The sequence below is a fragment of the Corvus hawaiiensis genome, chromosome 8, assembly GCF_020740725.1.
Source record: "Corvus hawaiiensis isolate bCorHaw1 chromosome 8, bCorHaw1.pri.cur, whole genome shotgun sequence".
NCBI lineage: Eukaryota > Metazoa > Chordata > Aves > Passeriformes > Corvidae > Corvus > Corvus hawaiiensis.
The window spans coordinates 20323693-20783761 of NC_063220.1; the positions used below are offsets into that span (position 1 = coordinate 20323693).

General features: G+C 43.1%; 7 protein-coding genes and 2 long non-coding RNA genes across 65 annotated transcripts; 5 read left to right on the forward strand and 4 right to left on the reverse strand.

Annotated features, from left to right (window-relative positions):
- Positions 1-2043: 2043 nt before the first annotated feature.
- TLL2 (tolloid like 2) lies at positions 2044-90081 on the forward strand. Its single transcript, XM_048311737.1, has 21 exons — positions 2044-2194; positions 33745-33855; positions 51842-51913; positions 54363-54533; positions 55310-55427; positions 55830-56008; positions 56325-56430; positions 61370-61494; positions 65430-65545; positions 67385-67487; positions 70285-70401; positions 73781-73926; positions 74852-75047; positions 78311-78436; positions 80164-80324; positions 81693-81873; positions 83171-83296; positions 84118-84245; positions 85038-85251; positions 86276-86526; positions 87397-90081. Exons 1-21 carry the CDS (start codon positions 2044-2046, stop codon positions 87529-87531), a joined length of 3033 nt encoding a protein of 1010 aa, XP_048167694.1. The 3' UTR covers positions 87532-90081.
- A 3083-nt stretch (positions 90082-93164) lies between these two features.
- On the reverse strand, positions 93165-99196 carry LOC125329578 (cytochrome P450 2C9-like). The gene is made up of 9 exons (XM_048311738.1): positions 98983-99196; positions 98485-98647; positions 97871-98020; positions 97406-97566; positions 96830-97006; positions 96159-96300; positions 95641-95828; positions 94380-94521; positions 93165-93712 (listed from the first exon to the last, which is right to left on the reverse strand). Exons 1-9 carry the CDS (start codon positions 99160-99162, stop codon positions 93531-93533), a joined length of 1485 nt encoding a protein of 494 aa, XP_048167695.1. The 5' UTR covers positions 99163-99196; the 3' UTR covers positions 93165-93530.
- Positions 99197-103766: 4570 nt separating this feature from the next.
- Positions 103767-109499, forward strand: ZP4 (zona pellucida glycoprotein 4). Its single transcript, XM_048311367.1, has 12 exons — positions 103767-104166; positions 104508-104629; positions 104708-104810; positions 105370-105525; positions 105898-106085; positions 106252-106349; positions 106685-106815; positions 107011-107200; positions 107275-107422; positions 108727-108805; positions 109119-109235; positions 109357-109499. Exons 1-12 carry the CDS (start codon positions 103968-103970, stop codon positions 109497-109499), a joined length of 1674 nt encoding a protein of 557 aa, XP_048167324.1. The 5' UTR covers positions 103767-103967.
- A 3280-nt stretch (positions 109500-112779) lies between these two features.
- On the reverse strand, positions 112780-144013 carry LOC125329445. Of its 6 annotated transcripts, none has more exons than XM_048311414.1 (9): positions 143825-144005; positions 133105-133958; positions 125992-126153; positions 123267-123453; positions 122297-122451; positions 120984-121010; positions 119412-119530; positions 115482-115606; positions 112780-114972 (listed from the first exon to the last, which is right to left on the reverse strand). In XM_048311414.1, exons 1-8 carry the CDS (start codon positions 143871-143873, stop codon positions 115510-115512), a joined length of 1650 nt encoding a protein of 549 aa, XP_048167371.1. In that variant the 5' UTR covers positions 143874-144005; the 3' UTR covers positions 112780-114972; positions 115482-115509. The 6 variants fall into 6 exon arrangements, with proteins under 6 accessions (XP_048167371.1, XP_048167372.1, XP_048167373.1 ...); XM_048311415.1 differs by having other exon boundaries at positions 133105-133955; positions 143825-144004; XM_048311416.1 differs by lacking the exon at positions 143825-144005 and adding an exon at positions 143600-143700.
- Positions 125107-127184, forward strand: LOC125329446. The gene is made up of 3 exons (XR_007205148.1): positions 125107-125191; positions 125643-125866; positions 126881-127184. It is a non-coding gene; the product is annotated as an uncharacterized LOC125329446 (long non-coding RNA).
- A 21051-nt stretch (positions 144014-165064) lies between the features above and the next one.
- Positions 165065-187788, forward strand: HELLS (helicase, lymphoid specific). 3 transcript variants are annotated; one of them, XM_048311669.1, is made up of 22 exons: positions 165065-165118; positions 165183-165304; positions 168835-168957; positions 170269-170328; positions 170817-170853; positions 170967-171031; positions 171514-171555; positions 172327-172551; positions 174010-174192; positions 174448-174591; positions 175162-175358; positions 176046-176142; positions 177078-177239; positions 177752-177894; positions 179041-179179; positions 180631-180714; positions 180801-180920; positions 181262-181378; positions 182305-182464; positions 185207-185303; positions 185515-185591; positions 187248-187788. In XM_048311669.1, the coding sequence occupies exons 2-22, from the start codon at positions 165200-165202 to the stop codon at positions 187343-187345; spliced, it is 2475 nt and encodes an 824-aa protein (XP_048167626.1). In that variant the 5' UTR covers positions 165065-165118; positions 165183-165199; the 3' UTR covers positions 187346-187788. The 3 variants fall into 3 exon arrangements, with proteins under 3 accessions (XP_048167626.1, XP_048167625.1, XP_048167627.1); XM_048311668.1 differs by lacking the exon at positions 165065-165118 and having other exon boundaries at positions 165134-165304; XM_048311670.1 differs by lacking the exons at positions 165065-165118; positions 185515-185591; positions 187248-187788 and adding an exon at positions 184869-184932 and having other exon boundaries at positions 185207-185242.
- Positions 187789-189594: 1806 nt separating this feature from the next.
- On the forward strand, positions 189595-194560 carry LOC125329367. The gene is made up of 2 exons (XR_007205138.1): positions 189595-190300; positions 194295-194560. It is a non-coding gene; the product is annotated as an uncharacterized LOC125329367 (long non-coding RNA).
- PDLIM1 (PDZ and LIM domain 1) lies at positions 194389-238738 on the reverse strand. Of its 5 annotated transcripts, none has more exons than XM_048311242.1 (8): positions 238574-238735; positions 226541-226692; positions 216692-216776; positions 205798-205856; positions 203411-203707; positions 199577-199731; positions 196579-196696; positions 194389-194931 (listed from the first exon to the last, which is right to left on the reverse strand). In XM_048311242.1, exons 1-8 carry the CDS (start codon positions 238667-238669, stop codon positions 194745-194747), a joined length of 1149 nt encoding a protein of 382 aa, XP_048167199.1. In that variant the 5' UTR covers positions 238670-238735; the 3' UTR covers positions 194389-194744. The 5 variants fall into 5 exon arrangements, with proteins under 5 accessions (XP_048167199.1, XP_048167197.1, XP_048167201.1 ...); XM_048311240.1 differs by having other exon boundaries at positions 205798-205859; XM_048311244.1 differs by lacking the exon at positions 238574-238735 and adding an exon at positions 237467-237612 and having other exon boundaries at positions 205798-205859.
- A 2341-nt stretch (positions 238739-241079) lies between these two features.
- On the reverse strand, positions 241080-408081 carry SORBS1 (sorbin and SH3 domain containing 1). 46 transcript variants are annotated; one of them, XM_048311184.1, is made up of 39 exons: positions 407974-408081; positions 367610-367668; positions 324694-324801; positions 307366-307421; positions 306451-306516; positions 304367-304462; positions 301294-301413; positions 299773-299799; positions 299494-299609; positions 296476-297276; positions 295523-295894; positions 292430-292571; positions 287397-287426; positions 286041-286216; positions 285215-285278; positions 284009-284083; positions 283623-283685; positions 279871-279918; positions 279627-279756; positions 277424-277538; positions 274139-274222; positions 271906-271920; positions 271326-271391; positions 270654-270755; positions 269260-269309; positions 266201-266376; positions 263072-264592; positions 262261-262346; positions 260548-260715; positions 259057-259103; positions 257438-257552; positions 257205-257330; positions 255968-256162; positions 253333-254061; positions 251924-252040; positions 246251-246310; positions 245432-245622; positions 244056-244168; positions 241080-243249 (listed from the first exon to the last, which is right to left on the reverse strand). In XM_048311184.1, exons 4-39 carry the CDS (start codon positions 307373-307375, stop codon positions 243182-243184), a joined length of 6480 nt encoding a protein of 2159 aa, XP_048167141.1. In that variant the 5' UTR covers positions 307376-307421; positions 324694-324801; positions 367610-367668; positions 407974-408081; the 3' UTR covers positions 241080-243181. The 46 variants fall into 46 exon arrangements, with proteins under 46 accessions (XP_048167141.1, XP_048167142.1, XP_048167143.1 ...); XM_048311185.1 differs by lacking the exon at positions 407974-408081 and adding an exon at positions 373132-373338; XM_048311186.1 differs by lacking the exons at positions 367610-367668; positions 407974-408081 and adding an exon at positions 351288-351417.
- Between the last annotated feature and the right edge of the window lie 51988 nt (positions 408082-460069).

Sequence of the window (460069 nt, forward strand, 5' to 3'; positions counted from 1 at the left end):
AGAGGGTGACAGCCCATATTTCCACAGGGATGACAAGGATTCATGATGCTGGTCAAGGAAGCTGTTGACCACCTGTACAAAGGTTCAAGCTTTTATTTTCCAGCTTCTCATACCCTCAGAAAATAATATTTTCTCTCTTTGCAGAGAGAAAAGAGCAGCTAATGCTCATCCCATAAAAGCTGGGAGCTCTAAAACACAGAGGGGATCAGCTTTTCATTTTAAAATAACCATTAGACCGCTCTTATTTGACAAAGTCAAAGAAAGTAGCAACCGAATACAGAGAAAGTAAAAGTAGTTAGTGTGTAAATGAGCAGTATAAAACTCAGGAGATGGATATTGTTACCTTACTAAGTTTAGTCTGATGGCTGTTTGTCTACACTCCTCTTCAAAAATCTACAGTGATGGAAACTCCCTGGTTCTTCATGGCAATCTGCTCTAGGACTTCCCTGTTCTACTGCTAGAAAGCTTGCCTGAAAGCTAAATCTACCTTGGTTCATTGAACAGCAGCTGTAAGAAACTCCAGTGTGTTTGATTAGCAGAGCTTTTCACCATCGTCTTCATGTCAGAGTTTGATGCAGCCTTTTTGGCTTCTGCGAAGGTTTGAAGAGGATTTTAAATACTAAATGAGAGGCAGGGGCAACAGTCAGAAACAGTTTGCAGTAGACTGCTTTGATGCTGAAGAGATGCCTGAATCCTGTTGTGCCCTTTTATGCTGAGTTACCATTCATTGCTGTAGGCTGGAAGAGAAGGGACAAATTTATGGATGGCAAATGATTATCTGTCTGAGTGAAGGGAGGGCTTGGAGCCCATGCTGTATTGGGAAATGCTGCTTGAAGATCCTGCTGTGGGAGCTTGGAAGCACACAGTTGAAGGAGCAGTTTTGCACAGGGAGATCGTGGTATGCACGTCCACCCCAAGAACCGCCCACTGAGCTTGTACCCTTGTCAGCTCTCCTCTGCTCACCAGGACGGTATCTGTACCCTCTCTGCCTGATGCTACATCTGCTGAGCAGCATGAGCACAGGTGATCAACCCATAAATATTGCTCCAGCCTCAGACTAACATCTTGTCAGACAAGAGGCTGTGCTAGGCAGTGTTGAATTCATACGGAAGCACCTGACTGGCCTTTGTGAGATTCATCTTAGGACAATTCAGCACCCGGCGAGGTGGCTGGGCTTTGGCCATCTGCCCTTACCCTGTCACTATGCAAACAGCAGAGTCATTGTGCCTGTGTGAACTAGCTCCATCACAAGCCAGCAGCCCTAAAAGTATGATGCTTTACAGTGTGTTACCCCATGCTCTGCTGTTAGAGATGTCCAAGATATTGTACAGGTTCAGACAGCCACGATCCGCTAGATCAGATATCAAGGTGTAGATTTTGATGCAACTGAGTATCTTGCATGTGATCCATATACCTGATTTCCCAGGCCTTGCTGTATATGGATCATCCCAAAGCCCAAATTTCCAGTAAAACAGCCCAGTTGCCCCTGAAAACTACTGTGAAAAGCAGGTGAGAGGGATAAATGCACAACTCGATATTCAGTCCCAGCTTTCTTAATTTCTCCCATTCTTTAGTTTGGAGTGATTTCTTTCGCATCGCTGTCCATCCGTGGTCTAACAACTCCACTTACGCACGGGTTTTAAGGCTGCGATGTGAAACGTCGTTTCTCCCAGCGGCGGATCAGGTAATTCTCTTTGGCTGCCCCTGAAGTACGGACTGAGGGAAAATAACACCAATAACATTAGTAGTAACTAATCGTAATATTAATAATTTCTGCCTTTTTTATGTACTTTATTATTGCGGCTGGGGCTCTCGCTCCCAAGTGCGGCGGGAGGGAGCGGCTGCGCCCCGGCTCCCCCGCGGGCCGGGCGGGGCGGGGCGGGGCGCGGGGCGGGGCCGAGGCGCGGGCGCGGCCGTGATTGGCTGGCGGCGCCGTGAGTGGCAGCGGCGGCGCCCCCCGCGGCCCCGGCGCCGCCGCCGCCGCCGCCGCGCAGTGCCCGCACCCCGGGCAGCCGCGCCGCCCGCTCCGCCCGCGCCGCCGCCATGGGCCGCGGGGCCGCCCCGCTCCGCCGCCTGCTGCTCTCCCTGCTCCTGCTGCCGGCCGCGGGGACGGGCGCGCCCGGAGCCTCCTTAACGCTGGGGGAACCGGAGACGGCGGAGGAGCTGATGGAGTACCGCGACCCTTGCAAAGCCGGTAGGGAAGCGGGCTGGCTGCAAAACTCTGGGAGAAGTTTGGAAGCACGGCGGCTGTGGACAGGTGTCCCTGCGAAGCGCTCTTCGGTAGCCCAGGTCCGCCCGGTCGAACCGTGCCCGGGCTCACCTGGCGGCGGCGGCGGCGGGAGCCCCCCGGCCCGGCCGGGAGCCGTCTCGGCATCCCGCTGCCTTCCCAGACGCAGCGGGCACCCGGCGAGCTCCCGCGCTGCCCCCGGCCCGCCGCTGCGGGAGGCTTCTGGTTGTCTCCAGCCTGCGCCCCGCTGCCCGCGTTGCCGGGGGGCTGCAGTCCCGGGTGGGAGGCTGTGCCTGGCGCTTCTTTTGTAAATCGCCCCACACTCCCACACCGCTCCCCCACCTGTCCCGCTCCCTCTCACGCGAGCTTTCCCTCTGCAAAGCCAGGGCAATGCCCGGCCGTGCTTTGCCTTTTGGGGTTGGGGGTTCTCCCCCTCGCCCTCGACCATTTTGGCTTTTTCTGTGCATTTTCACAGCTTTTTGGCAGCTTGTCCCAAGCTCTGTCCGGCCCGAAGTTGCGGTGCGTGCCCCAGAGCGGCGGGAGCACGGCGGCGCTTGGCGGGGCTCCCCGGGGCGCCCCGCGGTAGGGAGCCGGCGCGACCCGCCTCGCACACAGCCCGCACTCCCGGGCCAGCCAGGTATTCCACTGCTGCCTGTGCGCAAATTACCGCATCCTCTCCAGGAAGCCTCCAGCTGCTCCCTCCATCCTTTTCTTGGAGTTTTTTGTTCCCTTGTCAGACTGCACTCTGCTGGTTCTGAGCTCGTTGCTTTTTATCTGTTTGAGTTCTGAAAGAGCTGCTGTCATCACTAATGTTGAATTCCCGTAAATTAAAGACAATATGGACCCGGATTTTCTCTTTGGAAAACTAGGAGGTACTCTTGATGTGAGTGTAACTCGTTTTGGTTCCAGCTATTGGAGAATGTTGTAGTCTTGTGAATTGCTTCTCTGCTGGGAAGTTGGCAACTGATGCCTTGTTAATCGTGTTGTATTTACAGATAACTTTGTGTGAAGTCCTGTTTTCTGAATACTGTAAGAGTCGAAAAAAGAAAGGAGTTTCTTTGTGTGTGGTGTTCTTGGTCTCTTAAGTTGAGGCTTTGCCCCCTGAATATGCTCCTAGCTGTTCCTCAGTGTTCCTTGGTGATAGCTTCTCTTGTTATCAGCTCTCTCCTGCCTGCTTTTGTGGTACTTGCAGCCGTATCTGCTCACATAGATGAGCTCTGTCAATGTAATGTCTTTCAGAGCTTCTCTGCCTGGTACAGCAAGTTTAGCTGGCCCGATATGTAGGCTGAGTGTGGTGGGTTTCCTTCCAAAATTCAGCTCAGTCCTCTCCAGAGAGTGCTTTTTGCACAAAACATTCCCTTGATCAGCAAGCTGTCTGTCATTTATATATGGTTTGGTGTGTGGGGAGGTTAATTCTTTTTAATGAATATGGGATCCAGCCCAAACATGCTTTACTGTATTTGTGTCTACTTCTAAATGGTAATGAATTGATCTCTCTTTCCAGTGAAACTAATTGTTAGTGACACAGCTATGGTTTAGACTTGGAGAGCTTGAGGTACAGTGCTTTGGCCTTCCCATCTGAAAATGTTTTATCCTTGTTTTCTCCTCAAAATTATGCCATCATCTCTGCTGCCTCACTTGCCCTTGTGACTGCTGGGTGCTGCTGTTAGAGCAAGTACATGGAGGATGAGGAATGCTCCTTTAAAGACCACACAGAGAACATTTATTTAATTTGACTTCTCTACATCTAACATGGAATCTGTGGCAGAAAAGGGGAAAAAAATTATTTTCCCAGCCTTCCATTTGCCTGCCTTCACTGCAGAACCTTTTAGTTTTTTCTCCTGCAGTCCCCTCATTTCCCAAGTTCTCTCCCTTTCACTTCTGTACGCACACAGAAAAGACCCTGGACTGCCAAGGACAGCCTCCGTTCATTTACATCAGCACCTCCTCTTGTGGTGGGCAGAAAAACTTTGTGTGCATTATTCCTGTTAATTCAATTCAGGCAGGATCAATCACAGAAATTATTTTCTGACTTCTCAGTGTTTGCCTTTTATGCTTTTCCAGTGTCTTCTTTCCAATAGAAAGGGAGGAGTGAACAAGACCTGTAGGTCACACAGGAAAAGGATTCCTTTTCCTCCCAGGAGCAGGCTGGTGTTTTTGGCAGTGGTGGCACACAGCTGTCTGTGGTGGGAGCTGCCAGGCACCCTAGCCCAGCACTGCTCTGGCTTTCTGAGGCTCCAGTACTGCAGTTTAAGTTTGCCTTTCTCACCCAGTCTGTGCATGTGTGGAGGACAGTACAGTGCCTTCTGCTTTGCTGCAGCCTCCTGCACTGGTGAGCAGGGGTGAGCACCATTACCAGCTTTCTCAAGTTTCAGTCTTGTTTTCTGTAGAAGAAAGAGACTCTGGTTCTTTCAGTGTGTCCTGACTGGCTGTATTTCCAGGCTCTCTGATCCAGTTTCTCTTTGTGTGGCTGTGTCCACCTAAAGTGCAGGGCACTTAGGGAGCAGGACACTCCTTACATGCTATGTACCTCTCTCAGTGCACTGAATAGTTCCAATTTTTAAAGTTAGCCCAAGACAAACCAAACAAGGCTTGTACCCCATGTTAGACCCTGTTAGACTGTGCCTTGCATTTGCAGCCTTCTTCCTATCCTAGACCATCAGCTCCTAGTGGAGCTAGGCAGGTGTTCTCTGCTGCAAACACCATTTCAAAGGGTTAGTTGAGCTAAGATTAATAAGTGATCTATTTCTATTAGTAAAACAAGGTGAAGACACCATTAATAGGGCTGTCTCTTGAAGAGGGCCTATCTGGGCTGTTGTCTAATGCCTGTATGGGAAGTCTGTCGCACTCTGTTCCTGATGAACTATAGCAGTGACAAGTCTTCTTAACTTCCTTAGGCCTGAGTTCCTCCACTCGTGGGACAGTATCGCGATCTGTCAAGAAGCATGACTGGCGAGGGCAGTGGCTGCAGACCTGCTGTGAAATGCTCAGGTGTCTGGTATGTTTTGCAAGGGGAAACAGGTGGTCTGTGGAAACAGAGCTGGCACTGTGAGACTTGTGGTGATGCTTCCATTGCCACTGTAGGCACAAGCTCCTGTGCATGGTCCTGTGGCTGCAGAATGTGTGCAGGCTCTTAGCCCATTGTGAAGACAAGCTGCTGCTCCTCTTACATGATTTCCAAAGCTGTTCAAACTATAGTGCTTTACTTATTTCCTTTTATTATCTTTTTTTATTTTTTCTAATTTCCTGTGGCTGTTGCCCAGGGGCTGTGATGGATTTAAATCTGGCAGGTTATGACATGAAAGCTTGGCAGTTCTGCACCCCTGCAGCTCATGCCCTGAGGTTGAGTGCAGACTGTTGATGGTTGTTCTGCTAGACTGGGAGTGGAAAGCCTGGCACATGCTCCTCTCTGTTGCATTAGTGGAGGATGTAATAACTTCCTGCAGCAAGGCAGGAGGGACAGTAACCTCCTAAAGCAGTGCAACCACTGAGCTACTGGTATCAACACATGCCCAGTTACCAGGGCTCAGCTGATGGGCCATAACTCCACTGCTGCTCAAGCTCTTAATTCCACTCATCTGGGATTTTCTTTTCCTAATGTGGCTGCTTTCCTGCCTTTTTGTAAGGCAGAAAGAAACAAGGAGATTCCTGAATGGCTGATCAAGGGGCAGTTGAGGCAGGGCAGCACTGTCAGGTTGAGTTGCCAGGGAAGGTAGCAGTGCTGGCTCTGTGGAGTGGATTTTGCTGAATGTTGTAGCAGGTCACTGGAGCTTTTCAAAGGGAACAGTACAAAGGTTCCTGCCCAGATTTGCTCTGTAGTAGATGGAAAACTTTCATAAACCTGACATGTGCTTTGGATGAATCTGCTCAGAGGATCCAGCTAAGGACACCCAGGCCAGTGTGCAGGTCTGAGAGAAGCTGTGTAACAGGCAGGCAGCAGGAGGAACTATGGATGCCTTCAAAACAAAACAAGCGTGTCCTTCTGAGACTCCTCAGACAAACTGGAACCAAAGGAATTAAATAGACTGTAGTTTGTTCTGGTAGTTATTTAGATGCAAGTTTGTACAAACTTTAATTTGAGATGAAGAGCAGAACCTCTGAGGTTCAAAGTGACCTCTGGGGATAGTATCATCCAACTTATGTCAGCAAGGGGAGCAGGGTGTAAATAAGAGGGGGAGAGCTGGGCACTGAATAACCTCTGGATGTGTTGATAATCCCTTCCTTCCAGCCCAAATGTGCCATGAGGCTCTTTTCCAGGTGGGGAGAAAGAGGTGCAGTTTGTTCTCACCATCTTGATTTCTTGGTACTTTGGCTCCTAGCATGGTGCTTCCTGCCTGTTGTGAGCTGGAGGTGCAGTGCAATAGCTCGTCTTCCAGGGAAGGGTCTGTTGAGGGTGTTCTGTGTTGGAGTCCTGTTTCTCTCTGCTTTAGGCAGTTCATCCTGGTGTGACATGTTCTGACTGCAGGCTGACCAAGTCTGCAGGACACAGGCCAACCTTCATGTCTTGACTCCCAGGTCAAATGCAGTGTTTCTCTGTGCAGGTGTTTGCATTAGGAGGTTGGCAGAGCTGCCTGCCCAGCCATGTGCTCCTGAGGCAGAGGGCAAAGGGGACTTGGGCTCCTGCTGCCTCCATGTGTCTCAAGAGTCCTTCAGGAGGGTTGGTGTTGCTGAGGAGAGCTGGACCAAGGAGGAGTTGCCTATAGGTACAAATGAGCCTGGCAATCAAGCTCAGCTTCTTTCCGTGGGACTTTGATCTTGCCGTGGCTTTTGCTCTGGGCCGTTGCTTGCAGTGCTCTGAGCGGGGAGGCTGCAAAACAGAGCAGGGCTCTGGCAGAGAGATAGCCCCTAGAAGGTGATTAGTCCCCATGGATTTTGTGGAGTTCTCAGGAAATGAGCTCGAAAGGGGAAGAACTGAGGCAAGAGGTGTGAAGGGGCATCAACTGAGCAGCAATCCCATATCTCCTGTTTCTTTATCACTAGAAAAGTTATTAGAGAAGCAGTTTGGCAATGATAGCTCATCTTTTCCTGCAAGCCACTGCTCCTTCAAGTGTGGATGCTGCTTGTCCATCACAGGATATTGTTGTGCATCGTTGCTCCTCCTCCACCTGCTGATTTGATCGACCAACTTCTAAATGCCCCATGCATTTAGAATTCTCACACTGAGTGCTGTCCTGAGAGCTGTAAATTGTGCTTCATTGTCGTTCTGTTCCTCACAGCTCTTCCTCTGTATAGGCACAGTGGCTTTTGTTCTAGAGACTACACATTGCATTCGGGCTGTGGCTGTGGCACAAACATCTGAAGTCAGGTGCAGACATTTCTGTGGGCTACTGAGGGATTTGCTATTAGGAACTGAAAGCCTCGAGGGGGTAATCAAATGAGAAAGGGGAGAGAGCATCTGTAAAGTCTGGGTCATTTGAATGTTGCTTGTGGTTTGAGTGGGAGGCAGATGCTGTTTCCCCTGTTGGAAGCATGGATCCATCATGTTAGCAGGGCAACTAGAAAGCTCTTTGCAGGCCATGCTATGGATCCAGCCCACTCACTTCTTGACAAGGGCTTTCCTGCAATCTTGCAAGTGGTCCTGTTTAGTTTGGCAGTGGTGAGAGCACTGGCAGAGTGTGTGCCAACCTGCCCTTTGCTTGGGAATCACAGCATCCTGCAAAGAAATCTCATCTGCATCTTACAGATTTTCTCTACAGCTTTGAAGCTTCTGGGCTTGTATAGAAAGTGGCAGTGCAGCTGTGGTGAAGGTACCAGTCCTCTGGTGTGGGGTCTGAGTTGTAGAAGAGCATGGGAGCTATAGGTTTACCCAAGGGCAGTCCCTGTGATGGTGGCAGTGCTGGGAGCTGAGTCCTGGTCTCCTGATGTTAGAAGGTATATGGCCTTCCAGAAAGGAAAGCTTCCTTTCTTTGCCACCAATGCTTATAGGAATGCTCTGGGAGAAGAGTCTGGGACATGACTCAATCTGTGGATTCCTCAATGCTGTGTTGATGGAAACTTTTATCGAGGAAGGAGAGAGCTTTCACTGGCAATCATTCTCCTTGCGTTTTTTCCCTGGTAAATTGCAGGAAGGGTTAAATACTCAAGGAAGAAACTGACTCTTTTTGGGTGGTCTGGGAAAGAATGAGAGACTAGGCTGTTCAGTCTTTAATTTACCTGCTTTGGGGAGGTGACAGCAGTGACAGAACGGAAAACAGGGGGGTGAACACTGCTGGAGTCACTCTTCAGTGATGCAGCTGTTTGCTACTGGGAAGGTGTTTTGCAGTGGGGTGGAGCTGCAGCAGGAGCTTCCTTCTGAAAGGGAAGGTTTAAGGTGACTTTTATTATAATCCTAGCTGAGCACAAGCTAATAGCTCTGGCTTAAAGAAATAATAACCACCAACCCTTTTATTGCACCCAAGACTCCTGAGTAGGGAAGTCAAGGGCCTGGGGAATTGGAGAGCAAAACCTTGTGATCATTGTGACTTGAGATTTGGGTCTGAAGTCCTTCCAGTGTTTACCTGTCTTCTTGGGATCTGACTAAATCCTGCTTGATCTTTGACACTTCTTGGGGTGTGTTGGATCTGCTTGGCCTGTAGGAGTCGTAACTCTCTGTGCTATACCTACACCTTGGGATTTAGCGATGAACAGGACAGAAGATGGGCAAATTTAGGACAGAGGACTTTTTCTTTTTTCCCCCTGCTTAAAAAAGCCTGGTAGGGTGGGGAAGAGGTGCTTGCAGTTGTCATGGATACTTCTCCAGAGCTTTTATTGAACTTTGTAGTCTGGGTACAGTTCACAGGTGTCTGCCCTTGACCACATCCTGCACAGGTGGAATCAAGGAATGCTGCTTGTTCTTCAGCTGTTCTGTAGCATAAGATTAGTAAGTCACAGAGTCCCAGACAAAGGCATTTAGAATCTGTGCTGTAATTCTTCCAGGATTTAAAAGTCCACAAAGCTGAGGATTTTGGTCAGAGGCACTTTCCATTTGGGTAATTACATTATACCTTTGCAGTTGTGCTTGGAGATTTTACTCTCTTCCTGCTCCAACCTGTGTAGTGTGCCTGCTCTGGCTGATGGTTAACACAAGAAGTTGCTGCATTTACTGGTAACCCACCTCTTTCTTGCTGCTAAAACTGTGCCTGTGGGTGTCTCCCAGGTGAGCAGCCTCTGGCCCGGTCTGGGAAGAGCTGTGTGGCTGTAGATACCCACTGCAATGTGCTTAGGCTCACGCAGTAGTCCTTGGGAAATTGACAGTGCCATGTGCTGATACATTCTAACCTGCTTCCCCTGATACTTTAATTTCCTTCTTTTTTCCCATGGCCTTTGCTGCAGAAACTTTTGTGCTCTCTGCCTGCTTCCCTCTGTGTTTTCTACAGATTCATTTCAGGTGTTCCCCCATCTCCCTTTTGCTGAAGCCCTCTCCAAACCCTGCCTGGAGAATTGCTCAGATCCTTCTCTGCTTCCTGCCTCAGGTGTCCTGCAATGCCTTCTCCCCAAGGCTGTGGGGTAACCACATCTCCTCTCCCATCCTGTCTGTAACTCCCTGTCTGTAACTAAGAGGTCAGTAGGTTCTTCTATCCTTGCTCACCCAAGAGCAGCCCTGTTGTGAATCCACCTGCTGTGCTGCACTTGACCAGCCAGTTGTGTGCCACAGGCTGTTTGCTGTGATAATTGTGCTGCTCTGCCCTGCTCCCCTTCCCTTCGAGAAATAGGAGGGGACTGTAGGGCTGGCTTCTGTGACTCCGAGTGCAGAGCTGTCTGTGCTGAGGAGGTGATGATGGGACTGGGGGGACACTGACCTGACAGGGTAGTCTGTATGCTGGTTTGGAGATGGGCAGGCTTGGCTGAAAGGAGGCACCTCTGACACTGAATGACTCTGTTGTCCTGGATCACAAGTATTGCAGGTATTAAGCTGCAACAAAACCACTTTCAACTAGTGCTGAAATGTGATTTCAGTACTCAGAGGAGATAGATGACTAAGCAGAAACTGGCTGTTGTTTTGATTCAGCTGCTAGGTCTTCTGGGTTTGTTTGGTTTTTGGGTTTTTTTAATCCTTTGTTGCAGCTGAGCTTCCAGAAATGCTGATCTCCAAGCATACTTTGATGTTCAGACCCATTCTAGTGCTTCCTGAACAGGAAGACTCCCTGTCAATAGAAACTTCTTAAATTTGCAAGGAAGCCCTTGATTAAAGAACTCTCAATGACTGATTGCTCCTTCTTGGCCAGTTTGTGTCAGCCCAGCCTGCAATGGAGGGAAATCTCTAACTGCGTGTTGAGAAGGAAGCCCACAGGAAATACCAGCAACTGGTAAATCCTGGTTTCTCAAGCCTCTGGTTTGAGTGGTACAAATTGTTGGAGACCCACAGCTGCTGCTGGTCCATGAATCAGCTCAACTTTAGATGTGAATGGAAATTCACATCCTCTCAAGTCATTTTGTGTTCATGTAAATGTATGTCAGCACTCAAGGAAAAAGCATCTGTTTAATTTCTCCACCCACAAACCCCAATGGTGTTCACAGAGCAAACCATACTACAGTATTCTGAGACAGAAGTTTAAGCCTGCTGAGTGCTTTATCTCTTCCTGTTGAGAGTTGCTGCTGGAGTACAGTTGGCTCCCTCTGCCTCCTTATTAGAAGAGGCTGACTGATGCTGTACTGGGTGCTGAGAATTATCTTTCTCCACTTTTCATGTCATAGTGGGTGTTGCCAGTCTCACGCTCCTCATCAGTGTGACTCTGAACTTAGCGTTGTCTGCAAGCAGCATTGCCTAATTAGAAGCACTTTCATTTGCTCAGAACTGTGGCAAAATTGGCTGGTTTGTTTGGCATTTTGCATGCTGAGTTTCAGGTGGGACCTGCTGGAGGTTGTTCATTTCAAAGAGCAGACTTTGAAAGAGACGGATGCAATTACAAACTGTGCCCTTCTTCCCACTAACAGTGGCTTTACCTGACAGAAGGGCTTGTCCCAGCTCCAGGAACAGACATCTGCTGTGGAGGACTGTCCACACTGCTGTGCGTGTTGGCAGGATGTGTGTGATGAAGGTATTGCTTCAGTAAGGCATTGGTTTTGCTTTGAAATTCCTCAGATATAAAAATCTTTAAACTCACTAGACTTGCAAAGTCAAAACTCACAGAAATGCCAGAGTCAGGTCTGCTTTGAAGCTTATGGTGTAGTTTCTTGGGCATGAAGGCAGATGATGTGACATGGAACTCTGACTTGAACAGCTATCCTCTGCAATGAATCTAACCTGAGACTCCATCAAATACGAGTAACAAAGGGCATTTCTGGCTGAATTATCTATATCTCTGTTGCAGAAATTGGGTAGTGGGTAGTATACAGGGCAGCTGCCACAGGAGAAGCTTGTACAGCTGCATGGCAGAGGTGTTTGAGCTGTACTGGATTCAAGAGGGCCCAGACTGAGAAACGTCCATTGGTAAATGATTCTTGCAGGCAGTGGGGGAACCCAGTGTAGTGACCTACAAGTTCAGTGGCCTTAGGAAAAGGATGGAACTCTTGCACCTTCATCTCCCTCATGCAGTACCTTGGACCTAAGTAGATCTATTCCTTGGGTCACTTATTGTTAGTAGCTCAAACTACATGTGGGCAGGGGAGTGATAAAGCAGCAAGGGTCGGTGCCTCATTTGTGGGGCCTGCCAGTAGGGCTCCCAAATGCATCTGTCTTTGGATGTGTTTGATACTCCAGAGGTCTAGTTCAGCCTTCTGTGATCACCAGGTCTTGTACCCTGCCATTGCCCACATGCTTCTTTGTTGTTTTGTTTGCCTGTGCATTTCCAACAAAGGTAAGGAACAGAACTTTATATAAAAGTGAGTTTTGAGAAGACAGCCAAGAGCTGTCTATGTTATTTGTACGGTCTGATTTCTGGTGCAGTCTGTTTTCCATGGTTCTGTTGCAGTTACATCAGAGGTTCATAGACCATTATTTTTTTGACCATGCTGGTACAGCTGACCCAAGCAGGCAGAGATGCTCTGGCTCTTGGGGCTGACCCTTTGAGGGGGCAGGGTGGCCTGTCAGGCTGGTTTTGCCCTGGAAGAGGAGCCTGCTTTTTGCTGTGCTGTTGATGTTGGAAGAGTGTTTTTCTCAGTGAGGCTCTGAGCTGCAGCTGTACCAAGCTGCTGATGTGTTGTGCAGTTGACCGCTGCCTGGATTTAATCTCTAACCTTTGATTGTTCTTGAAAGCATGTTCTAGGGATTTCATTCCCACCCACACTGCTCCTGTGACCCCTTCCATTTCCTGGGTGTCTAAGTACAGAACAGAAAAGATTCATTAACCTGGTAAATAACCTCTTTTTATGAGGGAAGTGATTTTCCGTCACGCTCTGTTAGATCCTATTGATTTCTGGTTTTCCCCTCATTGGCCTCTTTTGCCATATATTCTCCTCTTTGTCATGCTTCAGTAGGAAGGTGATACATGATATGCTGGTTTGGTTTTTTTTTTGCTGTTTCCTGGACAAAGAGCTGGGATCTCCTAAGGCCATCGCTCAAGTGCCCACGTCTCTGCCTTTTCTTGGAAAGCTTTGTTGTCAAGGCAAACTGCTGGTTGGTAATAGGATGTTGACATGAGGAGTAAAACCTCCTGGCTGCCCTCTTTTGTTTTGATGTTGAAAAGAGCATCTTTTGCTCTCTCTGCCCATTGTACAATCCCTCATCTCCTGGCAGAGGTGTGACACATTTGCCATGGGGTTTGCAAGCATGCGTGAAATGGGGAGACCCTCAAGCCATCACGTGTGCCTGCTCTTTCTGTCCTCCTGGGCTATGGCAGTGGCTGGATCCCCGTGCTTTTGTGGTGAAATGGAAGGACCTGCCAGGTTTCAGCTTGTCCCAGAGGCTTGTTGTTAAGGTAGATTGTGGCAAGTGTGGGGGGAAGAGGCATCGCCTTGGATCTGAGTGGGAGGCATGGGGGTGTCCCCTGTTTCAGAAGGAATAGGACATTCAGTGCAAAATTCCACATGGGGAATGGGGAAAGTGTTTGCTTCCCAGCCAGTTCCCCTCCTACTGTGCACATTTGTGTGTTTCTCCCTCTGGACAGCCATCTCTGTGCTATTGCAAAGATAAAATATTACAAATATTACAATGCTAAATACATGCACTCTCAGCAAGATACCTCGGTTTTGAGCAGGCTGTTGTTGTTTTCTGATGTACTTAATTTTTAGACAGAGCCTTTCTGTGATTCAAGGCAGATATTTCAGTAGTTGGAGAAATGGTTTTCTTTCCGAAAGTACACTTCCATCTTTTGTGTTAATTTCTCAGCTTCCATAGTTTTTGCTAAATTCCTCTTCTTTATGTATAAATATTCTGTGCTAGTCCTTTGTTGAATTATTGCAATTGTGAAGCATCAAAGGCTTAAAATCTAAGGGAGCATTATTGTTTTTATTAGAGTTTTGTGTTGCTACAGGAAGGTGTATTCTTAAGCTGTGGTTGGTCTTTACACTGCCTGTCCTAGTGCAGATCACAATGATCAGCTTTGCCCAAACAGAGAAACAGAGCTCTCTGTGGCAAGGGTTGTCATCTAGATTGTCCTAAAGAAAGGTGTGTGAAGAATAGATCCGATTTATTTACGAATCTTAGGCTGTGCTTTCCCTAAAACAGGCAATTAAACCCTGAGGGGTCAGTGAGGGGATATGAGTTCTGTTTGCAGACCAAGCAGACTGATCCATAGTGGTGCAGAGTGGAGAGCTGTGCTCTCAGCTCTCAACAAAACAGGGCCTGGCTCTTGGTGCCAGGCTGTTGGAAGCCTTGCTTTCATGGTTCACTACGGTATGTGGGGAAAGACGAAGAAGGTAATTGGAAGTTTTTGTAGGGAAAGGGGGTGGATACTTGGTGAGTTGAATACACCAGAAATCTGCTGAAGACCTTACTGGATCACAGTCTTTGTTTTTGGTTGTAAGCAGTCGTGAGGAAAAAAACACAACAAACTAAAATGTCTAAAATGCCTTCGATCAAGCGTTTAAAGTTGTTTTCCTCTTATTGCTTTCAAGGCTTTGAACTTTGAGTCTGTGGTAGGGTTTTTTTGTTTTTTTTAAAGTTTCTACATGTCCTTCATTAACCCCAAAGGCTCCTAACATACCTTGAAAGGGGCATTGTAATCTGTACATGTTAATGCAGGTTGGAGTAGAGAGATTGGAAGGTCTCATAGCAAAGGGAAGGCTGGTAATGTTGCTGTCAGCAGAGGGTGGCACCATCAAAGGAACAACTGGATGTGGGCCTGGCTAGGGAGGCTTGGGACTCCTTAAAACCCACTTTGGGATGGCATTTTCTATCTGGTGAGTGCAGGACTGGAGCTTGGTGACCTCTTCCTGCAGGACTGTTTTCAGAATGCAAAAGTGTCCTTTCAGTTGATGTGAAAGCTCAAAGGATTGTGTTTAGGGGCATGCAGGTCTTCCTTCCTGTGTGAGGAGTGGACCTCTCCTCTGTGGTGCTGCCATGTGATGCCAGCAGCTTCCTCAAGGGCTGGTCTGAGGATGCCATTGTCTTCTGAGGAGGGAAACTCTGGAATGAGCCGTGTCCTGAATGGACTGGAAGTGAGGAATGGGGTTGTGCCTCTTCTCTCCTCCTTTTGCTGGTGTGGAGGCAGAGAGGGTGACGGATACACCAGAAGTTCTGTGCATCCTGGGGCTCTTGTTACTCATTGTCAAAAACTGCAGCAAACTCTGTTACGTTGTCACAAGCCAAGGTCCTGGCCTTGTCTCCATCCCCCTGCCTTGCCCTGAATTTTGCTAACATGCATGAATACAGAGTCCTGAAATTCAGGTTCATGGTTCCAAAGTTCATGGTCTTGAGAATAAACAAAAAACTATTGTGGTGGCTGAGAGCTGTATACCCCATTAACCCAGAATCATAAATATTTATTGTGCTGGATTACAAAAGAACATAGAGACTATATTGTATTTCCTATAACTTTATTTCCATGGCATCTTTTCTTGGTGGGTCACTTTAATGTAAGCTTTGCTTATTTAGTTGCACACTTTAAGCCGATTAACTTTTTACTAATAAAATGTGCGTTGCCTCCCTTTGTCCCAGCTACCGTTTGTTAGTACCTACACTCCTGTGACAAAGAGTCCCAGAGAACTGCTTTAAGCTCTGGATAAATTCCACTGCTGGAGGATTTGGCCCAGCTGAATTGTGTCTGAGCTGATTTCAGCCTTGCATTTTCCCTTTTCCTCTCTTGCTGCCTGAAAGTTGGACCCTCAAAGCAAAGGTCCTTGAACACCTTTCCACTCTTGAAACCATTTGTGTGCTCTGGGGCTAGCAGAAATTATTCAGCCTGTTACTGCTCTATGAGCTGGGCTAGAATAAAACTGTAAGTGGTGGGAGTTGGGGTTTTCCAACCATGTAGACTGGTCTGTGGCTCTGCATCTTCAGTAGTTTCCCAGCTGGTAACCACATTATTCTTTCCTGCTTACAGAATTTGCCCTGTCATTCAATGTCCAACATACTGCATGTTTTACTGTGACTTGTCTCTACTAGAAGTATCATCCCAGAGAGATGATAACATCCTGCCATTTTGTTAAAGACCCTCTATAAAACTGTGTTTTTTCACCAAAGGCAATTCAGGCCAGAATTTTAAAGTTAGTTGGGAGCCAAAAGGCATGGATAAGCACTCGGAAAATACTTTCTAAAGGACTTTTATAAATCTGTTCTTTTATATTTGGAGCTTTGCTAAAGCTAAAAAGATCCCTTAGAAATGTACTGTAAATACTTAAGAATGACTGATCTGCCCCAAAACCAACTCAGTAACCTGTTTTCATTGGGGCAGCAGTAAATGCCAAAGGAGGTGTGGAAAAGCAGGGTAAAACAGAGTGGTACATCCAGAAAGTCTCCCTGACTGCGGTAAACTCCACAACCCCTGTCCAGAGATGCCTCATTGTCTCTAATGCTATTGGATAGCTTTGTCTTCCATCTGCTTTCTTTTTGAACCTGTGTAAGTTTTTAGCATCCATAGCCTGCTGGAACAAGAAGTGCCAGACCTTAACTGCAGCACCCCTGTGCTCTTCTCTTACTCACCTGTGAGTCAGAGCATCTGGTGTCTCAGAGGTTTAGTTAGTGTTGCCTACCTGTTTCCATTCTTGTTCCCTTTTACACCAAGGCTTCCCACATGTTGGCTCTTGTCTCGGGGAGATTCAGAGGAATTCAGCTATTTTTAATAGCAGGAAATGCTCATCCTTTGCTATTGAAGGAAAATCCTTTCTTTAAGAACTCTGAGATCACACTGGCTGTGGAAAAGGAGGGGAAACATTGAGGGCAGTAGCAGGCAGCCATGCTCCACACCCTGTGGAAACTGCTTAGTGCTTCTCTGCAGCAGATCATATGAACTTATAGCTGGCTTTCAGCTGGTTTGGAATTCTGCTTAGGAGCTAGGGGTGAGTCAGGAAGAGCAGTTTCAAAGAGCAGTGGATGGGGCACTTGTTAGCTTGTGAAAGTTCTCGCCCTGCCCTCATTCTGCTGGCACCTGGAAAGCATGAAGTGGCAGTGCAAGTCCTTTGGGTAGCTTGTACTCAGTATTCCCTGCTGATGGCAGAACCAGGTATATTTAGTGTAGTACATTGGTTTCCCTCTTCAGGGGAGTAGTTTGGGGTTTATATATTGTTTCAGATTTGTGAAGTTCCTTGGGTTTTCTTCCCCAAACTTTCCCAGTGACTGCTTGTCCTCTATATAGGACTAGCGGAGTAGATGAGGTTTCACATGAGTCATGATAGATTTTCAGCCTCAGGTGTGTGGGTGTAAAAGCGTGTATTAGCAACAAGCCCAGAGAAGTACACTGATGTGTTCCTCCACTCCCTTGCTCTCTGACCCGTGGTGAGGAAACAAAGCCAGGCTTAGCATGTGAAGCCATCACCGGCCATGGAAATAATGGTTCCCTATCCAATGGCACCCAGTTCCTGCGTGACAGTTATGCCATGTCCTGCAGTAGGGACAGCTTTGATGCTAAAGAACACTGTGAACTGTATTTATGCTGCCTAACCAACATGTTAGTTGCTTTGTTTGAGGAATACGGTATGTTGGAAACCGAATTATGTTTTCAGAGCTACCTTAAATATTATTTTTCTCAACATCCTCAGATTGCTAGACCATGTAATGCCCCTTTTTACCAGTGGATTTGCCTGCTTTCAGCTCTTCAGTGTCTGATGGTGAGGGAGCTCCGTCCTCTCTTGCACCTATGTACGTGAAGAGTGGATAATGGTTTGCTCCCCACTGTACTGCAGGTCTGTGCAAAATCTGGAGGGGAATCAGAAGAGCACAGCTTGAAATCCTCCATGTTAGGCCATAGTGCTTTATGGTGGTTTTTAATCTTGTGCGAGGTGTGTACCATGCAGAGGAACACTGGCATTTGATGGGTGTTGATGTGGCTGCCGAAGGATGACTGACAGGAGGGGGAGCAGATCTGCTGCTGCTGGGTTGTTACAATAGCTGGGAATGTTTTTTGATGGGGGCAGCCATTCTGGAAAGTGCCTGCATTTTGCTTTCTGCTGATCCAGAGCTGGCTCTGAGAGGGTGAGCCAGAGACAAATCTCCCTCCTCATCCTTTGTGCTAATGGTGGGAGGGAAAGGGGTTTGCTACTGCTCCCTCAGGCTCTCCTGCTGAGCTAATCCCCTGTCCATGGCACCTTCTGGAGGAGCAGGAGGGATTGAAAACCAGCAGCCACTGGAGCAAACACCTGAGCACCACCTCTTTCTAATCCAGGACAAGTGTCGTGCAGTAAACAAGCCACTTTCTATTTTGGTGCCTTCCTTTTTTTTCCAGCAGAGCTGGTGACCCTGCCTGCTGCTGATGCTCAGGGTTGCTGATGATAAGGCCTGACTTAAAGCTGTGGGAAAGGAACTAGATTCTATTTTTGCAGTTCTTTGGGTTGGAGTTTTCCCTGACTAGTCTGCCTGTGGCTGGAAAGTGTTTTTAGAGCCTGAGCCAATAAAGGGCTTCGTTGTCTCAGAGCAAGCATAACACGGAGACCGTACTGGCACCGCTAAACCCTGGCAACAGCCTCAGAGCAGCTCTGGTCCCTCTCACCTTTGCTCCCTGCTTTTGTCAAACTGCAGTGTCCCACTTCAAAGACAGGCACACTCCTGACACAAGACTGTTTGCTCTCCAGAGGGCACAAACAGCTTGTCAGGGGAAGAACTTGTCTGTGTAGTGATATTTTATTAAAGCTGAGAAATGTCAAAATTGAAGTTTACTTTTTTACCTTCAACCCTACCCTGCTTACGTGTTGTGGTAATCACTAACTATGTGATTGCATGACGCTGCTTCAGGAATGGTTCCAGCGGTGGGGCAGAGGGGCTGATTTGGACACGGATCCTTTCTCTTCTCTTGCAGAGCCAGGGAGGTACACGCAGAGCAAGGATGGAAAAAGATCCTTGCTAGCTTTGTGCTTTACTGGGTGTTTGGCATAGGAGCATATGGATCACTTGCAGAAGTGCTAAGTACTTGCTGTCACAAAGTGGGGAGCAGAGCTCTGACACAGACTAGGCTAATGCACAGGGTGCAGCTGAGGTGTTTCAGAGGGAGATGGCCAGCAGAAATGCTTATGATTTATATTTATATAGTTGAATATTTATAATGTAATCTTACAAATGTTTGTGAAGGCCTGGGATGAGTATCTCTGACTGATCCTTTGTATTCAGGACAAAGCTGGAAAGGGAGGGATGAGCCTACTGAGGTAGAAGTCCACCCACTGCCTAAGGGTCCAACAACTGCTCTCTGACCCAGCCATGTCCACTGATGCTGCAGTCATGGCTACTTTATTCTGATTTAAAGCTGGGCTGCTGCTGAGGAAGACGGTCTTTCCTCTCATCCTCCTTCTCCCAGTATCAGTGAACTGTGGGAACTGAGCACAAAGGGGGACTGATCTGGTTTTTACTCAGGACCAAGTGGATTTTTACTTTCCAGTCCTCTGAATGCTTGTGGTAGCACAGGAAAGGCCACAGGAACAAGTGATTGGAAAGGAAGAAGGGAAGTAAAGAGATAAACCCAGCTGCCTTTAGGAGTGTGAATGAGCAATTCTGCAAGCTGCATAGCATGTACAGTTGATGGTATTTTCTGTTGTGCATGTGCTTGTCTCATCCTGCTCGCTTGTCTGGACAGTCATGGCTCTAGTTAACCTTCCCTGAGAGACCCTCCAGTTTCCGTGAAGTTGTAGGAGATTTCCTGTATTGGCAATCAAGTGTGACTGGAGAGCACTAAGGATGAGTTAGCAGTTAATGGAGGTGTGGAAGGTAGACAATATTTGCATATGCATGAAGCATAAGCCTTGTTGAATGTCATCTTCTGCTGGATGCCTGAGGGAGCAGAGCTCAGACTGGTGTCTCCGGCCTTCCCTGGGAGGTGAAGGATTAATGATGCCTCCTTCAAATTGCTGAATACTCTATTTTTATGCTGGCTCTTCACACCTGCTGTGGTGTGATACAGTGCTAAATGCCGTGAAGGGCCTTTAAATGGCAAACAGCTTCCACCCAAGATCCTCCTGATTCCAGAGCCTTTGATTCTGGTCTGGACCTGCAGTCTACTAGCAATTATATTTGGTATGAATTCCACCATCTTGCCTTTGGAGATGGCAGTGTGTTGATTTTAATTCTATTCCCAATCTCCAGTATACTGATTTCTGTTCATGAGAAGAATTAAGTGTTCTGCAATGATATCCCCAAAAGCAAAGACGACTGTGATGGAGAGCCTGGATATGTTCCTAGCACTTTCTGATGCTGGTCTTCCATTACTGTAGCCTCACATGTGCTCCAGGCTTCCTGCAGAGTTTAGGGCATGAAATAACTCCTGTAATTTGGACCCATGGGAAGAGGCTGAACTGGAGAGGACCCTGCACTAACAGTGGAGGAAGCAGAGGTGGCTGATGTTAGTATGCTGAATTGCACAGCATTTTCATTCATTCCAGCTGTTTAATGGGATTACACGAGGAGTGGCTTCTGCCTGCAGACATTTAGTGCCTATGGAAATCTGCAGCTGTCTAAGTCGGTTATGTGCAAATCCCATGTCTCCCCTTTATGCATAAGAATTTCTGAATGATGGAAACCATGTGAATCAATTGTATGAGTAATTTTTCATGTGCTTCACCCAATATCAGATTTGAGGGATATTTTCTGTTAACTGTGCCTGTGGTCCCCAACAACTTCCCCAAAGAGGGAGGAGATACTGCAAGGTGGCCACTAGATGTAGGAGTAGGATAGCTTTGGTGAGAATGGATCCCCTTACCTTGGGCAATGGGAGACAGCCCCCCGTGCAAGGCAGTGTGGAGCTGGATGCTCTCATATCCCACTTGGTCCAACTGCCCTTTCTGCCTGGTGAAGTGGCAAGGAGTAGACACCCTCCATCCTCAAGAAAGGGAGGGGAACTCCAGCATCTTGGAGCTGGCCAGCAGTGGATGGTCTGTCTGATAGTGGACCATTGAGGTGGAGATCTGGGACATCCAGCTCTATCCTGGATTCTGTGACCATAAAATAATCACTTCTTCACGACAGGCTGAGAAACATATCTTTGAATGGTTCTTGGAGGCACCTGTTTGGTGCCTCCTCCAGCAAGCTCTGTCTGAAGAGACAATGTGGGTTTTACTCTGCAAGGCCAGTTCCAGTAGGCACAGGCTCTGCACTGCACTTCCCTGGGGTGCAAGTGCAACCTGCCGTTGTTGACAAGGAAAATAGTGGCATCTGTGTACTTTCCCCTTCAAATTTTTTAATCCTTCTAATAGCCTCCCCTCCATTTCCAAATCAAGATGTTGATTGTATACTTCTCTGACTGGATATACCTCTTGGAGAGCAGTAACCCTGAGTGAAGGCCTTACTGACAGTCCTCCCATCTACACATCTAGAGACCATTAGTTTGGATGTAGTCTAGCTATAATATGACAAGTGACCTCTTGGCAGGCTGGAATAGAGAAGAAAGCCACTGTGAATACATTAGAAGTGAAATGTTAGCTTCTGGTGTCACAGCAAAATGTGAAAACGTGAAATTATAGCTTATATGGAGCCACAGAGCTTCATTTATGCTTTGAGCAATTCCAGCAGTTACAGCCTGGTGCCCAATGGAAATGTCTGGATAAGGACTGAGCAAAAAGCATGACTGTCCTATGAGTAAGTAACTTCTTCTGGATCAAGGAGAAAAGGAGGTGGTTACACTGATAGAGGGTAACAAAGCACTGGAACAGGTTGCCCAGAGAGGTGGCAGATGCCCCATCCCTGAAAGCACTCAAGGTCAGGTTGGATGGGGCTCTGAGCAACCAGATCTAGCTGAAAGTGTCCCTGTTCATTGCAGGTGGTTAGAACTAGACCTTTAAAGGTTCTTTCCAACCCAAACCCTTCTATGAGTCTATGATTTCCACGTGTTGAGGTGTTCATCACAGGTCTTTTCCAAAGTCTGCCCACTGTGATCTGTAAAGTGTGTTGCTGCAGCATCATGATCCCAGGAAGAAGCAGTGTTTGGACCAGTCAGCAACATCTGACTGCAGAAGGGGCTGGGGAAGCCCAGGGAGACCTGGGAACAAAGGAGCTGTTGCTCCAAGATGAAACTTTTTTCTGTGGAAGCCAGACAATCTTCCCATTTATTTGCAAGTGGCATTTGGTCACAGCTCTTTGGCAACATATGGAAACTGTTTAAATTAGCTGCATGAGCCATGCGTGAAACAGATGCATGCTCTTGAGCAGGCTTTTATCGTTGATGTTTGAGCGAGTGAGGGGTGCAGCTGGCTTGCTTGGGAAGTGAGAACATGTCCTCACCCAGATGTAGTTAAGTGCTTGAAGTGAAACAGAACTAGCATGTTAAAGAATGTATCAATAAAGACCAACTTCTCATGGGCACCTACTGCATAAATAACATGAATGGAGGTAATGACACTTAACCTTTCACTGCTTTCTTGCCTGCTCACTGCTGGTGCAGGATCTATTGTGTCAAAAGATGATGAGGTGCATGATGCCTTGCTAGTGTCTTTCACTTGTATGCTGGTCTATCAACAACCTAGTTTAAAACTCCGAGGTCTGATCAGTGCACAATTCTACACCTTTCTGAGCAATCTTAGTGAGCAGAGAGTAATGAGATCTCGTTGAAGAAAACAGAAAACTATGGCCTCTGTGACTTTTGGGTGTGAATCTTGAGAGCAATTTTGTATGGTGAGAAGTTGCACTCAAAACTGATGTTTCTGTAACTGGAGCTATGACAGCCCCTGAAGTCTGAAGCCTTGTGGAGCTCTGTACACTGGGAGGACTCGGCTGCCGCACAGTCCTAGATGCTCAATGTGGTGTGCATGGCTGCAACAATAAAAATGCCCTTGAATATTGAGAGCTTTGACTTTATGCATGCCAACTGTGATGGGATAGACCAAACTGGGAGTCACTGAGAAATCAGTGATTGTTGCTGTAGATGTTTGGGTGACTGAATTTAGCTGATGTGGAACAGTAACACCGAAATTCAAGAACAGAACATTTATGGCAGTGGTACTCAGAAAAGGGTGAGGAAGCAATGAACATTTTGGGACATCAGAAAGAATCATTTGAAGGAAAGCCATGGCAGGATGCAGACTTCTCCTGTGAGGGCAGCACTGTGATTTTGTGTGCTGCACAGGGTTGTCTGCACAGTGCAGTATTTATAGAGGGGCATGCTGCTACCAGATTTGTAGCACTTACCATTGCAAAGCAGACTGGAAGAGTGCCTGCTGGAGCAGGCTGGCTCTGTCCTCTGCTGTGTGTCTACAGGTGCAAATCCAGAGAGGTATTTGAACAGGCTGCTGGTGAGCCTTGTGAGCCACAGAAGGGGACACGAGATCCTGTTTACTCTGTATATATGATGAGGCAATCACCAGGTTTTTTCAGGTTTCTTGTAGGAGTTTAAATAGACAGGGAATGGCCAGAGCGACATGTGGTATTTTAGGGGTTCTAGAAACAAGTTATGTCTCTGAACCAAGAATCCTTTCAGCAGTCTGTGCTGTGGGCTGTGTTGTGCTGAGCTACCAGCACAGTACCCATCTGGGGTGCCACTGTATCCTGCAAGATTGTCCTCTTCTAGGGAAGCCACCTCTTTGAATTACATGGCGCTAGAGGGCTGGTTTCAGTGACCAAGGTGAATTACTTGGTAAATGCCTGTTTCTGGGCAAGTTGGTGGTACAAGGAGTTTCCCCGAGGTGCATAGTGTGGTGTGAGTGCCCTTTCTCAGACACTGGTGGGCTGAGCCCTTCCCCAGGCTTGTGCACACCAGCAGCCACCTGATGGGCACAAACAGCCCTTGTGTGGAGGGGATTCCCCTGGCTGTAGCACCAAAGGCCTCAAATATAAAACCAATGCATTTTCAAAAGGAACAGGTAAACCAAACAGCTGTTTGTGATGACAGATACTGATACTTTGACTGGTGGATGAACCTGGGTGGAACAGCTCTTGTGATGTGTTTTGACCTCTCATTTGTTTTTATTCATATGCTTCTTTGGACTGTTTTTGCTGGTGGTGAGACTCACCCGGAAGCATCCTTGTCCCAGGTGTTACTCTAGCAATGTTTTGTGTATTACAGGGGGTGGAGAACTTCGTTTTGCAACTTTTAACCCCTAAATATTTGTGGTGAGGCCAGTCCAGGATGGTGACTGGACAGCAAGGAAGGGCTGTGTTCCCTGCCAGGGAGAGTGATTTCCGTTCCTCCTGCTCAGGGTGCCACTGTAATTTTTCATGTGTAGTATCTCCCTCCAGGGAGATTGTAAAGTTTGATTTTTATAGAGAAGAATGAAGAAAGGAGATCAAGTCTGCTGGCCTCTTTTTGTTTTGTGTTTGGTTGTTGGTTTGAGGGGTTTTTTTATTTGTTTGTTTCTTCAGAGGGGAAATAAACTTTTTATTTTGCCCCTTATTAACACAACATAAATGCTGTGTTTGAGAATTCACCACAGCTCAGCATGTGCCTGGGACAGCGCTGACACCAACTTGGGACAGTTCTCTCCAAAACTGGAATTACCTAGTGCTTTGCTGTGTTATGCTCACCTGTTTCCTCTTATCACCTCTTGCTTTTCATTGATGCTGTGTCTTTGCAGCTTGTGAGGGCCCCAGTCCTGTGGGTTGCTGAGCCCTTCATTCCCTGGAGTGAGCTGTGGTCCTTGCTGGTTTGCAGAGCAGGAATGTGGCATTTGCCTGGTTCCTGAGATCTCATGCAAGGAAGAGTTTTTTTGTCTTTCCTGCTGGGACACCTGTGCCTGGCTTAAGGCATGAAGTCTGCTGTAATCTGGGGTGCCTTTGGTTACATCTCATGCCCCCCACCATGCCGTCAGTGCCACAGCCACTCTGGCTTCTAATCTCATTCTGATCTCTTCATTGTGGTGTTTTTGGCAACCCAAATTCCCCACCCAGGCCTGAGAATTTAACATCAGCACATTTGCATGACTGATCGGATTTGTCTCGCTTCTGTGACGACATTGTTTCTATGGAAAATTAATGGATTCTCACGTTGTATTTTTAATGGCTGAAACCACCTCCCTGCCCACCCTCCCATCCCTGAGCTTTCAGAGGGAAAGTCTGTAAACAGCTCAAGTTAGCTATCCTCCATAAATAGCTCCTGTTTCTTTCCTGCCTGCTGTCCATTTCTTTTTTCTCTTCCAACAGTGCTGCAGCACTCCTCTCCTGGTGCTGGTGGATAAAGAACAATGAGTAAAATGAGCCTATGTTTGCTTTCCTTGTCTGGCCCTTGAATAGATGTGATCTATCATGAACTGCCTCCTTTCATCCAGGACCATGTGGTTTTAAATTGTCAGCCTGCCTTAAAGTTTGCTCCAAGCAGGCCTGCTTTCTACCTTCCTTTTTTGAGGATGCAGTTCAGTTCATGGCTCCACTTCTGGTCATTTTTGCCTTGAGCCAATTTCTTCTGTGGGTGGGCAGGTGGCAGTGAATTTTCTGCCTGTTTGGGGTCACCCATTCCCCTGTTGCAGTGCTTGGGGTGAGAACAGTGAGATTTTGACACCTCTGTGTGTCTGGCCACCTGAAGGAAAATCATCCCTCCCCAAATGATGCAATTTGAAATGAAATGTCCTCAGTGGGGGGACAGTGCTTAGCCACTGAGCCATTCCAAATGAAATTAGAAGAGTTTTAGTCTTAAATTTTCTTCTGTCATCTCTAAGGTTATGTTTCTCATCTTAATTTTGAGGAATAAATCCAGGGCAAGTCCCATGGTATGGGAATTATCTGAGGAAAAGGTCTGACCTGGATGTCTCCTCCCAGAAGACTGGAACTGGTGCCCATAAGGCTCAGGAAGTGTTGTGGGACAGCCACTGAGGAACATGCAATATTTTAGGTCAGGGTCTCCTAGCTCATGGTACCAAAACCAGTAGTGATGAACAGGAACCTTAATTCCTGAGACAGAACTGCTGGCAGCCACTCTCCATGCCTGTCCTTGAGGTGGTGCTGGGGTAAGAAGGTGACCCCTAACCACTCTCAGCCTTAAATGGTTGACTGGTGATAGTCAAGGCCTGGGGTCCCTACAAGGCAAAGGAGAAGGTCCTGTGAAAAGAGCTTGTTCCATTGCTGCACAGCTGGGCTGCACTTGGTTTACTGCACTGGGGTGTGCTTGCTGCTAAAGACACTGCTCTCAGCCCCACAAGCCCACGGTGGGGTCCTGTCTCTTGCTGAGAGTAGGGCAAGTTATTAGGGACCTCAGCTGAGCTTTTGTTCCTGCTGTCAGCAAGAGACAGCCTGGTACCTCAGCTAGGAGGTCGTGTTTTCCAGCGGAATAGGCTTTCCTTTAGTGCTTTGGTAGTTGAGATGCACTGCTACAATGGCAGGCAGGAAACTACAGGGACTTGATCTCTTAGTTACTTAGGACAATAACATTGTCAGGTTTTAGGCAAAAATGATGAAGGTATGCTTTGGATTTTTGTGGTGGGGGGAGAAAAGGACGCAAGAGAGAATCTTCTCTGTGCTAGCAGAGGCTGGGCTGAATCAATGGACTGTGCAAAGTGTTACTTTTCAGGATGCAATTGTTGCTTGGGGCTTTGGATTATATTAGCATGGAAAAAAATGCCTCCAAGGGAAGAGGCACAAATCACAGCTTGACCAATAGGGAGGGAAAGAGGACTATAAAACAGAAAATCAATTTAATACTCAGTGGGTGTTTGCAGCGTGCTCACCCTTCCTTCAAATTGCCAAAGGAAAGATTAATTAAAGTTATATTGAGCAGCAAAAATGATGAAGGGGGTGAGATGGGGCTTGTGTAGTTCAGCTATCTCCATAATTAATTGACAAAAGCGTCCTTGGATTTCATTACCCAGAACTTTGTCATCTCCTGCTCTTAAAGGGCAGCTGAAGCAATGCTGGATTTCCAAGACAGCATTGCTGCCTTGCAGGTTGAGCTAACAAGGGTCACTTCATAGGCACTTGGGGAAAGAGCTTCCTCTGTCAAATAATGCCACTGTGCTCTTTATAGGTCTTATCACTTAGGATCAGGCCACAAAATCCTTTTCTCTGGTTATGGCTTTGTTTCCTGGTTCCCACTTCTAGTAGGGTTGAGAGATGTATGTGCACTGTGGGGTTCAGGCATTGGCAGGGAATGGAGATAGCTGGTTCTTAGGTCTCTTGTCTCTGTCTGCTGCCTTCATTTAACCAGAATAACTTTAGAGCAGGGTGTGACAAAAGCTGTTGGAGCATCATGGCTCCGTGGAATGGACAGAATCCAGGAAGGATACCTGTGTCCCTCAGGCAGCAGAAGGGGGCCAGAGTTGCCTGGTCAGGACAGCCAAATGAGTTGCTGAGGTCGGTTTCACTTGCAAGGGAAAGAGGTCTCCAAGTGAGTTTACCTGCTTTTGGGGTGGCTTTGAGGATGTTTGCCTGTCTGTATTGAGGGGTAGAGATCAAACTACATGTGTTTGTGAGTCCATGATAGCTTCTCCCTAAAGTCTGTTTCCTGCCTACACAAAAAATGTGGCCAAGAGGCACTCTACAGACTGTCTACAGCTTTCAGGGAGACAAATTCAGAGATGCACAGCCAGATCCCTTTCTCATGTCAGCATTGCCATGGAACTTGCATTGTCACCTAGAGCAGTAAACAGAGTGTTATGAAGCTCGCACAGTTTAATTTACTTCCTATGGAAACAGGAGGGGTTAAGCCAGTTGCTTGGGTTTTGCACCCCACATTACAGGGAGCAGCTTCTTAAAGCTCTGAGGTGCTCTGAGGTACTGGGCAGCAGACATCCATCCCCGGCAGCGCTCTCTATGAAGGTGCAGCTGTTTAACCATTTCAGGGCCCATAGAGGGAGCTGCTTTGCTGCTTGTGGCATGGATTTCCAGCTGCTTGTGGCATGGATTTCCAGCTGCCTGGCATGACTTTCCAGCTCTGTGTGTTCACATGTGCCCTCCTGCACTGCTCATTTTACCGGGAATGGGTTCACAGATTATTGGATTGGCGTGACTACTGTGTTGAAGTGGAAAAGACAAAGACCTTGAGTGAGGAAGTAACCAGCAGCAGGAGAGTTGTAAATTTTAAAATGAAAATACCTTTCTCCTAACCTGATTCTGGCAAGCTCTATTGCTCGGTTCCTGGTTAAAATAACAGTATTCAGTCCAGGGACAGCAAAGCTGGGCATTGTGTAGGCTCACATGCATGTTTGCAGTTTTGACCAAACTCAAGCCCAAAGTATTTCTTTGTTCCTGCATTGTCACCTTCCGGGATAGGAAATCTACTGAATATGAATCAGGACTTCTGGCCTAATTATGTCTCCTGCAGATCAGTTCCCAAGAGACAGTGCTTTGGGAGCACTACACGTGATAATTTAGGCAGTTTAGGTTTCTGCAGAAGTCTGAACAGGGATTTGGACTCTGATTTCCAGGAGATTTTGATGTTTTTGAACTATTTGTTGCCGTTTAGAAGCAGACCATGTTCGTAGACATTCCTACACAAACTGAGAGGAATTTCTGAAACAAAATTTGCTCCCTGGACTGGGGAACTTCCCACTGAAGCTAGAATCCCCAAGTCCCTATTGCCAGGAAACCCCACTGATGCCAGACCCCAGCTCTGACTCCAAACACCCTTGCTGAGTGGAGCCGGTTACCACCAGAGCCTCCACAGCAGCTTATTCCCAAAGCTGGCCAGTGGGAAACTTCTGATCATTCCTACTGATCTGGATGAAAACATAATGGATGAATGTGGCAGTTTTGATGCTTTTTGTTTACTTGTTGCTTGTTTCCCATCTTCCTTTGTCTTGAGTGTTCAATGCTCACAATCTGGCCCTATTTCCAAGTTGTTGGTCTGAAATTTTTTTCTCTCTCTTCTTTCAGTGGTTTCTGTCTTACTTTGAGGCTTTGCTCTCCCTCTGACACAGTTGTTACTTTGCCCTGAGGAATGTATTGAGTTTTTTCTCTAAGGTATAAATCTTAGCATACTTCAGAATATTGTTCTGCTGGTTCCTGTGCCAGCAGGAGGTTCAGCAACAGGCCTACCTTCCTGCGAGGAAAGAAATATGGAGGTGCCGGGAACACTCTTTGATCTGTTGATTTATTTTCTTATTGTGAGACTGCAAAGTGTTAGCCCTAATGAGAGCATGGCCAGCCCTGAAAATTAAATCTCCCAGCACTCAGACCTGTCAGCTTGGGAAGCATTCAGCACAGGCTCAAAAATAACTTGGTGTGTTTTTGCTAGTGCATGAGGAGTTGTACTGCTGTTTGCCAGGAGGTGGGATGTGTTTCTGTGTCCACATATGCCCAGCACCCCTTGCCAGGTGCTCCTGTTGCTCAGGTGGGAGGGACATGGTTTTTCTCTTGTACTATTTGGGTGTGGTACACTCAACTCCAGAACAAAAGGAACTAATTGGTGCCCTAGGACTTTTCCATAATGTAGGTGATGGAGAGCAGAGATGTGGGTGGGGGTAGAGACTGTGTCTTAGAAATGCACCGTGATTGATCTCGTGGGTGGGTTCAGAGCATCCTACGTTTGCACTGTGAGGCACAAACAGAGGGTGTGGCTCACCACTTGGGTGACACAGCTGAGTTAGTGTCTGGCAGGCTGTATCAGTTGCCTGCCCATGATGCTCATGGAATTGGAGATGTCAAGGTTAATTGTGCAAGCACTTCTTCCTCGTGTGTTTTGTACTGGCATGAGTCATGAGGCACCTCTGCTTGGGAAGCCGGCTCTTATCTACACACAGGGGTTGTGAACACTAGTGATAACTGAGTTGTGAGTATTGATGAAACAAATCTGAAGCACCTACTTGGGTTCGCATTGCTCTTTGTTTAACCTGCCCATTGCTATATTGCCCTGTGGGACACCTGCTCAAAAAGAGCAGCAAAACTGTGTTAAAGCTCTGCTAGAAGGACTGAAATGAAATCTGTCAGTGTGAGCTGTGCCAGCTAGCTGTGAATTCAGACAAGACCCTGGAGCTGGTGACATACACAGGTTAGTGTGACTCCATAGAAAAATTGGCCCCTTTGACTCAAATTGGAAGACACAGTCCTCAATCTAGGTTCAGATCCTGTTCAGCACTTAAAACCTGCCATTTCTTAATAAAAGCTTCAGATGATGAGTCTATATTTGAGGTGGAGTGGGATGGAGGGAGCTTTGCCTTGGAGGCAGGCAAGGTATACATGTTTCCAAAGTCTCTCAGTCAGTCTCTGTCACAGCTGGTTCTGATCAGTGCTAGAGGGAGAATTTTAGTGGTCTTCCATAGCGTGCAGAGGGTGACTGCTTTGCTGATCCCTGTTCATCAGGATAAACCTATGGCCTATACTGATGCTGGAATAGGGGCTTCCTGGCAGGAGTTTGTGGCAGGCAAATGAATGAAAGGTTTGCTCCAGCATGGGGGCTGAAGATCAGTTCAAATACCGACACTTGATGTTTCTCAAGTATGGAGTTATATTCTTCTTCTGCCAGCTCAAGTGGCTCATGTTCTTGTAGAAGCTTGGAGCTGACTGTGGTGAGGGTGAAGGATACCCATCCCCAGGAATTTGTCTTGAAGTGTTAGAGATCAGCCTGGTTTTAACGAGTTGCAACAGTACATTTTGGTTTGAGATGTATATTTAGGAACAGTGTTATTTAGTTTTCTTTCTGAATACCATAAGCTTCTTTTGGTGATCTATTCTTTTCCTTAGTTGTCTTTGAGGGAGAGAAAAAAACCCAGAAAGTATAAGATTTTTCTTAAAAAGCCTGGATGACACACGCTTTTCATGGAAAATGAAAGTTTTAAACAGTTGTGAACACTTCTGAATTGAGTTTTCATGAGAGATAGCAAAATTATTTTTCTCCCCTGAAATAAGACTGTGCTGCTCAGAACCAGGAAAAGGAGAAAATGCAAGTGGGGAATAGGAGAAGGACAGCCTTAGGGGGAAAAAGCAGGTTGGAGGTGATTCTCAGGGAAGAGTGGTGAAGTTTTTAGAAAGAAGACACTTTGTGCTGTCACATTGCTGGCGACTCCCCAGAATGTTACTGTGGAAAATGAGAACTGTGAGGACATTGATGGGTTTAGGCCCTGGTTGTGGGGGAAGCACCTGGGAAAACTGTTGAGCTTGTCCTCTGCCCAGAAGGAGGTGTTTTCCTTCCCTGTGCCACCTGCCACACTTTCCTGGTGTCGTGGCACCTCTGTGCTCAGAGCACAATTCGGACGTCAGCATGTAGACTGTTTTCCTGTGGGAGAAATGTGCTGAAAACGCAGACAGCTTGCCAGGCTGCTTTTTTCTTTTTGGTGCTGAATTTGTTTGTTTAACACAGTCATCCTTCCCCTTTGCCCAGCAGACAAATGCTGTCTGGTTGCATATGCTGGGGGGTGGTGAGGTTCAGCATTCAGGTGGTTGGTGCAGGCTACCAGTCCAGCAGAGAAGCAAAGTCTCTCATGTTGGCTCCATCAAGCTCAATAAGAGCTGCTCTATTCTTACTATCCAGAGCGATTAATGCATTTTCTCAAAGAAAAGCTGGCATGCTGTTGCACTGTGTGTTAAGAGTTTGCACCTGGGTGTACGCTACAGAGCTCTGCCAAGAGAAACTCTGGATTCCGAGCTTGTTAGCCTGCTGTTTGGAGATTTAAATTATTTGTTTGTTTCTTTATTTTTCTTTTTCTTTGGAAATCTTCCCACATTAAATTAAAAAGGAGAACTTAGTAAAAGAAATCAGAAGGGATGATTTGAGATGCTTCATTTGCCAGCAGTCTCTGAACTTGTGACCCTTTAAAATAAAGTACTTGGGCTTTCCTGTGGGACGGCTCCCTCTGGGTGAAGGCAGGCTTTCAGGCTTGCATGTCTTTAGGAAGGAGCCTTTGACAGCACAGGAGAAGTTGCAGTGTAGCATTCTCCGCCGGGACTTCCAGCAACGAAAATTGTTCAGCTGGTTGGGGACTGTGATAAATCACAGTTCCCCTGGAGCATGCTGGGACTGCAGAGAGCTGGAAATAAATGCTAGGAAAATTCTGCTTTTGTAGTGGGCTATCTTTCAGGATGATGTATGGCTTTGTAACAGAAAGAGATCCCTTTGCTAGAGCTGGGAGAAAACTGCTGCCTTCCATTGGGAAGGAAAATATAACAATTCTGTTGGTGTAAATTCATGCTGCAGGCTTGCCCTGAAATCTGGGTTTTTGCATGGGCTACCTTAGCCTGAGAAACAGACTGTGTGGTACTAATGGAGAGCAGCCACTGAGAGCCCACAGTGGTGGCAATTAGTTGGGACAGTAGGTTTGACAAGAGGGTAGGGAATAGTGGTGGTAGATGGCCAGTATAGTAATGACTTACCAAGCTTGCATCTCTGCCTCTTGACTGCCACATTGTTCTGGGCAAGTAATTTCTGTGGATGGGTAAAATGTCATCTCCTCAAACTGCAGCCACAGAAACCTATGTCACTGCTTTCTTCCACTTTCATCCCAATCAGCTTGGGATGTTTGGCTGTAGTGGTAGACTTGTTACCTGGTGGGGATCTGCCAGTGTTTTGGGTTCTTCTCTATTCTGAGTGACAGCTTAGATTGCCCAGAAGTTGGGGAGAGCCTGAGTTCTCTGTTTGTATAGCAAATGGAGGTTCTGCCCTAGTTATAACTGATATCAGTCTGTGTATAGGTTTGTCTGCACTAACTATGTTCTCTTCTGGAACTGGGTTTTGGCAGCACTTTTAAGAAGACCCAGCCAAAAAGCTTGAGCCAGCCTCTCTTGAGGCTGCCATGGCCAGGCAAACAGGGGGGACAGCTTTGTCCCAGGGAAAGGGAGGAGCAGTAGAGTCACCCTCTGCTCATGCCAGGGCTCTGCTGCTTGTAGCAGGCAGTAGCAAGCAAAGATTTCTTGCCATGCCCACATCCCAGAACAGTGACATTGGCAAATTCTATGGTACTGACTGAGCTGCTGAGATGCAGAATAGTCAGAGAAAACTCTGAGTTAACCTTTCTTAATTCAATTGCCACAGATCTGATTGCAGGTTTCTGATATTCAGGCAAAGGTCCATATTTCATTTGGTCTTGGTAGTAAAAGTGAGACGATTGGTAAAGCACGTTGGTTTCTCAGGCCTAATGTGTTTTGATCAGTGATGTTCCCAGTATAGCAGCAGGATGTTTTTTCCCCTCAAGTAATGTAAATGTTGACTTAACAAGAGAAGTAAAAAGCAATTTCATCCAATCTGGCCACTGTTGCAGACAGTGCCTTAGCATTGTTCCTTGTCTGTCTGACCGATTTCTCTTCAGCTGTATCATTAATTAATTTGCTCTATTTTTTCTTATTTTTTATCAGCCTATACAGGCTTCTTGTATGAGTTTTAAGAACTCTGTTTGTAATCTGTTTATCTCTGAAAGATCTGCTAGGCTTGGTCAACTGCCTCACTGCCTGTGTTTATTTTGTTCAAAAGTGGTAACTATACACTGTGCAGCATCAACTCAGCCAGGATACTCCAGGGGTATAATTTTTTCCACTCAGATGATTTCTAGTCTGTTTCTCTGAGCTGTGAATATCAAGTGGTCAGTTTGTTTACCTTATTTTGGTGACGTCTGACTGAAATTCAAAGATTTCTACAAAATTTAAAACTCTGCAAACGTAAATCTAGGGAACTGATCCACAAGGGGACACATAACTGGTGTTTCTCTAGCAAAGTGGAAATGGTAGGCTGGCTCTCAGGCTGGATTGAGACCAATGCAGTGTGTCTGGATGAGTGAGGTCCTGAAGCCTGCAGCCTTTAGCTATACACTCCTGAGCCTGAGTGTTTCACTGCTGTGCTCCAGTCTTACACACATTGTTAGGCTGGGGGTGGTGCAGGTGCAACATCTCAGTAAGGACCTGAGCTGTGACTTATCTAGTTCCTTCACAGGAAATAGGACAATGCTGGTGGTTGCCTCGTGTAGGCTTTAACGTTCACCTGGTTGAGTCACACCTATATGAATGAGTGGCACAAGGAATCCCAGCTAATCATCTCATTTTGGTGGATCTATGCTGTGACTTAATGTAAGTGCTGTCACTTGACCTCCACTGATGTTCACTGTTTGTACTTTCAGAACTGCAGCAGCCTTTGACCTTTTTCTGGTCCATTAAGTCATTGCCTTTTAGATGTGATGCAAGCCAGATGGGAACTGTACTTTTCTTCCAAAATAAAAAACTAAACTAATTGCACTTTGTTTCTCTCCAGCTGCCTTTTGGGGAGATATCGCTTTAGATGAAGATGATCTGAAGTTGTTTCAAATAGACAGAGCTGTTGACTTAACAAAGCACTCAGATGGCAACGCAAGACACACTTCAGGTAAGGGCAGCCCTGGGGTGGTGGTGCCTTCTTTCACCTGGTTTTGTCCTTAGGGAAGGAGCACTTCCATTTCACTCGTGATGCTGTTCCCACAGCCAGGGCAGCGCATGCAGGGCTTAGTTATGGCACTGAGGGTGGGATCCAATTCTGAACTTTGTTAAATAAAAAACAAGTCGCAATTTGATGTAGCCAAATCCTATCTTGTCTGAGGGAGATTTTCAGATTTACGTCACTGGTCTCTTTCTATGAGGAAATACCTTTTTGCCAAGTTGGAAGGAAATGTGTTTGAGTTTGGGCCACTCAGTTTGGCAGGAGTTCTGGCTCTTACTGTGCTCCTTTTTCTTTCACTGTATGATCTTAATGGAATAACACATTTTTTCGGCTGTCTACCGAGTAAAACCTACTGCAGTCTTGCATATAGTCTGCCCTAGAGGTGATATTATAATCGAAATAGGTTAACAATTGTGTTGATTTTCTGTAAAGTGTGTGCTCATTTTCTCCCCCTATGCAACTCTAATGTATGCTCAGTCTCATGCCAAAGCAAAGGTGTTTCTTAACTCAGGAGCTCTGACTGCACTCCAGCTCTAACAGTCTCTGAAACACTCTGCAGCTGGTTCAGAGGGCTCCCCGCAGTATTTTTCCCTCTACTTCACTGTATGCTGCAAGAGAGAAATTGCTGGAAGTCTGAGCTCTGAGACATACCAGAGGGACTGGAGACAGAGCAGGTCAGAACAAACTTCTTCTGTTTTTCTTTGCTGCTCTGCTTCTAGTTTAGCAAGTAGGGTGAGAGGTTGGGTAGAGGCAAAAATCACTGAAATTGTATATTCACCTGACCCCTGTGCAATTCAGCTCATATATCATTTGAAAGCATGGGTGGCTGGATCTCTTTCCTTGTAACTGTCTAACTTTGGCTTCAGAGCATCTAAGCGCCATGTAGGTCTGGTTCTGGGGAATGAGTGGTCCAGTTTCCTATTGGGATGAGTGTGAAAGGTGACGCATCCAACATTTTTGTTGGCATATTTAATTGTCACTCTAACTGAAATTCTGGATAGAGAAGGGCTGTCCAGTTCTTCAGATTGTGGGTAGCTCCCTGGAAAGGCCATTGTCCTGCATTGCCATGTCACTTAGCCCTTTCATATCGTGTTTTTGGCTGTCGCACATTCTTATGGGATAGGTTATTAGGAGCAGAAGATATATCAGAAAATGAAGACTAAGTGGGACAGGCAGCATTCTCTTTCACATCCCTTTGTCAGTTCCTGAAGTTAGATGAGGAGACTACTGGGAAAGCAAAGTCATATGATGTTTGAATGTATCAGTTTTTCTTCTGGTAACTTTTTTAGTTGTCATGTCTAGCACATTTCTTTCACTTGGCACTGGTGCCAGACCCGTGCCATCTGGAAAATGAACTGGATTTTATAACTCACATCTGTATCAGGTAATGCAGGCACTGATCTCTTACAGCCATGGCTCATGTGGTGTGGTTGGACCAGTCTCTTCTTTGCACTTTTTACTGGTGCATCATACAACGCTTTGCCTTAGGTGGAGACGTCTGTTGCAGTGGGGATCCTGCAACACGCATATATCAAACCAGGAGTCCCGTGGAAAGGAAATATATATGGACAGACAGATTCTTGATAGCTGTTTCAGAGATGTTTATTTCTCCAGCCGCATGGCCGGGGCTCTGCCGAGGAACTGTTCCAGTCACGGGACCAAGGGTCCTTCTGCCCGCGCAGGGAACACAAACCAACCAATGGGAACGAGGCTGAGCAGGGGCAGGGTAGCCCCGTGTCTGTGCCCTCAGGGCCCCTCTCCCAGGGCTACACGGCAGGGGAGGGACCCCAACACCTCACCCGTTTTATTTTAATAAAAGGAGAATGAAAACAACTGGATAAACATAACAAGAACAGTTTCAAAACAAAACAAGCCACCCTCCTGAGTCTTTAAATGTCCAAACAGATTCTCTGGAACATCTTAGGGCTGACAGAAGGGAGACAGAATTCTCTGAGCATGCTTTGTGGGGAAACTGAGGCAGGAGAGGGTTTAACTTCTTCCCTCCCCCTTTTCATCCCCCACTCGGCATTGGAAAGGGATTTTTGGGGAAACAATTGGCAAAAGCATGGTTTTGTGAGGGAAACCATGGGTGAAAAAACGGATTGGGAATACACTGGGGGTAATAGGACATAGGGTAAAAGGGAAAGGTGGGATTAGGAAAGGGAAACTGTAGGGGGGGCTTACAATGGAGATATTGTCTAACATGACTATGATTTTTTGCATATATACTGCCTTTTACAGAAACACCATCAGGCCCAGTGACCTGCGATGCTTGTAACCCTTTTCTCCCTAGTACAATATTAAATTCCACCACCTCTCCATCTCCCAAGCTTGGGATCCATTTTTCAGGGTTATTCTTTTTAATAGCAGTTCTATGCACGAATATGTCTTGCTGGTTGTCACACCTTGTTATAAAACCATAATTTTGCTTAACATTATACCATTTTACTATCCCTAAGGTCTTAGTTGCTATGATCTTTTCCTTTTTCCGAGTGGCTGCTGTTTTCTGTCTCGCTGCGTCTTTGCTCTCTCCTTCGGTCGCTCCCGTGTTGGAATTGTCGGAGCTGCTCGTGCCTGCGCGCTCTTCCCGGGGTCGCGTTCGGGGCTGCGCGGGCCGGGCCGGGCCGTGCCGCTCAGTTCTCCGTGCGTCGCCTCCTCTGGTCGCAGCTTCGCTGCCGCTGCCGGACGCTGCACCCACGTCTCGGCCGGGCCCCCGAGCGACGACCCCCCGCGCTCCGCTCCAGCGCGCGTCTCGGCTGGGCGCGGCTCCGTTCCACCGCCATCGCCGCCAGCCGCCGCCCGCGCACCGCCCCTCTCGGCCGGGCGTTCCCGGGGCTCGCTCCACCACGCGCTGCGCAGGACCGGGCGGGCACCGCCGGGTCCCGCTGCTCCCGCCGCGCCTCGCTCCGCCACCGACACTGCGGCTCGCGTGGCTCCGTCCGCGCGCGGGAACTGCCTCGCTGCTGCTCTCAGAGCGCTCGGTGCACGTGGCCTGGGCCGCACGGTCCCTGCACCAGGCTTCCCTTCGCCAGGACACAGCTGACATTGCTCAACCGTCTCGGTAACTAAATAATATTCACAAAAATATTCTTCCATCGGCATATATTTTGACTCCAGTATTTACTGTGTCCAAACGGTTTTCCAAAAGCCCTTGGTAAGAATTAAATCCCAAGAAACATAGAAAAAGTTCTTAAACAACCATGCCAGGAAGTGTTTCAGTTCTTTTTGAGCTTGAATCAAGCTAAAATTTACAAATCGTTGTTCAAGAATCATTTTAAGTTTAAGATAAATGTCCATATGCGGCTCTGAGAGCCAAGAGTCTTCCCACGGTTCCTCCATAGTTTAGATATGGAATAGCAAAGCAAAACCAAGAAGAGGAATCCAAAGTTTCCAGGGTTTACTCACACAAATCAGTCGCTTAGGGATCAGGGATCGTTCTGCTCTCAAATCTCCACCATTTGTTGCAGTGGGGATCCTGCAACACGCATATATCAAACCAGGAGTCCCGTGGAAAGGAAATATATATGGACAGACAGATTCTTGATAGCTGTTTCAGAGATGTTTATTTCTCCAGCCGCATGGCCGGGGCTCTGCCGAGGAACTGTTCCAGTCACGGGACCAAGGGTCCTTCTGCCCGCGCAGGGAACACAAACCAACCAATGGGAACGAGGCTGAGCAGGGACAGGGAAACCCCGTGTCTGTGCCCTCAGGGCCCCTCTGCCAGGGCTACACGGCAGGGGAGGGACCCCAACAGACGTCACCTCACTTACCCTTGTCCTCATCTCTGGCAGGTTTCATTTGTACCCCTGGGAGTGCAGCTGACAAATGGGCAGCCCCCATGACTGTGATGCTTTCTGCAGAGTACACACTGAGGGATCTCTATGGTCACCTGCCCTGGGAGGGGCTCTCTGCAGGGGCAGGAAGGGTTGATTCTTCTCTTGTGGGGCTTGCTTGACACTCATGTGAATTGTAGGAGAGTGGTCTACTTCAGCATGGTGGAGACTGGGCTCCTTTCTTCCGTGGGAGAAAATCCTACTCCCTGCTTTATTTCCAGTGGGAAGAATGCAACCTCTGTACAGAAACAGCCTAAGACCTTTTTTGAATGGAACGCCTTGAATTATAACATTTCAGAGTTTCCTAAAGCTGTTAATCGGATTAGTTGTATAGTGGAGGAAGTACTTAATATGTATATACAGACACACAGGCTCTTCGTATCTGGGAGCTGCAGTTCTGAACATGTTACTAGGCCAGGCATTCTTCTTGCCTGGTGTTGTTCCCTTATTCCCAGAAAATGCTGTTCAACTGGGAGGAGAAGTGAAAATTGTGCCATTTGACACTGCTGGGCTGTTTTTAGGTGTACACCCTAATAGCTCGTGTGGAGCATCTGCAGCTGTCAGGCTCTGAAGGAAGAATGAGGTTCCCATGTACTTAGGAGCGATGGGACATGTCCTCTGGATCCAACGACATTGTACTGCTTTAGGGAAAGCTTTGCCTTGGCTGGCAAGCACAGAGACTGTCAGATGTTTCAAGTTTTCCCCTTCTTCACCCTCTTCCAGTCATTGTCTAGAAAATAGCTAGGTACTTCTCTAGGTCCTTGAGAGAGAGGGGCAGGGAATCTGAGAACTGTTTGGATTCTGCCACAGATCTCTGTCCTGAGCTTAATTTCACAGCATGAGTGTGCTCCAGCTGTGTTTTCTCCATTAATTTCCTGCTTGCAGAAATGCCACGGTCATTTTTCAGAATCGGAAAATTTGTGATCCTGCTTGAGTGCATGCCTTGAAGTTCAGTGTTTCAAAGCACTTTCTCAACAAATACTGGAGTTAGTGTTTTATTCCTAGTATCTGAAAGCAATGGACCAAGTAGCATTGTCTCCTTGGTGAAGTCACAGAGCAGGGTCATGGTTCCTTCCCTCTGAGAAATGCTGGCTCAGAGCTCTCTGGCAATCCCCTCAAAACCTGCTCATGTGGATTTTAGGGGTGGCTGTCTCCTTGGTACCTTACTTCAGTGCTCCAGCAATGATGCTCCTCTTTGGCTTTGTCTGGATGTCTCTGTCCAGTATACCCAGATTTTTTTGTGTGAGTGGTCACATTGGGATTTGACATTACACAGGGAATTCCATCACTTGTGTTAAGTACTTAAAGGCTTCTGGAGTGCAGCATAGACCTGATAGTCCTTATTCATGAGAGCAGCCTCATCTGCTCCAAAGGAGCTTCCTTCCTAAAAATTTATCAGGAAGAGTACAGGTCAAGCATCTGAATACTGCAGTAGGTTTTGCAATAGCATCTTGTGTGCAAATGTCCTTCTCTGGTGCAATTATACAAGTGGGGTTTTCTTCAGGCGCTGTTGAGGGAAAGGCAGGCATGCTGGTGGTCTACGACTAAGTGAAGCCCATTTAATGCAAGCAGTTGTTAGATGTCTGCATGTTGATCTCTGTTGACTTGGTTAAAGCTCTGAGCTGTGTGAGTTAGTAGAGGGGATTTGCATGCAGTGCAGACTAACTGTGAGTGAATGCCAGGAGGTGTGCTCTTCTAAGAGGGCTCAGAGCTACCAACTAGTTAATTTCTTGTCAAGACTCTTTCATGATTTCCCTGAAGGTTTTTTCCAAAGTGCTGTCCTCCAACCCAGTTTTAGATTGTGATCATTACATGACTTCTGGGCTCCTTTCCACAGGTCTCTCAACCTCAGCTCTGTTTTACCTGAAATGTAGTTTTACTCTCATCAGATCTGGGAAAAGAGCTGTTTAAAGTGGAACATTTGACCTTTCTTTGAGTTGAGATAAGATTTTCGTAATTTTCTAAACCAGGAATTTTTTTTCCCCTGATGGGCTGTTCTCCTTTGAACCTAAGTCCTAAACCAGAGACTTGCTTGTGATCTTTTTGTTTGTTGCTTTGCAGACCAAACTGTCCTCCACATCACCTGCTCATCGTGCTATCACCATCTGTAATACCATATAAAATCTGCCAAACAAGGAATTTCTCCTCTTCCTTAAAAATATTTTGCAGCTAGAAGAAGGGACAAACAATGAGGCATATTGTTAAAATGAAGGTTTTAGCTGCCTCTCTGCTTCTGTGGGATCAAGTTTAGATGTTACGTTTACTATGAAAATCAGGTGTTCTCATGCAGTGGTGTTGAAATGGATTCCCTTAGGATTTGGACCTGTAGAGAGACAATAATGGTTCAAAACATAATGAAATGAAGCCGGTACCTGGAGATCTGCCAGTGAGTGCTGTCTCAGCAAGCCCGTGCATCGCCAACTCCTAATCACTTTGATGAAAGATTTTTCAAAAAGCTTGCAGTTTTGAAAAGTTTCTCATAGATTTTTTTTTTTAAAAGCCTAGTGAAAATACTTGCTTTTACAGTGTAATTTTAGTTTAGTAGAAATTTGAAAGATTTGAGGATTCATCTGCTGCAATGGGAAAAAAAGAGATCCACAGGTGGGCTGGGAAATTGTACAGTGTTACCTGTCTTTTGGACACAAATGAGTCCGCTGGTGCAAGGTGATTATCTGATGAAGCACTAGCCACAGAGGAAGAAGACCTTATTTCTTGCCATGCCTCTGAGAGGTTTGTGCCTGTTTAATACTATCTGGCTTAATTTTTTATGGGCATTTTTGGGATTATGAGGACTTTTCTGATACATTATCCCTCTTCCTGATTTTTCTATCATCGCGCGAGTTTCTGGTTCAGAAAGGCACCTCTGTGAGTAAGAAGGGCAAGTTTGTCTCTTCAGAGTTTGGCAGCAGCAGATTAGAAGCCAAGGGAGTCTGGCTGCCCTCACTGATGCCTTGCTGTGCTGGGCTTGCTGCTAAGAAGCCGACTCCATATCCCACTGTCGCCAAGAATGCTTTTCAAGAACAGTCAAAACAAGTTTTCTTTACCTCTCATCCTGAGAGATTTTTGGGGTCATGGCTTGAAAGCCTTGATGAGCCTTTCACACTGCCACAAATGACTGGCACCTTTTCTAGCTAGAGTATGCTTCAGATAACAGTGCAGCTGGGAGAGGGATATATTTGAACCCAGGCTTTCTACTGAATCAGGGGAGACAGAGGCTGCTGTGAGTGACTGGAGTCCCTGACAGCAAATCCATGCAAGTAATTCTCTGACAAATGAGGCAGACAGGAGTTCTGCATTAAACCTTGTCTTAATAAGAGCAGGGAGCTGGTTCGTTGGCAGCAGCTCTGCTGTTCTTGAGTGTGCTGTGAAAAACACAGGCAGCTACTCTGCTGCTTCACCACATCTGCACAAGGGTCCATCTGCAACAGGATGCTTTGCTTTTTCTTGTTTTAAGATGCTCATGGTCGCTGTCTCTGGTTGCATTCTTGAGCAAAGACATTGATTCGCATGTGAGCTGGGTTTACTTGCCGGACAGGTCGGTGAAGTGCAGCTCTCCTGCTAGGAGTTATGCTGCTTAGCTTCAGGCTAGAGAGCAAGACTTCTCTGGTGGAATACTTAAGGTACTAGTGGCAGCCACGAGCACGGTTTCTGCTGTTTCACTTTGTGAGAGGTTCCTCAGTGTAGGGGCTGTGGCCAGTAGTAGTGCTGCACATTACATCTGAGTCCTCTTGGATGCTACTCATGTGTTTCCAGTGCAATTTAACTTAGTGCAAAATATACTTTTAGAAGACTACAAAATCTAGGGATTTAAGCCGTGACTAACTGAGATTCCAGGGAAGATCTGATTTATGGATTTGAAAGCAAGGCTGTTAAATACAGCTGACATTGACACATGCTTGCCAAACTCAGCTTCTTTTCCCCTTGTAACTCATATTTGGTGCTCTACTGTACTGTCACTTGGTTCAGGGTAGAAGGAGTGGACTTCAGCATTGCTGGACTTCACAGAACCATAGAGTCATGGAATTTAGGGCTGCTTGGAGGCCAACCTTTAACTCATTTAGACTTAGAGCAAATCTACAGGTTGTGCTAACTTAACGTGAGCTGTATTGGCCAGGAGCAATGCAAGTAAGTATGTGCATGCTGTAACATAACCCACGTCTGTGAACTCTCTGCAGGGGTCTGCTCTTTGCTTGGGAAATCTTTAGTGAAGGTTGCTTCCTCCTGTGTGAGTAGAGGAGCATCTTGGTTCCAACAGACCTGTCTGAGGGCTCTGTCCAGCTGTCTGCATACCTCCTTTCAGTTTTCCACAACATGTGACATGCACTCTGGGGATGTCTCTTTGCAATCCAGGCACATTCTTAACAGGAAGAGGAGTCTCAAGAGTGGAAAGGTAGGTGCCTAGAGCCTGGCCTGATGCTGAGGTTTGGTTAGCTGTGCCAAATGATTTTCCTATGACTAGCCCAGATGTTTACCTATGTGAGTCGATTCAGTCAGGGGTTTTACCAGGGCAGACAACCATGAAATTAATTTCCCACAGTTCTGTAGTTTGCTAAGGCAAGGCAGGAGCTCCCCTTTGGAAGAACTGAGTAAGTCCTCTAGGGCTGAGAGTGCTCTGTTCACACTGCTCTTCTGAGTTACCCCATGTCCCAAATCTACATTTCTGTGCAATAAGCCAGTGATCTTCTCTTTGCAGAAAAGCAGATACTGTGCTTTTCTCTTCCACCCAGAGTCTTACCATCCTATTGCAACTTTCTCAGACTTGCCTTTCTCCAGCATAAAGATAACTATCTAGAAATCCCATGCCTTTAGCTGATGAGCCTTCTAATTCCATTGTAGTTAAGACTCTTCCACTAGAAAATGCTAATCTTTAGGTTTGATATTTTCACACCAAATACTTTTCTTTATGGATTTCTGAGTGCCAGCTTGAAGTTTTTTCTGTAAATTATTGAAAAGGATTTTTCTCATCTTAGGGATGCACTTTTTCTAGTCACAGGACTAGAATCTGCCAATCTGGTGCTTGATGGTAGGAGAGGAGAGAAGGTGATCAAGTCAAGATACCAAAGCATGGAACGTGTATGTGTGTAAAGAGGACAGATCTCCCTTGTCAGGTTGGAGAAGAAACCCTGTGTAAGGGCAGCACAGCTGTCAGGAGGAGGGAAGTCAGATTGTTGGCCACATCTGCCTTTTCTCAGGGGCTGTCCAGTGCCTTCCTGTGCAGTCAGTTGCTGCTTGTGATCTGCCTGAGTATCAACAAGAGGTGCTAGAGTCTTTATTCCACCTGTCTCACCAACAGATATGCAAGCTCTAGTTTTCTTTCAGTTAGGGTCTTTCCAGTATGGCACATTGCTTTGAAACTAGTTGGGACTAGTGGGCTTGCAGTATTCCTTTACACACTTGGCTGTGGTGTTCCAGACTTGTGACAAGCAGAGAAATGAAATCTATCTCCTTTTTTTCCCTTTGCTTGTGATAAAGGCCCTGCAGGGCAGGGTAAAGAGAGTCCCAAGCAATAGATGCTGAGTACTCCTGAATGGGCAGAGCACAACCTGAATGACACAGCCCTGTTACTTGCTCCACATTACCTGTGGATTAAGATGTTCATTTTCTTCTTGTCTCCGTTCCCAGTGGCAGCTGGTCACATGCACCACAAAGTTTGTTTTGTAAATGCACTGTTCCCTGAAATCAAGTTTTCTGGATGGTGGCCTTCCACCTGTCAAAATAAGTGGTTTGATTTCTGCTGTGCTGTCAATGTTCAGCCTTACACAGGTTTTTTTTTAGGGTTTTTATGAGCTCTGCAATATTGCTTAAATTAATCCATCCAAGCAATAAAGCTTTCTCCATTGTAACAAAAATCCCCAGCTATTTCAAACTCTGCCACTTACTCATTCTTAGTGGAAACTTCAGTTGTGCTTATCTTGTGAGTCACAATTCATATGCTTCTTTCAGAAATCATCCAGGAAGGCAAGTAACTCTTGTCAAATGCTGCACTTCAGAAATTAAGAAGTATGGATTTTGTTAGTGACCAATTAACATTATTTAAGCACCCAAAAACATCTGCAGAAACTATCTGTTGATGCCATGGTTGAAGCTGCTTCCAAACAGCCTGTTTCTATAGTTTCTTCCTATTCAGCTTGGTGCCACCATCAGCTTCAAGCATAGCTGCAGCTTTGGGCACAGTTGCTGTGGTGCTCCTGCACAGATGATGCCGAATCCCTGCTGCTCCCTGCTTAACTTTACCAGGTTTTGGCTCCCAGCCCCCCTACTTTCCCCATATTCAAAGGTCTCTTGGACACATCTCAAGCACCTGGAAGTTGGTGCTGGATGGTACTATTAACCCTTTCGGGAGCTGGAGTAATCACCATGTAGGAGCATTTATAACATCTGATTTCTGTTTGCAACTGTCGTGCTCTTGATCGCTCTTAATTAAATTTTCTTTTGCTCTCGTCTACAGCTGGTGTATCACACTTGGAGGCTGTTCCTTTTACTGATGCCAGAAGAGTCTGAATGGTCTTTTGTGTTTAAGTGGAGGTTGTTAAATAGCTTTATATTAATTAACTGGGATGGAGGGAACACATGGGCAAATGTACTTGAGGAGATCAGTTTAATCGTATGGAAATTACATTGAAAGTTAAATCCATTACCCTTATTGCAAAATTCGACAGTGCTTAGCCAATAACTGTGGAATTGGCTAAATCATGCATTTGTGCTTCAGAGCTGGGCAAATGCCTTATTTCCTTGAATATTTGCTCAAATGAAGAATTGTATTTGCCTCAACTTCATAAGCTGCCTCGTCATTTCTGAGAGTGTTTTAGGCAAGTGAGTTTGGAGGCAGAAATGATCAGTGAAAGAGTAGGGTCTAGTAAGCTCTGAGAGCAGTCATTGCAGGATGGTCACTCTGAAAAACTGGCTGGGATACCTTGACCCTCAGGCTCTCTGCTTTCGAGCAGGAATGTTTCTGTGCCCACAAAATAAAAGTAGCTTACACTGGTCAGAAAAATGTCTGGAAGGTCCAAGGAACAAAATAGCCTGATGGACAATAACAAACAACAACTAAATTAGAAGTTGTAAACTGCTCGTGATTGATTCTGAACAGAAAGGGTTTGTATTTGTGGAATAAATGTGTTCACTTTGAGCTGCTTGTTCAGGCCTAATTTGGAGACAAGGCTGATGCTTGTAGCTGCACTGGACAAAACGCCTTTGCTGTGGCTCCCATTTTCAAATGGTGAGGACAAAGTATTTATTCAGCTGTCAAGTGGGGAAAGAAAGCAAATTAGTTTTAGGCTGGAACACTGGATTGTGTTTGCTGTTGTAGTTCTGAGGCCAGATGGTGACTTGGACAGCCCTGGGGAACTGGTAACAAGTTTCTCCAGGGCAAAGATCAGAAGCAAAAGGAAATATTCAGATTATCTTGCAGTTCCATTTCCTAGAGAGGAAAAGGGAGCGTGAGATGCATCAGACTGTCTTAGGGAGGGGACTAGCCACCCCTTTTCTTCTGTTGTTGCTGTTGCTGAATCCTGGAGTCAGATGGTGGCAGAGTGGGTTTGAGACCTGACCCCCCTGCGAACTGCAGCTGTCCCTGGGAAGGACAGGGCAGCTCTGCCAGCACCTACTGGGTGACGAAAGTGCCTCTGCCCTTACTCCTCAGCTCCCCCACAGCGCTTTTAATGACAGCAAAATGATTCGGGCATCTGTTTCACCAAAGGGTCAGGGAAGACATTGGGGAAGGAGATGGTCTAAGGTTACCTAACAATGGCTATATTTGGCTTGTGCTCCCGAAGCATTTTAAGTCCCACTTGCCCTGCCTCAGTGCTGGTTCCTGCCTCAGTTTCCCTGGTTTGGCAGTTTGTTTCAGGTACTCTTTAAATGAGCTGTGGTGGAGCTGGTAGGTAACCAGGCAGATGAGGTGTCTCAGCTGTACCTACTTAGGCTGCTCAACTGCCTGTTAAGCATGGTTCAGGCTCCGAGGGGGTAAGAAGGCACCAAAAACTCTCCAAGAAGCTCCACAGCTGTGAGTGTCTGAATATCTAGGCAGAAAATGAAGTAGAAGAAAGGTCTCTCTACTGGCACAAAACACTCTCCATGGAAGGAGTTTTAATTGCATTCAAACACAACTTAGCTTCCAGTGTGTTTTCATTTTGAGTTATCTTTTATGCAGTATCAACAAGGTAGGGGGAAAACAAGAGGACTGGGAAGGCTAAATGGAAGGAGCAGCCTGGCCGGGCTGCTGAGAGCCCCGGGCTCTGCCTGGGAGCCACAGCTGGAGCAGGGCAGGGAGCTGCTGCAGGGAATAGTGCATGGCTCTGTCTGGAGTGGCCCGGGGTGCACTGAGGCTGAAGAAATTAGACTCTGCAGGTTAGAAGGAAAAGGATGTCAGCCAAGGGGGCCATGAGGTTGGTACTGCCTACTAGGGCAGCAGTGGGTGAACCCAAACCAGCTCTTACAGTTTCCTTATTGCCTGCAAGTTCACTTGTTTCTCTTTCCTTCCAAAAGAGACAGGGAGGGAAGGTGATTATTGTGAATGGAGAGGAATGTAGCAGTGAGGCAGACACCTGTTAGGAAGAGATCTCAATCCATCAGATTGACAAGAAATCAAGTGCAAGGGGATGGGGATAGTTGGTACTATGATTACTCAGTTGATACGCTGGGAGGGTAGAAGTCTTACACCATGTGTAGGGATGTGGCTAAACAACAGAGACATGCACATGTACTCACTTTAGCTTTTCATTTTCGCTTGCCTCAGTAAAAGCACTGTACTTGCAGAGCTGTTTCTCACTGCAAGAAATCAGTGAGATGGCACAGGTTGTAGATAAGATTTTTCTTTTATCTCTCATTTATCTGTCTTTTTACCCTAGAGAACAGAAGTGATTGTTACAGCCCACAGGAGAAGACCCCTTTTAGTCTTCTCAGTCCTTCCTTGTATCCAGAGAATGTTGCTCCCCTTAAGCATTGACTCTCAGTTGAAAGGTTGGTGGAGAGGTTGGGTCAGATTGTCCCCTTTCTTGCAATGCATTATTTAAAAACAAGATGCATCACAGTATAAAAGTGATGCTGCCACTTCCAGAAGAGCGGGGAGTATCCAGGGGAAATACAGGGTGTTTGGGAATGGTGCTGCCTGCGCTTCTACTCTGCCTGCTGTACCACTCCAAATACAGCTGCCCAGCAGAAGATCTTGGTCCATTAAGTGCTTTGCAGCTCATGTCTGTGGCAGCCCTGGGTTTGCTTAGCTGTATTCACCTTCCTCCTCTCATGAACTTCCCTGTGAGGCCAGTGTCCTCCTTGCCTGCACAAGCATTCACAGCTGATGTGGAGATGACACATCTGCCTGTCAAGCCTCTGGACCTTGGGACTCTCCTGAGTTATTGCAGCTAGTCAGCTTACTCTGAATATGAAAAACAGATTCCTGCAGGGAATTTGGGGTTCAGAATTCTTCCTTTCTTTAATTTATTTTTCTTTAAGTAAATTGAGGGAACTTCAGCTATTCCACTGACAGGAAATACTGAAGGATATATCTCAAATCATTTGCTCAGATCTCCAGGGTATGGGGGTTTAGGAAAGGTTTTTGCTATAGACTCTCCACCAGCTCTGGGAAACATCTGTTCTGCATTCTGAATGTGTTTTCCCAGCAGAAATTGTTTTAATAAAATCATCACTTTTTCTGTGCTTAGAAAACCCAGTGCAGTAAAGCTTTTCCTGTGCTAAACAGTTCTTGACCATTGGTTAATGAAGTTAAAAACCTGCATGTAACACTGTTTGCCTTATCCTGTTTTTCCAGGAGCTTCTCTGATGGTTGTAATACGACAGAACTCACCAGAACTGAAACTCTCACCAGTGACTAGTGTTTAATATTAACTGCACTACTTGGTGCTTCATTGCAATCTCCATTTGAAATCCAGTCTCTAAGCCATGGCATGTGACTAGCCAATATATTGAGTGAGACTATGAAAGCAGGGTGTTCTAAGGCATGGGTAGGGGAGGTGAAATTGTTAGTAATTTTTAAAAAGTATTTTTTTTATCACTGTGTTGTGACCCAGCTCTGAAATGGCCTTTTCTCCACAGTAAGTAAGATATATCAGAAAAAGTCTTGCTGTGGTTTGATTCACCTGAGAGCAAATAATTATGTGCACAGCCAAGTTATTCTCGGCTAAACCAGAAAAACTGGAAAATCTGCCAAAGTCCTCAGTGGTCACTGTGGACTCCTTTGTCCTCAGCAGAGGTGATGAGCATATGGGTGGTAGCTACCTTCAAAGTTCAGCTGTGGAACCCTTTCCCTGGGTGGACAGCAGCCAGAAAAGGGAAAGGAAAACTCCATGAACATGAAGAGATTCTTCATTGGTCCGGAGAGGAAAAATTATCCCGGCTTGGACCTGTTCTGAAAGTGGTTTTGATTTTAATGGGATCTTTTACAGTTTGGGAAAAAGGGAGGTGTTGCAAGCTTCATCCCATCCAATTTCCCATGTAAGAATATTCTGTGTTCACAGACTGCAGTTTTTCAGACAACTACAATTCCTATTGTCACTAGTTGGGTTTTAGACTAGCATTATAGATAGGTATCATTTGAAAATGAAGCTTGACTCAGGATAGGCTGATGTTTCTCCTTTGCTTTCAGTTGGGTAACTCATCTTGCCTCAGAGTAATGTTTTCAGATGAAAGCTCGAAGATGGATGGTGCTAAAATGTTTTCGAAATCAGCTGCCTCTCAAGCAGCTTTGAGGTCTTAAACAGACCCAGTAGGAGGGTGGTAGGTATTTCTGGGCCGACTACATGCATTCTGATTCACCAGCAGACTGCTTCACTGCTTTGCCTGGCTTTCCTCTTCATTTTTCAGACAAGAACCCCTTCATGGTCCATAGACAAGTGAAAGAAGCACAGAAGCTTTAATTAGCAAGAGATCTGGTTGTCCCCTCTTTGGTGATTCAGACTACCTGGGCTTAAACAAAAAACCCAAACCAGAACATGTACAGCAATAAATACCTTCAATCCTAAATTGCAGCTTGTAGAAGACACATTTTCAGGTCTGATATATTGCTACTTCTGCAAGTCCCACCCTCTCTTACTGGAAGTAAGGGTACTGAGTGGAGTCTGATTCCTGCTCTTCCTTCAGGTTGCAGATCTTTTGCCTGTGCTAGTGGTGTAAGGGAACTGCAAGCAGTATGGTTTTGATGGCATGTTTCATGCACGCTCTCTCTCTTAGCATCTTGTCCTTTTTTTGGTTTCAGCTGAACGACTTGGACTTCATTTAACAAAATTGGATTTTCAGTTTCCTCTCCTGGGAGAGTGAGAGGAACTACTTTCTTCCCAACAGTGCCCTAGCCTGCTGCTTCTGCTTTGCTGGACCCTTACTTACCACCTCAGGCTGCTTGTAGTTCCTTAAAACAATTTAGATACCTGTTCTTCAGCCATGATTGCAGACATGGTGGATTTATCTCAGATTTGTGGTGCTTTCAAACTACTGGACATTTCCTTCAGTCAGCCAAGATCCCTTGGCAGTGCTGGTCTGTGAGAAACAGAAAAAACAAGTTGTTGTACAAATGCACTGTAGGTAGAAGATGAAATATTCCCCAGCCCGGGTAGAGAATCTCTTTTGTGTCTCTGCCAGGTCATGCACAGAAAATAAGTTGCCTAGTTAGGGTGTCCAGCAGTGTTCTGCTGGGGTTGCAGCTGTTAAGTAGGACAAATTATTAGGAAGAATTGAATTACAAAAATGTGGTGTTTAAGAGGGTTTAGGAAACCTAGTACAGCTCTCTGTATGGAGACATGACCTAACTAATTCCGTATCATCAACTGGTTGTGGGAGAAACAGACAAAACTCAAACAGCCAGGCTGAAGAAAGGTGAGTGCTGGTCTAGCACAGCAGCAGGTGGGAAATACTGAGGATGAAAGTGATTTTGGGGGGCTTGTTAACTGCTGGATATCCATTAAAGTCAGTGTCATGCCTTTGTGGGGTACCAAGCCTGCTTTTATTGGCTTTCCACAGAGCACAATGTCAAACTGAAATTCTCCCTTCTCCAGTGTTTCCAATGATAATGGGCTTCAGTATATACATGGGCATTTCGTGCTCTGGAGCAGTAACACTGGAATATGTTCTGCTTTTGGATGTGACAGAGTAGTCCAACAGAGAGGTACAACTTCAGGAGTGTTGAGGGGACAACAGGACCTACACATTGCCTGCAACCTATGTGCAGCTGCTTCCAGACACAAGGTGCATTTCTTGGCTTCCTTATTTATTGGTAGTGGCATATCAGTTCTTCTGGGATCCTACATTAGCCCTCTCTTGAAAAGAATCAGAAGAGGGCTAAATGTCTGTCAAGTCACTTCAATTTTTGTGTTATCTTTAGGCATCGTGACGATAGGAAATGTCTAAAACAAGGTGAATCAGAACAGAATCTTCTAAAGTTCTCATGTTTGATTCCAAAGCACCCTTGTGGGACACAAGGCTGTGGGTGCTCCCTGTCTGTATGAGTGAGATTAGAGTTTGAAATATCCGGTGTATCTGCACCCCCATATCTGGCCTTTGTGTAGTGCTCTCCCTTTTCATCGGTTACAATAAGACAAAATATGCAAAGATGTTGTAGATTTCATTAGTCACACTAGTTTATTCAAACCTCTTCTTTGCATAAGAAACCAAGGCCTGCACTGATCTCTGGGAAAGAATGTGCTCACAGCTTGGAAAAGCCGTGCGCTCGAATGGCACCACGGCACAGCAGAGGTCAGCAGCTCGGGCACAGGAGAGGGGCCCGGCTCTAGGGTTTGGTGCCATCATTTGCAATTCAATCTCATGCAGCTCCCTCTTAGGAGAACAATTCACTAAATACAGAGTTGTGCTTTTTCCCTAATTCACCATATAATTCACCTCCCAAGTTCAATTAAGAAGCAATCTGTTTGTGACTGGAAGCAAGCTGCATTTATTTAGAAACACAAAATTATCCTTTGCCTCAGCAAAGACCGCATGCCTTAATAATTCTGGTGATGAAAGGCTAGTTGGGGTTTCCTTTAAATGGAATGAGATATTGTGTGAAGAATAGCATACTTTGCAGGGGTGGGGGTGTGAGAAGTCCTGGGGATGTAAAACTGAGAAGAGGAACTTTTGTTGAGCTTGAGCTTAAGGAAGTGAAGAGGACTGGGCATGAAAGAAAACAAAGGGAAATCTTAAGGATGGGACACTGAAGCTGGAAAAGAGTGATAGAGTTCAGAGCAATCCATCTTGTTGAATCAGGCTTGTTCCTGTTCACACATCTAGTGGCTTTTGTCCAGCCAAGCTCTGTTAAACTATGGCACTTCCTTTGGGAGACAAACCCCTGATTTACTGTGTCTCTTGGACCAGGAAGCTCTAACCTATAGCCAGCTGAGAGTCTGAGTATTTTATTTTCTTCTGAATTGTTTTGTAACTATCTTTCATCATAATTTTTCTGATATTCTTATCAGTTGTAGTAGTATAATGTTGGAGATTTGTTACCATCCTCTCAGTCCTTCTCCAGTGTGTCAGGGATATACCTTTTCCCCTGTCCTTGCCGCATTGGACGGGCTGGAGAAGGATTTGATAGTAGCCAGCTTCAGAGCAAAGGAGAGCTTTCCAGCTGGCGAAGCAAGACTGCTTCAGTGACTGGAAGATGTCCAGCTGTCTTGAAAGTGAGACATCCCTCTTGGAAGTGTCCACACTGCATCCAGCAGTGCCGAATGACTAACAGTGTATTCTTTTCTGCGTGTGGTGGTTTACCGTGCTCTTCATTCTTTACCTTGCCACCAAGACTGCAGAAACTTGCTCTTGCAATACCTCTACAGAGATCAGCTCATTCAGCTCCTGCTCTCAGTAAATCTCCATGAAATTAGCCTTCCCTAGAAGAGACTTTCTGCCTATTCAGCAAATGGAGAAACTAAGGCATGGTATGGTAATGAGTTGCAGGGTGTCATTGTAGGCTAGGAACAAATCCAGGAAAAGTGCCTAGCTTTATCAGGCATTTAGTCCCTGTTCCCTGCACAGGGAAAGCAGACAGTTTCTGTGGCCAGCGGACCCCCAGCTGACATTACTAGTAGCTGCTGTCCTTTCCACATCAGAGCTCTGCCAACCAGCTCACCAGAGATGAGTCTCTGCTCTTTTTTCCTTTGCAGGAGGCCTGGGAGAAGAGGTGTCAAGTGAGAATGCCACTTCAACTGACCACAGTGACAAAGCAGTTAAAAAGGGTAATGTTGTACCCCACCCAGACCTTTGGGTATTTTTTATTTATTTTTTTTACACTCTGTAAAAACATATTTTTGTTGTGTACATGTGTGTACCTCTCTGCCTGGGACATCAGCCCTGCCCAGGCATTTTTTGCTGTTGGTGAACTCTCTGAAAGGGTGGGTTTGCTGTGTATAATGTGGCGGGTTGACCCCAGCTGGAAGCCAAGCACCCAGTCACCAGTCCCCTCCTCCAGCAGGAGAGGTGAGAAAGCAGGAAAAGCAAGAGTGAGAAAACCCATTGATTGAGATAAAGACAGTTTAATAAGTGAATGAAAGAGGGAAAAATATCCAAAGTGATATAAAGGCAACTGCTCACCCCCACCCACAAGCAGGCCCTGACAGAAGGATGTGTCAGGCCTCTCCAGGGAGGAGAATTTAACAAATTTCAGTTGTTAAAGGCAGAAAACTATAGCAGGAGTTAGGAGCAGTCAAGAGCTGTTGCAAGACTGGTGAGGAGAATTTGCCCAAGAGGGTGTGTTGCTGGCAAGGAATGGAAGCCTTGGTGGCACAGAAGTGTGGACCCAGAGTCCCCTGTGCAGAGCTGCTGCTGCACCAGGCACAGGAGAGCACAGGGCAGACAACTCCTCACTTGGGTTTGCTGTCAGCAGCTGTCCATGTGCAAATCCACAGAGCTATTGGGCAGCCCCAGGAGCAATTTGTGAATAGAAGACAAGACTACTTCTGTCTTGAGACCCTCTCTCTTCTTCTAGCTGTGGACCTCATAATGCCATTGCCTGTGCTAGTACCTGGTACCAGCAGTACCAGGTGTATGCAAAGAGCAGGAGAGTGGTTCCTCCTCTGTTGAGAGAACACTCAACCTCAGAGCATCAGCCTTCCAGGATCCAGCAGCTGGCTTGGGGATGGGGCAGCTTCTGAAATGCCAGGAGGTGCTCAGGAGTAAGAGGAACAAAAGGCAAATTCCCGTCTTTGTCTTGCAGCTCAGAGCAAGGTATTCAGCAGGAAGGGCTTGACCTGGTGAAGCAGGAGGGAGGGTTTAAAGTTCATTCTTTTCATTCCCCTATACTGCCTGAATTTCCTTCCCATTGTATTGATCCCCTCAGCCTTGACAGTAGTGGTTTGTTCACTGGTGCTTCAGCTGGAGGGATGAATAGGAGAAGAGGCTCTCAGCAGCCCCCCTGGTCACTCGAGGAAGGTCTTAGCAGGACCTGTGCTTTTTAATAACCTGGCAGCCCATGTCCCTGACTTGGAAAGCAAAGCTGTGGCTGGTCTTGCTGATTTACATACAAATTGCTGTATTCTTGGGCTTCACAGTGGTCCCCTGGGGAGCCACCATCAGCAGTGCTGCTCTTCAAGGTGACAAGGATGTTCACCTTGGTGTGACCCTTTAGGCCAGCAATCCCTGAAGTTACTCCTTTGCCCTAGTCCAGCTGATGCGTTGGCTGTGCAATACAGGGAGCTTATGTAGCAAGTGGTGTGTCTACACAGTCCTTACACAGGCTTGTAAAGCCCAGCTGGACTGTGGCTGCTTTGAGGTTTGAGCTGCCCATGGCACATCAGTCAGGGGGTGAACAACTCGGAAGCTTTGAGTAAAGGATATTTTCTCTGGGTCAGACTAACACCACGTTAAAAGTGCAACTCGTGTATGTATAACCAGTATCTGAGCAGAGCAGCAGCAGCCCAGATGTAGGGCATGGTACAGGGTCTGCCTAGAAGCCTGTATGAATCCTCTGGCAGATTTTAAGGCCAGCACCGAACACCACACGACCAGGCCTCCTCTACCCTTTGCAACAAGAAATGAGATGTGTTCTGCTTTCCCTTTTGTATTTTTGCTCCTTTTCATTAAAATAAGAGATTCAGCATGGATGGAGATTTGCACTTCTGTTTTTCCATCCTGAGCATCCCTCCTCCAGCAGAGACTGTCTGATCTATAGCTTTCCAAACCACCCAAGACCTGGTATGTGAAACCAAATACTTTTCAGCCTTGAGTACAGATTTCAGTTAGGAGTCTGTCACCTTTTTCCAAGGCCAACTCGAATGAGTGAAGCTATTCCTGATAGAACAAACCATTCTCTGCAGATGAGTGGATGGGTCTAGGCTTGTTTGAGTCCCACCTCCTGTTCCCTTTGTTTAAGTACTATGTCCCCATTTGTGAAGTTGCTGTTGCAGAGAGTGAGTGGCTAGAGACAGGGAGGGATGTGCTTTTATATCCTAATGGGAGAGCAGGTTTGGCACAGTTCATATGGAGGTTCCAAAATAAGAAGGGTCAGTTTTCTGTAGATGAGCAGTCTCAAAGTCCCAAAAAAATCACTGGCACGTCTGGCTATGACTTGTGGTTTGGTTTAACACCTTGCTTTTTCTTTTTATCTTTTTCTGAAGCTCCAGGGTATTACCTGAGGGCTGCACGTGGAACTAAAGAGGATTTAAACAGTGTTGCCACTCTGTCTTGCAGACGGCAGGCAGAACACAACGCTTGCAAGGAGCCCGAAGAGGAAGGAATATAAAGATGAGTCTGGGATGGATACACACTCCTCTCCCAGAGTGCGCAGGGCAACCACATCCAGGGCTGAGAGGATCTGGCCAGGGGGGGTCATTCCCTATGTGATCGGAGGAAATTTCACTGGTCAGTAGTGAAAACACTGTCTTCTGTTAGTTACGGGGTTTGTGTCTCAAATTGTGTGGGAAATCTCTGGAACAGAGTTCTCCCACAAATGACTCAGGCCCTTGGAAATCTGTCTCCTGAGATAGGGTGGGCATGTCGTTGCACAAGGAATTGTGCACTGTGGAAGCCTGAAGCTGAGGTGCGCAGCGAGATGGTTCTTCTCTTGGAGTCCAAGAAATAATCAAGTGACTGAGTCACTTTCCTTTAGGGGCCAGCACCTGTGGGCTGTGCTCACCCCCTGTGTTTCCAGAAAAGAATCCTCTCTGCTATTGGAAGAGCAGGAACAGAACTACTCTAGGTTTCTGACAATAGCTTTGCATTAGTTTTGAGGAGCATCTGTAGCACTCATGAAATTCCTGGGTGTCTTGGGGTGACAGAGCAAATTTGTCACATCACTTAGTAGCTGGTGTTCAGATCAGAACACCTGGCAGCTCTGCCAGAATGGCCTGTGCCTAGAGAGCTGACATGTTTTATGTGCACAAATATTGACGTACTTAATCTGTAAAGTTTGCTACCTTTTTATTAGAGCAGTTAATTCATCAAGCACAAGGAGAGAAAAGATTATACAGGAAATTAATGCTATAGTTGGAAGTGGGCCCCAGAGTCCTAGAGGTGTCTACAGGCATAAGATTGGCTGTTTGAAAGGTTGACTGTTCCCATATATCCAGATGAAGTCCCTTAGAGATTTTCCTGAAAGCCAAGCCTTCACTGTTTGCTCATCTTGATTTCTTTTCCAGGAACCCAAAGAGCTATCTTTAAGCAAGCAATGAGGCACTGGGAGAAGCACACTTGTGTGACCTTTGTGGAGAGAACTGATGAAGAGAGCTTCATTGTGTTCACATACAGAACATGTGGGTAAGTGATGCACACACTCCCTGCAGCTCCGTATTGCAAACAGCCCTTTCAGTGACACATGGCTCTGTAAGCCTAGCCCAGAATCGACCAGTGGCTACATTGGAGAATCTGCCACAGAGATGCAGCTGGTCTCTTTCAGTGAGGGTTGCTAGGACAGTTTAGTATTTGCTCAGAAGGTGCTAAGCCTTTCTGGATTCTTTTTTCCTGGGATAACACTTAAGTGTGCACATGCATGTTTATAGATACGCACTTTTTTCTTTATGTTTTCTGTATACATACATATATAGTGTATGCAACTGCTGGCCTGTCCTGAACCCTGCCAGATGCCATCCTCTGTTCCTATGTTTCAGAGTTTCTCAAGTCATTGAAGTGCTGCATGGGTTTGTGGGTTTTCTTTTCCAGGTGCTGCTCCTATGTGGGTCGCCGAGGAGGAGGCCCTCAGGCTATATCCATTGGAAAGAACTGTGACAAGTTTGGTATTGTGGCTCATGAGCTGGGTCATGTGGTGGGTTTCTGGCATGAGCACACACGGCCTGACAGGGACCAGCATGTCACTATCATCAGAGAGAACATACAGCAAGGTAAAATCACACTTCAGGTTATTCCTGGGTTTTGGCTGGGTAGAAACCTTTCTTGCTTCACTTGTGGAAGATGCTGGTGCTCTGTGAGTTGAGATGGAGAAGAAGAAATATTGCTACTTCTTGTCTAGAATAAGGGTCAAAATAGCTATATGAATAGACATTTTGGATGTCCAGTTGGAATTGTTGGAACACAGGAGCATATCCATTTCATTCTAGGCTCCCAGAGGTAGAGGGCATCTTCTTTTCTTTTTTTCTTTTTTTTTTTTTTTTCCTCTTACAGTGATTTTTTTCTTTTCCGTTTTGTTTGTCATCACAGGTCAGGAGTACAACTTTTTAAAGATGGAAGCTGGGGAAGTGAATTCACTTGGAGAGACCTATGACTTCGACAGCATCATGCACTATGCTAGGAACACATTCTCCAGGTGATAATTCCAGATTACACATCCTTAGGACTATTTTTGGTAATTGTGGTTGACTCTGTGGGATATATAGAGCCTAAAAAGGGATCTCTGATCTATTGCTGCATTGCAAGGCTTGAAAAATATTTGAAAAAGCACAGTGGGCGTAGTATGGTGGGCTCCTGTTTTCCCCTTTCCACTGTATTTACTCAGTAATAATCCTGATAATCTTAGAGAGTTTCCAAAGCCTTGTTAACATTCTTTGCAGCCTTTTCCAGGCAGCACATGTGTATCTGTGTGCATATGTGCCCACGTGCAAGTTGGGTAACACTAAATCAAGCTTTGAATCCCTTGGTTGTCCAGCTTATGCTTTGGAGCCACAATACTACTACCTTCAGAGTCTATAGTGGCTGTGCCAAGGAAGAGTTTAACTCTAGATCATGATCTTTAATTACTTGGGTTTTTTTTTAATCATTTACGCATGAGCTTTCGATCATGGCCTCTGCAGCTATGTGGTTCTGTGTGACTGGGTTTTGTCATGGAGGAGTTATCAGTGCTGCTGCAACTAACTGCCAGTTTCTGCATAGGCTGTTTGTCCTTGACTCCCATCTCATCCTTCCAGATGGAGCCCACTTTCTGACCAGGCTGCTCTACTGGATAGAGAGGTGTTATAAACATAGTTACGTCCTGGATTTGGAATGAGAGTAACTGGATGACCAGCTTCATTTTGCTGCATTATTAGAAGTTTTCTTCCGTAAACCCTACTATTGCTCTTTCCCAAGAGCTTTCTGTCACTACATATTATGAGTAAAGGGGTTGGAAGGTACAGTGGAAGTATTTACACTCTTGGCAAATTTTTGTTGCAAAAATTAAAGGTGTCTTTGGGACTTTGTTAATCTTCTTACTCCTTGTATTGAAGGGCCAAGCCTGTTGTTTTGTGCTTTTGTTTTGATGACTTCACATCAACCAGTGGAAAATTACCAAACATGCTGAAATGCTGCTTGTTGTGGCAGGAGGAGATGGTGTCTGGGCAAGGGTGTTTTGCAGCCTTCGGAGATTTCTTTGCATCAGATACCCAAAGCAAACAATTTTTCTTCCCTTGAGGCATCTGCTGGACCCTTCCAGCATTTGCTAAACTCTAAATGGTTAGAATTGTCTTGCACAAAAGCAGGATTAAGTTATTACAGCCATTTATATTGTGGATGCCTTTGAGTCTGTGTCTCTTGAAAACCAGGGTCCTTCAGAGCACTGCTGGGCCAAAATGGGATAAAAATGGCAAGAGTCCTTCTAAATTTAAATTGGTGCTCGATAGGATTTTAAAGTCTGTTTTCTTTAAGCCCTTTGTCTCTGTGACCCACCCTTACCCCAGTTGCAATCTTTGTGCAGTAATTGAACTGAGCACTAAGTGCCTCTGTGGGCTGATTGTGCTCTCACCACACATAAGCAGTGCTGGGAATAGGCTTTTACTTTGCCAAGACCTGTCTTGACATCTGCTCCCTGAGGAAGCAGTGTATTGACCAGCCACAAAGACTGGTGGGTGTATGCATGTATCCTTCCCACCTCACTGAGGTTGGCGAGTGCTGCCCAACTGCAACCCAAAGTGACAAAAGCACAGAGTCCATGAAGATATTAAGTTCCAGCAAGTTTCATTAAGATCAGTGGCTAGGAAAGGGAGAGAGTCCCTGCGTGGCCCTGCAAGGGAAGGGCTGCACTGGGTGTGTTAATACATTAGCAGACACCAGAAAGCCAACATAAGATGGTGTGAGCCCCTGACCAGTGGAGATGGGATGTGTGAGTGAGCAGGGGAAGGACACAGAGTCACATCTGTGACTTACTCTCTTGTAGCAATTCTTACCTGGCACTTAGCACAACCTTGTTTTTAACTTCTGACAATATTGACAATAGTAAATCATATGGTGCTTGCCATGGTCTAATGCTGCTATAAATCCTGGGCTCTTTTTATTCAAAACTTTTACCTAAGACAGAAAGGTACAGCTTTTCTGAGACTTGATGAGTCTTGCTAGTGTGCTAGTCATACTTTTGAGAATTGGTGTAGAGTCACTCCTTCTTTCCATTTCATAGCAAAATATGTCTCTCATTTGTGTCTGTGGCTAATAGAAATAGGAGTATGGCACAAGAGACTGTAATGACAGCAGGAACAAGATTTTACCATTGGAATTTCTGTTCTCATCTGTGTCAGAAATTTGCCTGTTTTGCAGAGTGTGGCTGCAGGCTTTTATTTCCTGATGGGTTCCTTACAGACATGGCAGCAATCTAACCTGGATGTTGCTGTATCATGAAACGATTTCTTTTACAGTGGTCAAGACCATAAATGGCAACTTAGCAAGAAGAAAGTTTAAACCTCCACAAAGTCCTAAGCAAGTAGCTGTTACCTTAATTCACTAGGTAGCTTGCTAGTAGACATGGCAGCACAGTCTGGAGTTACCAAACATGACCTCTACAAAGCTTGTGTTCAAATCAGAATGTAGGTAGCACTGCCTCCATGTCCAGGGACATCTTGTATTTGCAATGCACTGTCCTAATCCTGCACAAGACATACAGATATCCTCCACAGGTTTTACTGCGTGAAGAAGAGTCATGTAATCTCTCTTCTGCACATGGAGATAAAAATACAGAACTGGGACAAACGGTAGCTGCCTGCAGCTCAGTTCTTAAACTGCCTTGAATATCTGCTTCCTTGAGTGTTGTTTAAGCACCTGTATTTTTTACCCTATCTATTGGGACATGAATATTTAGCATTTGCTAAATCAGTTGATAATTTCATAGCATTGGCATGGCACTTTGCACACTCAGGGTACTGTGTGGATGCTAAGGACTCTTGTGAATCTCTTCTCAAACTCTGTTGTTCTTCGCTGGTAGGAATGGTGGGGTGTTGTGCTTGACTTACCACTGCATTGGGCAGCTAATGCATGTTCTGCTCATGCCTGGACAGCAAGAGAATGGGGCATCCAGGATCCATGGGTCTTTTCCTACCTCTGGGAGGAGAGTTTAGATATGCTGCTCAAGAATGGTTCCGGTGTTAGATTTCCTGAGCTGCTTTGTTTAATGATGTCTGTTTGGTGTTTATTAAAATATTTGCACTTTTAGAGACACTCACCAAAAATGTGCAACTTTACACTCGAAGTGTTTTTAAGCAGATGGTGTTTAGGTGGACAGCATGGGACTTCTGGAACTTGTGTGGTTTGGGCCAAGCAGACTCCTGTTCTTGGTTCCTTTGATGGCAAAATGAGAGAAACTACTTACTGCTTTGTAGCTGGGAGTCATGTTCAGCAATGCATGTGAAAGGCGAACAAAATTCAGTTGGAGGAAAAAGCAAAACCAAAAATCTGCCTAGAGTACAGCCTTCTGGAAGAAAATATGTTTGGCAGATAACAAGGCTAGTTTGAAGTTATGGGTTGTTTGTGTTGTGTGAGCAGTGCCTGAGGTATACACTATGTGCAGAAAGCTGAGGGCTGTGAGTGTGCATTTGTGAGGGCTGGAATGGGAAAAAGAATCAAAAGTTTGCATGTGCAAATGGTGGTTTTTCTGTTAAATTCTGTAATTCTTCCCTGGTTGAGCCTGGAGATCTGCAGAAAGCATTTCAGAGGCCACAGAAGTATGTCCCTGCCAAATGCTGAGTTCTTCTATGAACTCCTGAGGAGGCTTGAAAATTTACTTTGAGCAAACTGACCTGTTTCTATGTTTGTGGTGTTTCTGGAATTGGAGGATTTGTTTTCAATACATAAATAAATCCAGTCCAAGGCATGCAGCTGGCATGTAGAATGCCAAACTGAATTTATAAATCAATATTTGATGGACTCACCTCAGATCTTGTAAGTACTGATTTTGGTGCTGATCAGGAATTTTTCTACTGCTGAAAAAACCCCAACATCTCCCATGCAACAGCTGATTCCAGTTTTCAAAACAGATTAAATTCCTTTCCTTCTATTTCTTTCTTCAGTTTGAATATTTACAAAACAATTTCCCCCTTTCCCTTACCACCTCTGGACTAGGCAGCACTAAAGTTACTGCTTCTGCCCTGATTTCCCATTGGACTCTCTGGACAGTTATATCCTGTCCTTCATGAAGAGCAGTCTGCTTCACTAAGCTGATGCTGAAGGTTAAGCTCGGTGTTAGCCTTGGCATCCCCAAGCCTGTTTGGCATTCAGGGGTGCAGTGAAAGGTTCCTGTGGACTGGACAGCCTGGCTGCAAGAGCTTGGATTTTGCCAACCTGGAGTTCAGGTTTCTGATTCCCTCCCTCCCTCCCTGCAGTCCTAATGCTCCCTTGGGGTCTCTCTTGCGTGCAAGCTCTTGCTTGGCTGCATGGACTGCATTTTGATAGAAGTGAGGCCTGAGCTTAAATCCCTCACTGGACTGAGATCAGAAGTGCAGTAAAGAGCTCCTGAATGTGAAGCACATGGAAGAAATAGTAGCAAGTAAAAAGAGGCAGAGACAAGTAGAGTTATTAGCTTGGAGACTCATACAGAACAAAGGTAGAGCACATGATCTTTTCCTCTTGTCTGTGGCAGCCCCAGTCACTGCCAGCCCAACCCCATCTGCTACTGAGAAAATTCCCCTTCCCTCTGCTCCTTTGACTTAAATGCCAGATCTGTGCTCCTGCTGAGCCAGATGTGCCATGAACCTTCTGCAAGAATATTTCATTGCTTTTTCTGATTTATGGCAAGGAATGTGCTACCTCAAACAGAGGCAGCAGCAGTTTCGAGCTATCCAAGAGGAATTTTCTGGCTTGGCAGACTTGCCTGTACATTTGGAAGCTGTCTGCTGTAGTGAGAAGGCTGTCCTGAGATAGTTAGCAGTTACTAGAAGCTGCCCCACTCTTGCTTGTTAGCATGGGATATATGGCCAGGGGGATGGGTGTGGGAGGCCTGCCAGCACTACTTTCTGTTCATTGCATCACTTTCCCTGCTTCACTGCTCTGTGTCTCTCTGCTCTTCCCTTTAGAGGAGTTTTCCTTGACACCATCCTTCCCCGTCGAGATGATAATGGGGTCCGGCCAACTATTGGTCAGCGCATTCGCCTGAGCCAGGGAGACATCGCTCAGGCAAGGAAGTTGTACAAATGCCCAGGTAAATATGGCCTGGGGAGATGGATCCTGCTTTATCATAGACACATGGTTTATGTGGTAGGCATGGGAGTTCAAGAGCACCTTAACAATGCCTTTGAGGAGAGAGACTTGGGAAACACAGACTATCAAGTGCTTTAGGCTGGAGCTGTGGGGGAGAAGTGAATTTGCCTAAAAATGTGTCTACTGTTAGTATTTTGCCAACATTCTTGTTGGGTTTAGGGCTTCAGATTGGTCCAGTGTAGGCTGTATTTGTAGAAAATTAAACCAATGTACAAGACCACAGACAGAGTGGGGACTAGGAGTTAGCACAATGCTGGAAAGATTTCTGGTCGTCTGAGGCCCTGGAAAGTGGTGGATAGCTGCTGTGCAAATCCACTGTTTTTCTGCATCCAGCAGAAGAGGTCAGAAAGTATGAATTCATAAGGGTCCATAATTAATTCTGAGGGCTTCAGGGTCTGTATGTTCAAGGATTATTGCTTTTAGCTTATAATGGGTGGTATAACTTTTGGGTCTATTAGTTCTAATAAACCTTTTTTCTTTTTTTGCTTTTTACCTCATCATTACATTTTTCTTTTTACACTCATCATTATCTTCAAATTGATTTTGGTTGAACAAAATGTTGTTCTTGCAAAATTATGTCACGGATTAGTTTAGGGGTTAATTTATTTTGCACTATGTTTTTTGACTGAGTCAGACTTAATCCAACCAGGCTTTTCATTCCCATAGCTGGAAGAATCAATTACAGAGTTAGATTTCTCAAGGCAAGCTGAAAAGCCACTTTGGCCTGAGGTACTAACTAAAAGCTACAAAGCAACTTTCTTTAAAATGAGGACTCTTCTGTGAGTCTCAAGTTTTCCATTTGCAAAGTAGAACTTTTCCTACTTTTTTTTCCCACAAAGCTTTAGCAGAGGTTATTGCAGTTCAGAACATATTTGGCAGCAAAATAATTAGAGATTTAGGCCTACTAAACATTTTTTTCAAATACCTGTTGTTCTGCTTTGGTTTTCTTTTTTTCTTTGCATCAAAATATATACACAGGTTGCATCTGAGGAGAAGAAGTGCAGTATATTTAATGACATTAACATCTTCATCTGCCATTTGAATCTGTGGCTTTAAAAGTTTTCTTCCTCTGCAAAATACAAAGCAAAGGAGTTCAAAACCAAAGGACTTCAACTGTGTGTTCAAGCAGGGTCTGAACGAGACTTTAGGATGAAGACGCTTATGCTTATGTTCAGTAGTCAAGCTAAGGATTTTAGGGTAAAGTGCAGCAACATAATTCAGAAGTTGAATGGCAGATGGCTTCCCTGTTAGAAAGAGAGTCTCCATCTGAGAATACCTAATAATATATCCCAAAAAAAAAGAGCTAGTATGGTGGAAGATGAGTTACAAGTATGCACTGGAATCAGCCAGAACAACTGCTGTGTCTGTTTTAAGAAACAGGACTCTCCAGCTCATTAGACTGGCGTTCATGTGGCTGCTACAGTTAGGGCTTGCTTAGCTTGTCCATTCTAAAACCCTGCTGTTTCAAATTCCTCTTAATTCCCCAAAGCTTATACCTGCTGGGTTAAAGTTAGTGCCAGGCCAGGTGGAACCAAATGAAATTTGCTGAAGGAATTTCTGGAAGGCAAGATGCAGTCTGCTACATAGTAGTTAATGCTAAATTTGCTATGGCTGCACAGTTGAGGATTTGATGACTGCAGTCACTACAAAAGCTTTAAAACAGCTTATCCTGCTGTCTTGTGCTGTGCTAAAGGAAAAAGGCTTGTGTAGCTGTGCTAATTGTGCAGGAATGGTTAAACTGTAAATTGAGAATGGTCCTGCATTATATCACCTCCTCCAGTTCTCTGGGCATTTTCAAAAAGATGCAGTGTACCAGTAACCAGCTGATGAGCTGCAAGTGCCCATCACTCAACTGCTTCATTTACAAACGAGTTCTGAAGCATTCACCTTTCTACTTTGCTTTTCACCTCTGTTCCTTTCTACCTGCTCAGTTTCTTGGATCCTAGAAGTACCAAACCATTGCCTTATTGGACCTGTTGGCTTCTTTGCTACTAAGTGGAGTACAGTCATATTGCTTTTTAGAGTGCTCTGCAAGAGGTTGTGCTCTACCCACAAAGATGCATTGCTCACTGTTGTGCTTCCCCCTGCACTGCAAGCAGTCGCTTTCCTCCATGCTGTAAGGCCAGCCTGTCACAGGGTCTGGGGATTTCCTCTGCAAGGGTCGGAGAGTTAGATAGGTCTCCTTGCATATTTCAGCAACGTAGTCTTTGCAAGTAGATACAGTAGTGATGCCTTGAAGTGGTGGCTACCTGAAAACAGAGGCTAGACAAGATTAAGGGAATAAAAGTAGGTATTTATTTGAAGGCATCATTCTTACCTGTTCCATAATTACAGAGTCTTGCCAGTAGCTGTGTAATTGCACTCTGGGAGAATTAAGTCTGGGCTGTTGGAAACCTTCACTGTGGTTCAGCTGAGGACAATAATCTCGTGTCACTATGGTCATGTTGTGCGTGTTTCGCATGATTTGGAGCTCCCTTTATCATTTCATGTTTGTTTAAATAGATTTTTGAGCTGAGAAAAAGAACATTTATTTATCCTGGTGAGTTATGGATTGGAATTCCCTCTTTATTAAAAAGAAAATATTTAAAAACCCCTTTCTGTGTCCCCACATTTGTTCATCTAGTCTGATCTGTCAAGCTGTGGATCAGACTTCCTTAGGGAAATTAAGAAATTCTGGGCTAGGTGACTCCTTCTCCCCTGCTTGAACATATTAAACTTTTTCAATGGAATCAGTCTCTCTTAATCTCCAACTGCCAACCCGCCCATCTAAATGTAATCATGGCTGCAAAATTAGCTTGTGATAGCATCAAGCAGAGGAACAACCCCTGGTATTTCCATGAGAAAGGGAAGGCCTTGTCAGATCTTTCAAAGCACTGCTGCTTCATCGGGGATTTTTGGGGGCTGCCTTACTGTGTCTGATGAAACAGAGTTGCAGATCCAGGGCAGCTTTATAATATCAGTTGGTTATGAAATGGGAGAAACAACTGGGAAGCAGGCAAGTCAAGGTCCCTGCTCCTTGCAATTGGCATTTGGATGCGTCTAGTGGGCAGTCTCAAGGAAATGGGAGCTTTGATATTTGTGGTCCTCCCACCCAGCCAGCCAGCTGCTCTGCAGATGGTCACTCCTTGTTCCAGCTCAGTCATCCTGGCTCAGAGAGCAGAATTACAGTAGTCACAGCTTTTCCAGATGTTGGAAGTTGCAGTTCCCTGAAGGAGCATATGCATGGGCATATTCCTTGCTTCCCAAAAGTCGCTCTGGGGTCTACATTTCATCAACTGCAGCAGGCTGCAAAACAGGAAGTTGGAGACCAATGGGCTGCTGTGCTCATATGTAGTCCTGTGCAGCACAGTGGCCAGGAAGGTGCTGGGCAGCCACAGCATGAGGGCGGTGGGGCTTGCCCTGCTTTTGTTAGGGTGTTTTAAGCCAAAAAAAGACAACTTAAAGTGGTAACTAAGGAGAACCTCATTGAGCAGCTTGTAATGAAGGGAAAACAGTTTTGCTGGTAGCAGTGTGGGGTTGTGAGGTGGGGTGGGGTTAATACTTTGCATTTGATTAGTGAATGAGATATTCCTCAGCTGAAACTTGAAAGTGCTGGCATGTGGAAAGAAGATGAAGGAAGAAGGGTTCTTCTTTGGAAGCTGTTTCCTCTGTGTCCTTGCACTGATCATCTTCTATCCCAGAAATTCTGACAAATTTCACGTCACCCCTTTGGCAAGGTCTCAGCTGGTCAATGACCTTTGGCCACTACCATGAATGAGCACTGTTGGAGTACCAGCCACCGACCTGCACGCAGCAGCCATGAGCAGACAGTTTGGTAGACCCTGATGTGTTTCAGAGTCACTCCTTTTTGACAGGTTTTTTTCCCCTCTCCTGCAGCTTGTGGAGAGACCTTGCAAGACTCATCAGGTAATTTCTCAGCCCCTGGCTTTCCAAATGGCTACCCCTCCTATTCCCACTGTGTCTGGAGGATCTCAGTGACCCCAGGGGAGAAGGTAGGTGCCACAGCAGCACAAGGTGTACTCTGCACTTCCTTCATGTGAGGTTTTGCCTGTGATGACAGTGTTACTACCTGCCAGAAGATCTCTGTATGCCTGGCGTGTGGAGCCAGGAAATGCTCCTGAGCACCACTCAGGAGAGAGATGGAGTCAAGAACACACATTCTTGAGGAGAGAAGTGGTGATGCTGGAGCAGAGCCCCTCACATATCTGGGCCATGTGTTGACTTCTGATCCTCCTCTCAGTTTGAGACTAACCCCTGCCTGGACATTTCCTGCCACCTGTTAGCTTTGGCAAGCACACACTCCAAAGCCAGTCAGATGAGTTAGATAAAATGTGCTGCAGACTGGGGTCCTGAGGTGAGGTGAGGAGCCATGAGTGACATCCGTGGCCTGCCCCTGTCATAGAGGCATAATGTCCCTGTCAGGGAACTTCCACTTCCCGCCCTGAAACACCAAGCCCCGCTGCGCATCAATCACCCACCCTGTCCACTTTCCTCCCAGCTCCTTTTGTTTTATTGATCTTCCTGTAGAAATGCAAAATTTCCTTAATCCAGTAACACCAGCCCCTCAGGCCTTTCACACCATACCAGGCTGCAAGAATGAGCAGCCCAGCTTGGGAGCTCCTTGGCAGAGTGACTTTGCTGAGGATCACCCTCAAGACATGCTTAAGACTCAGACTCGGACAAAGAAGCGCAGAGCTCGTTCGTTTTGCAGCAGCTGCCTGGCTCCAGGACCTGGTTGTGTCACCTGCAAGCCCAGTCCCATGCCATGCTGAGCTGCTGCCATCAGCTGCAGGGAGAGCATCGCTGGGGCAAGAGGGCCAAGAGCTGTCCAGGTTTGAAAACAGTGGCACTGAGAGTTTCGTGGTGTCCATCGTACTATAAACTCTCCCTTTGCTTCTCTGCCTCCTCAGAGTTGTGTCGGGAAGGACCCAGCATCTAAATGCTGAACCACTAATGTTAAAAAAGGAAATAAAGAATTGATTTCAGATTAAATGCTTCAATTTACCTGTTTAATCCAATGCAGTGATTGATGCAAATTGTTGCACTGAGGTGTTAGCTGAGAACAGATATTGGGCTTATAGAATTCATCTGTATAGAAACAGATGAATCTCCTTTTGCTCTCCAAAGTCAGAATACTGCAAAAATGTGAAAAAAGTAAAGACATTTCTGTGACTATGTGCAGATTATGGGTGTAAATGAATATATGGGTCAAATCTTGCAAGGAAAAAATACAAGTACACTTCAACAGTGACCTCCATAGGTGACCTCCCAGACCAAGGCCCATGATCCATCTCACAGAGGAAGGAGACCAAAATAATAGCATTTTTATGCCAAGCTCTGTTTGGTAAAGCCACTGAGTGCACTTGCATCACGATGATGGTGAGTCTGATGGTCAGAATGTGGAACCTAATTAGCAAAATCAGATATTTCTTGCAAGTATCATTTTTATGCAGGTATAGACCCTGAGCATGTGTGGTTTGTGACAATGTCTTTCTCTGTGATGTTCACATTACTCAAAACCAAAGATTTGGGTTTTAATTTTAAAAATCCAAACTGGGCTTTTGTTTAAGTAACTGAGGGGTATTGACTTTGAATTACAGAGTTGATAGTAAAGGGCTGTCTGCTGTCATGTACTGTCATGGTTTCATTAAAATACTTTGAGAAGCCTTTCTTTTTTGACAAAAGGTGGTGTACAAATCCCACACACATCCCTACTGTCCTTGCCTGCATTTTCACTTATGCAGCACTATAGCAAAAATGAAACAATCTGTAGGGTCTTCTCTTTACAGTAACTCCCTCCCCAAAGAGAAATGTGCAATCTCTCCTTTCAGATTATGTTAAATTTCACATCGATGGACCTATTTAAAAGTCGCCTTTGCTGGTATGATTATGTGGAGGTGCGTGATGGCTACTGGAGGAAGGCTCCATTATTGGGTGAGTAGCTATTTCATTTTAATTGCATTTAGTGTGTTCTTCTTGATGCTTTGGAGAGTGGCTGGGGAAAACAAACAGAAACAAACTTTCCTTTACTTGGAAGGAGCCTAGGTCCAGCCAGTGCACTGACCATCCCTTAGTGTCTCCATCCAGAGATGTCAGTGTGCTGTACTCACTCCAAATGATCCATGCTCCAAGCCTTTTGGTTGCAAAGGCTTTATTCCTTCCTTTTCCAGCTTGAGAAATGAGGCAGGGAGGGAAGTGAGCCAGGGCCCTGGCTGGGACTAAAAATATCGTCTCTGGAGTTTTATTATTGCTTTTTCCTAAGTCCAGGGAAGAACTGTCAGGCAGTCAGAATGAAGCAGCTGCACAACTCCTGACCCAAGCTCCAGCCATTATTTCTCATGTATTTGTGTTTACAAGTACACAGTACTCTGTACTTTGAGCCTCTGTACTCCTAGCGGGGAACTTGCTAGACCATGCCTATAGTGTCAAATTGTGCAAGGACTCCAGTCTGCTCCTGCTTCCAGAGATCTCTAGGAAGTGCAGCTCCTCTGTATCCTCCTTGTTTCTCTGCCTCCTGCTATCATACCTGCAGGCCTTCTGTCAACCTGAGTGGTTCAGGAGTCCCACCTACTTTGCCATTGCCTCTGATCCTGACCTCATCCCCTAAGCTCAGTGTCCCAAACATGTAAAATGTGGCACTGTAAACAGCCCCTTCTGCCTAAAAGGAAAGAAGCAATCGGGTTGAGCAGCATCCCCAGCTGTGTTAGAGGGGCTGCATCCCATGCTGCAGAACAGAACTGGGCTAGTCAGCGTTGGGTCAGAGGGTTTAGAGAGGTTTGGGTGCTCTCCTTGGCCCCACTGGACATCCTAGCCCTGGTACCAGGTGAGGTGCTGAGGCTGAAGCCATGCTGCTTCCCAGGTTTCATTGGGCCTACCTTTCAGTGTAGTTGGCAGCTGGTTTTACTGTTTACTCCTTATTTTGGAGCTGGCAGCATTTATTGCTGTTCTCTGCTGCATATGCATCAGGTAACATTGCTCCAGCAACTGCAACTTAGCTCCTCGTTTGTTTTTTTTCTGCTGAGTAATTTAAAGGTACTTCAGAAGCCAAGCACCTCCCTGTCCCCCTAGTGCAGGTGGACTTGGGAGTGTTTCCATCTGGAAGGAGACGCTGCATGAGTGGCCATGGCTCCCGCATGGGGCTGAGCCCATGAAATTAGGTCGGAAGAGGCAGGCAGACGGCAATTCAGCAGGGGGTGGGGAGGGGGATTACTGTGAGTTGTGAAAGCATGGGCTTCTTGTGGAGAGAAAAAATACATGTGTGCTGCATATTTTCCCAGGGAAGTGTGTGAAAACCCAGCCTTTAAATGGTGTATAACTTTTTATGAATGGGCCCTTTATCACACTCTGAGGAGCTTGCTCATTCTTGTTCCTCATCTGCGTTTCCTCTTCTTGACACCCTTGTTAAACTCCAAGTCTAAATCCAAGAGGAAGTTGCTCAGTGACCCTAGAGGAAGGAGCTTTGCAGTGCTGATGCTGTTTTTAGCATCCCCTTTGGGAGTGGAGGTGGGAGATGCTATTGATATGCTGCAGGGCTGTCACACTGCCTCAACAGCACTGGGCAGGTTGGGGGCACAATAGTAGCTGAGTAAAGCTGGGTCCAAGATAATATTTGGATGGGTGATTCTGCAAAAAACAAAAAGCTGTCAGTGAAACTGCCATTCCCAGCCAATTACTGGGAAATAAGATCCTGTCTTGAACGTAAGGCATTAACCAGGTTTTTACCCAGTGGAAATTGTTCAAAGGTGCCTTTGCCTGGTGTTGGAAGGCCAGGATCCCTATCACCACTGTTCTGACTGAATTCAACCTGAAGAGCTACTCTCTGCCTCTGTCAAATTCTGACTGGGATTCAGTTGGGCAGGGTGCCAAGACCATGTTGAATTCAGTGTATAGTCCTGCTGGTGTCAGCTGAAGTGAAAAACCGTGTTTGCTCTGTGCAAGCTCAAGCACAGGTCCGACTATCAGTGTGTACTTGGTGCTCGCTCTGTTTCTGTGAGGAGCTTCTGGCTTTAATAGATAGAGGAGAACCAAATAGGGGTTGCTGAGGTTGTCTGGGCTGCAAATGCTATCTGCAGTTGTTCTGTTTCAGGATTCATTCTTACTAGCAAAATTTGAGAGTTTACCAGTGCTGGTACATGCCAAAGAGCTCAAAGCTGGGGGAATCATGGAGAAAGATGGCTCCTGGTCTCTTTCTCTTGAAAGAAGTTAAATGACTGCAGAAGCTTAACTGGGATTTGTTGAGCAGAAAATGAGATAAGGGGTTTTTTCTCATCAGCATGGCCACGTCCTGCCCTTGGTTTGACTTGGACTATTTGCTCCTGTATGCAAAGTGCTGAAGGCTTAGCAGGTGGAAAGGACATTCTCTAATGCCACATCTCTAGAAGGACAGGGTGATGCTTCCCCACCACGACAGCTCAATTGCTGAATTATGTGACCAAGACAAGAGCCCTTTTGAATTTACCAGGGCAGTAGAGGCTTCATCCGTAACTACTGGCTTCTACTCCTAGCTGAAGAGAACTTTAATTCACTTAATAATTGAAAAGAATATGAATTAATGGAGGGGGGACAGAGAAACTTATTCAAAAGCACAAGTTATGGGAGTGAAAGGGTGTTTTACAGAAGCACACTCCTTTAAGCCAAGACTCTTTGCTTCCCAGAGTCACAGGTGCCTGTTATGCTGTGCTGTCCCTCAGGAGTTCGTAGACATCTTCATTGTCTCTTTCCTGCCTTCTAGGTAGATTTTGCGGTGACAAGATTCCTGAACCAGTAATCTCCACGGACAGCAGGCTGTGGATTGAGTTCCGGAGCAGCAGTAACATCCTGGGCAAAGGCTTCTTTGTGGTCTATGAAGGTACAGCCCTTAGCTGGAAGTCTGTCACATTGTACAGAGCAGACAGAACAGGATGCAGGGGTTTTATGGGATCAGCAGGAGTTCTGCTGCACTGTGTAGTTAGATACAGCCACGCTCTTGTTTTTATGGGAATTGGCAGATTTTGTGGCTTGTTTCAGTAGACAAGACATGGATTTTCCAATTAGATCATCACATTTTGGGGGGCACAATAAGATGGCAACACAAAGCAATAGCTTCCATACTTAGGCCAGGTTCTGTTTGCTCTAACCTGCCCCTGTAAGCAGCATTGTGTGGAGCAAGAGTTTCTTTCAGTATTTTAACAGGCAAAGTTCTGTTTGGGATCATACATTTTATATCACTTAATACAGATTGTCTTTTGTTTGATTGATTGATTGTTTTCTCAGATGCAAAGATTGTTCTTTTGTTTCTCCCTTGTATGTTTTACTCACAGAAGGTTGGAAATCAGTATGTCAGATCTTCTATAGGTCAGGTATTTTAGAAATTTGCATAGCACTGAGATGATGAAACCACTTTGAAGGGGAAGCAATAGTACCACAGTCATTACAAATCAGTAACTTCTGTTTTCCATATATGCTTATTTTTTTGCAACAATGATTCTAAAATATATTCAAAGCCTTCATTGTTTTCTGTGCAGCAGGCATTTTTCTTAGAAATACCAGTGTTGTCAACAGTATTGAGGTTGACTGTATTGGTACCAGCATTGCATCATCTTCTTTCTTCAGCCACAGGAACAAGCATAATGCTGGAAGCCCAGTGCCCAAGTGTGCCATAAACTCATGAATAATGATACTAACAGAGGGAAGCAAAGCAAACATGGGACTGTTGGGGAAGTGCAAATAAAGCATATGAGGATTTCACAGCAGTTTGGGGCTAACAAATCTGTTTCACAGGAGAAATATCTGGTTTCTGTAGGAATTGTTGCCCCAGAGACAGAGGTATCTTGCCTGATGTTGGTTTTTTTTTTTTTTTTTAACATCCCTCCTGAAAAGCAGCTGTTGCCTGGACCATGTGGTTTGTAACACCCCCTTTATGGTAGTTTGTTGGAATTAGAAGTGATCAAATTAGTGTGGATGGCATCATCCTTCATATTGCTAAGTGGTATTGGAAGAAAAAAATTTTACACTGGCTGCATTCCAAAGTCACTTTGCAAAGTGATTTTGTTTTCCTTTGACAATTTCCCATATTTCCTGTTGATTAATAAATGATCCCTAAAGATTTAGTAAATACAAGCTTGCTTCACTTGACTTTTGAATAGAGCAACTGAAGGCAGAATGTACATCTACTGGTTGAACAAACTCCAAGTTCATATTTTCCTGCCTCTTCAGGAGTGGCTTTTTATATAACCATTTCCTGCAAGAAATTTCCCATTGGAAGGCTATGAAATCTATGGCTATGCCTGACAGCAAGCACAGAGTATGACTGGTATAAACCAGCTTGTGCTACAGACACAGTAATGGCCCATTGCACAGTTCCTTTCTTATCTCAGCCTCCTCTTGTCAGAATAGCAGGTAGTGAGATTATCTACATCTCTCTCCATAATTTATTTACTGAAATAGGAGATTTTCCAAAAATCTTCTTTAATCCCTTTTTCCCTCTTAAGCAAGCTCTGACAATGGCTTGTTTCTTTTGCCCTTTGCAAAGTCCTGCTCAGCTGTTTTGTGACTTCTGTGCTTAGGCAATAAAGGTAGTTTTTGTTTCCAGGAGGGATTGCCTATAAGTCTTTAATTTTCTATTAATTTTTGTCCAAAATCTTTCTCTGTTGCTGTTAGTTCCTCTTTTGCTTTTGAACTCCTCTCTCACATTTAGCACTGCTTCTCTGTCTTTTGCTTTAGTGACAGTGCATCTGAACTTTTCTGGAAACTGTGGGTGAGGACTGATTTTTGGATTTGGATTCCTCCAAGTCTTGGCTCTAAAGTTTTCAGAAGTTGGGAGTAAAGAGGAGGAAGCATGTAACCACGTGATGGTAGAATTACTTGATACTAAATGACAGTTTATTTAGTAAAAGTGTCCTCTTAATTCAGTCACTCTGTTCCCTTTCATTCATAAGATTGAAGAAGGGAAGATGTTGGTGGTTTTGCCCTACAGCACTGCTGACAGCCCCGAGTTTGCCATCACTATTGTCTTCTCAGGCTCCACCAGCAGATGTTCTTTCCATTTTGCAGCAAGGCTCTTCCAAGTATAGTTGACGCCCAGCTGTATGTTAGTGTGAACTTCTGCAGTGGATAGAGAAGGTATTATTTGTTGGCTGTCAGTTTCATGGCTCTTAGAAAAAAGTCCTCTGCTCTTGTAGCCCTCTTTCTGTTAGGGGAGGGAGACAGTTCTTAAAGGGTCCTTCAGAGGTTTTCTCAAGCACCACTTGTAGCTCTGAATATACGAACTCAAATTGCAACCTAAATTGTGCTCTGCAGCTGAATTTTTGGGGGCAACTCTTTGCTGGTGCTTTAGCACTGATTCTGTAAGAAAGAGGTTACCTCTGGGCTAATGAAGCAGTGCTTTTAACTCGGTTACATTAATAGCTTACAATGCAAAACCAAGAGAGTGTTAACCAATGCAAGCAATTTGCAGGATGCTACAGGGAGCCCATATCTGAATTGCTAATGCAGTGCCTTGTGGGGAGAAGCCAAGGGTGAGGATGGTTGATATCTGGCAGGTGTCATTGCAGGACCATCTCTCGTGTACTTTTTGCTGGTGCTTTTTGTTTCCTTGGCTTTAGGCACAGCCAAAACATTCATGTATTTTGTAGATGTGCGTTGTGCATCATGGGGTAACACAGCTTTTAGCCTGTGATCTTACTTTCATTGCCTACATAGTCTTGCAGACAATTTTGCTGAACTGCTGTTGTCTTCAAGGTCTTTACTAGCTTTGTATTAAACTAGATTTTCATTAAATTTTCTATTTTAGTATTTAAACTTATTCTTACATTTGGCGCTAAAACTGAATTTTTCATGCACAGCAGTCAGCCTGATGGTCTGGTGGTGAACAGCTCAAGTTGTGCTTGTTAATATTGCCATCGTGTGGCTGGATTTGATTTGCAACTCCCCCTCCCCCCAGCCCCCCCCTTTTCTTGGTTCTTACTGCTGGTAGCAGGTTTCAAGCAGATATGAAGGTGAGCAGGAGTATGAATAACAGAAATTTATAAAAATTATCTGGCCCACTGAGCTCACCTTCTGAGGACATGAGCACAGCAAGATAGGAGACACTGTCATTAAAACAAAGTGTTAGATTTGTAAAAACTTCCATGACTTGTGTGTTGCTTTTGTATAGCAAGCGATACTGATACAGATTTGATGAGAAAGGTACGTATGGAGCAGGCTTTACCTATAGAGAAACTTGCAATCTCTGTTTCTTTTTTATGAAGCTATTTGCGGTGGAGAAATACACAAAGATGCTGGTCAGATCCAATCTCCCAATTACCCAGACGACTACAGACCTTCCAAAGAGTGTATCTGGAAGATCACAGTTTCTGAGGGTTTTCACATAGGAATCACATTCCAAGCCTTTGAGGTGAGAAATGTCATTGTATATTATATTACAGATATTATTTTGCCTCTATAGATCCTTCAAAATGAATAAGAAAGTCATAGTAATAATAATAAAAAAATCTTTTGGCTGTTTCAGAGTATCATTTACCTTACCAAACGTTTGCTCAGAGATTTTGAAGCCAAGTTTAAAATATGCTGAGTTTTCAAAAACTGTTGCTCTAGACAGAAAGAATTAGAAGGGACTCAAAAGTGTTGATGATGTTAAATAGAGACTCATGAGTCCTTAAATTTTCACTCTGATCAAATGGAAGTAAATGGTCACAATCCAGGCAAAAAACACTTGTTGATGTCACTGGGTCTTGTTAGATTGCAGGGTGTGACTCCCCAAAGAAACATTGTGTTCCCAGATGGCAGACAGGCTTTGAAGAGCTCACAAGAAGTTTTCCTCTACTGGTTATAGGATGTCTTACGCTCTTAGCTACATGCCAGTGATCAGCCTCTGTTAAGATGCTAAGTCACAGACAGGAGTGGACAGGACCTTGATTGGTGCATAAATCCCATCTATTCCACAGGCTCCTGTGGCTTGTGTACACTCACCATGCTTGTCTTGTGAAGGGCTGACACTGCTACCTCCCCACAGCTATTCCTTGAACCTTTTTGTTTGTAGTTCTGCTCTGTTTCTTACAGCTTCTCACGCAAAAGCAGTTTGTAGATAATCAGGGGCTGGGTTTCACCGCAGGATAGCCATGAAGTAGCAGCAGAACTGAGATGTGCCTAGGCTTGAATGCAGTTTGAACTGCAGAAGAGCTCAGTGGCAGCCACGGCAAGTACTTAGTTGTAGCCAGTTGTTTGGGGAACTGATCTGTGGCCAAAGTCTAACTGTGTCACTAGCCTGGCTGGAAGAACTCTTCCTAGTGAGGTAGAGGCACACACTTTTCCTGTTGCAGATTGAATGGCATGATGCGTGCTCCTACGACTACCTGGAGATCCGAGATGGCCTCACTGAACAGAGCCCACTGATCGGCCACTTCTGTGGCTACGAGAAGCCAGAAGACATCAAATCCAGTTCAAACAAAGTATGGATGAAGTTTGCATCTGACGCAACCATCAATAAAGCAGGCTTTGCAGCAAATTTCTTTAGAGGTATGTGATCTAGTCCCTCTCACAGTCAAAGCTGGGGACTATTTATCCCTTAAGCCATCCACAAATGACCAATTATCATTCTATCTGCTTGTACTTAAGATTTGTTTGTATGACTGTCATCGATGCTGAGACAGGAACACCTCCTCCTTCATTAGGACAGAAAGCAACTCTGGGCTGGTGTCAGCATAGATATTGCACAGCTGGACAGAATGTTACCTCCCTTTAGCCATGCTAGAGGACACTGACATTCCCAAAGAAGTAGTAATACTGCACAAGGAGTGTTAAAGACAGCTCTCTGCTTAAGTTCTATTCCAAAACAAATGTCTGGAGTGAGGGTAAATCTGAATGCAAGTAGAGTCCCAGAAAAAGATTACTGAGACCTTTAGGACACAAATGTGTTCCTAAACTGAGATTCTCTTCAGGAAGATGTGAGTAAGACTAAGATTTTAAAATTTTTTCTCTTTTTAAGAGCTGGACCTTAGACATGGTCCTTTACCAGGATCCTGGTGACTTGATAGAGGCAAGAACCAAATATCTAACTGCTTGGGAAAATACCTGTGGAGCTGCTGGGGGGAAGACAGTCATGTTTGTCTTAAGTTCAGTGACAGTTGTACAGAAATAATAGTTACAATGCCAATATTTGGATTGCATAAGTCCTTTATTTATTTATACCTTAACTTTTGTCTCGTGTTAAGGGTGTCATGGTCCATTTAGGTTTCACAAATTTTCAGGAGAATGTACTCTGTGAATTAAACTTTATTTCATGAACTTAAGACTTAAACAAATGTGTCAGGGCTCAATCCCCTTTGCTCAGACTAGTCTATCCCATGAATTCACTTATTCACCATTCAAGCCATAAAATGTCATAATTTATAACCTGTAGTTCTTAAACCATGCACTTATGTGCAAAAAAAGAAAAAGTTAAATTAAGCTGAATTCACAGATTATATTGGCCTGTAAATTTGAGAGGTCTTAATGGACTGTGACAAAGGGTGATTGCAAGATCACTGGCAAATACTTACTGTGACATTTAATCTCAGTCCCTGGACAACTCTCGCAGTACCTAGACTTCCTTGTTTAAATTTCTAAGGTTCCATAAAGGCACAGAGAATACTTCTTCCTAAAGACATTTTGGCTCCTTTCAGGAGTGAACAGTGCAGGCTGACTGTGGCAGAGATGTCTTTCAGAGATTAGCGCTACATGGAGACACAGCAAATCATTCTCTAAAATCTGAGGTTCATCTACAAGTTTGTAGGGGAAGAAACTTATAAACCGGAACCTGAGGTGCTTTTTTTGTAATACAGATAGTCAGAAATAAATTTGTTTGGTTTTTTTTTTTTAATGTAAAAATGTGTTAACTTGTACACTAGTTCAATTGGAGACACAAGTATTTTCTGTGGAGTTTTTGCTGGCAGACTACATCTTCCAGTGTCTGCTCAGATTTCTCATGTTTGAACCAGAAACCACGTAGCTTGTGGATGGTTAGGATGTTTTTAAGTCCATGCTAGTAAATTCAGCTGAGGAGTAAAGTGTTTTTGCTTGGACCAAGCATCACAGTAGTCATAGCTGCACAATTTCTAGCCAGCTGGCATTGTGGGCAGAGCTGATGTCTGTGTGCAAAAGCTGGGTAGACACACCTGCAGGCTACATGTGGAGTTTCAAGCTGGAATCTGAAGTCTGCAGTCCCTACCTCCATATCCAGCAGGCTTGTGACTACCAGACACTCCATGAGCAAAGGGATCAAAGTAGATGGCTCTGCAGGCACTCTTCAGACTGCTTCTCATAGCTGATTGAGCAATGGGTAAGCTTTGCCTTAATTAATTATGAAAGGAATAGGGCTTCAATTAAATGTCTTACAACATTGAAAGAAAATAACTTAGCCTAAAAAAAATCAGAGTTAAGGATGGAATTGAATGCTATGCTTTGTGAGAACATGCAGTGGTAATGTCTAACTTTTCAGAGAAAATAAACTTGCAATCAGCTTAGAGAGGGTAAGCCATTGGTCACCCCCAAGGCGCAGTGCCAGGAAGATATGGAGAGCAATTACCTCATCTCCAGCCAGTCAGGTATATCTCATGCGATATCTCCAGGATTATTCTTGTTAGTTATCTTCATTTTGGCAACAAGTTGTTTGTGTCACTGAAGCCTATTTTGTGTATGGTTAAAATGTTAGTTCATCTACCTGGAGCAGGGGAGAAGAATGAGAAGTAGCAGCAGGGTCATGTACTGCCTGTGGCTCCTCATCCCCTCCTGCCTTTGCACAACCCTGGTTTTGCTGCAGGGGCTGAGTGTAACTTGTAGGGGTACAAGGCAGGGGGAGAGGAGCCTGGAATGAAGCTGAGCCAGGAAAGGCAAGCAAAAAGGTGTTTTCTTTAAGTGTTTTAACATATTTGTTTTCAGTTTTTGTTTCCCAATACCTAAACTAGCACTCAAATATTTATATTAATTGGCAGTAAATTAAGTTAAATTCCCCAAAATTGAGTCTGTTTGAACAGAACAGTAATTGGTGGATAATTTGTCCGTCTCGACTCAGAACTTTCTTGCTCTTATTCTTCCTGTTTTCTTCCTTATTCCATGGGATTGGTGGGCCAGGGAGTGGACCAACAACTAGGTGGGAGTTTGGCTGCTAGCTGAGGCCAACCCACCACAGCCATGTTAATAAAACCATCTATTAAGGGATGCATGTGGAATCAGGGGTCAGGGTGAGAAGCCAGTGGCTATCTTTATATTAAAATGTTAGTTCAGGTTGTTGAGATGTGATTGAAGAACGTTACTTCAAAGTGTAAGGTAGCAAGACTTCATGTGCCTGTGAAAAGGCAGAACTACGTGCGTGTCCTGCCAGCTCCTTTGCTGCCCCCTTTCCATGGGGTATGACCTCCCTCAGCTCCATTACTGTGTGTGCCATAATGGGTTGGTTCCTGGTAGCTCAAGTTACTCAAGACCGTGAGGATTTTTAAAACAAATGAAACAAAGCAGAAAAAAATGGCATATGAGAACAAAAGGCAGTGAAGTCTTTACAGGAGACTGTGTTCTCCTGCTCGTGTCTAGAAAAAGCACTGGTGGCTAGTAGCAGTAATGGTAGTCCTTTATGGTTCTGGTGCTAGAAGTGTTTCAGCACTTGTGAGCTTTGCTGCAGTGCCTGCTCCACAGTCTTGGCTTGGCAGTCAGTGCTCTGTTCCTTCTGTCCAGAAGGGTTGCATGAGGAATATCAGGGTGTTTGGGTGGTCAGGAAAGTGTGACTTGCTCTGGCTTTCTCCTGACAGAGATGGATGAATGTTCTCTGCCGGACAATGGTGGGTGTGAGCAGCACTGTGAGAACACATTGGGCAGTTACAAATGCACCTGTGAGCCTGGCTATGAGTTGACAGCTGATAAAAAGAGCTGTGAAGGTAAGTAATCCACAGATTGAGTCATCTGACTATAGGATAGGTACTACAGCTAATAACGGAATTGATTAGTCTTGGAAATTATTTTCCTTGCCCCTCCATCCTCTTTATTTTGCTTTATTTTTCCCCAGCTTCTTTTTTTTTTTTTTTTGTTAATGCCTTCCATTGAAAAACAAGTTTTGGTTAAAAACCTCGAAAAATCCTGATTCTGTACTGATAAACATCCCTAAAACCAGTTGTCCTTCATGGCCAGAGATTGCTGTTCAGACCAGATCTCCCACAGTGCAGCATAAAGGAAGTAGGCATAACAACCTAACCATTGAGTGGCACAAAAGTTTTTAAATCTAAAACTGAATTTATTTGTTTTTCAAAAAGGAATTATACTTCATATAATAAAATATCAATGTTTTGTCTGCATGCAAAACAGACTTTCTCAATACTGAAGAAAATTTTACTCCCTCTGTTATGGAGGAAAAAAACACGTGTCTATAATAGAAGCTGTTTGTGTCAGCTTTCTAGAGAGTTAATCTCATGCAACAAGTGTTGCTTCTGCCAACAATACAGCTGTTGGTGTGCTGAGAATCCATCCATTGTTCTTGTCTCAAAACTCTGTCTGTAGGGACATGTAGGGAGCTCCACATGCTGCCAGTGGTGCTCTCAACATCACCTGGTTTGCCCTGATTTCTGCTTTTGTCAAACTGTTTGGGTAAGAGTGCTATCGACTTGGTGAGAGCAAGTTAGGTGTGTGCAAAAGGGTTTTGAAAGCTGCTTTTTGGGGTTTTTTTTAAGTAATTTCTTGCATTTTTGAGCAAGCCAGTTGCTATAACTTGGGAGGGGTTTTTTTGAACTTCACTTTTAACCTCCTATTTTAGACTTCATTTGTGGGCAAAGCAGAAAGTCTTTGAAAGTGTAGCAATATACATCAGAGTAAATTGCTTTTTTTCCTCCAAAACCACTTGCTTGGTACTCTATTTATATCGAAGCTGCTCCCTTGGGATAGTCCTATTAATGCAAAATTATGCTGGGAACAAGACACAGAAAGAATTTATCCCTGTGGGTTTTGAAAGTGTGACCATATCTCTTTACTCTCAAGAAACAGCAAGAAAAAAATTGCTTCGTTGCAAATAGAATTTTGCAGCAAATTGAGGTTTACTCCTTTGAGGTAACAGTCCTGCCTTCCCACAAGAGGATGAAGCTGAGATATCCTAAATTTTTAAAGGAAATGGGATAGTGGAGCTAAGTCTTGACTTTGTCTTCAACTTTCCCTAGAGAAGATGCAGTCCATATATAATAAACCACTGAAGAGTTGACAGCAGTGTCTTCCCTAGGATTCCATTATCTTATAATTATTCCATTTCTGATAAACTTGCATTAGTAAGGTTTGTAGCACTTAGTGTAGGTGAATTTACCAAGCTGGCCTTTACAACTGTGTTGTGCATGTCAAGCCAACTCATGCACAGTAAGCCCAAGGATAGAGATTAAAAAGGAAATTAATCTTATATGGTGGCTCTCAGGGCCATAGCCTCACTGGGTGCATTTGACTGGTGATTTACAGCAGATGAAGTTTCTGTCTTCCTCACACTTCCCAGCATTTTAAGCCTGTTCTGGAGGCTGGGATTTGAAATTTGCCATCAACCAGGATCTGGTTCATTTGCTAGTTAACACTGTGGCCCAATCTGTGTGTCTGAACAGAACCAAGTAAAACTTGTGTTCATTTATTGCCTCTCCAGCTGCCTGTGGGGGCTTCATCACCAAGCTCAATGGGACCATTACTAGCCCTGGATGGCCCAAGGAATATCCTACTAACAAAAACTGCGTCTGGCAGGTGGTAGCTCCAGCCCAGTACCGGATCTCTCTGCAGTTCGAAGTGTTTGAGCTGGAAGGCAATGATGTACGTAACCAGTCCCTGCATCTCGGAGGTGGGACTATTGGCTAAAGCAGAACTGGATAAATCCTTGGGGTACAAGGAAGAGGAGGGTCTGTCTTACTGGTGGAGCTTTTGGTTGTTTTCCCACCCTCGTTATGGTTATGCCAGTAACAGTGACTGTTCCCCTTGAAGTCTGGATTTGCTTTCTCTCTAGAGTGGAAGGATTAAAGCTGTTCTATTATAAGTGGGTGCAACGGTTTAACCCAATCTGGCAACCAAGCACCAGACAACTGCTCACTCACTTTCCCCCAGTGAGGGATTCCCCCAGGGAGAGAATCGGAAAGGTAAAAGTGAGAGAAACTCATGGGTTGAGATAAAGACAGTTTAATAGATAAAGCAAAAGCCATGCATACAAGCAAAGAAAAATGAGGAATTAGTTCACTACTTCCCATGGGTAGGCAGGTGTTCAGCCATCCCCAGGAGAGCAGGGCTCCATCACATGTAATAGTTTATAGGGGAGACAAACAGTGTGACTCTGAATGTCTACCCTTCCTCCTTCTTCCCTCTACTTGCCCCCACTTTATATACTGAATATAATGTCCTGTGGTATGGAATTTGGTCAGTGAGGATCAGCTGTCCTGGCCGTGTCCCCTCCCAGAGCTCCCTGAGGACCCCCAGCCTCCTCGCTGGTGGAGCAGTACACAAAGCAAAAGAAGTCTTGACTCTGTGCAACCCCTGCTCAGCAGTAACAAAACATCTTGATATTATCAACCCTTTTTTCAGCACAAATCCAAAACACAGCCCAGTACCAGTCACTGTGAAGAAAATTAAATCTACCCCAGCCAAAACCAGCACAATGGGCTTCTTTTCTCTACTAGTTTTGCATAATAGTAGGTATTTTCCATCCCTAATAGGTGTCCCGTCTCCCACCTCCCCATGCTGTCTTTGCAGGGAAATAGTTGGAAATGAACAATGAAGTAGAGTTCTTCAAGGATAAATGAAATAACAGTAAAAGAGTCTGTTCTCTGCCATTCAGGGTGGAGTTTGAACAAAGCACTCAGGTCTGAGTTCCCCTACTGTAAATGGGAGCAGTGGCACTTCCTTACTTCAGGAGGCTGCTAAAGTTCATTCAACACTGTCAGGTTCTTGGATAAGATGGAAATAATTGCTTTTGGTAAATTCAGTGGAACCTTTGCTATTCTGAAAAACACACCCATGCTTTAAGATCAGGGCAGCAAGCGAAGGGGTAAGAAAACTGACAGAGGGCAAGTTAGGGAGTGTATTTGAGTACAAGGCTGTTTCTGTTCCTTCTCAGTGAAGTCTTTATCCCTTTCCTCTGAAATGCTCTGTTCCAAGGCCACAGAGCTGAGAAATCTCTTCCTCTCTTTGCAGGTCTGTAAATATGACTATGTTGAGGTTCGCAGTGAGCTGGCTTCTGATTCCAAGCTACACGGCAAATTCTGCGGCTCAGAGAAGCCCGAAGTAATCACATCACATGGCAACAACATGAGACTGGAGTTCAAATCAGACAACACGGTCTCCAAGAAAGGCTTTAAAGTTCACTACTTCTCTGGTATGTGACTGTATTCTTTTACTTGCATAGCTGTCTCCTCTGACTGAACCTCTTGGTTTTGGTGAACTTTCTTTAACACCATGTCAGAACCTGGCATGGTTCATTAAACATAAAAGTATGGTTGCTCTGTGCTGTGTCACCTTCATCTTGGGTTCTCAGTGCAGTGTATGGTCCAGTTTCATAGTGTGGTGTCAGTAAGATGCATGGGTTGCATCAATGCCTCCAGTCCTTCCACAGCAGGAAGCAGTGTGGAACCTAATCCTAGAAGTTATTTCTGCTCCTAGAGTATTAAAGGAAAGCTTTTTCCTCTGAAACTAGAAGATTTAGAAAATTTCCAGTAGTGTTCTGTATAGCAATCATTCCCATCAAAGCAGTGTGTACTAGTGGAAGCTCCTCATCCTCTGTTCTCAATCCTTTGTGTCGGTGATGTACCTTGTTGGCAGGCTGTTCTGGAGGTTAACTGTATGTCATTTGGAAGTAGAAATTCAATTTCATTCTGTATTTTCAGCAGAGTCCTAGGAGTATTAATGCTTTTGAGGAGAATGATCAGGCAAAATGGCTTTGAATTAGGACAGGTGCAGAGTAGAATCAGGGCTAAGGGTTTGACTTATTAAATCTAACAGGAGGAAGGATGAGGTGGGTATGATTCATCTAGAAATACATTTGGGAATGAGGAGACAGATGAAGTTAATGAGATCTAGGGAGGACGTTGTCCCAAGAAAAATTGGAGATAAACGTCTCAGAAATTAAATTGGTCTGGAAACCATGAGCAGATCCTATGCTCAGAAAGTGAGATTGAGGAATGCATAGTCCTAAACACACAGGAGTGAAGATCCACTGGGGCATATTTCAGCTTCAGGGAGCCGCTCATACCTTAGATCTTCTTCACCACCTGGCTATTTGTGCTCAGACAGAGCTATTTAGAAATGGAGGCTCATCAGAGCACATAAGAACTTGAGAAAATAAAGTAGATTTTTACTTAGGAGAGTGAATTTGTGTGATGCTTTTCCTAGACTCTATTTTTAAAGAATGAGACACTGCTCTAGGTTTCTTTTAGACAGGAGTCTTTAACCAATAAACTTACATTATAAAATAGAACACATTTGTGATACATTTTATGGAATGTAAGGCAGTTGAAGAGGATAGTATCTGGGCTAAAAAGCTGACTGGACTAATCCAGCAGTAGAGTTGGAGATTTGCACTGCTATGTGCCAGCCTGTGTATGGGGCTCTCAGCTAGTGACTGTGGTAACCTGTGTCTCTGTCAACTCAGTGTTTGTTGGTTTGATCCTGCCCAGACAAGGACGAATGCTCCAAAGACAATGGTGGTTGCCAGCACGAATGTATCAACACCTTTGGGAGCTATATGTGCCAGTGCAAAAATGGCTTCATGCTGCATGAAAACGGCCATGACTGTAAAGAAGGTAAAGTCCCCACTCCTGCCCTCAGGAAAGCCAAGGTTCTTCAAACATGGTTTGGTTCAGGGTGCTTCCTGCCCTGTGCTGGAAGGAAGTTTGTGCAGCATACCAGGCAAGGGCACTGAAAAAGCCCCAGCTAGCTGAAAAACTGCCTAGAAACAGGACCATTCCCATTCCCCAGTCTTGCTCTCTATATGCCCATAGGGGATGGACAGGGTGGGGATGAGAAGTTGGACTTGCAAAAGGAGCAGTTGTGGGGCATCATCATTAGACTGGTCACTGCTGCTTCATTCAATTATTGTGTTTGAGTCAGAAGAGAAAGGATGGGCTGATCTGACCACTTGCTGGTGCCAAAACTACCTTTCTTCCTGCACCCATATCCCTGTTGTGTGCTCCCATGGCCTTCCTGGGTATGGTCTCTGGTCCTTGTCTGACCTCTCCATGAGCTGATTCAGCTTTCCATATTGGCAAGACAATGCAAGGCTGAGATAGCACCAAAGTCAACACTTGGAGGGGTTGACATCATGGCCCTAGGAACAGGGCAGATGAAGTGAAGCAGCAGAGAATAGGTTAGGGTGTGAGGACATAGATTAGGTTAATGAGGCCCAGGGGAGTGAGATGGTCCATTTCACCATTTGCCAGGTTAGCTCAAAAAAAGCATAGACAAACCCACCAGAATTATGGAGTAATACTGAAAGGCCTCGTTTGGTGACTGAAGCCTTCCCTGTCTCTACCCTCTAGAGGGTCTCAGTGGGTAGAGAGGACCATGTAGGACACTACAGGGTTGCCATGTGAGACTTTCCCCAATGCAATTTCTCTCTCCCAAGCTGGTTGCGAGCACAAGCTGAGTGGTGCAGAGGGAATGATGAGCAGTCCCAACTGGCCTGACAAGTATCCCAGCCGGAAAGAGTGCACCTGGGACATCTCTGCAACACCTGGCCACCGAGTGAAAGTAGTGAGTAACCAGAGAGCGGGAGTGTGAGGCAAGAAGCAGGCCGGGTTGTGAGGAGCTGAAGTGACTTCCCACCACCGTGTGAGTGGGAGGCTGATCCCCTCAGGTCCTGTTTGGGGCTCTTGGAGGAAAGTTTCCTGGGAGGCTGCTCTGGCTTGCAAAAGGGCAGAAGGTCTCAGAGGGACACAAGGCAGAGGAGAGGCAGCTTGGAGGAGACTCCAGCAGATGACAACTGTGGAGTATTGCCCTCCATAAACAAATGGCATAAATGCCCTCCCACCCCTACCCTTCCTTGTGAGCCACTCTGTTGGGGCCATATCCACATAAGGTGGTGGCTGAGCCAGCCCCCGGCCCCTCTGAGGGAGAGGTGTCAGGCCCATTTTACAACATGGCCTGATGCAAATGGCAGGACATGCCCAAAGCTGTGCAGATGGTCCATGTACTGGGGGAAATAATCCCTGTGCTCAGTGGAAGTAATATTGCAGAACAGCCCATCTGGTGTGCTGGGCAGAATTTCCAGCCAGAAAAATAAGTGTTGTAAGGCTTGCAGTTGATAACTGTTTTCATGCACCCATGTGAGGCAGAAAGGCTGAGGCAACACAGCACATTGATAACAGAATTCTGCTCGTTGCCACCCTGAGATCACTATGTCTGAAAGCACACTATGCTGTTTTAGTTTGTGGGGAGAGCGGGACAGATGTACCATTTGATCTGTTTCTCACTTGGCATTTCACCTTATGCTAAATTGCATGCTCAGATTTACAGCTGTCTTAATTCTCCATATTCTTGCTCTAGACCTTCAATGAGTTTGAGATTGAGCAGCACCAAGAATGTGCCTATGACCACTTAGAAATGTATGATGGGCCCAACAGCAAGTCACCTGTCCTTGGCCGCTTCTGTGGCAGCAAGAAACCTGACCCTGTAGTGGCTTCTACCAACAAGATGTTCCTCAGGTTTTACTCTGATGCTTCTGTGCAAAGGAGAGGTTTCCAGGCAAAGCACAGCACAGGTAAGCTGGTTGCCACCAATACCGTAGTGCCAAAGGATGTCATCAAGTCTCACTACATTTTTTACTAGGTAAAAACAGACACACCTTTTTCCCAGATCAACTTGACCTAAATTTTAAGCGGTGTACGTTCAGTTTCCAGACCATTGCCAGCAGCATACCATAAATACCAGCTTCCATAACAGCTCAGAAGTCTCTTGGTATTGGGCATTCTTGCTCAGGCTCTTTTGTTTAAATTGGAGGTGTTTGGTTGAGCAAGAATCCCTTCTGTTCCGTATCAACTGTTGGAAAAGGATGTTATGCAATTTAGCCTGTGTATTGGCCCACCCTCAGAACAGGCCCAGGTTAGATTGATTATGGTAGAAGCAGAGCTGTGCTGTGGACAGACACAGCTTGATCCTCCTATGTGTGGCAGCACAGGGGTGGGCGTGTTGTGCCAACATTCATTTCTTTTGAATCCCTGCCACTGTAAACACTGTAAAGAGATGAAACATCCCTGGAGTGGCTGTGCACGTCACCCTGGTGAAGAGGCGTCTTCCTCATTGGCTGTGGGACAATGTGTGCTAAAGCACACATGTTCTGCACAAACACAGGGCTACTTTTGTGCATTGTGTGGGCAGAAAAGGATTGCTTTGGTCCCCAGTTTTTTGATGTGTTTCCGCTTCTTGCTGACAAAATACTTGGGGTTAGAATTTCATCTACAGGACAAAGCAATTGCTTTCTAAAACAACACATTTTCCGAGAGTATGTGTCAGGAACCCTATCCTGCCAGTTTAAACTGGTCACCTCTTTCCATGTGTGTTCTGTACCAAAAGAACCAAGCTCCTCAAAGCTACGTGGGTCTTTGGATTCATGGGTGACTGTAGAATTCACTGGTTTATTGTAGTTTGGTGCAGTGTTTAATTACCTTCCCTATTGCACTTCAAGCCAGAGGTCTTCTCTGCTCATGACTGACCCAAAAGTGGGATGAGTCTTTGTTGTGAGTACGGACTTTGAGAGACTGTTTTGTGTCCTTTTCTCCCTTCAGAGTGCGGTGGGCTCTTAAAGGCTGAAGTACAAGCTAAGGACCTATACTCCCATGCTCAGTTTGGGGACAATAACTACCCAGGTCAAGCCAACTGTGAATGGGTGATTGCAGCTGAAGATGGTTATGGGGTGGAGCTAATATTCCAGATATTTGAGATAGAGGAGGAGGCTGACTGTGGGTACGACTACATGGAGATTTACGATGGTTATGACAGCACTGCACCCCGTCTGGGACGCTTCTGTGGCTCAGGGGTAAGCCATGATGGTGGTGATTTCAGAGGGATCACTGAGGGTGGCAAGGAAGTATCCTCATACCATTTTTGGAGAGGGGCAGCTGTCACAAACTGATACTGAGAATGCTTTGTGGCTAGGTTTTGCTTCTTCCCCTTCCGCAGGATATCACAGCCATTTTATCTGATGCAGAGTTGGCTGGAAAATTCTTGCTTACTGACTGTCCATTTTTAGCCCAGGGCCATGTATTTCAGCAATTGAATGGAGAAATTTCCTATTGAATTTAAAGAGAGACAATCAGGGAGTAGGTGTGTGGAAGTTCTCACAAACTGGGGAAATGGTCTGGAAAATAAACAAAAGCATAGCAGCTTGGTGTGAAGAAGTTCAGGGCAGCTGGGTAGTAATCTACCTACCTGCACACTGACAAATGAAGAATGGCTGGGAAAGGGAAGCACAAGGAGATTGTAGCAGGTCACAACAGTGTGGGACATAACCAGAACTGTCATGTAAGATAAGTACCTGAGTTATTTGAACACTGGGAGAGCCTCAGCTGCCAAACAGGTTCCAGTTTGAATTGTATCATTTCCTGAAAAGACAATGACAAATTAGAGTAAACCTGAAGACTGGGAAAAGAACATCCAGGGAGTCCTGTGAAAAAAGTAACTGGAAGAACTGGGATTGTAGAGTGGACTGGCATCAATCTTCAAACATAAAGAGCAAAGGAATATGCTTAGGAAGGCACATCAGGGCAGGAGGTACTGAGCATTCAAGTCTTTATGTTTACTGGCCAATCTGTCTTCACTGTGGGCTTAAACTCTAGTATCATAGTGCAGACAGTTATTTAGTCTGCATACTTGACCACTGTGTAGTGTCTTCTTTCCTTTTCTGCAGCCTCTGGAAGAAATCTACTCTGCAGGGGATTCCATCATGATTCGATTCCATACAGACGACACCATCAACAAGAAAGGATTTCATGCCCGATACATAAGTACCAAATTTCAGGATGCATTGCACATGAGAAAATAGTTTGACTGTTCCTCACAGACATTCCCCATCTGAAGAGCAAGACATTTAACTGTGATCTTTGTCTTTTTTTTTTTTTTCAAGCTTCTGTGCACTTGGCCAAAAGCAGTGTACAGTATTTTCTGTAACTAAAACTAAATTCAGTCTCAAAGGTTTGCCTCTGCAATTATTAGCATGACCCTTTCTTTTTAACATACCCAGGACCAAAAAATTCTCTTTTAATCATACCTGCCAGGACATAAACATTGTATTTTGCACAACTTGCCATGGGGCTGAATGAAGACTGAACTTGAATTGAGAATAGCCTTCGTCTCTTGCATATCTTGTTTCTAGGTGACATTTCCCAAGCACCCACATGAGCTGTCTGAACATATTTTCTGGAGCAGGTGATTTGGACAGACAACCAGTATGATTTTTTCAAAGGACTTTGTGTGAGCCACCTGCTCTCCCCTACCTGCCCCAAATACTCTGTGCAATAAGAGAACAACCAGATGGCTGTGCCTGCATCACTCTGTCCTGTCTATTTATTGTCTTGCTTATTGTTGAGTGGAGAGCAAGGCCAGGGACAGGAACAGTCTCTTTAGGGCTGCTAGCTACTTGGATTCCAGGGAATGAGAAGGACCCAGTGTTTGGTTTGCAGTAATTGTCATGGTATATGTTGAATGGAAGTACTTCAATGCAGTGCCCAAGGGAACGGTGGTGGCTGACATAGAAATGCTGTGGTGGGATGCAAGGCATGACTGTGTGATGGTGGCAAAGCTTCATAATAGGAGTGCTGACAGCATGCTCCAGTTACACCACCACACATGGCATCTCTGAGGGCTGTGGCAGCAGCCCAGGCCTTATCTTAAATAAGGAATCTCTCCTCCTCACTCCACCCTTTCCTGCTTTCTCAGCCTTCTTCATGCTGCTTCCTTTCCCTACTACCACTTCCCTATGAGCCCTTCCTTTTCACAGCTGAGCTGCTCTCCCCAGGGCTCCCCACCACAACCTAGGAGTGCTCTGCGACTTCAGCTGGCCAGAACATCTCACTGAAGGACACACCGGGGCAGGGAGAGTCAGGGTGTCCCTGAGGCAGAGGGGGACAGGCCATGCTACAGGTCAGCTTTGGTGATCTCTGGGAACCTGTCAAACATGTGCAAGCTACAGGCATGGGACTAGGAATGGAAGAGCTCTTCTGGTTTCTGCTTCCTCCCTGTTTGTCACTGGTGCATGGCCCAGTCTCTTAACTTCATGGCAAGGCTGCAAGTGAGATGGTGACTTCGACTTAGAGCACTTAGAGCTATAAAGCTCAGACACGTTCTCGTTTGCTCATGAAAGCTACCCAGCCACATGCTCAAAGAATTTACAGGTAGCTTGGTGCTTCTTTCAGAAAAAAATAAGGAAAAATGTGTTTTTGGGAGAACCACTGTAATTGAGCAGTTGATATAAGAGGAAAAACAATACTTTATTCTGAATGTTTCATTAAGGCACTCATGGGCAATTATGAGCTAAAAGCTGAGGTGTGTTAGCTTTAATAAAGTATTTATAATCCAAGGATTACTATGTTTACATAACCATTGTGCTGTCAGGCTTTGGGGTGGCACCTCCTCTCTGGTGTATGACTGTGGAGAAGTGTGGGGCCAGTGCCACTGTCAGGCACAAATGACATTCCTGGAGGTAAGGGCATTTTCAGATGGATAATAAATAGACCCAGCCCTCTCCAGAAATCCTTGAATAGAATATGGTCCAAGTATTGTGAATACTAGGAGAAGCAAATGCATGAAGATATTTTCTTGCTTAGAACAAGAAAAGTAAAGTAATTTATGTACACACACAGAGGATTATATGTATATAAAATGTGCATGTAGAAGACCAGTAGTCAAAGCCTTAATAAGTGTAATGTGAACAATACTGTACCATTGACTGTAGCTTTATTGCAGGCTGTATAAAATCATGTTATCTCTGTTTTGGTTTTGGTTTATTGGTTTATTTCAGGTCTGCTTTGTTTCTTTTTTAAAATTTTGTGGCCTTTTTACAGGCAAGACCTCTGACCTCAAGCTGTTTGACCATGCAGTCTGGAGAAGTAAGCTCTGCTAGATGGGGTGTGTGTTTGTCCTTCTCTTCCTTGCTCCAGTTCAAACAAAATTACAGTGAACTGGGTCCGGAAATAAAACTGTGGCATCAATCCCTGTGAAACAGAAGCAAAGTTTCAGGTGACAAGTTCAAATTTCCTGACCTTTTAGTGGCAGCAATGGCTCTAGGGAAAAGTGACTGTAGCAGGTTCCCATGTACTTTAACATCTTTGTTCCACGTTCTGGTAATTTCCCATCTACCCCAGACTGGTTTGTTGCAGATGCTTGCAATGTGGTTTGACAGATCCACTACACTTGTTAGTGTTCATCCAGGTGTCTTTTGTGACAGAGTGTTCACAAATGTTGTACTGTGCATTCCAACCAATGATCTATGTAGAATATTTCTGCTGTACTGACTGGACTTAACAGTCAATAATTCTAAATGTGTGAAATTTTCTTAAGGAAAAAAATGTCAAACCCTCTGATGTGTGAATATGTATTCTGGTCTTTGTGTGGTTTTACATTTCACTAACTAAAATAATTTTTAGAGGGGGAAAAGAAGAGGGTGTGGGGACAATCACAAATGTACCTGTGCCCAGAATGAATCTCTGCATTCTTTAAGACTGTGGATTCAGTTGCACATTCTGTTGTATGCATGCATTTTCCACTTCTGCAAGGGGAGGAAATTTCTTATTACATTCCTTGTTCTGCCAACTGTTGTTTGTCTCTACTGCTAATACCAGGAAGGAACTTTCCTGTGGGTGTTTAGGTTTGTCTTGGCTTTTGCAATCAAGGGAGCATTAGAAAGTGGGGCAGAGAAAGAATTTGGCCAGCCAGAGGGCTGCATTGTTCCATGTGTTGCTCACACAGGGGGGCTGAGATGCAGGTCTGCAGTGATAAGTGTCAGGGATCTGGGAATTAGTCCATAAATATTTTTCAAAGGACTAGCTCATTTGCTTTGACACATTGCATATTACATATTGCTATGACATTTGCATATTACACTGCAGGCTATGGCCTTCAGCAGCAGGTCCCAAGACCCAGAGACATGAAACTCCTGTGCAAAGGACAGCAGGATGAGGCAGATGTTCCTTACTGCAAAGTTGTGATCCACATTCCATGGCAGCAAAATGCTGCTAGGGCAGCACCTAAAATGCTTTTCTTCCTCTTTCTGTCCACTGCTTGATGTCTACCCTGCTTGCTAAGGACCATGTTTTTGTTCTTTCCCCAGCACACACCTAGTTCGTTTATGTCCCACCACCCAGAACATTTCCTGTGGTGTGTGTCACAGCTATACAAACCTTCATGGTGTCTGAATTTCCTCTCAGCTGCTCCCAAAGGCAAAGCAGCAATGGAGATGACCTAAGGAATAAGCATCCCCCTGTAGCCTCCTGCACCAGAGTACCATGGCACAATATGACCCAGTGGTACAACTTACTTCAGACAAAGAATGGTGCCGCAGACCAGACAGGCTCATTGGTCTCAGCATCAAGCCAGCAGAAATCTTCCACTTTGCCCTGGCATTTCTAGCAAATGCTCTGGCAGATGAGGTGCCAGCCTTGGAAAGCAAAAGCAGGATTCCCCTCTGTGCCTCACGTTAAGTGCACTCTTAGAGCCAGAAGCTGCCTTATTTGCCATGCAGCTGGTAGAGAGGAGATGGAGGCTCCAGTGCCCTAAAGCCCAGCTTCCCAGGTGTGTACCAGAGCTTGGGTGTGCTGGGACCTGGTCAGTTTGTGAGTTAGCCCGAGAAATGCCATCATCTCTTCCTCTCTACAGGTTCTGCATGTATTAGCAGGAAGAGAAGCTTATCCTAAAAGGAGCACTAACCCTAACATTGGGCAGTCTGCTGTTACTGCATGCAGGGAATTTTCATGGAGAAGCGTGAAATGGTGAGTGGGAGTTGGTTGGGTCTTTGGATGGGAGTAGTGGGGGGAGGTCAGAAAGCAGGAGAGGTGGGGCCACTGGACCACCTGTCTAAAAGCCCCCTGGGAGTGTTTAACCCTCCTGTTCTCTGCCCCAACCAAATCAATCAAACTCACTGCTTCATTAGCTCTGCCTTTCCTTATGGTGCAAGAGACAGTTTCAGACACCTGCTTGAATTTTAGCATCTGGCCCCAGCCTTTCTGTCCTGGAGGTATTGCCTGGTCTTAGGGCACTTGGAGCAGAGGAGGCTGGTGCCCTGGATTATGAAGCAGACCTCTGCAAGATTGTTCTCATGGGCGGGTGTCAAGTGACCCTCTTGTTGTTCCGAAAGAAAGAGCATTTTTGCATCCACCTTAGGATATGTTGGATATTATCCTAACTATTATCCCCCATGTTGTTATTTATCTCCTGAGCATGTCCTGCATTCTGGAGCTGTTTAGTAACAACATTTTCTCGCTGCCCTGTGCTTCTCATGCAGTTGTTTGTGAATTGTTGATAGATGTTGTTTGTCACTGTTTTGTTCATTGCCTCAGATGAATCAGCATCCCAGTGGGCAGGCATATGAATCATCCCCTCCAAGACCTCCAGATGTAAGCCATTTTTAACTCTCAACAAAGCATATAGGCTGCTGAGTTCCTGATTGCAGGACTGGCTTTTAGGGCAGCCTTAGACTAATGGAAAGCTCAAGGTAATCTCCTCCCCATTGTTCCTGGGTCTCATACATGACTGCTATTTCTGCTTGCACGTCTATGCATTTATTGCAATCCCAGATCAGCAGTCAGTGATGGTTTGCTATTGTTTTAGAGTACACAAGCATTAGAGCTGCAGCCTTCATGGGAAAAAATGGAGGGACAAGGAGGCATGGACCTGAGATGTGGGCAAATATATTTCCTTCAAAATAATGCTAAACATTTCCAAAGGGAGGTGGGAATTCTTGCACACTGTTTTCTCTGCAGTACTCACATGGTCTCTGAGTGCCTTGTGACAATCAATCACAGGAATTATATTTTGCCACTAGGACTTTTATATGACCATGATGCAAGGGACAACAAGTATCTATGTAAATGAAGATCAAGACAAACACAACAAACTGAACATCCAAACACAACCACAGCCCACAGGAACAAAGAAGCCCAGAAGAAAGTCATCTGTGGTGGAATATTTTTATGAAAACCATCCAGCCTCTTACTGAAAGAAGAACACCAAATTGTAGCTGGGGCCAGAAAAGAGAGACACTACCCTTTTCCTAAATTAATTCATTTTAATAAAGAACCTCTAAATCCCTGCAGTGATACTGATGGTAGCAAAAGAGCAGCCAGAGAGTTGGTTGCAATCTTCAATGCTCAGGTAAAAGTGATCTCCTTGCAACATCCTGCAAAAAGCATGAATGCATTCTTTTCATTTGGCAGAAAGCCCCTAGGCTGTAGGACACCCTTCTTCTCCAGAACTGTGAGCCTTCCTGGCTGGAGGTGTGCTGCGACTTCTCTGGAGCTCCTTGCAGGCAGCAGCAGTGATCACAGTGAATGACAAAGACAGGATCCTTGCCCAGGAGGGAAAGCCCTTCCCACAGGGTGCTGGCCACAGGCTCTGCAGACCTACTCTGCAGTGCAGCAGCAAATGTGGGCACTGCCCCAACCCAAATTAAATAAAGCTCAAATCTTCATAAATAGATTTTTATTTATTGGATCATTAAGGTACACACATGCAGCACTATCCATCTGCAAAGCATGGTCTTGGTGGGATGTGCTGCAGGAGCTATGTTGGCGCTGTTTGATGCAGCCACTGCACTCAGTGATCCTGTGACAGAGCACCAGTGCAAGAGGCTGCAATGTCACCCAGGGCCTCCTGGGGTGTGGTGAAGTTCCGTGAGCCTTCAGTGGTCTCTGCTTTGTGTGTGTACCTGTGTTTGGACTCCTTCCTGAAGGCCTGGGAAAGGTGGGCCAATATTCCTGCTGTTGATTTTAGTAAAGGAGATGTAAAGGAACAGCCAGTTTCAGGACACTGGGGAGAGTGGTTCAGTGCTTTTCAGCGGGGGACAGCACAGAGCTGATAGGCAGGAGGTACGTTGCCTGTCCCACTCAGAGTCGGGGTTATGTTGAGCTCCTGGGGGTTGACAACAGACTTCAAGGTAAAGTTCTGCAAGATGGTGGCTATGAGTAAAAATATCTCCATTCGTGCCAGGCCCTCTCCAGGGCATATTCGTTTTCCTGAAAGTGAAAGCAGCAAATAGTACTCAACAGGTGTTTCTGAGTTGACCAGAGTTTGTACTAAGCGGCTGGGTTGCACAGCTTTGTTTACTACACACAACCATAGCAGTGAGATGACTGTCAGGGTTACTGAGGATATTTTCAAGAGAAGAATTTGTTGGCAAAAGACCCTTGACAGTTTGGATGGGTGTGTGAAGGAAGAACAGGAGAAGACTTAACCATGGAGGAAACACCACAAGAGTTAAGATGAGAGAGAGCAGGGTGACATAAAGCACAGGTGAGGAAGTGGAAGATTGGGCCTATCAGTAGGTGAATGGTTGCACATAGCCTAAGAGGTACTTCAAATTTACTGGGGAAAAGTAGAGTTACCACAAAAAGATTCATTCAGGACAACTTGGGTATTTTAGACAGTGTCAGTGGATCCCATTCATGTCATTACGCTGACAACTCCTAGTAGGAGATTTGAGAAGCCATGAGGCCTGAAGAAGATGGGACATGCCATTGGAGATGCGAGCAGCAGGGAGGAGTTATCCAGAGAGCAGTGAGCCCCAAGGAAGCACCAGTGGGATTGTGTTGAGAAGAGGCAGTGTGTGTTGCAGGGAAAGGCAGGGTGGTCTCCAGAGGAGGAGGCTGACAGAGAGAGGAAAAAAGCAAAACTGTGCTTTACCTGCTGAGAAGGGCATGAAGAAGTCGCTCTTCCTAAACGTGCCGTTCTTGTTCAAGAAATGTTCAGGGTTGAACTCATGTGGGTTTGGAAACTCTTTACTGTCATGGAGGACAGAACTGAGGATGGGGAAAATCGTGGTGCCCTGAAGCAACACAAGAAGAGCAGAACATGAAAGGCAGGCAAATTAAATCACTCAACCTGACTGCCTGCCAAGTTGAGATTGTGCTTCCGTGTATAACCCTACCACTGCCTTTGGTTTCCCTTTGGGGACCCTTTAGAGGAGGCAGCTTTAGGGAGACCCTACTGAATGTCACAGCAGTTGTTGGCTGCTCTTCCTGAATGCTCCCTCTCGCCTCCAGAACATTTGTCCTCACTTTGCTCTGGTCATCAGGGGACACCCCACCTAATTCTTCTCTTTCTTGGTATTTCATAATAATGACCTTGTAGATGCACCATGTCCCTTCTTTTCTGTGAGCCCAAAAAGTCAAAAGCACACAAGGTTGTGGAAAAGAAGCTCAATTCCTTTCTCCTGACAAATTTCTCCTGCAACAATCCTCTACCTTCCCACTTCCCGACCAGCCATTAACAGGGGCTGGACTAATCAGCAGCGATGTCACAAGAGTTCTCTGCTGGAATTTGAGCAGTTCTCTGGGTCTTGCCATATGATTTTACACAGACAGCTGGAAATCACACCACCAACCGCCCATGTACTGCTGTTTCCCAGCTGCCCACAGTCACCCAGAAGAGCAACGCGCAGTGCTGCAGTGGGCCAGGCCAAGCCATGGGCTGCTCTAGCCCACCAGCCTGCCTCTGGCAGTGGCCAGCAGAGACTGCCTCAGGAGGTGTGCTAGAACAGAGTAAACAGGTTGGTTTGTTCCACTGAATGCAGACATACGCTACAGCATTTTGTGGCTCAAGGTCTTTCTTTGCTCAATAACCAGCAACTGGCTTTGCTCGCAAGCATGTGCACAGGCTGTCCTGGATGGTGGTAAGCAGCTCCTCAACTTTGCTGCCATTTTTGTGAACCTACTGTGCTTCTGCAGATAGGTAAAGATGCAGAGCAAGGGAACAAAGGTGTTGGTCCGAGCTCCTGTTCTAGTCTTGGCCCATGGAGCATCAACAAGGGAGTGCAAGTGAGCTACAGCTGCCTGAGAATAAAACCCTCACAAAGGGCTGGGTGAAAACAAGGTCAGGCCACAACAGTTCTAACTCGTGGCTTGTAACTGACAGCCTAAGAACTGCTGAACTTGAGGGAGCTAACCTTAGGAATAACATAGTCTCTGAAGCTGGTGTCTTTGGTCACAGTGTGAGGGAGAGCCAGGGGGATAAGAGAGATGAAGCGCTGGATTTCATGGACCACCGCATCTGTGTAGGGCATCCGGGTCCGGTCAGCCACACAAGGTTTTCTTGATCGTCCTACTACCTGGTCAATCTCTTCTTGAATTTTTTCTGTCATGAGAAGCACAAACCATCAAATGGGTAAATAAAACCAAACCTATCTCAATAGGTTGCCCTAAGCTGTTTACAAATCATAGATGGCAGGAGCATTATGTTGGTTTTGGTGCTGACTAGAACACAGCTCCACTGCTGCCCATGCAAGGAAAGTTCTCCTATTGATTTGGCTAAATAAAGACATGGACACAGGTTCCATAGAGAGAGAGGGAGAGAGAGGGAAGGATAGAGAGAGATATGAGGGGGATATTTGGGAGAATGATGTGGCATTAGACATGTGCCCAGCCCAGGGGAATAGCTAGAGAGGAAGAGCTTGCAAACTGATACCTTGTATCTTTGGGTATTTGAGAAGAAGCAGAAGCCCATATCGTACAGTGGTGCTCGTTGTCTCAGTTCCAGCAATGAACAAGTCGAAGGCGCTTGTTATCAGGTTCTTCATGTGGAAACTGGAATTGGGATGATCTTTCTCCTAAGAAAAAGGCTTTGTTGTTTCTCTGGCTGAGCTGAGAGAAGTGGCCCTTTCTCATGTCATCCCAGGCCTCCCTTTTCTCCTAGAGCTGTTGCATTTCTCTGCTAAGGTGCAGCAGCCATCTGGGGCATTGCAATGCTACCTTGAGCAGTAAACTCAATCCCAGAGCAACCTTCTTTTGAGCTGTGCACTTAATGGTACTCCACTGCTTGTTTGCTGTGCCAACTGCTTTCCAGTGAAAGAACAAGGATGTTGTTCCAAGAACTGCAAGACCAGACTTAAAAAGTCCCTGTGTTTTGGTGAGAGCAGAGCAAGCTCTCCCTCTCCAAGCAGCTGCAGGTAGTGGTGGCTGCTGAGCACTCAGACCCAGAGCTATAACCTCTAATACAGGCAATAGCTGGGGTATTTGCTGTTTTCCCATTGCAAAGCTGACTGGGAAGGGGTTGTCCCAATGTCTGTGTTACTTATGAGAGGGAAGGACTCAGCATAGGTGTGTTTGGGGATGAGCTGGGGCCATCTGTCTCCTTACCTCCTGCATTTTGCTGAGGAAACAGTCAATGAAATCCTGAGGGGAGTTGGGATCTAGGGAGGCTTGGTGCGACTTCACCTCCTCTGCTACAAAGGCTTTTAGAGCATCAAATTCTGCAAATATATTGTTGTGTGGGCCAGGCAAGTAATCCAGGATATTTGAGAACATCTGGTACAGCTGGAAGGAAAGAAACATGAAGGTGCCTCGTATGATTTTTATATGTATAAATTTGCCCCATCCTTTTGATGTTAGCAAAAAGCCAAGAAAAGCCTCAACTCTGTGAAATGAGGCAAGCAGAAGGACTATGAGGCTGGGCAGTCTGACAGGGCTTGCTTAGTAGTAGTGGGAACCTTGTAAGTGGAAAAGAAGGGTATCCAGGACTATTGGGAAGCTGCACTTAGCTGGCAAAGCCAATTCCATTGGTGAGGGAGTGTCTCACTCTTGAATGAAATCCCTTCTGTGCAGCAGAGCATTGATGGGGTCCTAAATAGAAGACTGAAATGGAACTTCATTGGGAGGGAGGCCTCCTGCTCTCCTGGGAGGATGTTGCCACTGTGAAATGCCTACTGAATGTACCTGTCCCCAGTGGGAGTTCATCATCTCGAAGATGTTGTTCATGTTGTTCATCAGGGCCAGGAACTTCTTGTCTTTATAATCATATCGTTTCCCAAAGACAATGGAGCATATAACATTGGACACAGAACAGCTCAGCATGAAGGTTGGGTCAAAGGGTGTTCCTGTGATTTCAGAAAAGTTACAGACTATAAAAAAAGCCACAAAATGTTCTATGTCTACTGATTTCTACTGTGGGTAATCTGAACTCTGGTTGTTATTGGAAATATCAGATCACAGACTCTGAGTGACACAGAAGGGTCCTCCAAACAGAACAGAACATGATCACAAAATTATTACAGCTTTGTAATAAGAGGTAGCTGGTGCATGGACCAAATCCATAGGAACTTCATTCCTTGCTGAAGATGTGAGCTCCCTTTAATACAGCCTATTTTTTCAAACATAAAATGTATTAAACATGGACTGTACCCTTTGTTTTGTTGATCTCTTCCAGCAAGTAGTCAGATTCCTCTTGTATCCTCTCTTCAATGCTCCTCTTCCCCATTCCAAAGTTCCGCAGAGTGGTGAGAGAAAACCGCCGGACTTGCAACCATGGCTCATTGTTGCTAAAAATAATCCCTGCAGAGGAAGAAGGAGAGGGAAGACCTGGCTTGGGCATGCTGGGTGCGAGATGAACAGTGGCTCATGGTGACAGTGAGCCCTGTCCCTGGAGAGCACTGACATGGTAGTGTCATAGCATACTGTGGTTTGGAGGTTCTGTAGACCAACTGCCTGCTTTTGGCCTTCTCCGCTACTGACCCAACTTCCTTGTGAATAATTCATCACTCATCCACACACAATTTCCCTTGCTGCAGCTGGTGGCTGCTGCCCCTTGCCATTTCCCTGCCCATCTTTGAGAACAATCTGGCTCCCCTTCTCTGCTACCTCACCCCTTTGAGTGGTGGAAGTCAGCAATTACAGCCCTCTCTGGCCACCCACCCCTTGCAGTTTTCCCTCATGCAAGGTACACTCCAGCTCTAATCTGCTGAACGCATCTTCAGCCCTTCCCTTCTCCTCAGAAGGAGCTCAGTCAGCCAACATACCTAATCCATTGTTAGTCCTATCTCCTGTTGGCATGTGTCCTCTGGCAGCAAACTCGTCTGCGCGATCAACCAAGGCTTCTTTCACCACATCATGTCCATGCAGCACCACCACTGGGTTCAAGCCCAGGTGCACTGTGAACACTGGTCCATACTCTTCACTGAGCTGTAAAAATGCAAGAGAGAACATGGCCATGGAGCAAATAGTGAGGAAGAGTGGGAAAGTCTCCTTGCTGCTGCCTCCCACTGCAGACAATTAGCCTCACACACTGGTAACATCAAGATTTGGTTCTCTCATGGTAAATGTAGGTGTGGAGATGGGTCCCAGTTATCAGGCCCTGAACAACCTGGCAACAGCAATGAGAGAGGACAGCTGCAATCCCCATGACTTTTCTGCTCCCCTGGAATTGCAAGTCATCAAGCTATAGCCACAGGTTGACCCCATGCACAGGTCCCACACATTTCTCACCCACAGAAGAAAGAGAGAAGAAGTGGCCTTACCTTCTCAAGGGTTTTGGCCAAGTTATTTGGTTTCACCTGCAGCAGGTTACCTAGAATGGGAAGGGGAGCTGGTCCTGGAGGCATCTTCCCTTTTCCAGACCTTCCTTTCCATGCTGCAAAGGAGAGCAGGCAAGCAATACAAACCAGGAGGACAACAGTGGCTCCTCCCAGGAGCTCCATTTGCTTCTGTGGCTCAGGAGGGAGTGACTCTGGCTGCCAGAATCTGAGTTTATATACCAAAGGTCTGTGTTAGCTCAAGAGCAGATTTTGGGTTATTTGGCTGAGTCAACGTTACTAGTCAATCATTTGTTAGGTTGCCCTGTGTTATGAAACTAAGTCTTTTATTGGTATTCATTATTCACTGAAGACACACCTTATCTCAAACAACTGCAGACACCACAGAGATTAAGAAATCTGTAATGTGCCCATAAAACTTGGTTTGTTTCACCTAGAGTTGTTAGAGGTCATGCTAGGGGCACACTCTCCTACTGAGGCACTCACAGAAATTCACTGTCACAAGAGCAACTTAAAAGTACTTCAGTGCCATTTGGGTTTTCTGTTCATCAGTACTGATTGTGGAAGCCCTCAGTGGTGTGAGCCATCCTTCATTGTTCCTAAAATCTTCCTGACATTATTAGTAGAGTTTGAACTGCATGTGATTTGCCAAAGGACATGCAACTGTATTTTCCTCAGTGCACAGCAATAGCCTCGGTCTCTCTCCCTAGGGGTATCTGGCCTCACGAGAGAGGAAAGTAAAAAATATCCATCTGGCAAGGGCAGAAAGGTCTCCAGACATGACAATAGACAAGAAAGGACTTGCTGGGTGAGATTAAACAAAGATGTAAGAAAAGGTGATAAGACCTTGAGACTCTGACCTCTTCAAGGTCTCATAGAGGAGAAAAAGAGGCAGAGAGGAGAGAAATCCAGAACTTGTGAGAGTCTCTGAGGAATGGCTTCCCAAGCTGGGACAGAGATGCACTTGTCCAAGGCTAGGTATAGGTTATTGCAACCTGGCAACTAGTCCTTGCACTTGCAATTACCAAAGAAGCTCATCCTACCTACTGCTGGAAGCTGGCATGCACAGGTTCTTGTTTTGTTGATGTCTGACTCCACTATGAAGAACTAGTGCCCTGGAAGTTCCCTGGGTGCTCTGGGAGAGAGCAGAGCATGTCTGGTGTGTTGCAAGGGCTTAAAAAAGAGCTGGAGGCTTCCTGCCCAAGACTACTCCAGAGCCTGCATACCTGCGGGGTCCCAGCAGTGGTGTGGCTGTTAGAAACAACCCTCAGGGCTATGCTCAGCTTGTTCGGTCTGGCCTTATCCCTCTGTCTCTCCTGAACTGTGACACATTTGCAGGCAAAACTGATCTGTTTTGCAACAGAAGGTGTTGCAAGGATAGGGGATGTGGGACGCTGTCTCCCACAGTAAACTCCTGGAAAAGCTGGCAGCCCACGGCTTGGACAGGAGCACTCTTTGCTGGGTCAGGAACTGGCTGGATGGTCGGGCCCAGAGAGTGATAGTGAATGGTGCTGCATCCAGCTGGCGGCCAGTCACCAGCGGTGTCCCTCAGGGGTCTGTACTGGCACCAGTTTTGGTCAATATTTTTATTGATGACATGGATGAGGGTATTGAGTCCTTCATTAGTAAATTTGCAGATGACACTAAGCTGGGAGCCTGTGTCGATCTATTGGAAGAAAGGAGGGCTCTGCAGAGAGACCTAGATCTGTTGGATGGATGGGCAGAGTCCTACAGGATGAAGTTTAATAAGTCTAAGTGCCGAGTTCTGCATTTTGGCCACAAAAATCCCCTACAACGTTACAAACCAGGGACAGTGTGGCTGGACAGTGTCCAGGTGGAAAGGGACCTGGGGGTGCTGGTCGACAGCCAACTGAGCATGAGCCAGCAGTGTGCCTGGATGGCCAAGAAGGCCAACGGTATCCTGGCCTGCATTAGGAGCTGTGTGGCCAGCAGGAACAGGGAGGTCATTCTTCCCCTGTACTCGGCACTGGTGAGGCCACATCTTGAATACTGTGTCCAGTTCTGGGCCCCTCAGTTTAGGAAGGACGTTGAGATGCTTGAGTGTGTCCAGAGGAGGGCAACAAGGTTGGTGAGGGGCTTGGAACACAAGCCCTATGAGGAACGACTGAGGGAACTGGGGTTGTTTAGCCTGGAGAAAAGGAGACTTAGAGGTGACCTTATCACTCTCTACAACTTCCTGAAAGGAGGTTGTAGACAGGTGGGGGTTGGTCTCTTCCACCAGGCAGCAACTGACAGAACAAGAGGACACTGTCTCAAGCTGCATCAAGGAAGGTACATGTTGGATATTAGGAAAAAGTTTTTCACAGAAAGAATAATAAAGTACTGGAATGGTCTACCCAGGGAGGTGGTAGAATCACCACCTCTGGATGTGTTTCAAAAAAGACTGGACATGGCACTCGGTGCCATAGTCTAGTTGAGGTGTTATGGTATGGGTTGGACTTGATGATCTTGGAGGTTTCGTCCAACCTCGTTATTCTGTGATTCTGTGATTCTGTGACTTGGTGGGAATTAGCAAGAGGCCTGGGTGAACTGAGTGCTTGGTGGGGGTGTGCTGTTTGCTGTACAACAGTGTGTTAACGTGAGTTTCCCTTTCCCGCAGGGGAGCTAGTGAAGGTCTCCATCCCTTGCAAAAGTTTTTGTACCTTCCCTACAGAAGGGAGTTCTAAGTCATCCTTGTTCTCTTGCATAGGTGCAATAATTTGCTAGTTGTTCTTTTCAAATCTCCTTTTACTTCTTAGAGCCATACTCAATACTTTGGTGGAAAAACTGAATTGTCAACAACTTTTGGCTAGTTGCTGATCTGCTGGCCAAATTCCTGCGTCAGCTCATATGCTGTCAGGCCAGTTCATGGAAGTTCAGGTAGGTTTATGGACTTTTACCTGATGAAAGTAAAGTTCATGAGAGTTTGCATTGCCACATAAGGTGGCTGCCAGCTGCCGATGTTCATGACCTTGCCACCTTGACTACAAAGTTCCCTTGTTCCCATGGCACTCATTGATCAGACTAGTGGCCCACAGAGATGTTTCATTCACCTACCTTCATCCTCTGCATGTCCTTCCTGTCTGTGGTGGCCTTGGGTGCTATCTAAACTGGTGCTTACAGCTGGGTCACTGTAATGCTGAGAACTATCAAATGGGCAATGAAAAGATTTCTGAGGAAGAGACACCTGCCTGTTTCATCTCAGCTAGGCTGCTTTCCACTTTCCATAACAACTTCTTTCAAACAAAGTGTTTCGTTTCCATGGATTTCAGGCTCATTTGAAGTGCCTCCCATCCCTACATGATCAAACACAGCTGTTTAGTGTCTGTGCAGGAATTAGGAAAGGGCAGTTCATAACTCCTCATTGGATCTACAGCACTTCCGGGGTTGTTTCATGTAGAATCATCCTTTAAGTCCATGTAGACATGTTTGCTGTCAGCATAAATAAAATATTGATGGGTTAAAGTGTAATAAAAGTACTTCCTTATAGCTCCAAAGTACTTCACTGATTTTTACCCAATTATCAGCATGTAATGCAATCAAAGGAAGCATTCAGCAGTCATGCAGTGATGATATGATTTGGGCATGCACAATGCTCAACTTCTAAAGAGATAAAGCCTCCCTCCCTGCCAAAGTCCAAATGTTTTCCCTGAGTGCCTCTCCACTGTTGCTGCCCAGTGCCCAGGCAGGCACTGTGGGGAGCACAGCTGGCTCATGAGGGCTGCTCAAGCCTCAGCCACACAGGCAGCCTGTCAAGATCCATTGCCTTCATCTCCTGTTGTGCAGAGCTGCTGACAAGGTCTTACACTTTTTGGAACAGCCATTCTGGTTGGTGCATGAAATTAGCAGAGGCAGGCACCATGACGTTCTTCACCAGCTCACCAGCTGGGATCCTGGCATTCTGCACAGCTGTGCAGCAAAGATGGGCTGTGGGCTGAGGTGAAAGAGCAAAGGAAATGCCTTGCTCAGACTCAGATGCTGCCCACCATGACTGTGGTGAGGGCTGTTTTGGGCCAGTGTACTGATGGCTGCACAGTGGTGTGCAGACATCCAGGAGCTGGAGGGTCTGCTGAGGGCAGAAGTGTAAAGACATTCACAGTTCCATTGCATGAATGCAGAAACATGCATGGAAAGATGGACAATGAGGCATTCACTTAGTGTGGCTGCCTGATGTGTGGCTGGGGAAAAGGCTTTCCATGAGACCTTGCAGTTTCAGGCAGGCAATGGTTGCTGGCAGGCAGAGTTTTCTCTGGGATCACAGAGGCTCCATTTCTCTGTGTTTCAAGCCCATCTTAGGGGCCCACCTGCCAGTTTTTGGGATAGGGGTCCCAGAGAGCACACCATCCTGCCACTTAGCAGCCAGGCCTGAACCAGTCCTGCAACTATCTCCACACAACCACACTGCAAACAGGGCTGTAAGTCTGCAGCCAAGAGTGTTTACAGGGAATTACCACTGTTTAGGTGTGCAAAGCCTTCTGAGCTCCATGATTTCCCACAGACTTTATGTGGAGGACTATTTCTGTGCTTTTGTGGCGGCATCCTGTGTCTGGCATTTGAACCAATATAATCTTTAAAAGAGTAAAAGAGCATTGTCACTAAGTTTCTTGCACTCATGCCATGTAATGAGCAATTAGAGCAGCAATAGGGTGCATGGGAAGAAGCAGACAGATCTCCTGCATGTTCCAGCTGTGGGAAGAGCTCAGGGTAAGAGACAAGGTTTGAAGACCCTCCTGGGGCTCCACAGTATGAATAGAGACCCATCTCTTGACATAAGCTCAACTCTTGCCCTTTGGTTTTCTTCAAAGAGTGCAAGCAGACTCTGCTGAGTTCAGGTGAAAGCAATGGAAGGTGTTAAACTGCTGGGCTGGGTCCACCTGGACACTTCAGGGATTCCTGGTCCCAGCTGGCTCCACAATTTAAAAGGGATAGGCTAAGGACAGCTACTTTATGAGCCTTAGCAAGAGAGCAGGATGGGTGTTGTAGGGCAGTCTAGGGCTGCAGCAGGAGCTATGCTCTTCTGGGTGCTTCTTGGTCACCTGGTTTTGGTTATGGGGGCTCATGTCAGTGTTTTTTCTGATCCTACCCTGCTGATCTGTGGCCAAGAAAGCTTACAGCTCACCTTGCCTCCAGGCTGGGAAGGGAATGCGTCATTTGTACTGACTACCTGGGGTAAGTGAGACAATGTCAAGTAGCATTTTTTAGCCATATCTTTGCCCAAATGCAGAGGTGAAGGGAATGAGAAGAAAGAAACAGGTTCTGATGTGAAGTGTTGCTGAACAGCTTCAGTGCATCCTGTGTAATCAGGGGGCTGTTTATGTGACACAGCAGTCAAGGATTTGGCAAAGGGCTATGCCTGGATCTAGATGGTCTTGGCTGCTGGATCCTCTCACTGCTGTTCCAGACCCTAATGCTGGCTTGGTCCCTGTTTCCCACAGAAAGGTAGGGTTGTAGTGGATCCCATCTGCAATGTGGGATGCTGAAGCCCCTGCTGCTGTGTCTTCTTCCCCTAGATACTGAAGGGAAGGCACATACTCTCCAGAATGACTCTGACTGTGGGCTCTTGGTATCTGGGACTCCAGATGGCTCCAGGAAAGTATTGGTCTCTTATGCTGGCTGTTATGTCTTTGAGTGGGTGAGTGACCTTAGGGATTCTGCTGGGACTATAACCACTGCTGCTCTGGCTGTCCTGACTGGTGTGGTTTTCCCCTAGGATGGCAATTACCTTATACTGGTTGGGCTTGAAGGAACAGATGCTGATGGGCAAAAGGTTCTTCATGAAGAGACACTACTCAGGTGCCCTGTGGACCTTCCTGGTAAGATACAAGCAGCTGTCAGAATCTTGTGGTGATGAGTGCCATTCCTTTCAGATGGCTGTTCCTAGTCAGTTTTGGGGCTAGGAGAGGGGACTTATTGCTGTTCAGAAAACTCCATGGAAGAGGGTTTGGACATGGGAGCCACCAACTTCCTGGGGACTTGTGCCTCTCTGCAGGGTCAGCAGGTGAACATGTTCATTGTGTCTCCCAGCCATATTCTGGCTACATGAGTGCCTGCAAGTTCAAGGATTGAACTGGAGACTAGGTACAATGATTTTCTTAACTGCCAAGAGTTGATCTAGAACACTTTATCTTGACAGATCCAATTTAAGTCCAGTTTCCTGTACGTGGCTTTGGGGGGAGTCTCTGTTCCATGGAAAGGCAGCTCCCTCCTGAGCAGGCTTCTACGACAGATCCAGGCCATGTGTTTGACCCTCACCTGACTCTAACTTCCCTTGATTCATATGCAGAGTCACCAGGATACCTTCCACCAGTGTCCTTCATGTCTTTGTCCCCCTGCTCTTGTGCTTTAGCTGCAAAGTCCTGCTGTTTTTTCCAGCCCTGGATGCTCCAAGCAGTACTGTCTGTTCAGCTGTTCCTAGCCAGGATCGGCTGCTGTGTGCCTCCCTGCCCTTCAGCCAAGGAGACTGTGAAGCACAAGGCTGTTGCTATGACCCCAGAGACAGGGTGAAGCCTTGCTACTTTGGTAATACAGGTAAGCCTGAGCAGCTGTCCTCCCTTCCTCCTGAGCTGCTGCAAAACAGGATTCCTCCCTTTGCTGGCAGGGCAGGGTTGGTGTGTACCACTCCTGCAGGTGGCTCAGGGCTATGTTTTTGTCTGTCGAGAATATCATGTCCCAGTGATGTGTCCAGCATTTTCCAGTGTATTGCCACAGACCTGGTTTTATGGCCAGAATCCCTGTTGTTGGAGCTGGTTGTGCTTGTCTTGCCATGCTTAGCACTTGTTTTGTGGGTTAAAGGCAGGACAGCTTGCAGGACTTGCTGGCCTTGTCTTGGTTGTGATGTTAGGGCCTCCTTTCCATCCCTCTTCTGTCCAAGCTCAAGACTGATTATAACTCTTCCTCCAGTGACAGCTCATTGCACACCAGATGGCCAGTTTTCCATTGCTGTTTCTCGGGATGTGACCCTGCCACCTGTTGCCCTGGACTCAGTGCAATTGGCCAGTGGACAGGGTACTGGCTGTGTCCCTGTCCTGAAAAACAATGCCTTTGTTGTGTACCAGTTTCCACTCTCTGCTTGTGGCACTACTTTTCAGGTAAGAGCTGCAGCTGTCACTAGGCTGGAAGAGCTGGAACAGCCTGACATGTCTTTGGCTGCTTAATGGACATCCTACAGACTGCCAGAGGCCAAATGCTGTTCTCCAGCCTCATATTGATCCAGCCTGAGTTTACCACAGTGATGATGCCTATCTGTCATTCCAGGTGACTGGAGACCAGGCCATATATGAGAATGAGTTGGTGGCAAGCAGGGATGTGAAGACTGGGAGCTTTGGCTCTGTCACTAGGGATAGCATTTTCAGGTATTACCCTGGGGCTGATGTTGCTGGGTGCCACTGTGTTCAATGTCACTGGAGAAATTCCTGCTTGTCACAAGCTCTGAATTCACATGAGGGCACTGGAGTAGGTTAAAGACTGGTATGTCTCTAATTAGTAGGAATAAAGCTGGTGTTGACCAGTGACACTCTGCAGATTCTCAAATTGAAACACTAAAGAGAATTTCAAGTATTTGTTAAAAGGAAGTGTTGGAAGAAAGGGGATATAACTAATTAAAGCAGATGGTATGTTGCCATATTGGAGAAAGGAGGTATCTGAGTGACTTTTCTTTTCCTGATTTGGAGCTTTCCTTTCCCACCAGGCTACATGTCCGATGTAGTTATTCCATCAGTGGGAGCTCCATTCCCTTGAGTGCTCAGGTCTTCACATTGCCACCACTCCCTGCTGTGTCCCAGCCAGGTCCTCTGTCTTTGGAGCTGCGTGTTGCCTCAGGTGGGAGAGCTTTGCAGGACCTACTCAAGCCTCTCAGTGCAGGGCTCTGGTCTCTGATGAGTAACAGTGGAGTATTGATGGGTTAACCCAGCACTGCTTCCCTGCCATGGTGCGAACTTACTGATATGGCTATAAAGGATGCCTGTACCTGTTTCTTCCTGCTCTTAAATGGCTCTTGGGTTTCTTCTGTCCCAGATGGAAGCTATACTTCCTACTATACTGACAATGACTATCCTGTTGTGAAGACTCTGAGAGACCCTGTTTATGCAGAAGTCAAGCTCCTTCAGAGAACAGACCCAGACCTGATTTTAGTTCTGCACCACTGCTGGGCCACACCAAGCACCAACCCCCAGCAACAGCTGCAGTGGCCAATTTTGGTGAATGGGTAAGTGACTTGTAAACAACTTTGGGTCAGGGGAATAACTTGCTCTTTTTTCACTGCTTACTCTTTCTCCTCAGGTGCCCTTATGCAGGGGACAACTATCAGACTCAGCTGATGCCTCAGAGTTTCACCTCAGGACTACTGTTCCCCTCTCATTATCAGCGTTTCACTGTCTACACATTCACCTTTGTGGACTCCACTTCCCAAGAGAAACTCTCTGGGCTGGTAAGATCCTGTTCTGACTGCCTAGCTTCATATTTAAGACAAGTAAAATGTGTGAGCAGTAAGAACCACTTCATAACTATGAGACTCTTGGGGGAGTGAGGCAAAGACTAGAAAAATCACCTCCTGAAACAGAAGGGGAGAGGTTGATGCCAGAAATCTTATTCCCTGAGGTGAATGTGGTAGAGAGAAGATACATCACTATATGTGTGACAGAAAACGTGACTACTAGAAGGGTAGTAGTTTACTTAAGCAAATCCTATCTTGTCTCGTGAATTAGCTTAGGGTGTGTGCTCTAGTTATGCTGATTAATATTCTCTAAACTACGTTTCTTGGCCAAAATTACTTGGAAATAACTTTGAGTACCTTTTTGAAGCATCTTGGGCTCTGAATCTCATTGAGCTTCTCCAGTTAAGTCACATGAAATTCACCCTGCTTTGTACTGTTTGCTCAGCCCTCCTAGGATCAATTAATACTTAAAATTGGTCTCAGCTGTACCTAACAAGGTTTACAGTGCAGTGGTGCTCGGGCAGCCGTATTCCAGGTGTCAGGGAGAAGTGCTGTAATGCCGGATTTGACCGAATTTGAAAGCGTATGGTGTAAAGGTTTTGAAGCTGCCTTGCAGCGGACAGCAGAGGGCTCCAAGGTTACAGCCTGGATGTGAAACAAGCCGAACAGACTTTCCTGCCTTTCCCCATCTGTGACCGGGTGCTCTGGTATGGAGTTAACTCTCCTCATAGCAGCCCATATGGTGCTGTGGCTTTGGATTTGTCGCTAAAACTGTGTTGAAAACAGATGTTCTTGCTGCTTCCTGAATAGCACTTGCAGAACACAAAGACTTTCTCCTCATTCTGCTGTCTCTCAACCCCACGTGAGTCAGCATGGAGTAGGCTAGAAGCTACGAGGCAGCAGAGCTGACTCAAATTGGCTAAAGGAATATTCCATGGTGCACGATTTTATGCTCAGCAGTAAACACTGGGGGATTTAATCTTCCAGTGTAGCTGGGCACTTCTGTGTCTGTAGGAGCCAGGTAGGTGACTTGCCTTTACATCGCTTGTGCTTTAGGTTTTATCTTCCATCTTCTCCTCTACTTCTCTTGTTTAACTGTCTTTATCTCTCCAGCTACAGGCTTTCTTGCTTTTGCTCTTCCTATTCTTTCTCTGCCCTGCTGGGGCAGAATAGGGGAAGTGAGGAAGCAACTGTGTGGGTGCTTTAGCTGTTGGCTGGGGTCAATGCACCACACCAGGATATCACCAGTCTCCAGACACTGCCTGAGGGATTTCAGGCTGTGTTCCATTTTTCTCTAGGTGTACCTGCACTGCAGCGCTTCAGTGTGCCACCAGTCTGTACAAGAGTCCTGCACCACCACTTGTCCTGCCAGAGCCAGTAAGTGTCCTGGCCTTCTGCTTCCCTATCCAAAGAGGGAGCAAGGGCCTAGTCTCCAGGCTGGGGGACTAGGAGATATGTAGCCTATGCACTAATTCCCTTGAGCCATGGATAGCTTAACAAGGCATTTCCTGCTCCTTTCCACTGACTAAGGGCTCTTCTTGTGCCAAAAAGGAAGAGGTCTTCATAGGCTCTTAGCTCTGTGTGGACTGACATGGAAACTTTGGTCTTCAGAGCTTCTTGTGTGTTGACAAAGTTTACTACCTTCAGGGCTATAGGTCTTCTTACCTACAACCTTCATATTGCTCTGTAGGGGGTAAAAGGAGTGCTGAGCATCCTTTTCAGGAAGGTACTTCCCATGTGTCCAGCAAAGGCCCTGTGATTTTCCTCCAGGATGAGCTAAGACAGGATACAGCCAAGGATGACCTTGGTAAGTGTTGCAGCCGAGCAGGAGAAGGGGGCCAGTCTAAGGCTTTTCTACAGAAAGGCTGAGCCCCTAGCTCATCCCTGTGCCACACTGGGAGCATTAATTGGGGTGTCTCTCCCCACAGGAGTAGCTGTGCATGCTCCAGCCCCCTGGGCTCTGGGATTTGCTGCTGTGGCAACTGGGGCAACTCTGTGTGTGGTGCTTGTGATGTCTGTGCTGTGGCAAAGGAAGGTGTCAGCAACACATGAACTCAATGGATTGCAATAAAGTGGCTGTCACACCCATTTGGCTGGTGGTATCCCTTCCCCTGGCAACCCTAGATATAAACTTTTCCCTTGCAAATAAAATCTATCCCAACAGCCGTGAAAGCAAAGCTTTCCAAATGCTCCAAACTCCTCTCACTCTGGAATTCTTCTGCTCTAGGCTTGGTGTTAACTGCCTGCCTTGGACAAACTGGAGACCTTGTCAAGGCCTGGGGTGCAGACTGAGGCAGGATTGATGCTAGGTAGTGTTGGCATTTCTGTTAATAACTATAGTGGCTTTCAAAAGTAGTGACCTTGGCTCCATTCAAACACTGAGCAGAAGTATAGCAAAACTCACTAAAATGAGATCCTGCAGCCACTTCTCTGGGGATGCAGAGCAGGTATCTTGACTGTGCTGAGGAGCTGGGAATTGCACACTTGTCCCTAAGGCACTAGGTAAGTTAGGACTGTGCTCCTGTGGCACGGCTGGAAAGCAAGGATGCCAAAGCACTACACAAATGGGCCTTCCTAATGATGCTGTGCATGAACTTGCTTTTCTTGTCCTAGAAACAGAAAAAGGTAGGTGGCATTTTTCTGGTGAATGAGAATATGGAAACATCATTCCAACTGGAAAAAAATAAAAGGGCCTAGGTGGTTTGAACTTCAGGGGAAAAAAATCAAACTTTACCTAGAGATTAATCTTAAGCGTTCATGTGACAGCAGACAGTTAGGAGTCTTCAAAGGTCTTGGATTAAAGCTAATTTGACAGCACTGTTGGCATAACAGTGCTTTTCTTAATTTTTTAACTTATTTCTTTTAGATGAGAAATAAAACCTGCCATTTTGAGCATCAGGAGCCGTTCAGTATGATGTTGTCAGTCCTAGCAGCTGGGCAGCATCCCTCTTAGCTTTCTGAGGTCCTGGGTGAAAAAAGTACAGCAAAACTCTGAAGTTAGTAGAGGGGAAATTGGGCTCCACCCCCTCCTTCCTGCCCAGCCTGGGGAGCTCTAGTGCTTGCACTCACACTGAGTTCTGCTTACAGCTGCTGGGGGGTAGTCCTTGAGGGGAAAGAAAGATGTTTTTCTCTTTTTTTCTCTAAGACTTGATTAGAAATCCTCCTTGTTAAGGACAGGAGAGGAGTCTTAATTGTACTACTTTGGGGCCTTTAAAAGGGAAGAGTAGCACTTGCACATGGAAGCAAAGAACTGATCGGTAGCTTGCTTGAGGTAGCAGATATTGTTCTTTTTAATTAGTTTTTGCTGATACTGTGTGATAGGAGGGTGTTAACAAGCGGTGGGATCTGTGTTTTAATTCCTTTCCTATTCCAACAAACTTCAGGAGTCATCTTATATTCTTATTTTTCTAGTAGAACTGCTTTCCCCTGCTACTGTCAGGATAACCAGTGATCTTTGTCTTGCATGCTTTCAAAATCTAACCAGAAGAAAAGACTGCTCCAAGTTGTATGATGGGAGGGAGAAGGAGATCACAGGCCAGAAAAAAAATCATCATCTGCAGATAGGTCAAACAGCCTCCTCCTTTGGAGTGGGCCTCTGGCAACTAAATGACCTTTGTACAGGTGGAGCTCTGTCTGGGAAAGCAGAGTGTGAACTCATAATGTGCCTCGTGACAAGTCTTTAGCAGCTGTCTGTAATGTTAATTAACTGGGCAATTAGAGGAGTAACATAAACCACACCTTCACAGTGCACCAAGCAGCGTGTTCTGGCACTGGTCTTAAGTGTGTGTGTAAGCCAAGACCTAAAGACCTCCTGACTGCTACTGGAGCCTTCCTATGCCTCAGTAAGGGAGACAGAAATATTTGCTTAGAGACTTTAGGTGCCTGTGTGCATGCTGAAGGGGCTGTGAGAGTCAAGTCCCTGCTGCCCTTCGTGGAGTTACTGAACCATCCCAAAGTGGCAGGGAGCTTTGGGTGTGTAGCATATGGGAATTGTGTAGATGCCCCTGCAGGGACTGTCCCTTTTGGTGCAGAGCTGGGTGTAGGAGGTTGGTATGATGCTTAGTGTAGGGTATGTGCAGTGCTAAGTGGAGGTGGGTGAGCAAAGAAACAAACTTAATTCTCTTATCCACTTTGGGGAGTCTTCTGTGTTTAAGGCTTGCTACTTGGTCTTCAGCCAGTGGGAAGGGCATGAGCAGCTGTGGGATGAGATTTGTTCTTGTGAAGCACTGGCACAGGGGCAAAGGCAACCTGGAGGTCTCATCCTCTGCTGCATTGGCCCTGTGTTCACTGCCTGTTCTCCAACACCACTGGGGTGTTAGTGGCTCTCCTGGCTCCTGTTATGCAATATTTGCTTCTGCAAGCAGTGTATTCTTTTCTTTTTATCTTCACGGGTGTGCTTCTGGCTTACTTTTTTTCTAGGCCTCTACATTCTTTAGTTGGGTCTCACTGACTTTTCACCATTACTTTCTTTTGAATACTTGTGTGTGACTTCGTGTATGCACCCTCTTTAGCTTCACTCCATACCACCTGGTTAGACATCTGCAGGTGAAGAGAAGCTGCTCTGTCCAGGAGGGTGCTGCTGGCTGGGAATGAAGGAGCTGAGGTGTTACAGTGGGGATACTGCAACACGTGTATCAGACAACGAGGTCTGTGGAAAAGAAATAGATATGGACCGATTCTTGATAGGTATTTTCAGAGAGATGTTTATTTCTCCAGCTGCATGGCTGGGATCTGCCGAGGAACTGAGGTAATCACAGGACCCGAGGGTCCCTGCCTGCGCAGGGGAACACAAAACAACCAACGGGGAACGAGGCTGACCAGGGGCAGGGAAACCCTGTGCCTCCCCTCAGGGCCCCTCTGCCAGGGCTACATGGCAGGGGGGAAGGGACCCCGACACTGAGGAAAAGCAGCCCTGAGGCCAGCCAAGATCTGTCATTTGTGGCTGTTGTGTAGTGCTGCTACTGAATCCAGATTTTCAGAAAGAAACCCCAGTGCTGAGCATCAGCACACTTTGTCCCAGTGCCTTCACTGATTCTTGTTGGACGTGCTATGTGTGCTGCCTGTCAGTGGAAGCAAAGCCCACCAACAGCACCCAATACGGGGCCACTCAAAATTAACACATATGTTTTGTCATAGCTGAACTTTCAAAAAGCTCTCCTCACCCTCTAGATCTTTGAGAACAGCACCTGCTTCCAAAGAGCAAACTTGCTGCTTTGCCAAAGCTAAAGAAGCTCTTTAAAACCTTGGAGGTAGCAATTCCTTTTGACTAGCTATGCTCACCTGACACCCTAAAGGTATGGCAGTTGCTATACTATGAGCCAGGTGTTCATTAGTAAAATATCTGAAAACAATTATCATAATAGTAATACTTTTATTAAATTTCTTATGCTTGTATTACAATGGATCCTGGAGTAGAGAACTATACAGTATGTTACACATTATAAATACATTTATTTCTGAAAATACATGAACATATTTAATATAATGCTGTAATAAAGAAGAGTGCTAGTTTATCTTAGTAAAAAAAAAGCAAACACAAAACACCCAACAAACTTCTAACAGGAATAGAGGGGGTTGTAGAAAATACCAGTTCATTATGCTATGTCTTAAAACACTTAAAATTCAGTTAGCACTGATTCACATTCTGTACAGTCTCTGTAAAAAAGCTGGAGGGATAATGGAGGATGTAAGTTAATGCAGGATTTTTGTCCCCTGTATTTATGGAGATATACAGACTATTCACAGAATAATCAAGTCATAAATCTTTCTAGCTTTGGATGAAGCTAGCAAGATATACAGTGACTAACCAAGTCCTGCAGCAGCAGCTAGAGCTGAAACATTAAACACAGCAGCTACTTTAGGGTGCTAACCTTGCGTCAGCACAGCCTTTTCTTTTTAATGGACATTTGGGTTCGGCTTGTGGGGGTTGGTCATTGTGTTTGTAGGTTTTTTGAGATGCTAAGTAACAGCAGTAGCAACCCTTCTGAGTACTCTGAGAACCTGGCCTGGGCTACTGTCCTCACTCATCCCTGCAAACTATACTGGCCCTGGAATGGCAGGGCTGAGATGCTCCGAATCCCAGAAACGATCCTGCTCTGGTTTGGAGGACTCCAGTGGCTCCAGCTGATGTGGATGAACAAGGGAGAAGCATCTGTTACTGAAAGACTAAGCTTGCTGAAGTTGATCATTCCTGTCAGCTTGTCAAATCTTGGTTCTCAGGCACGTTGGGGTTGGGGAGAGATTTTTACAGAGCAATTACTTGATTTGTAATTATATTGTAATTTATAGGGTAGGATAATCCTTTATCAAGTGGCAATGTTAGTTTACTTAAATCTTTACTCCATGTGTATTAATTACTTTGCTAGTACCAATATGAGCTAGTGTGCAGAGACCGTGGCAACCATGGGACGTTCAGAAGCATGCATTGCCTGTTCCTTGAGTCAGGAAGCAGTGGACATGTGGCAATAAGGCAGCCACCATGCACAGTCATAATGTTACACAGTTGTTAGTGTATCCCAAAGAGCACCAGTTTATAAAGGATATATTTGAATTACTTTCCCTTGCAGCCTTGCTCTCCTTCTCACCTTTTCCCAGTAGAGAGCGCAGGCGGAGCCAAACAGCAACGTGAGTGCCCCACCTACAGCCTCAGGCCCCCACCTGCACGGACAGAGCACTTAAATGGAACTTAAAAGTAGGAATTCAAGCATGGTATCCTGTCCCCCCTCAAAAAAGAGAAGATTGGTTACACAGTGGCTGGGCTGCCCTGTGGGGCAGAGGCTGCCCTAGATGCCCCCCTCCAGTCTCTTGAAAGGCTGATTCCTGCAGTGCTGCTTGCTCTGCTCTCTACAATGAGTGTATACAACGCCAGCTTCTGGGCAGCGTAGCACTGGAGTCCAGGGGCCTCTGCAGAAGGAGCAGGCCCACAGGACGGGAAGCTAATGATGGATTCAGGAATGACCTTAGCTTTACATACTTTGTTTTCCTGTTGGATTCCAGTGAAATGGCACAGCTGTCCATAGGCTGCTCTGAAGGGAGGAGCTGTGCTGGGGACAAACAAAGACTGCAGTTTACGTCCCCCAGATGGAGGAGGCTGTCCTTTCAACAGCCACCTCTGTCCAGGGCAAGGAGTCCCTGGCACTCCTCTAGATGATGCTGTGCCCCATAAAGCTAATGTTTAGTTCAGCTGGAGAAGTCCCCAAAAAGTAATGATAGTTTAAAAGTTTCAGTGTTTCAGGTAATTCTGTTCCTAACCCAGAGAGGAGGAAGAATTTCCAAATCTTAAAAGTCTCTGTTGGTTGTGTTCCAAGATTTTCAGCAATTTTCATCTGTGGCTAGACTTTTTAAAGTACGTTTCAGATTCGGGAGTGAAGCCGTACATAGCTGAGCATGTATCTGCCCACAGACCCTTCTCAACATTCCCCTTCCTTCTTTCCCTTCCAAAGCTCAATTCAGAGTTGCTCTGTTGACAATTGTAGGATGTAGATTGCACAGAGTAACCCTGGGATTCTTGATTTTGTGTCCTTTGGTGTTCTTGCCTTGACTTTCTGAAACAGAAACATGCAGTGAATGTGAGATTAGAGAGAGTTTCTCTGCATTTAGCCTGTGGGCTGAGTTGGGAAGGTGGGAAGATGAAGCTGAGGCTGGTTTTCTTTTAGTCTTTATTATGGACAGATTGTTTCTTTCCCAAGACATCTCACTGGCTTATTATTTGGAAGTCTTTCAACCAACTGCAGATAAATGAATTTACTGCCGTTTACGTTTTGTAAAAAGGCTGTGATGTAGCCTGTATGACTACGGTTGCCTTTAAAATTGTGGGTTAAAGTAAAAATAACCCAACAAATCAAAAGCTGGGTGACTATTAAAATGAAGTTATATGGGCCAGTCCTCAGTAGGCATTAATCCACATCATTTGAACTTCAAAAATTGGATATGTTGCTGTCTTTGCATGCTGGAGTGTGTCTGGATGAAGGAACAGGACTGCCTCATTTTTGTGCCAAGAAGAAGTGAAAAACCCCAAGCCAACCCACAAAGAAACACACACTGCTGTACTTACTTTACTTTGCTCCATTTGACTCAGGTTATCAGAAAGGCCACACGTTTTCATTCTTTGTATTTTGTCCCAGAACAATCATGGAGTTCCTCTCAGTTTTCCTCAGTTCTGAAGACATAATATCTGGCCTTAACAAATGGAAAAATACATCTGAAGTTGACAGTGGCCAGAATGCATGGCTGTGTTATTAACATTAATATGCTGTGTATATGTATCTATATCCAATGCAGCTTCCCCCTCTCCAGTCTGAGATTCCATAACAGATGCTGTCCAAATATTTGTGGCAGCATCCAAAAAGAGAGAGCCACACTGTAACAGATGGACACAAACATCATTTTGTTCAGAGCAACCAGTATTTTCTGCTTAGCTGGAAGCTGGGGGATAGACTTATGGCTGAATGTCACAGGGAGCTTAAAATTTCTGGCCTAAAATAGTAAGTAGGAAATGAAATGCTTTGCAGAGCAACACTAAGCTAGCTGCTGTAGACTGTCTCCAGCTTAAGTTTTTGTTTGTTATGTATTACATATGATTGAAATGAGTATAATACATCCTGTTTGGTTGAATTTACTTAGCTCAGGCCTCCAGGACTTATGAGAGACATAACAAACCTTTTGAAATACTTTCTAAACACATCTTTGAAATAGGTTCTGTTTAAGAAAGAAAAGCTGTAGTTTGTTTTTGGGGGGGTTTAAAGCAATATTTGAAAGATATTTACAGAAAATAAATAGCTAATAGCTATTTACTTCAAATCTTTGATTTGAAAAATTTTCAACTCAAAGTCCTGACTAATGTGGTGCAGACTCTTTATTTTGCAAACTACTGTTTTCAGGTTTTTTTCTAAATGTTGTACATTTTTATGTTTTGTTCTGCTCTTAGTTCTTTTACAATGGACTGGCCAAACTTCTGCCTTGACGTTCTTTAATTCTTTGGTGGTTTCTCAACCCTGAGCACAGTGTTGAGAATACCTTAGTATTAATATTCCATGTGGAAGCAGCATTCAGACCTGGGTCTGAGGTTCTCGGGCCTTTTTCAGGCTTTACTATACAATATTGAAGATGGGGTTTTGTAATGTTAGAACTGCACTGTCCTTCCTAGCTTACGTCACCCTAACCACAAAGTAGGCGTCATACAGCAGCAAGCTTTTGGTGGCTTCAAACGGAAACTATCATCTTTATAATGAAAAATACTGTATTTGAGGTTAATTCATGCCCGTGCATCTGCATTAAAGCTGCAGCTCCCATAGACACCCAGGTGGGTATATCTGCACAGGAATGTCAGGAGGGGATTGCCCAAAGCTTCCTACATTAGATCCTGCCCTGGAAAGTGGAGGACCATGTGCTGCCTAAGTTCATAACACCATAATGAAGTCAGTCATCAGTTTGTTCTGGTCCTTTGCACAGAATAGATGTTGCTTTGCAGGAGCAAATGTATTAGCAGGAAAAAGAAAATGAAATGAAAACCTGAGCCTGTTTAGAACAATGTATGACAAACCACTGAGTCTTGTGCCAGTCTGTTTACCTTGGCAGGCCTCCCCTCTCTCCTGCTGGAAGAAGAACCGAGTTCTCTCTGCTATGAGAATTCTTTTGTGGATGTTAAAAAAAAAAAAAAGTCAGAAAAGAAAAGCAAAACAACCACCCTGGAGCAGATCATTCATCATACACAGAGTGGGAGCATGAAAGGGGTTTTGCTTTGACCTAGTTACAAAAACAAAGAGACTTTCTCTAATTGCCCAAATGACTCAAGTGGGACTGGGTGTCAAAAGCAACAAATCTCTGCTTCCTTCAGAGCTGTATGCTAATACAGGGCACCAGGCTCCAGCCTGTTCCAGTGCAAGACCTGGAGCCCAAGAAAGCCTGGGTAAGCAAAAGCCAGCCAACTCCGTATGTCTGCATGTACAAACAGGACCAGGAGCCAGGACAAACATGTTTCATAAATTATAACAAAGACAGTGGCTTTAAATGCTGTGAGTAGCAGGGCTTCAAGGTTTGCTTTGCCAAGAGTTGCAGATGAGTGAGACTTTTTTGCTTTACCATTCTGGTACTGCTGCAGGAAGGGTCTGTGTTACTGTCCAGCAGCATTTGCTGGTCTGTCGTTGATCCACTAAGCTTAACTTTTTACTTCATAGGAGCCTGAGGGCAACTGCATATCCAAACTGCCATATGAAGAAGGTGCCCAAGTTTTCCAGGCACCGGTGAAAAGGACAGGGTTGGTACACTGCTATTGCTGGGTTTGGGGTAAAAGAGCAAGATCAAATACATATAGGGCTGGGGAATAAGAGCTAGAATGCAGGAGAAAAGGGAATGGAGGGAGATAAGGTGCATGAGTAGAGGCAAGGGGTTTATGTAGATGTACAGGAGAAGAAAGTTAGTAGAAGAAAAGGCCATTCATCAGCTACAGAAAACAGCCCACAAAAATCAATGTACAAGAGCTCTGAAGATGCCTGGATACAGCCAGGCAAAAAATTCTCCGTTTGGCATCTCATTGTACAGCATTTCCACGACAGTTGTCCATTCTAGGAGACTGATTTCTAGGGAGCTAGAATTTCTGCTAGGAGCTATTGGGCTGACCCTTCATTGGAAACACATTAATTTAAGCAGCTGAGGACCTAGCCTTCAATTCTCATGCAGGGAGTGCTGGTGCTGTCCTCTGCGCTACAGAGATGGGGCAAACAGAGGGTTAGAGAGACAGAACTTCTCTGAAACCCAAATAAAAGTGCTGGTTCTATTAAGGTTTAGCAGGAAGGTTCACAGGAGTTTGTATTTTTTCCCCAGCTGGTTCACCATCTATTTTAGATGGAACTGTTTGATATCTCTCTGCTTTGTGTTTCTTTCAGTTTCCCAAACAATAGGAGGAAGCTCTCCTGTTACATGTACTTGGGCCCCAACCAAACTTTCCCAGCTGGAAAAATCACTCCATGTATTACAGACAGGTTTTTTTCCAGCTGTAATTACAAGATTCCCAGTTCCCTTATGGATTTTGTAAGGTAGGTACAGGCTGTTTTAAGGGGAACAATAGGACATTCCTGAGTGCTTAAACGTTGTTTCCCCACCATCACCCCCTCTAAAACCGGAGGAGGGCTTAAGCACATTTGAGCTGTTCCGCTCAAGGTTACTGAGACCTCAGCTGAAAAAACATCCAGGGAGGTGCACAGCTCCATCTAATGCTCCAGCTTTGGTGACTAAGATACCCAGGCTCTTCCTGTTACCTGATTATATACACAAAACACTCCAAATTCACCAGACTAGCTGGGAGGATTTGGCAAGTGCACAGGGAATATCTGTGCAAGGGGTAGCTGGCAGCACTGTCAGATAGATGTGCACAGCACGGTTTAGCTCAGAGGCAAGGCTATAACCAGCCTGGTAGACAGACTTCCCAAGGGAGCAGCATGGATCACTTAATAGAAATAAGACTTCAGGTTTGACCCAAACATTCATCTACAGCAACAAACAGGTCCCACCCATGAGCACACATTCAGCAAACTTCATCTCTTCTTCCTCTGACAAAAACTATCCAGCTGATCCTGACTGTCCCATCCCAACACACATCAGCTACAATATGGTTACTGCCCCACTGGATGAAAGGTGGGAAAGCAGACAAAGGAGAGCATAAATCCTGACTGCAATGCTTCGGAGGGAGCAGAAAGACAAATAATTAGGCTATAGAACGGCTCTGGCTAATTGTCATCATCCCCTCGCCCTGCTGGGGAGAAGCGCCCTGTTATAGGGACCCTAATGTTTCCATGATTCTCACACAGGTAACATCCAGTTGGGAGCATCTGGGTACTAAGGAAGCAAATGCTGCTGCTAGTCAGGAGCAGCATATGCAATGGAAATAAGGTAAGGAGTGGTCTTCTCCAGGCAGCAACAACCAGAGGTAAACCTTCTACCACCTCCTCTCAACACTAAGTGAAAATCTCCCACAGCATAGTCTCACCTATACAACTGTGGGCAGGACCTCTTCAGAGCAGCAGAGGACAGCCCCAACTTGTTCTGGTTTGTCAACCGTGTCTTCCTCATAAGATCTCTCATTCTCCTCCAAGCATGGCTCTCACCCTAGGGAGCAAAAAGAAACCACAACTTAAAGGACCAGAGGCAAGTTGCTGGCAAGTCACCTGGCCGACATATGATACTTTGGGGTACTCCAGGGTGGTGGGAGGAGGGAAGTTTCTTTATTTCAGACAGATAGGGGTCAGGGCCCACAAAAGAATTTTCAACACTGTGCAATGATGCCCAGTGGCCAGCCTGTGCCTGTACAGGACACAAGGAGACAGGATTGATGAACTGTGAGTTAATACTATCTTTTTTTGTATTTTGTTTGGTAACATTTCTCTGCCTAGGACTGCTGTTCTTTCTGACCTTAGGATTTCAGAGAGTGAGGACACCTCACTGGTGAATGCTGAGTAGCTGCCTAAGGGCATGTTTTACCCTATTGTTATGCTGTACTAAAGGAGAAGATCGGTTTGGTTTCCTACCTACTCACATGCGTGCGGGGGGCCTTTACAACAAAGCCCAAAAAAGCACTTTGACTCTCTTATCCTTTCTATTAGGCCAGGTGCCTTGGTATCAGCTTTTTTTAAGGTGGTAACTTTTGTGGACCATGAATTAGAAGAGATCAAGCCTTTGTTTCCCGGTCACGTCCGCAAGCCACAGCTATTGGGCCCTTACATTTGAAATGCTAATAGAGATTATCAGGAGGTCAGGGAGTCTCAGGAGGCATCTCTAATGTTTGTTCTCTCCAGGACCGGCTATCTGGACCCCTAACTAAATGAAGCTGTGAATCAAAAAATTTAATGGGTTTTTTTTCCTATATTGTTTTAAATTTCCTAAAATTATGACTGGAAAACCTGGGGAACAGAACAAAAATTATCATGTCCCAGAACTAGCACAATGGAGAGAAATTATTCCCATTTCAGTGAAGTTTTCAGACCATTGTCACGTTCCTGACATTGTTCTGCCCTGTCCCGAGGTTCCTTCTCCCTGTGTGCTGGCGCTGGTGTGCCACCAGCAGAGCCATTACTACAGGAGTTGTGGCCACCTTGAGAGCACAAGCTCGCAGCTGCCCAGCCACACTTACAAGCCCCAGCAATGCCTACTGCAATTGTTCTTGGGGATATTGGAAAAGTTTTCAGTTCAAAACTTCAGATAAGGTCGTGGCTCAGCTGAGAACTGCAACACCTGATTCAGTGCTATTGAGTTAATTGCCTGTAAGCGAGACTGTTAACTCATGGAAATAGCAAACCTCTGTGTTTACAGCTAGGATTAATGTGTGTTGTGGAAGGGGTTTGAGGCCTCAGCAGTTAGTCCTTCGTTATGCTGGTGTTGTCTCAGACAAGCAAGCACTGCTGATACCGCAGACAGCCTGAGGAGCTGATGCTCCTGTCCTCCATGAGAGTAAACTTCGGGGGTGAGCAAACCTCTTTTGTTCATACGGTGCTATGCACTACACGGGCTTACTCTGTGATAATGTAGACACAAGTTAAATATATTCTGCAAAGGCAGTACATACCGAGATGTTCTTGCTGACGTCCAGAGCCTAAAAACAAAAGACAATTACATTGATAAATAACAAGACAGCGAGACCATTTCCCAGAGTTTGCAACAGACTAGGCTTTGTTCGCAGCTCTGCCTCGGAATGTACCCATAGCCTTGGTCGAGTCCTTTATCTCTTTAGACTCAGTCCCTCACACATGTGATAATCCCTTCTTTCTCCTTCCACCTCTTGCCCCTCTTTTGTATTTAAACTGCCAGTTCGTGTGTATCATACCTAGTAGCCTGGGGATGAGTGTAATGGACAGAATTCCCATACAGTACCGGCACTGTAGGAATAAATGGAGCATTTCATGTTCAGGGTACAAAATCCAATAGTAAGTAACAATACTAAGGTGTGATTTAACAAGAGAGGATGAGGATTCAGTTTAAAGAGTATGGATCTTGGTTCTACGGTCCTGTGAAGTCATCAGAACTTCCCATGTGCTTAAAATAATCTGGAAGCTGGCTGGACACAAGGCAGAGCATGGAGCACCTTTCAGGACTCAGCCTTAATTTGGGTTCTGAAGTTCACTGAAGTGTTTCTGACCTATTTGCAACTTTGGGGTGGAAATTTCATGAGAAGTTAAATTCTTTCAGAATTTCAAAGAGAAGTGAGTCTTTCCCGTGAGAGACCTACTCCTTCCTCTTTCCTGTTGGGCTGGGAATATTCTGATTAGTCTCTGCTCTGGCATTTCAGCACTTCTGATCCCCACCGGAACATGAAAGTGCTGAGGCAGACACAAACAGTGGGAAAGAAAGGGAGAGGAAAGCATTCATCCTTGCTCCCTTGGCCTCCAGTGATACAGATTTGCTGAAACATATTCCCTGGAACACGCTTTGAGGACTGGAGCTAATTACATTGATATGCTGCCAGTCTGGTAATTAAGTGTGGCCAGCTAAGGATTGATCCACTAAAATTTTTGTAAGTGGGAGTGAATGCTTGGTTTAATCTCACTAGCATCAGTAGTGGAGATACTTATGACAGATTCCACACAATGAGTTATTTGGAGTTGGTGAGGACTAAACCCCATGCTGCTGACTGCAGTGCTCCTCTCCCCTGCACCAGTGATCCATTTGTGCCTTTCTTGGCATAAAGGCATAGTCCTTCTTCATTTAAGGTTGGGAGCAGAGAGACACAGACCCCCCTGACCCTCGCTGGCCCAGCTCCGCTCAGCTGCAGACAGGGTTGGCTTGCTCTCCTGGCACCTCGCTCTGATCTGCCTGAGCAGAACTTCTCTCTGCTTCTCCCACGGGTTCCACTCAGAGTCTGGCTCCAAGCTTATCACTCACCTTTTTTACTGCAGGGTCCTTTGACAGAAAAGCCTGTCCCTCAGCCATACTCCCAACTTCTCTGAACTCATTCTCCTTGTTGTTCCTATTGTTTGATGACTTCCTGAGCCCTACCATTGGCTGGCTCTTTCCTGATTCCGGGTATCTCTCACTTCCTGCAATGAAATGCAAGGACTTATTTCTTAGCAGTGTCCTGCTAGGATGGTCTCTGGGCAGTGCTGTCAGCAAGTTACGACTTCAGATGGGATGAGAACCCTAAGGACCTAAAGATGGGTTAAGACCCCATGTGATCCCAAAGGCTCTGACTCAATCCTGCTAGGAAGTTGTTCTGTGTTTCACCAGGTATTAGAAACAGGCTTAAGTCCAAGGTTTGAAACAAACTAATCAGTCTCATTTAGTGAGCCAGTTCACATCTAACATTGGATCCAGACCTTTCATCTGGCTTTATCATCAGTAGGCTGAGCCCAGTGTTTCTCAGCCTTCTGGAAAAGTGGGTTTCTGGATCCAAGCTTTACAGCTGGGGCTTATTTCCACTTGGTCTATGGAATAAGTCATCCTCCAGGAATGTGTTCTGTGCCTACTTGAGAGGGTAGAAGACTAACAACAGGCATAAGGCTTTCCATCTTAGATCAAATCCTACGTTGCGTGGGGGAGGGGGTCTCCACTGATGGTCCCATTCAGGCATGCTAAGTTTCCAAAAGAGCTATTATATAATGCATTTGTCCTAATCTTTACAGACACAGCTGCAAAGCAAAAACCCCAACTCACACACATGAAGCAGCCAGTGTTACAATCCTAGGTAGAGACAGAGCATTTTAAATTGCTTCTCTTGGATTTCAGCTAGGGTTTAGTTCTATTAAAACCTTGCTCTGTCCCCAGCTGTCTTTCCTGGGGAAAAGAAAGTGGCTGGTCAGCTTGTTTGACCAAGTGGTGGCAAACGGGAGGGCAGGTTAGAGGTATTTGAACTCACCATTGCAGTTGCTCAGCTTCTCGGTGTTTGCTCCTATTTCTGGGATGATGGAAAGATCAGAAGAGTTTCCAGTCTGAACCAAGAGGCTGTGAGGTCTGCTCCTCCCAGCAAAACTTGTTTTCATGTCTTGATATGGGTTAAGGAAGATACTGGCAGCTCCACAGGAGCAATGTTGCAGAAGGTACTCCTACACCAGACAAAAAGAAAGTATACAGGCTCTCAGGCTGCAACAGCCCAAGGTAATGGGTGGTGCGATGGTACAGAGAAATTGTAAACATTCCAGCCCGGGGATGTCCGTCCTTGTCCTGGGGCCCAGCAGAACCTGGACAAATTATTTAATTCTCTAAAAGGCTGAACAGCCTGTAGTTAGTAATACAGAGCTCTCATGGCTTCATTAACATTTAACTTATATCACTCAATACTCAGCATCTTTTCAGTTCGTTTCCCAGAAGGAATTGAGTACAAATTTCTAAACAGAGAGCTGCTCAGCTAAGGCATTAGTGTAAACAAACAGATCAGCTATAACAATGACTCATATTTTAAGATGTTATTTGTTTTGGAGCATGCACAGACAACAATATCTTGTATTTTTATTGATGGGATGCCATCGTTTTCTTGTGTGTTACCAGCCAGATTGACTGTATGTGGTACGTCAGCCAGTGTACTTCTGCTGTTGCTGGTGGGGTGAGGGAGATTTTCTACCTTGCACAACCATGTTGCAGAAGAGTTTAGTAGGGCAGGAAGGAAGGAGAGCTTTATCCAGCTGAAGCAGAAAGGGAACCAGACTGTTCATTGGTATTGGAACCAGGACAGGCCAACACTGGTTTAGCACCTCTGGAGACCCCCAAGCAATTGAGAGTTTCAATGTCACTTCTCATCTGAAATACGTTGTCACAGCAGTGTGGAACTTTGCATTACCTATACCTTTGGCAGATGCTTTGCAAATCTGATGAAACATGCTGGTTTTGACACATGCTATTATACATTTCCCTGTAAAGCAAAGGATGTGGAGCAGCAGTGCTCCCTTTGTGTCCCAGGATGAAAGCTATCATTTCAGTGGTGATGTCTATGCACCTCTCAAGAACAGCATCAGGAGCACTGGTTATCTACAACCCTCATAGCCAGCTCTTTATACCATGCTAAGCCATCTCTGTTTTGGGGGCTGTGTCTTCCCTAGCCATGTCTGGGACATGGAAACCTTTCCATGCTCGTAGTCTATGGTGATGGTTTGTAAAGGAGCCTTTGGACACCCTCCAAATTGTGGATGGCAATCTTCACGTTTCATGGCAAATGGGGTAGCAGCATTCCTCTTCTGTTCAGAGGGGCTGTTCAGAAGAAAAAAATGGTGATGAGCCATTTCCTATATGGCTCACATATTGGAGATGCAGGCACCACAGGATACCTGAGAGCGCCCAGTTTTGTAGACTACACTGCAAGTGCTGAATGTTACATCTGAGGATCCAATTCCCCACTGAACAGTATGAGACAAATGCATCTGAGAAGACACTGCTGAGAGATCTTCAGAAGTACCAAAAAGATCAAAGTTTCAAATATTTAAATGAAAGCACAGTGCCTTTCATTTCAGTGGGAGCTGGGGAGGGGGCATGTACACCAGATGAGTTTGCAGCTTGGAAGAGTTACTTCAAGCAATGACTCACAGTTGTAAAGCTTCAGGAAATGTGTTAACAATTCCCAGGCTCTATGTAGGAGGCTGCATTCCTCTGAGCGTGAGAGATGGGCACATGGAAATGACAAGCTACTCTGCTCTGCAACGTGACTCACAACTTGGGTTTGGCTCTAAGGAGGAGTCGGTCACCTACTGCAGATCCAGTCCCAGCAGGTGGGAGAGCAGCACCAGGGGAACAGTGACGCTATTGGGAGAATAAAAGAGTTGCCACAGCACGTCTGGGAAGAAATAGCTGAGTGTGACAAACCCTTTCTGTTCCTTTGGGGAGTGATAAAATAAACAAAAAGCAGGGGAGGAAAAAAGATGGAAATCTGGTGTGATTGCTGAAGAAGAGGTGGGGTAGAGCTTAAAAAAATATGCAGGGGCTAAAAAATGCTGAAAGAAATGCTAGGAAGACCCTGAAATTATTTGCAAATTTCAGTCAAATTTTCCAGCTAGCTCTGGCTGATAAAAATGACAAATGGGAACACTGAAATGTTTCATGTCAGAGATTCTTCATCTGGCAGCTCAGGAGCACAGGAAGGGAAAAAAAGCATGGAGCCGCGTCATGGTATCACTGCTTCTCTTTCCCCTTGTGTCTGTTTTGTGAGGAATTCTGGGATTTTGAAAGTTTGAAACCAGAAGGAAATGAAAGATCTTATAATTCTAAATACAATTGCTAAGGAGCTCTGTGGATTTTGTTTTGACAGCACTGAGGAGAGATGTGTTCTTGGGAAGTTTACAGCTGTAGAGAAGAAAAAGTTATTGACTTAGAGCAGGCCATTGCATGAGGTGAGAGGGATGCTTTTTAACTCAACAGAAGCAAGCACATCTGGGAAACCAAATGGAAGAACAGAAACTCAAGCCCAGCCTCAGGAAACTAAACCCATTGTCGTAGGTGAGGCCTCCCTGAAGACCGGAGTACCCATACCAGGTGGGTGTTGGATGTGGTAAATGGGCATCTTCCCTCACACAGAAATTTCTGTTTGGGCCTTGAATTTATTACTCAAGATACATTACTCTATTACTCAATGGAAGATACTATGGGTGTCTGCTTACCTCTTTTATCTGACTCATCTTCTGCTCTTTCTGTAAGCTGCACACTTGTTTTTGGAGACGTAGGTTGTGCTCCTGAAGCTGCCCAATCTTCTCAATCAGTTGGCAGATGTGTTCCAGGTATCCCAGACCAGATCCCAGGGCTTTGCTGTTACCTTGGTTCACCTGCAATGACAATGCATCTTGGACCATGGAGTAACAACAGAGCAATTCTTACTAGGAGCTGAGAGCCCTGCACGCTCCTTACAGTCATGTGCTGTGATAAAGTCAGGCCTCCTCTTGCAAGGGGCTTTGGTCTTACCACAGATTTGAGCTACAGCATCACTTGCTGAAGCTCTTTTCTCGATTACTCAGCGATTTCCACTGTCACAGGGATTCTTCTGACTGATCACAGGTTGATGCAGAGGAAAACCTCATGACAGCCTGTTTCTAGTTCCACCTCCCAGGCTAATTTTTGTCCTTTCCTGGCCGCAGAAGCCTTACAAACAAATATGGTTCTACTGTATGCTATAGATGGCTGGGGTTATTATGGCTCACTAAGCCCACAGTCCTTTGTGCAGAGTACACTTCTGTGTATGGAAGCTGAGCTCGGCTCCTACCCAAAGGCACATATCTGCAGGTAGCATTAATGTGCTGAGTTGTGACCAACTTGGGGGTACACTTTGTGTGCTGTACTCAGACCCTCATCACTGGTGTGTCTATGAGAGAAACGTACTTGAATCAAGCTGCCAAAGTGAAAGAACATCTTTCCTCTAGTCTTTAGTAGATCCCAGCTTACATCCCTGCTGCTGCTTTCTCAGTCTTGAAGAGATGCCTGAAGAAAGTCTGCAGGATCAACTTTGTTGTCTGGCTGTGGAAGGATAATCTCTACCACCTATTTCTCTTCACCCAGGACCTGCCAGCGTCTCACTGCTGCTCAGCCAAGGGCAGTGCTGGAGACACAGAGTAATCCTATGGCAGAAGAAAAGCTACGATGCTTCCCAGCCTCCTGCTCTGCACGTCACCATCTCTGGTGCCAGGACTTCCCCATGCACAGCGAGTGTCCTCCCCTGTGCCGTGATCAGACTGTGTCGAACGTGCTGCTAACAAACACATGCAGGGGCTCACTTCCACCTTGGCGCTGCCTGCTGATGTGCGTGTGATATCAGTGAGTAAAATAAGCCTCGATCTTTACAAAAGCAGTGCTCTAAGTTTATCTTACTTCAAAAAATAAGTTCCCTCTACAAAAGCAGGAAGCTTACTCTGTCTCCTTTCCCACAACAATCTACATTTTTGGGGAAATGCCAGCCCTGGGACTCTTCCTGTCTTTTCATTATGTCAGAAAGCTCATGGTGTGTTCAAAAATAATCAACATTAGGATTTACTTCTTTTTAAACAAATGATGATACAACGTTATTTATAAACAGGTATTATTAAATCCAGATGCTTTTGTGTCTGAAGTTGGGACAGAGGTTGTTGACTCCAAGTCAACCAGTCATTCATTTCATGACTTTTATTTTCCTCTCAAGGAGAGCCTGCAAGAAGTGGTGGCAAGACAAAAGTTACTCAGCCATAAAACTGAGTACTTACTAGGGCTGTGCAGTGGTAAGGGGCACAGCCCCAGGACCCAAAGGGAGAACAAAACCTATGTGGTATCTGGTGGGAAAAGCTTGAATCAAAAGCACTATAACCAACACATCTGAAAGCAACCAGGGATTTGAGCGTGCCCAGCTTCAGAAGCATAATTTTCAGAAAGTACATGGGTATTGCCTTCTGAAAATTTGGCCATTTTGAGCTGTCCCAAAATGAACAGTCATTTTTTGTACACTGTTCCAATGGATAGTCAGAAAATACAGGCTTTCTGCCACACTGTATCCTCTTTTTGCACATCTAGCAACTCCCCTTCCTGCCAGTATGCTACTGCATGACTGGTGGCTTGTCTGTACTGCCCTAAGGAGACACTGAGCCAAATCCAAGCCATTTATAGCTATGGAAACACAAGGGGAGGCTACAAGGGACAGAGGAGGTCTTGGAGAATAGGATGAAGTAAAACATTTGGGTCTAACTTAGATTGGAGAAAAAGAACAAAGAAGAGACTGTGACCTCTTTCAGTTAGAGACCCTCTTTTTGTTCCATATTTGTTCTGTGTTTAATGTTGTACGGTCCTGCTTCATGTCCATGGCTGCTGGGTTTGTAGGGCAAAATGGGCAGGGGGAGGAGAAGAGAAGGAGAGGCCTTGATTTTCTGTGTTCTGTGTCTAGGGCTGAAGGCACTGGAAAGCAAAGGTGTGTGTTTGGGACAAGCATGGAGAAAATCTGGCTTTTAGCAAAAGTTAGAGAGAACCTCTAAGTCCTGAGAGTAAATACAGGTGCCCAGAAAATGAGAGGGAAAATGTGTAGAGTAGTTGCTCCAGGTCTTGGGGCAAGGTGGATCTACCCCTGTAGAAGGACCTAAACCAGACTGAAGGTTGGACTCAATATGCTGAAGATCCCTGTTTCACAGCCAGCCTTCAGAGGCTGCTTAGGGCAGTTTGGGCTATTTAATAGCAAATTAATCTGCATTTTACTGAAGTGATCTCAGAAAGAACAAGTCAGGCAAAGCCTCCGGTGCCGGCACATTCCTGCTGGGCCAGCCTCCTCTGTGGACAGAATGCAATGGTAAAAATTTTTACGGGTGTGCTTCACCCTGCTCACCCTCCACAGGGCCTGTTAGCATCAGGATTGCGCAGAGATGGCAGGTGTTCTATACAGAACATTTGTATTTAGCTGTAATTTAGCTGGTTTGTCCTATTCTCCACATGGGAATTGTCAAATAGTTTTGGAACAAAAGCTGCGTGCCCATTTTTGAGTTGATAAAGCCTATGAAGAAGGAAAAACATCTTGCCTACTTTTCTGTAAGGTGAAGATGTGAAGGATCATACCGACAATTTATGAATCAAATGGTTAAAGCTTCTCTAGGAAAGTAAGAATGTAATATATAATAGGTGCCAGATTTTGCTTTTAGGTACATGAGAATGAGCCAGACCCTCATCTGGAAGAAACAGAGTTAAAGGCTCCCAGCTATGCTATGCTCAGTTACTCACATTACGTTTGTCTGACCGTGAGGAGTTAAGGTGCACTACATTGACTGTGTAACTAAAGAGGGATCTCTGTCCTTGTCAGTGCTCACTTGACTAAGTTTTGGGAACAGGTTTTCAGTATTTGTGTCCCTGGCAATAAACCATGACAGTTGTGCTGGCCCACAGATTTCTTAGGAAGCTTAAAAATACAGGATCAGCATCTGCACTGGGAACTTTGGCTTATCAAGAGCTCTCTAGTCAATATTTTGATTGGTGTAAATCACATTTTTCCTCTGAGGCTACCCAGCTCACAAAGGCGGGAGCCTGAGCTCTTGTCTCTGGGGAACATTGTGCTCACTGCAGCATCTGAGCAGTACGAAGATTTGAAGTTCAGTGGGAGCTGCAAGAATGAGAGTTGCTTTCAAGCCTCTAGTCCAACCGATGTATAATCAAAATCTGCATGTCTGATCATCTAGTTATCACTTTGTCCTGCCTCATTTCAGCCATTATCTGTTGCTTGGATGCAAGTGATGTGCTTTTCTACAGTCGGGCTCAATGGAGAACTGTCCTGTACTAGACCTGGCAGCAGGAGCTGAAGATGACGGGCAGTTTGCAGGGGCAGCTTTTCTTCGTTCAGACAAATGCTCACTGATGTATCTTGCATTGCCTTAGGTTTCTGTGCTTCACACAATGCTCTTCGCTTTTCTTGTGGATAGTTTTGGGTTATATAATTTTGGGTTATACTATGCTCCATCCTGCCATACATCCCTCACTGCATGCTCTTGCCATGTGAGCATGGCCAGTACAGGCAGCACGGTCACTGCGCCACTGGACAGGGAACATAATTACAAACCTCCCATCACGGGCTCAGAGCAACCAATTGGTGATGCCACAGGCTGAGCGGGAAGCATTTGTCACTGGCAGCTGACAGCACCAAAAGGCTTGTGAATAACAGGAAAGAGAGGGATCGTGCTGTGTATTTCTGATGGCTCCACCCTGCTGTCCAGGAGGGGCTGTGCTTGCTGATAGCTTCTGGTTTCCTCTGGCACAGGCTATGGAGCTGACCATCACAGGTAGCCCTATCCTTGCCCTGAACACTACCACTCTGTAGAGAAACATTTTGACTGCTTTGGCCCAGGATAAATAGCACTGCATGAATAATGATTTATTTTTTCATTTAATGATGACAGTGCTCTCACCCTCTTTCTTCTTCTAGCCATATGGGCTGGGCTGACTTTAAATGTAAACTTTATGGAGTGTGAGGAAGTGTTTGTAAGGCAAAAGCATCAAAAGCTATGTATCTTCAAGCTTAAAAGGAAATGCTTTTATTTAGGCTTCAAAGTTCTTTCTCTTGTTGTTTGACAGCTTCCATTTTCTTTCATCTTTCAAAATGTAGGCAAATTTCAAAATAACAACAGTTCAAAACAAAAGATCAGAAAGCTTTGTCTAAAAGTGCTGGACTGATTTGATGTATATTTTCAGCCAAAGCCATTCACCAACTGAATCCAAATGGTCAAAACATTCAGTCATTTCCAGTCTCTCTTTTTCAGCATTTTCCTTCCTGTTCTATTGGAAGTGGCCTCAACAGCAAGGGATGGTCAGGAGGGCATCAAGGGACAGCTTCATCCAGAGACTGAGTCCCTGTTTGGCTGTGGTGAGCCAATAAGCACAGTTGGCATCGCCACAGCCAGCTGGGCTGGGGAAACTCAACTGCTCTTCTGTTACTTGAAAGCTCCCAAAACCATCAACAAAACTGAGGAAGAAGGTGTCACCTATAATTAAATAATGCTTCCACCTAGCATTAATTATAAGCCAGTGTAAGCACTCTTGCATTTCTATCAACATTAATGCAGCAGGAATTGATTTGATGGAGCAATTTGGTTTGCCATGTTCTTGCCAAGCAGGGTGGGAATATGCTGTGCTGGCCTGCTTTCTTTTAGACAACACACTGATTCATTTCCAGGGGTATCTGAGTCCCTCAGAAGACAACAGGCCATAGCAGAGATTGGTTTTTAAGTACCACGTTTTGTCTTGGACAGGTTACAGGCAAATGTGAAAACCACAGAGAAAGCCTGGAGCAGAGCCTCAGATGGGATGAACCAAGATGCATCTGTCAGCTGTATGATGACCAGAGGATGATCTGTACATCACTTCTGAACAGGTCTCTGTTGCATGACAGTGAGGACAGGTCAGCCTGGTGCAGATTTGGTGAGGGCAGAAGGCTCTGCAACTACCAGAGGCTGTCCTGGTGCTCTGAGGCACACAGAGCAGCAGCAGCTGCAGAGCTGTGCAGCAGCCCATGAGCATTTCTTGTCCCAGTCAACTTTGCTGCTACCTGGCATCCCAGCAGTTTGAGGAGTGCTGCTCTTGAGATACAGCAGCCTGGAAGTGTGCTGTGAAGAGGGGCAAACTTCCCCAGCATCTAGGTCACAGCTGTATTTATACAGCTCAAAAAACAAAGAAAGACAGAAAAGTGCTCTAGGGCACAGAGCTTTAGCACTCAGCCAGTGAGGATATTAAAAAGGAGGGGAGATAAGCCACCAAGAGCTTCATTTCCTCTTCAGCTTCTTTCTAATTTATTCTCTTGCTTATTTAAATGCTCTGCTTTGGGAAACTGAGGCTCCATTTCACCAAGGATTTAAAGGAATTTCATGGGCATACAGAGCTGTCAGACAAGACCAAATCTGGCTGCAAACTCTCCAGAGTGCAACAGAGAATTTAGGTACCTTTTTATGAAGTCTCCTTATTATCAGATTCTGCTGCTCTGATCCTTTCTTGAACTCTCTGCCACATGGCCAGGTCTGTTTGGGATCTGTGCAAAATAGACATATGTCTTCTGCCATGTGTGAGACAGCTCTGGGGAAGAAAACACTGCTCAGATGGATCATGTGTTGCTTGTATTGCTTTGATATGGAATGTTAACAGAGAGGGGACATCTCTGACCTTCCTCACTGCTCAAGAGGGTTTGGCATGCTGCAGAGGAAGTCCAGCGCCCGATTGTTCAGGGCACCAAGGTCATGGTTAAATTATATGCACAGCACACATCACTTGTTACTTGCCTTCCTCCCACCCATCTCCAATTCCAATTCATCACTATTACCACAATGAACGCCCCAAAAAGAAACCCCCACTAGGCACCATTTGATGCTTTTGTGTGTTTGTGTGACCCTCTTCACCTAGTCTGCCCTTCTCCTTTCCCTTTGCTCATGGGGTTCTTTGGTCTGTCTCTGTCAAGAATCAGCTCCCCACTGAGATCTTTGCTTTGCTGGTTCCTGGAATCCACTGCAGTGTGCAGGCAAGGCAGTGATCTGTCTGCACTTCAGCAGCATGAGGCTTCAGGTAAAGAACTGGGGGGAGTGCTTACCAGCACCCGCTATGGGAGAAGGTGCACAGAAGGGCTTTTTATTCTCTTGACAGTGGCACAGGATACCCAGCAAGGGGGAAGAGATGGAGTATGGAGTGGGACCTCCTGCTGAAATTAGGTCTTTGCAGTTTGGGCCTTCACAGCTATGTTGCCAAGTTAAAATGGCAACTCTAACTCCAGCCCAACAAAAATCTGAATATGTGAATTAGCTTCCTGCTTATGCATTATTTGAGACAGTTAACAGGACACAACAGTCCTGGACAGAAATGAATTATCCCTTAGACAAGTTCTTTACAAATTTCAGGGCCCGAAAAGCAGGCCAGCTGTTCCCAGAGACAGGAATAACCTGGTCTTGAAAATAAACCTATGTTCTGACCCCTACCCCGCGTATCAGAGGATGATGACTAACTTCATAATCTTCATTTTGAGACCAGAATCAAGTCCATGCTCTAATCTAGGGCTTTTTGGAACACCAGATCTCCATGAGTAATTTGTTATCCTCACCCAGACCTGATATTTACAAATTACTTCAGAATTTTACTGGTATGAAAAGAAATCTTGAAAATCAATTACCATTTTTTACTGCTTAAAACAGTTTCAGGGGAGATACTCTAAACTCACTCAGATGTGTTTAGTTTGTGACAAACAGGACTTGAACACTAACTGGGGTGTTTGGACAGGCCTAGATTTAAGATTCAGTCTAGGTGTTTCTCACCTCACTCAGTCTACAGCATTCATCCATGTATTCATCCAGACTGTCACTTGTGGGGTACTTCTTCAGCTGATGTTCATGGATCTGAAGGTCTTGCATGCTGCCAAAATTCTCTGGGAAGTTGTCAGCAATTGTCTTTGGCTCTTCTATGGGACCTGGGGTGGAAAGAGTGCTTTCCCTGAAAAGGTCCATCTCTGGGGCAGGTTCCTTTTCTGGACACTGCTTGTCTCCCTGGTCAAAATGTTCATCAGGACTTTCTTCCTGAGGGACGATGAAGTCTTCAAGGGAAGCTGTAGGATCCTGTACAGCATCTGCCTCCTGACTGTAGTAATCAGCTTGCTTTTTGCTCTCTGGATCTTGGAGGCTGACTTTTCTGGCATGTTCTTTACATGTTCTCATTAACTGATGGTCAATTTCAGGAGAAGAAGAAGTGCTAAGCACGCCTGAGTCACAAAACGAGTCTCTGCTGGGAAGGACAAAGCTCTTCTCTGAGCCCGTCGGCGTTGATGGGGAATTAGCACCACTTGGCAACTCAACCCCCGAGTCCTCAGATTCAAATTTGGAGAATCTGTGAAGCCGGCACTTGGACTCGAAGGCACTGAGGTCAGGCAGGGTGGCTACATAGTCAGTGCTTGCCAGGCCATCCACATAGTCTGGATCTGCTGGTGCAGCTGCTGCATCTGGACTTCCCAGGCAGTCTGGTGGGAGACTGGTACTGGGAAGATGGGACTCTTCTGTGCAGGCTGTGTCAGCTGGAGCATCTGGGATTAACCCTGGGTTTTGAATTCCTTCATTGCTCAGTATCTTCATGTGTGTTAACACAACTTTGTCCTCAGCAGGTGGGCTCTTCTTACCTGCTTAAAAGAAAACAAGTAGAAGGTCACAGGAGGCTACAAAACACAGTGTCTAATGCATCCCCTGAGGGATGTGGAATGTAAAACTGCCTGTACCAAGGCGGTAGAGGGGGACAGCCCTAATTTGTTTTCCTTGAGCTATATGAAGCTTTCTTGTTGGCTTTGCTGCAACAAAAGCCGTGTGTTTCATAGCCTCAGAGTCCTTCAGGGGGGCCCATAAAAGCACAGTTCTGATTTGGTAGATAGGTAGAAAACAACAAACGTAGCCAGATGACGTTTTAGTAATTACCTGCATATAGATGGAGAGATGTACATGTTCTTTCAGCCCGATAGACATTAATTTAAGGCTCAAATATTTTCTCTGATTAAATGTATTCTGAACCAGCAGAAAAAAGAGCAAAATAAAATCAGTCTTTCAATGGGCTTAAGTGAATTTTCGGTGGCAACAAGCAATTTGCAAACTCTTTTGTATTTTCTCCAGTATTCTCTGCTCACATACAGGTGACAAAAATCAAGTTCTGATAAGAAAAGCAAATAAGGCACTGTAGATTTTTTTCTTATGGTTTTAGCTATGAAATAATATTTTTAAGTGAACTCTTACCTTATTCATAAAGACAAAAGAGATGGGGGCAGTCTTGTTCAAGAGCTTTTTGCACATGGACAAAGAGGACTTGTTTTCAAATCACAATTATTTTACACAGTAATGTGATAGAACAGTCTCTGGATCAAAGGCTGATCTTCAGGAGGCAAAGATCTGCCCCCAGGTTTTTCTTACTGTTTTTCTGACTATAATATTTCATAGTGCAGACTTCTGGATCACGATGGTATGAGAGCCAGTGTGAAAGTTCTGCATCTACCCTTTAGCAAACTACAAATCTCAGTTCCAAATACATATGTTTGTGGATTTGGAACAGGGAACTGATGCAGAACAAAACTTCAGTTTCTCTGGTATTTCCTCCCTTATTTAGTGCCTGACCCAGAGCACCTCAGAGGGCTACAATGCATGCACTTTTCTGGATGTCTTACTTTCTACTTAATTCCCCTCTTCTATTTCTTTTTGCCTGAATCAAACCATCAGCACCTTCGCAAACTCGCTCCCAGAGATGTAACTGTCCCTAGGTAGGCAGGAAAGCCTGGGATCCACCCCACCAGTGGTGGATCATGGAGAGCCCTGCTGTGCAGTTCTCCTTCACAGTAACCCAAGAAGCTCTGAATTTCAGAAATAACCCATTTTCCAGCTTTATCTCCTCCAGCTTGCTTTCTGCAATGCACTCAGACAAGGGAGACTTTTACTCATTAAGGCCAAGCTAACTCTTACATGGATCATTTTCTACTTTATTTGAATTCCCTTCATTTGATCTTGAGAATTTCCTGGGATACCACTGAAACATGCTCTTTGCTGTTCACAGACACCCACTGATTTAATATTTTATACTGGATTTTCATAAAGGGCAGTGAATGATAAAAAATCTGATGGGCTTTTTGTGGCACATAGCGCTAATACCCCTTATATAAGATTTGTTTATCATATACAGAATTGCAGTGCCTCCCTTGGTGGGATTCACAGGCATCTTCCCAGTGCAAAGAGCCATGTTTGGGACAGTCAGTGCCAGACCTCAGCAATACAACACCAGGATGTTCCTGTGGTGGGGAGCAAGAAAAAGACATTGCCTTGGAAAGCTCTTCAGGAGCTGCCTGTGCTGGGCTGTGTTGTTATTCTTCCACTTTTGGGATAAGCATGAGGAACCCTGAACTGAGGACAGGGAACAGGGTGGCTGGTCTGCAGCTTCACACACAGCAAAACACCAGCTGTAAGAGGAAGCTGTGTGCCAGGTCTTGGAAGGAGGAGGTGGAACTGAGTCACTTTGATTTGGAGTCAAGAGGATCTACCTGCTCAGCTGCAAACACCTCTTGGCATCGAGAGACAAAACTTTGCATCTTCATGAAAAGTACAAGGCTTACAGGCTCTTCTGATGGCATCACTACCCCAGCTGGCCAAAAAACCCACTGAGAGTCAGGAGGAGAGCAGTTGCATTCCTGCAATTATTTTTAAGAACAAACCATACAGCTGTCACTCTTACCAGGAATTACTATATGCAATGATAGTTCCTTGCCACAGACTGATTGCTTTCACTTATTAATCATGCCATGCTTTCCTTTGACTGGAGATTCTCTCACTTCTTTCAATCTGCCCCTTTTTTTTCTTGCTTAACTGGTTTCACCCTGGCCTACACAAATATTTCTTTGTCTAAAATCAGGAAGCAGCATATTAAAATGAAGTCTTGCTACTTACAGAAGGAGATGTCAGATGCTTTAATGCGTATCTTTTATGACTACAAAAGCTGCAATGTGAACAAGAAGGTTTGGCTGGAGTAGAAAAAGTAGGAAATAAGATGAAATCTTTGACCCTCTGTGGGATGGCTGCCTTGATGCCAACAACAGTTCTTTGCTCTCCCCTTACTGTGATCACTAGCAACATGTTTCACAAAAATTGTTTATCTGTTCTAGGCTGCAAACCATTGCTGTCAGCACTATCAGGTCCTGCTAACCACAGTGTTTGAGCATTTCTGATTTATTCTTCCAACACCCCGTGATGATGCAAAATGTTATCATCCCCCTACCACAAGATCAGAATAGTGGCAAAGGACAACAGGATTTTGCAACACACTTAGGTATCTCGTCCTCATTCATTCAATAATACTTTCCTGTGGTCAGTGAAGTCATCTGTGCTACAGCAGAAAGACCTCCAGTGATTAAGGCAGTGACCTGAAACTCAAGTTATTCTTGCTGCACCTCACTGACAGAACAGTCTCTCTTCTTCCTATTAGCTGGATTATAGAATCTAAACCGTGGGGCTTCCAACAAGCAGATTGTTCCTGCTACAGATCTCAAAAGAGGCATACAAAACCACTCAGCTCTTTCAAGCATACTGCTAACAAACATCAGAATGGTGCAATTAAAGCTCATCTGCGCAATTACAAAAAAAAAGTGACCCAGACCCTCAGCTGCTATAAATTAACTTATTTCCAGAGCCCTTAACAGAACTGTGTCAGCTAATTTTGGCTGAGGGCTTGGCTTCTAAGTGCTTTGTTCAGCAATACCAGGGGCCCTGAGTAAAGCAAGGAAGTAAGATAGCTCCTGCCTGGTACTGGAGGGAGCGTGCTGCAGGGGTATGGTTACAAACACTCCCGCACAGACACTTCTGAAAGGAGGTGTGAAGAACTTCAGAGACCTGAACGGTGGCATTAACAATGGTAAGATGTATTTACTTGCGCTGGAGGCCAGCCAGATTTCACACTGCTGTTCCTGGGAATTCAGCCAAGATTTTTGTTGTTGTTTTTTGTTTCTTTTCCCCTGGACTGATTTTCTACACCCCTCCGGGGTGGGGGTAAGGTAGCAAATGCTGTAGCTTTTAGGAAGCTGGCTGGTACGCTGGTGTGGCAGCCAGGGAAGGAGTGGAGTTTCGTGTGTGTGCTTCAGAATCAGTACAGGTTCCTGAAACATCTTCAACCTGTGTGCCCAAGCCAAACATTGTCTCAGGTTAGCTTGTGCTACTTGCCTAATAGCTCTCTCAAAGAGTTATATGGCTCTGTAATCACCCTAGAGATGAACAGAGTTCCCTGGATTGAAATCCATGCCTGTAAGTGATGGTAAGTGATCATGTGTAGCCTTGGGAAGATGGGTTTCCTGTTCCTGTAAAGCTGGAGAATCAGACTGGTTCCTAGCTCACAAGGAGGTGGTGACAGTGAACTAGCTAATACCTGAAGGTAACTAGTAGGGAGTGAACGGAATGGATGTGTCCCACCTAAGTCTCTAGAATTTTGCATCATTTCTGAATTGTTTTCTAGGATATTTCTATGTTGCAGTTAGCATAGCCTAATAGAGAAACTTAAATCTTTCAAAGGTAAATACCCTCCCATCAGCTCCTGTCCCAAGGCTTCCCTTTCTTGGGACTTTTCAGTCCAACTGCATTTTTCCAGTTGCACAATAACTAGCAGCTGCCAGGACTCAGCCTGGTGTATTAGTACAGAGATCTCTGAACAGGAGAAGGAGAGCAGATACCTAAACATAAAATTACTTTCAAGCAATTTCTTTATCCCAAGTAAGTTGGATGCATGAGATGAACTCAAACAACTGCCCAGGCAAAACTCCTATGCATTTCCAGTCCTGCTCAAGCCCAATTCCAGCAAAAGCTCCCACCTTTCTAGTAAACTAAGCCAAAGTCTGTATCCAAATCCCTGTGCTCCAAAGTACAGAAACCCATGTTTGACTTTTTTTCTTTTCTGCATCTATGCCTGTGGCTCAAAGGTGTGTTTCACTGGCAATTCCTTCAGCACAAGACCTGTTAAGCTCTGCTACATCCCCGAGAGGGTCCTTGGCCTCTGATGCACTGACTTAAGTATCCTAGCACATGGTCTTCTCATGTATGCAACTAATGGAAGCGCTGGTGGACAGGAAGAGGCCAGGCTGGCAGTGGAATGAGTGTTGCTACTGGCGGTAGAGAGACATGCCATACCAGCACTGCCCTTTCTTGTTCTCCTCCCTTCCAGTCTCTGCCCACCTGTCTCCTCAAAATGTTCATCCTGATTTGTAGGCTACTTGGCATTGGGAGAATCTCTGTTAAACATGGCACAACTGGAGCCAAAGCTTTGCCTGTCTCCATCTGCCACTATCTTACAAAGGATAGGAGAGTTAGAGCCATGGCAGTCTTCTGCTTGTCCCCAGAACTGCTGCAAGGTCCATGTGCACAGCAAACCCATCCACAGTGGGTGGTGCTGGCAGGCTTGTGCAGGGTGAACAGCTCAGAGTTACTTAGAGAATCTATTCCTCTCCCCACTACTCTCTGCCACATCCTGCACATGGAACATCCTGCACACTGCAGTTCATAAGGCCAGTACTTTCCAAATTTACTGTGCCGCCAAAAATAAAGGGCATCACCAATGACTTGGGTTGCTGGAGTAGCAGGGACTTTGCACAGCTGCCCTGCAAAGGAAGACCAAAGTCAAACACATCACTCCTACCAATCTACTTAGCCCTGAGTGCAGGAGCGAGGTGCACATGCAAAGTGCCAGAAAAGGTTTTTCAGCATCCTGTAGAGGACACAGCCTGCCTAGTAACTCCCCTTGGCTCCAGCTGTGCCAAGGATTAAACCCTACCATGCAGGACTGGTTCTGTGATGTGGCTGTGGCCTCCAAGTAACAGACTAAGAGATCATTTTTGCCTTTTGAAGAATTATTAGGTAGTAGTGAGTAGTGCACTGGAGTCAAACACATGACCTAGAAATGAAAGGCTGCCTCTCCCATTCAGTCCTTGCATTCCCTCATTTTCCTTCCTTCCCTTACAAAAAAACTGCCTTAGTTCTGTCACTGTGCCACATTCTCTAGCACTGCTGGCAGTACGGCTCAGGTGGTATTTCCCTTTCATTTCGAAGAGGTGGGGTTTTTTCTCACCAATGATGAGGTCTCAATTTCCCAGCATTTAAGAGAGAAGGGGTCACTTCCTTTCTGAAACAATAGGCATTTTTTGCTGATGACTTTTCCCCCTTGTGTGCTGAGAGGTGGGGCTGGGCGCTGGGGCTGTGCTGGCACCTCCTCAGCAGCCCCCACGGAGAGCCTGCGGGAGCCGTGTCACCTCACTGGCTGGGAAAGAGCTGTCCCTTGCATAGCCCTGTGGGCTCAGGCAGGCGCTGCATGGACAGGACCTCAGTGCTCACGAGGATTGAATTACTCTTACGCTTTCAAAAAACCCAAACCAACCCAAAACCCAAAAAAAGTCCCCACCCCAAAAAATGAGTAACCCTCTGTGAGAAAAATCTATCTCCACGCGGCTTTGCCATGGATTTCCACGGGGTGGGGATCTCCCGACTACCTGGTGCTTTGTTGATCCCAGTCCTGGCAATGGCAGAGGTGCTGCTTGTCACCAAAAGTCTGCAAACTGTCTGCCTTCCCAATGCTTTTCAAGCAATGCAAGCTGAGTGTGCTGCTGGATCTTGGGCTGCCCAATCTGCGCAAGGCTTCTCCTAAATAATTAGGACAATCATGAGCTGAAAAACTTATATGGAAAGCTTATCGCAGGGTCTGGTATCTTCAATGCACCAGTTACAATTATCTACAACAGCAGAAACTTGTGAAGATTTGAAAATCACTGCCATAGGAAAGGTGGGAGGGGTTGTTGTTTTGTTTTGCTTGGTTTGCTTGTTGTTTTGGTTTTTTTTTTACTGGAGCTGTGACTGAAAAATTCACATGCTCCCATGCTGTAACAATATTTGTATGATGAGACCCGATTCTCGAAACTTCAATTTATTCAACTGGAGAAGTGAAATGCATGTGGATTTCACGAATGTACATATACAAATTGATTTGCTCAAAATGTTGAATGCAAAGGAATAGTTATGACAAAGCTGAGATTTCAGATAGTCCTTGAACAAAAAGCACAAAGTACTTAGATCTTTTGGCTCCAAGGTGGTCTCTAGTCTCAATGATAGTTAAGCATGTGAAGTTCCTTAGCATCCTAGTTTGGTAATATAATGTGACCAGAAATGTTACAGGTCCCACAGCTGCAGCTGGTAATGATAAGTCCATATAAAGTAGATGCCGAGAGAAAGATAACAGGGTTCAAGGACTCTGACTGAGGAGACATTAATTGCTTTAGTAGTCACGTTTTTAAAAAGAGGAGATAATTATAGCTCTTTTCAAGCATTTGAGGAGGAATGAGAGGGAGATTGATTGTTTACTGATTGATATAGTTGGGTGAAGTAAAGAGGAAATGGATTTCCAAGTAGAGAGGCCACTTGACACTTTTACAGCTTGCTCCTATTCATTCCAAGTGACCTGTGAAGCTTTCGAAACCAAACGACAGGTCTGATAGATTAGTGACCTCTGGCAGAAAGTCCCGGGGCACAGCAGGTCCCCCTCAGACCACCTGGTTTATCAGTTACTTGTGTAGGCTGCCAGTCACCAGTTTTTAGACCAACACCTGACCCTGTGCATAGCACCAGCGAAAGCGCTGCTCCCACTCATCTCTGCATTTACCCTGCAACTTATTTCTTTGTATCTATGATCCAGTGGGAAAACCAGGCCAAGGATAATTTCGGTGAACAAGGATCAGTGCCCAGCTCTGCAAAGTAACTAGTCATGGTGGCTGGGGGAGGGAAGAGGTTCAGCTCCTACAATCACCTGTGGGCTTATTTGTGAGATTTTTTGTCAGGGAGATGACAGCTGTCACTAAAGACCTGCAAATCCTTCTCCTTTGAAATTCCCATGTGTTCCTCCAGGAGAAAGGTTCAAAATCTTACATAAAGGCAACAGTGCTTTCATGAGCAGCCCTGTATAACAGCAAAAGATTATTTAGCACAGAGCTCACTGATGTGTTTGAGCAGAAAATTAAAACAGTAGAAACAAATATATCACACATTGGCAAAAACTGTCTAATTTTGATCTTTTCCTTGTACATCTGATCTGCAGGCTGCCTTATATTAGAGAGAATTATTCAGCCAGAAATTAACTAGGAGACAGGAGGCCCTTTGGAAGGATGGAACATGCCCCCCCAGGGATGACAGGTATGTAGTAATTCAGGTTTTATTGCCTATAATAAGCTCGGATAAACAACTGTTCAATAGCCCCAAAGACCAAGGCCGTTTAGACACCAGTGCTTCAACTGAAGCCAAAGGAACTCGAGAATTGTGTTAGAAAGGTCAGTGTTAATACATTCTCCTTGAGCAGTCATTGCTGTCCCTTGGCAAAACCCTGGAGAGCTGCTTCTGCTCCAACAAGGTAGCACTGGACAGGTGTAACCATACCCTTGTGTGTCTGAAATCTTTTATAGTTGCAGTGAGAATGGTGATGGTTTTTGGGGTTGTTGCACTTGCTGCGGCCACACAGGGCCCTTGGTGAAATGATGAGGAGATGGTGGTGATGCAGAGTGATTCTGTAACTGCAGTAAACTGAACCTGCAGGTACAGGAGGTCCTTGCCACCCTGATACTTCTGCTTTAACAGCCCCCTCAGAGAGGAGGAAGGCAACATCCAGCCTAAATCCCTGTTACTGAGCTGCCACTTGAACAAACCTTTTTTTTTCTAGTTTATATTCTCTAAAGTTGCTGTTGGAGGTGCAACTTTTAAGTCCCTGCCACAAAGATTTCAAGAAAGAGCCAAGAATGCTCTTTCTGAATAGAGATGGGGTCCAAATCAGGACGCATATAATATTTGGTGCCTTTTTTAGCTGAGGTGATTAGAGAGTGCTGTTTCTTATTTGGAGAAATTCTAGCTGAACATCTTTTTGATCCCTTGGTGCTCTGTATAAGTGTTCCCCCACCAAAGCTTTCACCTACCCCATTAAAATTCTGCTGTGTCTGGGTGGTGAGAGACACTTCCATGTGGAAGAGCAAGCTTCTTTTTGCCTCCTAACCCTGTCATCAGGTTTGCACTATATATCATGGAGGAAACATGTTCATGGTCAAATTACATCCAGGGCAAAAAGGACCAGTTTCCACCATACTGTAAAAGACTCCTCAACCACCCTTCACATCTTATGGAGATACTGGCATGTTCTCACAGCAGCATTGCTCTAGAGCCCTTTGTGTTGTTGGGTAGCAGCTTCCAGACTGAACCCAGGCAGAGAAACCTGCTTCAGCAGCCTTGCTGGCAACAGTGCCCAGCAGTTACCTGCTAGGGCACCTCAGAGAGACTCCAGCTCACACTGAGCTCTAAGTAGCTGCCCCAGACCAGGATAGCTGGGAAGCACAATCCAAGCAGAGAGTACCTGAGTGGATGCTCAAGAATGTGGCAGCTCTGATGGGAACAATTGCTGCAAGCAATCCAAGGAGGCAGGAGTTTGGCATAGGGATGCAAAATCAGGACCCCAGCAGGTATAATCACCCGAAATACAGTGTTTTGCAACATTTTTACCGTCCTGCTGTTGCACTGCACACTACATTTACACTCTGACAAACCCTCTCTGTAGCCAGCTCCATGCCAAGCAAACCAGCCCAGTGCAGTGATGCCAATGAGACAGAACCTGCCGATCTCGTTTACAACTGCCACAAACCAAGCTAAGCGGTAAACAGGGATGCTAAGAGAATTCTGCTACATGGGGCTTGTGATCTCAAAGCCTGCAGCTCTGGCTAAGGAATAAAACAGTGACCCCATTATGCCTGAAAAAGGGATACTGAGACCACAAAATTTGTTTGCACAACAGGCTTAAAAAGTTACAGGTGATCAACTGCAGGACCACAGCCAGAGTCACCTCATCTGCACAGGAGGGAGCAAGTAAAACACTTCGAACCCGAGACAATCCCTGCAGGATGGGGATGCAGTAGCCTAGGAAGCAAGGCGATGTCCATCGCCCGCGCCGTGACGGGCGGAGGGCAGCCCCGACCCGCCTCACGGTGGTGCCGGACCCGCGCGATGCCGGGAGCAGCCGCTCCGGTGGGTGCCGGTCCCTGGGCAGCACGGATCGCTCGGAGCCACAGTGCTCCCGTCTCCCCTGCTTCTCTCTCCCAAGCTTTGCCACGCTTACCAAGGCGAAATAAGTCCATTTTAAGAGGAAATCAAACCGGTTCCTAAAGCACGGTCTTTGTCCCCGCCGGCCCCGGGGCTGACGGGCCGGAGGCTGAAGCGAGAGGGGACGCGCTTATGGCAGCCTTACCTGCGAGGGGACAGAGGCAGCCGGAGAGCAGCGAGCGCAGCATGGGGCCGGGGCGGCAGCGGCGCGGTGCCCGTCCGGCGGGGCCCGGGAGCAGGGCGGGCCGGGATGGGCTTGTCCTAAGTATCGTCTGCGCGGCCGCGGAGGGGAAGGAAGGGGGTGGCGGGGGTGCGGGTTTGGGGAGGTGTTGGCAGCCGCCGGCTGGCCCCGGGGGGGCGGCGGACTCACCTCTCTTCCAGGGCGCTCCCAGGGTGAAGCTCCGATGCCAGCCGAACATCCCGGCGGCAGCAGCCGCCCTCAGGGGCGGGCGGGGCACGGGGACGGGGGTGCCATCGCTGCCGACCCTCCCCGAGCTGCTGCGCGTCCCCCGGCGAGCGGGCCCGGGCCCGGGCTAGGGCATGGCGGGGGCAGCGCGGAGCGGGCAGCGCTGCCGGCGCGGAGGCTGTGGAGCGGCGGGCGGGCGCCCGGCCAGCAGTGACTTATAAAGGGAGCAGCCCAGAGGAATGTATCTCCTGTGGCTGATAAGCCTAGATGACTGGAGGGGTTTGAACTACCTTTGCAACCCCTGGAGCAGAGAGGGGGAGAGAGGAAAAAAAGGACAGGAGAGAAGAAAAAGAAAAATATTTCAGCACTTGCATAATATCAATAAACAACTCCCCTCTCTAGTGGCAGGGAAGGCTGGAATGTTTAGGGCGGGGACGAGAGAGAGTAGGAGAGTAGAGTGGGTTTGTTGGTTGTTTGGGGTTTTTTTTTTTCTTTTCAGGTTTTTTCTTGTTCTCTATTTAAATTGCATGTTATGTGTTTACAATGCAAAACTGCCTTGGTTGTCACTGGCGATGCAGACTATGGGTAAGAAGGGTAAGAACGAAGTGTCAGGACTGTCCTGGGTGCAAACTCCCATGGGCAGATTCGCAGTGTCACCCAACTGGAGTGAACTCCCAACGTGCAAGCCAGGCGTGAAGTGTTCTGGGATGCCCTAGGCACAGTTGAGCCCACTGGAGTGTTGTCCTGGGAAATGTGTGGGAAGTTACTCCTAGGCTGGGTTTGAAGAGTACAAGTTCCCTACAACAAGCGGGGTCTCTGCTTGCTAAGAGAGCACCAGTCCCTGTATGGCTCCCCCATCCAGACTTCTGCTGACATGAGCACTCTCAGAAGAAAATGTGCTGCTCCACCGGTTAAACCGGCCTAATTCAGTGGGCTTCAGCTGTCCATAGGATCAGTGGCCCCAAGGAGATCACAGAGCCAGTGGTGCTACAAATGCAATGAGAAACTGAGTGAGAGGTGAGCTGTCAGGGGAGATCAGTCCAGCTGCTCCATTGCTCTGCAGGTGCCAGCCCTCCTGTGCCTCTGCAACACACACTTCAGGCCAAGTATCAACTAAAGTGAATTCACTTTTTGGTATAGCGGTCACTGGAGTTTGCTGATTGGCACCAGCCACAATTTAAAGATAGGGTGTCTAACTGGCCCCTTTTCCCACCACATTGCTCTTGTATTTAATTATTAATTGCTCCCAAATTTGTGTCATCCAACAAAAGACATCCTTTCTCCCCAGGCTGGGAGGATTTTACTGCTCCCCCCTTTCCTCCCACTGCTGTGAGACAGAGTTTTTTTGGGCTGCATCTGATTTCCTTGAAACACTCCAGGTACTCACTGCACCCAGTGCCTATTCCTGTTTTTCTGGGAAACCAAAGAGTGTGGTTTGTTGTGTGGACAGAGCCAGGTTCTTCTTTGGCCTGGTGAGAAGGAAAGCTGTAGGTTCTGAAGGAGGTTCCTGTTTCCTGCACTGAGACAGTGCTGTGGTTAGTGCTGTGTGCTTGGTGTGTGACATGCTGCTGGGCTGTACCCATGCAACCAGCTCAGGCTCCCCTCTCGGCTCCCAGCTGCAGTGCACAGACTTAAATTATTAGAGCAGCAAGAGACTTGTTACAGATGCCTTAGCATGAATTCAACAGCACAGCCAAGGGAATTCTGGGGACAAAGTATCAGCCTCTCACCTTCAGCTCTGCTGCCCATACACCATTGCGCTCTCCTTTCTTCTTGCCATTAAGCTCCATTGTTTTGTACACTGCTGAGCACACTCCTATACTACCTGGAGGCTCTTTTTTTTTAATAACTAGTTTGGAGAAGAAGAAAAGCTACAATGCTGATGTTTGTAAATAGCTGCAACCCAAAGTGTTCTGAAAAGTATCTAATTTGTAGTAAGCAAAGTATTTGATGCTGTCAGAAATCTAAGTTCCTAAGGAGTCTCAAGCTGGCTGTTTCTAAGCTTGGTTTACCCCCTTGTGTTCAACAAATGCTTGAGGCCAACAGAAATGACTGTGTTACCAAACATAATAAATAAAACAACCCACTGACAGTAAGCTTTTGAACAAGAATAAAATATCCCCTGGAATGTGTACAAGACAAGTACTCTAGCCCTGGGCTAGGGCAAACATGGAATGAAAATGCCTGGCAATGAGCACAAGACTTTAATGCTCTAGGTACTCTCACAAGAGTGTGTGTATGAAACTGATAATTAAATTGGAAATGCCCTGTGTTGACACAATATATGACAATGTTCAGAGTCTAAAGGGCTCCAGAAAGCTGTTGTTAGTTGTTGTCTGTGATTATTTTTGTCTACTCTTGAAAAGTTTTAGTAGCATGACTGTTTTTTATGTATTTTTTCAACTCAGGTTTATTTGCTATATTAGCATCAAGATGTTTTACACTTGAATAGCTTAGCACTGAATCAGGAAAAAGCATTAGCATGCTTAGGGCTTTTGTGCCAGTGTAAATGCATCTACCTGACGGGAGATATTACCATTTTGTTTATATTATGAACAGCAGTGAAACCTTCCAAAGGGTGGACACTGCCAATTCCAGCCCTCATCAAAAACAGCCAACAGGCAAGAAACGAAAGTGATGCTTGGTTTTGGTGTCCGAGCTAGAAAAAAGTGCAGAAAAGGGAAACTGATTATGAATGTGCTTTTGTCTAAACCTTGTGAACACCCTTGACATGGGAAAGGTCATATTACTTGTGTATATTGAGCCCAGTTGCTGCTGTAGTACAACAAGAAAGGAAAGATGCCTCTATCCTGCAGTTTCATCTCATCTGGCAGTGAAAGTGTTGCCAGATCTCACCACTTAATTGGGAGTTTTGAGGAAGATTGACTCCTTTTCCTTAAAGTCCATCTCGTTAGTGAGGGGAGCGCGGGGTGCTGGGGTTGAGCTGTACATTGCTGTCCTGGGGCAGAGCACAAGGCTAGGGAGGAACCAGCCAGGCAGAGAAATGAGCTGGGGCCACGTCACCAGGTGCCCTGTGGCTTTTGGCCCACACTACATCTGCCCTTTTCCTGCAGCTGCCAGTCCTTGTGCTGGGTCTCCTTCCCATTCGCCCATGTGCTGAGAGTGTGGGATGGGTTCTCCAAATCTTAACTGGGCAGGAAATTCCCTCTTGAGCTGCAGAGGATGTAACAGGAAGAGGAAAAACCTCTTAGTCAGCACCAGCTTCGTTTTTGATGGATGCATCAATTTCCTCAGTCATGAGAAAACTCTCCACCCAAAGAAGTCCACAAGTGTGGAAAGTTGTCGTGTCTCTGGATCCCTTGGGTGTACAGCTGCATCCTATGTTTCTTGTCATCTTTGTCAACTTGGAGCTTGTGGGAAGCATCTTCAGAGCAGAGGGTACTTTCCTACTGTGGAGAAGTCAGGCACAAGCTCACAGGCAGCTACTCACGCCAAGGCGGGTGGCTGAGGGGGTTGGGCAAGGTCTGTTTGTACTACAGTTCCTAAGTTAGGCACCTGTAAAGCAAGAGATGTATTTAGTGGTGACTCCTAAAACTCTTGTGTTCTTTGGGCCATTGTGTTGTTCCCTCATGCCCCAATTACTACTGTGCAATCCCAGATCTTCCATTAAAATGACTGTTACAGTGTCCATTGAGATGCTCTGCAGCTGCAAAGGAGGATGCCTGTCAAATGTGAGCCTTGTTTCAAAAAACTCCCCAGGAGCCAAATTATGCAGTAGCAGGACAGATCCCTGAGCAGATGCAGCTCTGCACAGGTGAGCTCTCCTGGCTGGGAGAGGTGTTCCTCTGCTGTTTGGCTTTAGGCATGCCCCACATGAAAATAACTTCACCTCCTTCTGCCACAGCTTGTCTGGGAGAACAGGATTTTTGCAAGTAGTTTCAGGGCCCATCTTCTTTAAGTTGTGCAGCCCCCAAAGCACAGGATTTCTCATGCATGTAAGAAGTCTCTCCACCTGGTGTGAAGTATTTGTGGTGACGAAAAACACATTCCAGTATTACTGTCACTGTGGTTTTCACACTGAAGCACACAATGAAATAACTGTCAACTTTTCATCATACATATATATTGGACCTTGTTTTCCATCCCATTCCCATATCCCTTAGTTAAAGGCTGGATCTGGACAGATTGCTTGATTACCTCCTGGTTTGGTTTGTACACCTGCAGTGTGGCACAAAAGGACTCTGTGCAATGCAATCACCTTTTTGACTTAAATATCTTTTCTTTCACTCTGGTACAAGCAAGGTTTTGGGATGTAGCAGGCAGAGGGACACTGGATATCTGTGTGACAGTGTGGGAAAAGGGGTGTATTTAATGCTGTGTTATGGGGGCGCTCCCCAGCAGCAGAGAAATGACAGGGAGGATATGTTCTGTGCAGCATCCATCAGGGTTGGTTTGGACCTGTCCCCGGTGGATGACTGTATGGGGTTTTTCTCTTTTTTAGGTTTTAGCTGCCTTTGCCTGATCAGCCATACCAGCAGCACAGTATTAATGTCATGTAAGCGAGGACTTGCAGCACCTTCTGCATGAGGGTGTCAGTCTGGAGGCAGCGTGGGGCTGTTGCCTTGCAGAGCCTGGTGCCAGGCAGGGTGCCTGTGGGCATGGCTCAGGGGAGCCCATGCTGCCTCAGCCAGCAGCCCCTCACAGGAGGAACAGGTCAAGGGGAAAAAAAGAGGTGTGGGTTCCAAGAGGAATTGCATGACATTTGCATTCCTGTAAACGGAAGTTTCCAGAAGACTCCAGCTTCCTGTGAAATGGTTCTCTTGCTAACTTGGCAGTGGCCTGCATGTGTACAGCTTGTCCAGGTGAAGGTTTGGGGTCACATAAGAGGAAGTGGTTTCACTGCAGTGCACTTATGGTGCAAAAAATAGCTTCTTGGGTAGTGAGCAGCTCTTGACTCTGTTAGAGGTAGTGTGTTAACTCCTGCAAATCTTGTGTCTTGTTCCAGACACTTGTCTTAAATTCATTTCAGTTTTTGTTCTTCCTTCAGGGCATCTGATATACTCAATTCACACTTATTAACACTTAATACTCAAAATGAGTATTAAGTACTCAAAGATACTCAAAATGTCTGTACAAGCAAAACCCTTTTGCATCTTCTCTGCCTCTCTTATGGATGCTGCTGCCCCAGGCAATTCCCCAAACAGAGCAGGAGAAAAAGCTGCCACCTAGCTCAGTACTAGTTCTGCTTGTTGGTGTGTCCACCAGCCTTTTCAGAGCAGAGAAGGCTCAAATGCCTGGTGTGCTTGGATCCTGGAGCAGGTCTGTGGTCCCCACTCCACCCTGCTGTGAAAGAAGCCCTGGTGAACCACATGGGAAGCAGGTGCCCAGAACACTGCCCTGGGAAGTCAGGGCCAGTGGCTTGCCAGGCACATTACTTCCTCTGGTGTGCAATGGAAGCACCTTTGTGCTCACTGAGTTGGGCTGAAGGGCCAACTTCAAAAGCTGTTAGAAGTGCTTAAACCCTGTCACTGCTCTCTAGGCCTCCAGAGCAAGGACCGCTCCCCTTTCTGCTTTCCTGCGGACTACCTGCCCTCAGGGTCCACACCTTTCTCAGCCAAGGGACAAGCTGGCATACCTCATCAACACCTTCTGAAGGTGGGCTGAGCTGCATTGTACTGTGCTGTGCTGGCTGCTTTCTGGGTTATGGCACAACCCAAACCCTCTGTTTTCCTTCTGTGATGCTGCAGGCTGAATGGTGGCAATGCAGGCACAGAGCAGTTCCCATCAGCAGTTCCTCACCCCTGCACCCCTCTCCAACAGTGGTTTTAGGTCAGCTGTCTGAGTCAGTATGCACCAGGTCTCAGCCAAGAGAGGACGGTGCCTGGTTTGGGGCAGGATGGGCAGCAGAGAAGTGGTGAGCACCTTGGGGCCACACACTGGTGAGGCAGTCAAGTGCGAGTGGAGGAGAAGAGGGGAGTGATGCTAGAGAGCTGGTGGGCAGCAGGAAAAGTAGTAGAGGTACTTGAGGAGCAGTGGCAACCCCCTAGGAAGGAAGGAAGGAAGGAAGCTTCTGAGGAGGAGGTGCCTTACTTTTCTGCTGGGATTTTGGTGTCCTGGGGGTGCCAGGGGGTTGCTTCTGTGGCCCTGACAAAGGACAAGTCATGATCAGGGTCACTCTGGAAGGATGGAGTATTTTCATGTTCTGCTTTGTCATGAGGACACTTGTAAAACTAAGTACAACAGAAGAGTTAGATGTGACTTGCTAAAACATCACCAGAGTTTAAAGAAGTACAAAAAGCACTTAATGAGATCCTGGACAATTTGCATTGCTTTTCCCCTGAATATATGTGCACTCATCAGTAGAACGAAATCTTTTTCCTGTATAACAATTTAATTAGAACTGATTAAAGTAAGCATGTCCAGAATGTTTGAATATGATAGTAATACTGCATTATAAATGTCATTTTGATTAAATAATGGCTTCTTTGCATGAACAGGATAACTATCCACCCGAAACACAGAGGTGAAACTTTAGTTAATAGTAAAACTCCCACCAACTTCAATAGAGCTATATTTCACCTTAATTGCACTCATAATTGCACTTTCACAGTTTGATTACAGAGTTTACTGTTTCCTGCTTGGAGGGGGTATACACTGTTGTACACTTTCTAAAAAAAAATATATGGGAACAGAAAACTGTTGACATGCAGTACGTGAGCTTGGATTTCCCCCATTTAGTGAAATGATGGAGCTCACTTCTCCCAGGATTCAACAGAAGCACTAAGAATTGCCACATGGGATCTCACTAAAAGAAGATACTGTAAGCTTGGCCTTGAGCAGCGGTTGTCAGTTCCTGTGGATCTGGCTGCTCCAGTACTGGGGAGGAGTAACTGAGGAAAGCAGGCTGACTGTTAGCAGATTTAAGTGCCCTGTATGAGACCTGACCTCCACTGGTAAAGTATACAGGGCCTTCCCAGGCTGAAAAATGTTTAAAACAACTGTCCTTGATGAGCAGATAGGTTCAGTAGTCAAGGACCTGTCTGGATGACCTCAGGACGTACTTTACCCAATAGCATGTGTTTCTGCAAACCTGTTATTTAAAAAATCTCTTGCTGAAGCCAAATCAATGCTCTTTCATTTGTGTACAACTCTGATATCCAGTTCCTGGGTGTATATTTCCTCTGGACATCCCGGAGGATATCTGTGGCTCCACTGTTTGTGAACTGAGGTTGGTAACATGACTGTGTATCTTACACCACAGTTTGTGTATGCCTGTGTGCAGCAGCAAGTGACTGCTGCTGTGTGTCCCCACATCTGGCACCTCTTCATGTGACAGAATGGGCACAGGAGCTCAGATATGGCACCAGCACTGAGGTGCTCTGCCTCCTCAGCACATTGGTTCAGTGCTCTGTGCTTTTCATCTCCCTACCTGAAAAAAAGGAAGCAAACTGTTTCCCTTTTGTAAAGCTGCTTGAACATTAAAGTTGCAAAACTGTATTAAACTATTTCTATGAGCAGAAAGTGACCATGGCTGCCCAGAGTAACTAAAGCAAGTTCATCATGAAGAGACATTTCTTCCCCTCCAAACCAACTCCACAGCAGGGCTCTTCTAGGTCCAGATGGGAAATGCCAGTGATATATTCATATTCCCTCTGTTCAGATCTGATCTAAGCCCACTGTAAAAAATTACGTACTACCAAGGACTTTCAGGGGTTGGGACCTTTGTGATTTTTATCTTAGCAGTGCTATTTTTGCTTTTATCTATAAAATTCTACTTCTGTTTGTATGGTTGTTTAGTGTGGATGACTGGAGACAGTCTGCTGTTTTACTGTAGACTTCCCTGCACTTACTAATTTAAGACTGCTGCTCAGACTGAAATTTCCAGGTTGGCTCATGATGAATCCATAGTCTATATACAGCGCTTGGGAGATATTTCCGTATCCTGAAAAAACAGGAGGTTTGTGGTAGATCATTTCATGACTTTGCGGTGCTCCCTGACTCATGGGATGGAGGACAGATGTCACTAAACTGTTGTACACCAGAACAGTCACTGCACAACTATTCTTTTTGAAAGCCAATACAATTGAACTGACACACAAGTTTCCATGCCAAGTAAAAATAATGGGCATATGATTTTTTGTGGTTTTGTACAAAGAGGGCTTTCTTTGGTATCTTCCACGAGTTCTTGGTAGTGCTCTTTAAAAAAAAAAAAAAAAAAAAAATACTGACCTCCAGATGACCCAACTTTGAAGTTTGATGGACTAAAGTTTGGTAGCACAATATGCTTGCTCCCAGCATAGTTTCAATGTAAAGGAACAGGCAAAGACACAACAAAGTATTGTCCCAAGTTTGCAAACTGAATCAATCAAGTTCCAGTCCGTCAAAATCATCAGGGGCCAGCCCTATCCTTGCCCTGATAACCTGCACCGTGCAGGTTGAGGAGGCAGCAGGAAACCAGTGAAGGGCTCAGTAGAGATGCAAAGGGCTGCAGAGCAGATTTCATGTGAGCTTGGCTTCCAGGGAGGCACCAAGCTACAGTCTGACTTTTCAGAAAGGCTACACATCTGTTCAAGGGATATTTAAAGTAATATTTTCAAAGCACACCATAACAAAGAGTCCTCTTGGAAGAGCTGGCTTCTCTGTTAGTGCCCAAAAGTGCAGGCTAAGCTGTTCTGAAGACCTAGCTCTGTTTGTGGCTGCTGAACTGTTTTAAAAGCCAAACCCTTTTTTCATATAAACACCAAACTGCCTGCTGTCAAGTCAGGTTTGCAAGATAAGAGTGCTTCAGTGAGGAATAAGTGGAGGAGATTTTATGGAAACTGAGTTATTGTAAATAGATAGCATCAAGAATAAGGGGGGTTTGTGTGGTGCTGCACACAGCAGAGGTGGATAAGGGAGCGAATACATATTTTTTAGAGCTGTGGCAGAAGACAAAGAGTGGGAGGTGAGGGTTCCCCCACCCCTCCCACTGCAGTGGCCAGGAACCCCATGGCACAGGTCTGAGCGAGGGGATCTGGAAGCCAGTGCACAGCAGCAGCACAGGCTCAGCGTTTCAGAGGCAAGATCAGAGGGCGATGAGAGGAATGGAGGGAATGTGATAAGGCTGGGGGTGGATTCAGTAAGGGAATGAGCAGGGAAAAGGAGGGGGTGTGGGGAAACCAGGAGTGCCCCTTTCCACCATCTCCCTGTTTCCCCAAGCTGAAGGCAGGTTTGAGACCTACAGCTGAAACAACAGGGAACTGCTGCACTGAGGGATGTCCCTGTTACTCTTATGGATGAAGCAGATACCCTGACTAGTGTCCTTTCAGCTATCCCTGATGCCAGGAACAGGAGACAGTGTACTGCCAGCAGTCACTCATCCTGGCCACCAGGAACCTCAGAAATAGCAAGCCTTTGTCATTGTCCTTGTATTTGTAGGTGACTTGGCCCAAGCAAAGGTGAAAGTCAGTGGAAATCTCTAAGATGCTGTGGATATTCCTGTGAAGACAGAACAGATCTACAGGATCATACTGTAGAGGGGTTTTTTTAATGGAGAACTCTTGCTTTTTGAAAAGATGGAGCAGTGTAATTCCACAGCACAGAAAAAAGCTCAGGGGATCACAAGTGGTTATGCTGGGAAGCTGCTGAGCTGTGCTGGGTGGCTGGGGTGTTCCTGAGTGCTGAGGGCAGAGCAGCCACAGCAGTGCACCCTCACTCCACATCAGATCTGGTGTAACGTTCCTGGCTCCAGCACTAACCGAAGTGTCTGCGCATTCTTATCAGCAAGACTAGCAGGTAGCATTACGTGTTTGTCCACTTGGAATAGAAATATTCCTTAACTCTGAACATCCCTGGCCTTTCTCTTCATATGCTAGTCTCTCTCTTGGACAATAGATTGATATATTTATATTTAACCTTTCTGGCTATATAAGTTCCTGCCTGCAATGACTCACAACCATCAGAATTCAGAAAAAGGGAATTAGAGAAAATCTGTCATGGCACATGTACGAATGATTTTCTAACTCACGCATGATCCCAATACATGAGAGCTAATGACCTGGTAGTTTTGATACATGAACATAACCCAAGCCCTATATCTGAACAACTGAATATTTTCAGATATTTAATACAGACTTGGATTGGGTAGCTCATTAATACTTTGAGAAAGCTCTAGGAGAAAGAGAGGTAATCTTTAAAGCCGTGGGTGGAGAAAAAGGGATATAAGACAGACAAAGCTAGACAAGCTTAGTTTAGTTTAGTAGACAAGATAGAGAGTTTGGTTAGTAGCTGACTGTGATTTTTTTAGGATATTCTTTGTCATAGATATAAACTTTTATTGTTAATTGATCAGTTTTAACTGCTGGTTTCTTGCAAGCCATCATACTTGTAGCTGAAAGCTCTAGAAGGATGGTGTTGGCCTCCCAGACTAGATCAGACTTCTCTGCTGGCACAGAAAATATTATGTGGAAAGAATTGTGGTGAACAAAAGATTTTGCAATGTCAGTAATACCCAGAGGGAGGAGGAGGTGGAGCTCTCCGTGAGTCATATGAGGTTTGGTACCAGCAGGTTTAAGTATCGCAGATAAAATTTGTGATTTCATCCTGGTATTTTGGTGAAGACCTGGGCACCCTGCTTTCTTCTCACAAAAAGAAAGGAATAATCTTCCTTCCTCTGTTATTAAGATGCTGGTCTCCTGCAAGGGAGAGCTTTACATCCCTGTTCTCGGTCCGTCCCACAAGCCACCCGGCAGACCAGCCTCCTGATTCTTATAGTAGTGCTTCCCAGACATCTCTTCCTGTGTTGAGTAGGTACATCTTGGACAACCTCTACTCTCTCCCCACAAAGAGATTCAGACCCCCCCACCACTACACAAACTAGCCATGCTCTCTGCTGCAAAACACACTAACAGGGGTTTAAGTCAATGTCAGGTGGGTCCTAAAATGTCGCACCTGTTGAGAAGGAGGCAGCTGAATTCTGTTTGTGCTGCAGCAAAGGGCCATGCACATGGATCTCAGTGGGATATTTTTATCTCAGTCAGATGATGTGCTGCTGAAAAATATATGTGATTGGTGTGCTCTCAGTTTTGAGTTGGAGGAGAAAATGGCAAGGAGCCTGCATTAATTAGTATTAAACCACACTTGGCAGACACTAAGTCCTCCACAAAGTATCTGTTGCTAGAGGGTATGAAAATATACCTGTTGAGTTGGATGGGTGAGGTGCAGAGACAGTGCCAGGAAGCAGGACTTACACCAAGACAGTGCAGAAACCAGCATAATGTTCTTGGGTGAAAAATCACTTAAAAGCAAATAGTGATGTCCATGACTTACAGCCTCCCTTTCACTTGGGCACTGATAGTCAGCCAATGTTGAAGAGAAAATGGTTGGCCTGCTCTAGGCAGGAAAATGCAGCTGTGATGCTCAGTGTCTGAGAGCTCTGGGGAAAAAAAGTCCCCGCATATGGAAGTGACAATATTTTTCTACTGCTGTTTCACCAGTAGATCTCAATATGTTTTGAAGCAGAAGTCTCCAAGGTTATTTCCACTATTCCCTGGGGAATACAAAGTTCAGGTACCTGAGGCACAGGGAAGGGAGGACAGTAAGGCATTGTAGTAAACCTGCATAAACTGTTACCTTCTTCAGGAACATGATAATTAAAACAAATATACAGAGAGCCTTTGCCTGGCATGAGATCTCAACAAACTACAACCAAGGTACCTGCAATTTATTGCCTTGATTTTGGGACAGTCATTTGAGTGTAAGAGTGTGTCTTCTACAGGAATGGGTAATTTTTTTTTCCTATTTACCTCTTTCCACCATGTGAAAACGAGGGTTTCCAATAAAAAAAAATGCAAGGTACCAGCATAGCTGGCAATGGCGATAATGCCCTGGGCTCTCAGGTTGGTCTTCATCTATTTGGAACCTCTGCCCCCAGTCAGCCATGTGGGTGTAGTCAATGTTCATATTCACATTCTCATGAGTTTCAGGGGAAATAAAGTGTCACTTCAGCTTTTTTCCCCATAAATCTTTGGTTTTCTCACCACTACCCTAACAAACCCTGAAAATAGATCGTTAAACCTAAATTGATGTGTTCTGTACTACTGCCATACAAGTAAAGACAATTTCAACACAGCATTTAAAATATGTCACCTTCACTGTAGCATTGTACGGGAACTGACATGACTTCTTATTTTGTTTGCCCACAGAAGGGAACTGTCATTTTCTTTGTTAAAGTATTTTTTCACTGGATGGAAATAATTACAAGTGAAACAAAACAAAATGTTTTGATTAAATACAGGGCTGGTCTTGTTTTTTCCAGTAAATGTTTCATGTTTTCAATTCTTTTCACCCTCTCCCAGAGGTAATATAATGAATAGTTAGAGATCACCTTCCATCTCAGAAGATTCTAGATTGCACAGGGGTCCCTCCTCTGCACTGGAATTTTGGTACCCATGAAAAAAACACCAGTGAAGAATTTGTTCCATGGGGTACCACAGTGAAGGTGAATCATCTGTTGCAGAGCAGGGGAGTTTTCAGGAGACAAGGTTCCAGTTCATAATTCGTGCCAAAACCAAGGGTTAACACTGAATTGTCAGATCTGGCTAGCCCATGGCTGAGGAATGAAAACCAGCAGCTGTCTGAATTCCATGGATGGTGCTGGGAACAGCTACAATGAAACAAAGTCCCACCAACTTTGATCTTGGATCTCCTGCGCAGGATTAAAGGAATAACTGAGTTTGGGCCTGAGGCACAGACATTTGGGGAAGCAGCAGGGGGAATTTGCTAAGTTTTCATGGGAGTTTACTGAGCATATGAGGGTAAAGCAAAGATAATTCTCTTTTATCATCGCAATCCATTTCTTTAAACTGTGAGTGCACTTCGAAGCCCCAGCGGGATCACAGCAAGGACATCAGCAGCCTTGCAGTGCTCTCTGCATGGTGCTGCTTTGTTTGGGTTGAAGAGGTAATGTTTTGTCCTGGATCAACCTTATAAATAAGAATGGAGCAAGGTAAGATTTGTTTGTGCAAATCCAAGTATTTTCCTCATTCTCCACTTTTTCCTAAGTTTGATGACATCAGTTCATATGCCTGCCATTTCCTTGGGATATGAGCAGCTGCCAGAACCCCCTCTGGCTGCTGTCAGTCTGGCTTAGGACACCTTTGCAGGAGTGGCTCCAAGAGAAGAGAGTGCAGTCCATCCAGATACAGCATTCGATCTCCACTATTGTCAGAGCAAGGAATCATATTTCCCTCACCCCTGCCCTCTGGGTAAAAAAGGCAAATGTTTCATAAAGGTACCATAATAAGTCTGCTAGAGTTGTCTTTGCAGCCTCTTTCTCCTCCCCAAACTGGAATGTGCCTAAGCTCCTTCTGGTCTGCTTATTCCTTTTTTCTAGCAGCCCTTGGGGAAGGTACCTAATACCTTTTCACAAACATTATTTATGGACTCAGAATGCCAGAAACATGTCTTTACAAATAGTTTGCACAATATGTCCTGAACCCTCCTACTGGCACCTACTTATGTCAGTCCCCAGTGCTCAGATTTCTTTGTCTTTTTGCTGTAAGCCAGATTTACTGATGAGAGGGTGTTTCCACATGAGCAGTACTATAGTGACTGATGAGCTGCACTCATATGACTTGCCCAGTAGTGTCCCAATTGTTCATGGCTCCTGGTGATTTCTGCTTAGGTCCTAGGGCCAATGTTTAGTGTTTCTGGAAGAGAGAAAGGTCAGTGCTAGCCCTGCAGTTCCTGTGTTACATTGCACAGCACCCTAGGATGCACCACAGAGGGTGAGCTCCCTTGATCAATAGTGGACCACTACTTACCCAGCACTACTCCCTTCTGCGATGTCTGTATTAATTAAATGCATGTGGGTGCTCTCCCCATGTACCCAGCACTAAGGTTAAAGAACAGGTTTGTACGAGAGAACCAGCTGTATGTACACTTTTCATCAAAACCACTTAAAAACCTTCCTTTGGAGGAAAATCACTGGCTGTGTTACTATTTCTGCCTGTTCAGGATCAAAGCCACAGCATAAAATCTTCTGAAAGATGCTTTAGTGGGTTTTGCCTCTTCTCTTACCTAAAAGAAAGAGGAAAAGGCTGCCCTTTCACACTTTTATAGTGTTTCCCATTCCCTGTGAATCTGGAATTCTTTATAAATGACGTAGATCTTGGTCTCAATATAACAGTATTAAAGGAAATACCTCACTTCCAGTCAAGAGTTTAAGACAAAATGGAAAACAGTGTGTCCAACTGAAACCATAGGGCAGGAACTGATCTGAGCAAGACTTTTGTCTGGGTGCAAACATTAACGACTCTGTTATTTAGTGAATACTATGTGACTCTTAATGACTGTAGTTGCATAAAAACTTCAGTTTGACATTTAAATCCAAGTGCAGTATGTCCACCAGCATAGTGTAGTTTATCCTGTGTTATTTCCATATGTGGTTTTTACTGTAATACTTTCTGTGACTTGGGGGTTAAAAAAGCAGAGCATCACTAGGCTACCACTTACCATGGCTTGCCTTCTGCTCATCCCTTATGTTGAGTCATTCATTCTTGGACTGTACAGCCTGACTGGATCACAAAAGAAGATTTCATCAACAGCAGACTCTAGAGGTGCAAAAAATTTCTGGTGAAATCCTGAGAATTTTGATAGAAATTTGGTGAGGAAAGAATATAGTCTGATGGGGCAAAATACTCAGTGGGTTCATTGAGGTTGGGATTCCATCCACTTACCCTTAATGGGCCATCTCAGTCCCTCTCCAAGGCCTCACCTACAGCTACTCCTGAAACACTGTACTTCTTGGTTTGTCTTTAAGGTACAGTCTGTTTTCTAGACCAGTGTTTTCTGAATGCTGGCAGAAAGGATGTGATTTGCTGACTTCAGACAAGATGCCAAAGCATGCAGAGGGGACTCTACTGTAAACAATCTCTTAAAATTCATTTTAAAAGGAGAAAGGGAGGAGAGGAGGAAAAACAAAATACTTAGAGATGCTGACTTGCCATCTACGTTATCCTCCCTTGCTGGTGATTAATCATCTCCCCCTTTGAGCTCAACAGATCAGATACAGACATTCCTCATTTTCTCTGTTGATGGAAAAAATTTTATTTTTGGCATGCCTTTTGTAGGATTCAAAATACCTTTGTGCTGTGGTGAGTGTGAAGGAAGGGAGTTTCACTTCTCAGCAGATATGGTAAAAGCACGTATTAAGGGCTGGGCTCTCCACCCCACCAAGGTTGCAGGGAGCCATTTGTGGCTGCCTGATCCCACATCTCTGACACATGCTAGACTTACCAGGCTGGAGACTCTGTGTCTGTGTATGCTGTTGCCTGTTGCTGAAGATCAACATACTCTTGCATAGTGGAAGTGGCCTATAAGTCAGCAAAAACTAAGCATGGAGGAATCAGAAGGAATGGGATTTTAAGTGAGATAGTAACTGTGCTGTCTGCTTGCTGTGAACTAAGTGAATTTTGGGTCCTATATTGCAAAACACAAATAAATCACGTTAGTAAGTACAATTGCAGGCAAACCTTGTACGAAGTAGATTCCTCTGGAGACAATCTAAGCTTATTAATGGTGTTGACTGTCCCTGGGAAAAAAAAAATTCTTAATGTCACTGACATCCCTCACCACCATGGCTGTAGTTCTAGAAACCTTTGAGAAGGCAGTGTGAATGTGAATCTGGCCTTCTGTTTGCTGGGGTTAAACCATGGGTTTGCAAATGGTTCAGCATTTCCTGATATTTTTAATGACAGTGAAATGAGTAAAAAACATTAGCTGGTGATAAATATTGTAGCTAGCCCAGTTCTGAAGGAGTTACCAAAAGACAAGACTGATTATCTCATGCAAACCAGCTGTCATCGGATCCAGCTGAATCCCTGTGATCAAAAGCCACAAAAGGAGCTGATTTATTACCCATGGACAGAGTTTTGTGAACACTGCGGTGCTTCGATCACTCTTGTATGTCATAAGTGCTGGGGTTTGCCTGTACATATATGTCTCCCCACTCTGTGCTCTCAACCTGTAGTAAGATTTCAACATGCATGTTTCGTATACATTGAGCTCATAGATGTTTGTGCTCTTCCTTTGCCTGCCAGCAAAAATTTCACAAGAGAGTTTTTTTTTCACCATGACTTAGAGGCCATTGTCTCATGTGACACTCAAAAATGTAATCATTCCTGGTTGGAGCTGACTCTGACTGTGGGGAGAAGCAGGGAGTTGGCATGTTCAAACCTAGGTGAGGACTCCCTGAGCTCACACCTCTGTGGGTTGCTGTGCAGCACATGCAAAGCTGCATCCTGTGGTCAGCTTTTCCAGATCCCTTAGCTTGTGAATTCCCAATATCCAGTGGGTCACAGATTGCACTTGGAGGGATGTTAGGATCTCCAGGCTTTACTGGCAAATTGGCAAGAGTGATGGGCAGGTAGCAAACTGAAGCACAGAAGAATTTCTGTGCTCTTCCTCTCGGCCTCAGCTGTAACATTTTAACTTCTTGCAGCCATAAGCAAAGAAGTGGTTTACGTACCAGGCAGGAGCTTTGTGCAACAGGGTTAGGTGCCTTCCAGGGTTTGGTTCTACCTTACCTTCCTGGGGTGCCTGGAAACAAGATCTAAGCTCTGATCCTAGTATGTATACATGTCAAATGGGAGCAGAATGTAATTTTGAAGCCGAAGATATTAGGGTGACTACTGTTTCTCATTGTGCATAAAGTTGGTGCCTGTGTGGATGCACAGGCACAAATCATTGCAAAGAGCCAAACAATTATGGGCAGAGGAACTAGAAGGGGATTTTGTGACAGTTACACAAATGTAAGCCAGGGAACACACTGCTGACAGAAATTATGCTTGAAAGATTTGGACTAGGTGATGAGCTGGCTAAAACTGTCGTTTCTTAGCAGATGTTGTATAGTCAGTTGCAAGCAGAGATGCTGAAACATCCAGACATGGTCATGGTGAGAAAACACAAGTAATCTTTCACGTAATATATGAATAAAAGTTGTGTATTCAAACACCAGTTTAAGGGCTCGCTGAAACTGTCAGACTTATGTGGTAATTATTTTGTCACTTTCACAGCATCTTTTAAGGAAGGATCCTGCCCCCCAAGAGAACTGATTACCTGCTGAAGCGTAACATCATGCTATCTATCCTTTTCCCTGACAACCTTAATCCTGCTCTGTCTGGTCTGGGCTGCATGCTGCAGCAGGAGCTAGAAACCTGAGAGCTGTATGCTGGAAATCTTTGGGATGTTGATGAACAGAATGGTGGGTGGTATTATTTAGATGGCCTTGTAAACAAACAAATATGGCTGATTAAAGCTGGATGGCCACAGAGGTTTCTGCCTCCCTCTGCATACCCCACCCTTTGCCTGGCAGTTATGGGGTATCAGATTTCTCAAAAGGCCAGGTTGGAAATGAGTCGTCTCAGGAGTTGCTTCACATGTGGTTCAGCTGCCGGTGACAGGGACATAGCAAATCTGGAGGACGGCTGCCCCACCATAGTGTGATATTCATGTTACTTGGTGGGATGCTTAAGTCCAGCTGTCAGCAAATGCCATTCCTGCAGCGCTGCCTGCCAGCTCAGAGAACTCGATTGCCTTCTAACAGAGAGGGGCTGGCACACAAAACACTCTGCTGATCAACATGTCTCACCGTGTGTATTTCAGGTGCACAAGCTGCAAAATCAGACTTGCAGTCAACAGAAGTTTCTTGGAGACTGTGCAGCCATCTAGTGTTATTGTATATACAGCATGCTGGTTACTTGCTGAGACCCCAGACACTTCCCTACTTTTTTCCTACACATCTCCCAGCTTGATCTATAACTTTTAGTTATAGGAGTTTTAGTTAAACTTGCCAATCCACTGGAGTTGATCTCTGGAATTTCTGACCACCTGAAGGTTGTGCTTGTGGATGGAGAATAGAATCCTGCTACAGTATTTCTTTTAGTCATAACAAGAATGTTTGTTACTATGAGGAAGAACAACCAGTCTCCTTGGCTGTGTTTTAGCAGTTTTTAATTCTTAAGGAAACAAACAAACAAACAACAACAAGAATGGAAAAAAGAGAAAAAAAACATTTAAATTTGAACATCAGTGAGGAAATGTCAGGGATGCTACTGCTATCTGCTGGAGTGCTTTGGAGACTTTCTCATTTTATTAGAAGTAGGAAAGCTTTGTACATATATTGTGAAGGAATAAGACAAGGACAAAATAGCCTGAATTTGTATGTCTCACTTTTCTCATCTAAAGAAAACCATCTTGTTTCAAAGTCCCAGCTTCCTCTTTGGTCATCCAGCAGACAGGGCAATTAGTACAAGGAACTACTTTTATAGTTTGTTATAAATTAATTAGGTAACCTGCGAAGGCAAGGAGCGTGATGAAACAACACACATTCTTGTATTGCATACCAGAGTGACAAGTAAAATTCAAAGGTGACAGCCCAGGGTTACTGTGACTTAGCAGCAGCCACTTGGCCAACCTGAGAACAGAAACACCTTTGTTTACAGTCTGCATTTTTCTAACTCTTATCTGCTCTCTTGCACTATAATTTCCCCCAGCCCCCTCTGTGCCACTAAGTTCATCTTTCTCTGCACCTTGTGTTAGACTATAGCAGTGTCCAGGTGTGTTACAAGGGACTTTCATCTTCTGAAACAAAAGTAGATGGACCGGTGACTTTCTGCACTGCAGTAATAAGTCACTGACTAATGAGGTAAAATCAATTGCTTCTGGATGGAAGCTACATGTTACAACTTCTTTGCTTGGGCTAAGCAGTGAATGAAGATATATGCCATGGAGACATATAAATTTTTGGATCCTGCTACACTTGTGGAAGGTGCTCTCAGCTCTGTCCATTCAATATCCTTTGCTGGAGAACCAGCCCTATTTCAAATTCCTAAGAACCTACCCCATGAACAATTTACATAAGCACTGCCTTATTCCCCTTGTTACCTCAGGCTTTTAATACCAAATACTGATGTCTCAGTCTTGAGAGCTGTTGGAGAGGAGCAGTGACAAGCAGCACATACTCAGTCCACAGTAGTGGGATCTGGTGGATCTGGAGAAGGATGTTTGTCGACATCACCTTACTCACGGGTGCTAAGCCAGGCTAATTGCCCTTGTCTGAAAGACTGGACATGAATCTTTTGCACACTCTCCTTCTATGTGTCTGTCTGTCTGTGGGATGTTAAAAAACAGACAATGGTATGTGTCCAACAGGTTTCAACCACAACTGATTGATCTGGTAGCATTTATCTGAAATATTTTTTTTAAAGGCATGTTTTACAACGCTTTCACTGCATCATGTTTTGTGGGTGTTGGCTATAAGAATGTCACCAAAGAGATGGCTAATTACCATTCAATAATTTTTTTCCTGATGACTTTTACCAATAAAGCGGGAAAATAATATTCTAGACCTAAATTACAACACAGAGGCAAATAAGTAGTCTCCTAGAAGCTCACAGAGCCCCTCTCCTGCTGCAGGGCATAGCGGGGTCGTCCATGGGCACATAGACGTGGATGCAGCCACAGAAGCTGTGATGGGAGGGAGGATCAGCATCCCTACAGAGCAACACAGCCTTTCCCTGCAAAAATGAATGGCAATCGTGATGCTGAGCCACCCACAGGGAGCCATGCCACTACCCACAGGCAAATCCCATCCCAAACTGCTTGCAGACAAGATGTTGGGCAGAGCAGGAAATGGCTGGAACAAAGCCATATCATTTAAGTGATAATCTGAGGTAAGGAGTATCTGTGTCTCACAATTCTAAAAATGTTTTAAATGATGTTACAAAATAACGTGTATGGACACAGGAGTTAGATGGAACATTTGTATTCTATTATGTATTTTACTGAGAGGTTTCTTTTCTTTGGATAAGAACAATTTCTGGGAAGGCAAGACCTTATGGTGTTTTTTTGTTAAAGTAGTAGAAGTGTTAGCATTCATATCTCAGACAAAATCTTTGCAATTTTCTGAAGTGCTCCTTAAATTCTAGTTGCATCTTCATCCCTGCTTCCTGCCTGCAGTGGTTGAGAACCACTACAGCCACCACCATACTCCAGCTTGGATGCCTTTTAGTTGTCATTTACTTGATTTTTCTACTTTAATGGTATAGTTTGGAAAGTACTTTCAGTTTTACAGAATGAAAGGTGCCATAGAAAATAAGGGGGGATTTTTTGTTTATTCACTATGATGTCTTGAGAATATTTGCAAGTGAAACAGAGGCTTGAAAAAGGTGCATTTGATTGTCACCATGCCTATAAAATAACTTTATTGCGGATTAATTACTTTACTCCCTGCTAACACTCCCTCAAAGGGATGCAGAACCATCTCCGGTTAACCTCTGAACTATGCCTCGGAGAACAGAATCACTTTTTCATAAACCACATTATCCAGAATCGGCTTGTCAGGCTTTGGGAATGAGAAGAATGCCATCCACCTCAGTTATTACTAGATTTGTTTGTCCTTCTGCTTCTTCTTTCCTCCCCCTTTCCGGGTCTCCTCCTGGCACAGGTCGGCATATGTGTGGAGCAGGTTTAAAATAGTGATTCGTTTGACAAACAGGCGTAGACAATCACCAGCACCGCATCTGAGGCGATAAGCCCTGGTATTTTGACAGGTTGTGTGTTATTTAGGTGGAGCGAAAGTGATTGTGCTCTGAACACTGGAAATACTTATTTTAACGTAGTGCCTGTTTTTGGAAAGAGGGTTTTCCGTCGGCTGGGGCACATGCACTCCTGTCCGGGTTTCCAGCGTTCCGCTGCCCTCTCGTGGCACAGGCAGCAGTGTCCAGCGAAGTCCTCAAGCCCTTTCTGGAGCCGACGAGCCCGCGCCATGTCCCGCTCTCCAGGTGCCGCTGCAGCGACGGGCACCGGCGGAGGGGAGCGGGACAGAACCACAGAATCCATCAAGCTGGAAAAGACCTCTGGGATCATCGAGTCCAACCTGTGACAGAATACCAACCACCCTGGCAGCTAGCCCATGGCACCAAGTGCCGCATCTAGTCTTTCCATAAGCAGCTGCAGGGAGAGCGACTCCACCAGCTCCCCGGGCCGCCCATTCCAAGGGGCCCGGCGGCTCCCGGCGGCTCCGGCCGCGCCCCGCCTGTGCCAGGAACCTGCCAGCAGCCAAGATGGCCTCGCCGGGCCCGGGAGCGGGGCGGGCGGCCTCGCGAGAACGGCGCCACTTCTCGCGCGGGTTGGGCAGCGCGCGGTTTTTGTTCTCGCGAGGCGGGCGGTGAGGCGGCGCGCGCGGGAGCGGGGTCGCGGCGGGGCAATGCCCGCCCGCAACTCGGGCAGCGGCAGCGGCGGCGGCGGTGGTGAGGGGCGGGCACGGGGCACGGCCGGGGATGGCCGCGATTAACCGTGAGTAACCGTGGGCTCGTTGCAGAACCGCTGGGAGCCGAGATGGGGGAGCAGGCAGAGGCGGCGGTGATCACGCCGGCCATGCTGCAGGAAGAGGAGCAGCTGGAGGCGGCGGGGCTGGAGCAGGAGCGGCAGATGCTGGAGAAGGTGAGGGGCGGCTCGGGGGTGGCCGGCCCCGCTCGGCGGCAGGGGTCCCCGCGGGCGGCGGGGTTTGTCTGGGGGCCGTGCAGCTCCTTGGGTTTCAAAACAAACAAACGTGAGGGGTTGCTGAAGGCCGTGCAGCGGTGCATAAGCGCCTTTTGATCATCCACTGGGGGCTTTGATTTTTCTTTTTGTTTTTCAAGGCTAGCGGTGAACTCTTGCACTTAGCACGAAGCCTGCTGCGTTTGATACGCATTGAAATTTGCAGTGAGAATATTACCTCTTTGCTTTTGTCGTTCTGAGCCTAAAAATGTAAGGTATAACGCCTTTAAAGTGAGCTGATTTCAAAGTTCACATTTTTCTGAATTTCTGTCTGAAACGTTAAAGACAAAACTTTTCTGGTTTTGTTTCTCTAAGTATACCTAACACTTCTTTCCCTCTTTGGTTAAAAAAGCCTCACCACACAAACGCCTGAGTAGAGTTCTGCAGATCCTTTTCAGAGATAACCTTCTTTCAGTAGCAGGTATAGTTTATGCAGAATTGATGAAGTAGTGTAGCTGAAAAAGCCCAGCTAAAAAGGAGCAGGTTTATGTCAGTCAGTATCTTGGTCTGCACTCCTGCTCTTCCCTGCACACGGTTGTGCAGAAGCTGCCTGTGACCTGGCTTTGCTGCCAGGAGAAGCGTACATGTGATCAAGCTGGGAGTCGATGTTTGGTTTGCATACTTCGGCTTGCCTATGTTACAGGAAATAAAGACTGCTTCAGGGAAATGGTACCTCCCCACCGCAAGTGGTGTAATCATTACTATGCTTCATTTCCCTTTTGCTGAGAATGTTTTCAAACGTTAATGTTAAGCATTGGTTGATACTAACCAGTATGTTTTGGAGTGAGAACATGAAAGCATGGTGCTGCTAGAACTGTGCTGATCCCTTATATGGTATTCTGATAGCATAGTAATTTGCATTGTGTTTCAGACATAAGGAAATACCAGCTTGAAAGAACTGTTCTCTTAAATGCTCTTTGGGGAATTGTATTCTAAGGAATCATAGAATGGTTTAGGTTGGAGGGGATCTTAGAGATGTAGTTCAGGGAACTAGTGTTATTACTCAATATAATTGAGAAATCAGGAGAGTGAGTTTTTTTTTCCCCCGTCTTAAAAATTGAAGCATTATTCTAATGGCATGAAAAATGCCAGTCTCTAACACCTGGAGCTAACTGTGATGACCCTTTTTCCTTTCTCTGAGACAAGTTGGGATTTATAACTGTGTCTTAAGGATGCATTATTTTGTAATACTGTAGTTAGAAAATACTAATTCTCCCAGAAGTCTCATAATATTCTTTGTTGCAAACAGTAAGTGGTGATGTAGCCTGTCTGAACTTCAGGTATTCCTTGATCAGACTAGGAACTAAAAATTTGGAGGTAATACTTTTGGAAGGTAAGGAGGAAATCCTTGTAGAGCAAATTTTCTCATTGCACAGGAACTATTGAGAAAAAGACTTAGAATTTTAATTTCTTTCACAACAACCACTTCTGTAACAATGCTGTGATGTGGTGGTTTTTTGTATTCTCCGTTTCTTGAGAATCCATGGAACTACCTCTAGTAAGGGCATCGCTCCATTGTCCTGTGTGCTTTATTACCTTTTCCCTGTGCAGTCTGGGGCCTGTCAGACCAAGGGGATTTACTCCTGTAGTGAGCACAGGCTTACTGGGGGCAGCTTCGGTGTTTCTTATGCTTGTCACTTCGGCAAACCCCCTGCCAGGTGATTTGTACAGCAAAGGAGTTGCCAGTTCTTTTCGAGGGTTAATGGAGAAATACCACTGTGCAAATATGTGTGAATGTAGAGTGGTGACAAAGAGTAGCAAATATTTGACCTTTTCAGTCAAAAAGGGGAAAAAAACACTTTCATGAGGGTTGAAGGCTTGAGTCAAAAGACAGAGGAGGTATCATTAGCGTTCAGTGCTGTTCATCTTTGAGTTTCCTGTTTTCCACTTGAAATTTTTGCAGTTGGTCAAGACAACAGTCCTTCAGTTTGACCAATTAAGAGTGCTGTGTTCACTCCAAAAAAAAAGTGAACAATAGCAATTTGCTGAAAAAGTAGGTTAGTGTTAATTACATTTTCTCTTGGCATTGCCATCAAGAGTTGATCTTTCTGAGCTCAGGTACTTGTCATCTGAAGGTAAAAACCTGGATTGAGGAGAGCAGAAGCAAATCATGAGAATGCAATCTTCTCTAGAGAAATTGTGAAGATAGATCTTCATCTTCCTCTCATAAAAGAACAAAGTGTGATCGCTACCTGATTGGAATTACTTGGAGAAAATCAAGGTTTGATTTTTGGGGGGACAGACATTCTTCACCTTTTCAGTGTCTCACAGTTTGTCCCATGATTCAGGAAATATCCCATTTCCCTGCCTATTAGTGTATTTAGTTTCAGAAGAGTGCCTTGTCTTTCTGTGTCTTAGCTGCCCTTCCCCTGTGTTTCTTCTGAAGACAATGACATAGATAAGCATCTTGTAAAGCTCTGCATCTTGTCTCTCTAGGGTTTCTCTTGCAGATGCTAATTGAAAGCTTTTCACTCTACAACTACTGTAGACAGGTGGGGGGGGTCTGTCTCTTCTTCCAGGTAAAGAGCAACAAGACAAGAGGAAACTTAATTCACGGGAAAATATTCTTCACTGAAATGATCAAGCACTGATATAGGCTGCCTGGGGAGGTGTGGAAGCAGCACTCAACAAGTGCATAGATGTCACATTTCCGAGGCATCCTTGGTTTAGTGGTAACTTGGCAGTGCTGGTTAATGGTTGGACTCGATGATCTTGGGTCTTTTCCAAACTAAATGATTCTGTGACTTGTTTTACAGGCAGTGTTAGATGAATGCAGAATTACTGTTTTTTTACTTTTTTGGGGTATCTTGATCTGAGTTTTAAAGAGTAATTTGCAAACTTCTGAATGCATAGTCCTGACTAATTCAGCAGCAGTTACTGTGAAAAGCATGGGTGGATTTTGTAAGCAAAGTGAGCAGAAGTTACTGTTTTCATATTGGGAATTGACTTGAGCTCTGTGAACTGTGCATGATAGTTTCCTAGCTGTCTGTATATCTCGTTCTTCATGAGAAACTAACTTGGTGTAAATGTACATGAAGGAATATAATAATGCTAGGGAAGCTGTGCTGAAATTTGTCAGGGTTTTTTTCCTCACAAATTTTGCAGACTACAAATAAACTGAGATTTCATTTTGCTCTAAATCTATGAATTAGAGTTGAGGCATCCTTGAGCCCTTGAATGCCACGTGCTACTATACTGAAGGTGTGTATGGTGCATAAGCAAGTGAATGCAACCCTCAGTTACTTTGATCTTGCAGCTACTCACACAGCTACATGTGAGTCCATACACTCACAAATCATAGATGTAGGATGGCTGGAAGGAAAAGGGTCTGTGTATGAGACACTTCTGAGTTAATGTGTTTAACACAAGGAGCAGTTCTTTAGTATAACCACAGCTATATCTGTAAATGCTTGACATCTCTTTTTGTCGGCCAGGCTCGCACTTCTTGGGACAGGGAATCAAGTGAAATGCGCTATAAGAGGCTTCAACATTTGCTTGAAAAAAGCAACATCTATTCCAAATTCTTGCTAACCAAAATGGAACAGCAGCAGCTAGAGGTAGGTGTATTCTTTTCTGCAGTGGGGATTCTTAAGGTGCTGTCTGTTTGGGTTTTTCTCCATCCAGTTGTTCAAAGTAAAAGTGTTTTTAAGATTGCATTAGTAACATTAAAATCTGCTGGACCTACTGCGCATGAGTGAAGTGATGCTTTACACAGTATTCAGAATTTGTTCTATAAATTAAAAGATGAATTAGACATGGAAGAACATGAACTATAATTTAAAGTCACAGTGTAAAGGTGGCACTGATGCCTTTACAATTCTTTTGGCCTGAGTGCAAGGAAAACAAAGTATTTCAAATAAGAACTGAAGTTTAAGGGAGCTAGAAAACGTGGAAGGAGGATAGAAGGTGCAAAGAACTGACAAGTAGGAAGCTGAGTAACCTATTTGTGTTATTAACTGAAAGCTGAGGATGAGATGTACCTTCAAGATGCTAACTTAGGCCTCCCTCAAACAAATCAATAAATTACAGTGATCTGAGGCCATGTTGTTCCCAAACAAGAGCTTCCATAAAACAGTGTTATATGTTCTCTTTTTTTTTTTATCCATGGGCTGCTGAGTTAATGCCTAGCTTTATCTTGACTTCCTTAACTGTATCTTTAAGGGTAAGCTTGTAAGAGTTTATGCTTGAGAGAGAGGGAAGAGCAGGAAAAGATTAAGGACAACAACATTCCCCAAAAAGGGTCACTGATGGACTGCAGGAACCTCCTTTCCAAAATACTTCTCTAGTTGAACCATCAGCTTGAATTCTTGGTTATTGTATTGCTAGAATGCGTATTTCACTATTAAATCTTGTTCCATCTGATAAATACCAAGGTCTCTTATGTCTTCCTTCAGGATCCCTCTGCTTCCAGCAAGGCAAAATAGTAGATAGAATGAAAATCTTGAGTTCTTCAATACATGAAAGCACTTCTTTGTTAAAGGCATTCTAGGCTATATACATTGCTGTCTGTTCTGCAGTGAATATGTAGTATGTAGAAGTTGGATAAGTGGAAAACTTACTGCAGTAGATGTAATCTTCAGGAGTTTGCAATTGGGAATATTTTCGTTCAAATCTTTCTAAATTACTGTATTTAAGTATTTGAAGTATTTACTGACACACAATTCAGAGCAGTTGTACTTTCTTGTCCAAATTTTGCTTTATTGTTTTAAACTACATCAGAACAGACTTAGTGGGGTTGCAAAAACAAAGTCCATAGAGTACGTGGAATTCAGTATTAGCAACATAATCTATCACTTCTGTAGTGGATAGTATTCTTGTGGGTGTTATGGAAAGATAAGAACTGCGTGTGTGGTTTTTATTTTGTTTAGGAACAGAGAAGGAAGGAGAAGTTAGAAAAAAAGAGAGAGATGATGTTAAAATCTGCCAAGGTAAGTTTAAGTAGCTACTTTATGCAGCTTTCTGGATAAAAGTCTGAGAAATTACAATGTTAGTTTTGATCAAGGTAAGTAAAATAAGTAAGTTTGATTATCCAGTATTTGACTTGCAGGATCTATCTCATGTACTATATTTATTTTAACTGCAGTAGGACTGTTTGAAAGTGCTTAAAAATTGCATACCATGGCAGTCATCTTTAGGGGATGTTTTTGACTAATTATTATTAGAGAAAATGGTTTCAGTTTGTCTTGAGGAATTTTTTCATTTAGCAATGATTGCTTATTCAGCCAATATAGTGAATAAATAACAAGAAAAAATAAGCAGGAATTTTTTCCCTGTGTTTTTGAAAACTGTTTAATAGTAGAAGTGTTTCAAGAAGCTTTCAAAGGTAATGGTTGGAGTCTGATTACATCTTTTTATCTGTGTCATGATAGTTAGAGATGCATAAGATGATGAACCTCTTCCTATGTTCATTTTGTAGGGTCAAAATCCAGTTGATGGCAAAGAGGAGAAAGCAGGTAATGTACTAGGCTTTGCCTTTTTTCAGTACTGGTTTCAGTACTTTTTTCAAGTACTTCAGTACTTGAGTTCCTTAATGTTTGATACATTGTATAAACTCAATATCTTACAGGTGCAAAAAAGAAGAGAGGGAGAGAAGATGGGACATACAACATATCAGAAATTATGTCCAAAGAGGTAGGCCTTAACTATAAGTAGGTTGTCTGGATTTTTGTAACAAAACTTTTAATGGGTGAGCCAATTTCTGTGACATCTATATTTTAAAACACTCCATTCTTATACCCTGGTATCAGAGATTATCAGCCATCAGTAGTCTGTCTGTGAGATAGGACTTTCTTCCAGCAAAGATCTATGTAACAAGCAGTTTTGTCACAGCTGTAGAGGCTGGATACTCTTTTTGTTTTTTTAAGTCTTTAGGGAGGCAAGCTGTGAAGAGTCTACATTGCCAGTTGAATTTTCAGCTACCCTTTGTAATTGAAATATAATATGTGGTTTGTGATCTTGTTTTAGAGTCACTTGTATGATTAAGGATGTTGTATGGAAAGCTTCTTAGAGTGTCTAGATTGAAAGATAAATGAAGCGATTACATGAAATACGAATTACAGTAGTCTTTAAGGTTGAAAAGCACATAAGCATGTTTTTTTCCCATTTGTTTCCAGGAAATATTATCAGTGGCAAAAAAAAGTAAAGTGGAAAATCAGGTATGTTGACACAAATTATTGCAGTTTAAGAGCGCTAAGCCCAGCGGGAGGGAGGGCTTTTTATACTTTGTAGTGTATCTCTAAACTTTATCTGTAAATAAACATCTTTGCTAGTTATTGAAGTTCTGAATTAAAGGTTAGAAAGGTGGCATAAGTGAATGCACTTAAATACTTATTTCAGAAATCCAAGGTGAAAACTTTTAGTTTATTTTTTTAAAAACTGAATTTGAAGGTATTTATACTTTATAGAATGCTAGTAGTTTCAGAAATAAAGGAAATAGGTATTTATTAAAAAACATCTGTGTTGGTGTTTAAGACCTTAAGACAGTAATTTTTAAGCATTCAAGTGTGGAGATGACAGGTGAGGTCTCTTTTTTGCTTCTACTGTAGTTCAAGAGCTACATGGACAGTGTGAATTGCTTCCCAACATTGGTACAGCTTACAGAAGGGAAAGCCCTTCAGCTTACGGAAGAGAAATAGCTGCATTCAATGCCAGCTTCTGTGAGGAAGGTTTTAAGTCTGCTTACTTTTATGGGTAGAAATTTATAAGCCAGATAGCTTCAATAGCTGTTTCTGCCCTTGAATTCTAAAGGAGAAGAGAATCTATAAAGTCTACTCTTGAGTTGACAGTTAACTCAAAAGAAGTCTTAGTGTCAGAGACTGAGTTACTTCACTGCACATTAAGGCTGGTGTAAATTGGGAGGAAGTATGTCTTAGCAGGCTTTGATGTGCATTCCACTTGTCACATATTCCTTGACCTTCCTTCTATAGGATGAAAGCTCTGCTGACAACCTGCATCCAGAAGACCTGCAGAAAAATGGAGACTCAAATAGCGTCATTAAGGACAGATTGTGTCAAGCTGTACGACACAGTGCCAAGCAATTTCTTGATCCAGTGCGAAAATTTAATGGACAACCAGTGCCTTTTCAGCAGCCAAAGATTTTTACTGGTGGTGTAATGAGGTGGTACCAAGTGGAAGGCATGGAGTGGCTAAGGGTATGGATGCAATTGAATTTGATCAGAATTGCTGGTGAAACAGGCATGGAGATGACGAGATACTAGAAGCCTGTGATTGTAGTTGGTACGGAGAAGGTGAAGAGGAGAGAGAGTTCTTTATGATCTCTCATGGTACAAGAATCTGGTGTTACAAAAAAATTGTCAAACAGCAGATAAAATACTTCAGTATGGGAAGGATATTGGTGTTTCTAAGCCTTTAGACTTTCTGGCTTGTGTTCTCCATCTTCCCTTTTTCCATCTGTTTTCTTGTTCAACCTCTCCTTACAAAGAGTTTGTGAAAGCAGAAGGACTGCACATCCTACTGAGGGACAGTCTGATTTTTCTCTCTCAAGGGCTTCAATACCTAGCCCATAGGTATTCAAAGATCTGTTACCTTTGCAGGCTTGACACAGATGAGTTAATTCTCTGTATCTTGGAGTCTTAACTAGTAATATTAACACAATGTGTTAAAAATGTTATGTCTTTAGCCTCTGAAATAAAAAACTATAGGAACTTGCCATCAAAACTACCCACATATATTTTTAACTTCTACCTGTTTCAGCATGCAAGCTGAATTACAAAATTACAAAAATTGTAAGAGTCAAAACTAATTTTAATTTTGCTACTTATCTCATAATTCTTAGATTTTTTTCTTTCTGTTTTTCCTCCCTACAAGCATACATAGTCTGTTTCAACATGCTTAGACTCATCCCTCAAGTGAGTGCCCCTAAACTTGCTCACTCACTTCTGTTCCTGGGAAGTGCCTAGTGAAGACACGCCTCCTTGGGAGGGAAAACCAGCTTTCTTAGTTGGGCCCTCAGTTATAATAACCTTTTTATGTATCTTTATGAATAGTAGAGAGTGGCCAAAGAGCACTTCTCTGTCTTCCTTTCTGCTCTTTTGTGAGAGGTTGCTCTGTCATTTGTCAGAGTAGGCAGTGTCTGCACAAAGAGCTTTGGCTGGAGCAGGTGGCTGTGTTGGCCAGGAAGTGCACCTTTTTCTTGTGGTGAGGTAGCTACAGAAGCTCCATGCCTACAGCAGCTCCTTGAATAGATAAAACTGAAATGTCAGCACAGTCATTTGGTCTTTTAGAGAGCGGAGCTAAGTGAATTTTTTGGTGCTGGGACAAGTAAAACCTTGGATAATGTGAGCTGTACTTGCAGGTAAAGTGCCTTCTGATGCAACACTAAGTTACGTACTTTCCTTTGATACTGGTCTGGTTTTTGTGCCCTAGTCAGGTGCTTAGTTGGCTAGGAATGGATACATCTACATGAGAATATCCAGCATTTACAAGATGCTTGTATTTACTTTTATAATAGGGAGAATCATCTTCATCTGTAGTATAAAATGGGCCTAGTAGAGAGTTTCCATGGCTGTTACATTCCTAAATGTCTTTGTGTTTCCAAATCTGTGTTGATTATTTTGCATTTACTTTTTTTTTTTCTTTTGCATATGCAGATGCTTTGGGAAAATGGTATTAATGGCATTTTAGCTGATGAAATGGGGCTAGGGAAGACAATCCAGTGTATTGCAACAATAGCACTGATGGTGGAGCGAGGAGTCCCTGGTCCATTCTTAGTATGTGGTCCCTTGTCTACTCTTCCAAATTGGATGTCTGAATTCAAGAGATTTACTCCGGAGGTAAAAGAAATGAAGACTTTTCTTCCTTAGGTTTAAAAGCACAAATGGTTTAATTTCTATTCTAATTCTTTGCCTTGAAACTTTCTCTATATAGAGCATCATTTTAATTGTAGTTGTTTATGTGGTTACTATGAACTGTACCGTGACTTGCTATGTATTTACAGCCTTCTTGTAAGAGATCTCAATATTTCTACTGTCTTCCCATTAGGTTAATATGGGCATTGTTGTCCTGACTTGTAACCTCTTTTTTTACAGATTCCACTAATGCTCTATCATGGAGCTCAGCAGGAACGTCGTAAACTGGTTCATAAAATTCACAGAAGACAAGGATCACTCCAAATCCATCCTGTGGTCATTACTTCCTTTGAAATAGCAATGCGAGACAGAAATGCCCTGCAGGTATCTGAGTTCTCTTAGCCCTAGGACTGTGTGGTGCCTCAGCACTGATAGCAGTGCTTTTGAACACAGTAAAAAAACCCACATGCTGCCTATACAGTTTCATACTGCAGCATGTATATTGGCATTCACTCTGTTTCCTTGGTAGTAGTAGCTCCGCAATTCAATGCTTAAGTTCTTCAAACAGAACATTATTCTAAAAGCAGATAGTTACAGCATACCTGCTCTTTTTGTTGCCTTTCTGTAGATGGTGGTTAAGGATGCTTGGAGTAAAAACTATACTTGGTGTGTAAATACTGTGGTTAACATCACAGTGGTTGTTTCAGCAAGATGAGCTTCTTGTAGAAGTTTTATTTTAACCACCTAAGCTTTCTAAAAGGCAGTCACCATGAAGCAGATGTATGACATTAACTGTTTGGGCTCAGCTCTATTAGTCTGGCAAAGTGAAAAACAGTAAATAGAACCTTTGTAACAGGCAATATCAGCCAGTCTTATTAGTGCTTCTTATTTAATGTGACATCTGTTTTGATGGAATAAAGCGAAAATTTACTGAAATAACCTTTATTTTTGTAGAGCTGCTACTGGAAATACCTGATAGTAGATGAAGGTCACAGGATTAAAAATATGAATTGCCGCCTTATCAGAGAATTGAAACGATTTAATGCAGACAATAAACTCCTGTTGACTGGTACTCCTCTGCAAAACAACTTGGCAGAGCTTTGGTCATTGCTTAACTTCCTTTTACCAGATGTGTTTGATGATTTGAAAAGGTAGGTTGCAATCTGATGGTGGAAACTATTTCTGTTTGTTCTGTTTGACTGTTATTATGACTCTTTAATAATTAAACTTATCAGCATGTGAAGAGCCGTTTTATGGCATGGTTGTAATTCAGTATGATTATCTGGTGGTAAGGGCTTTGAAATGTGTCTTGCCTCACACTAAGTTGTTTTGGAAAGGAAGGAATTAATTGTCATCTCCCTGGATAGTGGAAGCTCAGCTCTGAGCTAAGACGTGAACATTTGCGGTGAGAGATGTTTGTCATACCACAAATGCTGGGTGCTGCTTTGAAATTGTCAAAGGTGCTGGATAAAGCTGTGTGAGGCTGGCAGGCACAGGACCCACAGATCCTTTTCTGCAGCAGTAGGGAGTCAGGTGGAAGAGCATTGCCAAAACAGTCTTTAGACTAATTTTTTGAAAATGTTATAACCTAGATGGAATATAATAGACAATAATGAATATTCCAACTAGTACAAGTATTTTTACAAACCACTTAAAACCTCAAGCATCTGAATTGACAGGTATATTTCAGAAATTCCTCCTGTACATCTTCCATTCATGATGAATGTGAGTGCTTTATTTTTTTTTAAAATCACAGGATAAGAGAAGAATAGATACTTCATAGCTATTATTGTTCATTATTTTAGTAAGCTATGTTTTTCCTTGCTTTGTTTTTATAGCTTTGAATCCTGGTTTGATATTACCAGCATTACAGAAACTGCTGAAGATATTATTGCTAAAGAAAGGGAGCAAAACATCTTGCATATGCTGCATCAGGTTTTCATTTATCCTTCATTTTGTATTTTTCATGGTTTAGTTGTGACATGGACCATTAGTGTTGTGAAACGTGTCAAAATCTTGTTTGTGATGCCGAATTCTGGTCTGAGGTTTTTATTGTGGCACTTCTGGACTTCCTTAGACTTGTGGGGTGTTTTTTTTCAATCTTTACAGCACTTACAAATGGTAAAGGGAAAATGTTATCTCTTCGATAGCGACTCATTTTTATTCTTGGAACTGAATTGAGTTTAGTTAAACTTAATTGCAGTTACAGACTTCTGCTCACCAAGAGATTTTATTGGTGTATTTATTTTGCTCAAAGATAACTTGGAGAGAACTTGTGGAACTTTTAGGTGCTGAACAAAATACCTTTTGATAAACTAGTTATATAATATGCCTGTCTTCAAATTTTTACTTAGAGCTCTTTTTTTTAAGAGTGTGTGGAAGTAAATGCTTACAGACCTATCATTTTTTCATTATAAGCTGCTGGTGAGGGATCTAAACTGTATCTTCTATGTATAATTGTTGATGACAATTTACTTACTTTGGTTAAAGGTTTTGGGCATTTTCAGAAAAACTTGATTTAAGAAATATAACAAAATGAGCAGTTTTGTAATAAGATTACTTTCAGTTACTGGAATTTGTAAGAAGGGTCTGTAATGTAGTTACTACTGCACCCCTACCAAGCATTTTAAAATTTTTAAAATGTCAGTGGATGTGTTGTTTCAACATGTTAGTACTAGCATGTGTGTGAAACTTTTGGAGTTGGCATCCATATTAAAAAACTAAATATATGTGCAAATTAACTCTCTTGCTTTAAATTGGCAAAATAGTATTACAGCAGGCATGTGTCTGTGTTGCTGTCCTGTTTTCTTTTTTTTAAACTAGCTGTGTTGACAGCTTTGAGTAATTGTGACATCTGCTCACCATTTCAGATTCTGACACCTTTCTTACTGAGAAGGCTGAAATCGGATGTTGCTCTTGAGGTTCCTCCTAAACGAGAAGTTGTGGTGTATGCACCACTGGCAAAGAAGCAGGAAACTTTCTATACTGCCATTGTCAATCGCACCATTAGGAAACTGCTTGGAAATAATGAGGTATCTACTGATAAGGATGTTAGAAATGTGCTTGCTATTAATAGCTTGTGTGCAAAACCACATTGGTATTGCTTCATTACCGTTGTAACTAAACCTGGTTTTTTGCTTAAATTTGTAGTCTGATCTATTTGTTATCTACTATAACAGTGCCAGTTACTGTGATAGACCTGTGGCACAGAACTAGAACAATATAAGTATAAATACGTTCTTGATTACTTGTAGCTTTGGGGGGAAAGAACACTTTTCCTAGAGTTGACAGTTTCAGCTTAGAATCAGTAAGGTATTAATGTAGCTTTGTAAATCAAACAGAAACTTTCATAATCTACAATTGCAGACCGTTTCAATTTGGCTGCGTATTCTACATAGCCAAAATTTAAGCTGCTGAATCTAGATAAGTGTTGCATGATGCACATCACTGAGGCCTCTTTTCTGTTTTGAGGATTCTTGGATCAGCACAGGCCTTTGATTCTGAAGCTGGCTGCTGTTGATGGCAATGTTCTCATTTCCCACAGGAAGAAGTAGTTGAGTTGAGCTCTACAGGCCGACCAAAACGCCGTAGTCGGAAAGTGGTTGATTATTGTGAAGAACATAATGGTTCACCTGATGACTTGGAAAAATTAATCAGCAAAATGCAAGAGGAAGTAGAAAAAGAGAGGTGCCTGCCTTGAAAGATATTTTTTTTTCTTGTTGTACTGTTTATCCCCCTCTTAGTTTGCTTCCAGAGCTTTGCTTACTGAAATTGATCAGGAAGAATGGCATTTAGTTATTCACTATCCATGTAGCTTTATGGTTTGTTTCTTTGATTTTACCTGGTATTCACTGAGCCATAATAGCAGTGATTAGGTTGTACCATCACTCACTGGCTCATTAGAGTTATAGTTAACTTCAGGACACTGTTGTGGTTTAACCTCAGGCAGCAGGCAAGCACCACACAGCTGCTCGCTCTCAGCTCCACCAGCAGGACTAGGGAGAGAATCAGAAGGGTAAAAGCTGGAAAACCTGCGGTTTGACATAAAAACAGTTTAATAGGGAAGGCAAAAGCTGCACATGCAAGCAAAGCAAAACAAGGAATTAATTCACTGCTTCCCATGGGCAGGCAGATGTTCAGCCATCCGCAGGAGAGAAGGGCCCCATCATGCATAACAGTTGCTTGGAAGACAAACAATGTCACTCCAAATGTCCTCCACTTCTTCCTTCTGTTGATGGCTCTAAATTGGTTGAAAGTCCCTTGTGCATAAGGAGTATCTTCAGGCTGAAATGTGTTTATTTTGTTAGATTTTTATTGTATTTCAGTGTAGCCTGCAAGAACAAATACATGTTTGTGTTAGTTTTATGGTATGCATGGATCCCTTATGTTGGACACAGTACTTACATGTAGAAGAACTAAATAGCTGTATTCATTGTGATTCCTGTGATGTGGCCAAATTGGGATAGGCAGAGAGCTGATTCTGGAACATCTTGGGTATTGCTCCACAGGAAATCTGACCATGTGGTCTGGAGAGGTCTTGCTGCTGTCCCCTTTTCTGATGGTGACTTGCACAAGTTAAATTCTACTTCTAATTATTACTGACTGCCCTTTATATTTTAAATCAGTAATGGCAAACGGTTGTGCCTTCGTTGCCAAGTGTGGCACTCTTAAGAAATTTTGTCTGGTAATAGCTTTACAAACTATAAGGGATTTTGAGATGTCACAGCATGTGACTCTACTGCTTGCTTTTTTTGTAGGGTTTTTTTCTCTTAAATATTTGTAGCATAATACGGGGACACTTTCAGTACTAATAAGGTGTTGTGTCTTTTCAAGGCCAGTGGTAGAAGTGAGCATTCCTATGGATTCTGAGGTGAACCTTAAACTGCAGAATATTATGATGTTATTGAGGAAGTGTTGTAATCACCCCTATCTTATTGAATATCCTTTGGATCCTGCTACACAACAATTCAAGGTACATATTTTAAAAGCATTAGAGAAAATTTATTCCAGCCATTAAAAAGCAATAGACTGTGAGCTGATGGCAGTAAAGAATGACCTTTTCAATGTATTTGGCATATGCCTCCTGTTGAATTCCAGCAGTATACTGAATCATTATTTGAAACTTCCTGCAGCAGCAGTTGCAGGGACCTGCTCAGCTGCTGTGCCCATTCAGTCTTTGCATGGTGATGCTGTGATGGTCATCATTGTGACAATGCCCTTCCGCTGGTGGAGAGTTACTCAAACAGTCGCCGGCTTCCATTGACTCCAGATGCTTTAGGGGCTGCCTCAGGGTCTCCTCACAAGGGTTATTTTTTGGAACAAATGCTAACCTTGGTGAACTGTTCATGAGATAAATTGTGCACATTGCAGGAGGTGCAGTGGTAACATTGAAGTGTGAGTTGTTGAAGAACCAAGTACAACAGAGCCGTCTGCTCAGAGAATACAGCATCCTTCCTCAAAAGGGAAAAAATCCAAATTATATCACAAAGACCAGCTGGTAGTTCAATCTACACAAAGCAGATGGAAATATAGGAAAGTATGAACTAATTTGAATTGAAAGAATCTTGAAGACCTGGAAGTTGCTTGTACATTCTAAGTGTAGATGTAGGTTTGTAGGTATGTGTAGTCATGTTTCCTATTTTGTGAGTGATAACAGAGCCTGCTGTACTCCGGAGTAAGCTTTTGAAGTGTATCAGTGTAAAGTCAGTGCATAAAAAGCAGATTCCCCAGTCAGGGAGGTGAGGAAAATTAGTTAGTGTGTAGAAAATGGAGACTGTTTGACAACTGACACCACCTGCAGGAGTTAGTACTTGCTCAGGAAAATGTATTCATAATTACCAAGGTGGCTGCTGTATGTTTCAGACCGTAGAAGTTTCTATATCCCTGCCCTCAGCCCATGGCAAGAATTAGATCTAACAAGCTCTCTTGACGAGGGGTTTAAGGCAGCAGTGTGAAAACTTGCTGTGAACTTTTACCACTTGGCTGATGTGTAGTAACTTGTTCAGCGGTGCCTCTTTGTGTCCAGTAGGTGGAAGCCTTGTGTCTTAATCACAAGGGAACAGCAACTGGGGAATCACAAGGAAACAGCTGCTGTGGGAAAGAAACAGCAGCACTGTTCCATGAGGAAAAGTTAACAACATGAGGGTTTCTCCTTCCAGAAATGGAGTGAAAACTAATTAGTTTTTAAAAATAATTATTTGGGCATATGAAATGGTGGGGTTCGATTTAGTTTCATCATGATTTAAGTGATTCAGTGTTGTGTGCTAAAATTAACATTACTTCCAATATTACAGCTTTTAGTTAAGAAAATGGTGCACACTTGTTTCAGTGAGATCTCAGACGGCTTTTGTTGATGCTTCTGAGTTGGGGAAACCACTGGTCTCTTTCCCTCCTAATATATGATCCCCTTTTCCCTGTTCCAAGGTTGATGAAGATTTAGTAAAGAATTCAGGCAAGTTTCTACTCTTGGACCGAATGCTTCCAGAACTTAAAAAGAGAGGACATAAGGTAAAGCTGAAGGTTTTGGAGGGGTGAGATACAGTCATCTCCTTATGAACAAAAAATGTTATTAAGGAGTCTTTCTGGTTTTGTAGGTCTTGTTGTTCTCACAAATGACTATGATGCTTGACATTTTGATGGATTACTGTTACCTGAGAGACTTCAAATTTAGTCGATTGGATGGCTCTATGTCCTACTCAGAGAGAGAAGAAAATGTAAGTAGATGGACATGCCCTACGAGCATGTTTGCAAATTCTGCTTCTGCTGTGACACTGGGATATGATTTTGCACAGCATTTTGCCTTTAATAGGCAAAACACCTCTATGTTGAAAACTGTCTTCTGCCTTAGTAACTGCGGCTCAGAAATACTGAAGCAGCAAAGTGTGCTGCTAACCGTTGCCTTGAGGTATGCCTAAAATGCAGTGCTTCTTAAAACCTCTGACAGCCTGTGTTGTATTTTCTGTGTTTATCTTTTTAAACAGGGCTCTCAAAATAAAACATTAGCAATGTTATGTTTGGTCCATCTACTTTTTCTAATAGATGAATTCTCTTCCAGATGCGTCAATTCAATACTGACCCTGAAGTCTTCCTATTCTTAGTGAGTACGAGAGCTGGAGGCTTGGGCATTAACTTAACTGCGGCAGACACAGTTATCATCTATGACAGTGACTGGGTATGTTGACAGATTGTTAACCTAGTGATACATGTCAAAAATGCTTTCTCTTGCTGCTTTTGATAACCATTTATGGACCCATTATTGTATAGATCATTTCTATAACTTTAATGAAGTGTTACATGAAAGTAATGGTAGTGTGTGCATTCATTTTGTATGTGAAATAATACAGCCTCATTTGAAAAGTCCTGAGTTACTGAATACAACATTAGAGTTGGTTTCTGAGTTTGGCCCTGAGCTACCAAAAGCAGGAGGTTTTTTTCTGTTGTCGATACATTTCCTTCTTTTTATTACTTAAATATGAGTGTTGCTGGACCTTTTACAGGTTCCCTGTTTACAGCAGCTGCCATGTTAGTACCAGCTCCTTGAATTTCCTCTGTGACTTGCCACATGTGTTTTAGCTAGCTAGGATTCTGCTGCTCCTGTAAGTCTGGAGGCTAGGAAAAAGAGAGGTATGGAAAGAAATGACTGAGGGACCTCTGCATCTTCACTTTATTTTAGTAGACAGTGCTGCTGTTTTCAGCTTCAGAAGAGCTAAAGCAGCTTCAGAAATGGCTGAAAACTTTTAAAACACTTTCTTATCCTCAAACAAAGAAACCCAACACAAAATTCAACACAAAGAAACCTACAACTAAAATTCTCACCTAAATCTGTCATATTAACCATGTCTATCTGTAGAAAACTGCAGCACATGGTGCAGAAGCAGTCCGGGCCGGTTGGGTTTCTCTCCCTGTGCAGCTATAGCAGCAGAGCTTCTTGTGGATAGGCTTAAGAGTCAAGAGTGATAGAGTTCTATTATACCATGTCTCTTCTGCTTCTGCACTGACTTTGAGCTCCCCATTAAAAATGTTGCGTGTGGTATGTCCTTTAATAAAAGGATAATGGCATAACTAAATTGTTACTAATTCATTTCTTTATCTGCTCAGAACCCCCAGTCAGACTTGCAGGCTCAAGACAGGTGTCACAGAATTGGTCAGACAAAGCCAGTAGTTGTTTATCGTCTTGTGACAGCCAATACTATTGACCAGAAGATTGTGGAGAGAGCTGCTGCCAAGAGGAAGCTGGAGAAGCTGATTATCCACAAAAGTTAGTATCTTTCTCTTAGGACTTCGTGTCAACATGTGTCACCTCTTTAAATCTCAAGCTGTAACAAATTCCAGTATCCTGTTTGCCTCTGTCCAGTATGTTATAACCACAGAAGACAAGTCCTGTTTGAACAATTAGCCAGTCCTGAAGAGAACAATAGTCCTTGGGTTTATGTGCAGAACAATGGTGATTCTTGTGGTGTTCTTGATTATATAGCTGGTCATGCTCAGAAATTTTTAGAATGTAATTGCTTTGAAGTGTCCCTTTTGGGGATGAATTTTTCTTGTACAGATCCTATAGGAATCCTGCTTTGCTTCTGTAGCTTATTCTGTTTGTGACATTTGGACTGTAGCTCCTTATATATAGCAATTTCCAAACATTAAGCTCACTTGAAGAATTGCAATTTTTATAACGTGGTTTCTGAATGATAACTAGTTTTATATTAAGCTTCAGAGGAGGTTAAAAACTACTCATCATTCTTGTATCCTCATATTGTGGGGAAAAAAAGCCTTTTCGTGAGGGGATAAAGGGGCAAAAAGGCCCCCCCCCGTAACTGTCTGCTGCACAGTGCACTGCTTGTCAAGCCTGAACTGAGGTTTGCCTCTGGTTCTGGATGATGTTAACTAATCTTTGATAATTACTTTATCCTAGTGATGCCATGAAGATTTTTGCCTTTCCTTTTATACCCCTGTTGTACCTTTTTACAACTTCTGTGTTCTTAGTGCTTTTTGCCTACATTCTTGGACTTGTTTGTTCAGCTAGGAGATGAAACATTTTAGAGGCTTCGTAGGTAGGGGTTAGTGTGCCCCAGACCCCAAGGTCCTCTCCAGAACCCATTCTGTAAACTACGATAGAACCATCCAGGGGAAGGCTCCTTGAGGGGGGGGGGCTCATTCAAGCCTCTCATTGGGGAATTTTGGATAGATATCCTAATTAGTAAGACCTGTAATGTTATGCCAGATCTTTTGGGGGTGCATTATGGTATGCATTTCAGTGCATTCGACCTGGACGTAGTGCACCTAAGGATCCTTAAAATAAATACCAAGGTAAAATCCCTTTTTCCCCTTTAACCATGTTTGACTCTTGATTTTTAAGACCAGGAAAAGGCATCACTAGCATTAGCCTTTTTCTTTGTCATCTCTTTGCCACTGTTGTCTTGGAGGGACTGCCAGGACTGCCTCTTTGTAGGCATGTTATTGACCAATATACTTGTTTGGTTTGGCTTGGTTTTTTTAATGATTTGATTATGGTCCAAACTGAAGTTAAAACCCAAGCAGAAAGATGAGCACGCAGTGGTCTCTAAGAGATGACTGCCATGTGCTAAGGTAGCACTGGTGCCTGGGACTGCTTGTACTGAAGGAAGCTAAGTGTCAATGCCTTCAGTTTTGCAATGAGTTCAGTATTTATCTTGGCATCTATTGGTGTATCACATGTAAATCTTGCAGTTTAGGTAGGGGTGTCCCTTCAGGAACTTCTGGATTCATTGTGTAAGTGTAAAGCTGATGTTATGGATCCTGTTACCTTGAATATCTAAAGAGTGCTGGAACTTTGGAGAAGTAAATGAGGAAGCAGTATCACAAAACTAACTGTGTAGGGTGTATATATACAGTACAAAGGCTGGAGCTTAAGAACTGGAATTGTTTACAAAATAGTGATTTTTTTTTTTTTTTTTTAATTGGCTTTCCAGCTTGTGCTTCTGTTACATTGAAGAAATTTGCTTAGGAAACTGTATTTTTCTTTGTGTCACTATTATGGCAACTTGAGACCTGCACAGCACTAATTTAATACCATATGGTTTGTGAAACTCTGAAAGCTAAAAGGGAGAGACAGCATCACTAATAACGCATGAAAAGACCTGCAGCCTAGCCTGTGTGTCACTGCTGTAGATGTTAATGGGGGAAAGAGTCCTATAGCTCTGACCACTCTGGAACTTGAATCTGATTTGCACTTCACACGTAAACTCAGAGTTCTTGAAGGGAGATGGGAAAAGATGTAGGGAGGATTTCTGATACCAAGATACAGGAAAGAAGAGCAGTGTGATGAAAGGAATCAGTGAAGACACATTAATAAAATGGGTACATGTGTTCATGATAAAAACTGAGGAAACTTGGCACAGAATGGCAAATCTTTGCCAGTCTCCTTGAAACGTGCAAGACTGAATTTGACTTCATCCATGCTCAGCTTTGGTTAGGTAATAATCTTGTATAATGTTTTTTATACTTGGACTGACATCCAGATTTGCTGTAAATAGGTGCTAGCATAGTCTCAAAAAAGCAGCCTGTGTCAGGGGTATTATTTTATCATGTCTGTATTTCATTAAACTGAGGCTGCTCTCTCTGCAAACCACATATCTTTCACATATTTCCTGTCTCATGGTTAATAGTACTTACTTTGTTTTAACCAGCTTACAATACAAAGGGAACAAACTTCAGCATCCACCATCTAACTTTATTTACAATGTTTTTACAGTAAGTAGAACTAATGGCTTTTCTGCTCTTTGTGCGTGTGTGCATGTTGAATTGGTGTTTCAATCAGTTCTTCTGCATACTACATACATATCTACATACATACACATTATAGAAAGGCCTGCATGCAAAGCCTCATGTACCTCTGAGTTTGTCACTATTAGTGTAAGGTGTGTTTATCTGAGGCTAAAACAGTGAAACATAGCATTAGTTTTGGTATTCAAGAGTAATTTGTTCCAGTCTCTGTGTGCTTTCTTAAAATTTATTCTTTCTACAGATCAGTTTAAAGGTGGAAAATCTGGTCTAGCACAGTCAAAAAGCTGCCTGGACCCTCAGGAATTAATAGAATTGCTGAAATCCAGAGACTATGAGAGGTATGCAGATTTCATATTTTCTTGGACCATGAGTTTATAACTTGTAACTTGCAAGCAGCTCTCAAGAGCTCTCTTGTCTTACGAAGTGGTATGTGGATCTGCATAGAGGAAAGAATGTCCTAGGGATTCTGCTACATGGGAAAACTTCTATGCAATTATGCAATACGGACATGCTTTTATCTGTATTGAGAGATTATTTCTTCTTTAACAGGGAGGTTAAAGGATCTAAAGAAAAAGTAATCAGTGATAAAGATCTAGAGTTACTTTTGGATAGAAGTGATCTTATTGGTAAGTCTGAGTTTTTATGTTTTCTTTATTCTGTTCAACAGTAAATTCATATTTTGCAAAGTGTCTTTGTATGTAGAAAGCTGCCATAGCTTCACTTCCCTACAGCTGTGTTGTTCATCTGACAAAGGACCCTTTATTCCCCTTGCTGACATTTTCAATGTGGTTTGCTGGAGAAGAAATAACAGAACTTAGACAAAAGTATTCCAGAGAACCACATTCAGGCATGGCATGCCCTGAGCATACTGTGAACCACAAGCATAGATTAGGAGGTGTTCTGCAAAGCAGCTTTCAAGGAGAGTTGCTGTAATTGATCAAAATAGAAATTATCCTCAGGAAAGATTTATTCCAAACATATTTTGATATTGTTACAATTCAAAATACATTTGTCTAACATTATCTAACATTTTTTGGGGAAAGAAGTCAAGTCTAACATTTGGGGGAAATAAATCAAGCTTTTCAGAGTTGCCATGGCTTGTCAGTGGATCAGCTATTTAGCAAAAAAACCCCAACCAAACCACAACTCTTTTTTGAGGTTGTCTGCAAATTCTAATGCTTGATCAGGCCAAGATATTATTAAAAAAAAAAAAACCCTTAACTTTCCTGAGAGGAAAAATTCTTGTCCAGTTCATAGATTTAGAATGCTTTTGTGTGATTAGTAGATTTAGTCTGCCGTGTTTCCCTCAGCATCTTTAGCAGAACAAGACTCCAAGTATAGATACAGGAAAAAAACCCCAGTCATTACAGAATTTAGAAGTAAAAATTTTAGCCTTAAATAAGTGTGCTGTGTGTAGTTTGTGTAAAATGAATTTGCCTTAGGAAATTTTTGCTACATTTTAGATAATTTAGGAAAAAAATTTTAAGGCATTGTTCTGTAAAACTGCTTATTTCAGTTGACTGACTGATTATATAGAGAATTATTCTTGATGCATGGGTAATATAGTAACTATATCTTTACATGCTCAGACTGTTGAAACAATCTGATTCCTCTTTTCAAGTTGAAGAAGGTGCTGTTTATTTTGTGTTCTTAGTGTGCATCATATTTATGTGGTTGCTTTTTTTCTTCTTTGCTATGATAAGCAAAATTGATACAATAAAGTTGTCAAAAAATGTTAATACAAAGATATTAGTCCAGCATCATGTACTGAATATTTGCTATAGCTAACTGCAGTTAATGCTTTGGAAAGCGAAATGCCAGCTCCCACCCTGGTAAGCCATAATTATTACATTTATATAAAGATAATACTTTTTCATTAGCTTAATATTCACTGGAAGGGCAACAAAGTGATTGCAAGTGCCAGGAAAACAAGTTGCAGGTCTTGGAATATTTGGAAAGAATATTACTTATCAGAGCTGTAACTTTATGTTTCTCCTGGTAACTTGACTAAAAAGGTTTTCTGTGTATTTTTCTCAGGGAAATGAGACTAGTTCAGGCAGCTTTTAGAACCGTTTTTCTCCCTTCACATTTAGCCAGAGATGTTGACATTTTTTTCTAAAAGAATACAACTGAAAAATATTTTCAAACACAAACTTCTAGTAGCCAACTGTTGATGAAGGAGCAAAATGGTATTATCAACTTGTTCTCCAAATGTCAGCTTGTTTTCCACATCTGTTTTCTACTACATGTTATTGTTGACGTTTGATTTGTTTTAATCTTAGATCAAATGAAGACCTCTGAAAAAATGAAAAAGGAAAAAATGGGTGTGTTCAAAGTCCTAGAAGAGTCATCAGAGTCCAATGCAGAATGTGTGTTTTAATATGCAAATGTGGCCTCTAAGTAGTCTTACAGATCTTCCAGAGATGTCACTTAATGCTTACTGGTCCTTGATGCTGACTTTCCTTAAGGCCTTGTTCAAATCCCTTGTGTTATTCCAGTGAATTTTAACATGTTCTAGAGTATAGTGCAGGTGATAGTTTAAGCTTTAGTAGGCTTTCATAGAGAACTAAGAAAATGAGTATGTTTCACATTTGCAGCTAGTTCTTGTGCTCAGTGGTATAAACTGGCAAACTTGTTAAAAAAATCTTCCTGTGGAAGTCCTAAACCACCGTTTTTTGGTTGTTTTTTTAAAAATATGGTGTCAATTATAGTTTTATTTGGGAGGGGGAGAATGTGCGCCTTTGTTAAAGCCATTTGTGTAGCTTCTGTTTTCAACTTCTGCAAAGTATTTTGGTTAAATAAATATCTGGTTTGTTTTTAAAACTCTGTGGATTTTGGCTTCTTAAGTAAGCGAAGCCAATCTGTGTCCATTAATTCACACTTTCCTACTTATTTAGCACATTAGCCAGTGTCATACATTTAAAGAAAAACAAACTAACCCCACACAACAACAGAAAAACACCCACACACAAACCAAACCAAAAAAAACCAGAAACCAAAAAGCAGTGAGCCTAAAATAGCCTTAATCTTTCTGGTGCAGACTTGACTTCTGTACTGACTGTTGGTCACCCTGTGCAGCTGAGTTGCCCATTTGAAGCAGGTGGGGGGAGCTACAAAGCTGTTGAAGAGTCTGAAGCAGAAGTCTTGGGAATGACTGAGGGGGCTGAGGGTGTTTAGCCTGGAGAAGGGAGACCTTATCACTCTACCACTACATGAAAGGAGGTTGTAACTAGGTGTTGGTCTCCTCCTAAGTAACAATAGGACAAGAGGAAACAGCCTCAAGTTGCACTAGGAAAGGTTGAGATTGCATATTAGGAAATTTCTTCACCAGAGAAGTCAAGCACTGGAACGGGCTCCCCAGGGAAGTGATGGAGTCGCCATCCCTGCAGGTATTTAAAAGATGTGGATATGGCACTTGGAAGCATGATTTAGTGGTGGATCCAGGAGTGCCATGCTAATGGTTGGACTCAGTCTCAAAAGTCCCAATGCTTTTATGATTTAAAGTTGAAAACTCTTGCTGACAGCTAACTCCTATAGGTTAAATATACAGGTAATATTCTTCACCTCTTTTTTGTCCTTCCATTCCCAGAAAGTACTCCTTGGCTTTCACGCACCCACAGAGACATTCTGCACTTCCCAGAACCCTTAGCTGCCTTCATTGCCCTTCTCTGGACACACTCCAGCACCTCAGTGACCTTGTAGCAAGGGGCCCAGAACTGAACACAGCGCTGGATGAATCAGGCAGCTTTTAAACCTTCAGCTTTGGTTTGTGGAAATGCCATTTAGGTGTCATTTAAAAGCTGAGTCATGGAATTGCAGCTGGAGCTGTCACTAGCAGTCGTGCTAGTTAACATGGCATAGATGACATGGAAAAAAACCCTCTGCCTACTCAGACTTCAGAAGCCCGTTTTCATTCACTTTATGATCATTATTACTCTGTTGGCCTGATGTAGAGAAAGCTATCTTACAGTAGCAAGAGGTATTTATACTTCCCTCTAAGGGAACAGATAAATCTGTTAATGATTAGGCTGGCTTTGACCTTTGCCTGGTGAAAGACCCGTTTTGTTGGTAATTGCTGAAGACAAAAGTTTCTAATTTTTCTGTTCAGTTACTTATTAGCCTGAGTAACACAAAGTCCAGTGTGTGCTGTCTTCACGTTACATTCACGCACTGTGCTAGTCTCCTTCATGCATCCTTTAATTTTAGTGAAGATCTACTACACGATTTAAGAATACATTATTGTGCTGGTTTTGGCTGGGGTAGAATTGTTCACAGTGGCTGGTAAGGGGCGGTGTTTTGGATTTGTGCTGAGCACAGGGTTGATAATACAGAGACATTTTTGTTATTGCTGAGCAGGGCTTACACAGAGCCAAGGCCTTTTCTGCTTTTTGCACTGCCGTGCTGGTGAGGAGTCTGGGTCCAGCCGGGACAGATGACCTGAACTGGCCAAAGGGATGTTCCAAACCAGATAACATCATAGTCAGCATGTGAAGCAGGGGAAAGGAGGAGGAAGGGGAGATGTTTGGAGTGATGGTGTTTGTCTTCCCAAGTAACCATTATGCATGATGGGGCCCTGCTCTTCTGGGGATGGCTGAACACCTGCCTGCCCATGGGAAGCAGTGAATTAATTCCTTGTTTTGCTTTGCTTGTGTGTGTGGCTTTTGCTTTCCCTATTCAACTGTCCTTATCTCAACCTAATCTTGTTAAAGATTTATTAAGTGACAGCTGCTCCCACACAGGCTACATGACTTTTGAAGACTGATCTACCCTGCTTAACCTGCCTTTTACAGGGTGATATGGTGCAAAATAAGAGTTTCTACCCCAGAGCCAGCACAAGTAGGATTTAATAATTGCTGCTTTCCTAAAAATGCATGAACTAGCATTAATGCTAATGGTAGCATCGGGGAAATGATCACTGTTTATGTGTGTGGGGCTTGATGTTATTTAGAGACTTGGCAGAGCTGTGGCTTCTTTTCTAGCCCACCTTCAGAAAGTGGAAGCAATGCATATTTTTTGCTTGTTGCCACGGAGGAGCCCCATCTCTTCATCCCTATTATTTTTTGGCTCCAAAAGTACTACAAATGTCACTGATTAAAACAAGCATGGTACCTTCTTAGTATGATTTTGCATTTCTTCTTCCTGCAGGCAAGAGAATGAGTGCACTTGCTGTACACCCAAGCTCTGAAGGAGCAGTCCAGCATTTGAGCACTGAGTGCCTACAGGCAGAGTGGGGTGTGCTCTGAAGGGTGCTGGTGTTTCAGAACGCAGCCTTCCTTCCAGCCTGTTCCTACAGATACGTGGGGAAGACACCACAAGGAAATGCAGGAATGAAAATGTGAGGATGCTCGGGGCAAAGGGGTGGCTGGTGCTGACAGCTTTAAATTGCTCTGCATGAAATAATGTTCCCTCGATTGTCCATAGAGAGAGAAAATATTTCAGTGGATACAAGACAAATTCTTGAAGCATAGATGTCACAGAAGGAGTAGGAGCTTCAGACAAGCCCTGCCTTAGCCTCAGATTTTGGCAACAGTTTAAGGAGTCACTCTTGCCTGTGAGTTCTAGTGACAGATCTAGTTATAAAAATTAACTATTTATTAAACAGGCAAGATAACAGACAGAAGATCTTAATCAGAATTACTCCACAGTATAAAACTAAAGGACTGGTAGTAGATTACAGCATAACATGGTGCATGATATCAAGGTACCTATATTAAAGCTGGCACAAGAAATAGTATTGATGAGGAGTGAAATGTAATTTATACACAAAATGACAATAAATGTGCACAGAGTTGTTCACTTACCCCCCGAGCAGTAACTGCGAAGCAGCATCCCTGCTCATGGGAGAAACTCCACAGATTTCCAGGGAAATGTATAGATTTCTGCTTTGTGAAAGTTTGGTGTCACTTCTATAGTCACTTCTACAGTCACTTCTACATATAAAGTCACTTCTATATATAAAGTGAGGTGCCTGTCAGTCAGAAATCCAGCTTATCTTTCCAGATCTCACTTTGACAGCAAGATGTTTATTGGCAGTTGGGAGATGCCAGGCCAGTGTTAACCTAACTCCGTGGTGCCAACATAACTCACTACAAGACAGCTTGTCCTATTTATCTGATCTGTTACAACAGATAAGATCTTGGGGGGGTGAGATACCCTGGTACAATAGATCTGTTCTGGTGGCTTGGAAGCAGCGCTCCTGTCCCTGCGGCATCCAGATAGATCCAGCTCTTGTTCTATTGTTGGTGTTCGCGGATATATGAGTGCTGAGACCAAATGTCTGGACAGAAAGAAGTGGTCTTCACTTGGTAGTGTGTTGCTACTGTGTGTCTTTTTGCAGGTTTTCTTTTTCTCAAGTTTTTCCAGGTGATGACAAGATAATGTGTGGTAAACTTAATTTCACACGTTAGAATCTATTTAATGGCATTTCACCAGCACTGAAATGCACTCTGCACATGCCATCATTCGGGTACTCTTATTAACCTGCCTTAGCAGAGATGATACCAAGACTCTACCTTGACAAAAATCTGAGCCATTAGCAAATGCAACTTAAATGTGTGAGCTGGAGCAACTGGCCACGCTGCTCAGTGCTGTTTTATTGGCACAGTGATGGTGTGGCCTGTGAGAAGACGAAAATAAGAAAGGTCTGTCTTGATGATAGTGTTGGGTTTTTTAACCCTCTTCTGTCAGCTTTATCTCTGGGGGGCCAGCTCACTCAAGTCACTGCCACCAGCAGGGTCTTTTTAACTGTGTAAAGAGTTTTAAAAATAGTGATTCCTGTTCAGCTGTGGAGGGAGCTCTGCTACTGTGTCCCACACCAGCCCTCTTCTCCAGCCTGCCATGGCCTGCAACTCCTGCTGTGGCTGTGCCTGAGGAGGGGGCTCCCACGACCCATCAGGGAGCAGAAGGCACGGACTCCACTGCACAAGGAGAAAGGGGATGCGTGGCAGTGGCAGGGAGGGATTGCAAATGGAAACTGAAGTAATCAATGTTAAAAATGACAGATTGTGCCTTGTGCTGTGCTGCCCACCTTTGTGAGACAGTCCCTCTGGCAGGATGCTCACCCACTCACCAACTGCCTGACACGCTTCACATAGGAACCTTTTATGTGTTCCTTACATAACTTAATTTCTATAGCAGGCAGCTCAGTGTGGTTGCAAGGCATGGGTGACCCTATTTAACCTATTTTGTTATTGTTGACAGACTGCAGATGCCAACTGTTAAACTCCTGAGGAATCTAGAAAGTCAGACTACAGTGAACACTGCAGTTGTCAAATATTTTGCCCTGCATCATAAAAGATTATTACATTCCTTTTCTCAGCCTGATACAGCAGAGAGCGATCGAAGTCCTCAAGTAACGAATGTGAACTTCCTCAGCTAACCTGTTCCCACATAATAAATTGGATCAGCTCTGGGATCCATGTTAGAAACCTACGCACCCAGACTATTGCACAAATCTTTTGTAGTCCCCAACTCCTGTGTCAAGCCGCACACAGTTTTCCCAGCTGTGCTGCCAGCCTGGCTGCAGGAGCTCAGGCCAGTGACAGAGCCCGTGGCCCTGCACAAAGAAGGGCTTGTCACCTGTTTGCAGTGCGGTGCTGGGTGGGAGGGCAGGGAAAGGCCAGGCATGGGCCAGGCTTGAATGCCCTCGCCCCCAAATCATCACAAGAGCAAATCATGAGGTTTTCTGGGACGAGCGCTGTTTTGCTGACAGACATTTGTGTACAAAAGAATGTAGTGACTGCAGGCACTGGAGGGCTCAGCCCAGGCTCCGGGCTGGGACATGGTGCTCCAGATGGCCTCGGCAGCCGGCATTTTCCTGGGGGAGCCGTGAGCCCCCAGCCTGCTGAGACAGTGGGTGGCATGGAGCTGCCACAGTCCCACAGCAAGACAGGAGACTTGGTTCACAATGCAGCCAGAGCAGTTTGTGCCTACAGGGTCACTCCACCCCTGCAGGTCTGTGCTTCCCACCACTGCACTGGCTTTTTGTGCAGTCCAGCACAGCAGCACAGCAGCAGACAGCCTTTCCCTAGGGAAGTGTGCTGTGGAGGGGAGAGAATAAACCCCCTTTAGCAGCAGTGAAGGGAGATGTCATCCCAGCAGGCCAAAAAACCCTCCCCTCTTACCCTGGAAAATAAAGCTGCTTGTGCTATCTGGAGTTTGTGCAGGTGTGTGTTGATGTGTGCCAGTGGCACAGAGAAGGCAAGCGCTTCCCAGGGATGAGCCAAACAAATGCTGGTTGAGCTATGGCAGCCTTGCTTGCCTCTGCCCATAGAAGGAGCCTGAGGGGATGAACTAAATTTAGCTGGGTTGGTGAATTAGTCCTCTCCCCAACCTGCCCAAAAGCTGCACAGTTTATCTGAACAGTGGGAGGCTTAGAGCCATGGTAACAGGTCAGCTTTACCTCAGATGAGGATTGGGTTTGGGGTTGTGTTTGAGCTTGGATATTTTGCTTTATTTGTCTTCTGTTGGTTTTATTTTTGCAAGGCAGCTGTGCTGTGGTGAAGGAAACACAGGGCGCAGCAGTACAGACAGCACTGCTGAACACACACAGGACTTTGCAGGGCAGGGCCATGATGCTGTCTGTAGCTGTTGCAGATGCACCCACTAACTCCAGGGGCCCTGTGCTGGCCAGAGAGTGCTGTGTGCAGCTACAAACCCACCCTGCTGATTTCAACCATTGGCAATTCATTTTAAAGGAAAGATGACACATCTTAGAATCCGTTTATTTTTACACCATTAAGAACAGCCAGCATCTCATTTAGAGATGTGAGAGAAATAACCACTGCAGGCCTCCTCTCTACATGGGTGGAGGTTCTGCTCAGGCACCATCAGCCCCTTGTCCAGGGCACAAGGGGCATGTGCCCCCCTCTCCACATCACCCCAAAGGCACCCTCCAGCAGCTGTGCACAGCAGCAGCACTAGGAGCAGGGTGATGCCTTGGGCAGCCACATGTGCTTCCCCCAGGGGGAGCCAGAACAGGGACCGTGGCCACTCAGACCTTCGCTCTAGGATTCCCTGGTTTCCAGCAAGCATCAAGTGATCATTTTTCTCATACAGCTCAGTTTGTGACTGTGTGGAACAAAGGCGCATCTGGGGTGATGCAGTAGCAGGAAACACTGATGTGCCCAGTCCCATCATCATGAAGCAGTGCTGGACACAGAGGAGGCAGCTCTCGGCTGCCTTGCACGGGGGACAGGCCACCAGTCTGTTCTGAGGCTTGGCTGTGCTCAGCTGCCCCTTGCTGGGTGCCAGCAGGCAGCTGCTCACAGCTCAGCTGGCAGTAGGACCAGTCTGACTCAACTTTTTAAATCCTTCCCACTATTGTCCAGGATAAACAGAGCCATGGACTGGGCACCTCTTCTGCTGCCCAGGGATCCCCAATCCAGTGCACAAGGAAAACAGCAGAAAGCAGACACTTCTGCCTTGTGGATTTACCCCATTTATTGAAGGCAAACAGATGGCAAATAACTGGAACACAGAAAAGTTGTAATCTGACTTTGGCCTCTGATTTTCCTGTGTGATTGACACCACAATGAAGGAAAAAAAAATTTGTGTATTAAAAAAAAAAAACAGTGAGAGGATTAAAAGAATGTTGAACAATTAGTGACATCAGTGACATCTCATGTGAACAGATGGAAGATTAATAATGACAAGGAAATTCAAAGCCATGCCTAGCATTCCTTACTGCAAACAAGATTCTGCAGGGGGTAGGGATAATGCTCTCCAAGGAAAATCAGCAGAGAATAACCCATCCACACTGGCTTTGTGAGCAGCATGGTTTACTTTGGGAAGACGGTGACCACCTCGTAGCCCTCCGGGGGAATCACCCGTTCCCGTGCATGCCTCTCGCAGTAGATTTGGTCTTCCACAAAGAAGTGTCCTTTCTGCTTGAGATTGGTGCCACAGTCGCTGCACACGTAGCACTCAGGATGGCGCTGCTTGTCCCGGATCTTCACAAACATCCCTCTGGGGAAGGAACCAGCACCCCTCAGTGCCCACCACTGTCTCCCTCTCCCCAGCCACCTCCCACTCAGCCCAGACCCACACCAGTCCTGAAGGTGAAGTTTTCTTCTGCTCCTGACGAGTCAAAGTACAGGCCCTACCTCTGGTCAGGCAGATGTTAACAGCGCTTTTAGAAGCCCAGCATGTGCTGGCATAGCAACTCTTCTCTAGAAAGAGTTTCCCAGCATTGATCTGCGTAAGTTTCACAGGGACAGCCACCTGTGGTGGCAAGAATTACTGTGATGGCATCTTTAGCTGGTGGCTGCAGATGGCACAACAGCATTCAAATGCCCAGGATCAAATGGCAGGCAGTAGCTTGACCATCTAGGGGAGCAAAATCCAGGTACAAACCAAGTGGATGGCAACACAAATGGAGAACTGCAGGGATGAAGGCTGCACAACCAGCACTGCCCTTTTTGCTAGTGACTGATATGCCAGGTCCATGTGGGAGAAGCACAGAGACCAAATCCTGGTTTTCATCTCGGACACAGCTGCTCGGGAGCTGCAGTGAACAGATCCAGCCAAATGTGGGCCAGCTCTTACTGGAAGACTTCACAGCTTAACCCAACAGATGACTACGAAAACTACAAAAATGACACAGCAATTTGTTAACTACCATCAGCCCCAACACAACAATTTTCCAGTATTATTTTGTTCCAGCAGCCGTCTCTATTTTCTGTAATTCATTAGTTTTGAGTGCTATTCAAGGCCTTGTGCTTTCTCTCCAGACCTACTCAGCTGGCAGAATAATTACAGGGTTTGTCTCTGATTCATATTTTACAGGGTATGGATTGCCTCTACTGTAATCTCTGCTGGTCCAGATGCTCTGGCATGCCAGGACCATGCAATCACAGTGTATTGGGTCTCAGCAACAATCTGATAGCCTGTGGTGGGCAGCATCTGAGAAATCAGAATTCTGCCATGACAATGCAGGTTTGGCTACCAGTACTTGACTGCTGTGTAGTAAACTAAGTTAAGGGGGCTGCAGGGAAGAATTTGAGGTTGAAAAACTGATCAACTCAAAGACATGGGTCGGGTGCCTCATGTGGTCACACTTAGGGTGCAGCAGCTCTCTATCAAACCCAAACCCCAGGTCTGCTGGAGTTGGATTTTACCCACTTTAATAAAGACAAAAAAACCATCTGCATAGATACAGTGGAGGTGTGAGGTCTTACAGGAGAGTGGGGACCAGAATGCAGCTCTGCAGTCCCCACCGCCTCTGACCACCAAGGCAAGTCTCCATGCCACACCTGGGAGCACTGAGACAGGAAATGCATTAAATACACAGGCCTTGAATGGAAAGGTCATTTTGTTTCCAAATGCTGTAAATGGATTTCAGATAAGAAGCAAAACACTGCAGCAACAACTGCCTCAAGGTTTGTCTCACAGGGACTTGCTCTGGTTTCCACTGATACAGATCTGTAGATGCAAACTCCTGCCTCACTGCAGGGAATTGCAAAGTTAGTGTTACTAAAGCTGGTGAGAATAAATGTGCCTCGAGTCTCCTGGCTGCACTGGGTGTGGGTAGGTGAAGTTGTTTGGGTGCACTACCTCAGCCCCTGGCACAGGCATGGGCTGCTCACCTGCAACCCCAGGGACAGGCTTACTTACACAATGCCAGATCCACACTTGTCGCACATGGGCAGCTTCTGGGCATTCCCAATCGATGAGGCCACCTTTGTGGTAGGGGCTTTGACGCTCCTAAATCCAGACGGTTTGGTAGGGTCCCCTGGGGGTGGAAGGAGAGTGCTTCAGAGCATGTGAGATGCGTGGCTCGAGGCTGTTCCTCCCAAGCAGATGCTCTGCTGGGGGCATGACTTTCTTTAACCCCAGCTCTGAGGTGGGGATTCATGCATAGAAAGTGGGCAGGGATTTAGGGATGTGTGGGGAGGAAGGAGAGGAGGGACACAGCTGAACCTGGCCCTGGAAATGTGAGGGCCTGAGTTGGTGGGCAGTCAGATGAGAGTATCTGCTCATCTTAAAAGCCCATCAGACTTCAGCTGATGTGTCTCACATGCACAGATGCACAAAGCAAAGCAAAGCCCCAGCCTTGGCAGCACTGGAGTCTGCCTGATGTGTCCTGATCACACACTTAGGGTCAAGCTGATTCCCAGATTTGAGCTCAGAAAGAGGTGGGTGTCCTGGCAGGCTAGAGAGGACTGACAAAGTCCTTTTCCAGTCTGCTGTCTGTTTTACAGTGGAGCTGGTTTTCCCAAGACTCCTGGAAGATCTGGTTAACAAACTCCTTCTTGCAGAGCCCTGGGACACTGGGGATAACCTTGCACTCCCCTGCTGTTGCACAGCATGCTCCAGGTATCTCCCTATTGCAACTTCTCTGGGGCAGGGAATTCCTGCAGGGTCTTCACAGGAGAAGTGCTGACCTGGATGCCTAAACCAGCAGTGGATCCTATATGTGGGATATGAGGCAAGCCTTTAAATATCTGCAGGGAAAAAGGAGCCTTTTACAAAATGACACCAATGATGGGACTAATCTTACCTATATGACTTTTCCAAGGGGTTCCACAGTTAACAAGGGAAGGAGGCTGCTGAGACTCCCATGATATTTCGTCAGAAACACCTTGGACTGTGAGGGACACTGATGAAACCCTTCTGACCAGTGTCAAACCAAGAGCACACTTACAATGGGCATTCCCAGTGAAGCGGTGGAAACACCCTCCAAAGACACGCCCTGGTGACCAGCAAGGTCAGGAACTCACCACAGCCCAGGGCAGCGTCAGTGATAGAAGAGCTGAAGGAAAAGGGAGGAAATGCCTACCTCAGCTGTGGGGCGGGTGATGCTGCACTGGTTTGCCTTTAGGGCAGCCTTCAGCTCAGAGGTTTGTACTCAGCTCCATGCAGATGCTGGTCCAGAGGTGCAAGTTCCCTAACCCTCCGAACACAGCAAGAAGCACCTGCCCTCCAAGAGCTGCTGCAAGTGACCCTCACTGGGAAGCAAGCAGCAGCAATCACATTTTCAGACTCTTCCCTATGACTTCTGTTCATTCCCTCTGCCTCAACCAGCACTTTGCTCTTATCAGCAACATTGACAGCACGTTTTAAAATCTCTCTTAATCAAACACCCACAGGAAACATGGCATGTTCCACCCAGTGGAACACTCCACTTTTGAGTACAAGGTCCGGTCTTAAAAGACAAGCCGCGGTGCTTCCAGACACCCACACTCGGCCGCTGCGTCTGGCCCAGGCTCTCAGCCAGTGTGAGTCAGCGAAGCCCAGTCAGTGATGCCCCAAGGGCCTTGTCCCAGCTGGGGATGGCTCACAGCTGCCATTCACAAGCCATTGCCTGGAGCCAGGCTGGGAGAAGCCGCCATCCAATGTGCCATTTATCACACGGAACGATCTGACTCGCAGCAGCTGTGTGTTTGATGCTGGCCGGAGCAGACAGGCTGGGCCATGGGGCATTATCAGCCCACTGTGGAATAATGCCAGAGCCTATCCCAGCCGGCCCGTGATAGGACAGGCAAACCTTGTGCCAGAGAATCCCAACAATGCTGCAAATCTTCAAAGAAAGATAAAACAGAGAGGCTTTTGCTTCTTATCTTCTTCACCACTACTAAGCACAGGGGAGGACCTTGGCTTCGTGAGAAGTCCTGGCTACTCCTTCCATGCAGGAGCTGAACCCTGAGGGCAAGCTGCAAACACTCAATATTTAAAAGATGCTTTCAGGTAGGTATTTTAACAGCATATTAAAGACTCCACGATCCTGGTTTCTTTCTTCCTATTGTGTCCTTATTTCCTTCATTTTGCTGTTTCCCTTCAGATCCCTCAGACCTACCAGCATTTGGCTGATCTGTTTCTCTTTGTGGTATCTCAGCACCAGGCTTTTTTTGGATTAAACTGAATGCACCACTGCCAAACTAATAACACAAAAGACAGAGTCTCAACTGGCCTAAGGACAAAAAAAGGTCATTCTTGGAATTCTTTTCCCATTCATTTGTTTATTTTATTTTATTTAAGGGGAGAAAAGAGCACTATTTAGCCCCCAGTAAGTTAATTGGCCTTTTTATCTTTAAGTCTATAGCTCTGAACCGCACAAGTTCAGATGTCAGATCAAGAATGCCAAGAAGAGCGAATTTTCAGAGGTTAAAAGCTACGAACTGCTCACTGTAACCCAGCTTCTGTATTTTTACATTCAGCTGCACAAGTGGATACTTTTTCTTGTGTAGGGGAATGGAGTTCAGAAGCACTAGAACTCCCTGAAGAGCAGTATCTTGTGATAACATCCAAAGTCTTGAATCTAAGATGGTCTTTAATCAGTGAATATTATCTTAAAGGGGGTAAAACTTCAGAAACTATAGAAGGTTTTGTGACTTTTAAAATTCCTTTTTGATCACTCAGTGTTGCAAGGGTTTATTTCTGGAGCACTCAATGATTAAGCAATGATATGGGCCCAGAGACACTGAAACTGATCAGTGAGAGAATATTAAGGAATCAAATTAGTGACAGGGTCTGTAGGTTTTTGTAGAAACCACCTACACGTTACCTTGAACAATCAACAGCTAAAAGGAAAATAAAGTTTTAAATGCTACTCAGCCCAAAGAATGGCAGAGCAGAAGAGTGCACTCAGATCGGGTGTGCAGTAAGTACTCACCTTTCTCCTCTGACTCCAAGATCTCCTGCAACACAAGAAACGAAGCAGACTGTCTGGGTGGCTCATTTGACTCTTGATTCTCCTGCAGCATCTTGTAAACCTCAGATTGTTTGTCTATGGCAATGTTGCCTGGAATCTGGTTATGCTGATCTAAACTGAGGAAGGAAAAGAGAATACACTTGTTAAACAGATGAAACTAAAGCCAATCCCTCCAGCAAACCTTTCAGAATGCATCATATGACTGAAGAATGAACGTGCAAAGCACATGCACGACAAGAGGTCATGAACGTGGAGGTGCTGGATGTGCTCCGGCTGGGATTGGCACGCTGGGCTGTCTGTGCACGCCACTGCCAGCAGCTGCTCGCCGATTGCCCCCAGCCAGTCGCCCAAGGGTTCTCCCTGCTTCACAACTACCATACACTCCAGCAACTAAAACCTTCTGCCTGGGAAATCACTGCTCTGTTAATAGGAAGATAAAGAATTCATGTGCTGGGATGGCAATCCCACGTGGTAGCTGTGCCATCCACGCATGTTCCCTGCATGCATAAACTACCTTACACTACGGTGAATCCCAAACTAAGTAAAGTTTATTCCATTAAAAAGAAATCTTTGCAAGTACTTTATGAATTGCTTGTAAATGTCACCTTCACAAGGTAACAGCTGTAGGATCTAACTAGAAGATTCCCTGATTGGCAGTAATTTAGTCTGGTTTCCAAGTGAGTGTTACTATTTCCATTTCATAGGTGGAGGCTCTGAGGCACAGCCCATTACGTACTTCACTAAGGTTAATGAGCAGGTCAAGGACAGAGATTTGTGCCTGCTAAGGCTAAGCCCTCAATGCAGCTGCCCCGAGGTGCTGCTGCCACCCCTCACCTCAACTTAGAGCCCAAGGTACTTCAGGGGCAGCTTTTTACAGTGCAGGGTCATTGTGCCACTGGAAGGGTCTTTGGGCATAAAAAAAAAGAGTCTGGAGGCAGTACCTAGGATATTCTCCACATCCAGTGGGTAGAGGATAGGCTTAAACTCCAGGAGGATATTTAGAATATCCCTTGGGAAAAGCTTTCCAATGTCTATTGACACTGAAATACCAGAGGAGATTATCATGGACAGGTGAGCAACCTCCAAACTAAAGGATTTGAAAATAGTTTGGACAAATATACAGTGGGAATTATTTAAATCAATGGTTTAAATTGCCAAATGCTGGACTAAGGGATGGACTAAAGGACACAGGGAGTTCCTGCCTGCCTTGTGTTCTGTAGCTGCAGTAAAACATATACAATAAAATGAAATAGCTGACAAATCTCCTCTGATGGCTCAATTGTATAATGCAGTTTTATAAATGTAAATGGTCTACTCAGTTTCACCATTCCTGCACTCTGTGATTGCATGAAAAGTACATAAACATCCTGAGGTTCAGACTAAATTGCAGAGGGAAATCTTTTTCTTGAGGAGGCAACTGCATACTTTCCATGCCAATGAGCAATTGAGTCATCCGGGAGTTACTCTACATAATAAACTTTTCAAGCATCAGAAGTAAAATCATCACATGAGTTATAAAATGCTATTTCCATAAAAAGAATTTCATAAAATGCTTCCATCTTTAGCAATTTTCAGTGGAGCAGGAAGCACATTAGACATGCAAGGAGTTGAACCTTTGAAGCCCGAATCTCAGTTACTGAACCCAAAATAAAATAATTATGTGCCTTCTATTAGACAGAAGATGTCCCATGCTCCACATCACATTCATCTCATGTAAACTCAATACTCCACTGCTCTATCCACCCATAAAAACATTATGCAAGAAGCCTTTCATTGCAGATTGCATACTAAGAATGTTTCAATAATATGCATCCAAAAAGCAAAGGCTACATCATCTTAAAAAGCACTAGAGTCAAACAAAGCCATCACATTTCAACCATGCATTGTGGCAGTGTGAAACATACAGATCAGCTCTCCCAGGTATGCACCCTATACGTACACTTGCACATACAAGACTTCCAAAAGACTGTAAAAAGCATCAAACCTGAATTTGTACCAGTGGAGTAAAACACCTCAGGGCAGAAGGCTATGCTGCTTAAATTAAAAAACATCACCAGAAAGCATGTGTATCTTTTGAAAATGCAAGGCCACAGGCACAGAAATTCTGTCTGCAAGATGGTGAGTCTCTGTATGCCAGCTGGTTTTTGGCACCTCCTGTTACACAAGTACTTCATCTGCAGCAATCACCAGCAACTGGAGTCCTTTACCATGCACTCGAGAGCCCTCATGTAGAAACTTTGTAGGGAACAACCCCAACTACTTTTATTGGGTCTTATACACACATTACTGGATCTCATTGCTGCTACCATGGGCAACTTGCAACACTGACTAACACTGGATCACTGAGCCTTAAATATTGCCGAGAAGATGGTAATAAAAACCATAAAGACATAGCATTACACAGAATTTTCAGAAAGCAGAGTTTATTTTTTACTAATGATATTTTACTATTTTATGCCAGCCCATTTTGCAAAGTTTACAAGGATCTCAAGGCTACAGGAAGGCCCAGTGCTTGGAGCACTCCCTTTTGCTATGAAACAATTGCTGGTGTCTCAGGCTCCATTGTGAGCACTATCAGCTCTCCAGGCCAGCACAGAGAGCTGGCAGTGTGACCACTTCTGGTACGCATGGCACTGACTACAAGCCAGAGCAGTGACTTACAGAAAGTAACTGCACTGAGTAACAAGGCAGGAGTAAATTCTCAGCCTCCCGCTATGTCTTGGCTGCTGGCACATGGCAAAGCTTGGCTGTGTGGGTGCAGGGGTGAGGACACCAGATTTTCTGCTTTGAAGCACATGGTTCCCAGAAGGGAACTGTGAGCAGTCCAGGAGCCATGAAATCTGGCTGTGTCCTTTTCTGTCCCATGGAGGCCCTGGGATTGACCAGTGCCTGGACCACAAGTCACACACCTGCAAGCTGCTTGGTCACCTAGGAGAAGGTTCACAATTCATTCTTGACTAGACCCCTCCTGCGAGACAGATAAACGTGCTTTCTGTTTCACCCATCCTGACACTGAGGTTCTCCCTGTAAAACCCAGAGGCTGTCACTTAGAGGCACGGGCCAGGGGTTCCCAAGTACCACAAAGACATCAAACAGGACCCAGGCCTTGCGATGCTGAGGCTCACCACACGTCTACAGACCTCAGAGCATGTTGAGCATCCTCCACTCCTTCGTGCAGAGGTAGCCTGTGCTGCAGCAACCTCTGCAGACAAGTGGGCAGGGGTGGGAACAGAGACTGTCCCTCCATGTGCCTGGTGCCTGCCAGGCTGCTCCAAACTCATGAGTGCTGTCAGCCAGAGATGGAGACCATGGGTACCTGCTTCAGCCTAAAATGAAACAAGCTCAGCACACACCCGTGGCCAGTGAAACAAAAGAACAAAGACTGGCAGCACCTGTCAGTCACAAACAACAAAAGCCATTTCAAGTGCAGGAAAAACACCAGCTTTCAGGATAAAGTGCTCTCCTACCCTTAGCAAAGCCATCTGCTGCAGGTGGCTCCTCCAGAAAAGCCACCAGCTGCTGTCAGGTCCCTCTGTATGGGTGTGCAGGGGGCAATGGACATACTGACAGGCTAAAAACACGTTTGGGTGTTCCCCACGGTGTTGGGCACAGACACGAGGCAGAGAAAGCTCTTGTGAAGAGTCATGCACTAACATTGGAAGGGTGAAATGTAAATGCTGTTTTCTTGTGACCGGACAATGCCATGAGCCACAGACGAGGACGAGGGACTCGTGGACACCGAAATGCGGATGAGCAGATGTGCTGAGCTGGCTGCAGAGGTTGTGGGCAGGTTACCTGGGGAAATCAGGGCTAACAGAAGAGATCTGCCCCTGCAGGGTGTCCATGATGTTGCTCTGCGAATAGAGCTGCAGGGGAGAATTGAACTGCACGTGCAGCACTTTGAGTCCCGGCACCTCCACTTCCACAGGGCTGTTGGGGCAGACCTGGGCCGCGTGCTTCAGCTGCTCGGGCCCCACTCGGAGCTGGCTGGGGCTGGAGGCGCTGCTGTGCCTGCGCCGCGGCTCGGAGCTCTGCAGAGGGTCATACACGGAGGCGATGGGAGCCTGCATCGCACCCCCCGGCCACAGGCGGCTGCCAGCCCACGCGGCCACATGGGCAGTGTGAGGCGGGGTTGTTTAAGGTTTGTTTGGGGTTTACATTGCCAAATTGAGGGGAAAATGCAGAGGAGGAAGAAAGGAAAGAAGAAAGAAATTAATGAAGGACAAAGCCAAATATTTCAAGCCATCAAGCAGCTGCAGAATACTGTCTGAAGGACACACCACTGAATACACAACTTTACATTAAAGGCTTCTGGCTAACGCTGTGCCTCTGGTCTCACACTCCAGGGGTGTCCACACAAAAACTAAAAATCAAGCACTCTACTGATAAGCAAATGCATGGGTAAAAGCAATGAAGAAATGGCAGCAGGGGTTTCATTATACACTAACTCCCTGTGCACACACTTGTGGTCCCACTGTCCAGACAAGAAATGCCACCTTCACTGCTGCTCTTCTCAAAGCTAGCCTGGGCATCCTACTGAGGAGAAATCTCACCTCCCATCCCAAACCAGATGTGCTCAGCAGTGGCGCTTCTCCCTCCCCACCTGCTTTGTGACATCACATCCAGTGGAGATATTTGCCTTTATTTCTTTATGTACTACAGCCCTGCATTTACACCATACACCCTCTAAGGATGAAGCACAGACTAGGTCTCCAGTCATGTCACCATGTGCAGTGGCAGGATCAGGTGCTGGGTTCAGATAGGCTGTGTATCTGCAGGGTTCAGGATGGGGATGCAGATAAATGTCAAGTAAACCCAGAGCAAGGTCAGCCATGTACCAAATAACTCAGCAAAACAGATGGGCAGGAATTTAAAGGCAGCTGGAAAGGTGTGTGAAGGGAGAACCTACACATCCTGTGCTTGTGCACTGGGGAGACTACAGTGAGTTTTTAATGGCAAGCTGAGGTCTCTGGCTCCCACTGAAAACCAGCAGTAATTTAATTGCTTTTGATGACTCTGTAAACAAAAGCATATTAGCATCAAAGGCCTCATCCACAGTTTCCCCAGCATTCCTTTGCCACTTGCTGTGTTTCAGCAAGGAGAAGATGAAAGAGATGCCATGTATCCAAGATGGAGCAGGGCTGGCAATGGACCTTCCTGCTAGGAGGAGCAGAGTGAGCCACAGCCCTAGAAGGAACCCACCTCTTTGCTGATCCCAGCAAGAGAAAGGGATCAGCTACAATTTTCCAGCCAAATCTACCTGGCTTCCAGGGAGTGCTCTCACACGGAGGGGACTCCAGACTAGACCAAAGATGGTGTCTGACTGCCAGACCTGCATTAACCTGGTCCCATCAGGTTAATGCAAAGTCAGATTTTCCTTGTCCTTGCTCTGCTTTTGCCCAGACCCTGAAGGACGCTGCTGAGTCTACCAGAAGCAAATGAGGAACAATCTGTCAGCTCGTCTACCAGCTGCAGCACTGTAACTGCCTAGAAAGGACCATGCTGCAGACATGGCTGCCAATGCAAGGAGCTTGCATTGAGCTTGAGGTTTCACTCACAAGAAAGTTTCCAGGCTTGTGTTAAACCACAATCCCAGGTCTTTGTACCCTGCAACAGCAGAGGCTGAAGTTACTTTTGTCTCCCCATTCACAAGTCAGAAATTTAGCCAAGTATTACCGAAAGCACTGGTCTTCCAGCTTTTATTATAAAAACAGCCAAAGCAGTTTGATACTGCTATACAGAGACTTAGGGCAGTTAAGCAACCTGACCATTACAGCGACAGCCAGAAAGCTTTCAGATAGCTCCTAGTTTATTATCTCCAATGAAAAAAGGGGAACTTTGAAATTCTAGGGTAAAATAATGTCTTTGGTGAGGCTCAGCTGCAAACACAAAAATGAACCGGCCCTTTTAAGGTTGGGACCCTTTCCAATCTCATACATAAAACCCCTCACACAGCAATGAATGTTTCAGCTATGTTTCAAAACTCCTGTGAAAAGCAAAGTTTGATAATAAAATACAGAAACAGCCAATCTGAGGCTGAGCCTGTCTGTGAATCCCAGGCCAGCTGGAAACAGGGACGGGTGTGCCTCCTGCACTAGCTGGTGCCTTTCCTGCCCAGCATTGCAGTGAAGCTGGCACAAAACCCTAACTTTAGGGAGGGCTTGTAACAAGCTATCAGGCACCTGTTCAGACCAGCGGGCTGGTAGGTCATGCTCAACGCACGCGGAAACTGCGTCGGTCTCTGCTAAACAAAGAAACACAACAGCATTAATTTCATATCTGCACCTCATGAAACGTTCCCCACTCCTCCGAACCCTGTCCCTCGGAACACCATTCACGCTCGTGCCTCTTCTACTTCCCTTGTCCTGAAAGAGAACTTTTCTTGGTTTAACAAACAGGTACCCTCGCAGTGAACTCGTGTCTCCTGAAGCCTTTCCCTGGAGGCCCAGGGAGGGAGGGGAGGCGAAGGAGGTACTTACGGCTTGGTAGGCTCCAGGGCCCCAGGTGCTGTTTTTGTCTCCACCGCACTGTTGAAGGTCTGGATGTTCTCTGAGGAGTAGAGGCCTGCCGGGCTGTTGTACTGAGCAGTGATCACCCTGGGGGCAGAAGCTGTGGCAGCAGTGAAGGGCACTGCACTCCGATTGTGTGCACTTCCTATGTGCCTTATTTCCTGCATGCAAAGGAGCAGAGGCAACAATCAGAGGTGCTCAGACATGCAGGTGGATGTGACAGGGCAGCCCCACAGCCACTGCAGTGGTGGCCTTCATGTGTGGTCTCAGCTGAGGAGCAGGTGACCACGACCACCGAAGCAAGTGAGCATCCTCCATGTGTTGTGAGTGCCCATCCTGGATGGCTTCAGGATGACCTTCAGGACATTTCAGAGTTGACACACTGGGAACATAAGAGCTCAGAAACACTGCCAGAGCTATTAGCTCAAGGTGCCACACACCTGGGAGCTCCTGCAAGCCTATGGTAAGCTACGGGACCAACCTTCTCATCCAAGACTACAGATTCTAAGCATTCCTTGCAATTCCTGAGAGGGTTAATTTCTGTGGAAAAGTGAAGATGAGAGGCAGAAAGAGGAGCACTTCTCAATGACATCTGAAAGTCTGGCTTCCTTTAGATAAGACAACCCAAAAAGAAGGAATTTGTCATTACTACAAGGGCTCTGGAGCATCTCTGCTCCTTCAGTTAAGACTGGGGTTCACAGCTGTCTTTGATGAACAACTTTGGAATTTCTGAAGAAGAAATTTATGGGGAATTATAAGGTAAAACTGTGTTGTGAGCTATAAAACCTGCCTGCAGAGGCACATGGCAGCACAAAGGAGCACATGGAGGCACACAGAGGCTTGTCTCAACCGGACCCTGGGGGGAGGAGGTGTCACAAGGCAGACCCCCCCAGAGAGGAGCCTGCCGGGAGCTGACGGACAAGTGAACAGCGAGTGATCACCCCATAAAAGGACATTTAGGAAATGTGTTACTGATGTAGCAACACAAGATAGGTCATGCCATATAAAGAAATACTGTGCCTTGGAAAGGTGTATAAAACCAACTCACTCCTTTGAATAAATGATTCAGATTCCCTGCCAGTCTGGGTCCAAGATTCAATTGCCAACAAAATTCCCACAACAAAGGTGTGAAGATGACCATTGTTATTACAAAAGATCGTCCACAGGCAGTGACAGCTAACTTTTAGCAACTTCTTCAGTGTCAGAAGTACAAGATATCACTCAGATGTTCTGGGTTTGCTGCAAACTGGAGGCTTCCAGCAGTAGGAGAGTACACTTAGAAACACAGGCTACAATCTAATAAGAACAGGGGCAATTCCAAGTCAAGTAAGACTCGAGCTAAGACTCTCCTTAACCACAGGCAGTGCTAACAAAAATGAGGACATTTCTAAGCCCCATCACCAGTTCAGTAGGCTGGGAATTAGCAGCCTTGCGGCAGAGATAACATCCAGGGCTTATTTCTCCCCAGAGAAGATGCTTGACCAAAGTAAGGATAAAGTATAATGGAGCCTCACTAGAGCAGGCATAAGAAAGGACTAACAGCCACAGGGCTGGCTGGGATATCGAAGGCTAAGAGATGGCACCAAACCATGATTTTTGAAATGTTCCAGCCAGCTGTAGAGATTGGGCATGGCTTCAATACACAGCTAACAGCCAATGGCACAGGATGAAATGGGGCACTTCTTGGCATGTTGGGCCCATGGGTCCCAGCTCTAATTAACACACCTAGTTCTCACTCCTACTCTATATAGGCACTGACTCCCTACAGCAATGACGTGAGCTTTTACTGCCCTACGAACATCTCACAGCAGTTGTTTGATATAGTTACAGGATAAACACTCATTAGAAAAAAGTATGACTTAAATCCCCCTACAGATCTTTCTTTAAATCACTTTTTTGTCTCCAGACTTCCTTAGGCAGCTGGCCAGCCTTCCCAGGCTGACAGGTGGGAGTCATCTCACTTCATGGCATTCAAATGCTATTTATGGCATCAAGCAGAGCATAGGACGCCTTGGAGAAGAGTGGCGTGGATCCAAACGCCCTCATGAATTACAAGTCATTTGAAATCATTTGAATCAAGATGTTCAGGTGCAGAGTGACAAGGCTGCTCTCCCATGGCTTTCTGGCCAATATGTATGGATGTTAGCCATGAAGCTTTCCCACATACCAAAGGAAAAAAGACCCTGGAGTAATTAGCTAATCTCCCTTTCTTGCAATCTCATTCAAACCACATAACAGGACTTGTGAAAATAGTCTTTCCCATGGCAAACCCATGGATTTTAGCAAAAAAAAAATTTACTTTAGCCTGTATATCAAACCATGGGGAACAGTTATCTTATATCAGCACTAAAAACACATGCTAGACCACCATGCAGAGGCCATGAGTGGGAGAGGGTTACAGATGTGCACATAAATAGTCAGCTTCATGAAAGACTGAGGCAAAAGGTTTAGGCTAAGGAGGTTATATTCTTAGGTCAAATAGGCTCAAAGTTGAAATCATGTCACAACATGCATTGAGGAAACACTTAAGCATTAACCAAGAATTAGAGAAAGGGAAGTAATTTACAGTTTGGTTTGGCTTTTTTTAACTCTGGCTTCCTAAGAAAGTAAGGTGTCTCAATTACATAGCCAACATGCACATGGGCATGTTGAATCTTTGAATGTGTCAGCCAAGCCCAAATTAGTTTGAACAGTGATGGAGGCCTCAAGGATCCTTAATTTCCTGCAAGTGTTGAGAAAATAGGGCAGCTACATGGAGAAGAGACTGACATCACATTAGTGCCTTGACTCCAAGAACTGCCACACACTCTGGCACAGAATCCACATAGGACCTTTTGTCCTACTTTTGGCCACCAGGTAGGTTTTCTGCTGTGCAGTAACACCAAGACCGTAAGTCCAGCTTTCCAAAGTGTTGGGACATCTTCAGGAGCTCTCAGGTGTAGAGAGGTCACTGACTATAAGGGAGTTTATAACAGTTAAATAGAGAAATTGGTGCAGAAGCTGATGTCTGAAGATTAAAAAAATCCCATCTGGAGAACAGCACAGAAGGTGAATAACCCAAGTGTCTACAGACAAGTATTACAAGAGCACTAACAGTATAAAGGACATTTGGACAATCCAAATTCTCCAGCACTTCCTGTTACGCCAAGCTGTTCTTTCTGCTCGAGCTGTGGAAGGAATTTGCAAAGAACAAGTGCCTTCATGATCCCAAGATCAAATGATAACATGTTCTCACTGTCAAATACATTTATCTAGGGATTTTCCCGAACTGCCAATCTAGGGCCTGTGCTGTGCAGCAGTTTTGTTAAAGCCCCTGATCATGGAGTTGTGTTTATGTGATAGTCTCTCACTCAATACTAGAAAAAAATCAGGTAAGTGACACTCCCAAAAACCTGTCTACCAACAGGCAAGTGGAAAATGCTAATACAAAAACCCAGTTGTACTGTGCATATATGTGGGGACAGCACCTGGTTTATGCATTTGAGATGCCTAGGGTTTGCAGCATCTCTAAGGCTGTGGCAATCCCAGGACCAACACAAGGAAAAGGGGGCAAGTAGCATTAAACAGCATCCCTGGCTGGAGCACAGACTGCTAGAGCAGTAAGCAATGGTCTGTTTGCAAAGGAAGAACTGGCAATCAGCTAAAAGGGCATGATCTTATCTAGTCAGGACATGACCTACTCTTTCTTTGAGAGTAGTACAGAGGAGTGTGACCAATGTTAGATCTCTTCAGAGATACCTTCTGTTGGCACCTGCAGGCAGAACTGGAAGCACTTGCCTCACTCTCCCTGCAAGCTGTGGCACTTCCTCAGTCCCCTTATACCAGCCCTGTCAGCAGCGAGCAGGGATACCAGCAGTGGTTATTTTGGTCTGAAGCTGGGGTATGGAAGCTCACAAGCCACCAGGTAGGATATTCAAGAGCAGTATTTTACCACTATAAACTGATACCATGATACTTCAACTGCTTTGTCTGCACAGACATCAGCCTTGCTCCCCTCCTTCCTTTGCAGGGGTTATGTTTCCAGAGGAGCCAGCAGAGTGACTAGACCAAGCTAAACTAGATTAGCAGCTGCACAGACTTCTCTGCCAGCTGATTCCGAACTCCGGCTTCACTTTGAAAATGAAGCCATTCCTTCAACAGACCCCTCCCTACCTGAAACTACACCATCTATAAGAACAAGCTCCAAGTGGCTTTGGAGCACAACCCCACATGCTCCCACTGCAAATGTCCCCATCTCACAGAAAAAGCTATTTTTCAATCCCAAAGACAAACAACGTTTGTAGGACCCTAGCTTCACGTCAGATATGCACATCTTCTGCCAGGTGAGTTTTCTGGGTGTTGGTGTTAGTGGCAGTAGCCCTCTCCAGGGGCAGATGGGACACAGCTGTGTGTTGCAGGAGCTGCAACAGGGCCACTCTAGCTGGGTGCTAAGGGGGTCCCACCACTGTCCTCCCAGCACAGAGCTGCCAGCAAAGGTGCCATGCTGTGAGGATGGGGAAAACATCCCTGTACCAGGGCAGGAAGCAGATCAGCATTTCCTACTGCACCAGCTGCAGGCTGCGTCATGGGGAATTATCTGGGAAAACAATGGCCCTTTCCTCCCTCTCATATGAGGCCGTCCTCAGTGATGCTGACATCCAGGCTGTGAAATCCCCACAGCTACATCAGCTGTCACTTCTGTGTCTGGAGCCAGCCAGTGGCTTGTGGCACGGGCTTCCCCCTCACCAATTGGACCTGTTTGATCAGGGCATGCGACTCCAGGGAAATTCCCCGCTGTCAGTGAAGCAGACAGCCAGACCAGGATGAGCCACCTCTATCAGCTGAGCTGGGACTCATCCTATGCACCAGTGGCATAAAGCCATCCGGACACCTCCATGGCCTTATGCCCTTGAGCAGGCTCGGAGCAGACTGGGGTGAGGGTGGGTTCTTGGGTCCCTTCCACCCTGCAGTGACGTGGCCGAGGCCATCCTGTGCAAGGCCTGCACTGACCTCACTACCACCAGAAACAGGAAAAATCTGGAGGCTTTTTGTACTCACTAAATAAACTAAACCAAGATGTGAGGGGTCAGACAGCCTCTCCCGTAAGTGGGGTTTTCCTCTCCCCACAGCATGGCCTGAAGGCATCCAGCTGGGCTGGGCTCTCATAGGTGCTGGCTAATCCCCCGCTGCCACCACACTACAGCACCCTCACTCCCCTGCCTGCCCCCTGCCCCTTCCCAGGTGACCTCTCTTCAATCTCTGGAGGAAAGAGAGGTCAAACATGGAGCAGGGGGCTGCTTGAAGCCAAAAACTAGTTTCAGGTGTGCAGTAGTGATTTAGAGACTGGCCAGCAGAGTTATTTCCTAAAGCTCCTGCTCTTGGAGTCAGGGGATTCACTCTGACCTCATGTCCCAAACTAAAAAAAACAATTTAAAAAATCAGCACCCAGACACTGCAGGGAAAAGCAAAGCCCCCACAGCCCCATGCAGCCAAGTGAGCCAGCAAAACTCGCTGCCTCACGGGGCCTCAGAAACATGGGATGTTTTTGCACCCCAAGTCACAGACCAGAAGCTCAGGGCAGGCGATGCTGGACTGCACACCTCGAGAGCCATGCCAAAAGGAAACAAGATTAAACATTTCTCAGTACAAATGTTTACTCAGCTCTAAGAAAACGGGCCCCTGACCAAACCAGAGAGTGAGAGCACTGTGGTGCTGTGGGCAGTGGAGGAGAGCAGAGACCAGCAGGCAAACCCCCCAGCTCCATCCTTGCCTTTGCAAAGTCACCCAGGGAGCAAAGGCTGTACTCAAGACCAGCTGACGTGTCTGGGGGAGGCCACTCGTGCCAAACACGCAGCAACAGCTCAGGAGAGGACATCTTTACGGCAAACTCTACCCCGTGCTATGTTTCATCAGCTGCAATCAAAAGTATTAAGAAGTGCCTTTACTTTCAGCTCTCTCTCTGTTATTGTTTGGGGTTTTTCAGCTATGGAAAGATCTTTTGCAATGCTTTGAAATCTGATTAAAAATTAGGAAGGGTTTGGGGTTTTGTTATTGTAGGGGTGTAAAACAACAAGACTGGCTTCCCACATCCTCTCTCTCCACATCCCTGACACATTCCACTCCCATGCAGTAATACCTTTTAACCAAAACCAGCAGGTCACGATATGCCAGCACAGCTCCCAGTCTCAAACAGTGTTGTTACTTTATATACCTATTGCTTCATGCATTGCCCACACATGCACAGCCTTATCAAAGGCCAAGCCAGTCACACACCCAGCTTCTATAGCCCCCGCCTGCTTCGTATCCAAGGAAATAAAATACACAAGACGGAAACAATGACATCACTCTGCAAGGAAAAGGATGAGCACAGGACAGGCACTTTTAAGAAGGAAGACAGAATTGGCTGGTCTGTTTCTCTCATCCTAAAAATACCCTGATTCACCCTCAGAGCTCCTCCAGCTGCTAACCTCTGTCTGAAGGTTATTTCTATTAAATAAAAAATCCTTATATTTGAAAGCTCTTACTTCTTGTGATTAAGAAGAGCTGAACTATCCACCTCAAACCAAGAATTTTCAATGACATTCTCAAGGTGTGATGTTAATATTTGTGCCTTATTGCAAGGAGGTATATAGCCTTCAGGGAGATGGACAAGTTTTTGGAGACAGTCCTGGTGTTGACTGCCCTTGAAGGTGGACTCTCTCAGCTCTTTCCCTACATTAGCTCACTCAGCAAAAACTGAGACCTGGACCCCACTGGCATCTGTGTCTTACAAAAAAAACCACCCCAAAACAAGACAAAAATACTCAAACAAACAGAAAAACAAGACAGAACCCAGGTCTGACAAGGCCTAGCACTGTCAGAGGATATAGTTTTATTGTACCAAGGGGCAATACAGCCCTGCACATAGGTACTGATCTTACTGCCTGGCCCAAGATCACCAGAGAGCATGGCTGACTCGAAGTTAGGCTGGCCTCTGGTCAGTATCATAAGCCTTACAGCTACCTTAGTCACAAAGTAACTTGTTCTCTCTTGCTGTGATTGCTTTTCTCAAGAGACATTAAGCAGAAGGGAGAGGCAGACATGTTATTTTAGTCTTTCCCACTGTTGTGAGGAAAAGCTCTTGATGGGAAAATGCCACTGAGCAATCACCCTTAGGATCTGGGTTAGAAGTGCAAGTGAAATAACTGAGTAAATATGCTAAGAAGACTGTCATTTCCTTCCTCTAATGTTGCCATGGGCACCAAAACAAAGCTAGGTCAGCTGCTGAGCCATCACCACCGACAAGCTGCTGCACCTTTTGATGAAATGGAATTTTGTCATCACTCTTGCCTCAGCTTAAATTAATTTAGAAGGATAAGGATAATGGCAATGAAATAATAGTAAGACTGCAGCTCTTTCATGGGCAAAGATCAGCTTAGACAATGAAGTCAGTCTTTGGACTCAGGACTTCGGGGAATGCATGGGAGGTTGTAGAATGCCTTTTTATTTTCCAAAGGCAAATAAAAGTATCTTGAACTTACATTCCAAGTAAGGGAAAACACTTCCACAGGCATGATGCAGTATGTCACCAAATATCAGCCTCCAAATGGATTACAGCAGTAAACAAATAGTCCATTACAAATGGGGTAAAAAATCCTTAAGCAGGGATCTTAAAATATGTAGCTAGTCACAGACAAGCTCTTAAGCACTAGTTCCTGAGAAAAACTGAAAATTAAGTTATTTTGCAAGATTTTTTGTAGTAGCTACATCAATAAAATAGGAAGATGAAATGAAGGTGGAGAAGCATGAAAAATTTTGAAGATACCAAAGGTAGGAGAGGCAACATCTAACAAACTAATTCTAAGAAAGATGGTAATATATCTGAATAAGTCAATTTCTACAGCAAGGGTTTTAAAGATTTTTTTTTTTTTTTTGAGCCTGAAGTAAGGCTATTCACATGTATGATTTTATGTCTGCATTCAAAGGGCTATGTGCAAAGCCAATGAGAACCATTGTCAGAGGACCCTGGATCAGGACTTAAACAAACCACTTGGACTCAGCACATCCTATTTTCTTTGGTAAGTGAATTAATAAGTGTTCTGCACTAGACTGTTGCCAAGAAAAGCAAATATACTGTTTTCACTGGCCAGCAAGTAAAAAAACCTGAACAGCTCAGCACTGCCTTCGAAGATTCAGCTCTACTCACAGCTTCAACCAGTCCTGCTGGAAAAATGAGATCAGCATCTTTGTGGTAAAATTCATAGCAGTTTGCCATGTTGGTATACATACACACATAATCTTCTGCACTCTGCTACTGCTGCTTTGAAGCAGGCTTGGCCAAAACCCCTGATGATGCTGCAAAGACACAGCTCCAGAGTGACTTAGCCAACACTTGCCACAGCTCCGGCAGGAATCAGCATGCTCTTCTGATTTCATGCTCCAAGCAGAAAGACCTTGCTACAAAACTTACTTGCTGCAGTCAGCTGCTGAAAAAGGAAATGGGAAAAAAACCCCAAACAACCCACCAAACAAAAAACCCCACAACCTTACAACTTGATGGTGTTCATGACACTTGGCACAGCAGATTAGGATGTTCAGGCACTGTTATGCCGTAAGAGTAAACAGGAGCTTGTGGTTTGGAGACATGATACGTCTCCCCTCACACTGCTGAACTCCCATTTGAGTATGCAGCAAGCAAAGCCCTTTGAAGTTAAGCCCAGTGCTCTGAACAGCAGCAAGCCCCACTCACATAGGCAACTGCAAATGATTTAATCTGCTTTATTTTAAAGGAAGGGAATAAGAAAAGGCAAGACTTCTGTGAGTTTATATGTTCCTTTTACACCAGGAAATAACTCTTCTAGCATCAGCCATCGAAGGGGTCAAAGCCTAATTTTCAGGCAACCGCTGATTCTTAGCACAAGATTAAGACAATGGTCACTGCTCAGAGATAAACTCTGTAACACAAATTTTCCACACTCAGTTGTACATCAAGTTCTCCTGCTCAAGTCAGTTTAAGGTTGCTACCAATAAATTCAGTTGTACTATGGTTACAAACTAGCAGTATCATGATATCTATACAAAGGCCAGAGCTAGAACCAGGACTAAGACTGAGGTTAGGATTTAGGAAAGGATGTGCTCCACCACCAGCATTACTGCTAAATCCTGACCATCTATCCAGGCTGGACTGAGAAGAAAAGTGTGGTGGGGCAGTGAGTGACAGGGGGCTGCAGCAGTAGGCTTCTTGATGCAGTTAACTAAAATTAGTGAGCTACTTTAAAATCCTGCTTAAGGCATGTATTGTGCCCTATGTTTAATTTTGTGGCATTTAGCTAAATTCTTGCTAATGGCTGCATTGGGAAATTGATCTCTAGGATTGTGTGTCCTGCTGAATTAAAAGACAGCTCTCTGCATCCTTGCAGCAAAGCCTCAGTGCAGACTCTGCCCCGCTCCTTTGGCAAGAGATAGCCCCCAAGTCCCAAGGTTGAAACAGAGCCTTTCCAAAATCTGAGCAGCAGAAGACAGACCAGACCTCAGCTCAACAGTGTCACAGACAGGTGTCACCACATGGCTCCAGCTCAAACCAAGTCCAAATGGCTCAGTCTCGCAGTGTGCCTTGGCAGAGTTATGAAATACCTGGAGAATGCTGTACTGAATTCTAGGGCCAAGCAACACAGAGAAGCTTGACATGAAAGAGAACATGGACAGATCCCAGGCCAAGGTCTGGGCAGGGTGTTGCTGCACATGTGCTGCTTTAGTCTCAGGTCCTTTCCAACTGAAACAGCCATATTAATGCTTAATTAATTGCAGGGTCAAACTAGTTCTACAGTCTACTTATTTTGCTAGAAAGACTCACATGGCTTGCATTCTAGGGCCAGAATCCACTGGGGTCATGTCATTCCCCCAGTGAAAATCCAGAGGAATGCCACTGATTTTAGTGTAGTTATTTTAGATTTTTTGCAGTAAATCTAGCCCTGGCAATGCCCTTGCACAGATCACTCTTATTACTACATTCACTTGACAGAGGCAGCAGACCAATGAAGCCAGGCTGCCAACAGGTTACAAACCCAACTTCCTAGACAGAGGCTGCATGATCTGCCATACAGATAACAATGTAAGATGCTGGTGTATTTCTCTTCCACTTTCTCCACAGCTAGACTGCTAAGGGATTGCTGAGTAAAATTAAAAAATCCAAACCAACAGAAAACACTGTAAGAGTGAATAATATTCCTCACCCCTCAAGACTTTTCTCTCTATGAAAATCAACTGGCTTAGCACAGTAGCAATGATTTCCTGAGCCACACCTCTACAGTGCTGTCTGTGCCCTGTGGTAGGTGTGAGCATGCCGATGGTAGGAGACACCTCTGACCCAAGCAGGTTACCTTTGGCATGGTACCTGATTAGCTCTCCACAGCAGCAGGCTTCTCACCATGAGGGAGTCTGTCTCTCAAGGCCTCCAAGGGCCGTATGACCTCTTGATAGTATGGGGCATGATGCTATCCCCAACATGATTCACAGAGTGGCACATGCTCAGCTCCTTGGAGGATCAGGCCAGGAACTTCTCTCACAGGAGTAAGCAGGAACAAGAGCAGACAGTTATTCCAGTACTTACCTGTGGCTCAGAGGCCAGATTCATCTTATAAGGATGCGTCTTTCCCTCCTCATTTACAAGTGGTGACCAGACTTTTGCCTCCGTTCTGCAACATAAAAATTTTGAGTAGTTAATCTGTTTCCATCAGTGAGCACTGTTATTGTTATTAAAAGACTCAAAGTTCATCAATTTCTCAAACATTTCCACAGTCTCTTGTATATATAGCACAATCCACATCAGGAGCAATCTTCACAGCCTCATTTTAGGTACACAACATAGGTGGCTTAGATATGAATGAGGTCCTTGGAGCAAGACAAGATCTCAGCAGTGACTGCCCTGGCTTATCCTTTGTGACCCCGCAGGCAACACAACAGGCATGGGCTCCCACCCAGGCTGTCAAGCTGGTGGTTACCCAAAAGCAGAAGCTAGAGATATCCCTTAGAAGCAGATCCCTTAATTAAGTGGGACAATTCAGATTGTTTCAGCTTTTATGGATAGCCAGGAAAAGGAATGATTGTTGTCTGTATTGACTATACAGAGAACATTTTGTTCTTGGGGTTGGACTGTCCTGGAGATAAGCTAGAAATATTTCTTACATTTGGGTCTCCAGAATTTTCTTCTTATTTATGGTGGTATCCATGTTGAATAAACAGAAGCTTTTGGGAACGATGAAAAAAAAAATCCCAGCCTACAATGGGACTAAGAACTGAGACAAAATCATGTGACAGAGAATGTCTACATAACCTTTACCGGCCTGTGGTCTGCCCCAATTACTCACAGCAGTCTGAAACACAAGTCAAGATCTACAACTAAAACCAACTGATTTTACCATCATCATTGTGGAATTTTGCTGTGTCCCAAAGAATGACAAACAAGTGGTGAGGAAGAAGTGGAGTGCTTGGATTTGCTTGAAATACCTCGTGGGAAACATATGGTACCCACATTTCTCAGAAGTACAGACAGTAGTTAGCATCTCAGACGGACCAAACAGTGCCACTTTTCCCAAATTTTTTAATAGTAGTGAATGAGTGACTGCAGTACCGTTGAATGAAAACTGCTGTTCAGTGCTAAACATCGCATCATGCAGCAAACAGATGGCCGATAAACTCTCAGGATGAGGTCTGAAAACCATGTCCTGTGCTGTTGACAGGAGTCCTTTCTGGAATCTGCAACTGCAGATAGATGTACTTCCTAGGTATTTGTGGGTCAAGGACTAGCTATAATTTAAGTACTTAATTAGCAAAACAGGAATGCTTCCACCGAGAATTAACTGAAAGAGATTTTCCAGTTAAAGAAGGAGAAAGAGACTAGAAAAATAAAAGGCTTCTAAAACTGACAAAGGATGGAGAAACAGAGCTATCCACACATATTCAGTCCAGTCTGCACCATTCCTCTAAACGCCCTCCAAAGTCATAACATTTTTTAAACAGCCCAAACTTAGCTGAGATGCACACATACATCCCAGATATTTTCTGCATAAATAGTATTTTAATATTTGCATTCGGAGTGCAACTCAATGGGAGGAGATGGGAGGCAGCATTCTCAGTCAGGGAAGAGGAAGAGTTTTATTGACCTGCTATTCCCTTTATTGCACTGTGGACTTTAGAGAGAAGAAACTTGAATGAAGTGCGCTGCGCTGTACCTCCTTTCACAGGAAAAGTACAAACACACAGCTCACACCGGATGTCCTTTATGGGTATTCAGGTACAGCAAACCTTTGACTCTTGGTTATTGCATCGTGCAAGCCCAGCTGATACCTGACAACCTATGCCACTCAAATGCTGCTGTCTGGCAAACTGAGGCACACACGGACAAGTATGACTGTAACAGCTGCATGGTATCAGATCCACACCAATCTGATCATCGTCTTGTCACAACAGCTGCTGTTACTGGATGTCCAACATGTCTCAAGTGAATAAAAAACAACCATTCTCTCCTTGATTCTGGCAACCCATGATGAGGAACCAACAATACCACCCAGATTATGGCTATCAAGCCTCACACACCCATTTCTTGGACAGCTGTATTTTCCACACCTGAAGACTGTTTGCACATAGGGGAGCAGCCTGTTGACCAAAGCCTGTTGACCAAAGCCTTATTCCTTGAAAGTGTTTGGAGATCATGTATGACCAAGTTTCATCTCCTCTGGAAAAACAGGGGACACAGCAAAATATATGGAAATGAGACACCCAGCCAGCCAGGCTATAAGCAAAGGGACATTGGCTGGAGATGAAAGAGCAGCTCAGAGAGCATTAAACACTTCAGCTGACTTCTAGCATGAGGCATCCCTGTGCCAGTTCTCACAGCAGTGATCTAAGAACTTTTGAGGTAGCATTTTCTTTTACTTCAGTTTACTATCAGCTTTCAGAAGCACCAGAAGGCTTTATTCAGACTGAAAAATTTAAGCCTAGAGCAGGCCAGTGAATGAAGACAGAACAGAAACTTCCCCTCAGGCACTTGTTTTCATCCCACTGCCCCTCACTCAATGCATTTGAGGTGCTGGTGACACAGCACATTAGTCTTCAGTGGAGGAGAGGCAATTATGGCCAACTACTGCAGCCCACAGGTGGTTTTGAGCAGATTTTTCACCTTTATTTATAAGCAAGGCAAATAGCTCAAGTTTGTTCCCCAGACTGCTGCCATTCTACTCTGTCACTGGATATAAATGGAAGCAGCAAGGTCACTCCAAGCTTTACTTTCAATCCAGTCTAAAAGTTATCCAAACAGAAATGTTAAATAGGCCATGCATCTGTCCCTCTAAGGCAGGGAGGATAAAGCTTTCCCTTGTCTTCACAACAGCTGCAGCAGAGCCCCTCAGCCACTCTCAGCAGCCCATTTATGGCCCCAGCGAAGTGGAAAAGGACACAGCTTTGCTCTCCCTGGCTTTACCCAGCAGACCCTTCAAGGCACATGCCCCATCCCACTGCCATCCACCACATGTGGAGCCCGTGGTCGGTGGGTGTTAGGTAGGACCACTATGGTCTCAGCTCTCAGCAAGGGTTTCCTGGCTCTGCTTCTTGTGTCAGTGCCTGTAATTCTACTGAACTGTGGCAGGAGGAAGAAAAAGAGCACCTAAAAGTTCACCTTATGCCCCACTAGTGGCCCAGGGCTTACCTTCTGCAGCACTGGGAAGTGTGGGCAGCAGGCACAGACAGCAGGGCAGATTAGACTCACCATATTTGGATCTATCTGTATGTTTTCATATCTTAGTTTTACAAAGTAGGGAACAGGTGTCACAGTAGACAGCTAAAGCCAGCTTTGGTAACAGTACCCTCAGTCCACACCAGGCTGCTACTGGTAATGGCTTTTTGGAGGATTTTTTCCCCAAATTTGAGGGAGAAGGCCTCCAGCCAAAAAACCACCTCCATGCTCCCCTTGGCAAGGCTGTACCCCTGCCACCAAGCACAGCCATGCTAGCAGGGCTGCCAGACCTGCCTCTCCACTGGTGGAGGGGCTGGATGTCCAACAGCCTGCTGGGGAATCCCACCCTGTCTGGTGAAAGCCAGAGGCTTTGGCATCCTTGTCAGATCTCAGAGATTCATGATAAACTGATAAATATTTATTTTATAATATAGTTTCTAATGCATATTCTTTCAAATGAGACTCCATCAAAGAGCAACACTCAAATGGTGCAGGAGACAAAAACATGACACAAACAAGCCTGAAAATGAGGGTCAGGCAAGTTAATTGCACGTACATGTATATACAAACTTCATCATGTTTGCAGTTTACATTTCCATGCTGTTTCCTTACTACAGGATAGAGTAACCAAGACAGCGCCAGGGAATGAGCCATGCGTCTCCTGTTTCATACAGGCAGAAACCAAGACCCAAGATTAGAAAGAAATTTCTCTGATGCTAGTTTGGATGCAGAGGTACTGGTAGGAAAAGAAGGAAGGAAACTGTATGCAAGTCAAGGCAGGAATCTGGAAAGGTATTTGTGAAACAACACTTTTCAAGCAGCTTGGCTTGAACATGATGTAACATAAACATTACAAGAGCCTGGATTTTGCTATCAGTGCTTTGCATGCAAAAGCATTGATTCAAGGGAATCCACAGCTTCAAGGGAAAATTCAGAGGTGGAAAATGAGGGTCTAATTCTTTGTGCCAAGAACTGTGTAATTTCCATAAAGAAGAAAGGCACATCTACATTCTCATTTCAAACACTGGGATAGACACAACTAAGATACCAAAGTAGGAAATAAACCCCAAAAGACTGAAAAGTTTCTTGTGCAGCACGAAAGTTTTTGAGCTGAAAATGAGGAAAGACCTAAAGAATTTATCTTTCGCAATCCTCTCACCAGAGTTTTAGACAGGCATTTTAATAATGTTTAGAAACTAACTACAAGAGCTCTCAGGCTACCAGGAAGGTACCTTTTAATCAGCCTTTTAGCTACAACAGCTGTCAAATACAGGCCCTTAGCTTTAAACATGAATAGTCACTTTTAACAACCATTCATTAATGGACATATTCAGTTTGGTAAGCAAAACTGTACTCAGGCTGCATACAGCCTCTTGTCAATTCAAACAGCAATGACAGTCACAACTTCCTAGAGACAGGAGGCCCCAAATGCATTTCTCCATGCATGGCCCTCTTGTGTTTCAGCTATCTCTTTATACAACCACGAGAACCAAAAACGCAACTCCAGTTACACAGACGAAACAACAGAAGCTTATCTGGAGCAGGTTCATGACAGCTACAAAGGCTAAGACACACCTGACTGCTCAAACTCACACTGTTCTTGCACTAGCCAGCTGCAGAGTTAACTGCTACTGCCCCGCCAAAGAGGCTGTAAAATCACAACAAATACCAATCTTGATTTGCCAAAATTACTTTGAATGTGTCACTTGTTAGTAAAAGCTGCTGGCATGCACCCACAAGGGCTGGAAGCACCACACCAGCCATGGAGAGGTTGGGAGCGGCCACGGAGGGCCAGGCAACCTGCATGGCCTTATATAGCTGCACATTGAGCAGCTGGCTTTTCCCAGGGCCAAAGGAATTATTAGTAAGATGACAGAACTGGAAAACTCTTCTTGGCAGGAAAGCAAAAAAGCAAACCTAAATGAGTCAACGGATTCCACCAACTTCCTAGAACAGAAATCCAAGCCTATTGTGGCTTTGTGCAACTATTCCCCATAGCTCAGACCTGGGAACACATGGAGCAAGCAAGAGTGCAACGAAACCTACCACATAAAATGTAGAGGACATCATACATGTGCCCTCCTCTTCTTCATAAGCATCTACACATGATCCTTTCTGACAATCCATTTAACAGGTCCTGGTAGCAGATCTGACTTCCCTGATCTTAGCACTTTTCAAAGAACAAATACATAGCTTCGCTCCTTGGCAGCACTTTCAGCAAATTAAAAGACTATTGCAAACAAAGAAGGTGCACTAATGTATTATAAGCTGGCAGCAGAGTGGCAAAAAAGCAGCTTGAAATTTGAGGAAAATGACAGTAGGAGCAGAACAAGAGATTACATGTTTGCAACCCTTTTTCACAGATATTCCCCTCTACCACCCCCAAACTGCCTCCAGACATAAAGGGAAGGACTCACTATAGGAACACTTTCTTTGCTGAAAAAACACCTACATATACACTTTACCTTTGATTTGCTGAGGGCTGCACAGTTCTACCACCCATCTGGTGACTATAGCCACAGGCAAAGAGGCATTTGTTTCAGAAGTAATTTTCACCTGTGCTGCAATGAATATTTATCTGCTTTTGTACATCTGCAGCTACAACAGAACTGTGTGTCAAATTCATCATGAGCACTTTCACTGACATGGGTGATGCCTGGATCTTTTGACTATTATGTGAATTTTGTGGTAGCATTTGTTCCTCCTGTACCTTCTTTTCTTTGAATGTTCTCTGTCAGGGGAAGCATCTTACTCAAATAAATTCCCAAAGAAAGTTGATAGCTTTCTCCAATCTGTTGGACACATCTTGCTGCTTACACCCACTAATGGAGAGCAGCCCCAGGCGAGGCTTTGCTCAACCCTAATATGTCAGCGCAGTGATGTTCACACCCTAATTTGAAAAAAAACCAAAAAAACAACAAAACACCAGGAAAAAGAAGAGTAGCACTTCTCAAAGATTCAAAACTTCATTTTTCCTATGGAGAGACAAAAATCTCCCTGTGAATTTCTCAGTTCAGCAACCAGGTGGGCTTGAGTTGACTGAAGCACTCTGTCTTGAGCTTGATTTTATACTGCTGAAGACAATAATGCAACCTTTACTTTGGTTTCTTGGAAACTACATTTCTCTTGAAACAAAAAGCAAAATGAATAAACAAACAGAGGCTCAGAAAAGAGCGGGAGCTGCTAGACACAGTGAGTTCAGTGGGAATTCGTTATATACGGCAAGAGTGTTGAACACCCACTTTCGAGGCAGAAGACAGACCTTTCAAACTCTGTTCACAAATCTAATAGCAAAGGACCTAGCAGCGCCACTTAGAAAAGAGTATCCAGAGAAAGCAATTTGTGGCCAGGTTTTAAACCCTAGGAAATTAAGAGGTTTTCCCTTTTGGGTGAAAAAGCAGACCAGGCATGTTTTCTTCACCTAGAAAGCCGATACGTTTTTAATGGTGACTTGTGTTAGACTAGATTTCCTGCCTACAATCTGATCTGAAATATTTTTGGACTGCTACCATCGCTAAGAAAAATAGCGAAACAGGAAACATTGGAATGCTGTTGATATACACAATCAAGCATACAGAGCAAACAGCATTTCCTTTACCAGAAGTGTTTAGGTCCTTTCCATTCTCTATATTTACACTTCTCTTAAATAATCATTAGTAAGCAAAACATGAAGACATCTTAACTACTTGGCTATCATTAAAAGAGAAGACAGTTGCCTGTTTGAAGAACACACATGTACAAAGTGTGTTTTGGTTCACAGAAGAGCACATGAAAAAGACAAGCATAATACTGCTATGAAACACTCTCAGAGCCTCCAGCTATTTGCAGCTTAAAGGCTTTCTGCAGCAGAGACACCTCCATCCTTTGAAGATTTTTCTTGTACTAATTCACCCACTAGACTCTTCAAGCCACATAGACTCATCACATTTACAGCACAGACACAAAAGAAGTCTCCACTGTCACAATGGTGTTGATCCTTTGGTGAAACTGAAACACCTGGTGTGAGCTCAGACCTGTATATGAAATCCCACCTGGCACAACCTTGCTGCCACACTGAATGCAGGTCAGAGAATATTTAGCATGGATAAACATTTAAATGAGTAATCATTAAAAATTCATCAGCTAGGAATTTAAAAATCACTAAGGATTTATGCTTTCACAAGACATCTCTCTGATGGTGAGTAGAAAAGGACTGGAAGACTTCTCACGCCAGAAAACCTAGCACAGCTGGGACATCCTCACACCAGTTTGTGATGTTCCAACCCACAGAGGTGCTACTCTGTCAGAGCAATGATCTGTGCCAGCACAGCTCCTTGGTACAACCAATTCAGCTAACAAGCTACAACTGCACAGCGTGGAGACCAGACCCAAGGTTTGGTGGTGTTGAAGTGCACATGATATACATTCCTTTTCATACTCAACCAACTACTTACAGAGCTACTTTGACAGAGAAAAAACTTCCAGCTCTGACCTGAATGTATTGTGAGCCCTCCTTATCAACTGTATGGTCAAGCCTTAGCGACAGTTGTGCCCACCAAGGCCCAGGAAGCCCAAGCCATACCATTTGGCCAGGTGGCACTCATTTTCCCCAAGAGCCTTCCAACCTCTCCACCTCCGTGGCAATGCCCTTCCCTTCTTCACAGAGGATGGCTCACAACTACCCCATAGTCTGCTTTCCTCACCCATTTCCTCTACCTTAAGTTGAGCAGGAAGATGAAGCATGGCTCCAGGTCTTTCTCTGTCACCTCTCTAGGCATCCTCTTAGGGCTTTTCATTTTAAGGCCTTAGATTGCAAAGTAAAGAAGTGCTCCTGCCTCAGCAATAAAGACTATGTAGCACTTCTGACCACTGAGTCCAGCTGCATTTAGACCAACACAGTTATGGGGGCCTAGAAGGAGACACTGGGCATTAGGGATAAAATATTCTCAACAGAGTACAACCAGGAAAGACAACACATGATGATGCACACAGATTTTACACAAAGCAATGGATAGTTGCATCAAACCCTAAAGTGGTAAGAAGTGAGATCACTGCTTTCACTTCCTTGCAGTTTTGACACCCTTCTTGGCCTTCTGTCAGCAGAACTCAGTGATCAGAACAGCAGCAGAAGCATCCAACACACACTCATGCTACCTCATTAAAAGGGGGTCTTGAAGGAGCTTTGTAAACTCAAAGCCCCTGCACAGTTTTATACAGCTGTAGATCCAGCTAGAAATCCCTCCCTGGACAGCTTCCACACCCAAGGCAATGAAACGTGCATAGGGTAGCTATAAACTTAACGACTTTGTAGTTAACATTAGCAAACACATTTTACAGACTCAATGATCTGTAAGAGTGAACTTGCCTGCAGGCTGAAAGAGTCCTTGCCTCCCTTCCTCTTTCCCAGCCAGAACCACATGGCACTCGTTTGCCAAGTCAAGCAGCTGGATTTTGGAGAGGAAAAGGAACACTCCTTTGCAGGAAGATTGCATGCTGCTAAGTTCAAGGCCAGTATGAGAAACTCTGGGGTTAACAGGCTGCTGCAATGCTCACTGCCCATTCACACTGCCTGCACTGTGCTCCATTCTTCCATCTGTGAATTCCCTTAATGAACCATCAGGCTTTTTTTTTTGGCCAAGACCCATCGCTTCTTCCTAAACTGGGATATGCCTGCTGAACTCCTGGCATTGTCTGAGCTATGGTAAAGATTTCTGTTTATCAGAAAGGCCCTGAACAACTGAACCACTGTATCATTTAAGACATGCTTTTGCACTCCTTTTGAAAGCACTTCCCCTGCATCTGCCCTGAAATTGATGGATGATCACTCTGAGGGAAAGCAGGCACAGGAAAAACTTGCTCCAGAGCAACCAGAAATGCCACAATGCATCTACCATCTGACTTTGAAAAGTGGCGGTACCTGCAGCTGCAATTCATATCAAAAGGAAGGATAATCCCCAGCACCTTCAAAAAAATCAGGCTCCTGTTCTTTTAAGTAGCAACAGGTCAATGCAAAGCGGAGTCCTGCCTTCCCATCTCCATTTCCTCTCTGTACAAAGATGGCCCAAGAACAAAGCATGGCTAGGGAAAGGAATGAAGTTGTCCATTGCTCTGCAGTTCAAGATGGTGGGAAGGCTGAAGCCAGCCTGTGCTCTACACTAGTGACAGAAATTGTGTCTCAGCTGTCACCCGCCTTTAGTTTTTCAGGACTTGAAGAGACTGATGCCTAAGATGAAACTTTGTTGCACCCTGGGTCGTCACTGTTTAAGACTGACAGTGCTGTTTGATCAAGAGGCTTCAAAATGCACAACATTTCTGAGTCCGTGCATGGCAGAAGCCAGGCAATTAATCACTCAGAACAACACGTAAGTGTATAGTTTAACTGCTAAATGAGCGCAACAGGAAGGAAGGTCATCTCTGGTTGCACCTTCTCTGCTATGAGTGAAGTCTTCATGAGACCATCTTTGGTTTCTTGCTGTCAGGAGCCACAGAATAAGCTGACAGACTGGCATAAATTATCAGCCAATTCCTCACTTGGAAAGTTGTTTTCATAAGGTCAAAGTGCAGCAAATGCAAGCAGCATCAGGATTAAAGGATGAAATGCAGTTCCCTCTTGCTAGCCAGCACCTGCCAGACAAAGCACTGAGAGGTCAAATTAAACCAGCCAGAGAGGCCTATTGTCAAACCAAAACACAGCTACTGCCCACCCTGCAACCCTCCCTCTCTCCAGCCCAGTCTTGCTCAGCTACGTACCTGCTGACTGTCAGAGTGAGTTCATCTGTGCAAGCCTTGATTTTGTTTTGTGCCTCAAGGTGTGTCATGTTATCTGTGTTCACTCCATCAATGGCTATGATCTGGTCTCCTATACACAAGTTGGCTATTGCAGCTTTGCTGCCTGGAGTCACCTAAGAGAAAACAAAACAAAAAGAGTGAATGGACTTTCCAGGGAGGAGATTTCCATAGCAGCATTTGAAAAACAGTTGGAGAAGTTGTGTTTTTTCTGACTGGTACCTGGAAGCAAAGAAGTTAAAATTAACGAAAGTAAATTCTCAGCAGAAATCTATCTAGGTCTTTTAGACAGGGGATTTTGTTTTGGCACTCACAGATAGAAATCTGGAGAAAGGACAACAGGTAAATAACAAAAATAGTATTTTCACTCAAGACAATTCTCATGCTGGAGGGCAAGATCATACAGAAAGTAAATCTGTTCTTTCCTGGACAAAGAAGTGCTCTCTGAAACAGAAGATGCTGAGGACAGACAGAAAGAAGTCCAAGTCTCTAAGAACAGAGGTGACAGAAAAGAGTATCAGAGTCATTGCAATACAATCAATGCCAATCACAAACACCTTTGCCTGCATCACAATCTCATTTGTTTCCTTCCTTGAAGGAAAGGTTTGGACTCAAGATTTTGGATTGCTTCTTTAGTTGTAATAATCTGGTTTTGCCCAGGAACAGGTGCAACACACATTTACTGACTTCAGCAAGATCAATCCCAAGGCAGTGCATGATCTAACAAGCATATTGGAAGGGAGAAAGGCATCAGAAACTTCATCTTTAAACCACAAGCTGCCAATAGTGTCTGAAAAAGTAGAAGCACCAACCCTCCCAACTGACCACAGCTCACCTTGATACCTTCTGCCATATTGCATCTCCCTTTCCTCTCCATGTGATCCCAGACAGAAGACGCTATGCAGCAATGCTGTCAGTATGACACTCCTCATGAAAAAGGTTCCAGTTAAAACTTGGCATTTTCAAATAAATCAACTAAATGGCTTGTTCATTTTGCCCTACGTCTTTTAAAGAGGTGTCCTCTTAACAACTGAGACCTCTTTCGGCCAAAATTATTGCCTGGGCAGAGGGCGAATAATGTCATGTTTGTGGCTTTGCAAACACTACATAAGATTTTGTGCAGTTTTAATGAGTTTGTGAAAGGAGTGTAATGACTTCTATGGGCTTTCGTCCATTATTTAATAGGCCCAGGAAATGAGAAGGGTGGACTGCTCCCAGACATGAGTACAGATTAAAACATGCCTCGCAGCTGAGACATACCTCATTTATGAGTCCACTGCAACTGGTATTCATTCTACACATTCATGCTAGGTTTCAGCATGCCGGAAAGCAGCTGAGCAAACCCAGCAGACCTTTCAGACATAAGTATCTTTCACAAGATTTAGAGATCCCTCCTTACTAGGGTTTGGTTGGCAAATCATTGCCCTCAGGGAAACACTCCCCTTCTAGGGGTGTCACACATTAGCAGCAATCACTGTTTTCCACGGGCCAAAACTAAGGCTGTTCAGCACATCTCGTCACAGCTGTAGTGGGCTATTTTCCCCATCCAGAAGAAAGATCACAAGATGTTTTTCTTTTTTCACCTCTCTACTAGGAAAGTGTTTCATGGAAAAAGGAAGGACACAGCCGTGGATCACAGACCAAGGTGCTCAACATTAATCCAAAGAGCTTCAGATGGGTCAGCCAATAATGAATGTCTACCTGCACACCACTTTGAATGCTGTAAACAGTCTCTGAACTGAGAGAGGAAGTGCTGATGAAAACACCAGACAAGGCACCAGATGGATAAAGAAAATCTGATTTAAATGTGAAGATCATCACTTGCCAAGCTGCAGCCGATTGGTGACCTATCGAGGCCACTGAGTGCAATCTGCAGCCACTCCATTGGATTCATTGCCTTGAGAGTACCTCCGGTAAACCTTATGACAGGGTGTCGTGGTTCAAACCCAGCCAGCAGCCAAGCCCCACGCTACTGCTCACTCACTCCCCCACCTGCAGGGCCAGGGAGAGAATTGGGAGAGTTGAAGCGAAAAAACTCCTGAGTTGAGATAGACAGTTGAATAGGGAAAGCAAAAGCCACACACACAAGCAAAGCAAAACAAGGAATTAATTCACTGCTTCCCATGGGCAGGCAGGTGTTCAGCCATCCCCAGAAGAGCAGGGCCCCATCATGCATAATGGTTACTTGGGAAGACAAACACCATCACTCCAAACATCTCCCCTTCCTCCTCCTTTCCCCTGCTTCACATGCTGACTATGATGTTATCTGGTTTGGAACATCCCTTTGGCCAGTTCAGGTCATCTGTCCCGGCTGGACCCAGACTCCTCACCAGCATGGCAGTGCAAAAAGCAGAAAAGGCCTTGGCTCTGTGTAAGCCCTGCTCAGCAATAACAAAAATGTCTCTGTATTATCAACCCTGGGCTCAGCACAAATCCAAAACACTGCCCCTTACCAGCCACTGTGAACAATTCTACCCCAGCCAAAACCAGCACACAGGGACAGTTTACAGCTCTGAAGAAATCCTGAGCACTGAAAGTTGCCTATGGTCCCATCAGATTTGGGAGCTGTCTTTATAAAAACCATAAGACATATCCCTAAGGATATAATTAAAACAAAAGGAGCCTGCAGGAAACACAGTGTGGGTCCTCTCCTGGCCTCTGGACCTTAACTGAGTCACTTGGTTTCTTGGGGCCTTTATTTCCTCTGCTACCAAAGGAGGGAGAGAGGCACATTACTCAGCCCTGTAAGGAACACCAAGCTCAGTACACTGTTACCATGATTCATTTTCAATCAGACAAGCTGCCAAAGGGTCAGGAACAACAGTGGATTAATGCCAGCACTGGAACACTGCTGAAGACTCAGCCCTACAGCTTGCATTTCAAGACTGATAATTACACAATATGTGATAGGCTGGTAGAAATGATCCTGTATCACCAGGAACAGCTAAGCCACAGCAGCCAGGGACACTGAAATACTGAAGCCTCCTGAAGAACCCCCACGAGCCACCAGGAAGAGCAACCGGCATTCACAGTGACATCTCAGTGCATTGCCAGTGCTTGTGGTGTCAGTTCCCTTCTGCGTCCACTTCACAGGAATTTGAAGTGTGAGTGCTCTTCTCCATTAGGTAAGAGCCACCAGTAGCACAAGGGCTATTACATCCACTCAGGTACCACATAACCCTCTCCCCTAAGGACAAGCTACAAGGATGCACAGTAATAAAAAAGAGAAGTGTATCTGCCAAAAGTAAACATGTCTTAAAATCCAGCTGCTTCAGGTCTGGAAATAACTTGCCCTGAAATGCAACCTTCCACAAACTGCTGCCTGCAACATCCAGCTCAGACTGCCTGCCAGGACCGTTCACAGCAAACATGTCTACACAAGGGCAAGGTACAGAGGGAACCCATCCCCCATCTTTATAGGATGATTTATAGCTACTAATAATGTTCCCTTCCCCCCTCCCAGTAAGGTCTGGGCTTATCTCAGTGCTATCAAGCAAAAGGCGTTTCTGTTATTAAGTGAGGAGCACAGAGAAGAAAATGTCTGCCAGTGGGAAGACATTTTCCTGTTTTTATTTTTGTCACATCCCTGCCTGGTCCATGGGAAGCAGCAGGGGCAGGCATGTGGCTGAGGGAAAAGCAGGCAGAGGTGCTCAGAGCAATGGCAGCTACCAGCCAGCTTACACAAAAGGAATCCGAAAAGGAACAAAAGCTTCAGGCTAGCAGGCATCCAGTAAATTTTGCACCTGAAATTGCTTTGCTCCTGCTCTCAGATGATCTAAAGCTTTGCCCCAGCTTTGCCTCCTTACCCTTTCCTCTTGACTGAGCATGGAGCAGAGACCAGCAGGAGCCAAGGGGCCAGCAGGCAGTGTCTTGCACACCTTGTACAGGTGGGTGACACAGAACTGAGCAGATAAAGTGGCACTTCTGCATGGAAAGCCGAGAAGGGCAGAAAGACACTGCAAGAACAAAACGGGCAAACACAACCTTGCACAAGTCACAGCTTGTGCAAATGCATATTCTCTTGTGTCCTTCAAAAGAGCTCCCTGACTGGCTTGGGCTTCCTCCACTGGGGTTGAGCAGATGGGGACATGGGCAGACTCACAAGGCACCAGGAACCTCCCAGTTCCAGAGACACCATGGTCGGGTGAATAAAGCTCTGCACACCTTGTAACATCATGTCCAAGGGCTTCCTTTGGAAAGGAGCCATGCCCTACCTCAAGGTGACTGCTCCCAGGTGATTGGGTAACACTGCCATTAGGCCATTTTGCTGTTGAACAGACAATTCTGAGACACACGGAGCAGAACTGATTTATACTGTGTCCAAAATAGGTCCCAGAGTGTGCTTATGGTGATGCTCTCTTTGGCTGGTGTTCTGTGTAAGAAATCTGGGCTACTGTAGAAACAATCTAGATACTTACAACCAGACACATCAAACTATGTCCTTGATACCAGCTCCGACACACGTGCCAGCATACGGAAGAAACAAATAATCCCCACAATTCATGGGTTTGATTGTGCACTCTTTATTCACGCAAAACTCAGTGTAGTAGATAACAGTTTAGACCAGTTATAGGCTTCAATCCCTTTTTTTAAAAGAGGTCCCACAGATTCAGGATTGGTTGGGATAGAATAAGAAACTACCTTACTTTCTTACACTACAAAGTGAAACTTTGTGCACATGTGCCCCCTTGCACACACACTTTGGGCTCCACTTTGCCAACACCACCAGGACTTTGCAAAGCTCAGACGACCATCTCCCAGGCAGCTTGCTTGCTATTGTTTCCTTGCACTGATGGCCAGCCAGCAAAGAGCTATGAAATATCAAGTCTTCAGACAGTCTTTGGGCAAGTGCATTTACAATAGAAAACACTTTGATTTAGCAGCGGGAGAAACATTTGGCTGCTTATTCAGCTCCCAGGACCTCTTCATAAAACTTTTGTTTGTCCCAGAGCTTGCCAAACACAACCACATTTTACATTTGATGCAATCCCCTCCATACATGCTACCTAACAAGCTTTGCAGTCCCTGGACAGGGATATACGGTGCCTTTTTTCCCTCTGCAGGCAAGGATACAAGAGGCAGCAGTGGGTATATTGAGGGAAGCTGCTGCCCACAGCAAATGAGAAGGAGGAAGGGTGGGAAGCCTTTTTATGAAAAGCAGCATAACTCAGCTCCATGTGAGTCAAGATAGCTGGGTGGGTCTAAAATTCACTCAATTTTTTTCCGGCCTTCTCCCCTCACCCATTCCGGCACCCCACATGCTCACTCTGTCAGCTCTTCACAGTTTCTCACAGACCCTACAGCCTCCGGCATCACCCATCACTCCACACCTAAACACACACTGCAAGAAGTGATGAAGAGATAACAAACAAGAAAATTAGCATCAGCCAAGAAAAAGATCTAGAGAAACTGCACCTACGTGTGTTTGAGAGGAAAACCCAGCTGGGTCATTGCTGGAAAGGACAGACATGAAGCAACATACTTCCAAGGCCACCAGTGACAACCAGACATCTCTGACATTCAGTTTAATCCTCCCCACCCACACACACTGCTCTTTTACCATGAGTAATGTCCTCAGCGCTGGAGTACTATGCTAAGCAGTCAAAGTTTCTCCCAGCAAAAGCATGCAGCCGGGTCAGCAGAGATCAGAGGGTGTGAGAAAATTCAGACAAGCACGTTCCCCACCCCTTCTCTTTAGGGGAGCGGGAATGATATGTCAGTTCCTTACAGCTGGCTCCAGGAGAGCTCCCTTCAACGCTGCTCCCATTCTCTGCACCATTACAGTCGGACAAGGCTGCAGCCCAAATCTCACTGGCTGCTCTGTGCTGGCCCAGATCACACCATCACCAGGAGACAAAAAGGAGAAGCAGGTCATACCTCTGGCCGGTGAAACCCCTGAGCATCAGCCCACCCCAGTGGGGTCTGGGCTTCCAGAGCACAAGCTCCTTTGGCAGCCCAGCCCTCACCCTCCTGCCTGCCTTCATGCCAGAGGAGCTTTGTTAACCTAGACAGGAGAAGGCATCAGATACTGCACAGAGAGGGCTGACCTCAGCCAGATGGTATAAACAGGCATAGGTGAGAGAGAGGATTTGCTCACAGATGCTCAAATGGTGGTCGAGGAGTTACTCAGCCTCACAGCTTCTTTTGCAACATGCCCCATATCAAAACAAACAAAAAAGAGATTTTTTACGAGACCTCAAAAACAGCTGAGCCTTTCCTGATGGTTCATTTCATCCAGTAAGTAAATCAACACATGCAGTAATCAGCAACCATCTAAGATACTGTAGTCCAGAACAACATCAATTATTTATGCAGTTAAGGGCTCCTATAATTTCTGTTTATACTGAAAAAAAAAAAAAAATTCCTCCTGTTATTTTGATGCTGCACCCTTCAAATCCAATTCATTCTACATACCAAATACATTTCTTGAGGAACAAAGTGATTTTTGAGGGTGGAAGGTACCAAGGAGCCTGCAGCCATACATAACTTGACATCCGGGAACAAGCAGATCAGGGAACAAAATGAACTTTCTTTCTCCCAAAACGTCCAACATTTACTTTTGTCACCTAAAGTCCTAGGGCTCAAAGCTCTCACATAATGCTGAGGCTGGTACATTCACTCCAAATGTAGAGTTCTCTCTTTAGGTTCTTTGGGGAACTTGTCCACAAAAAGGTGGGTCAGATGTCATCAAAAGGGATTATACTGGTCGCAAAGAAGAGGCACAGAGAAAAGGGATCTCCAAAGTTTGGGTGACATCAAGCTGCTACATAACCAACGACAAATTAGTCTGAATATGTGAACTGAGGAAAATACAACCCTGGCTCCTAGGAAAGACAAGAGTATTGCTCCTGCATGTAACTCTGGTAGAAGGCATTTGATTAGTATCCCAATAACTGTAAAAGTTATTTTCAAGGCAAAAGTGCTCCCCAGACTCAGGAAACTGGACTGGAAAAGATGAAACCTGTCTTGTGCCCCAAAGCACTCTGCCTTTACCCTGAGAAAATTCTGCTGCTTTGCCCTTGCTACAATTAAGGATTATTTCCTCTCATCCAAACCCTGGCAGTCAGGGAGATCAGAAAAGTCTTTTTCCTCTTCTCAGCAGCCATTTGTACCTTTGAAGCACAGGCTTTTCCAGCAGCTGCTCAGGAAACTGCCAGGATTGATGTGGATTTCAAAGTCTGTAGGGGTATAACCTCTGCTCTTCACACCTGGTGTGCTCTGACACAGCAGACAGGACTCCCTCCAAGCAAAGGCACAAGGCAACCTGACGTCCTCTGAACACCAGCCCAGCCACTTCTGCAAGGCCAGAAGCTCTTGGCATGTGACACTAATGTGTTCCACAAGCCCTTATCAGCTGAGTAGTTCTGGAGCAGCTCTGCCTGGCATGGCACAGCAGGGCTGGGGCTGCCGCAGCCCCCACCCCACCCGCAGCCAGGTAAAATCTGAGCAGGAAACATAAAGCCGCCTTCGCCTTCCTATAAAGCCCAGCAGCTTTCCCCAGCTGCCTGCCCCTGCCCAGCCAGCCTCAGAATGAGACCCAAGCACAATGCTGGGATTTGCAGTCACGGGCACAAGAGCTGGACTGTGCGGCAGAGGAACTGCTGTCATAGGTATGCACGGTGGGGACCAGCCAAGGCAGAGGAAAAGCCAGCCCAACCCTAAATCCTATCACATCCACCACACCCCATGTTTCCTTTGGCAGAGGGAAGGCATTCTAGTTCCACTCTGGGAGCAGAGGGCTGCCCAGAAAGCCCCAGCTCCCTTCACGTCTCAGAAAAATAACCTGCAGCCAGAGTCTCTTTCCACCTGGGGAAGAGGCTGGAGCCCAGCTCCCAGGGCAGTCACTTGTGCCAAAGGGAGGACAGTCTCCCCCCGCCCCATCAAGAGATGCCCATTCGCAGGGTGTCCCCTACCAGCAGGGCTCTCCCTCAACATCGGCTCCGGGATGCCTTGCTCAGCTGCTTCCTACAAGGGTGACTGGCTGACAGGGTAAGGACATCAGCCAGTACCAAAGCTAAACCTGATTTCTTTTCACACTACAGGATTCAGTCCCATGCTTGATTTCAGACCATCAAGTCCAGTTTTACCGCTAAATCAAGCTTTAAGTTTATAAAGCTGGTTCAGAGGGCCATGCTTAAAAAGAAAACCAACACACTCAAACACCCAACTATGATCCAATTCCATATTTTATATAAATTCTGAGTTTTTAAAATACCATGAATAGATAAAACATCAGACTAAGCAGGGATGAATTCATGTTACAGTGGTTGAAATCAGCAACAAGCATCATGTTGGGATTTCATCTTTTTGATGTATTTGCATAACTTGTCTGTCTTAAAACCATTTTTTTTGTTGGAAAATTGGTTTTATAAGAAAATGTCCAGTTTTACAGACTCAGAGAGACACCCCTCCTTAATGGGGCTGGGAGGTTTTTGACATGACAAAACAGCAAAGCTCTGTTCTGCTCTGTGCATATTTTGGGTCATTTGTTCAAGATCACTACCACAAACCACAAAATTCATCTCAATAACAAGGTTTATCAGACAGTTCCATGTATTTGACTGGAAACAAAACGCCTCAATGTTTATCAAAATCGAATGCAATCAAACAGGCAACAGCTCATGTTACCTGAGGAATGGAGGGGGATGGGGTCTGTCAACTGCACGGCTTTTCAGACAGCTCCACTTCAGCATCTCCTTGAACAACGTGCTGCTTGCTTCCTCCATCAGCTCCCCCATCCTCAATGGGATTTAACTGGGAACTACCCTGCGCATAGGTCAGCTCTACAGAAACTATTATTCTCTATGTATTGTGTTCATTCACATCTCAGAAAGAACTTTTCTCAAATTCTACCCCACTGACTCACTGCAGAGTATCACCCAAAGAGCAGTAAAGACAAGGGCCTTTCCTACTCCTGTAAGGCAATCCAGCAGGCTTTGGCCCAGAGTTCATTACACTGATCAACAGAAGTTTGGGGTTTTTTCTGAACAAAGACTGCAATAAAGCATCCACAAGAACCCTGCAGTTTTAAAAAGAAATGTAAGCCAGAAACATCTGTGAAGCATCCCTCTAAAGAGACGGGAAACTCCACCAGAAAGTCTCATGAGCAGCACTTGTGAAATCCCCATACTCAGCTCTCATCAGGGAAGACTGGTCCAACACAACCAAGAAACCAGAAGTGTTCTCACAACAAGACGCTTGTGATGTATTTGAGGCTGAAGCAGTTTTGAACACATATTTCAAGTGGAAAGTGAGGTACGGCAGTGACAAAAGACAAGGTAAGAGCAGCTGTGGAAATGCCACAATCTTTCATCTGCTGCTCCTCCAAGGCACAACCAGACATTGGTAGCATGCAGTCCCTGTCAGACAGAAGGCCTCGGCCAGGCTGCTCTGGTGGCTGCCATGCACATGGCCCCAGTGCTCCTCATCCTTGTTGGAGACCCAGGACAGCAACACCAAGCTTCAATGACTTCCTCCAGAGAACAATTCCAACCGTGCTGCTTCCCACCGACACGACTACAGCTGCTCCCCAACTGACAGGGGAGCTTGAGAAGCCAAAAGCCACTAGCAAGGAGCTGAGGTACAATGGTGATGAGAGCCATAAATACCAAGATAAGCTCTAAAGCTTAACACCATGAGGATGATGGTGCCAGAAGCCAAACCTGAGCTTCTGGCAGGCAATGCAGGCCAAATTTAGGCACCTGGTTCAAAGAGAGCTGCAAGACACCTTGTTCAGGTCTACGAGTGGATGGATGTCTCTCCTGGTGTCCCACCATGCCAGCACATGGAGCAGCACGGTGACCGCATCAGTGCATCTCTGAGACAAGCTCCACTGGCTACATGGGAGGGCACTTACCCCACACACAGCACACCCAAATCACAGCGCTCTCAGTGGCAGCGGCAGGATGATGCTGCTCCCCACACCCAGGGCAGACAGCCCAGCCCTGTGCTCCCCCACTAACAGTGTTCCTCATGAGCACATCCGTGCACCCGCCCACCTCCTACCTGCTTGCAGCACAAAGCAAACACACAAGTGCTGAGGAGGGAAGAGCTGCAACCTCCCATGCTCCCAGGGTGATGCTCTTATCACGGGTTACAGCCTCCCCACCCTCTCATTGCCCTCAGGTAGCTCCCCTATCCCATATCACAGTGGGACCAAGGCCCTCACAACCCCTGGCAGATGTCAGTCCTACGGCCAGAGCTCATCCCATCCTGTGAGGGAAGGAGGGCTCCGTGCCCAGAAAGGTCTCTGGTAAAAACACAGGTATCAAATGAAATAAGCAAGAATACCAAAGTTACAGCCCTGTAAAGTCATCACACAAGAAGGATCAGACTCTTTAAAACAGGTCAAAACTGGATCAGATCTTTTTTTACATGGTAAAGGGAAGACTTGCCAAGAACTTCACTCCCAAGCCCAGGAGACAAATCCAGGAGCCTTACGAGCAAACCACAGGAAAGATTAATGACTTGAAGTCTGGGAGGGGAAATTAAAAGTGTCAGAGGGGCCACAAGAGAAAGCCCTGATAAGAGCTGCTAATTGTCAGCACTTACGTCACCACCATCAGAGAGGCTATTTTATTACATTTTAGTCTCCAGGGTCGCAATTTCTCATGAGGTGGTTATTTTTGCCGCTTTGCTGATCTATGTCCCTTGGTATGTGCCTATAAGCATTGACAAAGGCGACCAAGAAGAGGTAAGAGCAGTGAGGTAGGGCTTTAGACACCCTTCTGCCTGAGAGTCTTTTGCTGGAAGGAAATGGTAATTACCATAACAATGAAGTAAATATCACTTCCCTTACAGTAAAGCTGCTTTTATGTCCAAAAATTCTTTAGAAAAATGAGGCATTATTACTGTAATTGAAAGAGATTACACAGAAAACTAGTAGCTCACCCCCTCTCTGTGGATTTATCAGCACTTGTGAGCTCTGCCCTTCCTGCAGCTGGCAGCTTCCTCCGTGGCACCCGGGCTCCTTCAGGCAGTGAGACCCCATGGCAGGAGGCATTTATAAAAATTCACAAGCCTGACCATGCTGGTCTTCTTTAAAGGCAGTTCATGTAAGTTCAAGTTCTGATATATTCCACTTCCCACAGCCCTTCCTCACCTGGGGCATGCAGGCACTTAAAAATTGTGCAGTGGTGGCAGACGCCAGAGCCCACGGCTGCCAGCAGCTCGCTGGGTGCCTCTTGTTTAGGCAGAGGGATTGCTGGAAAGAGGAGCAATTCTTTCATTCCCCTTCCCTTGGAAGAGGCCTGCAGCCAGCGCCGACAAGGCTCTGTGCAGTGCACCCCACGCAAAGCCGTGCAGGGACAGAGTTTGGGGTTCAGGCCCCACACACGAGCCCGTGGTTCCGGGGGCCTGCAGGGCGCGGCGGGGCAGGGCCCAGCTCCCGGCCGGGCCGAGCACCTGGGGTGCAGGTGGGGACGTGGACAGGACAGTGAGGCAGTGAGCACCGGCGTCTTACAGACAAACGCTGCAGCAGAGGAGGGAAAATTCATGTACAACGCTAAAATTGTTTCGATGCAAAATTTTTGTCATTTCCTAACTAATTTCTTTTTAAGGGGGAGCAAGAAGGACTTTGAACAGAGACGGGCAGAGGCAATAAACACACCTTAACACGGCTTCTGTTAACAAAGGCTCTTAACTATACATGGCAAGCAAAGGCGGACGAGCATTCAAGCCACCTCGGTGAGACGGGTTCCCACAGGGTGGGCTGCCAAACCCGAACCAGGGGCTGAGGGGATTCCTGCTGCCTGCAGGGTCCCCATGGACAGGCTGAGGAGGGAGGTTCGGTGGGGAGCAAAGACCCTGGTCTACTACGGGTGAAGGGGCTGCGTGGGCCACCACTGATTTCTCCAGAAACATAAAAAACCCAAACAAACTAAAAAACGGGGGAGAAAAAGACAACCCCATCCCCCGCCCCGGCTTTGCCGTTGTGCCACCTGCCAGCCCGAGTCGACCCCGGCCGCCCCCAGCACCACCCGCCGCCGCCCACCCTACCCGGGAGATGGCGAGGGGCTGCTCGAAGTCGCGGCCGCCCACCAGGCGGAAGCCCCAGGGCCCGGGGCCCGAGAGCACGATGCGGTGCGTCCCCATGTGCGCGCTGCACCTCGCCGCTGGCCCCAACCGCCTCACCGCCCGCACCGGCCGGGCTCGGCTCGGCCCGGCCCGGCCCGCCCCCGGCCCCGCCCCGGCTCCCGGCCCGCCCCGGGGGCAGCAGCGCCCGCTCCCCGCCGCCTTCCCGGGTAGGAAGCCGCTCCACCGCGCTTCGGGGTCAGGCCCTCCCGAGGGAGGGCGGCTGGCGGGGTCGGGAATCGCGACGCCCCCTCGCCCGCTCCCTGCTGGCAGGCAGGACAACCGTCCGGCAGGCAGCCGCACGTAGGAGTGCCCCGATGTGGCATCTCCCAGGCAAATACTCTCCAGCCTAGAGCAATGTTAACTCCGAAACCTAATGGGGGCGATGGAAATAAGCCCTGCAGTTTCCTCGCCAGGATCTGATGAGTGAGGGCGGAGCCTGGGAAGGGTATTACCTTTCTGCTAATTTATCCCACGTTCACTGATTTAGGTAGCGTTTTGTTTATCTCTAGCCCCTTAAGCACGGTACCACCAACAAAAGGAATTCTTCTATACAGCTTTTTCAGCCAACCTTCTTAGCTGTGATTCAGGAAATACAGTTCTTCCAGTTGCACGTTAAGCCCTCAGTAATCTGGTGGTCGACGAGTGGGAGAGGTTGGTCACAGCAACGGCACTGGTATTTACAACCGGCGTGCAAGCACTGCTGCTTATTTAGTTGATGAATACAACTCACCCATAAGCAGAACAGCAGCAAGCTGCAGCTGAAGCTGGGATTCAGCCACAGCAGGGGAGCATGGAGCAGGCAGCAAACAGGGATGATGCAGGTCACCCAGGTACTGGTCCTACAAGACACGGCCACAAATGATCCCATCACAAGGCACAGCTTGCTTCTGCAATTCCCTTTTGTGGCTGCACCCTTTTTCCTGCATTAGTTTGTCTTTTCACAGGCTATTTCTTTCCAGGATCCATGCATCCAGACTATTAATCTCATCTCTAGCAAAGAGAAGTAGTTCTTCCACCACATCATTACACATCTCATGGCAGTGAAGAAAGTGACACCGAGAGCTCATCTGCCCCAGGGTGTGTGGGATTTCCAGAGGGCTGTTGCACACTGCTGGGTCATCTTCTCCTCTCTGCTTGCCCAGCTTCTGCAGTCACTAGCACCTCTAGTTTCCTTACCTTAGATTCGGTTAGAGAGTGACATCAGTAAATACCAGTGTTCAGCAGATACAGATGAGTTTCTCCCCTCCCTGTCCAGGCTGCTGTAAAGCAAAGGCAAGCAGTGCTTGTCATTGCAGCAAAGCCATGATCAGGCTGCCCTTTGGCTTTTATATAAAGTGACTTGTGAAACAAAAAAGGGCTTGTATCTGTGTGCTAAAAACATGTAAAATAGCTTGAGGCTTTTGCTGTCCTGGTAGTTTGGTTTTAGGATTGGCTTGTTTATAGTTTGACTTCCTAAAATCATTGAGTGCAGCCATGACGTTTATCTATCTGCTTGGCCATCTGGTTGCATCAGCACACAGTTTGAATCTGTTGCCCAGTTCTGGCTTAGTCTGAGATAGAGGTCTCTAAGAAGTTAAAACTCCTTGCGAAATACCGATCTTCAAGGTGAGCACAGATCTGCACAGGCACCATGCAGGAGACAAACGTGTGGAGGTGCAGGATGCATTTTTTGGGTACTCGTATGTTACTGGGCCCCAGTGAGCCCACCCAGGCAGCTCAGCACTTCCCTCACTCTACTCCTTCAGGGACTGTTCCCTTACACAAGGCACACCCAAAAAGTCCCAGATAGGTGTATTGCTGCAGGGCTGGGAGACATGACATGATCACCACAGACCTTGCACAAGCCCCATGAGTTAATGCTGTAGCCATACCTGCACCATGTCAGGGTGCAGCTACCAGAAGGCAGTGTCTTTAAGCTTTTGACCCAAGTCAGAGTTAAAAATGCACATGGCATGTAAGCTCAACATCAACCGACACCCCTTCCTACACAGGTTGGCATTTGGAGTTTCTTGTCTGGCTTAACCTGGGTGGTCTTCTCATCTGAGGTCACACAGACCCTTTGTGAACCAGTGGGCTGGGGGGTACTCCTGACCTCCCAAGTACACTCCTGTGCATGCCACAGCAACTGTACCCTGTCACCATGTTACAGCAAGATCTGTGTGAAAACCAGCTTTTCCTCTGCTTCTACACCTTGGTTTGTTTAAGCAAAAGTCACAGCCAGCCTACAGCTCAGGAAGGAAAACTGGTGAGCTCAAGCCAAATCACAAGCAGGATGCTCAGGTGCAGGACAGTGGGAAAGCCCATGGCAAACACCCACAGGTCAGTATGGATACAAAGGCAGCCACAGCAGGGCACTAGTATAAAAGTGCATTGCTACAGGAACAACCAGAGTAGATTTTATTTAATAATTTGTACAAGAAACACAATAGTAATTCAATAATTCCATTTATTAATTGTCAAATAGTAATCCACTGCAATAAGAAACAAAAAATCAACACAAAGTAAGTTGCGGTTTGTGTGGATACGTGTGTTATGTGTGTGTGTGTGTGTGTGTGTGTGTTTAACTTAAACTGGCAAGAGCAAGAACAGAAAATTAACCTTTAAATGAGTATGTTATATACAATCAATATCAACATGTTACTTTGCTGGATAGATTTATTTGGTGTTATCCAATCTTAGCAACAGGCCTAAACATTGTTGCAAATAACTGGAGGGCAAACCCAAAGCAGAACAACAACCCCATAAATAAGATGCAGGAATCAAGATATCTTCTGCAGAAAATAAACAGTGGTGCTTTGTGTCATATCTGAAACCCTTTCATAATGAATATTTTGTGCTAAAACTCTTTATGTGAACATACATGGAATTCCATCACTTAAATAAAAGTGGAAAAAAATCCCAACCTTTCACAACTGCCTTTTTGTCCCTCCCTTCATTCAATGTGTTTAAATTATTTCTCTATACAAGGTAAGTACATTGTCTGTACAAAGTTAAATATACATATTTACAGTCAAACTTCTGAGACACAGAGTCTTCTCTTCCGCTGAGACGGAAGACAAGCCTACTTGATTTCAAACCCAGGAGCATGGCTAGTTTATCAAAACATTGCAAGTCGTGCTAACAGTTAGTTGTAGTTTACTCTTAATAAATCTGTATAAAAGCATCAGCATAAAAATAGGCATTTTATATTATTAAATACGGCTTATGACAAAATAGCAATCTAACCCTTTGCTATTTGTACGGTAACTGTAGGAAGCAGAGTCTGATAGAACTGGTATTGTTTATGCTTTTCCTTAATAACAAAAAGTCTATCAAAAGAGTATTCATAGTGGATTTACAGGCAAACATACAGCCAAGCCATGGTTGTTTTTTTTTTTCCCCTTAAGGAAATACAAATTTATGTAACTGGTAATAACTGCTGGGAACAGCTTTCCAAAATGATTAGACTTTTTTGTATGACTAAGAGGCAGCCAAAATGCATGTATTTATTTGAGACCTACAATCAACACTGAAACCAAAATGAAAAAAAAAGGCACCCTCAGTGATACATTGCTCAGATTTATCAGAGCCTCTAAGATTTAATGCTGGGAAAGAAGTAAAGTCTTCATCCCAAAGCATATACTGCAAAAGGTGTATGATCCTTTAGGGCCAGCAACAGGGCAGGAGGAGCAGAGAAAGTGAACAGCCGTAGGACACATAAACAGGATTCGCCCTCACAGATGTTCTGTTTATTGGTTCTATTCTTTGTGCAGAAAAATGTCAAAGCTAGGCTGATTTCTCTTTAAAAAAACAGGACTCAGTTTATTTTGATGCACACAATACACTCACGCACACACACTCTGCACAAAAGAAAAAACCCTGCAGAGATTGGTAATACGTTCTTCAAGGGTTTGGGATTTTTGCACATTTGCATTATGCTTTGGCTGACCTCTCTGGATTAAACCACCAGTCCCAAACTCCTTTTCCACACAGAGCTCTGCAGTTTAATTGTATCAGCTGTCCTTTGCCTCTGCTGGGTCTTAAGATGCATGACATGAAGGAGGGGTTTTCTATGGAACTGGAAGGCAGAGAAAAGTGAGTCTTCAGCAAGGCAGAAACTGGGCAGCAAGCCTGGCCTCCTGAACTGTTCCAACAAACGTGAGCAGCTGCAGGGCTGAGTACTGCCCCAAAGCACTATCCTATCTCAACACACAAATAAAACCTATACCATGTGCTTCCCTGAAGCCTTCTCAGAGGTAAGTACTCCGTACAAATTAAGATTATCATCAAAACTCTTGCTGGGGAAGGGAGAGGAATACACAAAGGCAGCACTGTAAACTAGAAACTGTCTCTTCTTCAGCAAACAAATCACACCCTGACTCCATGGAAGCAGGGCTTACACATTCAACTCAATAGTGTACCACATAATCACATCCTCCTAACACTTCTCACCTCTTGTCTATTACATTCATAAATTGTCTGTTTCTTCATTGTTTAAAAACACCATCTGAAAAGGAATCCCATCATTGTCATGGTGGGATCACTGTTATTTTACAGGTAAAGAAGCTTCACGTAGTTGCCTGGGAAGGTGCCAAATTGCCTTGTTCTTCTGGATGTACCTGTTGCAAAATAAAACACAAGGAAGACAGAGTAAGATGGAGACATGCAAGGAAGGCTCCAGGATTTAAAAAGGTACAGGTGGCAACCTCTTTGGCCTGCAGACATTGATTCCTAGTACTAAATAGGAGCCCTAATCAAAGAGCCTTTTGGTACAGACAAGATCACAACTAATTCTGCTATTAATCATCTTTGGTCTTCCCCTTTAACAATTAATAAGGTGCTGATGAAAGCTCCTGGGCCTATAGGTTGGAAGTCAAGCTCCTCTCAGTGTAAATGAGCTAATCTCCCTTAAGAAGAGATAGCAAACCTAGATTTGAAATGTTGAGATGGAGAACACTGTCCAGACTTGCACTCCTTGAAGGTAAAGGATTTTGCTAAACATGCACTTGAGGCTGGATTTTCATGGATTGCAACTCCTATCCGTGTGTTGCCTTCACCTCGTTACTTGCCACTTTCTGTAACTAGTCATGGCTCCCTCAGCTTTGGAAATACTACAGAAATCCAGTTTTTCTTGGTTCCCCCTGTTGCTCTGCAACCTGTGTGAGCAAGAAGGTTCAGGACAAAGAGAGCAATGGAGGTACTAAGAAGATAAAGAAGGAAGTACTAGAGACCTAGCAAGGAAAACAAAGCTCCACCACCCTGCAGCCTAATTTTAATGTTCTTGGTGGGAAAAGATGGGAAATTTTGGAAAAATTTGAGTCAATTTTTTTCACCATTTTGACCCCACAAATGAAGGCAACTTCCAGACACTCTGCAAAACTGCTCATCCCCAAAAGCTCTGCTGACAGGTAAGTGTCACACTCACCTACAAACCAGCCATCATCACATTTCTCCATGACATCGACAATGTCACCGTCCCTCAGTTCCAGCTCATCATCATTCTGAGGAGTGTAGCTGTAGAGGGCTTGGTAGCTAACTCTAAAAACCAGAAAGATACTACATGTTAGCCATTGGATTTCTTTGACACCCCTTCAGGAGGAGATGTTTCCCATCCCTTAATTCCTAATACATATTGTCCAATGCAATCTGAACCTGTGTTTTCCTTTTGAGAGGTGGAAGCCAACTACATTGAATTCGCTATTATCAAAAGGTCACGGTAGTAAAAAATGTCATGCCTGTATTGTGTGGGATATATGGAGAGCTTCTGCTCCCTTTCTGCCATGTAGTTGTCTGCACAGACAACCAACCAGGTTCTTCCTAATGTAGCACCTAGAGAACATACCATTGCAGACACCCTATTGAGTGCAAGCCAAAACCTGGATACACTCATTCCTGGGCTAAATGAGACAACTGTTCCCTTGCCCATGCACACAGGCAGAGCCATAATTGACCAAATGGCAGAGCAAAGGACTTTAGAAAAAGATACTGCCTACTCTTGCACTAAGGTTGCTGGATAAATCATGGCTGAGGAGGTACAGTGGAAACAAAACCCAAGGCTGAATCCTGCCCTGAGATGTCACTTGTACCACAGGCACCCTGTATTCATTAGAAAGGATCCTCAGGGAGTGGAAACAATCTTTGGGCAAATCTGGGGAGGCTTGGGTCCCCTGCCTATGGAGCATGAAAATAGAGCTGATGTGAGACTTCCCATTCTGCATAAAGAGAAAGCAAAGGCTCCTTTCAGAAGCCAACTGCTGTGAGCATCAGTCCCCAGCACGCAGTGCGGGCTGCTATTCTCAGAACCATCAGTGTAAGGTCTCACCAAGCTTAGTGGCAGCTCCACTGAACAGCTTTGAAAATCTCAGCCTTGGTTTCTCAGCTACCAATTCACCTGTGGAACTGGTCAGCAATGCACCGAGTGGCATCGGTGTTGGGCTCTCACTGTACTGTGAGAAGCTAAGAACAGGATTGAACACATTGATCCATGTCATATGATCAGGTATAGTCAGTGGATATTAACTTGTTACCAGCTTCAAGATACAAATACACCAAGACAGTCTCTGTAATGGTGACCCAGCCCTGGATCATGAAGTCATTGCTTCAGGTGCTATACAGACAGAAAGGGCACAGTCTGAAACTCATTATGATGATATGTGGCTATTTTTATTCTTTAAAGCAAAGCTGACATTTTCACATAATTCTAGTTCACCTTCTGAAACACTGAGAGGTCTCATACCTCCCTATCTTCACCACCAGTCAGAAGTAAGGCCCCTGGAAGAGATGGGAACCAAAAGGACTTACATGTCTCGTGGTGTTTGACTTCGCTCAGGGCTGGCTCCTTGCTGCTGTGCTTGAGGTTGCTGAGAAATGATGAGAGATGATTTATGGTCATTAGAGGTCACCTTGTGGCGAGAGTCAAGAGGCTGAGAAATAGTACTGCAGTAATGAACAGACTTTTCTGCAATGTTTATGATTTCATTGCAAACAGCTTCCTGTGTGGTAGGCAGCATTGACATCCAAGAACACCCAAAGGACAGTCAACAGGGGGAAGGGAGGGGAAATACAGATAAGAAGAGATGGGACATTCCAGTTGCAGCATGTAAGTCCGGTAAAAAAACAAAAACAAAAGAAGAGTTGTAGATCCAGGTAAATATCCAGGTAGTGGAGTGCAGAAGGGATCCAGGTGTAAGCATGGAAAAACAGGCAAGATACAGAAGAATTTGGCATTTAGTTTGAAGATTTGTAACAAATACATTTACACATATTTTTAAAAGCAGCAGCATAAGACGTTGCAATTAGTTATGCAGTGGCACCATTCCAAACGCTATGAAGTCAGTTCAAGAATGCAAGGTGAGGTTGGCCTGCTCCATTCATGCATTTGGCTTCATTTAACTTATACCCAGGGTCTGGCAGCACAATTAGCCCAACTTCTCATTGGCTGTGACAGTTTTTCTAATTGTTAAATTCCCCTTCTGTTGCAAACAAACAATATATGCAAAGAGATAAATACGTACCTACTTTGCAACTAAAAATAGTGCTGGCATTTTATTTCTACTGAGCTGTTACTGTCTGGGTGAAGAGTGTCTAGGACTACACATCTGAGTTAAACAGGGGCCTTACCACATAGCTCTTTTCAGACTCTGTGAGATCTGGTCCAGCTCTCAATGAATGGTGGGAAGGCTGTGTGATCACCAAGCAAATGATAAGGAAGACATTTTAGCAGATGTTATATTGGTCAGAATTTAAAAAATGTAAATGGAGTGCAGACAACAAAAGAAAATTAACAACTCTTCCCCTCCCCACCCCAACACCATACTCTTTGGACAGCAAGATCCTTCATCTTCACAAGAGACATTGAGGCTACAGTAACACAACAGCACTGCAGCACACAGAATGCTGCAAGGGAAAGGTGACAGCAAAACAGAAGCTTAGGGGAGTGAATCAGAGTGGAAGGTTATGGACACTGCTACAGCCAGAAATGGTACAATAGTATAGGAAAACTGCATTCCTGTAGGGGAAAAGGAACATGGACAGGAACATGTACTTGAGAGGATCAAAACTGGAAGGTCAAAAGCATGCTGGAAGGCATCTGCTGCTGCTTTTAGAAAAATCCTCAATGACTGACAACGAAGAGAAAAGCAACTTGCTTTCCTTTTTTAAAAAAAACCAACAGCTCAGGTCCTCCGAAGGCACAATGCCATGTCGCCCCAGCAAAATCACTCTACCCTGTACCAAGCAAGCATATGAAATGTTCTATTAATTCCCACAACAAGGCAGAGCTTCAGGACAGAGGAGGTCCTGACTGGAAAACCCAGCTCCAAACACCACCACCAGTGAAGCTGCTGGACTCTGCCCTGACTCACTCCCTAGTCAAAACTCTTCACAGGGACTGTGTCCCAGGACACATAAAGGGAAATCAGTGTTTGAGGCTGGAGGTTTTATGGGGAAGGGGAAGATCACTGAAAAAGTGATACACAGGTATCCACAGCCTGGTTTTGCACATTTTGACATATTCAAACACCTACTGAAAGCAAGGTGCATGCTGTGAGCAAATGGAATGTCTGAGCTAGTGTACTGCCTGCAGGGCTGCTTGGCAAAGTGGATTGGATGAAGTACAGAGCATGGCCGTGCTCTGTGATCATTCAACACAATTTTGAAACTAAATTTCAAAGGCCTCAAGTTTAAGCTTTTTGTCCTCCTCTTTATTCACCTCAGCAGTGCCCTCCAGTAAAAAGCTTGCTTTCTCATGGCACACTGAGACAGAGCAGAAGCAGAGAGTAGAGAGGTCTGTGACACCTTCAGCACAAGCATGCTCAAAGACTTTGGAGAAGTGCAGGGTGATGAGCTCATTCAGCTCAAAGCTCCACTGAACCACATCTTGAACCCCTGGAGCTGTGCTCATCACTGTATTAAAGCAAACCAACTTTTTTCTCAAGGACTGTGACCCACTCTAGGCCAACCAAGCCCCACAGAAACTCCTTTGTAGTCAGCTCTACTGTCTGGTGCTGGAATTGGGGATCACTGCCCTATGAAACAATGCTCTGTTACTATGTATATTTCTATAGAAAGAAATTTAAATGTAAGTTCAATGTACTATTTGCAGTGGAATTTGCATTCAAAGCATTTACTGTGGAGCCTGAAATCCTCAAAGGATTTCTGGAACTCCCTCCTGCCTATCATCAGCCCTGAAAGGCAAATTAAAAAATAAAAAATTTAAAGTTAATATTGAGGCAGCTGTAAGAATGTTTTGTTTTTTTTTTTTTTTTAATTCAAGGAAGTGCTTCTCTGTTCCATACCAATAAATTGACTGCTGAAATTGCTCCATGAGCTCCTAAGACCACATGGTCCACTTCCCATTGATTACTTGTGACCTCCCTGAGCAGTTTTTCCTCCTAAAAGCATTAATAACTACGAATTAAATTAGTTATTTGAAAGCTAGAAAAAATTGACACTGCCTCTGAATATTCCACAGTGCAGGCTTTTTAATGTGTATTACCAGGAGGTGCAGCATCAGAACCCTGGTCACATTCCCTTTCCTGGCAGGATACTCATAGGGACTTCCATGAGGCAGCTGGGCAAGGGCAAAGGCCAAGCAGTCCCCTGCCCTCCGATAGCTTCCAGTTCCTGACAAGACACATGACTAAGTGGATCCCCTCTGGCCTCTGCTCTAGAGATCCTGGCAGCTCCTACCAAAGCACTAACTCCCAGGTCTACAGCAGAGCCCTGCAGTGAGGTGGTGAAACACCCCACAGTAAGCACCTATGCAGTATTAGTTAAACAGGATGAAAACCTGACCAGATCAAATCCCATAGTTTTAGGCTGTAAATGTACCACCCCACTGATGTAAACAAGTGACCCTGATAGCATGATCTATGTGACTTTTGAAATTTTTTTTTTAATCAACCAACCAAACACTACATTATTCTTTCAGGGAAGGAAGAGGTTAAAGGGAAAAAAAGTGTTATATGTCCAAATGCTCTTCAAATGTGGGTTTAGACAGTCCATGTACTACCTACAGTGGTGGTTCCCTTGTGCCAGAGGAGGCTGAGGAATTGGGAAGTGTTTGGCACAGCTCCAAAGTATAAAAGACTTCCCCCAAAAGTTACTGTTACTGCTGAAGACTCCAAAAGTGACCAAGTATTCATAACACATGAGGGCATCTCAACCTCTACCTGCTCAGCCACACTATGTGCCTTGTTAAGACTAAGTGAATAAACTTAAGCAAGTGCTAAGTCTCTATGTCTCCATGTCTACAGAGTGTATATACAAATATGCAGTACAGTCAGTCCTAAAGTACAGCTGGCCAGTGTTTCCACCTCATACGGACTCTGGGGAGGGATCTAAAGAGCATCACAAGTTTGAAAAATTACGAGAAAAAGCTTTTACATTAAGAGCCTAGAAAAGCCCTAAGGCAGGTTTTAAATGTTAGGAAGAAAGATGCTGGGACTGCTCAACAGTGCTCTCCCTGCTCCTTGTAAAGTTCAAGGTCATCAGTGCATCTATTCATTGCAGCTCTTGTTTATGCATCTTCCATCCATTTCGGGTGGGAGTTAAAGAGCTACATTAGCAAAGATGAAGCTAAACAGAACAGACTAATAGACACACAAGACAGACAGACAAATTGGTGTTCCCTCAGAGGAGGGCACTCAGCAGTGATGCTCCCACATGTGAATGCAAAGAATGCAAAGAGCAGGGAGGCCTCGCCAGCCCAGGCAAAACAAAAGGAAAAACCCTGCACACACCAAGCCCAGCTCTGGTGAAAGCGATTGGAGATCTGGCCGAAGAGCTCTCACAAAGGACACTGAAAAGGCTGCAGCCTAACCTGAAGCTGTCATAGTCAGTGGAAAGACTCCCTGGACCCTGGATCAGAAGGGCATGTCTACAGCAGAAAAATGCATTTCTCTTGGGAAGCAGGTCCCAATGCCTGCTGCAGGCTGGGCAGCTCTGCCTTGGACAGCAAGCACTCAGCAGAAACATTGCTGTGCTGAATCTGTGGAGCAACAGAAAACCACTGGAGGGGTGAAAGTTTACCTTGAACATGGTGCAGAGCAAGGAACATGCTAAGGGTATTTGGTCTGTGCTGGAGAACATGGGGTCTGAACATCCACCTCATACACTCTCCCCTCTACCAGCCAAAAGCAGGTGAAATTACCACTCTGCCGGAGTGGTTTTGTACACGTGCAAAGGAGCAGATGGGTCCCCACCAACATCCCTCCTGTTGGGGATACAGGGACCCTTGTGCAGCCAATCCTGCCTTCCCCAGCCACAGTCCAGCCCCAGGGCCAAAGCTACTGCACTGCTCACGCCTGCTGGCACCACTGCTGACTGTCACACTGCGCTAATAGGATCTCAGAGTAGAACAGGAATTAGACTAGAAAATTCCTGCAGGTTCCCTGAAATAAATTAATTTGATAGATTATCTTACTCCTTAATAACATATTTTACTAGAATATCGAAACAAGTTATCTGTAAGTTATACTTGAAATAATCTTCACATGCTGTGAGGTAACTCTTTTTTCTTTTTAGTTTGGACTGTGAAAGCAAACAAAAGGGAACCTCAGCACAGTTTAAAGAACCAATGCAATTTATATTTTTACTTGATGGAACAGGCAAGAACACAGTCCTTATACCAGTCCTATACCAAAGGAGTCTTAGACCTGCAAATAACCCTGGGTCAGGATTTCATGTCTGGACAGGTTCTCTATAATGAGAAAGAAAACTAAAATTTAAAATCATAAAGTACCTCAAACACCAGGGATAGACACTAATGGAAAGAAAACCCAAATGTAATGTCTCATTTCCATGTCTGCTAAGTGCTTTTCTCATTTGATTAAAATCAGTTGAGAGGTACAGATTTTTGAAAAGCCTCCAGGGTATTACCTGAAGTTCTGCTGAAACTCAGCCTCTGTATGGGTCACACAGATAATGAGAAGTCATTTGCACATACAAATACCACTCCTGCTCCCTAAACAACTGTAGACCTAGAGCTGGAAAGGATGTCAAGACTACTGCTAATGTCACACAGTTTTAACTTGATACTGACAATATGCTCTGATTGTCAAGGCATATAAAATATAAATATTGACTTGTCTTTGACTCCACAGAAAGGCCACAGGGTCTTATTACAGCCAGGTGGAACACCCAAAATAGAACTGTGTGCTAATCATCACCAGAGAGAAACATCTTTGCCTAAACGTGGCTCTTTGCTCCTGCTCTTTTGGATCACATATATCCAGTGCAAGCACCAGCAGGACCAAGCAGGTCAGAGCTCAGGAGAAAGGCCAACACAGGAAACTTCTGTGGATTTTTAACATGAAGCAGAATATGTATTCTATTGGACACAGATATTGAAAGTGAAAGGGAAGCAGGAGGTGGTTGTTTCGTAGAAAGTTGTGCAAGCTGACAAGTGGAAGAAAATTAGGAAAGGTAATAGGAAAATTTCAGGGTTTAAGCTCTCTCTCTCTCAATCTAATCAAGAAAGTAAGTGACATTGGCAACTACTTCCCACATTCACCCTGCATGAGCAACTTGCCTGGTTCACTGATCAAGCCAAAGATTGCTTCCCCAATACCCATCACTACAAATTCAGTCCAGTTTTTGCTAATTATGAACTTACTGTTTCAAATATTGCCATCTTGTGGAAGCTGCCTTGAAGGACTGATGAGGCACCAGCAGATGTAAGCATTGCTCTTTCCCACACCCTGGGCACCCCAGACACAGTGCTGCACAGACACTACTGCATCCCTCTTTAAAAACGTTTGTAGCTCGCAGCAATAGAGCTTAGAATCCTCCCTGAGATCAGAGCAGGCCGCTGCCATTGTGGATACAAAGTTGTGTATGCCTTAGCCCCAGCTCTGAGATGCTCAAACCCTGAATCCCTATCTCAGGCAGTTAAACAATACCTGAACCAAATTTTCTTGTGCTATACCATTCCTACTGAGAAGGCCACTGACACTGCATTATAACGCAATCAAGCTGTAGGAGCTCAAGGTCAGAACTAAGTAAGCCCTGAGTTAATCTTTTGGAGGAACTGATAAACAGATCCTCAGCTGGTACAAACAAGCAGAAACCTAGACTTGATCTATGCAGATTTGCAGCAGCTGAAGATTTTGCCCATACCTGCCCTTCTGCACAGCCTGGAAGTAATTTTCTTTTTTTAATAAAAATTCTAAATTAGAGGAAAATTATCTCACCTGTGTAATCAATGAATGGCTAAATAAGCATATGACAAAACAATAGCGTGGCATGGAAACAACTCTAAGTAATGGAAGAGTAATCAACAAAGATGATTACCTGTGGCTTATTGACTCTGCGTGTAAGTCTGGGAGGTGGCTGTGTTGTGACAGTAGAGGAAGAGAGGGTAGAGGAAGAAAGAGGAGCAGATGAAGAGAATACTTTTGAGTCTGCAGTCTTTTGAAGAAAAGAAAAATTGGTCAGCTTGGCACACACTCTCTTGGCACCATTACTGCTAGTGATAAGAGCATCTACTATGCAGTAAATTTGAAGCACACAGAGCAACAGTAATTCCATGCAAAGACAAGTGCAGTTTCCACTTGGTTTGTCTGAGCTGACCACCTCACTCTGTTTTAAACATGCAGGTTAAGTCTAAAAAATGCTACTAAAAATATATCTAGATGGTAAACAGTACAGTCTTTACACAGCTCCCAGTAGACTTCTGGTTATGATTCAAGCAGAAATCAAATTATTTGTCGTAAGTTTTCCCAGTGTGAAACATGTCATCTTGGAAACCCTGTTTTCTCAGTATTTAATATTGGCTAGATGTTGGGGTATGTCATGGAGGCTATTGCAGTGCATCCAAGACAGTACTTATAATTCTATGATTTCAAATTCTCCAAACTTCCACGCATTGGGGTGCTGTAATGTAATTGGACTAGCTGTACCCTACAATGGGCCCCAAGGCAACAGAGAGCTGCAAAGTAAGGCATGTATCCTATACAAAGACTGAGGGCAGAAGATATGTTGCAGAAGCTACTGGAGAGTTCCTTCTGTGTTTCCTCTAACTGTAACATACAGCTATATATAACTAAAAAACTCTTGGGGGAAAGCATCACTAGGTCTAATTCTCATTTGTGGCTAGAGCCTTTCACGTAATTTTAGAAATGCGAAGGTAATAACTTCCTCTCAATACATAGATAACAATCAAGACTCCCTTAGTCAGGTACATCCCAGACTAAGGTTCACTAAACCACAGGCTCCAGGATGAACAGGGACACCTTTTGTGATTCTAGGAGCCAGGCTGATGTTTAAAATGCTTTTTGGTCCTTGGCTTTAGCAAAACAAATTCTATAACCAATGATCCACTGCACACTGTAAAATCTCTGATTAGCATGAAATAGTCTGTATTCTACACAGTGGGGCCTGTGTGATGCTTTCATCTGACACATCTGGTAATAGACACTATCAGGGACAATCACCTCACTAGATGTGACTGATTGTGTCAGTCCTGTGTTGTCTATTCTAAAATAATTTTCTCTACACTGCTCTTGAGCCCCTTCTAAAACTTTTTGATCTGCTATCAAGTGAATGCCACTAGTGACCCCTGAAAGAATGTCTTAGGATCATCAAAATGACATGTGGCAGCCACTGGCTCTGCTTTGCCAGCAGAGCAGCACAAACCTCAACCCACCAGTTAAACAAAAATCAGCGATTCAGAGCAGCACACACACATGCAGGAGAAGTACCTTCTTTTCCCCGCTTTGAAACTTTCCCAGATCACCTTTCCTCACGTCTCTTTTCTCTGTTTTACCTCCCTGAACAATAGCCATTAGCTCCTGACACAACTGGTTGTCCTCAGAGGAACCCACAGGTCTCCTTTCTGGGCTCGCACGCATGTCTAGTTGGGATGGTTTCAGGCAGCGCTCAGCAGAGATCTTGGGGACAGCATGAGCACTCTGCTCGGGGTGGCTGCTGCCCTCTCCTGTCTTTTGGAGCCAGGCTTGGCTGGCAGTGGTGTCACGCTGCTCTGCGAGGATGCTTTCGGGGCTCTCCACTGCCCAGCGCGAGGAGTTAGAGTAGGCCATGCTGGGAGGAGGGGAGTCAACAAACTTTTCTTCACTTTGTGGAGTGGCCTGGTAGAAACTGTGGGCAGAGGATTGAGGTCTGGATGAGGAAGAGGGCAATGGGGATTTAATGGACCTGGGAGTCGAGGAGCCAGAGAGATGAGAATGGTGGAGGCTGACTGTGGGGGAAGGGCTGGCTGCAGCAGAAGGCGAGAGATAGTCAGTGTGAGAGAGGGAGGCTTCAGGCAGAGGAGGCAATGGAGGAGTTATGGCAGGAGTGGTGCTGGGAGACACTCCCACGGTCAGAGCAATCCACTCGGATGTGACCGCCTGCACCTCTGGAGACAAAGCGCGGCGCGCAAAAGGCAAAGGCGGAGGAGTTGGAGTATGGAGCAGCTCAGAGCTGGGAGACTTGAAGGAGACAAAAGCAGGAGAGAAAAAGAAAGAAGTGAACAAAAAAATAACAAAGGAAATACAAAACCAAGCAAAAGTAAAAGGAGGGAGAGCAAGTGTGGAGAGAAGCAGATCTGTGACCACATGCATAAGTTTTCTATGGATGGTGTGCTGTGTTGGAGAACATGCTGTCCACAGCTACTCCAACCACAGAGTCCAGCCTGTATCTGTGCTGCTAATACTCTTCTCCAGCCTTCTCCAGACACGAAACACCTTGTGGAAGACCTGTGACTTCATACCATAAGCTCTAAGTCCCTCAGGGAACAGGTGAAGCCACCATCATGATGGCAGAATGCAGCATTTGACCAACCTGGCAGCAATAGCTAAGGCCCCAGCAATTCACACTGTGGATCCAGCCAGAATTTGCTGCTGCAATGAACTTTGACTTTATCCAACTCTAGCATGAGCAATGCCTGCTCCTTGGGAAACATGCATTGTGGAAGCTGTGCAGGAGAAAGGGATCAAAAAAGCCAGCTGTGGCTGTTTGCTCTTCAGGTGATTAAAATAGGTCCTGTGTTTATAAGGGCAGAACACACTACCAAGTCCTGCCCTTAGCTTTTACCACCAGCAGCATGGAGAGAACAGCTACATTAGCACTGGTCAGACTGTTTCTCAGTCCTCAGCCAAGTCAGGCAAAAAACTAGGGGGAGTACTGACTTATTAGGGGAGGAATCAAAAGAATAGCAAAGGAAACAAAAAAAAGGTGGATATGATCCCTTCCATCAAAGGGAGAAGCTTGCAGGGAGCTTGTGGAAGATAGGCTACAGCTATGGAGAGGCTGCCAACCTCACAGAAAAGCTCAGCTGAGGTCCACTCTGACTGAGAATCCCAAACAAGCAACAAGCTTTTCCTCTTTACACAGTGGCTAAGACTAAAAACACTCCTTTTAGGAAAGATCCAGAGAGACAACAGGCATGAGTCATGGCATTTTTTTCCCCATCCTTTCGGTATCATATCTGTATCCCTTCCTCCCAATCCCAATTCTCCACTTATGTTTCTTGCAATCTTGGTCTTGTTTTGGTCCCACGATTGAGAGGGAGATGCACCAGAACCTCACAGCCATGACCCAGACATGTATGCTGACCTTCTTCTGGCATGAGTATTTGCAGGATGGGAGCAAAACAAAGGGATTTAGAGACTCACTATCTCCCTGATAAGTTTGCCATGGCAAACATTCTGGGATCCCCATACAGTTACCTGGGGCCATTTTGATTTCTGCTTTGAACTGCAGTATGGTTTATAGTGAGTCTAATATTCATGGAAGATTCCAGACTGACCTGTGCTCAAAACCTGAGTTCCTTTAGCACCAGTTTCAAATAATACAGGCTGTTCTCCTGACCCTGTCTCCAAAAACCTTGGTCATGAGTTAGATCATACAGGGGCAGATATACAGCTTAATTCAAGCTGACTGGGATCAACATAATGACTCTTACAGACTACAGCAGTCTATGACACATTTCTAATAGTCATAATATAAAATTCCCCTCATCACAGAAAAGGTGTGTGAAGTGTAAACACATATTCAGGAGAAGCTGGATCACCAATTCATTCCATCTCCGGCAGTGAAATTTAATCACATGGCTGTGAATTGCAGCCCTTTCAACCTGGCCTGGATTCAAGCTACACATCAGAGATAAAATGCTGAGTCTCCAAATCCCCAAATGATCTGTTCATTAACCTTTCAGGTAAACGAAACATCACCTTTTCCTGCAGTTGCAGCTTACTGCAAGGGAGCATGTGGCTTTTATGGCACAAAATTCTAGTCTTAAATAAAGTTTTTTTTCAGCTATTGCTTCTTGCACAAGAATGGCAATATCCCTCTGTTTTATAAGGTGCTGAACCTGGCTGCATCTAGTCCCAATACCTGTGGTGAAGCTGTCACGCTGCGGCTGGGGGAGAGGGACACTGGTGGGTCAGGATAGTCAATGGCGTTCTTGACCACTGGCCGTTTGAGCACCTCCACGTAAGTGACAGGGAAGATGCCTTGGCGACTGGTGCCAGAGATTCTTCCTTCATACCAGTTCTCATCCACTCGTCGAATCAACGTGATCCTTTCACCCTGTGGGATGGAATAGCAATGTAGCTCTGATTTTAACACGTTTCATTATTCCAAAGCAGATTACATTTTTAATCTTGCTGCAGCCAACCTAAAATAATTGGTGGTTCTCAGCCTACTTCCAATTATCCTAACCCTAAACTCTGGGTGAGAATTATGTTTTTCAGTTCAGAGAAGGAAAAAATTGCAGATCTTCTGGTGCTGACTTGGTCTGTCTGCAGACTCAGTTATGCTCACATTTTCAAGACCCTACTTGCTAAAGCCAGTTAAAAATGGAAACCAGAAGTTTCAGGCTGACCACGAGACTCTCAGGGGTATGAGGTGTACAGAAAGTATGCACAGGTCTGCAGTTTAACCTAGGTCTCCCTATGGTCTCTCCTGTTTTGCTGACAAATAAAGTGACTTCCAGATCCTTAATATACACTGCAAGCCTCGCCTTCATATATAATTAAAAGAGAAGACAGAGAAGATCTAATCTGAGCAGCAAAACAGAAAGCTGGTTGAGATGGAGAAATTCTGCTACTTAATCTAAATGTAGCTGACTTTGCTCTGAACAGCCATTACACAACCCGTTCCCCTACCTTCACTCTGCAGTCAGGTCTAGCCAGTCACTTCAATGCCACAGAATTTAGCTTGCTCAGTGATTTGGCTTGTAGTATGGGGAAGGTGAATCCAGTTTCCTTCTCTTCTAAATCACCATTATCATGTAACTGTGTGCACCTCCACTGAATCTAATCAATCTGGAGAGACCTGTCACCAAGTATCTAATTTGCCTTGCAGAGACAGGTTTCCAGCACTTGTGCTCAAAGTATCTCCTCAATTAGACCTAAGGAAGCAATTGGCACTTTTTGATTTAGCCTACCTGCAACAATAACTGCAATGCACTGCATAATGACTGTGGATTAAAAACATAGGTGATGAAGAGGAATCCTTCCTGAATACAGAGCTCATCTTATTGGAGCTTTCATTTGGAAATTGCAAGTTACTAGACCTAAAAAACATCATCATGTCTGGATTCAATTCATCAGCACAACAGAAGTCCTACCTTTCTGAAGGACATTTCCACTTGGGTATCTCCATTGAAGTTGAATTTAGCAATAGCATCTCCATATTCCAATACTTGCAATGGTAATGGCTTTTTGGGTTGAGCCTTCTCAGCTGGTGGAAGGAGCTAGAATGAACAAACAGAATCAGCTAAGTCTCACACACAAAGCCCATAAACTGGTCTCTGGCAGAAAGGGAGTGGACAAAGAGAACACCTGCAAGGAAAGCAGCTACCTCTATGTATGATCGTGGGAAGATGCCAACTCTGCCATGGTGTTCACCTTCAAACCAGTTCTGGTCAATCTGCTTGTAAATGTAAACAATATCTCCTTTTTGCAGAGGAAGTTCCCTGTTAACAACACAAGCACTCCATCAGAACTTCACCAGAGAACAGACCTGCTCTTTTTCTGTCCAGCAATTCCTAGGTACCAAGGTCTGCATCAGCATGTTGATACACATCATGCTCCACCCAAAGCACAAGCTAATGTTGAGGATTACTCTGTTCATATTGTGATGTGCAAGACCTCTCTTGCTCTTTGGGCATCCTGTCAAAAAAGTTGGCCTGTGAGTGCTCTAATAACCACATACGCTCCAGAAGCAATGGGGTCAAACTCAAGCCAAATATGACACTGCCAACTTTCCATGTTGGATAGGATGAGCAGCCCTCAATTCCTGTTTTGAAACAATCATGTCACAAGTGCCTTCCAAAGAGACACATGATTTTAATGTGAGCTAGTTTGCTGATTAGCAGAGCGTCCTCACATGGTGCTGTTGATCCTGCAGTGATTGCACTGATGGTCAGCCTGTGGTTGTGCAACTACTGACCTCAACTGGGCTAAAAATTGGAATTTCCATCGACAGGCTTTAGTGCTAAAATTATTAATGTCTGCAGCTTGAAGAACTGTGGCCAGCTTGTACTAGGCTCATAAACTTACTACTTGGGTCCCCAGAGGAAGATAAACCACACAGCCTTTTCTAAGACAATTTTTACAAGCTCTGCTTCACTTTTGTCTGGCACCCTGGTATATTCTACTCAAGGGACAAAACAGCTACACCTAACCTGCCTCAGTTTTATTATAGTTGCTGGGGAGAGCCTATTTAAGTTATTACAAATCATCACCTATAGAACATATAAAAAATATTCTCAGGACATTAGCACTTGAGACAAAAGCCAACAGGTCCTTCACTGAATTCTGTTCTTCTTTCTTCCCTCCCTAGCAATGTTAAAATGAGAGCTTCTCCAGGCTCATGCAGAGAAAGAGGCTTTCCAGGCCTTCTCTTCATAGCAGTCTTTCCCAAAAAGAACAAGTAGTGCCGTGGGATTCACGCAAAGGACCACAACAGGGCTTGGAGGTACAACAATGACATCTGAAATATCCGCTGATGTATCCATAGATGCCAGGAGAGCAGTGACCACTCTGCACACTTACATGTTCTGAATCAGGAAAATCCTGAGTCAGGGGCCCACACGCTTAAAGCTAGGTATCTGTTTAAGTCCCTTCTGCCCTTGGGCAATGCTTTGTACAGTGAAAAGGATGTTCTTCTCCTGTGGCTCCACCCACCCGCCGGGTAGAGCACTCACTTGTTGCAGTAAAGAATGCAAGTTTGTCCTAAAAATCATGTGGGATAGAGATGCACTGAGAAAGAAAACATTTTCCTAAAGGTCTTTTAGATGCTGTGACCTGCAAGGTTCATGTTACTTTTCCCTGACTTACTATGGACAATTTTGCTTTGAGTCGCTGGAAAGACATCCCAAAACATGAATCCAAGTACATGACACTTCAAAAATGCTGCATCCTAGGGGAAAAAGCAGAGGAAGAACACTCCAGGTAGGAGTAACAAGCTGTACTCACTTTAGCGTCTGTGCTTTAAAGTCAAACTTGGCTCTAGCAGGTCTCATCTGAAGATCAAAAAAGAAAATCAATATATTAAAATAATAATTAGGTTTTCAACCCTCTGCTGGGGAAAATCACCCAAACTCTTCTACAGCTAACATTAGCATGGGGAGGAAATTGTATGCAGGTATTCTGCTACAAGCTTGTGTGCAACTGGTATTACAGTCCACATATGCTGCGTGGGCATCTCCCACCAGGACACAAAGTGCCAACTTCTGGTATAGCCGTAATTAGGAGCTCTACAGGAAATGGATTTAACAGCAGTCAACTTTTAAATGTGACTAACCCTGATGAATGAAAGCTGCTCCAGTAACTACAGTTACTGGGGCTCCAGGACCAAATTTCTCTTGACATTTGAATGGAAAAGCAAAATTTATTAGCTGGGAAAAACAGTAGGATATTATTTGATGTGGCTCTTATTGATTATTACCTGGCCCTGCTGAATACTGCAATGTGACCCATGTACTCTGTATCAATTGGTAAGAAAGAGACAAAGGTGAAGAGGAAATACGAATAAATTAAGGACATACCTAAAAAAAGTCTTCAGTGGCTAAAGAGCCAAAATGGATGTTGACAGCAGGCCTAGGCTCTAAAGGTTTACTTGGCTGATTTTCTAATGGCCACAAACTATTTAGACAATTTTAAAGTCATTTTGGTAACAGAGCATAAAATAAGAAGCAGTCACATTCATGAGGCTCTAGAGCATTTGAAACTGAAGGGCAGACAGGTGTACTCCATCCACATGGTGAGCACCTCACCCACCACCACAGTGGTGGTGCACCACAGTGCAGCACCTCTGGGGAAACAGAGTGGCTGTCAAGAGCTCAGCAGCAATCCATGTGAGGCAGGAAAGGCATTTGGCCACAACACCTGGACTAGCATCCAGCGCTCCAGAAAAGTGCCTTGGGCTCCTGGGAAAAATATGTACCTCCTCCTTTGTCTCTTTCAGAAAGTCCAACCAGGTTGTACACAGTGAAACATGCTCAGACTGTTTTCTGATTGTTTCTAAAGGACATTAAGCATTTTTCAAGAGAAGAAACAATGTCTTTCTAAAAAAACCTATGTGACAGCCGCATGGTCAGGATCAAGACATGAAGTTTCTAAGCATAAGGCACAGACAAGAAGACAATGTAGCAATATGATGCAAAAGATGTAGAAGGCCTTTGATTGACTATGTAGCTGATATTTAAAGGCATGCATCACAGGTGTGCACCAGCAATTCTCAGCAGGCATGCTTTAATATATGCAGCTTGGTATAGAGATATCAATTAATCTACCAGGCATAAGAGTCAAAGCAGATCTAAATGAAGCCAGAATGGGAAAGGGGAAGGTGGAAAAAAAAACAACAAACGACATTCTCTGAAGAGCTAATGTCGGCCTAAAGCGCAACATTGTGAGAGGCAATTATTGCTTTGGGTCAAGCAGCAGACTGAGGTAACTAAAACAGACCTCTGACCCAGATTTCCTCTTTGCTGTATCGTCTACATTTAGGAGATCCCCAAATCGCTCATTAGTGATAAACTGATGGTGCGTTGGAATAACCCCTGTGTGCCTTCTAGCGGCAATATCAGCTTCTTCTTGCTCACGTTTAAGCCGTCTCTGGTCCTCTAAAAGTTTCTGCCATAAAATTGCATAAAATGGGCAGTAAATCATCTAGTTAAAGGCATTCAAAAGCTGCCATAAATGTGACTTAAAATTCCTGAGGTCCCTGCAAATAGCTGGGGCTTTACAGTTCAATATCAAATACTGTTTCTACTAACTACACAATGCCCTTTCGTTTTACACAGAAGGTACATCATCATTATGGCATAATTGAAATCCAGCTCATACAGAGGATCTGATCCAAAGCTGATGGAAGTCAATGAGGACTTTTTCTAAGTTTTGGGCAGGTCCTAGGAGCTTCTAAGAAGATTGCTGATAATGCAGAGCTGCTCCAAATCCCCTTCAACCGAAAAGGAGTTTCTCTCATTGACTTCCAAGAGACCTGAATCAGCCCCACTGGTAAGTTCCAAGGCACCAAATTCTCCTAAGCCTTGCAAGGAGCTTGGGAGAGTGCCTAACCCCATTCAGGTTCTCCCGTATTTCTTTTGGGGTCATGTAACACACTTTGTAAAATAAACTAAATAAACATCTAAGAATTAATTTGGATTTGTAAAGTCTCTGGCACATTAATGGAAACATGCATTCTTGTGTATGAGGGCAGAAGGATTCTTTCACCTTCTGGGGCTGACTTTAAGCTGAAGAGTTCAGCTATGTGGTAATTACTTTGAAACCAGAAAGTCTTACTGAATTCAGGTTTTTGATCTTACACAAGTTTTCATGCTGGATTTTTGGAAGTGGGGAAAGTACTAACTTTCACAGGAGAAGACAGCAAAAAAACATTTTTCACATAGGAATTAAGAGCAGATTTTACCATATTTCAGAGCACACATAAACATTATCTGAACTCCGAACATTAACACTAAGACTTTTTTTCCCCCCAGGCAGGGGAAATTAATTCCATCTTCCAGGAAAGCAATCATTTTATAACTTCTTTAACCCAGCTTGAATACACTCAGTGCTGAAAAGTCTATATGGCTTTCCTATTATTTCAGCTTGTCCCAGTGTTGCCCAGTCATTTCAGAAAGGACTGCTGCATTCTGTCAACAAAAACTTCAGACACCATAAAGAATTCTAGTTTGCACTGGGGGAAAACCTCCCACTTTCTGATAGCTTAAAACATTTTACACTTGCTGCTCAAGACTTGAGGACCCCCACAGGAAAAATACTGTTTTCACTAGTTTGATTAATACTGACTCAAGTGGCTTGCATAAAGAACAATTACAGATTACCAATCTTTTTCTGCAAGTACTGGGGTGTTACACCACATCTCCCATACATTCCCAAACTTCTTATATTATTTAAAGCCCCTATACGTAATTTTGTGCAACTGATAAGAACTATCAGGTTTATTTGAAACAAGCTGAACTGGACTATACACATTATACAGCAAATCAGTGGCAGAGAGTATTGAAAGTAAAACATACTAGTTACTGCTTGCTACTCTAACTTCCAGGACACATAGCCATGGACATACAAGATGCCCTTACATAAGGCTAAATGCTGTATTGCTCGTATGTGGAGCTGCTACTACTGTTATTAGGCCGTAAAGGAGGGCGTTACCTCTTTATCATCATGCCGCCTGCGGATAATTTCTTCTGGAGTTTCCATGTAATCAACTGGTGCAAAATGCCTTGGTGATTCTGAATCTACTTCAAAACAACATAAGGAAGTTAAAATACACATGGATTTACCTAGCATAACCAGAAAGGAAAAAAATAGGTATTTTTAAACACTTTGTTTCCGTTATGACAGTAAGGATTCTCAATTGCCATTGACCAAATTGCCAATCAGATGTTGATAATTTATCCATTTTCATTTTTTTCCCTTTTGGGCTGTACATGTGAACAAAGATCCAAGAACAGGGAGAAAATAATGATACAGGAAAGTGTAAAGACATAGAAGGACTTTGTGAAGAATCAAAGTGCCATCAAAGTATGATTTGGCATTTTACTGTTGAGAAAAGTTTAATACACACACACACGCATACACACACAACTAGACCTTGAGAAACTACTCCTTAAAGCAAATCATCTGCGTTTGGCTTATAATTCCCACGTGTGTAAATGATACAGGACTAGAAATATCTCATGTTGAGATTCTTGCATCCCCAGAGCTGCTCCAGAGAAACTGAACCTGATGTGATTAGAAACGCAGCGGAAATCGTTTCTCAGAAGTGCAGCTGTTAACAAGCCCTGAACAAAACTGCTCAGCAAGACACGCAAAGGACATTAGACACACTAGGGGAAAAAAACCAGAGAGTCAGGGGATGTAAAGGTGGGACGTAAAAATGCAAGGGTTGTGGAAGAAAAGAGGAGGAGAATGGAAGAAAGAAGACAAATAAAGGGACACTGGTAAAGAACACAAAAACCACCTCCTAGGTACGTCCCAAGTTCACTTTGCGGGTTGTTGTTTGTGTCCAGGCTGTGATAGAGGGCATATGAAACAGGGTTCCCATTGTTTAAGGAGTCAGGAGTGCCAGCCTGGCCTGCGAAGCTATCCCGGCTAGATCCCATGGTGGGGAAGTAGCTAAGCCTCTCCACAACGTCAAAGGAGGACCGGCGCCTGGGAGCAAGAGGCCCGCTTCTGGAGCAAGGTTGGTGCTGGGAGTGGTGACTCTTGTTTCCTACACTCCCCTGCAGCTGTATGGGGTCGTCAGGGTTGTCAGGGCTGGGCACTGCCAGGCTTGCCAGGCAGTCTGGGGGTGGAGTTCTGCAGGATTTGTGTTGGAAGGGCTTTTTCAATCGGAACGGGAGTGGGCTCATTAGGTAGACATTTCTGGGGAGCATGTGCCTATCCCCATAGACATCCCCTTTGGAATCAGGGTTCCTGGAGGCCTGCTGCTGTTCGTGCCTTCGGATGGTAGTGAACCTGGTGTAGGAAGCTGGGCATGCGCCTTTGCATCTGTTTATTTTATGCTTCTGAGGCCCATTGAGGTTGCTGCTGCTGCTGCCACTGTCATTGGAGGCATTGGAGAGAAGATCTATCTCATCAGTGCAAGCTGAAAGTGTGTCCATAGGGATGACATCACTTACATCTGAAGCCGTGTCCTCCACATTGCTGCAGGAGCGGGAGGATTTATCTGCAAAGCTGGCAACATCCTTCTCTTCTTGGTGTGCTTTTGACAAATCCAGAAGAATCTCTGCAGAGTATGCAGCACTCAGCAAAGTTTTAGACTGAAGAGAAGTGGTAGGTTTGTTTAGCCCAATAGAAAAGTCAAGTGAGGGCATTGATCGGGATCTCTGGATCAGCTGCTCAAAGGCACTGATACGGGAGGAAACGGTGTCTTTGGGGATCTGCTCTGAATCCTCTCGACTAAGACTGTGCTCCATCCTGTCCTTTGCTTCATTCTCAAACTGAGATGCAATATCCTTCACGCTGCAGGAGGAGACTGTGTCCAAATGGATCCTGGACCGGTTGATCTGGTGCATGTCTTTATAGAGCATTGTAAACTCCATACCACTCTTTCTGGAGGCAGGGAACAGGTAGCCTTTCCTAGAGTTGGTGCCATACTCCTGCAGGCTCATGGTACTGCCGGATTTGATGGCATACTCTTGCTTCGACTTCATCAAGATGTTTTCTATGCTTTCCCCTATGTCTACCATGAAAGCCTTTTTATTATCAAGCAAGGCAGTGGAGCTACGAAGGTTTTCGCAGCTTTGAGCTTTCTCATGAGACAGCAAGATACCCGTCTTGTCTTGCACAAGAACAGCTGGAGCTGCTAGTTTGGGTTTGAATTTAGAAGGGAGGATTTCAGTAATGCAGGCTTTGGCAGCTGATAAGGGCTTCTTATGTTTACATGCGTGACCTAACATACCGGTATGACTAGTGTTAAAGGTTCGGCTATTAACTGAAGAGGGTGCAGTCATATGAGCATTCCCACCTTTACGATCCACTGGTAAGCATGCAGAATAAAATAAATACAACCTGTTAGCTAAAGTGCTAGAAAGCTATTGAGAAAGGAGAAAGAACATGCTTGGATTTCATAAAATGCACCTTAAAGAAACAAAATTCCAAAACATATAAAAAAGCAGGAAGAAATTGCAAAACAAGCCACGATTACAGGAATAGGTGAAGTGCTGCTAACGTTTCTAAAATGAGAGGCTTGGCCAGAAGCAAATCTGGAGCACTTTTAAGGTACCCTCCTAAAAAGTGCTAAGCATCATGAGCTTCCAGGGAAGCTGTGGCACCATGGAAAAGAGCAGCTGAACTCTGGGCAGGATCAGGGTGTCAGCAAGAATGCAGAGGCACTAACATTGCAAAATGGCTTAATACCAAGCCTGTAATCACACCTACTATTGTCTCAGCACAGTGCTTGCCAAACAGTTTATTCCTGGGAGGGAGAAAACAATCAGAGGCTGACTGTGCTAGCACAAGCACACACAGCTGACCTTGCCCAAGAGATGCCTGCTTAGAGATTCCCCATACTAGGAATAAGCTGAGTGCCCTTCAGACAATGTGGTTGGCCATGGTTGCTTTAAAATACAAGGAGTCAGACCAGGACATCATATTTTTTTTAAAATAGGATTAAATATTAAGTCTGGTTTCAGCTTAGACTGCAGTTTTTAGGTCTGTTTCTGATTTGAGTTCAAATTCAAATGTCAAAATAACCATTCAGGTTCAATTGCAGTTTGGGGAATAATAACTGTTTGAACAGATTTTTTTTGTTCAGATCCAGTTTGACTCCCTGCCCTACAGGCCTGACAAAATGCTGAAAAACAGCTGGAAGATGGAGACAGAGAGACCTTTCTGGTGTGATGTACTATTTTTAGGGAGAGCAGTTCAGAAACCCAGCACATTCCTTCTCCAGTCCTCTCCCCATCTCAAGCCATTTTTAGGTTGAAGTTGGCTCAGAGATACATTCCCCAGTACAATTCCCCGACGGGAGTCATGCTCTTCCTTGTCTCTTTTAGAGAGTCTGCAATAGGGGTAGGGAAGAGGAGGAGATCAGTCTCTTCTGGCTCACATTCCTGGAGCCTGCAGGGCTGGTTCAGCCAGCAATTGCTGGTTCAGTGTGAGTGGGTTCAGTGTCAGTGCATTCTCTGCACAGCCCTGGCAGGCAGGAGGCTGTGTGGTACCAGCTACACCGGGGTAGCCAGGCCAGCAGACTGGTGTGGCCTGCTAAGATACTGCTGCAGGAAGAACAGAAAAGGCAGGGAAGGGCTCTAGAATGGCAAGGCAGTTGGAGCAGATGGATAGCAAGGCCAGCCTAAGCAGCCTTGAGGAAGAACATGAGGGTGTGGGGTGTGGCTGAGGTGCTGGATGGAGGGAGCTGGTCTCTCTTGAGAAGAGGAACCTGGATCAGTTAAAGGCATCATGAAAAATATTGGCCAGTGTGGTCTGAGAGGAAAAAGGAGAGAACACTGGGAATAGGAAAGAGGAAGGACAGCATAAATCTCAACTGGCTTGAATAGGACTCTAAACCTTGCAACAGTTCACCCCATATCACCTGGCTTTTAACACTGTGCAGAATGGAGAAGAGGTTAGTGCTCTAACCACCTACCTTTTGTGGAAGCAGAGCTCGAAGGTCGTTTGAGACCACTCAACCCCTGGAATGGGATATCTCCACCTTCCAGCACACTCTTGTAAATCTGCCTTTCATTCTCCAAGGCAGCAGGGTCCCCCAGAGCTAACTCTGACTCCCTCTTCACTGCATGGTAGTTGGGTGAATAGGTGGAGCTGGAATACACAAAAAAAACGGAGAGGGACACCAGGAGGTTACTCCTGTTTGCTGAGAGCTTCATGTAAAGTAAGAGAAAACCACACTTGTGAACAGAGAATAGACTGTATATGAAGAACTGGTGCTGAATGAAGAGGTTATCAATACACTGCAATAATGTTCTGGGTTTGGCACTACCACAGCATCCTCCACTTGCAAGAAATCTGCAGGCTTAGTCCTCCCAGAAATGGGCAGCGACAGAGCACTCCTCTATTTTACAGATAAGATAACAGTCACAGAGCTGATACATTAATTCTTTGCAGATACAATGAAATTCACTGGCTAGTTGAAAGTACACAAAACCTTCTAGCTTCCAGTTCTCTCTCCTTAAACACTAGCCATACCTGTCCCATGCTTACAAAGCACAGCTGCTCAGGAGGTCATCTCATCCAGTTCAGCCCCCCAGCCAACACTATAGTTCAAGATTCCCTGAGCAGTTTCTGAAGCCCACCAGTGAGGGACCGTGCAGAGAAGCAATAGTATAGGGCTACAGATTCTATACTGTTTTAATTGCCAAAGAAATTCCCAGATGCACAGTTCTGTTCAGCTTTGCCCAAGGCTTCTACTACAGGGAATAAAAAAATCCTGGACTGTAGGTCTACCATGCATATATATAAACAGAATACTGTTAAAATTAGTACAATTTTAATTTCTTAGGCTTTTAAAGACTGGAAATTTATTGCAAATCCCTTTTCTAGTCCTAAGCACAAGTATGAACCTAAGCACAAGTATGTTCACACATCTGATTTCTAGATTTCCCTGTTTTCTCTCTAAAAGAATAACTGACAATGCCATGGTATAAATGGCCTTTCCAGGTGCAAAAAACTTACTAAGCAATCAGGCAGACTGTTTTCCTAAAAGCTAAGCTCATCTGATACCAGTTCTTGTGCTCAACCAGGCTCTTCAGAATAAGATGGAGTCTCACATAAAGCTATTCTGGGGCCAAAGCATGACTGCTGGAAAATTTGAAAAAATAAAAATATACAGATTTTCCAATTCATAGAAATATTTGACATCCTGATGTCCAAGAGTGATTCAAATTTATGAGAATTTGGAAATGTTTGTGACTGTATCTGGTGGTTGTGGATAAATTTGTACATGCATCTGTTTATTTTGGATAGATGCTCTGGGGTAAAAAGAAAGCTTTAAACACATCAGAGGACTGGCTATGGAGGTGGAATTACACAATGTCTGGATCACGAAGATTATTTTCATTTCCGGACAAGGAAAACCAGATCATGTGCAGTCCCATAAATTACTTTCTGGAGGCTCCTGAAAAGCACCACAAGAGAGAAAGAGAATACTGTCACTTTTTCAACCTAGACAAAGCCCAAACAGACCCATAGCTACAAAGCTATTTTTTATCAGGGTTATCTCTTTGATAAAGAGTGCATTCTTTGTCAGGTACCTGAGGAACCCCAGCCGGTTGCTGCAGGGAATAATGACTGCCCTGAGGTTAGTTGTTAGCCTAGTTGTTAAAAAACAAAGGGTTAAAACAATCCTCCTTTGAGAATAAACCTGGGAGAGATAGAGGAGGCTATTGGCAGAATCCCTTTACTAGCTGCTCCCTTATTCAGACCAGCAAGCAGTACTGCATTAGGGCCAAAGCAGTCTGCAAGATCAGGTGAATGAAGAGAGAGCAACACTGCAAAAAAAAGAAGACAGTAAACTCCAGATATTTTTTCTCTCTGCTCTCTAACGGCAAGGCAGGGAAGAACGTGCAGCTCCACTGGGCCTCACTCTTGTGTCCCATTCCCAGCATACCGAGCTTGCTTCCTCTCCACTGGATCAGCCATTGGCATCCCTGAATGCTTTGTGTGGCACAGACAGTGCTGCTATGGGCAGAAATCTTACCAGCTGCTTGCAAATATAAGATATTTATGCTAATCTCAGAGATTTCCATTTATTTTATTGCTCTCTTCCTTCCAAAACAAAACAGTTGCAGCAGTTGTGTGCGTTTGCCAGCAGAATGAACACAGAAGGGAACTGAGTTGAAAGAAGTACAGGAGACCTCTAAGGCCCCCATAGGGGCAGGGAACACACGTGGTATCAGTGGGCATCTGGAGGAGAACCTGCCTTTTTTAACGAATCATCCTCATAGAGGGGATCACTGTGCCTATGGACAACATTGAGTATTCAGTACAATTACAAGGAGCAGCAGGCTCACATTAGGGGCTGGCTCTGAGGCTCAAATAACTCAGGATGACTAAAGTAACTCAACACAGCTCAGCATCTTGCTCTGGATTTTTTTGTGTTCCTCTTTTAAAACAAACCAACTCCATGTACAGCTCATTTACACAGAATATACTGTTTATTACATATTCCGCTGAAAAAGCGGTGCCCAATTAATCTTTGAGAAATATTGTTACTCCTACCACTGTTCCCTTCCTGTAGGCTGGAAAATTACTGCCTTTCATCAACTGCATCCATCTAATCTGGTGCACATAACACGGAATATCTAGCAGGAGCCAATCTATCACACGTGTAACAAACAATTTTTTTTTTATTCCACACAATAATGTTACTTGCATGAAGACACAGCCAATTTGCAAAATTCATCAGATGAAGTTAAAGCTCTCTTTTTTTTTAAAGCCACTGCCTAGCACAATCAGCACATCTTATTTAAACAATACCATCACTCATGTAATCACTTCAAAATTCATTCTGGATCAAAAAGCAGACATTGTACCAGGACTCACCTAAAGCATGCATATAATTCTTACGGTACATGCATATGTCTATATCCATCTCCCAAACAGCCAACCCATGTCCAACGCCCAAAACCCTGTCCTACATGACCTCAGATTGTAAAAGAGACATCAACAAGCAATTGAAAAACTTACTAGGAAGAATGGTCTGTGGAAGTTTCCAGAGGAGTAACACCTGCTGTATTCTGCAAAAGTCCAAACAAAGGAGTCATTGATAAGCCCTTACATGTGAGGAGAAAGAAAAAGGCTTGCTTAAGTAATTTTCCATTTATTGCTTGAATATTAGCCTATAAGAGACATTGAGGTTTAAATCTAAACGCAATTTAAGCTGTCAATGTCTTTGCAGAAAAGCAACAACTTTCATGAGTTCCTTCAGGGCAGTGACAGGTTTTTAGCACAGCCGATGCCTTTTCGCAGTGCCTATTCTTTTGTCTGCAAATGAGTCATTGTGAATAAAGCCAAAAGCAAGAAGAGATAACCAGCTGGGCCATGACCAGGAGACACATGCTCATAATTATTTCCCCAAGCTTTCCCCCAACCGGTCACTGCCCGCCTTTGCTTTAAAGGTGTATTACATTTCTGCAGCACAATACATTCCTCAGCGTTCAAAAAATATCAAAGCTCTAAAAAGAAAAGCAACGTTTCAGTTCAGTTTCCTTACTTAAGAGAAGCAATGCCAGCTGCACAGGTTCAATAGCAAAAGCCAGTTCTTAGCCGCTTGCTTTAAATCCATCTAACGCTTCTTAGACACGTTATTTAAAAATTGAAGGCAATTTTAGAGGCAATTCTCTATTTGGTGTCCCCTCATCTATGTGAGGATTTCTATCTAGGACGAAAAAGCAAATCTTGGATTTGAAAAAGCAGCTTTTCCAAGTCCTGATGAAATGCCGCAGCTTCAAAAAAAAATCAGCAACAGAAAAAAAAAGAAAAAATGGCGTGTTACCAATTAATCTATCATTTCATGGTTCGAGTCCCGCAGACTCTTGAAGCGGCAGCAGCTGACCTGCCCTAGAAGGCCATGGCAAGGTGCAGCATAAGGAAAATTGTGTAAAATCTCTCGGGAATATCCAAAATCTTGGGTAGGCGTGCGCTCCAAGCAGAGAGCGGGGCTTGTATGAAGGGAGAGTAGACGGCAACACGCTTGAAAGGCACGAGATGATGACGTGACATGCCAACCAAGAATTTTAAGCTGATTGCTGCTGCTGCCTATTCATGTGAAAAATAGAGAGGGGGTTTTTTTGCAGACACTGAACTCTAAACCTGAAACAGGGACTGGGATGGGGGTGGGGGCAGCTGAAAGCGAATGTGGTGGTGGGTGAGAGAGGAAATCATTGTATCTGAAATGGATTTCAAGCTGGATTCTCAGCATCACATTCTATTATTTCTGACAGCAACACAGCAAGCCATGCAGTCAGAACGCTCAGAACCATTATTTATCCCAACCTCATTTAATAATCATCCAGCAGTGAATAGATTAGAGCAGAGAGTTTGGAAACAGGGATTGGCAGCATGAAAAGAATAGGAAATACCTTCTGTGGCTTTTTATGTGGTGCTTTATAAAGCTTCTCCATTTTTTCTAAATCTGCCTCTAACTCAGTCTGGTAGAGGTAGAGGTCTTTTTCTAGATCACTCTGGTTAAAGAAGGAGAAGAAGAATGGGAAAACAACGCTTAAGGTTAGGGGAAACCAAAGGAATGTTAATTTTGAAAAAAAAAGAGAGCCTTTTAATTGAAAAAAGAGGAAGGTGGTATGGACAATACACAGAAAATCACTAGTAATAATCATGTTTCAATCATTATAGAGGAAATAGTTTTAGGCAATTAACATTCAAATCAAGAGATGCACAGGCCTGCTAGAATCTATTTCTACAAACCATAAAGTTATAAAACCCACCTGTAAAGAAAAAAAAAAAAGATACTGTAACAATATGCAATATGCTGTTAGTATAATTATCATTGCAAGTCAAGATAGCAAAACAACCACTCTAAATTATGGCTGATTATGATTTAAGAACTGTTTATTTAATGAATTTACCAGCTACTTAATTGTTAGGCTAATGAGCTCAAGCCCAATTAAAAAAAAAAAAATCACTCACAAGCACACAAAACCCAAGCAATGCTACAAGAAAAAAAAAAAGAAAACCACATACACACATATATACGCACTAGATGCTGTAGTACAACGTACGTGAGACACAATTACCTTTCTATCCTCTCTAGTAAGGATAGAGCAATCTCCAGGAGTATAATCCCAAATCTTTTTTGGAGGCTGATGGAAAGCAGAGGAAGGAAATGAGGAAATGAAGATAAGGAAAGACATCACAGAGAATATGGAAATTGGATTAGAACAGAGGGGAAATACAACAGGGAATTTGCATCAACACTGAAAAGAAATTATAAAATAACAACAAACCACAACAGAGAAAGAGAGAGAGAAGGAGGGATAAATCTGCTATAGCATAAATATCAAGAAATCATGGGGGGCAAAAGGGAATATACATGCAGTGTGGAAGGGACTGTTTTCAGTAATGCTTTCAGAAATTTTTTTTTGCACGGTGCTCTAAGGGATTTTGGACTCTCTAGAGGGAGCCCACAGATATTGGTTAAAGTATTCTTAAAAAAAAAAAACAAAAAACCAAAAAACAAAATGTGGGGGAAACCACGCAGTCATAAAAAGCATTTGTTTTGCTCATTCTTCTTTTCAAAAGGAAAGGGTAAAACAATGTTCTTTGATAAAGAAAAGGGAAAATCTTTCTCACACCCATCAGAGTATGAATACATACCATGTGAACAAATGGCTGATTTTCCAGAGGTGGCATTGTGGGGCAATGAGAATGCAGAGTTGTTATTTTTTATGTTACTGGTTTGGGCGTTGGTTTGTGGGGATTTTTGGTGGACAGAGTGGGACACAAGAAAGTTTGGGAACTGGTTATTTAAAGTTCATCCTACAGCTGAAAGTGCCGATTTCAAAATGGATTTTTTTCTGTTTGGATGCACATGTAAATATCAGGCAGGATTATTCAGAGTGAAAGACCAGACTGGACTCCCATGACTGGAGTGAGCAAAGCTACAAAAAGCATGTTCTTTGGGCTGTGGCAATGAAGCTCAGAGAAGGCTTTGCCAGCTATAAAAGTCTGAGATGGCATCCTGAATTCAAGTGCCGGACACCAAAGCACTGTTTATGGAGTTCTGCATTCAGCAACTGGCATAGTTCTTGGGGAGCTGCACAGCTTTGGAACTGGACCAAGTTCAAGGCAAGCCATAAGAGAGCAGCACTTAACAAAAGTGCCCTGAGCAAGGTCGGGAACTTGTCACCAGAACAGATGCTCTGCTGAACACGAGACAGATTGCCCTGAGATACCCTCTTCTGGAATGAGGCCAAGGCTCCATGACTAAAAGCACAAATCCACACTTTTAAAGAACAGGTATACCCCCACATGTAGAAAGAACCAAGGGCATAAATGGTCTCCTTTCTTTGACACATTTTTCCATTAACTCACACTAACTCAAAGGACCACAGAGATGACAAACCTTCACTCATTGCAAAAGCAGATGGCTATTAATTACACGGCAGCAAAGATAAACAGGTTTCTTCTCACTGTGGAAACATGACACTGTGGATAACTCACGGCAAATTTTAAGGAGTCAAATCCTTATACTGACAACACTTACAACCTCAGTGAGGTGAGACTTATCTGACTTTTACTGCCTAAACATTAGGAGGGGTCATCTCAAACCACTGCTGAAACTCCTTCTTTAGCTTAGGATGGAAGGTCCATAGTTTTCTATGAAAGACTGGACTACTCAACCACTGTACATGCTTGTTTTTCAGCAAAAATTATGCTATTTGTATGATGTGATCAGACTGAGCACACAACTCCAGGTAGCTACATTCTGTGCAGAGGAACTTTGTCACTTCTGTCAGAACAAAGACTAGATTTAAAGGAAACTTGGTCTCTAGTGTCCATGTGCAGTTGCCTTTGAAGACAGTACTAAACCTTAAAACATATTTCTGTTTTGTTGTACACACATGGAATCTCAGCAGCACTCAAAAATTGTGTGCATGGGCATTTGACTACTGACCTCAAGGGGAAAGCAGAAATGACAAACCATCACTATGCTTGAATACATGTGAGAGGCTGATACTGACCCTCTGGTGAAGTAACAGTAGCTTATTAAACAGTATTTAATAACTAAGTTAATAGTCTTTAATCAGTAAGAACCAGTCCATTACATGCTTTAAAGTCACATTTTTTTCCAGTAGCCATGACCACTGATGTGTTCCCTCCATCAAAATGTTCTTTGTCCTATTGAATAATTAAGCTTTAGTTCATCTTCTTCCAGAGAGGAAATCAAGGCTTTTTTTTTTTTCCTTCTTTCCACACATAGCAACACAGCTCCATTTGAAAAGAAAGAACACTGTTCTCAGACTCCTTTGGTTTCAGGGAAGGGCAAGGGCTATCCAACACAGACTAATGCTCCCCATTTTATGCAATGGGCAGCTACATGCATAAGGAAATAAGCAGGAAACAGGGTCATGATCTGTTTAGGGACTGCTAGAAATCACTGACCTACAGTTTACAAGCCAGGGACAGGAATAAATAATTCTCCTTGACTTAAAGCTACCTATCAGCCATCCTAGATCTTGTCAGGCAGAGGGAGAATAATGGCTTTGAATAAGGACTTTTAAGAATGACAACAAGATATTATTTCTAACAGCAACAACAAAAATGCAGTTTGAACTATGGTGTGTGAAAAAATATTACCTTGTTGATACATAGTGCTGGAAGGTGGGGAATGTTTGTAAATGGCTTCAAAACACTAAAAGTGGCCATAGAACAGCTGTTTTATATTAGTACCAGGATGACATTATGTACAATCACATCTTTAAATGAGTAAGGCAGCTGTTTCAGATTTAGGGCCTAGGAAAGAGATGTGACAATCATAAAAAAAAAAAAAAAAAAAAAAAAAAGAAGGCAGGTTGACTTCATTGGTCATTGCAACTATCAAACTTACCGGTTTCCCAAACTCCAATTCCGAAAAGAATTTATACCAAGGTTCATTCTTTAAATCTATCTCTTCTGGGCTTATATCCCGAGTCTAAAGGAATTGGTGATAGGGGAATGGAAGAAAGAGAAGGATAACATTATGCAAAGAATACACGGAAAGGGACTGTTAGAGATGCAGATCTCATGACTTCCATTCTAAAATGTAGATATTTAGTCTTATAATTTGGAATTTCTATAGCATGTCTCTCATAAAGGCCATGAACTGCTTTGCAAACATCAGCTAAGCCTAGTAGCATCATTGTGAGCAACATGAATATGAATGAATTGCATTTTACAGGTCAGGAGACCCACGTAGAGAGAGAGAGATTATGCAGCTTGCCCAGAGTCACAGAGAGACTGGATGGAAGAGCTGGTAGTCAAGCAGTCCCTCTGTCGTACAGTCAGACACTTCCATCAAGTCCAAAGCTGCATGAACTTTACTTTTATTAATCTTCAATCGGTTAAAAAAAAAGAAAGAGAGACTCAGTGAGACCTGATTCAAATACTGCATCTTTAACAGCACATGAACATGTGAGAAACCCTGTTCTATACACTGCAAACAGAGCGGAAGGTGGTTTTCTAAATCATACAAGACACATGTCAGAGAGAGTGCACCCTGAAAGATCTCTGAAAGATGGATAGAGCGACAATATTACATGTTTCTTCACAAATAAATGTTAGAGTATCAGACAAAACTATAATGAAGGAAAATCAGACAGGACAGAAAACAGTACAGCTGAAAAGGAAATTCCCTGTCATTCATACCATCTGTTTCAATGCAAAAAAAAAAATTGAAATAGTTGTAGCTGTTTGAAAATACTGATAATGAGGTAAGAGAAAAAAAGTCCACTGCTAAAGCTTCTGAGGTACCAATCCCCAAAAGATATCTAGCTAATTCTTGCATTTCAATATACCTAGTATAAGACAGAGAGGATCTCAGTGCATTAAAAATATAAACACGTTATGTCTGCTGTGCCAGTGTGATCCCAAGTGCTCCATCGCAAGGAGGAAGGAGCCACACAGACGCACAGTATCCTCAGGGAAATCGTTTTGTGGTGGGGTTACTGAGGCAGTTGACAACAGTGCTGGACTTGGATGTCCCAGATGCTGCCATAGCCATTAGCATCACAAAAAAAAAGCTCTAGGAAAAGAGCTCAGGATCAATGCTGAATGAGAGGCAATGCAAGATAAATAGTTACATCATGTTTAATACCTGATGGCCTGGAGAATGATTTGACTATTTCTTAAAGGCACAAAAGAATCAATACATCTATTTTTTATTTACTGCATTCCAACTAAAAGCACTCATCTTATATAACTGCGTTTACTTTAAAACAATGTCCACTGATGTCAACAGGAAGCTATTCATTGCTCTGAAATGGTTTTGGGTTGGGATTCTGATAGTCACAGCTGTAGGTGTGATTACCAGGAGATACTCAAAACTCTGGCACCTCCCTGAAAGATGTAGTCACTAACCACTATATTACTATTATATTTAATGAGACTGATGGAGACTGTGAAGCTACTACTTCAAGACCTTTCTTCTCTGGTCTGTGGCTTTAAATTAAAGCTCTTAAAATAACATTGGAAGTAACACAGCTATCACTTCCGTCTTGGTTTTGATGAGTTCTGTACATACAATCTTTTCCAATTATGCTGATGATGGTTCTGCTTGTGGCTTTTAGACTCTGATTCCACAGCTCAATTTAGTACCTGATGAAGTCTGAACACGTAGACAGTGCCACTGGTGATGACAGACCTTTTGCAAATATTTAAGTACACAGATGAAGCTGGCCTTTTGCCACAAGTTTTAATCTTGTCTGTTTACCGTGAGACAAAATTGATGTTTAAGTCAGCAGAAATGTGGCTCCAGGATGGACTGCAGGAATGGAGGTGTCATACCATGTTCAAACCACTCCTCACTGGCACTTCTCTAATGGGCTGAGCCAACGCCCAGTAGTATCAAGAGGGAGTCATCCACCGCCCATTGCAATAGGCACTAGGATCGTGCTCCCATCAGGAGCAACCTTGTTGAAGTCAGTGAAGGGACACGGGTGTGAAAAGAAGTTGGTTGCAGGATCTTCAAAAAGTGATGGACCTTGATTACACTTGGAAGGAAAAAAGAAAACCCACCAAAATACTAAGGAGAAGCATCAGGTCCCACAACAGACTTGATTCTTACATTTCTATTGATTTAAATTGCTATTCACTCTTGTGTAAAATCCTTGGCAGGTTTTTCAGGAGCATTCCTTTATCTACTCCATGCATGGATCAATGTCTGAGCTGTTAAGGCACAAAGTCCAGTTTACATTTGGAAACTCGCTGCAATTCGCATTTCTAATTGAATCCTTCAGATTAATGCCTTTACAGAACAATTATATCTTTATGCACTATCGTTTGTTATACAGTACTGACATCGTTCAGTATTTTCTAGCAGTTTCAGAGTCACACGTGCACCATGGAAGGACACCTGTGGTGATTTATACAGGACCAGCTGATGAGGTTAGCATCATCTCTCTGCCCGGTCCCTTGTCAAGTATTCTCAGCCAAGGCTGCAGAAAGAGACTTTCGTATGTCCCCAGCTGTCACAATTCACAGCACTGCTTACTAATTGAAATTACTTACTAACTGAAAACCAACGACTGAAATTGGTAACAGCTCACTTAATACTGCAGGTTACATTCCACCATAGCTGGGGAGCTCACATTCAGTCCTGCCACCTCTGCCACAGAAGTGGTGAGATCCAGCTGAGGAAAAAAGCAGCCCAGGGAAGATGGCCATATCCTAATGCGCACCTCAGAGGCATCCATGGAGGCACACTAAAGGCACTCTAAAAACTAGTTCAGTGTTTAAAGCATCAGAGGAACATAGAAACTGAACCTGCCTTCTCTGTTGCATAATGCCTTCAACCCTCCTGCATCAGCTAATGCTGTGCCCTAGAAAAAGTACAGCTGGCAAAACAGCTGCTGAACAGGTCACAGTGTCAAACATGGATTAAAAACTAGGGTTAGTGATCCATACTTAACACGGAAAACAACATGTCCAAAAGGAAAGAAGCCTCTCAATCCCCCTGCACCTTGCTTTAGAGAGAACAAAAATGTTAGGAAGTTATGCAGAACAGTTTTCAAAATACATCACATGAGCACTGCAATGTAAGCATAAGGAATCCCATCCAAATAGAACCACACCAGCATTTAGAGAGTATTTCATAATCACAGGATAAAGCCACAAACTAGGATAAATCAAACATTACCATCTTTTCGTTGTTCAGAACGGAGGACTTCCCTGGCTGATAGTCATAAATGCTCCTGGGTTCTGCACGGTATTTTCTGGTGTCCACCTTCTTGTCTGGAGGCTCCCAGTCAGTCCTGAGGAAACAAAAATCAATTAACCCAAAATACTGTGGTTTCTTTGGAGACAAACACTCCATTTTGACAGATGCTTTACCCCATTAATCATGGTTTAATCAGGGTACTTTTCCTTAACCCAGGAAAGGAGACTGCTACAAGAGGAACAGTTCAGATTGGGGTCTGGACACCTTCTTGTTTATCTGTTGCAGGCAGAGTTTGATACAGCTCAGCTGCTGAAACAATTAGAGCAGAGGGGGCTTATTCTAAGAACTTTCAGTAAACTTCCAGGCTTCTGTATCTTTCCTCACTGGAAACAGCTTAATGATGGGCTTAACTCACAAATATGAACATGTCCCAACTTTGGGCAGAATATAGGTTAAATTCCTTTTGCTAAACTTCTGCCTTTTAGCCACATCACTGATTACCTGACTACCACTGCTCTGGATTCTGAGGGCACTCTGGATTCCAAGAGGAGGTTTCTCCTAGAGACATGAAAGAATTATCTCAGGCTGCTCTATCTTAAGATGGCTAAGAACAGTCCATTGACATATCCAAATCACTATTTTGTGCAATGCCTATACCAGCACAGTTCAAACAACAACAGCCACAAAACATTCAGGGTCCATATCCTACAAGGTCCTGCTGCTCTGAAAATTGGTATAATCAAACACCTCATGAAGAATAACAAATGCTCTCCAAAAAGCCCAGAAAGCAGCCCTTTTAAGATGATGAACTAATTCTGATTTTGCTCTTGGCATGTTCTCTTTGATGGGCAATGTGTATGTTGATTGATCTCACGCAGAATTCACCAAACAAAAGTGAAGCATCTATCTGAAACTGCTGCTCCAGGTTTCCTCTCCCTTACCCTTCTGATCTGGTTAGGGTAGAAACAAACCACTGAGCTGCCTAAACTCTCTCCACTGGCTGAGGAGAGACAGAGACGACCAATTTAATTTTTTTTTCTATCTAAAGTAAGGCAAGATGACAGTCAAAATGATTGGCATAGAAACAGTGTACAAATTTCAACAAGAATGAACTTTGCTGTCCAGAATAACTTGATTGCTTAAGACTTCAACCACAGAGAAAATTCTGGTGAGGCACTGGCTTGCCACTAGATAATAGGAAGCATTAATTATGGTAATCTTTTCAGTTGCAAGAGTTTTCTCAGAGAACAAATACACGAATGCCTTCAATTCCTACATAAGGAAGACACATTCTATCAATAAACTTTGTCTCCTGATCCAGTGACCTCAGATGCTCGCTAAAGCATCAATCTCAAATTACAGCATTGCTCATTTGAGGCAGCAAGTGAAAAACACTAAGAGCATGTAGAAGGTGGTAAAGGAGGGAGGAGCAGTTCAAGAGCTGGGAAAATTCAGCAGGACATAAAATATGTGTCTTGTATGATTTAGAAAACCACCTTCCGCTCTGTTTGCAGTGTATAGAACAGGGTTTCTCACATGTTCATGTGCTGTTAAAGATGCAGTATTTGAATCAGGTCTCACTGAGTCTCTCTTTCTTCATTTGGTAAATGCATTTTTACTGCTACAAAGAGGTTTAAAATACATGGTAATAAAGCAAAAAATGAGGAGGGAAGTAATCCTAAAGATCAGAAATGACACTGCTGACTAGAACCTACTTCCAATAAAGTTCACATGGGTAAGACTGCTCAGAGATGGAAAACGTAACAAAGTTTTTACCAAGGTTCAACACAAATCTAAATTTTGCTTCTCTATAATTATCACTACTTGTTTGTATTCTGAGGCCTTTACAGTGTCACACTGAGCCAAGAGTCTCCACTGTGCCTATGTGGTAGGCACTGTATAGACACGATACCCAAGGAAACACTCCTCACCCAGGCAGGAGACTATGCAACAGACTGTGTGAGGCCTCATAAAAAAGACAGACAGAATGAGGGACTGGGCTGTGACAATGAAGGAGTTCACTGCTGCCTAGTAAAAGACTCAGAGCAAAAACTACACATCCAACTTCCAAAAGAGTTTAACTGGAGTTGTGGACCTAAGGCTTCCACTTTTATCCCCTTCCCATTGGCAGCTTTCAGATATTCTTCCAGAACTGATCCATATACAACTTAGTTCAGGTCACCTTTCTGGGCTTGATTTCAGTGATGAAGTACGGTTTGGCAGTGGCAAAGTGGCAGACCTCTTCACAACCTTCTCTGAATCAATATTGTCCATCTCACTCTTGGAGCGGGGAACAGAAAGCTGGGTTCTGCCTGTAGGATAAATCACATATAGGAATATTGGTGAACTGGATAGGAGACAAATAAATACATGCTTTACATGCCCTTTCTGTTTGACAAATTAAACAAGAAATGTGAATTACTTACTGTCCTCAGAATAGGAATAACGAGGAGAGTATGAATCAGAATCTTCATCTGAAAGACAAAAGCATTTTGCAAGGGAGTTGAGAAATCCCCGAAGAAGAAGCAGGAGAGACCCTTTAATTTCTTCTACTAATGCATTGACAATAATTTGAGTGATATGCCCAATACTTACCTCAGGGAGAGTATCCTAAAAAATAAAATTCCAATGAGGTTTAAATTGCATTTGAAAATATTTCCTAGATTAGATATAAATATTAATATACTACTTACACTAATACCTTTCTCAAGGCTCTCAAAGAACTTTCGAAAATAATCCCTTTTTATCATAAAACTCCTCTATATCAAGGGTTAATAGATCCACTTTATCAAAAGCTGAGAGATAGAGAATCCAAAAGCCATAGTCTATGATTAAAATAACTCATTAGGTGCTAAACACAATAATTGAGCTGAGGAGTCCTGCTGCCAATCACATATGATTTTTGTATTTAGCTATTAGACAGCATCCAAAGGAGGGCAATGAAGGTGGTGAAGGCCCTTGAGGGGAAGCCGTATGAAGAGCAGCTGAAGTCACTTGGTCTGTTCAGCCTGGACAGGAGGAGACTGAGGGGAGACCTCACTGCAGTTACAACTTCCTTGTAAGGGGAAGAGGAGGGGCAGACACCGATCAAGTTCAGTCAGGGGAGATTTAGGTTGGATATAAGAAAAATCTTCTTCACCCAGAAGGTGATTGGGCACTGGAACAGCTCCCCAGGAAATTGGTCACAGCACCAGCCTGACAGAGCTCAGGAAATGTTTGGACAATGCTCTCAGGCATTATGTGACTCTTGGGAATGTCCTGTGCAAGGCCAGGAGTTGGACTTTGATAATCCTTGTGGGTCCCTTCCAACTCAGCATATTCTGTGATTCTGTGACTGCAAAGGGATTTGTGAGCAAAAGTATTACTAACACCTCTGCAAGGAAGCTACTAAATGTGACAGAGAAAAAGACAGAAAAACAAAGAAGACGAAGCTAGAATAAACTAGATTAAAAAACTCTTTAAAGAAAGTGTTATGTGAATTTAGTGATGCCAATCAACAGGGTGAAACAATTTCCAAATTTTCTCTCAAGGACACCGATCAGATACTACAGCCAATCTCATCTGGTGGAAAAAAACAACCTGGCTAACACAGCTGACCTGAAGTTGCAGTCAAGCCTTCATCAAGCCTTTCAGGAAGACTCAGGGAAGTCTAAACTTCTAGCCTATCTGCTTTAGTTCTCTTGGTGAATGAATTAGAAGGTTAAAGTTCCAAAAAGATGATTATTGATTCTTGGTATGCTTATCATAACCTTCAGGTTAAGAAAAAGCAAAGGTCAATTTTCAGGCCAACTTCCGTATTTTAAACCTTAATGACACAAACCAAATATATTACACTGAATTGCTGACAAAAATGACGTTATTCTTAAATATATATTTGGTTTATTCAGATAGAAGAACACTTGGTAAATCATAAAACTCTCAGCAGTCCCTAAAAATACAGATGAACAAATGTCTAGAACTACCTTCACAGCCATTCACCTCTAATAATCTTATTTAGTGCTGGTAAGCAATAAGAAATAATTTTATTTACTTACTTGATGAGAAATATCAATATTCATTATAGCTCATCATTCAAACAAGAAAACCATACAATAAAAAATTCACTTCAGATAATTGCTATTTTCCAATTTCTTATATTCTAATATCTACAATAATGAGGAGAATAGGTATGTTTTGTCTCTGAGTATCTTATAAAGAAGGGTGTCTACATTTCTTTCCTTTTTACATAAGAAATACTGAAACACAGAAATCTGGAACGATTTGATAATGTTAAAGAGTAAATCAGCATTGAGCATTAAAACAACATCTGTTTCTCAAAGCTGCATTCTATCTATGGGACTCTTCTTCACAGAGCAGAAAATCACAAGCTTGTAACTTCAAAATCTGATTCCTTTAAAGAAGAGAGACTGTTTCCCTCTAGATGGTAGAGAATCTGCAGGGTTGGGTTCCATTTCATGGATTGCACACATTCTGTATGTTTCTAGAAACTCTGAATATATTTTTGAAGAGAGCCCAAATCCTGATGTTTCTAGGAGATCTTATGCATCAATCCATTCTGACATTAATTGTATGAAAGTGAGGCTCCAACCCATCTTTATATAAACACTGCCACTGAGTACCTATCTTTGAAATGTTTTCTAAACATGTGTCTTGGGGTGACACATGTACTCCAACCCCTCCAACTCAACATCACATATTTTGTATTTCTTCTCAAGAAAATAATCCAAGCAAATATTAGAGCAATGTATCCCAATATATTGAGAATAAAAATTAGTGTTTGGTCCAATAAAATTTCAACTATATAAACCAGCAAATTACTTTCATATGCACATTTCTAAATGCATAGGAAACATTTATGGGAAAACAGATTCTTTAATATATTATCATCATTGGGTTTGCAAACTATGTTAGTCCAGATGAGTAAAATAGATTTTCAAACCTCATTATGAACAATGAAATATTCTCTGTAAAACTCTTTTATCCATTAGTTACTGAAACTGTTTCTCTCTCACCCATACCCACATACCATTCTGCCAAGAGAAAATAACTTACCCTGCATTATGATTTGCAAGGCAGGACCCTTCACCTAGTATGTTTCACCAGGAAGTTATCAAGTGTCTTAGATACCTGTATGACACTTCATCCACATTCATTTTAACAGTGAAATGCACCTTACGTTTCCTTGCCTTCTTCAAGCATCTCAGCTCATATTGCATGCTTTCTTCTTACACAATACCCACCAGATGTTTAAAACAAACATTAAATAAAATGGTTAATTAATAGTCTCACCAGGGTTGGCTTGAGGCACAGGCTAAGTAGGCAAGTTCCTAAATTGCAGGATCTAAAGTGTCACCAAAGCACCAGGTCAACAAGGCTGTCACCAACAACTTCCCAATCAGGTAGATGTCTGTACATCCAATGTGTGCAGCAGATTCCAGTATTTCTCATATATAAGTATTTTGCACAGTCACACAATTATCACTGCAACAGATGCTATTTCACCATGCCTGAAATATGACTGCAAAGTATTCTGATTTGAATACAAAGTTTAAGTGAATCTGCTGAGCACATGAAGAGATAAGGTAAAGAGAGTGTTATTTCAAGTAGCAAGATGTGCTGATGAGACCAAACTCTGTCCTTGCCTAGATATGCCAAGTGCACCTAAGACCAGCCCTGAACCTATGTTACCAAGTTATTTTTATTTTAAAAGACTACACTGAGGGACTGATCCAAAACCCACTGAAGCAAGCAGCCTTTTTACCAATATGCTTCAGTGACATTCTGGGTCTGGCCCTAATACTATGTTAATGTTAAAAACCAGAAGCAAATAATTAATAAAATTTATTGATTTGAAAGGAGGGGGAGAAATCTCAGTTAAACCATATCTTTACATGTAAAAGTCAGCAATCTAGACATGTTAAATAATCACTGCACACGCAACTGATAAGCGCATAAAACCAAGCAAACCCCAAGTTTGCAGCATTAGTCAAATACTAGTTACAAAGGCAGAGGAGCACTGCAAAACCAAAAAGGCATCATACAGTCAAGGCAAGGCTTAGAGTGCAGCAAATCATTATGAGGCAGCATAATGCTCAGCAACTAGAAAAAACTCCGGGAAGAAAATAAAGGGATAAGGCAGCATTTGTGCAGATAAATATACATGGACCTTTATTATTACCTTCAGAGATAGGACTAGGAGTAGACGCAGGAAACTGGTATGTAGGAGAATAAGGATTGTCTTCTGCAGCAGAGAAAAGCAGTGGATTTTGAGACTATCCACAAGGAAGTGGAGGTTATGCTTCATCCCCCAACTTCTATCACCATATGATTTTATTCCCTACTTTAATAACACTAGGATAGATGGTATCAGACTTTAAAAAAAGATTAATAGATTAGCAAAGGTTTAGTTATTTTATGCATCACACACGAAGGTATACTGGGCATAACTGAATTTCCAGGCAGTGTAACAGAAAGCTAGAACCTGAATCTAGTTACTATTAGGGCACTATAGTACAGTTAACTCAAAGCACAAGACAACAGATACTCTGACTGAACTTCTGGTACCTTCAGTTTTTTGCTGGATTTCAGGAAGTTCAGGAAATATGTAGGTAGGGCAATAAGGGTTTTCTTCAGGATTGTCTAAGGAGAGGAACATGATTTGCAAAAAAGAACAGAGAGGACAGATTTAACGGGGAAGAAGGGCGAGCCAAGAATCCATTCAAGCTGACTGCAGAACAGTCCCTCTCGTGCTGATGTTCTAGCTTGACACAACCTAGAATGCGTCTTTGTTCATTGCTGCCTTGCATGTCTGGGCCTTGTGAGAGATCCTGGAAGCCAAGGGGACCGAACTCATTCTCCTCCATCTGAGCATGGGCTCAAACTGAGCTAAAGAACCTCTGTTAGGAGCAGCAGGATTAGGAAATAGTTCAACCCCTCCTCATTCCATCCGCTACAGCACAGCATTTATCTATGCATAAAGCTCATCAGGACAGCACCTGCAGCAGCAAATACAGCTCCAGTTTGGCATGCTCCACATTTTGCTACAGAAGCACAGATCTGAGCTGCGCTTGCCTGCGTGTCAGGCGGTTCAGAAGGTTCAGTTTGCAAATGCTACTGCAGCCATTTCTCACACAGAAGAAAAATGTGAATGTATCAGCAGTCAGGCATAGAAGTGCGCCAAGGTGGGAATCCCTTGAGAGTGCACCACTAGAACGTTTGGAAGTCCTCACCACAATTCTAGGTTTTTAAAGGAGAAAGATAGGGGTTTTGAAAAAGCAGAGTTCAGATTTTGAATTCACCAAAAATTAGTGGAAACCTTTCCACTGGTTTCAGTGAACTTCAAATCGTGCTTTGTTGTGCAGATACTAAAGCTTAACAGTATAAAAAGTTTTCTCTTATGCACAGAGATGTTTCAGGGATAACCTACTGTATTTTAAAAGTGTGTGGGTTGGGTTAGCTGGTAAAATTGGAGTTCAGGGACCTATTTTCTCCAAGTATGAAATTATTATTGGCTTTTCTGGTCTCAAATAGTATACTTGATTTCGTGTTCACCTTTCAGAACAACTCAGACCTTTCTTTGGACTTCACTGTTCTCTCACCATTGACTTCAAAGATTTCAAATACATTGGTTGAGTTCTGTGGTGCAGAGCAAACACTAATTAACATAAAATGCTTTTATTTAACACTCAGTACAATTCTTCATATGAATGAAACAAAATGTCATCAAGGTGGTTCTTTTAAAGTAAAAAAAACCCATCTGTGCTACAGTACCTCTATTTAGCTTGTGGATCTGTTTGAACATCGTCTTGTACCAGTCCTTTGATCTGTCTGTATTCTATTGGAAAAATAAATATACGTAGAAATAATCAACAATGGTTTTACCAGCCTTCAAAGTTATTCCAAATCTTCCAGCATTGAAAAAAAATTACACTCTGCTATGTGAAAGCTGTATGATATTAATATTCCAAAATATGAATTATTTCACTCAGGTATATCATCTCATATGAGGTTTCACTCAAGTAACTAATAATGAGCAAGCTTTGCAGAGGCAGGCTGTAACCTCTGTAGAACTGCAGATTGTATGAAATGTTTTGCATATTAATCTGGTTTGACATCTAAAATTAAACATCTTGCCTATTTTAGTCATACATATCAATTTCCTAAGTATTCAGTGGACAGTTAGAAACATTGAGTGTTTAAGTCATTCCAGACACTAGGGGTAAGAACAGGTTAATAATTCTTTTCATAATTTCCTCTGAACACTGAATGAACGTAACCACATATAAAAGAGGTATCTGCCTCTAAGATGGCTAAAATGAGACAAAACTCTCCTTTAGCTGCTAGATGGGAAGGAAACAGAGGAGCAGAAAACATAATTTTCAGATACTGTGAGAAGAAATACTAATTTTTAATTTTCTTTTCCTGGAGGCAGCTGAAACGGGTCATAGCAAATGGAATAATTCATCATAAAATATATCAGAACTAGAATTCAATCTTCCCTTAAATCTCTGCAGCTGTAGTGAGTTCCCTCAGTCCTAAGGTAGGCAGAACCTAGCTCAGGTTTTTCGCATCAACCACATGCTCAGTGTTGTCTTACCCTCAGTGGAATCCCAATATCATCGACAGAAGTATCAGCCATGTGGTGAGGGCTCTTGACAGTGCTTCTCTTTTCTTCCACCGCCCTCTTCTCACTTGGCACTGTCTCCTGAACCGGCTTGTCCCGTAGAAGTGCTGAATCAACTTTATCAGGAACTAATCTGTCTGGCACTGAATCTGGAAAGGACAATGGGGGATTTTTACCTCATCCCAGCATTTCACAACATCACCATATTCCGCTCTTTTAAGGCAAAAATCCTAGCAAGTAGTTGATGAGACAGACTGTGTCACTGCTGGCTGTGCTTAGCAGCTAGACTGAAGGAAATCTCCCAAGAAAATGCCTGATGCCAGCCAAAGCAGGCAAGCATCTCTCAGGTTACCATCACACATCTCACGACAGTCTCAGCTGTCATATAAGACAGTGGAGTATTTTGGTATCAAGAATTGTTCCTTTTAACTAATTAGTAACTCTACAATGTCAGTCTTCATCAAAAAGCACCAGTGATACAGTCTCCCGTACATCATTTTCTGCTGATTTCAGCCTGAAGGCGCATGGTATGTGGTAGTGGTGCACTACTTTTTAACAGCTTGCATTCACCTGTCTGACAATTCCATTTGTTGCAGACAGTATATGATGTTTCCAATTCATTTCCATGCTTTAATCAGAGTGTGTAAACAACAAATGTTGTTTAAGCACACATAGGACATGATTGTACAGCAGTCTGCATAAAGATGGAGGTAAGTAACTAATTTCTTCAGATTGCCTTGCTTCCGAACTGGAATTCCTTGACACTGCCCAACTGACACCCAGAGGTAGCAGCAGGCATCACCAAGGGACTTCAGGTTGCTCTGAAGCTCTACTCTGCTCTGCAGAGCTGTAGCACAGCAACCCTTAGTCAAGGACTTTTTCTATGTGGATTTCCTGGAGAGGAAACACCTGCAATTTTAGTCTGCCTCATCAAGACTTTTGCAAATCCGATAATTTTTACATCACTGCATGCATTGAAGAGAGAAAGACATGTTTATTCACATGCACATTACCATCCTGCACAAAGCCATTAAAAGTGTAGAAATCTGATAGGGGCAGACAGTGGAGGAAAGGCTCGTGCACAGCATTGATCTGTTGGCACCTTGAGCAAACACAACTATGCCCTGCAAAACTCAGTACTGAAGGATTTGTGTTTAAAAGGTTGGTAAATTTTATGACTTAGGACAGATGAGTAATTTAGTTGTTTGGTACATTTCTTTGCAGTTCCTGGGCAGTGTGTTTGCTAAAGGTACCCCACAAGCTATCAAAGCAGCAGCTTTGCTCCAGCAGAGGCAGCAGCTGGGGAGTAGTAGACCTTTCACATCATACCTGCCAGGCTACTAAGCCTTTTTTGCTGTTCTGTGGTAAAGGAAGAAACAAAACAAAAAGAAATACAGAACAAATGTGTGAGACATAAACAGCAAGTGCTCTGGTGCTGCATTTCTGACAGGCAAGAAATACGCTGTAGAATGATAGCAGCTGCTGGAGAGAATCTGTTTTCAAATACCCTGCCACAGTGACAGCCCACAGTCCCTTCTCCACACAGCAGCCTCATGGAGTAACATAAATCTCATGATGCAGTGACCAACACATTTGAAAAGAGCACTTTTATTTAAATTTTCATTTTTTTCATAACATCGGAGAATGATACATTGGACAGGAGACAATTTGAAAACCAGTAAAAATTCGGAGTCAAGCAACTTGACACCTAACTCTGTTATCATTACCATAAAGTACATTTTGAAATAATACTGCTGTAGCATTTCAAAAGGATATAAGAAATGATCGAGTCATTGTGGGTGTTTGCTGAATCTCATCACATATTACTGAGCCACAGATTCAGTGATTTGTGCACAGACACAGCTTGAAGGCTTTGATTCTCAAAACGGTCCCCTTGGTTAGAGGCTTTTCATTAATGAGTTCCCAGACTGGGATATTTGTGGTATCTCTCAGCAGGTTTGACCACCCTCAAGTTAGTGCTTTCTAAAAGGACGCCCAAATGACTTACCCAAATCACAGCTGGGAATAAACCAAGAATGCTTAGCTCTGTTCTCTGCTTTTTTTACTCCCTAGCAATTAACTGTTTTCCTTAAAGCATGAAAGCCATTTGAAAAGAATAAAATACTTTAATGACATAAAAAGTACAAACACTTTTGAAAGCTCATATTGTTAGAGCAAAGATTAAAAAACTTTAATATATTAAACACACCTGTTATATATTAATGATAAACCATGCCATGCAATGCCTGCACGGGAAATAAGTGTGCTTTCGGGTGGCACAGAACACTCGCCAAGCAAGTCTGCAGTAGTAACAAACCTCCAGGTGTGTGCTGTTTTCTAGAGGAACCCACCTTCACTAGATATTTGTACTAAGTGGATCTTCTCAGCAAGGGAGACTGGTATTTCTCCTCAGTGTAGCTCCCTGATCAATACCTCTGAACTTTGCTCTTTAGCCCCAGCTCTCTGCTCTGCTGACCACTGATGGCAGGCTGCTCCTGTTCATCATGCTCACACAATAGCTGCCAACACAGGAAAAAAAAGCCTCCATGCACCGGATAAGAGGAAGGGTCAGCACTCTGAGCCAGAAGAATAGATGGGAACCACCTGCTGCAGGGTAAGCAGGCCTCCTGGAACAGGTTGCTGTACTATGAGAAACTGCAAGTGAGAAATGCAACAATGGCCATCTCTGAAACTTGGGAGGAAAAATGTAAATGAGAATGGTCTCAGCTTCAGCCATCGTTTCGCAGAGGAGAACTGTGCTGAATCACTGAGCTCTTTTGACAAGAACATGTAGCTTAAGGAGTCAATGCCTGAGAGTTTTTTCCTCTTTTCCACAGAGGAGAGAATACCATGAATTAATAGACTTTTCATGAAAAAACCCAAATGTACTTTTTACATGAAGGGAAGATCTCCTTTTCTCTTGTATCTCTGTGTAGGAAAGGGAGCAGCTGATGGATAGAAGCAGAAGAAGCAGGAGGTGTCTGCTGTTTCACTCTCGTGCTTGACCTGAGCCAGACTGTAGCCCCTGACACACACCAGCTAACTGAGGCTTTCACCCTTGATATCTTGTGTTCTGGGACTGTAAGAAAAGGCCAAAAACTTGCAGGCTTCTCAGAGAAAGGGTCAAGCCGAGGGATAAAACTGCTGGGAACAGTGAAGGAATGATTACAGATGCCTTCGGAGGTCCCCCAGAAGAGGTAGCACTGGAGGAGACTAAGATTTGAAACCAGTAAAAAAAAAAAAAAAGGGATGAAGAACCAAGTATTTGAGAACACGTTTAGTGCAAAATAAAGGCATTGAAAAGAGAATTTGCTAGAAATAAACAAGAGGATCTGAAATGACTTGCTTATGAGTTTTATTCAGTTGATATTACTGAAATCCAGGAGAAGAACATCTGAGATCTTTCACCACAACTTACTGAGATCAAGCAGACAAAAAAGGATATAATGTACTTTCTGTGTTTCAAATGCCATTATCCGCTTCTAAGTCTCTGATAGTTCCAAACCAAAGGGTCTTAAATGCAGATCAATGAACTAGCAAATAAAGCACAAAATAGTAAGAAGTAATAGTAATAAGCAGGAGATGTCTGGTACAACAGTCCCTTCAGAGAATAAGAGAACTAACTCCCTAAAAAGCAATCAATAATCCACTGACGAGAAAGAAAGTCACATTATCCATCTGGAAGACTAAACTACTAGAGACCTCAGACTTCCTGCATTAAAAAGACCTTGAAATTTCTAATTTACAGGGTATTTCAGAGCATACAAAAGGAATTTTTACTAAACATCATGTTGACATGAAGGAATTGATTTCAGTACCAAACCTAATCAACCATTCAGGGGAAGGTGGACCATAACCTAGTGACAATTTGTTATTTGCCATGAGAGCAACCTAGTTTTGAGCAGATAAGGTTCATAAATATGAAACCAAATATGAATCATGTCAGCCAGGACAGAAATTCAATAGATAATTAAGATCTGAGAACCATTCAAGAATACTAAGTTAGCAGATCGAAATTTTAATGCTATGCTGGGATAAATCCTAGATAGGAATGGAAGCATAAGGAGCTGCAGGAAACCCTCAACACATAAAAAGATGGGAAATGTACACCTACAAGAAGGCAACATATGCTGGGAAATGAAAGAAAATTACAGTGGAATAAAAGCATTAACAGAATGTCTCAGACTCAAGAATAGGTTTGAGGCACAAGAAGAATAAACAGAAACCTAGCAATGATCTTGTTCTTTTACAAAATAGGCACGATGGAACTGTTAATAAAAGGGCAGGAAAGATGACACATCTGATTACTATTTCCATTCTGCATTTGAAAAAAAAAGCAGAAAAAAAGAAGTATGATGTCTCACTTTGCCTGATGGAGAAATATTTTCCACTACAACAGTAACTAAGGACTATGCTGAAGAACAACAACTGAGGTCAGACAAAAACGAGCATGTTCATATAAACCACAGTTAAGAGTTTTAGAATAGTTCTCTGCTCTAAAGAGAGCAGTTATGGAGACTGGACCATTCATCCTCAGTATGTCTTGGAACACATAGGAAACTCTACAGGACAAGGAAGAAAGCAAATGTTGTGACAACCTTTGAAAAACATTAGTCTGATGGTTGGGACATCTGTCTGTCAAGTCAGCAATAATGCCATAAAAATGATTTACATGGGATCTTCTAATAAATACATGGTCGGACACAAACAGTGTCAATCAATACAAATTTGCGACTAAGATGCCTTGTCAAACCAACATGATACATGTAAATTACAAGTTTGACTAATACAGACTGAAAAACAGGGATTAGAATGATATACTTCACAGACATGATCAAATTGCATATCCAGCCATGATCTGTATCACAAAAAAACATGATGAGAGAAGGCTCTTCAGTCTATCAGGGTAAAGTATCATGAGTGCTAATAGCCAAAAGCAATATTCAGACAGGACAAAACCATGAAGGTAATTAGTAAATAGAATAATTTCACATCAGTTCTCCCAGAGCCAGTGTGAATGTTATCATCACATTATACAACTTGGTCTCTCGTGCTCTTAAAGTCTACAGAGAGAAAATATCCTTGTGTTGTATACACTGAATTACTCCAAATTTGATGAAAAAAAATGACCAGAAGCATATACCATCTCGAGAAAGTCAACAAAAAGCTTTGAGATTTAAAAAGGCTGCCTCAAATCATATTTTCTCCTCTTGATGCAGCTGAGGAATCCAGACATCCTCATTCAGGAGCACATAAGCAAAGCTGCTTCAGATGCTAGCAAAAAGGAGGAGATAATCCACTCATTACCCTTTTAATCTGGTGGGCTACAGTGAGAACACTATCTTCAGGATCAAAGACTGAAGCCTATTTTTAAAAGGCACTGACAAGAATCTCATGAAGGACTGCAAAGGAGCACATCAATGCTGTAATTAAAATGGCTACAGAATGAGAGTTCAGGCCTTGACCCTATTATCTGATTTTATTTTTTTTCTTTGCAAAAGGTAAGCCACAGCACTAGTGGCTAGATTCCTGGAGTTTCCCAAGCCCACTAGAAATCAAGGCAAACTGGACTGCATCTCTGTGGCCTGTTACAAGCTACAGTCTTTGGTGATGCACAAAGAACTGGGAAGCTGTGGTAATGCCAGCCATCAGGAGAACTAAAAAGGACAAGCGAAGATGTCCTCCAAACCCAGAGGTAAAGAGATGGAACTATCCATTCAGGCTCTGTGAGAAAGGCTTTGATTACTGGGAGTTCTCAAACAAGGCTGTTTTGCTCATATGCAAATGCAGAGCTCAAGGATTACTGCAGTATGTGTTTGAGTTGATCCAGTTACTGATAGTGGAACAAATTGCCAAGATCAAACTTGTGGGCAAGCAGATTATTTACTATTGGGCAAATCATGCTACGAATTCAAGGTCAAATCTCTCCCACAGAGATCTGTAACAAAAAATACAGCTGCTTTCACACTGCAGTAGCTGAGAAGTAGCATATTACCTTTTCAAGCTACCTCAAGTTTCTTTGTGTCTACAGATATGTGGGAGCATACACCCTTTTCACCACAGCAAGACACCTGACAGCTGTTACCTTGCAATACCCAGCTTATTCATATGTCCACAGCCCAGTTAAAAACCTCTCCCCAGCCTCAAAGAGCTTCTGATCCACAGGTTTTAATTAGAAAAAACATACCACTTTCACTTGCCTGTTGTATGTTCCAGTCACTAAGACTTTTTTGAGACAATTTTGTTAGCTCTTAGTAGTCTGGACCTAATTATCCACAGCACACACATTCTCCAGTTCCTTGTAGCCTAACATGTCGTTTGCTCATTTTGAGCCACAATTACCTATATGCAAGTCTCCTTACCTCGATTGTGCTGCAAGAGGACAATAGTGGGATTGACGATTGTGGTAGAAGGATAGGCAGAGGCAGACTTGCTGATGGAAGTGATGGAGGTTGGATAGTCAGTGCCAGGCTGGGGCACTTCATTTAGCACAGGACCTGGGTCCTGAAAAGAAGAGCAACACATCATTAGCAGCGTGCAGAAGGCTGCTACACTGGGAAAATCTGGAAAAAAACCCCTAACATTTTAGGCTGAATGAGAAGCATAATCATAGCAAATTTTAGTAAAAAAGGCATAAGCACAAGTATTACCTGGCTCCTTGTACATACCCTGCCCATTGTTAATGAAATTAGTTTGCTAAGGCAGTACTATAGTTACTTGGTGTTGGGTTTCACAGCTCCAACCCCAAAATAGGGCACTAAGTTCATCTAGCAGACTCTTTGGAGCAAACACAAGGTGTCAGAAATGAGCAAATCTGGTTGGGGGGAAGATGCAGACATCTTTCCCCTGATACATCCACACACAAACATTTGATCCAAGAGTATTCCTTTCACAGCAAGTCAGACATGCAAAACTCATGCAGTTCTGGAGTGAAACAGTATTACTGCAGCTGGTTTGGTAAGAAAAGTCCTAAGGAATTAAGTTAGCACCATCACTCAGGAGACAGTGTGATACCTACCTGATTAAAGTAATGACATAAAAAAGCCCCAAAACTGACAGAGGGTAAAAAGTAGGACTCTAGTAAGGAAGACGGCTTTGCCACTGGAGCACAGATAGCAAGCTGCTCTTGCTCTCCTAAAGCATCCAGGTGCAGTATTTGCTTATTTCAAAGCCACCTCTGATACCACCACAGCTCTGGCTGCTCTGTAGAAATACAGGCTGTGTCAGCAGAGAGACTTTGAAAACTAGCTCACCTTTGAAAAACCTCAGTCCATGGAAACTGGACTTTTGGTGGTGGTAAGGTGGCTAAGATAAAGAAGGGATGACGACTAAAGACTGTGTGTGCATCAGTTTAGACTGAGATTTTTCAAAGCATCTTAAGGAATTTGGACACACAATTATCTTTAATGGGGACTGAGCATCCAAACAAAGAGAATATGGGACAGCAAACTAAATTCCTGTATTCCTGCTGCTCCACTGTCAGACTCAAATGCTGCAAGCCAGGGATCTGTAAAATCAGCTGACTAGTCAAGGGAATTTTCATCACTATTAAAAAAACCCCAAATATGCACAGAATATTGCTCCAGAAAAATCCCTGCTTCCAGATTTTCTGCATAAGTGCAACTGCAACTCAGTGCCCTTCATGCACACCAGAATCAGATGAAAGAACTTAGAGCATCAGGCAGGGGACTGAACAGGGGCCAAAGTGAGGCCTGGCACCAGAGCTCACAGACAAATCATAGTGACAATTGGCCATAACCAGAACAAGCACCTACAGCCTGTCCAACCTTGAGGGGAAATGGGGAAGAACAATTTTGTTCTGTTGGATAAAGGTGATCTTGCTTCAAGCAGCAGCTGGTCAGGCCATAGATATTTCATGGGGACAGAAAAGAACCAATGGTCTTCAGAAACAGACCCAAGAGAGAGACCCAGCCCCATCTTTCTGACTGCGGTAACAACAATAACAATACGATTAGAGAAAAGGAGGAAGAGTCAGGGAAAAGTGTGAGAAAATGCTGTGAGCTTCACTTTGATAACTAAAACACAAATAAGAATCCCTCAAAGAAAAGGAATGCTGGATCAGGATAGGCTCAGCAGCCCCAGAGAAGTCACCAAAGAGGGTGAACAAAGACCATGTAAACCATTGTGGAAAACAGCTCTGTGACCACATGCCTGAAGTGAGCATGTCCAAAAATGTTTCAAAACTCTCATCTTAAGAAAGTCAGGTACAACAAAATTTCCACTGCTCCTCTATGACTTGGATACCTCCTGATTTTTTTTCTAGAATCTGCACATAGGCTCCATTAAAAAAAAACCAAACCACAAAACAACCCAAAAAACCATCCAAAACACAAACAAAGAACACCAAACAAACAAAAAACAAAGTAAAACCAAAACAACAAATCCAAACTTTCATTCACTGCTCTCTGCAATAAAAACCCTACCAATTTTAATAAAAGTTGAAAGGCCAATGCTGAGAACTTTTGAAAATGTCATCCTTGGTTGTTATTTTTCTTTCCCCCAGCCCACGTGCCTGTTTGCTAGATCCCTATAGAGTCAAAGGGCAGAGCAAGCATCATCACAAGAGAATCCAGTTTCTGGTGAACTTCTTCCTTGTCCTGACAAGCAAGCATAAAAAAAAGTGGCTGTAAGACTTTCAGTATGAGGAGGGTAGGGTAGTTTTTGCCTGCTCTGCAATTTTAACTGAGAGATACTTTTCCTCCTTGTCCCTAAGGACTTTTTAAAATAAGTGATGAGCTTAAAGAGAAACAAAACCTAACCCAAGAAGAACACCGTAAATTCCAAGTTCAAACTCCTGCGGACTGAATTATTCAAAATTTTAAAAGATGAGCAATTCCAAAATGAAGAGACACTCTCTGCCTAATCTACCGCATAGCAACTCCATGCTTGGAAGACTCTTAGTACAGTAACTGATCTTATAACTTGTAGGTCATTGGATACTGGCAGCAATCTTACACTGATTTTATCAGGGATTTGTGTGGAGACCATATGGTCATGTGGCACCAAATGGAACAGAAAGCCAGCCCTAACCTTTAACTGGTCTGCTGTTTTCTGCTTTAAATGTTATTCAAACACAATTAAGGATGCTATAAAAAGAGCCTGAAGAGATCAGTTAGTTGCAGCTATTCCGTTTATACAGAATTCATTATTCTGAGCAAATCCTGTGAAGACCCTTAAGGTGTACATCACCCAGCAGAACAGGCACAAAGGGAGACAGTCAAATGTTGTGAGAAGTCAAAAGAAAGTTCAAAGCTGCACAAGGCAGGCAAACTGCATGCACTAGCACAGGATGCAAACAGGGTTTCAGTTGTCATGCTGCTGGCAGGGAGTGAGTCATCACTCCTCCCTCAAGTTTAGTATTGCAAGGAGAAAGTAATTTTAATCCAGGAATACAAATTTAGGAAAAGGGCAAGGAGGGTACTTGGCAAGCTTACTGTATGTGAGACGACTCCAGTGATTTCAGGCTTCAAGCCCCTGTGCAAAGCCCCTGTGACTGGAGGGACAAGTGAAGGTGGTGATGAGAAGAATGGCAGTTTCGGGTAAACAGAGGGTAATGTGCCAGATGTGGAGGGTGCTTGGTTATGGTGGGAGCCCTTCTGGAGATGTGGGGGAATGAAATCGTCTAGAGTTGGAAAAGTCAAGGGTGAGCCAGGAGAAACAATCTCAGGGAATACGGAGCCTTGCCCAAAAGGAACCAGAGGCGGTGGTGGAGTGCTGGAGCTGCCTTCTTGTTGTCTGTCTGGATTAACCTGGAGGAGGGGGACTACTATAACTCCAGGCTGAGCTGAGGTGGTGGCAGTGGCATCCTGTAGGAAACAAGGTGTTGTTATGTATTGGGGGAGATCCGTACTTTAGTCTAATGCAGCCATATTGTGTCATGCAAGGAATGTACCCAAAATGATACAAAGCCCCAGCAGACCATCTTTCCTTAAAGAGACATACTACTTCTGCTTGCAGCCCTGGCCTCTGTGAACACAACATGTTTTCACAAAAATCTTCATTCACCCTCACCACCCCTCTTCTCCAGTCCTGTGTAGTGAGGCTAAATCAAACCAAAGAACAGCTCAGCATTTACCATCACTTGAGAAGCTCTAACCATTACATATTACAGAGTTTGCTTCCTTCACATCTCACTAAAACAGATCCTCAACAGCCCAACCCAACTCCCTACAAACACCACACACACACACAAACACACAGATCAACGTTGAGGGGACACACATGGGGTGTTAAATATTATCAAGTAGAAGACCACAAGACTCAGGGTAGCACAACAAGTGCTGAGAAATTAGGTTGGAGGAGAATAAAGCATTAAGGGAACATTGTAATGAATTAAAGAACTGTTTGCTCGGCTGGAAGAAAACAAGGTTATGGAGAAAACATGTACCATGCTGCGTCCCATTGCCTTGTATGGTGGCTGTCGCTGCTGAGTAAGGTAAGGCTCTTTTCTCATCCTGTCCTCTGTGGCAGTTGTGCTCTGGGGCTCGAGCACTCTGTCCCTCACAGCTTGCGGAGGTGATGACTGAGTCCGGGAGGGCTGGCCCGCACCACAACTAACTGCATCTTTGCTGAGGACAATGTAAAAGTACGGCCTGGGAGGAATAGGAGGAGGAGGAGCAGCAGGAAGAGACTTTTCAGTGTCTGTTACAGAGGAAACAATGTTGGTGGCTGGTGCCTGAATGAGCTCAGCGCCCAAACTGGTGCTGGCTGCTGGGTCATGTGTGGTGCCAGTGGAATTTTGAGATGCGCCCGAGCAAGTGCTGTTAGATAAACAAGCTACATATAGTTTGGTGACCTTTTTATCCGCCTTCGTCTCATGACTGGAATTCATTCCAGACTTACTACTGGGATCTGCCCTGTCAGGGCTGCGTTGCATGGATGATGCACCCGATGAGGAGTGACTTTCCAAGAGTGGCTGCCCAGCATGCACCTCATCTTTGGGGTCTGAAGAGGGAGAATGCCCTGCCGGCAAGCCTTGCTTCCCACTGGTGCCATAGGGGGGAGGTGATGACAAATAACAGCGTGCACTGGTGTTTGGTGATGCACGCTGCATATAAGGCTTCGGTGTATTCAGGTACACACAGTCCATGATGGGCACTGGCAACAGGTTGGTCGCTTTAGTGTCAGTGCGAGGACGCCATGCAAAGCTTTCCTCTTTGGGAAGAGGAGGACGGGGAGGAGCAAGGGCCTGATCAGGCAGAGTCAAGAAGGTAGGAAGGAGAAAGGAAGCAGCATCAAATGAAAGGAAAAAGGAAGGAAAAAAAATTAAATTCTGAGAATGAATTTGATCATTAGACTTGGGTTAAGCAGGTTTTAATACAGCAAGAATAAAAAGCAAATACAGTATCTGGAAGGCCAGTGCAGAACTCACTCACATACACTGTCTCACACGTTCTTTCTTAGCACAGCTCACTGCAGCACACAAACTTAACCCAGCCCTCAAGTCCCTGCCTACATGTTTCTCTCTCTGCACTCAATAATTCTCACTACTGTATTGTTTTAAGAGGCTTGCACAGCAACACCCACCATGCCCCTGGGAAAGCCTCAGTCAAGATTTAACATCATAGCAAACTAAATTCAGGCTCATGCTTGCGTAACTAAACACTTCCCAGCACTGGGGACATTTGAACTCCAAAGCCAAATTCAGAGCTCTAGGCCATCTCTGCATGTTGAGTGCACTGCTGAAAAGTGAACATTGCCAAGTTTCACCAGTGCTAACAAAAGCAGACATCATGCGAGTGCTGTAGCCTACCACAGCTGGCTAAGTAAAAAGTCAACATTTCTTCATTCTAAAGGCCAGCTCTTCAATTCTCTTTAGGATTTTTCTATCCTGAAAATGCTTTCAGGAAGAGCAGAATAATTCATGTTTCTTGAGGAACTGAGATCATCAGAATTTGCCTCCAGAATCAAGATCACCAACAGAGAAATCCTGCTTTTAGTAAATAATAAGAAAAGCTTTACTGGTTTTGGTACTTGGCAACATATAGCTTGCTAATTCTAAATTGCCTGCCTACTGCAACTCCAATTACAGTGAATTTTTTCTGAAAGCCAAACTGTTTTGAGATAAAATAACAATACAGAGGTTTCATTTTATTTATTGCTTTGTTGCCAGTAGCTGAAAACTATGATCTACTGGAAAGAAGAGAATACCTACCTGGCAAACAGCAGCTCCCTGCATTTTTGCAAATTAACCCTTTGGAGACTGTGAAAGTAGGTTTTACCACACCCTGTTTTCATATCTTTATGGGCAAAGGCTGCCTAAACTATTTCTAAAAATGCTGAAACCAGAGAATGAAGATGCTTGCAACATTCAAATCTGGAAAGAGATGTCCTTTAAAAGTCATCCACATATGACAAGTTGTGGCAAGCACTTACTCTTGTTACATGGATATAGATGTAGAAAAGTTTCATAAAATTACAGCTGCTGTTCCTAAATCTGCTGCCCTCATGCCGCCCCTCTGCCCTTCCCTCCCTTCCCTGAAGCACAAGGGAGTGGATAAGTGGGTTGGTAAGTGCTGTTCTGAAGGGCTTCTGCCTCCGAACTCCTTTTGGAGTTTCTTCCATTTCAGCTCAGCGTGAACAGTAGTTCTGGGGATTTCTGTAACAAGTATTATGTGCACCAGTGCTCTCTCTGTTCATCAACAAGATCAGGAAAGGACTACAGGACAGCTGTAAGTATTGAGCAGAAATGGGTCTCTCTTTAGGGTGCTGCTCCTTCCCACACCTTCATTGGAGCCGTTCCGTCTTCCACTTTCACCTAAGGCGCCTGGTCTGTATCATTGCTAAAGGGATCCTGATGATGGGAGCAGTCACACTGATAGGGGATTGGGCTTTAAAGGGACTCTGTTCCTCACAATAATTCAGTTTCCAATGAAGGGTTTCCTTACCAGCTTTCAGACTGCTTCTGTGCAGACTGAGTACCCAAAAAAAAAAAAAAAAAAAGGATGACATTGCACTTCTCTTAGCAGATTGACTTCAACAATTTAGCTTCAGGTACAAATAACCTTTCCCTGGTTGCAGTCTATCAGTTACAGTGTTAAAACTGAAAGGCATTTCCCAATATTTTTTTTTTAACGTCGGGTGCAACTCTGATTTCAGCCTGCAGCAATTTCTAGGAAATAAACCAACATAAAATACAAAATAATTATAGATGATTACTTCACCTTTCTTCTTGCATTGTCCTCCTCCTTTGTTCACCCAGGAAATGCTGTGGTGTGCCTGAATACACGAGCTCCACAATACTTTGCTGACATCAGTGTCACCCCCATTTTAAACGCAGAAAAAGCTGAGGCACAGCAACTTACCCATCTGCAGCCAAGTTTGGAGTTCAACCCAAGACTCCTGATCATGAATCCAGTGCTTGAACCCAGATGATCACCCTCAGGGTCACAGAAGAAAGACTTACCTGTGGCTTGCTGTCTGAAGAAAGGTTTGGACGCACACTCCTGTAACCCTTGGCAGCCAAAGATGATGGTTGGGCATCCCCATTGGCATCAGTGTTAGACGATGACCTCCAATCATCTGTGAGGGGAAAGAAAACTCACATCACAAAGGATTCCCTCCAGCTGCAGGATAAGTGAAAGGAGGGGACTCTTTTCTTCCTTTTTTCCCTTCTTTCTCTTTTTTTCCCCCAGGCAACAAGAAATAATTCCAATAAAGCAACAGAAGTAGCCAATGTTTATACCTGTTTCTGAGTTTTCTGGCTCCAGACCTAAGTGTTTCACAGAAAGGAGGGACAGAGAAGATAGGGGTGGAGGATAGGCATAGAGGAAAAGAAAGGGGGAAAAAAATAAACCATTACATTTCCAGAAAACATGTATCAATTGAAGTTAAGAGTCAAGCTACTTCATTTCACACATAAAATGCTTTCTGACAGGGCTGTGTAATTACCATAGAGACCAACCCTAAACATGATGTCCTCCTTGTTTCTGACCTTTGTAAACACAAGGCAATTCATTCAGAGCAATGAAGAAACAATTGTTCACTGACATTCTTATTTCAGAGGCAAAAAGGCTGCCCAGCTAGCTACTTTCTAAAGCTGCAGCTTGACATCCAGACACCACAAATTACTGGAAATGTAGGGACCCTGTATTCAGATTATAAAGACATATCTATCCTTAACAATATCACTATATGTGACTGAGCTAAAGGATTACCAACAAATAGATCAAGTTTTGCAGACTTAGTGCATGAAGGGAGCTATAAGATATAACACCACTTTACAACACAGTCCCTGCAGCTATGTGCAGCGGTCTCATCACATATTTACCCACTTCCCACTGGGCTCCTCCCCACCCTGTACCTATTTTGCTGTTTAAGTTATATGCAAAATCACTTGCAGCTCCAAAGTACATTTCATGAAGTGATTGAGAGAGTAAGCAAAAGAAGTATTAATGAGCTGATTTCCATAGCAATGGGCCTATTGCCATTCAAGCTGTTAGAAATTTATGAAGCCATCAACAGAAAGGAGAGAGGCAACAGTAGGGGGTAGGAGTGAAGAAACAGAGAAAGGCAAGCATAAAGAGAGGGTAGGTCACGGGTGGAGCAGAACGGGAGAAGACAGAGCCGAAAGTGGCACATTAGGGCTAGAATTAATGGAATTGCCCTTTCTTGAACAATACAGTCAGAAACGATGTATGCTTTGCTTTCAAGAGCAAGTTTTACCCCCTCCCCCTTAACGGCATCTTGCCTTTGGGATTTCATTCTCTTTGCCAGACCCACGACACTGGCCAGGTTTGTTATGCTTTGCCTGTCTCCTACAATTAAGTAATTACACATCTGCTATTGAAAGACGGCAGAGCTCTCTGGCGGCGCTGTCTGTCTGGGGGACGCTATCCCCGCTTCCTTGACAACCCAGCTGAATGCTGCAGTGCCAGTAGCACCCTCAGCTTCTTTCTGTTCCACCTCATGCCTGGGATAAAAGGAGGTGACATAGGCAAGCCGGGGGCACCGGTGGGGGGAGGGGAAGAAAGAAAAGAACTGAGAGTTTTGGTGCTCCTGACAAACTTAAGTCAATAACTGAGTGGTCATGAAACCTGCATTAGGAGTCAGTCTCTCTACAGGTCTGGTCCTTGCAAGAGGTTTCCAACTATGCTCTGGAATTCTGGGCTTTAAACCATAGTTATAAAGTAAGCTCAAGACCCTGGACTGACCTGTCTTGAGATTACTATGAGTAAAAGATTCCAGTTAACCTTCTACCACTTACTTTCAGGTTGCTCAACATCCTGAGGACATGGTGAAGTGATATTCCGATTCTCTTCATAGGATGGAGTTGCCCGGAGGGTTACAGCTCCTTTTCCACTGCAGACTTTCGTGGGATCCATTTCTACAGGAAATGCACATGCACAGAAGAAACACATAGAAAGGGATGATGCAAAGCTATCAGGAGCCATCAGAGCTCTAGAGTAATTTTAGCATGGCTGCCTCCAGGTGAATCAATCTAGTAATGTTTGTGCAGATGAAGAATAGCTCTGTATTTAAAGCATTGAGAAATAAAAGCAGTTTTCTATTCATGTAATCAATGAATGCAGCAGTTAAGTTCTGAGTTGGTGCAACAGAGCGAAGAAAGTAGGGGGAAAAAATGAGTGTTTGAACCAAATATCACAGGTCCATTTGCTTTTTTTGTTCTACTTTGTACAGAGACATTGTGCTAGCAAGGACAATCTACCATTACATCTGTGGCTCTTCTATAGGGATGTCCCAGTGGCATAATGCACACGCTTTGTGTGCCAAAGCTTAAAAATGCCTTTTGTGGAGCACTGAAAGAGGGGGGGTAAAAAGAAATACTTATGACCACTGGAAGGTAAAATCTTGTAATGATGCTGAATACCATTTAAAAGCAAGGCACTGCAAGCCACTGCCCTGCCATCTCCTCATTGCATGGCAGTGTTGCACCTTCTGACACAGGAAGCCAAATCCTGAAAATCAGAAGGAGATTTAACATATGCCTATTCAGATCAACCTGTGAGCCAGATACCAGATCGTGCCAGCATCCTTGCTGAGGCACAGTTCAGCACAACTTCTGTGCAGGCTTACCTTTGTGTATTTCAGTCCATGATTTGGGCTTTCTCCTCCTGTCATCCTATTAAGTAGTAACAAGCCAGTACTTCAAAGCTATCTATCTTTCTCCCCCTACTTAAAATGCTTCTGGAGAGTTGTCTCCTTTAAGATACCTCTGGAAATAATAAGCCTAAAAAGTGTCTTGTTTCTCTAGGCTACTTCCATAGAAGGACACATCACCTCCTCTCCTCATACACCATTAGTGGCCCTGCAGCTGCCATCAGACTTCACTTACCTACGTAGAAATACCAGCCCTACCATGACTGCACAGGGAGCGTGAAGAGGTACTGAGTGCATGCATTACACAAGGGACAACACAGTAATTTTTATTTTTATGGGTTGAGGATCATGCTATCTCTGCATGGGGAAGGATGCAGCTCCTCTCTAGGAACTGCTATTGTAACAAAAATTATGCTTTCAGACTGGACGGAGGGGGCAAAGGCTGTTGTTTATTGTCCAGGCAACAGAACCCACATCTGTGCAGATCAGTATTCCCTGGCTGATTTCAGCAAGGTAATGCCCCATCAAATCCATACCAGTACAGTGCTTACAGACCATGGTAACACCTTGGCTAAGGTTGCAAACCATGGCCAGTGTGGCCACAATATGGAGAAAAATCAATATGCCAGATGGACAACAGCAGTAAGAGGAAAAATTCAATGAATGCCAAACTCCTGGCTCTCACTGAAAGCCCTCTGTGCTGTCATCTCCACTGTTCAAGCCTTTACATGGGCTTCCAATGCTTCAGGGATTTCACAAAAAGTACAGTTTCAGACCCGTACTTAGGACTACAAAAAAGATGGAGTAAGTAAGAAGTCAGAGGATACTTTCCTATAGTTTAGCCTTTAGCTAATTGAGGCAGCCTCTGTGAGGGGAAAGACTTTCCACCCAGATGTATCAAAAGCTGTTTGATCCTTAAATATACCACAACTGATCACAACTTAAGGTCACCCACATTCCTGGTGAAATAGAAGTCGACTTCTCTGACTGATTTTTGCATGATTCATGTAGGGTCAGGATTCCTTTTGCCCAAGAGTGCAGTTCTGGCTATCATTCCCATCCACATGGCACAACATACAGCCCAAGGACTCTATGGACTCACTTTCAAACCACAGGACAAAGATTTAAGCTCCGAGACTCCAGTTCTAAGAGTGCTGTAACTGTAAAGGATGGACACGATGTTGGGAGTTACTGGGCCTGATATAAACATCCACAAAGAGTGCAGGGTAGCTGCCCTCCTACAACCCCATGCCTACATTTGCTTCACAGGCACTGGAGAGAAATGGAAACAGAGCTCAACATGCGTGACATGTAAAAACAATCTTCATTATATGGGAGGAGAATCAAATTTGGGAATCAATGCATTCTTTTTATTTTCCATACAAGAGGTTAAACCTGCATACTGAACCAAAAGAATAAGAGCCAGAAAAAAAATGCTCTGAACTCAAAAAAATTAAAATGCTTTGAAAATATTTGAAAATAAAATCTTGCCAGACAATCTCACCTTGGGAGCTGAAAAAAAAATGCCTAGAGTGATGAATTCCCTCACAATTTAGGTGAAATGACAGAAAACAAGAATCTGAATCTCTCAGTATAGAAATCCAGCAGATAGTAATAAACAGGACATTAGCACTGTACTAGTCCAACAAAGTACATGTGTGACAGATTAGGAGAGACAAGAGGTATCAGCTACACTAGTCTGACTGTCCAAATCCAGCAAAGTACAAGAATAATCTTGTACTTCTAGTGGGGAAGCATGTGCTTGGGGAGGGCATGACAGCCTAACATCCTTACTTCTTCACATGTGGATTAAATTCAGTGCCTGTACAGAAAAACAAAACCATGCCACCAATGTTGAACTATGCTTGAACCATTTGTTTTCATAAAGACCAATGATACACAGGAAACATTCTTTGGTTCTTCAGGAGTTTGGTTCAAAATGAGTCTATAATAATAATATTTTTCACAATCAAGCATTAGTAAAAGAGCTTACAATGATCCCAGATTCAAGTAGACACAGTCATGTCTGCAGAAGAGCAGCATAATTGAGAACAGTGTATGGTGCCATCAAGAGTTAACTGCATTACCTACTGATGAAATCTGCAGCTCTGGGAGGAGTGAGAGGAACATGAAGCTGAGAATTAGCCACAGCATATGGGTGAAGCAGAGAGAAAATGATCACTAACTAATGCATGGCAGGGGAGGAAGGAAGAAGATACCTGTAGGCAGCACTAGGTGAGGAGAACTTTTCACTTTCTTCACAGGGATTATTTTAACGGCAGAAATAGAACGTGTACATAAAGGGACATCAACAGCTGCAAACACAAAAGTGTAAATGGCACATCCAAAAAGGAAAGAACAGAATTTGGGAAGCATGCCACAAAATTCTCTAACGTACTTGGAGACACAATAGCAGGAAATTTCAAATACAAAAGCAGTCTAGAGAGCAATGATGCAACCATTAAAAATATCCATTTGTTTGCCCTAATTCAGGACGTGTCTGTTTTATGCAGCATACAGAACTGCTTATTGAATGGACTAACTGCTGATTGCCACTATGGTGCAGGAAAAAGAATCTGGAAGCCTTAGCTTTTAGAAGCAACTGAAAAATTTTAGTGTAATCATTTAAACTCAGGTACACTACATGCAAAAATAAAACTGTTAAGTAAGACATTAATATGGTTCAGTAAAACAAAATAAAGCAAAAAAAAACAAATACTGAAAGGTTGAGAGAAGAACACTAAACTAGCTACATTACATGAATTCTGAATTTTATCACTCATTTTTTACAAGTGCAACAACAGAAGGAAGTGAAATAATCTTGAAAAAGGTCCCATGCCAAAGGGTAGCATCCATATAGCTACTTCAGAAAAAAAATCCATCCATATAAACAGTAAATTGAAGAGATTTCTACCTGACTTCATCAGCTAGCACACTAATTATACTAAATGTGGTAACATTGGAGAAAACCATATATAGCACTATGCAAAATTCTAGCAATTGTTACAAAACTGTTCAAATCAATGGGTACAAAGAGGGGTCGTTGTGAAAATGGCAGTACTATTCAGAGGGGAAGCTCAACAGGAGCTGCCAAGATAAACATCTTGTATATCATGACTCTACCAGAATAATTTCTACCAGTGTTCTTGATTTCTGCAGAGCCAGGATTTTCTTCTTTAAAACCTGCTTCCTCTATGTATTATTAGCTGGAAAATGACAGATGTCTCCTCATATTCCATGCCATCTCTTTCATGCCTGTAAAATCAGGAGTAAGAGGAACCACATTTCTAATGCTTTACAGACTAACACTGAGCACTGGGCCAGCTTGAGGGAGGCACTGACATCAGGGTGGTGTGTACACCCCCTCTTGTGGCAGATCTTTCTGATACCCGGCAAAACTGGAAAGCACAGACTTCACAACCTAGAAAAGGAGTCTCAAGCAAAAAAATGGGCAAAAAGCTTGACAGAATTTTTTCAAGCCTCATAAAATCATTAGTTTTTAATTTGATAGGATTGTTTAATTTTTTTTTTTTTTATAAAAGAGGAACCCAAATCAAACCCTGCTTTCTATACTTCTTCCTGAGCAGAGACCCTACGAATACAACAGATCCCAAATCAAACATCCTGTGGTTTAGGAAACAATCCTGATTCTGTTCTGCTTTGAAACTGACTGAATTCATCCATCCACAATGCAGTCAAAATACTAACCACTATAAAAAGGCATCAAAGGAAAAGAAAGGAAATTAAACCAACAGAAAAGCAACCCATACCCACATACTATCACCCTGCCAAAACAGACACAGTCACTATACTAAACTGAAAGCTATAAAGCACACTGCAAACCTGCTGATGTTAACATGAAGACTGGTTTGTTTAGATTTCTTTTCATCGCCTAAATGGTTAGTTCCTGCCCTTTAATCCCAGACTCAAACCTTCACCTCTCCCTGACATTAACACAGTTCACACACAGGCACCCACAAACCCATGCTGTTTCAACTCACTAAGATATCGATTCGCAGGTGCTCACAAGTACCACAAGCAGTGTACAGCTTTCCTCAAAACAGCACTAAAAATACACAAAGAGGCAAGTCCAGCCTGCCACTTTAAAGAGACAAAGAACACTTGTTGAGCTAAGAAATGCTGCTTCTACTAGCATGGTGCAGTACAAGGCTTTTCTTGTGTCAGTCGCCAAGTGAACTAAATTTGGAAGCCCCCGCTGTAGTGAATTTCCGGGAAAATCAAGCACATCACCGGCTGACATGCGGGGGGAGCTGTGGAGGTATCTCTGGAGCTCTTAACCCACCTTTTTCTTGTCCATTGCTGCTCAGCCCATTGACAACAGTTTTTGTAACATCGATTTGTTCATGTTCTGAAAGACAAATGAAGAAGTGGTTTTCAAGAAAGATTTTTTCAAATCTGTCATGTCTTCAGCTGACATGAATAAAACTGGCTCTTGTGAACTCAGAGAAACACAGGAGACAGTGCTAGAAAGGAGCTCCAAAGGTCATCTAAAGCCCTATTTCTGAACCATGAAAGAAACAAATCTACCTCTGTCACTGCCAAGAAATGTTTGCCTAATGAGTTTTTCCAAACTTCCAGCATCACCCTAATGCAACCTGTTCCAGTGCTTCCCAGCTTGGAAGCTTATCAGCGATTACACTGAATTCCCAGGTCATGTTTCTCTGGACTCTCTTCAAATAGTTCACATTTTTCTCAAAATGTGGTGCCCCAACCAGGACATGATACTCCAGTTGAGACTTGCTAAGATGCTAAAATTAAGTGGGAATATTATTCTACAGATCTTATATATGGCACTTCGAGCCTAGCATCTGCTTTATTTTTCACTCAGATTTAGCCTGTAACCCAGACAAGCCCAGAAGTTTTCCTCTTCCCAACCAGCTCCCATTTCCTGATCCCTTGGTTTTCTTTGAACAGGTGATTTTTCTGATCCAGATGTCAAACTATGTATTCATGTCTACTAAAATATATCAAATTCAGATAATTTCTTCAGGTTATCAGTAATTATGAATTCTTATATTCCAAACTGAAATAAGCTAAAGTGACCTACTCCAGTTCAAGATGTTTCTAGCTATTTTTTGACCATTATGGGCCAAATTCCAGCAACAAATGTGAATAATTGCATCAGAAACAGACAGGAATATTACTAGTAATAACAAGGAAGGCCAGTGAGTGCAAGTAGAAAACAACACAGACTTACCAGAGCTCATTGTGGCAGAGGGACTTGCCTTTTTCACTTCTGGATTTTGTTTATGTCTGTTTAAAGTGAAAAGCAGAATGATTACATAATGTTTCATGTCTACCCAGACAGCACTAGACACAATGCTGAACATTCAACACAAGAGCCAAGGTAACAGTCACCGTTTCTTAAAAAAAATTACTTTCAAATGTCAAGTGGATTCATATCAAGCACCAGTATATTTTTTGCTGATAATTATCAGAAATTAAAGATTATTTCCACCAATACAAGCACTACTTCCAGACTTCAAGACTAATCTTCAATATGAAACTGAAAGATACTCACTTAAGTCTAAGGGTCTATAAAGGGCAAAGTGCAAGACTGGCTAGTTTCTAATATATAAAATGTGCATCACCTTTCAAGAGAATAAAAAAAAAAAAATCAAAGTGACACTAAAAGCTTTAAACAAAAACCTTCAAATTAGATCTTTTCCATATTTCAAGGCACTCTGTTGCTCATTCCAAAGCTGGTCTCTCCTTTGAAAGATACAACAATACAGAGGAGATGCACTTGTCAAAATGCATATGAACTTCTGCACCAATCATTTCCAGTCATGCAATGCCACTGGTATCTTCAGGATCAGACTCCAGTAAGTAAAACGTGAAAACTGGAAGCTTTAATTCTCCTGGTACCAAAAGCAGTGAAACTGCCAACTCAAGAGAAAAAACACCAGATGGGGATCAGAAGAAAAAGTCAGTTTTCATGGTGATCCCAGTCTGTGGAGGACAACTGTGAGGCCTATTTGTCCTCACTCCTGTGGGACTTGACACCTGCAGCAAACAGGTTTCAATGTCACAGATGTTGGTTTGAATAGCCAAAGAGCATTTCTACAGAAAAAGTCTGTGTTTGACAAGATATCTCAACTCTCTAAAGGTCCTAGGTTGAATTAAAAGACTGTTAATTTTGTGTTCCAATCTTCACCTCTCCCCCCTGAAAAAATCAGCCCCAAAGAAAGTGAGATCCAGTGTCGCTCCAGACCATTAACAGCTTTCATGACACAAATAGAAATATGCATCTGAAATCACAAAATCATGCATAAACAAGAACCCCAATCTGAGAAGTACAGGGAAAATTGCTTGGGGAAACAAGAAACTAAACAACAGAGTTGGAGATACTTCTCCTTTTACATGAACTGGAGGCAGCAGTGGAACATTGTAAGAGGTGGAAATTCCCTTCAGGGAATTGAATTTGTTCTCCTGCCTCAAGCATCCCCTTTCTTAACCAGCATTTGTTTCATGCCAGCCAGAATATAATAAGCATGTTCAGCAGACACTCAAAAGGAAAGAAAACTCAACAAGCAAGTATAGTAACAGAAGAGTCTATAAAATGAGACAATATCTGGGCTTCCCAGCAAGCCACCCTAGGAACAGCTGCCAACACTTAATTATTTAAATATTTTCTTCACTAAAATACCCACATAAGTATACATTGTGGGTTCATGAAGGCTCAGCAGGATTCAGCCTAACTACAAGTTGATCCTAGTAAAATACAATGTAGAGTGGGGAGTGCAGTATAAAACCAGTCAACAACAAAAACTGAGTCCAGTTTAAGGTTTGCTGCCCGATTTTGCCTGCCCACACAGTACCTGCTTTTTGTTTCTACCATTTCATATTAGAAGTGAGTCTCTGAAATAGTAATGGTTAACACAGCCTGAAAATGTAGACAAATGTATTTAGTCATAGTGGTCTTTCTGATCTCCATACTTTTCCATTCCAGAAAGATTCCTTAGTTCAAGCAAATCAGAAAGAAACAGTCTAAAATTATATGTTATCCAGCTAAAGGAGATTTGTAGCAATATCATGCTCTTCTACACACAGAAAAATGTTACATGTTAAACTCACTGGGATAAATACCAGTCCCTCCACAGGGCCAGGAGAAAACCACAAGAAGGGGCAATACTGTAGTAAATCTCAGTTCAGCTTCAGGATCAACCTCTCTCTGAAGCTGATCCCAGATGTTTTAACTCAGCATTGGCCTTTTCCATGGGATTCATGCAAGTCAACACAAAATTTCTTCCACTCCAAGCATCCCCAAGAGGTTGCAATGCTTTCCTCTGGTACACAAGATTAAAAAGGAGTGGGGAAAAAATAATTCAGTGTATTACCTTTTCAGGAGAGGAAAGAGGATTTACTGGCTATAAGGGGCAAAGGCAGGGTCCACTGCTGCTGTGCCAGAGCAACATGTCCCCTTCCACAACAGCAGTATCCGAGCGATTAAACTCGTGACCACATGCTTCACCCTTTTTAAACAGTCTCATTTGTTTGGAAACAGTGACATCACAACTGCCATAAAACTGATTTCAGTGATGTCTTTTTGATTCAAGTCTCGACATTGCTTACAGTGTGAAACACTGACGTTCACTGCTTTAAGAAAAGCATTTAGGAAAGAATTCACACCAAAAAGAAGCATAATTATTTAGCACTAATAGATCAAGTTACTTTTTACAAAAAAGTGATTTGAGGATAAAAATGAAGTGATAATTAAAGAAGATTGCTAAAATTAAATGGAAGATGTGCACAAACTCATTAGATCTAGATTGAATCTGGAAAAATTACATATCCCCACACTTACTAGCAATTATAGAATTCAATTAAAATAACAAGCATCCAGAGTCCATTTACAAATCAGCTTCCTTCAAGCACTCAAACTCACGTTTAGCGCACACTCCCATACACAGAATGGATTCAACATGGTCAGGGTGAGAGTAACCAATCCTGAGCCCCTGCGTTGGTCTAACTCCAGAAACTCCATTTGAAAGTTGATTTTGATCAGCTGAGAATCTGTACACAGATCTGCTGCATGCAAGTAGAAATAACTCCTGTTTAGATCAACAAAATTATGGTGCATGTTTGCAGTTGAGAACATGCTTTGGCACCTTATTGCATCAGACAGAGCTATTCTACCTGTCTTCCACATACTTGACCCAAACCACATACTGAAATCCTGTTAGGCCTATCTCAGTCCTAAGGCTGCTCTTAGGATCAGCTGGACAGTCCAGACAGATAACACATCTGGCTCCACAGCGCCGGTGCAGCAAAGTATTGCCCTGTAAGCTGGGAAGGTACATGCTGTAAAGCCAGTGTGCTATGAACATTTGGATAGCACATCCTTAGACAAATTAGTCCCTGTCAGGTTGGGCAGACAGGCTATCCCTGGAAACAGGTGGGTCTGGAATTATTTGTTGCTCCCACTTGCCCTCAAGAACTTTCTGTAGACATGACCAAGCCATTCCTGTAGACACACACAGTATGCACAGCAGTACTTCAGAAGGGAGCATTTCAAAGGGAACCAAGAATGAGGTCCCTCATGTCAGTATTAAAAACAGAGAACTCGCTACTGCCAGATCAGGCAAAAGAAAAAAGAAAAAGACTAGAAAAAGTACTCCAAAGCAAAACAACCATGTGTCTCCTTCTTGCCCCCTGCTCCAACCAGCTAACCAGTGTGTCCTTGCCAGACTGGAATTAGTACCTCTCCTGAAATGTGACAGACATAACAACAAAGGCTTCAAAGCTGCACACATGCAAAACACAATGAAAAGTAACGAATACCTCAGGCCATGAGCCAGCAACTGTAACCCTGAACATGCCAATGTCCATACATAACATCCACCAACTCCTTGTCAGTTCAGTCCTACCTCTAGACGGATGTTTAACTTTTCCTTCCTGCCTTTCACCCCCAGCATATTTCACCAAGGCTGCAGTCCCTTCCCTACTTGGTGTGGAAAAGAGAGCAGTGCATTCAGAAGCCTGTTTAGGAGGAATGCAGATAAGTGGCAACTACTTCTGTACAGCCTGTCTGGATTATCTCACATGCTCTAAAGGTTTGAATACACCCCCTACAAAGGCAGGGGGTAACAAACAGCTCATTAGTAGTTCTGAGCAAGGACACATGCTCTTAAGTCACTGGTATCTCAGCTAAGAGTCGAATGCAGTGGTTATTTTTGGTGGTCTAATGTGAATGTGGGGAAAAGTAACTTCCTTTCCTTTCTTCCCTTGTTATTACTGACAGCTCCGGTGACTCACATAGGATTTTAAAACAATTGCTAGACATGAGATGAACATTCAAAACTTATTGTGCTGGTCCCTTATATTCCTGAGATTTAGACTCCTCCTTTATTTTATCAGTTTCAGGTTTTTCACATTTTCAAAGTTTTCTCTCTATATATACAATTAAGTGCTTTGTGGCTGCATTTAAATGAAAAATCAAATTCTTATTTATACTAATATAAAGTAGGAGTTGAGGCTTTCAGAAAAATGGTAAGCTTTCAGACTGAAAGTATGATTAGCAATCACAAAACTTGCTTTTCACCTGGTCAGGTCTTACACATCACTGACAACACTCATTTGTTTCACCCCAGCTCAGTCCCTTTCTCACAATGCCATCAGTGTCCCTGACCCAAATGTTCTGCTCAATGAGCCATGTCAGCAATGTGGAGTCCCAAATCTGGAAAGCAGGCAAAGAGCTGCACTGCAGCCAGTGCCTCCCACCAGCAGGTTCCTCTGCTTAAAGGAACTTGCTGGAAAACACATGTTCTGTGCACTTCTCACCTTGCATCACATAAAATGTGACAAGAAAAAAAATAACTAGAATAGAGCAGGCAGCCCAGGTTAACCCAGGCAATCAGCTCTCTCTTCAACTATCATTATTCTTTTATTCTGGAATACTGAAATATGTTGTCTATCATTTTTATTTTAAGGGTTAAAGAACATCCTGTTATTCCTTCAGAAGGCATTATGCTCCTAAGAATAAATGTCATGAAAAGACTATGAGTAAGCAAGTAGTGCACATAGAATTCTGTACAAGGCAACAGCCTCCACACACTCTTCAGCAAGTGCTAAGACAGCTGAGAGAGCACTGAAAGCTCACTAAATGAAACAAATGGCTTCATTACACACCAGCTTGGATAAAGTGTTCTTATAAATAATTGAACTTACAGCTGTTACAATAAACAAACAACACAGCACATTTCAAATGCAGTACTGCTTCCTTTTTTTTCTTTAAATATAGTGTTCATCTGTTGCCTTCCTAATGGGCAAAATTAGGTTTTCTGGGACATAGGTGCCAGCTTTCGTGCAATATATGAGGAATGTGCCTCTCTCAATAATAAAAGTTAAAAAGGAAACGTAAACTAGGAGATGTGGCTTTAGAATTCAGAAATGCTCTTGAACTAAGTCATCTTACAGTCATCAACTTCAGAGTAAACAAAGTTTACTGCAACCTGAGTTAACTCAGTTCAAGGTCACCACTTGTGGAGCAGGGGGCAGAAAAGAATCTCCTGGGTCATCCAGCCTACTCCCTTGCTATTGCAGGCAACTCTGTCATACAATCCTGTGCAAGAACACTTCACATTCCAGCTTAAAACTGCTAAAGTTTCCCACCTCCACTGCTCTTCCTGGAAGCCTGCTCCAGAACGCATTCCTCTTATGGCATGAATGCTGTTCCTCATTTGCAACCTAAATTAAATTCATGAACAGCTACAGCTAAATTGTTTTGCGCCAACACAGTTTTTCTGTTTAAGCAGCTCTTCCTCCTTGCACTCACCCCTATCCACAAATTTTTAGAAAACAATTGCACCTCTGAATCTTCCTTTTGCAAGCCCATAAACAAGCATTTCCAGAAATTGGCCAGCATGTTGTCACCCATCTCATTAAAATCTGGCAAACAGTGGAAGACTTTAAAAGGTCGGCAGGCCAAAGTCTAAATTCCACTTAATGTCACAAAGCCAGCGAGCGAAGCCTACAGCCAACATGCCCAACAGCTGAACAGCAAGGTTTAAAAGGTACATCAGTTCATTTTGTCCATTCTAACTCTGACCTGTATACTAAAATGAATTCCATGATTAGTGCTAGTTCAGATAGTGATTTGATGCCTGTAGGAACCTCCTGGCAAAGAAACAGACTGGAATAATTTCACACCAGCTGCTAAAGCTTCATTAAGCAACACTGACTTATACCTGGAGGACTGTAGGGGTGAAAGGTGGCTCCTGCTTGAGCCATCAGCCTCCTACTCTGCTGCAGACTCAGGGCTTGAAAAACAGCCATCCAGAAGGTTGTCTGGCTCAGAGCAGACTCGACATGCGGTGTGCCACCAATTCCCCCTGGATAAGTAACTGCTCATATCCCTGCCTTACAGTCAAAAACATTTCTTCTCCTGACAATAGACTCTAAATACATTGTAACTGGGCTTTGACTTCCTCCTGAGGCTGTCATGACTACCCTCTGTCTTTAGTATTTGACAGCTGAGATATGGTGACAGTAGCCCTGGCCCATGTCTCATGGGTGTCAGCTGAAGAAACAAATGCCTTTCTGCCACACCCATATGACCAAGCAACTCACACGGACATTTTGAAACTCCAGAAAGAAAACCAATTTTTTCCAGGACATTTTAAATAATATCTCATATCCATCTTAGCAGAAGACACAAAGCACACCATGTGACAGCAGCAGAAGTTGAGATTTCTGCTCAAATTTATCTGCAATATATATGATCACACCTCATAGATGGAAGAACTTTACAAACACGCTGATTTACATCCTATAAAAGGGAGTTCACTGGGCACAGCTCTGAGGCTGTCAGCTCCAGGGAAGGCTGTAAATGACTTAACAGCATATCACAACCTGGGACTGTTCAGGACACTTAACTGAGATTCACACAGGAACTGGAGCAAGGAGCACACAACTACTGAAACTGGAATTTATTTACAGGTAAAGGGTTAATTATTTCCATGACACCTGATTTACCTTTGTTGCAATAGGAAAATCTTTCAATCTGCAATGACCACACCTAGCCAAGAGGATGCTGGTTTTATACTTCAGCTGGAAGAAATGGAGGATTCATGGAGTTCAAACTGCTGTGAGAGTACTTGTAAGAGCTGTGCAGCTGGGGTGCTGTGGGTACTGCACCTCACTCTCTGTACACCTCTGATATGGGGCCACTTATGCCTCTCAGAACAATTGCTGTAAATAAACAGACCCAAATTCCAGAAGCCCTAATTATGTATAACAATGAATCCATTCAGCTGACTGCAGGATTGAGGGACACAAACACTGCATTGCATTTACTACAGTGAATGGCATTCTATAAATACAAATCAATTAGATCATCTAAACAACATCCAGCAGCTTCTCTTGCATGATTTTGTATAACAAAGGCTACAAAGGCTGTCTTCACCTCTATCACGCACTCTCAAACAATAAAGTAGTAAATAAGAGGAAGTTGCATTAAATTAAGCAGATACACTGATTAGAGAATGACTAATGTCTCAAAGTTCAAATCCAGTTTACAAACATTTTACAAAAATTAGGGTAGAGCAAAGACTCTGATACACCTTTGATATATAAACCAGATACTATAGATACTTTAATGCTACAGACCACCTTATACCATCCCAGACACATCCTGAGATTCCCAGTTGTGTAAGGCAGAGGAATTGCACAGGCCCGAGTGAGTGCTCACTGTGGCAACCACAGCAAACGTTAATTTTTAATTATGACCTCTTCTAGCATTAGCTGCTCAGAAGCTCTGTACAAACACTCCCTAAGCAACAGCTAATACTTTCCAAGACATGTAAGTGATAGTCTTATTTTATACAGAGATGGAAGATATGGGCCTCTATTCTACGCAACATCCAAAACCAGCTGTTCTGTCATAGTGTAACAGGGCCTTACAGGTATCTGTCTTACAGGTTGGTTTTTTATGGTTTCAGAATAAGAAAAATCAGTTTGAGAGTTAGTCTCATTTACACACAACTGCAACAACCTCAAGAGAACCACATAGAGCTAAGTCTAACCAAAGCACACGGGGAGCCAGGCATACAATACTTCCAGCACACCTCTGACAAGCCCAGTTGAAAGTCAGCTGAAATGAGACAGATCATTTTCTTTAGCCTTTGCCAACCTGGAAGTATTGCTATGCTAGAAAAATTGCCAGGGGACTGATTCATCTGCCTGGATATCAGACACAAAATGGTCTCAGCAAAACTCAGAAGGCTAGCCACTGTCACACATCGAAGGCCAGACTACGAACTTGTGCCTGCCAGGGAATTCAGGCTGGAGTGCTGGCTTGCTAGTCCTGCTGGACTGTGCTACCTCTAGAGTCACCTACATGCTAGAAGGAAGGACACAGTGATTGCTTCTCTACTCACTACTGAAAACACTTGCAGAAAACCAAACTGATGGGTGAAGCAACAGTCTGACATTCCAAGTGTCTCCAGAAATAGCAGAAAGTTACATTCCAGAAGCCAGTCCTCATCTTCACTTCTCTCTGACTCCTCCAGCCTCAGGAGACAAATTCATATATCACTGAGACTTCCACTTCATCCATTCTCTTCACTTTCCTCTTAGTAACTGCCTCAGAATCAGCACTCAGGAACTCCATTGAATCTCCCCTTCCCATAAAAATAATTAGGAGAAAGATCCAGTCACTAGGGTAAGGAGGCAAGGACATGCCCATTTTCCTTAATGAGAACACAAACCCATGTGGTGCCTCTCTTGACATTGCCTCTTTTCAATCAGCAACTGGAAATACCTATCCAGATGAAAGCAGCATTCTGAAAATCAGTGTGCACTGCCCCACCAGACCTAACCACTCAGTGTATATTAGCATATGCCAGAGTCATATAAAGTCCTGGGAGTTCAGCTACAGCAGCTCTAGCAGAGGTAGATGTGACTAACTGTGACTAAAAACCATACTGGTGTCCTTACCTCGATTCAGGCTTTTCAGTCAATGGAGCCATTTTCTTAGTCTCTTGATTTCTCCATGAGAGGCACGAAAGAGTTAAGAAAACCTTTCACTGTGTTGCCCACTCACTTGGCTGCTGAAGTGTAACAAGAAATTCGTGGAGGCATCTCTCTTTCTCTCTGGCACCCTTAAATACTTCGCTCCTCCTACTGCTGTGCTTTAATTAGCCAGCTGGTTCTTAGTCACCCCATCCTGTCACTAGGCTTGAGCACCAACAGCCACCCCCACCCAGCCTGCCTGTCACTCCCCTGCCACTGTCATCACGAAGGACACTGTCTCTTCCTGCAGCTCTGGAGCTGGGGAAGGGAAAGAGAAAAAGGTTGGCAGTGACACTCCAGGGTAGCATTAGTATGGGATGCACTTGAGAAGTGACAGAAAGACCTTGAAGGGATGTTAAATTACAGGGAAAGTACTTGAAAAAGCACTTTTCTGCTTTTTTTCTAAATCAGGCAGCATCTACTTGTCAAAGAAGGAAAATTTTCATTAGCACTAGACATGGCAGATCCTATTTCAATGGTTAGGAGCTGAAGGGGCAGCTAAAGTTTCTGCTCTTGGCAGTTAAGATTTATAGCATAAATACCTGACATGACGTAAGAGGAAACTTAACTGCTTGCATGGCTATTACATATTACGCCCACTCCACGAGCATCGTAACAGGCATCAAAGAAGCTTCTGAGCCATCAGCTGTGCTAGGGTGTCCCTAGAGTGAAGTGTCCCCACCACAGTGCAGCTTGGCTTCCCTTTAGGCGACCTAAAACTTGCCCTGGAGCGGAGGCAGTGCCAGCTTTTAGGAGAGCAAGGGTATACACACACATCCCCAGGCCTGGGCAGCCCGATGGTGACGAAGGCGAACTGCAGCACAGAATCACCCTTCCTTCCACAGCCAATGTCTACAACACAAATAACTGGGACCAAGACTTCCTCAACTCAGACCTTGGAGGCTGGCTCATGCAAGACCAAGTGGTAGTTGAATAGTGGAAATAATTAGAAGGAGGCCCCCAAGTCTCTCGGTACTATCCTTTGTCACCAGCACTGGCTTTCATGACTGAAACTCCAGTGTGTCTCTATTTGCAGCCTGTCTCTGGATTTTGATTCTTCAAATACACATGTACAGGCATTGATCTGCTGCCAAACTTACAGACTGATAAAATGTACAGAAAATAATTGCAAGACAAGCATCTCAGCATTCAAATGAGACCTAGAAAGCAACACAGATGGCAAGAGTCTGCTGATTGCAGAAGGGCATAGAGCGAAGTTGACTTTGTGGGTCAAAGCTTACACTACCGATTCTTTCAGTAAAACGCTAGCAAAGGACACAGAACGAAGGTCTCCAAATACCTGCACACATATAAACCCGTACTGATGCGCTGTCGAATGCTGACTGAGGTTTGGTCAGCAGCACAAGCTTTACTTTTTCCTCCCCTATACATCCTTTAGCATCCCAATACTTACCTCCCACCAAACAAGGCATTTAGTTGTAAATCAAAACAAGCACAACTCTAACTTGGTATATTGGCTAAGGAGCCAAAAATGGCCAGGAAATGTTGCTCTATTTTACTTCATTTAAGACCAATCCCAAACCTCAGTGTGAACATGGCACTGGTAGTTCTAATTAGAGTAAACAAAGGGCTCTGGAGCCCACATTTACTACCACGTCCCAAAGACTAATGTTGGGGAGCTTGTACCTTGGCTTTTGATTTCATCTACCACAGCAGATACCAGACACTATTAGCAAAATTCAGGCCTGGATCTAGGTTTAGATTCTAGTCCCTTTACATTTGAGGCGTGTTTTGGTTTGGGTTTGGTTTCAGACATATCAACAGTGAGAATAAAGGATGATGGAAAACAATATGTTTTCAGTGGTCAGATCCTACTCTCCTCTTTACAAAAAAAAATGCAAACCAATCAACCAAAAAACCCTAACCCCATGTGGCTCTCAAAAACAAACCAGAAAAGCCAACAAAAACCCCCACATCGTCCAAAGTAAGCTGTGCAGTCATCACTCCAATTACTTGAAACATTTACACAATAGGAAACACAGTTTACACAGTATGCAACAGGAGATACCCCTCACAACCCAAAGACAACCTCCTTGATCTCCTTCAAGTCTGTTGTGGAGCCTGGACCACATGAGAGCATGTCAGTTGGAAGCCCTATTCGCTGTATAACAGGGGCTTATAAACAAGCCCCTGATAGTTTGTCTTCAGGTAATAAAAATGACTGTGATTAAAAAAACACACTGTAAAAAGAACAGCTAGTGAATGAAAGCATGGCACCTAAGGAGAGGAAAAGTAAGGAAGGATCCAGAAGTCAGCTCAGGTCCAAAGTTAGGATGGTCGGATCAAGATGGGGTATGAAACATTTCTGGTCTTTGCAGAAACCAGCTTAGAGAACCTTCAAACAGTTTGGCAAGGAGGGAGGAGTTTCTGCTACAGAACACCACTTGAATGGAAAACTGAATTTTCAGGGAGTTCCACTTGGGTGAAAAGCAGCAAGCTTTGCTTGGCTGCAGGGCCACAGAGTTTGGTTGTTTCTAAAGTCAACCTTGAGTGCAGGATAAAAAGCTTTATGAAGTGTTGCTGTTTTGCCATCAACCAACCCACTGTACTAATGTACTGTGCACTGCAATTTTCCTAGCATCCGCTGCTGCAGAATCTCTGCTGTGTTTCTCCCCATAAGACCATATCTTTGTGGAAGATAACTTCACCGTGGTGGCTGAAGGAAATAGCAAAAGGAACAAATTAATTTTCTCAACAAAAGAAGTCATTGGCATAACAGAAGCAGATGACAGTTCTAGGATGTTCTGGATGCCTGCTCTAGTAGCCACTGGACAAACCCGCTTTCATTGGCGGGAATAATTTTCCCTGTTATAAGCTACCCTGGAAAGTTTTGTTGCACAATCCATACAGCTTTTTTATTTTGATAAATGTCACACAGCTATACTAGTTCTTTTACACCACCCCAATATGCTATGGGACTAGGCTTTCCAGCTACCAGAAGAAGGTGGAGGTGCTGTGACATGCAGTTTAGAAAAGGAGGTACTTTTGATAGACTGGGAAATGCTAAACAAAAGTGATTGAAGTTACTTCATTCTGCAGATGGAGGAGGAAGGCAAGCAAACTTACATCACATCAGTGCTTTTAGTTCAGTTCCAGAGTTTGAATTGCAAAACAAAACTCAGCCAAAATAACACGTTGCTGCCAGAGTTCCACCCAGTACTGTCAATGAGCACAAACTCATTCACCCAACATCCTCACCCAGCTGGGCTGGAGCTCCTCCTTTGTTACAAAACAGCCACCCAGGTTCTGGTTAGGACAGTTTTACATCACCCTCCCTGCTATAAAAGATAAGCCCTACCTTGCCCCAAAGGTCCCAACACTCGGATCCCCTTGCCCTGAGCCTGAATTCTGCAGCTCAGTCCTGCCCAGCTGAAATCCATGGGAAGCAGCACCACCACAGAATGAAATACTGCCATCAGCAGCCCCTACAACCTGCTCCCTCCAACTGCACAAGGACTCGGGAAGCACTTCCAGCTGAGTCTGTATGGCACGAGGGGTTCAGACTGTCACCAGAGACTGAGCAAAATTCCATGAAAGACATATACAGGTCTTTCAAGAGCTCTAGATAGGAACTTAATCTGTCAGTAGGAGCGAGTCTTCAGGACAGAAGTTAAGGGCCAGCAAGAGGTTCTTGTAACAATAAGGTATTTATTAATCCACTGAAAGCTCATAACCTGCTAAGAGAGAAGAGCACAGAACACAAGACAAAGTGCTAGAAAATTTTCTCAAATGGGTAAGAAAACCAAATGCAGAATTTGTCTTCCTTGCTGAAGACTGAATAACTGTCCTGGTGTCCCTTTTGGCTGCTGAAAATAAGGCCTGTACTGGAGACTGGTGATCCCTCATTTAAAACAGAATGAAATACAGCCTGGTTGGATCACAGTTTACCTGCACTCAGGATCTACAGCATCTTAAGGGAGACTTCAGTGAGACGCATGGCACCTGCTGCTTTTTGTCTTCTGACTGCAGAACTTCACAGGATCTAGACAGACTGTCTTATACCAGCACAAGCTGGGAGTGATCAGCTGTTTAGCAGGCACCTGAGTAGCACTTTTTCCCACCTCCTACTGATCTGCTGACCTATTTTAACTCTCATGCATAAAAGAAAGTATAACCTTGCTCCTCTACACTGAAATTGCTGACCCTGGTCCAAGCAGTTTTGTGGAATTCAGGACCAGCTAACTGCAACACTATAGGGAAAAACTTGGGGCTCAGCTATGTTTACTTTGAGGAAAGTCCTAAGGAAATTAATGGCCATTACAGAATGCAATTGACAAAGCATGCATCCTCACCTACACATAAGCATCTCCAGCCTTCTCTACCCTGTGCTGCCACTTACACTCAGGCAAAATGGAAGCAAAACTTGCATGCTGGGATTTGTGGCATATGTGCCAAACTGGGGTGTGGGACACAAGGATTACACTCAATGATCGCTGGATTGCTTGTGGCAGGAGACCCAGGCTTTGTTCCTCTACTACAAAAGATCAAAGGCACTTCATAAATTTAGTTTAGGCCAGAGCCATGCTTACTGATCCAACCAGCACCTCAGTCAATGAAAGGCACTGCTAACTGTGAAGGTAACAGAACACACCCCAATCAATATGAAAAGCTTCTGTAAAGGCACCAGCTGTTTACCACTGCTCTTAACCTTTGTGCTGTAGAATTTAAATTAACCTTAAGGTACCATCAGGACAAAAATCACCTCATATATGACACGAAGGGAAGCTGATTTTTGTAAAATTCTCTAATTTTTCTTTAGACCCAAAATACTCAGATATTAGCATAATCTCTGTGCCAGCACCTGAGTTTACTGCCTCTTCCAATGACAGTGACTTGCTAAGTTGCTGAGGGTAAAAAAAGGAGATACAGGACTGCAGTAAAGAAGGGAACTTGTTGAAGCAGCAAAGAAAATTCAAACATGACTCTCTCCATCTCAGTATATTCCTGCAATGCTTTTCCCTGCACCCTAAGTGCTAAAGACAAATGATATCAAATCAGGCTATCCACACCTGATCTTCTGTTGTCCAGGAACAGAACTGCAGAGCCAAAAGAAGCAACATGTCTTCCAGTAGACAAGCCTGGGCATTCATAGAAACTAAGCCCCAGCAGTTCTGTCCAATGTATTTGCTGTGTATGTCATTAATAAGCAAAAATCCAGCCCAAAACACGAGGTTGAGGAGAAATTTGGATTCTAACTTGGCCAGCTGGCTGGAATTATTAACCAGTTACATTTGTAACTATGAAAGCTAATGAGAGAGTAATCATATTTCACAGTTCACAGCCGAAAGTCATTTCCTTTAGGAGTTAATAACAGTTTAAATTCCCCCTTCTTTTTGATTTCTCTCCCATAAACCATGGCTATACACAGAGTTTTGAAGGCCTTACTTACTTTAAATCTGTCTTCAAAGGACAACACTTTGGTACAGGCGTATTGAGAGGAAAAGTGCTTGAACCTCTCCAAGAGAAGAAGAGAAAAGCTGATCATCCTTCATTCCCTGGCTCCCACCACACAAACATTTCTTGTCAGAGCAAAGAAACAGCAACTGGATGACTAAGTAATGATAATGACTGCTGCTCAGTGCACTGCTGGGCTCTGATTAGATTCTTCTTGGCCTCTAACCAGATGTAAAAAAAACCCCAAAAAACAAAACAAGCAAACCAAGAAAAAAACCTCCCAAAAAAAACCAACTCCCCCCCAAAAAAACCAAAACAACAACAACAAAACACAAAAAAATCCCCAAAACCCTAAGAAAACACATTGGCCATTTAGAAGACGCAGGACTGATCCTAATAGGATCTGTACAGTGCTCAATTAAGATGTTCCAGGGTCATTGTCTGTCCAGAAAGCCCAGATCCTTCACTTCAGTGACTTGGAACAAAGTAAACAAAGACATTGCCCATCAGGCCATGAGCTGCTCCCACGACCCTTTACATCAAAAATTCCATAGCCCAAAAACCACAGCTAAACAGGCCATGGGGAACATCCACCTCTGGAAGCCTGGGGGTGTTGAAATATTCACATCCTTAACTAACTGCCCTGTGCCAAACAGGCAAGAGATATGAATGCATGAGCAGATTGGGAAGACATTAAGGAAAACGTTTGAAACACACTGTCCCTTCCAGAATCTCTGCCTCATCGACTCTCCATCTGTTCCCAAAAAATTCAACGGAAAAAATGAAAACTCCATTTTCCTGCTTTCTTTAAACTCACTCTCACTGTTACTGCTCTGGTTTCTGGCACAGTGCTGCATCACTTAAACCTCTTTTACAGTCTCAGATGAGCAGAGCCAGTGTGGAGGTGGTGTGACCAACCAGCTGGAACCAAAATTACATTCTGGGCAACACCTTCCTCTAGAAGACATTCTGCTCTGACCCAAGGGAAAGTTGTGAAAAGAAAACTTGTTACACCTGACAGCAGCCTGTCTGAATAACCTTCAGTATTCACCCGAAGCAACAAATTCCAGAACTGAGTAAGGCATCAGCTATTGACCAGCAGGCTCTGGGAAATCTGGCCATCAGTAAGAATATAAACTCTTTAGCAACTCTCCAACAGGTCTGTGTGTACATTAAGGGCACTGTTTCTCAGTTATTGAGCCTTGGACCTACTGTAGCATTTTCCTCGCTTTGACTCCTTCACTTACGACAGCAAAAGACTCAGTCAATATACACCCACTGTGCTTTCACAGATTAACTTTGTTTCTTGGTGCACTGACTAGATATTTTCCTTCCCCTTCTGTGCCTTTGGTCCATCTTGACAGGCCTGGAACTGTTTTGTTTCCAGTAAGTGACAGATGTCTGCACTAAAAGTCTGAAGGAAATAGTTGATCTACAGTATGCATTGCCGATCAATACATTGATGCATTGATGTAGTATGCATTTTTCTCTCATATAAAAAAGGTAATGTAAAAAGGGCCATTTAGAGCTCCACCTAAGCTGGAATAGGGGTTAAGAGTAAATTGTTCTCCTCCAAATTCCTATATGGGCTATTCAGGCCCTGGTACTCAATGCTATGAACGCCCTGAAGAACAGATGTGCCATGCCTTGATGTCACATGACAGCCAGTAGGACTGACCAGGCATCAAGAATAAGGGAAGAAAGAAATGCAAATGTCATCACTTGACCAATGACATAGGTCAGCCATAGCACAAGCATGAGGCACAGTGACTCCCAGGCATGTCTATGAGAATCAAGGCTTCTTGGAGACACTCTTTTTCCAGATCAATGCCTGACTGCATCTTTCTGCCTGGAAGAGAACCAAGAATCACATTCTCTTCCCTCTAAGGCAGTCAAACTGAGGAGAGGAAGCTTCTGTCCCTTTTGCAGCCAGAGTACAGGATCATATTCAGGCCGGGTGTAAAACAGCCCATTGTGCCAGTTCAACAGTGGGGTCAATGTGATTTTGCTTATAAGGCAGTAGTAGAAGAATGACATAAAATTTGGCTTGATACATCCCAAAAGTTTCTCCAGCTTCCTCTCCAACAGCTTGAACTTTAATTCCTTAGAGAGAACTAATTCATAAAAGACAGCACCATCAGGCTAACAACAGGCTCTGCATGTTCAGCATACAAGAGGCCGATGCAGCCTCACTGGAAGGGTTGTATATCCCCGAAGGAGATAGACATAGGCAACCCTTGAGAATCATAATGTCAGTATGGATGTGACTCTGGCATAGAGACAAACATACGGTACAATGTTATACAGGAAAGGACTTGACATAATCATTTATGGAGCTGCAATTTGAGACCACTGTAGCAGAGAAAAGGGAAGAGGAAAGAGAGCATAGAATTTTCCCCTGATGCTTTAAGCCTTTTTAGAAACAAAGAAAGATGTATCCAAAAAGAATTGTATGTGGCATTTCTGTGAAGCCAGAAATTCAGTCTTTGGTAACTGCTGTTTTGACCTTTGCCTTCCTGATCACAAAGAGGCTCCCCAGAAGAGTCATCCTAAGGGGAAATTCCAAGATCCCACTACCTCCATCTGTTTCTAACCTAGAACAAGGCACAGAATATTTACTGGCACTAGCATCAAAATAAACAGAAAAGGATGTCACAAATGCAGATAATAAACAGGGAGGATGGAACAAATGCAGATAGCAAACATTATGTCACAAACTCAGATAGGAACACATCTGACAGTGGCAAAGGTGAAATTAATCCTCTCTGGGACTACTATGTTTTATCTAATGCATCCATGAATCACAAAAAAAGTGATTTGGAGCTTGACTGTCTTTCAAGAACTGGAGCTTTTGACTGGCTCACATACCAAAAAAGCCTCTGTAATATAGTGATACTCTTGCCACCATATAGCTTTCTGCTGCACAACCCAGCTAGGCTGATGCTAGGATGAAAACTCCTTCACTGCAAGTGATAGAGATGGATGAGATTTTAGTGCCTCAAGTCAGGATAAGCTCTTCCAGTGTGATTTTGGTGCCTCAGGTCAGGAGAAGGTCTCCCAGTGATGTGCCCCTTCCCCTCCCTCTCAGGCTACTCACGGCAGTCAGCTGGATGAACTCTTCAGGCCCAGCTTAGGACAGGATCTTCTGACGACGACTTGCACTCTGTCTTTTCTTCACATGCAACTGCTACATAACAGCTCATACCTACATAAGTCAAAGAGAAAGAAAATGCTTATTGGTGCTGTTAGTCCTGCTGTCCAACACATTTACAGAGAAGGCTGTACCAAAGCAGTAAGTCATTCACAGAAATAATGCTACTTTTAGATGAAACAATTACCTCTGCTTACCATGTAGGAAGCATAGCATAGTTAATACAAACATCACTCTGCTCAGATCCGCATCCTAGCATCCTCTGTGTGAGAACCAATGTTTACCGTTGTCTCTAGGGAAGGCTAAAACCACATCCGTTTTCCTGCCTTTCTGTTAGAGATTCCCCCTCAAGCAGCAAGGAAAGCTGAATAGCACAAATATTCATGCCTCCTTACAACCTACAGTCTGTTTACCAATGTAAATTGCTGTTGGTTTCGTTTAGTATACTAGTTTGCAAAATGCAAAAAAAAGAAGTAAACACATATCTATGCTGCTGGTGTGTGAATAGGCTCATCTGATACAGAGCCTGGGTTGGGAACTAGGAGTAACAACGGCCATGAAATGTAACTCCCCACTGCCAGGAATGAAAACCCTCAGAAGGAAGGGCAGTATGTATGTATATTAAGAAACATACACATTAGGTTGTCTTCAGACAAATTCCTTAGTTAGAATACACAGCTAGACAGACATAGAGGCAGAATTCACACAGAAAAAAATTAATGGTTTTTTGCATGCATTGATGGTTACTAAATGAAATTATTTAACTCCAGTCAAATATTAAGTCTAAATGGTAAGACATGACATAGATTTGATAGATGGCTGTGCACCTTTATTGTTTCACTCAGTAACATTAACAGCAGTCTGCTGTAGCGAGATGCCTCTGCAGTTTGACTTACAAGGTAAGTATTGACAGCCCTCATCTTTAATCATGTCATTTGTCGGGCTGAACTACTCGGTCACCCTGAGCTCCTGCTGTACTGAGTGGAGAGAGCAGTTCTTCCAGAGGGCAATGTAACCTTTCTCTACACTACCTTCTTCATACTTCTCTGTATTCAACAACTTTAAGAAGAAGTTGAGGAGACCAGCTAGCAAAGTTTGATGCCTATGCTGGTTAGGCATGTGTGTTTTATTCAAGCTTTGAGGGGAGTGAAGTCACATTTCTTTCAACAAGCAATGGAAGACCAGGACCTCCAAGGGCCTTGTACAACCAGCCTGTCAGCCAGTAAGCCTCACCAGTTAGATAGTCTCATGGCAGTACACATGGGGCATAAACACGACATAGAGAAAGCAGAAGGTGAAGCTCAGAGATAAAAGCACTCATAAGGAGTATCAAGGACCTTGCACAGGAGCCATCTCAGACCATGCTTACAGAGCTCCAATAATATGATGTTTTTACAAGCCTCAAGACTACATTCAAGACCCATGAAGATCCCAAGCAATGAGCCTAGAAGAACCAGGACAGTTTTCAATAAAACTATAATAGTCCTAGGAAAACACAAGCTGAAACAAATTAGAGTTTTCTGTCCAGGATGGTCTAATAGCTTCTCCATCTCCAACAAGTAGAAAGGGATCAGTGAAAGCACACACATTTGAAAGGCGTATTGCTAGTACTGGAAAGAAAATTTCCTATAAAGATGTCCAGAGTATGCACCAAGAGAGAGTTAATATTCCAGTGGTAAGGTTTTCCTGCAACACAAGAAGCTGCCCTGCTGGCATTAACTGCAGTTTGTTTGCTTTCCCAACCTGCCTTGTCCTTGTGAGTTGGCAAAAGGCTGAAGCTGGCCAGAGTCCCAACTACCAAAAGCCACCCAAAGCAGAGAGCTGTTATCACAAGGACTAAAAGCAAGATTGAGAGGGGGAGAAGAGAGTAAATGGCACAAAATGCAACCAACAGAAACTTCTCTGGTGCTGAGAATTGTTACAAGCAAGGCTCCAACCTGGCATGTAGCCAGGGAGCTCAGCAAGACAAGAGAATACAGAGGCAGGTCATAACTGGTCTGTGCCCCAGTCTAGAAGCGACACCAAAACTTTCCCCTTGGAAATACGCCCCACTTTAGCTCCTGGAGGACCATAAGAAGCTATTTTTGCTGAAAAATCAATGCAGGACTCACAGAAAGATTCAGTTTAGACAAACTTTATACCCATTGCTGTTAGAGACAAACTTCACTTTCTGTCAACAGCAGCATAATTAGGGAGCTGAGATTGTCAGAGAGAAAGGACACCACCAAGAAGTTTTCAGCATGTTTTAATTTTAATTATGTTAGTACTCAGCTGTGTTTTGGCTTTATCTGGTTTTAAGATTTTGATTTCCACCATAAAGGAAAATTCTGATGAAAGAATTTCTAATAATACAAAAGGTACTTGAATTCTGCCTGCACAAGAAGCCAGCAACCAGCACCAATGGTAACTGAGCTCCTCAGCGAACTACAAAAAGCAACTTCCACATGGAAACTCTGAATGCATGCAGCAGGTGAGCAAATCAAGCAAATGGAGAAGAAAACAAAAAACCACCACAAAACCACACCAAACCAAAAATCTCACCACACTGCTGATAAGGAGGTTGCCCTGCAGAGTTTAGAGTTTTCATCCTTTTTTTTTTTCCCCCTGTAATTTTTATAACTAAGGGTTTCCCTAACTCTAGGGACATCTTGAGTTTAGAGACAAATAAATTACTGTGGCTTAGAGCAAACTGCAGACTGTGTAATTCTGATGCATGGAGCTACAGCCTTAGTCTGTCTTGGTACCCAAATCTGGTATAAGAGGCTTTCAGAATGACATGGGAAGGGAAAGGCAGGAACACCACGGGGATGAGCCTAAAGTACAAAAGTAACAAGGTCCATCCAGAAATGGATGTTTCTGGAGGCTTTTTTGTTCCATTCTAAGGACTGATACATTGGCTGACAATACTACAATAGTGCAGAATCAAGCTCTCTTGCTCCTCCCTTTTTCAGATCAACAGCCAAGCACACCTTAAAAGGGTTGGACACAGGCCACACTCAAACCACATCTCTATGGAGAAAGGAATGCTGCCAAAAGCAAAAAGGAGAGGTGAGATATAGGAGAAAATTTCTTGTTGCAGACAGTGGCCAGGCATGATCCAGCAGGATAAGTCTATGAATACACTTAGGAGCCCTGGTAACGATACCCAGTCCCAACTAAGCCACTGTAGACACAAACATCAGCACAGCATGCTGCTATTCTTGCAGTAATTTTCCACACTTCACAGCCTGAGCTCACACACAACCAAGCAGACAGAACAGCTTCCAGTACCCCCTTAGGCAGCAGTGGAAAACACTCTCCAAGTGATCTCACACCTGAACACAACAGGAGGGCAGCACACACACACAGCCTCCAGCTCAAGAACTGGAGGTGCCAAGCAAAAGAAACATACGAGTTTCACATTGTTTTCAAGGTAAAAAGAGAAAGGGGCTGACCCTGCTTGACTTTATCATGTTGTTTGTACAGCGCCCTGTGCTTTGGGCACTGAGCTGCAAAATCAAAGCAAGTACAATGGCAATGAAAACATAATCAAACACATCAGTGTGGGACAAGCTTTGCAATGGAAAAGCAAAGAGTTGGAAACTAAGATCAACAAACAATACACAGATCTAAAGGCCATTTAGAAAACAACAAATTCAAGCAGCTCAGTAAGACTAGCAGGATAAAAATACTGTATTTTGCCATTGTCCACATAAGAACAGGCATCCCCTTTTCAAGGAATTTAAATGGACAAGACACATGAAGGGGAAAAAGATGCATGGATGAGGAGTGATTTGACCTGATCGCACCAGAATCAGTGCCAGGAACAAACTGTGACTCCAGCTTTCCTAGCACAATGCTCGTTTCATGGTCTACACTGCCTCTAAGGCTGAAAATTGACACCCACCTTTTGAAAGTGTTTTCACTGAAAACTGCTTGTCACCATACCACCTGCTGGAGGTTACAACTCCCTACAGAGCTCGTAGCAGAGGTGTCCAAGTGAGCACTTCATAATCCACAGAAGGCTGAATCCACCAAGTTAAACTGAACAACCAGTGATGATAAATTAAGCTGATCTATTTTCTCAATGCTGATCACACAGTGCTCACATGCACCCTTCAGCTGGCAAAGCTGCAAGTCAAGCCAACCACCAGTACTGGTAAAGCAACAAGAAGCAGTGTGGAAGGGAAGACAAGGGTCGCTGTCTTCAACCTGAGCAACTGTTTGCTAAGTCGATGCTTGTCCTTGGTCTCAGATACAGCTATGCTCTTCCACTCTGGAAGTTGTAAGGCTTGTCATTCAGCTAAGAAGAGATATCAACAGATCTTTTGAAAATTTCTTACCTGAGCCACTCCATCATGAAAGTTCTAGCTTAATAAGTATCAAATACAACAAAAATGCCGTCCTCAGCTAAGTGCAGCAAAGATCAAATTCTGAAAATATTTTTACTAACTAAAATTAATAATAATCATAATCATCACCATTAAACTTACTGATAAACCATGTCTAATATCCTTGGGTTTTGGATAGTTTCTTAGATTTTATAAAACAAACTGCCTAATACACTATGAATATGGACTGCTTAGGGACAGATGGCCAGAGTTCAGGCTGTCCCTATGGACTAGAATGGCTCAAAGAATATTGCTTTGGGCCAACAGAAACACTAAAGACAACAGTGATGCTGTTACTAATCTACATGCAAGGCCAAATCCTGCTAAAGCATGTCATTTTCAGTGAAGTCAACAAAAGAGGCAAAAATACATTCCAGGGTAGATCTTGATTTCTCAAGATTGGCTTAGATTTTCTCCAATATAAAAATGAACTCTTTTGCCTGATAGACCTTTCTTTTTAGTGAGCTTATGTAAACCAGTGGCTTTCTTCACCCACTGCTCAATAAACATGACCTATATAGTATGTGACCGCCAAATGCAAATTCCTTACATGGACTACTTGGGTTCAACTCTGTTGAGAAAACACTGTCAGCACATAATAGATTAGCTTGAGCTGGGCTGCCAAAATTCCTCTTTCAGGTTTGTTCAGTCCATGCCCGAAAGACTGCTTTTACCTGTCCAAATGAGACAGCAAAATCCATTTCACCCCTTGCCCAACACAGTGCAGGCAGCATACACCTCCATGGCACAGGCAGCAGGGCCAGCCTGGTGCAAAGCACCCCTGTTTGCTCAGGTGTGGCTCATTCTGCTTGGACATACCAGCAGGCAGCATTCCAGCAGCACTTTGCAGAATAAAAACTGCCCAGAAGCAGCTAATACATACAAACCATTAATGCAGGCTTCCCCCCAAAAAATATCCATTTAGGCATGCAGGAAGCTGGAGAGAATGATAAAATGGCAGCTCTCAGTCTAACACAGAGTTTAAGGACACATCTGCACACAAAGGGAGAGAGAAGTAGGTATCTGCAGAACAGGCATCCCTGCTTCTCAATTCTTCTACATCCCCAGCTTGAAACCGAGGTCAGGAATAAACAGAAAACAAACATACAAAGGAACAATCACAGAGAACCAAGCTTGTAGATGAACACTGATCTGCTCTCAGATTTGAACCTTAAGATGTAATTTCAGCAACACACATTTGCTTACCCCTACAATTCACTCATTACCTCTTGAAAGGGAAAAAAAAAAAAAGGTGTCACCAACATGTAGATGGTGATCAGAAAGAACAAGACTACAGCGATGCTAGAGCTCAGGGCACATTCTCACTTTGTCACCGTTTTCCATTAGCTAATATTGTCAGCTCCAGAGAGGTGAGATATGACTTACCCCAGAGTAATACCATCCAGATACAGAGGTTACTCTTGACTGACCCCAACCTAAGTGAGATTAGAGTCAACCCCTCCCCTTCCCAACTCTTTCACCACCTCTATATTTAACTGCAGATTAACTCATTTCCTCTATCCACATGTAAGATTAAAGTGCACCAAGTGCTGTCAGCTCAAGCAGAGCCTCAATGCATCCCCATGTAAATCATCACTCAGTGCATGTTCTAAAGTATGTCAAGGAGGAGAATGAGTCACACCTTCATACTCACAAAACCACACACTTGCTTCTCTAGAAGTAAAACTGGCTGGCAGCCCAGGGCCCCAAAATAGTAAGAGATATCTCCAATTCTAATCTTTCCCTGTCTGTTACATAAATCTCAGAGACATAAGAAGTGCCACTATTTACCAATGTGTTTGAATGAAATGTGGGTCAGTGACCAAGGGAAAGGGTCGAACAGTGACCTGGCCTACAGGCACTGCATTGATTACACTTCTCTAGGAGGAAACAATAGCCCTTCATTCCAGGGAGAGGGAAAAATAATGCAACAAAATCTCACCGAGATCTCACGCTCACCATGTTTGGTTCAAAGAGGCTGAGAACTACAAAACTGACTAGAAAAATGAAACACCAGCAGGGAAGGGAGAGAGAAAGAGAAAGCAGGGAAAGACTTCTCACCCTGCAATGCCACTCATGAAGGGCTTTGTACAAGGATGAAAATGCTTCCCTCAGACTGTAGCTCTCCACTCGCTGTGAGGCAGACTCACCGGAAGGAGAGACGTGCTCTGCACGGCGAGGGGGCCGGCAGCCGTCACTCCGGGGCTGCAGGGATCCCACCCTTGTCTGGTCACAGCACTGCTGTGCTCTGACCCCTCAGGGCTACAGCCAGCACCCAACACTCCCGTGGAAAGCAGGTGCCTTTTGTATGTGTATCATCCCTCTGTGTCTCAAGATGCCACACCAGAAGACAGCATTTTATTTCTATCTGACGTCTCTGCAAACCACTTGGAGCCCTACGTTATAAGATCTTTATCACAGCTTGAAGCAAACATTAGGAAGTTGTAGATAAAGCTGGGACTTTAAATCCAGCCATGTAAGTTAACTCCATAGTTAGAATATAATTTTTCACAGCTAACAACTATGGTAATGAATTTTACCTCAATGAACACAGAAAGGGTGAAGCATGCAAAATTGAGAACAGGAGAAAGTTTCTTGCCTTAGATTTTATATCAGTAATCCTTTAAAGTAAAAGCACTTGTTTTCCACATCTTCCTAATCTCTCTTGGTCTAACACTTCAAGCAATGAGGTTCCCCTTAAATTCCAGTGGCTAAAAAAAGAGGCCTCCCTATTTTTGCCAAGAATAATAGAAAATCAATGTGGAGAGCAAGCAGGGAAACATGCAAAAAAGCCACTGGCATTTGCTTCAGCTGAACAGCTGGAATAACTTGTCAATTCCCCTTACTGTATCCTCCAACTGCACTGCCTGGCAAAGGGGACTACTAAAGGAAAGAAAATGCTTATGACAAGCTTACGACACATCTCAAAAGCAATCACTGTGTCTCCATTATTCAAGAAACTCTGGAATGACGAACAGATGGAAATGAAAAAAGAAACAGTGCAATGACAAAGAAGATTCAGCCATAGATTGCAGGAGCAATGGGGCATGTCAGGCAGATGTACCATTGCCAGAGGAGAATCTGTCTGATCTAACACAGGAACTGCATTGCCTGCAAATGAAATCACAACATGCTGGGCAAAGACAGACACAACTGTTACTATTTGGTGCTGCCATGCATATAACAAAATAGAGATGAACATATACCAAAATATAGAGAACAAAGAGTAAAGTGGCTGAAATCTCCCATGGAAAGAAAGATCTGCCTTGCAGGGATCAATAACTACCATGGTGGTGGTGATTCTGTTTCAGCTCAGGCATTCCCAGAGGGCTAGAAATAGATTGTCATGATTTGCAAACATCTACCACTTATTTAAGAGTATACTTTGGGGTGAAGGTGTGTCAGTTCTGTTTTCTGGCAGTATGAGGTCACTATATAAAATTTATGGCAAACTTAGGACACATCTAAAAATCAATAGCAGACTTCTAGTGATCTGAGAAGCTGAAATACTGAACAGATGGAAAGGAGAAAAGCAACAATGCACTGTACGGGGTCACTATCAGTTCACAGAAAAGCTACAAGACATACAGTCCACGAGCTGCATAATTGATGTGATAGGCCCCTCTGCTTTCTCTACACCTTGGCTCCATGTTGCAATGAAACTGCAAGCGTGTCTCATGACATTTCTTGCTTCTATCCCCGTCTGCCAGTGTGCTTACACACCACTGCCCCCGTGTTTGCACACATGCTTATTTTATTTTTCTGCTGAGACTTTAAAAATTGAGTTCTTTTTGTTGCTCTTGTAATTCAGAAATTAGACTCAGACCCTGAAAGCATGGTCTATTCTTGGCAAAATGAAGGGCAAAAGACTCTTGATCAGGTCTATAGGAAAAGAATACTTCCTGTTCTAAAGAACAAATTAATGTTTCATATTTCTTTAAACCTCCTCACATTGTTTTGATGTCTTTATACATAACAGAAGAAAACTGATTGTAACTGCTGTGGGCAAAATTCTCATCAGATTCCCTTCCAGCTCTGTATTTTGTGCTTGAACAGTACAAGTGACCAAGTAGCTGGCAAAGTTACATCAGGTATGATTGTGGCAATGCTAATAGTCAGGCATCCTTAAAATGGATGAAAACAACTCACAAAGAAACATCTGCTCAGACAGACGTTTCTAAGAGTCTAACCCTGATCAAACAGCAGCTCTCAGAGAGTCAGCATTTGGGCCAGAGCATGACAAGTCACAGCTACTTCACACTGCAGGGTACTGTTACAGGATGCTGAAGGGAGAACACAGGAGACAATCTCAAGGCTGCTACTTCTGCTGGACAATGCACCACCCTGTCTAGGGTGGCAGGGTCTTACAAACATGATGAAAGACAATTCCTCCTTGTCTTAAGCACAAGAAGGGAATAATGGAAGGAGCAGCCTGAACCAGGTATGTGGAAACTGTGGAAGTCCAGGGACCACACCATTAGCTGGGCTGGGATTCATAATGATCTAAGCAAAAGCCACAGTAAGAATCAGGCAGACTCTTGAAGCAGCAGCCCAGAAAACCTGACTCGTTAGCCAATGTATAATTAAATACCAAGGAACCTTGTAAGATTAGACAATTGAATTAAATAAATCCTTAAAAGTGACAAACATACATTGAGGTTACAAAGAAGGATTAAAGGAATATATAGCTGAAAAAGATGGAAGCATAGAAGAAAAGCTGATTAATTTCAGGCTGCAAGTCAAGTAATGAATGAGTAATTGTGAAGCAAAATCGGGATGCATGGATTTATCCTACTCCATGCCAGAAGAAGGCACTAGGTGTAATAGATATTCTTTTATAAAAATAAATTTTAAAAGGTGGCATGAAAATCAGCCTGAAGAATTCATTACCACAGGGCAAGAAGGGAACACTGTAGTGAAATATCTTTACCGGCTTTCAAAAATGATTAGACAATTATATTAACATATATAATAGCTACAGCTGGCAGAGCTACATGCAGAGTTACAAGAATAATCAGCCCAAAGGCACCTCTCTCTTCCATTTGCAGCCCTGTACTTGTGCCTGCAGGCAAGGTCTGCTCTTTCTGAATCATCGTTGGAATTAAACAGGCTGTAAAATTCCTATTTGGCCCTTACATGGTTTTGTGTGTGATGGATGCTCAAACCATGGGTTTGGATTCTCAATAGCTTTGGGATGTGCCAATGCTAGTGAGCAAGGCTGCAGCTTTGTCTGGTAGAAGGACTGGTAATTCTACTCCTCTAGTGAGCTGGAAAGCTAATGAGCACAGCAGCAAGCAGCTTACTTTAGCTCAAGCATCCTTCCCCTAAAGTCTGCCCTAGCTGTGACTCAGCCTGCTCTTGTGAATGAAGATGAGCACCGAAAAACTTCATCTTTGGTCTTCATACTCAGACCTCCCTGAAGTCCACAAGATTTGACAGATTCATTTCTCATATAATGGCTTTAAAAGCCACCCTGTTTTCAACAAAGCCCCCATGCTAAAAAACAGCCCAGATTTTTAAAATCCACTCTTCCAATAACTGAAATAATTCCAAAATGTCACTGCAAAAATATGAATTCTTCACACATAGCTCTAGTCAAGTAACAACATTCAGTCTTTAACCAAAACTCTCCTGAGGAATTCTTGAAGCTTGAACTCATTCAGAATTGCCCTCAACAGAGCTGCTCTAAACCATATTCAATCTCCCAGTTAGTTAAGAATGGGTACAGCACAAAGTGCCACCTCCCAGTCTGATACACCCTTGGGCCCTGCACATCTAGTATGCTGTTGTCAGCTCCTACAATGTGTGATGTTTCCATAAAGCCACACCTGATAGAAAAGAGACATTGCATGACACTCTCAGTTTTCATGTAAGACAAATAAAAAAACAACCCCCAAAATACAAAATTCATGGTGAAGAAAAAAACCTTGGGAGAACCAGGAAAGACCAGAAGCAGAAGGCAAAGAAAAGTAGTTCTAATGTCTATTCTTACATAATAAACAGAGATAGCTTAATTTGGGATGGGGGAACCCACATTCTGATTCAAGAACATCTGAAGTGGCAATACCACGAACATAGAACACAGGACTTCACACTGTCCTCCAGCCATTCACTCTTGGGAAATACAGATCCTACTTTAGACAAAGGCCTACAATACAAAGGACAAAGGAGGGGAAAGTAAAAAAGCTGAAATACTGCAAAGCAGAATGATTTTCTAAATACTTGGTGATGTTTCTCAGGAGTCGCTGCCTTCCTCTGACCATCACATGAGTGCTCTAGGTGCTGGGACAAGGCGTTCAGTTGAGGATCCCTCAGCAGGGTTCAGTCACTTCTGTCTGTGCACACAGAGTCAGAGCAGCAAACATGTCAGACTGCTGCTGCATCCTGCCAGGTGTTTGGCACAGCTGGAAAAAGCTCAACCTGAACAAAATCAGAGGTTCTCTTCGGCCTCTTATCACTGAGACTGTGGTGTCCAGCGTAATTTCAACAGCTCAAGAGGAGGAAGAGTTGAATCCTCACACTTGCTTTCCCATCTGTCTTTCATGAACATACTTGATTGGAAATTTTGTCCTCCCCTGATGCAGGAGGATGTGCCTCGGTCAGCCAGAGAAACATGAGAATGGGGTGTTGAGCTCAGCAAAAAGTGGCATAAAGCAGTAGTTCTCCTTGGTCCAGCTCCTTCACAGTTTATTCTGCAGCAGGCATGAAACAGAATTCGATCCTGCCTCGCAGGAGGGTTTCCTTCCCTGTGAGGTCAGGGCATACTAACCCATAGCAGGTCAAATGTGGACTGAATGCAGAAGGTGCAGCCATGCCAACTCTTGTGCTTTGACTGTGATTCCCACAATAGCTGGGTTTTTCTGCAAAATCTGCATCTCATGCAGTAACCAGGAATCTTAGGTTTCAACTAAACAAAAAAACAATGTTCTGGGAATGCCTACTCTGCACAGTGCAGGGTTATACAAAGACTCGTGAGCAAGCTCTGAGCTAGCTGCTAACTGGCTATGGCAGCACCATGCTCCTGGGCACAAGGAAGGCTGCTGTCAGTCCCAGTTGAGATCAATTAAGTGTTTCATGTGGGTATTTCCTGCATAAATCTACACATGGTCTAGGCAGTGTTTGCTTCTTACACTCATACAGGCTGACTTCCCCTTAAAGGCCCTTTCTATTGCATGTGAATGCCCAGGCTGGACATCATGCCTCAGAGCCAATGACTACCTGCTTTTTCTGCAAAAGTGAGCACTGTGCTTCCACTGCAGAAGGGCTGCAATGGCTCCATCCTCTTGTAGAGTAGGTATAGCCATCCACCATAAAGGGCTAATAATTGATTTTTCTTTTTAATTAGTGGACCATATAAATATTTAAGAACCTCAGGCTTCTTTGTGCCTACAGAAAATAAGTTTGAAAAACATTATCAAAAACTCAGAAGAAATAAAAAACCCAAAATGGCAGAGAAAGATCCCGGTACTATTTAAAAATCCACACACCTAGTAACAGATTACACACGACAACCTTGCTATTGCATTAAAAGTCCTTCTATTCATTGGGTTTCTATCAAAATGCAGAGAGGCATATATTTCATAGCTAAATATCACATAAAACGTGGGATATAATGGTAACAGTTAAGAACAGAGCACATCTGCTCAGGTCGTACAGAACATCCCTTAGAATTTCTCTGTCTACATGAACATCAACGCTTCCTTGTCCTACACTGGCATGTTGGCCCCTTACATTTTACATGGTCAAAGGGTACAACGACAGCATGACCTATGTATCTTTGTACCTACTCCAAGAGTTAGTTGCCAAAATAGATGCTATCCTTGAATCTGAATAAGTGGCCTTTTCTTGTCTTTCCCATGAGATAATAGTAAAGTTCATATCCGTGAAAAAGCTAAGCTTTGATTACTCTCCTCTTGTTTACAGCTTTGCATAAAATGCAAGGCCATCAAGTCAAGTTGTTTTTCAAATTCTGTTATCATACTAAACTTTCAGAATTAATCCTATAAACTAGATTCTCTGGGCTTTCAGAGGTTCCCTAATATGGTCATTAAATATCTAAGAGATGAGGACACCTCACAAAAACTCAAATGAACTATAAACTCTTCAGACTTATCATGAAAAAAAAACAGAGACAAAAGATATGGCAGATTACAAACTGGTGCCAAGACACAACTAAGGCACATGCTTGATGAGAGCAGCAAAGACGTCCAGGATAGCACAGACAGAGCTGTCAAATATGGTTGCAGAATTTTGAAATGGAAAAGGGATACTATTCGGAAGAGTGACTAAGACAAGATTATCCAATACTCAGGTGATATTTAAAATGGTCCTGAGATGACATTACTCCATTTTTTCACATTTAAAAATCAGAAAAGTATTAAAACCTGAGAAAGGTACATGAGTAACTTATTTGGCATTACATATCCAGATCAAACTCAACTTGTTTCTTATTCAGTGCTGCATAAGATTCTAGCTACTCTTACTGATGTCTCTGCAAATATTTATACATTTAATACAAGTCAAAACTTCAGCCTCAGATAGTGTTGCCATTTATGAGACTACATCTTGGTTAGATGAATTTTCTATTAACCTTGTGACAGATTTTACACAGAGCCTCTTCCCCTTCAGACCCAGGAACTGAAATTTAACCTGGACTTCATGGAACTTCACTGGAGAGATCAAATCAGTTCTGTGGAAAATCAAGTGTCCCTTCACCCATCCATCATCTATCACACCTGCTCTTTTTTAACACTGGCTTAGGATTTAGCAGACACTCCCCATGTAAGCAGCTCACCTACCCTAGCAAAGGGGCTGCTAAGTAGAGCTTGGATGTGCATTCAGAAGCAGAGAATGCTTTGGCTCAAGCAGACAATTTCCTCTGGATGGTAAGGGCTGAAAAGACCTTTGGAACCTGACTTCACAGTAAAAGTGATCCACGTTTCAGAAGACCAGTAACTCATCTGCTTTGTATTTGGCTATAATAAGAGAAATTTTTTTTTCTATCCACCCATTCAGATAACAAAGGACTTGGCTTGATTAGAGCACAGCTCAGCTATCTATAACAATGCTGGGCCAAAACATTTTCAACAAGTTGTTCAAACTTTATTACTTTTGTCCTGAAAAGAGCAAGGTACTCACTTGTCTTGGGGGTTACTCACTGAACAGATGTTCAAACACTAACAAAGACACGCAGTGTCCAATTGCTAAGCCAGGATCTTGGGAACTTCCACTGCACTGTACTCCCGTTCTCAGCAAGCATAAGCCAGCACTTTCATCACATTTCCCAGTAATTAGAGTAAACAGAACTGCTCCCATCATGACAGGAATGGAATGAATTAGGAAGATATCCCAATTCCAAAGATCAGTATCAAGAGGCACAAAGTATTCCAGGCTCAGTTGTTTGTTTCTTGACAGCTAAAATCTGTGAGGCCTGTTTGAAGTGAAGGTGACTGTGATGAACTGTTATGCTGTCATTTGAAATGTGTGCTCATTGCAATGTACTTCTGAAACAAGCTCAAAGTTTAAAAGAACTATTTCATTCTAGATTCCCCATAGCTCACATACATTACAGAGTTCCAGCTGTATTACATGTCAAAAGAAGCTGAATGAATTTTCACAGTAATTAAAAATTTTATCTTCATTTCCCACCTTTTATTGAACCAGACACTTCTTGTGTTTTTTTGAAGTGGGGGTCAAACAGAATAGTCTTAGGAGGCTCTGTAACAGTTAGAAGTTGCTTAGACCATCCACACACATGCATGCCATGGAGGTAACTACCTGAACACTCTGTCTGTTGAGCCTTAGCTTCACCCCAAAGTCACCTCCCCGCTGGTAGAATTTCTTAACCAGGCCCACAGATTTCCACAGCCCCTTGAGCTAGCAATTATCACACCTCTTTGTCTTGTTGATGATGTAGTGACAATAAATCTTTTGTGTGCAGGAGATGAACACGGCATGCTCTATGGTAAAGCATCCATTGATTTCAAGGCATTTTTATGTATGTGAATCCTTGAGCCCCATTTCAAAAGCAATAAAGCAGCAGCCAGGGATAAGACCAAGGCCCTCGAAAAAGGGGGGAGCTGATGAAATGAAAGTTGATCTGCTGAGGAACTGGTATGAAATATGATCCATTACTAACTTTACCAAGGTTGTGTCAGTGCAGTTATATCCACGCACTGGGATCCTGCTCTTTCTTTTTAGAGATTGAGGAAGGTGGAGTGATTTGTGTCCAGAAGGTGCAGTTTTTCCATAACTTACATTCACAGAATGCACACATTTCTGTCACAGTGTACCCATTAAATGTTCTTCTCATGACCTAACATTGTACAAATTAATCCTCTCTTGTTTTGCTAGCAGAAAATCATAATGTAGCAAGAAGGAAAGAGGAATGCTGCATGTACTTTGTGAAGAGGAAGGTGACTTAACATATTTTAATGCAGTTTAGATTACATATCTCAGAGTGAGTTATCTCAGTTGTACAGAATGAGATCTTCCATAGAAGACTGACTGATTCACTGAGGTCTCTGGTACATGCATTTCCTGGAAGGAGACAAAATTCTACGATGCAAACAACTTCTACTCTGGTAACTTTGGTGAACCAAATTTGGATGTACTCTGGCCTGTTTTATTCTCCTCATCACCTGCATAATTCATGGCAAAGCATTCAGGAAGCCTAACCCCAGACAAGCAAAGGACAATTCTAATTTAGAGCTTTCAGAAGTCAAAAGTACATACATAGATGATTCAACAGATTTGATACTGGTAATTAAAATAGTATCTGCAGTTAATTACAAGTTGGAAGTTTCAACAGCACTCCATGTTCCACAAAACACCACAGGAGCTCTTCTGAAACAGGAGCCTAAGCTCACTTTCATCTTCTACCAAAGCTTATCATCCCACTGTGTCACATAGAGAACTGCCCTAGGAGTTTGATCCAGAGGTAGGTCTGTCACCACCACAGGCTGGCAATAGGCATCTCCTTGGGAGTTCACAGCTTTTCCACTCTCCATTTGCCATTCACAACTCTGTGCTTTCCTAGCCCCAGGGTTCCTCCTTAGCTCAGACTGAGTAGGATGTATTTCACGTCTTTGCTGAAGTAAATCACACAAATGCTTTGCATAGTTGGGAAGCAATATCCTTCCCCAGCCTCTTCTATAACTGGTACCATAGATGCCAAGTCATGCTGTTTCACTAACTCAGCTGCTGAAAATTAGAACAGCACTTTCCATAAAGCCCACATTGCTCCAAGACCTTAGTTGGAGGGGTTGGACGTTGTGTCTTTTATTCTGAGAGGGTGACCTAAAGTTAATTGCCTCACCGTGAGGCCCTTTTGATGCCATCAGCAGCCCTGAAGCAGTATTTTGTGACACACTCCACTCCAAGTGTAAACCATTGCTCACTCTTGGCTCCTGCACACAGAAAAACAGCCATGTTGCAGCATCTTGCAGCAAGTTGCCTTCTACCAGCATTCTTCGGGATGCAGAAGGCAAAAGTCAGGACAATGCTGTGATTTACCAATGACCATACACTATACTACATCTTGTAACACACATGACAATTGCCCAGAGCTGCAGAGAGGCAGTGTTTGATTAGGAATTGTTCCTGACAGGTGAAAACACTGTTGGCAATTAGTAGGGATTGCCATGCAAATTGCCAGCGGCAGGCAGCCTATTACCAGATATAGACCTGTGAGAAGAAGCACTGTGAAAACAGACTGAGTGCACTGTCACCTTCAGGGCTGGCTGCCAGTTCCAAATGTCAGGACTGTGCTACTGCAGGTCTCAGAATCCTGTCCACTGTAGGAGCCACTTGACATCTTAATAGGCTTGCCAAAACAAGGAGCATTAGCTATTCAAACCCCTGTCTCTCTCTTGCATCAACAAGTCTCTTGTATTTTAAACACTGCTAACAGCACTTAGTGATGATGCAGAAGGGTGATCAGCACTCAGGAAAGCAGCCTTGCTTCTGTCAATGCCAGCATGATAAGTAAGGTGAAGAGGAAACAGAATGAAAATATTTAAGCCTTATTTAGTCTCAGCAAAACCTCGGGTAGCTCAACCTGATCTACTGCCAACCCGCTACATCTGGACTTGGTTTCTGATGAAAGCATCCACAGAAACAAATAAAGTGATATATTCCAGTCCTAACTAATGAGCAAAGCTTAGAAATAGTCTGTCATGACAAATGGAAACTATTTTGTTACAAATAGCAAGAACTTGCATAGAGATGTGGTAAGAGAACTGCTGTAAGTGCTGAAGTCCTGGAACTCTTTTCTTAAAGATTATTACAAGGAGAAGGGCAATGCTGCATTTCAGTCATAACAAAATGATGTATTTCTATAACATATGTCATGTCAACAACTTCATAGCAACTCTAAGCTGAAAAGTCCCTCTTGCTGTGACTAAGCAAAAGCTGTCCTTCTCTGTCAGGGGAGAAATTTGAAGCACCAGCAGGATGCTTTGTCTCAAGTCCCAAAGGAAACCGCAAGTGGCCCAATGAACTGAGTCTACAGGGCACTCAATTGTCAATAGACTCCTGGAATGACAAAGAGCATCCCTAATAACACAGCAAACCCTCTCCAGGCTCTGCTTCTCTAAATAAGCAAAGCGATTTGGGGTTTCATGTCTACAATAAAGATAATAGGAGTTAATTAATATGCTTATACAGAGAAGTGTTGACTCCCTTCAACAGACACACTCCACAAGTGTGCCTAGAGGAGCACATAAACAACATAATGAAGAAATTAGATGACTCTGAAGAGAATCGCTCTCTACACAATAACTTCTCTATGACAATAGGATCTTGAAGCCAGTCCAGGAGTGAGCAGAAGTCACCTCTATATCATAGTTTTATTGGACTGTGTGAAACAAGTTATCTGCCCAGTGTCTCGTGAAGAGGAACTCATCATACACGCATGGAAGCACCTTCCATCCAAACAGGCCCTACTAGGAAACAGCTCAGGTCACACCAGTGAAGTAATTCAGCAGGCAACAGAGTGAAATCCACCACTGCTACTAGACAAGGACACAGTATTTTACTACAACTCCTTCTTCCCACCCCCCAATAAATTAATAAAAACAGAACACCAGCCCTCCTGATGGAATGATAAACTGGGTCTCCTGACATTCTATGTTAAGGAAAACACAGTATGGCTTGGATACCAGCAGGTACAGGTTTCAAAAAGCTGAAAAATAAGAATTCACCTCTGCAACTATTTAGCTCTGGGTCCATGATGTCTTTCACTGAACAGAATTAAGTAGTACTGTAACTTTAAGGATGTAAACAGATGCAAATTACAGGCTTCTGAACAAGGACACCAGTTATGCAAGTCCCATTGGACCTTACTAAATAGATTTAAGTTTACCCCAGCTTGCTCTGGATACTTCTATTCTTTGAAAATTCCTAATGTTAAGTTTTCGCAACAATGTAATGTGTTCAGAGCAGAACAGCCCCTTCCTAATTAACAACTTTACGCGCGCTAAAAGGTGAAATCCCACTCAGCTCTAAGTAACCACTGAAGATGCACTCGAAGCATTTGTAACACAAAAAATCTAATGTTTTTAAATACTCAGAAATTTTAGATCTTGCAGAAAGCTGTAGTTTCATTATCTCTTCATGACCCAGTACTTTCTATTTCCAAACCTGACCAGCTACTCATTGCTTTCCCACAGTGGGAATCCTCAAAAAAACCGCCATGTTGCTGAAGTGTGGCTTGCGAATCAGCACGTACACATAGAGGACCTTCATAAACCCTCATTCAAGATGCTATTGATTCTAAACATGGACATTTCACATGAACAAACGAGAGACAAATAGTAATGGCAGGATCCACTTCATCTAACTGGAATTACTAAAATGTCAGGCATCTAGACAGTTGCCTCTGTAGTCAATGGTGAGCGACAACGGCTTTGAGGGGACAAGTAATCCTGCCCTACAACGAACACGTAAGCTGGAACAAATCACCACATGGCAGTGCTTTTCTTTTTCTACTTATTATGGAAAGAGCCTGGAAACCTAGGGGTTTTTAACAGGCATGAGTTTCCCCTAGGAATCACAGCAATAAAATCTCTGTCACAGCCTCAGGTGGCAATAGCCAAGATCATGACATCTAGCTAGACGTGGATCACAGCACACAGGCAGCAGCCCCCTTTTGCAGGGCTATTCTCATTCCCTGCTGCATGGTGATGCTTAATACTTTACAAAATGAAAGGGAACAACTGGCAGTGACAAGCATGCAGATTTCTTCTCCCATCAAAACAGTGTATACATAGCTGGGTAGCATCAGCTTGTAATAGACTTAAATGTGTGCATTTTAAAGTTGTGGTTTGTGTTGGCAGTGAGATTGTTTGAAGCCAACCATATTTGGGGGAAATACCACAGCTAAAGGGGTCAATTCCAGACTGGACATATGGCTGTACTTAAAATACAGACCAGGCTATGCTGGAAAGTTTAGGATCCTGTGGCATTAAGATAACTAACAAAATGGCAAACAGCACAGTTCCTTGGCGAAAGTGGAAAGTCTGGAACAGTAAAACAGCAGTTTCATAACAGAGTCACCCTTTCACCTTCCCAAAGTTTCCATGGGGGCTGTGCATTCAAATTAACTAAAATCCTGGCACCCCTCTCTGCTCTGACAGAGATGAGGTTAGGGCCCATCTCATAAAAGCTGTGTTAGGGTCCATATTCCGCAGAGGAAAAAATCTGCACCTTGGCTGCCACCATAGTCCGAAGGATTGTCATTGATCACTGGTGGTCTCTGGGTACAACATCTTTGGAGTATGGGGAGATCTGGACAGCTGTACAAATTGTAATAGTGTCGCCAATACAGTGTAATGCATTTAAACATAAGATGCTTAACATATGCTGCACTGGACACCAGAGATGGTACGGAGTCCTCTCAGCTGGCTACATAGTTACCGGAGAAGTGCAGATTTACTCATTTCCAACCTGTTTTACTGCTCCTGTGCTAACAAACCCAAGGTAGCCTTAACTAATTGTAAAATCAGGTTGCATTCCAGGAACAGTCAATATCAGCTGTATTTAGTAAGCTGTTCTGGTGGATCCTGTTGACAGATTCTGATGTCGAGAGATAAAAAAATACAACACCAAGAGAAAGAAATATAGATTATGTCCATGAAAGATTTATGCACATTATTGATCATATAAATCCAGAGACAACATTACAGACTGGAAACGGAATGAGCTGTTTCCTGAAGTAAGATTTTAGACCATGATCTTTTTTGCACCGTACTCATCTATTTAAAGAGATGGCAAAAACCCTGTGTCACAAGGCAACTCCCCATTTGCACAGAATAACCATGTTGCATTCTTTATTTTAGCCTTTTCTAAGCAAGTCCACTGACAGCAAGGCAGTCATTCATGCAGGCAGAGATTTCTCTTTCAGCCAAGGGTTTTTAGGCATCTGTTAGTACGTGTTTGTATGTTCCAATTAAACTGAATACTTACTGTTGTAGTCTCTGAATTTATATAACCTCTATTTCAGCTCATGTAACAATAATGCTTAAAATATACTTTTATTCCTATTCCTGTTAACAGTTTTAATATTAATTGAGCTATGTGATCCTAAGATACAGTGTGGTATTAATTTGAGCTCTAGAATGTCAACAGGAGAAGAAAAGGCAGTTCATCGTGGTAACAAAATGCTTCACTATCAGTCTGCAAAATACACATGACATTTAGAAGACAGTGCTCCTCACATCCTTTTGAACTTTTGCAAGGATCTGTTACAAAATGCCATTAACAACTGATAGATTCGTGTAGCATTGGGAGAGAAACAAATTGGCTCCCACCAACAGTCTTGTGACCTCCAGCATGGTTAACACGGGACCCAACACCCTCCTGCAATGATACAGTCCTGCACAGCAGAAGTCCTCACCACATGGGAGGCTCTTAAATTCATGAAAACACATTGTCTTACTAAACTAAATTACTTGGATTTAGGAATATTTCTCATAGAGATAAAATACAATAGAGAATTTTCACTAATGAGAAAGTTAGTTCAAGTTAATTATGCAAGTTTACACTCAGGCAGCCCTGGACATCTTCAAACAGCTGGGCATACATTAAATTAGCTTAGCTGCATTTGTAGGTACATGATACTAGGCTTATTTTTGTATTAGGAAAACACAGAAGCCAAGGTTGAAATTATTAAAAAGTTATTCTGTTTGTTTAGTCTTGCTTCCACGGAAGTCAATCAAAAATTGTCAGTCACAGATTTGCATTTCCATAGGATCCCTTTATACCCCTGTGGTAGGGCAAAGAGCCTAGTTTTAAGTATCTTGACCCTGCCAGGCAGTGTAATGGAGCCTTAGTGGAAATAAGAATTAGGCCTCCATCAGCTTGAATAGGAATGGATTTACATAACTGCCGTGTGCTTTTGAAAATTCTACCCAAAACAGCCAGATTATTTGACCAATATGACACAACAGGCGTGTGACAGACAGTACAACTCAGTTTGCCTGGCATTAGTGAGCACTAGACCAAATCAGTCCCTCAATATGTTTCTATCTTGGAAGAGGGCTCAGTTACACAGAAATCTTTAAATTATTTTAAAGGACATTTTAAAAATAGAAATGGTATACAACATTTGATCCAATGCTGATCACCCGTTACCAAGCTGCTCAGAAGTAAGTGCGGTCCATGACAAGCTACTTTAAGGGGAGAACAAGATAGATATGCAAAGGGTTCCCACCATTAAAAGATGGTAATATCAACCAGGTCATTTCAATAATGTGTGTAAAAGATGGACAAAGACAGAAAGGCTGAAGGAATCTTACAGAAATAGAATTCCAAAAAGAATCCTGGCTAAGAAGATGGGCCTGAATGCAGGGAGCATTGAGGCTATCTACCCTCGCTGGATACCAACCCACTGCACGCACTCTACATGGATACTTAATTCCTCTAGCTTCCAGCATGATTAAGACTGAGAAATGCCCTGCATGTGAATATATGTGTATGACTTGGGGCTGAAATGCTGTCTCAAGAAAACCACCCAAGTTTGTTTAAAATTCTATCGGCTCAGTAGGCTGTTCCCTCCATCCTCCCCTTACCCCCCCTCCCCGCCATCACTGGTTACACTTTAACCATGTATGGAAGAGTTGCCAGAGGTCTGAGCCATTAAAACCTACAGAGAATAGAAGAACTTGGCAAACATGAAATAAAAGCAATTTAAATGGCTCTGAGACAGCCTGCTTCCCCTTGCTACTGAAAATGTGATAGATGTGTTGCCATTTCTGTGTCGGAGATCACAATCTGAGGTTTCTGACATGTCTATAAATTTAACTACACATAGTGTGCCTTCAAAACTGTTTGAATACAAATTATCACATCAAAACCCGCAGATCTTTTGATCTTATTAAAAACAACAAAGCAAACAAAAAAACAACACAAACACAAAAAAATCCTACACCCCGACACTTAAAGTAGTAATCCTGTGTATTATCTGCAGACAAGCTTCCTGCCAAGTATTCTTGTACATGCCAAAAACTATGGTTATTTTTGAACACTTTCTTATTTACAACCCTTTAGTGTGCATGAAACAGTGATGTTCTGCCATTTTTAAGAGTCGTTGATCACAAGAAAACCTCTAACACATCTCTTCTCACAGCACATGATTTATGGGGAGAACATTACAGCAGTCTTCCTTTTCCCTATAAGAAACAGACATTGAAGAAAGAAAAAAAAAAAAAATCCAACACAACACTGAGAAAAGATGCAGGATACAGGAAACATTGTATAGAAGCTTGCACAATGATAAGACACTACCCAGAAGCATGTGGAATTTACCATGGACAACATCCTGCTCCTGGTAATACTGTAAGATGCAAAGAGAATGAATGAATATGTTTCCCCCCTTTCTCCATATTTTAGAAGACTACCAGATTTGCCTTTAGAAAAACAGATTTTCTGATGATGCTCCCTTTCAAACCTTTTAGGATGTTCTCATTTAGAGAGTTGCTAATAAATCACAATTCAGTGTGATATCTTCTCCCTGAAGATAATTCAGGGGACTCAGATTCTCACAGAGCTCATTGAGGAGCTGGAATCCAGGAAATCTAAGGTTTATTCCCAGCCTTCTGCAATCACTGTGCTAGAGAGTCGCATCTCATTTTCTCAATTGAAAAACAGAACTAAACCACCAGTCTCCTTTTCAAACACTTAAAAACTTGATCAATACCCCATAAAAGCTTTACATTTCTATTACTGTGTTAAGTACTCAGCCCTTCCACCTGAAACCAACCAGATTTTGACATTTATTTTTCATACTCTCCCAGAATATTCCAGATGACATTTATACCAATTCCACCACAGCATCATTATTCAAGAGCAGAGATTTACTGCTCTATCAACCCAGAATAACTGATTTCAAATGCAATTAGTCCAGGTCTCAGTTCTACTGCTGTAAACCCAAGTTGTGGCCCTCATCACGGAATCTGATCCATGCCACTACTTGCAGCCATACAGATCCCAAACAGAAAATGTGCTTTTGTCTGTCCAATTACAAAATAATTTAGGAAGTGCAACACAGAAAAATACAGGTCCTAAGTGATTCTCAGTGCCATTTGACTTCTGACAGCATCATTAATTATTTCTTTACTTCTAAGAACCCCACCTTCTCTCCTACCCCAGGCATCCTGACTCCCTGACATGAATAATTTGGGAAGAAGGAGAATACTGTGTACATTGAAAGACAAATGCACCTATGCCTTTTTTTTACTTCATGGATGACAGCCTTTCTATGCATACTATCCACAAAGTATATAATTACAGAAAATTAGTATTCTATTTTTCATCAAATTCATTAATTTCAAAAAATCTTTAAAGTACCACTTCCATATGAAGTAGAAAATCATATATTTAAATAACACTATCTATAACTCTTTTACTATTTTGCTCCGTCCATTAATCATTAATGAGGACACAAACTTGCTGTTTACCCATTTTTCTTCAATTTTTCTTCAATTTTTTAACCCCAGCATCAGATTCAGCAGAGCTGAGAATTATTTTCTCACATAGAACATATTAGGGCACTGAGTAAGGATGAAAACTCTGAAGAGGTGTCTGAGAGCAAGCTGCAAAACAGGTTAGCAAAGATTTGAGTGCCAAAACCTTCTCATAACCTGGCAAAATGATGAGATATAGACAAAAAACCCCAGAGTTTATTCAGAGTTTATTCTCCGTGAAAATTAAGTGGGTCCTACAAGTCTTGTTTGCTCAGAACATACAACTGTGGGAATTCAATAGCTAATCAAGTTAGGGGCTGGGTGGGATTTCTTATACAACAGGACAGCCCTGAGTTATGTGCTCTTGGTCCTGGGGAACCTACCACATACAGAGTCAACAGATTGAAATGGAATCTAAAAATAATTTTAAAAGTTATATTAACACATGATCATGTGCTAAACATTACTGCAGCTTGTGTAGTGAGGGACATCAATATATAAATCTATGCTTCCGTCCCTTCAGATATTACCAGAAATTACAACCAAAAATAAGAGACAAATCTCTCACTTCTGTGTATTGATTGAAGAGAAGAAAAACAGACATGCTCTGTGTGACAGATATGACTCTTTTCTAATAAAGATTTCAGCAGTTCTTTAATTCAGCATATGCCTTTTATATGGATAAATATAGATGAAACAGTTACCTGAAATAATGTTTTCATATTTCAGTATTTTTATCACAGCATTACCTAAAGGTCCAGTCAAATCCTATCCCTAATGTGCTAGGTGTGTGTAAGACTAGACACTTTATCAGACTAGTTCACAGCCAGTAGAGACAAATGAAGCATCATTACATTCATAGGCAGGGAAATTTAATGCAGACAGATGACATAAAATGCTAGAGATCACACAGAGTTAGATATTAAACTTGCTCCTCTTAGCGAGCCCCAGTTCACTGCCAAAGCTTTTTCATCTGCCACAGGGGAGGCTGGACAAGGGTGCTGTGCCCAGTTATGCCTCCATGTAGTTATTTCTCTCACTTGTTAGCCACGGACCATAGGTGTGCAAAACACACATACGATGGCCATATAGAGAGGATATTGTACTTAAGAGGAGACCATTCAGTCATCTCAAAGGAGTCTCAAGGGAAATCTCTCCTGCTGAGCAGGCAGTAAGCTCTCTACAAGGTGCTTTAAAAGCTATTAGCCACACTCTGGATTCTGGCTCTTCCTCTAAATGACTGCCTCTATTGAACTGTATGCCTTAGGAAGCTGTGGAATAACAAACTTTGTCATTTAAGTGTCAAGAAAATATTCAGGAAAAACTTAATAGAAAACCGAGTCAGAGTGTTTAGAGCTGTTCAGCCTCCTGAACTCAGGCCATTAGCAGCTACCTCAAGGCACTGATGGGAGAACTGGGAAAGTACGTATGGATGCTGCAGAGTGGGACTCCTCTTCACTTGGGAGCAGCAGCAGGCTGCTTTATGTGCAACAATATATAATGTAGCTCCAGCCTTTCAGAATGACCATAAATTGCTAAGCAATATGATGAGTACCTAAAGGAAACTTTAAAGTTGAAGTCAATCATGAGAAAGAGAGAAGGATACTATGTTCAGCTATCACCCAAATCTACCTAAATCAAGGTGGTTTCTAAATGACCCTGGATTTACTATAACCTCTGCTTTATTTTATCTTGGTTTTCCCAACTAGAACAGAGGGGCTGTTCATAGCATGGAGCTATGCCAGAATGAAATCCAAATTTAATTTCTTAAACCAGAGGTTGTGGAGGAATTCCCATACCCCAGAGCAGTTGCTGGGCTCTCTCCACAACACAGGTTACTTATGGCCATAGGAAAGCCCAGTGCAGTCACACCACACGGGCTGTTTGCTGCCATGCCAATCTCAGATGAGGTGAATATTGCCAGGATTGATGCAGGTGACTACTGGAATAGAATAAAATTGGAAAATGACAGTGAAGAACCTGCCCTGATATCAACCACAATGCCTGTCCTCAGTCCGAGCACCTGCATGCTCACAGACTACCGAACTTTTGAAATGAAAGAAATTCTCCCATGTGTATGCCAGAATAACCAAGAAAGACCTAACCCTAGGTCTCATTCAAAATGTTTGAAATGTGCTACTAATTATTGAGTCAAATCATCAAGTTTGAGTCTGGCCCTAAATTGTTCCAGCTGCAGCTGAGAAATCTAGAATCAAACCCAAACTTTAAGTTTTAAAGGCTTAATGTCAGTCTCAACTTTCTGTTAAATTAAGACAATAATTTAAGCCACAAATTAATTTAATTATTAAGCAGGCTTGAAACTGAGCCCACCTTACTTCCAGTTTTAGTAAAAAAAAAAAAAATCTCAACTTGAATTTGCAGTTTATGCATAGCATCTCTTTTACTTTTGTTTCAGGATATTCATTTGGGGAAATTTAATAGGCAAGAGATGCCTATCTGAGAATGGAATTGATCAGGAATGCAGTTACAACGGAAAGAATTTCAACAGACCATAAAAGAGAAAGAGAAGAAAAAAAGAAAAGCCTACTACAAGAATAGTCCAGCAAAATGCAACTGTAGTGAGTTTGGGCTGTTTCCCAGTACTCCAGGGGGAATTCTGCTATTTGCTGAGTTTAGTGAATGTAATCTAGTGCAGAAGGAAAAAGAAGTGCCGCTGCTTTCACCATTTTCTCAGTTCTGCTTCGTATGAGAAATCATATAAAAGACAGAAAAATTATTGTATTACTGTGAAAGCACACAGAAACTTGCAAAGCAGATGTTCTCAGCATACATAAGAATGACTGATTGGACACTGAATAAAAGTACACAACCAGAATGAAAAAAAATAAACCCACTCAGCAGGCAGAGATGAATCAAGAAATAGGGGACTCAAAAAATAGTTTGGAAATAACATCGGTAGTGGTAAGTCAGTCTCATTTTGTTAAACAGTAAAAGGAAATCAATACTTTCCACTACACTTCATGGACAACACTATTTGAGTTACTTTCCTCCAAGAATCTCAGTATGCAACTTTAAGGAAATTAAAAATCATTCAGAACATACACAAACAGTTAACAGGAAATATAAAATGAAGTAATTGAAACAGAATCTACCTCCAAAACCAGCAGATACTCCACAAGTTATTTATAGCAGAAAATTTACAAAAGATTGGAAAGGTCTTAAACCTTCTGAGGCTTTAAATACTTACTTCTTGCAGCCAAAATCACATCAGAGGAATATCCAGGAAATTTTTTAAAAGATTGCATTAAGGAGCTTAACTAGCTGAGAACATGATGTAGCCTTTCCTTTGGACTATCCAGCCATAGGCATTTACTCATTCAACAGAAGCACAGAGTATGATACTGTAGTGCAGCCTTTTACATAGGGATACCAAAGAAGGGGGAGGGAGGGGAAAGCCCTTCCCCAAAGATTTTAGTTCAGCCCACTCATTAAAATACAGAGTGGAAACAGCTGCTGCAGAAAGGAAGAGGATTTCCAGGCAATTTTTTATTAACTTTCTTAGGTGTAAACTCATTTCATTCTGAAGTCTCAGTAAGAAAAATAATTTTCTTTTGAATTTCACTCTTCCTCTGCATTGCTCTTTAAGAAAGTGGCTCTAGCTCCACTTACTAATAAAAATAACAGTAGATAGTCAGCTCTCTGTTTTCAAAATCATTACATCTCACTAGGGGAAAACAGATCCCTAACAGAACTCCCTCTCCACCATGCAAGCTCTAGTACCAGGACACGTGTGCTTTGTAACACTTAAGCCTTAACACAATGTAATATTCATCTCAAATTACTTCCCACCAAGAAGTCCCAACCAAACAACAAATACAAGCTTACTGATAGCAACATTTAGAATTGATAGCATGCTTCTTAGAGATTAGCACCTCAAAGTTAAATCTAGATAAAGAACAGAGGAAGGAGGTAAGAACAATGAAAGCTCTTCAACTGTTTGACTGGGAGACACTGAATAAACAAGGATTCTTCAGTCTGAGAAAGAGTTGGCAGAGGGGAGATGAGAAAGTGTTCCATGAAATCATGAAATGCACCAAAAATGCTAATCTGGGAATGGCAGCCCATTCCTTCTGGTAACAAGAACTAAGGGGCACTGAACCCAATCTTTAGGCAGAAGTTTTAAAACAAACAAAAGGAAGTTATTTCTCACGTCATGCATAAAAGGACTGCAGAGCTTGTTGCCCAGGATCTTGTGGAAGTCCACTCTGTGAGCAAACTCAAAAAACGAAATTCAAAAAAATGAAAGAACGGTCCTAATCCTAGAACTTTTGGCTTGGGAAGCTATCAACCACAAGTTACTAGAAGGTGTGGATATCTCAGGTGTGGTAACAATTTGAATTTGCCCTCTGCATTAATCCTTCCCCTAAACCACTGACACTGACCACTGCCAGACCAGCAGTCTACATTAGAAGGATCTCTGAGCCACAACAGTGCCCATTCTCATATGCTCATTTATCTCATTTTCACAACGCTCCTTAATGAGAAATTGTCTGTATTATTAGGTCAACTTCACAGATGGGGAATTAATTATGTACATCAAAGTCCAGAGTAGCACAACTCTTTGGAAATTTTGAATGGTAACCACAATTCAGAAGTTAGGTATTATCCTTAAAAGTCATCCTGAAGTGAGTTTCTACTTCTAAAGGGCAGCACCCTTTCAAACCTCTGCACTTGTGACTGTTGCCTGTTCACTCCAGTACACCTACTCCAGTGTAACTTCTTTAATGGGCAAAGTTATTCACCAACAGGAGATTTTCCACAATGATTTGAGCAGCTATTACTCCTATTTCCTGCTCTCTCTTTGCCTATAGTTGCAAAAACTAATGCAGGTTGGTAGTGAAATCTTACTGTAGCACACTGTTTTTAAATATATATGTGCTTTTCATATATTATCAAATAGCATTTTTTGGTGTAAGGCAAGCTGGCTTAGAGTAGCAACTAGCAAATAGATTATCAATCAAGGTTGTTGTTTTGTTGTTTGCTTTTTTTAAAATAAGAGACATACTTTAAAAATACTCTCAGAGTGGCCATTGTGTGGTAAAAGGGGTAACTGCTCACTGACCTTGCTCGTACAACAGCTTGTCTGAATTAATACTGAGAAACAAGATACTTTTATGCAAAATAAGTAAATTGATTTGAGACCCTTTTCATATCAGGTCTGAGAAAAGCAGACAGAAACTCTGTTTCTCTTCACTGCTCCTAATTTTAAACAGGGGCTTCATAGCTTTTTGTCTGTCTCAGTGTATTTAATGTTTCCTGGAGGCCTGCAAAGGCATGCAAAATATTTTAGTTCAGGGCCTCTATATGGTTGTAATAGGAAATAGATGTCTCCCTTAAAGAGAGGGGTTAGTATAGAAACAGATTATCTGAATGACAGCAGAATCTTAAGTGTTTATTTCAAAGGGAAGGAAAGGACAGAAAAATATTTACTGCTTTCTGTCCACATTGTAAAATACAGATGCTGCCCATTTTCAGTTACTTCTTGTCTAAGTAATCCAGGTTATTGTCTGATCCTGTTCTCTTGGTCAGGATCTGTCTTCATGTTAAAAAAAGTTCTGATGCCATCTTTGACAGATAAATCCTTTAAGCTACAGGAGAGTTGCACAAAGAGAAAACTGGTTTCTAAAACCTGGGCTGGGCAAGACCTTATGCTTGTACAAGATATTTGGTCACCAGAAAGGAATCACAGACTTTTTGGTCTACCTGAGAAACTGCATGTTTCCTGTGTAAGGCTTCACACTATGCTGAAATAGCCTTTTGGAAAAATTCTGAGTGTTTCAGTGCTAACAGGTCGAAAAATGGTGGAGACAAATGTAAAGAAGGGTTCACTTCTTACTCCTATCCCCTCTCTTACTTCACCCAACCTGAAGGGTAAGTGCCATCCCTTCCCCAGCAGAGTAGAGGAAGATAGAACAGATGTTCTCTTTCCTCCTGCACAGGCCCTAATCAATAATCTTCAGGTCCTGATCTTTGACCCATTTGTGGCAGCAAGCTTTGATTCTGAGTCTCCTATTCTTGACAGGTCCACTCTTTCTCCTTTTCACTCTCTTAGGTACCTACTGCTAGAGAACCAAGACAATTAAAAGTAACTTTGGGACAATTATCCTTTCCTAGATGCGGTCTTACCTTCCCTATTTCAAAACTCGACTACAACTGATGAGATCTCTCCTCCTTACCCCTTCTTTCCCTCTTTTAATTAAAAGTTGCATGGTAAATCAAGAGGAATACAGAAGGACTTAGAGCAAATCTTACTATCTTCCTTTAGTTGCAACTACACCTCATATAAGAAGACATTAAGGAAATGGCTGATGGAGTAAGTGCAGTAGGTGCAACTCAGTGGAATGCTGGCTATCGAAACAACAGCCAAGTGGCAAGCATTTATTTTGTTCTGTAGATGAATGAGAGATCAATACCAATGGGACATATTCTGGGATGTTTCTGTATGCAAAGGCATTCCTCTTCATAAAGCAACTTTATGAAAATCCCCCGAAATAAGCAGACTTCTGACAATTCACTAGCTGGATAGGAAGTCCCTAAGGTGTTACAGAGGAAAATGGTCATTCAATAAATGCTGTTTTCCTCAGAACAAGTATCTTAGCACAAAGCCTTCACACACAAGTGTTTTTACAGATCAGGAAAGTTGCTATCATGTTTGAAGGTGCAAATGGATAACCTTCAGCAGGCTCAGTTGATGAGTTACACCTGTGTTATGAGCTGAACCAGCATAACAAATTATTGCAGCAACTGCAATTCCAACAAGATTTTCTGTGCAGCTCCTCAGAGTTTTCATCGTCTCATTTTAAAAATACATATTTTATTAAAAGTAATAAATCAGGTTTGGGATACCAGTGAATTTCTCCCAGTTCTGTTTTCTCCTTATGCTCTTTTCTATTGGGTGGATCAAAGAGATGAAAAGGAAAGGAGAGCAAATCTATTTACATCAAGGAAGAGGAAAAAGAAGAAAGGAGAACAATTTTTCAAGGAAAGGAAGGGATTTCGAAGCTGAAAAGTAAAAACTTTCTGTCTCACTCTGGAAACACAATGCAGTTATTCCTGACATTAAAACTGAAGATCTTCTTTTGCCACATTTTGTTATACAATTTACATAACCAGTTGTTTCCTTCTGGAAACATTCACAACTATTTCAAATTCAATACTGAGAGGGATAAGGGAGTTGTACTATAAATGGACTGGATGGCCAAATGCATCAAAACAACAATCTTTGGTTTTTGGTTCTGGAATGGCATGTAACGTATTACTAGTGATGCTATTCTCTCTGGAAAATTCACAGTGATTTTATTAATATCTGTAATTATTAATTTAAGATACATAAGATTATTAACTTTGGATTTAGACCAATGTTTCTACGACATAACCAAGGGGTTCATGGGATCATTCCCAAATTCTGCCATACTTGACTTTTTCAAGCCATTTCTATAGTCTGCCTTGAAGAACAGCTTCGCGTTTCAACAGAGACAAAGATCACTGAAAAGCTGTCAGTGAACATCTATCAGGACTGATCTCTTATCACAAACCCCTAGAAAGCAGTAAAGGGCTACTGCTCTTCAGCTAGCATCTGCAGGCAAATCAATGGGCCTCAGAAATCAGACACAACCCTAGATCCTAAGTACAATACTTTTGGATAAGGTCTCAATTCCCATTTTCAGCCTAACATGTACTAATACGTTCCTCAGCAGTGCTATCTTTTTAAAAAATAAACACTTTCTCAACACAGAGCAGCAAGTTGTCCATGCCTAGCATTTTTCATGACCATGGAAGATAAGGTTCATTTTGACTGAGGTCACAAACTGCAAGGCTTAATCTGAAGTTACATGGGGTATTTTAATACCTACCCTGAGCAAAGGAAGTTCACATTTCTCAGGATCCATTAAAAAAAAATGCACATGCTGTATGGAACCAAAGTGAAATTGATCTAACTTGGAAAACTGGTCGTCTGAGGAAATGTGATCAAGCATCTTAGATGCGGAACAGAACCTCAACAGTCTCAACCTTCTCACTGGATTGTGAAGCCACTCCCTTTCAGCTCCCTTCCCCACGCACCCTGAAAGCACTCTGCTTTGGGAGTGGCTTTTCTCACCAGGGAAGCGAAACTTTCTTTTAATGTGGTTCATGGAAAGTTTAGCTGGTTTTCTTTCTCGAGGCGAGTTAGGCTGGAAAAAGACATTAGTCCCAACCAAAATCCAGTATAATAACTCTGCCTGTCTGTGGACAGTTCTTTTCAACTTGCAAGGAAGTGATCCCACAACTGCAATTTCTTGTGTCTCATTATGGGAATGGTGGTATAGCAAAACCACAGAAAGAGCTGTACTGGAATTGTAGTTATTGTACAAGCACTTTGAGATGCTTTCATCCAAAAAAAGGAATTAGATCAATTCTAGGAGTCCTCTAAGTATAGGAAGAACTACCAATAAATTCAAGGGTAATAGAGGCAATGGGCTGCATGGGATGAATTTTATTTTAACTTGTCTTTAAGGATACACCATGGGATACAGAAACTGAGCTGGGGAGTATAAACAGTACAACCCCAAGGCATAATAAATGGATTTATTTCTGATCCAAAGTCTGCTATCAGTAACATGTATCAAGTTACTGCTTTCAATGAGCTTTAGATCAGTCTCCCATGAGCACCATGTAAAGGATATGAAGTCAGACACCTACCAAAACAAGGACAGTGTAATTTCAGCAATGTGTGTGTGGGGAAAATTTGCTTTCCAGAAAAAAAGGACCTGGGAGATGCTGCATATTATCAGATCACGGATTTACATAATGCAAAAGCTTTTATCAGTACCAAAAGCCTCAGGGTCACATACAAGGAACCAATCAGCAGTTCTGGGAAAGCTGCAGCTGGGTATTCCTCCTGTTTGACAAGGGCACATAGCAGCTTCCCCTTGTCTGTGAGACACCATTTTTTTCTTTGCTGGGTAGGTTTTTACCTGGATTTGTTCTCAGTTCACCTGATCATGTCACATCAACACTGGAGGTAACACAAAGTAAGGGTGAAGTTGGGATAAGGCCATATTCTTTCAGTAGCAGCCAGGACTTGGATCACTTTATACCAGTCCTGAAACCACAAATCCACAGAACTTAAAAGATCTTTTACAATTCAGTGCAACAAAGTAAAAGTGAAGAGAACAACTCAGATTCAAGAAACCAGGTGTTTAGGAACAAGTAAGCTTGTACTTCCAGAGCAATGCACTTGGCCCTTCTAAAGACAGAGAAACAAACATCTGAATTGACTCCCAAGGAAGAGAGGAAGGTCTAACTTAACACCATTCCTTTTTGGCTGGCTTAATGTTCTCCAGGTAGATAATTTTCTTCCTGATTACAGGGTGATAGCTCCCCCTCCATGAAGGACACACCATTTCTGATAAAAAGTCCTGCATGTTTACCACCTGCCCTGCTTTCAGCACAAATCCAAAGCACCCTGTTCCTTTCCCCGAGATGGCTCTATCTTAAAGGCAGTGCACTACCCACAGACAGTCCAAATTTTCACTTTCATTCTAGACTAGAGAGGTCTCTTGGTCACAGAGTTGCAGTCTGGGTCCCCCTCTGCCTATTTCTTTGATTTGGATGAAGCCTTATCCCAGCTCTGCCTCCTTTTCTCTCCTGTTTATCACTGCTGCCCTGGTGGTCCCTGCATGCTGCACAGCTGTTCCTCCTTCCCTCCTGCCTAAGCTAATTCTAAGATGCCTCCTTGGACCAGATGTTTTCCACGTGTTTCACTCTCTATTTTCTTCCCCACCCCCACCCCTTCCAAGGCAAGTAAATATCTCTCTCCTTGACCTTTCAGAATCAATCCTAAAGTATTCCTTAATCAACTTGCCCAGCTTGGTTCTGGGGCAGGCAAAAAACAAGTCTCTGCTTTTTCCTCTATAATAATATACATGGGCAGGAGACAAAAATAAGCTTTAACCTTGGCACAGCCTTTAGTTTCCATTTCACCTTTAGATGATCAGCTTTGGCTTTGGTATTTTTTTGGCTTTCTTTCTGGATTAAATTTTATTTCTTGGAAATACTTTGTTAAGCAGGATTAATATCCATATCACTTGCCACTTTCCCTTCTAATCATCCTTCTGTTTTCTAGCTGCCACTGAAGTCTTATTTACAGGTACAAATCTTAAGTTTCTAGGTACTTCACAGGTCCCATCCCCCTTCTCTGTGACATTTCCCACTCTCCATCTGTCTTTCCTTGGCACCAGTGCCTGCAGTGGCAGTAGACTTTAATACAAACTACCATAACTCTGCTTCATCTCTCAAAAATTGGTTTCATATCAGGCCAATTCAATCCAGTTTCACGAGCTTATGTCACCTTATGTTAACTGTAAATCAGACCTAAACCAATAAACTCCAGCTGGACCAGTACTGTAACACCCATTTTAAGGTACTCCAACTTCCAGTCACTCATATGTGTTGCAGTGGGGATACTGCAACACGCATATATCAAACCAGGAGTCCCATGGAAAGGAAATATATACGGACAGACAGATTCTTGATAGCTGTTTCAGAGATGTTTATTTCTCCAGCCACATGGCCGGGGCTCTGCCGAGGAACTGTTCCAGTCACGGGACCAAGGGTCCTTCTGCCCGCGCAGGGAACACAAACCAACCAATGGGAACGAGGCTGAGCAGGGACAGGGAAGCCCCGTGTCTGTGCCCTCAGGGCCCCTCTCCCAGGGCTACACGGCAGGGGAGGGACCCCAACACCTCACCCGTTTTATTTTAATAAAAGGAGAATGAAAACAACTGGATAAACATAACAAGAACAGTTTCAAAACAAAACAAGCCACCCTCCTGAGTCTTTAAATGTCCAATCAGATTCTGTGGAACATCTTAGGGCTGACAGAAGGGAGACAGAACTCTCTGAGCATGCTTTGTGGGGAAACTGAGGCAGGAGAGGGTTTAACTTCTTCCCTCCCCCTTTTCATCCCCCACTCGGCATTGGAAAGGGATTTTTGGGAAAACAATTGGCAAAAGCATGGTTTTGTGAGGGAAACCATGGATGAAAAAACGGATTAGGAATACACTGGGGGTAATAGGACATAGGGTAAAAGGGAAAGGTGGGATTAGGAAAGGGAGACTGTAGGGGGGGCTTACAATGGAGATATTGTCTAACATGACTACGATTTTTAGCATATATACTGCCTTTTACAGGAACACCATCAGGCCCAGTGACCTGCGATGCTTGTAACCCTTTTCTCCCTAGCACAATTTTGAATTCCACCACCTCTCCATCTCCCAAGCTTGGGATGCATTTTTCCGGGTTATTCTTTTTAATAGCAGTTCTATGCACGAATATGTCTTGCTGGTTGTCACAACTTGTTATAAAACCATAATTTTGCTTAACATTATACCATTTTACTATCCCTAAGATCTTAGTTACTATGATCTTTTCCTTTTTCCGAGTGGCTGCTGTTTTCTGTCTCGCTGCGTCTTTGCTCTCTCTTTCGCTTGCTCCCGTGTTGGAATTGTCGGGGCTGCTGGTGCCTGCGCACTCTTCCCGGGGTCGCGTTCGGGGCTGTGCGGGCCGGGCCGGGCCACGCCGCTCAGTTCTCCGTGCGTCGCCTCCTCTGGTCGCAGCTTCGCTGCCGCTGCCAGGCGCTGCACCCACGTCTCGGCCGGGCCCCCGAGCGACGACCCCCCCGCGCCCCGCTCCAGCGCGCGTCTCGGCTGGGCGCGGCTCCGTTCCACCGCCATCGCCGCCAGCCGCCGCCCGCGCGCCGCCCCTCTCGGCCGGGCGTTCACGGGGCTCGCTCCACCACGCGCTGCGCAGGACCGGGCAGGCACCGCCGGGTCCCGCTGCTCCCGCCGCGCCTCGCTCCGCCACCGACACTGCGGCTCGCGTGGCTCCGTCCGCGCGCGGGAACTGCCTCGCTGCTGCTCGCAGAGCGCTCGGTGCACGTGGCCTGGGCCGCATGGTCCCTGCGCCAGGCTTCCCTTCGCCAGGACACAGCTGACATTGCTCAACCGTCTCGGTAACTAAATAATATTCACGAAAATATTCTTCCATCGGCATATATTTTGACTCCAGTATTAACTGTGTCCAAACGGTTTTCCAAAAGCCCTTCGTAAGAATTAAATCCCAAGAAACATAGAAAAAGTTCTTAAACAACCATGCCAGGAAGTGTTTCAGTTCTTTTTGAGCTTGAATCAAGCTAAAATTTACAAATTGTTGTTCAAGAATCATTTTAAGTTTAAGATAAATGTCCATATGCAGCTCTGAGAGCCAAGAGTCTTCCCACAGTTCCTCCATAGTTTAGATATGGAATAGCAAAGCAAAACCAAGAAGAGGAATCCAAAGTTTCCAGGGTTTACTCACACAAATCAGTCGCTTAGGGATCGGGGATCGTTCTGCCCGCATTCTCCACCATTTGTTGCAGTGGGGATCCTGCAACACGCATATATCAAACCAGGAGTCCCGTGGAAAGGAAATATATATGGACAGACAGATTCTTGATAGCTGTTTCAGAGATGTTTATTTCTCCAGCCGCATGGCCGGAGCTCTGCCCAGGAACTGTTCCAGTCACGGGACCAAGGGTCCTTCTGCCCGCGCAGGGAACACAAACCAACCAATGGGAACGAGGCTGAGCAGGGACAGGGAAACCCCGTGTCTGTGCCCTCAGGGCCCCTCTCCCAGGGCTACACGGCAGGGGAGGGACCCCAACACATACGTAGAGATGGTTTTGCGGGAGAGGGATGGGTGCAGCGTTTCCATCCCCTCCTGTGCAATGTTATGTTTCTCTGAGCAGGCCTGCTCGCTTTAGGCCAAGTCCTGAACACGGTCATCAGTGTACCAAAGGAGCAGTGACCTCATACCATAGGCTGGAGGGCCAGCCCTGCCACAAGGAGTGGGTGAGCATCCGAGCACACAGTGCCAAAGCTGCCAAGATCAGCAGAAGAACCTGAGCGCCTACAAACCTGAAACTAGAAGCTAAAGGCATGCAGATTTTGTCTAAACCACAGACAGTGCACAAAATACTTATCAACAGGGATTTCATTCTTTAAAGTCCTGACTCTGGTCTCAGCCCTGAGCAGGGAGTAGCCAGTGGCTGTGCTGTTTCTCTGTGTCCTGCAGCCAAGACACTTGTCCCTCACAGATGGCCTTGAGCTGGTGAGTGGCGACAGGGCGGACAGCGTGACCAGCCCCCTCGCTTCACTGATAACCATGTCAGAGAACAAAAGCTGGTGGCAGGACATCCCCTTTCTGGCAGCATTACTCCTGAATTTGCTGTCTTTATGCAAGTAGATCTCCAGCATGTGATTGCCCACATTCCACAAGGGCTCTGATAAAAGCTGTTGCATTCAGCCAAATGATATCTGTATATTAAAAATTACTGTGGGGGTGACAGAGAGCAAAAAGAAGTGTAATAGTCCAAGAATATTAAGTGTAGCACTGGGTGAAGAAAAATTTTGCTTTCCGAATGCCACATGCAGATTTATTGCAGGAACAAAATGGGTGCGTAGGCACTGAAAAGCCCTAGGCAAAGTCCTGCATTTCATTTTCTGCCTTACCCAGAGTCTCTCTCCAGGACTTGAGCTGTGTCACTTCACTTTCTGGTATTTCATAAACAGGCAAAAGTTTACATTATTGCTACATATAATTAACGATGTACTCAGAGTCTTTCACTATGCCCAGATCTGATGAAACTTCAAGGCACCACCAACCAAAACTGGCAGAAACCTGCCTTATTTTGTAGCACTGACATGAATTTTTTTAATGAACTACTAAGAACTTGCACTCATTCATTTTAATAGGCGAAAAGCTTCCCAGCAAGATGGGCAAAATTGTATGCATTTTAATGATGAACCTCGCTGTGTCAAAATCGCTGTGGAGTCCTGCTGCTCCCAATACTGCCAACAGAAAGCAAGGAGGAAAGTAGCAAGTGATGACAATTCTTTCTCAACACCATCTATCTCACTGCTACAGTGAGTGTACACTGCTACAGAAAGTGTACACTTTCACTTGGACAGTTTTGGGTTTACAGAGCAGAGACGACATCAGGGGGTTTGGGGGTTTTTTTGTTGCTTGCTGGGTTTTTGTGGTTTCTTGGGGTTTTTTGGATTTTTTTGTGGTTTCTTGGGGTTTTTTTTGCTTTTGGTTTGTTTTTTTGGGGGGCTATCTAGTGTCCTAGACAGCTCTGCTCAGTGGCAGCTTATGTTATAACATCAGTATTTCTCTCTTCCTATACAGTTCACTAGACTTTGAGATTTATTGAGATTCCATTTGGCTGGAAGCTCATTATGCACTGTTTCCTGTAGCTCCTATATAGGACACATTGCAAGCAACAGATAGAAATATCTGTACCACTCTTTGTTTTTCAATTCCTTGATATTGCTGTTAAAAAAAAAAAAAAAAAAGCTGCAAAAAGTTTCAAGAATTCCGTATTAATCTAGGGAAAAGAAATTCAGTTCTGGAAGCACCAAAACAATAAAAGAAGCATCCCAGGTGGAGGGATGGAAAAAAAGTGTAGAGCTACAAAGACAAAAATGTAATAAGGAACACTTGCATTTTGATCAGGAAAGACCAAAGAAACTATATGTACTGCTTTTAAAGACACAGACTTTATCATATTCTGTCCCATCCTCAGTATCTGCAAGACACTTTCTATCAGCTCTGCATACTGAATACATCACTTGAATGTTAAACAGTGGCAAGAGAAAATTCTCCTATCCATTCCTGTCCATTTCATATTCAAGCTTATCTCATAGTTAACAACTTCTTTCTCATTCTTTACTACCTCCTAAACTTGTTACCTTGCTTCATTTCCCATTTTCACTCTTTTTACACCTTGCGATTTGTTAGTTCTAGACCTGCAAATCCCCTTCTCCAGTCACCACCTTCTCAGAAATCACTTTTCCTTGAAACATTTCTCACCCTTCCTCCTGTAAGCAGCTGTGCCCTATGTTATTATCTAGGCAGGACTGGGACTAGTGTCTCTACAGTGCAAAGAACAGGTCTTATTTATGTTTGTGAATCCTTGTCTAACTTTATGCTGCTGTATAAATGTTTAATAGGTACTAATGCATTTGCTGGAACAAGCTGTGTGCTAATACTCAGTGGACTGTTTGGATACAATCCTTGCTGACTGTCAGAAGCTTCTGGAATAAAAAAAAAATGCAGGTTTTTGGTGACACTGCAGTTTCAAAGCTAAAGGATCCAACAGCTGAAGTAGTCTAACAAACCATTGTAGCACTGGAAATGGCCTTATCTGCTCTTTCCATGTTTGAAACAGGATAGAGTTTGAAAGCTTAGCACTATGGATGTGAGGTTGCTTTCAGCTACAGCCACTGTACCTTATCTCCTCTATGTTATCTATCTCCAGACCCTCAAGGTCACAACATTTTAAACAAATAATTCATATCTTCGCTTTCTCCTTAATAGTGGCTGAAGACTATAGAATGGTCTTGTCCTCTTTTCACAAAGGTCTTGGCATGAATTTTCTGTGGGCTTGACTGTATCACGTCCTGTGTTGAATTAATTGTGAAATAAAAAAGCCAGTGGCAGACCAGATGCATAGTTTTTATTTCAGGGACCAAAGAGGCACTGAGTGATTCATCAGCACAAGCACACCACACAAGCAGCAATTCCTCAAGCAAACAGGGAATGTATGATGTCTTGGCCTTGGGGCCAATGAATGGTGATGCTAATGGAGAAAATCCAACAAGGACGGCAGGAGTGTCAGACCTACATGCCATCGAGTCTCATGCTAAAACTCATGGAGACAAACAAACCACATCACAAATTTCCACAATTTGTGTAAAAACTTTGGGGTTTGTTGTTTCTGTATCAGGTTGTTCCTAATGGTGAGACTGATGATGACAGGTCTTATCCCATAATCTTAACGTGTGCCCTGTTGCCATGAGATCAAAGGATATAAAGAGTCACTGTTGTGGTGTGTTTGTAGGGGCTCTGAAATGAGGAGTTCTGGATAGTGCCCATCCAGCCATCCACTTCCAACACTGCATCCTAGGATCAGGTTCTCTTTCCTGTTAATTTTAATACAGTTTCAGTAACAGTTCTCTTGATGTCTTAGCCTTGAAAGAGATTTGACCAAGCGATGAATTGAGAAGGTTTTTCCAACTGGCAGTGTGCATTAGGAAAGAAAAAGAGCTAAATCTGGTGGAAGCAAGTCCAAGCAAAAGACAACCCTACTAGGAAAAAAATCTCATAACAGTGAAATCTGTTGGACTTTACACAGCTTGTTCCGTGGTATAAAACATATGCCACCACTTCAGTCTTTAAAAGGCGAGTGGACCAATCAGTACAAAAGTACATTGCAGGGCCACAGCTACATCAGCACGGCAGTAGAACCGATGAGCTAATAACTATCTTTTCTCTCATGTTCAGGATTATGCACTGTAGGAACCCAGAGTGCTGAGAATATTTCTCTGCCTGTTTTTAAGGGTTCTTACCCCCCTGAACAACACTGTTTTAACCTCCAACCTTGGAAAAAATTACCAACGATCAGACAGGAACTAGACAATACAGTGGTGTGACTTAGGTGATAGACTACTATGTAAGATTGTCACAGGGAGAAAAATTTAGAGGTTTTGGGCTTCTCTTTGTAGTAAATAGATCAGAGTAAAAAATATCAAAATAGAGGATTGTTGTTGTTCTCTAAACCTTCTTCTCCTTCTTGTACTACTCCATGTTCTGCAATAAAAGTAATTTGGAATGACTGGATAGAGAATTTCGCAGTTCCTGCCTGTGTTACTGAATAATTGGTAGGAAAGTGAAAATAATATACATTTTTAGTAACTATTGGTTAAATTATCTTTAAAAGGCCATGCAAATCTTGATAATTAGACTTCTCTCCTGCTTTCTGTGCTCTATGCTGTACCTGGGTCACACTAGTGGCTCTGTTCCTCTGATAAGACTTAATAAACAACTATCCAGCAGCATTGAAACTCAAGGAAAAGTCTCGGTTTATCTTTGAAACAACTTGCAAGGACTTTTAGAAAATTCTCTCCCATCAGGAGGGATTTGATTTATGGCATGGTTCAGTGTGAATGCATGACAAGATTTCAGTACTAGTCAACATCTATTTGCCTGCAACCAACACAATTTTCAGAGTTCAGATTTGGTGTAAATTACGATCTGCTTGGGAGGAAAAGTGTGCATGATTCATCAAGTGATGATTATTACAGATCTGAAGGAAAGGGCAGGGAGGAGCAAGTCTGCTTGGTGCAAATGAGTCAAGGACAGAGACTTTTTCTGAAAGATCAGAACAGAAACACTTTAGAAAATCTGGCCCTATATGACTGAAAGCTGAACTTTTACAGAAATTCCCACTCAGTTGCAAATGTTCAGCACTTGCACCAAAACCTGTCCCCAGCTCTCTACCTGCTGTAACTGGTGTCAGGAACATTTCTCCTGAAGATGCAATAATCTTCATGAACTTTCCAGCTCATCAAATATCAGAGCTCACATGTGAGAGGATTTTCACAGGAGAATGTAAATCTTTTGGTGAAGCCCTCATTGTTTGAGGAATATTATTTTCAAGTTAAATTAACTGTTACATCATGAGCTGGACAAGTACAGGTGTACAATGCCTTCATGCTTAATGCAAACTAATTTCAAACAAAGAGGAGAAGATGGAGATCTGTTTGTTATTTTATATTGCCTCTAAAGAACACAGTTTCAAGTACCCAAATAAATATCCAAAAGAATAGTAAACTGAGCAATTAATCTTACATGATGAATTCAGAGCTCACAGCTTGTAGGAACTCTGAACCAGTTGCTGGAAGTGTGCCCTCCACCCATGAATTAGTTTTGTCAAGGAATCCAGACCTAATTCACAGCAATGTATTTCTGTAGAAACCATAAAACTGCTTTCATGGATGTTTTATTTTGTCTCTGGTTCCTTTAAACTATAACCAGTCTGGACTCAGATATGATTTGACTAATTTGCATTCATTCTGGTATGAACAGATTTATGATGCATTTGTGTATTCACAGAAGCGTCATAACTTCAAAAGCTTTGTTTCAAGGATCAACTGGTAAGCCTTGGGGACTAAAAAGCCCTTTAAAACTGGGGTCAAGCTAGGCATTTAGATTAAAAAATAATAAATAAATCCATTTGGAGACAAAGGCCTGTTGTATACCAGTCTTCCAGGAAAACCCATGGGTGGCTGAGAATTACTTGGGAAAACTTTGCGGAAATTAATTCCGACTCATTCTCAGTTCTTTCTTCCACACTGAAAAGAGGGGTCTATGGAGGCAGAAAAGCATTTGTGAGTTCACACAGGGTCAGGGAATATCTGGCTTTGCAAATGCAGAGCTAGAAAATGTTTATGTTTCCTGCAACACTGAAAGAGAAAACAAGCTCCTTCCCTGGCTATGGCACGTTGAGAACCCGGGCCACCACCAGCTCCAGCTACAAGAGGGTGGTGTGTGCTTAGAAGGTATAGAGAGGAGTAGAAATTGCAGTCAAAGCTTGTGTGGTACTGTAGTTCAAAGGAACCACTTCCCACCCTCTGTTCAAAAGGAAGAAAAAAACCCAAAAAAACCCACTAAACCCAAAAAAGAGTCCCACTGTTCCTCATCATACTTTGCTTTCTGTTACTAGGCAGGCACTGTCAAGCTGACATTAGAATTTTACTCAGGAATTTTGCATGCATATATATATATGTATAAAATTAATTATTAGGCTACATGGTTCCTTACATTCGTTTAAAAAAAAAGAAATATCATGCTGTATTATGGGCTTTTACAGTAACATTTATAGAAAAACACTATTCTTTACTCTTAACTCTGCAATCATATGTTAATAATTATCACCACAAAGCTATTTCAATTCTTCCAAGTTATACAACCAACTAGACAGCAAAGACAGCTTTGAACCTTTGAACATCATGTTCTTATTTACCATGTTTATCCTATTTTTAGGTCAAAACGTTACATATCTGCTGAAACCACTTTCTCTGTGTCAGGCAGTTCTCCTGGTAAAACTCCTTCAGGTACCAAGCTACTGAGGAGGAACAGTATAGTCTTGATTCAGTGCCCAGCTTGAAATCCAGACATTCTTACAGAGAGAGAGGAAGACTCCCAGACTTGGCAAGGGAAGGAGACAGTGCCTCCCTTATGCCACGTTTTTTGCTCAGGAGTTAGAGTATAATACGGGGAATCATTAATTAACAGACACTTTGAAACCAGTGTACACCTGCTACTAAATAGCTCTGTTCTTGTTCTTCAGCATCTGAAACATGTATTAGCTATTATCAGGCAGCCTAAACTTCAACAGCACTTGCAACAGTGTACAAGAGGGATGGTCACTGTTGTATGTATTAACCTGAATTCTCAAAATTAGTTCTGATTCAGTGCAACTCTCTAGAGAAGACTTTTGTATTGTGTTTGAAATACTGCATTCAAAAATCAAGGAAGTAGTCATCTCCTGCCAATAGATTTGAATGTCCCTTTTCTGGAAATTTCCATAGTGCAACTTAGATGAACACAGAGGAGAATAACAGTGTGTAACACACATTAATATACCTTTGGCAGAGCTCGGAGAAAGAGAAGCTGCAGCTCTACAGGTATGTTCTGGACTCCTCCTGGAAAAGAAAGAAAAACCAGTAAGTGTTACAGAATACAATAATCTAATGCAGCTGTTGGGGAAAAAAAAAAAGAACAATAAAATGCTCTCTCAGTTTAAAATAAAAGAAACCACCACCCTAGGGTAACCAAGAAAATGTGATAATTATTTCTAGCCCATCCAGTTCAACTAGCCTTGTTATCTCTTAAAGCTAAGAGTCACCATTTGTCTATGAATCAGCTTTAATAAGACAAGAGCCTCCATGTCTATATGAAATCCAAGGCAACATCATGTGTGTTTATCATTCTGTGAAGAGAAGCAGTGCCAAATTTCTGCAACACCTACTTTAGCTGCTGAAATCCAGAGGACTGACTGTGCTGCTGTTAGCATTTGGAGACAGGAATATGTTTTGATCTAATACATCCAACACAGACTCACTTGGTCTCAAGAAAATACTAGATTCCGTAACAGGTTAAAATAGAGACAAACATGAAAACACTCTGCATGCAACTTATGCAGAGTAACTTCTACTCATCATATTTGAATTTTTTTCAAGAGTGTGCTAAACTTTCTAAAAATACCACAGAAGTTTGCAAATAGCTACATTCTCCTAGCTTGCCACATAAATGACAGCTTGATTGATGTATATGAATGTTCTAACATTACTTTTACTATGCTGTGTTTAATTCAAAGTTATGTGAGAGGCAGGACTACAGTTCTCATATACAAAGAAATACATATACAAAAGTTCTCATATACAAAGAAATCTGCTTCAGAACTTTGGCCATTACTATTTAGTCAGGTGTGTTCTTCCTCGCCAAAACACAGCCTGTAGATACCTAAATGTAGGGATACAGTGGGTGTGCCACTGGTCCAGTGGAAGGTGTCCCTGCCCATGGTGTGGGGTTCAGAACTAGGCGAACTTCAAGGTCCCTTCCAACCAAACCATTCTAAGATTCTAAGATTTTCTAACCTACTGATCCTTTTTTCAATCACAAGACTTATGCATGTGTTGATATATTCTTATTGGTACTCCAGCCAGTGAAGAATTTTTCCCTCCCTGTCACAATGTTGCTATGGGGAGTAAAATGCTCTTCAACTTTCCTATCTCTTCCTTCCTCTCAGAAAGCAACATGCCTCACTGCCTACTGGCGCCCAGAAGTAAGGACTGGGGCTAGGAACACCTCATCACTCTGTCCTCAGTTTCTGATCCTTGCTCTGATCCTTACTCTGGATCAGACCTATCCAATGCCTATCTTATGCTCTAATGCTAGTGCTGTTATGGAAAACACAGTTTTCCCCTTACCCTGTATTTATGAGGGGCAAATGCTGACCACAGGTCGCCTATAATGTGACAGGTTGTTTACCTGCACAAAAGCTTTTAAACTCAAGTCATGCCCTACCTTCAGCCACACAAATAAATGGCTCTGGAAATAGAAACAAAGCAAGACAAAAAAATTCAAGCCTCTTCAAAAAATAAAGTCCTGGATGGTTTTTGCTAGAATGTAGAGTCAAAGGCCAAGAAGAGTAAGTAAGACACATATACCAATTCCAGCAGGAATTGCTCAAGGAAAGTCATGGATTTTCCATGCACCACAAAACAGCCAAAAGCCTAAGTATACTGGAGCAAACATTATTATGAATAGCAGCAATAGTAGGTGTTGCCATAGATAAGTAACTCTGACATGAACCATTCTTATCTAATGTTAATTCAGAGCGGCAAAGGACTGTTCTTTCCATTGGTTTGCAATGGAGGAGAAATTCTTTGAAAGTCCAATTAAATTCAATCAGTAACACATGCTTCCTGAAGATCAGACACACATTGCAGCTACATTCCAAACAGCCGGAAAGGCAGCAACAGCAAAATGAAATTCTGCTTTTAAACTGATTTACAGCTTGAAGAAACAGTATCCAGGATGCCACCCGCTCCCTGAAAAAGGATCTGGTGAGAGCAAAATATGCAGATATTTCCTTTCTGGCAAATGCAATAGTCTTTTTGGTTAGGTGGCAACCATGCAGCTTCCAAACAGTTTGAGCAAGATGAGAGTAAAGTATCTGAATTATTAACTTTTAAGTTAAGGAGTATGCAAAATGGGGCTCAAGCAAATTTTCTAAATTACTTAGAAATGTGAAATGTTTGGATATCCACATAGAAGCAGCAAAAATACATATCCTAAATACCATCACTAAAGATGATACAGTACTGGAAGTTGCTGGAGGTAGGAGGAGATATTCTGGGCAACCTTCTCTGCATCTCATGCAGAAATCTCATTCATAACTACCAAACCACCCTTTGCTGTAGTTCCTAATTACTGTTCACTGTGAGCTTTTCACTTCTCCCTTGTGCACCGTTCAACCTCTCAGAAGATAATTCTGTTAAGTACAGACGATACCTGTTAAGTATTCAAGCATAAACCAGTTAGAAGACCTGGCAAAGAGAATGTATCTGACAAAGCTGAATAAGAAATTGTGAGAGCCCTGGAATAATCACTAGAACTTTCTGGAGCTGAACTCCATAGTTCAAACATACTGCCAAACATGATCCACATTTAAAACAAACAAAAAAACACCAAACAACCCCCTCCTCCAGTGCTCACACTATACAGAAGCACACACTAATTAGAAAACAAAGGGCATGTATATCCATCCATCTACCCACAGGAGACTAACACAGTGCCAATTCTTGCCTGCAAAAAGTAGTCTGGCGCATCAAAGGATGACTGCTGTGCCACTTGAAACAATGTGATGGCTGTCATTTTCCACACACTGCCTGTGAAAGACACGTGCCCGGTTCCGCAGTATACGTGACACATCTGTAAAACCTGAGTGCCAGGGAGAAGGGAGGAAGGAGATGGAATAGAGCCGTGTCACTGCCTCTGCCATTTTGGAGCACTTGTCCCTTTTAATCACAAAGCAGTCCCTGTGCAAAGTACTGAAGATTTTACTCACAGTATACAATGAGAATAAATAATTTTCCCCAACTTAATCACTAACTTTCAATGCTGTTGGGGTCCCTCCCTATCCCCACTGCAACACAATGCCTTTTTAAACAAAAAGCTAGGAAGAGCATCAAGGAGCACAACAGCAGTAGTGTTGCTGTTGAAAAGTCTTAAAACAAGCACGAACATGCCTTTGGAAAAAATTACTTATGTAATGCAGAGAACAAGAGAAGATCCCTAAAGGAAGCTGAAGGGACACTTCCCCCCCGCCCCCAGCCTTATGAGGACTGTAATCCTAGCAACCATAGTTGTTCAAAAGTGGGTGTAGGACGATAGGGGGAAGAAAGGATAGCATTGTTTATAGTACAGCAGGAGCCAAATGAGGAGAATAACTTCTGTGCAAGAACGGAAGAGTGAAAGGAAATGGGTAGGTAAAGACAATTGTAGGATTTGTACAGTACAGAAGAGAATCCCTTCCATGTAGGATGCAATTTCTTCCATGGAAAAGATGTTTCATCCATGGAGCTAGATGACATAACTCCTCTGGAATAGTAACCTTTCAATGTTTATTATCTGTAGTTCTGTTACTAGATGGGTTGTGGTTCTTATAACTAGCACTTTATCAGCTGAAAAGTCAAAACATTCCTTGCATCAATGTATTTAGTCTTATGTCGCCTTTATGAGATGGGTGTCAATTAAGACTGAAAGGAGTGTCTGGTATGAATCATAAATACTTTAAAGGGTTCTCAAAGTAGGAATAATCAACACTTTCTGAAAATAAACTTCTTGGAATAAGCTTCAGGGTCAATTCCCATCAGCAAGCCTTTCTGATATCCTGGCCATTTCCCCTCTTTTATATTAACAAAATGCTAACATTTTATAGCTAACAAAATGGAGGTGCATAAAGGCACCAGACAGCTCCCTTAAAGGAATCATACTTGCAAACCTAAAAGGAGGGAGTTGTTTTTTCACCAGTTGTCAAGCACTTCAAATCTCGCTAAGAAAATTACATTCCACCTGCAGAATGCTGTACAATAGTTTGAAAATCCATTGAAAGGCATCTAATAAATCCCATGGTATTTTAAAAAATGCCTGCAAAAGCCCCATTCCATCCATCTAGCACCCACACAAGCTTCTCTACGGACAGATAAAGCAAAGTGGTCTGCTTGTTGACCTGCACAAGTATGACATTAATTACTCAGTCCACAATTGTGAAAATACTTTCTTAACTGAATTGTGTCAGGACTAGAAATACATGCAGAGCCCATATTTTTTGACTAATAGCATTATTTTACCACAATTACTTCTGTGTGGACTCCTTCTCTATGGCACCAGGGGAGTGCAGCTAGGCTGCTATTTATATGTGTTTTTTTGTGGACTGCTTCAAGGATGACCATGAAGAAAAGCAAGTCTGCTTTCAATAGACAGTTTTCAAAGTCAGGTGGGGAGGGATCAGCCACTAACAAAAACTCCTAAAGGGTCCACACACAGAAAAGTGTTGAAAAACAGTTCTTTAAACTGATGGTATGTTAATTATTGTCCCAAAAGTAATTTCTTTAAGCTTCTTTACACAATCTAAATATTCACACTATTATATGATGCTCTCAGAAAACTAGCTAAATCATCTGGAAATGCACACTGTAGCAAGGCAAAAATACACCAAAACAAAGTGAAAAAGGATCCCCAGGATTTGATGGAGCTGTGACAAGCATCCAAAAGAAACACATTTCACCATTAAACTTCTTCATGTTATTTCCAACTGATTTTGGACACTGGAACTGACTTTTAATAGATGCAAAAGAGATAAATGTCTCATTACCAAAAATAAATTCATCTGTTAAGGACGACAGAGAGAGGCAAAAGCATTGCACTGCCTATTATGGTATTGAGCAACAGATTTCACTCCCTCTGCTATATGCCCATTTATTAAAAATGTGGCAAGCTTTACGAAAGAATTCCTGAGCTTCTTTGGTCCTCTCTTTAATTCCTCCATTATTCTTTGTATATATAAACATGTCAGGTCTGGAAAGAAGTGGGGCATGGACATAATTTACCGCAGAGCTCTTTTTCTATTCAAATACCGGGAAGAGAACGATAACAGACAAAAGAGGAATAATGCAAAAAATTAAAGCAGTGAAACAAATGTGCCTGCAATTCCCTGTCCAATCACCAGATGAAGCTGCTTAGAACACCAGCACCAACACATTTTTCTGCCTTTTTGACCACAGAGAGAGACTTTCTCTCTCTGTGTCAGAACTAGATGCATCAGCTCCTAATGAGCTGAATCACGCTGCATCACTGCCTGTGTTTCATGAACATGCGAGACACTACTTTAATAGGAAATGGGAGCTGGCTTTAGCGTTACCAGTGTGTCACACACAGCCACAACACAGCGAGGCCTTTGTTCTCTTCCCAATGGGTAGTCTTTGTAAAATACCCTCCCATGGCCAGGCAGAGTAGTAGAATTTATTCTCACAATTGATCTAACACGGATAGACCTCTTGCTCTGTCAAATACACACATGCATAGATAGCCATACTCACAGATTTTTGCCTTTCTTCTTGTTCTCCTTTGATGAGGTAAAAATCACTCCACAAAGCAAAATTGCACATCTGTGCAATCAGAACAGTTTCTGTTCAGACCACTGTTATGCTTTAAATAAAAGAGCCTGGAAAAAAATTCTCTGGAATATTGCTGCTTATGAGGTTCAAAGCTAGATGTACATGTAAAGCCAGAAGCATAAAAGCCATATCATACAGAAAATGTGATCCCGTGTTTTACTCAGCTATTCACCTGTCCTTTAAAGCAAATCCAGTTGAAGCAATTCCTCACTGGCACACAGGAGGGCTAGATAGCCTAATAGGTCTCTTCCATCTCGAAGCAATTCATGCCTTGCATGGCTTATTTTTATTGACTTATCTTACTGGCTGTTGGTGGGCAGAAGCACGTGCCTCATGCAAATGCCAAGACCGCTCTTGCTTTGGGATGCTATTGCGCAAATGGAAGTGAATCAGACTTAAAACAAAAAGCATTATTTTACTTCTGAAGGATTAAGTCTGTATCATCAAGCATAATTTTTACATATACAGAGAGAAGCTTCAGCAATACCACCCTACAAACATTACGTTAACCAATCTAGCCCTTTCTAGGTTTTACTGCTTCTGCTTTACCACAGCTGATACCTGAGCTCTCTACAAAGATTAGACCTTTAACACCTTGAGAACACTTTGAGCAGGGATTCCCAGTGCCCTGAGGCAGAAGTCTTGACACCTGACACAACCAGCAAGACAGAATAAACATGTTCTAAATACATCGGACTCTTGAAAGTGAAAGAATCCTCATCTTCCTTAAAACTATTTCCTTTGTGCACATTTTTTATCTCAGCAGAGACTGGTGGTGACATTTCAAGTCAGCAGAAGGAAATGCTGCATTTGTGGCCTTAGCTGATCAGGTCCTCAGCTAGTACAAACTGAGGCAGCTATGTGTATTCGTAACCCAAGAGAAACCCCAATTCTAAATACACTTTATGCCTTAAGGAGTTACTGTATCCTCAATATCAAACTGCAACATTTATTAAAATGACATTTCTGACCAAAAGAGCAAGAATGGAACTTCTATTTGCAAGACAAAGTACAAAGGGAAGGAGAAAAAAAAAAAATCAGTCTCTTATCTTAGAAAAACTTACTACACATTTCAGCACTAATTCACTGCATGAGATTCTTCCCCTATCACCTGGAACCGACAAGCAGCCTGGGTGAGAGCACTTGAGAAACAGAGGATTCCCAATTTCCAGTTTTTAACTATTTACAATTACCAAGCAAGCTGTAGTTTTAAAAGTTAAGCAGCGAAACTGGACTACAGGAAAGGAAAGTCTGCTTTCACTGCTTGGAAATGTTCCTGATTTTTTCAGTGGGAACATTCAGTAGTGGACGTTAATATTTAACTCTGTGTTTTTCCAGTATTACACCAGAGGAAGTCAGTGGCATAGCTGGACTCTTACTATCCTTTAAAAGAAAGAAAAGTGGCCACCACAGAAAAGAAAAAACAACAGCAAAAAATCCAAGAAAAAGGAGAAATTTTCTGAAAAGATACTTTCTGTATCACACATCACAAAACATCTCCATGAATCAGCAATTCATATAGACAGTAAGCAATGAAAAATATTATTTTTAATAATAAAAATCATTAACTGGCATATTTAAAGCTGCTCAGAGAGCAACAGTACTGCTTCACTTGGTCACTTAGTCTTTCTGAAAGTGCAGTAAGTCACTCTCAAGAAAATCTTCAAATATTAACCAGTAAACAACTGCTCTTATCTATGCCATTGCTGCTCCAGCTGGTGGGGCAAACATAAGCTCAGTGGAGAATGTCCCAGGTGCCCTGCTGGAAGAGTGTTCTTATTGTCTAGTTCTCTCTAATCTTGTTACGAGACACTCCCTTCTGCCTGCCCACTTTTTCCCTGAATGCTTTCCAAGTCCATTTCCTTGTTTTTGGAGTTAGCTAGAAACAAGACTTTCAAACCAAATGCCAAATGGAATCTATCCATGCTCACAGTGAGACATAAGCAAGAAACAACTGCATGTTCAGAGCTGGTAGCACCTGAGGTCCTCCGGTGAACACATGCCCCACATCCCCTCTTGTGCCAGAGCACAAGGGGCATAGGATACTTGCAGTCCCATCTTTAAACACACTGGACAAGAGAACACAGTCCTGACATTTCCAATGGAAACTGGTGGTGAGGGACGAAGGAGTGACCATCACCTTAGAAAGGAGAGACTAGCTGTTTTGGAGCTTCAAGGACTCTGACAGAAAACGCCTTTAATGGTAGAAAACACAATGAGCAAATAGAAATTGGCATGTATTTCCAGAAGCCTGCCTCAATGTAATGAGATGCACAGGGAAAGTTTATACTCCTACAGACCGTAAGAGCCTCATCATATCAGTTCCTTCTACCCCCACCATTCTATTCAGCATCTTTAAGTGGGAGGTATTCTGCAGCCTTTCACACTTGACCTCTTAATTAAAGCATGATAAAATTAACATCTCAGACGCAATAGATCTTTTACCCACCTACATCAGTAATTAAACTAATTCTCAAGGGAGCAAGAACATTTGTTATGTGTAATGTAACTTTAGCTGGGGTATTCCAAAGATGGAAAAAGAGCTGATGTAATAAATGCAGTCATTTATATTTTAATGGAGCTATTGTAAATTAAAGAAGAACACCTGTGACAGCTTGAGGCAGCCCCAGCCAAATGAAATCTTTTGTGTCATGCAGGGACAGCACACTGCATATGGCCTCCCCATCTCCAGCTGCAATATTGAATAACTTAGTGAAGCAGACAGACCTTATGCCTGCTCTGACTCTCAGATGCACTATTATCTACTTTCAAAACCAATGGAACTATACCATATCTATATGAATTTCATATTCATTCTACATGAAAAGCAAGATAGGCCGAAGTAGGTGTAAGGGGTTTTTTTCTAATTGGCAATACACACTTTCGCATTTGTGAAAATCCATGCAGATCTTGATTCAGGACTGAGACAAGTTTAAGACACTATCACAATACAAATAATTGAATAATCTCATGCAAAGACTTCATGTAAAGATGAAAATGACACCACATCGGAGTGCCAGAATTTAATATTCTCTTCATCCTGATGTATAAAAGACTAAGCAATAAGAAAAAAGGTCCAAGAAGGTAACAAAAAATGTACATGGAACAAAGGAGATACAGAGGATTGAAGAGCTGCAACAGCACAGAACACAAACCCCATTCATTTGGGAAACAAGACTGACTGATGACATCTCAGATGCATGTTTTAGGGCTTTGGTTTGTGCTTGAGCCTGAAAGCATGACAAACACTATTTCAGTTGTCAAATCTGGTCCTTGTTCGAAGGGTGTATTTACTCAGCTGAGGCATAACTGTTGAGAAACATGGCCTGGCAAAGGTCTGTGCAGTGACTAGGCAACCTTGCTAAGGATTTGTCTTAATTTGCATACAGGCAATCCAGCCTCAGTGAGCTTCAGAGTCCTCCCTCCCAGATATCTCGTCCATCCAGGGTTTAAATGCACAGCGTTCAGATAATAAACAGCCAGCACGTACATGACAGGCTGTCTCTCTCCAAACCCCAGTCAAACCCACAACAGGTAAAATGAAAATTACCCCAGTCCTTCCCTGCTGTATTACTAAGCAATCAAACAAAACCACAAACTACAGTCTAAATGCTCATCTTCAGGTTTAGTTGATCCCATGACTCATTCATTCACAGCTACTCAGTTAAGACTGATTGATTGGCTGTCAGAAAAAAACCAAACCAAACAAAACATACCAATCTATTATTTCAGAAAGAGACCAGCAACTTGGTAATCTTCCTAACACAAAGGAGCCCATTGCTTCAGCTGCTTGGAAGTCTATACCTTTGCCTCTATCTGGGGTTTATCAAATGAGTGGCCACCCCTCCAATCCCAAGGGAAGCATGTGCAATTCTACCACTGGTATTAAGCATCTGACTGTTTACTGCAATCTCATCACAGGCCAAGAAACAGGCTCAACAAATTTAGCCTTGTATATTTAAGAATTGCTCTATTGCTGCTCATCCAAATTTCAGTCACGTGAAGAAATCATTCTGGTTGTTGTGCAGCCTGCACCAAGTTATCAAAATACTGAGTCCAAGCAAAACACCATGAAGAAAAATACTTAATTTCTAATCTATGTCAACTGTATTTTTCTTGGCTTACACTGTTCTCTATGATTGATCTTTAAAATATTGCTAAGGAAATGAGACACCTAAGTGGCCATTGTCTTAAGTACACACTGAACATCTTACAGCACCATCAGTTTATTCCAGTTCTACTACGCAAAGCATCAAATACTGAGCACATGACAGCTAAAATAATCAGAGGCATTCAGTTGTGAATAAACAAGGCCAAAGCAGAACATGAATATAAAAAGAGAGGATTTAATACCTTTAATAAACAGATTCTTATCAGCCCATGGAAGGCAAAATTGACTGGGGAAGTTCCCATCATATCCAGGGTACTATCTGGAAAACTAAGGGAACATTTTCAGAAGTAATTAAGATAACTTATTATGATATTAACAGCATTAATTGGAGTACATATAGGCTCAAAAGACTGAATTCCCAACAAGTACAGTTAGAGTACCTTCTGAAGTGAATGGCTTTATACCAGTTTATAGTGTAATACTCTAATACCAATACTAACACATAGTTTTACTTCTCCTCTGTTTTTACTTGCCAACACAAGAATTTCAACTTTCAAATACATCTCTTAGCTATAGATTCCACACAAGCTTCTAATAGTGTTCATTATAAATGAAACTAAATCTTCATTATAGTGCATCCAGTACCTTCCCTCTAAATAGTATGGCTCTAAACTTACAGTAGCACAATTACACAAAATCAGCTAGGTTGGAAAAGACCTCTGAGATCATCAAGTCCAACCTATGACCTAATACCACCTTGCCAACTAGACCATAGCACTGAGTGCCACATCCAGTCTTTTCTTAAACACCTCCAGGGATGGTGACTCCACCGCCTCCCTGGGCAGCCCATTCCAATGCCCAATCACTCTTTCTGTGAAGAAATTCTTCCTAACGTCCAGAATAACCCTCCCCTGGAGCAGCTTAAGGCTGTGTCCTCTTGTCCTGTCACTGTTTGCCTGGGAGAAGAGACTGACCCCCACCTGGCTACAGCCTCCTTTCAAGGAGTTGTAGAGAGTGATAAGGTCTCCCCTGAGCCTTCTTTTCTCCAGGCTAAACAACCCCAGCTCCCTCAGCCACTCCTCACAGGACTTGTGTTCCAGACCCTTCACCAGCCTTATGGTGGTGGATTCTGGACTCGCTCCAGCATCTCAACATCCTTCCTAAACAGAGGGGCCCAGAACTGGACACAACACTCAAGGTAGGACCTCACCAGTGCTGAGTACAGGGGAACAATCACCTCCCTGGTCCTTCTGGCCACACTATTCCTGATCCAGGCCAGGATGCCATTGGCCTTCTTGGCCATGTGGGCACACAGCTCACTTATATTCAGTCACCTGTCGACCAGAACCCCCAGGTCCCTTTCTGCCTGGCCATGTCCAGCCACTCTGTCCCCAGCCTGTAGTGCTGCAGGGGGTTTTTGTGGCCGAAGTGCAAGACCCAGCACCTGGTCTTGTTAAACCTCATATCATTGAATTAGGTCCATCTATCCAGCCCTGTCCATCTATCCCTCTGCAGAGCCCTCCTACCCTTCAGCAGATCAACACTCCCCTTGAAACTTGGTGTCATCTGCAAATTTGCTAATAGTTGACTCAGTCCCCTCATTCAGATCATTAATATTAAAGATATTAAACACAACTAGGCCCAACACAGATCCCTGGGGGACACCACTAGTGACTGGTTGCCAAGTGGATGCAGCACCATTCACCATGATTCTCTGGGTCCAGCCATCCAGCCAGTTCTTAATCCAGCAAAGGGTGCACCTCTTCAAGCCATGGGATGCCAGCTTTTCCAAGAGACAGTGTCAAAGGCTTTGCTGAAGTCCAAGTAGACAACATCCACAGCCTTCCCCCTCATCCATCAGGCAGGTCACCTATCCACCAGGTGCATCAATTTAATTATTAAGAATTACTAAGAATTAGATGCAATATCATTAATACCTGAAATGTTGTAATTTCTATAATTCCTTAAATTGTTTCAGGTAACACAATTTTCAATACAAATGTACCACAAGAGTACAGCCCGCATGATCTAGATTTCACATTTGCAGATTTGACTCTTTATCCTATGCAATGGAAATGCACCAATGCCAACAACTGACACCTTCTTTTGTCCACCTCAGTACAGAGTCAATTATTTGTCACTTAAACAAATCCTATTAATTATACACCAGAATAATCTAGTCCTTATATTCACAACACTACGATAATCAACTGAGAAAGTTTATATAAGCAAGAGATTTGTGAAGAAAAAACTACAGTAATACAATAATGTAAAGAAATAAATGAAACTTTTTTCACTATAAGAGAATTTTTGAAAGTTTCAGATATGAAATGACATGCAAAACTTGTTCCTCAATCTTTTGACATATAACAATAGCCACTGATTAGGAGACAGTTTAATAAATAAAAGAATTTCAGTGGTCTGATTAAGACAAGACAGATAAAGGTTCATATTAAGCCAGAGGATGACATCCTCTCCATTTATTTACACATAGGAAACTGCTCCAACTTCACAGAGGGAGGGTCCTGTGGCATGAAGAGCAAAATTCATCTCTCCAGTGTGTCTGGAGTGACTAGTTTCCAGCAGATGCTTCTAAGGTCATGATTTCTGTTAGAAGCATCCCAAAAAAATGTTAGAAATGAAAGAGAGAATAATGCTCCAAAACTGCATTGGCAAAAATGTTGCTGTCTCCATCCAGAGACACTGGAATGCATTAGCTTTGAGGTCATTAAATTTCTTCTCTGTCGGAGAAGAACAGGGCAAGAGACAGGAAATCATTCACTTGAGAAACTCTCCCAGAAAATCTCTTGGGACCAAAAGGACCTAGGCTGCCTATTATCACTATATGGAATGCAATCCCCCTGAAAATATGGTCTGAAGGAAAAATATCCTGAGCTGGAATGCACAGAACATTTCAAAAGTAATCACTGTGTACAAGGCATAACTTCAGACCTGTAAAGATTCTCTAGACAAGCCTGCTTACAATTTCATACCATCCTCCACTGAAACAAACCTCCACAACTTACATCCTACCTGACAGCAACTCTCCTAAGCTGGCTGCTCTGGCTCTATCAGCCTGTAGTCCACACAGCCCATTTCCAGAGAGCCCTGACTACCCACCTAGGTCACCAACAACTAGCTCTTCCCCTCATCTTTCCATACTCTTTTCTGTAAGGAAGCCAAAGGACAGGGCTCTCTTAGGAGACAACTGCAAACTGTTAGCTACTATCACAGAGACCATTACAGCTCATGTTCGTTTCCCCATACATGAACCCTGCTGTCAGGAGAAGAGCACAGTAGGAACACAAATCATGTTCAGGCTGCTGGAGAGGGCTGGGAGTCCTGCACCAGGGACATGCTACAGAATGAAGATTATTTTGCTAGTCTTTGAGCACCACAGAAACGTAGACTTTTGGTGGTGTTGGGTTTGGAGGTCAGACGGTCTGAACTTTGTTCAGTTGTTTTACAATAGTGTAAACTAAGTCAGGTCAAGGGTACTATGATCAGTTCAACCCTATTATGGAAAGGACAAAGGATGTCCCCTACAAAGTGATAGGGTTTTCAGGAAGGGCTACAACTCCATCAGTACAACATGCTTGTATATTACATTTCTGAATGTCAAGAAGAGGGAGTTGTAGGTACATGTACCCTTCAGTCTTTGCTGCAATCATCAAGAATAGGACACTGACCACTTTGCTAGCTCAGTTATGGACAGCAGTGTAGCCACAACCACAGACAGCTCAAAAAAACCTGGCAGTCCACACTGAGAAGTACAGTGAAAGCTCAAGACGTTAGTCCATTCAGAGTGCCTGGGACCTGACTTGTTATCTGACCTGGACAGGGTCATAGGCGGGGGCACAGGGGGGAGTCAGAGGAATACACATATTTTGTTTCTCCTCAGGCTACTTTTCTGAGTCTCCTTCATCTTTCCTCAAATGAAAAAGGAGAGAAAAGAAAGTAAGTTTCTTGCCACACATCATCTTTAGAAGGACACACTGATGACATTACACTTGAACATGATTCTATGCTAATATCATAATTAGATCCCAGCTAATCATTGTTTCAAAACAGCCAAAATTGTCAACCTTTCCTATCAGAGACAGCTTAGGGACATTAAAGTGCAATTTACAGTTTCCTTGTTACTCTGAGGCTGCCAGAAACAGAAAATTATGGTTGCAAAATAGCAGTATTTTTCATTCAAATCCCAGGGCATTAATTACATAAATATTATTATATACTGCATTTCTCCATCTCTCCCCAGAAATCTTGTTAGGCCTTTTTAATAATGCACAAGCATCATTTTATTCCCATAAAATGGAGGAAACCATGTTCAGCACAATTACAGATGTCACTGTGGCGTGTTCCTGCACAAACATAACAGGCATCAACTTCTACAATATTCAGTGGCAGAAACTGGCCTTTATTACAGTTGCATGTCAAATGATATCAGAAAAGGCTAAAATATTTCATGAGGACAAGGGCAATGGTGCCCCAATCAAGGACTTGTCATCACTTCCGATTAGAAGCTCATGAACACAAAGCCTGTTTTCACTTTAGAGATGCAGGCAAAATAACACCAGACTCAGTGATGCAAGTGAGAAATAAAACAAAAATGAAGGGAGAAAAGGAGGAAAAATTCTCAAATTTGAAAAAGCAGGGCTGCCATATAGTCACACTTCCACAGTGAGAAAGTAAACACTGCTAGTTTCCTTTAGGGGCTAAGTGTACAGGCTCAAGAAAATGGAGGATGTTTTTTCTTCCCTCCCCCCAACCCTCCCAGCTTTGTTTTTCATACAGATTACAGCTCATTAAGATAGAAGGAGCTAAAGAACAGAGGAGCAGAAAGAAGTACATTTTCTACTCTACAGCCTAATAACTCCTGCCTGGTTTCAATCTTCTGTAACTACTGGGTATCACTACATATTCCTGCAGGAAGTTAGGACAGCCCTAATTAGTCTGTGATAGTGAAAGACACCTTTAACTGCTATATCCTTTCTCTCACATCCTGGAGGCTGTCAGAAATTTTGACAAACTAAAGCATAGAGGGATTTGACCCAGACCAGCTACGCCTACATTCCTATTAACCCTAGTGCCCATAGTCACCCAATCAAGGACTGGTAGCTGGGACTACCAAAAAAATCCAGGCACGGTAACAGTGACAGGACACTAGACACTAATTAAACCCCCCAGTAGCTATCATCACTGTGAGCAATAGAGCACCTTAGGGAAGGGAAACACTAGTGTAGATTAGGCCAGCCACTACTGTGGATGTTTCCTGTTTTTGCCATGCTATGTTAAAGCTAAATAAGAAATACAACAATAAAAAAGAGGTTAAGCTTAACATTTTTTAGTTCAGAAGCTAAGAAAATAAAAGCTTTTCCTACTGCGCCCACATGCTCCATTTTATGACTGAATCAAAGCATATAACAAGTTTCCTATTTTTATAGATGAAGAAACACAGGAACAGAGCTTCTAATTTAGTTACAGTTCATACCACCTCCTAAACCCTTATCATCACACCCACATGGGCACCTGGAACCAGCCTTCAAATGTAAAGAAGGTGATTCCATTTTGCAACATGATCAATTCAATTATAGCTGAAGAGACCATCAAATAAACAGAGACTACTGGCAGCAAGAGAGTGGAAGGCTGCAATGCCGAGGCCATACTCATCATAAAGTAAAGTTGGGGGACCCTGTGGTGACGAGCAGAGTTCAGCTTCCTTGGAAGAAGGCTTTTGAATAACTTGCACAAGTCACTAAAATATATACATAATGAGACACTGAAAAATGCAGTGCAAGATTGATTCTAGAAGAAGAACCATATTTCAACTCCTAATTTTATCTGTCCTGTGGCTCTGCACACACTGTAACATGTATGCTCATGTGTATTGTAAATTGAACCACCATAACATAATGAGGAAAGACTTTCAAATCAAGTTGTTTCAAGAGGTTTGGGGTTGAGGTTTTTTCTTACTTTTTTTTTTTTTCCCAAACCCACAATACATCCACCTTCCATTGCTGAGTTAGTACTGCTGAACTGATACAATATTATACTTAAAAAACACCTTTGCTGTGGATAGTTAACATGTAGATAAACTTAGATCCAGGATGCAGATGTCAAATAAAGTGAGAATAAATGAATTGGAAGAGGTCTGAAAAACTGACATTCAGTAGCAGCCATTACTACAGTTTGAGAGTGCAAGAAACCACTCAGCAGTGCCATAAGGAAGAATTGCACAGCATTGTTTTAGGCTAAGTGAAAATTGCTCTCCACTTCTTCTCAAGCTTACACTTCATTATGTGATCCTTCAATGAGGCAGATAAAAAAAAGATACTTTCATTTAACCACTGATAAAATGTTTTTGCACTACAACATGTGTTTGAAATGTAAGCTTTTTGGGGCAGGAACTAAATTTACTTTTGTTTAGAGCCTGAAAAATGGAGGCTGTGGTCCTGTGTCCTACCAGCACTACTGTAATACAAACAGTGTAATAAAATAATTGTCTCCTCTCTTCCTAACTATGAGGTGCCACATCCATCAAATGCAGCTATATGGATATAGGAGATACAACATCCTTTCATCCTCACCACTCTTTGTAGACATCCAGGCTGCAGTAAAAGACAGTTTATCATTTCTGTTCTAGCAGTCATAGAGCAGTTAAGTTAAATGACCTGGGGAAAACAGGTCTTGAGGAAGTCTGTAAGCTACTGAGAAAATTAGCCTCTTTTCCTTTGACTTTGTCTCTACAGAGAAGATATCATGGACTTTAAGATAACAAATAAAGTTAAATACCACTTCCTGAGTCTGGATCTTGTTCTTGGCATTACATAAAGAATAATATCCACAGATCTTCACAACAATAGGGCTTTTTTTATTGGTGGTGGTGTTCTTTTTAAAAGCTGTTTTTTCCATGATACGCACATTTCCCACAGCTTACACTGAGGTATCTGATCAGGTTTTAGACTCTTATCTTATAGTCCCTGTCTCTTGTTAGTGAGTTAATCTCTGGGAATAGTGCTACAAAAAGTGCTGAAAAGAGAAAGACATTGCAAAGGATCTTGTGGGAAAAGCTATTTTTGTTTAAGTGTTTTAAATCTAAAAGGCTTTTCATTCTGATTCCCCAACAAATCATTTTAGTTCCTATTTATGAAAAAAATGTTCAAGGTAGATTATTATAGATGAATTGCTTCTGCAAGTGAATCATTTGAGCTTTCAATAGGAAAGCATAATGCCTGTCAAGCAAATAAACATAACATTTAGAACACTCAAAGCATGCTATCAAATGGACAGATCGCAACACTGGACATATCACCTAACCTAGCAGACACACACAGGAGTTACTCTGTTCTCAAGCTGCAGTGTCATTTACCGAAATACTTTCTTTGTCTGAGCGTTGCATATCTTATTTGTGAGGACTTTGGACTAATTCAAGATCCCTACCAACAAGCAACCTGATGCCTGATACACAGTGAACTGAACTAGTAACACCACAGCACAACCTTTCGTTCATACAAAACAGAAACCATCTTGAAGGACACATTCATTTGAGGGCTTAGGCATTAAAGATATACTTCCATATTTCTAATGGTTTGAGTTTATTTACCCTTCATCCACCTGTACTTGCATAAGATACTACACAATCTTTATGTCTGCTCGTATTTATTTCTAAGCCTTTAATACTTGGTTCATCTCCTGCCTCCACATGTCTCTAGGAAGTAATGAAAGCTGGAATCTATTATAGCCCCTATAACCACTGTCTCAAAGACTTAAAGCCTAGGAACCAGTCATCACAACCCTTTCCATTATGTTGGTTCCTTCCCCATTTAGCATGCTCCATAATCTATCACCACTTTGTCTTATAACAGTCACAATAAAAACCCAGTAAACATGGAGCTTCCACATCTAACCATTTCAAAGATTACTTAAACTAGAATAAACTGCAAAACTTCCAGAAGCAGGCTTACAATAAATATTGACTTTCATTTCTAGTGTGAGAATGGGTCTGAAGCTTTTCTTGTACAATATATTTTCCTACATAACAAGAGTCTCTGCATAAATGGAAATTAAATATTCATTAACTAACTGTACTTGGCGTGCAAGCCAGCACAAAACAAAACTGCCTATTGTAGCAAAAAAGGCGGCAGACATATTCAAGAACCTGGAATGAAAAACTTTAAAGGGGATATTAAGAGACTTCCATTTAATAGCTCACTACAGAGCTTCAGCATTTTCAAGTGACAGCAGCATACCATTACAACTATGAATACAGTAATATTTTCCCACCTGTATTTACAGCCTTTGCTAACCACTGCTCAAAAACAGGTGTTTTGTCCTCTCCATGTGGTACATTCTCAGAAAAGTGTTATTGACTTTTTCTACTCAGGATATTCAGAGAGGTCCAAGATATTTGGGAACCCAACTGCTACTAAGAATCTCATGCCTTTCAGCACCTGTGAAATTCTCAGTAAAATAAACAAGGGAATTTGTCTTGACATTTCAAACTTAGCTTTTGAGACAAAATAGCTCTTTGGAATTTGGGGCTTAAATTTTATGACATGGTGTGCTTCTCTCAACACCAATGTGCCTAACCGGTAACACTCTGTTGTGTTTTGCTACCCATTATCCTCCTTTGTCCTAAGAAAGGAATGAGCTAGGACTATAATTCCCAGACAAAACACTTTAACTTAGAAATATGAACCTCTGCTGCTTCAGATTAAAAGACTTTCTCCATCAGCCCTAAGAATGCAACAAATACAAAAAGCTCTACCATGTGGTCCAGCCTGAGGTATATAGAGCCACCCTTTACTACTGAAAGCTACTCTACCACGACATTGTTGTATGTCAATAAAGGTTTCTCTGATTTCTCTTGACTTCTCTACTTTTACCACTTTTAATGATAGGAGTACTTCAGCATCCAGTAAATTCCAGGTGTATTTGACAATGTAATAATTTCCAAGGGTTACAGAGAAAACCAAATATTTGACATTTAGAAGTAAAGAAAGAAAAATTCCTCTCAACAGTGTTTCTGAGGAATCGTTCTGCATTAATCCTCATAGAAGTCTTAAGAGAGAATGAAAAAATGGCCACTGTGTGATGCTAGAAGATGTAAGACCCAGATAGACCATCCAAAACTTTCCCCTTGGAATTCACTGCTCACTTTAAACAACCTTGTTGAATGGTCAACAGATGAATCAGAGACAGATCAGTCTCTCTCAAACTTGTTCAGCAGCCTTGAGATAAATGGCATTGCTCACACTGCCCAACTCTGGTGTTGTGACTATCGTGCAGTTTAGTTCAAGATCACAATAAGCACTTTAGACTACCTAAAATTCAAGAAAAGCCTGGCTCCTTACACCACCAATGGATGAGAGTAAACATAACATCTATATTGCATACCTACCACTGGTATTTGAATATAGCCCAAAGTGATATCCCAACAGGTCATAAGATTCTCAACGCACATAACCCGTACAAATTTTAATTCTGATACAAGTGGACACAACACCAAAGTCAAGGACATATGAACTTAAAAGTTAGCTGAATTTAGCCACATGCTTGAAAACAAACTTCTCCCTTGAGCAAGAACCTTCTCAACTGACTGTTAAGAACTTCATGCCAATTCTCTGATATATATAAAATCGATAATCATCATATAACTAAATATCTCCAAAGATCTAAATATCAAAATGCCTAAAAATCACAGTGCTGCACAGTTGAATTTTTGAAGACCTACTGAGTACTTACAGGACCCAATTCTGCAGTTTTTGCATGTTTCCTCATTTCTCTGCTAGGAGAAAGATGAAGCTAAGTAGTAAGTTTAAAGAATAATTTAAAAATTTTTTCAAGAAATTTCATTGGAAACAAACAGAAGTTCCTAAAGGACTGTCTATTGAACATGTGCCCAAAAACAAACTTGCAAGAATTCCAAGCTGAACAAAAGTAATCCAAGGAATGGCAGTATTTTGAGGAGATACTAAGGTTCAAGCTGATGAGATATCAAGCATGGATTTCTCTGACAGTTGCTAATGTCTCTTGTAAGCCTTTATTCATATCAACAGAAGAAGTGTGAAATGGCTCCAGACTGAGCCCAGCTGGTGCTGGAAGTGGCACAGGCTACATATGTGTCCTATCAGCCCACATCCACTCCAGCCCAGCACTGAAACATGGGCTCACTCAAACTGGTGACTCATAGTACTTTGAAAAACAAACATCAGTAACAAATTCAAAGCCTTTCACCTCTTCTTCAGTAATTTGAATCGAATTACTAATTTCAAAAGTCTGCCAAAAACTGTTGTGCTTTGGCTATTGTTTTGTGGCCTTGAGGGATGCTTCCAGGCTAGGTCCCAGTATCCAGCCGGCAGCTATACAAAGGTGTTTAGGCACCTGGAGATACATGAAGTCTCCTAATAAGATCTACAGTGTGAATTAGGATTCTAATTTACTTAGGCAATTCTGAAATCTCATTTAGAGTCTAATGGCTCTTAAGCAAATAAATACCTTGAAAATCTGACTCCAGGTCACTTAAAGTATAAAGATTATAACAATGGATGTCAGCAGTCAGTAATCTCAACACAAAGGCTGCATGTCTTGTCAGAGGTACAATTTACCCTTTAATTCCAGAGACAAATCCCCTGGAAGAAGAATAAAGGACTTTACAGAATATAAATGGAGGAAACTGGGCAGCCTTATTAGCGTAACCATTTGCTACTTACAGATTCTTCACTTTCAAAGGAGTATTGAATGGCATAAAAGACTACGATTTCTAATTCTATCTAGTATTAATATATATAAACACCACTTGTATAACATTTTCTCTAAGTTAAATGATCACATCATATCAATTATTACTAGGGAGGATTCTAAACAAACACCAGATGGTGCCTAAAACAGAAAAAGACCCAAAGTTATTACTTAAGCATAGAATAGTGCCAAAATATAGATATAGTCAAACATATATCATTTCCTTACGACCCTCTGGGGATCCTTCCCTTTGGGAAGCTGTCCTGGGAGCAAACACCCAGCCGCCATTCCCAGAGTAGCACAGTTCTGTGCCATATCCTTACATCAGATTCTTGCAGAACTGCCACGATATAGTCCAAAAGATGAAAGCTGGAAAAAAGGGGTTTGATTCCACTGTAGAACCAGTGGATCTTCTTCACCCTCCTGTCACTGTGCTCTAACAAGAGAAATTAATGCTTTTCTGAAGGCTGAAATGCAAAATCTGGAATCAGTGCCTGCAATGGTTTAAAAATGGCTTGGTTCTGTTAAAGGCAATGTTGATTAACACCAACTGGAGATGTAATTTTTTTAACGGAGTCTGTTCTAGGCACAGAAGGGTTTCATTCTTCAGTAGCTAAACTGAGAATACAGTGATTTCAAGATGTAGTTTTAAATAAAATGTTTAAAAAACACATAACCCAGCCTGCACCTCAAAATTCCTGTTTTTTCCCTGAAACAATGCTGAGCAGAATTGCAGAACAGTGTAGCTCCCTCATTAAATTGGCCGATGCACATAAACACAAATGGAATCATGCCTCACTAAAAAATATTTTCTAGCTACTCACTAAAATAGCTTTAAGAGACCAGGTCCATACATGGAATAAAATGGCTTTCTCTGCAGTCTTAAGCCAAACTCTCCTCTGGAATGACATTTCAAATAATATAAACAGTTTAAAGGCATATGTAGAGCAGAGCAGTGTAGTTTTATACAATCAACAACATTGAGATTTATTCTGTGCTGAATTAAGCTCTTTAAATTGTTTCTACTTAAAAAGGAAAAGTATCAAATACAACAATTCCTACAAATTTATCTTTCACAACAAACATTTTCATACTCTATTTGCAATTTCATCAAACAAAAGCAGGCCCAAGCCAAGTGGCAGAATTTTGGCTGTACTGATCTGAAAACACTGTAAGCTTTGCCCTTTCTACCACTCAGGCAGAAGTCTGAGGAGGAGAGGAGTCCTCCCACTACTTTTCCAATAAACTTTGCAACAATAGCCACATAAAACTCCTGGAATACATGACTTAGATACAAAGAGACGCTTTTCAAAATACTTGCTTGAACCTTCAACTTACATCAGAAATGCAGAACCTTTATGTAGAAACAAAGCACTCTGTAATGTTCAGAGCATGGTAGGATGAGTCATTAGCCCTCACAACTTCCTGGTACTTTGTGTACAACCATTCTCATTTTATCTGGGAACACAGGGGAGAAACAAGAGAAAAAGGCTCATCAGCAGGACACAGCATTATGACAAATTGTAAATAAGACTTTCACCTTTTAGTTCCAGTTCACAAGTGGTTCTGAATGTTTGTAAATAAAGCCTAACATAGACTTACACAGAAACTGAAGGACAAAAATTACCAAGTGGAAAGTGCTACAAAGCCATCTGAAACACTGCCCTTGGAGGGCCTGTTCCCTACACCTGACTCCCTCCCCAGGACCCAGACACACCTCTGTCCTCACGGTGCCCTGGTGTGGCATCTTGTAGCCGAAGATTCTGCAGCACATCACAAACATTTATCAAAGCATGTTTCAATCCATGATACACGTGTGGGGGTGGATGTGGTGTGATAACCACTCCTCCCCATTTCACACATGGATTAATGAAGGTGTAAAGTGGTGGGTGGACATCAACAGGAGCATGGGGTTAGCAAGGGATGCCAGCCAGCCCAGGAAAGCTGGGGAGAAGCTACTCAATAACCTGAATCTCGGATGCATCAGAATAATTGCTAAGAGAATGAAAAGCCTGTCTGAAAAAGGAATCAGAACACTAGTGACAAAAGAGAAAAATAAGCAGATGGCTATATGTTAAACTAGGATAGAAGAGTGTTTAGGAAAAACAGAATGCCTAGGTTTAGCCAGGACAATAGCAAAACAAGCAAGAAATAGTTGCTAAGTATTACTTCAGATAAAATTTCGGAATAGCAGCACCTGCAACAAAGAATTACAGTAGCAGGGAATTTTGACTCTAAGCCCATGGATGAGGAAATACAACTGTAATAGTTTAAAGGAGAAATTTCACACAGAATATTTGGAGACAGAAATTGCAATCACAGTTCTGACCAGCATGGGTCTGACACACATTTTTATCATTATCATTGGAGAACTTTGATGGATGATTTTTGCGCCTCATAACAGCCACTCAGAGCACTACCTGCTTTTATTACTTGCACTATAGCTAATTAGAGATACAAGAGTTGCAACAATGAGCCCTGAACTAAGGTTTTTGTGGCACAAGTCATTCTGGGCTTCAAATTGCAGAATTTGGCTATCTTAGAATCTTCATGCAATTTATCTTTATGCAATAAAAGCTGAGTTTACATGACCACTTTGAAACCAGGGCTATGGCTAAACATTGACAAATCAGGGCAACTGCCTGTCTCAAGAATTTTGTTTTAATCAATGTTTTGCTTTGTTTTTCAGGTAACCTCATATATTAGATATTTTGAATCTTTATTATATTTCATTTTTTCTTGTTTGGTTCAGACTTTTAGAAATCCCATTTTGATGCTTCCCTCTGAAAATTCCTTCTGTTGTTTTCCAGAGAAACAATAATCCTGCAATAGGACACATCTGTAATGTAATGAAAATAATTCTTCATTTTTCCTTTTCCAAGCATGTCAAGAAGTTCATACTTAATCATCTGAAGTACTTCATAAATAATTTTAAGTGCCTGAAAAGCATCAGTAACTAATTAACTAATTTAAATCTGAGCCTGAGCTATCCAATTTTTATCTCAATTTTAAAACACAAGATATATATAATCTTAAAAGATGCTCAGGTTCTGGGTTCAGACCTTATTAGTGAAAGAAGAGGAAAACAAAAAGGAATTCTGAGAGCACTCACATTACTCAGATACTGTTTTCGGGGAGAGGAGGGATCAGCTGTAGAGACATCCACATATGAAAGTCACAGAACTTTCGTAGATGCTTTTGTCTATCATTAAACAATCTCTTATTGCCACTGACCTCTTTACTGGTTACCATCATGCTGCTCAGGAGAGGAAATAAAAAGACCAGTGTCTAATGTTCCAGACAGAAACCATGACAATATATTTTTTAAATGCTGAATTTAAATTCTGGTACAGACTGATTAGACTGAAAAACAAGTTAGAGTGAAATGGTGTCAGGTTCAGTGAACCAAGTGTAAAGGTCTTTATGACTACATTGGCATTTTTGCCTCAGTTGCAGGCATCAGAAACTACATTAGGGTAGGTCACATGAGAATTTAAATAGAATTAAATTCTAATGAAAAAATGGCCCATGTGAGTAATACAGCTCCATATCACCTTAATTACATATTGCAATTACAATTACAGCAGCAGTGCTACTGGGATGTAATTACTGCAACTGAGCTTCTCCATGCTCCATGCAGGCATTTTCATGGGAGCTTCACGCAGCATCACCTGAACTTGCATTACAAAATCAGTGACAAGGACCAGAATGTGAACTCTGTCCAGACATCAGGATGGGGCTTTTGCTGCTCTGAGTCGGCTCAGAAATAGAAAGAACGAAAATTAATTTCTGTGTAGAATAGTGAGGTTCCTTAAGGCAGGAGCTGAAAGCAAGCGAAGGCATTTTCCCTCAGAGAAAATGGACAGCCACTGTACTCTGTGGAAAATACACTTTAGTGATCATTCCAAATTCATGATGATGATGGCCCTTAAGGCCAAAAACGACCAACTGAACTAAACCCACAGTATTCTTCTCCTGTTCCTGTGCTTCTTAAAAAGAGGGATCTGGAATTCTGGGCTATCTTGAAGTACCTAGAAAGACAGCTTTCTAGTTAGTTACCAGCCTTAACAGCATCCAAAAACACAGTACACACCATAGGGTTTGCTTCATGGCATGCTGATATGATGAATTTCACACAGAGAAGGCATTAGAGTCCTTTTACATTAACTTTGCAAGGTTGTTTTTCCCAATTTAGTGTCAGCATTCACCAGAACCACAGACCCAGGTTGTACTGGAGTAATCAAACACAGCTCTAGTGACAGCAGTTTGCTGAAATCCAGACAGAAATTCTACTTCTAATCTTGCCTGAACTTAAGGCTGAATAAAGTAAACCAGTACAGAAGAAAGTGTCACCCTCTCATCAATTTCCTAAAGATAGCAGCAACGTGAGGAAGAGCTGAGGATGGAAAGATTCGCAATTTTCCTCTTGTATTCTTGCATTCTCCTCAATGTCTTCTCATGGTTGTTCTCTCTCTCATAAAGCAACACTTGAGAGACATGTTCCCCATGGTATTTATATTGTATTTATAGCCCGCCAGCTTGTGCAAAGGAGCACCTTATTGCACTAAGGCTGTGCAAGGTTCTTAACTATGGAAACAGCATGGTTACAACATAGAGAAACAATGAGTTCCATGTGGCTTCACCAATGACACAGTACTCATGTCATTTGCAGTTCTTCAGCAAGGACAGTCAGCACATGCTCTTGCTCCAAAAGCACAAATCCCTTAACAAGGAGATAATGATTTTCAACACTCTCCAATAGCTACTCCAAAGGCAGCAGAGGGCTTAGGATAATTCTCACAGTTTAAACAGTTACCATTTATCCTACAGAGCATTGAGTACATAGACAAAAAAAAAGCAACCAAAAACCAGCCCGCCACAAAGCACTAGTAGAATACTTTATAATCCCCAAAAACATCTAAGGGAAAATACTTTCTGTTCTATAAATCAGTTTAAGAAAAAAAGATCTAATTTTTATACTGCTCTAAGCTTCTCAGGGAATCAATCAATTAAATTGGCTAGCTATGTTCAGGCAATTGAGAAACAGTTCCTAGAAGACATTACACACCTACAAACACAGTACTAACCAGATACACAGAGTTAAGCAAGACAGAAGCAGGAGTCTAGAGTTTGTTTTCTGTCTGGAACTGAAGGACAGGGTGTAACTTTACTGTCCTCCTAGGAAAGGAGGACAATCCTGGTCTGTATTGCCAGACAGATTCTGCCTAGCAGCATTCTCAACCCTTCCCTCCACTTCAGCCCTGTGCATCTGCATCACCCCCAGTCACACACATATAAGAACTGATCCTTTATCCAAGTCAGCTTTTATACAGCAAGACACAATGGCATGATTAGGGCCTAATAAAATGAAAACCAAAATCCTCTGGGAGAAAGACACTGAATCATTTCCTAAAGCCAGAGTAATTGCTAATCATCAATAATAGCAAAAAAAGATGTTTCTTAACTCCTCCGTGTTCTGTGGAATGGAAATTATGAAGATATCTGTAAAAGTGGTGAGGGACAAAAAGTTGGAACTCAGAGTTTTTTTACTCCTAGCAAACAGTGGTCTCTTGGCCAATTTCAGACAAAACTATGTGTTCAACAAATTAGTCAATATTTACTACCATAAATTCTATCTTGCTTATCAGCCTAATATATATAACACAGACTTCCAAGGTAAAATACATAAAAGATAAGTTTTTCAGTTCTGTGCTCTCTTTTTTTTTTTTTTTTTTTTTTAATCCCTAGAGGCCTGAAAACTTTAAAATGAGAGGGAGAGGTGTTCAGAAATTATTTTTTTGCCACTTGCTCTTTTCATTTAAAATATCACTTTTCTTATTCTGTGGTCTCCTTAGACGTCTTAGAATTAGACTTAAAGCTCCTTCAGCCATCTATCTGAGCAAGCTGTTACATCCTGGCAAACAGCAACTTTTCTCCCAAATATTTATTCAGGTGTTCAAAAGCTTGGAGACTTTATTTATTTGTTTTAAACTTTTAAGCCATCAAAATAAAAATATTTCTTCTTCCCTGGACAGTTAGTCAGCTTCCATTCTCATAATAACCTTGAGATAATTCTACCAGATCATCAATTATGCATATACTCTGAAAGAAGTTATTTTTTATAAAAGGAAAATGAAAGGAAACAGACATGCTTTTCTCTAGAAGAAAACCAGAGGTACAAAACAGAGGGACCCTTTGGGCCTTTTTTATATAAAACAGGAAAACAAATCTGTAATAAATCACAAGCACACTTTTTATCTTTTGTAGATTACTTAATGATAGATTGCAGAAGTCCCCAGAAGAACATTAAATATTTCATATATTTAGTGCATCCTAAATATTGGGGGCGTTATAGAAATTAACAACTCTCTGGTAGTGGACAACCGTCTAGCAGGCAGCTAGCTGCTCTGCAATCATAAACACAAGTTTTAGATTCAAAATTATATTTTCTTATGAAATATTAAAGTGGCAGAAACGAAAGTTATAATAAGATTTGCATAACAAACAGAATTACTTTGGATTAAAAAAAAAAAATCTAAAAATGATTTTTAAAATAGAGGCAGGAAAACAGTTGCTCATAAGAGTCCAGCTGAAAGAAGTATGTGTGCTAAATCTCTTCTTCCTTTGGCTAACTGTATTTGTTCTCTGTTTCCTTGTGCTCCTTTGCTTTTGTGCTTTCAGCTTTCCTAATTTGGACATCCAAAACTTAACCAAGGACTAATCATGTAGATGCTTTCCATAGTAAATGGAGTTGCATAACTAATGGTTCAGAGTAACTAGAGAAGGCTACAATGAATTAAGAAGAAAGCTGCACAATTTACCATTCTGCTGTTCCTTGTCCCTGCCCTCTTATTCTGGCTGGGTCAGCACAGAGCACAAGAGTCTCCTGGTCCACACTTGGGAGCCCAAGGCACAAGAGTCCAACTCCCAGCAGGGAAACTGGCCACCTTATTTTTATAGTTGCAGTGAACTTTGTGCACAGCCCTTGTTTCAGCATAAGCCCACATCTGTGATACGTGCAAGGCCAGCTGTCACAACAAAAGCTAATTCTGCCACATCCATGTCCCTGATTGATTTGGACTTGGCCTTTACAAACATGAAAAAAAAGAGCTAAATGCAAACTGATGGACCCAAATACCCTCTAAGTCACAGGCTGGTCAACCTTAATAATGCTAATAAAACCAGAGTAAACTTATGTAAGTATTTTAAGAGGGCTTGAGCAAGGATGTGAATACTGTGGCATACTGAGTGAATTCAGCATCATCCAGTCTGAAATTCAGGCAACAGTGGTTGTTCTACAGGAACCATCAGGGACCTTGGGAAGATCCATGGCACTTGTTAACTTTACCTTCACGTATAAAGTGAGTGTCTGAGGTATAGAATGGTTGGGGGAATTTGACAGTCTTATTTTAGTTATTTTAATGCCTGGGGTATATGGTGAATTGAATTATGTGTGATTAGTGATTGAATAGCTGCTCCTCTATTACACAGTCCTTTTGGCTGAGTCTCCCTGTGCTACCATTGTTCTGTGAGCATAAACAACAGTCTTCTACTCTTGATCACACCAGGACACTTTTTGCTTGTGTTCTCTGCTGCATACAACTAAAAAAGAAATTTTTCTCACTTGCACTCAGATCTGGCATCAGGTTAGGCTCCAAATACTCGAGCTGTGCTTTGGGTTCAGGCATCAGCACTGTACCCAGCTGGGTTACAATGCAGTTCTTCAAGTCAGTGTGTGTTACAGCACACACACAGAATGGCTTAACGGAAACAGAAGACCTCAGTGGGAAATTACAGCTTTTACAGGAACATACGGTCCACAACCACTCAGTGTCTAGAAAAGCATTTATCTCAACGTTTCATAGAGGGGAAAGCAAAATAGAAAGATAACATACACTGCCTCTGAAAATCTTGTGACTAGCAGACTTGCACAAAGCACTGACCAAACAAAAGAAAATGTAGAAAGTTCCAGCATTTAGAGTGGAAGCTTATGGAAGGGAAGATGATTAAATCAACTCCAGCAATGACTTTTTTTTCCCACAAAGATAGCGTCTCACAGTTCTATTGTACTTTCCACTCACAATGACTCAAAAGTCACTCCCATAAACCACACGTGGTGAAAGTTCCTGTACTCACTACAGGGAGCACAGATGCTTCTGGGGTAGATTATAACAGATGCCTGGAACTATGACTCTATGGTATATCCAAAATTAGTGGATATTGCCAGAGTTAAAGTCGCTCTACATTTACAAAATGCCATGTAAAGACAACCAGATCTCTTGGTCATATTTTCTCTTACGTGTTCACCAGCTACTTGCTGTGGATGGGACCACAATCAGCATGCACCTAGCAGGGACTGACTTGCACTGACAATGCTGAGCCATCAGCATTGCTTCCCACTGAATTTATGTTTTCACGTAAAGTCACGTATTAGATGTGGGCAGAGCATCCCTCTCCTGTCCCAAAATCATCTTGGACATTAGCACAAATAAACCAGGATTCCTACTGTATAGTAGAAGGCTACCCTGACTGGGCTGGATCCTTCAGCCACATCAGAGACGAGAGAGTGGAAGCATAAAAGAACATTGTGTAATTTACCCGTCACCCTGCACTATATCAGTAACAGAGCTGGAAATAGAAACCTCCCCTCTTCGACACCACATCAAGAGGCATGACAGGTGCTTCACAGAGCCCTGTTCCAAAGCATGTGTCAACTAGAACGTGGGCATAACATTGCAGGGAGGCAAGGATGGGTGCTGAGATAGGCTCAGTTAAGCTTGCAGTTGAACACTTTCCCCTGCATCTACCCTGTATGTAGTCGCCAGCTTGCAGAAGGTGAATTTTTATCACTTGTACCTATGCATGTATGTGATGACAAGAGGAGGTGACATGACAGTGACTCACTTCTAACAGAGCCTTAATAATGAAAAGTAGTGATCCCAATGCTCCTTATTCAAGCAAAATGGTCTTCATTTCAGTGGAGCCTTCCCAAATACAAAAATAATTGCATTCTCAGACTTGGCCTTAGTTTATTAAGCCATTAGAAACAGAATTAATTAATCAAATCTGAATTAATACAAGGATAGACCATGGCTTGGCAAGATGCCAAGTAAAGCAGACTTTTCACGGGATTAAGCTCTGTCTGAGGAGCTAACTGTCAACCAAAGGCTAGTTCAGTACAAGGGAGTCACCCAGGACAAGGAGCTCTGCGACATCCAGGAGCTCAAACAGTAAGGATTTCTTGTCACTCAATGCTACAATGCAAACAGAGGCTTTGGGGTGTCCTTGTACTCAGAACTCACGCATGACTTCTGTTGCCAGGTGACTGAATTCTTATCTCAGATGATGTGCCAGAGAAGCAGCACGATATTTTTTGAAGGTCATGAGTCTATACACAACTATTATGGTTGATTTTTTTTTTTTTTAATTCAACAGTAGATTTCACTTCAAAAAGCTTCATCAAATAGACTTACATGAGTGTATAACCTGGATGGGATCCAGTTGCTGAGCACCGAGCTAGTATCCACTAACAGTGATTTTGCTTTAGCTCATGTAGCAGGGAATGTACTAGAGCACATGGGTCTTAAAGCCTGTAATTAGCCTGAAATTCCTATAGACTTCTCCAATCTTCATCAGAAAGGTGAGAGACCTCGTGGTCTTTGTGCTGCTAATGTACTGCAAAATACTAGTAGAGGCATAAAACTTACGATAGGCATGAAATCATTTATCATAAAATTTTAGTTTTCCTGCACAAGAAATGAAACTATCTATGAAATATCTATCATATATCTTAGCCAAAGGCTTGTAAACTTTTACAATAGAACAAGGACATATCATTAATTAGTCACAGGATTTCACAGGGCTGAATTACAAGCCTTTACGAATACCAGACTTTGTAAACTAGATTATATTATTTTTAGAAAGAAAAAACACAACACTGCACTTCACCTAAAAATGCAGCAAGACAGACAACGTTTGAGAAAAAGGAGGAGAAATGTCACATTTAATAAAAAAAAAGAAAACTTACACATCTCCAGTGACAACCAACAAGTAAATTAAAATGTTCATTTAAACACCTTAAGATTGGGGAATTTTCTGTGTTGGGAGGGAGAGATAGAGATGCCCACATTGTCTTTTCTTCCTGGACTGTGAGCTGGTAGTATCTGTGGCAGTTTCTAGAGCTCCTCTATCAGCTCTCTTTGAGGAATCTGTACAAGCCCTAGACCCACAGGGAACACTGAACTACTCATGACTGGACCTTCCCCTTGGGCTGGCCTCTGGAAATTGCAAACACGTTCTCTTCACAGCAGGGAATTTCTGCAGTGGTGGGTAGAATCACAGGGCAAACAATCTGGTGTTCAAGAGGTGTTTTTGGCATCTGCTGTGAAACACGTCAACTGTGGTACGGCAGTAACAGGCTATTCCATCCACTGAGCCTCAAATGTTGCACAAAAGTAACTACAATGCCATTGCAGTATTTCTCTTTCCCTCTCTATTAATGTACTGAAATTTAAAAATCAAATGGGAGAAATTATTTAACATCCTATCCTGAGAACTCAGCCCAAAATCTTCGTGGATGAATCCAGCTGATTGAAGGCAATGAGATTGTTTCCATTGAGCCCAATAGTTTGGATCAGATATTGAGTCCCTTGTGCTGGTATAGGCTAGAACACAGCTAACAGTTACAGCTTGATGAAGCATGAGTCACAAAATACCACAGCTCACACTGTGTCTGAGCTCTAGTGAGTGCAGTATCAGCAGCAGAACATTTGTTCAGATCAACACAATGAGCGCATGCCTGACATGATGGTTTTCACTGGGCACAAATAACGCACAGCTGAGTACGCTCATAGCTTGTTTGTTCTAGTAAAAAACAATGCAAGACAGCAAGAAAGAACAAAAGTGAAGGCTGTGAGATGGCAAAGGGGTTTTTTTTTCTCTCTTTAATGAGGCCTCACAACATAGCAGGTGATTCTCCAGACGCTATCTCCCAATCTTACAAATGCACACATTAGGGACTCTGTAAAACCCTCTCCCAAAGGGAGAAGCCAAAGGAGCTGAGGTGAGACATTGAGGTGCTTCTACTCCTGACAGCAAACTGATTGCAAAGCAAGACACTTGGATTCTTTTTAATCAAAATTCCACCCAAAGAGAAACAGCCACACAAAATATGTACACTGAGGAAAAAGACTTACTGGTGGGAGTGCTATGAGTTAAAGCCAGCTGCAGGGAGAAGGAACACCTCTGCCTCATTCATTTCCTGCACTGAACAGAGTGATTTTATGTGGAATGTCTGACTGCTAAGTCTATCCCTCTTTCTGCCCTTCAGAGCTAAGTAACAGTATTTCCTTCTGTCCCTCCATGGCTTCTAACCCAAGGATCCCCACCTAATTTATTTGCTTGAGAAACCCTTTCTCTTGGAGTTCTTGCTGTTTGGTTTTAGCACCAATACAGATACCGACTAGTGTTTTTATAAAAGATCACAACAATCATATAAAGATACATCACATTTCTCAGCTAATTAGAAATAAAACATGAGCAACATGATTTAAGTCTAATAATCACTCATTCAATACCATAAACACAAAGACTGATGGCCAGTCATTTACCCTGTCCATATCCATTCGTTATACAATGGGGTGCAGTGACCCAGAAATTGTAATAGGAAATGGTCTTTGAGGGCTCTGTTTCCTTTTGTGAAGTATATATAATTTTTAAGAAAACAAGCACAACCTTGTAATTAAAACATAGATATTTTTAGAACAGTGTTCTAGAGACCACGTAGCAAACTAAAGCAAGAAATGACACATATTTTAAGAACACTTTCATTAAAATCTTAACTGTCAATAACCATACCCAGGCTTGAAGATCTGTTCTGTCATGAGTATCAGTCATACATCCAGTAAGACACCAAGCTCTCTGTGAAGACGTGAAGTTTGTTTTCTTTCCAAGTACTTTCAGGCATTTTTTTAATGGATAATATATCTCACAATTGAATAAGCAGTGTGTTACTTACAAAAGTCCTCACAAAGGAAGTCTCACAAAACTATATGGACTGCTAGGAAAGAGAGATTCAAATGTCTGTGAGGTTTTTTCTGCTAGCTTTGTCTCACACCCGTCTGAGGCAGGAAAGGACTCACTACCAAATATGAAAACTCCCCAGTAATGCCAGATCACAGACCAAAGCCAAACTACAAAGGAAAGGAAAAGGTGGAGCCCACCAGGCCCCATCTCATTCCTCATGCAAGAGTCCATGTCAACAGCACTATGCCCCTTGCCTTTTCATCCTCCTCCCAGTCCTCTTTATCCCAGTCTTCTCACTTGCTTAGCCCAAAGGCATTCTGGGTTGATGCTGTCTCTGGTGTATTTGCACAAGCCTATTCTCATGAGGACTTTGATCTTAGTTGGTGCCAGGGCTCTTTGAATCCAGGCAATAAAATAGAAAAAAGGTCCAGAACAATAATACATTGTTTGTGTGCACATATGTGCACTGCCATATGTGTAACTAAGCACATAGGAGCACTTTTAGGAGAACCACAACCCAATTTGTACAGGTCTTTGAAATCTCTAGATGTTAGAACAGCAAGCAAGGTATTTTGGTGCCTTTCTTAAGATGTTAGATTCAAATCCAAGTGTCTTCAGTGTCTGAGGAAATGTGATTTCCAGGTTTGGAGTCTCTGATTCTATGATTTTTCGTACATTTGTATAGTTGGCTGTAAAGACTCACAGCTCACAGATATGCTAAGAGATGGTGCCCAATAATATGGCAAGGTAGGACACAAACCATGTGCTCTTCATGACTGTGTGTCTACCCCAGTCTTACAGCAGTACTGTTGCTTGGTACATCCTACCTTCTAGAAAGCAAACTTTCTGCCTCATGGATTTGCATTTACTGTACATTCATATATCATCTTACATGAGGGGAGCACACATCTGCTGGACACAAAAGTTCTCAAAAAAGAAAAGGTTATTTGGTTATTTACCCATCAAAAAAGATTCAGAGAGGTACTATAGAGGAAGAGAGAAGAAACCAAAGCAAAGACAGAGTGAGGAAATAAATATTTACACAACCTTCGCACTTTTAAATCTTTTACAGGATGTGATATAAATTCTTAGCATATTTTGTAGTAAGGTTTTCCTCTGATATTGTAATCTCTTTGAAGAAAAGTATCAATAGATAAGATAAAAAAATTAAAATGTGTAAAATATTTAGTGGGTTGTTTTAATAATTAATCAGCCTACGAGTTTTCAGTCTAGCTGTACTGACAGCACAGTCAGAATTTTCAAGACAAGAAACAAATATCTAAATACCTAGTCACATATTACAATGTGCTATTATACATATATACATTACATTATATTAAACGTATAAGAGTACTATTTATAGCTCCTCAAATGTCACACTGCATCAGGAGAAACTACAATACCTAATGATTTTTTCCAGAAGCTGTAACTCTGGGACACATACAGCTTTTAACTGCCCCCCAACATGTTTGTGTCTGTGATATATTCTTCTCCAATTTTGCAGACTTGTGCCCAACAGGTTTCTGAGAAGATATCTTCTTGAAACACATTATACTGGCACAGGGCACTGAGCAGAAATTCATTGCAATTTGTTTTTGCAACAAAAGATTTGACTGGTAATTCTAAGTTGATATACTGACTACCATGCGCCGTACCTCTCACACTACATGATGGAGGGAACTACACACAAAGATCTTCTCTAAGGCTTCTGGAGACAGAGGTTGTGTCTTCACAACTGTCTAGAGCACTGAATTCACTTACCTCCTGGAAGGAACCTCGGTACGAGCATTCACTGACCCTGCTGGTATTGCCAGAGAAAAGCTTAGACACAGCCAGCACTGTGAGGAGACTCTACACAGTATAGCCTCTAGTCAAGTATTCTACCCTTGCAGTGACAATTTCAGATGGGCAATATGAGGTGGGAATCATTTGAAAATAGCCCACAGTCTCACAATATCTGCTACAAGGACTTGCAGCCTTTTTAGGCAGCCTCGACTCACATTCAGTTCAGACATTTTGCTAGGGACAGTATGATGTCATATCCCAGGTGCCAGTGCATTACCCAGCATCGAGGACCTGGGTCATCCTCCAAGGCACAACATAGACACCAACGGGTCACATGAATCTTCCTGGGTTTTCTCCCCTGCCAAGCACTGGCTCGTCTGCCTCCTGTCATGACCATACAAAACTCAATTCGGAGTTAAGCAAAAGACTGCCAACGATACTTTAACATCCAAGAAGTGTCTGTGGAGCTCAGTGCTGCATGACTGGCTACTCTCTCAGTATAGCTTATATTCTGTGACTGGCTTGAACCCAAAACATAAAAATGGCTTTCCATGAGGATTAGAGGTACTTCACATGCAAATAAATTTCAGCCAAGTTTTCAGAAAAATAACCATTTGCAAAACCAACACTTTATTCCATAAAATCCTACAAGATGGGCCAATAGAAGGAAGTTACAAGTACTACCATCTCAAAGACATATCTTACTTGAACAGTTTTTCCCAGTATTTAAAGAGCTCAGTCAGAGCACATCACAACAGAATAGACAGAGTAGGAAACAGACCTAGTTCAATCTCATACTATCTCTTGCTTAAGTAACACCAATGACAAAAGGATAAATATCTATAGATTCACCTAGACTGTTCTTGTGATTATATCATTATCTACCATAAATGCTGTACAAATTTTCAGATGACTCGATACGAATATTTTTAAGATGACACCAGCTATAACTCCAGATTATGTCAACCAGGATTCTGTGCTGATGCAGGGCTCATTGCTTTTTCTTAGCTCTTCTAAACTGTGGGCTTGATCTGAGTGAAGGTTAACACTGCCTCACATGACATTACTGCTATTGATGTAGCTGGGCAAAAGTCTAAAGTGCACAGTCCCTAAATCTGGCCTTTCTCTCTTAGGGCCTCACACGACTGACTCACCCTGCCTAACTTGGAAAAATCACGCCTGTGATTAGAAAAAGGCATTTGACTGCAAGGACCATTAGACTTGGCCTTCCTGGCATTACTGGTGTGTCTTTTATATTGGCAACACTGCAGACACTGGAGAGTGGTTGGAAACTCATAAAGCTCATAATAATAATTCACCAACCACTACTTTTGACTCTTAAATGCTAGGATCAATACATACATAGAAACAAAGGAAAATGAACTCATATTCTGGTATCAGTCTCCTTTTCCAAACAGTCATCTTCATTCGAATCATGTTCGTTCTGCTCTAAGAAATATATAACTTCTGTTCCTTATGTGAATGAGTGTTGGAGCGTTTATTCAAAACCAGAATAGCCTTCTGGCCTTGGGGAAGATTTCATTCATATTGTTATTATATGCAAATAATTGATTCTTTGAAAGACCATTATAGCTATAAATCAAATCTGTAGACACACAGGCATGCTGCCATTTCCTGTTTACCCATTTTGATGGAAGCATTGAAAACCCCCAGATGTTACAGTACCAAATACTCTTCTCTTAGTTCTCAGGATAAGAGGAAGTAGAATTATTTTAGAAGTTTTCCTAGCAAAGAATAATTTTAGCAACAGTTTGCTTTCTAAGATAAAGTCACTCACTTCAAAGTTTTTATTGTTTATGAAGAGGGCAAATATCAATAAACTGTTACAAGATTGGCTATGGATATAAAAGATAAATTTTTTTAGAAATTGCTTTACCTCTCCACATCTCATTTCCTCCAACGGGAAAGTGATAGCAGAGTTGCCTGCCTATGCTGGCATTCATAGATAAGAAACAGATTTAGTGCTACACTGTAATTCTGTGGCTAGAAAGACTTCACACATGATATGAAACAAACTTGCCCAAAAATCAATCCAGATCATCTCCTCTTACTCTGAACAGGTAAGAAATCCAAACACCCAGGCTTATATCGTACACATTAGACAGATGTCAAGATGTAAAGGAAGTGAGAAAGAATAAAATACCAACTGACATATGGGTATTCACACACCCAAATTCCAATACGAAGTGTCTGATCTGAGAAGCATATCACAAACCAGTTTTTCTACTTCATTATTCTCATCTAATACTATTTGTTTTCCTAAACACATTCCAAAGAACAGCATCCATGATGCAGGAATCCAAAATGACTTAATCATGCTTCATTTTATCTCAGTGAAACCATGAAAAAGCATATACAGAAGTGCTATTCCTTCCAGTATCTAAATAGCATTTCTCTCTGGGACGGCACGCAGTGTCTGTTTTAGCAACCCTAATGAGAGTAAGGCATGACTGTATCTAGCTGGCAGAGTTATCACACAGTGGCTGACCACCACTGTCCAAGCAGTTTGGCATGGATCAATTTTCATGCAAAAAGAACTCTGAAGCGCTGATGAACCCAAGCACATACAGAATCAGTATGACACCTTCTTTGAAAGACACCTACAGTAGCACATTTGCCTTTACGGTCATGCTTGGGTAAGCACTCTTTCAGCTGAGTGTGAAGACATGACATCATCACTTCCCAAACCCTCTCCTCTAACTGATCCAAATACTAAGTCCAAAACTGTGACAAGAAGAAGGGTCAAACTACAGTCTGCAAAGGAGCAGAGGCTGAAATCATACTGAAGTCAAAGGTCAGGTTCATAAAGACCTATTTAGATATACAGACTAAGCATCAGTCACCCAAGGAAAAGGAAAAAGTGAAGGAAAGCATCTGGGTATCCAGCATCGTTGAAAACCCAGGCTTTTGTTATGCTTCTACTTCAGAGATCCTAAGCAGCAAGTGAAAGTCCTAGCATATTATTTTACACAATAAGAGCAAAGACTAAAACAACCTACCCATGACTGAGAACTTCAAAGGCCTGAAGTAAAAACAATTTTCAAAGAACACTGAACTTTATCCATGCTGCCAGTGTATTTCCCAATGCTGAATACATCCAAATCAAATATCTCACCAAAAAAAAAAAAAAAAGCTTCTCAGCTGAAAACCTGTCTGCTCTTAAAGGCACAGCAGTTCCCATAATCCTATCGGTAGCCTCTGCTTTGATATAAATTACACTAAGCAATGAAAGTGCTGACCCCGTCTTAACTTGCACCACAAACAACACACACTGTACAACCTAATTCCTTAATGCTCATTCACATATATAGCACCACAGCAGATAATGGGATTATGGAAGAGATTGAAGACTTCAGGATCAAACCAACTGAACCTCTGTGGCTCATTGCAAAGGACTCAGCAGAGAGAGAAAATATCATGATTGTTCATCCATCTTAGGAGATACATATTATAGTTTTTGCTTAAAGCAAACAAAACCAGCCAGGGCACTGTCCCCACCCGCACTGTGCTGTCATAAGACCAAAGGGGTATTTAGCAAAGTCAAGGTACAGAAAACTGAAAAATAACACCAAAGAATCATAGAGGAACAGAGAATTAACCAATGTAGCTCTCTGCTGAATACCATTGGGAGCATTCTGTAGTGGGTTCATCAACTAATTAGCACATTGTATACAGTAACACATCAGTATATGTAAATTCTGTGAACATCTGCTGCCATGTCTTAATAGTGACCTGAGTGTGTGCACACATATGCTGCACCCACGTACACAGAGCACATTCTTCAAAAGACAACACGTAATTTTCACAAAGGTTTAACATTCCTGTTTTTTCCCCAGATTCAACGTTTACAAAAACAGTAAACTTGTAATTCAACATTTGCAGAGTGCTTCAAAGTTTCTCTGAGTTCTTCTTTCCCCCCTACTCCAAATATTTTCCCTCCCCTACAAACAAAAACACAAGAAGAGACCTGTTTATCACATGACCTTCCTTTGGAGGAATCCTCACATTTGTACTCTTTGAATCGCTTACGTATCAAAGAAAAAGAAAGCTGCAAATAATATTCACATGGAGCACATAATTCTTACCTTCCCGACTTTTAGATTAGCCTCCTGGGTATGTGAAATTTATTAGGCACTGTTTCTTTCTTCTTCTAGACAGCTTAGGTGTGAGCTTGTGTGTATGTATGTGTTTCTGTGTCTGTTTACAAAATATCTGACGTATTGCAAAAAAGGCGCATTTGCTGTGTTTTAACTCTTTGAATACCACTACTTAGATATTTTTATGATTTTTTATATATCATTATGAATCTATATTGGCTTTAGAGAACAGAATTATCTTTAAAAATAATTATTCCTATCTAAAGATAATAAGTATGCCTACTGAACAAGAAAATGGGAGTGTAAAAGAAATGGGATTCATTAGGGACACCAATGTGATACACAAATGTTTTTTGTATGTCTGCCCGTGCAGCAGAACCAATGTGGTCCAGCCTTTAGAAATCAAGAGATTCCAATCTGCTACTAACCTTGAGCAAACTAAACCACCCCTTTCCTTGCTGGACGTCCTAGGTAGAGAAGCATTTGGGATAGATACAGTTTCTTTTTATGACAAGGTATCAACATATGCAAGAGAGAACAATCTTCAAGTGGCATAATCTATAAAAATGGAATACTAATATACCAAGTACTTCCCCAAAGCAGCAGCAGTAACAGCAATACCATGCAGAATAAAAAAGCAACATCTACAAGTAAGGAAACACTAATCTTTGTGCAGAAGAGTGAAGAATAGATTCTACTTAGAACAAATCCCACTATCAACCATCTGGGTTCCACCCTGGTGCCCTTGATTTGGAGGCTCCTTTCTTGAACCCATACAGAAAGGAGTAACAACCACAGCACTGACACGAGCACAGGGCACTTACTGGTTAAAAATCAAACAAGGGTAACAGCAGGAGCCCAGGCAGTTTTGCTGAAATGAGATCTGCACAGCAGGGCAGGCATGGCTTTTCTTCATTACCCTAATAGCCTAATAAATAAATAAGGAATAGTTGTGTCCATGGTAATCATGCTGGTGATTTTTTTTTTTCCTCCCTTTCCAAGACACCTCAGGAGTGAGGTAGCCATACTCTGGCTACAGAATCTGATCTGTAAATTAAAAACTGAGAGCTAAATGAAGACCTTTCTATGATAGGATTTAACTAAAACTACTATGTATTCTCAGACATTTAAACCACCTACCATTCATCAGGCACTAGTGATACCTGAAGCTGTTGCCAATTATTTTTCATTCCTGAATTCCTGATGAACTGCTTGCAAAAGGTATTTACATCTCTGCAGAGAAGCACACAAAATACAAATCTTCAGAAACAATAGAGTGAGATTAACCAGTAGCCTCCTTTCCACTTAAAGACACAACGGTTTCATACCCTGCCATTTCCAGCTTCTGTTTTATCCAAACTACAGCAAGTGTTGGCTTCCTAAAGTACAGTATTCTCAGCATGTCGCACGCAGGGCAGCATCCATGCGCCGCTGACTTGGTAATTGCATTATCTGCAGCCGCTGATGAATGAACAACCGTAATGCATACATCCTGGCTCCAGCTCTCTCGGGACAAGTAGAAACACTCCCCACACCAGATTCACTCAGTTTGCTGAGTCCGAAGGTACACAGAAAATGCCCGTGTGCATTCCCTCTCATTTTAAAAGCAATGTTGTAATCTGCTCCCCCTTCCCCTTGACAGAAATACAGCACTTCTATTTACAAGCACCAGAAGCTCATTCCCAAACCTACTTCTCTGCATCCGCAATCTATTCTACCTGCAAATAATAAGGCTTGAATAAAAGCTTGCAAAAATTCTGGTGTATTATAGACACCGTCTCTGGATACTAGGAAAAACAGAAAGGCGCTAATAGCCCACAGCATAATGGCCCTTTAAAGAATGACTAGTCCTTATGGGTATAAATAATCTCAAGAATAAAATGGAGCCAAATGATTTCCATTGCAGAGGGAGGGCAATGACCAGCTGCCGTAGCTGCGAAAGCCCCGGCCGGCCCACAAAGTTACCCAGGCAGAGGAGCTTACCTCGGAGCGGCACGGCAGCCTCCGTGCCTGCCCGGACGGGACGCCGCAGCCGCGCTCGCCCGCGCCGAGCCACGCCGAGCCGAGCCGAGCCGCACCGCGCCGAGCCGAGCCGAGCCGCGCCGCGCCGAGCCGAGCCGCGCCGCGCCGATCCGCGCCGAGCCGAGCCGAGCCGAGCCGAGCCGAGCCGCGCCGCGCCGATCCGCGCCGAGCCGAGCCGAGCCGAGCCGAGCCGAGCCGATCCGCGCCGCGCCGCGCCGCGCCGCGCCGCGCCGCGCCGAGCCGAGCCGAGCCGAGCCGAGCCGAGCCGAGCCGAGCCGAGCCGAGCCGAGCCGAGCCGCCCGCGCCGCCGCGGCTCCCCGGCAGGCGGCGGCCGCGATGGGCGCCGCCCCCCGCCCGCCCGGCGGCAGCGGCACGGGAGCCACCCGCTCGGCGCCGGCACGGAGCGAGCCCCTACCGGGGCCCAGGAGCAGAGAGAGCCTGCGTTTCCCCGTCGGGAAAGCAAACCCAAGCCACACCGGAGGAAGGCGGGAGCAGCTCGGCGGCCGCCGGGCTGGCAGCCCGGGAACGGGGGCGCGGCGGCCCCTACCCAACCTGTTGCGTGTGTCGGTCTCTGTTAGTGCCCGGGGCGGTGAAATTGGCTGAGGACTGAGCGCTGCGGAGGCCGTGCACCGGTGAGGGTGGGTACACGGCTGAGCAAGGGGCTTTCAACGCAGCCATAGGTTTGTCTCGATTGTGTGTAACACAAGTCACTGAAGAATAGGGAAGAAGAGATGAAGGAAGGGGAAGAGGACTCTGGTAAGTCCCTAAATGCTCCATCTGGGGAAAAAAGATCAAACAGAGGAGAGGGGAAACCCCTGTCTCATTCACTCTGCTTTGCACTGGATTAATATTATTATTAATATTACTATTTTGGTTTCATTAATGGAGGGCACAACTCCCAGATCAGCTTAGGTACTCCACAAAAGTGGAGGAAAGCCAGTCCAGCCTCAAGAGCATACAGACAAAACACATGAAGGTACCAATCCACAGATGGCCTGACTGTGCTGCCTCTGTGTTAGGAAGAAACACCATGGACACAGAGGGAATTTCCTACTCAGGCTGTCATGGCACATCATGTACATTTGTTTTTAATATTCAGAGGTTATCATTGTGTTTTCTTTTTTTCTTACCTTCAAAGTTCCTGTTGACTTTAATATACTGATAGCCATAAGAATGCGGCTTGTCTTTACTTGACTATTATGCATTAATCAAAAATATCACCAAATAATTCAAACCAATTACCAAAATAAATTAATTAGATCTCGATCTGTAAATTTGTTTGAGAAAAGATCAAACATGTTTTGTTTTCAATGGCCAGAAGACACAAAGAAAGTTTAACCCCAAATTTTTTTCCCTCTAAAAGGACACTAACTTGAAGGGACACTGCTTGAAGGGCAGCTGGAGAAATCTCCTTCATTTCAGAGAGATGAATAAATACAAAAGGCAGGGTAGCTGCCTTCCAGATGGGGACAGGAAGTTTGCAGTGATGATCCCGAGCAGCCCTCTGCTTCTTGAAATCCCCAGGAGAGGGGAACGTGACCATCATCGCAGAGCAGAATGGACAGCTGGGAAATCTCAGATCTGAAATCCAGCTAGGGCAGAAAATAGATGTCTGTTTCTCACTCATCTGATGGAGAGAAGGGTGATAAAATTTGTGGCATCCTGCCAAAGCCATTGAACCCACTTAGGCACAAAACCTCATATACCCAGGCCTAATAGCATCAAGAAGAAAAAAAAAAAAATTTAAATTTTATTCATGGTATTCCCACCCCTCAAAAAACCCCCCATCATAAGAATAGCCATCTGTGAGAATAATTGAAAGCAAGGCCTGGGATTGACCTAATAGCTGAAATGCCCATTTTTAATTTAGAGACTTACTGAAGTGCCAAATGTGTGCAAGTGTATATGTACATCTCCATGCAAAAGAGGCAGAAGCCAGGAGCAATGTAGGTAGACAGACAGTTAAACATTGTAACCTTGTTCTCTCCTGAACTGTTCAGGGTCTGCAAGCATTGTTTGCCTGTCTCTGCTCCAGAAACAGTACTTCTAAAAACCAGTTCAAATACCTTTAATTAGATTGGGGACTTGCTGGTTCATCTCTGAACCCAGGAATGTCAATCCACCAATCTAGAAGAGCTATTCTGTTCCAGGTTTTTACGTGGGGAAGGCAGCTAGCTACTTAGCAGGACAAGTTCATCCATCATGGAGATCCACCAGCAGCACAAAGTAAACCTGGTTTTGCCCTTCTACTGCATTAGTGCTTCTCAGTGCAAGAAGTTCTGGACCACGTTTTTTATCTGCACTGTTGAAATACCACTCCCACTATCCTTAGATCATACAGTTGCTTATGGACACGGTGGAACAGTAAAAATGAGTTGACAAGATCACAAGGAATGCACAAATGTAGGTATTTTCTGTTGGCAGGAGAGGAGTCAGGTCTGCAATAACCTCAGCACTGGCATGGCCACCACACTAGTTCCACCCACAGCAGCAGGCAATTGCAAGTCAAACAATGGAGAAATGATGATTTTAAGTGAAAGCACACTTACATACATGACCTGATTTTCAAAAGCCATTGAGCTTTTCTGAAAATTCATCTAAATAAGAGCAGATATTTTTCAAAATATGCTCAAACCTCAAGCCTGCCGCATGTAGCTGATACAGATAAAAACCCTTCAGATCTTACTTGGGCTATCTGTGAGAAACCAGCATTTCCTCTGAAACAGGAGAGGGATTTGTACCTCACTGCTGTCAGCAGGTGACAGCTGCCCATCTGCTATACATTTTGTAAATATCAAACGTTTGTCTCCTGAAATGCCCCATCTTCCTGCTCCTCTCAAAAGCAGGAAGTCTGCCTTCCTGCTTGTGTCCAGGCTGTACTAAAAAAGGCATGTAATGGACTGTTATCTTACTAGTAGCCAAACTAATAACAGCAGTTTAAGATGACACGCGAACACGAGAGCTCAAAGTGTGTAGCAGGGCCAATGGTTTCATTAGGAAGTGAACTCAGCCCTTCTTGCAAAGAGCTATGTTACCAGAGGGAGCAAATCTTTCATCACAAAGTTACTGCTTTGAATCCAATGCAGAGACATCTCAGGGTGAATGAATGAATATTCCCCACTGCTACTGCATCCTCAGCAAACTGCCCCAGAGAGCAAAGAATGAACTCTATTTTTCTCTTGAACAGTGTCTCTCAGGGACAAGTACCAGGAGGAAACTAACAGTGCTGATACTTCAGGTAGAGACCCATAAAAGCAACTAACAGCCTTCACAGTAACATCAATTGACAGGTCTCCCTCTCTTTAAGGGGTTTGTCCTGTGTGCACATACAAAGACTGCATCACACTTACAACCCTGAGACATTACCCAGGTGCATCGGAATTTTAATGCTAATGTAAGTACCCTCACTGAAACAAGATAAATGTAATGGCTAAATAACTGGTATGAGAAAACTGAGATAAATGGATTATAGGGCAACACAGACAAAAAGCACTCAAACATGTATCAGAATCCTTCTTAGCAGGAAGACTTTGGCTGCACTGCACGTTTGCTCCCCACCCCCATCCCTTCCCATGGAAATTTTGAGCTGTGAGATTAAAAGAGAAGTGATCCTTCATTAGACAGGGAGTATTTGAGTCCACATGCTGGTCCCAGGAGCTGTGATACCTCTCTTAAAATTTTTCTGTGTTCCCACAAACCATGTAACTTTTTAGATTCTTAATGACAAATACTCATAAGTAATAAGTACATGGGCACAAATACTCCTCACTTACTGAAGTTTGTGGGACTTCTGCAGTCATCTTTCCTGGAGATGAGAATTTATGTCATCGACCATGGAATTCCTAAATTGTGCCACTAGATTATGTTAAAGCAGGCACATATTTAGTGCTCGAATGGCGATCCTTTGCCTGAGGTGACATAGGAACAGGATGGGACAGCTTCTTAACAGCCTGCTGGCAGTGATGCAAGAAGAAGAAAAATCCCTTCTTGACTCAAACCTAGATAAACTTTCCACAGAACTAAACCAACACCATCTTTTTATTTGTAAAACAGAAAAGTCTTTAAAATAAAATCTGTGACATCACTGATCCCAAATCCTGCCATTTCCATGCCCATAGCCTGAACAAAACTGCATTTCAAGGTTGAACTACCCTACTTTGTAAGACAGCAGCTTAAACAAGAAAATCAAGTGTGTCTTAGGTCAGTCTCCCAGTGCCTCCAACTCAATGCAGGTATACTGACTTCAGGCCCCTCCTCTGGGCTTCCCACCATTCTTCATCACACTATTTAAACCAGACACAAAGTCATGCTGATTCTGTGAAGGCATCCAGACAGACCAACTGCAACATTTTCCAAAGGCAAAATCATAGAGTGTAGTGAAAGGGAAATTGTATTGACCTTTTGCATTGCTAACAAGGGATTTGCAAGCACACAGGCTATGTTTGTTCAACCGGAGTTGAAAAGAAAACCAGAATCATATGAAACATCCCTCTAATCCATGAACCCAGTGAACAGGATGGCCCTAGCTATTGTGTCAGGACCTACAGCTTGGGGTCCTTAATCCTTCAAATTATTGGCATGGTGCACTTGTTCTGTGACAGCGCTTTCAGATCTTTTCCCATCTCTATTGTTTTGTTTTCTGCTTGAGTAAATAGTAGGGCAAAAGTGAGACACATTTGTTTCTGCTGTCATCTGTCAGAATGAATGGCCTGGAACTTCACCTCCCTGCTTTTTCCATCAACATTGTATCTTGACTACTGCACATGGGCTACCATCAAGGAAAGGGTCCTCGCCCATTTTAGTCTTGCATGAAAAGTGTAGAGCGGAAATGATGGCACAAAGTACAAAGCTGTCAAGGATGAGGGCCAAAAATAGAGAAAAAAAAATTAAAAACCAGAATTCACCTTATTTACATCACAGACCACCATTCATATCTGGTGGGCAAATGCAAAGTGAATAAATTGCCTTCAATTTGCAAAGGGAGAAAACTGAGGCAGAGACTGACAATCTGACCATGGCCACCCCACAAATCAGTGGCACATTAGAGATCTCAGGCTTTCTTAGTCCTAATTTCATCATCTACCCACTAGGCAGCACTGCCTTGTTTTTGCATCAGAATGATTGCAAATTATTAAACCAGTATTATGGTGATTTATAGCAACTTGGCACAGACAAACAAGGGAAGCAGAGAAACTACAGTGTGGAAAGGTTCAGCTATGAGGTGATCTTGAACAGCTCAGAGATTTTGTGTCATGGTTTTCAACCTTGGTGGTAAATGCTGCAGACTCCCAGCTGGTATGAAAGGGGTCAGGACAGCACTGTCTTCTGGAAATCCTTTGGAAAAAAAGATTTTAACTCAGTGAGCAGTCTTCATTTGTCCTCAAAAGACTCTGAGTTACTTTTAAGCTAGACAGTCCCACAACCTTTATTCTTTATAATTTAAATGGGATCATTGTAAGAAACTATGATTATTGTTGGTATTGATAGTAGAAAGTGAAGAGAGCAGCATTCTGTTTGTGCCTGCACTAGAGCCTCACTGGAGACAGGACAAAGGTAACCTTGGCATCTGCTGTTATGTTCCAAATCCCAGGAGGAATGAGGACTCTGAATGCTGGTTTAACACTTCTCTTGCTGGGAACTATGTAAAGAGAACAAACAGATTCTGCAAATGAAGACAGTTTTTTTCTGAGCAGAGATAAAGTTTGACTTTTCTTTCTCTGCCTTCCACCACAGCCTATTCCTTCTCTCTGTCTGGTAGACAGGGTAGTATAAAGGAGGATATATAGATGTAATCATTCAGGGACCTGGCTGAATTTCCAGCTTTGCCAGTACTACATGCAGCCTTGTACAAAACACTTGTCCACTCTGTGCATTGCCTGTATTTCCAGCCCTTTCAATTCAAATAGCAGCTGCCACACACATACCAGTGTCCACAGATACGTTCTCTGTCCCTTACACAGAAAGTCAAGGAAGTTTTGATTTGTCTAAGTCTACTGCAGACCATATGTGCAAGACATCCATGCTTCCTCAAAGGGAATGTCTTGCTGTGCAGTTGTGACGGGGTGTGTGGGCATATGTTTCTGCCTGGCCTAATTAATCACTAAATGATTTCAATAACCGATTCTTCTTTGGCAGGCTATGCAGGTTAATTCACATCCGTTAATATATATGTGCACATATACACAGGTTCACACAGAAAACATACAGCCATCTTTGCTAACTAAACACAGCTCATAATTTCAACAGGTATTATGGTGTTCCCTAGTAAGATACAGATAATACTTAGAGTAAGATTTTCCATAAAAATAGAAATAATTTATGAACCTGAAATACTTTCCATAAATGCATTATAATGCTACTTCAACTTCTTGTTGTGATTAATAGTACTGACATCAGACTTGAATGTTTATGAGCAAATAACAACAACAACATTAAAAGGGTATGGACAGAGTCCAAGTGCATTTCAGGCTTTGGTTTGAACAATTCTCAACATACGTTTACTTTCACTGATAAGTTCTCATCTCTAATAAGAACTCTTAGGGACATCCCATCCCAAAAAAGGGATCAGATCTGACATAGGGAACAAGAAGCTTCAGCAGTAGGGAGACTTTTCCCTTCTATCTCTAGAGGTAGAAAAATACCTTTACCTAGCTGGAAAGGGAAACACAGCCCAGCAAGATGCATGAAGTGTGCCAGGTCTCAAAAGTAAATAGTGAGGAAAATGCTAAGCAATCACTAAGAGTATGCGATGTCCATGACTAGCTGTAAAAGTACATTCAGATTGGATGCCTTTTATATAATTCCACTTTTCAAGATTCGCTATTATTTCTACCTTAAAAGAGCAGAAATAATCTGTGGCTCAGGACATTTTCTTCCCTTCCATTCATAGAATAATTGAGTGGGGTCTTCTGCCCATTCTTGTTCCATCCACCCTGGAAAGGGAGAGTGAAGAAATTTAAAAAAAAAAAAGAACAAACAAACAAACAAACAAAAAAACCTACAAAAAAAAACCAAAACAAAAAACCAACAAACCTGCAGGAGAGAGTGAGCTGTGTTGTTGGGGACAGATTTTAAAAGTGAAATTGCTGAAACAGTGTAGGGTTAGAGACAGATTTAACAGTTTACATAGACAATGGGGAGAGCAAAAGTACAGGTAATGATAGATTTTTTTTCCTTCATGTAGAGCAACTTAAAGCTGATTGCTTTGGATGAAATAACAATACATCTTCCTTAGCCTAATTTTTAATTTATAAAGAAAATTGAACTGAGCAGGTCTGGAAAAGTTCTGAAATGTCTTCTTTGCATTGCTTTCTGCCTGTTTTTACCCAAAAGATAGATAAAGAGACAACCCAGAGATGTGCTGAATCTAAAATTATTTGGAAATAGGGAACAAGAAGCTATGGGGACATAAGGAACATAAAGCAAGAGAACCTAAGCTTGTAATACTTTAGACGAAGGCCCATCATGAAATCTCTGACCTGTGGATTCTTACTCAGCACCACTGGCAGTTAAGTTTATTTCTCAGTATTTTCACTGTAAGACTGAAGTCTTGAAAGCAATTTGGGAGAGGAGCAAGCACTTATTCTCTGCTGGGATTTAATTTGCTTTCTGTCTTTATTTCTGTCAGCCGCAAGGGAATCTTTATCTACCCACAGCAAGCCTAAAACATTTGCAATTTGAAGGATCTGAGCACAGCAACATTAAACAGAAACAAACAGAAATAAAACCAGAAACAAAGCAAAGATTTATTTTAAAAAAATTTAGAGATTCCTTCATCTCTCCTGCATCAAGAAGATTTATTCTTGTAGAGAATCTTAGATCTAAGTTCAGACCTATCTTGCATAAAGAATCATAGAAATAGTGGTAAACTTAACACACAGATTTTGAAATAACAGTCATCATCATCGTAATCTCAATTTCCATTAAAGGCTCGGAGGGCATTTCAGAACTATTACTGAACTAATATGCCCAGTGCAGCCATTGCACAGATGGTTTTTTCACATTTCTTTTTGTCAAAAAAATTAAGTAATATGATATATAATCCCCCTCTCAGCCTTAAAATTTAAGCTAAAATAATCTGTAAGTCTTCACTCAATAACCCAACTCAAAACATCCCCTAGATGACCTGTTTAAAGCTGCAGAGTTCTTCTCTACTCACAAGCTCCCAAAATCTCCATTTCCCACCAGTGCAGTCTCTTATCCTAGTGGGTGGGCATTTAACGCAAAACCTGTATAATGCCAGGACAGAGTAAAGTAGTAGGTCCCAGGTATTTGTCCTTTGACAAATCTACTTGCAGCTGGGAATATATGAGCTCCTGCTGAGTCCCAGCCTGTCATGGGTAGCCTGCTTTCAGCACCCAGTTTAGTTCTAGGCCTCAGTATCCTATATGGCAAATTCAAGTGTAATGCCTTGTTGACTCATCCCCTGTCTTTTTGAAATACTCAAACTACCAATATAATCCACACTCTGAAAATCAGGATTTTCTAGTCTTCTAAGTAATGCTTTGTTGACTCATCCCGTCTCTTTCAAATACCCAAACTATCAATGTAATCCACACTCTGAAAATCATGATTTCCTAGTCTCCTGAGTAGCCACCATCCCACTGCAGTAAATTAAGTGCTGTGCACAAACTTTAGACGTGGACTTGCTCCCCAATAACCAATCTACCAAGTAGCTTAAGCAAGAGACCAGTATTAAAAGTCCTAGGACAGAGTACAAATCCTGCTGTGCTGCCCCTTTGACAGGATGTCTAATTTTAGTAAAGGGCCAAAAAGGAAAACTGAGGACAGTATTGTTTTAAAAGTTATTACAACTAGTCAACCAAAACCCTTGAGTCCTCACATTTGTATTTTGCTACATAGTCTACATTTGCCTCAGTCTGAGGCTTAAAACTGATGAGGGAGAAGTAAGCTGTATATACAGAATCCCTAAAGTTCTGGAATGTTAGATAACAACAAGTAATTTTGTAGCATTTGTTTTGAAATAAACATATAAATTACAGAGAACTACTGAAAGACATACCCTGAGTTACACAGCTTTTGCTGTTACTTGTCTGCTGAATAAACCACTCCATTCTGGGAAAACACAAAATATCAACAAATCATGCCTCTATGACATATACCTTATAGATATACAGAAATACTGCTGTTTAATTTGGGATACCCTTAATGGCCAGACTAGAAGTCAAGTTTCCTCTGTAGCTTTCAACACAGTTTCAAATACAAAGCAAAGCTCAATTATTTTTGAGACTCTGAAAATTAAATGACTGTCACAGTCTAACACCAAGCTGTGAATCTGGGACAGAAGTCCTGTGCACCACATGTTCCCATCACAGGACATTGACTGCAAGATGTAATCATTTTTCTTAACACAAATTAAGAAATCTGTCCTTTCATACCCATGAATTACCCTGAAAACTCCCTTCATTATCTCCAAGCTGTTAAAACAGTCACAGTTTTATTTTGCCATTGCAGCACTTCTATTAAGTGTGAAAGTAGTGCTTTCCTCTGGGATTGCACAGTATTTTAGGAAACCTATCTGTACACAAGCCTTTGTCTGAGAATGTTTATCAATAGAAACCATATCTATAACAAATCAATAAACATTTAAAACAGGTAACATGGTGCAGCTGAAGTAGGGAGATAAGAGCTTCCACTTAAGCATTATGAATGTAAAATTTCATTGTGTTAAAGAGTAACACAGGTTGTGACTACTGGGGATTTAGAATGCTGTCTTAGTGCTTTTACTGGTTAGAGACCATTTCTAAGAAATAAGCATCTTCCTTATTTAGCTGGTACCTTGTTTGACTGACCCTGATGGGGTGGACAAAGGAAAAGAGACTGAGTATCATTTATCACACACACTACAGAGCGATGAGAGGGTATCAACAGTGGGGACCTACAGGGCAAAACCTGTGAGTACTGACTTAGATACTGGATGGCAATGATAAATCTCCTGTGCCAACTCAGTCTGACTGCCATTATTACCCAGAAGCTTGGGGACAGATTTTCCTCCTCTGCATATTAACTAAGGGAATATGTGCAAATGTAACAAGCCTTAAAACTATTAGTCCTACAGCTTGACTTAATAAATAAACTTGGATCTTGACTTAATAAATAAATTTTGATATTGACTTAATAAATAAATCTGGATATTGCATCAAGACCTTTCCAGCTTTATTGGCTGTAGCAACCATTTTAAGGACATTGCCACATGCCATTTTATCACACTGCATACACAAAGTGTACTCTGTATTTTTCTTCCAACAAGAACTTCACTGTGATTGATTTAAGGACACATTCACTAGCAATTTTGATAGTCAGGCAAAATCACAGTCCAAGGTATGTACATATATAATCCTGCCAGGTACATTCTTGTCTGAAAACCCATGTATGTATGTACGTACATATGTATATTCTTGTTCCCATGCCACACAATGCATTATGTAAAAATCACTATACTTTGTAGCATCATCTTCTGGTGATGCTTGAAGCTGCACAGATTAAAGAAATTGCTCTGCCTTCCAGTGAGCATTTAATTTGCCTAAATGTTAGTTGTCATGATAAATAGATTGTAACAAATGTGGTTTGGAAAATTTAATCCATTTCTCTGTTACTTCATTGGAACTTGAGTCTGTAAAAGGTACTTGGTGACTATGGAAAATTACTGTGTATAGTAGAGCAAGACTATTAATAGCTTCCTAATTTCAAAATAATAGAGACACACATCCCATCATGAGCTGGGTACATCAGAAGAGTCATCCTATGCCTCTGTATCCCATGTAAACACATGTATCCCTCTGCGTCCCATGCAAATACAGTCTGTGGCAGGACAACAGTGCAATAAAGACTACTGCAGTAGAGCAGAAAGAGAAATTCTGTATGGTTTGCAGAAAATGTCAGATGTTAATTTGAATAAACTTTTCGTATAAACAAATTACTAGATTTGATGGTAATGGCCTAGAGAAAGATGTTTTAAAAGAGCTACTGTTAATGACAGAAATCGTGCTACATTGGGTTTTATGAGATAAACCTTCAAAAGTTCATAGAAGAAATTGCAGTGCAAAAGCATCACCTTGGCAAAAGGAATAGTGATCTGATGGCTACTGCTGAGACCAACCTTTAACCTCAAGGTACAACTCCTGCCATTGATGCCAGCATTTTTGATGGAGCAATATTTATTAACGTTGAAATCTGATGCTAGCAACACACTTAATGATTATGCTCTGAAAAGTTTTGTCATACCTTTGAGCCAGAGAAGCAGGTCTGGAGGCTAAGCTGTTTGTGCTGACAGATATCTCAAGTCTCAGATGCAAAGCCGGAAAGGAAAGGGAACCAAAAGATATTCCAAACCTCTAGCATCAAGCCAGCAACAGCTCTGGGGAAACACATTACAGGAGTTACATGCTGAACAAGGCCCTGATGAGTTTATACAGATGGTACTGGCAGCTGAGTTTCCTTCACCCTCAGAACTTGAATAGATTGAGAGGACACTGAGAGAAATCTCTCCAAAAGTAAGTGTATGACAACACTGAATTGCATTCCTCTGGGGCCATAATGGGACATGAAAAGCATGTGCTGAAATAGGGAAGATTTTATTGGGTTTTTTATTCATTTTATGCTGCCCACTTCTTCAAATTTCTTTTCCTATAATTTCTAAATGTTTATAAAGTTGTGTATATTCCTAAAACACAGCAATGTGTAGTAAGTACACATACACCAATCTGAGTTACTACTATTAGGAAAGAGAAAGAACATATCATTATTTAGCAAAACATGCATTGGTGACGTGCTACACAACAGGTCATGTTAATTCTAGAACTTCTACATAATTCATTGCTTTAGCTTTCAGGAACCCTTAGACAGGAATATAAGCGTATAAAAAATAAAAAGTAACTGGGATGTGTTAACAGGATAAATAGTACTGAGACATCAGGACTCAGATATTAGGCAAACCACCACTGGCACCATGGAAAGGTCTAGCAGAAATTTTAGATTTTAGTGTCTTTACTAGCTGACATCTTCAGCTGACAACTTCAACTGTTGCAGTCTTCAGGTTTCATCATGAAATCAAGAACTTTTCGTAAGTTCTGGGTTATTTTTCTTTATTGTGCTTAGGCAGAGCAATCATAGTAGAGCCTATAAAGATCCAGTGTCACTTCAAATCTTGCTAGGTCCTTAGTCTCACTGACATTCATCAACAGAAGGCTCTACTCCCTAATTACTATTCATTAGTGCTGTGTGAAAAAATATTTCCTTTATAGCTACATCAGCATGCTTGTCTGTGTTTTATTGTTGTTGCTCCATCTTTTCTGCAGCAGTCAGACACATTGCATACCTTTGAGGAACCATGGAATTAAGCAACTTGGATGTTGGAACCAGCTGAACAGCTCAAAGCAACTACACGTCCTGGAACGTGCAAATAGATTTATGTCATCTATATGAAGCATATTTTATTTAATGAACAATAGACCAAATCTCTGTCTTGTGAGCTTCAATTAAACTCCTAAGCTTAACCTCAAGCTGGATACATATTAACATAAATTCCTAGGGATGTATTATCAACAGAAATCTGACCTGATCTCCCTTTAAAATAATCACCATGTAATCAGTTTCTGTGCAAAAACAGAAGTCAGTGTTTCCCCACCTCTCTCTCTGGCTGTATAAAGCTGGTCCATATTAAATTAATGTGTGCCTTTGATTTCTCAGTCTTTGGAGGCTGTGACTGTGTGTGGTCTGTTCTCTCTGTAGAGTATGAGCAGCAACAGCAACTCGTGTATCTTCTACGTTTGTTCAACAGCCATGAGTGGCCCAGAGTATCTCTGCAAAGTGAGGCACATATGGCAATGATTAATGGGGGCTGAGAAGTAAATAAACTGCCCAAGTTGCGGGGGAGACTTTGAAAGGGGCACAGAATGGAGGAGAACAAAGCATCCCTTGAGTTTGATAATGCATTCATAACCAACTGTAAGAAAAATGAAGAGATAGTGCCTACACCTAGAAGCAAGAGAAGACAAATTAGGCGGACACATTATGAACGAGGATTTATAACACAATAAAAATGAAGAATACCATATCTGGAAAGATCATAATAAAAGCACCAGCTTCCTGGCAGTTCTCAAACAGGCAGCAGGGCTACTGGACTATTAGCTTCAAACAGCAGTTGATAAAACTCAAGGGAAGGGCAAGAAAAATGGTATCCCTGATATTAACCTATAGAGTTCTGTATTTTTACTTTGCAGATTGTACGTTTCATCTATAAATACCTACAAATTGTATGTAAGGTATACGTACAAGAACAGAGAACTGCACACAGAAATATCTGCTGTGATATGAATGTCATAGCTGACAAGATACATAGGATTCAGGCTTACTTTTGGGTTGATATTTGAGTACTGGCCCTTTCTCCAGGGTTAGGCTAGAAGGATCTGAAGTTGGTCAAGATGCCAGCAGCATTCTGAGGAAAATACGGGACAAAAGAATACATTAGCCTAGGCCAAACGCTGGGGAGCAGGAGTCTTCAAGTTGTCTTGGTCATGGTCTTTTTCTTCCTGCCATGCTCCTTTTTAATTTCTTGGCAGATGTAATTTTTATCTGTGCGTATGAAAGGGGGAAAAGATGAGATTTCCTATCTGCTGGGTTTACTTGCCATGCTGCTAATAATGCAGTGCAGCCCAGCCCTATAACACTACCATCCCACACAGCCACCTAAAGTCTAGAGAAAAAACGTGGGCAAACTGTAAAGCAGCAATCAATCCTAAGGCCTCTACTCCAGCACGTTGAGTGCTCTGGGCTTCCTCAAAGCAAAAGGAAATATTCTTGAAATACCTCTTCTTCTGTGGAGATCTGACTATGATCTATGTTTGACTGGACCAAGTACAAAACAGTGGGTAATTTCCTGCTGATTCCACAATTTTCTCTGTCACGGGGGCACAAGACACTATTTGGACACTCATCCAATGCACTGATGGGTCTCAGGAGAGATGGAATCATAAATCTCTCTGAAGCAGGTTGCCTTCTTAAGGAGCAAAACTTCAACAAACCTGAAACAAGCAAGCAAGTTTTCACATAACTTGGCTTTTCACTTTTTTTCTGCTAAAAAATCTCTATACAGCAATGTCTATGAGTACTATATATTACAGGTAAGGTTCTCAATACATCACAGCCTGCACCACTTCACCATCACTGCTACTGGCTGTGATAAGAAGGATGAGGCTATCCAGTTCCAGGATTTGAGGCATTCAATTTGAGTTTGAGTGTATTTCATTCACCATGTGCAGCTTTCCTAATGTTTAGCTGAGGAGACTGTCATTCATCTGACCTTGTGCATTGATCCATTTAGATAGGGCAGATTATAAAAGTCAAAGGAAATGGTCAAAGTAGTAGCCATTTTCTTGGATTTTTTCTATTAACATTTTCAATTAGCTGTATGTTTTTACATCTTTGGCTCCTTTGGTTAAATCTGAGTATGATGCCACAGAAATAATGTCTTAATGCAGAGGGCAATGAATAGAAGAGCAATATATACTACATACTTTACACACTTAGGAAAATATATTCTCAGGTCACTGCTAGGCTGATAAAACACTCATATGCTGCTCTCTGATTCTGTGACATGAGCAGAGCTCCTTTACTGAATTATGATATTGCATTAATTCATTCCAGGTCCAGCTGTTAGGCAACACAGCTACAGTTCCATTTTGATGTCTTGAGCTTTGCGCATGTAATAAATCACCGTGACAGCACAGGGATTTATGTGAACAATTCCTCATATATTTATACAAATTCATACACCTATCAAAGGCTGTCTTGTTTTGCAGCTCATTTCAAACACCACCTGTGTAGTGGTTTGGTCCAATATACTCATTACTGTCATGCTAACCCATGACAACCTGCAAAAGCCTGCTAAGTTTCAGGATCTGACATGTTCATTGAGTCAATTTATGCAATGAGAGATTCAGTAGGACCAAAGACTCATAGGACCTTTTGGAGAAATGCTTAACATGAAGACTTGTTGTTACTTCCTTGTTCTCCCTTTAGAGCCTCAAACACATTCTGTATGCTCATGTATTGAAATGAAAGTGATAGTAATCTATGCATCTTGACTGTCCCCACATTTTAGGGCATTCACCATGTCCCAGTTGCACTGGCATGGCAGTTTCAAGCAGGCAGAAGAACCAAGTACACATTTAGCAAAGCTGATACACAGAAGAAAGAAATATCTCCTGGCCCAGAGTTATGCTGAACAAAAGGGACAGGTCAGGCTTTTCAGAAACGCTCGGGGCACAGGACACACAACTCCCATTAAAAATTGGCTAAGTGACTTCATGTTTCTTTAAAAATACTAGCTGAAGTTATTCAAAGATCATACCAGTTAATATATTTGGATGTCATTACTCTGGTTAATAACACTAGGAGCCTAAGTCAGGCTCCTGAACCCACACTGAGGTATCAAAGTAAGTGTCCTGGTTTGCAAAAGTGCTGAATACCAGGCACTCCCACTGACTCAACGAATGTGCTCAGCACCTTGCTAGCAAATCAGGCTCAAATTAGAGCACTAAGAGACGTGAAGCTATTAATCAGCCAAGTCTCAAAGCAAAAAGAGTTCATCAAGGGAAGCAAGGAATAGTAAAAAATTAAGACTACAGGGAAGAGTGAAGAGAGTGCTCTACAAAGTCAGCTTTAGATTGTTACAAGAGATTTTTCTTCAGAAGTTTGATATTATTAATGTAACATAAAACAGTTCCAAAACCAGAAGCTCTTTGCTTGAGTCTGCTTCAACAACAGTAACACCACTTTCATATAATGCACAATGCATCCCCAGAGATTTGCTCTAAATCAAGTTGACAAGAAAATCAAGACAGAAACCATGCAGAAGAGCTTTGAAAAATAAATCAAAAAGGCTATGCTGATTCTGCAGCATAGCTCTGTGCACAGATAAGCCAGCTTTCTCCAAAGTCATCTCGGATTGTTGCTAGGGCATGTGAAAATGTAGAGAGGCAGGATAGGAGCAATGTAGAGATTACATATCATCCATGGATATGGAAAAGAAATTACCTTCACTTACACGAATTCTGTTGGAACTACTTCAGCTCTACTATTGCTTCAGCACAGGCAGGACTGGGCCCCTGTTGTCAAATACAGCATGTTCTTCTAAAATGTTTGAACTACCACTAAATTACTTTTATGCTTACTTGACACAGGTTCTTCCAAACAATGTCTCTTCTGATTTTTTGCACAGACTTTGCACAGTTTTCTTTACACAGATTTATGTTTTCCACTTCTATATTTTCCTATCTTGCCTTAATGTGGTTTTATAAAAGGGTAAACATTTAGTCTCTTTCCAGAGACACATGGCACCCAAAAAGCTTTCCTAAAGTGTCCCTTGAGAAGTCTCTGGGGCAGAGGAGTCCCATGTGGGAAAGATCTACCAGAAAATTCTCTGTCATATCATGCCCCAGTCTCTGCCACTGGTGCTGGGCGTTTAGCCATTTGAAAGAGGATATGTCCCAAAAATGTCAAAGCACTGCTGCACCCTGAAAGGTGTGAAAGACACAAAAATTCAGAAAAGATTCAAGGTTACTCTGAGTTAGATGGCAGCATGTTAAGGCCTGAAGTTTATGAGATATTTAAGTCACCAAAACCCTTCCAGTCTTTGGCTGGATCAGTGATTCTGGCCTACATATTTTGGTAGACACATCTTCCTCCGTAATTAATTTGATACAATCTTGTTTTGACAAATATGCAGTTCAAACTTATTATTACTTCCTGACATATTTTATACAAAGCTCCACATCTATTTTGCACCTTATATTCATTATTTTAGGCAGTTCCCACCCCAGAGTCCTTGCACTCCATGTTCCCAAGACAAGAAATTGAGTGACTAAGGGAAAAATGTATGAAAGAAGGTGTTGTGAATAACAATGAAGATGGGCGTGCTCACATATATCAGCAGTTACCATGGTCACAGATGGCCTCCAGCCTCAAGACCGCCAGGTGACAGTGATTTGTAGGCAGTGCAGCAAAGACAGGCCTTAAAGGGGGTTTTGAAAGATAGTCAGGGGGTAGTTGAAGTTTGGCAGAAGATTTTACAAGAGAAAGTGTCTAAATGGAAAAATGCCGACAAATAAGGAGATAAATGTTAGTGAAATAAAGCAAAGGCACAGAAAATCAGGTATTGCATTAAATAGTGAATGAAGTCTTAGCAAGGAAACAGAAACTGCTCCTTTGGCTTTGTTGGTATTTTTTAAAATGAAACATGACTTTTGGTTTGGTTTTAATTGTACAGCTTATATTACAAGCTTATATTAACAAGCTTGTTGGGTCTTTTCCCACTTGGAAAAAATACTGAACTCATTTTATATACATGAACACTCATTTTCTGAAAATATTAAGAACTTTCACTGGAACATTGGTGAAAGGCCAAGTTTATTAGTATATTTTTAAGAAACAAAGTGCACACAAATCAATCTGATGTAACAGACACAACTTTGTATCCCTGCTTAAACTGCTCACCTGTACCATGTTTTGGTAGTTCTTACTGAATCGTAACTACTTGTCATGTTACTAGTAAAATCTTTTAGGGCAAATTTTGTAGGTAAAAGTAAAAGTTCTTCCTAGATTAACTGATACAGTTGAGAAAAAACAGACAAGCTTCTGGTACTGTCAGTTTCCTAAGCCTTTGATAGAAAGACTCCATCATTCCCAACAGATTTACCTTCTCTGACCCTCTGACACAAACATCTGAATATGCCATTTAATTTATTAGTAACGTAACTATAGAGAATAACGACTCTTGAGTAAGATGTGGATGTGTTCAGACAAGGAACAAACTGAGGAGTCTAAATTTGATGTTCCAAATAAGCATCATTCTAGAACAAAGTTGCAAGCCAGCATCCCACCCTGTTTAGGTCCTGAAAGAGCCCATAGATGTCACTGGCATCTGGGAGTGATTGAAAGGAGGGAGCACTTGCAAAGACCATTCAGTTACTGGAGATCTTGAAAACAGTTATTAGATTTCTCTGTATATCAGCAGAGAAAGAGGGGCAAAAAAATCCAAATGCAAAACTATTCACTAATTTCCTTAAATTTCTAGGAAAGCAAAGAGAAATTTCACACCTTCCTTAGTTACATGTATTGAGGGCAAGTATCCAAACATAAAACATTACAGTTTTAGGAGCCACACAGTGGCTCATTGACTTCTCTCAATCTTATTTATGCTAATATACAGAACCAGCTCTTTCTTTGCAAGAGAAAGATTCTGGGCATGTATCTGACTTGGGAAGGTGGCTGTTTAGAGACAGAGGTGAGTGCTACTGTTCAAAGAAGAAATTCAAAGAAGCTCACTGTACTTGAAATGTATACACTGTACAAGGTTACTGAAGAAAAACCCAACAACTAACTGAATGAAAGAAAATGTGCCTAAACGTTAGTGACCTGGTTAGAAGGACTTTTCCACTAATGGGTATCTGGTGTTGTTACTTAATGACCAAGCCTAACTTCAGCACTTTTAACGTGGGGGATGAGCTACAGATCATTGCATAGGCCTGTTGCGAGTGGGAGGAAGCAGGAGCTCCCCAGGAGGGTGCCAAGCCACAGGCAGCTCTCCCATATCCAGGGGACAGAGCAGGAAGGTACGGGAACACAGGAGATTCCTCTTCCACTTGGTGTGTCCAAACTGATGCTGAGCACTTCACAAATGCTGTGCAAAGTTCATAGACAAGCTGGAACAAGACCAAAACTTCTCATGCAATCCACGTCCCTCAGCTATTTTGAGTTTGTGTCAGACAGAAGTTTGGACAAGGCTAATGCTTTTTCCAAGTGTAGACTATAAAATTCAGGAATAACTTGAGAGCAAAGTTCTTTTATTGGGACCAAAAAGCAGCTAATGTCACGGTTCATAATGTCCACAAAATCCTGACCCAAATCTCACCAAAAGCTTACAAAATTCAAATGTCACTTTCTTGGTCTATCCCTGACAGAAACAAGGAAACTAAAGCCATCTAAACCACGTGAAGAGTCTTGGCAAACCAGTTCTATTACTTCATGAAAAGGTCAGGACATAGTTGCAGAACATGTGTTTATCCAAAGCTACTAAGCCATGAAAAGGTGGGGCTGTCACTAGCAGAAGTACATTTAATGGGAGGTGTTATGCAGCATGGTGACAGTATCATTTAATATATTATATTATTACTATTAATATTGTTATATTATTATTTAATGTTTCTAGCAACATATCAGACTACACTAATAATTCACATTTCTGCTCTCTCCTAATCTGTTAATGCTCATCAGTAAATCAGAAAATTATGATTAGTTCTGAAAGTATTGCTGCTGTATTTCCTAAAAAGCATGTTTTTAAACCAAATTCTCTGCACATAATCATATTTATACACTAGAGATAATTTCCACTGAAAATAGAAATAAAATGGAATTGTCCACTAATAAAATACTTGCGTATTAAAACCTCTGATCGTGAACCTCAAGACATGAAGGCTCTGGTTTGTCTGAGCTGCAGGCCAGCATATGCAGGCAGAATGCAAACTGTAACCAAATGTGATTACAGCTTTATTTTGCAAAAAGCATTACACATATTGGCCTCTCTTTCTCAAAAACTGTGTATCGGGATAATTCAATGACCGTGTTTTTCAAACATCAGTGTTGATGACTGAGGCCTTTTACAACACTCACAGATTTCCATGAAGTATTAAAATGAGAGATGTTTATATAAAGCTGACACCCTGAATGCACTAATCAAGTATCTCAGTGACATAAATGTCAAATAAATTAAATCCAGTGAGGTAGAAACATGTCCTGTAGCATTTTTTACATGACATTAGGAATGCAGTAGCATGGTAGTTCAGAACAGAGCTGTACTATGTAAGGAAAAGCTGCAAGGCTAGAGATGAGAGCAGCAAATAGAGGAAAATTGTTTTAAGTGATTGCTGACTGCAGGTGCCCCATTTGAATTTTCTTGTGTCTGTACTTTTTCCCTCACAAATGCTGAGTGTCTAGAGAATGCAGCGTTTTTGAAAACAGTTTTTAAGTTCCATGGATTTCAATTTAAATATATATAAGGGCTGAGGATTCATTCAAACATTGGCTTTCTTTTTTCCAACTCTAACATTAGTGGAGCCATTTTCAGCAATTTCTTTCATTTCTTTCATTTTTCTGACAAAGAAGAATTACTTAGTTGGAGCTCAATGATATCCTGGTTTCCCTGATTATGTAACTAAATAGCCATAAAACAAACCAAGGATGGGTTCAGCACAGCTGACATGGAATGGGGAAATGAAGTTGATCTGTCACTGCCTTCTGGGTGACAATACAAAAGACCTTCTCTGATTCAACTCCTGCCTCTGCATAGTGCTGGTCGAAATATATTCCTCCTTTGTAAAAATTGGGTGGACACTTTTTTCTTCCCTCCGCCTCTCTATGGCTAGAGCTTCATCTCACACAGTATTCTGTTGACAGATTCTTCTGTTTCAAGGCAGCTGCTAAAACATACCTCAGGAATTAATTTCTCCTAGCATCAAGAGCCCTGGCTGGGAGTGTCAGAGTGCAGTATTTCCTTGTCACAGCCTTCAGGTCACTTTACATAAAGCTGTAGCATAAGGAAAATATTGAAGTTTCCCCAGAGGTGCCATTTGATCACAAAGCAGAATGTATGTCTTAGAGAACCATCCTTGGATTTATGGTAAGTGCTGAGAAAAATCTAAAAAAATCAGTGACAACCTATTTTCATCTACTCAGGTTTGAAATTAATGTTAAAGTTATATATCAAAGGCAAAGTCATCCAGTAGCATATTACCATACCTCCTTATCTCCCAGATGCATACCTTGTTTTCACTCAGATAATTACTACACAAAGACTCTAAGTCTGTCAAATATAATCGGAGTGGGAAAGGGGGCTGTTATGCAATGTTTTTATATTCCAAATACCACCTGTACTGGACTGTACAGGTGAAAGAGTAATTGTTTTTAGCTGTCATATCTTGCACATGGCTTCTCACAATAAGCACAAACTTCCTTTACAAGTAATTGCAACCAAGGGCAGATAAAGGACAAATCTATTTGCTTTGTGCTGATCCACACGCAGCACAGCATCTAACAAAAATCTTACTCTCCAGCTGCTGGTTATGTGCAAACTTGCATTTGTTACAAGTTTATGTGAATTTCCCAACCTGAATGAGAGCAGTAGGACTTCAATGAACTTTCACAATCTCTGTCAGAACCAGCACCGGAAGGAAACTTGTCTCCCAAGTCAGTGCATCACTGGTGTGATGTTGATACTGCAGCATCAGTTCTGGAGGCTGCACATTAGACATTCAAGTGCATCTAAGTGGATGGTACTGGTCTGGCAAATTCAGGGTTTTTCTCTTAGTGAATGCTTCTTGCAGCTGCTCAAGGGTCTACTAGATGCCTCAGCTTCTAGTGCCCCAGCCAACAGAGATGCCAGAGACCTCCTCTCCAACAGAAATGTCACAGCCTAACGTCTTCCAGACAAAACCAAACAAATCCTAGGGACTCTAATCAGCTCTATCCCATTGAGAGCTGTACTATTTATAGATCCTCTAGGAGTCAGTCCACACATAAGCAACTTCAGCAGTAATTAAACTCATAGCATAGACGCCATGAATTTTTCCACTACAGTTTATATAATTTTGCCAATGAATACATTTGATCTCAGCTTAAAATCATCTGAAGGTTTCAAAGCCGTAAATCACTGCAGCATGAGACTGCTAGCATTGATGAAGAGGTGTCAGCCAAATGTCTTTTATGGGAATTCCAGAGACCAAATCTCTTCCTATTGCAGCATGTCCCAGGAGGCTGCAGAGAATGACTTTCCCCAGCAAAGATGACCCTGGGTCTGCTCAACAATGATAAGAGTTCAAACCGCAGGCAATTTGTCCTGTGTTGCCTTTAGCAACACTGATATGAAAATTATGTTAGATACCCTGGTGATAACTCCTGGTGTCCTAGCTGGGCTATTTTAAAAGAGAAACAAGGCCTTCTCTTTTGCTAGCACAGACACAGCTCAAAATAAAGGCTGCAAAAGCAATACTTGCCTGCCTTTCTAATGGGTGTGCTGGGAGCTTGCCTGTACTGTCGGTGTGTGCCCCTGCAGCAGCATTAGCCAAACATTGCCTCATTCTGCTTCAGCTGCCTTGCTCTGGGAATGGGGCAGTGTTTCTGTAGCAATGCCACCTTCTCCCTTCCACTCATGAAGAATCTTGTGGATAAGCTAGCAGGAGTGGTGATTCACTGCATTCCTCCCATCACCATGTACTGTATTTCCCTGTTGTCACTTGCATTTTAGTTATAGGCAAGTCTCTTTGCCCCATGCTCATTTCTCTTCCATAGCTCACAAGAAGCAGAAAGGGATGAATATTACTGTCCTAATGACCTTCATGTTGGACCTGGCCTGGAACAAGCATCTCTCAAATGAAGCCACCAGAAACACTGTGCAAGGCTAGTACAGTTTCAAGTAACTGCTAGTGTTGTCATCAGGACTCCATTCACTGTGCACTTTCTGTCGCCACATGTGCTGTCACTAGCATGGATTGATCTACATTACTAAGTGTTTCATAACAAAAGTTTACAGGAATCAAATACCAGAAAATGTGTGAGCATCATATTACAATTTACTACCATAATAATTTTGTGGTTTGCACTGAGGTTTTACTACTGCTTTCCAAGCAAGCTCTCCGGAAACATGAAAGAACTTTCTATGCTTAAGTAAATGCTGTTCAAGGAACAAGACAACCTCCAGCAGGAAAAGGAAACTCCTGCAGTATTGGCTGGGAGAGATACCACAGTATTTCATTAGAAGGAACAGAAAATTGATGATCATTTCTATCTACATGGTGTGTATTCAAACACTCATTAAAGTGTTCCTTGTTTAAAACACACACTAAAATCAAAACACTTAGCACAATGTATTTCAGTTGCTGTGACCAGTCTTCTATAATCCCTGGACTTGTTAAAGAATTTTCCAATATGTGTAAATATCCTATTTTTATTACAGTTGTTGCTAACCTAGTATCAAGCCACTGCTAAACATTTCTGACCCCAAAGATCTGCACCCAAAGGATGTAGGGGTACTGCTAGAGGGTTCTCGCTTCTAACAAGTAAAACTGTCCTCTTGAAGAAACAGCAACTGCTTCTGCATTTAGTTTCTGCCACAAGTCTTTCTAATTCTTTGTGAGACAGACACAGTCAATACTATTTGTTTTTAATAAAGAAGAGATCACTGAGATTGATGGAAGGAGAGACTAAGGTGAAATACTTAAGTAGTGCATGTGGATAGCTACTTGTGTCACTGTTAGGAATAAGACAGTCAGTCACACAGGACCTAGAGAAGGCAAAGGCAATACTTTAGGTTATGGAATGAGATTGTTTACATTTAGATTAACAGCTTCAGGAAGAGTTTACAGATTCATACAGTGCTCAGGGGGATAAATCCTTACTGGGGGATAGTAGAGCATTACGGTCAGAGATGATACGATTTACGAGACACAGAAGTCTCACAGTTAGGGGTTAACTTGAGAGAACTGCAAGTCACATATACAGTGCCTAACAGAACACACAAGAATATGTACTGAAATCCATGAGAAAGAAACATCAGAAAAGGTATCCTAATACCACTTCTCAGAAATCATCTGTTCTATATCTACCATTATCTTTCAAAGACTGAATTCTGTAGCTGTTAAAGCTGCCCTGTGTGTGACACTCTGCACTAAGCAGGCTCAAAACTTAGTGAATCCACTCAGATGGGGATTTCTCCTGTGAGAGGGAATCCTTTTGCAGCATAAAACAATTGCAGCTGTTCCTTCCTCAGCTCCTGCTACAGGAAATACAGCTGGGAAAGTTAGCAAGGCCTGGACAGCAACAATTTTTCTGTTCCCAGCTTCTGAAATAACAGGTCAGCCACTCTTTTTTATAACTTTTAGAACAAGATAGGAGCTGACAAATTTTCCTTGGACAAGTTTAGCACAGTTTGCCACAAAAATCTGAGAAATTTGTGTGTTCTCTGCACCCCGCTAACATTGTCTCCAACTCTATTTCTATCTATATTCAGTGCTTAATTACACTTGAAAAAACAAGTCTTGTATGATGCAAGTCTTCCAGGAAGGTGTTTCCAATTAATTCAGAATCTTGCTAATCTGCTCACTGTTACAGGGGCTGGCACAGAGCTCTCTGCTCAACTACCACTTGAGATGCGCATGCCGAGATCTTCTGCAGAAGGGAAGCAGAACATGATTTAAATTCATGGTTTTCTTCTAAAATTGGAAAATCCATTTCAAATCCTGTAGATAAGCATTTGTAGCATCCTGTACAAAGAGGAGCCCTGTTACCTTAGGATGGATGACACTCTAAACAAAAAGGCTTGCTCTATTATTATCAATTAGGCAATGTGATAGGGGATTTTGGTAATGTTTTTAAAGATGCATTTAAGCAATAGGGAACACACTACAATCTTCTTTACTCCTTGTCTCACACCCATCACTTAAATATGACCATTCAACACATCCCCTTAACCAAGTCTGGTTGTGAGGCTTTGCTCAGTCTGAGTTTTCTTAGTAGTCTTGACTTGGATACAACTGCCTTGGAAGTACTGGAGTAGTCAGACACCAATTCAAGAACGGCACTTGAGAAGAAGGGCCTCATGTCTCATTAAAGTCAACAGATCTAAGTACATGGGCTGCTGCAGCTTTGCTTATCAGCATTCAGTCAAGCAACTATACAAGTAATGCATTTAGGCACATCAGAGTTCCTTCTGCAGCAGTCTAGTTATGCTTCTGGAACACTCAACTGGAAGTCTAGCAAAATTATCCTTCTGAGACAGCTAAATTAGATTATTCAGAACTCCAAGACTCTGCAAATTAGGATTGCTGGTTTCCATCCATCTATCTTAGACAAGTCTCTTAAGTGATAATTTTTCCTCTACTTTCTTCTCATACAGTGCCTGAAATGCAGAAAAGGCCCTCTGCAGGACTCTTTCAAGAGCACAAGCAAAACAGGACAAGACACATAGGACAAGAAAATGCAGGAATTTAACTTTTTAAACAGTATTTTCAGCTGAGGCTTGTATTAGCCCTTCTTGACTTAATCGGCCTTTCCATGGTGGCTATGGCAGTTGTGTTCCAGCAGATTTGAGATAACATATGGGGAAAAGAGAACAAATTCACTTGTAAAGGAACTCCACTAGTGTGTGAGATTATTCTAGGTGTGAATTAGACTAAGTAGCTTATCCCCAAGCAATTTTCAAACTCCTGTGCCAACTAATACTTCGCCAAAAGCAGAAAACTCATTGCCAAATCTTACCTTGTAGTTCAGCACAGTGCTGCATCTTGAAAACCCATTTTGGGAGAAGAGCTGGACTTGGAGGTGATAAACAGGATAGGAGAGTTCAATGCTATGTGGCCACTCCTCAGAGTTCCTTCCAAAAATAAACTACTACACCCTTTAAAACAAAACCTTGACCATGCAAGACATTAAAGCCCTCAGCTCAAGCACTCTTTGTACACAGCAGGAGGAGAAGTTTTCAGGACTAGCCCAGCCAACAGAAACAACTGCTAAAGCAAAATCCTTTTGTGACTGGTCCATTGTTTCTGAACACCCAGCAAGAGGCAAAGGGTGTCCCTCACTGGAATGGAACAAACCTGTGTAACAGCAAGAAGGTTTGCAAATATCATTAGCTACCATTCAAAACAGCAAGACGGTGGAAAAACAATGTGAGGGCTTACATATGCTTTATCACTTCTTTGCACTCTCCATGCACAACTGTCCCAAACAATAAAAGGGCGGGAGGTTGCTGTCTAGTGAATGGAAAGGATATTGTAAGGCAGGATCTCCTGAAGCCAGGCTCAGAGTTAAGTGCAAGCTGCTGTAAAATGCACAGCAGGAACCTGCAGTCAGACTGAAGTTCAGGCTACACTACTGCACCAGGGAGCAAGGACATGCAGGGACATTTATCATGCCTTGCACAGATAATCTGAGTTTGGAGTAGCACTGCCTCTCTGTACATCTGAGCACACTCTGGCCTATGCAGGTGCATCAATACAGTGTCAAAAGCCATCTGTGCCTTTTGGAGATTATTGTTTCCCCACTGGGGTTCCAGAGACACACAAGTGTCAGATCTGGTGACTAGTCTTTGGCACATGACCCACAGAACAACCCTCATTCAAAGCATATGAAAAAGACACACAGAGGACAAACAAGAATTATGTTGTTACAGCTGATACAGCCAGAGCAACATATAAAACAGGAGAAGTAGCTGGTAGGAGAATGTAAGAAGATACGAGATAGAGCAGTCCCACCCGAAGATGTGCTGCCAATATTTTAAAATAACAGCTTCCAGAAGCATTTCCCTGTCATGTGATGGATCCCACACAGGAGGATGTGCTGCAGAGAGAAGTACTGGGTGGGTCGAGGAATCTGTTTGCTCTTCTCTTGTTTTCCCCATTTAAGCAGTGTTTTTATAAACACAACTAAGGAGGGAGGTGGCTCCGCTTGGCAGACAGGCACCTCCTGAGTAAATTTGCTTAAGGTGATTATTCTCTGTTCCTGAAAGCTGTACTGAACATACTCAGTAGCTGTGCATAGAGCTCAGGAGGTACAACCTGAAGCAGTGCTGAAGGCTTTATGCAGGCAATTAGATTGATCCTTCCCCCAATATTCCTCTTTGAGCCTTCTAAAAGTAACTGCTCTTCCAGCATTTCAAAAGTAACTGAGTTTTACTCCCAAACTTGCTTGCATGAACCTCAAACAGGATTGACTGAGTAATAACCAGAAAATGTAATTTGGCATGAAAAATCACTTTCTTCTTCAACAAGGGCTGGTTCCTGAAATTCCAGTGACCATCCTCCCAACACACAGCTGTCCCAAACCTTACAGACTGACACAGATATACTGAGCATGATAAATATGCTTTAAATTCCTTCCCTATAATCCCCCTTATTTTAGGCATTCACTGGTTTTCTGACCACTTTTTGGGTTCTCAGAAACAGAAGAGATGTAAAAAGTACTGCAGTGCAGCAAGGCTCACTCCTGTTCTCACAAGGAGACGCAGTGTAGGAGGAATTTGCTCTTAAATCACCAGTTTCAGTCCTCTTCCCCCACACACATATAGATGATGCTTAATTATAACCGACATGTATTTCTGCTGCAGGGATTGCTTTATGTATTTCAGTCACCTAATGCTAAAAAAGCCAAATCTTATTTTAGTCCCAGACCAGGTTCTCAAAAATCAGAGCTAGCCAGCTCATTTTATGCTCAGTAAGAGGGAGACAATTGTATCTACCTTATATACATCTGTCATTTCATAACCAATAACCAGGTGTTGAATTGTCCTCTGGGGAAGAGTCCCAGGAGGGCTGAGAGACTGAGGCATTACAAAACTGCTTACTTCAAGGCCACTCATGATTTATGCACTATATGACTAGCCAGAATCAGCCTCTAGGGTTAAGCTTGCAGATACTAGTTTGCAATAGACAGAAATAGTAAGTGACCTAATCAAGTATTTTGCTACTTAATACATAGCCTAATTAAGATATTATAATATTCAGGAAGTTACATGCCCTGTAAGAGATTTCTTGTAATATGAGTAAATCACATTTGTGTCGGTTTAGAGTAATTAATGAGAGGAAATGGGCATTAGAAAAATAAATAAAGAAGAACCAGAAACATGCAGGAATGTTGGCAAAGAAATGCAGAGGCCCATCAGCAAATCAAAGCAGCACTGTGACCTGGGATGAAAATAGTTTCCCAAGTAAATTTAGCATCTTCGGTACATTAATAAATCCATGTGCACAGCATGTAGAGAATGGCACACAATGCTACAGATGCTGAAAGTAAGGGTAAGGGAAACAGTCTGTGTTATCATCAGGTATTTAAAAGAGCCAGGTTCTTCACTGTAGGGTGAAAAAAAGGTAATCTTGCTTCAGAGAAGACAAGACAAAAGTGGATTTGTGCTCCATGCAGGACAGAATTCGTGGTGGTCAAAACATAGTGACAACAGAGAGTCTTACTTCCAGTAGCCTAAATGTAATCTCCTGTTTCAACAGGCTGAACTTGTCAAAAAGGCCTGAATGAGGTTGAGAGTCAGAATCCACTGCTTGAGAAGGCTAGAAGTCAGTTCAACATCCTTATCAGAGGGTTCAGCCTGCTCCCACTGGAGCCAGAGAAAGGAAACCTCTTACTCTAACATATTGCATCCTCTCCACAATGCACATCTAAATGCAACTACAGTGAAGTCTGAGGTTGGCACTGAGTTTGCCTTGCCTAGACAGCTTCCCCCCCATGCAAGGGTTTACATCAGGCCATGATGTTCCTCATTTTAGGATTCTGATCCCTCTGATCTGTATTTTGGTTAAAAACCACTATTGACAGCTGGCAGCCAAGACTCACAGAGTGCATGTAAGTCACACAAGAACACTGAACAATCCCCTAAAGGTGTACTAAGTTCCTCTGCTTCAAACTACAGAACATCTATACCTACAGGTGGTCACAGGCCAGTTAGCCAGGGACAAAAACCACAGCTGAATGGGAAGACTCATGCACAGTTTTCCATGGCTAACATCAACTTCGGTAAATAAAAATTACCAGAGCCAAGTCACAACATTGCTCTGGTATACCATGAGCCAATATTTAATCTTTAAAGGATTCACCTTCTCTACTCCCTTAATGCTAATAGTACCACTGTTTTCCAGGGTCGGTATTCCATGACCGGAAAACAAGAACATGCACTTCCTGTAAGAAGAAAGACAACAACTAACTACTGGAAAACTTTAGTGTGAAAGCCAGTCTTGATATAAGGATATCAAACTACATGATATCCACTGCATTCTAGGCACATTTTGCAATTATTCACTTATCCACAGCATTAACAGTTCACCTATCATTTCCAGCTTAAATTTGCCAAGTTCCATTTACTACAACAACCTCTCTGTGCTTTAATCTGAGCCACCTAGGTTGCTTTTCCTTTGTGAGATATTTCACTATGCTAACTTTAGCTAAAATCATGAACCCCAAGCATATTTCATTATGCAAATTGCATCAGATTTCAGAGCCTTACTGAGAAAGTCATGTTCAGTTCATTATATTTGTAACAGCAATTGCTAGGAAGCCCAACATATAGCTGAAAAGCAACTGTGGGGTTTTTGTTATCAGGGGTAAATTCAGCTGCATGAACAAGATAGAAACCAAGTTCTGGCTTATTTCAGAGACTCCACCTTCATAATTCCCCCTGAAGGATATGGAATAGCTACAAACAGGACAAATTCAGTTCTGATAAGAGCATTAGATTAGAAAACATTACTGACTCCATAACCCCATGCACAGTGCAGTGTTATAGTTGGGTGGTTTTTTTAATACGGTGACTTTGTCTAGTCATCATTTACCCTTCAAACTTTCTACTTAAGCTTTTGAATTATCAGCTATGTCTTCATCATACCAGTAAAAGGCTTTCATTTGGTTTGAATTTTTCTTTAAATTAATCAGCATGGTCAACTTTGAAGCTTTACCCAAAAGCAGTTTAACACAGTTACTCATGACTTGCCAGGTCTTATTAACTCAGGGAAGGCAAAAGTTTAAGTCAATTTTCTTCCTGAGAGATAGATTTTGAGTATATGGTGATTATCACGGCTTACTAGACAAAAGGAACCTGATTAGCTAAGTTAGTTTATTTTTAGTATTTTACTCTTGAACCATTTTTCAATGTTTCAAATGCTCAGAAACACATATAACAGGCAATGGAATTGCTGTTTGAAACATTACAAAGGGCAAGAAAACTTTTTATCTATTGCACTGTGTGATTTCTAGAAGACAGCAGTGAAACATTCACTTCCATAGGGCTGACTGAACATCTTTTGTAAATAAAAGGTAAAATCAAAAATGGCCATCATTTTTACTCGTATTATAGATTATGATGTAGTGACTAGTGGCACTGAGCCAGTCTGAGGGGCATATTATAGATACTCAGGCCAATCTCAGGGTTATCAGCATCTCAGTATTACCTCACATTAGGTAGGAGTAAGCATGTTAATGTAGTCACGTATTTTTAAAATATGCATTTTAAGTGTTCCCTGAATCTGGTAGGCCTTAAGCAAGTATACCCTATAGAGAATATTCTGATAGTTATTTCGTGCATTGATGTTTCTAGGCAACACAAGTATCATCCTACACAGCTGGCCATACTTGGCCAAGATCATGCAAAGAAGGATGACATTGCAAAACCATAAGCAGAGCTGGATCAATACACTTTGAAGATGCTGGAGCAATGCAACAACATGACTGTAAAAGTGTTCTGTGACTGCCAATTTGTGTGTATCAGGTAGCACTATAGGAAGCCTATGGACTTTTTAGTCACCCATATCAATTCTTCTGGTAAACTTACACCTACTTGTGCATGAAAGACCAATTTTTCCACAGGGTGTCTCTTGTGAAATAATTTTTTCCTCTGCAGTTGAGCACATAACTCTGTTTTCAGGCTTCCTATTCATACCTGCGAGAAGTTGCTAACAAATGACATTCAGGGAATCTCAATGAAGCAGATAAGAAAGATTTTTCTTAGAACTTTTGCACCACTCTTGGGCACAGGTATTTTATGATCAGGTAAAGACAGACATCTGTGCGCCTTAATATTCAGCTGTTATTATTATTTATATATATATTATTATATATATAAATATATATATATATATATATATATTTATATATATTTATATATATAATATATATATATATATATATATATATATTATTATATATATTTATATATATATTATTATATAAATAATAATATATTATTATTTAGAGAAAATAAGGTCAATTCTTAAATTTGAGAAGCAACATCCTAAGACAAAGTAGCAGCAAGTCTGTAATGTTACTGTTAGAAGGTGATTTATGTTAAAAGCATGGACGGATCCAAAAGAGTTTATAATAAATTGTATTAAGTATAGAGGATGCACTGATCACAGCAGATCCACATCCCTTTATGTCTGCAACACTTGTCTCAACCTGATGTTGCACACCTGTGTTCAGCTATAGCATCTGAAACATTTTCTTACTGAAGTCTCAGAATTAGACCCTATATTCGTTATTCCATAAATGAACCTGTTAAATTCAGAGGAACCATTCCTGAAAGCAAAGCCAACCATGTTGGGAACATTATTGGAGTAAAAATCTATCTGCAAAAGTTGTTTTGAAACAGATTTTAAGCTGTGGTCTTCTACAAAGTCATGGTTCTAATAAATTTTGCAAAATTATGTAATTGCTCATGAAAACAGAACTCTTCAACAAATATTTACTTTTTTTTTTGGTAGAAAAATATTTGACCAGACTTCGAATTCAGAATTATGATCCTTAGTCATTGTTTGAACTCCTGAAAGCATGAGTAAATTGACGGTTTTATGCCAGTTATCTCAAGGCTGTTTTACACCAATCACCCACCATCCATGTTCATTTCTCTATCCTACATGGTATCAATTTGTGGCTCACTGCATGACTCAAATCACAGTCACTACACAAGATTATGCACAAGTACTGGTGCAAGCACTTCATGCAAAGATTTTAGTCTTCTCTTTCTAGGAATGTTCTTATAAGCAAAAGTTTGCATGGATAAAAACTAACAGAAAATGGTAGGATTCAAGGGGTGTCAGGCAGGTTGCTTGTTTGGCTGTTGGGGGTGCTTTGAAGGTGTTTGCCAGCCTTTATTCTTGCAGAAGAAAAGGTTGTAGCATTTTCCTGTTTCTGCCATGCATATGTTTATGTCCTACACCGATATAGGTATTACCAGATGACCAAGTGCAAGCTGGAAGTCAGCCAGGCTGTGTCAAAGCCTAAACTGGTAATCGGTGCAGCTCTGTTGTCTCAGCTGAGGGATAACTAACACCAGCTGAGGATCTGGCCCTTTACATGCTGTCAAAAGAGAATGGCTGTAGAAAAGGACTTCCACAGAATCAGGTTTTGTGTATGTTTCCTGCCATTCTTTATCTCTAGTTTTCCATTGGCCTATTTCATAATTTTATTACGTCGCTCCAATTAGATTTGGTTTTGCAGTTACATAATTCTCCACACCCTCCCCCAGCCCTGATTCCACTACTGCTAAAGATTCAACCATAAACAGGTTTTATAAGCTCTAGAAACAATTCTCTAGCTTTCAGGTACTAAGGAATTACATTCCCTTCGATTGCATGGTAACTAGCTGGGCTGTCAATTGAACAGGTTAAAACAAACAAACAAACAAACAAAACCCAACCGCAGACAAATAAAGGTTTTTGAATCTTCTGCTTGATACAGCAGCACTGTATCACAACAATAGTAACTAGTCCAGACTTGCTAACTCCAGCAGCAGAAGTGCTCACTATGTGTTATTGCTATGCAGATTATCAGTTCCATGAAAATAGCAAAATGCCAGGCCTCACTCCTGCAAACTGCATGTCTTCTGCAAGGCTCCATAAAGAATCAAAGACTCAACAGCATCAACTATTTATATAGCACAGCCCATTTTTTTTCTTTTGGATTCATGTTCTAGATGGACCTATGGCCTCAAAAGACTGATATCTCTGTCCATTATATTCATTAACTACAGCTTCAATGACTTTTAAAATTACTGTTATTTTACTCCTTTGTAAAGACTATGCTATAACTGCATTCGTTTTAGGAGTCTTTAGGATTTCAGCCCCTTTAAATGCACAAATAAATTTTCAAATTTCCTGACCTAGCCAACCAACATTATTAATCCATGAACTTCAGAGAAATAGGAAACAAGACACATTGGATCAAGATTAAAATTCCACATGATACTCAGAAGGGCTGCAGAATGAAGTTCTAGATTGAAGAGAAGTGGTAACTACTTTATGCCGAATTCATCATTAGATTAAACAGATGTGATTTCCAAATTTATGCCAAGTTGTAGCCACTTCTTATGAGTACATGACCTTTTCCATTCCCATCACTCCTACCTCCCCCTGCCTTCAATCCCTTCTTTATTTTGGCATGAAGCCCAAGACTGCATGCACCAGTTATGTTTTTATAATACTCCAGTCTCAGTTTCCACTAAGAGGTAAGAACAGCCAAAATGCACATTGCAGGGCCCTTATAAATAGTTAACATCTAAACAGCACTCCTACAAGAAGAACAGATTGGAAATGGCAGCAAGATGCTAGATCTTACAGGATATAAAAATGCTGAAAATGGAGTAATCAGAGTTTGGTTGAAGAGTCAGGGTGCACAAGACAGTACTGTTTCAAATATGATTCTGCATTGATTAATAGCAGTGAGTATATGTGTCACATTTTGCTCAAGCAAAAAGCACTGAGAACTTGTAAACAAATGTTAAATAGCAGGCTAAAAGTTAAAGAGGGATTCAGTTAGCAACTACTACACAGAGACGTCAATAATTCATGGATGCCTCATCCAGATACCTAGGTATCCAAAGACTTAAAGTGTAAGCAAACCAATAGGTCAACAGAGTAGGCTTTTCTATTAATCTAATAGGGGCTTTAAAAGCTATCTGGAGTAGACAGGCCCGGCTGTCTTGCCATCATTTAAAGATTTTTGTGGTCTCTTGTCATGCCAAGTCTCAGCTTTCTCCAGGACAAAAGTTCTGAATACAACTTTGAACAAGGTTATGGCTAAGGATGTCTGTTGCTTGATTTTTAGTGAATTTAAAAGGCTGGATTAAAACCCTTGTCTTTTATCCTTTCACTTTCAGTTGAACAAGGATTTGACATTTTCTCTTGCAGTAAGTAATTTCAAAGGTCTCTATTTCAAGTGATTTTAGCACAGGAAGTATTGGACTAACAGCTCTAAATATAAAAGAGGCAACAGAGAGCATGTAACAGAGCAGAGTTGTAGAGCAGCCTTTCATTCACCTAACCATGATCCAACTGGTGGTTATAAATGTGGATTTGATATAAAAGCTGACTGCAACTTCGCCAACATGTTTCTCTGCAGACTATAATAGTAGTCTCTCTCAAAAGCTGTACCTGTCTGATTTGCAGGTGCGCTGAGCTAACAAACCCAGGCGTGAGAGCAATGAGAAGGCACCAAGATTTAAAACACTAGAAATGGAAGGTCCACCTGCTGCCAACTGCCCTTTGAATCGGCTAAGTGTTATTGCATAGAGGGTTGTTCTAGATCCAGTCTAGATGTGGAAGCTTGTGAATGCAGCTATACACAGCTTTTAAAGAGTTAACAGTATGTATAGGAGTATAACTGCTAGGTACATGACATTCTTGAAATTGGTCTGTGACCAAGTCACCTGGATGCAAATACTAAATACATAATTTCAGCCTGTTATTCTCTACATAATACCTGCAGCATCAGGAGCTGGAGTGATCACCTCTATGTAGTGACCCTGAGCAGCAAGAACAACCAGAGCAACTGCAGAATTAACCATAAAGAACCCATTTCCAGTGCTCATGGGAGTTAGGAGGCCAAAAAAAGAAATCATGCACATAACTATTGTTACAGCTGATATTATATATAAAGGCTTAGAGGTACCAAAATGTCATGAGCTGCGTTCTTCAGCAAGTTTCAGTTCCAGTTTCAGAAGTTTCTATGGCAACTGAATTGTTAATCCACAGGGTTTTTATTCCAATTCATGCTACAGATCACATTTGGCAAATGCCATAAGCTTTCAATTTATGGCTAATTGATTCCGCTTTTGGGGATATAAAGTCCCATTTGCTGGATTGCAGTGAGTACTTTGGTTTTGTATTCTTATACACTGCTTCTTTTAATCACAAATATGAAAACCCAAATATTTTAAACAGAACTTTAGTAATGCATTGAAGTACAATTTAAAAGATGCAGACAGGCTCAATGTTTGTGATACTGAGTGCCTAGAATGTCCCTTGTGTTACTTTCCCCGCACATTTTTTCTTGTGTAGGCATTAGTGGGCAGGACTTGCCTGCACCTCACAACAACCTGCTGAGGCTCCAGCTCCCAGCTAGGGACGCCATGGGTTATAGAAGCTTGGGACAGAAAACAGAACAGCAAAGGATGCGCAGAGCTCACCAAGGCCTGGCTCCATACCAAGGTCAGTCGCTAGAAGTTGTTCTAGTACTAGAATGTTCCTTTAAAAATAAAAGGTGCTACATGTCTCTTAAGGGATATTTTATGGCAAGTGTACTCCCTTTAAGGAATGTGGTTATTCTCCCCATTCAAATGTCTTTATCTGCTTCCAACTACAAACTACTTTGAACTATTAAAACTTATCAGTTTTAATGTTCAAAAATATTATAATCAATTCCATAACACTGCTTAAATTAAAAGAAGTTAAATTGAGGCTCAGACTTGAAAAAAACAATATTTAACAGCTCTGAATATTTAGCAGTCTTAAAATTAGAACTCATTCCATTTTTCCAGTAATTAGTATTTGTACCACAATTATAGTTTGTCTATAATTTCAGTAATCCTTAAGAGTTTAGCTGCAAATAGAGAGTCCTTATTGCATGTACAAGAATTTTTCCAATCAGCGGCAAACATTTAAAATCTCTTCAGACACAGTGTTTAAGAGATCCCCATGGATGTGGGAGAGAAGAGGGGATGAAGATAACACACGTATATCATTACCAAAAAATTCAAAGTCTGCAAAACAAAGTCTAATTTGACATCACAGGCTAGTGCCTTCAGAAAGGCCCCAACATTTAGAAAGTATTTAGGCTATTAGTATTTGGTACTTACATCATTCTGAAACTTACACAAGTCCTGTCTCTGTGAGTGTTCTCAGCTCAATTTTGGAGGAAGCCATTTCATTTTTCAGTTTTACCACTTAACTCTGAACCTTTTCCTCAGGCTACTTATTATCAGCATCACACCAACAAGTTCCCCAGAGGTAAAGTTTTCCTCTGGGATAGCCTCTGGATCCAGCCAAGGATCTCCACAAGACTTCTACTTAGAAACTCTGGCCCAGTCATATGAGTTACTGCAAAACTCTGCCTCCAACAAGCTCTGTTATCCTGAATGTACTATCAGCTGAAAGATTAAAGACATATCCGTGCCTACATGCTGTTTACAATCTCGTCAAAGAGCCTTTTTAGAAGTTTGTACACAGTATGTAATTTTTTTTGTCTGGGTCACAAGTACAAGACATGATACTGCCCTGGCCTGTAATTTCAATGGAAAAGTCTCAATTATATCCATGATTTATTACCCAAACACAATTTCTACTATTTTAGGTGTAATCTTTAGACAATATAAGAGGAATACTTGAACCTACCACAATTCTTCTAAGATCAAACATAAGCCTTTTCAGGTGGAAATCCACACCAAGAAGAGAGTGTATTCAATAACTGCATTTCTTAGCTTGCAGAGTGTAAGCTACTGAACATCTAAATAATTAACGTAGCACATGAATAAGAAATATCTCTTAAAATACAGGGCTTTTCTTGCAGGCAAGCTAAAAACTATAGGGACCCATTGTGAAGTCTGTTCAAAACAGTAGCTTGGTTTCTGGGACAGCTCTATTTTCATGGAATAGAAGCTGCATTAACAAATCCAAGGTTCAGTACTTCTGTTCCATCCTAGTCTTCCATAGCTCTTTTAGTTCAAAGCCTCTCCAATTTCAACTACAATTTCTTTCCAAAAGCAACATCTCTGTGCTCATATTTTCCCATGCAATATCAGTCCTTTAAATACTAAAACCTAAGTCACACTGCAGAAATGGGAAAAATGTTCTGAAGAACCAGAGAGGAAAAAAAAGGAAAAAGATTCCACAGATAGCTTTACAACAGAGCTATAGAATTTGCAAATCAATTTTGTTGTGCCAGCCACTAATCTGTGCTTTTGTATTGTGATATTATTCAACAGTTGCCAGCAGACACAGCAAGACAATGCTTTAGCACCTGATCAACTGCATTAGAAAAATAATGGCATTTATAATTTAAAATGGACAGTAAATTACTAAGTCTTGGTATAATTTTGGATGTTTCACAGCAAATATTTTCAGTTGATATTCCCCCTCCTTTCCCCTTCAATTTTCTTCTCGACATACAATCACCCATTGAAGACAAGCATTTGATCATTGAATGAAAAAGAAAACTGGTAATTTAGTACTCTGTAGACTCATAAATCTGTGAAAAATACTTGAGGCCCTAGTAACAGTAAAAATCACAAAATAGAAGGTCTTCTCTGTTATAGGGCAACCAGACAACTTTGTGCTCACCAGCAGTTGAAATATATGCTGCATGACAAGTTTGGAAGCATCATTTATTTCTGGGAATTGGAAATTTTAAATACCAGTAACTAAATGTAGTAAGTGTTCTCGATATTCCCAGATACTTTCCCTTTTCTAAAAAGGGAAAGGTGGAAGATTAAAAAAAATCCACAAGTAGTATGACTTTTTAAAAAATAACTCAATTTCTAAAAGAATTCAACAGACTTCTGGGAAGTGTTAAATAGAAAAAACCCAAACTTGTAGGACCCTGGTAGCTCGTAAGTAGAATCATCACTCAACCAGAGTTTCCTTAAATTGTAGTACCTGAATGTCACATTATGTACAATCAATCCTATGCAAGGTGTAACATAAACCCCCCCAAACTACAAAGAATACAGCACTCTTCCAAATTTTAGACTATGCTAAGCAAGCATAGATATCTGTAAGGCAACACCATTCAGCATTCAGTGCCTACTAGCCTCTATTTCTACGTTTCTTTCTCATTCCTTTCCCCTGCTGTCTTGGGATAAGGTCAATGAGGGAAACTATAAAGGTAAAAGAAATTAAAAGAAAAAGCAAGAACAAAATACCACTTAAGTTACTTCAGCAGTACATCTTGGCAGTTCAGGATCTTTCTTAAGATCATGCCATTATCAACTACCCCAGATAACCACCTTCTTCACACTGGACCTGCAGAAGAACAGTGCAGATATGTACTGATGCCAGATGGTTTCCAGCTCCTTTTGGGCAGCACATGCAGGTCACTGAAACTGTCTTCTAAAAAGACCTTAGAAAAATCTGGTGAACACTTAGTGAATGTGCTACTCTGGGTTTGCTGTGATGCTTCCTGAAGTCTTCTGTAAAAGTCTTTCTTCATTTCCATAAAGACAGCTCCATCCAACAACACACACACTACTTCCTCCAAAAAAAGTTCAGCTCATACTGAGCTGGTAACTGGGGTCTCTAATTCTCTGCATTGACACTACCTTATAAATGCATGGAGGGGAAGCACTTCCAGATCTCTAGCTACTGTCCTTCGACTTCACTTATAACAACTGCTCTGCAGTCCCAGGAATGCCCATCTGAGCAGCCTGGCCTGAGCCAGCATTCCTGGTACACTAGCCAAAACCACAATACTTACAGATTATTCTCTTAACTGCCTGGAGGAACATATCATCTTCTGGCAGAATGCAAAGGAATTAACAGTTTAAAAAACTCAACATAGTAAAGAAGGAATCAAGCACGAGAAAGTTAACAATATAGGCTATCAGGTTTCCAGGAAGCCGCAGAGAAGATTCTGGTCTCGTGCCCTGTAACTCACTACGCTACCAAACAAACCACTTAGTGACATAAAGCAGCAAATAAACACTGAAAACCATCTTCTTTCTGCTTCTATGTTATCTCATGAAAGGAGGCTGTACACAGGTCTTCCACGTCTTAGGAAGCATGAAACTATTGCCTCTCTGGGAACACTGTTACCTTTTCTGCAAATGCAGCATGCAAAAACTTACAGGATCATAGGTTCAAAGGTTGGAAAACACTTTTAAGATGATGTAGTCCAACCATTAACCCAGCAGCAATGTGTTCAACACTAAACCATATCCCCAAGTGCCACAAGCCTTTTGCACACTTCTGGCTGATTTCCAAGGACAGCATGTTCCAACGCTTGACCACCTTTTAAGTGAAGAAATTTTTCCTAATATCCAATCTAAACCTTCCCTGGTGCAACTTGAGGCCATTTTCTCTTGCCCTGTCGCTTGCTACCTGGGAGAAGAGACTGACTCCCACCTCACTACAGCTTCCTTTCAGGCAGTTGTAGAGAGCAATGTCTCCTCTGAGCATCCTTTTTTCCAGGTTAAACAACCCCAGCTCCTTCATCTGCTCCTCGTAAGACTTGTGCTCCAGACCTTTCACCAGTTCAGTATAACCTTCTTCAGAAACAGAAAGATTACTACCATGTGGATCTCCAGTCCCACTGCTTGTCAATTATTCCAACGAAGTTAACTTCTGGTCCTACTGTAAGCCAGGGTACCGAAATGCCATTCTGTAGTTCTCAAACACGCAAGATGCTTGCTATGGCCACTGCATTGCATGTTTTAGACCTAACTGGAATGGGAAAAGTTTTGTTACAGAGTTTAGTAGTGTAATCTGTTATATTTAGTGTTTCCAGAATCATACCTAGAGATTGAGGCAAATAATGATCAAAATAAAATGTGAATGTTGGGGGGGGAGAGGGGCGGGGAAATGTGAGGCGGGGAAATGTGGTGGTAATTGGGGAGGAAAGAAAAAGACAATTTATTAAGTTAGCAATAAACTTCAGAACTCAAAAAATTTAAATAATAAAATAGCATTCTGTCCAGATAATTTTAATTCACTACAAGAGTATAACACCACTTTGTGTGGGAAGAATAAGGCGCTGCATCTCAAGAAAATTTAAGGATTCATGCTTTAAATCCTAACCCTTGCTAGGAAAGAATTCACAGCTCAGAGAGCTCTCAAGTCAGAACTTACTGGTTTATGCCTGTTTTGGAAAATATTCTGCACTGCCAAAAGAGAAAGGTCAACAACCTCAAATACCATGAACTGCGTGACAGTATTACACAGTATGATCTCTCACTTGCCCATCACAAACCATCTTCTCTGTCTTCCAGGTGACCTCTATTTACTGAAAAAATATTCAAGTACTTTTGACAAATTTAGGACTCATGACTTAAACTGATCTTTACTGATACTCACCCTAAGGGAAGATTAAATGAGGAATGAAGGGAAGGGCTAGATTCAAAGTTGTACCCTTGTGTGTTCTGCAGTGCACTTATTTAGTAGTTTTCCATTATGTGGCTGTTGCTTTCATTTTCTGAAGAATTTTGTGCTCAGCAGTACACACCTAACTGTGCAGTTCTTGGCAGTGGGCCCCACCAGCTTTGCAGTGTCTACTGGTATTTATACTGGAGGCATTCCACATCTCACCACAACTCTCTAGGACCTTCTTCAGACAGGTGTCATGACAGAGAATACTTACCCAATTCCCTCTCCAGGCAGTTGCTTTAGCACACAGACAATTGCACGGAAACTCATTTCTGGGGACACAGAGGAGTCTACTGCAGAATCACTCATTGCATAACATTCTATTAACATATATTGTTATTTTCCAAAAATTATACTAAATTGATTCTTAGAAGAACTCCTACAAATATTTTCTGAATCAACAGACACAGGGAACCTAGGTGCCAAATTTGCCCTTTTGATCATATGTTCAACTCATGAAAGAGGATCCAAAATTCAAAAGTCATCTCCAATTTTGAAAAGCAATTTGATCCAAAAGACACATATCAAAGCTTCCCGAGGGTTATACTGTATAAACGCTGTGTTTTTTCAGCTGGAGGTGGTTTTGAGCTACTTTAATTTCATCAATTATCTTTCAGATAAATATATAATGCTAGACATATACAATGTCAAAACAAAACTGTATATGCCATGTAATAGTTATCTTTTGGAAGGCTGTTAATTCTGCCAGTGAAAATTTTATTTCCAGAATATTACATTTGAGCTAGGCCAGATAGGCTCTTCATTTTTCCTATTTTTCTTTTTTTAACTTGTTAATGCAACAGAATACTCCATGAAGAAGCACACAATAAAGAGAACATCCTTCTTCCCACCCTTCAAAATAGATTGGCTGCAAAAAAGAAAAACAACCCAAAAACCACCTGAAACATCATGATGTCAAGATGAACAGGTGATGTCAAGAATACCATGAAATAACTGGTTTACACCAAGACTTCATTTAGTATATGGTCCCTGTGAGTGCAGACTTCGACCATTCTGCTTGGCTTGGATAATAAGCCAGTGGCCAAAGGCTTCGTAACATTTTCTTGGTAACAGCATTGGTGTGTTTAAGGGACACAAGGGGTCATCTGAATGTTATGAATGGAAAAGTCGCCATCCTAAAGAGCATATAATTTTATATATGATGGGAAGAAGAAAGCATTTGTCACATTTTATAGGCAGAAAAGGAAAACATACAGTTACAACACTATCACAAGAAATTGGTGGTTGGACCTACATATTTACACCAACATAATTGTTATTATTTTGCTGGACTTTTCCTTTATCCACTCTAACAGTACCCAGTAAAAGAACAAATTGCAGACAAATTCAGCAGTTTAGATATCATGGTTAACTAGTAATGAGCATCAGAACCAGCTTCTGTGACCACAATTTGAAGGAATGGAAAGATGATTCAGCCTAAGTTCAAGCTTCCAAACACTTTTTCTTGCAAACATAAGATTAGGACTGAAGGAAATAAACAGCTGGTTTACAAGTCTGCAGAATTTTCTGAGGAGCAGCAAGAACTGTAACAGAGGATTTACCAAATAGATACACTAAGACCAACTTCGTGTTTCTAAGTTATGTCAAGGATTCTCATATACCTCCATCTTGTAGATTTGTATATTTCCTTCTTCACAGATTTATCTTCTTGCTGTTTAAAAAGTCCCAACAGCAGTGGAAACTGGATTTTGCTGTTCATCCAGAATCCAACACAAGCAATCTTGCTTACAAGTTCTTCCATCTCTTTTCTTAGTCTCTTCCTTTTTCCTCAGCACCTGAGTCTCCACTGAAACCAAGAAGAAAGCTTTCTCAAGAGATATATTCAGATACTTCACAGCCAAATCCCCAGAATTTTGATGTCTTTACACTAGTACTACCACAGCTACCTCTATTAGCCATTATACTGGAAACACTCCAATTCCCAGCTTGCTGCAAGCCCCTAGCTCTCCAGGAAACCATTTTGTCCCTTCTCCATACTAAGAAGAGAAATGGCCTTCTAGGAATCAAAATTACAATATACCTCTTCAAATCAATGGCATTGTATATATGAAGTCAACAGACTCCAACATCCTACTTTTCTATTGTACAGCTGTGTCCTCTGCTGTAAAAGCCCTCATGTATTGATTTTTCTTAGCATAAATTACCATCTCAACAAAACTGAGGCTGACTGTTGGTCTCAAACATCTGATGATGCTTTGAAGATCTGTCTAAATATTGCTAACAGTGCTTTCTATAGGTAAAAACAAGCCCTATAAAATGTGGATAAATAGCATAGCCTCACACACATAAAACACAACTTAAAAGGTTCTTCCTAAGCTGTGCATTGAACCTTGCAGTGCCTCTGGCTCATCATTACATCTGTCAGCTCTGCCCTGCCACTGTCTGCTGCAAGAAGTCCCTTCTTGTGGGGCCTCAACAATGCCACACACTAGGGTGTTCCACATTGCTTTACAGAGAGATTAGAAGCCGCTCCCATTGCCCTCCCTGACACACAGAGAAGGCAAGCAGAGTTCCTGAAAGTGGAGGCAAAAAGGTCAGTCTCTTTAGGGAGCTGAAAACATCAAGATCACCTATTTGAGTGCCTGCATGCTTGAGTTATGTAACAGGCTAGGGAGTGTGCTCCTAGAATTGGTTCCCCTCCTCTGAGGACAGGAGAACCACCCAGACATGTTTGGATTGAGGGTGGATCTATCAGTTCTTCAGACGTTCATGGAGCCAATCCTCAAGCTGCATTGCTCGGTTTGAACAGGTCACAGACGACATACAGGGGAATGTGTTATTTACTATTAGTTTTGGTACATTTAGGTAATGGAGTTGTTTTATTTCTTTGGGAAGACACTCTTACGGTGCAGAGTTATCTTGCCATCCCTTGCAGTAGTTGAGAAGGAATTGTAAGTATGAATTACTGGCTGGCCTGTAAACCAAAACCAACCAAATGTGGCAGTTCATATTCACTTGCTTGCTTTGCATATAGTTTCCAGATGTCAGGAACCCCAAGAAAGAAAGTCACTTGCCCAAATAAAGTTCTCAAAATTACTACAATGCAAAGTCATCAACTTTCAACTCATTCAGTCATACGGACAGGCAACTAGAGAGCTGATATAAAACCCTCATTATTTTCCTGCTACAAATAACAGGCACTTAAAAGTCCCACCACATGAGACCATTTACTTACAACATAAAGGAAGATGAACTCCTTTCTGTCCTCCCTGTGGGACAGAAATGACACTGTAGCTCATCATCAAAACTGAAAACAGGAAATGTCAGTAAAACACAACAATCTCTTAAAATGCAACATAAACAATGCCATCCAAAAAAAAAGGGCAAAAAATTTCAAGACAAGTTCCTCCTAAGTAAAAACCAGCTTTTTTATTCCATGTAATGCCACCAGCTGACTAATCCTGCTGATTCACATAGGCAGGTGGAGTTACAATAGCTTTTAATGGAAACACTCCTGCAATTTTGCATAAAGAACACTTCTACACTTTTGACTACATTTGTGCTCAAGGAACATGTTGAACAGCTTGACACCAATGCTTTAGAAGATGCTGATGAATGAACCCAGACCTTCAAAAATCCTTATACTGGAGCACAATACTTCAGAAGTAAGGTTTAGGAAATCAAATCACAACCAGTTTTCATACAATAGGCATGTCTTAGATGAACCAAAAGCAGCTGAAACTTGACTGACCAAGAACACCTGGCAGTGCACTAAGTATTTCACTCCCTAAAACACATTGTTCTAGTCACAACGCAATATCTAACCTTATGCAGGTATCTCCCACTCTACAGACATAAACTGCGTGGAGATAGTCAGAAAAAATGCTTATAAGCGCATTATTAGCTTCTCTTTAATGGAAAAACAAATTGGTTTAATCTGTGTCATATTAGACATTTTAAGCAGACCCTGCCTTGCTATGAGCTGCAACCCTTATATTTGCTTATGCATCAGTGTTCTCACCCTCCTCACTCCTGACCCACACACCAAAAACTGAGAGTAGAACAGGATCACATATTCCCAGTGCAAGTGTGCATCCCAAGTAAGGTGCATTGCTGTATTTAATTCTTCTCTAGTTGCCAGTGCACTTCTCTGTGCTAAATTTCAACCCAGTCTCAGGACTGAGAAACCCAAGTACCTCTTCAGGTAAAAACACATCCTGTTACAGTTCTATATACACACAGTTCTTTGTTTTGCCAGTTGCTAGAAGACTACAAGCAGGTAGGACCTCACTGGTAGACCTGGTCAAAAAATTAAAAAGAAATCAAGTTAGCTCAAGCCCTATCTACTCTAATTTCTAGTCTAGTCTGATTAATCCAGTAATTTAGTGCACTAACCAGGAGTACAGGCAGTAAAGGCCCTTACTCTTCTTGTCCAAGGTAACCTAGAACCTAGAGAACTCAAGGCAAAGCACAGACCTTCTGGGCTTCCAGTAGTCCTCCTCACAAAGCAGAAGCTCTGGGCTGGGAATCTCAAAGCTTCCCAGTTCTAATCAGTTGTTCTGGCTTGCTCAACCCTTCATTGTGTAATAAGGAAACAAATTATTTCATGTAGCAATTGCCATTTCCAAGGGGTTACATAAAAATTTCTGATTTGCAGATAACTGCAAACACTGGTTTTATTCTGAATTGGGATAGACTTGAGCTAAGATTTCCTATGAGCCAGAAATACTTGAAGTTAATAATGCTCAGGAATAAACACTGCTTGTAATTTGGTTTTGTAGAGCATCAGTAAGTGTTTGGGGCATTGCAAATGGCTTCTTAAGGGTGGCACTTAAATACCCTACAAGTACACCAAAGAGGTTCACCTCAGTAATTCAAGTTCTGTTGAATTGAAGGGTTTCACAATGCCAGAGATGGAGAGAAAAACTGTGATAAATGATACAGGCATTATTTAAAAGATGGTGTCCTAGGTTTATAGATCACCAATTCTGATAAGGAAATGAACAATACAATCTGAGGTCAAACCAGACTGGAAAATAAATTCCCTCATTACAGAGAATAACATGCCTGCTGCTCCTTGAGCCACCTAACTTTCCCTGGTGTTTTCTAGCCAATAATCAGCATGTCTTGCTTGTTGTGATTTTGTGTATGCTTATAGACAGACAACTGGTTTCAGACTATGCTTAGTTCCTCTGTGAAGACAGAGTTCCTCACAGTTATATTAAAGCAAGTAGATCTAGCTTCAGGTAGATGAAACAGTTTATTTATGTCCTAGACCACTCACTGTTAAATGCAGAGAGCAAACCAAACTTGTAGGAATTCTTTAAAATCATGTATTGGAGGCTTACTCTCACTTTCACGGAGACTGAACCACCCTTGATATATAGCCCGTCAGCTCCTGCATCCCACAGCATGTTGCTATGGTTTCATTAACTTGAAGCTGAAGCCAATACCCCAGTTCTTTAGAGCAACCCACTGAGGCTTCTTTAAATACAGGATGAAGAAAGCCTCTTCTTCTACCAGACTTCACAAGGTCTGGAGCAGTGAGCAAATTAAAGCTCAGATATCTCCCAAAGCCAGCTCTACCCAAGCCATACAAACCAAGCAGTTGCCATTGCAGTGATCTTGTTCAAGATGCAGCCAAACTGAATCCTAGGAAATACTGGGAAAGAGATTTTTGTGGCAGTGCTCTTCCCCAGGATGCATTCTTGGTAACACAGTGCTGATGCATATTTAGTACAATGTCAGACTTCTAGGGACAATCAGATGCTCTTAACCAAGTTGAGATTTTCAATGGCTTCCCCTGGATCCTATCTTCCCAAGAGCTTTGTCTGCTATCACCATGCTCATACCACCTCTTTAGAATAATATCAGGATAATAATTTACCAAGATTGTGACAAGCCCAAGTCAGTGCTTGTGGAACCCCCAAGAGAAGATACTGAAAAAATGGTGAACAAACACCTTTCAAAGGATATATCTCCTGTTCATTAGGAGTGCTCTGTGGCCACTAATGTTAACTTAGTTTAATATATATCACATCACAGCATGCTTCTGAGAAAGCATATGCTGGGTATTTTTAAGTGCAAATTACTCTTCTTTTTCAGTGATCTTTCTCCACCACTATTCTCCACTGGAATCTTGGATTTCAGAGACAACAGTTACGAAATGAGATTACCTGTTCCTTTGATTCAGCCATGCTGGAGTTTATGCAAAGTAAATCAACCATATTGTGTTATTTCCATGGGCACAGGCTTCACGGGAGCAGTAAAAGCAGAGCTCCTTCTGAACTTTGCTGAGGGAAGAAACCCAGTGTCAAAGCCAGTCCAAGTAAATAAAGTCACATACACAAACACCTGCTTCTTTAGAAATCTAGAGATGTATAAACAGGGTTGATACCCTTGCCACTTGCTCTTCTCTCCGCCTCAAGCTCTAGAAAATCTTAATTTCACAAGACACCCTGGTATCAATTACACTGGGTAGAAGGACTACCCAGGCATGCATCACAGTCAATGAGGTAAGAATCTGTCCCAACCTCTACTGCAGCATGACCAGCATTTATTTACCTTTTTTCTTGATCAGACACTTGGTATTTCTTGAACAAAGCTATCCAGATTGATTGACTGTCTCCAGAAGAGCAGCAAATAGCTGCTTATATCCTGGTGATACCTGTGATTACAGTCTGACTTAAGAACTCATCATCTCAGTTCTAGTTATGGATCAGACATCTCTGTGCCCCGGGACAGCTGTTTGGTTTCTTTGTCCTCACCTCCTCTCACTGTCGGGATCTGGAGAATGATCATGTGTTTAAGCTGCACAGAAACTGTCATAGAACAGCATCATCAGGCTGTACTTTTAACACAGCCTGAACCAATCCAAACTGCTGGCGTGCTCTGTCCTTGCCTCAGAGTCCCACATCCCTTCTTGGCACTAACAGAACTGACACCAAGAAAGTTATTAACTTTCTCACCAGATCTCAGAGCAAAGATGGCGCTATATGAGGACAGATAAAGGCCAGAACCAGCAAATTGAAAGGCAAGGAGAAATATGTGGCCAGTTAGATCAACTTCAGTCATCACAGGAGCATAGATTTTGTAATTCTTGAATGTTATGAGAATCTGAAACATTTTTAAGTGCAAGTATTGGATGCAGTATGGAAAGTGTGAATGGAAGGCCAGAGCAAAGCCTCTGAAAGAGTTTTCACTATTCAAGCTAAACAGAGTCTATTGGAAAGGACAAAATTAGACTCCTCAGCGATTATGAACAGAAGCTCTGTTGTTGACTACAGCAGCCTTCACAGCCAGAAATGGATTAAGGCCCAGAAGCTGAAGTGAGGTGGCAGACAGATGAGATGGGTCCTCTAGTTGGCAGAGCACTAGAACAGAAGGGGTGCAGCTTGCCCACACAGCAAGTCAGAAGCAGAACTAGGTAGCTGCCCTTCCCTTTTCCTATATACTCTAACAATTTTAGCCATTCAGTCTAGTGTTTTCTAGGCTAAGCATCTGTTAGAGCTTATTTTGGCTCTGCTTCAGGTCACAGTCTTGTTCTCAGGACGGTATTTTGCCAAATGAAATAGAAACCTTTTGGCTCTGTTGCTTGTGAGCAGATATTTAAAATATTGTTTTTGTCAAGGACAACTTCTTTTGATGGGCTGCAAAAGAGCCAAATTCAACTTGATACAGTATTACAATCCCTGGAAGCTCTGGTGCGTATTTGATTAAAGGGCAATGGAAATCAAAGATTTCATTTTAATGGAGCAGTCTTTGAGCCTTTGCAAAAGTTCTACCCCAAAACCCAGAACTTGTGGCGACACAAACTGGACATACCACTTAAAACAATTAAGCACCATGTTCTCTTTGCATAGCATATGTCCTGTAATTTGACTTCAGCTGAAAAAACAAATGTGTTTAGCAACAACTAAGATATTAAAATCTGACTGTGAACCCACAGTCAGAATTATGTCTTAGGAAAGGCTTGCTATTACACAGGAAATAAATTCTGGTTTCCATGCTGAACAAAGATGATAAAGACTGAATACTACCTAATGCAAGCCATGTTAAATACCAGACTGTGCTCCAAGTCACTATGCAGACATTTGTATCTGCTTGAGCACCTCAGTTGCAACAGAATATTGAAATACTCTTCCCATGATATTGACATGCAACACAACAGCATAGAGAGCTGCCATGAGAAAGCAGACTGGAAAAAAGCATATAAAAGTTTTCAAGGAAAATGAATAAAAGGAGAACGAAGAAGTTTCCAGCCTAAAAAAGGTTTCTGCAAAATTTTGGCTAGCATGCAGTCTCATCACCTTTGGAAAGTTCTGTTACAGGATTTACAGTCACGCAAGGGTAACAAGCACATCATGGTGAAGTTTTGCTAACTTGTTGTAGCCAAACATCAGCAGCTCTACAGTTCTTAACCAACAAGTCTTACATTTCTGTGAGCTTTTATATACCCATAAAAAAGTAACAAGGCTCCCACAGAAATGAGAAGTATGTTCCACACATTACCTTTTTCCCCACAGCCCTCAGATTTACTGTAGATGGTGGCATGACTGATCATCTGACTACCATCTGTCCAACATCTGCTTTTTAGGAAAACCACCCTGCAAATATAATTAGCTGGCTCTAGGCTACCATTATTCATAATGAGTAGCCTGTTGTATATTGAAGCTATCACTAATGCTATTCCCTTAAAAAGATTCAGCATACTGACTCAGAGCCTGAGATCTCTGATTGGGGTGTGTGACAGTGATGCTATATTGCCATCAGCTTTTAACACTCAAATATCCTAGCAATCCTCTAAACTGTGAAAGCAGGCCACAGTAGCTTGTCTTAAAAGCCAAAAAAAAAGAAACAAAACCTAAAGCCAAACCCAGCAATTATTGCAAGACTTGCAACAAAATGATGTGCTTGGAATCATCCTTCTGATGGCAATTCAGTAGCATGGCACCTTACACAAAAGAGAGAGGCACCTTACACACAGGAGAGCCATGAACAGAACTGCAGGTGCCTCAGTCATTTTAATGCCCAGAGCTCGCTACAAACTGTTTAGGATTCCCCTTCTATCCCCTAAAGGCATAGGTAAGCTGAGCCAAACCACTGACTATTCCTGATTCCTATCTGAACTGTAAACCGTTTGGAGCTATATATCCTTTTGTGTCTGTATAGCTCTATCTAAACAGAAATAATATTTCAGTCTGCCAGAAATCCAGATCCCAGACTCAAGAAAGCTACAGAAGCTTTAAGGTGCCATGACCCAAATTCTGCTTGCAAAGTGAGCTTCTTGCAAACTCCCTCTAGACTCATAAATACAGTTCTGTTTCCAATAACATGATTCTACTTAATGCCTTCTGCATTTAAACTCATAATCCTTTAATAACTTCGGGAATATTTGAAGATATTAAAAAAAACACAACTCAACCAGAAAGCAGTTGGGCATCCCTGAAGTTGATTGTTTATTTGAAAAAGACATAGGACAATAAAAGGCCAGACTGACCACAGTAATAACTCCCAATGCTGATTTGAAAAAATTAAAAGCAGGCCAGGAAGCTTAATTCTAAATGTGTTTTCAATTGATCTTTGTTCCTGACTGTGTTTAATGGTTAGCCGTTTGAGAAACCCTCTGGGGTTCTGCTAGTTGATTTCAAACTGGGAAACAGCAAGCAGTACCACAGAGAGAGAGAGATGCTTTTCTTTTCAAGAGAGTGAATTAAAACACTGCTGAAGGTTGCATACTACCAGTCTCAGAAATGTATTACAGAAGAAACATGGAGGTACATTTTTCACTCCCTCTATTTATCAACTGTGCTTGTACATCTCCCAGGACAGCATATCCAAACTTCTAACAAACTAAAATAATTGGCCCCATAATTGTCTTGCAAAGCATGGTAGCGTTATTATCCCTGTCTTACTCTGATGGAGAAAGACTCTAGGCTATATTCACATGACCAGTATTTTAACTGTGCCCCTGGGTTTCGTGTTTTCATAGACCAGGTGTCTTTAAAAGCCACATCAGCCAATACAGGAGTCAGTGCAGGAACTGAGGTAAAATTTGACTTGGTTCCACAGGACACAATGTACATCTGACCTCTACGACTCTGAGAGCATCCATTAGACATTCGTTTTGCAGGAGTGATGCTGTGCTGCTCCCATATGTGACTTTAGCTTCTGTTCTTCTGCTTCTAATCACTTACTCAATTCTTAAAACTAAAAATATTTTTTAAAAAGCAAAGGGAAAAAAAAAAAAAAAGGCAGGAACAAACAAACAAAGCCATTCCCCAAGAATCAGATCCTTGAGAGAGATGAAACTTTATTTTAGCTATAAAGACGAGATATTTGAAGCCATGGGGGCAGGTATACTCAGAATAAGATAAAATGCATTAGTGAACTAGAATACAGTGATTAGAGTGTAGAAGCAAGAACAGAAAAGCAAGCTGCTATCCCAGAATCCCTTTCATTCCCAAATACTGAGAGTACAGCTACCCCACTGCTGGCCAGCACTATTACAAGCTGATGCCATCTTGTTTCCACAGGTCAGGGCTGCCTTCAGATGGCTTGCATTAAGCAGGTAAATTAGATGCCTATGTTAGACATCTAGGCTCTGTAGGCTCTCTGTACAAACAATACAAAGTGGCTTAGGAGGGCAACTACTACAGAGCACCTGTATCAGACTTCAGCAAGGTGACTGAATCGCCTTCAGGGGGTACCTCTCTTGTCAATCACCGCAGAGAGAACACACAGAGACCAGGCTCCAAACATGGGTAGTCACCCAAGAGAAAGGATAGACTACAGAAGTACTATCCAAGATTCGTTCCCTTGGCCAGAACTTACTGGAGAAGTATCATTTTTCTGTCTACTTAATTTTTACAACAACAAATGAGGTAAAAAAAATTGAATAGGAAGGCTGCAAAATCTTATATATTAAATCCATTGGGAGACTTCTAACTAGGAAGTCAAAGCAATTTCTTTTTCTGGGTAGGCTTCTCCTACCATTCAAGAATCTTTTCTTTCAGAAATGAGTAAGGGATTTTCTTATATTTGCCAGTCTGGGACAGGACATAAAAACGCAAAAGGTTGTGACTTCCGCTGCCTTAAGATAAAATGCAATTCCTGAACCTGACCATTCTGTTAATGAACTCTGCAGAATAGTCTAAGTTTTATGCAGGCGAAGTGTAACATATTGTCACATTTAAAAACAAGGCAATGTATACATATTTGGTTAAGAAAATGCGTAACAATAAAAGAATCTCTGAGAGAAGTTTCACAGTATTTTCAGAAAAAGGCAGAATTCACTGTAAACTTCAGAGGGCAGAGAATGAAAAAGAAAGATTTCTAGGCAGAGCTAGATGAGGGAAGATGACAGGGCATGGTGAGGGATATCTCCCATAAATTTGCCGTTGGCAGAAGGCAGCCTTGCTGTTAGCAAGAAACAAATGACTGGGATGATATTTTGGTAATGGATCAGCTTGTTTTTTATTACAATGTAAAAAAAAGATATGCAAAGGGATGTCATCCAGAACAGCAAATGGCAAATCGCAAATGTTTGAGAGAATTAGAACAGAAAATCCACAGAAAATCTAAGAACAACTGTGGAAATTCTGAACTTTTCATGTCAAATTACACCATAAATGCTGTGAATTTGTAGCTGCAAATAGAAATTTGACTTTTCAAAATGGGCTGGAAATCAGACCTGAACAGTCTAATTAACTGTGTTTATATACTCCCCTCTCTGCCACAATAACTCTAGCAGTGCTGTGAAGACCTGTGATACAGCTGGAGTACTGGGCAGTTGGAATCAACTCTTTGTTTGTGCAGACCAGTCCAACCAGCCTGATGCAGTTCACTCAGCCAATGCAGTATCATGCTTTCTGATGCAGAAAGGCAAATTGGCAATCAGAATGTAGAAGGTGAATTCATATGTCAGCGCTCACGGTATTTCAAATCTAGACAGACTGGTTAGGACAGCATTTAGTAAAAAGCAACCTGTGCAAGATTTGATACAAGATGAAATCAAATTTTGCTGCTGCACCTGAGACCTCAGCAGCATGAACTCATCTCAGCTGGAGATTATTTATTATTGGGAAACAGTATGGAGACAATACCGTTCTCCTTCTCCTTAGGCT

Excerpts from the sequence above, each read along its gene's own strand:
- TLL2 (XM_048311737.1), top strand. The coding sequence starts at position 2,044 with ATGGGCCGCGGGGCCGCCCCGCTCCGCCGCCTGCTGCTCTCCCTGCTC. Across the intron at positions 54,534-55,309 it reads GATCGGAGGAAATTTCACTG|GAACCCAAAGAGCTATCTTT; the intron begins GTCAGTAGTGAA and ends TTTCTTTTCCAG. Across the intron at positions 86,527-87,396 it reads GACGCTTCTGTGGCTCAGGG|CCTCTGGAAGAAATCTACTC; the intron begins GTAAGCCATGAT and ends CCTTTTCTGCAG.
- LOC125329578 (XM_048311738.1), bottom strand. The coding sequence starts at position 99,162 with ATGGAGCTCCTGGGAGGAGCCACTGTTGTCCTCCTGGTTTGTATTGCT. Across the intron at positions 98,021-98,484 it reads TAGGACTAACAATGGATTAG|GGATTATTTTTAGCAACAAT; the intron begins GTATGTTGGCTG and ends CTTCCTCTGCAG. Across the intron at positions 96,301-96,829 it reads TCCTCAGCAAAATGCAGGAG|GAGAAAGATCATCCCAATTC; the intron begins GTAAGGAGACAG and ends CCTTTTTCTTAG.
- ZP4 (XM_048311367.1), top strand. The coding sequence starts at position 103,968 with ATGGGTGTTGTAGGGCAGTCTAGGGCTGCAGCAGGAGCTATGCTCTTC. Across the intron at positions 106,086-106,251 it reads CTTGTGGCACTACTTTTCAG|GTGACTGGAGACCAGGCCAT; the intron begins GTAAGAGCTGCA and ends CTGTCATTCCAG. Across the intron at positions 106,816-107,010 it reads GGAGCTGCGTGTTGCCTCAG|ATGGAAGCTATACTTCCTAC; the intron begins GTGGGAGAGCTT and ends CTTCTGTCCCAG.
- LOC125329445 (XM_048311414.1), bottom strand. The coding sequence starts at position 143,873 with ATGTTCGGCTGGCATCGGAGCTTCACCCTGGGAGCGCCCTGGAAGAGA. Across the intron at positions 133,959-143,824 it reads GGGAGCGCCCTGGAAGAGAG|CAGGTAAGAAGAGCCCACCT; the intron begins GTGAGTCCGCCG and ends TTTTCTTTTAAG. Across the intron at positions 122,452-123,266 it reads GAAGCTGAGCAACTGCAATG|GAAGTGAGAGATACCCGGAA; the intron begins GTGAGTTCAAAT and ends ATTTCATTGCAG.
- HELLS (XM_048311669.1), top strand. The coding sequence starts at position 165,200 with ATGGGGGAGCAGGCAGAGGCGGCGGTGATCACGCCGGCCATGCTGCAG. Across the intron at positions 165,305-168,834 it reads AGCGGCAGATGCTGGAGAAG|GCTCGCACTTCTTGGGACAG; the intron begins GTGAGGGGCGGC and ends TTTGTCGGCCAG. Across the intron at positions 170,854-170,966 it reads TGGCAAAGAGGAGAAAGCAG|GTGCAAAAAAGAAGAGAGGG; the intron begins GTAATGTACTAG and ends AATATCTTACAG.
- PDLIM1 (XM_048311240.1), bottom strand. The coding sequence starts at position 238,669 with ATGGGGACGCACCGCATCGTGCTCTCGGGCCCCGGGCCCTGGGGCTTC. Across the intron at positions 205,860-216,691 it reads ATCTGGCCTCTGAGCCACAG|CAGAGACCGACGCAGTTTCC; the intron begins GTAAGTACTGGA and ends TTCTTTGTTTAG. Across the intron at positions 194,932-196,578 it reads AAGTGTGGATCTGGCATTGT|AGGGATGTTTGTGAAGATCC; the intron begins GTAAGTAAGCCT and ends TTCCTTCCCCAG.
- SORBS1 (XM_048311178.1), bottom strand. The coding sequence starts at position 316,138 with ATGGCTCCATTGACTGAAAAGCCTGAATCGAG. Across the intron at positions 287,427-292,429 it reads CCTCTTGCAGCACAATCGAG|AACAGCAAAAAAGGCTTAGT; the intron begins GTAAGGAGACTT and ends CCTTTACCACAG. Across the intron at positions 252,041-253,332 it reads TTCAAAGCGGGGAAAAGAAG|ACTGCAGACTCAAAAGTATT; the intron begins GTACTTCTCCTG and ends TTTCTTCAAAAG.